Here is a 576,716-nt window from a genome sequence, read left to right on the forward strand (position 1 = left end):
TTATGGCTCTACTAGGGTAGAGCTACTGTGGAACTATAGTATGACTCTCCTTCCATCAAATATAAAATGTCAGAGCTTGGGTACAGTAGAAAAGCTTTGAATGAGACAGTTATCTTTGCCATTTTACCCAAATCTCACTGTAAAAAAGGTTAAAGCATTGTCCCATTATGGTTGTAAAAGACATTCAAGCTATTCTATATAGTTAGGGGGAGAATAAATTAAAGAAAGATAAAGACCATACCAAAGCCACAGTGGCTCATTGGCAAGAGTTTATCCTGGTCTCACAGCATTAAGAAAATTAGAGAGTGCAGGTGTCCCCCATTATTAGTTGTTCAGTATACAGGTACAGCACTTTGTTTCACACTTACAGTACATCTTTGATAAATTGAGGAACTTGATATTGTAACGCCCTCGCCTGGTGGTGAGGAGGAAGCGCCCCTAGGCGCTCGTAGTACCGCTGGGCATGCTGGGAGTGGTAGCCGGGAAGAGTCTGAGGGTCAGCACGATGACCAGCGGCTGACCCTGCCTGTGTAAATAATGTCCTAGTAATTCTAGTGCCCTGTGTAGTCCTGTAAAAGTAGAGTGTGTTGTTAGGTAATTACCACCCTAAATGTGTGTACGTGTTCGTCAGTCTCCTCATGTGTGTGTAGATCCTGTGTTTGGTTTTGGTGTGGTTGTAAAATAAAGCCAGTGCTTGGTTAATCGCGTCTCCACTGTTCTTTAGTTCTGAGAAAGAACCTGCAATACGCTACATTGGTGTCAGAAGCGGGCAGAATGAACAACTCGTGGCAGACACTACCCGATTCCATAAAGCGCCGGCTGACGCTGGAAGACGCAGAACCCATCGGCGGCGCACATAAGGAGCCTGAGCAACTCCTGGGTGCGACAGGTGGCCACAGCCCTTACCAGGGCTACCCAGTAGTGGTCCCGCCAGTGGAATTGGGGCGGCCGCCCCGGAGAGAGGATGCCCTCCCTGCCGGAGCCGATCAGCGATTCCCACACCCATCGGCGCGGGTGCGACCAGGTCGCTACGATGGTGAGGCGCCTTGGGAGACCTATAAGGCGCAGTTCCAGCTCGCGGCCCGGACGAATGGCTGGAGCCGGGCGGAGATGGCCGGCCACCTGGCGGCGGCGCTGGAAGGAGCGGCCTGCCAGGTGCTCCTGGACGTCCCGGAGGAGGACAGAGGCGACTACACGGCGCTGGCAGCAGCCCTCCAGCTGCGCTTCGGTGTAGAGGAGGCGCCGGACTTGATGCGGGAGAGGCTGGCCCTGCGGCGGCGCCGACCAGGAGAGCGACTGGGCCCGGTCGCCGCGGATGTCATGTTCCTCGCCCGCCGAGGATACCCAACTTTCCCCCGGGAGGCGCAGCGGGAGATGGCTCTCCAGGCCTTTCTCAAGGCCCTCTCGCCCGAGGAGCTGCGGCGCCACGTGCAGCTGGCCGCGCCAACATCGCTGGAGCAGGCCTTGGCCCTTGCTACACGGGCTGAGGTAGTGTTCGGGGTGACTGGCAGCGCCAGCAGACGCAGTGCGCCCTGCCGGCTGACCGAGGCGGCGACGGAGGAATCCAGCGAGGGGGAAGAGGAGCCAGCCCGTGCAGCGACCGCCGCGGAACAGCCCCGCACGCTGATTTGCGTCCGCTGCGGGAAAAGAGGACACCGAGCCCGGGTCTGCCGGGCACCCGAACCTCGCTCTCCCCGATCGGCGTCGGGAAACGGGAACGGGGCGGCTCAGCGCGGGGAAGGCCGTCCTTGAACACCTCAACCCCCGCTCCGGAGAGCGCTGTAAAAACCGGCGCCCCTCACGCCACCGTGGGGCGAGTCGGCTGTAGCCGGGGCCTGTACCTCCACTGCCGGATTGAGGACCAACCCTGCCTGGCCCTACTCGACACCGGTTCATCAGTGACCCTACTTCGGCCGGGCGTCCTCCCCGACACCGAGGGCACCAACCCCCCAGGATGGGAGGCCTCCAGCCTGCGGCTGAGGACCGTGACGGGACAGCTCGCTGCAGTCCGGGGGAAACGGGTGCTTGCCTTCCGTCTGGGTGCAGCGACGGTGCGCCACCCCTGCTACCTTGCACCCATCCAGGAGGACTGCATTCTGGGGCTGGACCTACTGCAGCGAGTGGGGGCCAGGTTGGACTTGGACCGGCAGGAGTTGGTGTGGCAGGGGGAGCGACTGCACCTGGTGGAGGGCAGGTCCGGCGAGGGCCGAGGGACGCGGGCTTGCCGGAGCCGGGGGAACAAGAGGCAGCGGCGGCGGCGGCGGCGTCAGTCGCCGGGGCAGACCAGGCCTGCGAGCCGGGGAGCGAGCGTGCCGGATCCTGCCCCTGAGTCGGCCGGGGGGCCAGACAAGGCGGCGGCGGGGGCCGAGCGTTGCGTGGAAGCGAAGCGTGCCGTTGAGGACCTCTTCCAGCGGAGCTGCGAGGGCCTCGATCAGGACCAGCGGCAGCGGCTCCAGCAGCTACTCGCCCAGAACGAAGACCTCTTTGCGGCGAGGGATGAGGACTGCACCCGCACTGCCCTGGTCCAACACGAGATCAACACCGGCGACGCTCGGCCCATCCGCATCCCACCAGGACGCATGGTCCACGCCAAGCGGACCGCCGCCGAGGAAAAGATCCGGGAGATGGCCGCAGCGGGGGTGATTGAGCCCTCCGCGAGCCCGTGGTCGGCGCCAGCCGTACTGGTTAAAAAAAAAAGACGGCTCGTGGAGGTTCTGCGTCAACTACCGCAAGCTGAATGAGGTCACCCGGAAAGATTCCTACCCCCTGCCGAGGATAGATGACGCCCTGGACTACATCACCGGGTCGACCTGGTTCAGCTCCCTGGACCTCCGCTGCGGCTACTGGCAGGTACCGCTTGCTCCCGATGCTCGCCCGAAGACGGCCTTTTCCATCGGCCAGGGCCTCTGGCAGTTTACTGTCATGCCTTTTGGCCTGTGCAATGCCCCGGCGACGTTCGAGAGGCTGATGGAGAGGGTGCTGGCATCGGTCCCGCGGAACCAGTGCGTGTTATATCTGGACGATCTGCTGGTTCATGCACGGAGTTTTGACCAGGCCTTGACGAACCTCCAGGCGGTGCTGGCCTGCATCCGCCGTGCTGGCCTGAGGCTCAACCCCCGCAAGTGCGAGCTCCTGCGGCGGGAGGTGACCTTCCTGGGACATGTTGTTGGACCGCGAGGGGTGGCTACGGACCCAGGTAAGGTCGCCGCAGTGAGGGGCTGGCCGACTCCACGCACCGTCGCGGAGCTCCGCAGCTTTCTGGGGTTGGCCTCGTACTATCGGAGGTTCGTCCGGGACTTTGCCAGCATCGCCGCCCCGCTGCACCGCCTCACCGACAAGGGCCGCCGTTTTGACTGGGACTCGGGCTGTGAGACTGCCTTTGGCCGGTTGCGCGAAGCTCTGGTGGGAGCCCCCGTGCTGGCCTACCCCGACCCGCGGTTGCCGTATATACTCGACACCGACGCGAGTGACTCGGGGGTGGGGGCGGTGTTGGCGCAGGAGGGGCCGGATGGGGAGCGCGTAGTGGCTTACTACAGTCGGGCTCTGACTAGGCCTGAGCGGAACTACTGCGTGACCCGTCGCGAGCTGCTGGCGGTGATGGCGGCGGTCCACCACTTCAGGCCGTACCTGTTCGGGACCCGGTTCCGGCTGAGGACCGACCATGCGTCCCTCACCTGGCTGCTCCACTTTAAGGAGCCAGAGGGACAGATGGCGCGATGGATAGAGATCCTGCAGGAGTACGACTTCACTGTCGTGCACCGTGCGGGGTCTCGCCATCTCAATGCCGACGCTCTCTCGCGGCGCCCCTGCGAGGCCGCGGACTGCCATCACTGCGCCCGGCGGGAGCAGCGTGAGGAGGCTGTCCGCACCGTGGCGGGGGTGAGCGCCGCGGCCACGGCCCGGGAGGGGCCGCTGGGGGTGGGCCTGCCAGACCTGGCGCAGCGTCAGGCAGCTGATCCTGACGTGGGCCCGGTGCTCCGCTGGAGGGCAGCAGGAGTGCGGCCTACACGAGAGGAGCTCGCCCCGCACCCGAAGTCCGTCAAGGCCCTCTGCGCCCTGTGGGAGGCCTTGGAGGTAAAGGACGGGGTGCTGCGCCGGGGGTGGCGGGTACCCTCCAGTGGCGAGGTACGGTGGCAGCTGGTGGTGCCTCGGTCGCTCCGCGGGGCGGTGCTCCGAGCGGTGCACGGCCAACCGGGTGTGGGGCACTTCGGCGGTAAAAAAACCCTGCAGCGTCTCCGAGGCCATTTTTATTGGGGTCTTTGCCACCGGGACGTGGAGCGGTACTGCCGAACGTGTGCGGTGTGCGTGGCGCAGAAGGGTCCCCCCGAGCGCTCTCGGGCCCCCCTCCAACAACACCAGGTGGGGGCTCCTATGGAGCGGGTGGGAGTGGACGTTTTGGGCCCGTTTCCGCGCACCGAGGCCGGGAACCGCTACGTCTTGGTGGCTATGGATTACTTTACGAAGTGGCCGGAGGCCTACGCCCTCCCGGACCAGAGTGCCCCCACGGTGGCCGATGCACTGCTGGAGGGGATGTTTGCCAGGCTGGGGGTGCCGGAGGAGTTACACAGTGACCAGGGGCGTAACTTCGAGTCCCAGGTCTTCGCCAGAGTGTGCCAGCGCCTGGGGATTACTAAGACGCGGACCACCCCGCTGCATCCCCAGAGCGACGGGTTGGTAGAGCGGTTTAATCGGACGCTCGCCACCCAGCTGGCCACCCTGGTGTCCCGGCACCAACGGGACTGGGACCGCCACCTCCCCCTTGCGCTCTGGGCGTATCGGACCGCGGTCCAGGAATCCACCGGGTGCACCCCGGCCTCGCTCATGCTGGGCCGGGAAATGCGAACACCGGTGGACCTGGTCTTCGGCCCGCCGCCCGGAGACGGGTCGGCACCGCCGGCTGGACCGGACTACGAGTGGGACCTGCGGCAGCGGATGCAGCGGGTGCACAGCTTTGCACGGACCCACCTGACACAGGCGGGGGTCCGGCAGAAGCGGTACTACGACCTGCGCTGCAGGGGGCCTGCCTTCCAGCCCGGGGACTCGGTTTGGGTGTACAACCCGCGGCGCCGCAAAGGCCTCAGTCCTAAGCTGGCGCCGTCGTGGGAGGGGCCCGCTGAGGTACTCGGGGTGGTGGGCGAGGTCTGCTACCGTGTCCGGTTGCGAACACGGGGGAGAGTGGTGGTCCTACACCGAGACCGCCTGGCCCCCTACCGGGCCCGGGAGGAGGAGCCGTGTGGGGAGGCTCCAGAGGAGCAGCCGGGGCCGGAGCCGGCCGATAGTGGGGCGTCCGTGGATCGCCAGCCGTCACCGCGGCGCAGCGGCCGCTCACGCAGGGTTCCGCAGCAGTTGGCCGAATACGAGTACAGCCTGAGGGGGGTGTTCGACGTCGGCGAGACGCCAGACGCTTCAGGTGGGGGCAGTGTAACGCCCTCGCCTGGTGGTGAGGAGGAAGCGCCCCTAGGCGCTCGTAGTACCGCTGGGCATGCTGGGAGTGGTAGCCGGGAAGAGTCTGAGGGTCAGCACGATGACCAGCGGCTGACCCTGCCTGTGTAAATAATGTCCTAGTAATTCTAGTGCCCTGTGTAGTCCTGTAAAAGTAGAGTGTGTTGTTAGGTAATTACCACCCTAAATGTGTGTACGTGTTCGTCAGTCTCCTCATGTGTGTGTAGATCCTGTGTTTGGTTTTGGTGTGGTTGTAAAATAAAGCCAGTGCTTGGTTAATCGCGTCTCCACTGTTCTTTAGTTCTGAGAAAGAACCTGCAATACGCTACAATATAAAACATCCCAGCACTTAAGTCATTTATCAAGACAACAAAAGCGAGAAACATACAGCAGGCGATTTGTAGATTGTTTTGTTTTATTTAAACAATTTTAAAAAAATAATTACAAAATATTGTGAAGAGTACTGTACATGCGTCTAAACTGTATCTTATAAATGTATCTGAAGTTAAGTACATTATTCCTTATTTATATTAATTCCCTTAAGTAATTTCACTATAAGTTGCTTTATTTAGGAATGTACTGTAACCTGGACTTATTAATAGACACTTTATTTATAAGGGAAACAAAAAAAACTTTAAATTAAATCACACTAAAATTAATATCTTGTTCTTACACCAGTATGATATGCAAGCAAATTCTAAAAAAATTCAGTTATATACTCCCCATAATTAGGGAATGCCAAGAGTACACATTTTTCTTCGGCGCAGAGTGATAAAAAAGTAATTGCCAGGTGCCAAACTTAAAAAGTATAAACAAATATTTACTTTCCAATAATACATACAATAACACACATTTTAGACTATTACTACAGGTATTTAAAAATATGTGACAAGCAGAGCACGGCCTTCTATAGACAAGGAAACAGAACTCAATGAAGCATTTCAGTCAAATTTTAAAGATGACAAAAAAACTGATGGACATAAAGAAATAGTGTACTTAAAACTTTGGAGCATGAATATTATTGGATTGTTTGGGTATGGAAAATTTTACAGGAACCGTAGCAATGAGTTAATGAGAAGCACTTAGAGTATCATGCAAGAGTCAGCTCTTGGATATGCAGTGTTTTGCAGGAACACTGATGTAGAATTAATTGAATTAGAAACATGTATGGTGCAGGCAATGAAACGCAAGTCAGCTAACAGCCACCAGCTCACTTGAGGCTGGTATTCTGTGGTGGGCAACAAACCTAGAAAGAATAGCTGGACATGAACTGTACTAACACAGGAGTAGGATAAGTATCAGTAGTAAGAGATGTAACAATGAAGATAGGCAGGGGCTACATGTGCAGTGGGCTGGATTCTCCATGAGAAATGGAGAGAAGAGGGAAGAAGAGAGCAGAGTGAGTGGTCCAATGAGTGTAATGGAAAGTTACTGAAGAAAAGTGTTTTATCCTAAAAATGTTGTTTACGGGCTGTGTTGCAAAAGCAGCTGGATTCTGTGAAGAAAGTGTGATTGTACCCAGCGAGTCAAGGGCACAGGATGTTCTAAGTATATGTTTATCTCTGCACTAGCAAAAAGGCGATGCAAAACTGCATGTAGCTGTCTTCTCTGTCCTTGAAGACCTATAAGGACTGGAAAATTACTGCCTTGCCTGTCTTTGTATTACTAACCAAACATAATGAAGTAAACAGGTTGAGGTGTTGCATCAGTTAAGTGTATAAAATAGGGGACCTTTCTCTATTTTACTTTGAAATCAGCTCCCACTTGCTGCACAGACTAGTGGTTTCTGTTTTTCCCTATTGCGCAATATGAATAAATGCCTTACTGAATGAATGAGAACACCTTTCCTGGCTCTTCTTTGATAAAGATTCCTTGACACGAGACCAAACACAGAGTGCAGAGCTGTGAACAGCAAGTAAGTCTGCATACGTAAGAGGCTGCAGATGCGAGATTACAATCTGACTTCTTCCTGAAATACTGTTTAACAGGGCCATAAGAGACACAAATTCTTCATACTGTATAGCTATTCTTGAGAAATGGCAGGGCATATTGTGTTTACCAATATTGTGTTTTTTTCACCATTGACTGCACAGCAAAATAAGCCTTAATATTTAGCAATCATTTCTGCTGTTGTCAGTGTTATAATTGGTATTAACCTGACCTGGATGGGTTTCTCAATTCATAAATGAATTCTAATGTGCTTCAGTTTCTTCATTATATTCATCTTGCTTTGTCAACATCTTATTACAATCTTCACTTCATTCATCTGTACTTTAAACTGTATCACCAGATTAAATATTGGCTACTAATGGCTTTAAAATATTTCAAATGTAAATAACTTTAAATACATCATTTAGCTGGTCCTAGAGGGTCTGTCTGAAGGTTTTCATTATAGCTCAGCTCTTAACTGGTACTTTGAAGATCCTTAAAGTAGAAAACCTGCAGAAAACGCTGGCCCTTCACCACCACTGATTTAAAGCTACTAATACTTGGTAGAGTTCATGACAACCCAGAGCCCATCCTGGAAGTATGGGGCGCAAGGGGTCACTTTAGTCAGGATGGGTCTCAAGGCCAACACAGTCCACACATGTGACATCAATGAACTTGGAGGAAACGAGAGCACCAAAAGAAAACCTTTCTGGTTGTGGGGAAAGAAACCAAACTGCATAGACCAGAACTGAACCTAGCAACCAAAAGCTGTGAGACATTACAGCTAACTACTAAGTCACCATGCTTTTCGGTTTAAATGCGTTAAATAATACCATAATTTTTGCTTAATTTGTTTGGCAGTTTAGTACAGTGGGATTCTTTTACTGTTATTCTTATTATATATTTTTTTTCTGTGTATAGTATAGTACAGTATATTTGAAAATTAGTATAGTATTTCAGTTTTGGGGTGAAATTTTGTAATGAATCATGTACTTGATAGACTGCAATCAAAGCTGAAGGTTTGCCTGTGTGTGGATTCTGGAGATTGGGAATTGTATGTAATGTGCGTCTATAACCCATCTGATAAAGAATTTGTGCTACAAAAACTGCCTTTATTTCTTCCACCCAAGCACCTTTTATATGCAATGGTGAGATGCTATCTATGTTGCTATTAGATCATTATGCCAATTTCAGAAGATTTATTCTAATACATACTCACCTTCCTTTTGGGGTTTTAATACTAAACTATTACAAGACAAGATATTTCATCCATCCATTCATTTTATTACCGCTTGTTCTAATTTAGAGCAAGCAACTGCGGCTGTTCAGGAGTAAAGGGAGAGCATGAGCCTAACTTGGCCAGCAACAGGCGCAATGCCAGTACATCCCAGTACATCACCAGACAGACACAAACACAGACACACACTTCTACCAAGGCAAATTTTCCCAGAAACCAATTAACCTACCAGTATGTTTTTGGACTGTGGTAGGAAACAGAAGTACTGTAACTGGAGAAAACCCAGTGAAGAACATACAAATGCCACGTAGATACAGTAGCATCTTGGGTTGGAAATTGAACCCAGGGCTCCAGTGCCCGTGAGGCAGCAATGCTAACCATTGTGTCTCTGTCCTGATCCTGAGGTATTTCAGTTCAGGCTAATTTAGAGGAGTTTCTCAATTTTAACATCGTCTTATAGCAGATCTTGTCTTATACCAGACTTAATTAAAGATAACTCCACTATTTGCCTCACAACTCTCTAGATAGTAGTTTAGTCTTAGTATACTTATTGAATTGGAAACCAAACTGTCAATTTTAGAACATGATCTACATCCACTTTTTCTGATGCTACTTCATCACTACAACTTTGCAAATGCTTAGACTGTCTTATACATCAATGTACAGTAGGTAATATATTAATCGTATCTGGCCAAACCATTTACTGACTATTAGAGTGATAATAAAGGGAGCCGGTTCAGACTCCCGTGTAGTGCATATTAAGGACCCTATGCAGACGGTAAAATCTGGATGAGACTAGAGAAGGGCAACAGGGAAACACGACAGGATCAGGACGGGGTGACCGACAGGGAGGCGTGAAAGCAGTATTCCGGTACCCCGGGGGCGTGGCGCAGGTGAAAAAGTCCAAAACAATCCGGAAGGGGAAACCAGGAAGCAGTCCAAAGGTCCATAGCCGGGAGATCCATCCAAAGAGACACAGGAACGTGGACGAGGAATCAGGAATTAAGAAGTTAAAATCATAACGGAGCCGGGTGCTCCGAGCCCCTAACCCAGATAGCCAGGATAACACCTGCCCTCGGGCTACCCGCAAGCCCAGGGAATAGGCAAGCCTTGTGGCGTCCATCTTCCAAAGCTGGGTGCAGCGGTTCGGAAGCACGGAGTTTAAATAATACACACAGAACAAGTGGCAAGTGAACATAAAAAAGGGTCAGAGCGCCCTCTAGATGAGGGATGACGATTGTGACACTGTTATGTTAGTTTTATTAACATTGTACCTATTATGATGATGAAATAATAATAACCCCTATTATTTACAAAAAATGATTAATAATTATTAGTAATCCCTATTATTAATGAATGAAACATTTCACAATTTAGGTAAAATATTACCCATATTGTCTTTTTGATTAGTTAAAATGCCAAGCTATATGATAAGCTGCTATCATGCTGTGTGGAGGCTTGTTTGGCCACATTAATACATGATTAGACAGGCTTCATTAGAGGGTTTACATCTGATAATGTTTATGGTTTCCTGCTATATGCCTCCCCCTTTACCATATTTTCATTGGATATCAAGAGGACTTTTCACTAGCCCAGTGGGAATAGCAATTGTCTGTTCTAGATCATACGGATCCCAGATCAGGTTTCATTAATGTTTAAAATTTTCCATGCCTACCACATTGCAATGTCAGGTGTTCATCCCAGTTTGCTATATCTAGAGACCCTCATCAGGAATGCCCACTTTCATCTATGTCGTTAGTCTTGTCTTTGGAACTGTGACAGGCAGTCAGCGTGAGTCACTACCTAAGAGGAGTCAGCTGTCAGATGCTGTACTCCTGATACCTGACAGTTGAGCTCCTCTGTATTTAATTGCTTGCATCTTCACAGCAGGTGTGTGAGGTAGTAAGAGCAATAACACACACCAGGACTAGAGTTATAGCTAGACAGCTAAAGAGAGTCCAACTAACCTTTTGCCCAAGATGAATGAACCACAGAAGGATTTTCAGGTTCTGGTGTGGAAAACAAAAGGTGTGCTGAAGTGCCTGTTTCAATTGAGATCTGAACTGTGCACTGTTAGTCTTCACTGTTCTTGATCTACTCCTGTAGCAGATATTTTTAATCTACTCTGAAAGCATTTGCTCTTTAAAGCATACAGTATACCACAAGTGCAATATTAAAGGGATCCTCAGAACATTAAATAATTAACCCTGCATTCATATTCAGAAATCAGCTCATTGCATACTAATTAAATACTATTACATACAGTATACAGTATGGGCTTGTGCTGCAATGATTACTGTTTTTAATAATCTCAAATGGATTCAAGCTTTTATAAGCAGAATTTTTCATTATTTCTCCCTAGGACACACTTTTTATTTCTGCCATTGAGAATCATCATTCATCTCATGCCTCAAAATAAAACTGCTGTTGGTCCCTTTTTTTAAACTCTTCAGCTCTATTTGTTTCAGGAGTGCTTTTTCCAGTAGTCTGTTGCATAACATCCTGGTATCACTTTTTTATGTGATATTTCAATCTAACAACATACAAAAGACATGTTTGGGAGGGTAAATATGTCAGTTTTCATTAGGATTATCCCCATAATAACACATTGACTTTGAGAATGACATATTTGGATAGATTTGGGTTAATTCCAAGTATGCCAATAACCTGGCTAATTCTACCCATTGTTACATAATCCTTATGCCAAACAAACACAAGTACAGTACAGTAGTGAAACAACAGCTTACATGTTTTACAATAACTTTTTTTCTTTTTAACATTTTAAATAATTTTCTTTTGAGAAAGATCCGCAAGACTGATCACTTTAAAAGTCACTGGCTAGAAGCAATGCAATTTGCACATGTGCAAAGCATGTTTTGCCCCATATTGTATTCTGTTCTGTCCCATTCATCTCATTGAGCCTGCATACACACACGTCTATCTATTGGTCTCTATGCCCTTGCTGCTACTTGAGGGAAGCAACTGAGGTCCAAGTACTTAATCAGAGTATTACTATACAGTCAGGTTACTACAAATACTACAGTTCTATAGTGGGCAGAATTCCCTATCAAAACTATCACTTGAACTATACTTGAATCTCCTAATCAATCTACTTTGATTAAGTGCTGTGACTTGCAGTCTTACAGACCATGGCCCATCGTTAATGAGCTGTAACATCTTGCCAGGTTAAAAAACAATTGTGAAAATCTCAGATAACTGGTGCCTGTGCACAGAGTTTAGCCCCAAACAGCTTACTGATAGTATGAAGTGTAAGAGGACCAGGGGAAGGGTCATTTATAACCGGTATTTTCGGAACGAAACACTGAAAATACTCGATATACACCTGGGCAAGATGGCCACCCAGGATAACCAGCTGACCTGCTATTGGAAAAGCCTATGCAGCGAAACAAGGAGACAGCTGAACTACATCAGGAAACAGGATATAAATGCCCCAGAAGCGATGAGCCGGCACGGAAGCCGATAAGGTGAAAGCATTTTGGAGGAAGGAGAGATTTAGGATTGTGCTGGAAGGAATTTAAGAATAAAGGACTATTGGATACGATTTATGACTAAGATTACGGATTACGGCTTGGATATGGTGCGGAGTAGTGTGGACATACGGACTTGGAAATTTGGATCGTTTAAGGATACTGGCAATGGATTACGGAACGGATTTGGGGAGACGGACGGACGAAGAACAAAGAAGATCAGTGTGGTGTGGGTTACATCTCTTTTACACCTGTGTTGCCCCGGCGACACCACAATTGGTGGAGGATGCGGGCAGCTCCTGCTCAGGATTGAGAATCAAAGAAAGCAAGTTTTTTTTGTGTGTGTGTGGGTTTCACTTTGCGTATGTGGAGAAAAACCATGGAACAATTAATACAGCAATTGTCTCAGGCCACCCTCGCCCAATTTCAGGTTTTAAAAGGACAGCAAGAAGCTATCCAAGTGCAATGGGAGGCGAATCAAATTCAAAGCGAAACTAACGAACGAATTATAGAGGAGCAAAAATTAGTACGGGAAAAATTGCACAGATTAGGGGAAGAAATCCGCGAGGCCCCAGTAGTAGGGAGAGACACCGTTCAGGTTGAACAAATTGCGCTACATGAGATGACAGAGCTTGATGATGTGGAAGCGTATTTAACCACCTTTGAAAGAACTGCATCTCGAAATGCATGGCCCAAAGAGCAATGGGCCGGGAGAGTAGCCCCTTATTTAATTGGAGAAGCCCAAAAAGCCTATTATGATTTAAAAGAGGAAGATGCAGAGAATTATGAGACTCTGAAAAAGGAGATTTTGGCAAGACTAGGGGTAACCATGGCAATACAAGTGGTCCTGTTTCACAATTGGAGATACCAAATGGACAAGCCTACGAGGTCTCAGATGTTTGACCTGGTACATCTGGCAAAGAAATAGCTCCAGCCAGAAGAATTAAACCCAAGACAGGTGGTAGAAAGGGTGGTGTTGGATCACTTTGTGAGGAGTCTGCCTGTTCACCTGAAAAGGAAAGTAAGTGAAGGGGATCCCCACTAGACACTAGATCAGGCAGTGGACTTAGTGGACAGACACCATGCCACAGAGGCCCTGATTAGGGAGGAAAAGGGGGACTTTCGAAAAGAGGAGAGAAGAAGCCCCAAGAGTCTGGAAACCGAAATTAAGTATCGGCCGATAAAGTACAGTGATTATCGTGGACCTATACAGTTTAAGAAACCTTTTGGGACAGGTCAGACTCAAGACCCCGACCATGGAAAGAAACCCGATGATGTTTTAATTGTCAGGAAGAAGGGCATTTAGCCAGCCATTGCCCCTGCCTGTCTGAACCCATGCAGGTAGACCCCAAGGACGAAGCCAAATGTAACTACCTTACAGCACGGGTCCCAACCTGCGAGGATCCCCATCTTACAAAAGTCGAGATAGGGGGAGAACCCGTCGAGGCCTTGTTGGACTCCGGCAGTACTGTGACCCTGGTGACCCCTACAATACTTCCAGGAGAACTGGAGATCCGGAAAACAGGGGGAATACCTATTACTTGCATTCACGGGGACACCAAGGTCTATCCGACGGTAGAAATGAGCATCTCTACGGAACAGGGGACCTACCAGGTTCAACGGTAGGAGTGGTTGAGCAGTTGCCTTACCCTGTCGTACTGGGACGAGACTGTCCCCACTTCCTCCAGATTTGGAACACTGTTCCTAGGCAAAGACCAATCCCCTGCCCTGACGCCCCTAACGACGACCCTGATGAGATGATCCCACAAGAAGGAGGAGCTGAACTTGGAGTTGAGTTTGAAAATATGGATTTACCGGACTGGGAACCCACAGAACGTCGTGGTAAGTTTAAGTCGGCCCAATTAGAAGATGGAAACTTGAGATATGCATGGGGACATGTCAGGAAAATTGATGGGAAGTGGTGTACTGATCCTAGTACAGTGAGTTACCCATACAGTATTTCATGACAAAGAATAATCTCCTCTCTCAGGTGCAGCAGAAAGGACAGGAAGAAGTGGAACAACTCCTTATTCCCCGGGCCTACCAGATGAAGCTCCTCAACTTGGCCCATAGCCACCTCCTGGGAGGACACCTGGGGGTAAAGAAGACATCCGAGAGACACCTCTCTAGGTTCTTTTGGCCAGGGATCTATAAGGCCATCGAGAAGTATTGTCGGGAATGCCCCGAGTGTCAGAAAAGTGCACCACAACCTTACTATAGAAACCCTTTGATTCCCCTCCTAATTATTGAAACCCCCTTTGAACGGATTGGGATGGATTTGGTGGGGCCCCTGATCAGAACCACCAAAGGTCACCAGTATATTTTAGTAATAGTGGACTATGCTACAAGGTACCCCGAATCCATTCCGTTGAGAGCTGCCACCGGCAAAAACATAGCTAGGGAGCTAGTACAGCTGTTTGCTCGAGTCGGAATACCTAAAGAGATCTTAACTGATCAAGGGACTCTTTTCATGTACTGTATAAAGTCATGCGAGACTAATGTAAGCTACTGGGTATACAGCAGATCCGAACCTCGGTCTATCACCCTCAAACCAACGGTCTAGTAGAACGTTTTATTTAGACCCTGAAAAGCATGCTGAGGAAGACTATGCAAAAGGATGGGAAAAATTAGGATCAGCTGTTCCCGTATCTCATGTTCGCGGTTCGAGAAGTACCGCAGGCCTCGACCGGATTTTCCCCATTTGAATTATTATACTCTCGGAAACCACGGGGCCTATTGGATGTGGTCAAAGAATCGTGGGAGCATCAACCTTCCCCTTTACAAACCATCATTGAGCATGTGGAACAGATGAGAGAAAGAATAAATTTTATTGATCCCATAGTGAAAGAAAACATGGAGAAAGCCCAGGCTCAACAACAACAAATTAATAATAGGGGAGTGGTTGCGAGGCAATTTCAGACTGGGGACAAAGTACTGGTCTTAGTTCCAACCCAAGAGTGTAAATTCTTGGCATCCTGGAAGGGGCCTTATGAAGTGGTGGAAAAGATGGGGCTGGTCAATTATAAGGTCAAGCAACATGACAGAAGACGGCAGCATCAAATCTACCACGTCAATTTGCTGAAGAAATGGCATGGTTCTGAAGTTCTGCTCACCCACTTTTCCCTTGACCCTCTGGAAGAAGAAACGGGTGCGGTAGCCATGGGAGACCTGGCTCCAGCTCAGAAACAGGAACTACAAGAATTCCTAACCCAAAACAAAGATGTTTTTTCCCGGACACCTGGTCAAACCCATCTTATACGACATAAGATTATCACGGAACCAGGGAAGAAGGTAAGGCTACCCCCGTATCGAGTGCCAAAAGCCAAAAGGAAATTGATTAAAGAAGAGGTGGGAAAAATGCTGGAGATGGGAATAATCGAGGAATCCCATAGTGAGTGGGCTAGCCTGATAGTTCTGATCCCCAAGCCGGATGGAACTATTCGATTTCATAACAATTTCAAAAGGTTAAATGAGATCTCACTGTTTGATGCATACCCCAAGCCCCATATAGATGAACTAATCAAGCGATTAGGTAACGCCCGATACATCAGCACCCTTAATCTTACGAAGGGATATTGGCAAGTGCCGCTGGCCGAAGAAGATAAAGCCAAAACCGCTTTTGCCACACCTGAGGGACTATATCAGCCTGGCGCTCCCGCAACGTTTCAAAGATTAATGGACCGAATTCCGAGACCATATCGTGATTTTGCAGCCGCCTACTTGGATGACGTCGTGATCCATAGCACGACATGGGAACAACATCTACAACACCTGGAAGCAGTGACTGGAGCGTTGCGAGCAGCAGGATTAACAGCCAACCCAAATAAATGTTGTCTGGGGGCTTGGGAAGCCAATTATCTGGGTTATACGATCGTGAGAGGATTGATCATGCCCCAAGATCAGAAGGTGCAGTTAATTAAGAACTGGCCCAAACCTGCTACTAAGAAGCAAATCCGAACATTTTTGGGACTGGCAAGGTACTATCGATGTTTCCTTCCAGGGTTTGCCTCCATTGCTGCCCCTCTGCACGACTTGAGGAAGACGAGCTGTCCGGAGAAAAAAAAATGGACCGACTTAGAAGAGAGGGCCTTCCGAGACTGAAAAACAACTCTCTCTTCTCAACCCGTCTTACAGGTACCAGACTTCAATAAACCTTTCATGGTACAAACTGATGCTTCTGACACTGGAATTGGAGCCATAGTCTCGCAAGAAATTTAAGGACTGGAGCATCCTATTTTATATATCAGCCATAAGTTGAATCCGGCTGAAAAACACTATTCTATGATACAGAAAGAATGTCTAGCAATCAAATGGCCCTAGACTATTGGAGGTATTATTTATTGGGAAGACGATTTATATTATACACAGATCATGCACCATTAACATGGATGTTACAAAATTTGGATAAAAATGATAGAATTACACGATGGGGTCTTAGTCTGCAAAGGTTTCAATTCCAAATGGTATATAGACCCGGAAGGAAACATGGAAATGTAGATGCTCTCTCCCGAATGCACTGTTTGTTTTTTTCTAGATCGCCCGAGGACATGGCTGATCTCAGGGGGAGGGAAAGTAAGAGGACCAGGGGAAGGGTCATTTATAACCGGTATTTCCGGAACGAAACACTGAAAATACTCGATATAGACCTGGGCAAGATGGCCACCCAGGATAACAAGCTGACCCGCTATTGGAAAAAGCCTATGCAGCGAAACAAGGAGACACAGCTGAACTACATCAGGCAACAGGATATAAATGTCCCAGAAGCGATGAGCCGACGCGGAAGCCGATAAGGTGAAAGTGTTTCAGAGGAAGGAGAGATTTAGGATTGTGCTATTGGATACGTTTTATGACTAAGATTATGGATTACGGCTTGGATACGATGCGGAGTAGTGTAGACATACAGACCTGGAAATCTGGATCGTTTAAGGATACTGGCAACGGATTATGGAACGGATTTAGGGAGATGTACGGACGAAGAACAAAGAAGATCAGTGTGGTGTGAGTTACATCTCTTTTACACCTGTGTTCCCCCATCGACACCACAGAAGGTACTGCTCTCTTGTCAAGTATGATATGCAGTACAGTATTTATACTTTCTGTATGCTTATTTCTTATTTTTGCCACTCTTGAAATTCAGCAGATTAAATCACCTCATTATCTTTGCCTTATCATTTGCCTCACTAATGAGGTGATTTATTCCTCTTGTACCACTCATAGTCATTGTATCACAGTTAGTCATGATCATCTGTTAATCAAAATAATATAGTTCCACAATATTTAATCAATATACAAAATCTGTATACTTTATTTCTCAAAATACACACGTATGTGATAAATTTCTTCTGATATTCAGAAACACCATTTCTGGTATTGAATAAATGTGGGTCTTCTAGGTCACACCAAAAGAAGGCTCCAAGTCTGAAATGCCGTGTTTCTTTTCTTCTTTTCAGCATGGAATAAAATGTTACTTGTTCCTTTGCAGCCTACGCATGCTGATGCTGCTACCTACTTGAACTCATTCAAAAAAAGACCTGATATGGAATTTGTGATGGTTTAAATTTCAGTTATATCTTTGACTAAACTCTATATGCTGTAAGTTACATATAGTAACTAAAAAAATTGCATACACCTGGTCACATCTACAGCTTTAAATATGAACCAAACCTGAATGCACAGAGCATTTTGGTCTGTTTTGAAGTTGGATGGAGTTAACTGCAAGCCAAATGTTGACCTAAACTGAATATGTAACGAAAGAGTTCAGATCTGGTGTTCAGCTGAAAGAAGCAAAACATCTGTTGTAATTGGCTTTTTTTGTATTTTGGAAAGGAGGAAAATAAAAAATGTCAGACCTAAAAAATGTTGACCTAAACTGAATATGTAACAAAAGAATTCAGATCTGGTGTTCAGTTGAAAGAAGCAAAACATCTGTTGTAATTGGCTTTTTTGTATTTTGGAAAGGAGGAAAATCAAAAATGTCAGACCTTAAAAATGTTGACCTAAACTGAATATGTAACAAAAGAATTTAAATCTGGTGTTCAGCTGAAAGAAGCAAAACATCTGTTGTAATTGGCTTTTTTGTATTTTGGAAAGGAGGAAAATCATAAATGTCAGAAGTAAGGTATTTATGACTATATTTGCAAAGCAGCATTTTCAGTTGTGAATCTCTTAAGGACAAAATATGGAAACAGACAGCAGATAGGCAAAGATCTGCGTATACAGTAAGTACAATTAATCTGACATTGCCCTTTATCGTCAAAAAGTTATCAGTGATAAAATAATCTAAATTTTCAAAAAATAACTGATTCTGATTGTTTCAGACTCTAAAAACAGCTTTTTATATGGTTACTAAGGAACTTAATCATTGTATGTCTTTGAATGCAGCAATACTTACATTTAGGATTTTACAAAGGCAGACATTTTTCTCATTGTTTCTGACTCAAGGAACTTCAAAATCCTATGTTATCTAGATTCCTGATAACGGATTCATGTTGAGAGTTACCACTTTTCCAAACAGTACAAAAAGAAAACAATCTACTAACTTCTAATGGGGAGGTCATGCTCAATTCTCAGAGGACCTCAGCGTCTTCAGGCATTAATTCAAACACAAGAATTAATATTAACCTATAATTCATTGAATACATTTGATGCATCTCCACAAGCTGTAAATGTTTTGCTTTCTGTAAATGAAATAAGTATTATCAAGTATTTTGTGATTTAGGGAGTACTAACCTTGGTAGAGAAGAGCTGTAGGTTTTCTAACACAGCTATCAGTTTATTAATGGAACCAAATCTTAAGTTCATTAATCCAGCTCATTGTCATTTTTAGCCATTGATAGATGGCACCTGTACATCTTGAAGGATAAGAGCTGTTTTACTCCAGTATTTTAAATTTTTAACAGTAAAAGACCTTGAAGAAAATATGTCCAAATGAGTAAATCACTAGATTGATTATGTTAATTAAGTGTTTACACTGCATTGAAAGCAAAAGGCCTTGCAACCCCTGTGAATTTGGCACCAGGCTATGGCAAGATCGATTAAAACAAATACCTTTTAATGGAAAACGAAAACATTAAATTTACAATTAAGTCACAAACTTTATGAATTGGAAAGGCTGCCCCTGCTGAATAACAAACTGATTCTGTTCTACATTTCTTCTTTAAGGATAAAATCTTTAAAGAGTCCATATTTAGCTTACATTCATGAATTGTCTTTAATCCCAATATCTAATCAGAACAGCAGCTGATATTATGCATATGCCACATTCACTGTTTTATTTATATCAGCTCACCCTGCTGTACTACTGGACAGCCTCAGCTCGATTGCCAAGGAGAAAGAATGAGCACCTGTCTGTAGTGATTAGTCTCCCTGCAGCAGGTGTTCTGAGGGTATTTTAAACCTGTTCAGTCCCCCTCAGCATTGTTCACCACTTCACTCCTGAGCCACCTTCCAGTGTCCCAGCCTCCCAGTGAAGCCCTTCTTGTTCCTGGTTTCCAGTTCTCTTGTGGTCCGCTGGGGAGTGCTGTCCGTGGTTGTGCTGTCCAGGGCTTCACCAGGCTGCTGGGTGTGAACTGGATGTTGGGACTCTGGAATGAAGTATAGCTCTGAACTTTGGTGGCTCTTGCCCATCCATGCCTGCCTGTCAACCTTCTCCGCACTTCCATCTCCTGCATTTCAGTCCCTCAGTCTTCCTGCCTGCATCCCTGGCTGTCTGCCACCTTGTGTGGCCCTCTGACCAGAGGGGCCCAGACTGATCCTGATATGTCCAACGCCCTGTGCATCCTTTACTTACGGGCCTTGGCCCTGGATTTGTGTGGACAGTATTGCCTCAGGATGTCTTTGTGTCATCTTGCCTTGTGCCTGAGGTGCAGTGAGCCGGCCACTCCTCCTTGATTGTGGCACCTAAGGTCTGTAACATCTTTCCCTGACCTCCCCATTCCCTGGGGGGCAGTGCCTGGTTGTAACAGTCAATAGCAGTGTCCAGAATATGGGGAAGAAGTCAAGTTTTATCCCTTTCATTCAAAAGCCTTCTCTTTTTTCCCATTGAATCACAAAATGAATGTAGATCATCTGTGAAACAAAATACTATCCAAGAGCTACAAAAGCAATTTCAGCTCAACAATATAAATGTTGTAGCATCTTTAAAAATACCAAACTGACAAGTAAGGCACAGTACAGCAAAAGCTAAAATCATGAACATCAAATACATGTACAAATATGTTATTAGAGCTTGGCAGGACCAAAGACTCATATATGATTTCTACATATAGTATAAGGACATTATACTGGTACAATCCAGACACATTCATTGCTTTACAGATTCAAGCCCCTGGAGTGCAAAGAAAAAAAGTTATCTTAATTGTCTCAATAAGGCAATTATGTATTGAATTAGAAAGTTAAAAGCCCAGCTGAAAGGATGAAGATATACAGTACAGTTGATAACAGTTTTATTGGAAATAATACATGAAAAGCCACGTATTTCCAGGTTGTTAATTCAGTCATGTACTGTTGGGTCCCTTGGAATAGTATTCACAAAAACTATTCACACAAAAAAGACTAAAGCCACACTGAAGTGTTCCAACAAGAAGACAGTAAATGTTCTTGAGTGTTCTGGTCAAAAGCCTGACATGAATCCAATATATAAAATTGATGGTGAAGCTTGATAATTGCAGTCATTAAATACCCCCAATGAACTTTTGAAATGTAAAAAAAGCCCTAGAAAGATGGATAAAATTACACCATCCAACATGAAAAGCTGAAACCTATCCAAAATGGAGGAGAGCAGTAATTAATGTCAAAGATCCTACCACCAAGTACTGATTTAGGAGGCTGAAACTTTTTCACTTAGTATATCTACTTTGCAGGTTTTGCTGGTATTCAAATTCCTTTACTATGAATGTATACATTTTCAGTTTGAACATTACATTTTGTAATCAAAAAAGATGCATTTGAAGATAACCATTTACAGTATATTCCTACAATATATTACAAGTGCCTGTACACTGTTTAAGGCCATGGGGAAAGGCTAAACTAATCCAGCTAAATCTTAATTGGATAAATTTAACCCTTCTCCCAAGAGTAGACCTACTGTATGAATCATATTCCATCTACTCTAACTGTACTCTATTTCGGCACATATTTTAACTTTAATCGTGTTGGTGAAATTTAAAGTGGACGTTCTCCTGCTCATTTGTAAGACACTGTTCTAGCTCCCCTGTATAGGATGAAGTGGTTAGAAAATGGATGGATGGTCTAGCTCCATGTTCTCATGAGAACATATTGAATGAGTACAGAAAAGCTCTTAATCACAGAAGGGTTGCTTCAGGCCTTTTACTCATGTTAAATAGTATTTAACAGGATTTTCAGGCTTGGTTAGAAACTATAAAAAACAGTAAATTGGAAGAAGATATCTTGAAAAGTGAGTGAAACACACTTTAACCTTTGTAAAAAAACAAAACTTTAGTCTTCACCAAAAAAATAATGAAGTGCATTTAATAGCATAATTTAATGAGGAAATATTGACTACACTTTTTCAAACTCCAGAAAAACATAATTTTTATTGTTTCTTCAGAAAGAGCGCATAATTTGAGATTTCAACTATGTGGCTGAAAATGACATAAACAATGAGAGAATATGCTAACTTTTGGTACTTTGAAATTTAACCAGATTTTTTTTAAGGCTGCAGGCATAGGACAAGGTGAAATAGATTTCTATATTACGTACATTTTTAACTCCAACACTTTCTTAAAACCTTTGTGGCCTTAAATCCACCAGTTTGTTAGCAAAACCATATGGTGCTGAACACATGAAGTGAAGTTTATCCAAAGATGTTTAGTTGAGAGGAGGGCTGTACAATTACACTAACTGTCATCCAAATTGAATTGTAACTTCCTTTAATATGATGCAGCAAATGGTGTTGTTTCATGATTTTTGCTTCCAACAGAAAACAAAACAACAGGAATTCTGGTCATCAGGATATTAAATGTCATTGTAAGATGTGTTTTTCAAAGTTTGGTACTGTTTGCTTTTGATTTAACAGAAAAATTGCTTGTCTCAGTAGGTGCTGAAGCTGCACAACGGTGATGAAAGGAAATTACAGATGTGTGAGAAAACAGTCAAAGTAATCAAAATAACAATCCTACACAAAAAATAATCTTCATAAGGTGTGATAAAAACACATGATAATGTAAAAAAGAATAAAATAGTCAAAAATAATGAGCAATCCATCTCAAATAACATTAATAATTGAACTGAAATAACTCTTACAGTATATGTCATGTGTCTAATTAGACCACGCCATTTTACATTTTGCAAGTGCTATTCTTATACAGTATTTTAGTTCTGACTCCTTGTTTATTAGATATTTTAGTTTTACTTTTGCATGTGAGACAATTTGAGTTTTTTTGGAAGGAAAGGAATATCGATGGTTAGTTTAAGGAAAACATGCTGCTAAATTATAATAAATTTAGGTATGGTTTTATTACGAAATTCTTGATAGCCTTGGCCTATCCTTAGAAAGGAACTACATTTTAGAGGCATTATAGTTGCAGTAATGTAACTTCCTTTGCTCGAGTGCAGTCAGATATTTCTCCATCACCCATCACAAATGCATTGGTGTTACTATGTTTTCGCACACATTCTATTTGGAAAAACAAATCTAGCAAAAACAAAAATTAAAATGCTTAATCAGTGAACTTTTTGTTGAACTTATCTGCCAGTCACATTGTGATGGGTGGGAGGATATACAGTATGTGTTCACAGGATTGTGGGGTTTTTAAGTGTTACGTTTGGAACACAATGGCTAAAATCAATGCAATGCAACTAATCTCATGAAAGGAATGTTTTAAAATATATTAACAGGTTCTTTTACAAGTTAATGTGTTACTTTACATACTAACTTAACACTAACTATGTACTATAGATCGATGTTAAGAATTTCTTTGTGAAGTTATTTTCTCCTAAACTGTTCTAAACTTTTCTTCTAAACTCCCTTTCTCTTGTAACGGTAATACATTACTTCAGAATTGGTCCCAACTTCCATCCTTAGAACCAACAAAACCATCAGCCCAGCAGGTTGATCATGTTTCTGAAAATAATCAATGCCTATAGACTTGGAAACATAATGAAAATAGTAAATAACTGCAAAAAATATTCAATTAAAGGCTAAAAATAGAGCAGAAAGCCAGGGGCATTGCAAATGCTCATGTAGCATACTGCAACAGCCAAGATGTGTGACTGAATACCACCAGGAATTGGATCAGCAAAGGATTAAAGCATCAGAAGCTGACATTCCCATTGGAGATCCACATTCAATATAATGTTGCCTTTTCTGCTTTATTTCAGTGTTAAAGTGAATATTTATTTCTTCTGTTTCTCTCCTTGATAATGAAATTATGGAATGTACTGTCACAAGTGACAAGGGAAATGTAGCTCCAGCCTTTCATTTTGAAGATTATTTTTTAGTTTTCATTTCCCTCAGATCAGATAAGATCTAAAAATCTAATGTGAAACAGCATAGATTTTCTACTGAAACAAAATACTATAAAAACATAACTAAAAAGCCATCTGTAATGGTAATTTAAAGATTTTAAAGTTTCAGAAATTAAGTTCCACATCGACCACACTTGTTGGGCAATGTCAAATTACTGCTATATTTATTCCTGATCAATCATTTGTATGGGCAAAGGTTGCTTCATTGTGCTCAGTTCAATATTTTCTAAGGGATTTAATTTGGGCAAATAATGGCATTTAAACAATAAGTAAAGGAAACAAAGTGGGCTAGATGGTCCGCCAATGTGTTCCATTGGCTTCAAAAAGGTCAGCCTATATTGACGGTTTAGAACTGCTATTATCCATAAAGATGTTAAGAATTTCTTGGGATATTGATGGTAGTGATTGCCTGAAACATTCATTGCACTGCTTTGCAAACTAGCCATTAAAATCACAAAATTAAGTTTTAAATTATGAAGTAATATAGGGCAGATCTATTTTGCCCAGAAGTGAAATCTATATATTGCTTTCAAAATATGACATTTTATAAACCGCAGCCCTAAAATTAATATAGTGTTTTATTTTTTCCAGCTTTCCTGTTAATGTTACAAGACCTAATACTTTGTACAGCTATAGTACATGTACCATTAAGGACAAATCAGAAGTTTTAAGAGATAAAAATAAATGATAACTCAATAATTAAAATTGTATCAAAAACACTGTGATAGATAATTGACAGACTATTGTATGAAAGTTTTATATAACAAGATTTAGATAAAGTGCCAGCCCAATCTGAGCATTTGCCTCTTTATGCATTGAAACAGTAACTTTAGTCTAAGTAGTAGCTAGTTCAGAAGTGGACTAGACATGTGGAATTGCAAGATATGTCTAACTGGGCCTCTGACTGTGAGGGGGTCTCCAGAACAGGGTAAGAATAGACAATATATCATTACACCTGGCTATCTGCATATGGCCAGTTCATTAATTGTCCCAGAGCTATTATCTCTGCCTGCAACGAAGACATCTCCATGGAAACATACTACTCCCCCTTCCTATACTGAGTCCTGGTTAGAAAAAGGCTTCACAGTGCCAGAGGATTGACACAGCACACACAGAAAGAGGGACAGATGAATGGGACGGAGAATTTGACAAAATGTAGATTGCACCACTAGACACAGAAACAAAAATAGAGAGGGACACCAGAGGGGGACTACAGATAGCAGTATAGGGGAGCATAATGGATCACATTGTTCAGATTGGTTGAGACCGTAGACAATTTCTTAGGCCACCAGAAGACTACACAGAGTTTCTTCACTGTTGTTAAAGGGGGCATGCCAGGTTACTGACTGGAGCTGTGTTTTTGGGGAAAGGTGATGATGGACTGCTCCTTTGCGACTTTGGTGTTTGTGTAACTGGGGTCCGTAGTGTCCATGTGTATTTGTGAATGCATTTGTCCCTTGTGGGAAATGTGTGTTGTGTGTTTTGTGGTTTTGGATAAATAGTGATATATTGTAGGAGTTAGAAGAATAAAAAGGAAAATTATTGGATATTAATGTCTTGTGCTTGACTGTCAATGCACTGGTAGTTCTGGAAGATATAAAATTGCTAGGTGGCATAGTCGGCTACAAAGCTAAACGAATCCTGCATTTTGGGATCGATCCCTGACAGAAAACCTGTTTAGTTGCCTTTTATTATTTTGATCTGCCACATGGTAACCTGTGGTAAATGACTCCTTCATTCAACGAAGATGCCTAATAACGGATTAATCATTGAAATTGGTATTTCGAGCACTGTGGTACGCTACATACTCTACAAGTTTGAGCTCTAGTAAATATAATAGCGGACAAAACCAGTTTTTCCCTGTTTTGCCTGTCTTGCCTGTCTTGCCTGTGATGTGGAGTGCACAAGAGGATATTTCCCTTAGGGTAAAGGGTAGTTGTTGAAACTTTTTATAAAGAGTTCTGCAAATTCACAATGCCTGCATTCTTTTCAGGGTACAGAATGCCACTCTGTTTACTTAAAAGCAGCAATGTCTGGCAGTGGCCTGGAAAGACCCAATGCCTTTCAAATGTGTTTCAGACCTTAAAGATACATTCCATGAGTAGCAAAGTTCTTCAACCTTGTTTTGCATTCTCACTTCAGATTTCAGAGCCTGTCTTGCTTATTTTGTTTTATCCTGTTTGGTAGAAAAAAAACATTTCTGAATTACTTACTGAAAACAGTTCTGTCACCTACAGTACTGTTACTTACAGTCTGCAATCCTAGCAAACTATACAAGTGGTTTTCACCTTAAGGGAGGGCTTTATTAAGCAGAATTACTTGTGTGTACTTCATGCTTGTTTCAGGGTCAGTGTGCTCTTTTTCTGACACTAACATTTTAAAGCTTCTAGTGTTAGGTATCCAAACCTTTAGGTACAAGAGTGGAGTGCAACGTTCTTCTTATATAATATAGAGTTCCCTGCAAAAGCATCCATACACTTCCAATGATATCCTGTTTTGTTGAATTACAAATGTGTATATTTCAAAAATGTGTACTTTAGTGCCCACGTGGGGTGCACACAACGCAGGCTGGGAACGGCAGCTGAGGGGCGGGACTACCCGTCCGTATATAGTGGGATGAGCTGGAGACACCCTCTTCCCTCTTGTGTCTGTGTAGGTGTGGTGTAGTGCTGTATTTCCCCTGTCACTATGTGTGTAGCCCCCATCAGCATCTTTAATACATGTCCTGCCCACCTGTGGCAGAGCCTCTGGCCTTTTTCTTTCCATCAGCGAACCCCGAGAGCGTTACAGTATTTTAATCTAAATCTGAATTCTCAAACTGAACATTTGTGAGTGAATGCATTAAAATGTCACCAATTATAGTAAAGAACATTTTAAATTTAAAACATGTTAATTGCACAAGTATTGAACTCCCCCTCCCCCAAGTTTAGTACTACCTACTACAATGTAGGTTTAGCCTTGTGTCATGTTTTTGGTCATTATCTTGCTGAAGTGAATTTGTGTCCTAGGTTTTCCTCTCAGATTCGTCTTTACTTTGCTTCACTCATTTTCCCTTTAATCTTGGCAAGCTTCCCAGTCTTTGCTGATAAGAAGTAGCCCCCAGAGACTTGATATTTCTGACTCGTGAACATTTTCTCCCCATTAAATATAACTCTTTTAAAGTTGCTATTGACTTTAACGGAAATTTAACCTGAACGGAAATAACATAGACAACAGAAAAGTCGGGCTTAGATTTCAGAAGTAAATAATATGAGTTAAAGTCAGTCCATAGACTGTGAAATGCACATCAAAATACCATTTATCTATGATTAGTAAGTCACATGGATCAAATAGAAAAGTTAAGTGACTATAACATAATGGAAATTGTGAAGTATTGCATTAGCCGTAAGATGGAAATATTAAACATATAATGTAAATAGAAATGTTTATACTGTACATTGTAATTCAGCTAATGGGACATCATTAGAAGCAGGTGAATATGATTGCAAGGCACTGTATGTTGGCTATAAGTTGTGCTTCCACCCAACAGATACAATCATACACAAGAGTATACTATAAATACATGTAGTATATATTGTGATGCCAAGGGGCTGGCCATCACTTTAAAGACATGATACAAGGTGGATCCACAGTGACTGATATGCCCGTCACTGTATGTTAGGAATCTTTCTCACTCATTTTCACTTTTCATGCACTGTCCTCTGAGAGTGGTGCTCAGAAACACCCTATTCAGGGTACATACAGTAGGACACGAGGAATGCTTTACTGTTTTCTCATTCGATTTTTATCATTCATTAAGTTGAGTGCCATCGGCTTGCAGATTATCAAAGTAACAGTAGAATCTCACTCAACTGGGTCATTCACTTTAGCCAGATCCACTCAACCGCCATCTTTTTCTTAAACACTGACAGGCCAACATGGCAATGACATACAGTAGGCTGCTACTTTACGGGATTTTTCCCCACACCTTGATGATATTGTGCCTGTAGTAGCCTCTGTATTCCAAGACACTCACATGGAACCTCCTGTTTCCTCTCTCACTATTAGTCTATAAATGCATCTTTCTGTAACTCACTCACGATGGCTACTGACTCAATCACTCTCTGTGAGTCAGACATTAGTCTTAATGTCTGCCTAGCAGCTGATGTCTCTTACACCAAGAGGCTGACATTCTCACACTTTCAACTTATCTAGAGCCTTCAACACCTCAATCTTGCACACCAGACTCACTTGCAGATGCAGCCATCTAGAATGCGTGAGGTGTCAGTAGGAATGCTGAAATAGGCAATGTGGTGTCATGGACCCTAATGCTGTATTGCTTTTTTGTTTTTCTATATTCATATATTCTGATGCAGAAATTCAGTATTCTGTTAAACTGGTGGTGCAGTGAATCCTTTAAGTACCAAACAAATAAAAGTTGTCAATCAAATCTGTACAGTTATAAATGTTTATTAACCCATTTGTGCTTTCTTGCTCTAATCACACCATGTACATACTAGTAACAACCAATTCATGAAATACAATGTTTACATTGTTGAGCTAAGATGTTGTTACCATGTTGCTACCACAACTCCAAATGAGATATTGTATGTCACAATACTGTATAATAATATTAGTTATATGGAGTATGTACAATTTTTAGTAATTTTTATAAATAGTAATTACTCATAATTTTATGTTAGATCTTAATTAGAAAAAATATAGAATATAGTATTCATAGTGGCTTTAAAAAATATAGCTTATTTAAAAGCATATAAACATGTAAAAAAAAACAGCCCAGATTAAAATAAAAATTCTGAGTATTTTGGAACGACTTTGACTGTAAGGTGCATTGTAGCTTATACAAATTTGCACTATATTTAAATCCATATATTTAAATAGTTAATATTGCAATTTGCCTTTACATTGTTGAGATGTGCACTGCTCAAAACATTTTAATATAATTTTAATGATCATCTGCAAAAAAGTTGTGTAAATAATTAAGTAGGGAACTGGTAACAATAAGACTGCTCACAGTTGTTTCTTGTTAAATCACCAAGCCTCTACAGCTGTTGTCGCTAAGCAATACACATTTCTCTAACAAGAGGCTCTGCCTTTTGGCATTCCATGCCTCATACTTTACAATATACACAATATATACAGACAGTGTATTTAACAATGTATTAAGAAATAATAACACTATGATATAAATACTCTATTCCTATAAAAATATTTTTCGTCTCATGGTTTTGATCTAATGCTTCTATGGAAAACAAAGACTCTTCTTCGTAAAGATCCAATAACCCTAGGTCACAGTGACAAATATAAACCTACTAACAGAATGATATAAGCCATCATCTGAAAACAGGCAGAGTTCCATAACAAGACTGTACTGTATTCATAGAACAAAAGCCATGAGAGAGCTGAGGGCAGCAAAATGTTCTGGGTCCAAGTCGTAACTTCGGCAGAGTTACACATTTTTAGAGTGAAAAGTATGTTTATTTAAAGAAAAAAAGACTGAGCAATAGTTAACTTTAACATGATTTCACTGTGCATAATGTCAAGCACACAATTTGATATAGAATGTGATATATGCCCAGATTTCACTGTTTAATATCTAACTTGTTTTTGATACAATTCCTTTTTCTTTTCTGTTGTGTGTGTGGGTGAGAGAGTATTGCCAGTATTGATTGAGGTATTGTTTTCAGCAAGATCAGTCCCAGAACTGGTATCAAATAATTCTGACCTTGATTGATTGGGTTTGATTTTTTTTTTCTATTACTGTAGGTAGTAGAACATACGTTCTAAAAATATTAAGTCAACCATTTTTATTTTTTCACCTTTTTGTAGTTCTTCTCTTTATTTGTGAACTATTTCTTCTGGAAACCCTAATGAAACTTTAACAACTTGTCCATAGCCCTATCACTATAGTTTTAGTACTATTAGTAAGCTGATGCTAGCAAATGTTCTTGAATTTATTTTGTACAAGAAAATGAATGCACCCTGCTGTAATATTAAGTGATATGTGAGAGGATTGTAGATTCAGACAAAATACCCCATTTTAGTATATTCTCTAGAAACCTGTGGGGAATTACCTACCACCCTCAGTCACTTAAGAAATTGGAGAAAGATAGCTGGTCAGGTAACAATTTAAAACATAGTCTGAAGGATCTATTGGAGTCCATTGCATAAGTAGGAGAAGGAGCAAAGCAAGGGTGGGGGTGAAGAAAAAGCCAAAATCAAGTTCGTAAATGAACAAGTAAGAGAATATCAGCTAAATAAGAAAGTGGGTGAGAAGGATGAGAATCAACTGCATAGAATTTAGCTGATGCCTTACTAATCCTCTTAGGGTGTGTGGGAGGAGCCACAATCCCTGTCTTAAGAAGTGAACACTAACCCTATAATTGACGAGAATCTGGAGGAAAAAGAATACTAGTCATTGTTGCTTTGGAAAGACCCTTGAATCAAGATGACTATAAGAAATGCAGAAAAGGAGTTACCAGAGGTTGAGGTGAAAGAGAGAAAGGGGCATCCTGACCTTCCCCTGACATTGAAAGAAAAGGAGACAGGAGCTGCTTGACTTCTCCCTGATCAGCAAAGAAAAGGGGGGTGATGATAACAAGGGATCTACTCACTTACTACACCAGTTCAGGGTGGGGCCATCATATCAACCCAATAGTCCAGAAGGGAACCAGTAAGAGAGTGGAGATGGCTGGGTGGATTTTGAAAGGAAAGGTGCAGTTTGACTTCCTAGAATTTTTTTAAACAAGCAACAAAGAGCATGTGGCATGATACTGTATGTTCAGACTTTCGGGAGGCTTTTAATGAGGCCACTGATAAAAAAGGTCTTCTCAAAGAAAATGCCATAATGCTAAATTAATGTATTTTCATGGATTAAGAACAGGACAGGAACAGGAAACAGATTAATTAAACTCTAATTAGGCAAATGCACCTGTATGGAGCATTTTAGGTCAGTTAAACTTCCAGATTTATATAAATAAGATTTTGATATAGATAGCAAACTGGTTACATTTGCAAATGATTTAAATTAGGGAGTACAAACATAGTAACAGCAAAGAGCGATTTGCAAAGACACATTTGATTTTAGATATTCAAGATAAAATCAAGAATTGGGCAGAAATTGCCAATAAAAATTAACATTGATACAGTAAGTACAAAGTTATCCAAACAGGTACTATGAATATTACACTATACTGTACATACTATATTAGTGAATGTGAGTTGCAAGAATCTGTGCACTAAAAGGATAAGGGAGTTAATGCAGACTCTTCTATGTCCTCATCAAGGCAATGAGGGGAAGCAATAAAAATTCCAAATAGAATGCTTGGGTTCATCTACATGTATATAGAAAAATGTGGAATTGAAATCAAGATATACAATGCAACAATAAAACCTTTTATAGAATATTTGTAGTATTTTGGTCAGCATACCACAAAAAATATTCTTGTCTTGAAAAAGTTTAAAGAAGAGTATCAGGTGAGCAGGTGAACAGGTAAGAGAATAAAAGTATAAGATTTCAAGAGATGTAAGTAGAGTCAACTGGGCGAAATCAGATTTTATCGCTCATAAGTGAAACAGGAACATGAATCACTCATAAGTTTATCACTTACTAGTGAAACAAGAACCTGCAACAAGAACATGGAACAATTAAAAATAAAAAGGGAATTAATATGAGATAGAGTGTTGGTGCCACTATTTTATGCAAAGAGTTGTGGGTGTCTGCAACAGTGTTCCTAAGCACAAGGTTGAATCCTAAACTCCAGGCTCCGAAAATAATGAATTTTTAGGTTGACTTAATGAGACAATTAAACAAGCAAAATCTGCTGAGTAGGCTCTTTCTTTCAGCCTTATTTTATTACAAACTTTAAGGCACTATTAGAGATGACATCAAGATTTTGTAACAGTCAGAGTATCCAAGATTAACTTAACTGCATGGGAGGAAAAATGATTCATACAATCTTTTTATTGGATTCCATTTGTGGCATTTTCTCTTCATTAACTTTTGGTCCTTCTCCAATATGACAGTTTAAATCATCTGTTCACAATGTTCCTGGAAGAATAATGTTTCTTCATTGAGTGAGTGGGATTTATATAGATTTTTAAAATATATATTTGTGTGATTATGAACTCTACTGCTAGACTGAACTCAGGTTTTTACTTTTACTATCCGTATGAAATCAGTGATATATACTGTATATACTGTGCTATTTCTTTGCTCTTATCATTCTTTTAAGCCTGAAGACAAACCTGAGTTTGTATCGACAGTCTTTGTTTATTATTTATATCCAACTGAAAAACCTAAACTGTTTTGCTTTAACTGTGTTAGTGCCATAAGGTATTTTTTTAGTATTTGCTCTGTGTGGCTTTGGAACATCCGGGTACTAGAAAACTGGCAGATCCTGAGATTGTTTGTGAAAGGGGTCACAGTATAATTCAGTTATCTTAATAGCTTTAGTTAAGCTCTCTCCTGTGCAGGAAGGCACTGTGACCTCCTGTAGTGCTGGAAAGCTAAATTATTGGAGGGGGTGAAGCTTAAGGAGTAAAACATTGATGTGAGAGTGCTAATGACGGTAATAATATGTATACTGCCTTGCATTCATCCTAAAGGACTGTAAATTTCTATGCATATCAGAAAACTCAGATATCATCCACCACTCAAATGCAGCATCCACATGGGCGACAAGCAGCAGTAATTATGTGCCAACAGTTCCATTACACAGCAGCTCGAGCAAAGAATTGAGAAATTGCTTTACGAATTATTTTAACTTTAGGCCACATTGCAGAGTGCAATGTAGCTAACACCAATACATTTTTAAAAAGTGCCGTATTTCATAGATCAGTACTGTCCACATTAGGGTATTGGTTTAGAAATTCTGATTCAAAGGAATGATTGACACTTGCTGGTCCTCATACTGACATTAGAACCAGAGAGAAATACAATGACTTTCTGCTTGAAAAAAAAAAAACAACATGCACTTTCTATACACATATTAGATGGAAGGTTAAAAAGCAGAAAAAAGTTTCCTTTTCATAATAATCATAATGTACTGCTATGACTACATGGTCTTCACACACAGCCTGAAGTTGTCGCTGTAGAACCATGTATTATTTTCTCTGATGACTTTCTCATTTCTAGTAATCTCTCAATAGTGACATCTGCTGAAAACTGCTTTTTTCCTTTTTCAAGAAAGTAAAACTTTAAGATACTTTTAATTAAAAATGGATTAACTTAATGCTATAATTTTGATAAAAGTGTTCTCTTATCATTCTAATTAGATGAAATATCTCTCTTTGCATAGAGATTTTCAGTCTATGGGACATTTCTTGTTGCCATGGAAACCATGTTACTAGTAGTGCAGGGAACAGTATATGTTTTAACTTGTCATTAGACTTTATATATATTCTCATAAATCATTTATGCCTACCGAAATCAGCACTGGGGACACAATTAAGTTGAATCATTTTCCTTGTACAAAATAGCTCTTAAACAGCCCAGCTACATTTTGTCTATAAACAATATGTGTGGGCTTAAATGTATTTCTGAGCACCATAATGTTGCATATTGTCTTTTAGGCAACTCATTACATAATCACTTTCAATGTCCCAAATGAATTAACGTGATTTTTACATTTTTTCCTTACATAATATTTTTAAAACCTGAATTTAAAAATAAATAATATCCATGAAAATATATAAAATTTGTAAAGTGACTCTATCAAATATACATCCTATCATACTACCAATCCATTAATTACATTTTTTTCTGAATATTAGCCCATTAGAGTCTTAGAGTTATTGCTGTTTTTGGAACTGTGTAGTGTGGGTTTTAGTGTACCACTTGGCAACAAAAATTGAATTGAGCTGAATTTGATAGGTGTCATTTAAGCTCAAGTACAAGCAAATGGATTCAATGGATATTCTGTATACACTGCTCTTTAAAGGGAATATATTTGTATTAATTCATGTCTAATAAATGTGAATAGTTCAGGAATCAAAAGATGGTCAACAGTTCTCTGTGAAAGAAATGCTGAATTCATCTTACATAAAATTCATTTTATTCAGAATTCTTTATCCAGTTTAGGTCTACACTATTCAGCTATGGACAGGGTATACTGCCCTAGTATTGTAAACCAATTGATATACACCATAATTTCTACATGGTATTACATCAAAGTAATGCCCACCTTTGATTTAATGTTACCCAGTTGAATAAATGTATCACTTTTCTTACAGATTTGTAGAAGACATTTCCCCTGATAAATGCTGCTTTAAAAAAAACAGGTAAGTAGGAAGGAATTGAAATACACTGCTGAGCTAGCAGGGTCTGGAAATAATACAACATATTTACTGGGGAGGGGGTGGGATGAGCAGCACTGATTCCAAAAGTTTATTGATAAAAAAAAAAGTCGGACTTCAGCAGCAACACATATCTCTGTCTCTCATGGACAGCCTCTTCCATCTTTCAACTGTAATGAATAAAAGAGAAAGCAAGAAAAATAACAGTGCTGATACCAAATGAATCTAACAAGGAATCTGCATTATCCAATTATCATTTACCTGCTTCTTAATCAGTCTCGCGTACCCAATACTCACACCTACACCTTGGACAGAGGGTCCTGCTTTTAGCAGGTGCATGATAATTGATACTGTGCTTAAGGTGCTGTGCATCATCACATTTTTGTTGTTAAAGTACTGTCTGGATTTTATTGGACAAAAGGATTGAAGCTCATTTTATGTCAATAGATGCCAGCACAATTACTACAGCCCTTGATAAAATTTAGATTTATTTGCTTGTCTAGAAAACATATGAATTAATGAATGAATGTTGGATATTGAGTAAATGCTGATGATTTGCTAAGTGTTAGAAATGATTAATTTTGATATACCACAGCACTGTGTCTATAGATGCTTTGTCTTAGCTGAGGTGTGTAAGAGTTTGTTGATTTGACAGATTTGATTTAGCACGAGAGTACCTGAAAATAAAATAGATATCCAGTGGGTAAACACTGCTGGTGGTAATTTATTTTTCATTGATTTCCTCTCAGGTACTCCTATCATGGTCAGTAATCAGCAGGAAAGAGAGCTCTGTTAATGCATCAGAATTGCCATTTATATCATTACAAGGCATATGGGAAGCTTTCCAGTGCACTATGAGCCAAACTGGGTGAAAGACTGTAAAAGCCTTTATTCTTGTTCAGGTGAGGCCAATGTTCCTGTTTGGGTACAATTTAAGCATAAAACATTATTAAAAAGGTTAAAACATTACTGAAAAGTCAAGACACACGTTTTGAAGCTGTTGATTGGCATTCTAGGAAGAAACATTTATGAAGACTGCAAATAGTCTTTCTAGGCGATTCTTTTGAATTTTTTGAACAAGTCATACTTTCTAAAATGAAAGGCCAAAACAAAATATGCTCAAGGGGCTTACAAATATGTTTCTTGAATGATTTTCCCTACATTTGCAATGCTCAGCTTAGATGAATAGTTGTGGCTATGTCTGAAAAATGTCTGCCATTGACAAAGTTAAAATGGTGATTTTATTTTTATGAGATAGCACACCATCCCCATATATTCCTGGTTATAGACCTTCAGGCCTAAAGAATACTGTATATTCACAAAGAAGTGTTCAGATGTCTAGAGTTAATGTAAATACTAAAAGTAATTACAGTTATACCTAAACTGTATGAATAGTAACAAATGTAAAACAACCTTCTGCATAGAATTATTTCAAGTACATTTATTATTTTTAAATTTTGTTTTATACTTTCTTATGTATTTGCACTGGAGACTTCTTATTACTTACTGGAGACAATCATTGGACATATTGTGTGGAAGAATTACAATTCAGACAAGGATTCAAGGATTGGAAATTTGAGATATCAAGCTTGTGAAACTATGCCAACATTATTCACATTTTTCCTCATATACACTATTGCATTCTATTCTCTTCCCCCTAAACAATTTTTTTTTAAATGTACTTTTCAACCTTTCAACAGAGTTGCACGCAGAAATATAGGCCATGACCTTGAAAAAGATGTATAAAGTGTTTGTGGTTAAATGCTATAACATCAGAGAATTACTGAGATATTGTAGCCTTTAGGAATTTAGGACAGAGATTAAAAAATGTCATCCCAGATAATGTACAGTGAAGCCAGGGGCCCTTCATTTTCCTACCAAGTTCCTATCCTTTGTATTAATCGATTCAGCTGTGTGCACTATGGATAATGTCTCCATGCTGAAACAGTTTTACATGCAGCAAGACTCACAGACAATTCACAGTAGGTTAAAATGTTGTCAGCAAACAATAAAATGAAAAGCAAAACATGTATGGAGGATTTATGAAAGTATAGAAAGAGACTTATTTCTATACTTTTTATGAGAGTATAGAAATACACAGGCTGAGCAGTGTTCAGAAAAAGAAATTAAAGACATGATGAGGCCTTTTAAAAAAAAACTTCCAATATCCAAAGAATAAGCAGCAACCATACACTCATAAACTAAAATTTCTAAATCTTCTTCTTCTTCTTTTTCACAGCCTTAGTCCCAGACTGTCCTGGGGTCAGCTGCTTTGGTTGCTCTTCTCCATTTGTCTCTGTCGAGCACATCTTCCTCACTCACTTCACATACCTCCATATCTTTTCTCACACAATCAATCCATCTCTTTCTAGGCCTGCCTCTTCCTCTGTTACCTTCCACCTCAAATTCCATTACCCTCTTTGTTACTTCCTCAACGTCCCTCCTCATGATATGTCCATACCACCGTAACCTCGCCTCTCGCATCTTCTCAACCACATCCACCACCCTACATCGTCTACGGATTTCTTCATTTCTGATCTTATCCTTCATTGAAATCTGCAGAATCCATCTCAACATCCTCATTTCAGTTCTTCTCATCAAGTTCTCTTCCCTCTTTCCAACTGCCAAGCATTCAGCTCCATATAGTAGTACAGGTCTAATCACAGTCTTGTACATTTTGCACTTTAACTTTCTGGGAATTTTCCTGTCACAGATTATTCCAGTTATTTCTCTCCACTTGTTCCATCCAGCTTTCACTCTTTGTTTTACTGCCTCCAGTGTTTCTCCTCCCTTTACCAGTTTTGATCCAAGGTATTTGAAGTCATCAACTTGTTTCAGTTTTCCTCCATTTGTCTCCTCAACATTGGTCATAGTATCTCCTCTTCTCTCCATTACCATTATTTCAGATTTTTCTGCATTCATTTTCAGTCCACCCTTTTCCAGACTCCTCTGCCATTTGAACACTTTCTCCTGTAGTTCTACTTCTGAGTCTGCCATCAGTGCCACATCATCAGCAAAGATGAGTTCCCAAGGCACTTCTGTTCTTACCTCCTCTGTCAGTGTGTCAATAATGTTTATGAAAAGGAAAGGACTTAGTGCTGATCCTTGGTGTACTCCAACTGTGATTTCAAACTCTTTTGTCTCTCCCTGTTGTGTTATCATCTTTGTAGTTGCATCTCTATAGGTTGCTTGAACTAACTTCACCATGCTTTCTGGTACTCCTTTCTTCCTCAAGCACCAATACACCACCTCTCTGGGCACACGGTCATATGCCTTCTCCAAGTCCAGAAAGGCCACATACAGCTTTTTCCCTTTCTCTAGTGTCTTCTCCTGTAACTGTCTCATCACAAAAATGGCATCTGTTGTGCTTTTCCCCGCTGAGAATCCAAATTGTGAGTTGTGGATCCTGATTATCTTCCTGAGTCTCTTGTCCAGAATTTTTTCCAGGATTTTCAATCCATGTTCCAGAAGTTTTATTCCTCTATAGTTTTTACACTCCATTGGGTCTCCTTTCTCCTTGTAGATGGTAACCATACTGCTTTTTGTCCATTCTTCTGGAATTCTCTCTTCCTTTGCAATATTGTTAGCAATCTCGTCAGCCACTGAATCCCCTCTTCATCGAGGTTCTTAAAGTGTTGTGCTGCTATTCCTGATGGTCCAGTTGCTTTGCCCACTTTCATCTCTTTGATAGCTTCTGTCACTTCCTTTACTGAAATTTCTTGGATTGGTCCACACACTACGTCTGCCTCCACTAGGTTCTCCCTCTCATTTTCTACATTTAACAGATTTTTGAAGTACTCCAGCCATCTTTGCTTGATCTGTTCTTCTTTAATCAAGACTCTGCCTTCTCCATCCTTGAGTACCGCCACCCGGATAATATCTTTTTTCTGTCTCGCTCTATGTTTAGCAATCTTGTAGATTTGGTCCTCTCCTTCCTTTGTTTCAAGTTTCTCATACCATTCTTTCCAGGCTCTTTCCTTTGCTCTTGCTACACTTCTTTTTGCTACCTTCTTTAGTCTCTTATATTCTTGTAATTCTCCAGTGCCATCTTTCAGTGCCTTGTATGCTTTTTTCTTTTCCTTCAGTGTTTCCTGAACTTCCATATCCCACCACCACTCTTCATTATCCCTCGGTCTGCCTCCTCTTGTCTTTCCACAAACCCTGGTAGCAGCCTCTTCTAAGATGTGGCTCATCTCAGTCCACTCTTCTTCAACTGAAGGCTCCTCTGTTTCCTCTGTGTTGTTTTTCATTTCTTTCACCAGCCTGTTGAAATCTACGTTGTTTTCTCTCAGTTTCCACACTTTTGTTCGTGCTGGGTGTTTCCTCTGCCTTATTCTTCGCTCCTTCAATATTGTGATGTCCATCACCAGTAGCCTGTGTTGTCTGGTAACAGCCTCATAGGGCAGGACTTTAGCATCTTGGACTTTCGCTCTATCAATTCTTCTCACTAATATGTAATCTATTTGGGTATCATGGCCTCCACTCCTGTATGTCACCTTTTGCTAATAATTCTTCGTGAACCCTGTGTTCACTGCAAACAATTCAAGAGCTTGGAGTGTTTCTAGTAGCCTTCCTCCTTCTTCATTTCTCTCTCCTAGCCCTCTCTGACCATGTTCATCTGGATAATCTGGGCATTTCTCTCCTAAATGTGCATTGAAGTCTCCTCCAATTACCACCATTTCATTTCCTGGGATTCTGCTAACCACTTCTTCGAGATCTTCCAAAAAGCTATCCTTTTCCTCCTGTGGTCTTCCTACCTGTGGTGCATATACAGAGATGATATTCCATAACCCACTCTCAAAAGCCACCTGTACATTGATAATCCTGTCTGAGTGTCTAACCACCCTCAATATCTTGTCTGCTAGGTCTTTGCACACTATCACACCCACTCCATTCATTTTGGTACTCTTTCCAGCATATAGAATCTTGTATCCCTCTCCTAGGTGTCTTGAGCTGTTTCCTTTCCATTTGGTTTCTTGCACACACAAGATCTCCACTTTTCTCCTTGCCATAGTTTCAACCAATTCTCTCCCTCTCCCTGTCATGGTGCCAACATTCCAACTCCCCACTCTCATTGACTTAACATTCCTTCCAGGCCCCTTCACCTTGTTTCTTTTCTGTAGCCCCCACTCTACAGTTTTCCCCACAGTAGCATAATTTCCATTAGTACCCTGTTGGGACACAGCACTAATGGCGGACGTTGTTAACCCGGGCCCCGGCCGATCCGGTATGTGCTTTGTGTTTTTTGCAACCATGGTTTTGGCAAGATGGTTTTACGTCGGATGCCCTTCCTGACACAACCCTTTTAGTCGCCTCTTACGACAGGCAGGGATACCCAGGAGGTATTCTGATCAACCTCCCGAGGGATAAAATTTCTAAATCTAAACAACATAATTAATGCAGTTAATGTTAATTTAATGTTAAAGTGTTGGAAAAGATTTCGCTGTATATAATGAAATTGTAAATTTCAACAACTCAAAATGGAACAGTGGAATTGGAATGTGCATATGAAGACAGATAGAATTACAAGTTACAAGTATACAGACAAAAAATGTTCTCATATGATGTCAATCTTGTGATTTATGGACTCCCATAATATTTAAAATATATTAAATACTGTCTACCTTATTTTTTTTACAAAACGAACAAGTAATAGGTTTATTCCACACTAAAAAGAGAAGAGAGAAAACACAACATTTAGGCAGTGAAGCCTTCTTCAGGTGTGAGAAAGAAAGGGCAAAGATTAAATAGCACAGAAGGACAAAAGCTGGCGGGGTGAGGGGAGAGGCAGAGAGGCAGAGAGGCACCTCAGGAAGTGCAAAGTAAAGAGAGGGGTGAACAAAGGTGTGAAGTCAAACTTGGCACGAGAATAGAGAAGATTACAGGAAAACAAGTCAGTCATTGAGAGAAGGGGGAAGGTGAGAACCTAGTTTCGTTTGTGTAGTCTTTCTGCTATGGGAGTTGAGAAAACCTTCTTTGAGAACAGAGACGGAGATCATGGCCGTCTGAGGTGAAAATGAGAAACTATGGGCTTGGGGAAATCTTTAATCTTCACAGCCCTAACATGTTCTCTGAAGCGGTCTCCTAGTCTCCTTCCAGATCCCCCAACGTAGATAGCTGAGCATTTTGTGCAAGAGATACAGTAAATGAGGTTGCTTGAGGTACAGGATGTCGTCTGGGTGATCCGGAATTGACCTGAGTGAGCGTGTTTGCCAAGAGTGGTCAAGGGAGCTGTGAACAAGAAGTTTACATAGATTGGGTGGTCGGTGGTAAGAGATGATTGGGCAGTCAGAAAAAAGGAAACCAATGGAGGATACGTCCTGTAAAATGGAGTAGTTGTTAATAATGGTCCTGGGGGTAAAAAGTGTGTTAGAGTGGTAGGGAAGCACTAAATGAATGCGGTTGTGAGACCGGGAGTTCCTGATTGAGTTGATGATCCAAGACTATTTTTGGCCTGATTCAGGGCCCTATCGATAACATGGGTGGGGTATCCTCCCGTAGCGGCGAGGCTTATTAATAAGAAAGAATTAAGTGTTCTGAGCTTTCCCAAATGAGGCCCCATCTCCGTTCATCTCTGTGGTGCAGCCACAGAGAAACTATTCATGCAGGCTGATTTAAGGTTTCCTTTGATAAGGGACAGCTCCCAAAGGGGGATGCACTTAGCTAAGCCTGGCTATCATGATCAATGGTCATCCATTGGCGCCTATCTGTCTAGGGAGTGCCAGATGGACATCTGGACTTCATTCCTAAGTGTCAGGAGTAAGTGACTCATATCTCACCTTGATCAACCAATCAGGGACTGGTAGGGCCGAGTAACCCACGTGGGACTCTGATGCCCATGGAACTTTCAGCCAATCAACAAGCTGAAGTTCCTCCAGGTAAAAACAGCCAACACAGAGAGCCTGCAGTAGGATTCAGTGGGGACTTTGTGGAGTATTCTAAAGGGAATTCAAAGGAGAATTCCAGGGCAGGACGGCCCAGGAGCAGAAGGCTCCCAAGGGCAGGACATTCTCGCAGCGTGCCTCCTGACCATCCTGAGACTCAGCCCGGACAACCACGGAACGGCCAGTGTGTCCGAGTGCCAGAACTTTCCTTTGTTCTAAGAGTCTAGAGCGGAGGTTGCCAGAGAGTAACCAGAGGATCAACCCGAGGTTAGCACCAGCAGCAGGCCTCGTGAATAGGTCGGAACTGTGGACAGCTGAATCACTATTCAGAACTAGCGCTTCACCAGGAACGAACCGGTCCTCTTCCTGACTTGCTGGGACTAACAGTCATCTTTTCTCCTGTGCAAACATAGCTAGTTAAAGCCAACACTAACTAGCAGGCCAGTGAGCATCAGCAGCGCACCGTCGCAAGCCGCACAGCACAGCCTGGCACCGAGCCAGAGAGCGCGGATTGGACAGCAACAGCCTGAAACTGTTTCTTTGTGCCCGCGGGAGATCTGAATCCCCAGAGATTGGATGAGTATTCAACTTCACTGCATTACTGCTCGAGAATTCAATTGTTATCCCAACCAGTTGATATCAATTTAATTCTTAAGAGTTATGTACTTGTTTTGAGTATCTAATGTAGAAGTTATAACCAAGTTCATTTACGAAACGGTCTAAATGAATGATATACTGAACGTATGTCCTCTTGATATATGTAACTCTTTGTAACTGACTGAATATATACCTTTTGTATTCTGATAACCCTCTCGATAAGATCTGTTAGGTTTATATGCATATTTTATGTATTAATAAATGTATCCTCGTGTATAAGTACCTGTGTGTGTGCGTTGTTTGAGCTATATCGCATGGTTGGATTCTAAAGCCATCAAAAGAATCAATTTTGTGATTTACTGCTACAATTAATAATTGTCCCAGTAAATGCCCAAACCCTACAGAACTGGTGCCTTCAGAGAGCACACTACACTCCGTCAATGAAAAAATAATGCATTTTGAGTGCTTGGTTCTGGAAATCCATTTAGTCACTGCAGAGTCGACGTAGCCTGAGGAACTGTGAAATAGGGAGAGAGTTTTTGGTGTGAGTGGGTTGAAAAAAGCTGTACAGGAGATAGCTGTGTGAATCTGTGTGTTTGTAATAGACCAAGGTAGAGAGTCGTGGATGGTTAATAAATAAATTTATGTCTAGAAACAGAAGAGTGGTGGAAGATATGTTAACTGTTTATTTGAGGGATGGGTGAGAGTTAGTAAATTGATGCAGGAAATGCTCTAGCTGGTCATTAGAGCATGTAGCAGCACTGATGCAGTCATCGATGTATCGCTTGTAGAGGTCAGGGACAAAGCCAGTGTAGGAAGCAAAGAAGCATTCTTCTACCCAGCCGACAAAAATATTTCCTTCCATGACAGTCTTACAGTGCTCAAGCACATGCTAGACATAATTAATAACCTTTTTTATCAGCAGGTAAGTGGAATCGCCATGGGCACCAGGATGGGACCTAGCTACGCCAATATTATTTTGTTATTCATAATCCTCTTCAGAATAAAAAGTACAAGTTCTAAATGTTTAAAAATGGATACATTAAATCCATACAGAAATGTGACGGTAGTAAAAAAAGCTTAAAATGATTTAACAAAACAAATGACGGTTAAGACTAGGTGACAGATGACAACAGTTAACTTTGACAGTTTACAGTTTTGGTCATACCTTGTTTCTTTCTTTATGCTGTACTTGATCCATGAGCCCCAACAATTATTTTGATCAATAAACCATAAGGAAACATATAAACAAGAGATGGCCATTCAGCCCATCCTGCTGGTTTCGTTGTTTGAAGGTTAATGTTCTAATAATTCTATCTATACCTTTCCCATACAGTAAACTTCAACCACATCCTGGAAGTTGGTTCTAAACTCCTACTATCCTCTTTGTAAAGTGTCTTTTTGTTTGTCATAAATGTCCCTAATTATAATTTCCACTTGCATCCTTAAATCCTTGTGTTGCTGCTGTCTTTCAGGATTCAAAATACTTGAATCAAGTCCTCTATAATCTTCTATGTTCCAGCCTGTAACATTCCCAACAGGCTAGACCCAGGCTTGGTTGTGTACTTCCTCTGGAGAATTAATGTCTTTCTTGTAAAATGATGTACACAACTGAACTTATTCCATGTAAGGTTAAACGAATATGTTGTATAATTTTAACATGAATTGTCTTTATTTAAATTTTACACTCTAACAATATATTCGCATACAGTATGTCATTGCTTTCCTCCACAGTCTAGTAGAAGAAGACAATAATTATACTGTATACCTGTACTGTATAGTACTCTTATCTTTGTCATTTACAGTATTGATTCTTCAGGGAGATTGTGTGGCAAGATTGTATAAATGAAAGCCCAAATCTGGAGCTTGTTGCCATATGCTCCTTTTCCCTTTTAATGTAGTCTATCTGCAGATGTTTCTGAAATATTATTGCCTTTAATTTGAGATAGTAAGGGTTCCCAAAAAGCTACAGTCCTCTTTATGATCCCCAAAAAGAAGCAGAAAGAGTTTGACTCTGATCACTTTGCTACAGGCAGAACATATAGTACCAGGGATTAATTCAATTCAATTAGATTCAATCTATTTTTATATAGTGCCTTTCACAACAAGGTTGCTCAAGGCGCTTAACAATGCAATTGATGATACATTTTGTCAATACAGAACAGAAGACCAGAAGACAACGGAAGAGAGGAACTAAAAAACTCCTTAGTAAGGAGAAAAAAAAACCTCTAGGGGTCCAAGGTCAACTGGTTGCCCAACCCCTTTGGGCATGCTAACATTATATAATTAAAAAAGGAAATAATGAGGGTATTAATCCATCTGTCCATCCATCATATCTTCTGTGTGTTAGTACTCCATGCAGATATCTGTAGACCAGTAAATTCCTTCTAAACAATAGCTATATCCATTATGTTTCTCTTGGATCCACGGCAGTGATGCAGCATCCAACTCAGATGGTGCCCAGCCCGGGCGCCATCTGGAATTGTGGGGAGAAGAATAGGATAGTTTGGCCAGAACAGATGTATCTACCTGATGGGCCAACATAGAGACACACAATGGCATGTACAGCAGCACCAGCAGGCTATAATGTAAGGTATGAGTAGGCTAGGCTGAAGTAATAGGTCTTCAGTCTTGATTTGAATACTGAGATTGACTCGGCATCCCAAATATGGGGTGGGAGCCTGTTCCATAAGCTAGGGGCCCTGTAACTAAAGGGTTTACCACCAACTGTTATTTTATTAATTCATGGAATATCCTTCACAGACAGGCTAAAGGAACTGAACCTTTTTAGATTAAAACAGAGTACAATATGTGGAGACCTGATACAAGTATTCAGAATCCTCAAAGGCACTGACAAAGTCAACCAGAGGATCAGTGGAGACAATGTGGAAGTGCATTTAAAATTGAGAACAAGAGGCACTTGAAGGGTTGTGGTAATAAGGAACAAGCTACAGTACCTGTCATGTTGTTGAAGAGAACGACTTGGATGAGACAATGTCTTTGATGAGAAACAGCCACAAAAAAGGCACTGAAGACACATGTAGTTAAATTGGAGTTTAAAAATTAATTATGTTGAAAGGACATATAAAAGATATTTTTGTTTGGCAGAGGGATCTGTCCTACTTTCTAGACATATTACTCCCAGCAACAGTCCAATGGAAACATGCCTTTGTAGGAGTTGAAGACCACTGAAGGACGGAAGAAGGCCTAATTTACCCAATTCCATCGAGGTTTGCATCTCCTTAGTAAAAAGTAAGACATACATGTTTTTCACTTAATTTTTTCTGCCAATTGTATGTTTAAATTTAATTTAAAAAGTATAAAAACATACTGTTTCAAATGGGGAGTTACAAAAATAGAGAAAATCAGAAATGATGGAGTGGACAAATCATTTCTTGAAATAAATAATCATAATCCCCAACTTGTAAATTATTTTGCCAAAAATATGCCCAAGCAATTGATACAATTAAAGGCACACAAATTCTTTGTTCTCTGGCACAGCTTTGGTGAAAAGAGTAAAAATTCAGACACACTGGATTAAACAAATATTTAACAATCACAATTGTTAATTGGTGTGAGTCTGTGTTGTCTGGATTAATCATGATGGTTTCATGATTAAGGAACTTAATCACGTTTATTAACACTTTATTCTTTTCCTGATCTTGAGAAAAAAGTTTCCTTTAGGTCACTGTGCATGCTGTTGCAATATCTCAGCCTCCCTCCTTGCTTAGTTCTTTTACTTCCTACTTCCTTTTTTCCTTAAGTCAGTCGAAAAAAATAAAATAAGACTAACTGCCTCATATTGAGTGTACACATCACATTCCAATAACTAGTATGGGTGAGAGCTAGCACGTAGCCTATGGAGTGGCATGAGAGACAGTGATACAGTTCACCACGTCTTGCTTAATGCAACTCCTACTTTTTGTGTTAGAGAATGTGTGGTTTAGACTTTATCACGGACCCTAAAGGTTTTAATGAAAATGAAAATTGTGTGTGTGTCTGTAATTACACAAAAAGCAAATTAAGTTAAATAAATTAATTATTGTACAGTACTGTACTTGCAGTAGGTATGTTAAAGAATGTCTAACTTGGTAAGCAGTTTTTTTTAACACTAAAACTACAAAACACAGTATGAATGTTAGATATTATTGTATCTTTTATCATTTTTTATTGAAAAAGGTAAAAGTAGGAGTGACATTTTTGGGATTTGGAATGGACTGTAATTTTCCCCACAAGAAATAATGGAAATAGCTTTTCTTTTTATGAATTTTCTATACACGAAAGGTTTTCTTGGAACAAATGACCTTCATAAAAAGAAGTAGGGGTATATTTCATTTTAAGTGGATTGAAAGAAGTAGAGTAGGGAAACAGATTAAATTAAGCAATTATTTCACTACCATCTAAAGCACTGCTTTGGCCAGTAAATTGCACAACCAAATTACATGCAGTGTACCTCAACACATCTAACACAGCAATGAGTTCTACCACACTTTCTGAGTGGCTCCATTTGTAATTTTGAAAACTAAACTGTCTGAAAAGCAGGGATGGAGTTGAAGGTCAGAAGTTAGTGGCAGAAAATTTATAGAATTAAAGGAATTGAAAGAGAACTAGAAGAAATAACTCTAGTAAATATAGGAAAATATAGGAAATGTAGGAAAGGAGAAATAGTCATTTTGGAGTTGAAAATAGTTAAAAATTTTTATAGTAATCAGCATGCAAAAATAAGAATAAATTGGTGATTCTTCTTTAGCTGCATCCATATTTAATAGTAATATAAGTAATAATAAGAAAGTGAATCAGAGATTTAGAATAAGACTACAGATATATTGTCTGAAGAAATGTGGGTGGACGTTGGCCACAGGATGGATCCCAAATAATAGAAACTAAATAAAAGAGTAGACTTCCTAAAGTGTAACGGGGGAATCCGAAAGTGAAATTTAACAAAGTTTTTTTGGGCCCAGGGGCATTTTCTCAACTAATAAGCAGCAAAGTCTTAAGAGAGTGCAGCATCGGAAAAAGTTGGAGATTACCAGTCACTATAAAAGAAGATGATTCCGTTTCACTGCAGCAGAAAAAGGAGCCGCAACCTAAAGTGGTGATGCAGAGATGCTGTGTAAGAAGTGAGGTTGAAGAGATGGGAAGTAAAAGAGCACACTTAAGTTATGGTATGCATGGTATAGTTTCACAAATAAGAGAAGCTCAGACATAACAAAAATGAGAGCAAAGGAAGATACATGTATGTATAAGTTTGTTATCAGGTTTGGAATCAGTATTTTCCTGTAGTAAAGAAACAGAGAATTAGAATTGAGAATCAGAGATGGAACAGTTTGAAAATACCTTAATTAAGGTAAGAGAACACAGTAGTGGCCATATACAATTTCTTGTATTAGGAACTTGCTCTTCATGAGACACACAGACAGGGAGAGAAGCTTGGGGTCAGAGCACAGGGTCAGCCATTTATACAGCACTCCTGGAGCAATTGGGGTTAAGGGCCTTACTCACAGGCCCAACCCAGTAGGATTCCTCTGCAGGCCGTGGGATACAAACTGGCAACCTTCCAACCACAGGCACAGATCCTTAGCCACAGAGCCACTGCACCACCCCAAATTTTGTGGTTGAATTAGGGCCAAAAGAGTTGGAACAGGAGGTACAGAAGGAAAATTAATGAGAAGAAAATGATCCAAGATATGATTAGCTGAGGGGATTTTACAGTTATTAGAGGGTAACTCTAGGTAGGTAGCAGCTTGAGCTGAGAGCTGTTTTTGATATCCATATAGGATTGAGCCACTGAAACAGAAAGTGAGGTCAAGAGGACATGTTGTTGTCCAATTTGTTCCATTGCTCTCTGAATGGTGAGTACAAGACATTTCTGACCATGGAGAAAGCAAGGTCGAAATCTGATACTGAAAGAGACTGGAAAGAATGGGAATCTGAGAGCATTAGTTTGATGGATATTGAAATGCAAACTACAGTTCTGTAATCAGAAAGGTCACTGGTGTTGTGAAAAAGGACAGCTAAATTAATCTCTTCACTTTGGATGATTTATTGATTAACAGAGAGGAACATAGGGAATGAGGTGCGTGAAGATGAATGCTTTTTGTGGTGTTGAACTGCAGAATAGAGGATAAAAGTCTTACAGGACAGTGGATGAGGAGATGTAATAAATAATGCAGGAATGGAGTTGGGTGGAGGAGACTTCTAAAGGGCAGTAAATCTGGTGAACTGGGCAAAAGTCATGGGTGCAGGAACCACAGGGGCTGCAAGGGTAACAAATTGCAGAAGAAAATCATGGGGCAGTTGGATGCCAATAGACTGCTGGTGCCATAGATACATTGGAGATTCTAGAAAGGAAGACTTCATCAGAAGGAACTAGAATGGAAAGACATATACCATGGCTACTCCATTGAACTGGTTGTTTTCCATGGATTGTGTAGAGCTAAGAACAGCTTTTTCGTTGTAGAACCTGAACTTGTGAGTCCCTGCTCCTTTAAGGTTTTTTGTAGATGAAACACTGTTCTTTGTCAGTGAACATAAACAACACAAATATTTATGGAACAGGTAATATATAAGAAGAATACCGTTAACATTTACATTATGATCATAATCATCAACAGGTGCATGTGACACTAATCTGATGGTGTCAGCTCCAGGGTGCTTAAGATCTGTGCAGACCAACTGGGTTCAGTGCTACAGTACATCGTCAACCTCAGCCTGAGATTAGAAAAGGTTCCTATGCTCTGGAAGACATCTTGCCTGGTGCCAGTACCCAAAAAGGGGCACCCTAAAGTCTTGAATGACTACAGACCAGTGGCACTTACATCACACCTAATGAAAACTCTGGAAAGGTTTGTACTGGACCACCTCAGAACCCTGGTGAGTACAGCACTGGACCCCCTGCAGTTCGCCTACCGGCCACACTTGGAAGTGGAGGATGCAGTCATCTATCTGCTACACAGAGCTAACTCTCACCTGGAGAAGATGGGGAGCATTGTGAGAGTTATATTCTTTGACTTCTCCAGTGCCTTTAACACCATCCATCCACCTTTACTGAGAGATAAGCTAAGGGCGGCGCAGGTGGACACTCCCCTGCTGTCCTGGATTATAGACTATCTGACCTGCAGGCCACAGTATGTACGGCTACAGAGCTGTGTGTCCAAACAGATTGTTAGCAGTACTGGGGCTCCACAGGGGACTGTCCCTGCTCCATTCCTGTTCACCTTTTACACCTCTGACTTCAGGTACAACTCTGAGACATGTCATCTGCAGAAGTTTTCGGGGTGTATTAGAGAGGGGAGGCAGGAGGAATATAGGAGCTTGATTACCAACTTTGTGGAGTGGTGTCATCTTAACCATCTCAAGATCTTAACACCAGCAAGACCAAAGAAATGATCTTGGACTTTCGAAGGAATAAGTCTCCACTGAACCCTGTTTCCATCCAGGGTGAGGACATAGAGGGCGTACATTCCTACAAGTACTTAGTGGTACACCTGGATGATAAGATGGAGTGGTCTGGTAACACTGACGGCCTGTACAAGAAAGGTCAGAGCCAACTCTATTTTCTTAGGAGACTCAGGTCCTTTGGTGTGTGTGGAACACTGCTACACATTTTTTATGAATCAGTTGTGGCGGTGGCCATCTTCTACGCTGTTGTGTGCTGGGGCAGCAGCATCATGACAAAAGATGCAAATAGGCTCAATAAACTTATCAAAAAGGCTGGCACTGTGTTGGGGATGAGCCTTGACCCCCTGGAGGTGATGGCTGAGAGGAGAATGCTGACCAAGCTCACAGCCATCATGAACAACACCTCTCATCCACTTCATGGGACTGTTACTGGGAAGCGGAGCACTTTTAGCAACAGACTGCTCCAGCTACTGTGTTCAAGGGAACGTTTCCGCAGGTCTTTCCTCCCGGCGCCTGTCAGGGTGTATAACACTGCCCTAGGCTAGGACTGTTAGCCCTTCATTTGCTCGTCTATGGACAGCATTTTTGCTCCATTGTACTTTTTGGACAGTCAGTCTGTATAAACCTATGCACATTTTGCACATATTTTACTGATTTTACAGTGACTATGATCATTACATTTTGCACACACCTATGTATTTATTTATTTTATGTTTATTTTTATTGATTTTGTTGTCTTTTGTTTTATAACAATTCTGATGTCTGTTTTTGCTTGTCTTGGGCTGGACTGCTGTAACACATCAATTTACCTACAGGATTAATTAAGTATTATCTATCCATCTAATCTGGAAAATTTGAAATTTTAAAGAAATGGTTTGCTGGCAAAGTTTTCATATCAAATGAGGCTGTTTTACAGAAATTTATAAATAATTCAATTCAAAAGGCTTCTGGGGACTAATGCGGCTTACTTTAATTACATTATATCAAATGATATTTTGTTATTCTGGTGGAACAGCTTTCCACACCCACCTATTCACAAGGGTGTTGACATGCTCAGAACCCCACCTCTTAAGGACGCTCCAGCCCTTTCTAGTTTTGTACTCATCTCCTGCACCTGCCTCCGGTTCCTGCCATCAATCCTATAAAAGCCAGATGTTCCTGCCAATCTGGACTCAGCTTTGGAAGATGGACGCCCAGAAGCCCGTGAGTCCAGGAGGAGCACGACGCCACAGGCTTCACAACAGCATCCTGACCTTCTGGGTCTGGGACTGTAGCGTCAGGTCCTGTTTCCTCCTTTTTATTCCCCCGACCCTTCGCCAGATCCCTCTCCGGCTTTTAACTCTGCTCTGGACATTTGCTTCGTCAAGGATTTTCCTGTGGACACCCATTGGACTTGTTTTCCTCGGACACACCCCCTGAACACCAGCGCACCTTGGACACGCCCCCTATTTTCCTTCCAGCCCCTTTGCATGCTTTTTTCCCTGTGTTTTCCTCACTCCTCCCTGGATTGTGCTGTCTGCATAGGGTCCCGAAAGAACGCTTTGTGACAGGTGTCACTTTAAACATTACTTAGATTCTCTAACAACCCTTCACAAAGAAAACATTACAAAAGGAAAATCACTTGAAATTCACTGCATCTTGTGGACCTTATAAACCTTTGGGCACTAATTCTCCTAGCTCTATTGCTTTGAGTATTTTTGAGTGTATATTTTATCTTCTAATCTATCCACAGAAGAGCTCTAAACGTTTTGGAAACATGTTGTGCAATAAAATGATAAAAATGACAGCACAGCAATGCATTTTCTTTGGTAATTTTAGCAGTTTAGAGGAAATGATATGGTTTTATATTAAATGCTACACTAAGGGGAGTTTCCTTCCATCTAAGCTGAAATCTAAAAACACAGGTCATTAGATAGAGAACTGATGTTAGAGGGATTTAATAATGAAACTGTCAGTTTTTTTAAAGATTGAACATTTTCTTTTGAAATTGTTCTGATATCTAAAGATGAGAACTACAGCTACATGAAATACCTATTGCAAAGTAAACTATACAGTATATAGGCACATTTTCTTACAAGATTTGATAGATTTCAATATAGCATAGTTTTCACACATTATTATAAAACAGAGCCCTGTTTGTATCAAGAACTTTTTTTTCAGTTGATTGGTCTTAATTTGTAAGCATGAAAAAGTAGTGAAACTTATAAAGCTGAGAGAAAGTGTATCACACTCTGGTAGGACTCAGAAATGGTAGAACTGTGGTTTAGCTGTCTATTTTATGTTTCAAAGTATTTGATATTGGACATTGGCATAGGCAATTTGGTACATGGTGCATGGTGCATGGTGCATGGTACAAATTATATTTGGAAACAATCTGAATTAAAATATGTCTTAAACTTCAAGCCACAAATGTGGCTTGTCTTCCCTCCACCAACTTTATAACATTCACTTTCAAGAAACTGAAAGATGTGCTGCAGAAGCTACACATGGAGGAGAGAGAGCAGAGAACTGTATTTTTGGTGCTCCTCAGCACTTTATCTTGTTTTTCTAGTTTTAAATGCCGTACATTTCATTATTGCCCAGATGTGCATTCTAGAGCTCTACTATGAGCAATAGGGAGGTTTTCCCTTTGAGTGCACATGAGGCAAATTGATCAAATTGACAAATTGATCTATTTGCAGACTTGTATTACTACTTGGGAAAGACAAGACCCCTGTGCATATTAAGCCAAGAGTCTAAGCACACAGGGTCAGAAAAGACAACTAATTGTGCTATATTGCATAGAGAAGCAGTGCTAATTACTGTGGCATAAGACATTAAGGCAGGGCAATACTGGAACCACCAGGGATATTCATAATACATTAGGAGAGATGTGCATGATTATTATCATGAGCTTATCACAATCAATAACCACTTTTGGAATTCAGGGTCATGGTAGCCTCAGCGCAAAGGTGGGATACACCCTGGATAGGACAGTAATTCATAACAGGGTACACAGAGACATATATACACTCACACCAGGGCCATTTTGTTGATAGAAAAATTAAAAAATCAGTAAGGCTTTGCACTGTGGGAATAAACCAGAGCTTCCAACGGAAACCTATGCTAGCATGAGGAGAACATGCAACCTCAACACAGATAAAACCATTCCAAGAACTGCACCCACTGCAGGGCAGGCAATGCTAACCACTGTACCACTCTTGTTCTGTAATAGTGTGGGAATAATGTTTTTTATAATCACATTTTATTGTGGGACTCCATTCCTCTTCCAGAACTGACTAGAGTGATCTGAGAATATTTATAAAATACTCTGTGTGTGTTAACTTGACAGTTCTGGAGGCAATGTAGAAATACAGAATTCAAAACTGATTGACTGGATACTGTATAAGGTTCCTAAAGATGCCTAAAGCTACAGTCAAGTAGGTTTTGTAGTCTCCTTAAATCACTAGCATCCTCAGACCTGTAGAAGAGGGATAAATTAGTCCAATTGAGTCTTAACTGAGATAATTTAACCATCTTCTTGAGGTCTTGTGGTATTGATTAAAATTAAGGAGACCTGCTGAACAGTTGAAAACTTCAGACAAAGAATTGGGGAGTCCTTCTGCGAGGTATTCCAGTATGTCATGTATTACGGCTTTGAAGTACTGTATGTTTTTAAGTTTCTGTTAAAATAAAGTGAAACAAGACTAGAAACTAGTCCATTGCAAAACCTTCTTTTGAGCTTGAGGCTCTGTTACTCACAAGCGTAAGCATAGTATTAAATTTTACATCTGCTCTGTAAACATTCACATTTTCAAATTCTTTGCCCAAATGTTACACACATTACCAGTGAATCATATAAAATAATTCCCTCTTTCCCAGTTAGTATGTCTTTGTTATATAAAAGTGGAATTTAACCTTCAATTAACTTATCATTTAGATTCTTGACAAATTTTCTAGTATGCTCAGTCCCTTACATACCTGCACACAAACATACAAAGAAAAATCCCACAAAGATTGTGCAATATAATATTTTAATGAGATCTTTAAAATTGGGGAAAAATACTGTATACTGTTTACCCTCTGTGAAAGGTTCAGGAGACCACTGTTCCACCCCCTCCCGCCACTGCCATTCCCCAGGTTTGGAGATTGGTGGCTATGACTAACAGTCAGAGCTGAACAGCTGGGAAGAAACAGCTGCTCTGTTTCTCATCTCAAGAAAAAGTTGACTTTCCTAAATGTTTTATAGAAAATAATCATCCACCTGAAAAATGGTATTCAGTCCTGGGATTTACAGCTTGTGAAACATGTGGAGCATCCCGGAGGGCTCTCAACAGCCAAATAACATCTGTGAAAACCACAAAACAATTTCCTCCTTGAAAAGTCTAGATCCTTATCAATTACTAAGTGGCCTAGATGGGGTGAAGAATTCCAGAATTTTTATTTACTGTATGATTACTACCAAAACTATACAATATATTTCCAAATATGCACAATGACAATACATAGTTAGTGTTCTTGATAGTATTTGTATTTGTCACAGACAAAATGCTGTGACAAAATGTTTATTATAATATTCTGTTTTTTTTTGTAGGTCAAATAAGATAATCATCCTACCCTGTCACTACCTTGTCTTTAATATTATGTTTATTAAAATGTGATTTCAATAGATGGTACTGAGAAAGAAACAACAAGATATATCAGTCAATGATTTCCCAAATTAATTATTAAAAACAGTTCATAAATAATAACTTACAAAAAAGTATAGATTTATATGACTTATATTGTTACATTTACTCATGTTACTCATGATAGCAAACTTAGGAGCACTGAGAAGCCTCTTGGAGACAAGCAGAGAGTGACAATGTAACCACATACATGAAACAAATGCCTGGAACTGAAAATATGCTTCATCAAAGAAATAGTCTTAAATTTCTTTGAGCCAAAAACTGCTCAAAAACTCACATACAAAAATTGATGTATTGACAGATGGCCTCAGGCTCATATACCTTTACTTTTACATTTTACATTTTAAGTACTGTTGAAACATTGAGGAAACTGTTTCACTCAGATTATGCATGTTAATGACTTTCTGTATAAATATGCGCTCTCCAGGTTGTCAGGGTAAATGTAATTTTGTTCTCTGTTAATTTATCTTGTCAAATAGATGATTAAAAAAGCTTCAAGTAGTATGACACTAGCAGAAAACCACAATGTTCAAATTACAAAAAGTTATCCCTAGAACAGTCTGTGACTCTTAAGAGTTTCGAGAGTACATTTTTGGGCAACCAGTAAGCTGGAAACAGATCACAAACCACTTACAGCCATCTCCAAGAAGAGGCTGCATGTTACTTCTCTGGACAAACAGTGATTTTTGCTCAGAGAGTAAAGGTATGTTCTGACAAATTGTTCTCTCAGTGTGCAAAACAGTATCCCAAGCTCTAGTAAAAATGAAATAGAGATTCCCATTTAATCACATTGTGTCTGACAGCACAACAGCTGAAGAAACTATCACAAATGACACACTGAACAAAATAGGTGAAAAATTGTACAGATAGAGTGCAGCTGAGTATTCAACGGACACAGGGGACATGTTATTTACTGGCCAAACATGTATAGAGGCATTAAACACATAGGACACAGATGCAAGGCCTGTCAAAGACACAGAACGTAGTAGCAGAAAGAGCCACTGCAACCGTACACTATGCCTAAAGTGTGCTGATACAATGTGGGAGCTGAATTGATTCCACCTAAAGGCAAGGACTTCTTGTTACATTCAATTACAAATATAACATCAATTTTTGTAAAGCTTGGAGTTCCAGATGCTCTTGTCACTAAAAACAGCCAGCAGTTAAGAAGCGAAGACTTTCAATCTTTTGCCAGGGAGCATGGTTTCCAATACAATACTTTACAGCTACTGTAACTATACAGCAGACCAACAGAGGCTGGGAAATGCTGCTTGAATGTGCTTAAATTGTTAAGCCTCATAGAAACAACACCAAGATCAAACCAAGACATGACAGAATATGGACAGGTACTGAGTGACCACTAGAAACTCTAAGTGGAGGTACTATGCCTTATCCCAAAGGATCCAAAAGAGCTTAACATACAGAAAGGGACCAACTTAACCAATATAACCCCAGTTCAATAAACTCATTGTGCTTGTTTTTGTCATTTAATTCTCAGTGGTGATATCCTTCTAAACAGATAAAGTTTTTTGTATAAATCATCTTAGAACATACTGTATGATTTAAACACAAATGACGTAAAAAATGAGAACTTAACATTTCTTTTTCAGTCATTTATTTGTATTGCAGCTTAACTTCCTTTAAAACTATTAATGAAATGATTTATACAGCAGAGGAATTAAAATTCTGTTCAGACAGTTCCTGTCCCATTAAAACAGTAATGGCTAATCAATATTCCTTTTCATAGTATTTTACTATAACATTCCTTTTTATAGTGACAGCATACTCTTAAAAGATACCACATCCCTGAGATTTCCTAATCAATGAAATAGTATGCAGTAAATAGTACAGTCCAAACAATTCTCAGATGCCCAATGATTCTTATCCATGGCTTTAAAATTATGAATGATATTAGAACATAAAACAGTGACAAAGAAAAACACAGAGTGCACCATTTAGAAACCTGCAAGAATGAAGTGCATTGTGGGAAGGACCTTCAATGTTTAAAGGGATCAGCTGAAACATATTGCAATTACGCATTACACCACACCATAATTAAACTTCAGATACGCAGATTATTACAGTGCTGTATACAATCTCAAGGTCTGTGTCAATTATTGTGAAAACTGTTGGTATCACAACAGTGATTTTAAATGAGAAAAAGCTTTAAAGGCAAAGTAGCAAATAAAAAATGCCTAACTTTGAGCTATGCTGCACTACAATGTCTGTCTTGTGTTTTCTGTGGAATGTCTTCCAAAATAAATTGCTTTAGTAAGAAAAAATGTGTGGGAAAACAACTCAACTGTCAAATAGAATTTTAAAAAATAATGCTTATGACATTTTTAATGTACAAACGAGATGAATGAATACATTTAAAAACTCGTAAGCTACACTCTGCTACATAATGATATTGACACTTTGATTATTTACAAAAAACTAATGGTCATCATGGTGGCACAGTGATTAGCATTGTATTGCCCTTGAATTGGCTAAATTCCTGGGATGCTATCTGCGTAGAGATTATGTTCTCCCTGTATTTGTGTATTTTTCCTCCAGTTTCACCAGTTTCCTCCAACACTCCAAAGACCTACCTGCAGGTAAATTAGCTTATTTAAAAATTTACCCTGGTGTGATTGTGTGTGAGTGTCTGTGTGTGCCCAGCAATGGACTGTCATCCTGTCCAGGGTGTATCCTGCCTTGTGCCAGTTGCTTGCTGGGAGAGACTCTGGCTTCCCCATGATCCTGTATTGGATATACAGTACTGGTTAGAAAATGTTTGGATTCATAGACAGGAAAGTATTGAAAATTTATTTCAATCCCTACAACATTAATTATAGCTCAGAAAGACTATAGAGTCTAAATCTTTTTTGGATTCTAATATGTGATTCAAAATGGTAATATTTAACATTTTCCATTGCACTTTATGGTACATTGCACATAAAGTGCACAAATTAAAAAAATACATTAATTGATTAGATTTTCTACAAAAAATGCATTTTTTTTGCAGTCACCCAAAAGCAAAAGCCAATTGATAAAACTGTGAACCAGTCTTCCAGTAAGATTCTAAACTTAGCATGCGTCTCATGAAAATTACATTTACATTTTTATACAGAGTTCTATGGAAATCCTCCTTAATTCCCATAAGCGATGTGATTAGGAGTGAGAGGTTCACTGAAGACTAAACTTAATTATAAAGTTTGGGAACAAGAACCAATGAACACCTTCCTTCTAATGTAATTTACTTCTGAATCTGCATGGAGGATTACACTAGGTCATTTCACAGTGTAACTCTGTTGTTTGGACAGTCACATGCTCCCCATGTAGTTTTGTTTCAAACACACTACACTGAAAAGCTGCGAGCTGAGAAGCAGAGGCCGAAGACGGGAGGGCATTAGCTGTGGCTTCAATTAGAATGAGGGTCCCACTGGTGTTCAGTTTCAAATCATCTAGCATTGTCACCCCCTTAAAAAGCTTCACACTGAGGCTGCAGGGATGGGAGATCACCAGCACAGAGAAAGCAGAGCCAGCTGCAACAGAAGCAAAGGCAAGTGAATGTAGGTTTTGTTAGAGAATCCCAGCAGGAAAGAGTGCCTGACTGAAATTGCTGGCAACTAAGGAATAAACAGCCCTCACAGACACTATACTTCCCAGGCCCCCAGTTCCCATCATTAGCTGGCTGACTGACACTCACCGAGAAACGCAGACAGCACACACATACAAATTGTTTCAAAGGAACACATTGCTTCACTGCAGCCCACAGTGTGGTGGGCCAATGGAGCTAACTCTGCCTCACAGCACAAACATATTTTCTAAAAGCCATCTCTCTCTCTTGAATTCTAAATATACTACATGCTCCATTTAAGAGCATTGTCTGTCTCATACTGTATTTCACTATGATTTCATTCTCGATTAAAATAAAATAATATGAACTACATCCTCAAAGTGGATACAAAGATTTTGAACCAATTATTTTGGAAACAGATAGATTTATATTGTTTATGTATATATTTAGTAATAGCAATGGAGTTTTGAAATTCTCTTATTCATTTGTATTACACTTAAAAAAGACTATGTTCATCTCTTGCATTATGCCCTTTTGTATACATTTAATCACAACACATTAGAATAATAAAATAGATTTTTTCACTGCAACATAATGACAACGTGTCCATGACCATGTCCGTAAAGAAAACTTTACAAATGTTCTCTTTCTATTGTACAGTAGTGTGTCGGTATGTTTGTTTTCTTGTTGACTTCACCAGAGTGATGGATTCACAGTTGGTTTCTATAAATACCTATATATTTATAATATATAAATATACATAGTATACATACATATACAGTACACATCATAGAAGAAATGAATAAATGAAGTAAGAAAACCAAATGACAAATGCATCTATCAGACTACTCACAGTTGTCTATTTAAAGTCTTCTTTTTGGACCACAGATTGTGGCAATCTTAACTCTCAGCCAGTGAACACTCCATTGCCATCTCACAAATTGCTTGCGTTGTTTAAATGTGTAGTGCAGAACAGATACTGGACCTGAATTAGAAGGACAGAAAAAAACAGAGAATGAAAGGAAAAAAAGATGGCAACCTATGATGCCCAAAAAAAGTTTTTCCCTTTAGGATTTTCACATTTTTTACATATCTAAAAAGTAAAATTTTTAGATCAGAATATAAGTCCTAATAATATATATGGTTAAGCTAATGAAATGACATGAAACATAATACTCTTTAAACATTTATTTTTCATCAAATTATGCGACATTCATTATCCATGTGTGAAAGAATGTAAACCTTTAAATTCATTAATCAGCACCCCCAGCAGCAATGACTGCAAGTAAATATTTCATGTAACTCTTGTTCACTCACATTGGTTTTGAATAATTTTAGTTCATTCCTCCTTATATGACTCCTCCAACTCTGCAATTTTTGAGGACTTCTTTAAATGGATAGCTTACTTCAGGTCCTGCCAAAATATTATTTTGGGGTTCAAGTCAGGTGTTTGACTAGATCATTGTTAAATATAAAATTTCTGCTTCTTGTAATTCTTTTTAAGCTAGGATCTGGCTCACTACAAGATGCACTTCAGGTGACATTTTGCTCTAGAATCTGCTGATACACTGCTGAATTTAAGGGTGTCTCAATGATGGCTAGCCTTCAAGATTCTGAGGCAGCAAATCCCACTATCATCCTTGACAGTTATAATAATAATAATGATAATAATAATTGCTTACACTTATATAGCGCTTTTCTGGACACTCCTCTCAAAGCGCTTTACAGGTAATGACAGGGACTCCCCTCCATCACCACCAATGTGCAGCATCCACCTGGATGATGCAACAGCAGCCAAAGTGCGCCAGAATGCTCACCACACATCAGCTATCAGTGGGGAGGAGAGCAGAGTAATGAAGCCAATTCATAGATGGGGATTATTACGAGGCCATGATTGATAAGGGCCAATGGGAAATTTGGCCAGGACACCAGGGTTACACCCCTACTCTTTTCGAGAAGTGCCCTGGGATTTTTAATGACCACAGACAGTCAGGACCTCAGTTTTACATCTCATCCAAAAGAGAGCGCCTTTTTACAGTATAGTGTCCCCGTCACTAAACTGGGGCATTAGGACCCACATGGACTGCAGGGTAAGCGCCCCGTGCTGGCCCCATTAACACCTCTTCCAGGAGCAACCTTAGTTTTCCCAGGAGGTCTCCTATCCAGGTACTGACCAGGCTCACACCTGCTTAGCTTCAGTGGGCTGCCAGTTCTGAGTTGCAGGGTGATATGGCTGTTGGCCTTATGGTAAGGTTCTTCTCTTTGATAGAAGTGTTTAATTTTTGCCGCACATAACGTTACTAATTGGGGTCAAAGAGTTCTACCTTCAACTTGTCTGTACAGAGGACATTGTTCCAGAAGCCATGGGGACCATCTATGTGCTCTTTGGTGAACCTCAGATGAGTAGCAATCTTATTTTTGGAGATCAGTTTTTTTCTTCTTGTTTTCCTTCCATGAACACTATTCTCGCTCCGGTGTTCTTTGATAGCTGATATGTTTTAGCAGCAATGCATATTGTAATACTGAGAATTTAGTATAATTAAAGTTTTCTAATAACCTTCCTGTTGCCATAACCAGACAATAACCTTAGCAGCTGGAACTGGACTCAAAGGGGCCTCTGATAAGCAGCATATCCTGAGTCTGTGACTCAAACAAAGAAATAATAAGGGTGGAATTTTGATACTTTTAATGATAAATGTCTAGTGTCTGCATTCTCTTAGTTTATTAAACTAATAGAGACCATGTGAACTGGGACCCTGGGCCAGAAATCATTGTCGATCAGCCAAAAGATAACCAAACAATGAAGAACCTGCAAGGTGGAGAACAAACTTCACCTGATAACAGGTATCTCAAAAGGTACCTTTATATAATTAAAAGCTATTGCAAGGCCATAATCACATAACTGCAACCATCATTGTCTAAGTCAGGAAACTGAACTTCCAAGACACCAGGCCAGATCGAGAGTAAGCCAATAAGTAAACAGACTTCTGCCTAAGATTCTTTCTGCATTAGAGAAATCTTGTGATTGGTTAGTCAATTGTACATTTAATAATAATAATAAACTTTATTTCATATAGCGCCTTTAAAGCTGGCTTCTCAAAGTGCTTTACAGAATAACAACAGCAACAACAACAATTAAAAATAAACAATAAAACATACACAATAAACAATAAAAAATACACAAGGTTAACACGATGAGAATACGCAGAGGAGACAGTAGATGGTTGTACTAAATATAGTAGGAGCAGAGGGGTAAGAAATGGAACCAGATAAGTAAAGGCTCTTCTAAAGAAGAAGGTTATAAGTTATAAGGTTAAGAGTCTGGATATTAAGGAGTTTAGAGAAGGTGAATTAATCTCTGCTATGCTTGAGGAGAGAGTTCCAGAGCTTAGGGGCATAACAGGAGAAGGCCCTGTTACCCATAGAGTGTAGACAGACGTGGGGGACAGTTATGAGACCAGAATTAGAAGAGCGAAGTTTGTTAGGTGGGGAGTAGGGCGATAATAGATCAGACAGGTACTGAGGTGCCAAGCCATGCAGAGCTTTGTAGGTGAGCATGAGGATTTTGAAGTTGGATTGTAAAGTCTTATAAAATATCACCTTATAAATAGAATTAATACAGTTGGACCTTTTTCTCGACAGCATGAAAATCAAAACTATATTCAGTAAAAGTGCTACACCCCAGGACAAACCAAACACTAAGCTTCCATCTTCAGCACCTAGCTAAGCAACACTAGTCAGGAAATTCCCTCTCTTTTCCATCCCTGACTGTACAACTGGCACAGAGCACAGAGAGACTGGACAGCTGTGTCAAACTCAGCCCAGCTCTATCGTTTGTATTTTTTCAAATTGCTCATAGAACTGTTTGACTAGATTGTTTAAATAAAGAAAACTGTAATTATTGCATTATAGATCTCAAGAGTTAACTTGTTATCCCAAACACAATTGATTAATTTTAGTTCATAATAATAATTATATTTACTTATCTTTGTAGAGGTAAGGTATATTCTTTCACTTAGAATTAAGCATTATTATAAAGATGTCTAATAATTTTTCTGTTGCTTTGGCATCTTGTGTCTTGGGCATCTGTGCAAAGAGGCAACTTGGTTTTTCATGGAGATCTCTCAACCCAGTACTGACTAGATATATCCTTGTTTATCTTGAAGCTACAAGATGTCCTTAGTTTAGTCATTCAATATTTTGTGTTTTATAACACTATTTTCTGTTTGGACAATGCAACATGATATCAGTTTAATAATTTAAAAGACACCGTATCCTGATGTTACCCAAGGTATTTGAAGATGTACAATTGTTACCCTTGGTTGTGTGTAATCACTATAAACTACATTTCTGGCTACACATTAGGCAAACTTTTCCTTTGTGCTCTTCCTGGTGGAAGCCATCATCACATTAGCCTTGATTTGCTTGATGATGGTTGCCAGATTTGAAACTGAGATGTCTTATAGACCCTTTAAAAATACACCACAAGAGCTAATGAAGCTAATAATCATTTACCACAGATATTCAAACCCCACGATGACAAGAGGCATTTGTATTTTATTTCTCTATTCACTCTCCTTTAATTCCCAGTGACAAACAAAGCAGCTTTAGTAAGCTTCCGTAAACTTTCTGAGACTTTATGAAACTACCAAATGACTATAAACATTACATGATTAAAATGTACAGCATTCGTTACAGTTTCGGGAAATGCATGAATGTAATTAAAGACAAATTATAATAAATGTATGCTATCATCTTGGGGTATTGTGCATCACCAATCATAGTGGATAATATCATGATCAGCACTTCATTAACCTACCATGACAAGGACATTTATTCCTAGATGTACTTATCCTTCATAGAGACATCCAGCTGTGTTTTTTCAGAGCACACATTTCTGCAACTCCACTTTTCTCACCACACTGAAACATGCAAATGAGGCAATCAAGGGGCTTTCAGAGTTTTGTAATTAGCTCTTGTCCATTGCAAGAATACACACTAAAAATGCCACAAGGGAAAATCATGTTTTTGAACCAGCTAACTGTATATTCCAGAATCTTAACATTTAACATCACTGTCATACCAGCATACCCTAATGAGTTATCTAAAATAAATGATAAATGCTGCAATCAACTAAACATGCAAGTACTCTTCATGTAAGTTTGCTAAAATAAATATGACAGTTATATAATGCAAAATCTGGTTTGTGTCAAGTGTGATCATCTGAAACTGTGTTGTGTTTAAGTCTTTATTTATGATTGTACCATCTGTCCTTGAACCTTTAATTGACATTTTTGAAACATTCATTTCTGAATTAATGTGAATACCATCTTGTGTCAAAACAAATTCAGATTTTGCTCTTTCCATAACTTAAAAATGACAGATACTGTATATTCTGAATTCACAGAAGGGATAGTTGCCACCACTGCGGATTTCAGTTGGAAAACAAAAGTGATAAAAAATACAAAATACAGAACAGGTTAATGAAGAAATATTAATTAATGATGAATTATTACAGTCGGGAATACAGTACAGTGACCTACGTGTAGCCAGTAGATGTGTTTGTGCCTTATTCCAATTGGAATAGAAGTTAGGAGCAGAAACGATTGATCATATTATTTAATGGGCTTTGTATTGAGTACAAATCCAAGATAATCATCAAAAAGAACACTTAAAGGCTTGTATTTCAATATATCACAAAACACCATACCGGCTTATAACAATAATTATTGTGATGCCATGTGGGGCCGAGTCCTTAAGGAGTGGTGCCTTCCCCTGTGGACTTGCATTTTTTTCTGAAGCTTTCCTCTTCCCAAGATGGTGGTGCACAGATCATGGGTAGTTTGACAGGACACTCAGCAATCACTGGAGAAGGATCAGCTGTGCATCCTGCTTCAGACAGAAAGAATGGAGCACTGAGCAGAGAACAAGACAGTGTTCACATGGAGTCAAATCCTAGGAGGAGCCCTGTCAGATCAACCAGCACATATTGAATCCATCTCCAGCTGAAAGGACTGTGCTACTACTACGGTATCTTATTTTTCCTCATCTGTGGCTTAAAGGGCAGAACTACTGACATTATTCTTCCCCAGCTCCGTCTGGAGAGCCATTATGCCGCTATTTATTTCCCTCTCCAGCTCAGGCAACACATTAGAAATATCCTGCTGTGAAGAATATTATGTTATACCTAGTGACCTGAGGGTGCTTTAGCAAGCAGGAATTAAGGGTTGCTGTATACGTATGTTGCCTTTCTGTTGTTGTTTCTCCCTTTTAATTAATATCCCTAAATAGGCTCCTCATCTGGTTGGTTATTGTAACCGTGTTGGCAACCACTCCAGTGGTTTATGGACTGGTTTGGTGTGTAATTGCAACTGTGTAATTGACTGAGGCAGAAGATAAGAGTTCTCCCTGGGGACATTGTTTAGCCAGCTGGAGTCATTGTTGAGCCATCTGTCTTTCAGGTCAAGACTGCAGGGGATCACCAGGGTCTGCCCAAGGGGTCGATCACAACTGATCAAGTGTTTTTGAAACGGGAGATGGTTCTGACTCCTGTGTAGTGCGTATTTAGGACCCTATGCAGACGGTATAATCCAGAAGAGACTGGAGAAGGACAATAGGGAAAACACGGAGAAGAATGGATGGGAGGATAGACAGGGGGCGGTGCCAATGGTGATCCAGGTGCAAGGGGGAGCGCAGGCAAACAAGTCCAGTGGGAGTCCAAAAAGGAAAAACAGGGCGTAGTCCAAAGTCCAGGTAGCCCAGAGATCAATCCAAGACGGACAGTTAAAACGAGAACCGGGTTGGAACTGGAACAGGAACAGGAAGTTAAAAACACGATGATAGGGCCAGGTGCTCCAAGCCCCGGACCCAGATGGTCAGGATGCCGTAATGAAGCCTATGCTGTCGGGTCTCTCCCGGACCTGCTGGTAGGTGGGCATCCGGGTGTCTATCTTCCAATGCTGAGCGCAGAGCTTAGGAGGCACATAACTTATATACAGTATTGATGGGTTAAACAGGAGACAGGTGCACGTAATAATGAAACTAATAGTAAAAGGTTGGAGCGCCCTGTAGAGGAGGGATGACTACCGTGACAGTTTGTGGTATGACTGCAGTATTTTTTTCTGACACCAGATACCAAAACGTTAATTGCTGCTTAAGCCAGCTTGAGCTGCTTGAGAACAGTGTAGGTTTTAACAAATTGCAGATGCTGTTTTTATTACGTAAGTACCTACAATGCATAGGGAACAAACTGATTTGTAAACATTTGATTTCAATAAAAAAGATGTAATTATTCCATCTTGTGGTCATCCTGAGCAGTTTTTTCCCCTTAGGAAAAAAAATAAATTTCTGGTAAACTCACGGCACTTTTAAGTGATACAATATAATAAATTGAGTTGAAATACATAACATTCTTTACAAGGAAGGTCACCAATACCTTTGTTTTGTTGGAATTTAAATTTTACTTCTTCCAGATTGTAATATGCTACAGTACATGTTTGAACATGAAGTGACAACAGCAAAAGAAAGAAGGGTCGAAAAATAAATTAAAGTAAAAAGAAATAACAAGGATGAGAAGTTATATTTCTATTAAACAAGCATTGCAGAATGTGATGTGCTTGCAAATTTTAATTTAGAAATCCCAATTCTTGTGTTGCAGGGTCCTATGGCCTAACAGATTTACTAAAGCAACTTTCTAAGAAAGCAGTGAAGCACTTTTTTTATTTATTGGCACAGCACTTATGGTTCCAGCTACTTAACACTAATTAGCTACAGTGCCCCTTCTGGTATTCTTTTACTGCTTACTTGCTTTCGGACCAAAACTGCAAATCAATCCTGCCAAATAAACAAATGATCTTAGCATTTTTTTATTTAGAATGGGAACTTTAGATAACGTTACATAAGTGTTGGGCTTTAGATAAGGTGCTATATACAGTAATTGATACTCTGCTACTGCAATGATGCGGGACTGATTCAAATAATTATGTGTCTATGGTATTTTGATGGATAAAGTAAAATACATTAACCTTATTCAGAAATGTATTCTAATGAGCAAATTCTTGTCACATTTCCTCGGGCAACAGAGAAGTGTCCTTAACAGAAGAATATTATGAAATTATATTGTAGATTCATGCTAAAAATGTTTTATATACTGTACACTTGAAAAATTGTACATTGACAGCTTCTCACTGAGTGCCTTAAAAACTATCATCAATCAATATTGTCATTTAAAAATATTGGTTATGTATTAACAATTTCATCCTCATCTTTACCTTAGTTGACCCACAGCTGTAAGAAGGTCTCTTCTAGATTCATCTGCATCTGCATCTGCAATACTGACTTCAGCTGTGCTAATCCACATTGCGTCTGCACACTTACTTTTTATGTTATACAGGGAAAATGCTTGGTCAGTTTTGGACTCTTGCAATTCAGTATTTCTTTGGTCCAAATGCTGCCACATACACTTGTATTATTCTATTACTGTATATAATTTGATAGAAATGCACATTATTGCTTCAATTAACACAAAATAAGAGTTCATTACTCTGGAGTGTGGATAAGACCTGCTGGAAATGAGGGACAGATACAAAATAATAGAAAAAAAAACAAAAGAACAGACCCCGGGAATTGCTAATTATTATACAGTAGTAGCCCTAAGATTGTACCAATTAGACTCAGCATAGTTTTTGCCAGACAAAAAATGCTCAAACAGTGACTCTCATGACGACATTCCTTTTCATCTGAGTTTTAGTCACACAGGTGATTTTGTCTCTTCTTAATTTACTCAAACAAAAATGCAAAGCATCTTCATCATCATCATTCGAAATTATTTACAAGAGCTTTTTGTCATTGTTGAGTAAAAGATAAAAGAATTAGCTGATGAAGATTTTGATCAGAAATGTTGTTGACAAAATTAACCATGGACAGTTTACAAAATACACTGTGCAATAGATGGTAACTACTGAGTCTTATCTTTCAACTCAAAGACATCTCATAAATTTGTAAAAAAAAATCTGTGCCATAACTAAGAAAAGTGTTAAGAATTAATCGGTTGTAAGATGCCCTTTTTTTGCAGTCTGCTGTCGTTTCTTAGAATATAAAGGAAATGAAAGTACGGTGACGTGGCTATACTGTATGTAATAGGACTGATAACAATAGGTAAAAATTCCTAAGTGTATCCTCACTGTATTCACTCACTACCATTTTTATGATGATGTGTAGCACTGCATGTGGCAGATTTCAGCATTTTACCTTACTATGTAATTTATGAACAATGTTCTGATGTTATCATCTTTTTTGCACATTAATAATGCATTTTAGTTTTACAATTTTCCACAGAAAAAAAGTTTTATTCAGCATAAAGTATGTGGGTACATTTCACTGTTATTTTAACTAAAATAACTGATAAGATTTTATTGTCTAAACTATTTTTTTCACATATTAACTTCATTGGCATCATCAAAGGAAACTTGGCTTTTTCTTTCAACAATAAATGCTCATTTATGCTAATTGCACTTATTATTAAACTGGCTTCAGATCACTTGTATCCTTCACCTTGCTTCTTTTTTAACTCCCAACTTTTTTCTCAGGCCTTTACCCCTACTTTCCATCTGTCCTAAGCTTTCCTCTGTCCAATTCTTCTGCTGCTTGTGCTGTACTTCTCCATCCATATGCCTCCCTCCTACTCCCTTTAGCTCTCCCCCTGCTGTCAGGCCTGTCCCTGGAGTGACCTTGCCTTAATGAGCTCCTGATCACGAGTCAGGAAAAGAGCTTTCAGTCAGGGTGTCTTCACAACAAAACAGGCATTGCATTGTGAGTCTGGTTAAAGGGAGAAGAAGGAACTGGGGAAGAGAAGGAAAACCACTGCAAGTTCAAAGGCACTTCTACACCTTTCAACTCAAAGTAAGTGCTGAAGGTAGTGTGTTCTGTTCACAAACATGGAATTGCAGAAGCAGTTGGGGAGAGCTAGAAATGTACTTCAGCACTCTGATCAGCTCCTTCTGAGCTGGGAATAGAGTCTGGTGTGTGTTCACTCAGCTGTTGGGCTGTGTGATTGAAGCATACTGTGATGACATATAAAAAACAAGAGGTGAAGAGGTTTTGCAGTGGTGAAATTATCATTTATATGATTATTTTCTTTACTAATATAAAAATGTAAAGATGTATGTATGTATGCAAACTCAGAAACAAAAAACTGACAATAAAGTTAACCACAACTGAGCAAGGGCTAGAGTATTTTAACAGCTGGCATTTTCATAATTTGTGATAATTGCGAGATCTCACTTTAAGGATCTGAATTAGCGGTTGGAGCTCTTTTTTGCCTTGAGTTTATGCAACAGGTGTCTTCACTTTGGCTTGATCATACATAGTACTTTTTTTTAGTGTTCTTTGAATATTTTAGTAAGAAATGTTTGGAAAACTGTTCATTAAAGTAAAAATCCTTATGTATATGACATTTGTTATATCTTAATAGTAAATATATCTTAATACATTTTAAAACTTTACTGTCATTATTGTGTAACCAAATCTAATTAAATACAGTACCTCACATATGATTTTCATTCAGTACACAGTTATAATTTTGTTTCCATCTATAACCCATTTGCAGGTGGATTTGGACAAGCTGGCAATAAACGTTGTACCAAATACAACAACAAAAATGTTATAGGCAACAGTTACATTGTCCAGAATTGGATAATAAAACTGTGCATTTTACCACATGATCCAAATGTTTTCAGATATCTATTAAGAAATATTATTTTCTTTTTTGTGGTAGATGCATCATTTTTTTGTATGAAGTATTTGTGAAATCCTACACAGACAACCTTTCTGAAATACATTGAAATCTGTTGAAAAATGAGTTCAGATAAGCCCAGTTAGAGAGTATTTCTTTTTTTACTTTATTATTGAAGGTTAATAAATACAATTGTTATATTGATATTGAAACAATTCAATTGTTATGCATTTCTAAGTCAATTCCAATACAATGTTCTGTACACTTAATTGTACAGGATCTTTCTGCTCAGGATTGTCATCCCAAGTTAGAAATTGGCATGAATTACAATGCAATTTTCTCATTAAATATTGCAGCTGATGCTGATTAACGAATGAATACAAATGGTATTTCAACGCATGGTATTCTGAGTCTGGCTGTTGCTCCTGAGGAAAGAAGTAATTTACAATTGAGTTACAATTTTCAAAGATTTTCAGAGCTTGTAGGAATTCAAGTCTGAGAACTACTGGTTCTTATAAGAAAAAATGAAATATTGGTTGCTTGTGGATTAACCTTATTCAATTGCCTTGGCATAGCTAGAGCCAGAAAATAGCAGAGCTGTGTATGTGTTTGGCTAGGGAGAGTGGGGGAGTTATCACACAAGAGAAGAAATTGGGTCAAACCTGACAGGAATAGGAAACTAAGAAACCTCCAACAACACTCATATTGATTAGGTTAGATATGACTCATTAAACAAGTAGCCCATGTGGTTAGGTTCCAAAATAAAATAGAAAACATTAAATCTGTTCTTTCTACATTTCTCCATTGGAATCTGTTTATAAAAAGCATTAGAATTGAGAAGCAATTATGTTAATTTGAATGTTATGCCATCATACTGTATATATTGGTATTTGTCACTGACTCTCGCTCTAGCATTTTCTAAGGATATTACTTCTTGCCAGTTTTTGTGATATTCGGCCCTAACTGGCTTTTATGTTTTGGGTTAGCACCCAACATGTCTTATTGCTAGAGGTACACTTAATCTTTAACATGAATTATTCTTCATATGAAGAAGGAACCAGACAATTAGACAAATCCATGTCAACTGCTGATTTTGCCATCTTTTTACTCATTCAGTTCCTTGCAATCAGTGCACAGAGAAATTCCTTTTGACGGACTTCATTTATTTCCCATTTCCCATTCCCTACAAACAGATCACAGATGCCTTTGAACAAATGATCAAAAATATACCAGGCTTCTTCTGCTTAATGTTATTCCAAATGATATCTCTTTTTCTGTTTTCACTTGCCCAGTTGTTGTAGATTTCACCAAGCAATACTTTAAAAAGTATAGGATGTGAACTCATAAACTGGTGAACTGCATCATACTATCTTTCTATCTTGCATCACATGTGCATTAACGATAATATGTTTTTTCTTTGTCATGCAATCTGTTTTAGGGTACATCCAATGAATATGACCTGCATCCTTGATGCATTGTTTGATCATAAGAAACACACCAGCAGTGAGAGGTGATTGGCTGTAACTCTGCTGTGTTTCAGTTATTCTCAATGAATGAGTTCTGAATGGAAAATAAGTGTTAAGCCTCCAGCATTCATCCTGTGAATTATTATTCTTCTGAAAACATTGACCTTTCACTTGAGAACAGAAACAGCAAAAGGCCTCATAAGCTCTCTGCCATCCTCACACTTTGCTTTTCTAGACCAAATCAGGCCCAGTGCCAGGTCATACTGTACCACTGCCAGTGGCTGATAAAATGAAATACACTCTAAAGCAAGTGCTATGGTGAGGCACCAGGGTGACAGTCCCAAGATGAAAGAACGTCAGTTTCAGATTGTCGTGGTTCAGGTGCTGCACACGAATTCAGAGATTACACAGTTCGAACAGGTCAGGGTAAATTAATTGAGGAAGACAATTGACTTGAGATGTACAAAAGGAGTCAAAGCTTTATTTTTTCTGATTTTCCAAATTACTTTTAAAAGAAATGCTACCTATTTATCCAAAAAAGATTAAAACGTTGTTAAAGAGTTTTGACAAATATGAATATTGCTGTAATAAATCTGGAAGTACTGAAACTTGTTTTAAATATTATTATGTGATATTGCTTATGTCTACAACAACTATGGTTTATTTAACAAAAGAAGCAGTATTTGAACTGGGTAGTATTCACATTAGTCTTTTTTCTAACAATCTTTGAGAAATGTCGCAAAATATATATACAGTAACTACTGTATATAGTTATGTCTGGTATTACAGTGGGTAGTAAAGAAAAACAGCAAGTAATCTCAGTGACACAAACCACTAAAATCAGCATCAAGCATTTGCAGTTTCACCAGTTAACAGTCACACCACACACATTTGTTCTCTTTTGTTGGTGAACAAAGGAGATCACACACACTAGCTACTGAACTTCCAGAACATGAGCTGTTGGTGTGAAGTGGTGTGGACAATGTATAGAACAAACCTGTGCACTTGAATGGTGAAGCATTGAAGCCTGGCAGGTTTTTTGGTTTGAATCCTCAAGGAGTCTGTGGCTTGATAGATTCCACAAATTAGCTTTGCTCTAATTCAGAAGACTTTCTTTTCTTGGTTACTGCATTAGCAAAAAAAAAAGCAGGAAGCTGCAATTCCTATGGGGTTGGAAGGGTTTGCATTGCAGGCAGCATTAAAAGTGAGGGGTCTGGAAACTGAGCACTGTCTGTATTGCAATGACAAAATATTCCTTAAACAAGCAAAAGGGATAACAAATTAACTCATTGCTGTGCAAATTCTTTATTTTTCAATGAACACATCCAGCAAGCTGTCTTTTGTGCTTTTGGGAGTAACATCAATCACAGGATATCCCAGTAATCAAGAAAAAAAAAACTGCACTTGGCTTATTTTCCTTATTATGGCTGAGTCTTTGAGAAGTGGAGCTGGTATTGATACAGTACACAAAGCAGTTTTATTGTTTATTGTTAACTTGAGAGTTTCTGGAGCTGTGGTGCACAGAATGGCAGGGGAACATAATGAGGTCTGTGTTTGTCCTTAAGTTATTTTTACATTGGGTTTTCTCAATTGTTGCTTGAATAAAATAACATTATTTATATGAATGCTTATTATTTTCATGAAGGAAACCACCAAACAGTATGCACGTACTGTAGTTCTAATTGTGTATAACATTTAGCAACAAACAGCAAAAAGCTACAAGGTACTCAACACAATTTTCTGTGTCAAAATAATATTGTTTGGCTGACAGCCAATATGTTTGTTCAGTTACAAACTTTTATAAAATTAGGATTGCATTGGATCTGAAAATTAAAGTCACTCTAGAAGAATATTGTTTAAAATTCTGAGACAAAAATAATTATCTGTTTACCTTTACAAATACTTTTTTTACAGTAGTACATCACAGAAAAAGCAGAACAATGCACAAAAGACCAGTGAAATAAAAGTAAATAAAAAATCACAAAAAGAAACTGTCAAGCTCAATGGACACATTAAGTAAAATTAAATATAAGTATAATGAAACAACAATAAAACTGTAAAAAATGAAATTCAAGAGAATAAGCTTATCTTTGAGGAGGCTGTCTTTCTGTGCAAAGGTTATTCAGTTTTTGCATTTAGGTCTTTTTAAATAGTTTGTTCTAAACAAAAACTGACAAAGCTACAGTTATATAACTTTGATGCAATTGCTGCCCTTCCAGAGTGGTAAGCCCCAAAGGCTAATGGGACCTACTTACGTATGTGTACAGAACACAGTCCAGCCTCACTCAGAATATAATGTGACCTAATTTTGTACACAATATTGTATTTGAATTAGTTGTGTGGGCTTACTATAGCCATACTGTAAAGTGATAAAACAAGCATGTTTGATTGGATTTAACTATTAAGAGCTAATACAGGAGAATACGTTTTTTTTTTATTTGCAGAAGAAAAAGTAGTTAAGAATATGAAGATCACAAAAATATAAACAATGCATTTTTAATAAGTATCCCAGTGTTATTGCATGATGAAAATGACATACACTGGTATTTATCTTAAAGGTAAAAAGGCTTTTCTCTAACGAAATTACCATATTTGTATTCATGATAAAAGTTGCATCTCACTAAAGCTGGAAAAAAAATACTACTGGTGTTTACCTTGTTAGGAGTAAGCGTAACTTATTAGTTTTTATAATGAAGGGCTTGTAAAGTAGCAACTTCATATATTAAAACCACAGGTTCCACAAAGCAGAACAGATATGTTTTGTTCAGTTTAAGAGTTAAGTAACCTTCTGATCCCAGGCTTCAGTTAAAAACTGCTGTAGTGTAACAGAGCTGTGACCAAACATGTCAGTTTGGTAGCTTGGGTACTTCTAGACTGTGTACGGTTCCTCAGAAGCTACTGTATGAAGTGTTTACAGGTTAAATTGCTAGATATTCAAGACACTATTGAAACTACCTGGCCTTTAACACTGATCAATTTGTGTACACTAAGGTTCCATTTAATACTAAATTTACCATGCACTTGAGTTTATTTATGAAGCTTGCAATTCAAATCAGTTAGTAACTTTCACAGTAACAAAATTCCTGGCATTAGAAAAATATTAAAGCAATTTATTTGATCTTATTTGTGTGAAATAATCAATGTGAGAATTTGTTATTAAATGGGTGTGCAGCCAAATACTGTACAAACATTGGTAAGCAATAGTATCACTTTTGTCAAGTGTAAGTGAATACTATAAGTATTGTGATTTTCTTGAAAATCAGGTACAATTAAGCAAGAAAGCAAAAATACTTCAGAAACTCATTAAATTCAGACACAGAGACTCAGAAAACCATGTCATTATGCAATAGGAAAGAGCTGGAAAAAAAGAGTGCTACAAAAGTGTGGTAGAACACATTTTAGTTTTCGTAGAACAAATCATTTGAGCATTGCTATTTTTTATGAAAGTACGCACATTGCAAGAATTAAAAAAAACAGTACAAAGGTGCCCTTTGGAATTGCTATCAGAATTGGGTTCTATGAAGTGCACAGTTTAGGTACAGTACTTCACCTATGTCCAGTCAAGATCAAGTTCCCCTCTTGATACTTACAGGTATTTGTATACTCGCTCTCTCTGTTTGTTTGTCCGTTGACATTACTTTCCCCTGGGGACGGAAGTGTTTGTGCTTGTTGTTTGTGTTTCTGTAATTAACACAGTCTCCTGTTTCTCTCAGCACACCGGAGAGAAAAAGAAAGTAAGGGGAGGAGTTTTGAGACAAGAGCACGGGGGAAATGTATGATCTGTAGGTATATTTTAGTTGTCATTGCTTCTGAAGCTTTTGTGTTCACATTGTGCTTTACAGGCATGTTAAGGAAATGTTTACTATAAATTCTGTCAAACATAAAATCATTTCAAATGAACTTTTTTTCAAACTACTTTTAACATGGAATTTATAAAACCTGAGAGAATCAGAGATTATAGACCTTCAAGATGACGATGAAAAGCAACATTAAGTCTTTTAAAAGAGATTGATAAATTTTATTCAGATAAATTCACAAATCCCATATTGTAAAAGGGCAAAAGAAAAAGGACACTGGAAGAAACAAAGACATTTTTGTAGTCATATCTAAAGTCCTCACACCTACAGTGCTACAAACCTTAAACGAATGTCAAATACTTTATGCGATGACATCAACCCCCATACTGTATGTGAGAGATTTTAATGCTATGAAAGTTTCAAATGTTTAACATGAAACTAGGTTCATGTTAAATTTAGGTTCTGTTTATCATGTCACACTTTACACAATTCAAAACTGCTCTATCACCACCTCAAAACTAATGGAACAACAGCGAAGAGCGAAGAGGTTACAGTGCACCATATAATCTAATTCATGTGGTAGTATTTTGTTGATGACTGGAAAACAACATTTGCAGTTTGCAATTTGGATTGCTTATTAACAGATTGGGAGATATGCCAGTGCCGCAGCCTTAAAAGAACTCCAACAAATCCCAGATGAGATAAAGAGTAGAACATGTTCAACACTTTCTCCTTTTTAAAAACCTCATTAAACTGATACCATGCATACACTTCACATCTCAAAGCAACTATGACCCTATCAAGTAAACTGTCACTTTGTATACACATGTGCAATCTGTTATGTTCATTAACTGCTTTTTACCAATTCCCAAGTTGAATGGTTTTTATTATTATTTTTCAAAGAAGAATATCACTAAAAGTTACGAAGAAATTATATCTGCCAAGATGTAGTACTTTATTACTCACAGTTTCTTCCATACAATATTTAGGACTTAGGGGAACAAGAAGCTTGGTAAGCAAATCCCTCTAACTTCATATAAACCAGTTTGAAATAATGAAATCTTGGGTGTTGGGGGTTATTATGTGACTGTCCCGGCTTTATAAAGGGCCAATGTAAGACTCAATTAATGGTGTACTGTTGTACATTGTAGTAGTAGAAAATAATCACAATCTTCAGTGAATCACTGTATTAAAAGCAAGTTTTCTGTAAGAACAAACATGTCTGAGTTATACGGATTGGGTATAAAATGTACTGTGCATTTTCCCATGGTGGCAGAAACTGTTTCTGTCTGTAATTGGGCTTTTTTCCAATTGAAAGAAAGGTTTAAGTCAAAACAGTCCTAACTTTATAAATACAATTACAGTAACTTTACATCAGATTTTACAGTCCATTTCTGGTGCTCAAGTATAAGTAAAACCAGGGCTCCTACAATGGAAATACAGTACTGTATGTACAATAATATGCAATAAACAATAACATGCAGTATGTGCAATAAAATGGTCCAGTGCATGTGGAGAGAATTATAGCACTCAGTAGGTATGCTATAGCAGACTTTATGACATGTACTGTATATACTGAACAGAGCAGAAAATATAGATGCTAGAAAGTGTAGTCTTGGCATTAATGTGTGGTTAATTTTACCATGAGCAGTTTCTGCAGTTTCTGTGAGGAGAATGGAGACATACAGGAGATTGTACAGCCAGGAAAACAGTGTGGTTGTCATAGGTCATTTATCAACAGCCAATATATGTTGTTATCACAATTAAAGGACTATGAAGTCAGCAAAAAAAGCATCTTAAATTGTTCTTCTGGCCTTAGTATCTGGTGTTTGTTTCAGCTGGCTAGTACTTAATTATAGGCAGGAGAATTACTTGTCTTACAGTTTGTGAATATGATGGTGTATCTTTTGTTTTTTATTATTTTGTCCTTTTCTTGTGAATTGTGAGAGTTTTTATGGTAGCTGAAATAAATTTACTGTTTAGTATTAATGTAGTCAATGATATTATTGTTCTCTTTATGTTCTCACATGTTTTAGAGCACATAGACCAGAGCACAGCAGCAGCCAAGGTATGCAGAGCACAGCCACACTTTGTGAGGTGTCAGATGGAAGGATGAAGTCAGAATGAATTAACACTGTTATCCTTTAGTTCGTGTTGACTGGCTTAGCAAGGTTTCTTAGGGACTTCAGTTCGATGAGGTATTCTCAGAGCCTGGCGTGGGAGGACTGATTAGCATTGTCACAGTCTGCCCTCAGAAAATAGCCTTCTAGGCTCAGAACTCCCAACTTGTCTAGAATATTTGCATACATCTTGGTACTTTACTCTCATTTTGATGGAATTACCTCTAATCAAAACTAAATTTGGCAGCATTAGATTTCCCAGTACAGAAACACTGACCTATAAAGAAGTGCTGTTTAGAAGAAGTGCCCAAGATTTCGAAGAATCAGTATGGATTTTCTGATTTAGAAAATAAAATACATTGTAATTCACATTAAGCAGCAGTTTTAGAGTATTCTATGTGTTCTAAACAGCTAAGAGCTGATTTTACCAGAAAGTAAACTAAAAAGGAACCTGACAGCATAGCATTATATTCATCATTGTCTCGGCCTCCACTAAGCAGACACAAGCCCTTGCTTCTTTCCACAGACGCCGACGCACATTCGAATTATCCAACCACATCCCTAGTCCTGCACCACACCATCCAACCACCCACTACTTCAGGGCTCCTCGCCTGCACCTCCTCACTCAGTATTACATCTGTACTTATAGAGCTCCCCTTCATTATAAACTCTTCGTCTGAGAAAACCATCATCTTGAGAAAACCCAGCTTCTCGACCTACACATCCTCCTGACCACGACTTTTGGCAACGCGACTCGGCTAAGTACTCCCTGCTTCCGCTCTCCATACAATTTCCTTGTCTTACATCTTTTGCTCAGCACCACATAGGGTCCAATCCCCTTGCTGTACCCTCCGGTGCGTTACAATCATGTCCTAGGGCCTCAATTCCTGATCTTACTGCAGGGGTATTTTTAAGTGACAATATTCCAGCAGGTCAATATCCTCATGTAATGGTGGCTGTCATGTGAAACAAGAATACGACAGGCAAGCCATCAACACCTTACTTGTAAAAAAAAACCCCGATGATGATTTTGAGAAAGACAAGGATGACATGTGGCATCTAGGGCTCATAGACCAGTGAACAGGCATATGCTTCGCTGAACACTTTTAAGCGGAAAGGCTCTACTAGACAGCGCCTACAACTTGGCAAAAAGCGTGTGTCACAGATATCCAGCTTCTATTGATTACAACACTGGCCATAATTAGCATGTGACTTTAACAGTAGAACTCCTGTTGATCATTCCATTTGATGACAAATCAGCATAAAACATTTACCTCAATCGTGACTTTCAATGAAATGTTAGAACACCTACAGAAAAGATCATCATTTTGCTGATAGATATCTTTTACAGAGCAAACATATTTTATTAAATGTTTACTGTATGTACAATTGCTCTTACTACATAAACAAAGAAAAATGTCAAGGTTTCTTTTTGGTATGAACAGTGCTAGAATTATTTCAGGTGTTGTGAATGTAAACCTAATTCAATAATTCATATATTGAATTATTATAGAATTTAATTTTATTTTGTTGATAAAATTAAGTTTTACAAGGCTTTTATGTCACTTACTTAAGATAAGTAGGTGATTTAAAGCTCTGATTAGGTAATGGACTGACTTTGGCCTCCCACAGTTGTCTCTTTTGTATTTCATTAACAGAATGTAGTCTGTGTTTTGATCTGTGCTTGATCTGTTTTTATAATTAAGGCTCCTAGGTATATTTGCTTGCCACTGTGTCTTGTGAACACTTGTATCTTGCTTTTAAATGTTGCCCTTAGATAATTCGTATTTCCATATATCACGGGAGACATAAAAAAAGTTGTCAGCATGTCAAAGTATGTCAGTAAGCAAAAAAATTAAACAATACAAAAAAATACAAATAAGGAAAATGTGAATCTAGGACTACTGTACAGTATGTCTGTGAAGGATACTATCATAGACTGTTTGGTCGGGTGCTTGTTTGGTTGTACTTTTCTGTAGTGCCATAGCTGGTAGTGGGAACAATTCACCAAAGCATGATATTCCCTTGAAGTTTCCCCTCCCCACCAAGAAAGGCATAATGTAGAATAGCCAATAAAACTTAAATTGCATGTGTTTCACATATGAGAGGAAATCAAAGCATGCTGAGAAAACTTACATCGGGATAATACACAGCCTATACAAATTCACAAAAGGAACACAGAATACACAGAAGAAAAGTAATGATTTGTGAGAAGGACTGGGATTACATGTGGCATATATAGGGCTCATACTGTTTACTATCATGTCCCCAATGCATAATGTATAACTATCCATCTATCATGATCATTTATTTCTGTTAAGGGTTGTGACGACCTGATTCCATAAGTAGTGAGTGCAGGACTGTTACATGGATGGGACACCAGTCATTATCCCCTAACATATACAATATTCTCACATGGAAAAATTAGAGTCACCAATTAACCTAGCCAGCATGTCTTTTGATGGTGGAAGTAATAGAAAGGAATTATGTGAGTAAACTGGAACATACAGAGAAAACCTATGTAATCACTCAGAGAAAAAGTAAGCAGAAGGTGCCCAAAGCTTTAATAGAACCTGCTGTTGTATCAAAAAGCTGTGAGACAGAGGCATTAACAATCCCATTTAAAACTAATAAAGTGATTCTTGTTTATCCATTGTGTGTATGCTCTGCACTTTTATTTTTTATTTAAATATTTTATACAATTATATTACTAAAATTTATTTACATCATATTATATATTACTATTTTAAAATAATTCTCCACTCAGATAATTTGCTGTGATTTTTGTTTTGGGAGTGGGACAGCATGTTATTTCAATACGTACATAATGAAGATGAAATACAGTATATGTTTAGTCAAAAAACTCTGATTCAAAATAAACAATGCCACCTATGATCCTCCAAAATCACATACAACAGCAAATCTGGTGTCTCTTAGAGGTCTCCTATCCTTCTATTGAAAAGGGCCAACCTTTGCTTAGCTTCTGAGAGTAAATTAGTGGTGAACTCTACTGTCATACAGACAAATAGAGACAAGCCCAACATCAATCATTTTCAGTTTAAGTGAGAAAGCTAAATTTCTTTAGCTTAATGGATTGACTGATACATCATAAGCATAAGGAGCTGCAACAATAGATGTGGTTGTTGAAAAATACTGGGAGCTAAAGTCTATTTTCTCATATTTTGTGAGAACACGTTTTGGCTGTAGTTGGGGTTTGTCTTCCAGTTGAACCTTTGTTCTGATCTCTATTCAATCTGAATTCTATTTCTAACAATGAGAAACATGTGTTGTGCTTTAGGAGAAACGCATGTTTTCACAGGCTGTAGTCCAATATCAATATATACTGTACTTACAAGAGAAATGGATTTAGACAAAATATATAGTCACCATCAGATACTAGGTTTGACATTTCCATTTGGGTAAACATTTTGATTTAATATAGATTTTAATGTAACTGGCATAGATATAACTGAAAGCGGTATATACAGTAAATAACCAGAAATTAAAGTATATATGGATATGATATATATATATATTTTATGTTTCGAGATTTTTTTCTCAGTGTAAATTTAATTTTGAGGCAGAATAAAACCCTCACAGGAGTATCCAGTTATTTTACTTTAAAAACAAAACAAAGGGGAAAAGGCATCACTTCTCGGCGGCTCAGTTCTGTGTCATTTGCAGTTCTCATATTGTATCAAGTATTCACCTGGTAGCCATATGCTTATGCTGCAAGAATTGTTCATCACATCCCCATCACAGTTCTTTAAAAAAGGTGCAAAATCATAGACATTTCCACCCATTTGAGAAATAGAACTTCTAGAAATTCTTTCTAGATATAGAAAGATATAATGTAAACTGCACTTTAAGTGCAGAAACGTTCATATAAACATCTTTCATAAAAAAGGGATCATTAATTATATTAATTAAGTATATAATTAAGCTAATTCCACAGGAAAATGGGTTGAAATAACTAAATCAACAAACAAGTGGAAAATGTTGCTATTTACATATCGGGAATGAAATACACAGAGATACAAAAGAATGTTGTTGCAGCATTTGCAGTATACAGTAGCTTCCTCTGCAGACTGGTACATTAAAAACCACCTCATGTTGATAAATCACTAAGGGACTTTAAGAAACTGGTGCCCACACAGAAATTGGTGATCAGTTGGTTGTAATTACATAAGACCTGTGCTATGTGAGGGTCATTCTTAAACAGATTTTCCAGGTTGTCCCATTAATAAAATCTAAACTTATTTTCCCCATGATTCACAAAAGCTGTCATGACTAATAGACTTCTTTGCCTGTGCATTTATGGTGAGTAAAAAATTAATTGCAAATTACAAACATTTCAAAGAAGTTTGCTTCAAACACAATTTTTACCATTCAGAACAGATGTTAAAGGTTACAAAGTAAAAGCTTCATAGATTATAAATGACAACATCTAACAAAAAGTACTATTATGATTTATTTTTAAAAAGCACCATTTTGTAGCAATATTGTACTGGTGCTGATCATTTCGTTGTTTTGTCAGTAGTTGAGGATTGTCATATACATGCTCTTTAACACCTGGAGCACTGGTTTCTTTAATTGTGCCTTTTTGTACCCCAAATTAAGTGTGTTCCAGAGTTACCAGAATTATAGGTAGAAAATTTAAAAAATTATACCATGTAAAAATGTTTTTTTAAGAAGAAAAAGCTAAATTGAATAAAACAATATCAGAATTCATAACTATAGAAGTTATTCATATAAAGTATAGCTATTGTAACCACTTCTTGTATTTTCCAGCTGTTACATTAGTATCCAAGGCAACAATTTTTAGTAAATGCAGTTTATGTAATTCAAGTGAAATTCATCAAAATTCTTTTTAGTCCACCTAAATAGATTGCAGCCTATTTCAAGTTAAAAATTCCAAACACAAGCAGCTTATTTTATTCATCTTGAGTCAATTTTAAATTATTTCAAATTAAAATGTTTGAATCCCCATTTAACTTTATACTCTAATGTATTGGAGCCATTAATTATTTCTTACAGCATATCTGGTGCCTGTTTCATTAGTACAATCATATTCAGCATCAGCTTAGATTTTATATATTTACTGTAATATTTATTTTTGCGAGGTCTTAAATTTAACTTACTATATATCTATACAGCGATGCAGTACTCACTGTAGTTACCATGTCTTAATTAGTACCAATCCAAGATACAGTAACTGTGTAGGTTGCACAGTATATACATATATACATATGTACAATATATAAAGTCGTACCTGTTACGAAGCGTTTTACAGGACCCTATGCAGACAGCAGAATCCGTAAGGGAGTGAAACAGACAACAAGTTCAAAAGTTCAGAGCTGGGTAATCCAAACGAGACAAAGACAAGGTTAGAAACCGGAACGGGATCCGGTGCAGGGACGGGGAATAGAAGCGGGGGTGACGAGGCCAGGTGCTCTGAACCATGGACTCGGCTATGTCAGGACATGAATAGGAGGCCTATGCCCTCAAGCCGCAGGTGCAGGGCGACTTGGTGGTAGGCGCGCCTGCGGGCCTGCGGGCGTCTATCTTCCAATGCAGAACCCGGAATAGAGTGAGCGTCTGGCTTTTAAGGAGGGGCAGGACTGGAGGCAGGTAACTAAATGTGAAAGAGCCGGAGCACCCTTAAGAGGAGGGATTACAATCGTGACAGTACGTCTTTATCTTGTCCTTTTTCTAAAACTAATGCCATTCTTATTACCAGTGCCAATATCCATCCAAGGCCTAGTGGTACAGTACATGAATGAAAGACTGAAAATGATGTACTGTACTACTGTAAATAAGACAGTTTGGATGTAGTAATCATATGAATGAGCCATAATCAGGATGATATTGATTTGTCACCACTAATGTTTTCACTGCAATGTTTTAACTTGTGTAATTCTGTATCTGTAACATACAGTATACAGATTTTGTATTAGTTTATTTACGTTATACTTTTATCCAAACCAACTGATATTCATGAAGTGTATTAAAATAAGTCATTTATTTAGTCTTCACCTAAATCTATACAGTACCTTGCAAATGTATTCAGCCCCTTTCAATTTGTTAAATTTTAAATGATGTACAGTATACACATTTTTAAATTAATATTTCTAATCAGAACTGTAATGCTCAAAACTGATTACGTTATCAAAACTTTCTCTGAGAGAGAGAAGCCAAATGTCAGCACAAAGCTGCAAAGAAAAATCCAACACTAAAATATGTTTGTACTGTATACAGTATATATTCACCCTCTTTTCTATAGCTAACATAGGTATACATCATCAGTAGGTATCAGCAAAATATTGAAAACATGAGATTTATGGTATTGATTCCAATTTAAGACAAAGAATAGATATATTTTCAATTTTGCTGGATCAAAAGTAACGCGTTTTCTAGACTTTATGTCTATTGTCTTATGATTCTGATAATTTTTTCTTGTTGTATTTCGTGAAATAAATTACAGGAAATGCAGTACCTGGCCCATGGTCACTAACCTCCTAGTAACATTATGTACTTGGCTGGCCTTGGCAGGCATACTGTAGTCCAACACTGAGGTGCTCAGCATGATTTTATATTAGATTTTGTGTCTGGGGGAAATTATATTTTCTGTACTTAACAGGATTGAAGGTGTCTAAAAATAACAATTTATTTAACAAGAGAGTGCTGTATCACTGCAAGCATGTTGGCTATTAGATAGACTCCATTTCTTGTTGATCTCTCCTCTCTATGGAAATCAGTGAAAACATACTGTAAATCTAACATTCTGTCGTAAATAATACAGTAACTGCTGAAAACTTTCAATAAGTGCAGGACAGAGGTATACACTGAGCAGCAACTGAGGCATTCAAGCAACTCCACTACAGATGATAATTTCGATTGGATTGAATGTGCAATTGTGAAAGACCAAAGGAAAATAGAGCAAATAAACTCAACATTAACCTGTGCACAACATATTCTATGGGTCATTGAAATACTGCAAATTGTTCACTTACTAGGTTCCGCGGAATCTCAGACTATCCGAAATCTGGATGGGTCTCTGCTATATTAATGCTATATTAATGTACAGGTATTAATGTCAGGCTGCTCACTGTTACCTAAAATATTTTACAAATGGGAAGTGCAGTATTAGACCTCCTTGACTGAATACACATCGATTTCCATATCTTGGTCTCAAAGAAGTATCTGTTATCCAGAGGACTTGCTACCAAAGGTAGGTCTTGATTTTAGGAAGTTGAGAAATTATACTACACTGAATCAAATGTATTGGCATAACAGTGCTTACTAGTTCCAAACAACTTTAGTTTTCACTATATTTAGATATATCATTTTCATCAGCTGCAGCTTACAAAATAATAGAAAGATGTTATGCAAATCTTGAAGAATAAGAAACAGCAAATTCCATCCATCCATCTATTTTCTAAACTGCTTTATCCAGTACAGAATAGTGGGGGAATAATAATAATAATAATAATAATAATAATAATAATAATAATAATAATAATAGTAAATAAACTTTATTTTATAAAGTGTCTTTAAAGGTAGCTTCTCAAAGCACTTTACAGAACAGCAACAACAACAATTAACAATAAACAATAAAAAATACACATACACAGATAAACATGATGAGAATACACAGAGGAGACAGTAGATGCTGGTGCTTAATACAGTAGGAGCAGAGGGGTAAAGAATGGAACCAGTTAAGTAAAGGCTCTTCTAAAGCAAAAGGTTTTGAGTCTGGATTTGAAGGAGTTTAGAGAAGGTGAATCTCTGATATCCTTGGTGAGAGAGTTTGTGAGCTTAGGGGCATAAGATGAGAAGGCCCTGTCACCAATAGAGTGTAGATGGGCTTGTTGGACAGATAGGAGACCAGAATTAGAGGAGCAAAGGTTGCGAGATGGGGAGTGGGGTGATAATAGCTTAAGCAGGTTCTAAGGTGCAAAGCCATGCAGAGTATTATAGGTGAGCATAAGGATTTTGAAGTTGGCACGAAACTTGACAGGAAGCCAGTACAAGGACTCCAGGATAGGAATAATGTGATCACTTGCACTAGACCTGGTCAGGATTCTGGCTGCCGAATTTTGGACATACTGTAGTCTGTTCAATGTGGATTTAGATACCCCAGCAAGTAGAGCACTACAGTAATCAAGACAAATGTGTTAATCATCTTTTCAGCCACTGTTTGTGATAACAAAGGGTGTAGTCTAGCGATATTTCTGAGGTGAAAGAAAGATGTTTAAACAATGTGCTGCACATGGGGGTCGGATGTTAAGCCTGAATCAAATTTTCAATTTAGACTGAAGCTCAAGTACAGACAGGGTTACAGGATTGGGTTCATAAAGTTGATGGGGGGTGCCAATAAGCATGACTTCAGTCTTGTCACAATTAAGATATGATTTATTGTTCCTGAGGAAATTTGTGGACACACAGCTCTTCTGTACATTTAAATATAATGCACACCCCCCCAAAAAAACATTGCACATCTCTCTATTGCACATGTATAACACATAACAAAATATAACATTTATAACATTACAAATGACACAATGACACTTATTGCACACAAGTGGATTGTAAAGGTCACAAATTGTGTTAATCATTGCCATTTGCGTTGACAGCTTTAATATATAGTGGAACAAAGGAATGTTTGCATCTGTTTGACTTACATTTGGGAACTCTAAAATGTTTGCCAGAAGAAAGAAGTTGGTATTCAGAATTGAGGATTTGGGAAGGGTTTTTTCTGCCTGTTTGATTATGGCTTTTTCAAAGATTGTCTGCAGGGAGGGGTGCTGTTTCACTCGCATGACCTTCAAAGCTGTTTGGATGAGATGGGTAATTTGCAAAATTTTGAGTCATTCAAGTTTTTATGTCAGAGATACAATTAGATAGAATAGAGAGAGCCACATCAGTGTCAGGTTTTGTATGGATGTATTATTGAGTATCATCAGGATAGAAATAATAGTTGAGGCCATGTGATCTTTAAAGCTGACCAAGTGGAAACTTGTAAATGCTGAAAAGTAGGGGACTCAGTATTGAGCCCTGAGGAACACCAGACCAATTTCAGACCAAAATCCACCAAGAGAGGCAAAGTAAAGCGATCAGTGAGGTAAGACTTGAACCATTTGAGAGCAGTGTCAGACACAGTCTTAAAACGAGAAACTAAGATGTTATGATTAACAGTGTCTAAAGCAGCACTAAGATCAAGAAGAATGAGCATAGAGAGAGAACCAGAATCAGAAGATATTAAAAGATCATTAGTAACTTTTAATAGGTTTATTCCATGCTGAAAAAAAGAAGAAAGAGAACACAACGTTTCGGCCGTGGAGCCTTCTTCAGGTGTGAGAGAGACAGGGCAGTAGGCAAAGGTAAAGTAGCTGGAGAACAAAGGTTGGGAGGGAGGAGGAGTGAGAGGTGGGAGCAGGGGACTGAAAGAGAGGCCAATCAAAAGGTGTGAAGTCAGAATGGGTGCAGAGAGGTGTGAAATGAAACTTCCAATGAATGGAGAAAATTTAAAAGAACAATAGTCTGTCGTTAAGGGAAGGGAGAATGTGTGATCCTAGCTGCAGAATAATTTTAGTTTCGGTGGTCTTTCTGATGTATGAGTTCGGAAAACCGTCTTTGAGAACACAGACGGAGAGATTAGAGTGGTCGTGGCCGTCAGAGGTGAAATGAGAAACAATGGGCTTGGAGAGATCTTTAATCTTCACAGCCCTGACATGTTCTCTGGAGCGGTCTCCGAGTCTCCTTCCTGTTTCTCCAATGTAGATGGCTGGGCATTTACTGCAAGAGATACGGTAAATAAGGTTGCTTGAGGTACAAGATGCGGTCTGGGTGATCCGGAATTGTCCTGAGGGGCCTTGAATGAGTGTGGTGGTGGCTGTGTACTTGCAGGTGATACAGCGAGCTCTGTTGCAAGGGAAAGTACCTGGTGTGGATGGTTGTTGAGGGCGGTCAAGGGAGCTGTGAACAAGGAGGTTACGCAGATTAGGTGGTCGGCGATATGAGATGATAGGGGGATCAGAAAAGAGGGCCCCAATGGAGGGATCATCCTGTAGGATGGAAAAGTTGTGGTTAATGGTCCTGGGGATAGGAAGTGTGTTAGGGTGGTAAGGAAGCACCAAAGGAATGCGGTTGTTACGGTGGGAGTTCCTGATCGGGTTGATGGTCCGGGGGTTGTTTTTGGCTCGGGCAAGGGCCCTGTCAATCACAATGCTGGGGTATCCTCTGTTGATGAAAAATGAGTACATTTCGAGGGCTTGGTTCTCGAAGTCGATGTTGTCGCTGCATAATCGTCGTAATTTAAGGAACTGTGAAAAAGGAAGAGAGTTTTTAGTGTGGTTGGGATGAAATGAGCTGTACAGGAGGTAGCTGTGTGAATCTGTGGGTTTGTAATAAACTGAAGTGGACAGTCGGGTGTAGTTGATAGAGAAGTTGATGTCTAGAAACGGAAGAGTAGTGGAAGATATGTTAACCGTATATTTGAGGGACGGGTGGAAGTTGGGGAAATGGTGCAGGAAGAACTCAAGCTGATCGTTGGAGCATGTGGTGGCACCGACGCCGGCACCGAGTCATCAATATATCGTTTGTAGAGGTCAGGGACATAGCCAGTGTAGGAAGCGAAGAAGCGTTCTTCTACCCAGTCGACGAAAATATTGGCATAGCTGGGTCCCATTCTGGTGCCCATGGCAACTCTACTGACCTGTTGGTAAAAAAGATTATTGAAAGAGAATGCATTCATTGTGAGGACCAATTCTGCAAGGCGTACCAGGGTGTGGGTGGGTGGATCAAGCACTGTGCGTTTGTCCAGCGTGTGCTTGAGGGCTGTAAGGCCGTCATTATGGGGAATGAAGGTGTACAGAGATGTGATGTCCATGGTAAAAATGTAGCATTCGGTACCCTGAAATTGGAAATCATTAAAAAGTTGGAGCACGTGGTTGGTGTCTTTGATGTATGAGGGAAGATCTTCAACCAGCGGCCTCATGAGGCTGTCGAGAAAGGCTGAGATGTAAGTAGTTGGACAGTTACATGCTGATACGATGGGGCGTCCAGGGGTGTCTGGTTTGTGGATTTTGGGGAGGAGGTAAAATTGAGATACCTGTGGATGTTCCATGATGAGCCGGTTTGCCTCCTGGGAGAGCTCATTACTGCTGATAAGAAGAGAAATGGTGGATACCACTTCTCTTGGGTAGTCAGTGGTAGGGTCCTGTTGGAGAGGGAGGTAGGGAGAAGTGTCAGTTAGTTGTCTAGAGGCTTCAAAGATATATAGATCCTTACGCCACACCACAACAGCACCTCATTTGTCCGCTGGTTTGATGACGATATCATCCCTGTTGCGGAGAGACTGGAGCGCCTGATTTTCTCCTTGGGTGAGGTTAGACCTATGTTTACTGGGTATAGAGAGTGCCTCGGGAGCTTGATTAGTGCATTGGTTGATTAAATAATCAACTGGTGGAAAATGGCCAGAGGGGGGAGTCCAACAGCTCTGTTTGGGATTAATGTTGTTAATGACATCAATAACCGGGTTGTTATCAGCTGCCTGTGAAGAGGAATTGTCGGCAAAATGTGCTCTGAGACGGATCCTGCGGTAAAAGCGGTTAAGGTCGACATTGGTCTGGGGGATGTCCAGCTTCCTGGGTACTGGTACAAAACTGAGCCCTTTGCTGAGGAGGGATCGCTCATCCTGTGAAAGGGAAAGGTCAGAAGGTATGGTGACAACAAGGTTAGGGTTGGTGAGGGTGTTCGGGGTGTTGATGGTTTTCTTCTGTAGAAGATGACTGAGTTTTTTGTCCTTCTCTGTAGTGAGAAACTGGTAGAGTTTAGAGTTGAGAGATCTAATGAGGTTAGTTATGAAGGGAAGATGATGTGGAGCTGTCAGCCGTAGAAATTCCTTAGCCTCTTTGATGTTGTTGTCGGAAAGGATAATCTGTATTTTGGGGGAGAAAATGGTAGAGAGCATTAGTTTCCTAAAAAATTGTTTTAGAAGTCTCTGAGTGTTACTCTGGGTGGTATCAGAGTCAAAAGAAAAGGTATTAAATTTAAGGTGAAATCCTTTAGGGATGATATTATGTCGACGATGTGAAGAGACGGAATGCTGGCTTAGTGAGAGAAGCGGGCAAGTGGCCCAGGGAGGAAGAGAAGGTATGACGAAGAGATCTAGAAAAAGATTTGGAGGAAGGCATAGTGGGTCGCAGCAGCTGTAGGTGGTAGTAGTTCAGGTGGGTAGCTGCGTCAGTATGCGTAGGCTGCAAAGGAACAAGTAATAGGTTTATTCCATGCTGAAAAAAAGAAGAAAGAGAACACAACGTTTTGGCCGTGGAGCCTTCTTCAGGTGTGAGAGAGACAGGGCAGTAGGCAAAGGTAAAGTAGCTGGAGAACAAAGGTTGGGAGGAGGAGTGAGAGGTGGGAGCAGGGGACAGAAAGAGAGGCCAATCAAAAGGTGTGAAGTCAGAATGGGTGCAGAGAGGTGTGAAATGAAACTTCCAATGAATGGAGAAAATTTAAAAGAACAGTAGTCTGTCGTTAAGGGAAGGGAGAATGTGTGATCCTAGCTGCAGAATAATTTTCGTTTCGGTGGTCTTTCTGATGTATGAATTCGAACACGTCAGGGCTGTGAAGATTAAAGATCTCTCCAAGACCCTTGTTTCTCATTTCACCTCTGACGGCCACGACCACTCTAATCTCTCCGTCTGTGTTCTCAAAGACGGTTTTCCGAACAATCATTATTACAATATTACAATATTACAATAATCAAATGTGTCTTCTACCAGGAAATAATTCAGTTTCAGTTGCAGCAGTTGCAGTGAGGTGTACCTTTGAAGCATGTTCGATGAATCTGCGACGATGCAACAAGACAAGAAGGAAATCCTGAATCAATGTGGTAGCACGTGGTTAAAAGGCCTCAGTTGAACAATTTCATCAGGGAGTAGTCGGCAGTAGAAGCAATAGTCACAATGCAAGCGGGTCGCATTTGTAAATTGCAACAAAAAGCTAATAAAAATAAATAACCAGGGCAGCAGAGAAAGAAAAAAGATGAAAAAGTAGATTTTAAAAAGAAGTAATTTGAAAAACTGGTGAGAGGAGCGGCAGACAAGCGCACCAGTGTTCCCTCTCAGCCGGGACTGGAATAAGAACTAATCAAAAGCTGGGGAAGCCAGTCTCACATGGAAAGCAATGGGCGGGATACACCCTGGACATGATGCCAGTCCATCGCAAGACACACACATACTGTACACAAACTCACACAGTCACTCTAGGGCCAATTTTTACAGAAGCCAATTATTATATCAATATGTCTTTTGAAATGTGGAAGGAAAACAGAGCACCTGAAGTAAAGAAATGCAAGCAACAGGAGAATATACAAACTCCATGCAGATACCGTAGTGTAGCACACTAGAAACAAAGACGACAATGCTAAACACTGTGCTGCACTTCTGCCCCCAACAACAAAATAGTGTATTAATAATAATTGAATTATAAGTAAGAGACACCTTTTTCACATTGTGATATTTCACACATAAACATCTTTTTGTAACGGAACAGTTCTTTCCGGACCCTATGCGGACGACACAATCCGAAGTAGTGAGGAAACACTGGGGAAAAAGGTCATGCAGGAATAAGGGGATGAAAACAGGGGGGCATGTCCAAAGTGCCCTGGTGCACGGGGGAGGTGTGGGCGATGCAAACAATCCAAATAATAAATCCATAGGCGAATCCAAAAACGGGCAAAAGTACATGGCCAGGTGATCCATCCATGACGAAGGTTTAAAACCAGGAACTGGGTCGGAACCGGCAGGGGGAACAGGAACAGAGACTTTAAAACATGACAGAGCCATACTCATCGGGACCCGGGCTCGCACGATGTGGAAATCAAATGCGGAGCCTGGATCTGACTGACTGTCTGGCTTTTAAGGGGAACGGGAAGGAGGCTGGAACAAGGGGCAGGTGCACAGAATTAAGTCCTAAGTGAAAAGAGCCGGAGCGCCCTTAAGGAAGAGGGACTACAATCGTGACACTTTTGCTTCCAGAGTTGTTCTTTCTGGTTAGCCCAGTTCTACCTCAGTTCCAGGGGTGTAAGTTTATCTGGTGTCTTTCATAGCAACGAAACAAGAACAATCTCCTAGTTGTTGATACCTGTACGTCAAAGTCAGCTCCTAAGCAGTGTAACATAAAAGTGTTTTTTTTGTCAAGCAATTGGATATTAAAACATGTTTTTGAAATTCTGGTAATATGAATATTACAACCCCAAGCTCTTCCCTAGTGCTTTTCAATTTTGAGCATGGTTTGTGTTTCCGTATATGCAATGTCTTTCTTACACCAGCAGTCCTAATGCTTTGGTCTGTCAAATCGTGTTTTTACTCTTCCAGTATTATAAAATTATAGCTTTCACACCTTGGAGACTTTGGTAGAACAGCACTCTGCAACTGACACAAGGTGTTTCCATGAGTGGAAAATGTTATTGACAGTGCTAGTAATAATCCTACTGCTATGTAATTCACAGAAGCTGGGTTGTCATTAAAATAAAATATTTAGTCTGTTAATGCAGGTACCTAAGTTGATTAATGGGTAGCTTAATTGGTGTACTTTCTAAAATAATGGTAATGATCTTAAATTAAACTTAAACCCAGCAATACTTTAAATTTTAAATTTATAGAATATGAAGAAGTTAAGAAGTTACATGTACACCCAGGGAGTATTTACTGTATTTGGTTTTCAATTTGCATTACTACTTCTTCAACTGTTTCCATAAAATAAAATAATAGTATGTTGAGGATACTGGATTTCTCATTTGTATATCTACTCTGATTCAGAATCTATTTACTCAGTAAAAATAATTCCTGATGTGGTACAGTACGTTCTAACTTATATTGCCCAGTCCTAGTTTCATGTTGTTGTGTGGGCCTATTGAAACGATAAGTCACTGCACTATGATGAAAGATACAAGATACTTGATACAAAACTGAAAAGTACCGTACAGTATGTGCAATTTTCTCATTTGTATTAAAGAGTGTACTTTTGAATTTGGTTTTACTTGATCCTAAAATAAAATGTACTGTAATGCATTCTCACTAGACATTGTTTTACAGTAATTCTGCCTACAAGATTCCACTCTGATGCAACATTCTGGAATTCTGCAAGTCAGAAGTGTGATCTGTTGCTACATTTGTTAGTTAAAGAATTGCTCTTTACAAAGTTTGGTGACAACCAGTCAACCATCATTAGTGACAGGTATTCCAAAAAACACTTGTCAAATTCACAATTTTGTCTTTATTAAGTTCCTCCTGAATTCTTTCACACAATCACTGTTTAGCACGGATTGATAAATATAGGGAGTAATTTGTAACAATTAAAACCTAGAGCAAAATTGTAACACCTGCTTCTAGACCTTCATGTCCAATTATGATGATTAGTCAACTGCTGCATATGACCCACATTAGAAGACAAAATGTTAGAGCTTTTTGTCCTGGGGTCCTTTCAGTTTTCATGCTAAAGTTCTCTAGCATTATTTCTGATCCATGATAAATTTTTCTAAAAAAAAACTGTGCCATTAAAATCTCTGATCAGTTCCACAGTTCCACAACCTGAATAATCTTTCATAGAAACAGTGATAATAGAAACAGTGATAATATAACATTTGTTAAAAACGTATTACATTTAGGACTTGAACATTTTTAGTTGGGACGTCCTACTTTTATATTTCCTTTTAGTGAAAAAAATATTAACAAATAAAACTTGATAAATTAAATATCACACCTTATGGGGGAATGTCAGTCTTTTCCCCAAAATCTGACTTACCCTCTTAAATACAGACAGGCAAGGCTGAAAGACTCAATTGAGAAAGAGCCCCCTTCACTCTCCAATGATCCCCTAACCATCTACCCTTCAACCCTACCACTATGGTTGCCATGGAAATGAAAAGCTTCACCGAAAAAACGGGGGCATCCTACCTCTGGTCTTTTCATTGGCATCTGAAAGCAAAAGAAAGAAGCTCATTCATCAGGGAGAGAAAGGCATGCTGGGAAAAAAGGGCTGACCTGGATTTAAGAGAAGGAGTAAAGAGTGTGGCAAAAGAACATCTTTATCATGAAATAGAGAGCATTCAGCCAGCCAGAAGAGAGCAACAATTTGGGTATGACAGTGAAATATAATTTGTTACCTGGGCCCCCACTTTGTCATATTTAATTCATGAAATATTTCAAGAATGTTATTTTTTTCTTTATCAGTACAGTTTTCAAGGCAGGTATGTAGACTGCTTCATATGGTTCCCTTACGCATTGCATTGAATAATTTTTAAAATACTAGTGTTACAAAATACAAAAATATAGAATTACACAAAACAGGTGGAATGTGATTTAAAAATAAATAATCATAACCCCCTAAATTGTAAAGATTTTGAGAAGAATATATCAGAGCACTTGGTATAATTAGAGGCAAAGGATTCTTTGTGAGAACTTCAGTGAAAAGACAGCTTAAGTGAAAACAGAAATAATTCAGGTACACTGGGTTAAACATTTATTTATGACACAACACAAACTAAAAAACACACAACATAAAAAAATATAAAAGTTACACTATTTACAAATAAGGCATGTCGAAGGCCTACGTCCTGACAACCAGAGATACCCCAGACTGCTTACCAAGCATTCGAATCCTATGTAACACTTAACAGGCTCAAAAACAGATATAGCCAACAGAATGCAGCCTAGAGTTAAATCTCTCTATACAGTATATAAACCCAGATGCAAAATGAATGGGAAAAATATCTCCCTATTCCAAAAACGCGTTAAGTAATCAGGGGAGGCCATATTTAACCTAGGGATTCTCTATACAGGAAATCTGAGCTTCTCAAAAACCAAAGAAGGACAAGTTCTCTTAAACAAGGTTCAAATGCTTAACTGTAATCAGCCAACTGTAATTGGCTCCTCTCCTCTTCCTTTGTGTCTTTCTGTCTTTTCTCCTTCCTCTGTTCCTCAAGTTGAAGCTAAGCAGGTGTGAGACTGGTCAGTACCTGGATGGGAGACCTCCTGGGAAAAACTAAGGTTACTGCTGGAAGTGGGGCCAGTAGGGGGCATTCAATCTGTGGTCTGTGTGGGTCCTATTGCCCCAGTATAGTGACGGGGACACTATCTTGTAAAAAGGTGTTCCATTTAGGATGAGACGTAAAACCTAAGTCCTGACTCTCTGTGATGATTCTCGAAAAGAGTAGGGGTTTTACCCTGGCATCCTGGCCACATTTCCCATTAGCCTTTTTCAGTCACAGCCTCCTAATAATTCCCACCTATGAATTGCCTTCAGGTTGTTCCACTGAAAGCTGATGTGTGGTGAGCATATTAGCGCACTATGGCTGCTGTCAAATCATTCAGGATGGTGCTGAACAATTGTGATGGTGGGGGAGAGTCCCCATTACCTGTAAAGCACTTTGAATGGAGTGTCCAGAAAAGCACTATATAAGTATAAGCAATTATTATTAATTATTAATACCCAAGGTCCTTTCTTGCTTTATAGTCCCTGAGAACTATAAATGTTAACACACGCTAGATGTTTGACTATTGTCCCTAGATTCTTCTCAGTAGTCACTTCCAATAACTGTAACAATAGATAGCTATACTTATTTAATAATAATAATAATTAATAATTGCTTACACTTATATAGCGCTTTTTCTGGACACTCCACTCAAAGCGCTTTACAGGTAATGGGGTCTCCCCTCCACCACCACCAATGTGCAGCATCCACCTGGATGATGCGACGGCAGCCATAGTGCGCCAGAACGCTCACCACACATCAGCTATTAGTGGGGAGGAGAGCAGAGAGTAATGAAGCCAATTCGTAGATGGGGATTATTAGGAGGCCATGATTGGTTAGGGCCAATGGGAAATTTGAGCAGGACGCCGGGGTTACACCCCTACTCTTTTCGAGAAACGCCCTGGGATTTTTAATGACCACGGAGAGTCAGGACCTCGGTTTTACGTCTCATCCGAAGGACGGCACCTGTTTACAGTATAGTGTCCCCATCATTATACTGGGGCATTGCCCCCTGCTGGCCCCACTAACACCTCTTCCAGCAGCAACCTTAATTTTTCCCAGGAGGTCTCCCATCCAGGTACTGACCAGGCTCACACCTACTTAGCTTCAGTGGGTTGCCAGTTGTGAGTTGCAGGGTGATATGGCTGCTAGTTTGTTATGTGTATGTTTGCTATGTGTTGATTTTATCTCCTCACAATTTTTTTTTTGCTGAGTGATAAAGTATTTTCTTTCTTAATATGTTGGTTGTAAAATTCTAAGCTTTTTGCTACATATTATTGCTGTAACATTTGCAATGTTCATTTTTTACAGGTCAGTAAGTGTTTTGAGTACAGGTTGTCTCAGATAAATAATAACTAAATAACAAGTAATGTAGTAACTTCTACATTTCTACACTATTTGTTTTTTTGTATATAGTGTATCCTGTTCTTATCCTTTATAAAGGAATATATTGTCCACATTCCTGAGGACAATGGAAACCACATTTTATTCAAAACATAAAGGCTCAAACTAAAAACTTCTAATGCTAAGATTACAGTAAATGTCAATACAGAGTAAAGAGTAAATAAAATCAAACTCAGACCCTTTAACTCAGTTTTTTGGTAGAAGCACCTTTTAGAGCAATTGCAGACTTAAATTAAATCTCTCTGGGTAAGTCTCCTTTTGTACACTGCCTTGGTGCAATTTTTAACTATTCTTTTGGGCAGATTTGTTCAGGCTCTCTCAAGTCAATAGGAATTATGTCAGGACTGACTTAACAGGATTTAATTAAGCTAAAATGAACCTTTAGTAAATGTAACACTCAGCATTTAGACCAAAAAGATCCAGTTTAGTGTAATCTGCCCAAACGTTTTGTAGAATCACTCAGGTGCTTTGTTGTAGACTCTGTAACAGGGTACTGTGAGGTAATGAACAGACCTGCGGTGATCGTTGACCCCAGTCAATATCTCCGTCAACAAGTAGACTGTCAGCAATGAGCTCTCTGGGGAATACTTGTTTGCTTTGTAACTATCATCTTGAAATAGGAGAAGTGTTTTATTTCTTCTCTCTTTTTATAGGAGAGAACAGGATTGAGAGCTGTGATGAACACTTGATCAGTCACTTGTGCACCCCATATAGGGGTCTCTCTTAAGGAGAGAATCTGTAGCTAATAACAAACTTGTTGTTGTCCTCACAGTGGCATCCTTCATGAGTTTCCTTTCCTGGCTGCTCAGTTTGGAGGGATGACCTAATCTAGGCAGTGTCTGGGTAGTACGATGCACCTTCTACTTCTTGATGATTGAGTAGACTGTGTTCACAGGAATATTCACAAACTTCAGCATTTGTTGTACCCTTCTTCTGATCTGTGATGTTCAATAACTTTATGCAATGTTAATGTTGACTCTTTGCTTGAAATTCACTTCCTGACCATTGAACATCAAATTATTTTGTTCACCTTAATTAACTTAGGTTTTCCCCATCAAAAGGTTTGAATGATCATACAAGCATGAAAGTTCAATTTTGTAATATGAATTATTAATTTACTTCTTTCTTTTTGTTTTCTTGCCTTAAATGTGTGGAGTAGATTGTGTATATAATAAATATTAATTGATAATTCAAATTGCCCCTGACATCAAGCTTTAAAGCTAAAAAATGAGTATGATATATTTGCAAGTCACTATAAATACATATTGTGATGTTCTGGGGTTACAGTAGATTGCTAGCCCAGATACTTTTAGCAGAGTGACAGTCATAGGTTAAGTGTTTACAGTATGTGCTATTGCCATGGTGCTTTTATCTTCATGAAGCACCCCTAGAAATAAGCAAAAATACATTTTCAGTTAATACAGTAGGTCTATTTGAGAGCCTGGGAGCAACACCATTAACTAATCATTAAATAATGGTAACCAAATACCTCACAGATCCTCAAGATTGTAACCAAATACCTCACGATTTAAATCGATCTCTGCATTTTCCCAAAAATCATTCTGAAAGTACTCCTTTCCCAGTTGCTCCATTGGTTATAGAAGTTTGTCTGACAATAAAAGCTCTATCATAATACCAGGTCTCACCCAGAGCCATGCTTGTTCCTTTTTAAAGTCTGAGAAACAACCTAAATTGAAAGAACTGTGATCCACAATCTAGACTTAAAGCTCATTTTGGATGTCTTCTCTCAAAATGCTTTCTTAGATCCTAAGATTGTGTTTTCTACCTCGCATTATATAGGAAGATCCTCAAATGTACAGTACAAATTTTAGCAAGCAAGATTAAAGGGTTTAAAAAACTTACTAGTTCCATTGTCCATAATTCCTTTGTAACTTTCCCCCATAATGTTTAACAGTATATTAAATAATATACTAAATGTTTTCTTAATTTTATTAATTGTTGAAAATATTAGTGAAATATGTAGACTCTCAGTGAGTAGAGTAGGCTTGGGAAGCACAAGATAGACTTCCCTGACCTAACTGTCTACAATCCCTACATCTGAATCTGGTGGAATGTACAATTCAGTCCTACACACCATTATCCTTGACACAAACACAACTGAAGGCTTGGGCTAAAAACACTGAAAAGTTATTTTCAAGCTGTGCTTCAATTGTTTTTCTTTGCAAATACAGTATGTCAGAAACCAAAATGAGTGAATTCTAAATAGTAAATTATACATTTTGGTCAGTGAATTTTTAAGGGTCAGTACATGGTCAAGTACATCAACATAAAGTCTCAAAAATCAGGCGAATACAATTAAAGAATAGCAGCTGATTATTGTGCTTATTTACTGTAGAGCAGGGGTGCCCAACCAGTGCTTGTCGGTTGATCGATCGCAAGAATGTTTGGCAAAAAATAAATGGGCCATTTGACTATTGACTTTTTTGATAGCCTAAAAATTCATTCAGATCTGTGCATGTAATATCATACATTTCATTGCCCTTGTGTGTGTTTAAATCTTGTCGAATGGGTTGTGATCGTCTCTTCCCTGGGTGCTTGCTGACACTGAAAAGGCTACAGGAGCTCCGTAAATAAAGAGTGTTGTTGTGCTCTGGTTATTGCCGCACGAACCCCACATTCTCTACAGTGCAAAGTGGAGCGAAACAGACTGCCCGTGACAAACTCGCTAACAGTTTGGTAAGTTTGATTGCCTGTTTGATAGTTGTAGTGTTTGAGTGAAAATGATGAAGCAAAGAGACCGAAATCTTACCGGTACCACAAGTAATGGGAGCATGATTATTCTTTTGTACTTTCGCATTCAAATCTGCAATGCTGACGTCTACGCGAAAAAGAGAAATATAGAACAACATTTCAAAATTGTACACAAAACATATAACGTGGATTTTCCGGCTAAAAGTGAGTTATGGAAAAGAAAAGTGAAAAAATGTAAATCTCAACTAGCAGCAGTCGGTTTTCACGAGGCCTAATACGAGGGAAAACGGTAGTCATCGTTCCGTGTGAGCCAGGTCCTGGCTAAACACAAGAAATCATTCAGGGATCGAGAAGTAATTAAAAAAACGCGTTTACTGAGGCTGCTGACTTGTTGTTTGGAGATTTCAAAAGCAAACATTTTTGGGAAGGTTCAGACAGCTGTTGCCTGAAATCAAAGAGTTTCTCAAGTTGTCTAAACATGGTGAATATGCCCAATTAGAGGATGACCACTGGCTTCTGGATTTATTATTCCTCACATATTTGACTGAACTGCTGAATGTTGAGCTGTAGGGACAAAATAAAAATGTCATCGACATGATCAGCAGGGTCAACACGTTAAAGGAATTATAAGTGTTCTCAAGTAAGCTTCTCAGTGCCAATGCTCACATTAAGGTAGGCTATTCTTTTTTTTCGAAAAGGGGAAACATTACTTGTTCACTGTAGCATGAGTCACTTGCTTTTATTTGCTGTCATTTTAGTGATGGGTATTGTTACTGTACTGATGTGCCCACAGTCTGTTTTTCTTATATCAGAGCTTCAAATTCACACTAGTAGGTCGCACTGGACTGGCAAATGAAAAAGTAGATCTTACGTTAAATAAGGTTGGGCACCCCTGCTGTAGTATGTATGTACTGTACAGTGTAAATCAAATAATTGAACTGTGCTGGTTTAAAGTTGAACATCAGCTTTCAGTATGGGCATTGAGAATTTAATATGATGTAAACAGTGGCTTTAAAATAACACTTATAATGACTTGTAGTAACATGGAACAACAACTGGCTATCCTCGTAGCATGCTGAGGCAAGGATTTCACAGTGGATTTGACCTCACCTATCCTCCACAATACTGCACACTAGATCCTAGCTGTGGTTTTAATTTGTAGGATTTGTGAGTATTGTGACTATAGTAGGCTATTGGCTCTACTTTCAGGCAATAAGGGACATTTTGGACTGCATTGGAGCTTGATTCAATAAAATGATTCAAAATCAGCATTTGCTTGGTAAGTATCAACAATCAATCATTTGCTGTACATAAATTACAAAACAAATGCTAGTCTTCAGTATGAATTAAATACATCCAGAATATAGACTTGATCCCAAAATGTTCAAGCCTGGGTTTGAGAAAATATTGAATTGTATCCACAACACATGGAGAACCCTTCAGTGTTAAATAGCTTGGCAATGCACAGGTGTGTGAAGCATCATCAATAATATGCTTGGAATGATAAATAGGTTCACTAGATAGGTAATACAGTAACCATTATGATTTAAACTCTAATCGTAAAATTGAATTGTTAAATTCAAAATTTTGTTGAATACTAAAGTTCTGGTAAGTGCCATAGAGTCGGTTTGGACGCAAAGTGATATCAAAAAGTCAAACTTTAAGCTGTGTTTTTATGTCAAACACTGTCTTATTTGGAGCCACCAGAGGGCAGTGTGTAATTAACAAACAAAAGCTTCCACTTCTAAACTATTTGCTAGCATAGATTGTCAATATGGGTCATCTGTGACCCCCTTCTTCTTACCTGGGTTAAATTTATTAATTACAAATTTATTTAAACAGTTGTGTGTTTTTAAATGCTAAGAATAAAAAAAGAACACGTATATAATGTCTGACTACAAAATCTGTTACAGAACTTTATTCACCATTTAAACATTCCATTTTATAGCACAATAAACTATATTTTTCCATACAGTAGGACATTATGCCCTTCCAGTGAGTTTGACTTGTATACTTTTCACTGGATTTGTATTACAAAAATGTCCCAATACGTCCCAATGCATTTCAAAAATCTTCTGGAGGGTGTACAACTTGGTCTGGTGTTTCAAAGATCTCATTCTGTGAAAACCATTAGTTTACCTGCATAATGCCACATATCCAGGTATTTATGATTTATCATGAAAACTAGAAAGAAAGGTATTTCTTATTTCTTTTTGTTTATAAAAGACAAAGTAATTGGCTGGTGAAAATGCCAGTAGTCTGACAGAAAAAGAACAAGATGTCTTGGTTTTAAACATCAAAGATATCATGATGGGGTTCAAGAAGGAACTCTCTGTTAAGTACTGTAATAGGATGTAGTGAGAGAAAGCCTGCTGCCTCAGAGAAACAACAGCAGATAACATGAAAGCATGAAGCCTGAAGTATAATTACAGAACAGCTGGGCTGAATAAAAGCCGGAAGAGTTATGGATCAAAAAGATGCTGGCTGACTTTTTTTCAGATGTGATATATAGAGAAATACAAATAAGCATTCTAGAGAGCACTTGACAAATGCTTACAAAAAAATAATTGACAAGATTTGCGCTGTAGTTTATTAATTGTCAATTTAATTTAAGTATTTTCTGCTTTTAAGGATTTTTAACATATAACTCATAATGTACAAGTTTCCCTTTGTTCCTTGAATTGTGTTGATGAGTGAAGAACAAATCTGTAAGAACACTTGGTTGCAAGTTCATAGGGGATTTTTGCCTTCAGTGTTTGACAGGTGTGTGTTAATTGCTTGGAGAGAGCATAACATTAACTAACACTCCATGGGGTAAAATAAAGCACTGTGAGATTTCTACCTCCCCTCTTTTTATTGGGAATATTACATTGGCTCTCCAGAGGAAGGATGAATCCAGCATTTCTTTCACCTCCTGAGAGCTTCAGTGCCCCTGGTTGAGTTATGGGCCTGGACACTGAGCCCAGAGCACCTATAATGAGGTAGGGCAAGCAACTATTTCATCCCAGGTAGGGTGTTACCACTGGAAGGCTTCTGGAAGCTCTAAGTCTGTCTTCTTACTCTTTTCCAGAGAGGCATAGACTCTGTGTAGTGTAATCTGGCAACTCATGAGAGAGGAGGTCCAGCTCTCCCATCATTACTGTTTATACATTAATGAATAGTGGTCTCTTTGCTCTTGATTCAAGCCTTTGGTGCCTCTTTCCCACAGAGCACAGACCACTGCATCCCTGGTAACCTGGTCCTGGAGCCACACTGCCTCTTAAGGGACATTGGTTGCTGTGAATTGCAGTTAGCTTGCTGACCTTACATGGCCTCTAGTGATCCAGACCAACCCTTGTACTTCCCATCAGAAGAGGAAAGGGATACAGAGTACAGGGATTGGGATTGTACCAACCTGAACAGCTCAGGAGGGACAATCTGGGAGACAGGCGGTACGCAGGCAGAGCACTGAATCTCTCAGGAGGGAGACTGATGACTGTTAAAGATCCAACTAGCTCCATACCTGCCGAAAAAATCCAAGCCATGAATATAGGACTCTTGGCAGATTGGATTTGGATGGCAGCACACCCAAAGAGGTTCTCTGAAGGATTGTTAGCACACCTACATAGCTGCACACATGCACACATGTCTCCCATAACTGTGCTCAACCTCAGGTCAGTTGAACCCAGCTGAGTTTCTTATGGGAGGAGGTCAGGATGGACAATAGTCAATTCACGTTCAATAGCAACTGCCATGACCAGCTGAGCAGAAGGAAAGCTTTGTCTGGTTTGGCACTTGGTCCTTCTTGTCAGACTGTGTTGGAGATGACTAACTTAAGATTCCTTCAGCCTCACGTGCCTACCCAATGAGATAGCCAGGCAGATGTGGTGTCTTAGACTGTTGGTGCTTAAGTAATGATGAAGTAAGGCCAATTAGCTCTTCCTGGGCCTCCCTCGAACACAAGTGGTCTACTCCAAAAGCCCAGAGGAGTTTCTCCCCTGTTTGACAAAAGCTACACTCAAGCTGTTCTTGCCACAACAGTATGGTCTCTTGTCCCTCCTGAATGGCAATCCTACCACATACTTAACAAATTGGGATTCATCGATCTTCCTCCCTTCTTCCATGTTGTACCTTTGTGGGACAAAGTTGATGAGATTTCTATTCGACTGACACTAATTTAGCAGTATACTTTTTACCTTTTGAAGTGTGTCATTGAATAGAGAAGGAAGCGAGCAAAACAACAGATTGCAAGGTCACAGGGTTTTATTGTCTTTAATCTTTAAGCACTGAGAGAGACAGTGAAGCTTTGTTAACACCTCATATGATAAACTCAAGTTATATTCTACCACCTTTTTCATATGGCAAGAAGCAGGAAGAATGAGCATGTGTGGGGAGGGTAAAAGATCAAGGAATAATATGTAAATAGTAGATAAGGCATTACCTAGTTAAGATGAAAAAGGGTTTGTGCGTTTCCTTCAAGTCACAACCTGAATTTCTGATCAGTGACTTGATGATTTAATTATTTTAATTAAATATACAAACATTTCTTTGATACCAAAGTGAATAGACAAATAGAAATAGAACAGAATGCATATTTATATCAAATCCGTAAGCAGAAGTAATGCTTCCAAAGAGTGGTTTGATAATTATTCATCAGTTTTGGCATAATCTTTTGGAAATATATTAATTGGCACTTGAAATATATAGTAAGCACGTTGGCAAGGCTGTCATGACACAGATTCATTGAATGAGGGAGGTAATTTTGCTAAAAGGGAGGCAGACAGGCTCCTAATACCTTTGTAATTTGGTATATGCTGTACCTACTACCATCTGCAATACCATGTGCAATGCAGCACATTTTCTACTACTGCTCCTGTTGCTTCATTTTCCTCACAATAATAAACCTAAACCTTGCAAAGAAGAACAAAATGAAACATGCAAAATTCATTTATAGGCAGAGAATGAAGCATTCAATTAGGTAATTACAGCATTAAAAAAGGTTCTTTCTATTCAACTTGTCCACCTGCTTAATGTGATTATATGAGCAGTCACTGTCCTGGGCCATTGTTCACTCTGTTTCATAAAGATCTGCTCAAGAGGATCACTGATAACTAATTTCAGAAATACTTAATATAAACTCTATTTGGTATGTAAAAAGCTGACACTCACGGGTGGGGGGAGCATCTGTGATTGATGGAATAGAGATAATTTTAGCAGCATCAGAATCACCAGTCCAATTCTGTGGAATTATGACAATTCTACCATATCACCTAATGATGGGATTTGCAGCAGAATGTAGTCTGTGAATCTGGGCACAGGTTAACAAGATATTTCATCTGGAACATCTCTGTGTAGAAGCATAGGATAAGATAGGACAGCAAGTTTGATTTTTTATGAAAGGAATGGTTTAGAAGACTGAAGAGTGAGTTTTAATCTTTATGCTCCTTGGTGTTAATTTCTAATTAAACTACTGTGCTGCATTATCATTATAAGGATTTAAGCTTGAAAATGAATATGTAAAATTAATGAAATTTCAAATAAAATTCAAAGTAAAAAAATTAAGTAAAATGATGAGGCTTTTATCAAGCCTTTCTTTTAAATTTTGACAACTTCTCTGGCAATCTCTACAGCTACTTGGGGAAATCCAAGTGTTCTTTGAACTATTTTTGATTGATGTATTTAGTGTCTCCTGAATCATTCACTGATAAAGTCAAAGTAAAGTAGCCCAAATATTTTAATAATTTTTCATTGAGCAATGCAGACTTCTTCATCATGAACAGGTGCTGTAAGAAAGCCCTAAAATATTTCAAATTGGTCTGAAATTTTCTTCTTACTTACATGTTCTGAAAACATGACTTCCAGCTGTGCCCTGCACAGAAAATAGAAAGCTTAAATTTACACAAAAATGAAACTCATCTATTCACAAAAAGTGAAATCCATTATTTTTCTCTTTGTGCAGTGATACAGCATAGGTCCATTATTAAACAAAACCTAAAAAGATTTGTGAGAAAACATGGTTATTATTTTCATCCCAGAGTGCAAAAATTAAACTTAAAATAATTTAATAAAAATGCCCTCAAACTTCGATAGTTATAAATATATGTGTAGACTTTCTTCACAGATGCAAGTGTGAGTGTAGGAAGATACCTGCTCGGCATGACCTTAGAATTACACTCAAAGACGACCCAAATTCCTTTCTTTGTCTCCATAGCAGCTAGGTGCTAGTAGAACTAGTACAACTAGGAACTCTGCTATACAGTATGCGGTGAGATGGCTCTTCTTCTTCTGGATGTTGTCAGTCGGTAACATCCTTTGACTGAAGTTCAGCAAGAAAAATTGTGGTGTTTGCTGAAATTGTGACATCAGAAAATGCTTATTGTTTATCACTTTGGCTTGAAGGCTAGCCCCAGGTTGCAAGACAAAAACGGAATTTGAATTCTAAGATGTAACTACTGGCTGGCTGACAGTTGAGATAGGAAAATTATTAACCATGGTAGATATGAGACATGCTTTACAAGTGTTCACTCACTTTTTTAACTTTTGATAAAACATAGACACCACAAAGTGAAAGAAATGGTTGAAATGAGTTGTGTCAGACACCGAATTTATGGATGTGGTACAGCAGTTTAAAAGCTATGAAATCATTTGCCCAATGGTCTTCTCTTTAAGAACAACAAGCAACCTCCAGTAGTCAGTGGAGGAGACCAGCAGGTACTTTATGACTGAAGTTCCTCTTCAGAGACACATTCACGAACTGTAGGGTACAGACTGGGGGAGAGAGCTTAGCTGGGTAAAATGACAGACATTTGCACAAACTGCTTTCAGTGCAACAAAGCTTTAAATAATCAAGATATTGTATATATATAGTTTTCATCATTGTTTTTTATCTAAGATGTTAACTTCCATCCTTTAACAGAAATCTGTATGTCCCGGGTAAGGTTTGTGGCAATCAAAAGTTTATCCTGGAAGCATAGAGGGAGGGTTTAATTCCTGGATGAGACACCCGTCACCAGGACACACACATATGGACAATTAAGAGATACTTTTTAACCTATCCAGCATGCATTTAGATGGTGGCAGGATACTGGAGTATCTAGAGATCTAGAGAAGATCCACATCTCAGAGGGTACATGCAAACTCTACAAAGAAATGTCTGAATCCAGTCCAGCACTTGAATACTGGAATCAAACCTAGTTTTGGAAGAGCTGTGAGGCAGCAATGCTTGCCATGATACCACTGTGTTAACTCGATAAAAACATGTTTGTGACAAATAATCTTGTCAATTTCATTACAATTGATAAAATAATCATGAATTAATTAATTTCCTCCTCTTCTTCTTCAAGCAAGATGCACAAGGTATCACAATTTCACAGTCAACTATAACTAGGTTACACAATGCAATAGGTACAATAAAGCTTTTGTTTATAAATCATCTATAACCTATTGCAATACTGTACAATACAAGGAATGAAATGAGTAGAATAGCAGATAAACAGCAAGGTATAATGCAAAAAGAAAAGTAAGTAGGATATCATGTGAAAAGTGAAAAAATCTATAAAAATTGACAGCATAAATATAAAAAATACTGCAGAAAACATAAAGCAGAGCAGTACATCTGTAGGTTTGTAATTCCATTTGAGTAACACTCAGTAACTCTTCAGGGCAGAGCTTATCCTGTTTTTTAGGCATGAAGTGATCAGAGAACACATGACTCCCACCTGTATGAGATACTCGTCCATCACAAATATTACCCCCAGCAATGACCGTGCTTATTTATACAGCTAGATTAACTGAAGCAATTGACAACGACTTGAACTCTAAACCCATGGGTCATGAGTCCAGAGACTTACCTAGGACACTGCACTGCACCCAGTGTAGTACATCTAAAAGAGAGTTCAACACTTTAAAAAAGTACATCTTAAAAAAAAACACATCTCTCAAATATGGCACATTCACAAAATGCCCTTAATGTATTTTTTCATTAATATTCTGAAATAAATATATTCTAATGGTTGAAAGACAGGAAATAAAATTTTCCCTGGTAAAAGTGGCAAACTTGTGAAGTAAATCAAACATTAATTTGGAGATCAAAATAAAGTGGGCATGGTCTAGTACACCCATGCCTATTTTAATTAATTGAAAAAAATATACAGTACATTTACTTCAATGGCAGTCTTTTGTAGTTATGTAGTTGTAGTAATATTCTAGTTTTGTTTTGAGTACTGCTCAAGAAACTCAAAGTGCACGCATGGCACTGTTATGTACATACTGTACATGCTATACATGTATGTATGATGTACATATGTTTGTACATATATATATACGTGTACATGTATGCATTCTGTGCATTATTTACTGTACATAACAAGTAAAAGGAAAAGTACATTGAACTGACCAGGTAAAGCTTAATTAATTGCATTAATTATTTTAGTGGAAAGCTAAGTCTTTAAAGCAAGATTTTAAAAATGTCAACATTCTCTAATGGACTTGGGCAGTAAGTTTGACAGACATAGGGTTGATACAAGTCACTCTTTCCTATTGTGTGGAACTTGATCCTCAGATAAGCAAGAAGGCCTCCCTCGGTTGATCAAAGATTTGAAGTAGGATTTTGCCCGAGCAAGAGCTCCTTAAATTAACTTGGACATTGACTGCTCAGTGCCCTACACGTAAGTAAGAAAAGTTCTACTTAACCTCTTAATTTCACTGGGAACCACTGAGATGGAGCGGTTATGGACTAAAGATAAGATTTTAGATATTAGATATAATTAATATTACAGATTTTGACTAAATACAGATATCCATTTAAACATTAATCAGTGTTTGCACATCGGCGAAAAATACCCTTTCTGTGTTTATAACATGAGTTTCAAATGACCACAGGTATAAAACTGAATAGTAATAATTTCAGCACTATCAATAACTAAACTAAGATTTCATATCCTGTGAATCTGATGTTGGTTTATTAGCATAATCTCAGTTGTGTTACAATTTAGATTAAAACAGTGAACAGTAGGCAAATTAGTCATGTAATTAATTTAATATGAAATGGACAGTCAATATGCAAGTCAATAAGGAGTAGTTTGCATTTTTATTCTTTGAGAAAGAATAATAGAAAAAGAAGAGAATACTTATGAAATGTGAACCTCTAGTTTTAAATAAAATCAGAATAAAAGTCATTCACATATGAATTATTCGTAAAGATTGTTTTCTTATAACACAAAGGTAAGCAGGAAATTAAAGACAAAATAAATTATAAACAACATTTTTCCCTTCACTTCCAAATACTTTGCATAAATTTTCTTTCTGTAATTGACAGCTGCACATTTTAATTTAACATCCAGTAAAATAATACAATGATTTTCTAAGTCATTTTAGTATTATCACAAATAAAATGACAAAACAAAAATAGAAAAAAATGAGAGGGTAAGTACTATTTTAAACAGTGTTTAAATTGTAGCTTCATATCACTTTCAGTCTCCTCACAACAATTTCATTTTTTTAAATTTGACTTGTTAAAACCACAATATGAATTTGCAGATATTTTATGAATCATGACAGGACTATCTATGGCCAAACAGTATGATTATAACATATCTATCAGTTCTTCGTCATATATAATATGCTACATACAGTATTCTGAAACCTGGTAAATATAAGAGATTGTGAGATTGTATTCAGATTTCCAGAAATGTGCTAGACCTACAGTACAATGGGTAATTTCAATTGAACAATAAAAAAAAGTTTTATTTATGATAATTTGTTTTCCAGTTTCTTATTACTCACTATAATTTGTATTGCAGTATGATAGAGATGGGACTATGAAATGATTAGGGATTAAGAAATGATCATGAAATATTAGTCAGGCTCATTGGCAGTAATGGCTCATTGTCTATGTACTGTACGTTAACAATAGCATTGTTTATGTACATTCATATCAGTTCCAAATGAAGTCCACCTTTATGAAAAAAGAACAAATGGATATTGTTCCTCCACCAAATTCAGATATTTTGAAGTTATAAAAGTTAAAAACTACAAGACAATTACTTTTGAATACTTTCCAAATACTATTTGGCATAGCAAATTAACTTAAAGTATACTAAGACATTTACTGTATTTGACAGTTAATAATGTACTATAGTTTCAGTATCTTATGCAATGACTAGAACATGACATTTAGGGTGTAGCACACCAAAGCATAGTGTTGAGGAGTCTTTATTTCAGCAGTCATCTAGGTTTTTATGCTAAAGAAAGGTGTAACAGAAAGAATAAGGTTCTGGATCCCGAGATGAAGTTAAACAGATGAGTTTATTGCATGCAAGGAACAATAAAGCCGAAGTCTTGTTTCCCGTAAGAAACAACAAAATCGAAGTATTGTTCAAAGTGCTGGTACAAACTTTAGGTTTATATATCCTTTCCTTTCCGCTTCTGACGTCACTGTTATGGTAAAGGGGGGAGGTCACGTGTCTGGCCAGTTTACAGCTTTTTGGCCAAATGGTCAGGGATTAAGTCCACAGGGGGTTCCCTAGCTCTCCTAGCTCACATCTGGAATCCTTATCAGTTAACCCCCTTCCTGCCATAAACTCCATCTTAGAAGTCTAATCTTCATGAAGAAAGAACTTTAAATTAACCCCGTCTTCACATCTTACTTCAAAGGTTTCTACTGAGAATTGATCACTTGCATGATACCAGGAAACATGCCTCAATAAAATAGCTGAACAGCTTTTTCCAGACCCCCACTGGCAAAGGGTCTGGATTGCTGCAATAATCACTAGGATTAAATGGCTTTCTGTTAACAGATGGATGGACAAATGATTCCAATGCAATGACCACAGCCTGTGGTTCTGTTGAGAATGTACTCAGAGCTGTAGGTTTCAAAGGTTTGAAATGGGACACATCCAGAAATCTAATCTGGATTGATGCATGATCTGTATAAGATGCATGATCATCTTATATTGAACATACTTATTTTAAAAAGAATTTTGATTTGTGCATGAACAAACTTTAGTCCCACCCACATGCTTTCAATGTTTCAATTTTTTATTGATTTAATACCCCAAATTATATGTCTGTGGAGACTTGTGTTATGCTGTACGTATTTTAACTCCAATTGATCCTTGTAAGATGTGAAGTGGTGAAAAAACATGAGGAAACATTGTGAAAGTGAATTAGATGCAATGCGTAATTTTGAAATCTTGGTTGCTGTGCTTTCCTGTACATCTTATCAGTTTATACACAGATGCACATTCTGAATTTTGAAGTCACTAAATTTGTGTGTTGCAATGGACTGTATCTAAACTGTAAGCATTCTATAACCAGCTTTAAATGGTGTCCTTTGTGACTCAATTGCATTTGCAGCGCTCAGACTATCAGTGTGAAAGAGGTGCTTAAATTAGAGGCTGACAAAGCCCCTATCGATTGGCATACTATATGGGAACATGGCACATTTTAATGAACATGTATCCCAAGGTGCCTTAAACTATGTCTTCTCCAAAACTCATTTATTTAAGTTGCTCATTCATTTAAATCAGAAGCTTTTGAAGACACCTTTTAAAGATTTAAAAAGAAAGTGTGAGAGGAAGACATAGATAGGACAAATGCAGTGTGATAGCGCTGCCTCTTGCAGCTGTCAGCCTCATGAAGAGATCAGAAAGAACGGCAGAATTAGATGATCTATTGTAAATGACTAAGAATAAATATCTCCTATATGCCAAGAAGAAAGAAAAAAAAAACAGAAACCATTTAAAAAAGCCATGGGTAGCCAGCAGGTACGTAATTCAATCCTGACTTCAAACACTTAGTGGTAAATGTATATTATAATAAAAAGTTATTTATAAGCACTTTTCAACAAACTCAAAGCACTGGATAAAAGAATGCAAGAGTGCTGGATCTTACATAATCCTACTTCAGTTGTCTCTTTCTATGGCATTTTATTTGATGATGGTGGCAATTTGACACAATGATCATAAATGTATAGCCTATGTGTGTTAAAGTAAACTGAGTTCAAGACATTAGAAAGTATCATATAAGCGGTCATCACCTTGTCAATATTATTTTTTTTTCAAAGAATTCCAAATGCATTAACATTTAAAGTGAACCAGATTCAGTTAAAAAATCATACTGTGATCCAAATCCTGTGATCCAAGGTGATCTTAAAAAAATGTTGTTTATGTTAATGACATAACATATAATATAACATTAGAAAGTATCATATAAGCGGTCATCACCTTGTCAATATTATTTTTTTTTCAAAGATTTCCAAATGCATTAACATTTAAAGTGAACCAGATTCAGTTAAAAAATCATACATTCCAAAATGTTTCTGGTCATACATTTGTCTAGCATGCATCAAACCAACAACTAAATTTATTTTCTGCCACTTATGAACTTTATATTATATTCTTGCCATTACATTTTCAGATCAGGATACATCATTTGTTTATCTCTGAATTCTGAATAATTATCTCCTTATTCATCAGCTCTTGATGTTGCTGATTACACTGCTGAGTGTTCTTACAAATGGCTGTGGAGTTGCAGGTTTTATGATGTTTGATGAATGATTTGATGACTTGCCACATTTTTATTTTTAGCACGCATTTTTGAATTAATAAAGTACTGCAGTGTATGTTATTTCACCCATTGGTGAAAGCCTTCATTAGAAATACAGGGGATTCAATTTCCAGTTGAGAATGCTGCACATTGTATTCTTTAACAATTTTTACATTTGTTATTTTGTTTTTTCACTTGAAGGTTATGAAAGTTATTTTTAGAATACAAGAGGTGATCATCCTTAAGTGATGCAACAAAGCAAAAATGTAACAGCCTTAGATTAATCAAAACACAGTGTTCCTATCATTTATAAGACTTTCATCGAAGTACTGTAAGTAGACCGAGTTAAGCAGAGTTTTAAGTTGTATCTCTCTAGAGTAATATGAACCCTCTTAACTGTCCCATGACAGATATTCTACCACCCTTAAAAATCTTCTAAGTACTGGCTAATTTCTGACCTTAAGGTCCAGGTCCCAAGGAAAAATCCTGTGATCCAAGGTGATCATAAAAACATGTTGTTTATGTTAATGACATAACATATTATATTACATTAGAATTACTTACTATGGTATATCATATCATATCATATCATATCATATCATAATAAAGCATTGAAGGGATATGATAACATATATGTATTGTAAAGTTATTAATTTTAAATGTTAATTCATAAACCCAGTGTAGCATATTGTAAGTACAGTAAATACTTTGGACAGTCTGTTGAAATTACAGGAAAACCACAAAATTACTCTGCAGATGCCATTATGAATCTTTTGTACAGAAACATAAAACACAGAAGAGAAACTGCTTCCCTTTTTTTGATATATGATAACATTAAATACCAACAAGTTAATTATATATACTCCAATTGGTTCTGTGCCAAATGTGTACAAAATCCAAGCAACAACAGCCTAGCCCATCTAAAGGATTTCTGCAGGAATTACAGACATAGGACAGTCATTTCTCATTGACCTTCCTGTGTTGATGAAAGATCATGTACAAGGTACCTTGAGATGAAGATTATTCAGAGGGGGTGAAAGGCACAGCTGTGCAATTTGTTGGAAGAAATGGAGTCTTTTATGCACAATTTGATGCCTTCAATTCTAACATTTAGGCTCTAATGCACTTTTGGGCTGCTGTTTATCATTTTATTTTATCATTAAACATGCCGTTCTGCTCCTCAGCAGGCACTCCAAATGAATCTAAAATTGTGTATTATTATGCAACATGTTCAATGTTCAACTAACTCTGATTAATGGTGACACCATCCAAGGTGCAACAGTCCACAAATAGGTTTTAATTGCTTGGCCTTTGGTGAGCACACTGGGAATAGCTGATCCTCAAATCAGCTAACTTAAATGATTAGAACATCCCTATGGGAGACTGTGTGTGCAGTATGTACATTATGGAGTGGTCTGTTTCTTAAAAATGCTAAATCAATTGAACAAAGAAAATGGTCTACTTTTTTGTTGTTTAATGAACAACAAAAAATAACTTCATTAATGGCACTTATACTGTGCTCCAAAGATGATTTTCTCCATTGTAAAAGGACACAGAGTATTTTAGTGGTATTATGTGACAGTGCAATGCGAGCCTCCTGAATGTTTGGTTTCTCCCTTGGAATTCAAGTACAGTATCTTTGGGAATACTTTTTTTCTCTGAATGGAGGACAGTTATACCCTTCCCTATTTTCTCCTGTAGTTCTTGATTTACCATTCTTACCATTCAACTACAGTACATTACATTTGTGTACAGGAATAACTACAAATAATCATACACAATAAAGTGTAGTGAATAGTAGTAGTCTTTGAGAGCAGAAGTATCTGCAATTTGTTTTTCTGTATTTTTGTGTCTGTATGTCTATGGTGCACAGTCTAGTGACTTCTAAAGGGATTTTTCATATTACCAACAGCCTGAGAATTCGTGAAAGGATTTAACTTTTTGAATGGCCTCATTTAAAGGTCAAAGAAACAAGAAACTGAAAATAGCAAAGCTTTCAAAGACTAGGGGTTGTGCGCTCACTCCTGAACTGTAAAACATGATTCACAACCAGATTTGTGTTATCACTGAGCAAATTAATGCTGATGTAAAGAGATCAGATTATAGTTCTTTCACACAGGCTATGATGGCTATTAATCTTGGGTCCACAGTACACACTTTTCATAAAGATGGGATGGTTCAACAAATGTACTGCCTATGGCAATTAAAACTAGGGGCTAGAACTGCAATACAGAATCAGAAGCAACATCAAGCAAAATGGGTTGATGCTTAAAATGTTTAAATGTTTTTATACATAATATATTAGGGCAGCTTCAGGATCAATCCAGGAAACTTAACAATTCTTACAACACAGATTTGTAAGCAAATGAATTAAATAAATTTGATACATTTGAAGTACAGTACCTAAGGATGTTAATGTAAGTAAAGGAATTAAATAAAATAGAATCAAATGTTTTATACTATATACAGATACAAGCAACATCACAGAACACGAACACAGATAAAATAAAAACACAAATCAAAGAATCATGATACATTTTCAGTATGAAACATGGGTCCCTGTGAAATAAAAACACTTCAAATATAGTAAACCCTCAGCATTATCACAGCCTTGACTGAGATAACATTTATAATCTTGTTTCTGGACACACTGCTGTGAGATGTTTCACCTCGTGCAGCCAGCTATTGATGGCAGGGCAGTAGTAAGAACATAAGAAACGTTACAAATGATTTGCAACCAACAAGCCTATCCAGCTTGTTTGGTTAATAGAAACTAATTGATCCAAAGATCTCATCCATCCATTTCTTTGAAGAAACCAGGCTATTTGAACTGTGATTGGTAGCTTGTTCCACACTATCACTATCCTTAGAGTTAAGGATTCTGTCCTGTTCTCTGTTTTAAATGTATTTCAACATATGTCCTCTGGTTTGTGTTTCCCTGTTTATTTAGAAGTTCTGTGTTCTCACCTTCTCTGTTCCATTGAGGATTTTTAATAATTTGATCAGGTCCCCCCATAGTCTTGTCTGTTCAAGTTCTTTAGCCTGTCAGTGTAGAACATTCCTTTAAGCCCTGAAACATCCGGTTGCTCTTCTTTGGACTGATCTTAGAACAGCAATATCTTTTTATAACATGGTGAGCAAACTTTTAGACAATATATTAATACATTGGTCAGTTTTACTATTAGTTTGCTCCTTTATGATCCAAAGTTTGTGTGGTATTGCATCATCCTAATGGAACACTCGCTGCTTGCAGGAATGGACAAGATTTGGCTCAAAGACTAAACATTTTCATTGAGCAGTAATGTCGGCCTTAGTCTGCTCCAAAGTTTTTCTTGGGGTAGAAGAGCTCCTCTATGCCATCCCTCTTCCACCTCTTCAGTGACATTTTCCAGGTCTGTGAAGGCCACATCGGGATTTTTAGTGACTTAAACACTTTGTCACTCTGTTGCCACATCATATGTTGTCAGTCCCACGGCGTACAGAATTTTGTCTCTTAACTTTCGACATTACACCACAACAATCTCCAAGCAAGCAAATAATTTCTGTACAGACAGTAAGCCACATTATCATAACATGCTTTATCTGCTTTGGTAATCCTCTGCCATCCCAAGAAGTGGACTGTTCCTCATAGAACCATTTACGTGTTTTTTTCTAGATTAGTCTTCTGACTTTTTAAGCGGATTTAAATTCTCGGCAACTTTTCCCTAAAATATGCTTTCAATCATGGAATAGCAACCAGGGCAGGTTGCGTCTCTCACTGTTTCTGCTTGACTGAAATCTTTCAATTAGTATTTAAAAAATAATAATTAAAACATTTCAGCAATTGTAACTAAACTCAAATACAAAATTGAGCACACTAAGACTTAATGAAATCCTATGATTTGTTATTCCATGACCTATGAGCAAACCATTCTTCTATTTAAAATGTACATACAGTAACATTATGGCTGTGCCCAGTGAGCTACTGGTGCAAAATGTAGATTGTTGTGTTTTTATAGGGCATCTGTAGCCCATTAAGAACTTGAATAAAAGTGTGGAATAGAACTGCCAAGGTGTCTACACCTGGGTCATTCAGTCACCTGGACAACATGCACAAAATAAAATTAGTAAAATTAACAAGGAATATGCCTCACTTAAAGGAAGAGCATTATACACCAAAATACCATAATACAGCTATTACTATCAACAAAATGAAATTGTGAGACACTTTTATAAGGAATCCCAATGAATATTTTTAAATGTCAATCAGAAACCTACTGTAATATGCATTTACAGGATATCTGTAAAATCAGACTTTTTATAGATGTATAGCAGTAAATGTCGGCATCTATTTATCCTGCATTTTTGGGTGCAAAAGTTAAGTTTTTTTTCATAGAGATAATTTGCAAACACTGAGGATCTATCTGTGTTGGACTGCAGGAGCTTCAATGTTGTGTACTTAGATAAATTGCTAAAAGGCTTTATTTTCTCTAAAATGGACTCTGCTATCCACAGACAAGCATCAGATGGATTTTTAAATCAGACAATTGCTTATCCCTTTTTCAGTTTTATCCTAAAGCTCGCCTAAATTCATCTATACACTCCATTTCTTCCTCGCATGTGCCCCCGAGTGTCACTCCACTAGAAAATAACAGCATATTTCAGTCAGCTGTGGACAGGTTCTCCTCTAAAAACTATTTTTGTTCATAACAAAATAAAACACCTGTCCCTGATAAAAAAAAACAAACAAACAAATAGAACAACCTTTCCCTGGCACTATGGGATTGCTAAAGGGAACATCAAAAGACTCCATTCATTATACTACTGAATGCTCTTCTTTGGCCTTATTTCTAAAAACATGGAAAGCGTATATATCCTCTAATCTCTGAGTTACTTTGAACCATAACCGATAACAAGTGGCTTTATCTGTTCGCATCCCAGCATGAGTACATTTGAAGAGAGATGCTTTATATCGCCATTAAAAACATTAAAGGATGGAGTGGATTACCTTTAGAGACGGGGAACAACTGTATGGAAAGCAACAATAATAAATTGAATTAAATTAATTGTTTCACTGAGAATGCAAAGATTTTAAAATGTTTGATTGCAATAGGTGAGTTTGGAATAAATTAACAAAATCAATTGTCACAGCTACGTGTTGTATGGTAAAGTTCAAATACCACAAAGTGAATTTTCCTGCCAGTTGTGTTACAAGTGTACCATGGAGAAGGACCCTGTTCAGGCATATGAAAATATTTTAATTTGTGATGAGTACAAATTGAGCTACTCACCAAATGGCCTTCTCAGATTATTTCCAGTTCCAGTTCTTTGTTACAACCAACATTAACTGTTATAAGAACAGGTATTGTTGTATTACATTATATAACATTATAGTACAATATATACCGGAAGCCGGAGCAAAGTGTTTTAGTTTTTACTACATACCACATACTGTAATTTCAACTTCTGCGCTTTGGTTTGTGTTTCACTGTTCATTCTGAAGATGTTTGCTGGGTTGACTTTATCAATGCCTTTGAGCATTTGATACTTGTATCAGTTCCCCTCTTAGTCCTCTCTGTTCATGAGTAGAAAGGTTCTGTTCCTTCCGCCTGAAAGTGTAGGACATTCCCTTAAGCCCCAGAAAATATTTGGTTGCTCTTCTCTGTACATATTCCAAAGCAGCAATATCTTTTCCTATATTACCAGTTACCAGTATTAGAAACAATATCCCAGATGAGCCCTAAAACTGAGTTTTACAGTTTTAACACAACATCCCTTGATATAAATTTTATGCTTTAACTATTTCAGTTGATTGGACATTTCCAATAATGGTGAAATGAGCTGATGAATAAAAAGTGCTCAATAATTTGGATTTAACTTGTCTTGCTGAGAACATGATGGCACTGAGCAAGGATCAGCACCATCACCCCCCCAAGACACAGATTTCTAACTCTGAGCTAAAAACAAGTTGGTTGGAGTTTGGTTTTGACAGAAGCCAGCAGTATTTGTGTGTAACACATAAAAACATGTATAATATGGGTTAACACTTGTATGAGTTCGTGGCTTTGGATGCAGTGCCTGAGAAGCATGGATGCTGTGGATGACAAGATTCAAATCAGAAAACAAGTGGTACCATTATCAGCAAGCAGCCATAGCAGGACTGGCTTGTTTGGATTGGAGCTCTGTGGAGGGTAGCAGAGGACACTAGGCAACTAGAAGAGTAGTCGGACATGGAATCAGAAGAAGAGCTACCAGTTAGTAGGTAGCATGCTACAGTAGGAACAAGTAAGGGTTTATTCGATGCTGAAAAGGGTAGAAATTAAACACAACATTTCCACTGTGGAGCCTTCTTCAGGTTGTGTTTCTTTTCTTTTACTGCCTACACAGGCCGACGCAGCTACCTACGTGAACTACTTCAGCATGCTACTATAGTTAGTTTGAGACAGGAACTCTGTGGGCAGTGGAAGATGCTGAGTCACCAGAAGAGTAGGCTGGCATGGAATGTGGAAGAGAGGTGCTGTTTGCTGAATTTACTGTAACTAGATGACCAGAACATATTTAAGAGGAGGTATATCAGGCTGGAAGCTTAAGGTGGCAGAAGAGTCAAATGTTGATACCAACCAGTTGGATGCCATACAAAAGTAGGGGTACATGGATATGGAATCCATCGATGTAGCCTTGTCCCGGCTTGGGACTGTGTGGGAGTGAACAATGGATGGACCTGGATTTGGTGCAGACAGGCTCCATGCGCTCGTACCTGTGGAGTGGAGTGGGAGACAAAGAATGGGGTTCCAGCAGTGGACAGTGAAATTAGGATTGGGTAGAGGGGAGAGACAAAACAACATATACCTGTACAAGATGAATGTGAGCTGCATCCAGTGGCAAAGAATCTGTTTCAGATTGTTCGGTAGTTTCTCCTTACTCCCTTCCTTATTAGTTCAAAGGTCTTGTTTCTTCTGTAACCCTCCTGTTTTTGTAAGGGTGCTGTTGAACTCTACATGACAACGGATATAATTTCTTCTTATGTTTGGACTGGAAGGTGTTAGTACTCCTATTAGAATAATATAGAAGAATATTATTCTAATAGAAGAAATACTTTTTTGGACAGCTGATTGAAATAAGCTACCAAATACAGATAAGAACTGTAGTCCTCCTCCTAATGAAATTAAAGCAGTGTGGTGGCACAGCAGTTAGGATTGCTGCTTCATGGCAGTGGTGCCCAGGGTTAAATGTTTGGGGTGCTATGTGCATGGAGTTTAAAATACCCCCCCCCCAATTGTGCGGGTTTCCTCTGGTTGCTCTTTTTTCCTCCCATCTACTGATCAAACATACCAGTAGGTTAATTGGCTTCTGGGAAAATTGGCCCAATTGTTAGCATGTCCATGTTTGTATCTGTGTGAGCCCTACAATGGCCTGGCATCCCATCCAAGGTTTATTCTGCCTTGAGCCTGTTGCTTGCCAGGATAGGCTCCATATACCTGTCACCTGCCACCCTGTATTAGATAAAGTTATAAAATGGATGAATACTGAAATTAGTCACCATTGTCAATTGCATGTATTTGTAGAAAAAATGCACTGATGAATTTACTAACACTACTTATTTGCATTTTGCATTCTTATGTTCTGCATTCATATTCTTCTGTATTTAAAAACATTTTATTATATTTTGTATTATCAGACTGAACAATTCTGAATAGTTTCTTGATTGTGTTGGGGTTTTCTGCTTTGGGTCCAATAAATATTAACCCTCACACTTCAGTCCAGAACTTGAATCTCTCATAGTTTTAGAAATCATTACACTGCTTGATTTTTCTTAACATTTCAGATCAGAAATGTCAACCTTTATATTTGCCTACAGGAAGAATGGGAACGAATCCTGCTCTTCACTGTCTGTTTTTGCTGTGAAGTTACAATTTTATTTGCAGCTTCTAGACCACAAGGGTATGATTCATAAGCTTATTGCTTTCTCATGCGTACAATATGTGCTGTAGCCGTGGAGCTGATTTGCTTTGTGGCTTCCATAGGATAAGATTGTAAATCCACTCATTTCTGATCATTGAATGTTACTCATATCCTTTTGGAATAAAAGCCATTGCAAGTGCATTAATCAGTAGGTTTAGTAGATGCATATCAAATAACTCGAGAACTGACTGACTTGGAAAATTTTTCAAAGGCTGCACAAAGTTTTATCTCAATCATTTTGTGGAGGTGACATCCAGCCTCTCTTTAACAGTAATCACAACCATTTTCTAAAAATATGATCAAGGACCATTAACCCTTCCTGCGAGGTTCTGCTTAAATCATGATTCTAAAAGAAATAGCTTCCATTTTATGGGTAAGACAACATGTAATTTACAGATGAGTTTAATGTGACATGACCACTTTTTGTATTGCACAAGAAATATATTAGAAAATATTTCTGATAAAATCACATAAGAATTAGGGACAATTAGAGTACAGTATATGCAGCGCCATAGTAGTGATACTCATTAGAACGTCCAGTAGCCACCTACACATCTTAGCAATTAAAAGATGCTAAGATGTTTGTCCTTCCACATGCTGTCATATCTCCCAGAACCACCTTTAAAAGGACATCTTCATTTATCCTTTGTCTTTCCTCTTTGCCCGTCTGTTTCAGGTCTGATTCTAGTCTGCTTAGCAACCCCATACACCCAACGTGTCACCACTGACTGGTTGGTAATTGATGGGCAACTACACAAACAGCATCTCATTTAAACTGTGATGATTGTCACCTGCCACATAATATTCATTACAGGGACAAACTGAGAGATGCAGACACAGAAGAGAAAAAATAAACTGACAAAAGTACTGGCCATTATATACACAACATAAGTAAACATAGTCCCAGCCCTACGACCCACTTTTGTCATCCCGTGACTTTACAGTATACTGTAGAGAAAGAAAGCATTCTGTTTAATAAGGGATCATTACTTGTCCAATTATAGTTAAAGTCTCTCCACCTGGATAACAGCATAGAACATAAAACAAATGCAATGGCTTTTAAACTATACAACTTAGGAACTAATTCTTCAGTTTCTGTACTTTCTCCAGTGGTTTCACAGGCCCTGACAGCACCCCACAATTGAACAAATTAATGAAACAAGTCCTTAATCATAATTATACTAATCGTAACATCAATTTTAATAACCACTTACCCAATTTAGGCCCAGAACAAATCCCAGAATGCATTGGGCACAATATTGGATACACCCTGAACAGAACGATAGTCCATTGCTAGGCACACTACAGACACAAACATGCAAGCACTCATGCCTGGACTAATGTTTACAGAAGCCAATTAACTTACCGGCATGTCTTTAGACTGTTGGAGGAAACTGGAGCACCCAGGAGAAACCTATGTGAACAGGAGAAACAGTATGTGAACATGGGGAGCACATAAAAACTCTATGCAGACGTAAAATTGAACCCAGGGCTCCAGCAGAGTAAGACAGCCATCCTAAATATTGTGCCACCATGCTGCCCAGTACTAGTTATGCTCTTTCTGATTTTGTCTTAAGTAAACAAGTATATGCCTATTGTAAATCTTGGTCTGCAACTTCAACAATATAAATTATTGCTCATCTTTTTGTCATGCAAACCACATGCAAACTGTCTATTTTCACCCCTACCATGAAAACTTGTGCCAAAAAAATAAAAATAAATAATTGAGCCGCTAATGTTTTTCAGATCTTGCTGCTTGTGCTCTGAAGATTATTGTTTATGGTTATGTTACATCTATATTGATGGCTTCATTTTTCAGTAGTGGTAGTCAAATACAGGTTCACAACAATTCATTCTCTTGTTTCAGTCAATTACAAATGCTTCTCTCAAAAGAACTAGAAGTCCTACAGGAAATTGAAACATTTAAAATAAACAAATCTTAAGTACCTATTGTACTTAAGGAAACAAAATGAAACAGACCATTAATAAAACTCTCCCATCAGTGTCCTAAGACAAGGGTCATACCCACTGACTGGAAAATTGCTAGTAACCAATCTAAATACATTATACAAATGATGAAAAAACAAACCAAGTAATTATAGACCAACAGGTCTTACGTCTATTAAATGCAAGCTATGAAAAAGATAATTAAAACTAAACTCGTAACAACTACGGCTATGTGCATTTGAAATGGGAACAGGAGGGTTTTTATAAAAAGGGTTATTGGAGTTCAGTATAGAAGAAGCTACACAGTCATGTTATTGAGGTGACACCCAGATTTCTGTAAAACTGCTGGAGAAGATTGACATTTTCAAATAGATACTGAAACCAAAGTGCGCTTCATAGACCAAATGTCCTTGTAAATGTCATGTCATGTCATTCGCCAAACTGCTTTATACCATATAGTGTTGTGGGAAGCCGGAGCCTACTCGGCAAGCAACGAGCGCAAGGCTGGGTACACCCTGGACAGGGCGCCAGTCAATCTCAGGGCAAGTGCAAGCCAATCATACATGGGGACAGTTTGGAGGCCACGGTAAAGGCCGAGGGAGACAATTTAGCCCAGACACTGGGATAACTCCCTACTCTTATCAAGAAATGCCTGGGGCTCTTTAATGACCACAGAAAGTTAGGACCTCATTTCAATGTCTCATCCAAAAGGCGGGATTTGTAAATGCATGACCATATTCATGGTGTTAGTGAGAGCTGAACTGATGCTCTGTATACAAATTAAAAAGTGACGTACTTTAAAAAGTGAGAAGTGTAACAATATGTTTATGATAAATGTCCTGAAATTTTTATGCAGTCATAAAACCTTAATGTCACTGTTGCATAAAAATGTTTAATAGTACTGTATGTCTTACATTATACTCACTAGTAAAAATATTAAGAACCCTTGAGAATACCATGTTTTCCCCTTCAAGAAGCATGAACAACATATGCAGAATTAAATTTCTATCCTTTGTGGACTTATTCTGCTTTTCTTGCACTTCCAAAGGACAAGCTGGTTATGTTAATCGGTGTCTAAAAATATCCCTATATGCATGTGGATGTTTGTTTGTCTTATGATTGGCTGCCTTTTACCTTGTAATTTCTGGATAGACTTGAAGCTACCACGGCCCTTGCCAGGAAAATTTGGTCGATGAATGTACTTTTATTTTTTCCAGTGCAACCTTCACCAGGGTAAGTGGGCTGAATAATGATGGATATATGTCTGCTTTTCTTTGCAGTTACACAAATTGAAGTATTTGCCCTTGATAAGGGTGTGTCCAAAGTAATTAAATAATAATGTCATAGTATTTTGTAGACCTAATTTTCATGCTTTTACAGATTTATCTTCTACCTGTATGTTCAGTACTAAAAAATCATATTTTAACATCAAACTCTATACTTTGAAAACACAAAGCATACTGTATGTGTTTAAGTTTTTTTCCTATGTGTTGTTTGTCCCCATTTAAATGGGTTTATATGAGAATTGGTATCACCAAGAAGCTGTTTAATCTATAATCCTTATATGGTTATAGGTTTATTCAATTCAAGCTTTAAGCTTTATTGTCCCCCAGGGGAAACTTGTTTTATGGCACAGTCAAACACAACGCAATGACGCATCAACGCATCAAAAGGGAAGAGAATACAGAAGTGTTACAGGAGAAAATAAACAAGAGACAAAGTAGTTACTTTGCATTGTTTAAAAGTGTAATTGCAGTGGGAATGAAAGATTTCCTGAGTCTGTTGGTTTTACACCTGGGGGCAGAGAGGCATCTCCCAGATGGATGAAGTGTGAATTCACAATGAAGGGGGTGAGACACACACTATTCACATATATTCACATTTACTGTACATTTCAAGGCTTACTAAGAAATTAGCTTCCACAACATCATTTTCTGAAGACGTTGCTTTTGTTTTCAACCTTCAGTGCACTCAGTTGTACTCTTTGAATATCAAACCTACAGTATAAGGTAGTTTTATACTTTGTGAAAAACCTAACATTATCAGTTCTTGTGGCTCTGACTTAGGCTTTGTGTTTTTCTTTTTCATTTATCACTTTTATCACTCTGTACAACAGGTTATGTACTGTACGGACAAAGATCTTTCTGGAAATCCAAGTATATTGTTAAAGAAATGTATTTTGGATCTTGAATAATCTTTGAAACTCTTGTTTCCCGTCCTGTTTGATAACATTACAGCACATAAAATTAATCTACAGATAGCCTTTGGTTTCTATGAAAGATGCCATTTTTTTACAGATGAAATAATGAAATGTAATGAAATGGATATTTTTGTAATTATCCAATTCAATTTAGCCCTCATTCTTGAGGATGGCTTTTGCATTTGCATTTAATTTGATGTAGAAGGCTTAATATTCTTTTAATTATTTTGTTTTAATTGTGTCTTGAAAAGGAGACCTTGTGCCACAATGTAAACAGCATCTTGAATGATAATAGATTTAAACAAACTGTTTTCATGTTTTGTTTTCTTTGGGTAGTGTGGTTTTATACTCCCTTTGTTTTAAAGACAAGACAGATGTATCACAATCTTATGAGATGTAATTCAATTACTGCCTCTAATTCAACAATTGATCTGCTCTGAATATAAATTGGGATTTCTCATTTTATAGCTGAATGGATACACATCTCAGTGCACTGCTAATCTATTTGACAATTAAGCTGGCTCTATTCCATAACTTCTCAAGAATCAGATTGAAACAAGAGCATGTTTCCTTGCCAACTTTTCATATGAGAGACTCAAAGAAACCCTCACATATTGTAATGCTTTTCTCCAAACTCTCACATACCTGTAGTTATAATGATATTCTAAGCTGTGATAAGAGAAATGAGAAGGTACTAAAATGTTCAGGGTTTAATTTGCTGTATGCTTATATAGCGTACTGTCTCTCAGTCCATCTAAAATCTAACTAATGATTTGTAGTCATTGATAAAGGATAAATATCAGCTATGCTGAGGAAACTGGATTAGGTATAGTAATATGATGTGTTATCAGTACACTATCTTTTTGTAAATAAATTGTAAATATATTTTGTAATGAACAAGAATATATGTTTGTAAATCTAATGAAATTTATTGACTAGAATAAGGAGATTGCATAAGAATGGTTCAGGCGGGCTACAAGAACACCTGAAACCCATTCATATTGCATTAGCATACAGTACATTATCTCATCACCAGTTTGAGCTACTAATAATAATTTAATAGAATAAAGCAGCACTGAATGAATGAAAGAGACCAAAAATTTACCATTTTATAAAATTAACCCATTATGATGTTGGTAGTGGAGACAATATTGTCTCTTCCTCCTTAACATCTTCTTGCTGTTTTACTTAATGTTATTATCATTCCAACTTACTACTGCTGTACTTCACCAATAAGTAAAAGATAGGTTACACAAGAGAGGATGCCATTTAACCCATCTTGTTCTTTCAAATATTACAATCTTATTGATTACTTATTTCTTGAAGGATCCAGGTAATTGTCATTAGCAACATTGCTGACACTCAGTCCTTTGCACAAAGGTGGGTCTCCTGTTCTCCATCTTAAATGCACTGTTAAATATGAAACAAATGTTGAATATGAAGTGGTAGACAAAGTTAATGTTTTTTAGGATGTTAAATACTTTATAATGACCTCAGGGGTATCACTTGCAAAAGGAGATTCAGTTCAGGAAAAAGGTAGACTTTTTTCCTCAACTGAATAGTGAATAAAAAAAATCCATGGAATCAATTTTCTTGTACTGTAACTTCATTTTTTTACTTGACTTCTGTCTCATTGCCAAGAAGCAATGTTAGTGTTAGAGCTGGTACTGTGACTAAGATTAACCTTACATTTTGACATGCAGACATTTTAAAAATGACACATCATAGTCATTAATTATGTATCTATTTCAGTTTAGAGATAAATTAGAAAACTTATTCCATATAAAAAGTAGCTGATTAATCTTAAATCAGATGATTACATACTATATTTTACTTCAGGTCATTTTGTAATATTCAAATTAGCAAAAATCCTTTCAGAAGGATTTATAATGTGCTATATTTTATATATTGTATAAAGGTAACATTTTCAGTTTTCCTTGATTTTTCTTTATGTTCTTTACTATATAATATTTTTAAATTGTTTATGTATTATGTATAGTGCTTAATACAATACAATATTGTATTTTGCAAAGCTCATACTTGAATCGTGATTTCACAGTTTCATCTGACTTTGATGTTTTTACTTGAGTATACTCAACCTGAATATATAACAATAAGCTGTAGAAGTGATTTACATTGCAATAGTTTCATTTCAAACACCAATCTATAAACAAACACTACATTACAGAACAATATTCTGTGATGAAACCCAATAAATAATGAAAAAAACAGTTCAGAGATTATGAGTTTGTTATATTATTATTATTTCTGACTACAATAAAAACAATGCATGTGCTCCTAATGTGAATATTTAAAAATAGGTCAAAACGACTCGTGCCCTGCATTTGCTGGTGGCATTTTAATCCATTTCTGTCTCTCATGCCTCCAACAGTGTAGGTGTACTGTACCTTTCCACCAGACATGACGTCACTGGTTAATGGTCTCTTCTGACAATAAATAACAATTACTACAGCTACAAAATGAAAATGCAATTAAAATAAAACAAACTAGAAAGGGAAAAAGAAAACCATTTTTCACAGACTATAAAGCATGTAATACCAGCACCTTAACTGGAAATCGATATGAATGAGGCAGCATGCTATGGTTGATTACCAATTAGGGGAGGTAAAAACTGATCCTCATCTATACCCAAATGGCAGACTCTTTTGTCCTGGTGTGTTGAAGCACGCAGGCATGCTGAGAATTCATTGATTGGCACCCATCTCCCTCTCCTCCTTCTAGTCTACTGTAATTCTTACCAATCAATAGAGAAATGGACTGTTAGATTGGACTAATTTCTGGTTGCTTTCAGAAAGCAAGCTCCACATTATTCCTAAAAGCATTTGTTTTCTCCATGAGAACCACCTACTGACACCCTCCCTGTGATTTGTTTACTGTCAATCACCACAATAGCCCTAATTTGTGTAAATAGCATATTTACATTCGTTATCAGCACTGTGTAAAATAAAACATCATTAACAAAGAATCTTCACAATCCATGAAAATTGGATAGTTGTTCTTAAAAAAAAATATCTGTGTGGGCAGTAAAAATATTCTCACCCAAAAGTGCACAAACTTCACATCATGTTGATGACATGTCCATTTGTAAGATGCATGCTAAAATGTTTTTCAAACTCATGTTTAAATTAATGTTTAAAACATTAATCATTGAGCAGCTTCATTGTACAGGGGACTTCTTACAAATGTTTTTTGTTTAAATTTGATATCCTATACTGTCTCCCTGATGAGAAGTTACAAATTGAGAATAGACTGGATGGGTGGAATTAATGTGATGTTTCTTCCTTGCATTTCTGAGAGTATTATGAAATAAATATATTTATTTATTTCTCCTGCCATTTTCACAATCCAGGACAGTTTGGTTTTACTTTTCAACCCCAGGTTTCCTTACCAAACTCTCATATTAAATGCCAGGATGTTCTCAACAAGGTTTTTATAGGCCTTCTGTAGGACATTTTGACTAAGACTAAAGTTCTTTAGTCTTTGAATTAAAAGCAACCTCTGATTTGCTTTCTTAAAAATATTGTCTATGTTCTCAGTGTAACTCAGCCTCTGGTCAATATGTGTCTCTTGTAATTTAAATCTCTCCACAACCTCTGCAGACTGATCGTTGAGTACTATTGGCTGCAAAGGCTGCCCACTGTCAGTTTTAATGTCGGTTTTAAACCTTTGCATATGTGCATACATAAGAAATCCTTGGAGTTACTGTGCTGAACAGTGCAGGTTTTTTGGCACAGTGGAGTTAATCTTCTGTCTAGGGAGTGGTGCTCTGTGTACTCTTAGCCCACAAGGTACAGTATTATATTGTGGTGAAGGCAGGAAGAGCTGTGCTTGTTTTGCATGCTACATATCAAATCCTTTGCTGACCGATGTACTGGAAGACTTCATATGTTTACTCTTTTCAGATCCAAATACACTCTGAGATGATGCATAGTGTAAATATGACTTTCTGTGAGATGAAAATCTTTCTGAAGTGTTCTACCATGCTGAAAAACAAACATAATTCACAAAAGTTTGCTGACGTATATTTGTCCTTAACTTTTCTATGGGAGGGAATGTCAAAAAGTAACAATTTTGCAACAACACAGAATGGTTTATATTACCTTCACATTATCGTATTCAACGGCATTCATGCAGTGCCTTGACAATATCTCCATTCCCCTCACTTTTCTGTCATTGGTTTCCAACCTATCTGTGGGAGATTTAGGGGATGGATAATCAGTTCTGACTATAGCGTCTAATGTATTTGCTGAAACAATTTTGTTTTCTTCAATTTTCATCATGTTGATTTTGAACAAAAATGTATTGTTTTGACTTTGCCCCTCTCTGAAGGACAAACACAGAGAAAATGAACCTCTTTTTGATTTGCAATACACTAGAATAATTCCATCTTTTAGTATAGTCACCTACTGTACTTTTATCCTTGTAAAAGGATTGTGTCAAACAAAGTTTTTTAACATTACATAGATCATCACTAAAATGTAAGGAGTTAAACAAAACAATCATGGCTTATTTTACTGATAACTAATTATTTTTGTGGTTGTGGATTTAATACTTTGTAAGCATTCTTCTCTTTAAATACTTCAATTCAATGTTCCTGATGGAGCACAATTCTAAGAAGATGTTAAAACAGGCCTCACCCCACTTGGTGAACAGGCCCATCTGTATGTGATCTTCACACACTTGTAACTCAGTCATGTTACTTTTTTCTCTCACGATACTCACCGGTTCATAATTTCACAGTGTGGTGTTCACTCTTATCTGCCAAAGTCTTTCTCTGACCATGTAGTGTATACACACTAGATGTCACTCATTACCAGAGAGCCAACACCTGGAAAGACCACCTCTTCCTTTGGATAAAATTAACTAGAGTAGTGCATCATCATCATCTTTATGATGATGTCTAAGGAAAGACATCATTAAGTTTGCTGATGACGCCAGGCTCAGTCACCTGCAAGATGTAGATACTGATGATTGGTGTAACGGGAGCCAGTCCAGGCTCCTGTGAAGCACCCTTAAGAGGAGAGATGACGATTGTGGCAGTACCCCCCTCTTTTCCAGGGTGGCTCCGAAGCCCTAAACAAAAAGTCCAAGGGGAAAACATAAATAAGAAAACAAATGGAGTCCCAGACTTCTGGACTACCGTCCGCGGGGTCCATGGTGTGGTTCAGCATAATGTTATGGGAACCTGGACCGGCTCACATTACACCCATCATCAGTGTCTACGTAGCGTAGTTCAGGACCCAATGCAGACGGTATAATCCAGAAGTAAGTGGAGAAGGACAACAGGGAAAACACGATGAGGATCAGGACGGGAGGACAGACAGAGAGGGTGTGACGACGGTGATCTGGTGCTCGGGGGGCTTGGCGCAGGCAAACAAGTCCAAACAGTCCAAGGAGCCAATCCAGGGCGCAGTCCAGGGTCCAGGTGCTGGGAGATCCATACAAGACAGGTTAAAATCTGGAACAGGATCCAGAACAGGAACAGGGAACCAAGAAGATAAAAACAGGATAACGAGGCCAGGCCCTGAGCCCCGGACTCTGATTGTCAGGACACTGTGATGAAGCCTATGCCATCGGGTCTCTCCTGGACCTGCTGGTCCATCTTCCAATGCTGGGCGGGAGCACCAGGCTTAAATAATGACAGACTAAACAGGGGGCAGGTACACGTAATAAACTAAAATACAAAAGGGTTGAAGCTCCCTTAAGAGGGGGGATGACGATCGTGACAATTGGCCTGTGGTGGTTTATTTTGCTGAATGGTGTAACAACTCCTTCTTTTGGTTCCAAGTGTGAAAAACCAGATAGATGATCATTGATTGCAGAAAGCAACCACCAGCTGCTAAACCAACAGTAGCTGAGGAGCAAGAAATTGAAATTGTCAACAGTTACAAACATCTATGCACTATTGTTGATTACAGGTTTACCTTTTAAGAAAACACAGATGCTATATGTAAGATGACCCAGCAGTGATTGATCTTCCTGATAAAACTCTGCTCTTTTAATGTGTACTACAACAATGACTTTATTCTTTAGAAGTTTTATTGAATCTGTCCTAACATTCACTGCAGTAACCTCGTTTGTTTACCTTAATACATGCAATAGATACAGTTTGAGCAAGATAGCAGGTAGCCAGCAAAATTATTGTTGGATGCCGGCTACAGCTGTCAGGCACCTAGGTCAAACAAGTAGTGCGGAAGGCCAATAGAATCATTGACTATTGTGACCACCCCTTGCCCAGTGAATTTGAGTTCCTTTCATCTGGCCATTTAGATTACGCAGAGTCCAATAGAACTCAGTTATCCTTCATTCCCATGGCTATTAACCAGCTTGATCTGGACAACTGATTGTATATTTTATTTAGATATTTTATTTTCTTTCTCATCAGACATATATGTCTGTTATTTCTTAATGGGTTCATGTTTTATGAAATGCATTGTGTTATATCTTTTATCTGCCTGTAAAGCAAATTTACCATCTGGGACAATAAAAGTATCTACTGTATAAATGAAAATGGTGCATGTAAGGTTAAGCCAGATTTGTACTTTGTACTTTATACTGTAGATGAATCAAAACAAATTTGAAAGGGGAATATTTTTCCTTTCACACACAGAATATTAAATTCAAAAATTCATTTAGAAGACAAAATTGCCTAAGATTAAACACTGAGCCGTTCAGAGAGTAAGAGGAAAACTGTGCTTTGCCTTTAGGCTAGTGATGTTCCAGCAATGGAAAGGTCTCTATGCACCTGAAGACTTGTCTGTTTTCTTCTATTTCTTATCTTCTATAACCCATCTTTATCTATAAAATACTTTATTTGTGATTCATTTGTGGTTACAGAGGATTTGGCATGTTTCAATATGACACTTTGTCACATATTGTAGTGGTAATTAAGGCTTTAGTGATCATTTACAGAGTAGTGTTTAACTATAACATGAAAGTTAATCAATAAGAAAAGCAGATTTGAAATTTATTGCACAAATACTCTTCAAACATGACAAACTTTAATTTGTCACTATTGTTGTACATCTACATAATTCTTTCATAAATTTAGAAGGTTATGGATTTCCACATAATAGAATAATGTTGGTTAGAGCATATGAATGCTTATAATAAGAGGAAATTTGACCAGTTTTATTCATTTGGAGTTTAGATATCACGATTTCATTCTTTTCTTTCCGGATCTGTAGGCATAGTAATATGGAAGTGGAATAAGGATGTACCTCCTGTTTTCTGTTTTGAATGCATTTAAATAGTTTATGCTTGTGTCCCCAGGTCTTCATATTGCTGCTGATCTTTCTTTTTCTCTTCTAATTATCTATGAAGATTTTATGATTTCTCTAATATTATGAATCTTTTTTGCTGAATGGCAAATCTAAATTAATTGTGTAACTATGAGGCCAAAACATAATCTATAATGTCTAACAGTATAAATTACCTCTAAGTTATGACACACATTTTTCAAGTGCATACCAAGACATAGGAGTGTCAGGGAAAGTTTAAAATTCTAAAGTGCAATCTATCCCAGTAGCGTTACAGGAATCGATAAAAATACTACAAGGAAGCACATAATCAAAAGTATCTGAGGCCAAATTTAGATATGAGACAAAGGTAAAGGATTGCAGCTTTTGTTTCAGGATATTGTTTTGGATACTTGTTTGCTATGTTAGAACAATTTCATTTGTTTCAATTTCAGCTGAAACACAATACAATACTTACAGTAAGTATAATGTCAAGCAAATAAGTACATAAATGGGGACAAAAAGACAGCTAAAATTTATGAGGGATAAGATAAGATCACTCTATTAGCCATATACAATTTCTTGTATTAGGAATTAGTCTTTTCACATACCCCAGCTTGCTCTCCATGAGACACAGACACAGAGAGAAGCTTGGGGTCAGAGTGCAGGGTCAGCCATTTATATACAGTAGCACCCCTGGAGCAGTTGGGGTTAAGGGCCTTACTCAGGGGCCTAACAGAGTAGGATTCCACTGCAGGCCACAGGATTTGAACCAGCAACCTTCTAGCTACAGGCGCATATCCTTAGCCACAGTGCCACCACTGCGCCCCAAGGAGTGATTATGCCCTAGAAAAGCTAACTCCTTTTCCTAAAATTATATTTATGTAGTTGTCCAGCTATTAGAGTAGAATTATCCTTTATGAAACATTAGGATATATCCTATACAACATTGAGGTTTTGTAGTGGTACAAAATGCAATAAAATGTAAAGATAATAAATACCAGTAGGGGCACACAAGGATATATCAATTAAAACATATCTGAAGAAACTGGCATGGTGATCTGATAAAGACATGGCAGTATCTAGGCTTTGAATGCAACAGAACAAAATCACTTGGAAAACAGATATAAAGTCTGTTCTTCTATACAGTTTACATCTACTGTAGCAGAAAATATTGGGCATTTATCTCTTTCAACTTTAAGGGTCCAGTATGTGATGCATGCCGAGGTTAATGTCTGCATTCAGAATCACATCAAAGGCAGTACAGTATGTTCCAGCAGGGGTTTCGATAGGAAATATGCTTACAAGTCAGTCTAAATTCATAGGGGCAAAAATGGGAAACAAAATCAATTTTTGTCTGATATACTAGTTCTTAAATATATCACCCTTCTTAGTTTGTTATGCCCTGTTCCCAGTGTAGAAATTCCAAAAACTTTGCAATGCAGTTAAGGCCCCCTTTGTTTTTTTCTCTGCATAAGACGAGGCAACCACATGGAAATAATTTAGAATGTATATTTATATTATACTGCAATAACAAATGTACAAACTATATTATAAATTATATATTTTACAATAAATCTTGTTTCAAAGTAGACTTGGTTCATGGTAGTTTATCATTCTTTTGTCATTAATTCCTCATTTATCTTCCTCTTAACAGTTAGCATATTTTAGAGTTTCCCTCTAAAAAGAGAGAATAGACAGTTAAAAGTAGATAGTTAAAACAAACTCACCATGTGGGTAGGGTGTCTAAGGGGGGAATTGAAGAAATCCAGAGTTAAGAATTTTGTGCTCTGAGAAAGGAACAATGGGCTCTGTTCTCATAACTGTCCTTGGTGAGTAGCTGGCTGATCGCTTATGACTCTCTATTATCAGGTAATAGACATCCTGTTTTGAAACCAAATGTTCTCTTGGTATGCAAACAACTGAAACTGCTTAAGAAAATATCTTGTAGATGTTATTCAGCTGGAATATCTGCTGTTGTTTTGGCTTCCACTTCTATAACAGATAAGATCACTTTATTGGCCATATACAATTTCTTGTATTAAGAATTTGTCTTTTCACATACCCCAACTTGCTCTCCATGAGACACACAGACTAGGAGAGAAGCTTAGGGTCAAAGTGTAGGATCTGCCATTTATAGCACCCCTGGAGCAGTTGGGGTTAAGGGTTTTGCTTAGGGGCCCAACAGAGGAGGATTCCTTGACCAGCTGCAGGATACAAACCAGCAACCTTCTAGCCACAGGCGCAAATCCTTAGCCACAGAGCCACCACACCGCCCTAGCGCCAGTCATATACATATGACTGAATTAGTGTGACTCTCACTGTATAAAAAGGGAAACACTGCTGTATTCAGTTTGAACTACACTCAGAACTGTATTCTGTACTGTGCTCCTGTATGTATACATAAAGGTCTGCTTTCCTGCTCACTTCAAGAACCTGATCATTGATTGATTTCTACAGGTGGGAGAATTTAGTGTATTCCAGGGCAAAACAGAAATAATGATCATGTTCATTGTCAATGAGGAATTAATAATTGTCATGGAGTGACAAATAGCGGGGGTAGGGCAGTGGCATGGAGGCTATATTGGTTTTATACAGTAGATGCATACAGTATACTGGCCAGTGTTTTTATCAGATTTGGCATGTTTGTCTCCAAGCCTTCCTGGTGCAAACTGTAGGACAGTTGGAAATAAAACAAAAAGTTAATACGACTGTTTGCTTAGAAGCCCATTAATTATCACAGAGTCAGAGTGACGTAACATTTTGTAACTGGTCTACCCAGACCTGAGACAGAGAGGGAGCAACAGAACAAAGAAGGAAGAGGCCTTAGGCTGTTAACACCTGGTAAACTGCAAACTGCAAACAGTTAATAAATTAGGCCCCTACAAATAGGGTCTATATAATTTTGGACAGAGGATTTGCACCACTTAACACTACAAAGGACTCAGAAATGAGGTAGGGATTCCTCTGCATAGCAGAGGAAGGCTCAGTCATCATATTTTACTCCCTACCTTGTATTTTCTGTACTGGGACAGGATAGGGGGCGTATAATGGGACATATCATTTGAGACTGAGGTACCGAACTGAGTAATGCTGAATTTCTTTTCCTGAAACATTTTTTGGGTGATAATAATCTGATATTAATTTAAGTAGGTAGCTGTGTCAGCATGCATAGGAATGCAAAGGAACAAGTAAAGGTTTATTCCATATGAAAAAGAGAAGAAAAGAAACACAATATTTAATCTGTGGAGCCTTCTTCAGGTCCCTTAGATGATATTCATTTATTTCTGTGTGCATCCCTTAAAGATGCTTTTCTATTCTTGTATTTTTTATGGTTAAATAATGTACAGTAGTAGCTAAAGTAATAAAAAAGTAATTATGTAGTATTACTGTCTTGTACAGTAGGTGCATTGGTGGGTCTGAAGGATACAAAAAATCTCTTGCAGGAAGAAGTGTCTGAGCACCCTTAAATTGCCACAGTAGGTGGCATAGTAGGCTACAAGCTTCTGCACACTGTGCCGGTCACATACTGTATATATCTATCACCTCCCAGATCTTGAACATGATTTCTTAAATTAACAAATAATGCTAATTAGTACACATGCAAATGTTGTTTTGTGTCAAATGAGACTGTATCATGGCAGTATCTATATTTCTTGATCACAGCAAATCTTGGTGTAAGAATTTAGTCTGTGCATGATCCAGGACAAAATAGAAATATTAGGCATGTGTATTAGAAACCAATTGAACGTGAAAGAGGAATAAAAGTATTTAATAAATAACATATGAAGCAGCTACTAACTGAGGTGAAGTCCTTAATCTTAATCTTTAACCGATTAGTTGAATAATTGGCATTTTCAACTCCATAGCAACAAAGTGGGGGGGTTACCATTGTCTGCTGATCTATTAGGTGCTTGGGCAGTGTGGCTATCTTAAACAGTTAAGGGGAATTTATATTTTAGTTTCTTCTTAGTGGAAAGCAGACTAGTCTGGCTTCTGTTGCGTAAAATAGACCAGGAGCTGAAACCCCATGCAAAAAGCAGCAAAGTGAGTTCAAGGAACTGATTTTGTCAATATCTTTCAGGATTTAAAATTCCAAATCAAGGTCTAATGTAATCTTTATCCAAGTTAAAAGGTTTCAGCTCCCTTTGTGTTTGAGTACAATATTCTCTACAGACCAGGAATTAGTCTGGATATGTTACTTTGGATTGTCCTCTAAAACATCAGTAACTATCATGTACTGTAGCTTCTCTGTATTTGATGAAAAGGAGAATCCATACAGTTAAATAATATCAGTCATTTTTATATGAACTGTTAAGCCTTAGCCCACCAATTATTTGGTATTTTCTGTCTCAACTGAACATTTTTATAATTTTTGTAAGAGACTTAAAAAAAGGGCTATTGATTCCATAAATTGCCTCAGTATAATCATCGTCACTGTGCTCATTTATTTGCTTTTATGGATTGGATAATGTCTCTTGCTTAAATTATTTTAAAAAATGTAATTGTAATAGGATTACACATACAACAGCAAAATCACATGTATCATAAAAGCCAGAAAACATGAAAATTACGTTTCTAGTATTTCTAGCTCCTAGTATTTCTGTAAATGACTTCCAACAAAAACTTTTTAGTTTTTATTTGTAGTGCAGATTCCATACTCACTTTTGAAATTCACTCTGTCACTGTAAATCTCTGCAAAGCTTAATAGTTTACTAGTTTACTAGATTGTTAATGCTATAGCTTCTAAATCCAATATGTTATTTTAATGCTCCTAGCATTGAGGTATGTGTTTCTACTACAGGCTTGGTTGTTTAAGGCTTTTTCTTTTACTTTCATTGTGTTTAGCCTGCTTGGTCTTAAAAAAAGCAATTACCCTCATCACCAATGTTTCAGTATGGGCAATGTCTAATACAACTGATTTCCCTTTAATTGAGCACCCTGCCCCGAACTCTGTATATAATTCTCAATTACATTGCCAGTATACCTTTCCATTGCATTTACTCCATATTGATTCAGATGTTGACTGTTATCAATCAATCAATGTCAATTTATATTCTTATATACAGTACTGCGTTGAAATCCAGAGCACTCTCAAGGTGTTTACATAAATTATACATGTGAAAAAAAGTACATTGAGCAGAAAAAATAGTAATAATATTTAAAAACACCAGCAAATAATTTATTAGTAATATTGTTAGGAAGAGTTTTCCAAAGATCCCCTCATGTAATTGGTGGAGTCCTTGGACGGTTGAGGAACCTGGAATCAGCTGAATGAAGTGAGTAAAATGGGGTGTGTGGGTACACAGGAGACAGATCACGCAGTACCTTATAGGCCAACAAGAGAAGTTTGACTCTGGTCAGAGCAGCCATATCACTCTGCAGCTCACAACTGACAACCCAGTGAAGCTAAGCAGATGTGAACCTGGTCAGTACCTGGATAGGAGACCTCCTGGGAAAAACTAAGGTTGTTGCTGGAAGAGGTGTTAGTAGGGCCAGCAGATGGTGCTCACCTTGTGGTCCATGTGGGTCCTAATGCACCAGTATAGTGATGGGGACCCTATACTGTAAACAGGCACTGCACATTGGTGGTGGTGTCGGGGAGTGTCCAGAAAACTGCTATATAATTGTGAGCAATTATTAATTATTATTATAAATGGGGATAGCTAATTAAAAGCATCTTGGTCTTATTCATGTTATTTGGACATAAGGGGTAAGGATCCAATTTAAAATCACCAAGGCTATCAAATTGTTGTCTGTGAGAAAGATAAGACTTTAACCACTGTAGTGCATTGTCACTAAAACCTACATAACACTCTAGTCAGTTAATCAAAATGTCATGGTTTACAGTGTCAAAGGCTGCTGAAAGGTCTAATAGAACAAGAGTGGAGAGCAAAAACAGTATCGATAGAGATCACAACTTTCACCAAAGCAGTTTCAGTGCTACGGCAGCCTGAAGCCTGACTTAAAGGTTCTGCTTGTACAAATCCCATTGATTCAAGAAGAGTGACCAACATCTCATAAACCTAAAATCTCTTGTAATTAATAATAATTATTGCTTACACTTATACAGTATAGCACTTTTCTGGACACTCCACTCAAAGCGTTTTACAGGTAATGGGGACTCCTGTCCACCACCACCAATGTGCAGCATCCACCTAGATGATGCAACGGAAGCCATAGTGAGCCAATTTATAGATGGGGATTATTAGGACAGCCAATGGGGAATATGGCCAGGATGCCAGGGTTACACCCCTACTCTTTTCAAGAAACTCTGTGGGATTTTTAATGAGAGTCAGAACCTTGGTTTTACGCCTCATCTGAAGGATGGCACCTTTTTACAATATAGTCCCCGTCACTACAATGGACCCACTGCATTAGGACCCACATGGACCACAGGGTAAGGGCCCCATCTCTTCCAGCAGCAACCTTTTTTCTAAGGAGTTCTAATGAGTTTTCCAATCCACGTATTAACCAGGCTCACACCTGCTGGGCTTCAGTGGGTTGCCAGTTCTGAGTTGCAGTGTGATATGGCTGATGGCCATCAGGATTTCAAGCATGTGATAAATCTTGTAATTTCTGCCTGACATTCTAGATTATGCATGTGGTACTTCAACTATTTCAGAGAAAACTCGTGGAGAACTAATGGTCTCCTGTAACGTCCTACACAAACACTTGAACCTTGTTGTCATAACTGAGGTTTTCACCTTGAAGAGTTTTCTTCATTGTATCAACGAGATAGAAATCTGTCATCATGAGATCCAGTTTGGTACAGTTTATATTTTTTTTCACCAAATCTTCCCTTTGAGTTTAGGAAATTGTCAAAGCAAGAAGATTTGAGCAAACATGCTTGTCTGATGTTGCATGTCATAGAAAAGACATTTGTTCAGAAATACTGACAAAATGTCAATTAGTTTAAATTTTTAAAAATAACCCCTAATTTCATTTTAGTCTCACAACTCAAAATAAAACTAAAAATTAAATGCAGAAATATTAACCCTGTTATTTTTGATCAAAGGATAGGAGAATACTCTCAAACAGGACTGGAACCTGATTTAGCAAGACCATTACAGAAATGTCTGTCTGAAATAATCTAACAACTGGAGGAGAAAATAGGCCAAATGAATTTATAATCTGCTTTATGCTTTTCATAATCTACTGTACTCTATGTTTGTTGTATTTTCATGGATCTGATGTCCCAACTAATTGAAAAAAACGTAATTACTTCTTTACAGACTTAAAAAATCAAAAGAAACTACAAAGTGATGTGAATACGAGGGAGTCAACTCATAATTAATTGAAATTGAGCAACAGAAATGAATTCCCCAGTGTGCTGTACCTTTACAGTAATTTGAGCACAGCAGAGCATTTAAGTAACAAGATTGCTCGTAATTGCTTCAGTCTCATGCTGATTCTCTTTCACCAAATGCTGTACTCCTTTTGAGACTTGAAAGTAAAGGAAGTCTCTGTCCGTTTCTTACTGAAATTATGTTAATGTCTCATCATCATGTGGGACCTATAGCAATGTGCATGATTAAATCTGTCCATTCTTCCAGGGTTGAGGAAATTCTCAGAGACACCACACAGAGAAAAGTGTTCTTCCAGCCTTGAGTTATTGAACTGCTCTAGAACAGACCTGGAGAATGGCTCTGCATGCCAATCCCTATCAGTAAAAAATTGATGTAATGGTTCTATTACAATCTGTTGAATTGGTCACTTAGTTTAACTGATGTTGGTCTCAGGGAGACTGCATGAATTTTTCACTCATTTCAAATATTTTGCTAACATTTCTTCTCTTAAAACATTTTGTAACATGCTGGAGTATGTATAACAAAAATTTAAACTTTGTAATCCATTTGTCAGTCCTCAGAATGAAAGTAACTGAAATAACTGCTTTATTTCAGCAGCCATATCGCCCTGCAACTCACAACTGGCAGCCCACTGAAGCTAAGCAGGTGTGAGCCTGGTCAGTACCTGGATGGGAGACCTCCTGGGAAAAGGTTGCTGCTGGAAGAGGTGTTAGAGGGGCCAGCAGGGGGCGCTCACCCTGTGGTCCATGTGGGTCCTAATGCCCCAGTATAGTGATGGGGACACTATACTGTAAACAGGCGCTGTCCTTCGGATGAGACGTAAAACCGAGGTCCTGACTCTCTGTGGTCATTACAAATCCCAGGGCGTCTCTTGTAAAGAGTAGGGGTGTAACCCCGGTGTCCTGGCCAAATTTCCCATTGGCCCTTACCAATCATGGCCTCCTAATAATCCCCATCTATGAATTGGTTTCATTACTCTGCTCTCCTCCCCACTGATAGCTGATGTGTGGTGAGCGTTCTGGTGCACTCTGGCTGCCGTCGCATCATCCAGGTGGATGCTGCACATTGGTGGTGGTGCAGGGGAGTCCCCATTACCTGTAAAAGCGCTTTGAGTGGAGTGTCCAGAAAAGCGCTATATAAATGTAAGCAATTATTATTATTATTATATGAGCAATATTGTGACAAGATTTACATTTAAATTCACTTTTTAATTAAATAATCTTAAGCTTTGAGTCAAATAGTTAAATGAATAGCTGTGCCTTTTTTTAAATCCATCCATTTGCAGTCTGTTGGTCCTATAGAGAGTCTTGATGGTTTTTAAAATGTAAATACTATACAAAACACAAAGATGAATAGTGCTCAGTGCAGGAAAGTAGTGAGAGAATGTATAGCTTCATAAATTACAGCGTTTTGTATGATTTCCATTCATGTTTAACTACAAATCTTTGCTACAGGCAATTTTAAACCTCTTCTCTCATTCTCTAAGGCCATCATCCTCTTGCCTATATCAATCCAGTCTTAGCCAAGCCCATAACGAATAACATAAAAGATTTGTACATTGAGCATTCTCAATTGTTCATTTAATGAATTCTGCAAAGAGAAGGGGGAGAGAAAGGAGACAAATTAAAATTTATTAGTAATTAAAGTAAAAATAGAAAAGCAATGGCACTGTTAAAATAAGGGTCTTGTGCTGTTGCAATTTATAAGAACATGAGAAAATTCATCTTCTGGTTGTTGTAATTGCCATTTCAATGAATAGATAGCTTTGCCCCAAAAGGTACAGTTTTAAGTTCACAAAGTAACTTTGATTCATAATAATTCCTAGTAAAATAAAGACTACCAACTGCATGCTCAGTTGCCTTCACATGTTCCTTTCATTGTGTTAGATTTCAACAGTTGAACAGTTAATCCACTAATAAAATGCACTTAATCATTTTTATCACAATGAGCAAGAGATATAAATAGTCTAATGTTTTGACAGAAAAGTGTTTTCACCAGGATAAATGCCATATGAATTCCAGGACTTCTAGTTTTGTATTTCAGATGCCACTGAACAGTGGGTTAGTGGTTGTAAGGCTGACTATTCAAGTATGTTCTTATAATTACATATTCCTGTTGAATTCCACAGTAGTATAATATCTAACTGTGGTCCAGGATATTCATGATTATTATCTTGTGAGTTTCAACTGCTTTAACTGTTTGTAGTATCAGAGCATACTGTATATTGTACAGGGATCTCTGAAATGTCATACTGTATATGCTGTAACTGCCATAGGGAAATGGTATGGTATGCTCTAGATAATGAAAATCGATGTACTGTATATAGAAACATAGGCCTCATAAAATAGTCTGACTCTTTGACATAAGTGTTACTGTATGCTGATGTTAAGTACCAGTGCTTGAATCTCAGTGCTGTTTGACCTTTGTTACCAGAATACCCGCTACAGTGCCTTGCAAAAGTATTCACACCCCTGCCCATTTTGTTGCTTTACAGCTTGCAGTCATTGCAGTCTGAAGTAGCAATTAATATCTGTTATACTGTATAAAAACATAACCTGCTCTGTGCATTCAAATACAAAAATAAAACTTAATATGTACAGTAAACAGATAATTCATTTGAAAGTAGCAAGATTGCAAAAGTACCGAAACACTTGCTATTGCAAAAGTAAATTCATTAGGTGCACAAAATTACCTTAATGTGCCACAAAATTAGAAATAGCCTCTGTCTGTTTGCAGTAATATTGGTTCACATGGCTCCATACAGTACCTTTGTCACTGTTCTTTAATCAGGTAGTGAATTTCAAGCAAAGATTGAACTGTGAAAGCTAAGGAAATTTCAAAACAACTCAGGGAATAGAGCTGTTTTAATTAACTTTTTTTTCAAAGCAATTACTTTGAAAAAGCTACAGATCATGAGTGAAAGAAAGCCTGCATGGTTGAATAGAAAGACAGAAACCATTACTGAAAATATCATCTCAAATCCTGCATGGTGTTTCTAGCAAAGGATTTAAGTGACTATATACACTGTATATACGGTAACTGTATATTGTAAACAATTTGTTTAAGGGTCAGATGACACAAAATGGGAACATTGTAATCTGAATGCAAAACAACAATCTAGTGCAAATAACACAGTTCATCATCCAGTTAATACAATCCCTACTATCCACCATTGAATAAAATATAAAATATATAAAGTATTAAATAATAGTCACCCAACGGTCATTATTATTTTACACTGTAGTTCTGCTTTCTCATCAACAGTGACTGTGAGAGGGATCGGATTATGGTGCAGAAATGAGCAGATGTTAGTCAGAGCCCTGCTATAATATTTTGAATTAATTATTTGAATAAAACCACTTCACGACATTCAAACATATATATCAGTTTATATAACGGACTTAAGACCATATGGCATCGAAAATGATCAAACAAGCTCAAAAACAGCTGAAACTGGACACACAGAGCGAGGCTAAAGGGAATGCAGATGAAGAGGGAGTAAGTCTGAAGTGACAGCAAGAGGACTCTGTGAAAGAGGACTTTCCTGAAAGGTCTGATAGCATCTTAAACGCTATCCAAGGAATTCAAGGGGAGCTGAAAATTCACACTACACAGATAACTGAAGCATAGGAATGAATTAGCACCAACGAGGATGACATCAGTGCTCTGCAAAGTCAGGCAGAATAGCTGGACGAGACTGTTAAGGCACTAACTGTAAAGGTGGATGATTTGGAAAATCTTTGTTGCGGATCAAACCTGCGACTTGTAGGCCTACCAGAAAAGAAAGAGGGTAAAGACGTGTGCTTTTCTACAAAAGTGGCTCCCTGAGGTGCTGGGCTACGGTGTCTTTTCTGTCCCTCTGGTCATTTCTGAGGGCACATAGAATTGGCCGAATCAACGAAGACCTGTCAAGATCCTTCCCAAGGGTTGTTATAATAAAATGTTTTAACTACAGTGACAAGCAAGAGACAAAGGGACAATAATGGTTGGAAATCAACGAATAATGTTCTTCCCGGACATTTCAGCAGAGCTTCATCAAAAATTGATGAGGTTTGATGCGGCAAAGAAGGAACTTTGGGCTCTCGATATCCCTGGTCTCATATAAGGAATCATCTACCCTGCAATATTTTGTGTGACATACAGTACAAAAAAAATGTAGCACCTTTGTTAGCCCGTCAGAGGCACAGAAATTCGTTCAGAAGTTAAAAAATGAAAATCGGGAAGTGACAGATGAGGGATGAGTATGACTTTGCAGTTTCTTTTATAGCCTTAATGCATTTTATTGTATAGTGCTTAGCTACTGAAAGAAAGGTTCTTTGCTGATCTTAGTTCAAGTCAAACTGACTACAGTATTTGCTTTCTTGTTAAATTTATAATGGTGTATACTTTAAAATTCTTTGTGTTCTGTGTAATGTTCAAGAACTGGTGTTGAACTGGTTTTCATTAAGATATTGCACCAAATTATTGATCTGTTTCATGTAGTGATTTTTTAGTAAATCTGATTTATAGGGGCTCAGCCCAGACTTTTAAAACAGTCTAGAGCTGTTCCTTAAGAACAAGGACCAGACAGGCTCCATAGCCAGGTCTTTCTGGAAAGGGAATGGGTAGGGTGGAATCGTCGCAAAGCTTAATTGGGGAAGTATTATTTTTTTTCTATGTTCCAATGTTTTTTTGTTTGGTTGTGTTTTTCTTTCTATGGGTGTTTGCAAGGTTTATTTCTTCGTTCTAAATCTAAATACATCTTAAAATGTAGGATTACTATTATCGGCAGTGAGCGTAGCACAGATGGTACAATTCTTATAATAAATTATTTATGTTGCTGCAATGGCGGTACCTTTTGAAATACAGTTTACATCATGGAATGTTAGAGGCTTAAATAAACTTACTAAGTTAAAGCAAGTTATGAATAGAATAAGACTATTAAAATCTAAAATAGTTTTTCTCCAGGAAAGCCATTTAATGTCTGAGGACATAGAGTACGCAAGAGATGGCCAGGACAGGTGTTTATTGCTTCATGTAACTCTCAGGCAAGAGGAGTCATTACTCTTGTACACAAATCAATTCCTCTACAAGTAAAAGATACAATATGTGACCGCTTAGGGAGGTATGTCATTATCCAGTGTGAGCTGCTTTCTGTTAAACTTAATCTAGTAAACATTTATGGAACAAATGATGATGATCCCAACTTTTACAGAAAATTATTCCTGATACTGGCCTCACTGCCAGGTCATTTTATCATAGATTTTAACTGTACCCTCTGCCCTGAAAAAGAGGTTGACTGGTATCGACACGTCTCATCAGCAAGCAAAGAAAGAGCTACATCACTGTATAGAAGATTTTAACCTATTGGACATTTGGAGATTTAGAAACCCTGAACTCAAGGCTTTCTCTTGTTATTCAGACACTTAAAAAACTTTTTCTCGAATAGACTATTTCTTGATATCTGAAGATTTATTACCTAAAATTTCAAAATGCTGGTATGACAGCATAATTATTTCAGACCATGCATGTGTTTCATTTAACTTTCTATGTCCAAGCTCTCTCAAAGGACCTTCTAGGTGGCGTTTTCAAACAACATGGTTGAAAGATCTGGACTTTTTAAAATTTCTGAAAGCACAAATAGATTTTTTTTCTGAGGTAAATACAACTCAAACTTCAGCTTGTGTGAGATGGGGAGCATTTAAAGCTTTTCTTAGAGGTCAAATGATTGGCTATACGAGTTCTAAATTTAAAGCCTCCCAGCTTGAAATGAAAAGATTAGAGAACAGAGTAAAAGAACTAGAAGGCAAGATATTTTCAAATAGCTCCTTTGAGTTTGTTTCTGAATTGAATAAAGTAAAACCCTCTATAATGAATTATCAATGAATCAGGCAGCAAAAGGTTTACTGCGACTGAAACAAAGTTATTATGAACAGGGAGAAAGAGCTGGCAAATTATTGGCTTGGCACATCAAACAGATACAATCAGATGGAGCAATAAGTGCCATTCATTCTAATGACAGAAATCTTACAGCTGAACCAACAGAGATAAATAATGCATTTAAATGTTATTAAGAGACTATATACTGTAGTTCAGAATATTCAGAGGCCTGCCAGCCCCAGCAGTCAAACGTTTTAGATACTCTGGAGTTTCCTTATCTAGAGGAGGATTTAGTTGCATATTTAGAGGATAACTTAAAGGTTGATGAACTGTCTGAAGCTGTTGTCAATATGAATGGAGGAAAGAAATCAGGGTCCGATGGCATCCCTATAGAAATCTATAAAATATTTAAAAGTTAACTAATTCAGCCGCTTATAGACATATAAGTACCAAGAGTCATATAAAAATGGAACTCAACCTCCTTTATTAAATCGTACATAAATTGCACTGTTAATAAAACCCGGAAAATTACCATTAGAACGGGGTTCATACAGACCCATTTCACTGATCAATAATGACACAAAGATTTTGTGTAAAGTTTTGGCAAAAAGACTAGGGAATCTTTTGCCTCAATTAGTTCATAGTGATCAAAATTGATTTGTTAAGGATAGACAAGCATTCCACAATATTAGAAGGGTACTCAACATTGTATGATAAAAGAAAGGGGTGCCTGACAATGCAATATTATCATTAGACGCAGATAAAGCATTTGATCAGATCGAGCATCAGTACCTGTTTGAGGTTCTATCCAGAATGGGGATAGGAAAAGGGTTTCTCAAATGGATTAAAGTAATTTATGCTAACCAATCCGCTGAAATTCTAACCAATGGTTTGATATCTACAACTTTTAATCTCAGCAGAGGAACATGACAAAGATGTTCCTTGTCGTTGTTGCTGTTTACACTAGCCATTGAACCATTGGCCATGGCATTAATGGTATAAATATAGGTAATGTAGAACATCGGATAGCATTACACGCTTATGACATAATTTTATTTCTTACAAATTTAAATCATTCAATACCCTCTCTTTTAGATCTGATTAAAACATAAAAACACTGTTCCAGTGGTGTTGTACAATGGCTGACCCTGTGCTCGGACCCTAAGCTTCTCTGTCTGTGTGTCTGTGTCTCTTGGAGAGCAAGCTGGGGTATGTGAAAAGACAAATTCCTAATGCAAGAAATTGTATATGGCTAATAAAGTGATCTTATTTTATAAGGTTACCCCAGAAGTCAACATATAATCCCAAAAAATTAAAATCAGGTGGACCAAAATGCCCATATCATTGATTGGGAGAATCAATATAATAAAAATGTCAGTTTTACCTAAAGTTTCTGTATCTTTTCCAGTCAATCCCTCTTCACCCACCTCCTTCCTTTTTTAATTTATTGAAGAAAGCATTAAAAAATTTTATTTGGAATAATAAACATCCTAGACTCAGTTTGTCTTTACTGTATTTACCATATGAGAGTGGAGCGCTACAATTACCGAATCTAAAATGGTACTACTGGGCAGCACAGATCCAGGCTGCTACGTTTTATCTTAACACAGATTCACCACCTGCTTGGATGCTGATTGAATCTCAATCAATAGCTAAGATCCCACTGAATCGATATCTTTTTTTATCTGATAGTAAGAACTTGAAAAACACAAAAAATCCTTTTCTTAAAAATACATTATCTGTTTGGCACGAAACCCTTTCATATCTAGGGGAGGCTTCACAGATATCTCAGTTTACTCCTATTTTTGGTAATGAAGATTTTTGTCCTAGGAAGTCTGATCCAGGATTTAAATTATGGTCAAATCTAGGTATTAGGCAGGTATCAGATATTTATAAAGATGGGTATAACATGAATTTTGAGGATCTTAGAAACACTTACAGTATTCCAAAAACCCAGTTTTTTAAGTATCTACAACTGAGAAGTTATATCCTCTCAAAGCAGAATCACTCATTAGACCAACCTCCGTTGTCCACCTTAGAGAATTATGCCTTAAAATACTCAAAAGGAAGGGGACAGGTTTCATTGGTGTACAGGGTTCTAGTTGAAAAATCGAAAGAGTCGTTTGATTGTAGGCTTCAATCTTGGAAGACAGATATACAAGAAGACATATCTGAAGAAGAGTGGAGGGAAACTTGTTTAAAAGCTCAGACTAAGACTGTTAATACTAGCTTAAAACTCTAACAGTATAAGTGGATAGGAAAATTACATAAACTTCATCAATTCAATCCTAATATTCCTGACTTCTGTATTAAATGGAAAGATAACAAAGGCACATTATTTCACTGCATGTGGGAATGTCTGAAAGTTCAGGGTTTTTGGAAGCAGCCATTGCATGTAGTTTCACAGATTATTGGTATGAAATTGCCTCCTAACCCTTAATTATGCTTTCTTAATATATATCCAGAACAGCTTAGGATAACTAAAAAGGAGTGTTCATTGGTAACCATCTGCCTTTTGGAAGCAAAACGAGTGATAGCCTATTTTTGGAGACAGGAAGAAAGTCCTTGTGTGTCACATTGGTTGAAGGGGATGACTTCATGCCTTGCATTGGAAAAGATTACTTATCTCCTTAAATCAAAAATGAGAGAATTCAGAGAGATATGGGATTCATTTCTAAACTTTCTAGAGAATCATAGGGGTAACATCTAGAGATAAGGTGAGTAAAGGCTTAAATTAGGGGAACTACTTTATGAAAAGTAATACATTTAAGATATATATACAACATGTATCTATGTTAAAAAACGAACACCTATGTAACTTGTGTTTTGAATCACTGCCATTGTATAAGCTATTTGTAAATATGCAAACTGTCTGGATGTTTTATCACATTCTTCCTTTTTATTGTTGTTTTCCTTTTTGTTGTTGTTTGTACATTGTTCATATTTCTCATTTCATATTTAATATGGAAAAACCAATAAAGATATTGTTTAAAAAAAAACAGTGACTGTGAAGCTTGTAAAAACTGATGTGAATAGATGGAGAGAAGTACTAGTTTTTCTTAGAAGTTAGCTTGTTTTAGACCTCAAAATCTTCCAGAAAGACAATAATCCAAAGCACAAAGCCAAACAATATACATACAAACTATACTATAATGGCTTCAGGTATATGTTTTCCTAATGTTTAACAGTCTAGCTTGTAGGTTTTATAGTCTATTATAACAGTCTATTATAACTAAATCACATTTAAATTTTCAGACACAAGTAAATATGCATTTACTATTGGGAACTAAACATCAAACATGCATTTGTAACAATAATTGTTGAGAATTGTGACTAATGAGGTTATACTTAACAATCCATTGCCTAGTCCTTGATGAGTTTAAACTTCATGCTTGTAAAAGCTGGCTGGGTTTCCATAGCAGGTTCTTGGTGCTGGGGGTCCCAATACAGGAGAGAGAGAGTGCTTTTCTGACATTGCCTAGCACTTACATTGGCCTCAGGCAGCTTTGTTAAAGTAGCACTCTACTGGCTTTGGTCTTTAAAACTGGCTGTACACAGTTTGCTTTCTTGAGGTTCTTGTGACAAAAGACAAAAGGGAAACTCAGTTTATTCCTTGCTATAGCTTTATTCAGAAAATTCTGGATGTCAACAAAAAGAAAGAGTAAAACGGTCTAATTTCATTAATCAGGGCAAATAATAGTGGATTTGAATAATAATAAACAAACACAAGATTTCTTCTGTTTCAGAGAGTATATGTTCTGTTCTAAATGACTCACTCTCTTGGCCTGGTGTGTTGGAGAAATGTTCAAATGTTTGTAGTCATCTGGTCATAAAAGTCAGTTGGCCAGTTTAGGGAGAGATCTTCAGATTAATGAGTTAACTGGAGAACATGACTTGTTTATATGGGGCGACATCACCGGTTGGTAATTGGCCAAGATACTATCAAGTTTGGTTCTGGTACCTACCCAACAGATCAATTATTGGTGGATCCTCCCCTGGGTGACTGGAATGTTGGTGGACCCACTTGCACTATACATCCTTACATTGTTCAGCTACTTGGTCAAGGCACAGAAATATTTAATAACACTTAATTCTAAGTGAAATAATAGACCTTGTCCCTACAACATGCAATAAAGCCTATGTAAGTGTTTAGCATACAAAATATATTAAATATTTTTTGCTGTTTTACATTAATGTAAAACATATAATACATATGAAATCCATAGGTCATATCATTCCTTGTTAGCACAAATGCCTAATTTAAGGATTATAAAGTTAAAAGGAGGGTGAAAAAAATCACAATATAACCTAGAACAAAAGTTAATAACATAAAGATTCAAATTAATTATTTATTTGACTTATTTAATTTAAATTTAGTTTTAAATGTATTCTTTTTGTTGTCCACCTTTTAAACATTTGTTTTTATCTGCTCAGTTAACTGATTGTTCTATAATTATACCAAACATTTCCCAATTCTAATGCAGTAGGTTTCCCAAAATAACATACAGTAAGTATGGTTTTGTCCATTGCTTTTACCACCTTATCGTGTAACCATGCAATATTTTCTCTGCTATTTCCCCAGAATGCAGAACCATCAGCAGTGGATGATAGGAGCTCTGGTGGTGGCTCTTTTGGTTCTCACAGCAATGGCAGGAGACATTGGCAAAGCAGAGAAACAAGGTGAAGTTGATTTATTTACCAACACAAGATGCAAAGAGTCTTAACTAGTATGAAGAACTACTAAATATTGAACCTTAAAGTAGAAGCCTCGATGCAAAACAGCACTCACAGTTCCGAAAGAAAATATGTACAGTCCTCACCCCAGTTATGCCCAGTATTATCAGTGTCATAGTACAGAGATGATGTGGTTAGCAAATAGTTAATGAAAAGGCAGAAAAATAATGTTACTAGCAAAACATATACTGTATTAATATCTGGAGACACAGATGAGACTGATACTAAACTAGTAGTTTATAACAAATGGTAAATGTACTGTATGTCTGTAATTCTAAATTAATTCAAGTAGGTGGCTCATCGGCATGCTTCAGGTCACCTGAAGAAGGCTCCACAGCCAAAACGTTGTGTTCCTTTTTTTCTCTTTTCAGCATGGAATAAACCTTTACTTGTTCCTTTGAATTCTACTTCTACTTTGTATATACTGTTTCCCTTTCTATTGTTCTTTAATTTTAACAGAAAACATTTTCTCCTTTTAACTGAATTGTATCTTTACACCTTAAAAATACAGAGTTCAAATATTTTTGGAAGGGAACTTATTTCTATATAAATATTTTGATATATTCTTCTTGAGAATGGAGTTAATGGAGTTAGTTTTTCCAATTAGTCTAATAAGAATATAAGCTAAGACAACCTAACCAGAGAAACTGATTCAACAGTTGATTTAATAGGAGGGAATGAAAGACTATCCAAGAACTCTGTCTTTCTACATACTTTACCTTCTTAAGCTAAAGTATTTTATAAGGTGGACATACTTGAACTGGAATGGAAGAATCGCTGGACACAAGGGCTACTATGTAATCTATACTGTGTTATATACTGTAGGAACTTGTGATACAAAACTAAGTGAAAACTGAGACAGACTCCTGTCTGTCTTTTAAGGGGAAGCAGAAACAACAGATTTACTCCATTTATTATTTGGGATAAATCCCAAACTGATATTCAAATGTTATGCACAGTTCCACGTGCAATATCAGTTAATTTATCATGACCAGAGGAGTACAGCAATAAACTTAATCTTTTTTCTTAACATCTGAGGTTAAGAAAAATAAATGTAATCATTCTAACAATTGGCACTTTACCTGTGAAAAATACTGTATGAAACATGACCTAGAGCTACAGCATAGAAGAGACTCTGAATACTTTTCTTAAACAGAAAAAGATTGATCTCCATATGTACTGTATACACAGGGAAGAAGGAGAGGAAGTCAGACTGTGGAGAGTGGCAGTGGAGTGTCTGTGTGGCCAACGTTGGGGATTGTGGTCTTGGGACAAGAGAGGGAACCAGGACAGGAAATGACTGTAAGCAGACTATCAAAACTCAGAAGTGCAAGATTCCTTGTAACTGGAAAAAACAGTTTGGGGGTAAGTTTTTTTCATTAAGTCTTTATGCTTCTGATCCAATGTCAGTCTTAATGATAGGAACATTGCCTTGCAGAAGTATTCAGAACCCTTGGATGCCATTACCGCTGCAGATAGGTTTGGGTCTCTACAGACTTTGCACTCTTTGGTGCAATGTTTGCCCATTTTCTTGGCAGATTCTCAATAGAATATAAGGCAGGATTTTGACTGAATTACTCAATGACATCCATTGTCTTATTATTAAGCCACTCCAGTGTAGCTTTGGCGTTATGCTATGGATCATTGTTCTTCTGAAAGTTTTATTGAATTTTATTCATATAATATTTATTAGAAGTTTGCTACTTCTGTTCTAATCAGTCTTGAGAAGCAAAATAGGATGGATAATGTTGACTGAGTGATGTACTCTGGGTTGTTTGCACTAGACAGCATATTTTGCATTTAGAACACAATTCCTATTTTACAATTCTGTATTGCTGACCTTAAAAATATAGTCACATGTATGCAACATTATTTAAATGCTATGCTAGAAACTTCATGCAGAATTTGAGATAGGTTTTTTTCAGTAATGGCTTCCTTTTTGCCACTTTGCATACAAGTAAGGTTTGACTCACAAACATTATCTTCCCTCTCAGTCATTCCACTCTGTAGCTTTTATAAAGTAGCTGCTGCCCTCACAGTGTCATCCCTAACTGTTTTCTCCTTGTATGGTTGCTCAGTTGGGAGGGACAACTTGATGTAGGCAGTTTCTGATGTAGTGCAATACACCTTTCAGTTATTACTAATTGACTTCACCATTCTCAAAGGAATATCAGTATTTTTGAAATGTTTATACCCTTATTCTGGTCTATGCTCTTCTGCAGCTGTGTTTTCTGCATGCTGTATTTTTTGCAGCTGAGTTGTTTTGAAAGATTCTTGGTCTTCATGGTTGAATCTACTACCTGACTGAAGAACCACACAGAAGCAGATGTATTTATTCTGAAGTCATGTGAACCCCTTTTATTGCTCACAGAGGCCACTGAACTAATTTTGTGGCTCATTAAATTAATTTTATGCACCTAAATTAATTTAGGTTTGCCACAGTAAATGGTAATTGAATGCTTATGAGATCACAACTTTTCTATTTTTCTTCCATATGAATTATGCATTTACTTCTTACTTTTTGTTTTGAATGTGTGGAGTATGTTTTGCATATGAAAGCAAATACTGTACATACTTAATACAGTATGTCCATATACCCCAATATTCCAATGAATTTTCACAATTGAGTTTAAAAATTTGTAATTTTTTCATTACATTAACACTATAATGCTCAGGTTTTAGAGTAATAAAATATCATCATGCCTCTCCAATGTGTAACACCAGATTTATATCATTTAGACAGGCCAAGAAGGGTATACTAGTCTTACAGTTTGTTAAAACGGCTGGCAGCCACATGGGAAGGCAATCGTGCAACCCTTTCACCTAAAGTATGCTTAGTGCTAACTATAGGGCTAGCTCTGCAGGTTGGAGTGTGCAACACTAAACCCAGGATGCCTTTACTTGTGCCATGGTGGCGGAGCATTCATGCACATTAATTGCCCTTTATGTGGGGTCTCTATAACATTTATATTGCAAAACAGAATACAACTGCTCTGGGAATGTCTGTTCAGAGGCAGAAACTGAACCTACTATGCTGTTACTAATTCACTTTTGCAGTGCTAATCTGGTTCGTAACCCACTTTACCTACCCATTTTTCTCTATTGTCAATAACATAATGGGGTACCTTCCTCCTGAACGGGTGGATCAATTTGCTTTGCCCATCTGAGAGCTAAATAATTTCCCAGGTCATCAAACTACACTTTTCTTGTCACTTGTTTCAGAATAACTTGTTTGCTATATAACCATGCTGGTTGATGAATGAGCATTGTTCTACCTGTATCTACTTTGATGCCAACACTTAGCCTGCTCACTAACTGCAGGGGAATACCATTGCAGGGCAAACTGGCACTTATTTTCTCTCTATTTTTTTTTTACGTTGGGCCCAAGGGTCTTGACAGTTTAAGTACAAGGGCATCTCAAAATGACAGTTTCTCTCTTCCAATAGATTTGATAGGCTAGAGCAGGGTGAGAGCTTGTAAAATTTTCCATGCAGTGCTGATACCTGTCACTGTCAATATTAATAATTTTTAGACAAAGTTGTGATCATTCCTACAGGTGTTCAACAGTTAATGACTTGCACTTCTATTGCCATTGGAGTAATATGTTTATGGTTGTTTAATTCTTAATGAGAAATGTCAGGAGCAAGAAGAAAATATATTAATCAAAATATTAATTTTGATTAATTTTAATACTAATATACTGTACCAAAATTCTATACTAACTTTATATGCTAACTTCTGCATTACATGCCTTCAAAATTAGGCTCTTCTTCAAAATGCCTCTATCTTCTTAAGGTGAATGTAGATTAAAAACCATTTTTGAATGTCAGTTTAACATGTTCCTCTACCAATTTCTCAAAAAGTAGAATATACTGGTACACATGTAGTGCATACAAACTGTGTGGACTGATTGCACAAAGATCCTCTAGAAAACAATGAAGAGTTAATTTCTGGATCTGTACAGTACTTAATTTTACTCCTTAAATAAGTCATACATAGAAGAAGCCAAAACTAGGCTGATAGAACTTAAGAGACAAATAGAAAAAAAAAACTTTCTTGGAGAAGTTACTAAAATTCCAAACAACATACAGTATATTCTTTGTGATGGCATACATGTTTTTTGGTACTTTAAGAAGGAGACCTTTGAGAACTTGTAATGCGTGGGCTATCTCTTCCCTTGGTATTCCAAGATTAAAGGGTTAGCTGGCTCCTTGGCAATTTGAAAATGAAGCAGATGTATTAGCTTGTGGGGACTGGGAAATTGAGATTTCAAATTAGCCCATGGGGCTGTAAGAATCAAGTGAGCGGCAAGGCTGTGTCCGCCGTTCCTGTGGAAACCAAACATCAGGAAGCAAGTAAGCATGACAGCAGCAAGGTGGAAATATGAATTACTAGGCAAATTAGATCAGCTGCAGAGAGGATTCATGTGAACTGGGATACAAGGTCTTTAAGTGTTATGAACTGAACTGTGGGTCACTAGCGCTGTGTAAAAAACAGAGCTATTCGCTCCAGTGAGGCACCGCATGTGCATTTAATAATCATGCTACTTTTCCTTCATTGCAAAATGGTTTATTGTTAAATATTGAAAATATGGAAAATAATAAAAATAAAAATGTATCCTTTGTCATTTTAAAGTATAACAAATGATCTATTCATTTACCAGGCAACATGAGTTTGCTTCAGAATGTCAGAAGACACTTGGAAGGGTATTATCCCAGAAACAAGGATTATGAAAACACTGAGAAAAAAACATTACTTTAAGATGACTATAGGAGTAAAAATCTCTTTCTTTAAACAAACCGAAGCATTTCAATTTGAAATAAAATGACAAACAGGATTCTCAAACTTTGTAGATCATATATTATATTTTAAAATACCAGAAAGCACCTCTTTGAACTTTCGTACTTCTGAAAGGGCCTCATTTTTGCCTACTCTTTTTAAATACTTCACTTGACATGTAAGGTAGTCTGCTGAAGAAAGACAATCTTAGTTAAGCCTTAATTTGATTCAACTACACATTCAGGAGTATCAGTCATTACAGTATCCTAGACTGTATTATATGGTATGTTACAGGATAGATTTGCTTCTCTGGTTAATATTTCTTTCACATCATTGTACAAACTACACTGTAGAAGACATACTTTTGTTATGTTATGCCTTATGGCTACCTCATAGAAAGAAGCTTTATATTCTGTCCTTCAATGAGTCAAAATTGTTTATATCCATGAAGTGATCTCAATACACTTGCCAGCACTTATTTAAAAACACTTAATGGATACTTGAATACTGGGCTGATTTCAAATCAGATAGGTGTAATTTCTGAAAGGTAAACTATAGTACTTTTTGCATCATTCTAACCAAGAAAGTGTTTGTCAATACAAGACCTCAAAATAAACTTTAAACAGGCCTCATTTTGTTTTGCTCATGTAGTGTGCTCTCTGAAGGCACCAGTTCTGTAGGGTTTGGGCATTTACTGGGACAATTATTAATTGTAGCAGTAAATCACAAAATTGATTCTTTTGATGGCTTTAGAATCCAACCATGCGATATAACTCAAACAACGCACACACAGGTACTTATACACGAGGATACATTTATTAATACATAAAATATGCATATAAACCTAACAGATCTTATCGAGAGGGTTATCAGAATACAAAAGGTATATATTCAGTCAGTTACAGAGAGTTACATATATCAAGAGGACATACGTTCAGTATATCATTCATTTAGACCGTTTCGTAAATGAACTTGGTTATAACTTCTACATTAGATACTCAAAACAAGTACATAACTCTTAAGAATTAAATTGATATCAACTGGTGGGGATAACAATTGAATTCTCGAGCAGTAATGCAGTGAAGTTGAATACTCATCCAATCTCTGGGGATTCAGATCTCCTGCGGGCTCTCTGGCTCCGTGCCAGGCTGTGCTGTGCGGCTTGCAACGGTGCGCTGCTGATGCTCACTGACCGGCTAGTTAGTGTTGGCTTTAACTAGCACAGTTTGTGCACAGGAGAAAAGATGACTGTGAATCCCAGAAGGTCAGGAAGAGGACCGGTTCGTTCCTGATGAAGAGCTAGTTCTGAATAGTGATTCAGCTGTCCACAGTTCCAACCTGTTCACGAGGCTTGCTGCTGATGCTAACCTCGGGTGGATCCTCTGGTTACTCTCTGGCAACCTCCGCTCTAGACTCTTAGAACAGAGGAAAGTTCTGGCACTCGGACACACTGGCCGTTCCGTGGTTGTCCGGGCTGAGTCTCAGGATGGTCAGGAGGCGCGCTGCGAGAATGTCCTGCCCTTGGGAGCCTTCTGCTCCTGGGCCGTCCTGCCCTGGAATTCTCCTTTGAATTCCCTTTAGAAAAGTCCACAGAATCCTCCTGGAGCTCTGTGTTGCCTGTTTTTACCTGGAGGAACTTCAGCTCGTTCATTGGCTGAAAGTTCCATGGGCATCAGAGTCCCACGTGGGTTACTCGGCCCTACCAGTCCCTGATTGGTTGATCAAGGTGAGATATGAGTCACTTACTCCTGACACTTAGGAATGCAGTCCAGATGTCCATCTGGCACTCCCTAGACAGATAGGCACCAGTGGACGACCATTGATCATGATAGCCAGGCTTAGCTAAGTGCATCCTCCTTTGGGAGCTGTCCCTTATCAAAAGAAAACATCTTTAAATCAGCCTGCATGAATAGTTTCTCTGTGGCTGCACCACAGAGATGAAGAGAGAGATGAGGCCTCATTTGGGAAAGCACAGCAACACTTAATTCTGTCTTATTAACAAGCATTGCCGCTACACTCATAAAACAAATGAGAACTTACTGTCTGAAAATTCACACTTTTCCTGCTTCTGGAGCAGGGATGATAAGAATCCCAGAGTAGCAGTTAACTGTTGTAGGTTATGTAAATGAAAGAGGAGAAATTGAAATATATTGCATTATTTCTTTTGGTGCTGCTAATAAAGAGAAATTTCCATAGCAGTGGACAATAAAGTATCCATGTAAGGATTCGAATATGAACATTACAAGCCTTACTTAACTCACTAACTAGCCTCAGCAATTCTGCCAAGTCTGACAAAAACAATAGGGAACTACAGTAGAAATTCCTAATACTCACCCACATGGGAATCACCCACCACCCACATACCAAACAAAATCCATGAAAACAACCTATAGACACCCACATCTCAATCACTACCTACTTAACTTGCTATCATTCAGCCCCTTTCTAAACACAGAAATGTACATTGTTGTATATCTGTATATGTATTCTGTACCAATGTCATAGAACTTATTTTTCCTGCCCCTGGCAGGTGAATGCAAGTATGACTTCCAGGCATGGGGGGATTGTGACATGTCCACTGGCAAGAAGAACCGTACGGGAGTCCTGAAAAGAGCCCTTCCAGATGCCACCTGTCCTGACACCGTCAGTGCCACAAAGCCCTGTGGCAAAATTGTCAAGACAAAACTACAAGGTGAGACACTAGGTATGAGGCAACTTAGTTTAGAACCAGGTTTATATTGCAAAAGGAACACTGGAAAGTACATTTTCAAGCAGTTTAGATTGGTTTCCTGCTTAAGCATCATTTAAGATTACAATTATTTTCAAGACTAAAATGAATGGGGACACAGTTACTGCAATTCAGTCCAATACAACAAATTAATTAATTACAACACATAATACAACCTTCTTTCAATTCATTTTTTCTTGGGTCACACATTATGTGATAGTGATATTTAAAACATAGATATTTCTTAAATTAACTTGACTCTTTTTTGCCATAACAGTGTGAAAAGTATTTTAATTACTTTTTTGACACCTGAGAATCATTAACTTTGGTAGACTAGTTTCCGAGGTAGTTGTGTAGATTATGGCAAGTAAATTAAAGTGAAAAGTCATAAATGTGAAATGATTTATAGTATTACAATGCTAGCAGAAAATGTCATAATCTAAATTTAATTTATTGGGTGGATGCAATTGTTTAATTTTCTTAGCTGTTTGAATTAAGAAATCCCTATGTTGATCCTTCAGAACAGTGATCTTTTCAGGCTTATGTAGCAGTTTTAGAGTCATTATTTTCATCTGAGATTCTCCAAGTTAAAACTGGCTTAAAAGCCATTTGAAGTAAATCCATTGTATTGCTAATGTAAGAAATCAAATATTTAAAAGCTGCATGCAGCATAATAAGCAGAGTCAAGTCTTCTCTGTACAAAATCTTTATAAAGGGCTCCTGTCCTCAGCTTGTAGTGTGTACAGTCTTCCTATAGGACATGCCAACTAACTACTCCAATTCTCTTAGATTTATGTTGCTGTTGTAGTCAACCAGACAACAATGCTCACAAATGACATTTTCTTGGATTAGAAGGTCAATCATCATACATCATGCGAAAGTTTGTTTTTGCTAAGTTTTGTTAATGAAACAATGTATCAAAAATATTATACAGCAAATAAATTAATGCTTGGCGAAGAATATGTGACATATTGTATATTAAGGAAACATTTAAACATGGTTGAGAATAAAAGTGTGAATTTGCAAGACCATCTTAAAAACAGTTAAGAGAATTTGGTAATTTACATTAAATCAATTAATAAGCCACATAGTCAGATTTAATACAGTATAACAGCCTAGGCAATTGTGAAGAATATAAAATATTTGCATTTTAAAATGTAACTATGCTAAGATATATGATTTATATTAATAAAAATCAACATAAACACGATGAGAACATACAAACAGCATCCAGATAGCATTCCAGGGCCAGAATTGAACAAAAAGGGCCCCAGCACTGTATGTCAGCAATAATAACCACTATGCCACCATTCTTGCCCATGTTTTGGTAAAATAAACCCATTTAAAAGGTTAAAAATGGCTTAGGTTTAAAGCTATTTAGCAGGTTTCTTTAATACATAGTTAATGAAAACTATTGTGACAGACCCTGCACCTTTCAATAGGAAGTCACAGAGATCAGTGCACTCAATGACCATCAAAGTGAAGTAACAGAATTTTTATAGTAATCTTTTTTCTAGGCTTAGCACAAAGGATTTTGCAGCATGCAAAATCATGCCCTTTGTATACAAAATGCACCACTTATTAAACCCAATGTGAGATCATACACTTTTTAACCTATCACTATTTGCCTAATAATCAAATAGACACCTACTGAGTCTATTTACAGAAATCAGAGGTTCTCCTGGTGGCACAGTAACTGCAATTGCAGTTATTTCTAGGGCTGGCCAGACAAAAACACTATTTTACTTTCTATCAGATAAAAGGATTCAAAAAGAATTCTTCATAACATAAAATACAGAATGCAAAAAAGACTTTCTGTCACCATGCTTGTTTTTAAAGAGAGCAGATTTTATCAAAATAATTTTACAAGTGAAATGGATATTAAACTGACTATACCATGATCCTTTTGCCTTTTACTTAGCAGAATAATTACAAAGAATATCTAAACCATGGCATGCTTCTTTTGCAGAGTAATTGCACTTTGTAGTAAATCAATAATTGCTTATGTTCAAATTAGCCAAAATTATCTTTGACATTTTACATGTGAAACCAAACTGTCAGAGCTACTGGAGCAAAGATAAAAATAAAATATTTGAGATTACGCTATTCACACACACTATATATACAGATGCAGCCATTCAAAACATGTGGGGTATTTCGCGGTATACCGCAGTGGGCGTGTCGCTTCAAAACACAGTATCACGTGGTGTATCGCGTCATTTGACATCATGCTGGAAAGTATCCGGAATCATTTTGTAAAACCGCCAGGACGAGCCAATAAAGCTTAACCTCTCATGTACAGCATTTGAGCTTTTAAATTTAAACTGTGTATTACAGCATGTTAATCATCAGTCATTAAAAAGTTGGTATATTTTATGAAAGCAAGATTGCTCAGTTGGACAAGAGTACACAACCTACCTTTATCATAAATATTTTAATTATGCAGAAATATTTTATGCATCAAAGCCTTTACCGAAGATATTACTAATAGTATTAATAATGAACGACTTTGGACAAGCTGTAAACTCAAAGTATTACGCTGGTCCACATTCTTTCTAACCGTCATTTTAAACGAAAATACTTTTATTTTTTTCTTTGACAAACACCACAACATTTCATTGATCTAACTAACGAGGACAGGACATTAGCTAGCCAATACGATAAAGGAATTACTTTTTTTGCTAATTTCTTTAGCACATTTGTACAAGCACTTTGAATCTGTCCAAGCCCTACTTTGTCAGGCATTTTCTTTTACTGTAACGGACAGAAAAACTCCCTTTGCTTTTAACAGAGCATTTCATAATTTCTAACTATGAAAATTATTTAAACTGCGACACTTATCATTCAACCAGAGCTCAAAATATCACAAGGATCCTCAAGAGCACAGCAAAGACTGTATTAAAAGATACTTGTATCAGATACATGAGAATCTAAGATTTTTTATCTACGCTTTCTTTTCCGTATACCAGATATTATGGTACCACTTCAGAAGGGTGTCGGCCAGTCAGATTCCAGGAATCGGTACTTTAAAGAAAAAATACACACCAGTATTCCATTTCTCAAAATTTAAAAGATCGTTTGCGCGGCCTAAGAGGGGGGGTCTACTCTCAGTGACAGCTGACAATCCTCCATACACCCAAGTGAAAAATTAATAATGCCAATGTAAACGTCGTATTTACAATTTGTTGATAATATAAATGTTAAGTTCTCTAAAGCTTTGTGATAGTTTACCCAGGCAGCAAAAGATCAGCTACACTGGGAAGATGCGACACCGAAGATATGATTAATAACCTTTTAAATCTGAAGGGAGATCTAAAGGGATCCCCCCCCACACACACACACAATAGAAGCAGGAAGCAGAAGCAGGGACAGTTGTCAGAAGGAAAGAAGGTGACTATTCATTGTTATTAAAAATGACTTAAATTCAATCATGTTGTGATATTTAGAAATATAAAAAGTCAATTGTCCATAATATTGCTATTCTATTTTTTCAAAGAAATGTTTGTTAAAAGAAAAGTTGCGGCGCCAGCTGGATTTGAACACACAACCTGTGGGTTATTAGTCTGGCACGTAGACCAGCAGGCTACTGGGGAAGTCACGTGAGGAAAGGTGAAACAGCCCTACACAGCCCTGTCGCAGTACACGAATATAATTATATCATTATTAATTTCTTTAGATATGCGATTCCATATTATATTAGCAGAAAAGCTTAAAACTACCACTTTTTTGCACACTATTTCACGTTAGTTAAAGACTTCGATGCTTAAAATGTTTAGAGAGAAATGGAATACTGTTGTGTATTTTGTCTTTAAAGTACCGAGACCAGCCATATTCTGTATGTTTATGTTCCAAAATTAATATCGTTTATGGCCTTCACACGCATTACAGTATGCTCCTATTCTTTTTATGCTGAGCTACTAAGATTTCCCTTCAGTGGTAAAATTCCATATAAATATTCAATACTAAAACGGGCACAGTAAAGACATTTAAATCTTTCTACGACCGACCAACGCACCACGAGTGCCCCTGTTGGTCAACCAATCACGTACCCCGGTATTTTGCGTCAACGCGTGTCACAATGCGCAAGGACGTAGCCAATTACCCGCGGTACGTGTCTGTACCGTGCATTTTGAATGGCTATATCTGTATACAGTACATACTGTACACAGTATATAAGCTTTCTTAGAAATCATTCAATGGCATATTTACACTGTTTTGTCCCTGTTACTCCATTAATCCACCATTGAATTTCACTGCATCACATTGCTGTGATACTATGTATATAGAGGTATACTGCTGTCACACATTGAATTAGATGCTTTATTTCTTACTTTTAAGTTTCTTTAAAGTTTCCTTAAGTTTTAAGTTTCCTGATGTAATTTCAGTACAATTTCTTTTGTTATATAAGTGAACTGTTTTAAGTGCCAAATATTTATGCTGCTAACCTCTCATGTACAGCATATATTATATATATTTATATTATATATATATTAAAACATAAAATCATGTTTTACCATGAAAACAATGATTGAGAAAATTAATATTCTTCCTTATTCATGTGATAAACCAGGCTAGTAGTTGTTGTTAATTCTGAGTAATCGATGAGGTTGCAGCTTGTGTCTGTTTTGACTACTTGTCTTGAAGATAGGTACAGTATTAGTTTGCATCCTGACTCTGCCTCTGACTCTGCAGTTGTGCTAACAATAAACAATAAACAACCAGGAACAAAAAAAAAACATTTAAATTATAACCTCTCACCACAAAATATATAGTTGTGCAGTACAGAATAAGACAGAGGTCAAGCAGAGATTAATCAGGCCAAGCTCCAGCCTGAAGGTATCAAGAAATTGTTGAATTACCCTGTTTCTAAAAGGGATGAAAACAGGGTGTAAAAGAGTGTTTTCTATGATAGTCTGACAAAGATGAGGAAGTTTAAGTTGAGGTTATGATTATTAACACTCTTCATTTCCTTCTGTGAATCAATATCACAGCAAACTGCATTTATTACTTTAAATGCACAACGCACAGCCTTGTTCCAAAATACAGTGCCATAACGTAGAATTATAAACATACTGAACATACTGTACATGGTCTGATAAGAATCTGACAATTAAATCATAAACCATAATCAGAATTTTGCTTTTTAAAAATGGAAACTTGAAGTCTTTTTAGTGGTGGCAAAAATGAAGATCTAATGCAGAATTTAGCTGCCTTATGTTTACATTTACTGTAAGTATAACCAGAAGCATCGGTACCAGGGGAACTTTTTTTTTTTATGAATGACAGAACTATGTAGTACATGTATGTAAGAAGGCTTGGATGATGGGGGCATGTAGCAATGTGAAGGTTTTTATTTTAATGTACAGTAACAATTAGAAATTACAACAGTACATTGTGAGAATACAATATCACAATGACTCTTAGGAATCAAACGTAATACTTTACAGTCTCATTTACTTTATTATATTTGTGAATAGAATAGAACTGCTGTGATACTAAAGGTTGATCCTTCATTAAGGGATTACAAAGATAGTAGTTGATAGCATCAGGGTTAACATATGTAAACTTTTCTCAGCAATGCTAGGCTAAGCTCTCCCCCCTCTCCTGTCCCACAGTGCAAATCTGACTGCAGACTAACCCAGCACATACAGGGTATGTTGGCTATAACGCGTTACGAAATTATCAAACATGTTTGGAATATTGTAATAGTTCAACTCTTAAGGATTATAATGTGAATAAAGAAATATAATATTTGAAGATCCATTTTCCATATGTTTCTTGATGAGTTTCCCGCAGTCAGATTTGTCAGTTGCTTGCACTGTGGGACCGTCACTGTGCAGACAGGAGAGAGGGGAGAGCTTTGCCTAACATTGCTGAGAAAACCTCTCTAAGGAAGTGCTATAATATGCTTTGCCACTACATTAGACATAATAGACATACATAGAGTTGTGGCAATGTGTATCTTGGAAAAAAGGTCAAATACTTTATGGCAACAATAATATTTCCAGTGTTTCCTGTGTTGTGAAGAAAAGGTCATCTGGCTTCTGGCTAGACCAAGAAGTCTTGTGATGTCATTTGCAGTTCTAAATTGTAACTCGAGGTGACAGAGATACAGTAGGCTTCCCCTCATTTAAAACACCCAAACAAATGTAGTTTTTAATAAGTTGACTTATTAAAGAATCAGAGGTATGAGGCATTCAGGGATATTGTCCTTTAAATTAAAGAATTACAAAAAGGGAAGAACCCTACATTTGAAAAGGAGCTCTATTCCTCCTTCCTGGTGTTAGTAAAATGCATCTATGGGAGCAAAATGCGATATTGTTTCCTTAAAGAGCTCAAAACAGGTAATGTTTTGCAATGTCAAGACATTTCTTCTCAGGCGGCTCTTTGCTCCTATACCAGAACTCCTATATAAACACATGGTAATTGCATAGCAAGCTTTGTCACAATGGGACCACACTGCATAAATATTTGCACATCCAGGACCCCTGCTGATGAACAGCAGTTGTTTGGTAATGAGAATGCATTAAAAAAATGCCTATGCTGCAGAAATATCTTGAGATCCCAGCTGGAAATGATAACAATAGTCCACTCCAATATGAAAATAGCCCGGGACTTGCGGAATATTTAGATATCTGATTCAGTACATATGAATAAATGATTTTGAAAAGTGTGAAGGCTTCTTTTAGATAGATAGATAATACTTTATTAATCCCGTAGGGAAATTGATGAAACACATTTTAACACATTTTAAAACTTATTTATGTTGTGGCTATCTAGTTTTGGACCAGAATTGGCTAAAACCAATGTTTTAGGTAATTACAAAAACAGAAATAATACTGTAAAGGTTCTCGGTGAAAAGAAAACTGTCTACTTTTATAAACATCTTAATTTAAAAGATGCCACAAAAGAAAACTAGCTTAATTCTCTCTTCCCCAATGTGGTTCCCAAATGATGGAAAGGTGTTTGGGTAAAATATATGTTAGGTCACACTACAAGTCACATCCAAATTGTTTTTTGAGTGTTTATATGAGTGGATTCACATTAATGTTAACTGGTATATTACAAAAAAATGACCTTCCTTATATTAATCAAAATTAATTGAATTTTGAATTGAGACACACAAGGGGGTTAAGCTGATGTCTCTCTCTTGGAACTTACATTGAATTTCCTGTAGTGGAAGGCCTCACCTTTTAATCTATCTGAATCCTACTGTATGTCTGGGGAGTGCATGCCTCTGAAGTCAGAGGGGGGAAAGCTGTACTCTTTCCATTTTCAATATTGAGCAGAGAAGTTTATTGGCTATTATCTTCAAATAACAGAATACTAAGCTGCGGCATACAATTGTGTACAAATGTCTGGCACTCATTGTTTGGTGCTTGAGTTGAGTTAAGATTGTTAAAGTGAGTTGATTAAACATCTGTATAAATAAACATTCTGAAGATGACTTTATTCAGTTTCTACTGGTGTCATTGAAGGTATCCTCTGTGAAAAAAAATTCTCAGAGAGAGGAAACCTTCAGCAGGCGAATTCAGAAAAAAAAACTGGAAATATATTCTGTGAGAGGAAAAGTCACATTTTTGGAAGGTTCCTAGTACAGGCCAAGACAATTACATATGTCTGATTTATCAGCAACCAAAGAAGTAAAACCAGAAATAGAAATAGCTTACTTTCTGTATGAAAATGATTTGCATGCTTAGAGGCTATTCAGAGATAACATTGACATCTAAGAGACAAATCCACCTTCAGTGAGTCAGAGTATATCTGACATGGTGACAGGGAGAGTAGTGCAATGCTTTGTTGATGTTATTTTTGTTCAAAGCAACTATTGGGGCAGTGGAAATGTGATGGTGTGGGGAGGAATCAGCTATCTAACACAGCAGTTTCCATCAACTGGAGACTTGTGACTTGCAGACCCTCACCAACTAAAAGGAAGTGGTGAACATTCAACAATAATCAGTTCAGTGGCTGATCATGTTTATGTAATATTGCTATAGTACCAAGACTATTGATAGCCTTCTTAAACAAAAAGTAGTCTGAATGTACATATACAGTGGGATTTATAGTTACCAACTGCATGTCTCTTGAAAGAAACATAATGTATGAATTCAACTTTCATTAGCTCCAATAAGGAAATAATTAAAATCAGATGTTTAAATAATTAAGTAGATCATGGAAAGTGGATTTTGAAGACAAAGATGAAGTGTTGTTGATGCTCACCAGCCTGGAAAGGGTTCCAAAACTATTTCTTAGGGCTCCACCAATTCTATGTCAAACAGATAATCAACTAATGGAGAATGTTACAGACCACTGTTACGCTTACCAGGAGCGGTCATCCTACCATAATCTTTTCAACAACAAACCAGAAAATCGTGAAGTTATATGAACCCCAGAGTAACATTCAAGGAACTGCTGGCTACCTTCACCTTGGTTAATGTGACTGTGTATTACTCTGGTATCAGGAGAGGACAGAACAAAAATGTTATTCATGGAGTGATAAGGAGAAAAACATTTCTAAGCTTTCCTAAAAGAACATTGCTACACATCTGAAGTTTGCCTAAAAACATAGATGGTCCACATGGCTTCTAGAACAATGTTCTCTGGACAGATGATTCAAAGGTAGAAATCTTTGGCCTCAATGAGAATGTTATGTTTGTCGAAAACTAAATACTGCTTTGGACAGAAGATCCTCATCCCAACCATCAAGCATGGTCAGAGTGTGATGGTTTGGGGCTGCTTTACTGCCTCTGGTACTGGATGAGTTGCCATCATTGACACAAACTTGAATTATCCATTCTATCAGAAGATTCTAGAGGAGAATGTCAAGCTATCTGTACATGACCTGAAGCTGAACTGAAAGACATTGATCCTAAACATACTGTACATGCAGCTCTTTTTAAGATGGCTTTCAACCCAACCACCACTATCACTGTGTCCACAAAATAAAAACAAAAGTTAATGCCTTTCTAATGTAAGCACACCACAGGCATGTTTTCTAATTCCTCACAGATCACCTGTTGTTTGTTTTAGAAAAATCAAATTCATGTTGATTTAACTCATGTGCAAACACACAGGACCATGATAGAGACATGTCTGTAGGCTTGCTGGGCAATGCTACAGTCACCTAACACAGCTGGCGCCACAAACAAAGAGTAATTTGTTATTCTGAATCAGCTTTCCCTGAACTGTAACTAAAGAGAGAGAAAGATATGCTGTTTAAAGGAAATGCCCAGCTGGGATGTGACTTTAAGATTTCATCTTACATGGTAGATGGCAATGCATTAAACTGAAGATTTCCCAAACTATCGTGCAATCTTTGAACTTTTAAGAAGGGCATATTTCCTCTCTGTGCTCAAGGTCTAAATACATTCCCAGTGGCTTGATTTTCAGGCAGAATGGAAGAGCTGAAACCCTTTGTTTCATCCAGTTGGTACATTAAGCATGAAAAAAAAAAGAATTTCTTTTGATTTGCATTTTTCTCAGTTTAGCTATGGGGCACTCTCATGCAAATGTGCTCTCAATCATTCTCAAAAGGTCACATCTTCAAGACAGAGGCTTGTGCCAAAGGGAGAATAAACTATTTGGACAGTCACTGTACTATGAAATTATAATGTCTTTTCTGTGTAATGGCCTTGAGCATGTTACGGGTTGTGGCGTTAGCGGGAAAGATTGACATTGCTGGTTTATAGTTCCAAATTAAGTGGGCACTTTATAAAACCAACACAAAAAACAATGTAAGGCAAGCAAGTTAATAAAAAGTCATGTTTTTAATCTCTGCATTACTGCATACAGTCATGTTTTGCTAAACATCTGACAGATGACATTTAAAGAAGAGTAATACATATGTCATGTAGAGTAAAGAGTTACATGCAGGAAGCAAAAAAATAAACTGTGAATAAAAGATGGGAAACATATCCAAAGAAACTATGTAAAATATATAAAAAAGTATGAAAATGAATTAGGTGTCTTTATTGATACATCATTGTTACTTTCGAAACAATGAATAAGTTATAGTGTTCAGATATACTGTATACTGCAGAGCAGTTAAAGTTGTAGAATTTAAATCAAGTGATATTATGTTAGAATTGTTTAATGTATTAATCAGAACTATATTTTCTATGAACCCAGTTTTAGTGAATTTAAACTTGGGTTGCTGTCTTGTTTGTTGTGTTGAGTTTTTATCTCCATGCACATGTGTCTAAAATTATATACTTATTATATACTTACCCCTGTATATTGGAAAAAAAACAAGAGCTCTGTTAGCCTGGTCATTATACAGTGGGTTTCAGGAGTGCAAAACAATTCACAGCCATGTTTGTAAAGCTGATACCTGGACTTCTTTTCAGAAATGTTAAATTTGGAAAACTAAGCTACTAAGCTACTGAAACTAAGCTAATGAAAAGCTGAAATGGCAGCCTTGTTTATGTTACTGTAAAATAAATGTTCTAATTAATTCACAAATTATTTATTCATAAAATTATATATACACTATACTGCATAAAGTAACTTACTGTATATGTATGCAAAGTTTTACATGAACATTAAAACAATGTAAAAAATTATTGTTGTTTTTGTTATTGAGATTGTTGGCTACATTTATCCCTATTTCTTCAGCCTAAATATAAATATATTTGGTTTTGTTAATGGTCAGTCATTTACTGCAGATTTATTGAAAAGGTGCATGATATTCCATGCAACAATAGTGGAATCTTTTCAAACAGGAAACGTTAGATCTTGTAAAACTAATAAAATACACAGCACAGAATCTGAAAACCCACCCTCAGAACAAAGGCAAAAATAAGCTTCTCTTTTGACAATTTATCCTTTTCCTCTTCTGCGCAGATTCTAAGAAGCCGAAACGAGAGGGAAAGAAGAAGGAGAGAACTCCAATGGACTAATGGTGCTGCAGGCTAGTTAGGAAGAGCCTTTCACAATATTGACCATTCTATTTCTTTTCTTTAACTCTTTCCCACCCATAGTAGGTCATGAATGAACCCATTATCATGATTGTAGCACATACAGTATGTGTAAGTAAGACAAAAAATAAAGTATTACTTTTTCCTAAATACAGATAGAAATTTACTTGTATTTCTTTTAGAGACTTTAATTTCCAATTATATTAAAATACAAAGGGACTAATAATAGGCACTACAGTGCCTTGCAAAAAAAAAAACTTTCAAAATGCATGCGTGTAAAATCATAATAATAAAGACTTAACACTGTTGAGTAATATTTTTGTAGGTTTCAGTCTGGGCTGTATATTACATAGAGGGAAAACTGTTAATCCTTTTTTACACAATTATTTTTATTATTATTACAATGTATTTGGGAGTGGTTATTATTTTTTTCTTTCTGAGTACTGTACTGTATACTTTTTAAAACATCTGAGTCCAGATTAAATAAAAAAATTCGACCAAGCTAGATCTCAGACCCAATTCTTGACAGTAGCTACATACAGGGAAAGATGCGCAAAGCTACCATGTCTGGAATTTCCCATTGGCATGTGGGTCAAATACTTTTTTAGGTCTTGTTCAATTTGAAAACTATAAGTCGAACTTTCAGGTGTGAATTGATTTTATTGGTATAACATATCTACATAACAAACTGCAATGGATCATTTCCAGTAGTTCTTACTGTGAGCAAAATTATGTTAAGATTAAATATATGTTACCTCCTCATCCACTGTCTCACTTCAGTGTTGTAATAAACACATGAATCAGCATCTTGGCAAATCATTTGAAACCGTTGTTGGAACTATTTTAATTTTCTGGTGAAGAAAGTTTGGAATAAAGTATTGACCCACCAATGAAGCTTATCATTTTTATAAAATGTTGTATTTATATACAACAACATGAGAAAAGGAAAGACAAATAAGTTTGTAGTAGGTTAAGAGATACTTTATTGAAGGGATATGCCATTATTAAATTCATTAATTTGATGAATGTCATCACCAAGGTTGATCAGAAGAGGTTCTACTGTTAAAGTCAGAGGCTAATAGCAATTCTGGTCACCATTGCAAGTAATACAAGCTGTACATACAGTATGAAATGCATGTTTTCCACCATGATACAAGATATTTTACATCTGTCTGATTTTCTCCTGGAAAATAAAGTGTCTGTTCACTGGCCTCAGCATCCTTAAATTTCACACAATGGGTCTCAAGCATGGTAAGTAGGACATCTATGGCATAACTTTCATTTTGTCAGTGTGCAAGAGAGCCATTTTTATACATTCAGTATGAGGAAATGTGTTGTTACTGTACGTCAGGATTAACGCCCTGGAAAGATCAACAAATGAGGTCTGAGGACTTAAACAAGGTACCTCTGTACCGTCAGGCTGCAACTCACTACACTACAAATGGAGTTCTGTCTACACCACACTTGTTGCTGTGTGGGTGGTCACCTTATGGGTGGTCTTCGTAAAACTTTGATTCATTACTAAAGAGACCACTGGTTTTGCTCCAGTATACTGATATCCTGAAGGTGCTGTTCTCTTGTTAAGAGGGGTCTATCGTTTCATATTTGTGTTTGTCTTACATTTTTATTGAGAATGCCAATCCTTTTACTAATGAGGTGATTTTATGCTTATGCAATTGTTAAAGTCAGTCTGATCAGTCTGTCATGAATGATCAACTAATCTAAATGACATCAAAAAAACATAAATATTGTATAAATATATTTAAATATAAATATCCACATCTGAATATTTTGTCTAAAAAGAAACATAAAGCGTTAGAGTCCATTTATGCCTGCAGACCAAAACAGTCTAAAACACAGATATACTGTAGAAATACTTAACATCTTTGTGTACTCTGTCATTCAAAGTAAATTGAATTCAAATTAAAATGAAATGCAAAACATTTCACTTCTGTGTCTTAACAGAGCCTACTGTGGAATAGCTGATTTTCCACACAGCATCTGGACAATTAGGGATTCAGGCTGTTTGGGATCTAAGGCTTGTTAAGGACTCAGATCACTGAACTTAATTTCAAATTCATGCTAAACGAATGCCCTTAATCCAATCAGTCTCTGGCAAAGCTCTGTTGTTAAAGTTGTGAATTTCTTAATAACACCTATGGACAAACTTTATTAAGCTTGTAAAGTTTCTAATAGCTGAAATAAATGTGTACCCATAAGTAAACAAGCTTTTATATACTTATCTTATTGCACTGTATTATGTATCATAAGCAGGACCCTTTTTTTCTATTGAGGAAAAAATGTAGAATTTAAAACCACTTATTAAGCCACTGGGAAAAAAATAATAGGATTAAATATTTAAATATCAAATGCAAAAAATGGCTTCAGATTTATAGATTGTGTTTCACAGCTCTTATAAATGAATTATGAATATGTTCCAGAATGGTCTAGCATTTATACAGCAGACTAAGTACTATTGCTATCTTTTTTCTCTTTCTTCATTTTAGTCTACATATTGTTACAATTGGGAGGCTATGGAACCGGTGAAAATCAGGAAATGAGTCAATCAGTGAAATAATTATTCATAACCCCCCCGACTTGTAAGTGATTTCTATACCCGAGCAGCTGGTATAACTAGAGGCACGTAAATTCTTTATTCTCTGGCACAGCTTTGTTGAGAGGAGTAATAATCCAGGCACACTTGGCTAAAACAAATATTTATTACAATAAAGTACAATAAAATACACAAAACATACAACACACCAAGTTACATTATATTGTTACAAATGGGGCTGGAGAGATATTTTAAAACAATGACACAACACACAACAAAACACATAAAGTTACATTACATACAGTATTTACAGACAAGGCGTTTCACAGGCCTAGCATTCTGGACACCCAGAAAACCCCAGACTGCTGCTAAGCACTAAACATATGCCTACAGAGGCCACACAAGGGATGAGCTGCCTTCTAACTTAATAAAAAGTAACCTGCAGTTAAATTTCTCTCTCCGCACCCTGGATGCCACAAAATAAATGGGAGCCTATATCTCTATCCATAAAATACACCCTAATCAGGAAAGACATTTCTAACTGAGTTAACAGGAAACCCAAGTTCCCTAAAAAAACAGAATAGCATGCTCTCTCTATCAAGGTTCAAATGCTTAGCTCTTGCCTGGTGCAAGCTTCAAGTCCCAACCCCCCTGGACTCCTCTCTCTTCTCCCTGCTCTCCTTGCTTCTTCCTCCTGCATCTCCTCCTGTTTTTTCTTTCTCCCCATGTGCTCTTAAGGTTACAATTATTATTCAGTTCAATTCAAGATGCTTTATTGACATGTCTGATGAGTACAATCAGTGTTGCCAAAGCAAATGAAAATAAAATTAACATTAAAAAATCTACAGACATTTACAACAAAGACATATCATAACATATTTACATATACTGTTAACATACGAAGCATTATTGGGAGACAGGCTCACTGTTCCTCAGGCTGTGACAGGAGAACACATACTGGGCTGCAAGTTCAACTGAGTTCCCTCCTCCCTTTTCCAGTAGGATTGGGACCTGTTGTGATTATGGCAGGTGTGGGAAGTGCACCTCTTTCTCTATTTCTCCCCGCTGGCAGTGGGAGCACAGCCTGTCCTCTCTGGAGGACACAGAACTTATCCTGTGTCTTTCTGCCCTGCTCCTTTGCAATCATCAATACACAACTTGCCTAGGCACACAGGTACTAAGATAAACTTTACTATTGTTTCTGCTCAAGGGACCTCAGCAAACATCCTCTCTGCTTTGAAATTAGACGTGTTTACTCTTCACAATGTCACAAACGTTATTTAAAATCTGAGAAACACTTCTCAAGTCACCCAAAGCTGTAACAGTATTATACCATAAATGCACTGCTTGTTTATACTTCCACAACTATAGATATATAGTATGAGTCCTGCTATTACAGGCCTTAACTTGAAAGTTGTCAGAATATAAAAATATTATTTAATTATATACTGTATAATGTAAATGAGCACTATAACAGGAAAAAAGGCTTCTCAAAAGTTAAAATAAAATTACAGATATGACATCTGTAGCGGCGAGGCTTATTAATATGACAGAATTAAGTGTTGCGGTGCTTTCCCAAATGAGGCCCCATCTCTCTGTTCATCTCTGTGGTGCAGCCACAGAGAAACTATTCATGCAGGCTGATTTAAAGATGTTTTCTTTTGATAAGGGACAGCTCCCAAAGGGGGATACACTTAGCTAAGCCTGGCTATCATGATCAATGGTCATCCATTGGCGCCTATCTGTCTAGGGAGTGCCAGATGGACATCTGGACTGCATTCCTAAGTGTCAGGAGTAAGTGACTCATATCTCACCTTGATCAACCAATCAGGGACTGGTAGGGCCGAGTAACCCACGTGGGACTCTGATGCCCATGGAACTTTCAGCCAATGAACGAGCTGAAGTTCCTCCAGGTAAAAACAGGCAACACAGAGGGCCTGAGAGAATTCTGTAGACTTTTTGTGGACTTTTCTAAAGGGAATTCAAAACAGAATTCCAGGGCAGGACGGCCCAGGAGCAGAAGGCTCCCAAGGGCAGGACATTCTCGCAGCGTGCCTCCTGACCATCCTGAGACTCAGCCCGGACAACCATGGAACGGCCAGTGTGTCCGAGTGCCAGAACTTTCCTCTGTTCTAAGAGTCTAGAGCGGAGGTTGCCAGAGAGTAACCAGAGGATCCACCCGAGGTTAGCATCAGCAGCAAGCCTCGTGAACAGGTTGGAACTGTGGACAGCTGAATCACTATTCAGAACTAGCGCTTCATCAGGAATGAACTGGTCCTCTTCCTGACCTGCTGGGACCCACAGTCATCTTTTCTCCTGTGCACAAACTCTTGCTAGTTAAAGCCAACACTAACTAGCCGGTCAGTGAGCATCAGCAGCGCACCGTCGCAAGCTGCACAGCACAGCCTGGCACGGAGCCAGAGAGTCCGCAGGAGATCTGAATCCCCAGAGATTGGATGAGTATTCAACTTCAATGCATTACAGCTCGAGAATTCAATTGTTATCCCAACCAGTTGATATCAATTTAATTCCTAAGAGTTATGTACTTGTTTTCAGTATCTAATGTAGAAGTTGTAACCAAGTTCACTGTATGAAACAGTCTAAATGAATGATATACTGAACGTATGTCCTCTTGATATATGTAACTCTTCGTAACTGACTGAATATATACCTTTTGTATTCTGATAACCCTCTCGATAAGATCTGTTAGGTTTACATGCATATTCTATGTATTAATAAATGTATCCTCGTATATTAGTACCTGTTTGTGTGCGTTGTTTGAGTTATATCGCATGGTTGGATTCTAAAGCCATGAAGAGAATCATTTTGTGATTTACTGCTACAATTAATAATTGTCCCAGTAATTGCCCAAACCCTACAGAACTGGTGCCTTCAGAGAGCACACTACACATCAAAATAAGCCATGTTATTTGAATAAAAATAGTATATTTTCCATTTTAAAAATCACTAATTTAAAAGGCAAGTGCAAATGTATGTAGTAAACTTTATCTATTATTAGCCCTTAACTTAAATATATTGTCCCATATCCCATACTCTAAATAAAGAGCAATTATCTAAAAAAAATAATTGACATACTGTATCTGCACACTCCTTCATAGGTGATCACCTGTTTATCAGATTCAAATTCAGTCTGACTGAGAATACACATACTGTATACAGACGAGATACCATGAATATTTTCAGACAAGACATTTCTTGAATTTATGATCTCAAAATAAACTCCCACCTTTACTCAATAAAAGGTCACAGTGCTCATGCTGTGACATCTTGTTTCCTCAATAGGGTTAAGATTTGTATAAAAAACACACCACTTTAAATAAAAGAGACACATCGAATCTAGTTGAAATTCACTTTTCCTTTTTCCACAAGGACTCAGATCCTTGCAAAGGGCAATTAAAATCCATCTCAAAGGGGAAGAAGAGTTATGTGATAAGAAACAGGAAGTTTGCTGTGGGAATTTCACTCTCAAGTACCTAAGCTTAATGGTAGAGCCTAAATTGGGCTGAAAACACTACATTTTATTTTCAATTTATAGAAATTTAAAAGATACTGACAATGACTTATAAAGTAATGCACTTAAAATGCTTGAAAAATGAAGTAGTCAACATCCTCCTGTGAGGCAAACAAATGGGCGGCTATAAGACTGACAACAATGCTGTGTTACAAAAACTAAGATGGAAAGTCTAAAGCCTCAGATTTATACCCAATAAGAACTGGTAGTTTGTTGATTTGTCGAAGGTGTTGATCCATTGGTGCGAAGCTACCATCTGTAGTATTATGACTGAACACCTCTATCTTACAATCCCACCTGAATGGTTGTTTTTTATTCTCTTTCAATTTTTGTTAAAATCTAAATTTGATGCAATAAAGATGCATATGATTTAGTGGCTATAACCCCGCACACATATGTACAGTATATATAGTGCATGTGTTTGTGCCTTCTAATTTGTTTAAAAGTCAGTATTCAACATTGAGAAATGTCTTAATAAACCTCACATGTAACCCATAGTAATAACAACAACAATATTAAGTTTTATGTATGCAAATTCTTACATATACAGTACAGATCAGTTTTCAACTACTGTATATATACCTCCATCTTCACAGAAAATATACATGTTTTTCTCAGACATTATTTTCACTGATCTCGTGAATACTGGCATGATTTAATGGCAGTAGGATGTGAGAACCTTACTGTTACAAATACACCACTTATTCTTTGATCATAATTTTCTGGGCATGGTCTATGTGTCTCTTCTTCCATTTCCATGCTGTGGATTTGCAAAAAACACATTTTCCAACCATGGTTTAAAAAAAATCATGCATGTTTTAATTGATGCCATGATAGTTGAAGAATTTGTGTATCCTTTTGGACCTGGACCTACTGCATACTTGTATAAAAAAACTGCCCATCACAATTGCTCACAAGTAAACTCTCATCTCTCATCTTTATGGGTCACTTGCAACATAGAAAAACATAGAAAAACATTGAAAAAGTCGCATACTAACTGGAGATGATCCCACAGTTAGAATGTAGCTCTGTATGTTAGGTTAATACCAATTGCAATAAACTTCTAAAATTACCAGATCCTGAAATATTGCAAAGAACCCAAAGCTGATCACATGAGGAAGTTATAAATATACTAGAGGCTTAATATTGAAATAAAATAATTAATATGCAACGATTGTAAGCATTCCGCACAGAGAAATTAATTGTAATATTCAACTAAAATTGTATTCCAGCCACAATACACTAAATCCCATGTTTCTTTTACTGATCATAAAGAAAGGTATGTGGTATGTGATACTGAGTTCTGAAATACTGTATATATTGAGAAAAATATGAGGGGGAAAGCAAACTGATATTCAAGATGCAATTCCAGTAATAATGTTCACAAAATCACACATAACTATAATACAGTGGTCAGACAGACCCTTGATGAAATTGCCCCGTTAAAGACTAAGGTAGTCAAAACCACTAGACTCTCTCCATGGTATAATGATCACACACGATCCCTTAAACAGGAGTGCCGCAAACTAGAGCGCAAATGGAGGTTTGCAAGTATTCAAGTCATCATGGACTGATAGCCTGCAACAGGCTCGAGTAGAGCTCGTTCAGCTTACTACTCTACTACTACCTATTTAAAACAATAGGTAATCTAACAAATAAAACCGATTCTATCGGACCATCTAACTTTAGTAGTGACAATTTCATGAACTTCTTTAACGATAAAATTAATCAGACTTCAAACACAATCAAATAAGCCGCAAAGAAGTCTGGTACAGAAACAATATGAGCACCTCTTTAGTGTTTTTCAATTAGTTAATGAACAAGAACTCAAGAAATTAATTATTAAGACAAAGTCAACCACCTGTCCGCTAGATCCCATTCCGACTCAGCTAGTCAAAGATGCCCTCGAAGTACTGGCAGGACCTATAGTTAGTATGATGAACACGACCCTTGCATCAGGCAATGTACCTGATCAATTTAAGGTAGCGGTTGTTAGAAATTTGGATCCACAAGTTCTTAACAACTACAGGCCTGTCTCAAACATCCCATTTCTACCTAAAATTCTTGAGAGAATAGTTGTGCCCCAACTTCAATCGTATCTGGACTCAAATAATATACCTGAGAAATTCTAGTCTGGTGTCTGCCCAGGCCACAGCACTGAAACTGCATTAACAAGAGTCGTAAATGATATTCTGTTAGCTACTGACGCAGGGAATGCAACAGTGCTTGTGCTTCTTAATGCTACCTTTGACACGGTTGACCACTCTGTTTTGTTACACAGGCTTGAGTTTGAGGTTGGCTTATCTGGAACCGTCCTTAAATGGTTTACTTCATATTCAGCTAATCATTTTTATTATCTTCAAATATCTAATAATTGTACTGCTTCATCAATGTCACCAGTTCAGTTTGGGGTACCACAGGGATCAGTGCTGGGACCAATATTGTTCTCTCTCTACATGCTGCCAGTAGGTAGGATAACATGAAAACATAATATTAACATTCATTCATGTGCTGCTGACACACAAATATATATATTTTTTTACACATACAGTAATGAGAACTCTTCTACTATCACTTTAGTAAATTGCATTAATGAAGTAAAGACTTGGATGTGTGAAAACATTTTGTTACTCAACTCTGATAAAACTGACGTTCTGTTGTTTGGAGGCAACAATACTGATAGGACTACTATAACTTTAGCACTTAACTCAGAGGATTTAAAAATTTGCCTCAAAGACTCAGCATGTAACCTAGTCGTCATATTAGACACAAGCCTCTCATTTAACTCTCATGTTAAAACAGTATCTAAAACATGCTTCCTACAGTTATGAAATATTGCAAAACTAAGGCAGTTTCTCTCCACTCAAGACAGAGAAATTAATACATGTTCTTATATACAGCAGGTTAGACTACTGCAATGCCCTACTATCAGGGAGCACCCACCACTCTTTCAACACCTTAGAGCAAATTCAGAATGCATCAGCTAGAATTGTTACTAGGAGCAGAAAGTACAACCATATGACCCCCATACTTACCTCTCTTCATTGACTTCCTGTCAGGTACAGGGCGGACTTCAAAATCTTTCTACTTACAAGGCTCTCAGAGGTCAGGCACCTGTCTATCTAATAGAACTTATTAATGTTTACCATCCAAGTGGCCTGCTTAGATCACAGAATGCAGGTCTTCTTTATATTCCATGTATTAATAAAAAAACAGTTGGCGGTAAAGCCTACAGGGTCCCTAGCTTTATGGAACAGTCTCCCTTTCCATATTCAGGATGCTGAGTCAATCTCAGTATTCAAATCCAGACTGAAGACATATTACTTCAGACTAGCCTACTCACACCTTACATTATAGCCTGCTGCAACCGTGGCTGCTGGTGCTGCTGTACATGTGTGTGTCTCTATGTCGGCCCACCAGGCAGATACATCTGTTCTGACCAAACTATCCTATTCTCCTCCCCACATGTCCAGATGGCGCCCGAGCTGGGCACCATCTGAGTTGGATGCTGCATCTGCATTACTGCCATGGATCCAAGAGGGACATTGTGGATCTGCATGGAGTACTGACATACAGAAGACATGATGGATGGATGGATTAGTACCCTCATTCATTTATTTCCTTTTTTAAAATTATATAATGTTAGCATGCCCAAAGTGGTTGGGCAGCCAGTTGACCTTGGAACCCTAGAGGTTTTTTTCTCCTTACTAAGGAGTTTTTTGTTCCTCTCCTCTGTTGTCTTTTGGTCTTCTGTTCTGTATTCACAAAATGTATGGTTACTTGTATTGTTAATCACCTTGTTGTGAAAGGCGCTATATAAAAATAAATTGAATTGAATTGAAATTGAGGCAGATACATATAACTAAAAGGGAAGTTACTATTAATAAGTATTTTCAGTCATATCTAGACACATATTAGTCACATACTGTACAGTATAGAGGAACATTAGTACAGTGGGTACAATTTGTCATTTTATTTATTTAAATGTAAGGGTGTATAAAGGAATGGATTGCAGTAGAGGCTTCCTTCATCTTCAGAAAATAAGGATCATTATCAAAACCCAGCTACTCTGAAAAGTCAAGATCCACAGAAAAATTACAAAACAGTTCTAAGTGCATCTTAGTGCATCTTAGTACTAATGTAGCACATGAAAGCGTGTGAAGTTTACCTTTATAATATTTTACACACAAAATGTAGACTAAGCCTCTCCTAAAAAACAAATTTCCAACGTGTCTTAGTATGTCTGTCAATGAAAATTTCTTAAATTTCTTAAAAACTAACATTATGAGCATTCGGCTATATACTGTATATGACAAAGCACTAAATACATATTTATATATCAGCCCACATATTATCTTACTGGTACAAATAATTAAAATATTGCAAATCAGGGCCTTCTTCAGTTTCTGCTTAATAGAACAACAGCTTAATCCCTAGTCCCATACTAAGAACAGGATCATCAGGTCTCTGACATTTTTTTTCATTACAATTGAATGTGCAGCTGGAGATGATCCCAAGATAGTACCACACTGGCTAGTACTCAGCTTAGTTGAGTTCTAAATTGGCGCACTGCAATTGACCCCATATGTCTTAATGCAATTATAGTCTCTGCAATGTCTACTGGAGAATTTGCACACTGTCACACCCCACTGGATATGTCTTAACAGGATCTTTCAAAAATAGATGGGTCTAGAAGAACAGATACACTAATATACAGCTGTGTACATATACAAACACCAGTGCAATTTAAACCAACAAAAGCTTAGCTCAACTTGAGCTACTGACTAACTTCTTTAGTCCACACCTATGTATATGGCTGTAAAGCTGCTTACTGGCTTAAAAACAAATGCTAAAAGCATTTCAATCTAACCTTGAGACTCTTCTCAAAAACTTCAGTGTCTTCTTGTTCGAAATTCTCAAAGGTCCTCCCATTCCCCCCATTGTTGCAGTGAAAGGAGGCATGACAAGTTACCGAAGAGAGCTGGTTTTGGAGATCAGCATTGCTGAACTGTTCCTCTTGGACATTTGATTCTGGTAACTGAGGTCCGTGGAGTTCTTGTATTGTTCTATGAGTAAGTTGTATCATGTGTTCTGTGCTTTGAGTGGGCAGTCGTAGGACTTGCTGTGTTACGGGGATACTTTTAATTGATGGTAAAATTGAAATACCATAAATAAATGTGATATTATGTAGGATAATGATCTTGGTCTGTGGGTGCACTGGTGGTTCTGGGACGTAACAAGAACCTGTGGCAAGGGGAAAAGGGACCTAGCACCCTTTAAAATTGTAAGGCGTACAATAGCTGGCTACAAAGCAAAAGTAGTTCCTGTATTTAGGGGTCACCATGTCTGTAACACATCCCATTCCACACTCCTGATGTTCCTTCTCATTCCTGTCTCTTCCTTATTGTTCCATATCAAACACTAGGTCCTTTCAGGTACTTAATTGATAAACTTGGCCTTCCTAAATCCCTTCTTTCTCTACAGTTGTTTATTGCCTCCCACTTCTCAGGGTTCTAAATCTCTCCACATTCCTTATTTGACTCCCCTCAAGATCTTTAATCACTCTTTATCTCTATAACATCTTCCTATTTCATGTTTCATACTGTCATATGCCATAAACCTTGTATGGTTGCCCCCACTACCATCACCTCTGCTGCTCTCTCACATCTTCTCCGCTATGTACAATCTCATTCTACTGTGTCACTTTGCCCCACACTCGTCTTCCCTTTACCTTGATTCAGAGATCCAATCATCTCTGAACTTGCCTCCTTTTTTTGCTAATTGCTGAATTTGCTCATATTCTTACATTTTGATTCTTTCAAGGTTTTGCCTCCTATTTACTTTCCTTCATTGGCATTTTTAATACTTCTCTACTCCCTAGATATTTTGATTGCTTTTAAACAGGCCCATGTCATCTTGCTTCTTTAAACACGAAACCCTTGATTGTAACGGACACGGACTGGAATCCGTGTCAGATCTTGGTAGAAGACCCTATGCGATGCGGTAAGAGCTGGAGAAAACAGGAGGCGTGGTAAAAAGGAACACACAGGGGTTTAATAGTGCACAAAATAATAGTGACAGTCCGTGAGACAGTGTACGGGGAAGACAAAACGGCATCCAAATCCAAACGGGTCCAAGGGCAGGTCAAAGCACGGTCCGAAAGTCCATAAACTGGAAATCCATCCTGGGACGCGACAAAGTTAAAATCCCCGGGAGAGGGGAGCACACAGACGAACGAAACATGGAGGTCCAAGGGTGACGGGGCGAGATCCTCCAGACCCCGGGCTCAGGAAGCGGGAGGTGTCGGGGATGAGGCCTATGCCCTCAGGAGACGGACGTAGGGTTTCCTGGTGCTAGGCGGGCCTCGCGACATCTTACCCTAATGATGAGCCCCGAGGACTGGAGGAGCTGGTCTTTAAATAATAACGCTAAAAGGGTACACCTGGAGAGCTTAAACACACGAACAATAATGAGAGCAGTGGAGCGCCCTCTAGGGAGGGATGTCGGGCGTGACATTGATCCCTTTTTCCTCTAGAACTGCCATATTGTAGCACTTGAGCTGTGCTCAACATATGGACAAGGTCAGAAAGTTGATAAATATATACATTCATTATTATGAGAAGTCAAGTTACACATACTGTACAAAGCACAGAGACAAAACATGAACAAACGCCTTTCAGTAAACAACAAAAATAACAGTAGTTCAGGTGGGTAGCTGCGTCAGCATGCGTAGGCTGCAAAGGAACAAGTAATAGGTTTATTCCATGCTGAAAAAAAGAAGAAAGAGAACACAACGTTTCGGCCGTGGAGCCTTCTTCAGGTGTCTTCTTCACACACCTTAAGAAGGGTCCACGGCCGAAACGTTGTGTTCTCTTTCTTCTTTTTTTCAGCATGGAATAAACCTATTACTTGTTCCTTAACAAAAATAACAGCTTTCTTCAGAAAATGCAAATGTTTGCGAATATTTAGACTGACATCTAATGTATAGTTGGTTAAAGTAAACAAAAGGTTCATCTTTCTTCCATCAATAATACACTTTATCTAAAAAAAAACAAAAATATAAAACACTCCAAGACAAAATTTTAGTGAGTCATTATCACTTTCATTATCATTATCACCTGAAGAAGGCTTTGCAGCCGAAACCTGTTTTTTCTCTTCTCTTTTCAGCATGGAATAAACCTATTACTTGTTCCTTTGCAGACTACACATGCTGACACAGATACCCACCTGAACATTATCACTAGGTACTGTCTACTGTACAGGTATATCTTCCTTTCACTTAGAATCCTAGACCTGACCCTAATAAAGCAGGAGATCGATTACCAAAATCAACTTTATCAAAAGCCTTCTGAAAATCTAAATACACCACATAATGTGACATATGTGTATCCATTACTGTTGTTGCTTGTCAAAGTTGCCTTAACTTGACTAAAAAAGTTAAGCAAGAATCACCTTTTTTATTATTGCTCTTATCTGTTTTTATTTACCAATAAAGTTACACTGGATGTGATCAAATAATAACAATAGCTACCAAATAGAAGAACAGTACAGCCACACCTTCTTCAGAAAAAACATTACAATATCTTATTTAGACTTCATGTAATAATGTTTCTTTATTAGCCCCTATACAATTTCTTGCATTAGGAATTCAGCTTTTCACATACCCCAGCTTTTCTCTTGGGGTCAGAGCACAGGGTCTGCCATTGTACAGCACCCCTGGAGCAGTTGGGGTTAAGGACCTTGCTCAGGGGCCCAATGGAGTAGGATTCCTCTGCCAGCCGTGGAATTTGAACCAGCAACCTTCCAGTCACAAGCACAGATCCTTAGCCACAGAGCCACCTCTCCGCATTCATTGAAAGCTGTAATGCACAGTGCACTAAATCTGTTACTATGTGATCTTTGGAAAGCTTGAAGCTTTAAAAAAAAGCTTCACAGCCACTTCAGCTGTATAACAATTACTGTACTTTTTGCTGAACATCTAAAATTTACCAGAGAACCAGAGAACGTGAGTGAGGAAGAGTAAAGACCATGTGACACAAATATAAGGATGCAGTGAAAGGAAAAAAAATATTTTTTTCACTTCTTTGGGTTTTATTTTAAAAAGTTCTGGTTTAGCTCTTAAGCTACATATGAATATGCTCACTGAAGAGCTCAGAGACCAGGGACAAGAATTCTATTGTGACTTTTTAAAAGCTGTAATTTACATGCTGAAAATTTACCTTGAGAGTTGTTTGATTTTAATATAAAATCACTTTCTTGGCCATATACAATTTCATGTATTAGGAATTTGTCTTTTCATATACTGCAACTTGCTCTCCATTAGACACACACACAGGGAAAGAAGCTTGGGGTCAGCCATTTATATGTCACCCCTGGAGTAGTTGGGGTTAAGAGCCTTGTGCAGGGGCCCAACAGGGTAGATTTCCTCTGGCAGCCACCGGATACAAACCAGCAACCTTCCAGCCACAGGCGCAGATCCTTAGGTACAGAGCCACCACAACGCCCATTTGTTGTGAAGAAGTATAAACAATACAATGTCATAATTATCAAGATTTTGTTGTCTTAATTTAAAAGGTTTGCCTATGAATGAGGAATACAGATGTTCTTTTTATTGAGGTTTGATCTGTTTCAAAATTCAGATAATGTTTTTTAAGAACAATAAAACCCTTTAATCTTTTTGTTTTTATAGTACATCTGCTCAGCTTCTGACAACTGAGCTTATGTTTGACTCATGGACCTCATAAATGATATCTTCTTGTTGATATCTAATTATAGTACCTTTTGCGTAGTATAATATATGACAGTATTACCGGAGGATCATTTGTAATCAGTGAGTAGCTGTTGTGTCATAAACCATCCACCGTTACTAGAGTCTTTCAGTCCCATCCATTCCATTCATTTTATAACTTCTTTATCCAATATAGGTGACGGGCAAGCCAGAGCCTATCCTGGCAAGCAATAGGAAAAAGACTGAAAGCGCCCTGGATGCAATGTCTGTCCATTTGCAGGACACACAGTAACACAAACACACAATTAAACCAGGGCCAAATTTCCAAGAAGCCAATTCTGTACAGTATGTCTTCAGACTGTGGAAGGAAAACAGAAAACCTGGAAGAAACTGACACGAACATAGTGAGAACATAAAAAGTCCATAAAGAGAGCACTACAGGAATAAAACCCATTGGCCCCAATGCTGTGAACCAGCAATGCTTACCAGGGTGCCACAATGCTGTCCTCTTTCAATATCTTCCATTTTTATTTCAGATTTTTTTAAATATGGGTAAGTAAAGACCATGATCACTTTTCCATTTCTTCCATTTTCCCAACACAGAATTCCACAAAATGAACTGTTATCAAAAGGAGTAGCAACACAACTCTCATTAATACCAAATCAAATTTATAATGCACCCAGTAAAGTCTGTTGCACATACAATCTGACATACTGTATCAGTTATTATCCATTATCCAGAAGGTGAATTTGAAGCTAATTGGATATTATCTGTGATAAAACTGCATTCAAAATAATTCAAAATATTCTAAATGTTAGGGGAATATTCAGCTTCTACAAACTTACTACAAAACTAAAAACACAAGAAAGGCAATATGCATCCATCAAAGAAGCATAGAGCAGGGGGAATATCAAAGGTTTATGGAAAGAATGTTTCCACGTTTTCAAAAGTATATGCTCATTTTAACATTTATCATAATGTGTACTAATATTTTATAAAATTGGAATCTCCATCTATTGTGTTTATACAGTACCTATATGATTTGGAATTGATATTTGTTTTAAGACTTTGCTTTCAAGCAGAATGAGACATGCAAGAGGGTTCCTCTGAGCATCTACAGAGTCATTTGTCATTTCACGCAACGCGATCAGTTCAGCACTGCCATCAGGGAATCCCAGTCACAATTGGCTGTAACATAACCTAGGCTTTAACACACAACATCTGAATCATAGACCATTAATACAATTATTGGTTGAGTCACTTGGGGGTCTGTAATTATTGTTAGAATTTGTGTATGCAGTCCAAGGGATAGCACATCTCTGTGATTAATATGCTGTCTTGTGTTTCCCTGTATAATCTGCATTATTGTTAGTTGCTTTTTTATTACTCTTTTCTTTTGCATATAGCTCTCTTAAAACATACATAAAGCCTACTGTCTTTTGCTTCTTGCACCACAGGTTTGTATACAATGTGGTCTGCAGCATGTAAAATGCTGTTAGATTATTGATCCCAATAACTCATTAGTCAAGCTTGTGAGGTTTAACTAGAAGATGAGCACATTGACTATCACTAATTGTCCAGGAAATTAGAGAACGTAATTGACTCTTGTGGCACAAATATCTTTTGTTTACTTGCAAATCTATTATTAAGATTTTTCTTCATGAAAATTAAGCTTCAGAAACTTTTTTCAATAGAATTGTAAAAGACAACTGTGGAAAAATTGCAAAAGGTAACTTTGTTTAATGGCATGTTGAAAAATGTGATGATTCACCATACCTTGTAAGTTTCCTGCTGTGGCTGTTTTTGACAGGTTTGAAGAGATGCAGACATTGGCACAACAGGATTATAATGTTTCCAGGTGTTTTCCTTTTTATTTTTATAGTTCCATGGCTGTAATGAAGTATCATTAAGAAATGTAATGGAGCAAATGTTAGCAGTGTCATGCAGATTTCTCTGCAAAAATGAATATGATCCCGCAGAAGGGCTGCCATTCCTGTCAGAAGATTTAAAATTGTTTTTTTCTTTTTTTATTCATATATAATCAGAGTTAATTTGTGTTGTTAAAAGTGTCTCTATGTGCTAGGTCTTCATATATGTACTATATGTGTGTACGGTATGCATCCTCTGTGATGGAGTAATGTTCCTTCCAGAACCACTCTCTGCAGACTTTGCCTCACCCTTTTGCTGTGTTGCAAAAAAGTAAATAATTTTACTTTACACAATTCTTGTTGATAACAACATTTTGTTGTTATTAGCAAGATGTCAGCCAGCAGCCATATCACCCTGCAACTCACAACTGGCAACCCACTGAAGCTAAGCAGGTGTGAGCCTGGTCAGTAGCTGGATGGGAGACCTCCTGGGAAAAACTAAGGTTGCTGATGGAAGAGGTGTTAGTGGGGCCAGCAGGGGGTGCTCACCCTGTGGTCCGTGTGGGTCCTAATGCCCCAGTATAGTGACGGGGACACTATACTGTAAATAAGCGCTGTCCTTTGGATGAGACGTAAAACCAAGGTCCTGACTCTCTGTGGTCATTAAAAATCCCAGGGCGCCTCTCGAAAACAGTAGGGGTGTAACCTTGGTGTCCTGGCCAAATTTCCCAATGGCCCTTACTGATCATGGCCTCCTAATAATCCCCATCTATGAATTGGCTTCATTACTCTGCTTTCCTCCCCACTGAAAGCTGATGTGTGGTGAGTGTTCTGGCACACCATGGCTGCTGTTGCATCATCCAGGTGGATGCTGCACATTGGTGGTGGTGGAGGGGAGTCCCCATTACCTGTAAAGCACTTTGAGTGGAGTGTCCAGAACAGCACTATATAAGTGTAAGCAATTATTATTATTATTATTATTATTTTGCTCTAAGGAAGTTTACATTACCTTTAGAGTGTTCGGGTTTTCTCTTTAACACTACTTGAGTCAGTGTTACTAGTTTTAGAATCCTCACTCAGAATCAAATACTGCAGTTCAGGTGTGTAGCTGTGTCAGCAGGCGAAGTCTGCAAAGAAACAGGTTTATTACATGCTGAAAGGAGAGGAGAGAAAACACACAGTTTTAGCTGTGAAGCCTTCTTCAGGTGTGAGAAAGACAGGGCAGACAGCAAAGATTAAATAGCACAGAAGAACAAAAGCTGGGCAAAGAGGAGAGGGGTGAAGAATAGTGTGAAGTCAAAACTGGCATGAGAATAGAGAAGATTACATGAAAATGAGTCGGCCATTCAGAGAAGGGGGAAGGTGTGAACCTAGTTTCAGGATGCGTTTCGTTTGTGTAGTCTTTCTGCTATGGGAGTAGAGAAACCCTTCTTTGAGACCAGAGACAGACAGTGTGATCATGGGCGTCTGAAGTGAAATGAGAAACTATGGGCTTGGAGAAATCTTTAATCTTCACAGCCCTAACATGTTCTCTGAAGCGGTCTCCTAGTCTCCTTCCAGTTTCCCCAATGTAGATAGCTGGGCATTTTTTGCAAGAGATAAAGCAAATGAGGTTGCTGGAAGCACACGGTGTTGTCTGGGTGATCCGAAATTGACCTGATTGGCCTTGAATGAGCGTGTTATTAGATATGTATTTTCAGGTGATGCAGCGAGTTCAGTTGCAGAGGAAGGTGTCTGGTGGGGATGATTGCCGAGTGAGGTCAAGGGAGCTGTGAACAAGAAGTTTACGTAGATTGGGTAGTCGATGGGAAGAGATGATTGGGTGGTCAGAAAAAAGGCAACCAATAGAGGGTACAGTAGTTCAGGTGGGTAGTAAAGGAAAAAGTAATAGGTTTATTCCATCCTAAAAAAAAGAAGAAAGAAAACACAATGTTTCGGCCGTGGAGCCTTCTTCAGGTGTGAGAAAGACAAGGCAGTAAGCAAAGGTAATGTTCCTCAGGCTACAGATGCAGCCATTCAAAGTGCGCGGTACAGACACGTACCGCAGGTAATTGGCTGCGGTATCGCGTATCATGAAGCAAGATGACACGGTACGTGATTGGTTGACCGACAGGGGCACTCGTGGTCCGTTGGTCTGTCGTAGAAAGACTTCCTGTAAACGTCTTTACTGTGCCAGTTGTAGATATTGAATTTTACCACTGAAGGGAAATCTTAGTAGCTGAGCATAAAAAGAATAGGAACATACTGTAACACGTGTGAAGGCCATAAACGATATTTATTTTGGAACATAAACATACAGTATATAGCTGGTCTTGGTACTTTAAAGAAAAAATACACACCAGTATTTCATTTCTCCCTAAACATTTTAAGCTTCGAAGTCTTTAACTAACGTGATACCGGAGTCAACAAGCATACTTTTAGAATTTGATTAATAGGGAATATAATATGGAATCGCGTATCTAAAGAATTTAATAAAGGTATGATTATATTCGTGTACTGCGACAGGGCTGTGTAGGGCTGTTTTCGCCTCCCTGTTCATGCGAGTTGTCTTGTAGCCTACTGGTGTAGGTGCGTGACTAACAACGCACAGGTTGTGTGTTCGAATCCAGCTGGTGCTGGACTTTTCTTTTAACAAACATTTCTTTGAAAAAATAGAATAGCGATATTATGGACAATCAATTGACTTTTATATTTCAAAATATCGCAACATGATCGATTCTAAGTCATTTTTGATAACAATGAATAGTCACCTTCTTCCCTTCTGACAGCAGTTCCTGCTTCTATTGTGTGTGTGTGTGCAACAGAGTACATTTTTATAGAGAAATGGAGGCTGGACAGTATGCGTTACAATATAAACATTTATATTGATTTAAATCGTGTTCTGATTTAAATCGCAAACACGTGTTTAATTATGTGTTTTATAATCATAATCAGGCTAATGCATTTCTACATTTTCTGGATGAACCAGCTTAGAGGTTCATACAGAAAGACAGCTTGTGTTTAAATTGAGTGTAAGGTAATTTATGCTTCTAAAGTCATGGTCAGCATTTATTATTGTACTGTGCTGTAAACTTTTTCTGTGCCTAGTCACATTATTTTATAGCGTTTTTATTGCGTTATTAAATCCGGTGGCGCTGTGTGTTAGTTTCCTGACTCCCATGTCACATGGTCTGTGATTGAATCCCATGGAACTATGACTTTATTTTTTAACAAACATTTCTTTGAAAAAATGAAACGTTTCCCTTGGTCAGAGATTAAATAAAACCTCACTCGCACCAAACAAATTTATATTTCTAAATATCACAACATGATCGAATTTAAGTCTTTTTAATAACAATGAATAGTCACCTATGCGTTACAAAATATACATTTATATTGTATATTGTAACGCTTACGGCCGACAGGCACTGTGTACGATTTACGATTTAAATCAAAACGCGATTCAAATCAATATAAATGTATATTTTGTAACGCATAGGTGACTATTCATTGTTATTAAAAAGACTTAAATTCGATCATGTTGTGATATTTAGAAATATAAATTTGTTTGGTGCGAGTGAGGTTTTATTTAATCTCTGACCAAGGGAAACGTTTCATTTTTTCAAAGAAATGTTCGTTAAAAAATAAAGTCATAGTTCCATGGGATTCAATCACAGACCATGTGACATGGGAGTCAGGAAACTAACACACAGCGCCACCGGATTTAATAACGCAATAAAAACGCTATAAAATAATGTGACTAGGCACAGAAAAAGTTTACAGCACAGTACAATAATAAATGCTGACCATGACTTTAGAAGCATAAATTACCTTACACTCAATTTAAACACAAGCTGTCTTTCTGTATGAACCTCTAAGCTGGTTCATCCAGAAAATGTAGAAATGCATTAGCCTGATTATGATTATAAAACACATAATTAAACACGCGTTTGCGATTTAAATCAGAACACGATTTAAATCAATATAAATGTTTATATTGTAACGCATACTGTCCAGCCTCCATTTCTCTATAAAAATGTACTCTGTTGCACACACACACAATAGAAGCAGGAACTGCTGTCAGAAGGGAAGAAGGTGACTATTCATTGTTATCAAAAATGACTTAGAATCGATCATGTTGCGATATTTTGAAATATAAAAGTCAATTAATTGTCCATAATATCGCTATTCTATTTTTTCAAAGAAATGTTTGTTAAAAGAAAAGTCCAGCACCAGCTGGATTTGAACACACAACCTGTGCGTTGTTAGTCACACACCTACACCAGTAGGCTACAAGACAACTCGCATGAACAGGGAGGCGAAAACAGCCCTACACAGCCCTGTCGCAGTACACGAATATAATCATACCTTTATTAAATTCTTTAGATACGCGATTCCATATTATATTCCCTATTAATCAAATTCTAAAAGTATGCTTGTTGACTCCGGTATCACGTTAGTTAAAGACTTCGAAGCTTAAAATGTTTAGGGAGAAATGGAATACTGGTGTGTATTTTTTTCTTTAAAGTACCAAGACCAGCTATATACTGTATGTTTATGTTCCAAAATTAATATCGTTTATGGCCTTCACACGCGTTGCAGTATGCTCCTATTCTTTTTATGCTCAGCTACTAAGATTTCCCTTCAGTGGTAAAATTAGATATGAATATTCAATACTTAAACGGGCACAGTTAAGAAATTAAATATACATATACATACTGTATACAGTACAGTTTGCATACGGTAATATGTTTATGTTCCTAAATCAATCTCTTTTATGAGCATGTGAAAGGCATGGTGAATCATTGTACTTTGCATGATTGGAAACAAATGCGTGATTGCGAAATGCTGTGGTGTTACTTTTACAAAGACGGTCAATGAAAAAAAGAATGTTGACCAGGGCAATACTTTGAGTTTACACTTACAGCTTGTCCAAGGTCATTCATTATTAATACTATTAGTAATATCTTCATAAAAGACTGATGGCCACAGCTCAAACATGAGAGGTTGAGCTTTATTATCTCCACCTTGCGGAAATTCCAGATACTATTATTTTGCTTGTCGTATTATAGGAGAATTTACGGTAACTCGCTGTATTTACCGGTAACTCGCTGTATTTACAGCTTGCGGTAGACTGCGTACAGCGTACCGGAAAATAATGCGGTATCGCCCGCGCATTTTGAATGGCTGCATCTGTACATCAACTCTGCAGTGATGACATGGATTTCCAGAACCAAGCATTCAAAATGCATTATTTTTTCAACAGAGGATACCCCATCTATGTTATTGATAGGGCCCTCACCTGGGCCAAAAACAGCCCTTGGATCATCAACCCAATCAGGAACTCCCGGTCTCACAACTGCATTCATTTAGTGCTTCCCTACCACTATAACACTCTTTCTACCCCCAGGAATTATTAACAACTACTCCATTTTACAGGACGATCCCTCCATCGGTTCCCTTTTTTCTGACCGCCCAATCTACGTAAACTTCTTGTTCACAGCTCCCTTGACTACTCTTGGCAATCATCCCCACCAGGCACCTTCCCCTGCAACAGAACTCGCTGCATCACCTGCAAATACATATCTAACAACACTCATTTAGGGCCCCTCAGGTCAATTCTGGATCACCCAGACGACATCATGTACCTCCAGAAACCTCATCTACTGTTTCTCTCACAAAAAATGCCCAGCTATCTATGTTGGGGAAACCGGAAGGAGACTAGGAGACCGCTTCAATGAACATGTTAGGGCTGTGAAGGTTAAAGATTTCTCCAAGACCATAGTTTCTCATTTCACCTCAGACAGCCATGATCACACTGATCTCTCTGTCTCTGTTTGCAAAGAAGGGTTTCTCAACCCCCATAGGAGAAAGACTACAGAAATGAAACTCATCCTGAAACTAGGTTCACACCTTCCCCCTTCTCTCAATGACCGTCTTATTTTCATGTAATCTCTATTCTCATGACAGTTTTGACTTCACACCTTTCTTCACCCCTCTCCACTTTGCACTTCCTGAGTGGACTCTCTGCCTCTCCCCCACCCCCCCTTCTAGCTTTTGTTCTTCTGTGCTATTTAATCTTTGCTGTCTGCCCTGTATTTCTCACACCTGAAGAAGGCTTCACAGCTTAAATGTTGTGTTTTCTCTTTTCTCCTTACAGCATGGAATAAACCAAATACTGTATACAGCACCTCATGTAAAGTGAAGTTGTGCTCCCACAAAACACCAGCTCTAGACTTCATTAGCTAAAACGTTGATTTTTAATGTTTTTGTCATTTTTATTTTTCCTTTCCAGGAGCCACCTTTTTTCACCACTTACAGTATGTAAAGTTCTACAATGGTATCACTGTTTAGGTTTATGTCGTCCCTTTCAAATTTCTGAGGTGCACATTTTACATTCTATTACATACTTCTGTTATATATGACTATTTTTCTTCACCGTTGAATTGAAAGGAATGCTGTTAAGGGTGTCGAGAGAGTTCTAGGGTGAATGCAACTATGAGCTGTGAATATTGATTTTCTTCTAGCAATCTAGTTAGAAACAGCAAAGTACCTCAGAAATATAATTAAAGGAATAACTATAAGTTAATACAATACCTAGAGGTGTTTTTGCTCATTAAAAAGGAAAGTCCATCAAAGGATAGGGAACAAGTCTAATTGACTTGAAATTTGAAATTTGAAATTATCGGCAACATAACTAATTTTCTTCCCCTGCTCTAAAGCAAAATAGCATTGACACATGAAACAGAGTTCAGCGAAATTTTTTTCAAATCAAAATCCTTGATTTCCTTGTTTCTGTGATCTAAGACGAGAAGAGTATTTGCTAACATCTATCTGTTTACGTCTTCAAATCCATTATGTTCCTTTAAATGGCATTACTCATTGTACTGTAAGTACTTTAATGTAAAGACTGAGCTGAAGCTAAGAGCTATTATGGTGAAGACAAGACTGTACAGCATATTTTTATGGGATTGTTAGGTTTAATTCTTCTTTTTCCATTTAGACTATAATGTAAAAAATAAAACAAATTATAAATGAAATGGGACCATTAGGTCTATCTAACACATTTGGTTGTTTAGCATTTTTAAAAACATGACTTTCACAAACTCAAAACCCATTACAGTATGTAATAGTGACAATAGAAACATGTGGTAAAATGTGTTTGTGATCAGATTTAAACATTTTGGTCTGTATCATTTTCATTGTCTAGTAAAAACAATACGGTGAGTCACTCAGTCAAAACCATTCCTACAGTCAATCATAGAGGCAGTATGTTTATGGGACAGCTTCTCATCATCAAGGACAGAGAACTGTGTAGTCCGAGGTGAAATGGTTGGATCAATGTACAGTTCCCTTGCCTTCTTGGCAAATCAATCAAACTTTGTGATAAAAACATAAGACTTTATGTGAAAAACAAGGTTAGGGGAACCAAAGTCACAAGTGAACCTGTAAAAGCATTTAAACATTATTTTTTGCATCTCCAATAAATTATCCCAAGAACACCAGTCTAAATATCTAAAAAAAGAACATACTACAAAAACCATATCCTAAAATTAATTTGGCATAAACTGTATAATATTTTGAAGATTTAATATTAATATTTAAAAATATTTTTACTTTGATTGGGGTAGTGTTGGGAGGTAGAAAAATCACTTCAAAATTTGGGTGAGCAAAACTTAAGTCTTCAGGACACTCAAGAGCATTATAAATAAATATTATCTTTTTTTAAATAACACTCTAGTTCATGAACAAAACAATAATGAGACCATTCCATTGAAGATAACACCCATACCTTCATACATTTACAGTCATTTTCTATTTACTCTCCTTAAGGGAACATGGATTAAAAACTGTATAAAAGCATAGACTTCACCATGGAGTCACATAAACGTTAGGCATTTTCTCAGGTTTTGCAATGAATGTGCAATCAGGCACACACTTTCAAAATAGCCCACTTTCATCAGCATGAAGACTTGATCAGGCAAATAGACATTTGCATCAATCAACTTCTTCTTTTCAGCAAGAAACTAAGATGATTTCTCCTTATCTGCTGATGCTGCCACCCATGCTACAGTAACTTCACTCTATGTAGACTGTAATGATTTTTAAAGTTATCAAACCACCCTTTGCTAAAAGGAAACTTTTCAAAGTCTCCCTGTCCTAAACTTTCAACAGGATGCTGTTCTCTTAGCTTTATTACATATTACAGTATATGCATACTCAGAGGCATTTTTTCTACGTCTGGTCTTCTATCAAAATATGCAAATCCTGCTCTATTTTATAAGTGTTTGAGTCACGTGGCATTTATGAAACTTGAAACTTTAAGTGAAGACAGGGTACAGTACCACTGGTGACACTCACCCTGATAGGAGACAGGAGGAAAGTACAGTATAACTATATTGTAATCACTTGAACTACAATCACCTATCCATGTAATTCACTATACAACATGAGAGGCACTTAAAACAATGTAAAACAGTAGATGTGATAAGTAATGAGAGAAACTCTAAATATATATTACTGTTGCATAATTATAATGGGTCATGGTACACAAGCAGATATACAGAAATTTGTACACACTTAAACTCGCATTTGGTAAATTCACGGTTGGCAAGGGATTATTCTAGAGGGAAATGGAAAACCCCCTTCAATCTGCTAAAGACCTAAAACTTGGACAAAAAATCACTTTTCAGTAGGAGAATGACCCAAAGTACAAGGCCAAAGATACACTAGAGTGACTTAAGAATAGAAATTGAATGTCCTTGAGAAGCTTAACTAAAATCCTGACTTGAACTTTGCATTGCGAATCTGTGGAAATGCTTGAAAACTGTTGGCCTTATGTAATCCCCAAGCAACTTGAAAAAACTTCAGCAAATCTGTCAAGAGTAATGGATAAAAATTGCACCAAACTACAAATTGCAAACTTAACTTAAACGTTCCGAAAATGCTTGAGATTGTAATTGTTCAAGAAAATGCTTCCACCAAATATCCAGTTCAGGGGCCTGCTGTATACACAAGTACAATAAATATATTCCTTTTTTTCTCTTCAGTTTTTGCTATCATTTACTGTAACACATTTTACCCTCTGAAGTCTTCAGCAAGGCTATTTATATTTTGAATGAAATATCTAGTTACAAATATGTACTGTACAGTACACATTATTTTGTAATTTTATAAAACAGGAAACTATACAATGGGTCTGATCATCTGCAAGGTACTGTATATGCTCCGTAAAGCAAACAAACAACTTTGTCACTTGCTAATTTTGTGTGATGGTGTCAGTGTTTTTTTAAGTTAAAAGGGGCTCATTATGTTTGATGATCTAGGAAATCCCAACTAAATCCATACAGTACTATTCCTCCAACCCCAGCAATTGTTAGTCAGCTGCGCACCACTCTTTGGTAGCCCCCAGTCATAGACTGTTAGCTTACATTTTTCTGTAGTTCAAGTACAGTAGGTAGCTGAGTCGGTATTCGTAACCTGCAAAGAAACAAGAAAAGGTTTATTCAATGCTTAAGAGAAGAAGAAAAGAAACACAATGTTTCAGCTGAGGAGCCTTCTAAAGGTGTGGAAAAAGACACTTGAAAAAGGCTCGTAGCTGAAACATTGTGTTTCTTTTCTTCTCTTCCGCATAGAATAAACCTTTACTTGTACCTTTAATTTTTTTCTGGCCTCCTCCAGGCTAAAAAACTCAGTGTGCACTCTAATCACCTCAAGGCTAACACTAATACATTTAGAAGATATTCACATTTTCACTACAATGTATCATCTTCCCTTTTTAATGTTGTGTTAATGTTATAAGAAATAATTATAAGAAAAAATACCAAGTTAATAGTATGGTATCAGATTAATGAACAGGGTCATTTAAAATTAAATAGAAATTCTGCAACAAGGTAAGTGAATATTAACTCTTGTACAGGTGGGTACAGTAGCTGCGTCAGCATACGTTGGCTTACATCTGAAGAAGGCTCCACAGCAGAAACGTTTCTTTCTTCTCTTTGAAGCATGGAATAAACCTATTACTTGTTCCTTAACTCTTATACACTCATTTTCTGAACCACCTGGCTGGGAAGCCTGTTACAGATATCCATAATTGTATAAACAAGTATTTCCTTTTCTCCATCTTAAATTAATTCTGGTTTACTTTCAGATTGTTAACTTGGGTCCTCTTGGTTCACCTTATTGTAATTTCCTGTCACTCTCCTTTGTTCTAGACTGAATATATATGAGTTCCTTTAACTTGTTCTTGTATGATGAAGAATCATTCTTCACAATATTCTAAATGAGGTATTACTGATGCATTGTAAATCTTGACCATGTCATTTCTTGACTTAAATTCCACACTTTTTTTTCCATAATTTCCCTCCACTGACTATAATTTCTATAATCACTGCTTTCCCTGCATAGCTCCTGTAGTTCAGACTCACTCAAGGGATATGTATAGTTCACCTGTCTCGTCACAGGTTTCTGTTTAGTAGGAGAGAAATGCAAATCATGCAACTGAAAATATTACTGATCTTTGAATCTAACTTTTTAATTTAAGTTTTGAGGCTCCAGATTTGGAGTGGATTAGTTTGATAGTGGGTGGCTATGATTAAATTATTATATGGGATTGATTAAATTAACTCGGTATTGTAAAAGGGCGGTGGGTTCAGACAAGATATTCAATTCAATTTATTTTTATATATTGCCTTTCACAACAAGGTTGCCTCAAGGCACTTAACAAAGCAAGTGTCCATAAATGTTGTGAATACAGAACCAAAAAGACCAGAAGACAATAGAGGAGAGGAACCAAAAACTCCTTAGTAAGGAGAAAAAAAACTCTAGGGGTCCAAGGTCAACTGGCTGCCCAACCCCTTTGGGCATGTATACATTATACAATTAAAAAAAGGAATAAATCAATAAGGGTATTATAGAGACATTTGTCTACTGTATATTCCACAGAAGGCCATGAGTACCTGTTGTCCTCAGTCACCTGTCCATGTGGTGGAAGACAATTGGTTGGGTGACATTTAAAAACCAGGAAGCTGAGGTTTACAAGAACTTGTTAAACTCCGCTGACTTTCAGTTTTGCGATGTCACCAAAGTGAAAAAGCTGCTTCTCGACTTTTTGGATTAGCTCAAGTGTAGTATCAAAAGGAAAAAGGAAACAAAGAAGAAATTGACCAACCAATGAACCCACGAGCATAAAAGTATAAGTTTCTCTTGATCTCAGAGAGTAGCTGGTTTGGAACCAGTAACAAACTGCCAGTTGTGTTTATAGAGACGGACTGAACAAGTATTGCTAGCACATGGATGAAGAGATTGTTCTAAAGGGTGAATAAATGTTCTTTGTTACATCTTTGTTGAAGTGGAATGTTTTCATGTATAAATATCTCTGAGGCATACTGCTAGAAACTGGAATGTTTCGTAGTATGTCACAACAATTTCTAACTTATTCTTTCAGTGTCTTACCTTATGTGATATACTTTTTTAATGTGTGTCAAACTCTTCATCTGCTTCATGCAACACTAAAGACTGTTTATTTTTCTTGCCATATTTCAGTGCTGGTGTTACACTTGTGCACTATACATGATTTCAGCTTTTCAGTCTGCACCCATTGGGACTGACAGATAGCGAAGTCTGTCGTGTGTGAAATTGGTTTCATGAACACACTTCACTGACTTATTCATAACAGACCCAATCAATTTTGCTCATAGTAAATTGCAAAGTTGTAGTTTTTGAAAAGTATTCCTATTATTTATGCACATTACACAGTACTAACTAACATATTACCTTGGTGCACTGCAGGGTTTCCACTTTCATTTTAGATAAATATTTTTGCCAAATACTATTGAAAGTGTAAAATGTACATGTAAGTTTTTTAAAAACCTTCATAAATATTGTTATTTGTTGGGTATCTCAAGACATTTTGGACATGCACGTTTGTTATTTGTATTGTCTCTCATTTTAAAAATGTTGCTGTTGTAGCAGTGGTCTAATTAGAATTGTAGTTCAGGTGGGTAGCATTGGAAGTTTCATTTCACACCTCTCTGCACCCATTCTGACTTCACACCTCTTGATTGGCCTCTCTTTCTGTCCCCTGCTCCCGCCTCTCACTCCTCCTCCCTCTCAACCTTTGTTCTCCCGCTACTTTACCTTTGCCTACTGCCCTGTCTCTCTCACACCTGAAGAAGGCTCCACGGCCGAAACGTTGTGTTCTCTTTCTTCTTTTTTTCAGCATGGAATAAACCTATTACTTGTTCCTAATTAGAATTGTTCTAAACATGTACAGTCAAACTCTTCTGAGCTGCTTTCACAGGTCAAGGATAACAAAGTCAAGCAGCTGCCAATTTATCAGAGACAATCAAAATTGTTTCACAGCTTGGATTATTTGGACCTGGAAACCAGCATATTTTGGTAGAGGCAGTTGGGAGGGAGGGTTTCAGCACTACTAAATTAGATTCATTAACATTCATTAAGCCTAATACTGTATATTGGGCGTTTGGCATTGAAATCAGGTAAAGTTTGCTATTTTTTTTTATTTGGATACATGATAGAGAGACCAATGGATGCTTTCAGTCTTTTGTGAATTTACCTGTGGAGGATTATTTTCTGAAATTAGTTACAAATAAAGATTTGTCTTCTTCTGAGTACTATACATGAGTTTGTCAATTAATTACCAAGTGAAAGTTTAATGTAGTGTATATGTTATGGGACCAACTCCAGTTGTACAGTACATAAGTTTTAATTTTTATTTGTGCATTTTGTGTGCTATGCCATTTTTAGCTGAACTCTGTATTCTCTGAGGGATTGTTACTATTACCTCTATCACATGTAGTATTAAGGAAACAATGTCGAGATTCCTAACATCTTTATATTTTGTGAAATTTTAAACATTTCCAAGAGTTAACAAATAATACGATTTTTCAAATGTAACAAGAAAACAATTTGTAAACAAAATAATTAGTTGGCTTAAGTCATGGTGCCTAGTGCCCTACTTTCACACCAGATGATGGAATAGGCCTTTTGTTTTTCTTTAGACAGTATTTTTAATCTGCATTCTCAGGATCCCACTATTACCACTCTTCTAACAGCTTAAAAGTGACGCAAACAAATGACCTGGCGGAGGGGAATCCAGCCAATTACATTAAAATCAACACTCAGGGGACCATGGCTAAAGAAGCAAGCCTATTCAACCAACTGTGAATAATTTCAACTTCTTTGTCTGTTTGTGCACAGGTGAGCCATGGTTTCATCTACTACTAAACAATAAAGAAAGAATACAAGTTATGCTGAAGTTTCTTATATCTACTTACTTAGCTATGCATGTGTATATATATATAAAAAGATTGTTTTAGAAATGAGAAGAAAGAAGGATACTTCATCATACTGGGAAAAAAATGTTCCAACAATGCTAAGACTAGCCAAGAAATGAACCGACATTTCAAAAAGGAAACATCATTTTAGTTTACTAAATGTTTTAAAGCTGTTTTAGTAAAGTCTAGGTTAAATGTTTTAAACCCCTGTTATTTGCACCATAACAAATCCCTTAATTGTTTTATATGTCGATTTGATTAATTGGATAAATGCAGCACCTTAGGATTGCAAAGATTTAAAGCCTATGTACCCAGAGTGAGTTTGATTCCATGCTGTAAGTGATCATCTCATGGAGAAAATGTACAGAGATACTGAGAATTTAAAGCACAACAGCTATGAACAGAAGGGTGGATGCTGACAAAGCTCTTATTAAAGGTCCATGGTTCTATTCCATGCTGAAGAACCCTTCAGAACCCTGGGGGAATGTCAATGTTCCCCCAGTGTTTCTACAGGTTTTCACAGGGATCTTTGGTATGCTCCTAGAAGCATGCAGGTTTGACATGGATTTTATCCCTTGGCCCCAATAGCCAACTGAATATTCCTCAAAATACTGTCAATTAAAACAATTTAGCAGAGTACATTATTCAGAAGTTTAAAAAAAAACAAGATTAAACAGCATAATTTTTTTCTAAACTTCTGTATTTTGTTAGCATAAAACCTCATTCCACAGACCACTGTTCTATTGTTGTAAGAAAATATAGGAGTTAAAAATTATAATTATTCAGTGCTTTAGAAAGCATTTTTTCACAAAGGTTATGAAATTGCAATTTGTTCATGATTTGTTATATTACATACTCAAAGAGAAATATATGCATGTGGGATTTTTTGTCACTGATCTACACAAATCACCAAAGTGGAATGAAAGTTCTGGAAATTTGTTATACTGTATGTAATTAAAAATTTTAAAAAAATTAACTGTCTTGTTTTTTTTTTGTCTTCACACCCTTTGCTATGCCACTCCACACTGAGTCCAATGGCACCCAATTTCCTTGTGAGATCACTCTAAAACTTAAATAGAGTCCACCTCTGGCCAGTTCAATTTTCTGACATGATTTCAGAAAAATACACCTATACTGTATACAGTATACAGTAGGTTGGCAGTGCATGTCAGAGTGGAAACTCTACTTTGAAGACCAAGGAGCTGTCCATGATATCATTTTGAAGAGGCATAGATCTGGGGAGGGGTATATTAAAGCATGTGTTGAAAGTAACAAAAATATTTTTGTCCATTTTGTCCTTTGTTGCATGTGTGTGCATCAAGGTGAAAAAACATTCAATGCACTAAAAGTTCTGACCATACTCAAACAATATTTGAAAATGTTTTGGAAAGGGGGTGAATAATTTCTGAAGACACTGTTTTCAATTCAGTTCAATTCAATTCAACTTTATTTATCATTATACTTACACGGGTGTATAGTATAGTGAAAAGTGTTTCTCATTAGTCTCTCAGGTGCAGTATATAAATAGAACAGAAGACAAGATAAGAGACAGTAATACAATAAAAATAACAGTGTAAACAACAGTATGGAGCAAATGCAAAATCGTGAAAAGCTATGCAAATATGCAAACAGAGAAAAGTATACAAACAGGACAAAAACAGTACAAGAGGCGAACACTGCAAAAATAATACGATGATTAATAAATAGTACAACTAGTACAGTTTTAAGTACAATTTCAGCTTACATTCAGTTGTTGTGTATGTAGTGGTGTTGGAGTACAGTCATTGTGGGTACAGGAAGAAGTGAGGAGAGATCATAGTATGATGGGAGGGAGTGTGGGCGTCACCAGCTTGACGGCTCTGGGGAAAAAGCTATTTTGGAGTCTAGTTGAGTGCGACTGGAGTGTCCAGAACCTTCTACCAGATGGTAGGGGAAACAACAAGTTATGACTGGGGTGAGTGGGGTCAGACATAATTTTGGTGGCTTTTTTTTTTCAAACTTCTGGTGTTGTAGATTTCCTGGATGGATGGTAAGGCACTGCCAATGATGTGTTGGGCAGTTGTGACCACCCGGTGCAGTGCAGTGTGGTGCAGTTGCCGTACCAGACGGTGATGCAGCTGGTTAGTATGCTCTCCACTGTACATCTGTAGACGTTGGTGAGGTGTGGATGCAGGAATATTTTCTTCAGCCTTCTCAGGAAGTAAAGCCGCTGTTGTGCCTTCTTGATGAGACTGGAGGTGTTGAGTGCCCATGAGAGGTCCTTAGAGATGGGAACACCTAGGAATTTGAAGTTATTCACCATCTCCACCGCAGACCCTTCGATGTAGATGGGGGAGCGGACTTTTCCTTGTCTCCTGAAGTCAACGATCAACTCTTTGGTTTTGCTTATGTTGCGACGTATAGTAGGTTGTTGGTTTGGCACCAGTCTGCAAGTTGTTTTAACTCCTCCCTATAGTCTCATGGTTGTCAGTGATCAGGCCCATGACTGTGGTATCTTCAGCATACTTGATGATGGTGTTTGTGCTGAACTTGGCAGTACAGTCGTGGGTGAACAGGGAGTAAAGCAGTGGGCTGAGCACACAGCCTTGAGGGGCACCAGTCTTAAGGGTGAGCGTGTTGGAGGTGAGGTTGCCAATCTTGACAGTCTGGGGTCTGCTGGTGAGGAAGTCGAGGATCTAGCTACATAGGATGCTATCTAGACCTGAGTTTGGTAGCACATTTTATGGGTATCATGGTGTTAAATGCTAAGCTAAAGTCAATGAACAGCATTCTTGTATAGGTGTTCCTTTTATCCAGGTGGGTTAGTGTGGTGTGTAAAGCTATAGAGATTGCATCCTCCATGGAGTGGTTTGTACGACAGGCAAACTGGAGAGGATCAAGTGTTTTTGGATTGCTGGCTTTAATGTGTGGAATAAGTTTTTCAAAACACTTCATTATGATGGGGGTGAGTGCAATAGGGCAATAGTTGTTCAGGCATGTGGGTGCAGATTTTTTTGGTACTGGCACAATGGTGGTTGTCTTGAAGCAGCTAGGTACAGTAGCCTGGGCCAAGGACAGGTTGAAGATGTCAGTACAGACATCAGCTATGTGCCAGGCACATGTTCTGAGTACCAGGCCAGGGATATCATTAAGTTCCAGCAGCTTTTTGAGTGTTCACTCTACATAGTGATTTCCAGATATCTAGCTTGGATAGTGTGAGGGTGGGGTGGCAGGGGAGTCAGTGGTCCAGGTGGCTGGTTAAAAGTTTTGAGCTTCCAAGCGTGTGTAGAAGGTGTCAAACTTGTTTGGAAGGGAGGGGTTAGTAGCGCTTACAGGGCTTGTTTTGTTCTTGCAGTTTGTGATTGTATTTATGTCTTGCCACATGTGTCGTGGGTTATGGTTGGTGTTGTAGTGGTGTTCTATCTGGGATTTGTAGTGTTTCTTGGCAGATTTTATGCCAGCTCTTAATTTTTTCCTTGCCACTCTCAATTCTTCCACATTACCAGATTTGAAGGCTGCATCATGTGCTTTGAGCAGGGAGCGGATCTCAGTGTTTATCCAAGGTTTTTGATTTGGGAGTTTGCGTATCTTTTTAATGCTCACCACATTATCAGCACATTTGCTGATGTAGCTGGTGACTGATGATACATACATATCAGTATTGGTGTGGGATCTGTGGGAAGCTGCATCTTTGAACACACTCCAGTCTGTGGACTCAGAACAGTCCTGAAGCATTGATGTTTTTTCAGTTATAATTGATGCCCTGATGCGTTTAAGACATCGTCTGTAGGCTGGCAGTTTTGTATTTGATAAGTACATTTCAATTAGTGTTTCGAAATGTATGTCGAAATAACATACAGTATGCACCAGATTTACCATACAAAACAGTTCTTTGCTCTAGTCCAGTCAACCAACAATCATTGACTTGCTGGTAATAGATTTCAGATTGAGTGATAACTCTTTGCAGAAGAATTTATAATTTTCATTTTCATCAATTCACCATCCTCATTTTCATCCTCTTTTAGTGTTGCAAAGTTGGTCTTGTCTCCAAAATATTTCTGTTTTGCAGCTGGTACAATTCTGTGCATAATAAAGTCTCTTTCATATATATGTATATTTCTTTTAGGGAATATTGTGTTGTGTATTATGTCTAAGGGCAGTGAGGTGGCTCTGTGGCTAAGGATCTGTGCCTGTGGCTGGAAGGTTGTTGGTTTGTATCCCGTGGCCGGCAGAGGAATCCTATTCTGTTGGGCCTCTGAGCAAGGCCCTTACCCCCAATTGCTCCAGGGGTGCCATATAAATGGCTGACCCTGCAGTCTGTCGCTATGTCGTTGGACTTTTGGAGGAAACTTGAGCACCCAGAAGAAGCCCATGCAAACACAGGGAGAACATGTGAACTCCACACAGATAGCACCCTAGGTCCAGAACTCAACTGCAAGGCAGAAATGCTAACCACTGTGCCACCCAAACTAGGATCACAGCTCTTCTTAACTTATATCAATGAAATAACTTCTGGAATAGTTAGTAAACTAGTGAAGATGACTGGTCTAGTGAAGATGATACCAAATTAAGAGGGTTATCAAACACAGTAGAAGCAAATTAGTTTTTAAAAGATTTAAATAAAATTCTGGACTGGGCAAAAGACACCTAGCAGATTACATTTAATATAACAGGTGCAGGGTACTACATGTAGGTAATAAAAACATAAACTATAAATACAAAATGGTTGACACTGAGCTCAAAGAGGCTACTTACAAAAAAGACAGGTGTTTATGTTGACATTATCTAGAGATTCTATACAATATGGGGAAACAAAAAGCAAACAAAATGCTAGGATATATAGTTAAAAGTGTAGAATTTCAATCAAGACATGTTATGTTAAAACTGTATAACGCACTAGTGAGCCCTCATTTAGAATATTTTGTACAATATTTATCACCATGTTCTAGAAAAGATATTGCACTCTGGAGTCAGTCCAGTTTAACCAGATACATTCCAGAACCATGATAGGCTGGAGGAACTTAACTTTTTCCATCTTGAACAGACCAGTGTATGAAGGGCCCTGACACAAATATTTAAAATCCTCCAAGGCATTTTCAAAGAACCCAGCAGAGGTTTTCAGAATGAACAGTGAAGCACAAATCAAAGGGCACAAATAGAAACTAAAAGGAAGATGACCAACTACAAGTACTAATCCAGGAGTGACTAGTATTAAGGGTTGCTACAGTTCTATGTATAGTTCAATACATCTGCTTAGAAGACCAGGTGCTGTGAAGAAATGCATTTTAATGTTGTTTCAAAATTGTAAGTTGCAAAACACGAGAGTATGAATGGAGGAAAAAAAACAAAAGAACCTAAAATTTAATTTCAAAAGTAATGCAATACAGTTACAAGCTACTGTACGTACATAAGAGATTTACTTTTTAAATTCACAGTTTAAAAAATGAATACTGCTACTCAGTAGTTGGGGGAAATTGCTTTAAGACAATATATTAATTTAAATAATAACTTTACATACTACATAAATTAAAGCAACTGATTATTAAAAAAAAAGATTTACACCATTCTAGTTGTACCAAAACCATGAATGAGATTGCAAAATAGAAGGGATTGTAAAATTAATGACTGCAGAAGCTTTGTTGTCAAAAGATCTCCATATTGAATGGCAATTTGTGTGTTTATTTCCCCAAAATTAGAAAAGATTCTAATCTTAAAAGTTCATTCCCAACAGAATTAACTGTTTGTTGTTCTTAAATGTTTCTCTCCTCTTTCTGGCATACAACAGCCAACATGCGTTTATGAGATATAGTAAAACCCAGAGTTTTTGAAAACGTGCTTCCTCAAACTGTAAGAGAAACATTTCAACCAGTTTCAGCCAATCTTTCTAAGTACAACATAATTATAGAGGCTGTGCAGTCCAAAAAGTAAAAGGAAGTACTCTGTTGCTCTGCACTGAAAATGAAACTGAAGAGTCACCAAAGAAGGGAAAATCATACACAACATTTTAGAGTATGTGCAAATAAGGTAGAGAATATGAGCCCAAAAAAGCAAAGAACAGAGCATAATGTTTGTTTCAAAATGAATCATTAGGAAATAACTCAGTTACTAAAAAGGGTTTTAACATTGGTACTCATTACTTTTCATGATAATGACAATTCTTCTAGTAGTTGTTCATAGTATCTAATGGTCATGTGATAAAACACTCATATCCTTAAAGATTCTCTGCTAAGAGCTAATTGTCCAAAGAAAATGTTTCTTGAAATGGACCAAGTAATAGGTTTATTCCATGCTGAAAAGAGAAGAAAGAAAACATAACATTTCGGCTGTGGAGAAGGCTCCACGGTCAAAATGTTGTGTTTTCTTTCTTCTCTTTTCAGGATGGAATAAACCTATTACTTGTTCATTTGCAGCCTACGCGTGCTGACGCAGCCACCCACCTGAACTGTTTCTTTAAATTATGCATATTTAAAAAATGTGACGCATTCTTCTTGGTATCTCACTTATTTTGATTTGTCTTTGTCATTTTTTTTACTTTACCTGAGGACTCCTAGTTTTTTTTTTAAGCTTTTCCCCTACTGTACCTAAGATGGCAAAACATATCTGACAGAGACTGGAAGCTGGCAAACACCAGAGCAGGCATAATCTGTGTATCCTGCTTCAAACCCAAAAGAGTGCCAAACCAGTAAAATGCAAAGATGACCATGAAATGTAGTCTAAGCATGCACTTTGCAAGATCATTGCATCAATCTGTTCCCTGGTACAGGCTGAAATACTGCTAATCTAGCCTCTGGGCTGATGATACTTGCCTAACCGCTACAATCCCAGCCTCAAGCACAGGCTGGCTGCATCTTTTTTACTCTTCAGCCCCAGGCTGAAAGCTCAAACCCCCTTAGTGGGTTTAATATAAAACAAACTTGGGGCTGAAGCAAAACTATACTTTTTTGCCTAAGTTGTTTGGTCACCATTCAGGCTGCTAGTACACCAACACAGCCACAAGGGGAAGACTACTGTTCTGTGGCAAATCACAACCTATTCTGCTACACTCTGGACTGCATCGTAAATGATAATGACCACCCCTGTTGCAGGAACAAGCCGTAATCCACACAATTCCAGTCAATAAATCGCAGTTTAACTTGTGTGTGAGGAGTGTCTGTACTCAGCACCCTGCCGCTTAACCTGTGCCCCGATAATGAGCCAACCCAAGCTACATCACCATGTTTTGATCTTGAGTGATTCCTCTAGCATGATGATCTGGTAACTACTTCTCATTCACCTAATATCCTTTATCTACTTGTATACTAACTTTCAAATTTAGAAGCAAAGTAGTCAGATCCTCATCATTCTGTCATTCACAATTTGAGTTTTTTCATCTAGGAGGGATGCAGCTACTCCCACTGTAACAGTTCCCATCTTTTTTTCCCCATTTCCAGCTAAATTTTAACTTTAACATAAAGGTTTATACTGTATGTGTTCCTTCATTTTATTTTATAAATACAGTACATGTTGGTTTTTTGTTGTTTCTTAGTATAGGCAGACAAGCCTTTTATTATACAGTATTTTAAACAAAAAAATTTTGCTCTCCCATAATCTCCCATAATCACTCTCACTTTTTAAAACCAAACAGATAAACAAGTTATGAGTTGTATAATATTTGGTCTCTGTCAGCTTCCATACATGGATTGAAGAACATCTAATGATTTAAAAGCTCACTGTGACCTAAACTCAACTTTCACCGAATTTCAACTGGAAGATCATTTGTTACAAAATAAACCTCCAAAATAAATGTCCTTTATTTTACTTTATTTATATTGGTATTGAGATTAGCAAATGTCCAGTCATGAAAGATCTGATTATAGATCTAAGTTATCCTTACAACTCCGCCTTTCAGAGCATTGTGTAATGTTTCATAGCCGTTCAGGGACGCCAAATATGTAATCATAGCCATAGCAAAATTAAATGTAGTGGCTCTCTGAAGGCACCAGTTCTGTAGGGTTTGGGCATTTACTGGAACAATTATTAATTGTAGCAGTAAATCACAAAGTTGATTCTTTTGATGGCTTTAGAATCCAACCATGCGACATAACTCAAACAACGCGCACACACAGGTACTAATACACGAGGATACATTTATTAATACATAGAATATGCATGTAAACCTAACAGATCTTATCGAGAGGATTATCAGAATACAAAAGGTATATATTCAGTCAGTTACAAAGTGTTACACATATCAAGAGGACATACGTTCAGTATATCATTCATTAAGACCGTTTCATAAATGAACTTGGTTATAACTTCTACATTAGATACTCAAAACAAGTACATAACTCTTAGGAATTAAATTGATATCAACTGGTTGGGATAACAATTGAATTCTCAAGCTGTAATGCAGTGAAGTTGAATACTCATCCAATCTCTGTGGATTCAGATCTCCTGCGGGCACAAAGAAACAGTTGCAGGCTTGTTGCTGTCCAATCTGCGCTCTCTGGCTCGGTGCCAGGCTGTGCTGTGCGGCTTGCGACGGTGCGCTGCTGATGCTCACTGGCCTGCTAGTTAGTGTTGGCTTTAACTAGCAAAGTTTGCACACAGGAGAAAAGATGACTGTGGGTCCCAGCAAGTCAGGAAGAGGACCGGTTCGTTCCTGATGAAGAGCTAGTTCTGAATAGTGATTCAGCTGTCCACAGTTCCGACCTGTTTACGAGGCCTGCTGCTGGTTACTCTCTGGCAACCTCCACTCTAGACTCTTAGAACAAAGGAAAGTTCTGGCACTCAGACACACTGGCCGTTCCGTGGTTGTCCGGGCTGAGTCTCAGGATGGTCAGGAGGCGCGCTGCGAGAATGTCCTGCCTTTGGGAGCCTTCTGCTCCTGGGCCGTCCTGCCCTGGAATTCTCCTTTGAATTCCCTTTAGAAAAGTCCACAGAATTCTCCACAGAATCCCTTCTGAATCTTACTGAATCTCTCAGGCTCTCTGTGTTGCCTGTTTTTACCTGGAGGAACTTCAGCTCGTTGATTGGCTGAAAGTTCCATGGGCATCAGAGTCCCACGTGGGTTACCTGGCCCTACCAGTCCCTGATTGGTTGATCAAGGTGAGATATGAGTCATTTACTCCTGACACCTAGGAATGCAGTCCAGATGTCCATCTGGCACTCCCTAGACAGATAGGCGCCAATGGATGACCATTGATCATGATAGCCAGGCTTAGCTAAGTGCATCCCCCTTTGGGAGCTTGTTTCTTATCAAAAGAAAACATCTTAAATCAGCCTGCATGAATAGTTTCTCTGTGGCTGCACCACAGAGATGAACGGAGAAATGGGGCCTCATTTGGGAAGGCTCAGAACACTTAATTCTTTCTTATTAAGAAATTCTTTCAATTGCTTATCTCATTAGACTAAAGCTTTTATCATATGATTATGCAGTTCAGACATTGCCATTAAAATCTGTACAAATGCTGGCTAAGCAACACATCTTTTGAAAATCGGATATCTTAGAGACCTTCAAATACTTTTCCATCTACTGTTTGTCATTCAAATAATTTGTGATACTGTATACACATTTAAGTAAGTCAAATGTTTTATTATGAAAGAACAAGGTTGCAAGGCTTTGTGCACATTCTTTGTCTATTACTGTATGTCTAATACTGTATGTCTTTTGTTTTTGATATTTTCTGAATTCTATTGCACACCTTATTCTCAGATACAGTATTAGTTCAATTTTCTTGACTTCCAAGAATACTTCTGTAAGTTTTTGTTCAAGTTAGAATAGAAAGGTACTGATTCATCCACTACCCTCAAAAAGGAATACTAAAAGTACCATATACAAAAATAAAATACCATCTTATATTTTGAGAATAGCTTCTATGAAATAAACACAAAGTACACACAGCTCTTGCCCTCACAAAGATTAGAATGAAGAAGTGTAAACAGATTTCTCCAGCATCCCAGCAAATCATTTACCTTTCATCACGCCACAAGCAACACAGCTCTGTACCAGAGATTCAGCTCTGATTGGAGGAAGGATACTACCTTACCTATAGCACTACAACGACAAGGACATAGGATTGCTGTGTTGCTGACAGCCAAGAGAGGTTTGCCAACTATTACCATTGTACTTTTGGCATGCCTACCAATTGGTATTGAAGTAAAATAAAAGAAATAATCATACTGAGAATGAAATGGGAAAGCAAACAATAAGTTAGGTAACCTACACATAAAAGAAAAACCAGGAACACAGAATATTAGTCATCATGATAAACAGTACTGTGCATCAAAAAGAAGGTTATCACTTTATTTAGGTATGTGTGTTTGTTGAAAAATGAAGCATATGGATTAAGAATATTGACTAAATATTTTAAATATTTGTCATCATTTTCATTAATTGATCATTCAAGATTGACCAAGTGACTTTGACTGTCTCTAAATAACCTCAGTAACCTCACCTTAGTAAGAGAGTTGATTGATTAGTCTATTGAATGTCAAGCCTGGTGAAGTATGCCCTGATTCCCATGAGAACACTATTTCTAGATTAACACTGCTCCCTTTTTATTTCTGTACTTGCACCCTGTTACTGCAGCAAAACCACAGTCCAGCTCCTTGAGCCACAGCCAGCAGCCACATCACCCTGCAACTCAACTGGTGACCCACAGAAGCTAAGCAGCTGTGAGCCTGGGCAATACCTGAATGGGAGACCTTCTGAGAAAAACTAAGGTTGCTGCTGAAAGAGGTGTTAGTGGGGCCAGTAGGGGGTGCTCACCCTGTGGTCCAGGTAGGTCTTTATGCCCAAGTATAGTGACTGGGACACAATACTGTAAAAAAAAAGAAGGTGCCCTTTGGATGAAACATAAAACCGAGGTACTGACTCTCTGTGGTCATTAAAAATACAGGGGCATTTCTTGAAAAGAGTAGGGGTGTAACCCTGGTGTCCTAGCCAAGTTTCCCATTGTCCCTTACCAATTATGGACTCCTAATAATCCCCATCTATGAATTGGCTTCATTACTCTGTTCTCCTCCCCACTAATCGCTGATGTGTGATGAGTTTTCTGGCACACTATGGCTGTCGTTGCATCATCCAGTTGGATGCTGCACATTGGTGGTGGTAGAGGGGAGTCCCCATTACCTGTAAAGTACTTTGAAAAGCCAGAAGAGCATTATACAAGTGTAAGCAATTAATATTATAACCAGACACAATCATGTACTTGGGTTTAAGTCTAAATTTACATACCTTGGAGTGATATTTGATTCAGGTTAACATTCGACCCACATGTGCAGCATATTGTTAAAACATCTTTCTTTCACCTCAGAAATATCGCTAGACTATGCCCTATGTTATCACTAACTGTGTCTGAAAAGCTGATCAACACATTTGTCTTCTCCAGAATTGACTTCTGTAATGCTCTACTCGCTGGGGTATCTAAATCTCCATTGAACAAACTCCAGTATGTCCAAAATTTGGCAGCCAGAATCCTGACCAGGTCTAGTGCGAGTGATCACATTACTCCTATCCTGGAGTCCTTGCACTGGCTTCCTGTCAAGTTTTGTGTCAACATCAAAATTCTCATGCTCACCTATAAGGGTCTGCATGGTTTGGCACCTCAGTACTTGTCTGAGCTATTATCGCCTTACTCCCCATCTTGAAACCTTCGCTCCTCTAATTCTGGTCTAACTTTCCCCCAAGTCCGTCTACACTCTGGGTGACAGAGCCTTCTCCTGTTATGCCCCTAAGCTCTTGAACTCTATCGCCAAGGATTTCAGAGACTCACTTTCTCTTAACTCCTTAAAATCCAGTGCTTTCACACAAAATCCAAACCCCACACCCACCATGTTTTATTATTTCTAATTTAATTTAGAGACCATTTAGAAATTATCCTATTGTGATATAAATGTACTGGGAAGGGGCCCACATTTATACAGGGAGGCAGATGGGAAATGAGCTTGAAAAAAGAGGGGGGAGAGGTGGGGGTGCAGTGTCTCTTAGACTTCTTTTGTGGCGGGATGCTACTGTCACGAACCGCATGCAAGCATGTAAGCGCTCCCAGATTCCTTCGAGCTCTATTCACTCTAAACATCCACGCACCAACTAACACCGCACACTATTTAAATCCTCACTCTCCTCTTGTACTGTACCATGCTAACAATCAAGGTCTCCTCCCTGAGCTCCGAAACTGGTTTCTAATCTCACCTTTCAGCGAATATTACTTTTTGGCTACCGACTCAGCGCTTTCCTTTTAACCACGACTTCACCTCTCGTTTTGGTACTTCATCGATTCGGAACCCTACCGGCTTTTGACTCCTCACTTTCATTTAAGACCACGATGTCGCCTCTCGTTTAGTACAATACTGTTTTGGAACTCTATCTACCTCTCTACGGCTGCATCTCTGTGACAGAGAGAATATATTTTGAATATTTAATTAAGAAATAAATGTGAATACATATATTAACTTTTAGATTTGGTAATTGATGGCACCTGCTTGAGCAGCAATGGCTTCAACTAGGTGTTTACTGTCAGCTCAGTAACTGTCAGCTTCTCACATTGGCTTTTAGGACTTTGGGCCCATCATTCCTACTGGCAAAGCTTCAAATTATAAAAGGATGACATTCTCCTCCAGAATTAGATAATATGTGGCAGCATTTGGTTTTTACCAAAATGTTTCACATTGTAGCCAAAAAGCTCAACTTTTAACTTTTCAGTCCAGAGAACATTCTTCCAGGAATCTTGAAAATTGTACAGATGCTCTTTAAGAAACCATTCTCTTTCAGCCTTTTCCTGAGAGCTGAGGCATGTACACTCATATTATCCACAGGAAGAGAGGCCTACAGAGTTTTAGATGTTACTGTAGGGGTCTTTCTGAATTCCTGGATGATTTTATGGGAAGCTCTTTGGGAGATGGCAGGACAACCGGTAATCCATGGTCTTGACTATTTTTCATCTTTATTACCAAGTCCATGATTTTATTATTTTTCTGAGCTCTTCTGAAATCTCCATTGATCAGGGCATGATGTGTTTTCAGTAATCTACAGTATACGGTGACCACCAAACTCAAAGTTTCTGACCACTATATAGGACAGGGTGGCTCAAAGTCAGTCCTACTTCATGTGTTACATGATTACTTAACTGTCCATCAATTTTCTAATTGCTTTATCCAATACAGTGTCGTGGGGAAGACATAGCATGTCCCAACAAGCAATGAGTGCAAAACAAGGCAGGACAACTGTCCATCATAGGATACACACACAGATATGCACACATTCACACCAGGACCATGGGAACATGGGGAGAACATTCAAACTCCACACTGAGGGCCCCAGCACTGCAAAGCATCGTGCCATCCCAATTATTTAAACATCTGATTCTAATTAACCTCTTACAATAATTGTGAAAGACCCAATTACAGTAACTGTTATTGTTTGGGTTACCATGTGTTTGCTGGTAGCAGTACAGAGTGCAGTTATGGTGTAAAGTGAATGATAACATAACAGTAAAACTCATACCCTTCTAATTTTCACACCTGAAGAAGGCTCCACAGTCAAAACATTCTGTCTCTATTTTCCTTTGAGCATGGAATAAACCTTCACTTGTTCCTTTGCAGCATATGCATGCTGAGACAGCTACCTGCTTGAATTCTTCCTAAATTTCCCAAGAAAAACTTGTTGCCTTTGAATATCACATACTGCATTACCAACTGGTCACTTTTGTGCATTCAAAAGTTACAGATCATGATTAAACAAAGGTGTTTCTGCACAGGCCATTCATTTTGAATTACACTTCTTCAATATCTTGTGATTTGTTCAAGCCTCTTAGTTGTTACTGGGAGTGATGCTGCAATTCACCCAAATGTGTAGTTCACTTTCCATTTGGCTTTCACCCCTCACTATTCCTCACTATTTCATCTTCTGGCAATGTCAGTGCTGAAAAAGACATGGATGTTTGTTTTCCCTTCTGTTTTGTCTGACCCACAAGCAGTCAGAATTTTTTTTTTCTTGACTGTTTTCAGCTAGTTACCAGAAATGTTCATTCCAGTCACAGGAGTTCACATTTTTATTTTAGTGTGTTTATTATTGTGTTATTCTTAGTTTGTCTTTGTTTTTTTTATGTTTTTTTTTTCTTTATTGGATGTTTATCAGCTTCCTTGTCTCATGTCCTTATTTTCTAATATCATGTTTTGTTCTTGATTATAATCAAAATAAACACTTTTATTATTAAGTGTGTAGCTTCCTTAAATATTTACTCAATGCACAGCTCTCTAGCACCTCTGCTGGGCCACTGGCTATTTCAGTGTTGAAAAAAATCAACAGATTACCATACTGTTATGTAATATTAGTAATGAATTTGCTATAACTAAACGACACAGAGAAGGGGTGGCGATAAGTGGGGAAATGGGCACAAAGCAGGTGTGAATGAGTGTCCAAACTCCAGGAGAGCAGTAGGAGAGGAGTGGAAAGCTAAAATATGCAGATAAATAGAGAGGACATTGAAAGAGATTAGTCTATCATTGAGAGAAGGGGGAAGATGTGGTCCATGTTTAAGGATAATTTTGGTTTCAGATGTCTTTCTGCAAAAACATATCCAAAACAGAAAAATCAGACTCATTAAATCAAAAATAAGAAAGTTTGGAGAGATTTTGATCCCCACAGCTTTCTGACATGTTCCCTAAAATGGTCTGCCAGTCTTCTACCTGTCTTACCAATGTAAAAGTCCAGGCATTTTCTGCATGAGATGAAATAAATGAGGTTGATGAAAATACGTTGTTATCTAATGTTATCTAATGTCAAATAATGTAATCTGGGTGACACTGAGTTGGCCAGAGGGGCCTTGAATGTGCTTTGCATTAGATATACAGTATATTTGGAGGTGATCTGTGATATGAGATGATGGGGTGGTCAGGAAAGAGGGTTTCAGTGGGAGAGTCATGTTGTATTGACTGGGGAAGTTATCATTGATGGTCCTGGGACTAGAACGGGTATTGGGGTGGTAGGGAAGCACCAATAGAATGTGGTTGTTGTTTAGTCTTGGAATTCCTATTTGAGTTGATGATATGAAGGCTATTTTAGTTAATAAGGTTTCTGTTAACTGTTTCGGGTTGATGGGCTGCTGGGTTTATACAGTAAGCATGACACAACTTTTTTCTTATCTGGTTGTATTTTTTACTAACCTCAAGACAGTATGATGCTTTAATACATCAATTGCATTATTGTTTGGTACATTAGACTTAATGCCATACCTGACTTATTTTTTTCTGTGTAGTGTACTTATATTTTATACGTATCTTAAATTTTGCTAGTTTCTTTATTAATAGGTTCATATTTTCCTTCATCATATTATCAGATTTTAATTTTAATTCTTTAACACCCAGACCTTTAAAGACCAAACTAAATCTGGTAGCATCTCCAGCATTATAATTTACCACAACTTTTACTATAACATATACTGGCAAATAATGAAAGCTAAAGGATTTACAGTATCTCCTTTATGTAGAGTTTAGAATGTAGAATTTATAAATCCAAACAAATGAAAGAAAATTCTCCCTGCTCTGGCACAAATCTATTTTTATATTTCGAGGTCAGCATTAATGAGTGCATTTCAAACCACAATAAAATTACAATGTACACAGTCACTTGTACATTAACTTTAAATCACAAAATTTCCAGGTACAGTATGTGCAGTGCCATGTTCTGAGATTGAGAACGAGACAACAAAACATCCTGGGATGTGATATGGTCTTATTTCATTGTAAAGAAGCAGGCTTTTGAGCACATCTCTTTTAATCTAATAGAAATATTGCTTTCAGTTTCAAGACGGTTTTTCTGACAAATAATACTTGTTAAAGAATGTAACATGAATTTGGGTATAATTAGTATTTATTCCTAATAGTGACCAGGTCACCTTTTTTAATTCTATTTTCCCTATTATTACTTCATGGTCCTCAATTCCTCTCGTCATTGCAGGGTACTTTAATTTGGTTAAAGATGGCATTGATAGATTCAATAATAGTTCAAGGTGTATCACAAGATCTTCTTAAAAATTAAAATATTTTTTTAACTGAATTGGGCAATGCAGATTTATGGAGATTATTAAATCATACTGATTGAGATTATACATGAACTTTCTCTAGAATAGAACTTCAAAATCTGTATTTGAATAAATTATTGAAACTAAAATTGGAAATATAAATATCTCCGATCATGCCCCCATATCTTTAGTTAAATTTAACTATAAATCAAAATATCTGTAAAACACAATCTGGAGGGTGTTTTAACCTTTTTTTTGCCTATGATAAAGACTTTTTTTCCAAGCTGCCTTTGGGGATCTTTTAAAATATACATACGTGAACTGTAATATGATTTATTATTCATACACTTCTTTTAAGAAATAAAGAGAAATGGCAAGACTGAAGTGCTGTTAAACAAGTTAAATTATTACAGACATTATTAAATTCTACAGAATTAATTAAAGTCATTGATTCGAATTGAATTTATTTCAGATACAGAAAATCTTAAAATACACGGACTGAAAAAACAATATCATGAAAAGGGTGACAAAACTGCTCATTTTCTGTCCTATACAATCAGAAAACTTCAACAAAATAAAATATTTCCTGCTATTAATCCAAGATACATAAATCATTATTTTACAAAATTCTGTGCAAATCTGTACTCTGCTCAAAAGTAACCCTTCTCTCCAATAAATTGAAGTTTTCTTGAAGGATTACCCCATCTTTCAGAGCAACAGCAATTGATGATGGCTACCCCAATTTGTGATTAGAAAATCATATCTGCTAACAGAAAAACCCAGGACATGATGGGTTTACAGCTGACTACAACTACTGTATACAACTATACTATACAACTATAATTGCACCTTTACTTTACAAGTTGTTTAAAAATATTGTAAAATTTTGTTTTCAACCTCTGTGAGAGGTTGCTTTAAAACTTGCTTTAATACTGTAACTTAAACACAATAAGGACCTCTTACATACAGTATGTGTACCGTCAAGCCTATTTCAAATTTCAAAAACTATTTCTTTATATTATTAAATAATAAAACGTAGAAATCTGCTAATTATATAAAACAAATTAATTAATATGTTGCTATAGTATACTGATTAGTTGATATTTTGTCTTTTTTTACTTTTTGTATGTAATTTATATAAATTCTGATTTTATTTATTTGTATTACATGTAAATGAAATTTAACACTGTAACTCATGTAATTTTTGTTGTCTCATTAAAAAAGCATTTTAATCAATGAAAAATAAAAAATATTCATAAAGTGGTTTTTCAGCCTGGAACCTTATTTCTAACTTATTTATGTCAGGTCAGTGGTGACATGCCATAATTAGGATTAAGAGGACAGTGGGAAAAGTCTAAGAATATTCAAGTTTGGTTGTTGTGTGCATGTTTGGAAAAATAACAGATAGCTGGTTTAGCATTCACCCCTGTTTAATGTCTAATTAAGGCAGTTAAATAAAGAAGATTTCCCAAAAGAGAACATCAACACTAACCTAGTCATTCATTTCCTGAACTAATTTGAAGGAAAAGGTTCCTTTGACATTTAGCAAACACCTCCAATTAATTATGTGCTATACAAATCTTCCTGGAAAAATAAACAATTAAAAAGAAAAGTGCAGAAAACACATGCATTACAGTTTGCTGAAAACCATTAACGTTTTTCAACTAAAAGATACATACAGTACATAAAACACAGATACACAAGTACCAATTTAAAAAATGTTTGAATTATTAGTTGATTGATACTGTATGTATGTCTGGTCTAAATCAGGGGTTCATTGGTGCTCATGAATTCTGCAGGTTTTCTAGGACTTATTGAAGGGTCTTCCTGGTATGCATTCAAACTTATTAGTCATGTTTCTAAAGACACCTCATCAGCATCTTTAAAACTGTGCTAAAAGTTTAATTAAAACTTTAATAAATTTTACTTAAGAAAACCTAGAAAACATGTTGAATTTTAAATCCTTAATATCTGAGTTTTAAGGATCTGACGTTAGTAAATGGTTAAATATACTGTACGATGTGAAATAAATACATTCTTATATGGAAAAACCATATATTTTAAATAGCTCAGTTTGGGTAGGTGCGTCAGCATGCATAGGCTGCAAAGGAATAAGTGGTTTATTCCATGCTGAAAAGAAAAGAAAGAAAACACGTTTGGCCATGGAGTCTTTTTCAGGTGCTTCACAACCGAAACGTTGTTTTCTTTCTTCCTTTTTCAGCATGGAATAAACCTATTACTTGTTCCTATATTTTAAATATATGTATATATACTGTATATGGGTATACAGTACTGACTGGTTGCCATTTTTGTTACACAGTATGTCCCATACTGTATATTGTACATACACTATATGTATTTTATAAAAATATAAAACATACTTCAAAAGTTTATTTAATACTCAATATATATGAATTGAATTAAATTTATATCAAAATACATTTTAAATTACACTGATCCACCTACTTTTATAGGTGAAGATTATATATTTAATATATTGGTTCATATTAAAAACATATACTGTTCATTTATTTAAAATGTGTTATACAGTATAGTAATGATTTAAATATAAAAGTAAGTCCTGAAATATATTTTTCCAATACAATGTAAAATGCATGTACTGCACCACATATTTTAAATACATCTTTATTTTTTTCTGTCCATGAAATTATTTTTGGTTATTCCATTTAAATATAATAGGGACCCATTTACAAAATAAGTACAGTATGTGTTTAAATAAACTGTTACATACAGTATTTATCTGTTCCTTTAATACATCACTGTATATTTAGTTGTAAAATACACACCTAAGATAAAAAAGGTTTGCATTTAAATTGCATTAATGTCCGAAATAAGACTTAAAACAAACACTTAAAACGAATAATAACAGACCCAAAGAAAAAACAACAAAGACATTGTGGCTACCAGGCCACTTCATACTGTACACCAAAAAAGTTTAAATCAACAGCAAAAAATTGAGAAAACATTTTTTTAAAAACATACTGAAAAAATAAAATTTTACTTTTTGTTTATTGGGCACTCTCTTCTACTCACAGTATACACAATTAATTCTAATTTGTTATATGCTAATTTGTATGAAGGCATATGTAATAATTTATTGTTAATAATAAATCTTTATATTAGTACAGCCCTTTTCTGAACACTCCACTCAAAGCACTTTACAGGTAATGGGGACTCCTCTCTACCGCCACCAATGTACAGCATCCACCTGGATGATGCGACAGCACCTATTAGTGGAGTGGAGAACAGAGTGATAAAGCCAATTTATAGATGAGAATTAGTAGGAGGCCATGACTGGTAAAGGTCAATGGGAAATTTGGCCAGGACACCCAAGTAACTCTCCTACTCTTTTCAAGAAACACTGTGGGATTTTTTAATGACCACAGAGAGTTAGGACGTCGGTTTAACATCTCATCCAAAGGAAGGATATATTTTATAGTATAGTGTTCCTGTCACTATACTGGGCCATTAGGACCCACACAGACCGCAACATGAGTGTCCCCTACTGGCCCCACTAATACTTCTTTCAGCAGCAACCTTAGTTTTTTCCAGGTGGTCTCCCATTCAGGTACTGACCAGGCTCACACCTGCTTAGCTTGAGTGGGTTGCCAGTTGCGAGTTAAGAGTTCCAGGGTGATATGGCTGCTGGTTAGATTTAAGTTTCATACAGGGCTTTTTTATAGCTGTAATGAAGTTCAGCAATCTTCCTACTGATGCCTACTCCAGTAGTAGTTTTGGTCTCAGGATTTTTTTAAGTGTAGCTCCTGGGATGAAAATGACATTGAAAATTAATCCATACTCGGACATTCATATACAATGTATTTGTGGGGAAAAAAAATTGTGTCTTTTTTCTATATTATGGCTGCAGCAAAAAACATTAAATAATGAGGCTACTACCTGATTCACCAGTAATTCTTCAATGATAACCTGGTTGCTGTTTATTCCATTTTATAATGAGGAAAACCGTGTCACGTGTAGGTAACATCATTCAAAATGTTCAGTATAGAATTTATTGTTGCTTACCTACCATGTTTTAACCATTAACAGTTCACAAACAACAAGAACTGCATCTCATCAGCTTCGGCACTTCAGAACTTATACATCACTCACTTTATTATTGGCCATATACAATTTCTTGCATTAGGAATTCATCTTTTTGCTTGCTCTCCATAAGACACACAGACACACAGACAGGGAGAGAAGCCTGGGGTCAGAGCACTGGGTCAGCCATTTATAAGGTGCCCCTGGAGCAGATGGGGTTCAGGAGCCCAACGGAGTAGGATTCCTCTGCTGGCTGTTGGATTTGAAAGTATAAAGTACATGTATAAAGTAAATTTATCAAAAGTAAGAGATAAAAAACCAAATTACTTGTTACCCCCATCTAAAAAACTTGGGAATACTTCAAGTTTAGGGAATTGTTTTAGATTGTGCTTTTTTCCTTCACATTGCTCATACTGTAACTGAAACTGATATATTATCAAAGATGCCACTATGTATGGGATTGTATAAGTGCCATAATGTGATGTACTTGGAAACCTATATACAGTATACAGTACATAGGAATGTAATTACAAAATATAATCTTTAATTTCTCTGGATGAAGTGAATATTTACTTTTTTTCCATCATTTGGCTTACATTTGCTAGCTCCTCAACACAAATGGCAATTATTATAATATTATAATATACTGTACTGTACTTTAGCATAGTGTTTAAAAATCTCTTTCCCCAGTTTAACATCCATTTTGGAGTGTTGTCACTTGTGATATCCGTTTCAAATGTGCACTTTAGAGAAATGCGTAAACTGCAAAGATATTGGTAAATTGTTATACCAGCCATTGTTACTATTGCAATACCATTGAAATTTACCAAATCAACCTTGCTACATCCAATATACTCATACCTTACTTTGTTCAGTGAAGTATAATTTTCAAATCTTATAAGTTTCAAAGGCTAAAGCACTTTAAAGATGACCACTGAAGATGTGGAATTTGGAGACACTTCTTCTGCAGTGCACAGGTCTGGATTTTATTTGCATTAAAAATAGCAGCCAGATATTTGCTCAAACGCAGCATCCGTCTTTTCAAAGAGTTGTGACATATCTGCCAAATAATGTTGATAAACAATCACCATCTGGAAATTAAACTACAGAATCTAAATCATAAAAAGTTTCCCATGGATATTATTTTACACCCTAAAAAGTATTATAATGGCTGCAGACAATTAATATACCCAGGGTATATCGCTATTATGTACTGTGCACATAGTAAGAGCTCTGGTGAAATTTTTAAGCACACATTAGCAGGGGTACAGTACAAAGATAGATCACCAAAACAGGAAAATGTTGAATGAATTGTGTATTACATTCTTGTGAAGCTTAAGAGAGCCACTGCCAGCGCACGGCAGCAGGAATCTCTCCCTCCTTCTACTACACCTACAGCTGCACCAGTACTGCCTGGCACCGGGTCAGAGGACGCCGATTGGACGCAGCAACAGCCTGTCGCTGTTCCCTTGTGTCCATGGGAGATCTGAATCCCTAATCAAACCTTATTAACAAAATGGTATAAATGAAATGGTATACTTAATGTATGTCTCTCTTTGTAACTCTTCGTTATTGAATATATACCTTTTGTATTCTGCTAACCCTCACCATAAGATCTGTTATGTTTATATGCACATTTTATATACTAATAAATGTATTCTCATGTATTAGTATCTGTGTGTGTCCATTGCTGAGTTATTCCACAAGGTCGGTTTTCTAATAGCCATCAAATAATCATTTTGTGACTTACTGCTACAATTAATAATTGTCCAGTAAATGCCCCAGTAAATGCCACAAAACCCCTACAACTATAAGCTTATTTTTTTCTTTCTTGTAACTAAACTTGTGTATACAGTATATGGAGGTGCATTTATTTATGTATTAATTCAGGTTTCAGCAGCATCACAGTGCTCAGTCTCAGCCTTTGATTGGTTACTTAGCACTTGTTTGCTTGACTTCCTCCTTGTCCTTGGACCCACAATTCTTGGATTCTCCTTGTGGTTGAAATCTTTCCATGTCCTACCCAAAATGACTGACTTCGTGAACCCTCTCCAGCAATTGGACCTCGGTGCTTTCGCCTGTTACCACCTACAGTAGGCGGCATGGTTGCAGCTCTGCAACTGCTGCATGGCTGCCTGGCTACACAGTTGTATCACACTGCCTTCATAATCTGCCTATCTCCTTCCTTGCACTCTGCACACCCTACTACAGCCTGGCAGTGTGGTGTCACGAAGCAGTTCTTTCCGTGCCCTATGCAAACGACGCGATCCGGAATGTGAAGATACACTAGGGAGAAAGTCATGCAGGAAAGGGTCTGGATACAGGGGGGCGTGTCCGAGGAGTGCAGGTGTCCTGGGTAAGTGAGTCCGGGTGAACAAACAAGTCCAAACGGGGAATCCAAACGGAAGAGTAGAGTCCAAGGCCCGAAGATCCATCCAAGGGTTAAAAGCATGAGCGGGGTCAGGACCAGCGGGGCAGGGAATCAGGAACAGAAGGTTAAAACCATAATGGAGCCAGACGCAGCAGGACCCTGGGCTCTCACGAAGCAGCGTTCAATGAGGAACGCGAAGTGAAGTCTGCGTCTGGCTTTTAAGGGGGAGCTGGAATAGGGAACAGGTGCAGACAATGGGAGAAAACAAGGAAGGGCTGAAGCGCCCTTAAGAGGAGGGGTTAGCGATCGTGACATGTGGTGTCTTAAGTTTAGCTCCGATTTCATAATGCATAATCCTCTCAACCACAGCCACTGTCCAATTCAGGTCCATTCAGAGTTCCATTACAAAAACATGCTGAAATAAGACAATTCATCCCTCATTCACTCTTTTTTTGTCAACAATATTAATCATTGTAATTAATGTCTACCAATCTATAAACCACAATAGCACTACCATGCTAATAATGTGGAATTTTACAAACATCAAGTTAACCACAGTATACTGTATATACAGTATATATTTAAAACAACTAACCTCCAACCTTCAGCACTTGCCACTCAGTAAGGTAATGCTATTAGTTGTTGTCCCCATCTTCAACCAACTTTCTATAAGGCTCTCAGTTTGAATAACTATTATTTTACCTTTATTTTTACAGCTTACCCACTTTACAAGAGCGAACATGTTTGGGACCTTCAAACAATATTGAAGAAATAGCCAATTAAAACACAGACACATCAATCTTCTGTCCCTGTCAGCTGGAAAACTTTAACTACTATGCCCAGCAAAACAAAATTCTCCTCATTCAATATATACACTTTTTATTTTCACACTTAGTACACAAAAGGGAAATATTATTATTCTTATTGTTTAAAAGAATCTCCCTATACTGCATATGACATCAGATAAGAAGGTGGAACATGCAGACTTGGACAAAATTAGGTAATAAAAAATTGATTTATTTGTTTGCTGCAGTGACGACATTCCAAGCTGTTTAAGTAATATTATGGGTGGTGACTGCACTTCTGTCACGAATCTTGTCCCAAAATAAAATTAAAAAAATGGCAACTGTATTGATGTGAATGTGCTTACTGTAAAGAACCCTTTTTGTACATATTGTGGCCATTGTATTGAAATACAACAGTATACCTTAAAATTGAAAGGATATGATATTAGTGGTAATAGGACAACAGTTTAAACTGATTCTGTTTAAAGGGCAGAAAATGTATCCCAAAAGTGAATAAAATAAAAATTGCACCCCAAATAGTTCAACAAATCTTTTAAGGTAAATACCTTATAAGATAATAGAAAGCTCTGTATAAAGTGATAATTCAATTCAATTCAAGCTTTATTGTCCACTAGGGAAAATTTGTTTTACTGCACAGTCAAACACAACACAATGACAATTACACATCATCAAAAGGGAAGAGAAAACAGAAGTGTTACAGGAGAAAAGAAACAAGAGATAAGGTCTTTGCATTGTTTAAGAGTGTAATTGCAGTGGAAATGAAAGACTTCCTGAGTCTGTTGGTTTTACACCTGGGGGCACAAAGATGTCTCTCAGATGGGAGAAGTGTGAATTCACGATGGAGGGGATGAGAGATACACTCCCTGATGCTTTTGGCTTTCTTAGTCACCCTCTGTTTGTAAATGATGCTTAAATTGATTTGATTATTCCAGATTATTTTGCCACTTATATTCACTAATTTACCCAGCCCATTACAATTACCGGTACTTATTTGCCAAACCAACAAGTGAAGCAGTATGTTAAGACACTTTCAATTAATGATTTGTAGAAGAGTTTAAGGATAGTTTTATCTACCTTAAAGTACCTGAGTTTTCCAAGAAAAAAGAGTCTCTGTTGGTCTTTTTTATAGTACCATAACATTTGTCCCATTTTAGGTTTTTGTCAATGACCAGTCCCAAGTACTTATAGTTATCGATAATTTCAATAGGCTGACCATCAATTGTAGCGGGTTGAGGGTGTGTGGTATTTTTCCTAAAATCAATAACCAGTTCCTTTGTTTTTGAAATGTTTAACTTTAGGGAGAACTCATTGCACCTGTTTGTAAAATCATTTAGAATGGGCCCACGGTGGTATTCTGTGTCCTTTAATAAACTGAGATGTCTATCTGTGTGTTTGCTTATGCAATCATTGGTGTACAAAATGTACAGCAGAGGGGACAAGACACAGCCCGATTGAAACGTAGTGAATGTCAAATAAGCTCTCCCCTAATAAGACCTGTTGAGATCTGTTAGTTAGGAAGTCTAGCACCCACCTTATCAAGTTCTCATTCAGATTGAAGTGCTTTGAGAGTTTTTGCACAAGCAAATGTGGTTGTATTGTGTTGAAAGCAGAGGAGAAGTCAGCAACTAAAATCCTTACAAAGGTCCCTGGTTGGTCCAGATGTTGATAGACCAAATTTAACAATGTATGTATTGCATCGTCTACTGCATCGTTTTCCTGTATGCAATCTGCAGGGGGTCGATAAGGGCTTGTGTGCTTTTTGTGATATGTTGCATTACTATTCTCTCAAGAGTTTTCATTGGGAGAGATGTGAGGGCTATGGACCTACTGTATAGCTGTTAAGGTCACTAGGCTTGGCAGTTTTAGGAATAGGAATATTGATGGATTTCTTCCACAGAGAGGGAATAATCTGTAAGTTTAAGGACATCTTGAAGAGAAAACTAAAAATATTGCAAAGCTGATCTGCACAAGATTGTAGGACCCTACCACACACATTATCTGGACCTGCACTTTTACTAATATTGATTTTCCTAAAAAGTCTACGTACCTCTGTTGTGTCAATTTTAAAGAAAACCTCTCCAGATACAGGGTGAATATTACTATGAGCTGAGGTGGTTGTAGATTTAAACTCAAAGCAGGTATAAAACACATTCAGATCATTGTTGATCATTCATACCATTTAACAGAGGTATATTGAGGGACATTGGCCATGCTTATCATGATGTTCTCTATTTTTATCCTATACTATTCTTTAACTTTCCTGATCTCCCTTTTCACCTCTCTCTGCACTTCCTTCCTGAGCTCGGTGTTCTCTTGAGAAAAAGGTTGTTTATTTTTAGGAGGACATGATTAAGGCTTTTTGTTACACAGGGTTTGTAATTGGGAAAAGCCTTAAAGCTTTTGGTAGGGATGTTAGAGTCAACGCAGAAAGAAATATAGTCTGATACTGTTAAAGAAATGGGGTCAAATGTATTTCCAAAACAGGTTAAAAAGTGTATAAAAATGCAAAGAATCATGAAAAGGAATATTGGGGTATAAAATATTAGAAAGTTATTTGACAACAGCAAAAGAACTGTCAAAAATTACTGTATACTGTAAGATGAGAAATGTCTAGACAATGTAAATTAAATTGCTGATGTCATAAAATAGTATTTTACTCAAGTGTACTAAGACTACTGCTCTTCTTAATTTATATCAATCAAGCAAATGAAAGGTAAAGGAATTTAAATAAAATTCAAGACTCTGCAACCTTACCGTTGATGTTAAATGTAGACAATCACAAGGTTTTGAATTTAGGATGCCAAAAATACATTATAAGTACAGATTGGAAAACACTGAAAAAGAAGAAGCCAGTTATAAAAGAAACTTAGGTGTTTTTTGCTGACACATCATTTTCATCTACTCGACAGTGGGGAAGAAACAATAAAGGTATAAAAAATATATAACTGCTCTGGAATAAGTTCAGAAGTGGAACCTGTGGAAGTGCACTTAAAACCACACACAGGAGGCACTTCTTTACGATGCACTGATGTGGAATAAGATACCAGTTAATAAGATACCAATTTCTTACTCAAAATAGGTTGATATTTTAGCTTATAACAAATGGCAAGATGGATTGAATCACCTTGTTTTAACCTCTCTTATGTTTGGAACAGATTTGTGAAACCTTGGATTAAGTGTATTTATTGACATACTGTCATACTGTAGATGAACATGTTGTAGCGGCAATGCTTGTTAATAAGACTGAATTAAGTGTTGCTGTGCTTTCCCAAATGAGGCCCCATCTCTCTCTTCATTCAGAAGCTATTCATGCAGGCTGATTTAAAGATGTTTTCTTTTGATAAGGGACAGCGCCCAAATGGGGATGCACTTAGCTAAGCCTGGCTATCATGATCAATGGTCATCCATTGGCGCCTATCTGTCTAGGGAGTGCCAGATGGACATCTGGACTGCATTCCTAAGTGTCAGGAGTAAGTGACTCATATCTCACCTTGATATCAGGGACTGGTAGGGCCGAGTAACCCACGTGGGTTTCTGATGCCCATGAAACTTTCAGCCAATGAATGAGCTGAAGTTCCTCCAGGTAAAAACAGGCAACACAGAGCTCCAAGACTATTCTAAATACTTTTCTAAGGAGAATTCTAAAGGACAATTCCAGGGCAGGATGGCCCAGGAGCAGAAAGGCTCCCAAGGGCAGGACATTCTCGCAGCGCGCCTCCTGACCATCCTGAGACTCAGCCCGGACAACCACGGAACGGCCAGTGTGTCCGAGTGCCAGAACTTTCCTCTGTTCTAAGAGTCTAGAGCGGAGGTTGCCAGAGAGTAACCAGAGGATCCACCCGATGTTAGCATCAGCAGCAAGCCTCGTGAACAGGTCGGAACTGTGGACAGCTGAATCATTATTCAGAACTAGCGCTTCATCAGGAACGATCCGGTCTTCTTCCTGACCTGCTGGGACCCACAGTTATCTTTTCTCCTGTGCACAAACTCTTGCTAGTTAAAGCCAACACTAACTAGCCGGTCAGTGAGCATCAGCAGCGCACCGTCGCAAGCCGCACAGCACAGCCTGGCACGGAGCCAGAGACCCCGCAGGAGATCTGAATCCCCAAAGAATGGATGAGTATTCAACTTCAATGCATTACAGCTCGAGAATTCAATTGTAATCCCAACCAGTTGATATCAATTTAATTCCTAAGATTTATGTACTTGTTTTGAGTATCTAATGTAGACGTTATAACCAAGTTCATTTACGAAATGGTCTAAATGAATGGTATACCGAATGTATGTCCTCTTGATATGTGTAACACTTCGTAACTGAATGAATATACACCTTTTGTATTCTGATAACCCTCTCGATAAGATCTGTTAGGTTTACATGCATATTCTATGTATTAATAAATGTATCCTCATGTATTAGTACCTGTATGTGTGCGTTGTTTGAGTTATATCGCATGGTTGGATTCTAAAGCCATTAAAATAATCATTTTGTGATTTACTGCTACAATTAATAATTGTCCCAGTAAATGCCCAAACCCTACAGAACTGGTGCCTCGTGAGAGCACACTACAACGTGTAGTAAAATATAACATACTGTAATAGTAAATCATGCATAATATTTATTATACGTAATAGAAATATTTTATAGTGCATGTCTTCATGTGTTATTTGATCATATATTTGGAGACATATTTTAAAAATATTTACATTCCTTTTTTTCACTAATATTCAATATATGTTTGTGAATTATATGGTTCTTCCATATGGGTTATGGAGATTCACGGTCAGTTGCTGATTTCTGTTATTATTAAACCCACAGATACCTCATTGTTTTACACTTAAAATACACTTTAAATGCAACACTTCCAGTTGTTTTTAATAATGCCCTCATCTGAAAGTATGTGAAGAATATAGATCATCAACTGTCAGTAATATTTTGTCACAAACAGAAGAGTTATTGGTTTCAGTAACCTTAGGTATTCCTCCATCAAATCCATAATTCTTTTCTAAACCCCCACTGAATGATATGCCAAATAACATCGATCCAAAATACTGAAAAACTATGCCCCTCAGCTATGGAAATGAAATTATGCCATCATACTTTGTGAAGTTAAAATGACTTGTTTACCAAAATGGGAAAAAAATAATACATGAAAGAGTTTGAAATGAGATATGAAGTTACAGCACTACATATTATATTATAATGTACTATATAGTACAGTATTATATTTAAGTGGTTAGCTGTGTCAGTATGTTTAGGCTGCAAATGAACAAGTCGGTTTATTTCATGCTGAAAAGAGAAGAAAAGAAACACAACATATCGGCTGTTGAGCCTTCTTCAGGTGTGAAGAAGGCTCACACCCAAAGAAAGCTCCGCTGCCAAAAAGTTACATTTCTTTTCTTTTCTTTTCAGCATGGAATAAACCTTTACATGTTACTATTATATTATATATATTTTAATTTTCAAATTGATTAATAATGAATTGTGGGCCATACAATAAAGTGTTCATGTAGTTGATTTCTGATTCCCTCTCCTTCTTAGATACTGTTACTAATGCTTTGATGAACCCAGTATATACTACAAAGCAATGGAAACATTTAACAAAGCAATAATAATGACCTTTTCCAGTAATCTGTCATATGTCCATGATTGGATTAGTTTCGTTGTTGTTACTAGACTGTTAATTTATCAACATCATTTTCTTAATTTATTATGCTGAACTGTGCTTCTGGGAGACCCTTACTAAAACAACTTAATTTATCAGATGTGAGACCAGGAGTATCCAGCGCAGGACCCCAGTTCACTGTCCTTAAATTTTCACTAAATTAAAGCAGATCAATAAAGAAGAAGGGGAAAAATTAGTCAAAACTGATGCAGGAAATGATAAACATCTCAAGAACAGAGCTGTGCAGAACACTTTTAGGGCTCAGCATTGTTGCTCTAATTAGCAAGGACTGCAGGGCTCTGTGAATCAGCATATTTCAATTAATCTGATCAGTAAGTTAATAAGTAAACCGTACTAATGACCTTTTCTGGCTTGAAAGAGTTTTTTTCTTTAACGTACCCTTTGTAAGAGGACACGGGGAAGGGTCATCTCTAACAGGTATTTCCGAAACGAAACGCTGAAAATGCTAGAGATTGACCTTAGCAAGATGGCGGACAAAAAGAATCAGCTGACCAGTAGATGGAAAGGGTCTACCTTAAGAAACAACGAGACACAGCTGAGACGCATCAGGAACCGGAATATAAGTGGCCCGGAGGCAGTGAACAGGGCAGAAGCCGGTAAGGTGAATGCGTTTTTGGAGGAAAAGAGTGGAAAGAGGTGCTTGTTAAGGATCGGGCTAAGGAACAATGAACGACTGCAAGGAGAAAGGTTTATGATTTTGGATTACGGACACTGGTTCAGGATACATCGTGGATTGTCTTTATTACGAACTTTTGGAACTCGGAACGAATCAGGACTAAGGGAACGGATTACGGACTGTATTAGGAAGACAGTTGTTGGAAGAAACGCCACGGATCTGAGGACAGTAAAGTGTGGTGTAAGTACTACCTTCGTTTACATAAACTATCCCCCGGAGACACCACACCTTCCTTACATTTGCCTACACAACTTGTTCTATGTACCCCCAAATCCCCAATATCCCTGCTTTCCATTGAGAAACAAGCGTAGAGTCCCATCACATTAAACAATAGAATAAATGTATTCAGTTAACACCCAGATGTGACAGAACACATTTAAGACTTACACCTCATTAAAATTTGTATTTCTTTCATTTCAGTTCTCTTCACTACCTAGGTTCTAAGTTAGCACACTAGTTCAGTACGGATCTGCGTGCGAACCACGGGTTGAATTCTAGTTAGTACGCTGCCTTCAGTTCATTGCAATTTATAATAATAATAACAATTGCTTACACTTATATAGCACTTTTCTGGACACTCCACTCAAAGCACTTTGGAGGTAATGGGGATCCCCTCCAAAACCACCAATGTGTAGCCCCACCTGATGATGCAACGGCAGCCATAGTGCACCAGTAGACCCACCACACATCAGCTAGCCAGTTCATAGATACAGATTATTTAGAGGCCATGATTCAGAAAGGCCAATGGGAAATTTGGCCAGGACGCTGAGGTAACACCCCTACTTCTTTTAAAAAACACCCAGGGACTTTTAATGACCACAGAGTCAGGGCCTCAGTTTAACATCGCATCCAAAGGACAGCACCTTTTTACAGTGTCCCCATCACTATACTGAGGCATTAGGACCCACACAGACTGCAGAGTGAGCCCTCCACTAACACCTCTTCCAACAACAACCTTAGCATTCCCAGGTGGTATCCATCCAGGTACTGATCAGGCTCACACCTTCTTAGTTTCAGTTGCAAGTTGCAGGGTGATATAGCTGCTAAACTTACCCTTTGTGTTTATTTTCTGTTTACCTTTAAAAATAGTATGGTTTTAAAGCCATTACAGTATGTGTATAATATAGGAACAAGTAAGTAAACATGGTTTATTCCATGCTAAAAAGAGAAGAAAGAAAACACAATGTTTTGGCTACGGAGCATTCTTTGGGTGTAAGGTGAGAAGTAGTACAATACTACACATTTCGATAGCAATAAATAACAATTACATTGCACTTTAAATGTAATAACAGAACCCCCAAAAAAATGAAGCAAGGGATTAACAACTACATTATAATTGCTGCACATGACATAGAGGTAATAGAGAACTGGACATTTGAAACAGAAGAATATTGGGCAAATTTTCCTAAAGCAGGAATCTACAATCCCTGAATTTATTATCCTTTTGTCTACTGAATTATCTTCCTGCTAACACACTTTTGATTAATTGATTAAAACTTAACTTTGAATAATAATTAGATTTAAATAACTTAGGGTCAGTTAATTAATAAGCTACTGTATATAACAGAATGCCTTTGGTAAAACCTCAAGGAATATAAACAAGAGAACATGGAGCTGCCACTTGAATGGTGACATGACGTTTTTAACATGGTTGGGAGAAGGGAGAAGGGAGAAAATTTTAGTTTCATCCACTTCCGCTCTCCTACACATCCCTAAATATCTCACCTCTTGAAAGTTCCCTTTGTACATCTTTTTCACACCTGATGTTTTGCTGCTGCCAGAGGCAGACTTTAGCTTTCATTCTTGTCCCATCACTAAACTACCTCCCCATTATTTTCTTGTGCTTGCTGGCACAGACTGGAAAATATCAGTTTTCCATTTTGAATATGTTAAGCGCAAGTTATACAGTAACTTTACTTCTTTTGAATCTATTTCTTTTCAGTGTAGCAGGGTTAAGATTTCTCTGGATTTAGAATTATAATACGGACACTTTTATCCTTACATGCCTAGAAACCAAGACAATCTATTGTATGTTCCAATGAGCCATTGTGGGTTAGGGTTGACTGTAATCACTGAGAAAGAAAACAGGTGTTTCTGAAACACTTTTTTAGCAAAACCTAGGTGCACTTCAAGAACTGCCATGGACACTTCATCCGCACATCATAGAATGTTTTTTTTTATTTTACTAATTTAAATGAAAGCAATATATCATTATTTTATCTATATCTATTTTATTGGTTACATAAATGTTATTTTACAAAATTTGGCAACATAACCTGGAGTCTACAAATTTGTAATGGTGTAATGTTATTTCATTTCATTTCACATAAGAGAAGTCAAACCTTGTTGTAGTCATTCTACAGCATTTGCTAGTACTGTGACTACAAGGTTATACAAATGTCATTATACAGAGTTCTGTTACAATGTTTTGACATCATCCCCTGGAGTAAGTACAAATTTGTGCTGCCAAAAATGTCATAGTGCTCTGCAGTCACAAAAGAAATACAACATTGTTGCAATGTTTATTACAAAACGTATTTTCATCTTATGGGGGTTCATATTTGTGTATCACAATCCTCATATTTTGAAAAATTAAAGTAATAAAGGGGAACTTGTTATCATTTTTAATTATCTGCTCTGAAAGCCTTCCTTGAGACACATCATCAATCTTCTTATTAAACATACATGTACATAACAAAACTGTTACAAAGGATCAGATTTTAAACTTTGACAAATCTCACAAGGAATTATTTTAATTACTTGTACTGTTACCATAATACTATTTATCAGTTCATATCAAATGTGGAAATTAGCCTTTTAGAATTAATTTCTGTCCCATTTATCTGTTTTTGAAGCTGTTATTGGACTTGTTATAGTAAACTTATTTTTAATTAAATTATTTATAATTAATGGTGAAGAAACACATACACAACAATATATCCTTTACAGAAGTAAAATATATAATGTTCCTTACATTGGAAATTAAACTGCATGTCATTAGTGATAGGTTTCCTGAAGACACTAGCACCTGACTTTATAAAACTGAAGAAATTTCTAAATGTAATGTGGAGGATTTATTATGTATTTTAGTCACGCCCTCTGCACCCAGAGGGCACTCCTTCTCTGTCCTGTCTCATTTCCGGTTCCGGTGTTTCTCTCTCTCTGGGGCTATATATTTCCGGGTCTTTCATTCTGCCTTCGCTCAGCATTGACGTTCGGATGTCCTGAAACCCTCCTAGCACCAGGTCGCCCCACGTCGGCTACCTGAGGGCATAGGTTTCTATACGGCATTTCCTGAACAGCTGAGCCCGGGCTAACCCCCGTCTCGCTGTTACGTATAGGGTCTTTTCGCTCTCCTGCCATTCTTTGGTTCGTCCCTTCCGACATCCGTGACAATTTTCTATTTAAATTGTAATTAGAATATCTAGAACAAAGCAATACACCTGATTAGTGAAGTAACTGGATAAGATGTTAATGCTTTTTCTGTGCATGCTCATTGCAGTTAATATTGCTGCTATATTAATTTGTTCACAACAGGGAATATCCCCATTAACAATAATGGACAGTTGCAAAGTTCTTTCAAGCCCCATCCTTGTTTGAAACTTTCAAGATGCTGTTAGAAGGTGAATATTTTAAATCAAAACCTTAAATGCTTTAACTAAACACTTTACGGGCAAATGTCAGCATACTGTAAACTTGTAATAAACAGACATGTTGATTGAATTTTCCTTCCTGGGTCAAAATGTACTGTTGAATGTACTGTCAAAATGTACTGGAAGCATGGATTATTACTGACCTTCGCCTGTTTCCTGGTTTCTCACTCTCGTCGGGCATCTTCGGATTTGTTTGCCTCGTTCTACTGCTCTCTACCGGTTTTTGGACTTTTTGCTCGTTTATTGGATTTGGAATTTTTGCCTAGTGCTGCGGACTTTGCTACATCCCTTTTAGCCCTGCACAGGATCTTTTTACTCTACCATTCCTAATAATGCCAGTAAGCAGCTACCTGCTCAGCATATTAGACAGCAACAGGGATGAAGTAATAACCAGGACCCCAAAGAAGAGATGGGTGTTCTTTTAGTTTATTTTTATTGGATGTACAGTAAGTCTTGCACAATTAAACTTACTGTATGTTTGCTGGATAAGGACCTACCCGAATATATTGCATGTGGTGACCTACCCCCGGTAGCATAACTACTGTATATGAGTGGCACAGTGCTCAGCAGTACTGGGGCACTGGGTTCAATTCCTGTGGTACTATCTGCATGGAGATTGTATGTTCTCCTTGTGTTTGCTTACGTTTTCTCCCACACTCCAAAGACATACACAGGTTAATTGGCTTCTGGGAAATCTGGCCCTTGTGTGAGTGTGTGCTTGTTTGTCTTCATGCCCTGTGATGGACTGGTGTCCTGTCCATTGTGTGAACTGCCTTGTGCCTTTTGCTTGCCAGGATAGTCTCCAGCTTCTCTTCAATCCTGTACCGAATAAAGCAATTAGAAAATGGATTGATATATATTTACACATAGTGTAATGCAGTAATAGAAATGGAGAACAAGTTTAATTAAATTGTTCACCTATGAGTGTGTCAGTAGAAGAACAGAGTAATTAAGCCATTTTTTTACTAGATGTTTTAAACTTCTCAATTGTGATATATGTAAGGGAGGGAGAATATATATCTTGAATAGCAAAAGTACTATGATAAATAATACAAATAATGTAATGTACCCCCTTGTTAAAGTTTTAAATATATTCACTGTAATCTGAAGCCCTCAATATAGGTGAGGAACCTTTTCCTTATCCCTGTAATTTTATTCTAAACACTCTTAAAGGGTCTCTTGCCCCCACAAAACAAGACACAAGCATTATTTCCTATTTATTTCATTAATGGAAACAAGAGCAAACTAAAATAGCTCAAGCCACATTAGGTTGATTGTTTCACAGTAGCTTGCCAATACAACTTCTAAATCACATACAGTAATAAAATACAGTAGTACCACTCATAAATCACTTAGAGTGAAGCACAACCACCACACTCCACACTAAAAATTATATAGGTGCGCTTCACTTCAAAGCTAACCACCCAAGATAGAAGGCCCTAGCAATAACCTAGCTCCCTTACATAAACAATAATCCCCACTTAAAACTAGGGGTGATTGTTTTGGAAAGCATAAGTTTCCTTCTGTCTATCCTTCCATTAAAGCTATTCTTATTCAATCTTTTCCTGAAGGTGGACTCATGACATTTACCAAAACAAAATATACCTGCAGATCCCTGGATGTAACACTGGGGTTCTTTGAGACTTCCAGGAAAATCATAGTCAAATTAAGAAGAGAAGGCCACTCCTAGATAAATTTGCAATGCTCTTGAATGTTTTCCATTTTTAGGTTATTTTACCGTGGAATAAAGAACTCCATATTTTTAACCCTTTCTGTACTACAATTCTTTCTCTTATACTGTCACATTTCTTTTTTTTAATTTGATCTAGGCATGATGCAGTATGTTACCATAAGCCTAGTGCCTAGGCCAAACTAACAAAGTTTCTGATTTTAAATACAGGTGGAATCACTTCATGGTGAGCAACCAATCTTTTGAACATGTTGAGATGGTAGAACTACTGTAACTTACTTTTTTTGCACTTACTTTTTCACACAAAAAATATTGAATGCTGGATGATACCTTGGTACCAAGATTCCACTAATCTGTCAAAGTTATTTAATCTTAATTTTACTCCAATTCTTAAAACTATTTTATCTAAACTTCTGGAATTGGTTGGATAGCTTCAGGCAAAATGAACATTCTATCTAAAATGAATTATTTTATTTAACAATTGGTCTTGGTACAATGTTGTCAGTACTACTTTCTGGCTAATGAACTCCTTTACCAACTTAATGAATGGCTGGAAACTGTACAATCAGAATGTAGAGACATTTCTATTAATGTTTTATCACTTCTTAGCCAAACAATTAAAAAAATCAAATTTGTTTCAACAATTTTGACAACCTAGTAGAAAATTAATAATTCAGGTGGGTAGATGCGTCGGCATGCGTAGGCTGCAAAGGAACAAGTAATAGGTTTATTCCATGCTGAAAAAAAAGAAGAAAGAGAACACAACGTTTTGGCCGTGGAGCCTCCACGGCCGAAACGTTGTGTTCTCTTTCTTCTTTTTTTCAGCATGGAATAAACCTATTACTTGTTACTTTGAAAATTAATAATATCACACTATATCAATATCATCATATAACAGTAATGAAAATAATTGACATAACCCAGATTTCAATAAGAAAACTTTGACTAATGGAAATTAAAAGGAATTATTTACTTAGAGCATGTTTTTAAAAACTGTGCATTGATTCCATTTCCTAAACCTATTCAGTAAACCAGAAAGTTCTTTGCAATATCTACAAATTAAAACAATACAAACCAAAGTCATCTCTTGTAAACAACAACTTTCATCCACCTCCATTACTGGAAGAAATAATATCTACTGTTTATTGAAGTAAAAGAAACCTCTTTCAAAACTGTACACAATCTTGTCAGAAAAAGATACTACTTTCCGTCTTCTATTGTTGTTTTAGTTTTAGTAAAAATACCTTCATCAACAATCCTAAAATATAACTTATGCAATACAAGATAATTCACAGAGTATATACAATATGACTGAACACAGAATATATAAAATAAGGTTAACTATGTTATTTACCTGCAACCTAAATCTTGATGATTACCTTCATGCAACTTGGTTCAGCCCACTGTTGTAACAGAAGAAATAAGGTTCTTGATCCCGAGATGAAGTAAAACAGATGAGTTTATTGCATGCAAGGAACAATAAAGCCGAAGTCTTGTTTCCCGCAAGAAACAACAAAACCGAAGTATTGTTCCACGTACTGTTACAAACTTTTGGGTTATATAGTGTTTTCTTCTCAGTTTCTGACGTCACTCGGTCTGATGGTAAAGAGGGGGGTTCATGGTATTTGGCCAGTTTACGATGTTCTGGGCAAATGGTCAGTTTAACATTACACCCAGGGGGGTTCCTAGCTTGCATCTGCAATCCTTATCAGTTAACCCCCTTTCCTGCCATAAACCCCAGCTTGTGACTTAGAAGTCTAAACCCCCTACAGAAAGGATTAAATTCAAACCCCCGGGCAGATCTTTCCTTTCTTGGCGAACAGGTATGTATTGCCATGTCATTGTACGTTCCACGGTTATAGCAAGATGTGATACATGTTTTTGTGAATGTGATGATTACAATTATACATATAAACAATACTACTCCTACAGATAAACACTATAAAAAGGTTCCACCCCAGGCCCCAAACACAGACTTTACCCAAGACCCAATTCCCCAATTTTCAGTATAATAGTCCTGATATTTCTGTCCCTCATTGTAAATGTGTTGGGCCAGATCTGAGATGTGCTCAGAATTATCAGGAATATATGTGCAGCATTCAGTGCCAATTACTGCACAAGTTCCTCCTTGGGCCACCAGTACATAATCTAAAGCTAGTCGGTTCTGCATGGCCACTGTTCTGAGGGCTACCATCTCATCATTAACAGCCTTCAGACTAGATGAGGTAGAATTTGCTAATTCTTCTAAAGTCGAGGCCATTTGAATTAACTCTCGACTCAGAAAGTTCATGCCGGCTTGTGGAAATATTATACCTAAATAATATTCCCAATCAGCCAATTTTCTTTGTGGTCTGTGGTTAGGTCCGAAGGGGGTGTGGGTTTGAACACGGATATGAGGAACCACATATCCTAAATAACATGAGCCAGACCACTGGGCTGGCAACCATGGGTAGCCTCGTTTTCCACAAATGAAATATGTTCCGTTTGGCGCTCCCCATGCCTCTGAAAATAAGAAACTTATACCGAATTGTGGGGTGTGCCGATCCCATCCTGGAATTTGGAAGGTAGAGGTGGATATATTTGCAGCGATGGTAAGGTTGCAACGACTCCATCCAACCAAGTGCAGACCATTCGTGTGCTGAAAACATATGTTTCCCTCACGTTCCTTATTTAGAGTCAGGTATGGTGGTGTATGGCTTCTGTTATATTTAGGAGCGTAAGAGCCTGTGAAACTCGTGGGCTCTAAGCCTCGCTCCTGTAGATATTGTAATGTTGTGCAGGTTAAAGTCGTGTTATGGCAACTCCCTATAGTTTGTTATATTAAAATCTCCTAAATTATCCCTCCAAATGATCATGCCCATGACTTCCTCGTGACGCCAAGGAATGGCTCCCATAGGAAGTCCTCCCTGTACATATTTGGGTAATGCGGCACACACCCAGCAGGCACTTTGGTTGGTTTTCTTAGCTGTCAGATAAGAGAGGCCTAAAAAGGAATTAATTCCATGTTCTCCTTTGTGGGAGAGATGATCATTAATTCCTGCGGAACATAGTCCTACAGCAACAATTATTGTTATAAACAGAAATGATTTCATTCTGAGTCTGTAAATGGGGATGAGGCTCGTTGGCAGTGTGGCGCGTGGATCCAGCGATCTTTTCCTTCCACTCGAACCGCAGACTCGGTTGTCAACAGGATCTGGTAGGGTCCGTCCCACCTGGGCTGGAGAACCTGTGAAGGAAATTTCCTGATCCACCCCCACTCTCCTGGGATGAGGTTGTGCCCTCCTTCAGGTGGTGGTCCCCACGCCTCCAGGACCTGCTCGCGGGCTCCTTGGGTGGCCTCTGTCAGCAACTTGCAATAATACAAAGGAATGGTTGATCCATCTGAGGAAACCCCAGTCTCAGCACCTGTAAGAGAACTTGTTTCAAATTATTAAAGGCGGCTTTTGCTGCGGGAACCAAGGCAATCTTGTCCTTGTACTGCACTCCCCCCTTAAGCAGTTCTGTTAAGAGTTGTGCTCACCCTGTAAAAAACATTGCACCCAGGCCCTGTTAAAATTTCACAATGCTAGACACAAAAAGGCCTTATCATAACTGCTTCTATTAGACACTCTAAAGCTGAAGCAACTCAGACTTGTGGGTTTCCTCGTCAGGGGAAGCACTCAGAATACCATCAACATACTGAGTGATCACAGCCAGTTGAAGCCACGTGATACCCTGTTCTGCATAGTCATTCTTTGTAATGCATAATATTCCAACCCAATAGATCTGGAATAAAACCACCCATTAAAATCTGGTACTCGGCAAGTAAAACTTGCTGTCCCAATACTCCTGTGGCCTCCTGCCATCTTCCCATATACATTGCTCTATAGTACACTGTTGAACAGAGGAGTGAAACAAGCAGGACAGTAGTGCTCCAGTATCCCCTAACAGAGAAACCAACACTCCATTAACAGTACATTTTTATCCACTGGACTGGGACAGACTTAGGGAGGCTACAAGGGATTTACAGGATCTAATCGTTAGGTAAACAGATTTTCTCACAAGACGTTATTCTCCCCAGTCTCGATTCTAAACCTACAGCTTTTCAGCATGTCTGGTTTCGAGACATTCGAATAAAACCAAATTGTTTCCACTATTGCAACTAATTGTATAAATTACAATTTATAATAATTTATAATAATACAAAAACTGTTTAACTACTTTTACGTCCACCTGTACTGTACTTATACGTTTCAGACGCTCTTATATTTTCCAATCTCCTTAAGTTGATTTTCGTCAAGTCTCTGTAGTTACGTCTCTAGCCAGTCCCGCTGGCTAAACACACTCACACCGTCATTTAGTATACCAAAACTCACAGTTACACACATACATGCCGGCACACAAATTCATAAAACACACATACACATCGAGAATATATTTTTCTCTTCGTAATACAATGTGCTGTATTCTTGTTTTACTTCTACATGAATCCTTTTAATTCCTGAAGCGCACTCCAGGTTCGCTGCATTTCTAATTTCGGGTGCGGTACTTTAGCCCACCGGTCAATATCTTACGGTTTTGAATATGATCGTATGGGGGAATCAGGGAAGGTAGGTGCGATTGCAGACCCCCTCGCGGGCGCCCTCCCTCTAACAGGGGAGACCCTGATCCGTCTTTATCACACTCATACCAAGTGTTATCCCAATCAGACCCCCCTTCTCCATATGGCCACTGAGGGAATTGATCCCAATTATTTTCGTTTCCTGCCTGTTTGTTCCCCTGTGGGAGAGCAGGATATAACTTAGTCGCTGGCTGCAGCACATTAACCAGTGCAGCGTGACCAGGAGTTAATTCCTTCTTTAGTCTCTCATTCTCCTGTACTGCCTCTTTTAGCTTTTTTTTCTATACTCTTTCGTAGCGAGTAAAGTATATTTTCTTCCGGGTTTTTATTTTCCCCGTAAACACACTTTTAAGTCACATCCCAATTTCTTTCTTTTTCGTCATGTATCTGCCACTACTGGTGCCGGCCGTGCACCAGGGTGGGAGCTACATGCTTGTGCTTTTGCCAATCAATACTCATATATGCTTTCTTTACAGGCGTCTTCGCCCCAAATTCCCTCTGACAAACTCGGCTTTTTCCATATTTTTCTCCTTCTTTTCCGTCAACTTACACTTTTCCGATATTTAAACGGACCCTTCCACCACTTTCTCAAACCATCAGTTAGCGCACATGTTCGGTCTCTTTAAGATTTACTTTTGTCGTGTGTGAGGTAACAGCTCATTCAGTAGGGGGATGTTTTCACTTGGAAAAACCTGTGCATTCCTGCACTCATTCAGCTAAGGGCGTCTGTTACCTCCAGATCTAAATGCCTCTCCGAGACTTTAGAGAGGACTTACACCGCACTGTTCACAGGTAAGAAACGAGACCTCGAAAACCCCCTTTCTTGATCAGTAATTCACCATCCCCAGAACGCCAGCATCGCTGCTTTTGCCCCGGGGTGGACTTACGCACTGAGCTCAATCAGGGCGATTCTCGGGTCTCAACGTCCCCCAAATCCTGCCACTTAATGCCCCGCTCCCCACTATGAGGTGCGCCCATGCCAGTGTCGCGCGTGTGTATATGTATTTCACAAACAAGGAAAACACCAAAAACATACATACATATATCTCCTCCACTCCTGCTTCCTTTAAAACAAAAAAAAACCACGCCACGCCAGAAACCACGCCACTCCAATCTGTGCACGATCAAGGCGTAGCTAATCTCAGGACCCCGGGCGTAATCAAAGCCCACACCAATCCTGGATTATACGTGCATTTAATGCACCACTCAGCTCCAGAACCCCGGGCGCAATTAAGGCCCACAGCGATCCCGAGCCACAGAACTCCGGGTGCAATTAAGACCCACACCAGTTCTGACCTTCAGAACTCCGGGTGCAATTAAGACCCACACCAGTCCTGAACTACGTGCATTTAATGCACCACTTGCTCTAGAACCCCGGGCGCAATTAAGGCCCACACCGATTCTGAGCCTCAGAACTCCGGGTGCAATTAAGACCCAAACCAGTTCTGACCTTCAGAACTCCGGGTGCAATTAAGACCCACACCAGTCCTGAACTTCACGGTAAGGGTCCAAAACCCGTTCAAAACTCCACGAGCAATTAAGGCATACACCAGCTTCGAACGCCTGTACACAATACCGCGGAACCCCTGCCAGACCAAATTCTGGGCTTACAGCAACCAACCCATTACATACACCGGTGCCTTCCCCGGGCCAGAGGAATTCAGAAACTCACGTTTACTCCGTCATCTCGGGCGATTCTCGCAGGGAGCAGAGATTTCCCAATCGGTCAGAGAGAGTCGGGACTTTTAAATAAAAGAGGAGTCCTTACCTCTTAGTTATGTGCACGCTGACCGTCTCTCCTGCCGATGGGAAGTTCTGCGCCTTCTGGAGCATCCTGCCGACTACGCCAAATTTGTTGTAACAGAAGAAATAAGGTTCTTGATCCCGAGATGAAGTAAAACAGATGAGTTTATTGCATGCAAGGAACAATAAAGCCGAAGTCTTGTTTCCCGCAAGAAACAACAAAACCGAAGTATTGTTCCACGTACTGTTACAAACTTTTGGGTTATATAGTGTTTTCTTCTCCGTTTCTGACGTCACTCGGTCTGATGGTAAAGAGGGGTATTTGGCCAGTTTACGATGTTCTGGGCAAATGGTCAGTTTAACATTACACCCAGGGGGGTTCCTAGCTTGCATCTGCAATCCTTATCAGTTAACCCCCTTTCCTGCCATAAACCCCAGCTTGTGACTTAGAAGTCTAAACCCCCTACAGAAAGGATTAAATTCAAACCCCCGTCTTCACATCTTTCTTCACCACCAATCTAAGCATTTTTGGACAGAAATTACTTTAAAAATTATCTACACTTGTGGAGAGCAACATTCCAATTTCTCATTCCTTATTGTTATTAGGAGAATTATCAGTTAATAACTTACCTTTCAAACACCAACAACCCCTTCTGATAACCTTGACTGTCACCAATAACATACAGTAATACTATAAAACTGGAAATTTCAATGGCAGGCAATTGCCACAGATTCTCTATTGGATTCAAATCAGAACTATAATACAATACTGTCATCATTATGTTTAACAGTAGGGATGGTGTTGATTGGGTGAAAAGTTCCAGTTTTGTCTCATCTGACACAAAACACTGGCTTGTTGCAAATGCTCTGTGGGATATGCAGGCACAGTAAGTGGGTCACAGAACACATTAGAGGGGAACTGCAGTCCAGATTTCTCAGACTGGTTATTAAATCTCAGTAACAAAATAAAATCATTGAAGGTGTAGAAAAAATTGATACATTTTGAATTAAGCACAAAATCGTGAACTTTGTGAAAGTACCCTGAGTTGCCACGTACGGTAGTCACAATGGGCGAGACAGAGTTTCCACAAATTGCATCATGAAGTGTCCCTTCCTGCTCGCTAGTAACTGTAATGAGTAAGCTTACAGAAGTTTTGTTGTCTCGTTCTGAATTGCAGAATATGGAGCTCTGCATACCTGAAAATTTGTTCTATTTTGTAATGTAAATTGGAGGTTTTACAAATTGCTGTGTACATTTTAAATTTATCGTGGTGTGAAATGCACACAACGATGCTGAGTCTTTCTAACCACAAAATATAAAAATAGAGTTGGAGTTCTACTTTAATTATATATAGAGAGAGTGACAAGTCTTTAGTGACAAGATTAGTTCAAGAATCATTTCAGTACAAAAACTGGACACTGAGACATAAAAAGCACACTGCTTCTGACAAGTCTGCATTATGCTTGGATGGAGCTTTTATGTATCTGATAAACTACGCTAATTGTTGGTCAAAGAGCACTTTGGCCTCAGAAATATAAATATACACAAGCTTGATTTCTTTGATCTCTAGATTTTCCAACTTATTGTAGTTGCATGCTTGTTCAGGATCTTTTGTGTGCCTATTGTTTGCTCAAACAATTGGAGATAAGAATTGCCTAACTTAGAAATAAGTGGCTGAATACTAAATTACTATTACTAAGTAATTGTATCGACATTCAAATTTTGCATCATTTTTAAAACATGAGAAGCCACTTCTGCCATTTCCATTCCAACTGATTGCACTTGTTCCAAAAACTGCGGCAGCTTGGCTCTGTTAGTCAATTCTTGAGAGCCAAAATGTGTTAAGTTATTCTTTGCGTGGAGAGGAAGCTTGGGACACCACTTCTACACCAAGTCCACCCCAGATCAGCCAGAGATAAAATAATCCCAAATATATTTTGTGAAGACAATGAAAAAAGGCTCATTCACCTTGTTTTTACATCTCATCTGAAAAACAGCTCCTTTTTTTACAGCATAGTGTCTCCATCACTTTACTGGGGAATTAGGACCCACACAGACAACAGGTGAGTGGTCCCACTAACAACTCTTCCAGCAGCATCCAGGTCTCCCATCTAGGTACTGGCCAGGCTCACACTTGATTAACTTCAGTTAGCTTGTAACTGAAGCTTGTAAACAGGAGAGGCCAGTGTTAAGAACCATTCAACATTGGTCGGATGAATCAGATTCTAAATTAAGTCACTGTTTTGCTACCATTGTCGGGCAGATCTTCCGTGAAGCTGCCAGAAATAATATCAACCTGTATGTTACTGGCTACATCAATAAGTGCATTGAAGACGTGGTTCCCAGGATTACTGGTTGCACATACCCAAATCAAAAACCGTGGGTAAATGGTGAGATAGGTATCAAACATAAAGCGAGGACAGCTGCTTTCAATTCTGGCTATATGGATAGATACAAAAACTCTATTTTTTTCTATTTCCTGACCTTGGGAAAGCCATCAAAATAGTTAAATACAACTATAGAGTTAAATTAGTCATATTATCACAGCTGCAACACACGAAACATATGGAATGGTATACACACCATTACAGACTACAAAGCGCAACCCAGCTATATCAGACAACAGTCTGCCCCTCTTCCTGATGAACTAAATTCATTCTTTGCTCGGTTTAAGGTCAGTAACACAGACCTAGCCAGGAGGATTCCAGAAATCCAGGTCGAACACCCACTGATCATGCCCAGAGTAGATGTGTGTAAATTTTTAAAAAAGACCAATCCACACAAGGCTCCTGGCCCTATCCCTGGCCATGTTCTGAAGGCATTTGCAGACCAGTTGGCAGATGTTTTCTCGGACATATTCAATCTTTCTCTAGCTCAGTCTATAGTTCCATCCTGCTTTAAGAAAACCACCATTGTCCCTGTTCCTAAGGATCCCAGAGTCAGCTGCCTGAATGACTACTGCCACATTGTACTCACTTCAGTTATCATGAAGTGCTTTGAGTGGTTGGTCAAAGCATACATCACCTCGCTGCCTGACATCCTAGGCCAACTGCAATTTGTGTATCGCCAGAACAGGTCAACAGAGGATTCTATTGGCACTGCCATCCATACTCCCCACTCACACCTGGCTAAGAAAGGAACATATGTGAGTATACTGTTTGTTGATTACAGCTCAGCATTCAATACCATAGTGCCCTTAAAGCTTCTCATCAAGTTCCTGGGACTGAACACCTCCCTTTGTAATTGGATCCTGGACTTCTTGACGGAACATCCACAGTGGTGAGGGTGGGCACCAACATATCCTCTACCCTGACTCTAAACACTGGAGCCACCCAAGGTTGTGTGCTTAGCCCTCTCCTCTACTCCTTATTTACCCATGATTGTGTCGCCAAGCATAACTCAAACTCCATCATTAAGTTTGTGGACAATACAACAGTCATAGGCCTGATCACAGATGGTGAAGAGTCTACGAACAGGGGTGAGGTTGAAACACTGGCAACATGGTGCCAGGAGAACAACCTCTCTCTGAATGTTAGTAAGACTAAGATGATTGTGGACTATAGGAAACACCAGGGACCACTATCTATATCAATGGGACTGCAGTTAAGAGGGTCAGCAGTTTTAAGTTCTTGGGAGTTAACATCACAGAGGACTGGACCTGGACCCACCACACCAACACTGTGGTCAAAACAGCATGGCAGCATCTATTCTTTCTCCACAGGCTAAAGAAGTTCGGCATGCTGTCACATATCCAGACCAACTTATACAGGCGCACTACTGAAAGTATTGTGACTGGTTGCATCACTGCCTAGTATGGGAACTGCTCCAACCGGGATCGCAAAGAACTGCAGAGGGTGGTGAAGTCAGCGCAGCTCATTACCATCTGTGAGGTACCAAACATCCTGGATATCCACTCAGCTAGATGTCTTAGGAAGGCCAGGTCCATTCTCAAGGACCCCAGTCATCCCAGTCATAAACTCTTTTCTATCCTACTATCTGGTCAACAGGATCGAAGCATTCTGTCAAAGCCCAACCGTTTACGGAACAGCTTCTACCTCCAGGCAATAAGACTGCTAAATAGCTAAGCTGCAGTTCCTTCAGCAAATCACCGTAATGGCTACATGGACATAAAGTTTTCATTGTATTCAGCATACTGCACTAATTTGACATAATGTATTGCATACACCCTTGACACATTGCAGCTCTATTTATATTGAGTTTTGTCTGAGTTTATCTTACTCAATTTCTATTGCACTATTGTTATGTAACCTTATTTTGTAACTTTAATTTTGTGACTTTTATGCCCCCGGTGAGCTCATAGAAAAGACATTTCATTGCCAGCAATTACTGCTGCGCGCTGTATAGTTGTACATTTGATAAATAAACTTTGATTGATTGTATAGTTCAAAATGGAGTCCAATAAACATTTTCTCAAGAAATTAAAATGGCTAAAAATGCAGTGTGAGTGTGACAGTCTTATAATATAAAGTTTGAAATCAAACTAAGTAATTTCATGACTACCAGCATATCAAGTATCCACAGTGATAGTACTGACATGCTGAATGGTCAAGGTCAATGATTACTCACATGGCTATAACTGGAGAGCTTTATTAATGTTTCTTGTCTGCTAATCTGTTTCTGTTTTATTTTTTTAAAAGGAGGACTCTGAGTTCTGTCTCCAAAGGTCAGTCCCTGGAGTAATAAACTGATTGACAGCTTTGCTGGATTGGCTTATTAGTGAGAACATATTAAAATACAGTATGTATAATTTAAATATACTGTAGTAGTTCAGGTGGGTAGCTGCGTCAGCATGCATAGGCTGCAAAGGAACAAGTAATAGATTTATTCCATTCTAAAAAAAGAAGAAAGAAAACACAACGTTTTCGGCCATGGAGCCTTCTTCAGGTGTGAAAGCCTTCTTGACACCTGAAGAAGGCTCCACGGCCGAAACGTTGTGTTTTCTTTCTTCTTTTTTTCAGCATGGAATAAACCTATTACTTGTTCCTAATTTATATATATATATATGTTCATAAGCTTCTTTTGTATAGTGTATACAAAACAGACACTCCAGGTTAATCTTAACACAAATTTCCGTATTAGAATTGTCTTTACAAGTGATGCTGGAATAGATTTCAATTCTGGACCTGCTGTGCTATCTATGTGGAGTTTGTGTATTATCCCTGGGCTTATGTGGGTTTTCGTCGGGTTGTCCAGTTTCCTCCCACAGTCCAAAGACATTAAAAAAAGGCCTTGTAGTGTTTGTGCTGATGGCAATCTACACAAGTTCCATCTTTAAAATGTTTCCTGTTTCACTGCCTTTTATTCAATAATATGAGCTTCTTAACATCTTCACTTTTTCTTAGTTTGTTGTCAAAACGGCATGGACACAGACAATATAAAAGATATTAAAGTATTTTCCATCTTTCCAGTATTTCCATCTAAAAAATATAAAATATCAAATCGTAAAACAATTCTTAAACTTTTTTTTGAAAGAAACATAAGACGTAGTTAGATATGTCATTTGTTTACTTGGCCTATTTCTTCATAGGGGACATGATATTTATGTTGCTGGCATAGATTGCACAGTACTAATAGTCCTGTTATAGAAAGGACAAATATGAATATGGAAAATGTTTCAAAACAGTCCTAGTCGCAAGGGCTCATTTTCAAAGTCCTTAGATGATGAGACAAAATCTGATCCCATATTCATCACAACATGTACAGTGCCCTGCAAAAGCATTGGAACATCAAAGTCAAAATCTGTTATTTTTGCAGTCAATCAGTTTTTATTTGGAATCATGAATGAGAACAGTATACTATCTGGGGATAATTCTATCCATACATTTGATTGCGTAAGAACCGAAATATACCTTCTGTTCAACCCAGTGAATCCAAGTGTCCACAGTGTTGGGCATATTTACTTTAAACACATTTCAGTGTATAAACTGGTCTTGCATCCCTTTAAGGTAATAAATGCTGCCCACTGAGTTCGCCCAACTCTTTGTGTATGATCAGAGTCTCTTTGTCACGCCTGTGAAAGATTCAGTGAAAAACCAAACAACATTCATTGAATGGTGCAAACCTGTAGTAGCAGGAGCACCAGAAGTTTACAGGAGTAACTGAGCTCATATTAGCTAATAATAACAACAGGATTATGTAATAACATCTATTATAAGCAATCTTATTATTCTGATTTTAGTAATCTGCAAACAGCTGACTTTCAGAGACCCGGTCATTTGGCATAACAGAATTATTTGCTGACAGACTGACTGAGAGCAGCTGTGATCAAATCCTGTCACGCCCGACATCCCTCCCTAGAGGGCGCTCCACTGCTCTCATTATTGTTCGTGTCATTTAGCTCTCCAGGTGTACCCTTTTAGTGTTATTATTTAAAGACCTGCTCCTCCAGTCCTCGGGGCTCATCATTAGGGTAAGATGTTGCGAGGCCCGCCTAGCACCAGGAAACCCTACGTCCGTCTCCTGAGGGCATAGGCCTCATCCCCGACACCTCCCGCTTCCTGAGCCCGGGGTCTGGAGGATCTCGCCCCGTCACCCTTGGACCTCCATGTTTCGTTCGTCTGTGTGCTCCCCTCTCCCGGGGATTTTAACTTTGTCGCGTTCCAGGATGGATTTCCAGTTTATGGACTTTCGGACCGTGCTTTGACCTGCCCTTGGACCCGTTTGGATTTGGATGCCGTTTTGTCTTCCCCGTACACTGTCTCATGGACGGTCACTATTATTTTGTGCACTATTAAACCCCTGTGTGTTCCTTTTTACCACGCCTCCTGTTTTCTCCAGCTCTTACCGCATCGCATAGGGTCTTCTACAAGATCCGACACGGATTCCAGTCCGTGTCCGTTACAAATCCCATCAGTGCATGACACATTTACATAGAATTTCCTAAGGGGTGGCAAAACAGGAAAGGTGGTAAACCTCATGGAGAGCAAAGACACAACAGGCGGAGAGTCCTACATTTCAGCTAGAAGGCTGTAATGGATCTGCAACATCTCCAGTCCATCTGCCAGAGCTGGTGAGTCCTTCGGATGAGATGTAAAACCGAGGTCCTGACTCTCTGTGGTCATTAAAAATCCCAGGGCGCTTCTCAAAAAGAGTAGGGGTGTAACCCCGGTGTCCTGGCCAAATTTCCAATTGGCCCTTACCAATCATGGCCTCCTAATAATCCCCCTCTATGAATTGGCTTCATTACTCTACTCTCCTCCCCACTGATAGCTGATGTGTGGTGAGTGTTCTGGCGCACTATGGTTGCCGTCGCATCATCAAGGTGGGTGCTGCACATTGGTGGTGGTGGAGGGGAGTCCCCATTACCTGTAAAGCGTTTTGAGTGGAGTGTCCAGAAAAGGTCTATATAAGTGTAAGCAATTATTATAAATTATTATTATTAAATGAGGACTGCCCTGCTGAAGGGAAAATTGGCAAGACAGTGGTGAAAGAAGTTGCAGCTGGGCCAACTCTCTGACTCTGGTATTAGGTGATGTGGTCTTTCCATGTTTTTGTATTCAAGCACCAGCAGAGGTGTAGCTGAAGACTAGGGATGGGAGCTGGATTAGTTTGTCATGTCCCTGGTGATAAAAGTAACAGGAACTCATATCTTCAGTAACAGGAACTGAGCTGCTGGGCTGTACCAAAGAATTATATCGAAACAGTGGCTGTAGATATAATTAGCTAGATATGTCCCCGAAGAAGATGATGGCAATTACCACAGATGGCACATCTAGGCAGAAGTCCTGGCCAACTCCTCGACTGTGTAAGGCACATACAATATAATTTCAAAATCTGTGGGGTTTGCTCCATTCCCAGGGTAAAGTGACATTTCTATATAAAAAGTCATTTTTATAAAAGACATTTGTTGTGTCTAATCGGTGTCAGGGAACCCTTCTTCTTTATTACATCCTACTCTTTTTTAGCCCATTAATAGGCTTAAAGGTCAAGCTTTAAAAATAACCCTATAAATTAGAAAATATCTTCTTTAAAACACATCAAAATACTTATTATTTTTATGGGAACAAGAAGACGCAATGTTGTCATTAGTTTGTTTTGAATTTTCAAACTATTTTACCCATCAAGGACATAAGCAAAAGCATAAACATAGGAAAGCTTAAGCTGAATTTCATTTTTTCTTGCACAGGTTTTTATTAAACAAAAAATATAAATCCCATTATAATATCACTCCCATGAATGTGGACACATTGAAAAATATTATTTAGTGCTTAAAATCTATATTGCAGATAGGCCATTCTAAAAGCCAGGACAAATGTACTCATATGTCTGTATATAAATAATCACATAACAAAGAAGTCGTTTTATTTTTATCTGAATAAACAGACAAAATATTTCTATATCTGTTTTATTTTCACTCATTAGTCCAAGATCTGTGTTCAGGTGACATTTTAAAGAAACTATTAAAAAATACATTATTGTTTCATGGATTATGGCACTTATATGGTCTTATATGTTACAGTGGTAATGTGAGTTTACAAACCTGAAAAATAAATGCTGGAGCAGAGAAAGTAAAAAACAAGATGCTTCCCTCTTAAACGCCTTACAATCAACTGGAAGTAAAAATTCACTTCTCAATTTTTAATGACAAATTCACAGACAACTATATTGTTCGTTATTGTTATAATCACTCTCTTTAAATACATTTTTTGAAGGACTATTTTTCTAAAATAATTGTTTTCATTTATATTGATGTTTTCATCTGACACATTAATTGTCTAAGAAAGGTAAATATCAATATGATCTGAAAGAACTGCAGATGATTGTATGCCTGATAAATTCTTCAAAGTGAAACATTCATCAATGCTTTCTGCTTTTGGTAAATTATCTTGATATGTTTAACATGGCACTGATGATTAACACACACTAATTGCTCTATTCCAGCATCCCATCCATCCATTTTCTAATCGTCTCATCCAATTCAAGGTTATGGGGGAGCATGGCACAGAGACAAACCCACACACTCACACCAGGGCCAGCTTTCCCAAAAGTAAATTAACCTACCAGTATATCTTTGGACTGTGGGAGGATGACCCGGCGAAAACTCACATAAACCCAGGGATATCATACAGACTCCACATAGATAGCACTTGAGGTCCAGAATTGAACTCTATTCCTTGTAAGACAGTTCTAATTGTACAATTTATGTTAAGATTAATCTGGAGCGTGTGTTTTGTATACAGTATACAAAGGAAGCTTATGAACAGATACAGTATATCTAAGAAAATAGTTTAGGTGAAGAGCTGCATCTGCATGCGTGGGCTGCAAAGGAACAATAGGTTTATTCCATGCTTAAAAGAGAAGAAAGAAAACATGTTTCAGCTGTGGAGCCTTCCTCTGGAACCTGAATAATTGTGGAAGATGTCATATATCATTATATTTTAATAATAATTCCTTACATTTAAATGTAGTGCGTTTCTGGACACACCACTCAAAGCGCTTTATAGTTAATGGGGACTCCCCTCCACCACCTCCAATGTGCAGCATCCACCTGAACGATGCGATGGCAGCCATAGTGCGCATGGTATGCTCACCCACATCAGCTATCAGTGGGGAGAAGTTCATAGATGGGGATTATTAGGAGGCCATGTTTGGTAATGGCCAATGATAAATATGGCCAGGATGCCAAGGTTTCACCCCTACTAGTATGAGGAATGCTCTGAGATTTGTAATGACCACAGAGAGTCAGGATCTTGGTTTAATGTCTCATCCAAAAGATACCACGTATTTTACAGTATAGTGTCTCCGTCACTATAATGGGGCTTTAGGACCCACATAGACAGCAGGGTGAACACTCCCTGCTGGCCCCACTAACATCTCTGCCAGCAGCAACCTTAGTTTTTACTAGGAGGTCTCCCATCCAGGTACTGGCCAGGCTCATGATTGTGATTGTGAGCTCTGTGATTGTGTAATTTATATTCAAATGTAATAAAGCATATTAGAGATGTGAATTTGTTCCAGTTTGTGAAAATGTGGAGTGCAGTAGTGGCAGGACTGATCATCACAGTTTTTGTTTCAAAAATATAAGTAGAGTGAGCCTAAATATGTATTATATAAGTATAAAATGACAAGTACACACATTTGTGCCTAATTTATATTTTAATTGAATATAACATTTTCCAAAGAATATGACACAACATATACATTGACTGCAGTTTCTAGTACAGGATTTTAGGAGGCCTGCGGTTTCATCGTAAGATTATCTTCAAAAGAGTTAACATCTCATCTGCACCCTTAAAAGAAGTCAAAACAGTTACATCTAGAACAACAGTGGGGGACATTCAGATAGCTATTACTTGTATATACTGTACACTTTAACTATACTTCATAGATATTACATGTATAGTATATTTATAATTCAAACATATTCTGCTGATGGACAGCTATCTACTGTATGAAAGAAATCACAAGCCACAGTCAATGAGAGCACAATGATGTTCTACAAACTTTAAGCAACTAAAAATTATATCCTACAGTATACTGTATGTTGGGGCTAAGGAGGTCTTTCTCTTTCTTTCTTAGTTCTCAAAGTATTCTTTAAGGGTGTAAACCTCCTAAAACAGATGCCATTAAGAAAGTGAACATTCAGATTTCCCTCAGGGAAACTTTGAGTACTTTTTCTTAACTCCTTCAAAATGTCTGTGCTCATTTCCTCTTTCCTCATTTTTATCTCACCTGATGCTTTGAGTGGGAATCCAGTTTTCTCACACATTACAATTGCAGGATCTGCCGAGTTCCAAAAGCAAAGCTTTAAATATAATTGCCAAAAGATAATTCCTGGCTCCTGTTAGTGTTACTGCAATATATAAGGAAACCTTGAAATTAATATTTTATTATATCATTACTCTTAACCCCTATAATAAAAGACCCATATCATGTTGTCAAATGGTCATATTTGGTTATGTACCCCTAAAAATGTGGATACCATATGGATATGTCCAGTCTAATCAACAACAATTTCCAATAGTATTTTCTATCCCATTGTAGATGAGTGACCAAGTCAAGTATCTCTTAGGCCTCTGTTCAGATGAAATAGTATGGTATGCAGGTTTCAGTTTACTTATTGTCCTAACCTCCATTTCCACAGCTACCTGATTTCTTTTGGGTTTTCATATTAGTCTTTTCCACATGACTAGTTTCTTCTGCTTCCTAATAACTCATCCAAACATTCACTATTCCCCATTAAGCTGTTCCTACCTTACTGAGGTTATTATGTGAGGCATCAATATGCAGGTTTTTCTCTATTTGAGATATATTCCATTTGTGATACTCATTCTATTCATTCTGAGTTTCTCTTGGCAAGTGGTGATGGGTACACTTTGACAAAGAGCGCAAGAGTAAATCTCCTTGAATTTAGACTCATAAACCACTTTCACTTCTATCCCATTTCATCAGAAAATATTGAATTTACATCTTTATACATCATGTTACAAGAGACAAACATATTTATAATGTTTATACAAAAACGTTTATTTACACTATGATATTTTCAATGAAAGTTCTGCCGCTTTTATAATTAAAAATTCCCTCATTCCCTTAGAATCATCAGTGACTCGATTACTGACAGCCTTTTTAACTAAAGTTTCTCCTGTGTACTAGATAACTGTCTTTGTCTTTCAAAGATCCCAGCAGGGCATGCTCGAGGCTGCCTGCTATATGATCAAAATGTGAAGAAAACAGATACCACTGGTTAATCACTGAGAACATGATTTGTCTCTGCAGTGAAGTCAAAAATTATCCTTACAAAAACACTAACTTCACCACACAAATACTCACATTTATACAGTAGATGCAAAGTCATACACAGTGTACATAATATAAATGGCCAACAATTATTTTTATCGTTTATAATGCTTTCCCTGTTTTGGCCATTCCATGGTGGGGAACCATTATGTGCTTAGAAACAACAAGTATTTTAGACGAAGGCTTCTAGGAGTGGCCCAGGCAACATCCTCATCATCCTAATCATACATTTTGGTTTCTTTACAATTTCATAAAAACATGTTTTCAGTATATTTCAGTGTGTATATATTTCCACACTATGATTTCTGTTTCTTGCCACAAAATTAAACATATTTATATACAAAGTGCTATTCTTGATTTGAAAATTACTGCAGCTGATATATAAATTTGCTGAAATACAGTGCAGTGCATTTATTCAATTTTTTGGTAGTATTTGATAATAGGATACACGATTAAAATACAGTAGATGTGTGCCTTTGTTTTTTCTCGTGTTTTTGGATACTATGAAACTGTCACGGACGTCCAAAGGGACTAACCGTGAGGAGCAGGAGAGCGGAAAAAGACCCATATGCGTAGCGGCAAGACGGGAAAAAGGCCCGGGCTCATTAGTGCAAAGAGTTCAGGAATGCCGTATAGAAACCTCTGCCCTCAGGGAGCGGACGTGGGCGCCCTGGTGCTAGGCGGGTCTCAGGACATCCGAATGTCAATGCTGAGCGAGGACAGAGTGCAAGACCCGGAAATATATAGCCCAAGGGAAAGAGAGGGACAGGAAGGACAGCAGACCGGAAACTAGGGACAGGACAGAGAAGGAGCGCCCTCTGGCTGCAGAGGGCGTGACAGTTACCCCCCCCTTCATGGGCGGCTCCTGACGCCCATACAAATAAATTAGCTGCCCAGCACTGGGGGGAGGAAAAACCTCATTTAACTGAAAGGAAACCTCCGGGAATCCACGGCTGAGAGCTACCCCTTCCTCCGGGGTATAAACCTTTATTGGGTGGAGGAAGGGGGGGTAGAGAAGAGCTCCAGAGACTAAAAACAAAAAAGTACACAAGCACAAACACAAACAAAAAACCTGGGAAAGACCAGGGAGACAAACCACAAACACAAAATAGGAACCAAAAACAGGTAGGAACCAAGGTTCCAAGACACAGAGAGCAGGGGGGACCAAAAAGGAGGGGAAACCAGGAAGAAAAAAATCAAAACAAAAGGCAAAAAAACAAGAAAAAAAAAACACAAAAACCCCGGGGAAAAATACCGCAGACTGGGCAAATGGCACGTTCACATTCTAACGCTGATATCAGAGTGGACAACCTGAGGAAAGCCAGACCGAAGTCCCCTCACAGACACAGATGCCCGGAGTGATATCCAGCGAAAAGAATGGAGGAACGGCAGAAAGCTTACCATTCTATCACTGATATCAGAGAGAGCAAGACCAGGAAGAGCCAGGCACGAGAACCCGCTCCAGACACAGAAGCTCGGAGTGATATCCAGTAATAAGAATAGGCAAGCTAGCTCAACATTCAATCACTGATATCGGAGTGATCTACCCGAGGAAAGCCAGGTACAGGACCCGCTCACAGGCACGGAAGATCGGAGTGATATCCAGAGATTAGAATAGAGGAACTGAAAAAAAAAACAGCCCAGAGAACAAGAAAAAAAAAACTGCGGCAAGACAAAAAAAAACGCCGCTCGCGGGGTCAGTAGGTGGCTCAGCAGTCTGTCTCGGACGTCCAAAGGGACTAACCGTGGGGAGCAGGAGAGCAGAAAAAGACCCATATGCGTAGCGGCGAGACGGGAAAAGGCCCGGGCTCATTAGTGCAAAGAGTTCAGGAATGGCGTATAGAAACCTATGCCCTCAGGGAGCGGACGTGGGGCGCCCTGGTGCTAGGCGGGTCTCAGGACATCCGAACGTCAATGCTGAGCCAGGACAGAGTGCAAGACCCGGAAATATATAGCCCAAGGGAAAGAGAGGGACAGGAAGGACAGCAGACCGGAAACTAGGGACAGGACAGAGAAGGAGCGCCCTCTGGCTGCAGAGGGCGTGACAGAAACCCTTATGTAATTGCAACATTTGATAAAAGGCCTAGAGATACGGTATGGTTCAAGCTATGGTCAGGACTAGGTTTTTGTTATTAAAATCTAATTCATGTATGGTTGAATTTGATTATCACATTTATGTCACTCTATTAATATTTTTGATCAATAGATAATATGATAATGATAATAAAACAATTCCCCTCCATAAATTATTGTTATTGCAGTAGCTGTCTGCTTCAATGTTATGTAAACTTGTTTTGGAACTTTGCTGAGTTGAGTTTCAACTGCCCCCTGGTACTGCAAGCAAAAAAAATACAACATTCAAACATGGGATGCTAGCCATTTGTATCTTGTAACATTCCAATTTAAATGTTAAATGTCTCCTGGGTAGTAGACAAAGTTCCTCTTGATACTACCTACAGTTCATCTGCATCTGCTGGTAGTAATTGCTGTTGAGACACAACCCCTCTTTTTTGCTTTTACTCATTTAATCCCAGTGGAGGCAAGGAGCTTTAAATAAGTGAGTTACTCAGGAGTCCCCTCACTACGACTTGTTTTTAACTTTCCTTTAAAACAAGAAAACAAGGAAAGCCATATTTTTAGATTTATTGGTTTATTTTTTCCATTCTTGGAATGTCCATTTACTCATTCATTTTTTTATTCCAAGGTCTAACCCATGGAATAGATGCAGTCATCTAGAATGCACATCGAGTAACTTTTCAGATGAAAACGGGAATGTCTTGCACCTTGATGGTTGCATTGTGTCCTTCCAGTCAGGAGAACTGGGACTGAGACTACCCCTTTTTATAATTTCTGCAGCAATGTTGTCTTTATAATGTCACTTTGAAGTGTAATGGAAAATGAAACTGTCACTAAAGCGACCACTAGGCCAGCTGGAGAGAAAGAAGATAAAGCTCTTTTCAAGCACTGGAGTTTTCCCCTAATGACTGCCTGTGTGGAAGTAATAATACTGTATGTTGTGCCTGTTCTCCTTCTACTTCCTGGCTCCTTAGTATGAGTGCATGTGTTTAATCCCCCAGATCTGGACATTCTGTTGGCTTTATAAACTCAGTTCATTCTATGTAATGCATTGTAGATATCTGATGATTTTTAATATACATGTGTTCTTCTCAGTTTAATATCTGATACATCTCCAATACAATGGTGGTGCACAACAGTGTGAAACACTTCTGTAAGCAGGGCAGCTGATAATTGTTTGCAGTGCATCTTATTTGATTTTTGGTTTAAGCACGGAAATATTTTCTCTAATAATAAACCCCCCCAAAGGCTTTATTATGTATTTTGATTACTTGCTCTGACATGAGGAGACAAAAACAAAAGACAAATATTTACAATGCTTTTGGGTTTTGTGAGTTGCATTTATTAATTTTACATTTCTAAAATAATTTTAATTTTATGTTTAAATGGGTCTGTTTAAAACAGAACAAAAACTGTCTCCTTCATAGCACAGTATTTAGTTTTTATTTCAGCACCACACATGTTAGAGAGTTCTGTGAAGTAATATCCACAGATATACAAACTGTACATCAATTACAGTATCGGCACATTCATCTATAGTATGTGCAATTATCTATACAGCTTTGCAAGCAACCACTAAAATGATATTAAAATGTTTCAAAAGGTGCACACTGTATCTCAACAATATACAGTAGCTGCAAATTGCAATGTTAATAATTTAAAAATGTTGAACTAAATGAAGTTCAAACTTGTATCTGCTTTCAATACAACTTACAGTACGTGACATATAAATTGAAATCACTACTGAAAATTTATATTTTTGTTATTTTTTTTAGTTTAAAGCCAATAGATATAATATATTTTTATAATTAAAATTTAAATTAAAAGTATTTGATTTCTTATTACTATTTATAAATAATTACTAGTAATTATGTATACTGTATGTAATTAACATCATGATAATTCTTTTCATGTTATTCAGTATTGTGACATATCTCATTTGGAGTTTTAACAATTCTAACAAATGTGTTAACAATATCCTGTCTCATTAATGTAATCATTGTATTTAATGAAATTGTTTGCCACAAGTATGCACACGGTATGATTTGTACAGGAAAGCACTAATGGTTTAATAAACATGTAATACTGCACCAATTTGTCTGACAATCACAAGCAGCTGTGGTACTTTAAGGATTCACTGAGTCACTTGGCAGTTTAACAGAGTTGTGCAATCCTGCATCAGATTATTAGAAAATATAAAATTCACTGTTGTCCATGGTAAAAGGTGCCTTCCACTGTATACCGGCTGACACATGACTCATTCTAGATGGATGCATGTATACGTCAATGAGAGAAATGTTGTTATATTCAGTGACTTCAAGAAATCTGATTATTTTAGCATGTTCACAGACATGCTCTAGTAAGTGTGGTGCTGGTACCCCCAGAATAGGAAATATAGGTTAGCCAATACACTACAACTTGACAGTTTTCAAGATATCGGGGTATACAAAAGAAAAAAGTAAAACCTTACATGGGATAATCTGCTATTTATTGGTCAGTGCTGCTGGTCTGCATTACAAATTGCTGCACTATATGTCATTTAGGAATTTGATGAAAAAAGTCCCCACACTTTTTCATGAATTTGTTTTGGAACTAAAAAATATTGGGAAAAGCAAAATCTAACACTCAGAATTTTTCTTGTAGACAATGGTGTTAAGTTCCAACACTGAAACTCAGTTCTTATTACCATGTAATGTTTTGCTGATGCAGCCAATGTATCAAAGTGTGATCACTAATTTTAAATACAGTGTGTGGAAAAAATCTTCACTAAAGCAGTGGACATTTTGTTTTGAAAGGAGTGGGTGAGGCTATCCATCCATTTCTATTTATTTTCATGGGTTATAGGTACAGTACTTTAAATATATATACAAGTGTTTAAACTATTTGCTGGGCATGTACTTAATTCCTAGAGGGATATTAATTCCCCTAAACCATTTTGCTTTAAGTTGCATTATTTAGGAACACAACCAAAACTTACGTTGGGACCTTCTGTATTTTAGCTGCAAGTGAAACATACAGTCAATCTAACTTATAGTCCCTAACATGACTCTATTTCATTAATTCCTATGGCAAGAGCCTGCCACTTTAAGTCACAAGGGCAATTTATTAGAGTTTAATTAAACTCTTATGGTCTAGAAACCTCAATATTTATATTGTTACTTTGGTGAAAAATAATTCTATATACTGTATGCCATTTCGTTATGAAGTTCCAACACTTCAGGTCCCTAGCCCCTACAGTACGTATAACATGGTTCAAATGTATTCTCCATAGTGTAATGCCATAGTGTAATAGTGTAATTTTTGGGGGATACCTGAAAGGTTTACAGGTATTACAATGGACAACCAAAAATATGACTATTCAGATATTCACAATTACAGTAGGTGTTACTTGAGAACTCTTGGTTGCAGCATTGCAGAACTTTGAAATAACGCACTTGAAAAGTGAATATTAATAATATTTCACATAACCACCCTGCAAATCTTACAGATTTTAAAGATATGTACCTGTAACAACATGTACAGAAGTGTGAATAAAAGTAAGGTGCACAATAAAATGTTGTCCTTCCTTGAATTCAAAATAGAAAAGCCTTTTAGTCTTTTAGACTTTTACATTTCCTATAACTATTATAGTTTTATATAGTTCATACAAATAATGTGAGTACCAAAATAACTCTGTGTACTGGAGGTTGCCACTTGGGATGGTATTTTTCATAATTAGATTGGTATTAAAAACAGCAAATGAAGAGTTAAACCAAAATCACCTGACATATGGTAAGATAATCTTATTCAGAGAGCCAAATAACACAGACATCACTATATTACTTTTATGGCCATCATTCAATACAATATGAAAATATTGTATTGAACTTAAAATACGTTTTAAGTTAGTGTTCTATGTATTATTATGATCTTAATAAATCGGTCATGCTGTGACTGGGTTATATCAAAACAATAAAAAATGTGTTCACCAAATTTTCCTGACACTTATTTTCATTACTCTTAAACTGTATGGTCTTGCTTTCATTTCAGTTTAAACATTGAAAATATGGTTAAAAATCAATAGAGTTCATGTTTCCAAACATGACTACAAATGCTACTGTTCTGAAAAATAATTGTACTGGTAAAAGCTTATTATTTGTAGGAAAAGAAATACATCGTAGGTTAAAGGCACTTTTTTTCTTCATAATTCAATAAAACGATCTTTAGTGACATTTACCACATTTATGCAAACTGGCACTTCATTTTCTTGGAAATGTTTCCCTTCATGGATAATCTGTCAAGAAGACAATAACAACTAACATGATGGTCAGCAGAGAAAGCAGATGGCTGTGTGGACCTACATTATGCCCTAGTTTAGGATGATTGATTTTGAATACCTTTGTTGTATCACAATACCCTTCACATGGCCATATCAACAGACATACTGTAAATACTGTATAACTTAGAGAGAACTCTAACTTACATTTTTGCAAGATGTACAGTATAATTCTACAGTACTATTATGTAATCACTTAACTGTGATTTAATATAATGTAATTCTTGCCAATTGTGTGTCATTTAGCTTGATATCTGCTTACATTTAAGCTATAAAAACAGTACATGAAAAGTTTAACATACTAATGTTCACCATCAATAGTTCTGTTTGATATCTGCTGCCAAGATTTATGTACTATAGTAGATAGGTTACCACAAAATAGAATAAACAAATTATATAAAAAACAAAGACTGGATTGGGTTAGTCATTCCCTGACCAGGAAATTAACAAATCTACCAAAATAAAACTTTAGTCAACTTCTTTGAAGACACACTGATTCTGAATATGTCAGAGTAATAATTAAAAACAACATTTAAGTGCTCCACAGAAGTGAGTTCCATCAGTTTGTGCAGTATTTGTGAGTCGTATTTTAATTCTTATGTGACAGTAAGCTATATATTGCTTCTAAACATAACTTAGTATTTTTATTATCCCTTGCAGTATTTTCTCTTGCCATTTTGTCTACTTGTCATTTTAAAAGTAGGAGGCTAATCTCATTGCCTTCTGTTTATTAATTATTTGCAAACCTGAAAAATATTCTTCACTTAAATGTTATGTCAAAAAAGATTTAGTACTGTAACTTTAAACATTATCTAAATCGTTTATGGCAGCCAAGTGGAAGGCAGGCTCAACCCTCCCTGGCAGTGCAAGATCCATTTTCATTCTAAGGCTATTGACAAATTCCTGGATAAGTTGCACAAATTAAACTAAACACTTAGCTGTTAAAGTGAATACTTACATACTCTTGCATCACTCAGATGACAGGCTTAGTAATAGATAAATCAAGTATTCTGTGCCCAAGGACTTTCAAGAGAGCTTCATAGTGTGTGTGTTGATGAAACACAGGCACATGTCCACTTATCAGACAAATGGTCCGCTTTGAATTGGGATAACAGCCTCCAAAGAGCTGGATTACTAAATCTACTGCTTACTAAATCATACACAATATATCCTTATCTTCTCATGCCACCATGCCTTGAGCAACCAAGAAAGCATTCAGATTATGTGCATTTGTAAGATGGGACTTATTTAATTTTCAGATCTGATGAATAGTGCAATAATTCTGAATAGCCATTGTTTTCTGCCTAGGGTTAACAGTTAGGTGGAAAACCATATCAACACTTACATGAGAGTGTACATAAGAATGTAAACTGTCCCTTTAAAATAAAAGGACAGCAAACACATCTAGTGCATTTGTTATTTTGAAATAGTCTTTTTTGTATTCCTCAGTTTTGATTGGCAATTGTCAAGCAACTTGACTTATAACTACATTTTACTACTTAAAAAGTGAAAGATAAAGAAAGGAAGTACTGCATATTCTATGAGAAACTCACTGTTGAACTATCTGCCATTTTCACACTCTGATTACAGCTGAGTTTGTACTAAATGGTGGCTCGGTTCAGCTTTCACAGGCAACACAGCAAGTCACAGGGTTTAATGTCACACGGCTGGAGGTAATGACATAAGGCAGGCTTGAACCAGCAAAAACAGTATCTAAATTAAAGGGCTCAACTTGGGCTCTATTTACACTTTTACCGGTGTATTCACTTGAGAGGCCCATAATTCACCTTTCTAGTGATGATGACTATATTATATATACTGTATTAGATATGCAAATTCTAGATTCCAAAAGTTCCTAATATATTTGTCATTTTATCCCTCATTACAATGTCTGAATTTTACATGTTAATTCATACATTTTAAAAAAATGAAATAAGTAATTCTTTATTTTTGTATCTGCCTATTATTTACAGTACATGATTTCATGTTGCTTTGTGATTTTGTGTGTTGCTATTATGTTAAAATTTTGGGACTGAAGTGAAAGATTTCCCCCCCAAAATTCCCAGCTGGAAAATAAAAATTTAAAGATTTGAAGAATTCCCATTTAAATTGCCCTTTCTTTTAGAGAGAGACAAAAATGTAAATATTCATACTCAATTAAACACAGTGATGAAATGCACTCTGAAATGAAATAATAAGATAATAAGTAAGGGGGCAGATAATTCTGGACCATGGGCATACAGTACAATATATTAAGACATTATAATAATAATAATAATAATAATAATAATAATAATAATAATAATAATAATTTTCTAGATTGTAGTTCTAGATCTAATTGTAGGTGTTCTTGGAGAGGTCGTAATCTTACTCATTTAAGTCTCTGTAAATGTAACTGTGTTAGAAGCATGGCATGTACCTAAAAAGAACTATTTCTGTAATTTGATAACATCTCTAGCTCACTTTTTAAAGAAAGCTTACTCCAGAATGCACAATGACAGACTTGTGTTTAAAAAAACTATTATATGGATTTTTATGATTGCTTTCTGGTACAAGCCATGCATTTCTTTGGATTTATTTTGTAGCATGCATGAGAAATATCTAAACACATACTGTAAACATGTTCTCTGATTTTGTTTTAAAATTGAACAGGTAAGGTGGTATACAGCAGTAGGATCAATTCTAAAAAAATAGCAATGCTGAAAATCATTTTATTTCACTATCTTGCTCAACATCACTTTAATTAATGTCATACAGTCTAGCAGGAGATGTTCTATCTCCAAAGAATGGTAACATGTGATTTCATATTTTCTCCTGGCAGACAAAAGAAACACATAGGACTTTTATACTGCATATTTTTTTTCCTCTTTATCTTTTTTTATGTAATACCCATGTTCAGTTATAGTCCCTTGACAGTCAGGAGCTGTAGCTTTCAAAGGTTTCAGATAAGTATTTAAAGCAAAAAATAAGATATCCGATATTTAAAACTATATTTTAATATTGTTTTAAATATTCATATTTTGAAATACTTTTTTTACTTTTATGTGAGTAAAACACTAGTTGCTATAAAAGTAAGAAAGTTTCAAATGAGAGGAGGTTGAGGTCATCTTGCTAATTTGGTATTTACTGTAAGTGACTATACAGTTTAGTATTGAGTGAGTATTAATACTTTAGTATAAAAGGTTTGTCTACTTTTTGAAGGAGGCCATGGTTTACAACTCAACCAGGAGAGTTTTGTTATAATGAATATTAATCTTGGTACTGGAACATTAATGCCAGCCTAGCCACAAACTGGCTGTAGTGTTACTGTGGGCTGGTTAATGATACACCTTTATAGTGGGTGACAAGCAGCCTAAAGGCAATACTATAAAATATGCACTGTACCATGTTGCAGCTATTTTGGAGAACTTTCTTTGCCTTGAGAACAAACCAATTTTTTTCTTTTTTTCAGACAATGTCACAATTAAGCACTTTACATATTTCATAAACAATAAGAGAATCCCTTAATGGAGTTTATAACGAAAGTGCAGGAAGGATGACAACAGCCAAGTTCAAACAGCCTCAGCTGCCCTGAATCATAATCATTCCTTAATGTCATTACCTCACCTTAGAAATGATAAATACCATACATATATGCCTTTTCTTTCCTCACATTTGTCTTTTGCACCCCTCTTCCACTCCATATCCACCTTTGCAGGCCCTTTTGGGTCACATCTCACGCCACATGGGAGTCTTAGTCTCCACTTCCAGCGGCCAGGAGGCTGATCCTCAGTCAAGAGGGTTAAGCCAATATTTACTTTGACTAAAACACTCAATAAACATTTTAATTACATTTAATTCTTGGGTGTTGTGAATCCTAATGAATAATAGCTTGTCACAGTACTAAAATAAAGCTGTGCTTAATATTATAATTATATTTATAATGTATTTGTAGCAAAACCATTCTAAAATGTGGATCAGCCAAGTTAACAGAATGTCATGTGGAAAATGGCTTAGTATTGCACTGCACGTGGCCTTGGTAGTGAGATGCTGGGTATAAATATGCAACAAATAGTCAAGTTATGGTGAATCAAGCCTCACTAGAGATAGTAAAGGAAAGATATTCCATTAATGACAGAGCATAAAACTATGGTAGAGACTCTTTTGTAGAGGACAAACCAGAAGGAACTTGCTTGGGCCACTTGCTGTCAAAAGCATATACTGTACATACACACAGACACATAAGCTACTATGTTCCCCACCACACTGGCTGCAAGTGTGACACAATCACAGGGAATAAAGAAAGAAAATCCCTCCTGTGTGCGTCTCTTCAAAGACTTAATCCCAGTTTCCTCACTTTCTTACTCATCTTCCATTCATAGTTTTATGAATAAAGTCTTTACATTATTTTTGACAAAAACTATATATACAGGTATTTCATGTTTTATACTGAAATACAAACACTGTTTGTCATTTCAGTCAGCCCTATTTTCCCTTAAAATGTGTGTTGTATTTAGTAGTACAGAAGCACTTCCTTTTTCCAAGTTTGAATACTTTTTAGTTAAGAAAGTTGCCAATATGCATGTTTGTGTGTGTGTTTCTCTGTTTGTCTCTGTGTGCCTATGTGAATTTTAATGGCAAATAATATGAATATGAGCAACAGTTCAGTTCTGTACCTAGTTAACTATATATATGCTTTAGTTTGCTTAATTTGTTCACATGTATGTTTTATTTTCTGTGCTTTGTGTTTGTATATGGTCAGGTATGGCATGCAGATAACTTCTCTGAGATAACTTCTCATCTCTCCCTTATTCAGTGCCTTTTCTGTCCATCTGCAAACTTAATATCTAAAAACGCAATTGTTTTTTTCACATGACATATAAAAAATTACCAACTCATGTCTTCTCGCTTGGTTGCAGTTGCATTTGTGTAAAGTGCTACAATAGGATTTGTTAACGTAGAAAAGTAATTGAAAAAAGAAAAAAAAACTTTTTTTTTCATCTGGCTGCTCCAATATTCTTGTACTGACAGAGAAGGAGGTGTTTGAATGTCTTTTTGAAGGTGGCATTACAGAGAGCATAGCAAGCAGGGTTGATGGTGCTATTGATGTAGCAGAGCCAGTAGCCAATAGTCCAGACAGTGTTAGGAACACAGCTGGAGCAGAAAGTGTTGATGAGAACCATGACATTGTAGGGAGTCCAGGTCACAATAAAAGCCAATAGAATGGCAAGGATTGTCCGAGTAACCTTTTTTTCCCGTGATGGGGGCGTTTTCTTCTTCTTTGGGGGTTGCTTAGTCATCTTCACAATTTTACGAGCTACTAGGTTCTGCTTCTCCACACCTGGGATAATTTCAACTGTAGTGTTGGATGTGGCATAGCAGTCTCCCTTTGGGGATTTAGTCACAATTTTGATACAAGTGAGTTTGGATCCTTCAGCCTTGGCACGATGGCGGGCAGGGGCTTGGCTGGGTGTTGTACCCAAATCCTTAGCAGGCAACACTGACTCCTCATCCTTCAGGTTGGAAGCCACAGCACTAACTGAGGTGGAGTCATTGGAGCTCTCCTTCTCTTCCCCTTGGCCACAGGTCTCCATACCTCCATCTTCTCCTGTTGTAGAAGGGGCTTTACCATTTTGAAGCTTTCCGTCATGTTGGTTGGCCAGGTCTTGATTCTGATTCTGATTCAGGACCTGCTCCCTTTCTACTTCCTCTGCATTCACATTATTGTTGTTGGGTTTGACAATTTGTCCCCGCACCAAACTTGGGGAGAAAGCCTCCTGGTTGCCAGAAGGTTTCCTATGATCCTTCTTTATGCGGCTTTTGCTGGCCATGGAGATCTGCCAGTAGAGAACCATCATAATGATGACAGGCAGGTAAAAAGCTGCGATGGCTGTGCCGAAGGTGACTGCAGCATTGGAGAAAAATTGGATGTAACACTCTCTTTCAGGTACAGTTCGCCCCCCAACTATGAATTGCCAGAACAGGATAGCTGGAGCCCAGAGGATAAAAGACAGGACCCAGGCTGCAGCAATCATCATACCAGCCATCTTTGTGGTTCTCTTAACTGGGTAGCTGAGAGGCTTAGTGACACAAAAATAGCGGTCAAAACTGATGATGAGCAGGTTCATTACTGAGGCATTGCTGACCACGTAATCGAGGGCTAACCACAGATCACAGACAACAGGCCCAAGGGGCCAGTAGCCAATGACAGTGTATACTGTGTACAGATTCATGGAACAAACCCCAATGATAAGGTCAGCACAAGCCAGACTGAAGAGGAAGTAGTTGTTGACAGTTTGCAAGTTCCTGTTTACCTTAATGGAAACCATGACCAGGATATTCCCAATAACTGTGACCAGACTAAGTGATCCTGCCACGAGAACAATAAAAACAACCTCCACTGTCTTGTAGGGGCTTTCTGGAAGTATGAAACCTGTGTCATTGCCTTGAGAGGCATTTGTGTATGTATAGTTGGCCATTTGGAATCCCTTCTGCTTTCACTTAGTCTCCTGCTGTCAGCTGGGACAGAGTTTTGGAGCCACCTACACCTAGGTAGAAAAAGAGAAAATGACATATGTTTAGATATTGATCAGAGTACCAGATGTTACGCTTGTCTTCATATTGTCTTCTGACTAATCATGTAAGGGCTAAAATATACACTATGTAAAGATGCTCTCAATCATTGAAAGATATAGTATAATAATGTAAAGTAAGACTAAAGATAATAAAGTACCATAGTACTATGAAGTACTATGATAGACTTATTTTATGTAATATTCTCTATTCTTCTGCAGGTTTTGACTTCACACCTTTCTCCACCCCTCTCCACTTTACTCTTACTGAGTGGCCTCTCAATTCTCCTCCACTTTCCCAGCTTTCATTCTCCTGTGCTATTAAATCTTTGCCGTCTACCCTGTCTTTCTCACACCTGAAAAAGGCTCCACGGCCAAAACGTTGTTTCCTTTCTTTTCTTTTCAGCGTGGAATAAACCCGTTACCTGTTCCTATGCAGCCTATGCATGCCGACGCAGCTACCTACTTGAAGTATAGATAAGGTGTATCTATAGATTAGGTGAAACTACTATGTAGCAAGGTGCTCATTGGTGTCTCTTGCCAGCAGCCATATCACCCTGTAACTCACAACTGGCAACCTACTGAAGCTAAGCAGGTGTGAGCCTGGTGAGTACCTGGATGGGAGACCTCCTGGGGAAAAACTAAGGTTGCTGCTGGAAGAGGTGTTAGTGGGGCCAGCAGGGGGTGCTCACCCTGTTGTCCATGTGGGTCCTAATGCCCCAGTCTAGTGACGGGGACACTATACTTCAAACAGGCGCTGTGCTTTGGATGGGATGGGAGGTCCTGACTCTCTGTGGTCATTAAAAATCCCAGGGCATTTCTTGAAAAGAGTAGGGGTGTAACCCCAGCGTGCTGGCCAAATTTCCCATTGGCCCTTACCAATCATGGCCTTCTAATAATCCCTCTCTATGAATTGGCTTCATTACTCTGCTCTCCTCCCCACTGATAGATGATGTGTGGTGAGCGTTCCTGCGCATTATGGCTGCCGTCGCATCATCCAGGTGGGGCTGCACATTGGTGGTGGTGGGGGGGAGTCCCCATTACCTGTAAAGCGCTTTGAGTGGAGTGTCCAGAAAAGCGCTATATAAGTGTAAGCAATTATTATTATTATTATTATTATTATTATTATCATCATAGAGTATAATGTTCATATAGATTATTGAACAAAAAGTACCACGGAAGGTGAAAATGTAAAATTGATTTCAATTTTACAATAATACATTAAATAAGCAAGCTAGTGCTTTACCCAAATGAAATCCTTCCATTTAGAGAATAAATTACAAAATAACTCATTCCATATTTCAACATATAAGTTTTAAATATAGTGTTTTTATATATTGTAGGTTACATGCAGAAACATTAACGGAAACATTTCCTCCAGGAGAATTAAAAAATAAAGTAAAATGCATAATTCATGTAGTTTATAGGATTCTGTTCAATATTTCCAAACTTTTTGTTAAATTTCTCTGTCATACAATGCATATATAAATTGAAATTACATATAATCAATATAAATTAAGTTGAAATGCACAATATCCACACTGCATAGTGCTGAACTCAAAGAAGAACAAATTGTTTACATTGTATAAATTTTCAGAATTGACATCTAATGTATGACATAAGATAAGAGTATATTCTTTAAAGAAAACACATAAAGATCCTTTTGAAAGAATACAAAATACATATTTTAAAAGCAAATGTTTCCAATAAAATTGTGTCACATGAGTTCCACTCAATTATCTTTAACTCCAGTAAGTGAATTATACAACGTAAATTAGCAGGCTAACATATGTCTAGGAAGCATAGATGTTTGTTAATCAAGAACTACTGCTCTGAATGTAATAACAGAGCACCTTTGCCCATGTATATTGATTAGATAGGAGATGTTTATGCTGAATTATTCTTAAAGCTTACAGTATGTTTCAGGAAGTGAGATTGAGTGAATTCACAAAATGAATTTATAACAAATGTTGGGAGGGATGACAACAATCAGACTCAGCTGTCAGTAATTCGTAATCAATCCTGACATACAGTAATGTACTCAACTAAACATTATAAATACTATCTACAACTTAGCAGCTACTCCTTGGTCACGCCACATTCTGCATGGGGGTCCTAGCCTCCTCATGCTATGGCCAGGTGGTTAGCCATTGGCAAAGCAGGTTAAGAAAAATGTATAATGACAAAAAAAATTAATAAGCCTTTTAATATGCTTGATTCTTGAGTGTTGTTATTCCTAGTGAATTAATACTTATGATTTCATTTCACTTATGTTTACAAAAAGACCAAAGTTTAAATGTGTGGTCTTGTCACTAGTATGTGAAGACAGCTGTGTACTCAATAGTACATAATGTGTATGATCAAAGAATTGTGTAGGATTAATTTATAAACTCCTCGACTAACATATAACTATCCTCATGTTAAAAATATGTTTCGACATAAGGTTAGTTCCTTGTAAGTCACAAAGATGTGTTGGAGTGAATCTGCTGACCTCAGAGATACAAAATATTTTACTTGTAAGAGGCCTGTTTTCAGTTAAATTAATCTGCTGTGTCTATGAAATATATGCAATTTCATCAATTTGCTATGATTCTGTCTTGAATCCAAAACTCATTATATTTTAAAGGAGTCCTGTAGTCCAGTGTTTCTGTTACATTTCTAGTTTTGTATTAACATTAAATACAAAAAGTAACTTTAACTTTTAAATATAATGTAAAAGTGTAACTTTGACTTTGAATTGTATATTCTGCGAGATATAGAAAACCCCCATCAAAAAACTGAAACTTTATTTCAGGACTCCAGAGAAACTGAGCTGAAGCTCTCTCACTGAATCCAGCAAGGCATTCAAGGTATAACTGCAATAGTAAATTTTGTAGTAAAAGGAGTATTAAAGTGTGAGAAGGATGTTTCGTGTGAATTTCTGTTCTAATTACAACTGACATCAGGATTTTTATGATTAATTTGAATTAAACTGGTGATAAGAAACTGTACGGAATACACTAAAACAGAACACTGCATGTCTAGGAGTACCCCTTGGCAACCAAGTGAATAATTTGTAAAACACTGAAAGCCACCTTTGAATCTCATCAGAGAGGATTCACCTGTAGGAGCGAACCTATGACTGATTATCACCTGTGGGAGAGAACCTACAGTATGTTTTTATCAGTGTGGCATAGTCTATCACTCTCCCTGCTTTCTGGGACATCCACCTCATTATTTGAGTGGATAACCACTGAGTCTCTGCCCAAAATGAAATGCCATTCTGTTGCATTGCACATTAATCCTCACCCACAGTATGGTCACTTTTAACTATTGAAATGCCTCCTTACAGAGGTCCCCAAGAAATCCTGTCAGGACCACACATTCCCAATCCTACAGTTTTGTCTCCTGAGAGAATGCTGTATTTACTTTAAATTCTTCCCCACCACTGTGCATGGAGACACAATGAGAATATTTGTATTAAAAAGTCAGTCACAGCAGATTCTCTGCTCGGTGGGATTATTCTTGTTGAGAGTTAATGTGCATCTCTTTCCTTAATGGGTAACACATCCCATTCTTTTATGTGGAAAAAGATTGTTCATTCAGACAAAGAAAGATTGCAAATGAGAGGAGGCCTTTCGGCCCATTAATCCCATTATGTTGCTACCAGCTAATTTACCCGAAAATCTCATCAAGCCGTTTCTTGAAACCCAGGGAATTGGCCTTGAAAGTGTGGCTGGGTAGCATGTCACAGACTCCCACAGTCTTTTGTGTAAAAATCTTCCTCATGTTCTTAGTTTTCAGCAATTCTTTACAGCTTTCTTATGTTCACATTTCATTGTTTTTGAAAAGTTGTAATAATTGAAGAAGACCACATCTAGGTATGTCTGGATATGTTTCTCACAATACATTTCAAGGACAATATGTGGTTCCATATTAAAACAACTTGGTGTTTTGCATATAAGTATTGAATTACCCCCTTCTCTCATCTGCAGCATTCCAAAATAGATGGTAACATTTATACAGTAAATGCCTGATGAGTTGTATACTGTTTAGTTCAATAACAGATCAGCTAAATATTTTCTTATAATTTTTAAATTTTTAAATATCACAGCCTTTCAAAATAAATGTAAAATATTGCGTTTCAAAAGTTTAAGAGATGTGAAAATAATTGTTTCACTGAAAAGTTTCTATTTTTTGTTAACCTACAAGCAAGGTCATAAAAAGGTTTTGAAAAATTCAGTAAATTTGAAAATGCTATGCTCATATCTGAAGGTCTGTTGACCCAGCCCCAGGGTGAATTAGCCAGCTTTTAGCTTGAGGTTTTAGTTAGATTTGCTTTAGGCTGAAGACATTTCAAATGGGATTGCAGCATAATCCTAGGGTTCCACTGTCAACCCAGGAATAACTCCGCTATTATATAATTGCGTTATGGCTTGAGGTTTGTTGGCCTGCAGGCTCTTACAGTAGATTTCGGCTGGGAATTGTAGAGTTAATGCTCAAATTCATTCTGTGCCTGCCCATGTTTCTATGCAGTGGTATCCCTGTACACTTTAGATAGCTCAAGGCAAGAGGAGACTTCTGGGAGCCTGATATGAAGATATGAATCATTCAGATCCTGTGAATATGGACTCTTTGTGCAGAATGCTGCTGTAATACACAGATAATGTTTTCTGTCCATGATAGGAGAGGATAGGAGTGGGATTTGGAGACCTCTGGGTTCTCCACTTAAAATACTGCAATCTTCAGAGAATCTTTGAAACTTTTCATCAAAGCCAAAAATTTGAAAGAAAGTAATATTCATATCCAGTTTTCTGAAAATATACCAATGTTTCTAAAACAAAAAGATATATACAGTAAGATGTATCTATAATACAAACATTGTGAATGCAAAGCAGCAGATAATTTACAAAAGGATTCATTAAATGATTAATTTAATAAAAATTAAGATATCAGAAGTGTTTCAAGAAACAGCTGGAGGTAAGCTTTGCTCTCTGTGCTTTTAAAATTGTGCCATGCATAAGATCCCACTTTCAAATAACTTTTATGTTAGCATGCTTTTCTGATATCTCAGATAAAGTCCCTGGGTGGTCATCACTATCATCCTACTTACAAATAATTTGAACTGGATTTAAAACAAATATTGCTTGTAATTTGTACAACATTTCATCCAGTGGAATCCCAAAGTGCTTGTAAACAAGAAGAAGTGTACTTTGTCTTCCACTGAAGTGTACACCTACTGTACATGTCCACCTACTGTTCATGTTTCCCATCCCAGTATTGACCAAAACCATCCTGCTTAGTTTGGGATACATGGTAATCTCAGGCTACAAAAGTATAGTGCGGCTGGCTGATTAGGAACAATGTCACAATTATTTTAATAAATACACACACAATGAACACTGTTTTCTTACTGTATGTGTTTAAAAACAGGTAGAATCAAAACACCACTAGCTGATGAGGTTTTCAGGTTTACATCTAGACTGTGTTATTTAAATCTTTATTTCAATATTTTTTTATTAGATTACTGTTTTATCATCAATTATCTTTTGTAACACAAGATGATGCTCAGTCATCTATTCAATGGTAATGTATGCTAATGTTCACACCTCTCTACACCTATTCTGACTTCACACCTCTTGATTGGCCTCTCTTTCTGTCCCCTGCTCCCGCCTCTCGCTCCTCCTCTCTCCCAGCTTTCGTTCTCCCGCTACATTACCTTTGCTTACTGCCTTATCTTTCTCACACCTTAAGAAGGCTCTACGGCCGAAACGTTGTGTTTTCTTTCTTATTTTTTTCAGCATGGAATAAACCTATTACTTGTTCCTATTCAATGCTTATATCAACTGAGCCTACTTCCCTTACATTTGTATGTCTCCTACAGCATGATGTCCTTGTGCAGGCTCAAATTTATCTTGCAACCCTTTGGATATAATAATTACAGAAAACTAAAAATGTACTGAGATTTGAGAAGAAAAGGTTGTGATTCCATATTATAAGTGGTTCAAATCTATAATGAATAATTTGAAATAATTGTTTACATCTGTAATACAAATCCAGCAGCTTTTCAAACAGTTTGGTATGTCAACTGGCAAGTCATAAAAGACTTTTTAAAAGTGACAACATTAATGCAAGGTGTGGTTTATGAGAAGGAAAAACTTAAAATGAAGTACAAAATTGTATTTTGACAACTTATTATTACTATATAAGAGTTTCATATTTTACCTGAGAAGTTTTTGAACTGTAGATTTAAGTAGGAAGTGTTTTGAGAGAGATTTAGGTTAGCTGTAACAAAACCCTCAAAAATGAAAAACTGCTTGATAGTGACTGAAGATCCTGTACTTTTATCTAAATTGACATTGGAACGTTTGTCCCATAATGTTCTAGCTTGACATTTGAAAATCTGTAAACTTCCCTCTGTTTGTAATATGAATAAAGGTAACAGCTCACGTGTTACAGATGCAGCCATTCAAACTGCACTGTACAAACCCATACCACATGCAACTACCCACAAGCCACTGCAGCGTACTCCGGTATGTGATTGGCTGGCCAAAATGACCGACAGGGGCACTCATGGTGCATTGGTCATTATTAAAAATATTTCATCATTTAATCTCTTTACTGTGCATGCTTTAATCCACTTAGTATTGAATATTTATATGGAATTTTACAACTAAAGGGACATTTTAGTAGTTGAGCATAAAAAGAAGAGGAGCATAATGCATCTAATGGTCATAAACGATATTAATTTAGGAACATAAACATATCATGTAAACTGTATATGGTTGGTATTGGTATTTTAAAGAAAAAATACACACCAGTATTCCACTTTCTCCCTAAACATTTTAAGCATCAAAGCCTTACATGTCATTATTTTGGAAACGTTTTTACATGCTCCTTCTGACCATACTACGTTTATATACTTTGTGAAAAGTGATAGTCTTTTAATGTTTTTCTGTGAATTCGCATGTTATCAGCATAAATAAAAGCATACTTTTAGAATTTGATTAACAGGGAATATAATATGGAAACACATATCTAAACAAATTAATAATGATATAATTACTGTATATTCATATACTGTAGCACAAACAGTACTATAAGACTTTTTTATTGATATGTGTACTGCTGTTTCACTGCTTTCTATGTGGCTGTGGTGTGATGGCTTAAGTGCCTGCCTCATAAGTCTGAGGTCTGTGGTTCAAGCCCTATAGTTGCCATTAGCTTTCTTTTAACAAATAAACATTTCTTTGAAAAACTAAAATAGCAAATATTATCGACACTATATTGACATTTTTTATATTTCTCAATATCACGTTCGAAGCTAAGTAATTTCAATTAAATTAAATTTATTTTATTCAATTTAATTTGTAATTTCAAACTGCTACTGATATTACTGATAATAAATAATATCGACACTATATTGAATTTGTTGGTATTTCTAAATATCACAAAACGCATTTTAAAGACCTCGACTTGTGAAAAGTTTTACAGCTTCTACATAAAACTATCAGTGAGATCATTCTCTTTTTGTAAACCTCAGGTTTTTCACCAATGCGTAATTACGCACTAACAAGAAACACTGGGGGACCACTGTGTACACACATTCACAACACGAGAAATGCTGTTCAATACGGCTTCGTGCAATAAGAACCTTAGGAAGCAGAACAGCGCAGTCTCCAATTACCCAGACTATAAGCATGGGAATAAAGCTTTGTTTGATTTCTGAAACCCCTTCTTTATTTCCTGTTTTCATTCATCAGGAAAATTCATATTCTTTACTAAACAGCTTTTTAAAAACAGCACCCAATGATGTTCAGATCATGATGTCTATGATTTTTTTACACAGAAGACTGACACAGCTATATTCGGCTAGTGTGTATTGTTGGTTTAGGGTTCTGTAGCATTCCAGTTTATGTTGTGTTTGTACTTGCAAGAATAGCAATTACAAACATTAAAAAACATACCTGCTTTATACTGTACAACTGAGCAGTCTTGTTTTAATAAAATATACTGACTTTTTCATGTTTAATGTGTAAGATGCTGTAATACAGTTTAAAATGATTAAAAGTCTAAACAGTATCAACCTGGATTTTTATCTCTATTAATATAACTATCAAGTGGTATTAAATAAATACAACTTTTTGGTATAGATTACACTTTTTTAAAATTTATTTAAAAAATAAAAGCAATTATAATCTAATCTTTCCATGTTTGAGCCCAAGAGGGAGCACAATACACTCCTGCTTTGTTTAACAATGGTATGAAAAATAAATCTAAATGGTGAGAAAGCTATGCTTAAAGTTAATTAAGATACTTAGAAGACAGAGATAATGATTTACGTTGCATTGTCAGATTGTGAATCAATAAAGGCATTTAATTAAACATGCGTTTGTGATTCAAATCAAAATGGGGGTAATGGGGACTCTCTTATTATTTCTCTATTATTATCAAAACTCGTTCAATCGTGGTTCTTTTGGAAACATTTTGACATGTTCCTTGTAACTACACTGCTGTCGATATTGTAGCAATAGACAAAATGAAACACTTGGAGTTTGTAATGTAGGGATTTTTATACGTCTTTATCTAGTGGTTTCATTAGTGACAAAGGATAAACCGACCTGCCTGCCACACACACACATGCCTCAGGACGGTGACGTCACTGTCTTTCATATGAATCCTTAGGAAGAACACAAAACAAGCCTGTTAGCCTGGTTTTTGCCTAAAAAATTCTTCACACCTGAAACATTTTCTCTGAAAGCGATTTCTTCCCTGTTTAGCTGATCTTTTGCTGCTTACGCATGCTTACACAACTCCCTAGGTAAATTATCATACTTGACTGAGAAAGCTTTAGAGAACTTAACATTTTTATTACCAACAAATTGTAAATACGACATTTACATTGGCGTTATTAATTTTGCACTTATGTGTATGGAGGAGTGTTAGCTGTCAATGAGAGCAGACCCCCTCTCTAAGGCTGGGAAAATGATTTTTTTAATTTTTAAAAAATAAATAAAAAATTAGATATCATGATGTGTTCCTGTTTAACTTAGACATTGCATGACTTTAAAAGCTATAAAAGCAGCTTTCGATAGTTAATAACCACCTTTTATGCACAAAAACAGGTGATGTTTCTTCCTTGTCATCAGATCTTTCTTGGAAAAATGTATTTTATGTATTGCAAAAAACTGACTTGCTTTAACTAAATATATTTACAAATCCTTTCGCCTGGCAATCTACCTGAATGTCCAACTATCTGAGAAGCCCTCCGTGAAACCATGTTCGCTGATATTATTACTGACAATAAATATTATCGACACTATATTGTCATGTACATGTACAAACATGTATGCCATACAGTGTATGCGTTACTGAAGCTAAAAGTTTAGCATTTGTCACTAATTTAACCACTAAATAAAGACATAAATATAGAAATCCCTGCGTTACAACTGTATATGGCTGATATTGGTATTTTAAAGAAAAAACAGACCAATATGTTTCTCCCTAAACATTTTAAGCATCAAAGTCTTACATGTGATTATTTCGGAAACGTTCTTACGTGCTCCTTTCTTCTGACCATATTAAGGTTATAATACTTTTTCTGTCTGTAAGGGGAAGGGGGGCTGTTTTTCATTAGAAGGTTAGCCTATTCTACTCTGAGAATGTAGAGGGGGAGGAAAAGTGCCCACGGTAATTTAATTAGTATTACAATTCGCACTGTTTCCCTTACGAAGATATGGACAGAAGAATATTTGTGTGTGGTAAAAAAAATGGCGTTAAAACAACATAGTGAAGCCTTTGAAAACATTCACAATGTACTTTGTACACATAGCAAGGAAGTTTTGTGAAAACGCTACAGGTGTGCAAAAACTTTTTTGAAATTCAAGCTTACTTTACCCCGTCATGGTCTTTAAAATGCATTTGGTTTGAAAGCTTTCTGTGTTTCCCTTGTGAAGATATGGACGTAAGAATATTTGTGCGTGGTCAAAAAAATGTATTTCCCAGAAGCTATACTGACTCTCTCTGATGCAGCGATCCGCTGGTCAGGTGACTGAGGGCTTGCCAGTGCGATGACGTCACTGCCTTTCAAATGAATAGCAGGGACCTGGTCTGTTGATGTTGAGGACAGATCTTACTATAGCTTGACTGGCTGCTTCCCTGTTGACTGATGCTGGAGGCTTGGGTTCAATTCCCTTGCTAGTGCTGGGGAAAAGCAAAAGTGCTACATTATTAATACCGTGTTGCATTAACTAACTCTTAATAATTCTGTGTCGCATTAACTAACTCTTCAGTTTATTCCGCCAGACAGTACATGAATATAATTATATCATTATTAATTTGTTAATTTGCTGATAACTAGCAAATTTACAGAAAAGGTTAAAAGACTATCACTTTTCACAAAGTATGTAAACTTAATATGGTCAGAAGGAGCACATAAAAATATTAAAAATAATTTCCAAAATAACCACATGTAAGACTTTGATGCTTAAAATGTTAAGGAAAAAGGTGGAATACTGGTGTGTATTTTTTCTTTAAAATACCAACACCAGCCATATATAGTTTACATGATATGTTTATGTTCCTAAATTAATATTATTTATGAGCATTTGAAAGGCATGGTGAATCGGAGATTCTCAAAACTTACTTTGTATGATTGGAACCGAATATGTGATCGGATCAACGAAATGCTGTGGTGTTACTTTTTGTCAATGAAAAAATAGTCTTTTTTAACAAAGACTGTTACAAAGAAAGTGGACCAGGGTAATACTTTGAGCTTACTGCTTGTCCAAGGTCATTATTCATTATTAATACTATTAGTATTATCTTCGGTAAAGACTTTGATGCATAAAATATTTATGATAAAGGTGGTAGGTTGTGTACCTTTGTCTGAGCAATCTTGCTTTTATAAAATATACCAACTTTTTAATGTATAATAATTAACATGTTGTAATACACAGTTTAAACGTCTAAAGAGTGCACAACTTAAATTCTTAATTGGATAAAGATTGTCCCTCAGCAGTGATCAGGATTTGAAACCAGGTGTTTTTCTGGTGAAAGCTCAAATGCTGTATATGAGAGGTTAAGCTTTATTAGATCCACCTGGGAGTTTTCCGGATGGTGATTCCGGATACTATTAACATAATCTAATTTGTATGCGGTATAATGCGGTATGAGGTGATATGACGTGTTATGATGTGACACGCCCACCGCGTTGTACCGCAGCAACCTTGCTCGTTTTGAATGGCTGCATCTGTACTTCTGGAGTACTGGAGCCTGGAGATGTTTGCATACAAGAAAGGTACTTCTCATTAGTGATATGAAGATATTAAAATTATCTTCTCTGTGTCATCAAAGCCAAAGGTTATCAGGGGAAAACACCCTTTTCTTGGTGTGAACAATGTTGAATGTCATCTAACTAAAATATGCAACTATTTGGTCAATTTTTTTACAATATCTAAAAGTGATGTAATTTCACAATTTCTTTCATATATATATCCAACAAATACTGAATTACTAAAATAAATAACCTTTTATGTTAGGGGGGAGTAAAGAACTTTTTAACACCCATGTTAACCTGGAATGGTATTACTTTATCGATTCCTAATAATGGCCAAGCACCTTTCTGTGGCTGCTACCTTTGAGCTCATACATACTGTAAAAGATGGTGGAAAGAGAAGTCTTAAGTTCAGTCAAAACACTGTATATACTCTTTATTTTCTTAAACAAACTTTCAGTAACATTGTAATGGGTATGAATAATTGCATTAAATGTAGTGTGTAAATAGCAAACATTAATGGCAATCTGTTAAGGAGCAACCTTTCAATTACATACGGAAATTAAGTTTAAAACGTCATGTATATATTATATATCATTCTCAAGTAACTGTATGAGTATGAGAAAGTTCAAGCAGGTACTGTAGCTGCTCCAGCACGTGTAGGCTTCCAAGGAACACGTAAAGGTTTATAATATGCCAGCAGCCATATCACCCTGCAACTCACAACTTGCAACCCACTGTTGTAAGCAGGTGTGAGCCTGGTCAGTACCTGGATGGGAGACCTCCTGGGAAAACTAAGGTTGCTGCTGGAAGAGGTGCTAGTGGGGCCAGCAGGGGGTGCTCACCCTGCGGTCCGTGTGGGTCCTAATGCCCCAGTATAGTGACGGGGACACTATACTGTAAACAGGCGCCGTCCTTCGGATGAGATGTAAAACCGAGGTCCTGACTCTCTGTGGTCATTAAAAATCCCAGGGTGTTTCTCGAAAAGAGTAGGGGTGTAACCCCGGCGTCCTGGCCAAATTTCCCATTGGTCCTTACCAATCATGGCCTCCTTATAATCCCCATCTATGAACTGGAAATCTCCTCCCCATGGATAGTTTATGTGTGGTGAGTTCTGGCACTATGGCTGCCGTCGCATCATCCAGGTGGGTGCTGCACATTGGTGGTAAAGCGCTTTGAGTGGAGTGTCCAGAAAAGCGCTATATAAGTGTAAGCAATTATTATTATTATTAAAAGGGAAGAAAAGAAACACGTTTCGGCTGTGGAGCCTTCAGGTGTCACCTGAAATAGGCTCTACAGCCAAAATGTTGTGTTTCTTTTCTTCTTTTTTCAGTATGGAATAAACCTTTACTTGTTACTATATGAGTATACTAACCAACACAATAATCTAACAAGACTGACATCTTAAAAACACACGTAAATAGCACAACATTTTGCCCACTGGGCTGTTTCAGCCTAGAGGTGTTGCGCTATAGCTTCAGGCTGAGCTATGTTAATATTTGTTTTCTCTTTGCAATGCTCGTCTCTACATATGAATTTACTGTGCCAGTGGCATCCTGCTGGGAAAGAATTGGAATAGCCTCCATCTGCTCATCTAAATCAGGTACTTTTGTGTGAATGTTTTTTTTTACTTGTGCCAAAATATGTTAAATAAGAAAAATAATTAAAATTGCCCCAAACCCAGCTGTTCTACTGATTCAGCCATATTGAAAAGGACTGAAACATCCAGGGCACCTCTTCTGATGACCTCTAGTAGACGGGGTTTAGTTTTACATAGCACTGCAGAGAGATTTATTACTTTTAGAACAGGTAAATCAAACAACACATCCTCTTTATTCGGAGATGTGGAGAAGAGTAGAATACCATTGCACATACTACTAATATGCCACCAGATCTGAACATCAAATTGAATCTAGATCAGTAGTCCAGTTTAAAACTAAAAGGTTAAAGGCAGGCTTTGACACCTAAGAATGATAGAGGATAGAAACATTTTATGACACATCTACTCTAAAACTTTGTGTTTCCTTTCATTATGGTGTTTTCTCTGTCTGCAAGGAATACTTCCTTATTGAAATCAAACACTTTGAATGGCAGCTTTGCATCAGAGCGTGCTCATCTCATAATACAGTACCTCCTTTCTACATTCATACAGTACATCTTATGGTTAAGAACCTTGTGTACATACCATGCACAGAGCTTTCACCTCATCTGTGAACTCTTTCCATATCATCACATATTCAATTCATTCTAAATAATTCATCCGCTTAGCTTTAAGAAGTAGGTGCTGTACTGCATAGCCTAGTGTTAGAACAATGTCTGATAATGTGAATATGACATCATGTGACATGCCTAAACACTCAGTACTTATTGTTGCATAAGAACCATTTGTGAATGAGGCCCTAAATATCTCAGAGTTTTACAGCTTTCATCTTCGTCAAATTTGTTTTCAGAAATTATTTATGGTGTTGTTCAGCTGTGCTTTCTCTATAAAATATGTTATACTGTGATGACTTTTGTGAATGTCAGATTGGAGAACAGATACACTATGCAAAACTGAATGACTATGGGAGTAGACTGTGTTCAAAATATCAATATAACTTATTCACATTCAAACAGCTGTTGTTTTTGAAACCTTGGTACTCATCAGTTCATTGGGACTTTTTTTCTATCCTATCAGTGTTTTATCAAAATAGTGCTCAGCTGTGAATGAAGTGCAATGAAGTGCTGCCTTCTGCTATGCCTATAAAACAAAAATCCCGAACACCTAAATTTGTTGCCTGTAAGTGAGCTGTATAGAACTTCCATGACAATAGCTTAAACAGCATCTTTGATTAATTTGCCCTCTATAAAGACAGACCAGATTCAAAATCTATTGGATTCTAATTAAAGCACTAATTGCTTTTCAATGAGAAAGCTTCAATTAATAATTATATTACGATATAATTACATTGAATTGACAATTCTTTGTCATGAATAGGCATTTTAAAATCATAAGGATATATTTTATTATAACCATATATCTCCTTTTATAGTGTTAAATGAGTAGGGTGTTAGATGGAGTTTAAAGACGCATAGCCATATGTATTTGTTCCTGTTTTTAATCCTGTAAATATAGCACTGGTCTGACAACCTGTAGGGAAAATGTACTTAAGTCATAAACTAAGAATAGATTAATGGAATTGGGATTGGCTTAAGAACACAAGCTCAGGGAAAAGTAGAGAACAGAGTAAGTAGAAAATGTCCAGAAACTCTGTAAACACCTACATTACTCATGGTAAAATCATTACATATAGCCCATGAAGAAGCAAGTGAACAGAACTTGCCTCTAGCAGACTTCCAGAAAGAAGGGTAAGATGATGAGAGACTGTATTTGAATGTACTGAAGAGCTGTTTTTTAGCATAGATTGCATACTGCCTGTATCACTTCTGATATCGCATCGCAATCAATTTGACAGATTCCCATCCATTTGTGTCATTTTCCCTGCAGAGCTGTGTGACACTAACCTGACCAGATTCAACACTTGCTAATGCGTAGAATTTTTGCTCCATGATGGCGATCCCACATCTTGAGGGAATTGTTTTATTAAAAAGCGTCCTTCTAAATAGGGTCATTCTAAATGGTTTAGCTATTAATCTAGAAAGTAATAGGCTGGCAAACCTAAATATAAAAGACAGAGCATCAATGAAATATTTTTTGAGCCCTGAGTTATTTCATTATTGAGTTATCTGACCTCTTGTATCCTTCATGGTGTCAGCACTTGCACTTGTATGTGTCTTGCAGCTAAGAAAAAAAGTTCAATAAATTCTTTGTCCAGTCCCCCCTTATCTGGAGTATGGGGGTAATATATTTGTTGTGTGTCTGTTTGTGTTTGTGTCTGCCTTGTGATGGGCTGACATCCCATCCAGGGTGTATCCTGCCTTGTGCCCATTGCTTGCTGACATAGGCTCCGGTTCCCCCATGACCCTGAATTCGATGAAGCAGCTAGAAAATGGATGGAAGGGTGGATGTGCAATAAAATGCAACCTATTTAATTAAGCCATGATTCCTTCTCCTTCGTTCCTTCTTTCTGAAAACTACATGTAGCTGAGCATTCAGCAAACTGCAAAAAGTAAAAAATTTAATAGTGGGTACTTAAATTGTTAGTAACTGCCCTGGGTACTTAAATTGCTAGTATTAACAGAGCACTATGACTAACCCGTTCTTTGCATTTATTGCAGTCATTTTCTGTTGCTTGTTTTAATAATTGAATACATATTAAGTATTAATTTCAAAGTATATAAGGCCAAGGTGACAAACTAAGTGCCGTATCCAATGAAAGGAACACTGCTTTTGGGTTTCAATGAAAAGATACTGTTAAGAAATAATACTGTGTCATTTTGTCTTGAAACATATTTAGGATATTTGTTGGTAATAATATCCTGAATATTCAACAACGACCTATCTCAATGGTAAAATAATACGTTTTTGCATTTGTTGAATGTTAGCATTTGGTATTTATTTACAGAAATGAATTTGGGATGATATTCTACCCTGAAAATTAATTGTGCTCTTTTTATATTTCAGATTACTTCATATTTTGTATTGCTTAAATATGACCTCTGAAAAAACCCTACTTAGAATGGTATTTTAAATTGGCAGGAAGTTCATGCCACAAAAAAGTAAAAAAATATTTGTGAAGAGCCAGATTAACCATATTTCCTTGTCTTTTTTCACTTCTTTGCTTAGTTGAATGGCAACATCAGAATGTGTTTTATTTTATTTATTTTTTTCTTCTGTAATAGCCACTTTTTTCTCACCTATAAGACATTGTAGAATTGAATAGCCAATTGTTATTCCACACAATTTACCATTACATCCTCTGTACCATCTGGGAAAGATTAAAACTGCGCATATGTGTCATGTTTTTTCACATTATGTTCTTGAAACAAAAATAACATAACAGCTCTCATAATGTCCAATCCTATTCTTAAGAGGGTGTGGGGGAGGCATTTGAGCTTACTGCACTCAGGCAGCAAGAGGGGTTTGTGGTACGTACTTAGCTGACCATCTCCCAGGACTTCCACACAGTGCCCATGCCTTACAGCTCTCAGCTGTTTACTAGCAGTGGTTCACCTCTAACAACAGGTGAGTGGTTTAGCCTCAGTCCAAACCCCATCAACCTCCAGGCTATTTGGAAGGATACTCTAACTAATTGAGACATTCAATTGAACAGCAGCTTCACCAGAACACAGTTTTATTGGAAATGTTAAATAGCAAATAATCTAAGAAGGGACAATGGCAGAGGTAGACAGATGTCAATACACAGTATGAGACAACACAATAAAGCATTTAAGGTCCAGTTCATGAAGAAAAAAAAAATTGGACATGCCTAATGGCAACACTAAAGTCCTACTCTTACTGTTAAAAAGAAAAACAAAATTGCCTTTAGTAGTGTAGTTCTAAGTTACACAATTTAAGTCATATGTAATGCTTGTTATATACAGTAAGTACCTATTGTACTCTTAATAAGAAACAACTTAGTTGGGATAAATATTTTATAAATATAACCTTTAGTGTAGAATTGGACTACACTAATTCTACATTGTCATTCATAGGTTTCAATCTGCATTATATTAAAATGGTGATGGCTACTGCAGGTGACAGAAACAGCAATCCGAACATTTTACAGTAGAGGTGAACTGGTCTAAGTATGGCTGTAATGTTTGAATAATAACAGCTTTAGTTTTCCATAAACTCCCCAGACACAAATCATGTCATCTTTGAAATGAAAGACAAAACTATCAAAAAAGTCAGATAACAAAGGACCTTGAAGGTTAAAAACTGAAAAAAAAATCAATGCTTTAAATGTGAATTATTTTACAATGTTCAATTTTTATTCAATGGGGTCAAATTTTTAGTTTCAATAAAGTTACAGTATGATTAATTGATGTTTTTATATAAAAAGATGTTATGTCTGAGAGTGTTTTTTGTTCTGTTTAAAAGAACAATATACGCTATAATTAGTAAACAAGGTTATCTACACTCTGGAGAGAAGCCAGTAAACCTCTTGTACAATGCACTCCTCCAGAAGTCTAAGCTATTAATGATTTAAATAGACATGCTGATTGCAAGCATCAGGGGTCAGACTTGGGGAGCCTTTGTTTCTAAGTCATACATTTTTTGGATGTTTTTAGTAGATATACAAAGCATTGAGTATTTTCTTGTAGCTAATACAAATACAAATACATTTCAATTGTAAGCAAATTACAATGAAGAGAAGACAAATTCGCATGACACAATGTTTTTTAACAGGATACTCAGTTTCAGGAATGTTATTTTATTAGTGCATATACTGTAGGGACAAGCCACAAAAGGTACAGTAGGTGTCAGTTTTTTGTCTGGTTGTTTCAGCAAACTGGAATAGGGTAGATGCTGCTTATATTTATTTGAATAAAATTATTATTACTATTATTATTATTATCATCATCATGATCATCATTATCATAATCTTACTAGCTGTACCGGTAGTTACTGGCTGACAGTTAAACCAGATGGAAAATATACGTCTGCTAAGATATACAGTAAATGTTGGCTACTGCTGTGGAAAATATAAAAACTGAAAGTCAAGGGTGCACAGACAACAGGTTCAGTTTTTAATATCAGATAAATGTTCTGATCTTGAGAGTGAATTTCATGCTATCTGTCCAAATGATCCAGATTCTTTTTTTTATAGAACACTATCAGGTTCTATACAGTACATAATTTCTCAGTAACAAAGTTTTGAAGTGTCAAAGACAGTACACTCTTGATCTTGAACAATTCAGCTTCCATCTGTTAGTCTAAGAAATAATTTGCCAAAATCATTTTTTTAGCAAATGAACTGAGTTTTATAAACAGATATAACATAAGTACATTTATTATGTTGATCAACTGTGTTCTAGACTGTATATAAAAGACTAGAAGTTGTTTTTTTTGTCCATTAAAAAATTATCCTGCAAACATTCAATATTGACATTGAGTCTCATTGCTTTCACTGCATTATATCACTGAATGATCAGATCTACTGTATGTAGTAGATCCCATCTGATAAACTACACAATACAATTTGCATGTATGTACAGTACTTCATCCATTCAGATGCAGACAGTTTTCACACCATGAAATAAATGTGACAAGAAATAGATTTCCAAGCCTTTCTTGTTATGGGATGTGGAGAAGAGAGCCTAAGCAACAGGTGCAGAAAAAGGTAAATAAATTGTATTAAGTTTATATAATTTTACTGGACAAGTTAAATTTACCTTCACCAGAACTCAGCTTCCACTTCATCTCAATTCCTTATGATGCCTCACCTTCTCAAGTGAAAAAAAAAAAGATTTTGTGGTCCTGATATGATGGAGAGCTGAGTTAAAATTAAACTAAACTAAAGCTATTAAAATACCTAGAAGATTGTTTAAAAAGCAGTGTATAAAAATTAGTGTTTAAATCTTTCAGCTCCAAGAATAAGAAGTATTTGGGGAAAAAAAGCAGTAAAATAGCCGGGGCATGGTTCATGGATCAATATACAGTAATGTGAGTAATGTGCAATACACTCAGGAATGTCACACTTGTTACACATAACATTAAAATAAAGCTACATCACTTAAACAAAAACAAAAACTAGTGTAAAGGTTAATGAAAGTATTTTAAACTCACTAATTATAAAGAAAGAAAATATTTTACAGGCTTATCATAATGTTGAATGGCCTTGAATGGTTACTGTAAGGATAGGATCAAGCTTTAATATATACATATATATGTTGTTAATATCATCATAATTCAAAAGAACAGAATTGTAATACAGAATAGCAAAAAGTCAGAAAGATGTATAATGCCACCTAAACTCTAACTAAAGTGGCCTAAATGATTTTAGTAAAAAGGTGAACAGGATTACTTTAATCATAAGACTACAGTGTAGATCATTTTTGAATGATTTGTTTTGTCACTTAGGTGTCACAATGGGACAAGGACTAGAGACCCCTGTAGCAGAATAAGCATAATGAAATGCAGTAGTCCAGATGACAAATCGACAATATCAGCAGGTGCATTTTTCATAAACACTGTTCATGTTGCTTTTTTATTAAAGGAACATCTGGAAATATTTTCCTGTAAACACATTTAAAAATAATTGCAGGATTAAAGGATAATTAGAAAAATGTAAGCGTTATGAAACTCTTATGTTATAAGGGGTTGGGAAAATGGTGAATATCAGAAACGACTGAGCAAATTAATCAATAATAAATAATCATAACCACCTAATTGTAAACAAGCAGGTGGTACTGTATAATAAGAGGCACCAAAGTTTTCTGTTCTCTGGCTCACCTTTGATGAAATGATCGATAAGTCAACACTGGGTAAAACAAATACTTATTACCAATACACCCACTAAACAACATGCAACATAAACATACAAGTTACACTATTTACAAATTTATGAACAAGGCAAGAGGCAAGCCCAGAAGCCTATGCTCTTACCAACCAGGAAAAAAAAAACACAGACTGCTACCAAGTATTTAACTCTTATGTAACACAACACAGGGATACAGAGATACATTTGCTTTCTAAACTAAACATAATTTGACTCTGTGTACCTAGATGCTACAAAATGAATTTTCCTCTCTCTTTTGTCTCTTCCCTCTTCTTCTCTCCATGTACCTGCATATTTATATGCTGTGTTCCTGGACTGTTGATACCAATCTTATTCTGATTTACTCAGAACTTACAGTAATTAACTAAGGTAAACTAAAGTTAACTCTCTCTGAAAAGTGAATCAGAGACCCCTACATCTTGCATCTACTGTACATCTGCAAACAACCCTTTGCTTTGAAGCTCCCAAGAACACTAGCCAGGTGCTGACCCTTAGATTATGACACCTCAATAACCATTTCTCAATCAATAATGCCATTAATAAGCCACCAATAATGTTTCTTTGCAGTTTAATGGAAAATTAAAAGTTCCAATCAAATAAAACCAACCACTAAACAATGCTTGTAGCTTTTAATTTAGCTAAATGCATTGCCTGCCACATGGGAAGTCCAGATTAGATTCCTAGCCTATGCACAAGTGTACTTTAACAAATTGCCCCTTGGGTATAAAAAGACTCTTTCTCTAGTAATTAAATATAATAAATAATATGTATACTATATTGACATTTTTATCAATGTTATGTATCACAGTAGGTTAAATATTAAATTAATATTATTAAAAATAGCAATAACTTAAAAGATCCTGTAAAGTGTGGAGCTACTGTAGCAAACGTGACACCCTGGGGCTGTTTTACAAAGTGAGATTACTCAATTAGCCGGATTTATTAAAAAATAGTTGAGGTTGCTTGGTCTTTTGTGAATGTGATGTGTTTTTTAGGTTTATATACACATTAAAATTATTTATTTATTGTCTTAATGCTAATTATACAATCTAAAGTATAGACTGAAACAAAAATAAACATGAAAAGTCAGTTTGTTTTGTTATTGTGAAATAATTTATTCATAACTGGAAAATCAGGTATGGGGAAAGTTGTGCTTCAGGAAGCATGAAGACTTCTAAGTCAGTGTGTTGTCTCAATGAGCTATCTTGAAACCCATGGATTCAAAAACAAAATGCCTCTTACAATGTATATTATATAAAATGTAAACATTCTCTTACTCGCTTGCCCACTCTGTCTCAAGAACTTTCAAATAAGCATACTGGTATATAAACCTGAGCTCCTGGAAGCATGAAGACATTTAAGTTAGTGTTCACTGAGTGATTTTGGCTTCATCAGGTTGAAATGCAAAAGTCCTTTTATGCTGTTAAAGTTCTCTCTCACTCACTTTACTTAAATTAAGCATAGATTAAGTACTGAAAATGTTAAATTCTCTGATTTTTGAAAGCTGGAGATGGGATAGAAATTCTGCTCCTGGAAGTATGTGGACATCTAAGTCACTGTTTTAGCTCATTGAACTATCTTGGCTACTTAGAACACTTACCACAACTCCTTTTATACTGTAAAGGTTCTCTCTATCACTCACCTGCTGTCTCTTGCCTGCCTGAAGTCCCCTAGGTATTACTGTATTTAGCAGTATAAACCCGAGCTGAGATGTGAGAAAAGGCAGGTTTTTCATAAACAGACATATTTCATGGTCACTGATTTAAGATGCATATTCTTTCGCAGTGGTTTTGCTGGCATGAATGAAAGATTCAATTCTCAATCCTTCTTGTGTGGCATGAACACACACTCCTGAAATAGTTAAACCTGCTACGTGAAACAGTCCCCCCAGGTGACTGTCTGTTTATACAGTATGTTTCCTCTGTTCTCCCTCCCATCTACTTGATCCTCGGTATGAGCGCATGTGTGCTGTCCCCCAGATCAGGACATTCATCTGGCTTTTTAAACCCAGTTCATTCCATGCAATGCATTGTAGATATCTGATTAATTTGAACAAAAACTGTTTTTCTCAGTATAATATATGATACAATGTCCGCAATACAAATTATGATGTACAATAGTTTCACACAACAGTGTGAAATGCTTCTGTGGGCTGGGCAGCATCTAATCAATTGTGATACATCTCATTTGTTTTGTCATTGCAGCTAGAGACAAATAATTTTTTTAAATTAATTTAAGCAATTATTAGGTAGGTCACACAGAGGTGCTAATTTGCCTTTTAATCATGCTGTCTTAATTTTGACTCCTAGTTATGGCATGAGGGGATGAAAACAAAACACAAATATTTATACTATTTTTGGATTTTGTGTGGCATTTATTTGTTTTCATTTTACATATCTAAAATTTTATTTTTTTTAATGCAGCAGGAATTGTATGCCTCATAATGCACAGAAAGAAGTTATTTATTTGGCACGTGAGCCATGTATGTACAGTATATGCGATATGTATATACAGTATATAAGGAACAAGTGAAGATTCATCTTCAAAGTCATCTTTGCTGACTGCCCTATCTTTCTTACACCCGGAGAAGGCTCCACAGCCAAAACGTTATGTTTTCTTTCTTCTCTTTTCAGCATGGAATAAACCTATTACTTCCTTTCCAGTTTGCAGTTTGCAGTTTGAGTTCCTTTGCAGCCTATGCATGTTGACGCAGCTACCCACCTGAAGACACTGAAGTTTTTTTTGTTTTACTTTTTATTTTAAGTATGAAAGCAAGGCATACAGATGCAGCAATTCAAAGTGTGCGGTACAAACCCGTACTGCACGCAACTACCTATGTCATATCGCGGTATGTGATTGGCTGGCCAAAATGACCAACAGGGGCACTCGTGTTGCATTGGTTGGTAGTGAAAAGATCTAATCATTTAATCTCTTTACTGTGCACATTTTAATCTGCTTAGTATTGGATATTTATATGGAATCTTACAACTAAAGGGAAATTTTAGTAGCTGAGCATATTATTATTTTTATTTGCTTTGGCAACACTGATTGTACCCATCGGTCACGCTAATAGAGCACCTTGAATTGAATTGAGAGAGAGAGAGAGTGTGCGCACGCTCCTCTGCCGCAGTGCCAGGCACTTGTGCAACATCGGGTTTGCGCCTTACAGCCTGCGGTACTGCTGTGTACATACAGTACGAACTTGTTGTGATATTTAGAAATATAAAAATGTCAATATAATGCCCATAATATTTGCTATTTTAGTTTTTTTTAATGTATTTGTTAAAAGGAAGCTTATAGTAATTGCTGGATTTGAACACCCAACCTTACACTTATAAGTCAGTTACTTAAGCGATCACACCATAGATACAGTGATGTAGTATGGGGGTGAAACAGCCATACACATATCAATAGGAAGTCTTATACTACTGTTTGTGCTACAGTACCTGAATATAATTATATCGTCATTAATTTCTTTAGATACACGATTCCATATTATATTCCCTATTAATCAAATTCTAAAAGTATGCTTTTGTGTACTCCGATAATGAGCGTATTTGCAGAAAAGCTTAAAACTATCACTTTTCTCACAAAGTATATAAACGTACAGTAATATGGTCAGAAGAAGCAAGTAAAAATGTTTCCGAAATAACCACTATAAGACTTTGATGCTTAAAATGTTTAGGGAGAAAAGGAATACTGGTGTGCATATTTACTATACAGTAATATGTTTATGTTCCTAAATTAATATATTTTATGAGCATGTGAAAGGCATGTTGAATCGGAGATTCTCAAGACTTACTTTGTATGATTGGAAACAAATGCCTGATCAGATCAACGAAATGCTGTGGTGTTACTTTTTGTCAATGAAAAAATAAAGTATTTTCGTTTACAAATATGGTTACAAAGAATGTGGACCAGGGTAATACTTTGAGCTTACAGCTTGTCCAGGGTCATTCATTGTTAATACTATTAGTAATATCTTCAGTAAAGACTTGGATGCATACAATATTTCTGCATAATTAAAATATTTATGATAAAGATGGTAGGTTGTGTACTTTTGTCCAACTGAGCAATCTTGCTTTCATAAAATATACCAACTTGAATGTATAATAATTAACATGCTGTAATATACAGTTTAAATTTAAAAGTCTAAAGAGTATAAAACTTAAATTCTTAATTGAATAAAGATTGTCCCCCAGTGGTGATCAGGATTTGAAACCAGGTGTTTTCTGGTGACAGCTCAAATGCTGTATATGAGAGGTTAAGATTTATTAGTTCTACCTGGCAGTTTGACAAGGTGATTCTGGATACTATTAACATAATCTAATTTGCATACGGCAAATTGACGTATGACATGGTATGACATTGTATGCCACGTTTAGATGCGACAAGCCTAACGTGTTGTACCGCAGCATACCCCGCTCATTTTGAATGGCTGCATCTGTATATACTGTACACATAAACTACATTTTTGGTTAGACGTAGTGCAGTCAAAATGAGTTACCGAGTTAAAGAATTCCTTGAGGTTATATCCACAGACACCTATACAGCCATTCAAATCATCACTGAAAACTTTTTTTATTTTAATTTTAATCTGGCCTATTTTTTAAAGTAAAGTACATGTTAATTTGTTTTTAAATATGATGTATTTTTAAAGCCAGGGTGATTCTATCATTTTATGTCCCAGAGTATTAATTGTGTAAAATTGGAACATAATTGTGGAAAACCAGAATGCCACTGCAAAATTTATGGTGAAATTACATTTACTATGAATTCAGGTAATATAAATTATCAATATAGTAATAATGCATGCCATACATCTCAGATGTGTTTTTGGGATGTCCTTATTGTATTAATAATAATATTAGATCTTGTTAAATAAATATCATATAATGAAATATCATATAATTACATTGAAAAGCTAAATAAAATAATTATGGACAGCTGAACACATATTTTCAACATTTAATTCAGATTTTTAAAACTGTCCCTAAAATCTTTGTCAATCCTCTTACTGAAGAAGAAATAAAGCAGGGCTCTAGTTGTTTCTGAAGTTCTTTTGCTGTAATGTTTACGTAAAAAATGTTTGGTTGGATAGTACAGTATATAGTCTAACAATGTTACTTAAAAATATGACAAATTATGCCGTGAATATATATATATACAAATGTGTATAAGATTTATTATAAAATATTGGACATTAATGAATCTTAGCATTTCCTTGCCTCCTGCTCAAAATGTTGCCTGTGGTGTCTTTTTCACGTAAATTGACCCTGAAACCAACAGGCTAATGGCTCACTGGCTGACACTGAAGCAGCTGTCAGGAAAGCTTTGTGGAGAGAAAGTTTAGAGATTGTCAAAACCCTTGACAGTTCACTGATATTTTTTATTTGAAAAATACCATTTCAGCAGACAGCGTATACTTAACATTCACTTTATATTCATGATCTCTTAAACCCGTTGCAGTCACAAGTTGCTACCAAAAAACAAACAAGTTGCACCACAATTGATTAGTAGCTGCCCAGCACAAAGAAGCATTTCAAACTATTGCATCACCATTTGTACTGGGGATGTATCAGATATTAAACTACAATACAGTGATTCCTCCTAGTTTTCCATTGCAGAGTAAGCGATGTATGAAGAGGGGCAGGAGACTGCAGCTCACTGCAGAAGACAGATTGGAATAGCAAACTGCAGGTGTAGTTATGAGCTACCCAGAGTGTGTTACTAATGGTAAAGAACAAAGGGCAGCTACAGCAAATATATATATATATGTGTAAAGAAAGTACAGCCCCTTGTGATTCTATGGTTTTACATATTAAGACATATCTAACCTTCATCTACTCCTCACCTCATCTAACAGTAGCTAAATCTAACCTCATGTGACACACACAAATTTAACTTTGTCTTTATTTGTTAAACAGAAAAATCAGCCAACATTTAGTAACCTTGTGTGATAAAGTACAGATGCAGCCATTCAAAATGTGTGGTAAAACCCTGTACTGTGCAAAATTATCTGCAGATTAGCGTGGAATACTGCAGTATGTGATTGGCTGGCTAAAATGACTGACAGGCGGTACTCCATGTGCGTTGGTCGTTAGTGAAACGATTGCTTCATTTAATGTCTTAAATGTCTAACTGTGTATGTTTAAATCCGCTAATTATTGAAAATTGATATGGAATTTTACAACTAAAGGGAAATTTTGGTAGCCGAGCATAAAATAAGAGGAGCATAATGTCTCTGAACGTCATAAATGATGTTAATTATTCATACAGATGCAGCCATTCAAAGTGCGCCATACAAACCCGTACTGCACGCAACTACCTACGTCATACCACAGTACGTGATTGGCTGGCCAAAATGATCGACAGGGGCACTCGTGGTGCATTGGTCGGTAGTGGAAAGATTTAATCTCTTTACTGTGCACATTTTAATCTGCTTAGTATTGAATATTTATATGGAATTTTACCACTTAACGGAAATTTTAGTAGCTGAGCATAAAAAGAACAGGAGCATAACGCATCTGAAGGTCATAAACGATATTAATTTAGGAACATAAAGATATTATGTCAACTATATGTTGCTGGTATTGGTAGTTTAAAGAAAAAATACAAAGCAGTATTCCATTTCTCCCTAAACATTTTAAGCATCAAAGTCTTACATGTAGTTATTTTGGAAATGTTTTTACGTGCTCCTTCTGACCATATTACTGTATGTTTATATACTTTGTGAGAAAAGTGATAGTTTTAAGCTTTTCTGCAAATATGCTTGTTATTGGAGTAAACAAAAGCATACTTTTAGAATTTGATTAATAGGGAATATAATATGGAATCGTGTATCTGAAGAAATTAATTACGATATAATTATATTCAGGTACTATACCACAAACAGTAGTATAAGACTTCCTATTGATGTGTGTATGGCTGTTTCACCACCATACTACAGATGCAGCCATTCAAAATGGGTGAGGTATTTCGCGGCATACCGCGACACGCCCACCGGGGTATCACGCGGTTCACGTGTGTCACGTGACTAACTATCCGGCGTCGCCTTGTAAAACCGCCAGGGGGAGCTTAACCTCTCATGTACAGCATTTGAGCCTTTAATTTTGAACTGTGTATTACAGCATGTTAATCATCAGTCATTAAAATGTTGGTATATTTTATGAAAGCAAGATTGCTCAGTTGGACAAAAGTCCACAACCTACCTTTATCAGAAATATTTATGCATCAAAGCCTTTACTGAAGATATTACTTATAGTATTAATAATGGATGACTTTGGACAAGCTGTATACTCAAAGTATAATTTCTTTAGCATATTTGTACAAGCACTTGGAATCTGTCCAAGCCATACTTTGTCAGGCATTTTGTTTCACTTCAACGGGCATAAAAACTTCCTTGCTTTTAACAGGGCGTTTCATAATTTCTAACTACGAAAATGATTTAAAATGCGACACCTATCATGAAAAGAAAAAAATACACACCAGTATTCCATTTCTCCCTAAACATTGTAAGCTTCGAAGTCTTTAACTAATGTGATACCGGAGTCAACAAGCATACTTTTAGAATTTGATTAAAAGGGAATATAATATGGAATCGCGTATCTCAAGAATTTAATAACGGTATGATTATATCCGTGTACTGCGGCAGGGCTGTGTAGGGCTGTTTCGCCTGCATGTTTATGCGAGCTGTCTTTAGCCTACTGGTCTAGGTGTGTGACTACCAACTGGCAGGTTGTGTGTTCAAATCCAGCTGGTGCTGGACCTTCCAGTTTTATTTATTTATTTTTTAATCGCGTAACATAAACATATTACCGTATGCAAACTGTACTGTATACAATATGTATATGTATATTTAATGTCTTAACTGTGCCCGTTTAAGTATTGAATATTCATATCTAATTTTACCACTGAAGGGAAATCTTAACATAAACATACAGTATATGGCTGGTCTCGGTACTTTAAAGAAAAAAATACACACCAGTATTCCATTTCTCCCTAAACATTGTAAGCTTCGAATGAAACCACTAAATAAAGACATAAATATAGAAATCTTAAGATTTGTTTTAATTAATGTTGGTAGCAGGATGAACTGTCAGAGTGTATATTTTGTCGCAAAGTTGCTACAAGATGTTAACAGTGAAAAAGGTATTTAGAAATGAGTTATTTCAAGATGAAAAAGAAAACATACACAAAACATGGTTTCATTACGACCAGAATCGGTCTTGAGATATTTTTAACTTGATTTACAGTATTTGAGAGGTATGTCTTAACACCGATACTACAGTGCTTAAGTACTGCTCACGTATATGTTTCTAGGTTTATATTATGCATTTCATACGGTCAAATTACTTTTGAGCAACTAATAAGAAGCGCGAAACGGTATGCGTTTTAGTTTCGTTTTGTGCTGGAACCCGTGGATTGATTAGAGATATCAAGTACATACAAGTCATTTTTTAAATGTTGTAGTTCGTCTTGAAAAAATGTTACGAGTACATCATCTATCAACAATAACACAGGTTCTGTTTCCATATTGCGGATTTTGGTTAGGTATTATCAAATCCAGTGGCGCTGTGTGTTACTTTACTGAGTCCCATGTCACATGGTCTGTGATTGAAACCTGTAAAACCGGTTTAATTCGTCACAGCCAGCACTCTTCAGGTGTGAGGGTCTTCTGCTCAGAATGAAACGCTAAAATGTTTGTGTATATTCTAATGGTAGTGGGGGCAGGGTGTGTGGGAACAGGTTTGGTTGAAATTGCATTGGAGATCTATGTTCTTCACACCTGAAACATTTTCTCTGAAAGGATTTTCTTCGCAGTTTAACCGATCTTGTTACAGCATGTTACAGTTTACTATTATTAACCATATTAATTTTAAGTGCTTAATGTAAAATCTTGTAAAAATATATTTTCATTGTTCAAATATACATTAATATACATTAAGTCTGACTATCATATAATAAGTTAAATACAAAACTAAAGAAAAAATAGGGTTAAATATAATTCAAAATATTTTGCTAACAATGTTAACTGTTTATGAATAATAAAATGTATTAACTAAGGAGTAGGATGGCACAGTTGTTAGTATGTTTTTTGTTTTGTTTCTTTTTCATAAATACAACAGTAGTACCTGATGTCTCAGTGGCTTTCAAAATTAAATTATGCATGCAAACCTGTGAACTAGAAAGATAACTAAGATTTTAATACTAATTAAATGACCGCGGGCACTTTCCACCCCCTCTACATTCTCAGAGTAGAACAGACTAACCTTCTAATGAAAGACGGTCCACCCCCCATGGACAGGAAAAGTGCCCACAGGCACTTAAACTTAATATGGTCAGTAACAGTAAACAGTAACATGGTCAGAAGGAGCACGTACAAACGTTTTCGAAATAACCACATGTAAGACTCTGATGCTTAAAATGTTTAGGGAGAAAGTGGAATACTGGTGTGTATTTTTTCTTTAAACTACCAATACCAGCCATATACAGTCTGTAACGTAGGGATTTCTATATGTCTTTATTTAGTGGTTACATTAGTGACATAGGCTAAACTTTTAGCTTCAGTAACGTGTACATATCTCCCCTTTTTATAAAACGACTTGGTTGAAAACTGTTCCAGAGCCACTGTTGTTTCATCAGTGAAAAGTACATCATGAAATGCCTCTCCCTGTTCAATCCACTGGAAAAAAGAAAAGGAGCATAAAGCTTCTGATGGTCATAAACGATATTCATTTAGGAGCAGCATCAGAGGTATGGTTTTGCATAAGGGGTGGGGCTATGGAAATTAGGTCTGTTTGGGAATGTGTAGTTACATGTTCTGGCTGTTTGTGAATTATCGTTGTTGAGTATGGAGTGTTGAGGTATTGATGTGTAATGCTTTATGTTGAAAATTGAGGTGGATTTTGTTTATGATAAACAGGATAAACTGGGATGGGAGGAAGGTTTGGTTTTGCATAAGGGGCGGGATTATGATAATTGGAGGACTTTGCGAGAGTAAAATGGTTTGATTATTTGATTTTGTATTGTGGTTGTTATCTATGTTTTTGGTTGGTATTATGTTTATATGGTTGTTTTTGTTGGTTGGTTGTTATTATGGTTATTAATAATACGATCTATAGTTGAAATCTGAGCCTAAATAAAAAGAAAAAGCAAGTGATTAGGTTTATGAGCAATCTAATTACTTATTCGTTTAAAAAGCTATATAAAATAAAGTTTATTATTAATTTGCTGGACAGAGCGGTGAACATTATTATGCATAAGACAAAGATAACGATCCTGATCAGTTTAGAAATCTGTGTACGCTGTAAGGTTTTTACTTCTTAAACTTTTAAAATATACGTTTTGAATAGAAAGAAATCCTCTTCCTGGTACAGTATGTAATGCAAACCAGCACGTCTTTTTTCTCCAATCAGAGGGGTGTCAGATGGTGTCAGCCAATCACCATTCTGCGTTGGGTAGCAACGGGTGACTGTTCTCAGGCGGAAGATGTACACAGCTTAATGTTCGTGTTAAATAATTTTTTAAAATTAAAATTCATTCTATACAGCAATCGCATATTTGGGTACCGTTTCATAAAACTTTCATGCTTAAAATGTTTAGGGAGAAATGGAAGACTGGTGTGTATTTTTTCTTTAAACTACCAAGACCAGCCATACACAGTACAGTTTACATACATACAGTAATGTTTATGTTCCTAAATTAATATCGTTTATGACCTTCAGATGCGTTATGCTCCTCTTCTTTTTATGCTCAGCTACTAAAATTTCCCTTTAGTGGTAAAATTCCATGTAAATATTCAAAACTAAGCAGATTAAAATGTGCACAGTAAAGAGATTAAATGATTAAATCTTTTCACTACCAACCAATGCACCACGAGTGCCCCTGTCGGTCATTTTGGCCAGCCAATCACTTGCCCTGCGGTACCCTCCGGTGCCCCGCGGTGGCTTGTGGGTAGGTTACTGTACCGCATCTGTACGTCATTGTGTCTATGGGATGATTGCTTAATTAACTGACTTATAAGTGTGAAGTTTGGTGTTCAAATCCAGCAATTACTATGAGCTTTCTTTTAACAAATAAACATTTCTTTGAAAAACTATAATAGCAAATATTATGGGCATTATATTGACATTTTATATTTCTAAATATCACAACATGTTCGTACTGTATGTACACAGTGGTACCGCAGGGTGTAGGGCGCAATTCTACGTGTGCCCGAAATCCCTACATTAATATTGTATATTCGCCTGGCGCTGCGCGGTTTTCACATCTCTCTCTCCCTCCCCCCTGGTATGCTGGCTGTGCCGAATTTCACTCCACTGTCTGAGTCTGTGTCTACATTGTTTGTAAACACAATTCACACTCAACCACATCATAGATCAGTCCCAGTATATGAGATATTGCTGTTTGATCTTTGATCTGAACTTTAATAGAGAGCTTATCTCTATTGATATAACTATCGAGTGGTATTAAATGCAACTTTTTTGTATAAATGACACTTTTCTAAAATGTATTTAAAAAATAAAAAGGATTACTCCAATCTTTCCATGTTTGATCCCATGAGGAAGTAGTATACGCTCCTGCTTTGTTTCACAATGGTATGAAAAATAAATCTAAATAGTGAGAAAGCTATGCTTGAAGTGAATTAAGGGACCTAGAATGCAAAGATAATGATTTATATTGCGTTGTCAGATTGTGGATTAATAAAGGCATTTAATAAAACACGCGTTTGCGATTTTATTCAAAATGGGGAAAATGGGGTTAGACCATTAGACGTTCAATACACTTCCTCGTGATCATCTTAGAATCGTTGAGTAAGCTGCAAGTTTTTTTTTATACATAGCATTCAGAAATACAATCGAAAATAATATTGTGGTGTATGGATAGATGAAACTTTTCTAAAATGTATAACAAAATGAATGACTATTAAAATCTGTAATCTTTCCACGTGTAATGTCATTAGAACGTAGAATAAGTTCCTGCTTTGTCTAACGATGGTATCAAAAAACAAACCTGTGCTTAATGATAATTAAGGGACTTAGAAGTCAAAGAAAATTATTTACATTGTTTAATTTTAAACACTAAGTTATGAACGCAATTGGTGCTTTACGCCATTGTGAATTACTGAGCTCCACGCTTCCTCCTTCCCAGTGCTACCTCCCCCTCTGACACAGCGCAGTGGGTGGCACGCTGTTTTCAGAGCCTCTGATTGGGGAAAAATACCTGGTGATCTGTTCTACATACCAGGAAGACAACAGACTATGATTTTTTATATTCAAAACGTGTGTTGTTTTTATGAAATTCATGTATTTTAAATGTTTAATTAAGAAGTTTTATAAATACCAATACCACCCATATACAGTTTACATTATATGTTTATGTTCCTAAATTAATATCATTTATGAGCATGTGAAAGGCATGGTGAATCGGAGATTCTCAAAACTTACTTTGTATGATTGGAAATGAATACGTGATCGGAATCAAGGGAATCAGTGTGAATTTTAATACTAATTAAATGATGGTGGGCACTTTCCACCCCCTCTACTTTTCTCAGAGTAGAATAGGCTAACCTTCGGTGGATCTTTTGGGTTTTGTTCACATATCTCCCCTTTTCATGAAACGACATGGTTGAAAACTGTTCCAGAGCCACCGTCATTTCATCAATGAAAAGTACATCATGAAATGCCTCTCCCTGTTTAATCCATTAGAAAAAAGAAAAGGAGTATAAAGTGTCTGATGGTCATAAACTATATTAATTTAGGAACAGCATCAGAGATATTTTTTTAACTGCACTACATTGGAAAGAATAGCATAGCGCATTTTTTTTTTTTACTCCCTGGCAGACACGGGCTTCCATAAGAATCAGTATAGCTTCTGGGAAATACATTTTTCCTGCATTAAAGTTTAACTCATTCAGAACGAATTTTTTATTTCTTTTTTAAGCCATTTTTTTTTTACCACGCTCGAATATTCTTTTGCTCATATCTTCAGAAGGGAAACATAGAAAGCTTTCAAACCAAATGTATTTCAAAGACCACGACTTGTGAAAATGTTCACAGCTTGCACAGAAAACTATCAGTGAGCTAATTCTCTTTTTTTTCATCGATGCGTAATTACGCATGAGCTGGAATCCGAGGGGATCGCTTTGTACACATGTTCACATCGCGAGAAATACTGCTCAATATGGCTTCGTGCAAAAAACCTGTATATCGGCATAGGAAGCAGAACAGCATAGCCTCCAATTACCCAGACTAGCACAGGAATAAAGCTTTGTTTGATTTCTGAAACTCTTTCTTTATGTCCTGTTTTCATTCAGGTAAGGGTCAACTATAAACACGATACTGCTGACAGCAGGAAAATACCTATACTTTACTCAGCAGCCTCTTAAAAACAGCACCCATGGTGTTCAATATGATTTTTTTTACACCGAAGACTGACACAGCTTCGCGTTGTGAATCTGTTTTTCTAAGAAAACATGTCCGTGTCCATGGGGGAAGGTGGAGTGTGTGTCTTTCATTGGAAGACTTGCCCTGTTCTAGTTTGAAAATACCTGTTAAACCAGTTTGTTTACAAACAACATAGTCACAGACTCCGACAGTGGAGTGAATTTGATACAGCCAGCACACCAGGGAGGGGGGGAGGGAGAGAGAGATGTGAAAACCGTGCAGCGCCAGGTGAATACACAATATTAATGCAGGGCTTTACACCCTGCGGTACCGCTGTGTACATACAGTATGAACATGTTGTGATATTTAGAAATATAAAAAATGTAAATATACTGTAGTGTCCATAATATTTGCTATGTTAGTTTTTAAAAGAAATTTTTATTTGTTAAAAGAAAGCTCATCATATTTGCTGGATTTGAACACCCAACCTCAGGCTTATAAATCAGTCACTTAAGCTGTCACACCACCAAGGAAACTCATGTGACACCCACTGAAACAGCAACACACATATCAATATAGAATATAGAATATAGTCAGAAAAAGCACATAAAAACTTCCGAAATAACCACGTGCAAGACTTTGATACTTAAAATGTTTAGGGAGAAATGGAATACTGGTGTGTATTTTTTCTTTAAAATGCCAATACCAGCAATATACAGTTTACATAATATGTTTATGTTCCTAAATTAATATCGTTTATGATATTCAGATGCGTTATGCTCCTATTCTTTCTATGCTCAGCTACTAAAATTTCCTTTTAGCATAAAATTCCATATAAATATTCAATAATAAGCAGATTAAAATGTGCACAGTAAAGAGATTAAATGATTAAATCTTTTCACTACCAACCAATGCACCACAAGTGCCCCTGTTGGTCATTTTGGCCAGCCAATCACGTACCGCGGTATGGCGCGGTGGCGCACATTTAGATGCCCGCAGTATGGGTTTGTACCATGCATTTTGAATGGCTGCATCTGTACATTGACCTTTTTATTAAGTGACAGACAAAAAGCAGGGCAATGATTTTCACTATACGCTGGTCGAAGAGGAGATACAAACCTCGAAGCCCAGCAGCAACAAAAAAAAAAAAATCTAGTGTATTCTCCTGTAACGGTACAAAATAGAACAATGTAGAGTACATAACGTGGTTATGTATCGGGAATATTTTCAAATGTTGCAATAATTGTACAGTATATGCTTTTGGGAACACATTCGTTTTCGAGCAGGTAATTGCTCACTTCTGCTGCTGTAGTGTGTTTTGGATTCTAAAGGCTCTCCCCGCATAGTTATTGACGATGAAAATGTCCCCGACAGACAAAAGGGTGTGAACTGTGCTTAACACAAACTCTGCTTTAACAGAGTAAGCAAGGTGTAAAGTGGCTTTCTGTTCAATTAAATAAAGCTACAGTACAGATTTTAAATTCTTCTAGCAATAATTTGCTGTTTGTCAAAATCAGCTACTTTGCAAGCAGTATACGACCTCTCAAAAGGTACCTTTTGTCTCATGTAAACTCAACAAAGGTTTATTTTTTATAATTCATGAAACCTGAACAATATGCCTCATTCATATTATCCTCCCCCCACCCCCCTGCCGAGTCTCGCCTCCTGCTGTTCCACACGCGCAAATCAGATCTACATATATAGACTGCCTTGCAAAAGTATTCTTCCTTTGTGCTCGGTTTTGCCGTTTTCCAAATAGTCTTTCAGTGAAAGGAACAATATTTCCATTGGATGATTCAGCTGGAGTTTTCACCCAGTTTATTCTCTCTGCTTAAAGCCTCGCCATTGCTGATGTGTTTTTCTTCATGGACTTCCTTCTTTGATTTAAACAGCCATTTTCACCCAAAAGGAACAAGAAAAGGAGCATTTTCAGAGAGCATTTAGTTTTTGTTTACATATAATAAGTGATTAGATTCATGAACAATCTAATTTCTTCTTCTTTTAAACAGTGAAATTCCAGCTGCAAAAAGATCGCACCAGAGACTAGAGCACTAGTTCTCCTTGTCATAGACTTTCAGCAAAGGGGGTGAATTAAGCAATGTCAAGTGCAATAATTCAGTGATCAGTAATAACATCTTAGAAATTTTAAGCTGAAAAAAATTAAGGCAAATGAAACCAAACAGAAAAAAACATGACCAGACAGTACAGAAGAGGGATGCAGAACACTTGCAAAAGCTTAGATATACAACAAATCACAGAAAGGTGTGTTACAAAAAAACATGTGAACCTGAAGCAGATTTGGCAGGGAATTAGGGGCTTGAATAATCAGGTGCATTTCTGGTAGGGAGACTATGAAGGATAGGATAGGATAGTCATAAAATTAGCACACATGAAAAACAGAGAAATTAGGAAAGAGAGCCCTTATATGAATAAATAGCAAACACGGTTTCATGGAAGGCTTCTCAAACAGTTGGACATTCAGGTAGATTGCTAGGGGAAAGCATTTGTAAATATATTTTGTTAAAGCAAGTCATTTTTTTGCAACACATCAAAGGCATTTTTCCAAGAAAATCATTTAGCCTTTGTCACTAATAAAACTACTAAATAAATATATAAATATAGAAATCTAAAGATTTTTTATTCAATGTTTGTATCAGGATGAACTAAGGACTTCATCCTTAACACACAGTAGTTACACAGTGCCTTTAGTTCCATCTATTTTCTAAACTCTTTATCCTTTACAGAGTAGCTGGAGTCTATCCCAGCAAGAAGTGGATGCAAGGCAAAATACACTCTGGACATAGTGTCAGTCCATCACAGGGCAGACAAACAGACACAATACACACTTAAACCAGGGTGAGTATTCCCATAAGCCAATTAACCTACCAGTATGTTTTGGACTACAGGAGGAAATTAGATTACCTGGAGAAAACCCACATGAACCCAGAGATAACATGCAAACTCCACACATACAATACCTCAGGAATTGAAGCTAGGGCCTCAGCACGGCAAGATAACAAAGCTAATCACTGCACCACCATTAAAAATGGATGGATATGTTAGTCATCTTTCTAGTTCAAAGAGGTTCATGCATAATTTAATTTTGAAAGCCTCAGAGACATCTGGTGCTACATTGAAAAAAACACTGTGCCATCCGATTCCTTAGCTAATATATTTAAGTTTTATAAACAGTTAAGATTGTTATTAACTGTTGATTGTTAGCAAAATATTTTAAATTATATTTTACCCCATTTTTTCTTTATTAATTTTGTATTTTACTTATTATCTGATTATTAGCAGATTTAACATACATTTAAACAATGATTTGTAAATTAATTTTTTTACAAGATGCAGAAAAAGTGCAACAATTTCTTAGTGCTCATTTTAATATTATTGAATACTAATAATTTATGTTCACACCTGACTTTCTCATTTAGATGTACTTAAAACGTTGAAGTAAGTGTGCTATAACATTTAGAAATATAATTGAGAATAGTTCAATAAAAACGATCACAATCAAATCTTTCCATGTGTGATGCCATTAGGAAGTACAATAAGCTCCTGCTTTGTTTAAAGATAGTATGATCTAAATGGTGAGAAAGGTATGCTTTCAGTTAATTAAGGGACTTGGAAGACAAAGATAACGATTTACGATTTGTTTTATTTTTAAAAACTAAGTGATTAATGCAGCCGTGATTGGTGCCATTCGCACTCCGTGCTTTAGAAAGCTCACTCATGTTGTGCTCCTCCTCTCTCTCTCCCTGATTGGGAAAAAAGACCTGCTGATCTGTCCTACACAACAGGAAGAGAAGAGAATGTGATTTTTCCTGTATGGCGTTTATGAAATTAAAGTATTTTAAACATTTAATTCAAAAGTAAAAATCTTACACCCTACACAAAGATTCTAAGCTGATCAAGAGGAAGAAAAATCACCCATTTTTCCAGCATAAAAGTTTTTTTAACTATATAAACTAGTTTTTTTACAGCATGTTAAAACCAGAGCCCACTGTAAGCTACCAAGTTAAAGACTTTGATGCACAAAATATTTATGCATAATTAAATTATTTATTAAGAAGGTGGAAGGATGTGTACTTTTGTCCAACTGAGCAATCTTGCTTTTATAAAATATACATGTTTAATGTTTAACATGCTGTAATACACCGTTTAAAAAAGCCTAAACAGTATGCAACTTAAATTCTTAATTGGAAAAAGATTGTCCCTCAGCAGTGATTCGAAACCAGGCTTTTTCTGGCGACAGCTCAAATGCTGTAGATAAGACGTTAATCTTTATTAGCTCCACCTGGCGGTTTTACAAGGTACTTCTGGGTACTATTATCCAATTTAAAAAAACATGTGGTGTGTTGCGCTACGTCCGCCACAGTTTTAACGCAGCGTACCTCGCTCATTTTAAATGGCTGGATCTGTAAGTGCACCATCTATGCTTCCATTTCAGCTAAGAAGGTAACTAGAATTAGGTGCTACTAAATAAGCGCACATGATTAGTGATCATCAGGAAGAGCTTTCACCTGTATATAAAATCAAGAGGCTTTGTCTGTTTCTGATAGAAGTGCTAATCTGCCTTTCAATCATGCTGCCCTGGGAATGTGCCAAGGAAACTATCCGAGGGTTTACAGAGGAGAAAGACATTGCCCTGCTTTTTTATCTATTACAGATAACTATATATATGATATTTTTTGTGTTAAATTAAATTAGATTCTGGTAAATTGTACTCAATTATTCAAACCAATTACAGTTTTTATTCAAATAGTGAATCAATTTATTTATAATTCAGTTACAATTTAGCTAGAACTACATTTATTATTAAGATGAATATTTAACATACTGTGATATTTAAAATTAATAAGAAAGTCAATGTAGTATATGTATTATTTATTATTTTTTATTATAAGAGAGTCTTTATTATCTCCAGGAGGCAATTTGTAAAAAAGAAAGTATAATTTGTGCACTGGCCAGGAATTGAACCGAGGCCTACAATGTGGCACACTAGAATTCTAGCGCTGAACCATCAATGCTTCATTCTGATTGGATAACTGAATTTGTGGGACAGTATGGGGCCTTTGGGAATGTACTGTAAATCCATGAATGTGTAAGGTGACAAGACGTTGGTGTTTTAAATGTTCAATTTATATAATGTTTGACTGAAACCTCTGAAAGTTTGTAAGCAACTGTGAGTTAGTTCCCCGCAACTGGCTGTATCACCTGTATTTGTGTCCTGTGTCACTAAATTACAACATCAGGAAAACAGAATATCACTGTTTTCTTATATTTCATGTTTTTTCACTCTTGTAAAATAAACCATTTAAAATTAGAGGTTACTGTATGTGTGTGTGAACTGGACTTCTCAGTATCAATGCACCACCAGATTTGTTTTCTTTCAAAGCTCCAATGTTTAAAAGACAGCTCCTTGTGAATTTTAACAAATTTTATTTAAATCATATTTAGACATTTTTAGACTGCTTAGCTTTTTGCATATGCACAATCATCAATTCAAATTGGAAAATTACTGTTCAACGGGTATTTATGCGAAATACCTGCGTAAGACCATGTGAAGCAGAATATCACAAACTCAAAATAGGTTACAGTCACAGTATGCATCTTGTGTGAGAATTGGATTCAACCTCTTTAATTAATCTGTGTACAATAAAAAATGATTCTGTTAATGTTGTCTTTTAACGGCTAAAACAGAAAATCTTACCTAAAGATATAGGAGACATATTTAATTTTCCTATTCACGCAAATGTGTGTATTCCAAAACAAAATATCCACCCTCATTACATACAGAAATTAGGTACACTAACTAACCAGAGTGTGTTACAAAGAGCAACGTTTTTGATCCTTCGGATGAGACGTAAAAACAGAAAATCTTACCTAAAGATATAGGAGACATATTTAATTTTCCTATTCACGCAAATGTGTGTATTCCAAAACAAAATATCCACCCTCATTACATACAGAAATTAGGTACACTAACTAACCAGAGTGTGTTACAAAGAGCAACGTTTTTGCTCCTTCGGATGAGACGTAAAACCGAGGTCCTGACTCTCTGTGGTCATTAAAAATCCCAGGGCGTTTCTCGAAAAGAGTAGGGGTGTAACGGTGTCCTGGCCAAATTTCCCATTGGCCCTTATCAATCATGGCCTCCTAACAATCCCCCTCTATGAATTGGCAAGTGGAGAGATCTGTCTTTAGCTCACCAGGCTGGGTCCATGTTGAGTGATGTGGGAGTCCCAGGTTTGAGCCCCCAACGGTGCAGGGCTGACCTAATGCGGCAAGGGCGCCCACCTGAACCCCCGTTGCGTTACAATACTCTATGTAATTAACAACAGATAATTCTATTAAACAGGGGAGTGTGACCATATTAGTCTATACAATATTGTGATATAATGTAGTTTGTCATTTTGAGTTGTGGTGGCAACATGGCAACAACATCCTGTCTCAACAGCATAATCACTCACTGAGTCCCATAGATCTGTAAGCCTAACTCATAGCAAATGACAACTGCCTCCAGAGCTCTCATTCTCCTTCCCTCTTATACAGGAGCCTAGACAAAGTCTGAAAAACCTTTTTCCTTCTGGTTGCTCTTAACCTTCTCAATTCCAAGGGAGTGGCCGATTCCACACAGAGCCTACCGAATCTGTTCCTTTCCTCATACAGTATATATATTCCTCATATACTGTATCTAATGTCCAAATTAAGCACAGTTATGATTCATTTTAAACTACCTTTTCTTATTAAACAAGTGTCTTCCCAGAACAAACTGTGTTGAAATGTTAATACATCTATAAGACAGTTATATTCCTTTTATCACTTTATAACTGATTAAAACAATAATCAAAGTAATCAAAGTGAGAATGTTCTGTTTTGAGACACATGTACTATGATACAGTAAGTCTAACAAGAAGAACTGTTTGGTAGTGAGAGCTGGCTTTGGAAGGGGCATCCTTAAATAAAGTATAAATAAATATGAATTATATTTGTATAATATAAAACATAGACATTTGTCAGTCCAAGGGCTGAATGTTTTAAAAGGAATACTAACTACTCAAAGGTACATAAAGATGAGCATGGATGGGAATCCTGAATGTGAAAAACTTACTACATAGTCCAAACAGCATTAACCTGCAGTCACATTGTTTGCTTATTCCTTTCTGGATAATTATTTTAACCTTGAGTTGTATTGTTTAACCACATTAGCAGTGTCAGTATGGAGCACTCTAGGATACATAGATATCCAACAAACCTCCCCAATGTCTGGATACTGGATACAACACTATTACTGTAACTGTCAAGTGCCTTTTTTAACCAATGACAATATACTAAGTTTATTAGTGCTTATCCCCAAAGGGGTGGTTGCATTTGAATCCAACCTCTGAAGGATCAACTTTACATTGAAATATTTTTTATTACAGTATATGCCATTTGCAAGGAGGACAGTCTTCACATTACTAAAACTGCATATGTGTTCTAGCAGCTGTCTTTTTGTTCCCATTAGTTTCTTAGCCTAGGAACAGATTGTGTATCAAAGACTGAATGTCTCCTGAAGAAATAACAGAACCTCAGAGGTGTTAGCTTGACTCTACAAAAAAAAAAAACAACCAATTCTACAGGTGAAATTAGATTCCTTTCAAACCTCCATCTTAGTTAGCTTTGTTTGCTTTAAAGCCTTAAACGCCTCCAATCTGTTTTGATTTCTACTATTACTACAGAAGCAGGCACCTAGAATGCCATCAAAATTCACATTAGCAGAAAGAGCACTGTGGTATGCTATCATTCTGTTTAACATGCTGAATTCAGCCCTCAAGAGAAGATCCATAAGTGGCACTTGAATTATGTTAGATGTTACTGAAACCATAGTTTCATTCAATGTTTTTGTTAGTCTCATAATCATAGTTCTTGAAAACATAACATATTGTATATAAACATATAAAATACATAGCCTAACTACCATTTTACATGGCTGTACATTTTCTAAAAGGGGATTACATGCTCTGAATCGAGCTTACTGTAGATCTATTAGATTGAAAACTCTTGCATTAGACTGCTATGTATTGTATTTCTAGGTCTACTTGTTAAAATCAGTTTAATATGAAATAATGTAACTACTGTAAATGAACATTTTGGTATCTAGAAACAAAAATAACCAAAATATAATCATGTTTTCGAAATTTATTAACAATAAAAAATAAAGTACAAAATAGTATTCTTCATAATTCTTCAACTTCTTTAACTCTTATATAATCACACTTGTTGTGATTATATAGGGAAAGTTTTGTCATGCTCATGGAACCCAGAGTGACAAGTGCTAAGTTGCAAAATTCTTGCCTTTCATGCAGGAGGTCTGGGTTTGATCCCACCCAATATGCAAGCTGTATTTCTAATAAATTGTCTCTTGGGAATAATAATGACTCCATAATAATAAAATATTATACTGTGAATAATATGTAGCCATATATTTTTTTTTATTAATTTTAATTAGCATAAATGAGCATATGTCATTTTATATAGAATACTATGTACTGTATATGGGATAAGTGATTTGAGCAAAAGACAAGCCTTCAGGTTTTACTATTCCCAATCCAGACTGTGCCCATTGATACATAAATTGTTATAACAAAGCTGACTCTCTTCTGCTGTGTCTTGACACTGGGTGACAGTTTTGATCCATTTTATTTTTAATTTTGAAACAGCAAATGGTGAGACCACCATTGTGGAACACACCTAAAGTCCAAAATCCAGCACTGAATCCACCTGTTCCTTATTAATTACTCCACTTAGTCTGTGGTGTCTGCACTGGTCCTATCCGCACATGACCACTGTAACTAACTTTTAACTGCTTTGCTCTTGTTTTTTTATTTCAGTTTTATTTCTGTAGTGTATTTCAATTGCAGTTTTATTGTATTTCTCTTTAGTGCATTTTTAGTACACGTGGGACCAATGTGTATTCAGTTTTTCTCTTTAAAAGAGACCACCACAAATAAGTTCAATATAGACAGTAATAAACTGCTTTAGGTGATTAAGAGACTAGTTGGAATGAAAAACTTCAAACACACCAGCTCACCAGGAGAAGACATGGAAAACCATGCCTTAGAGGTTGCCAGCCACTATCTAACTGGGTGAACACAAAGTGTAATGTGGAGCTACACCATGAATGTGGTGGCGTTACATTACAGGGCACTCACCTACATAAATTCACACACCATGCCCACAGAGGATAATTTAGAGATGGCATTTACCTGGGCAGCAGGTTTTGGGACAATGGAAGGAAACTGGCACTGGAAGGAAACCCAAACAGAAATAGGAAGTAAACATAAAATCTATACAAAAGACACCCCAGTCAGGAACCCAGGACCGAAAAACTGTAAGGGAGCAGCACTACACCATACTGCAGCTCTAAAAAGATGGATAATGTACTGAAAATCTGTTCAGTATTTCAACTTAAAATGCTAAAATGTATTTCATTTCTTATTGTCTGTTTTATGTCTAGTATGTATATATCTTCCTAAAAGTTATTTCTTAAATTTCTAACCTCATTTAACAGGCAAGGGACCTTTTCCTGTGTGTGTTGTAAAAATTGTATTTATACAATGAGATGTATATTCATATCATTGCAGAAGAAATTTTGATGGTCTACATAAACACTTAACAATATGAACTGTGCCATTTACATCTTATATTTGGAGATACAGAAATGTCTTAATATGAATATTTCTCTTGCAGTTCATGAATTACACACACAGTTACTTGCGAGGTTATTTAGACTTAAATGTGATTTAGACTTATTGAATATATGTGAAACTGAAGCCTTCACAATTATGGAGAGGCTCTTTTCTAAAGCTCTTTACAAGAAACAATGCTCAATCTTAATTCTGAAGATCTGTGTACCATCACTGTCACTGACATCAGACTGTTACCCACTCCACACAATTCTCTTTGTGGAGTGGATAATGCTGATGTGCTCTTTCTGTGTAAGGAATGCTGTAGCACTCATTATGATACAGAGAGATACTGTAGCTAAAATGGAAAAAAGATAAAGCCTTTTTCTCAACTTAATTTTTTAATCCACTGAATTTTTCTTCAGCTTAATGCAGCCTTTCTTGACTTCAATTTAAAATGCTCTTGACTGATTATTGAAGCAGGGAGAGCAGCTGAGTCTGTTCTTGTTAGATATATGTTATTTTCAACCTGCAATACAGAATGTAGAATACAGAATGTAGGCTTGCATTACAGTAACAGTCTAAATTATCACCCTTTGTTGTTCCTTGCCTGAGTCTTTTCAGAAAAAAAGGATTCAATTTTATAACATTTTCATAATTTACATATTTATAATAATTGCATTCTGGACACTCCACTCAAAGCGCAGATAATGGGGACTCCCCTCCACCACCACCAATGTGCAGCATCCACGTGGATGATGCGACGGCAGCCATAGTGCATCAGAACACTCACCACACATCAGCTATCAGTGGGGAAGAGGACAGAGTAATGAAGCCAGTTCATGGATGGGGATTATTAGGAGGCAATGATTAGATAGGGCCAATGGGAAATTTGGCCAGGACGCCGGGGTTGCACCCCTACTCTTATAGAGAAACGTCCTGGGATTTTTAAGGACCACAGAAAGTCAGGACCTCGGTTTTCATCTCATCCGAAGGACGGTGCCTTTTTACAGTATAGTGTCCCCTTCACTATAGTGGGCCATTAGGACCCATACAGACTGCAGGGTGAGCACCCCCTGCTGCCCCCACTAACACCTCTTCCAGCAGTACCTTTAGTTTTTCCCTGGTACTGACCAGGCTCACACCTGCTTAGCTTCAGTGGGTTGCCAGTTATGATTTGCAGGATGATATGGCTGCTGGCTTATTAATAAACAACATTTATGCCAAGCTCTAAATGAATAGTGACCTACTGGATTTGTTTCTTTAAAAAAAATATCAGAATCACTTTTTTTCGATTAATCCACCTTATTCTCTTTTCGGCTCATGGTGGGAGGGGAAATGGTGAATGAGGAAGTTTAGGCAAAAAAATTTTAGCAGCCAGCTTTTGAGCCATACTTTTAACACATCATAGACTATGCAGTACAGTACAAGAGGTTCAGTGCTGATTGGAGGATTGGTGTTTCTCACACTGACAGTACCACATGCCTGCATAAAATGGGAAGTCATAGATGTCACAGTGTTATCAGGGGCTGAGAGAGCCCTGTCTAACTCATCGCAACACACTGCTTGTTGAGAAGACAGACAGCTAAAGCCACTGCCAGTTTCAACACTGGTCCTCATAATAGTATCCATTAACATGATAGGAAAGCAAATTGAAAAATGAATTGATCCTGAGGACTAAAAAGTGATCTAAGCATATTGTGCAGGCTAAAGTCATAATGATCAAACATGAAATCAGCATATACTTGTGTTGGTGCTCCTGTCTCTCTAAATACCTTAATCTAAATATAAACTACAGTACTTATTGAACCCAGTCCTACAAATTAATGAAAATTACATTCAATGACTATTACTAAATAGGTCAAATCATATCCCAACCAAAAATGAGTTTTTTATAAAAAAATCCATAGAAGCTGTACAGTACTGGCACTTAGTATCTGAAACACAAGACGTCTGAGAGTCAATACAGTAGAGCCCCGAAGAGTGTGTGGGACTTATCATAATTTGTGCACATATGGAACATTTTGTTTCTGCTGCGAGTGGGAGAGAAATTTGATCTACTGATCTAAGCACCTGGGACCAGGTAATTAGATATTAGATATAGTACTCATAACCTTTTAATTTGCAAAGGATGTACTGATAGCCCAGATTTAGGAATCGACTTTCTCAATTTATCAGTAACAATCAAACAACTTAAACTCCTGTAAATTAACACATGTGCTGCATTTCAGTAAAGCCTGTAAAAGCACTAATGTAGCATTGTAGAATGCAGAGCAGAAGGAACAGTTATCAACATTCTTTTTAGATATAGTAACTTGAACTAAAGTAATTGAAAGTTTTTTTTTTGTTTTTGATAGGCTTTTTACATTTCTCTTTTTTTTTAAATTGTAATGGATGTTTAAAACCGAGTTGGGTTTTGTGAGTGGTATTGTGTACAAAGTAGAAATTAATTTAATCAAATATTGAGTATGTGGTCCTCAATTGCATTAATTGGTAGACATGGTTGACAATCTTGTAGATATTGGTGGGATTAAGACAGAGAAAACAGTCCTGGTCCAAGTCAAGGTATCTGTTGATACCAAGTAGCTGTTGAAATATTTGTCAGAGTCATTTATAGCATCTTTCCAAATGTGTTCTCCTGACACAAACTGTCTGTCTTATGTAAGAAACCCCTTCAACAGCAAGGCAAGATTATACTTGAAAAGGACTGAAAAAACAGAAGAACTGCATGTGAACTGAACTAAAGATTAATTCACTGACAAAATAAAAAATATGCATGTATTTGTGATGTTTGCTAAATAAATCGGAGCTCAAAATCCACCATTCTAAAAATTATTATTTAATTATAACATTTGTTATTAAATTATAACATTTACATGTAAATGTAATTATGGGCAAAATATAATATCAGTCTTATATAACATTTTTGTTTGTTTTGACCTATTATTATAACGTGGGCAGCATCTGTTCCATTTTTCATCCCCTGACAGTGCCCTATAATTCAGTTCTACTGTAGGTTGTCAAAACGTTTACCAAGACTGAGTGGCTTTGTGATAATTGATTTGTATACTTGTTTTACATTATTGGATTAAAAAACATAAAAAATAATGAAAACAAAACTGTGCATTTCTATTAAGAATGTAGTGTGAAAATGACACTTATTTTACTTATATCTGGTCCTATATTGTTGTTGTGTTTGGGTATCCAAGCATCCATTAATTTCACCACTAGGTGGAATTCTTTAATTCCAAAAATTATGTGATCATTTTTAGTGTCTAATTGCCCAGTACTTACAATTTGTTATTTTTACACTATATGTGGATGGAAAGGTGAGCCAATAAGCAAGGGTGTCATTAATCTAATTTCTGACACTGCGCGCTTATTTCTTTCAGTTGTAGCTCCTCATATTGATCACTAACCGACCTTTGTGCTCCTGTGAGACACATACTGCAAACGAAAAATGGGTCTGTTTTTATCTTGCTGTGTCACATTATCACTACATGATTCACACGCAACTCACTCTGCTGGAAATCCCACTTAATATCCTCTTAACTACCTCTTCACCTTGATAAAAGCCAACACATGCAACGGGCACAAAATCCAAATAAATAACTTTTGTACCATTGAAAAGACCTGAAAGACCTTATCTCCAGACACAGATAATTAATATTTCAAGAGGAACACTTTAAAAATTATATTTATTATTCTGTATTTAATAAAGATCTCCTGCAGTTGCAGATCCAAATTTAATCAAAAGTATACAGAGCATCAAAATAAACTTATTATTAGTTGTTTTTGGCATAATTTTTTAATTTGATTATTACTGTGGTACACTTGAGTGACCTGCATTATCACCTCTTAAGTTAAAGAGACCAAATAATGCAAAGCCTGGTAAAAAATGAAGAATGAAAAGCAATGGAAGAAATAATTATATCCTGCTTATAAAGAGAACAACACTTTGTGCCATTGGTTGATGGTACCACAGCAGGACTTACTGTACCACTTACTGTACCACTGCCTCTTTAGCAAGATTTTGTGTAGACCACCCTGATAGACATCACAGTGTGGAAAAAACATGCATAACAATAAAATAATTGTTCTGAACAATAAACCAAATGATGGTGAGATCCATGTCTGATAGTTTGAGCTGAAGTGTCTGTTACAGAACTCCACTTGTAGAGATATTTTCAACCTAACTATACTGTACCTCACTACATTAACGAATTCCTATAACTTAATTTGGTTTTGGTTCACTCTGATGTGACAACATTCCAGCTGCTCATTAAAATTACTTTCTTGCGACATAACATAACAGTTGCCATGCCATGGACACTTGCCAAACTTGAGCAACATTGAACGTTTTTGGGATCAGTTCAGACATGCGACACATGTCTGCCCAAGCTCTATGAGAGGGATGCTCTGTTGATGAAAAATCGTTATCATTGTAACGACTTTACCTAGAGTATGTCATGTCTCTTCATAATGTTAGTGTGTCATGTGACTTCATAAGTCAGTGTTCCTGCTTCAAAAATATTTTATCATTTTCCTAGTAACAAGATGTATGGATTTGCAGCAGTTTTAAATTTCTTTTTATGTGGAATATGTAAGGTATCTTCCAGCAGCACCTTTGTTTTTCCCCAGGAGGTCTCCCATCCAGGTACAGACCAGGCTCACACCTGCTTCGGTTCAGTGGGTCGCTAGCTATGAGTTGCAGGGTGATATGGCTGCTATATGCCAGCTTGGATATCACTCTGCAACTCACAACTGGCAACCCACTGAGCCTGGTCAGTACCTGGATGGGAAACCTCCTGGGAAAAACTAAGGTTGCTGCTGGAAGAGGTGTTAGTGGGGCCAGCAGGGGACGCTCACCCTGTGGTCTATGTGGGTCCTAATGCCCCACTATAGTGACAGGGACACTATACTGTAAACAGGCGCCGTCCTTCGGATGAGAAGTAAAACCGAGGTCCTGACTCTCTGTGGTCATTAAAAATCCCAGGGCGTTTCTCGAAAAGAGTAGGGGTGTAACCCCGGCGTGCTGGCCAAATTTCCCATTGGCCCTTACCATTCATGGCCTCCTAAAAATCCCCATCTATGAATTGGCTTCATTACTCTACTCTCCTCCCCACTAATAGCTGATGTGTGGTGAGCGTTCTGGCGCACTATGGCTGCCGTCGCATCATCCAGGTGGATGCTGCACATTGGTGGTGGTGAAGGGGAGTCCCCATTACCTGTAAAGCGCTTTGAGTGGAGTGTCCAGAAAAGTGCTATTTAAGTGTAAGCAATTACTAATTATTATTATTATTATTATTATATGCATATAAGCCTTCTACTGTAAGGAATAATTAATGTTGTCACATAATGAAATATTGCACTCATATAATGAAATATGGCAATTTGGGCTCATTGGATCCCATATTGTCAAGGTTGGCATCCCTCCCCCAGGGGGCACTCTTATCATTAGTGATGATCTTCCCATGACACATACAGTGTTAATAGTAAAATATATATTGTAGGTAGAAACAGGTACCATGTAATTTTCCATGTGCAACACAAGTCACTAGAAATCTTTTAAAAAAATATAAACATAGATAGCAAACAGAAAGAAGCTCAAACTAGGTCAAAAATGGAAATATTGAGTCTGAAGTCAGGGCAGTCTTCAATTACCTTTCATTTCTAGGCAGAACACTACTGTATGCTATGAGCACATGCTACTGACATAAATTATGTATGCTGTATATTAAACACTGCAGCTTTGCTTTATAAAATTTACATAAATCTCAGAGTATGTCCCAATAGATTTAGGATCCTAAACTGGGGATATTTAGTCAATGATAGAAATTGCTATGTTTATTTCTAAAACAGATTAGCCACATGAGAAATGTTGTTTTAACCAACTTCATAAATTACAGACTCAGCACTAGCATTTTGTTAAATGAAACATAATCCTTTGATGGATGTGTTAGTTTTTAAAGCATATTGAAGAGATGCAATGAAACATTGAAATTAGTCACTACACTTCTTGCACTAATAAAGTTTGCTTCTATTGTTGTACCATTTGGGTTCTGGGTAGGTTTTGTAATGTTAAAGTCACATTGCAGATTGCACTACAGGCTAAAGTCTTCTGCATCATTGTAATATAAATCTAGTAGAAATATGGGACTGAATATGGGACTATATAATTATGTACTGTATACAGTACATATACACAAGACAAATTAATAATTACTGTATATATCCACATTTATAAAGAAATGTTCTATTCCTACAATCCCTGTAACTGTTAATGGAACTAATATTAATATGGCACTATTATCAATTATAAATTAACTTACAATCTTGACTTACAAATTGGAATGCCAACATGGAGACACGTTATTTAAAGGCACAACAAAGGTTGTATTTTTCAAAGAAGTGAAGGAGTTTTAATATACAGTGGAAAGCACAATGTTGATACTTTTATATATTCATTTTTTAGATATACAGTATTCAGTTTAATTCATGGCATCCTAAACATTTGTATTCAGAGTAGGGGACATGTCTTGTCCTTACAGAACAAAAATAAGATGAACAAATAGGACAGGTGGTAAGAATACCAGTTTATCATTAGAATATACGCTATCACTGGAATTGTCTCATGGAGTGACATATTATTAATCTTGCACATAATCATGATCTTATCCATTCTTTTTAGAATATACTCTTGTAATCTCTAGAACAAATACCAGATCCCCTGTATAAAGACTAAGACAGCCAGCAGCTGTAGATTTCTAGTGACTTGTATTGCACATGGAAAATTACATGGCACCTGTTTCTACTTATATATTTTACAATAATAAGGGATCTGAGCCTAAATTCCCATATTTCATTATATGACTGCAATATTTAATTATGTGACAAAATTACTTTTGAAAAACATTAATTATGTTGGCATGCATACAGCACCCATATCACCCTGCAACTCACAACTAGCTAAGCAGGTGTGAGCCTGGTCAATATCTGGATGGGAGACCTCCTTGGAAAAACTAAGGTTGCTGCTGGAAGAGGTGCTAGGGGGTCCAGCAGGGAGCACTCACCCTGCAGTTTGTGTGGGTCCTAATAACCCAGTACAGTGTTGGGGACGCTATACTTTATAAAGGCACTATCCTTCAGATGAGATATAAAACCAACATCCTGACTCTCTGTGGTAATAAAAAAAATGGGCATTTCTTAAAAAGAGTAGGGGTGTAACCCTGGCATCTTGACCAAATTTCCTATTGGCCTTTACCAATCGTGGCATCATAATAATCCCAATCTCTGAACTGGCTTCATCATTCTGTTCTGGCACACTGTGGCTGTACAGCAAACAGCACTTGTAATTCAACAAAATTATATATCATTGGAAGGGGATAATATCTGTGTAAAGCACAATATATGAAGCATTACAGCACTAGACTTTTTAATAGTACTATTTCAACAACTATTTTAAGATTTCCCTGCATGTCCAATGCTATTTTATTTAAAACATCAATGTTTATAAATCATTCACAGAATCTATCATCTAAGAGTGTTGTTTCCCATTATACAGTACATCTTAACATTATACAGTTCATCTCAAAGAAAATGGCATTTTTGTTACTATAACCTACTTCTGGTTATTTAACTGTTAACCTACTATTTGGTGATGATTGTAAATGGATTGAAGAATAGGCAGAGGAGACCCAGCACATAAATAAATCTGACAGGACAACAGCTAACTTTAAGAATTAAATCTAAAGCACAGCAAAGCACCACTACTATATTTCTGTCTATCTAGATTTAATCATTTTTCAGATTTTATTTCTTCCATTTACACCAACAATCTGATAAGGAAATCACATTTTAAGATGGCTTAATCTAAACAATATGAGACTTTGAACCTTAAGAAGCATGATAAGCTTTAAATCTAACATGAGTCTAATACTGGCTGGGCAATTATTTGTTTAGAGAAGTATGATCAACTGTTACGTTTTAGCTTAATAAAACTGAATTGGTAGTATGTTTAGATCCAAGTGCTTTGATTATATCTCACGTAGTGTAGTGACTATAATCCCCATAATTCTCTGCAACTGCTTTCTCTTAAACACCATAATCATAAACATTAAATGTATTCCTTATAACATGTATGGTTTATTAATATCATTCTAAATGCAGTCCCAAGAAATTTCATGTATCATTTTTGAATGTATATATATTCAATCCTGCAAACTTCACTTTAAAATGTAAAGTTTATAAACACCTTAACTAGGTGCTGTATTGTGACACTAGCCTTTTACATTCTATGAAACCAATTACTTTATTGACTCACTAGTGGGATCACTGATGGTTTCCTTCAATACAGGAAAAAAGGTGGGACTTAAAGAGAACAGGATGATGTCGAATTCTAATTTTTTTAAACGAAATGCAAAATAAATAGTTAAAAAGTATGTAACAGCTGGCTGGTTTAAATATGTCTGCTGTATATTTTTATGAGAATAATGCTAAAAGAAACAATATTCCAATAGCTACAGCAATTCACGTTCAAGGTAACTTAGGAGAATGAAATGCACTGATCCAAAAAAAACTGATGAGAATTTTTCAGAATATAAGGCAGCAAAAATGTGAATGTGAAGTATTAATGGAAAAAAACAACAATATTGTAACTTCAAGTGTTTTATGACAGAGAAACACAAGCCCTGAACAGGTTTTGTATTCATCCTGCCTCTGAGTGTGAGTCAGTTTAATCTACAGATTTCACGCCATGGCAATTTTGATAAACTGTGCTAAACAGTCTGTGTGAGAGGCCTTGGCTGCCAGCCAGCTGAGTGCCCTCTTCGCCCTATTCTTCATACAGATGATACTGCTGCTAGGGGACATTCTGGGTAAAAGATGGACATGGGGCTGTCAGTTTAGTCTGTATCCCAATTGTCAATAATTTTGACAAAGGTTGTGTGTAACAAATTAACAGCTATGCCTACGAGGTGACTTTGTGCAGAAAAAGACCTATGTATATTTAGGCTTTTCTTCCTTTAATATTTCTTCAATGCTACTAAGTTGTCTATACAGTATGTTGCAGTTTTGCTAAACTCTGCTATTTTATGAGTCAAATTTTACTTTGAATCACAGATTTTCATTGCAATTTAAGGCTCAGTCTATGTAAACAAAACATATTTTCTTTTGTTTAAAAAATACAATATTCACAAGTTCCAGTTCATAAGGTGTTTATATGCTTCAGTGCACTTGAAACTGAGAACAAGAGGCACATTTCCTCAGTCTTTATACAAGGGTTTAAGGAAATATGAAACAAGGTCTCCAGTCATGTTTTTGAAGCTGATACCCTGGCGTCTTTTAAGAGAAGGCTTGGCTCAATTAGCGAATAGCAACACAAACAAGCTTGTTGGACGGGATGACCTTCTTTCACCAGCTAACTTTCTTATGTTCTTAAGAGCGTTTGGCACAAGACCAAAGCTCAAACAGAGTGATTTAACTGGAAGAAAATTAATGTCCCTGAGTGACTCAGTCAAAATCCTGACTTTTATCCATTACAAAATTGGATTCAAACTTCAGATTTCAAAATTGCTGTCCATCAACAATCCCCAAGCAAAAATGGCAAATAGCAAGGGCAAAGAATGGATGGTTATTGCATCAACCTGGTGTGCAAAGCAGGTAGAGATTTATCAAAAAGACTCACAGCTGTAATTGTTGCCATAGGTTTCAAGATTTGGCTCAGGGGGTGAATACTTATACAATTAACATATTTTATTTATTTTTCTATGCAGTTTTTAGTGACAATTAACTTTTTTCTCTTAGCAAAATGGTTTAGTCCGAGAATCCATGTAGTGATTAAAAATTACAGCAAGTGCCATGTTTAGGTTGAGCCCTTTCAACTTGTTTTACCACATCAGATCTTTAGCTTATTTTATGTAAAACAGGATTTAAGCTAAATTGTCAACTATACAGTGTGTCTTAAAATGAAATATAAAAACAGGACAAGTAAGATTTTTTTTCTGGGAAATGATTAAGTGAACTGATGTACAGTAACAGTTTTCACAAGATCTAAGCTGTTGATGGTTTCAAAAGTAACTAGAAAGCTTCTGTAGCCCTTGAGAACCAATATTATGGATAGCAGTCTACACAAACACTAAGTTGAAGGTACAGTTATATTCTGTTATGAAAGAAATTGCTGAGCCTATTGTTATCCATGTACAAAAATGTGATGTCATTTGTCAGTTTTACCATGTTTTATATGGTTTGACTAAGTTGGTCTAACCTACATAATAAATGGTAGGAATGTCACTTCTTTATAAAGAACCTCAAAGGCGGAAAGATCTGAAATGTTAGCTTTCCAGTTGTTTGGAAACATTCTAATGATGATTAAATAAGCTGACGAATAAAGAGATAGCATTTTTACTTTGGTTTTAACTTGCCTGACTGAGGAAATCATAGAGCTGGGCAAGGATAAACATTGCATCCTCTGATCTTACTTAGAACATATGAACTATGGAGAATTGCTGCAACACTGATGTTGGGATGGAGGGAGGGGTGCTCGAGAGAATGCATGGCGGTGTGGTGTTCAGCCTGAAAGATATGTTTAGCCATTGAGTGTTCATGCACAGGGAAACAGGAGTGTGATATTAGCATTTGACCTCCACCTGAACTTCTGTTCAGTGAAACCATGCAATGTTATCCTAAATAGGCAACAGGGTTTTGCAAAATTTAGGATTAGGAGAAGATTTAGGATTTCTTAATCATTTGTTTTTGTTTTAAAATATGAATAACACCTTGTTAATCCACTCTCTTAAAATGGTTTACAATATGTGACAGAGTAAGCAATTTTTTTATTCTAATGTTTTAGATCTTTGCATTACTGTAATATGTAGATTGTACATCCTCAAAGAAGCAAATCTGCTACTACAAGCAGAAACGGAATTTGAGAGATACAGTCTGTTAATAGTTCCAGAAGTCTTCTTGCAGATACACTTCAACAATCTGCCTTCCTATCTTCAAATATCTTCTTCAGCGATATTTTATTAGATAGTGGATACGTTGAAAAGTATAATTCAAAACAACTCTTTGACTCCAAGCAACACTTAACGTTCCATTTGTAAGATGAGTTGTCAACCTAGCATGCATTTAAACTGTTTGTAAAAAGGAACAAGTCAATAGTAAAACAAAAAAAGAAACAGGTCATGGGACAGCAGACATAAGAACTGTGTTTGTGTCTTCACCTTTTGTTTCTCATTTCTGGATAGAGAATAATGTCTTGAATTTTCTAGGAGTACTGCATTCCAGGATAGCCTGCCTCAAACATGGGCAGCAGGTATTAGACAACATCGGCTTGGCTTGTGGACACCTGTTCTTCACTCACATGTTTTGTTTGACATCTGTTTGTACTTGTAATTTAAAGTGAAAGGGGGATTTCAAATCTTGAGTCTACAGACAAAAGTCCATAACATTTACATTTGAAACCCCTAACACATATTTAATGAAGACTATGAATTTCTGTCTAGATGTCTTGTTTGTAACCATTCTTATGTAATAATATTTGAAGTGTCATGGTTAGTAATCACGATATAGTTTTTTTTAAATTCACGCTCATTAAGTCACCTGTGCCGGGAAATATAGTCTCAGATATACCACAACTTAACTAAAGAAAAATGTGTATTTTTTACTTTTAACTTTACTTTGTGTAATTTTAGGTGTTGGTATAATTCATTCTTAAGTATTACTAACTAAACCCCATGGGTTATTCCTTACAAAAACACCTAACCTAGGTTTTAAACACCCAATCCTTGCATATGATGAAACCCTGCTGTATACAGTAGGTTTAGACAATATGGAAACATAATTTTAATTATTTAGTAATCAGCCATTTTATTTTAAACCTCGCTGCAATTTCTGTTATTTGGAGGAGGATAGACTGTGCAAATGAATTTTATTAGTCAACTGATAAAGGTCTTTCACCTCCCATTATTAGTGTTCTAGAAGCAAAGGACAAGAGTGTGTTACCAGGGGGTTCCTGATAACTTTACCCAGAGAAAGTTACTGCCCCTTTCCATGCTGTAACAGTCTGGGACATCACATTGGCACCCTGTTTTCAGTGACTCTTCAGCAGTTGCATAATGTCATATGTCAACAATGTCATAGTAACAGGTTACAATGTTTGCAAGAAACGTCCATCTTGCCGTGCAAATCTCGTTAGTATTTTATACTTTTGTTCCATGTATTACTTAATATATCCAGTCTGCACTAACTTTTTGCTTGTCATAAATATGACCTTCTATGCAGTTCTCTTCTATAACATGATGTCCCAACCAATAGGCTTTTTTCATGAATGTTATCTACAGGAAAACGACAGGTATCTGTTTTGCATTTGTTGTGCATTGCACTTGACTGGGTTACCAGACAGGCAGACACCAGCTTCTGATGCAATAGTCAATTTTCCAATCCTTTTGGCTGTCTCAGCATTTAGATGTACAGTACACTGGTAGCTGGCACTCAAATGTCAACACTAATGCTTTTTATACTTTTCTTTTCATCATTTGCAAACAGGCAAAATTAAGAGGGAGGTTGCAGTGTAGTTCCAAAAATATGATGGTTTTTTTTCAGGTTCAGAATATGCGACTATCAACACTTTGAGTTACAAAAATGTGCTACATTATGCAATAAATAGAATAGACATCTAATAAATTATTGGGTTAAAAGTTATTTAAACATAAAAGTTAAAAACATATTTAAAAACATACTAAGATACATAAATGGTAAATAAATCCATCTTTAAAAACTTTCATAACTTTTCAGCAGCAGGGACTGAGGCGCAAGTCAAATACAGTCAAATACTGAATGGAGCCAAATACAGGCAGATCCTTGAAGATAAACTGTTTCAGTCAGTAAAAATATCTTAGACTCGTGTGAGGATTCATGTTTCAACAGGATAATGATTTGAAGCACACTGCCAAAGCTACACTAGAGTGACTTCAAAACAAGAAGGTGAATGTCTTTCAGTGACCCAGCAAAAGCCCAGACATGAATCTAATTGAAAATATGGAATGGAATCTGTGGAAGAACTTGAAAATTGAAGCTCAACAGTACTTGATTGATTGCAAGGCAGAATTGTCCCAAAACCCAAATCCTGATGTACAAATCTGATAAAGACATACCCAAGAAGACTCAAAGCCATAATTGCTGCAAGATATTTCAGTTTTTCATTTTTCATAAATTTTGAATTCACAATAAAAAAACCTATAAATTGAAAAAAAAATCTGTGCATGAAAAAGTGTGGTACTCAGGGTACCTTTAACATATACCTGTACCATATCGTGTTTTCCACTTCCTTTTCCCTAGCTTTTTCTTATACTATCCCTGCAGGAACTGCTCAGTCACTGTTGCCCATTCCTCCCCATGGGTGTAAGTGCATGGTGTCTACCTGCACTGGATCCAGGCATCCTCATTTACCAGATCTCACTTGGGAGTTGCTTGCAACTCTTCCCACTCATAAAGTTTCCATACATGAACATTTTTGGGGGTTCTGTTGGGAATAAGCCTTCATCTATTCTACCTACTAAAATATAGGAAGGGGTAGTTCTGTTTCTACATCTGCATCCAGGTTATCACAGCTGCTTCTGCTGCCCACCTCAGAGATCCAAGCACAAGCTAGCAGCTCCTGTTAGGGATGCTAACTGCTAGTGCTGCCACCTTTTTGCAGACTTACATTCTATTACCCACATTGTACACTACCGTATATGCGTCTCTCTGACTTCATTCTTTATCAGTGTTCCCCAGAAACACAGCAGAACCGAATCTGCCCAATCAAACAAGCTCAGCCCTGCATTATATGCAAATCCATGCAATTTGCATGTTTTGCTCAGTTCCTGCAAAACTGCAGCAAAACTGCAGCCAAAGTCTTTTTTTAGATCAGTGTTTAAAATCTGCAATTGTGTTTTGGTTTTCCTTCTGGGAGGGTGTGACAGTGCTAATCTTCAACCATAGTTATCATTTCCTCAAACTGGCAGGTTTATGCCAAATTATTTAATATGCCATCCCTTTATATTCATTGGCTCATCTTGTCATTTTGACAAAACTACTGAAAAGGTGCACTTCCGCACCCTTATGAATAAATGCTCATACCTTGGCACTTGTTTCAAACATCCACTTTTATTGGCTGTGGTATGTGCCATTAGTTTTTTTCACTATCATAAATTTTATTTTTTACACTAGTCATACATACTGTGCTGTATGCAAAGACCTATAAAATGAATCTCATACTATTTAAGAATAAGGATATAGCACCAATTCATTCCTTATTCTCCAATGTATTTAATGCCACATGAATATTCAAGATGTCAATAAATGTTACATTTTCATTAGGACAAAGTGAGCAGATAACAACCTGCTTAAATGTGGGGTTTCAGCATACTTGCTTTACTTTTGATGACTATGAGCACTTGATTGAATGGAATCTTGATATGTGTGCAGTGAAAGAAAACAGGGACTTAACAACAGCTCAGAGGTGTCCTTAAGCACAGTCATACTGTGTTTATGGTTGCATCAGGTGAGGAAAATCATTGACTCAAATTACTAAGAGTAGCTAATGTCACAACCTCAAGGTTTATGATGGTAAAGTAAGCTATTTCTACCCTTTTAATTTTAGTCCATGATTGATTCCATTCATTTTTTCTTCCTCATTTTATTTTGGCATTAATATACTGATGAGAATTGATTTATTTAAATTTCAACTGATTTAGCATTTATATAACTTAGGCTGAGAAAACTTCTCAATAAATGGTAACAAATGTGTATACAGTACATTGCAGTAATGGGAAACAGAGACCTTTCAGCATAAATGATCATGTATTTAAAACATTTCTGATTGTATTCAAAATAATTGTGTTTATGCAGTACCTTTCTAATGAATACATACAATATGTTACAAAATAATTATGCTTTTTTTACAATTAATATTTTTGAACAATTTCAGCCATACAGAAATTACTGTATTTTGCTGGGTGACAGACACATACTATTCACAGTGTTGACATAATATGGTGGAGTGAGACACTCATATTTTCCTTTAAAAACCCTTGGTAAAAAATAGCACTATATGTAATTCATTACTAGGAGTTTTTCTGTCCTTACATTGTCCTCATAGAACAAGTTTAATAAAATAGCGGAAAATGCCAAATTATACTAATTTTTAAAAATGTTTTATTTCTCCTTTTCAGTTGTGCACTACAAAGAAGAGTCTATAAATCTATTGCTTTGCAGGATGTGAGTTATTGTGTAGCACATTATATTGCATCAGCGATTTAGCTCTCTACAACCACAGTCTAATTAACACATTTTATCTAATACAATCTGGTATGTTAATTGTGAAAATGTATAATGTAGCAACTTGCCTGAGTCAATATAATAGGAAATTGCATTAGATCAGTAACAGTCACCAGTCTTACTGCAAATCACAATGCATCAGAGTTTACACAAATTAGTAAACACTCAAAGTGTAAAAACCTGCAATTATTTTTGAGTGAAACAACTGTTTCACTTAAAAAGTATTGCCACAGTCCCAATAAAAGGTTAATATCTTTTTAAGTAGTTCATGTAGGTAGTTGCATCAGCATGAGTAGGCTTCAAAGGAACAAGTAAAGGTTTATTCCATGCTGAAAAGAGAAGAGAGAAAACACAATGTTTTGGCTGTGGAGCCTTCTTGGGGTGTGAGCCTTCTATGGAAATTGAGCCTTTTTCTTCGGGAAGAAAGCCTTCTTTGGGAATTTCACACCAAAAAAAATGCTCCACAGCCGAAACGTTGTGTTTCTTTTCTTCTCTTTTCAGCATGGAATAAACATTTACATGTTCCTAATATCTTTATATATGTTTTCTCATTAGTTCACTTTTCCTTCTCTTTTTATTCTTCTGCCAGTCTTTTTGAATAGATATCTTTTAAAATAGTGCTCTGGAAGCAACATAGCCAATCACAAGCCAGCCTTCACAGGAAAAGGTAGAGTGACACTTCATGGCTAATTCAGATTAACCTTACTGAGATTAAGTTGCAAATATTCCTCTCAAAGTAGATACAGTTGCATATTAATAGATTATTGACACAGTGTGAAAAAAATGAAATACAAAATATCAAAGGGGTATTGTAGAAAATAAAAAAAGAAGAAAAGAACATGTGAGGGAATGATGGATGCGATATTATCATTTCTATGCTTTTAAGAGCTACAGTATAAAGATCCAAGTTTTCTAAGACATGGCATTCTCTCATTTGTGTCTGATCTTATGTTATTACAATGGTAAATCATGAGTATGGAGTGTCTGTTGCATCAATTGTTTTTGTCTTACTGCAAAGTTCCTTTGACTTTTTGGGTTTTGTGAAATGTGGTACAGAATTCACAATAAATAGACTAGTGGAAGACGCACAGTGTCTCATACACAAGGTTCCAGATAATATCTTTCCAATTACAGTGTATATCCTCAGTATCAACAAGAAAAATGATGCTTATCCTTGAAGAGGATTTCAAATGTAACTGCTGTAAAATACATACCTTTTAAAATTTAAAAAACTGACACAAAATTCAAAGAAATACTCAGAGAAAAAAAGAGTTCTGTATGTGAGTTATGCAGTTAAAGTTTGAGGTTAAGTTAAAACCCAACAAGACACGACCTTGGAGCAGTTCTACAGATGGTTATTGTTTTATCATCTTTTAGATTCTGTATAATATAAAGACATTTTTAATCTAAAGTATTAATAAGATTGCTCACTTTGTAATGCAATTTTAATGTTAAGCATCATTGGATGCTTATGATGATATGATGATATCAGGAGAGAGCTACAGTTCAGTTCACACTTTGAATCTATTTGTGCCAATGACATGATAAATATATATAGATTCTTTGCTACAGTGGGTTTGAACAATCTCAATAGTTCTGGGAAGTGTCAATACGGTAACAGTTTCATCTTACACTGTGAGACCTGTCACATTCTGAGAAGGCACTTGAGGGCATAAATGTGACACTGGTTTGAAGCCAAGGTCCAAACGTACACACTACATACTGTACATACACACTGTGTTACAACAAAAAGAAATAAGAAATAAATAAGAAATAAAGAAATAAAGATAAAGAAATAAACTTAAATATACCAAAAAACTACATAACTATTCTCAATGAAATGTGGTAACATTAACAATAACTAACATACAGTAACAGATTCAAACACTTCAAACATAACACTTTAAAATATCCTAAGAGGTATGTGAAATCGAATGCGCAAAATACAGGATATTTTATCTCTTGGTCTTTTTCTTTTTTGAAGTTTTTTGTATTTTAAACTTTTAAATTTCTTTTCTACAAAGTGCTTTCTTACCTTGTATTTTTCTTATTTAAATTCTGAAAGTTGGTACTTACTCTACCTTGACTTTTTAGATCTATACAGGCATTTTGTTTAGCCGAGCAACTAGTCATGACAAACTGAGTAAGAAAGGAGCCACGATATTTTAATCTCAATTTCATTTTCTGAGTTTCAATTTCATCTTCTGAACTCCCTGAAGATTTATAATTCTGGCTTTTGTAAAGTGTTTAGAAAACAAATATGTGGACATGACAAAAATCAAGATAAGGTGGATCACTGAAGTATTTTGGTGGAAGCTGGTGGGGACTGAACTGATCAATCATTCTATTTATTATTTATTTTTATCATTTGTATTTTTGCTTTTTTAAAGTCAAATGCAGGAAGAACCAGAACCTACAGTACAACTGACACTCTACATGGATTCTGTGTGCATTACCTCAAGGGTAACACTCTGCCAAGTGCTTACTGTCTATTTGTTAAATGGAAAGAAAAAAAAACCTTTTCATGCTTGTACCTTTGGCTCATGGAAAACTCAGTAATTTTCACATTTCAATTCAATTCAATTGGATATGACCTAAATAAAATATCTTCTCTTCAGAATATTAATCAGCAGAAGGGCCAGGCATGACTTGGCACACTGATGAGTGCAACTAGGAAACACTTCCAGCTGTGTTTTGGGAAATGCCTCTGAATGTGTTCAATGGAGCTGTGTTGAAAGCCAGCAATGGCATACATTGCATTGTATTCTCCCATTACAATTTATGAGAATGTTCTCCATATCACCAGGGTAATTCTCTTTCCATTATCCTCATCCTTCTATGCTGTATTCTATGTACGTATTATTTTAATCATCTCAGAATTAAAAAAGAAAGGGCTTCCTTATCATCTTACACATTTGCAAATATTTTATGGAGTTTATGACAGACATTAGGAAGGAAGGTAGGAAGATTAGATTCTCACACACTTCTGCTCATCTACATATTTAAGTCCTGTACTCAGGTCTTCCCTTTGCCAAATCTGCTATTACCTGTACATGTTCAACTACTCTTTTTGACTTCTTTAAAGTGATGTAATCACCCATTATCCATGTTTACTGACAAGCATAATTCTGAAATGAAAAAAATCCCATGTTTCAAGGTGCACAGATTTGGCTCATGTTAAGATGGTTGATCTACAGTAGCACTGAACCGGAAATACTCCTAGGAGCTTCTGACAAGAAAAAAAATCCACATCTCATTACATGTTATTCAAACAATGTGGGAAGATTTAACCACAAATGCATTCAAATCTTATTTCTTTTGTGTTATCTTGCAAAAGAGGTCACCTTGCAAGTTAGTAAGTGGCTCAACTGGCAGATGCACCTAATCAGAAAATTGGATGCAAAGTCCAGATATCAGTGGATTGAATCTCTGAGATATATTGTTAGCAGACTGAGACTCTGTAAATGGCAGAACAACAGGGGTAAAACATTGCCAGGGCTGCAGGGGCTTGGTTCACAGCACAGCAGTTACCCCTGTGGCTTGTCAAGTCACCGTGAGCTTGCAATATTGTCACAGATTGTCAGAGATGCATCTCTTCTCCAGTCTAAGCCAACTTATAGAATGTATAAATGTAAAATCATGAGTCTTACAGTATATCTGTCACACATGACATAATGTCTTAAAAATATAAAACCCGACACTGCTAAACATACTGTACAGTGGGTATAGAAAGTCACCACCCTCTTTTAAAATGTATACCTTTTGTTGTTGAAAATGCACAGACCATCATTAAGAAGTGGAAGGCACCACCAGACCTTGCCTTTGTCCCTACAAACTTGATGACCGAACAAGAATGAGACTGATCAGAGAGGCTACTAAGAGGCCGATGGCAACTTTTGGTCATTGTGTGCATGTGACAACAATATCACAAGCTCTCCACAAATCTGGCCTGTATGGGAGGGTGGCAAGAAAAAAGCCACTCCTTAAAAAAGGTCACATCAAGTCTGTTTATATTTGGCTAAAAAGCACATTAAAGATGCTGTGGTCAGATGAGACCAAAATCTAACTTTTTGGCTGGAATGCATAACGGTACTGTACATCTAGTGAAAACCCAGTACATCTTAATATCCAAAGAACACCATTCCTACAGAAAAGCACGGTGGTGGCAGCATCCTGTTGTTGGGGTGTTTCTCTTCAGCTGGGAATGGGGCACTTGTCAAGATAGAAAGGAAGATGGATGGTGCAAAATACAGGCAAATTCTTGAAGCAAACCTGAAGCCCTCTGCCAGGAAGTTGAAAATGGGAAGATGGTTCACCTTTAAAAACATCACAATGACCCAAAGCACACCGCCAAGGCAACCGTACAGTGGCTGAAGGACAGGAAGGTGAAAGTCCTCGAGTGGTCTAGTCAGAGCCCCAACCTAAATTCTATCGACAATCTTTGGAATGACTTCAGTTTATCAATGGTCAGCTAGGGTAGATTGTCCTCCAAGAGTAGCAGGACATCGCAACATTGTACAATTAAACAAGTTATTTGTGATCATGAGGTAAATGTGAATGATGAGTACAAAATATGTTTTATGTTTTGGTAATTTCATGCGTTCATTTGATCACATTAGTACTAATAATTCATATGCAGTCTAGTTTCAAACAAGTAATGGGGACATTTACAGTCTAGGTTTAGAGTTTAAAAGTCAGTGCTACGTTACAAATCCCTGTGAGGCTTCTTGCATGATGTCTGTGACCCAGAGAGTTAATCAAACTTTTGGTAATCATTTGAGATAATTTGTTCCAGCCATTTTGAATTTCTGCCTACTCTATAAAACATAAAATGCAGGATCAATTGAATTTAAATCTGGAGAATGACTTGGCTACTATAAGATTTTTTTTTCCTGAAGAAATTCTTGGTTGCATTGGCTGTATGTTTTAGCCCATTGTCTAGGTCCATGGAAAAGCAACATCATATACTGTAGAAATGGAATAATTTTCTTGTACATAAGCTGACAAAATGTTTTTGGGAAATAGTGAATTCATTTAGCTACTGCCATCATTACTTATTTTACATGTATCAATAAAGATAAGTTCTGAAACTCTGTTTCAGAATTGGCTATATTAACTACACCATACTTCTGTCACGCTGGGGCTGACTGCGGAGGATTGGGATCCAATGCGGTGCTCTAGGAAAACTAGGCGCAAGACATAGGCGTAGTAAGAGTAAACAGGCAGGGGTCCAAGTCCGGGAAGGCGTTAAAGAGGTGTCGGTGTGGAATCAGAAGGCGAAGGCGTAATCGAGGAAACAGGCTGGGGTCAGAGTCGGGGAAGGCGTTAAAGAGGCGTCGGTGTGGATTCAGAAGGCGGAGGCGTAATCGAGGAGACTGGCAGGGGTCAGGGTCCAGAAAAGCAGTGAAGAGGCGTCGGCGTGGAATCAGAAGGCGAAGGCGGAATCGAGGAAACAGGCTGGGGTCAGGATCCAAGAGAGCGTTGTAGAGGCGTAGGTACGAAATCGAGTGGCTAAGGCATAGTAAAAAAAAGCAGGGTCAAGGTCCAGGAGAGAAACAGTTGTATCGCGAAGGAGTTGGTCGAAAGTAAGCTCAGGGAGAGAATCTCAATCGTGAGCACTGACAGGGGGACTAATGAGGGTTTAAATAGAGGACTGATTGACGCGTGCACGTTTGGTATGGGGAGAACTCGTGGGAATGCGGGAGCGTTGCCTGCGTGAGGGAGATTCGTGACAGTACCTCCACCTTCAGGGACGGCTCCTGACGCCATAGATAGAGGAGAAGCACGGGAGTGAAGAAAGTCCGAGATAAGGGTCTTGTCCAGGATGTCCCAGAGACCCAGGTTCTCTCCTCAGGAACATAGCCGAGACAGTCGTCCAAAAATTGTCTCGGACCCCTATACCAACGACATTTGAGGATCTTACTGACTGTATAGGTGGTGGATCCGGCGATGGAATGAGGTGGAGGCGGACGAGGTTGTGGCCTGGAGAGGGGTGACCTCTGGTAAGGCGTGAGAAGGGAGACATGAAAGGTGGGGTGAATGGGAAGAGTGGGGGGGAGAGCCAAACGGTAAGTGACAGGAGTGATCTGGGAAATTACCCGGAAGGGACCAGTAAATCGAGGGCCCAACTTGTGAGAGGGTTGATGGAGAGAGATGTTGCATGTGGAGAGCCAGACAAATTGCCTTCTACGAAGTCTAGGAAAAGGGCATCTGTGCCGATCCATGAAAGACTTCTAACTGTGTGAGGCCTTTAGGAGGGCGCGCCGGGCCGTCTTCCAGAGTTTCCTTAAGGCAGAGATATATATTTGAATAGAAGGGAGGTCCGAGTCAGAAGGCGATTTCCGGAGGAGCGAAGGTTGATAACCCAGGGAGCACAGAAAGGGAGACATGCCAGTAGCCGAAGAGTATAGGGCGTTGTGAGCGTACTCAGCCCACGGGAGTAAGGAGGTCTAGTCGTCCTGAGTGGCTGAGACGTAAGCCCGCAGGTAAGTAAGGAGGTCCTGGTTAAGCCTTTCGGTCTGGCCGTGAGACCAGGTGAGAGAAATGTTGGAGCCCAAAGCACAACAGAAGGCCTTCCAGAAGCGCAAGATAAACTGTGGACCACGATCAGACATGATGTCCTCCGGGATCCCGTGGAGCCGAAAAACGTGCTGTACAAACAGACTGGCCATTTGTTGAATGGAGGGCAGGGAGGAGCAGGGAACGAAATGAGCTGCCTTGGAGAACCTGTCAGCGATGACCATAATCACCGTGTTGCCTTGAGTCCTGGGAAGGTCCGTGAGGAAGTCCACAGCAATATTGGACCAAGGCCGTGCAGGTACTGGGAGAGGTTGAAGTAAGCCAGCTTTCCAGTGACGGGGCGTCTTAATCCGAGCGCAGGTGGGACAGGCTCTCACGCAATCTGAAACATCAGCCCGTAAGAAGAGCCACCAGAAGTCCTCAGAGACAAGTTCCAAAGTCCGGCGGGTGCCAGGATGACCCGCAAAACGAGAGTCATAAGCCCACTGGAGAACCTCGGAGTGGAACGGATCAGTCACAAACAGCTTATCCAAAGGGCATGAGGGAGGTACGGGCTGGTCCTTGAGGGCGTTTCGGACGCTCGATGTTGAGACAGATCGTCGCAATGATCTGATGAGGGGGTAAGATGGGTTCGGAGGGAGTTCGAGCTCGGGTGGATCAAACAGACAGGAGAGGGCATCTGCCTTGATATTCTTAGAGCCGGGGGTGTATGTGATGAAAAAGGCAAAACGGGCAAAAAATAGGGACCATCTGGCCTGGCGAGAATTGAGGCGCCGAGCAGACTGGAGACAGGAGAGGTTCTTATGGTCTGTGAGAATGGTGAACGGATGTTGAGCTCCCTCCAGCCAGTGCCTCCATTCTTCCAGGGCAAGCTGGATGGCCAAGAGCTCTCTGTCTCCCACAGAGTAGTTAACCTCGGCTGGGGAGAGACGCCTGGAGAAGAAGGCACAGGGATGGAGAGATGAGTTGTCCCCAGATTGCTGCGACAGGACTGCTGCAACACCATAGGCAGATGCGTCGACCTCCAGAATGAAGGGCAGCGAGGGATCTGGGTGACGAAGGAGGGGAGCTGATGTAAAGAGGTGTTTCAGGCGTAGAAAGATCAGCCTCATTGGTCCATTTGCCCAGAGTCTGACCCTTACGAGTGAGGGCAGAGATGGGAGTGGCAACGGAGCTGAAATCACGAACAAAACGACGATAGAAGTTAGAGAATCCAAGAAAGCGTTGAACCTGCTTCAAGTTCCTGGGGGTTGGCCAGTCCCTAATGGCCGCCGTCTTGGAAGGGTCCATCTTGATGCCCAGAGGAGAGATGACATAACCTAGAAATTGGACAGTGGAAACATGAAAAGGACATTTTTCCAGTTTGGCATAGAGGCTGTTCTTAATAAGGCGGGTGAGGACCTCCCTGATGTGAATAACATGCTCCTGAAGGCTACTGGAATTAATAAATAAAAAAATTAATATATCATCCAGATAGACGAGCGCGTACTGGTGAATGATCTCGTTCATAAAATTCTGAAAGACAGCCGGAGCGTTGGCAAGACCAAAAGGCATGACTCGATATTCATAATGGCCGTGAGTGGAGATAAAAGCTGTCTTCCATTCATCCCATTCTCGAATACGGATAAGGTTGTAAGCACCCCGCAGGTCGAGTCCAGGTCGACTCCAAAGCAGCAGGAATGAGAGGCAGAGGATAGCGGTTCTTAACAATAATGTCGTTCAGACCGCGGTAATCAACACACGGCTGCAAAGAACCATCCTTCTTAGTAATAAAAAAGACACTAGCGCAAGCAGGAGATGAAGACGGACAGATAAACCCAGGGTGTCCTGAATGTAGGTATCCAGTTTCCTGCACGGAGAGAGGGTAAACGCCCTCTAGGTGGTAGGGCTCCGGGGACCAGATCGATAGCGCAATCGTAAGGGCGATGAGGAGGAAGAGAAAGAGCTCTTCATTTGCTAAAAGCAACATGATGGTCGGCATAATCGGGGGGGAATAAGAGGGGAGGTGACGTGAGAGATCTGAAGAACATGAGGTTTCGTGGGGAGCTGACAGCAGTGAGTTAGGCAGTAATCAGTCCAGGCAGTGAGTTCCTTGTCGGACCAGGAAATGCGGGGATTGTGTAACTGTAGCCAAGGGAAACCGAGAATAAGTGGAAGAGAAGGAGAACGGAGGAGGAGAAGCTGAGTATGTTCCAGGTGGGTGGCACCAATACGCAGGGAGAGGGGAATGGTCTGCCACTCCACCAATCCTGGAGAGAGGGAGGGGCCATCGATGGACTGGATGCAGATGGGAGGGGAGACGTGCAGTAAGGGAATCTTCAATGAGCCATCTCGAAGTCTAAGAAGTTTCCCACTGCACCTGAGTCAATAAAAGCAAAGAGGGATTCGTGAGAGTCACCCCAGGAGAGCGCGGCAGTGAGGGAGAGTCCAGAGGCAGAAGGGTTGAGGGAAACGATACTGACCTTTGGAGGCGGACGGATGGAATGGAGGGGTCGCATTGGACAGGAGGCTCAAGGTGGTCGGAAGCACCACAATAGAGGCAGTGCCCCTCTGACAGTCGGCGGTTACGTTCCTCCGGAGTAAGAGTAGACGAGTAGGGCGAGGGAGGTGCGGCAAGAGTGCAACCGGGAGCGTTGAAGCTGGCTGCAGAACGGAGCATGAGACGTTAAGTCCTTCATTGCTGTAGGCGGGCATCGATCTCGGTGGCCAAGGAAACAAAACTCTCCAGGGTTGGTGTATGGTAAGGGAATTGGGCCAGACGAACCTTAAGTTCCTCGGAAAGGCCAGCACGGAACTGATGGATGAGGGCTTCTTGATTCCAAGCGAGCTGAGAGGCCAGGACCCGAAAGTCCGTCACATATTCCTGGAGAGGGCAGGTACCCTGCGACAATGCCGACAGACGCGAGGCGGCGAAGTAGGAAGATTGCACCTGTCCGAAGGTGGCTGTCAGTGCTGCCTGGAACTGTGCTACATCCGAGGTCTTGGGGGCATTTCTGGCGAGAAGACCTGCAGCCCGCTGCATCGCCCAGCCAGAGAGGAAAGCGACCATAAATGCAAAACGTTCGCAGTCGGTTGGAAAACAATCAGGACAAAGACTGAAAGCCACACAGCATTGAGACAGATAAGCCTGACACATATTCGGGGAGCCATCAAATCGGTCTGGTGTGGGAGGAGGCAGGGGAGAAGAGGAGGCAAGAGAAACTGGAGGCAGAGTGGGATTAAAGGGAGGGTGGGAAACGAGAGGCTGAGGAGGAGAGCTGGAGACCAGGTTAGCGAGGTGTTGAACGCTAGCATTGAGCTGGTCAAGAGCCTGAGAGTGCTGGGACAGCAGCGCCATGGGATTAAAAGAGCTAGCGGGATCCATATTTTGGCTCACGATTCTGTCACGCTGGGGCTGACTGTTGAGGATTGGGATCCAATGCGGTGCAAGACGTAGGCGTAGTCAGAGTAAACAGGCAGGGGTCTGAGTCCAGGAAGGCGTAGAAGAGGCGTAGGCGTAGAATCGAAAGGCGTAGGCGTAATCGAGGAAACAGGCTGGAGTCGGAGTCCGGGAAGGCGTTGAAGACGCGTCAGAGTGGATTCAGAAGGCGGAGGCATAATCGAGGAGACTGGCAGGGGTACCCAGTCTTTGATACTGGTTTCCTTTTTTTCCAGTATTTTTCAAATTTGTTGATTTTGTTATATGCCAGTTTTTTTATAGGTACATTAAAGCCACACAGCTTTAATTTTAAGCTTCAAAATTTCCTCCTTTCTTTAAAACAAAGATCTTTAGTCTACGCAATAAAAATACCTGTCAGCTGATCATTCAAAAGCATTTACTGCTTTAAAATAAAATAATTGCTTTTCTAACCACTTCATCCAATACAGGGCCATGGTGGAGCCAAAGCCTATCCCAGGAGGCAACGGAAGCAAGGCAGGATATACGTTGGACAGGATGCCAGTCCATCACAGTAGGAGTATTTATGCTAACCTAAACTTTTGCTTTTAAACAAACCTCAGTGCCAGTAATGAAGTAACAAATTCCTGATCGTGTTTAAAAACATTTTGGTACTATCTGAATTAATATTCTAATTAGAAAGAGCTAAAGCAAATCTGTTAATAGTTCAGGTGGATAGCTGCGTCAGCATGTGTAGTCTGAAAAGGAACAAGTAATAGGTTTAGTCCATGCTGGAATCACTCCAGCATGGAAGTCACTCACACCTTATGAAGGCTTCACAGCCAAAATGTTGCGTTTTCTCTCTTCTCTTTCAGCATGGAATCAACCTATGTCTTGATCCTCTGTAATGAAATATTCTCTTAATACATTCCCCTCCTTATACCCAACCTATTGTACCAATGTTATGATTTTTCATAGAGAACACTCCATATGCAATATATTCAATCATTGCAAAAATACCCTAAGCAAAAATGCACTACATTAGGGAATCATTATCGTATATATAGAAAAGAAAACAGGTCAATGAAGTTCATATTTCGACATACCTCTTCATAACTGTAAGGTAAGTTATCCAGAGGAAGATCTGGAACCTCTCATTAAAACCAGGTGTTTATATAAAACTGCTAAGCTCTGCAGTGTCCATGATTGCAAAGTTATCTTTCAGAAACACACACATGCCATTTGTTTCTGTCGGAAACAAATGGACTTTGTCGGTCAACACTGACTACTAAGTGAGCTTGTCTCAGACAGATTCTTTTGTCCAAAAGGGTGAGACTCTTGAGAAATGACTCATTTTTTAATTTGATCTGAGAAACAAAACCAAGCCAAATTGCACATAAGAAAATGTTTGGGATCCACATAGAGTTATTTTTAACATGAATGATGACACGTTGAAGTAGCTGTTTTGAAGTGTCAGATTCCTTAAATCATATCATGGTGTTCTCATGCTCTCATGCTTGATAAACAGGAGCCTTCAGTGGGATTATGTGATTTGTCATCAAGGGCAGCTACTTATGCTTTAGGATAATGTTGCTTGGTATTGTTAAAAACTGAGGGGTGCACTCAACTTGTTCAATGCAGTTGTTTAGTATGTGTGTACATTCCAGTGTATGGAAAAAAGAAATTTTAGTCCAATATCTTTGTTCAAGTTAGGATAGAACCTTCCATGTTTGCTCTCTTTACACCAGCAAATGCAAAAAAAACTTAGACATTTTACACTTATAGCAAACTTGAAACAGTTGCACGTATTGACAGAATATATAATCATGTCTCACAGAACAAGTTACACTGGGTTAAGGTCAATTAAGCATAAATCTAAATTAATGCATATTCACTGATAAAGTACAAACCATCTTTGGAATGCAACTAGAATACCAGCCAACTACAAAGCTAAAGAGGCAGGAAGAGGGTTAATACTTCCCAAGAAGTTCAGTGACTATGTATTTTCTGATTTTATGTTTAAAAAAAACATACAACTATATTTTCTTATTAAATCACATGTCTGAATAATTTTGTTTGTGTTTCTGTGGACAGAGAGCAGCTAGTACATCATTAGTACATGTTTCGCTTAGCCTATACATATCCTCATAAATCAATTGGTATTGCAGCCATGACTTTAAAAATATTACAATTTTAGCATTGCTCCAAACACCATGCACATCTCATGGTAGTCAAAGAGTTGGGAACTAACAAGTTTTGTAGATAAATATTTGTGTAGATTTTCCTTCAGAACCTTAATGTACAGTAACATTTGAAAAGAGACAACGTTTTGCACATTTATATTCAACAAAGAGACTGTAAACCCATTGGATTTATTCTTTAAAATGTATTATGTAAAGGGTGAAGTAAATTGTATCAGAAATATTAATGGTAAACTGAGGAAAATAGGTAATACATCAAATTATATTTAATTCAGCTAATTTCCAAGGAAAGAACTGACACCAGGTAAGAGACAGAGTTCTATATTAAATAATATTTGCATAGAAAAGACTGAAATCTCTCAAGTATTAGAAACAACTATTTTTACTTTTAATCTACCAATACCATGTACTAAAATCAAATAAGATATTTTACATGTAACAACTCACTAATTTATCCTCATCATTGTAATCTGTATATGATTCTATATAATTCTGTATTTATATATATTATGTTCATATATTTATAGCAAATTATGAATTCCTAAATTGCACCATTGCTCTTCCTAATGTATAACCATTTCATTTCTAATATCCTTAGTAAACAGGTCATTTTTACAAATGCTACTGAAGTATTAGGGGATTAACGGATATCCTACTCTGATTAAAATAACTAAATCTTTTTAGTCTTGAAAAGCAAATAATATAAGGTGTCTTCATTAGACTAGGAGACACTTATTTACACAAAAGATTTTTGGAAAATGTCACCAAGCCATGTCTTCATACAGTAGCTGACACCCTGGTTCCATTTGACATCACTGGATATGGCTAAAATGTCAAATGGAAGTAGGGCAATTCTGAATTATAGTGTTCAGATAAAACTCTCCAAGAAACCAATTTCAATTATTTACAATGGAATCATAGGTATTCAACACCAATACATATTCACTTTATGAATAAGGGTCTCCTTCATATTATCATGAGACAGGCAGCTCCAGGCTCTTTGTGTATGACTGAATTTTAAACACCAATAACATCAGCACATACTGAGGCACATCCAAAATCCAGAAAACCATATTTGCTAAACCAAATACCTGTTTTGTTCTTTATTGTTTTTTAAATAAGGCACTACTGAAAAGAATCAATTTGTACGCAGCACATTTCCTTTATAAGATACAGTATATAGTATTTGCTGTCCACCTACTTGCTTCTATGATGAAAGTTGAATAAACAATACATAATAAATACTGCTATCTTAGTGTCTTTTTATTTGGAGATCGAGCAAACAGTGCTTTCCCATACAGTGTAAATAGTACACATGAGAGAACATTATATTGACTATTTATTAATAAAAACAAACTTTTTTCTCTATTCAAATTAATTAAACCCAAAAATATACAGTACATACTGTACTATTTTAGAAAATACTCCTTCAACATATTGAATCTTCAAACATGGTGTCTGTTAGCATAATGAAATATTAAAATAACTATAAATATTTTCCTGTTTAAGGCAGCAATTAGGACATAATTCAATTTCATGACAAAAGTCTATTGAATAATTTGATTGTACACATTTCTATATGGAACAAGTAATAGGTTTATTCCATGCTGAAAAAAAGAAGAGAGAAAACACAACGTTTCGGCCGTGGAGCCTTCTTCAGGTGTGAGGAAGGCTCCACGGCCGAAATGTTGTGTTTTCTCTCTTCTTTTTTTCAGCATGGAATAAACCTATTATTTGTTCCTTTGCAGCCTACGCATGCTGACGCAGCTACCCACCTGAACTACCACATTTCTATATACTGCATTTTATGTATAGTCATATTTTTATGAATATGAAGTAGAATGTTTAGAAACAGGATGTGAATTTCAAATGTTTAATTATAGTTGACTGCAATAGTATTATAGAGGGATGGGGAAAATGTGTATCAGTAGCTTACATGTACACTTTTTCACTGTGCACCAAGCAATGCAATTATAGCTGCAGGCAGAATATTACAGTGATATACAGTATGTGAAACGGTAATCAAGAGACAAGACTACTAGAGAGGAAGAAAATGTGTTAACTGAAAGCACACATTTTTCTTATGGGTGCCTATCAATACAATTGCATGTCAAGACAGCGCAGCATACAGATAAGCTGTCACTTATAACTAATCACAACTACACCGAAGGAAGGAGAGGTTCAGATCTGAGGGATAAAGATTCAAAAGATCACAGAATCTGAGGGAGAAAGAAGACCCTGATGATAACATCAGTAAGAACTGGCCATGAGCCTTCAGTCTTGCGAGTCAATAGGAACTAATCATGTCTTAAGTGTAAGAATAGAAAGTATTAAATGTAGGCTCTTAATGAAGGAAGTCAGGTGAGGGAAGAGCAAGGGTTAACTCTTCCCATCTGGAACACCTCAGATAATACAAAGATTGAGACATCAGAAATGTAAAGTAGTACCAGGCTTGGCTGTTGCCATGTTAGGTCTGCCATTGTAAGGTAACAATTACAAGTAGAATGTACCTGGCCAAAGGCAATCAACTGAGAGTGAGCTTACAACTGCTAATACCAGGTCTAAAAAAGTCTGAATAGGGTTCTCTCTTGTATCTGCCAGAAGGGGGATGGTTATAACATCAGCCGGTTATGAATCCAGAAGGGGATTTAAAGGTTCCCAGTAGGTGAACTGAAATAACAAGGTTCTTCGGTAGGAGAGTAGTCACCCAGATAGAGGAATAAAAAAAACAAGGTTCTCCAGTAGAGTACCAAGGACAACAAAGGTTACAAAGTCCGGAAGTAGTTTAAGTAAGAGAGAAATTATGTAGGTAATACTGCAAAGATCAATGGCTAAGTGATTGGCTGGCCAAAATGACCGACAGGGGCACTCGTGGTGCATTGGTTGGTAGTGAAAAGATTTAATCATTTAATCTCTTTACTGTGCACATTTTAATCTGCTTAGTTTTGAATATTTACATGGAATTTTGCCACTAAAGGAAAATTTTAGTAGCTGAGCATAAAAAGAAGAGGAGTATAACGCATCTGAAGGTCGTAAACAATATTAATTTAGGAACATAAACATTACTGTATGTACGTAAACTGTACTGTGTATGGCTGGTCTTGGTAGTTTAAAGAAAAAATACACACCAGTCTTCCATTTCTCCCTAAACATTTTAAGCATGAAAGTTTTATGAAACGGTACCCAAATATGCGATTACTGTATAGAATGAATTTTAAGTTAAAAAAATTATTTAACACGAAAATTAAGCTGTTTACATCTTCCGCCTTAGAACAGTCACCCGTTGCTACCCAACGCAGAAACACAGCCACTACAGTAACTAGCAAAGAGAGGACATTAGCTAGCCAATATGATAAAGAAATAAATGATTATTTTGTATTTTTCTTTTTCACATTTATTTGAACATTTCCATCGATTGTACAAGCACTTGGAAACTGTCCAATCCCTAGTTCATCAGGCATTTTCTTTTACGCTGCGGGCATTCTCCCGGTCTGGCGCCGGTCTGTGTCTTCTAGGATATAATGCCAGCGAACTCTTGTTTTTATGTCCACTATAACAGACAATCTCCTTTGCTTTTAACCGAGCGTTTAATAATTTCCTAAAATGAAAATGATTTACTTTATTTCCCTCACGGGATCAATAAAAGTATCTATCATCTATCTACATAAACTATTGGACAGAATTCTGGGGTCTCCCCATACCAGAGATTATGGTAGGGCTTCAGAGTGGTGATTGGCTGACACCATCTGACACCCCTCTGATTGGAGAAAAAAGACGTGCTGGTTTGCTATACATACTGTACCAGGAAGAGGATTTCTTTCTATTCGAAACGTGTATTTTAAAAGTTTAATTAAGAAGTAAAAACCTTACAGCGTACACAGATTTCTTAACTGATCAGGATCGTTATCTTTGTATTATGCATAATAATGTTCACCACTCTGTCCAGCAAATTAATAATAAACTTTATTTTATATAGCGTTTTAAACGAATAAGTAATTAGATTGCTCATAAACCTAATCACTTATTCTACATAAACACAGCGTAATTGCTCTCTGAAAATGCTTTTTCTTTTTATTTAGGCTCAGATTTCAACTATAGATCGTATTATTAATAACCATAATAACGACCAACCAACTGTTTGCACTTTGTTTTGTTTTTTACACTTGTTTTACAATCGAGAGACTTTCTGTAAGTAAGAATTCCATTGTACCAGTACCGGTTACATATGGCAATAAAGTTCAAGTTCAAGTTCAAAAACAACCATATAAACATAATACCAACCAAAAACATAGATAACAACCACAATACAAAATCAAATATATCAAACCATTAAACTCTCTCAAATTCCTCCAATTATCATAATCCCACCCCTTATGCAAAACCAAATCCTCCTCCTATCCCAGTTTATCCTCTTTATTATAAACAAAATGCACCTCAATTTTCAACATAAAGCATTACACAAAATCAATACCTCAACACTCCATACTCAACAACGATAATTCACAAACAGCCAGAACATGTAACTCCACATTTCCAAATGACCTAATTTCCATAGCCCTTATGCAAAACCTTATGTAAAACCGCCCCTTATGCAAAACCAACATCCCTCCCCTGTTCTCTCTCTCCGCTGGCGTTTGTAATCGTTTTTATTTTTAAATAAATTTTAGCAAAGTATTTTAAAAATCTTAAGATTTCTATATGTATGTCTTTATTTAGTGGTTTCATTAGTGACAAAGGCTAAACTTTTGTGGAAAACCATGTTTGCTATTAATTCATTTAGGGCTAGAATATGTTCATTGTCTTCCAATGAAAGAAGGGTTCCTTTCGCCGTAGTCGAGTTGACATTAGAAGCTTGCCATGCCCGGACTGTTACACCAACGCATTTGCATGTTAAAGCGATTTCATTGAGGAGTTCATTATAGTCATTAAAAGTTCATTATAATTACTATTATTAATTTGCTGGACAGAGAGGTGATTATTATTACACAGAAGACAAAGATCGGGTGACTCTGAGATTCTCAAGAATTACTTTGTATGATTGGAAACGAATGTGTTATCGGATCAACTAAATGCTGTGGTGTTACTTTTTGTCCATGAAAAAATAAACTCTTTTTGTTTACAAAGATGGTTACAGAGAATGTGGACCAGGGTAATACTTTGAGCTTACAGCTTGTCCAAGGTCATTAATTATTAATACTATTAGTAATATCTTCGGTAAAGACTTTGATGCATAAAATATTCCTGCATAATTAAAATATTTATGATAAAGGTGGTAGGTTGTGTACTTTTGTCCAACAGAACAATCTTGCTTTTATAAAATATACCGGCTTTTTAATGTTTAATGATTAACATGCTGTAATACACTGTTTAAATTCAAAAGTCTAAAGAGTATACAACTTAAATTCTTAATTGAATAAAGATTGTCCCTCAGCAGTGATCGGGATTCAAAACTGGTGACAGCTCAAATGCTGTACAGGAGAGGTTAACCTTTATTAGCTCCACCTGGCGGTTTTACAAGGTGATTCCGGATACTATTAACATAATCTAATTTGCATACGGTATGATGCGGTATACTGCGACATGCCCACCGTGTTATACTGCAGCATACCCCGCTCTGTATAGATGCAGCCACTAAGATTGTACGTTAAAAGTCAATAAAGCCTCACTCCCTCCAAGCCTTTCAGAAGACTCCCGAGACTCTTCTGTGAACCTGCACATGGAGCTTGGCTTGCCCTTAGCCACGGTGCTTTTAGCACTGCTCAGGGACCACAGTAGAAGTTCTATCTAAATAACGAAAACAGCACAAGCTCTACTTTATACAGCTTATTGTTTGTGCGATTAAAGGTGGTCCAACTCCTTTTCTATTCTGAGATGGTACAAACTATTTCAAATGTAACACAAGGTATTTCCTTCATGGCATGTGAAGGTTTTAAAATATCAGCCACGTGAATTAAATACGCAAACAAAGACTACAATTCCTGACATGCCTCACATATGAATAACATGAAGTCTTATGCACAGTAGCATACAAGCAAATCAACTGCATTATGATATAAATTATATAAATATACTGTATATATAGTAAAGACAATATGATATGGTATGGTTTTAAAACCACCACAGTACAGTGTGTGTAAAATATAATTTTAATATTCAAAATCTAAAACAAAATGATCTGTTTTCTAATTACTTGTTAGCCTTAAGATAAAGTATAGATACTGTATGTATGTAATCCTAAAAAGAAACATCACATTCACCACAAGCTATAAAAAAATATTTTTATATAACCAGCTGAGTAATTTAATATTTAATATACTGTGATATACAGTATAAAACTAATAAAAATCAAAACAGGATACAAATTACATTCTATAATGGGAGGAAAATTATCCCAGTACAGGGCCAAGCATTGGCCGGGATTGGAAAGCAGGCTTTTTGCCAGCAGTCATATCAGCCTGCAACCTACAACTCCCAACTGATAACCCACTGAAACTAAGCAAGTGTGAGCCTGGTCAGTACCTGGATGAGAGACCTCATGGGAAAAACTAAGGTTGCTGCTGAAAGAGGTGTTAGTGGGGCCAGTAGAGGGCACTTATGCCGTGGTCTGTTTGGGTCCTAATGCCCCATAGCGATGGGGACACCGTACTTTAAAAAGGTGTCCTTTGGATGAGGAGTTACAGTGTAGTCATTAAAAATCCCAGGGCGTTTCTCGAAAAGAGCAGGAGTATAACCCTGGTGTCCTGGCCAAATTTCCCATTGGCCCTTACCAATCATGGCCTCCTAATAATCCCCATCTATGAACAGGCTTCATTACTCAATAGCAGTCCCCTAAGTAAGAATTTCATATTATTTTCATATGGCAGGCACTCATGAGTTTACAATAGAAGATGATAATTTATCAAATAAAATATGGTTTTAAAGCCACTGTGTATAATATATTTTACCATCAAAACCTAAAATCAAATTATGTTTTCTTATTCCGATTTATACACAAATTTTACTAAAAATTATATATAGTGTATTTAATGAAAAAAAAATATGTTTGTGTTACAATGGGTTAATACATGGAAAGGTAATTTCTTCATTGACCCAGTGTTGCAGGTCCTCCTTAATTGATATTTGGTGTATCAGAAGACCTAATGTACACGGATTAACACGCATTAAAGAGGGAAATCTCCATATTTACTACCAGCAGATTATAAACTGCAGGGAATTTGCACAGGGGACTAAGGCTGGACAGGCTCTGATGTTATTTAATCTCTGTACCACACTAATTTAGTCTGTAAACTGATTTCTCTTTCTCAAATTATCTTATCCATATAGGAGAGCAAACTGTTTCTCCCTCCTAACCTCTGGGAAATGCCTTCATACTACAGTATAACTGTAATGTGAAAAGCAAGCATGCATCTTTGTAATGACTTCTATTGCTCTGACCAATAATACCGATGACTTATTACACAATGACTGACTGACCCAACAATTACACGTTTTCTCCCGTGTTCTTTACATATTTATAAAGAGGTCTAGTTGACCACATCTGTAGAAGATCACGCTATTGAACTCGCATGAAAATGGAAGAAAGTGTTAGATTCTCTGAACTGCTTACCAACAGCTCAAACCAATTTGGACAAATTGGGGAGCCACCTGCTCCCCTACAGTATACTCATTCAAAGTTATGATTTGAATCCAATACTAAATCTATGGCAAGTCCTGAAAATCGCTGTTCATCAACAATGTTCAACTACAGTAACTTGACAAAACTTGAGCAAGTGTACAAAGAAGAATAGGCAAAAAACATTCAACAGCTGACTAGAAATATTTACCTTAAAAATGTGTATAAAAAATTTCTAAATGAACAAAATAGTACACTAGAAGGAAGTAGATAGTTCTGAAAGCCTCTATCTGTATATACATATTGTAGCATTTCCAAGTTCCCGCAGGACAAAGTAGAGCCGAGATAGCAGAACAAGTGACTGTTTTTGTTTTCCTATCCAAACCACAACCAACACAGGCGTTACACACACATAAGGTGACCGACAGAACACGTACACAGGTTTAGGGTGGTAACTCGTTAACAGAAGACTACACACTTGTAAAGCTACACAGAACACTTAAACTAATATAACACTATTTACATAAGCAGGGTCAGCTACTGGTCATCGTGCTGACCCTCAGACTCCCCTCGGCTAAAACTCCCAGCCTGCTTCATGGTATCCTGAAGGTGCGCTTTCGCCTCACCACCGGGCAAGAGCGCTACACTGCCCCCACCTGAAGCTTCTGGCATCAAATACCCCCCTCAGGCTGTACTCATAATCAGCTAAAGGCTGCGGAACCCTGCGTGAGTGGCCGCTGCGCCGCGGTGGTGGCTGGTGGCCTGCAGATGCCCCATTGTTGGCCGGCTCCGGCCCCGGCTGCTCCTCCTCCCGGACCTGGTAGGGTGCCAGGCGGTCTTGGTACAGGACCACCCCTGTGTTTGCAACCGGAACCAGTAGCAGACCTCGCCCACCACCCCGAAGACCTCAGCGGGCCCCTCCCATGACGGCACCAGCTTAGGGTTGAGGCCTTTGCGGTGGTGCGGGCTGTATGCCCAAACCAAGTTCCCGGGCTGTAAGGCAGACCCCCTGCAGCGCAGGTCGTAGTGCCGCTCCTGCCGGACTCCCACTTGAGTCAGGTAGGTCCGGACAAAGCTATGCACCTGCTGCCGCAGGTCCCACTTGTAGTCTGGTCCAGCCGGCGGTGCCGACTCGTCTCCGGGCGGCGGACCGAAGACCAAGTCCACCGGGGTTCACGCTTCCCGGCCCAGCATGAGCAAGGCTGGGGTGAACCGGGTAGATTCCTGGACGGTGGTCCGATACGCCCAGATAGCAAGGGGGAGGTTGCGGTCCCAGTTCCGCTGCTGCCGGGACACCAGGGTGGCGAGCATCCACCTAAACCACTCCACCAACCCGTCCCTCTGGGGATGCAGTGGGGAGGTCCATGTTTTAAGATATCCCCAGGCATTGTCACACTCTGGCTAAGACTTGGGACTCGAAGTTACGCCTGGTCACTGTGTAACTCCTCTGGCACCCCTAGCCTGGCAAACATTCCCTCCAGTAGTGCATCTGCCACCGTGGGGGCACTCTGGTCCGGAGTGGTCTGGGCCACTCTATTCTACTTCGTGAAATAGTCCATTGCCACCAGGACATAGCGGTTCACAGCCTAAGTACACAGAAGTGGGCCCAAAACATCCACCCCAACCCACTCAATGGGAGCCCACACCTCGTGTTGTTGGAGAGGGGCCTGAGAGCTCTCGGGGGGACCCTTCTGGGCCACACACCACACACGTGGGGCCATACCACTCCACATCCCAATGGCAGAGACCCCACTGAAAGTGGCCTCAGAGACGTTACAGGCTTTTTTTACAGCCGAAATGCCCCACACCCGGCTGACCGTGCACTGCTCGGTGCACAGCCCTGCCAAGCGACTGTGGTACCATTAACTGCCACTGGATCTCACCACTGGAGAGTACCTGCCACACTAGTGCAACACCTTGTCCCTTTCCTCCAAGGCCTCCCACAGGGACCAGAGGGCCTTTACAGGCTTTGGAGACAGGGTGAGCTCCTCACACAGGCTATGCTCTTGCTTCTTTCCAGCAGAGCACCAGCCCCAAGTCAGGATCAACTGCTTGTTGCTGCACCAGGTCTGCCAGGCCCAGCCCCAGCAGCTCCTCCAGGACTGTGGCTGGTCCTGCCAGGAACAGTACAAGCAGGCAACAACCTCACAAAGCACCACAAGAGAGCATCGGCATCAAGAGAGTGAGATCCTTCATGATACATGACAGTGAAGACACACATAAGGGGACCGACGGAACACGTACACAGGTTTAGGGTGGTAACTCGTTAACAGAAGACTACACACTTACAAAACTACACAGGACACTTAAACTAATATAACACTGTTTACATAAGCAGGGTCAGCTGCTGGTCATCGTGCAGACCCTCAGACTCCCCCCCCCCTACAACTCCCAGCCTGCTTCGCGGTACCCTGAGTGCCTAGGTGCGCTTCCTCCTCACCACTGGGCGAGGGCACTACAGTATACACAGAAATACTGTATATACTGTACAAATGTACTGTATGTGTATGACCCGCTCTCACAAAACCAGTCTCTTTGACTTTGTCAGTATTCAAATCTACTAGGAAATCTGCTGTTTCCATGACTTTATAAATAATAGAGATAATGTGAGGTATGGGTCTTAAATGACTAGTCAGTAATATAAAGATCTCAATATTGATTACTTGAACTAAAAAGAGGTTTTTAAAGAGATGGTTGTACAGTATATAGAATATTCAATGCAAAGTTCTATAAGATTGCAAATGCATTCAACAAATTGGGGTGAAACAGTGTCAGTGTTACTGTAGTTCAGGGGTGCTGAATGTTAGGTTAAAATGAAACAAATACTGCACCTGTATGTTCATCAATAACTGTTTTAATATTTGAATCAGCATAATATTGGCAGGTAAGTTACTATAACATATACTGTATAAGGTCCACCAACTATGCACATTTATAGTTATTTTTTGAAGAATGCATCAAAAACAGGAAAAAATATGTCAATTTGTTTTATGTGTTCAAAAATCTCCTTAAAAATGTGTATAAAAAATTTCTAAATGAACAAAATAGAACACTAGAAGGAAGTAGATAGTTCTGAAAGCCTCTATATGTATATACATATTGTAGCATTTTCAAGTTCCCGCAGGACAAAGTAGAGCCGAGATAGCAGAACAAGTGACTGTTTTTGTTTTCCTATCCAAACCAAAACCAACACAGGGGTTTCACACACATAAGGTGACCGACAGAACACGTACACAGGTTTAGGGTGGTAACTCGTTAACAGAAGACTACACACTTACAAAACTACACAGGACACTTAAACTAATATAACACTGTTTACATAAGCAGGGTCAGCTGCTGGTCATCGTGCAGACCCTCAGACTCCCAGCCTGCTTCGCGGTACCCTGAGTGCCTAGGTGCGCTTCCTTCTCACCACTGGGCGAGGGCACTACAGTATACACAGAAATACTGTATATACTGTACAAATGTACTGTATGTGTATGACCCGCTCTCACAAAACCAGTCTCTTTGACTTTGTCAGTATTCAAATCTACTAGGAAATCTGCTGTTTCTGTGACTTTATAAATAATAAAGATAATGTGAAGTATGGGTCTTAAATGACTAGTCAGTAATATAAAGATCTCAATATTGATTACTTGAACTAAAAAGAGGTTTTTAAAGAAATGGTTGTACAGTATATAGAATATTCAATGCAAAGTTCTATAAGGTTGCAAATGCATTCAACAAATTGGGGTGAAACAGTGTCAGTGTTAGTTCAGGGGTGCTGAATGTTAGGTTAAAATGAAACAAATACTGCACCTGTATGTTCATCAATAACTGTTTTAATATTTGAATCAGCATAATATTGGCAGGTAAGTTACTATAACATATACTGTATAAGGCCCACCAACTATGCACATTTATAGTTATTTTTTGAAGAATGCATCAAAAACAGGAACAAATATGTCAATCTGTTTTATGTGTTCAAAAATCTCCTTCTGGCACAATTTTTTATTTCAGTGTCAAGCAGTGGTGAGACACTGTTTATCATTTCAACTTCCAGGAGGATTACAACTTGCTTTATTTTCTTCCTTTCAGCTGGTAATATAAAATTCTGCACACGTTTTAAATAAGCTAAAAACCTGAGGGCACCACAAAATTGTTAAATGCAAAGCTAAAGGAAGCGAAAATCATTCAAGCACATCCCTGCAGCTGCTGAAGCCTGAACTCTTTATTTAAAAAGCTTTCTCACTCACTCTCTATCCCTTTCACTATTTCTTAGTCCCTACTCTATCTCTATCACTTGAAGACAACTAACCATGTTACAAGTGACGTATTAATACATTTCAATCAGAAATATGATTGAGGACTCATATGGGGACTCTTGCATCATTTGGAGGTTCTGATCATTTTGTCCTCACAGTTAGGCTGTTGTTCTCTTCAGCCAGGTGATATACATCAATACAACATACTAAATCAAATCATCCTTCCACTCTGCCTTACATTAGAGTTTGGCTAAAATACTGCAATGAATTATTTAAAAGGTAAAACCCAAGAGAGGTCAAACTAATTAATATTGCCCATTTCCACATACCAAAGTAAAAATAATACGTTACTAGCTTACTAAGTGGTGTGTTCTGTTTTCCTATCTCTCCCAGTACTCCATATTTACCCTGGCAACATCCCCAGGCTCATTTCTCATAAAGTGTGTGGGATTGAGAAAATCCAGATTTTAATTCAAACTTGAATTCAAGTTCCAGTAATCACTCTTGTGTAACATTAGTCTTAGGCCAAAGTACTTAATGTGAAATTTTATTTGCCAAGTCTTCTTTAAAATCTCCTAATGTGTTTTCTTGACTCCTTATTTTAGCATGTTCTGCAAATTTAAATACTGCAGTTAACTACCTATACCAATATCTAAATCATTGATATAGAACAGAAGACTAGTGTGCCTAAAACAAATGCCTGTGGTACAATATACCGTTACTTATATCTGACCAATAACTAGAAAAGTATCTGAAATTTGACTTTATCAAATGCTTTCTGGAAATCAAAATATCTTGTGTTCTACTGGTACCTATTTTTTGTCTTTGTTGTTTGCTACAATTCTCAAAAAACAATGTACATGAAAATTTTAAAATGTATACTTTTCTGGTGACTCATTAGCCGACGCACTGTACATGAGGACGTTTGGTGTTCTTATAATGTATGTACAATGGCATACAAAGCAGCTACTGTATGTGTGCTATAAAAGTGTGAAAGATAAAAAGAACCTGTGCTACACGATTCAGCTTTTACAAGCAAAACAAAAGATAAAAACATTAGTTTACATAACACCCTGCAAAATGTGTTTATTTTTGACTATCTGCTTTGCATGAAAATTTCTTCTGAGGAGGCAAAAAAAAAAAAAACTGGGTAAAAAATGTCTATAGGTGAGAAGAAACAAGTATGAGGATTATTTTTTACCTATACAGATGAAAATAATTATCTATAGCCATTTTATGCAGGCTGTTATTTCCTGTGTATGTTACAACAATGTATAACCCTCTAGAGAGATCTCTTGAAGGATTTGAATGCTCTTACAGTGTTAAATATCAAACATTTTCCTATTCTGATAGGTAAATTCAAGTCACGCACATTCCAGTATGTGACATTAAAAGTCATAATTTAAAGAGATTTGAAAACACAGCAGTAAGCAACAGCTCTCTCCCTTGGAGCTGAATATATGCAACACAAAACGCATCAAGTAACAAGCAGGAAACAAAGAAGCAAGCTTTGCTGTGACTGACGTTAAGCATATAACATTTGATCGGACAGGAAAAGACAGGAAAAAAATCTCCAACAACAATATTACAGCAAGCTAACAAATGCTTCAACTTTAATTAAATTTTACTCTAAGTAACATTTAGAAAACTATACTATCTAAGAGAAGGAGCTCTTTCATGCCAAAACATCAGCTAACATAATTTTGAACCAAATACACAGACCAAAACACACTTCAGTTGGTCAATCAGTTCAGCAGCAACTGTATCATAGAGTGTAATATACTGAGCATCAAAATAAACCTATCACTATGCAATCTTGTATTTATAAAAATAAAGTATATTCATTACATAATTTTAATTTCCAAAATAAATGAATTGATTGCATTAAAGCAGTGTGTGGTTTTCATAACATATAACTTTCTTATTGTTGCCAGAAAGTTCACATTTTGACTCATCTGTTCAAAGAACATTCTTCCAGTAGTCTTGGATCATTCAAATACTCTTTGGTGAACTTGTGTCTTTTTCCTGGTACTGTATACTGTAATAACTACACATTTGGCAAATTAAACATTGCTACAGAAGAACCTCATCCTAACCACTTGCAGTGGTGGGAGTATCATGGTTTGGGGCTGCTTTGCTGCATCTGAACCTATAGGTGAAAATGGATCAGCAAGACAATGATCCTAAACATACATGCAGATCTACAGCAGAATGTCTGAAGAAGACATTTTAATTTTGAACTGGCCAAGTCAAAATCCTAAAGTACACTGAAATGTTAATGACAGGACCAGAAATAAGGTCTTCATGTAAGGAAACTCTCAGTTGTCACTGACATGAAGCAAGTGTGTTATGAATTTGTCAAAAGTCTTTAAAAGCTGATGCAAGAAACTGAAAAATAAAGGTAATGTCCAGTTGAAGTTGACGTAGGTTCCTCCAGTTACAGAATCTAAGGGTTTACATACTTCACATAGGAATATTTACTGTTGTATCATTTTGTTAATTAAATACTCCAAATATATAGGCTATTCTGTATTTTTTAGGGAACTCTGATTTCCTGAGTGAAGAATCCCTCAGTTAAAAGCAGCTTCTCGTGGTTAGTGAGTACATTTTTACAATAGGGAGATAGGTTCCCATTTATTTTGTGGCATCCAGGTTTACAGAGAGAGAGATTTAACCACAGGTTGTAAAAAATCCTGATTGGGAGAAACGTATGATTTTTTTCCTTGTCATAGTATACAATGTGACTTAACATTATGTAAGACAAATTATGCCATGAATAAAAATGTGTATTCAACTTATTCTAAACCATTAACTACAATACAGCTCATGCATATTTTTTCAATGTGAAAATGCCAAGACTGAACATATGAGTGTACATTTCCAACAACAACTATATCACACTATATCACACGTGTATGACAATTACAATATTAGGTAATTTGTAACAGTAGAATCACAATTATATTTATCATTGTATTAATTAACAGTTACAAAAGATACTGTACATATTTTCAAACAATTCTGAAATCTTTCAAAACAGCAGTTATTAACCCTACAGTATTTCACACCTGAGATCACAATGTTCCCAGCAGGTGTTGTGTTTTGATTACTGAGGGTGTAAAGATTCAATGAACACCAAGACACTATTTAACAAAGTGAAATTACTCAGTCAGATAACTTTATTAAATATGTTGACAAAAGTCTGCATTTTTGGTTTCATGAGGAAAGATCAAATTGTATCCAGTTGGGAACAGTGCAAAAACATTTCAATACCATTTTTTTCTGTGTGTTTGTGTTGTACAGTACTGTTCAAGAGACAGTACTGTTGTTGTGTGAACAGTAAAATAAATCTCCAAAACTATAAGAGTTGCTATTGTCATTCAGTATCCCGTTTCAAAGTTTGCATGTAGGGTTGAAATCTGAAGCATGGTTTACTTGCTCACGCACAAGCTTCATATTGTCTGTAGTAAACGTGCAAACACTTTTTTTAGGTATTACAATATGTAATATTGTATTACCTATTACAACAGGTAGATACTGTAGCTGCATCCACATGCATAGGCTGCAAAGAAATGGGTAAAGGTGACTTTACCTGTTATTTTATGTATTACAATGATTTGCACGGCCTCAACAAGAAAAACAATCTTACTACTGTAGCGGCGAGCTGATCAGCTGATCAGCTGAAGTTCCTCCAGGTAAAAACAGGCAACACAGAGAGCCTAAAAGATTCAGTAAGATTCAGAAAGGATTCAGTAGAATTCTGTGGACTTTTCTAAAGGGAATTCAAAGGAGAATTCCAGGGCAGGACGGCCCAGGAGCAGAAGGCTCCCAAGGGCAGGACATTCTCGCAGCGCGCCTCCTGACCATCCTGAGACTCAGCCCGGACAACCACGGAACGGCCAGTGTGTCCGAGTGCCAGAACTTTCCTTTGTTCTAAGAGTCTAGAGCGGAGGTTGCCAGAGAGTAACCAGAGGATCCACCCGAAGTTAGCACCAGCAGCAGGCCTCGTGAACAGGTCAGAACTGTGGACAGCTGAATCACTATTCAGAACTAGCTCTTCATCAGGAACGAACCGGTCCTCTTCCTGACTTGCTGGGACCCACAGTCATCTTTTCTCCTGTGCACAAACTTTGCTAGTTAAAGCCAACACTAACTAGCCGGCCAGTGAGCATCAGCAGCGCACCGTCGCAAACCGCACAGCACAGCCTGGCACCGAGCCAGAGAGCGCGGATTGGACAGCAAAAGCCTGCAACTGTTTCTTTGTGCCCGCAGGAGATCTGAATCCCCAGAGATTGGATGAGTATTCAACTTCAATGCATTACAGCTCAAGAATTCAATTGTTATCCCAACCAGTTGATATCAATTTAATTCCTAAGAGTTATGTACTTGTTTCGAGTATCTAATGTAGAAGTTATAACTAAGTTCATTTACCATTTACCTGTGTGCGTTGTTTGAGTTATGTCGCATGGTTGGATTCTAAAGCCATCAAAAGAATAAACTTTGTGATTTACTGCTACAATTAATAATTGTCTCAGTAAATGCCCAAACCCTACAGAACTGGTGCCTTTAGAGAGCCACTACATTACATTTTGGCTATGATTACATATTTGGCGTCCCTGGGTGGGCGTGGCAAGACTGAAATGAGTCAACCAAGCGGAATAATTCAATATAAAACGCCGCGGGTTTAATACACGACAATACAGTGTGCTGAAAGCCGAAAGGAAAAAAGTTCCCCTTGCTCTTTAAGCAGTGCTTGATTGTTTTGTGATCTTTTGCAATTGTAGCGGCGAGGCTTATTAATAAGGCAGAATTAAGTGTTTCTGAGCTTTCCCAAATTAGGCCTCATTTCTCTGTTCATCTCTGTGGTGCAGCCACAGAGAAAGAATTCATGCAAGCTGATTTAAGATGTTTTCTTGTGATAAGAAACCAGCTCCCAAAGGGGGATGCACTTAGCTAAGCCTGGCTATCATGATCAATGGTCACCCATTGGCGCCTATCTGTCTAGGGAGTGCCAGTTGGACATCTGGACTGCATTACTAAGTGTCAGGAGTAAGTGACTCATATCTCACCTTGATCAACCAATCAGGGACCGGTAGGGCCGAGTAACCCACGTGGGACTCTGATGCCCATGGAACTTTCAGCCAATCAATGAGCTGAAGTTCCTCCAGGTAAAAACAGGCAACACAGAGAGCCTGAAAGGGAGATTCAACAAGATTCAGAAGGGATTCTGGAGAGGATTCTGTGGACTGTTCTAAAGGGAATTCAAAGGAGAATTCCAGGGCAGGACGGCCCAGGAGCAGAAGGCTCCCAAGGGCAGGACATCCTCGCAGCGCGCCTCCTGACCATCCTGAGACTCAGCCCGGACAACCACGGAACGGCCAGTGTGTCCGAGTGCCAGAACTTTCCTTTGTTCTAAGAGTCTAGAGTGGAGGTTGCCAGAGAGTAACCAGCAGCAGGCCTCGTGAACAGGTCGGAACTGTGGACAGCTGAATCACTATTCAGAACTAGCTCTTCATTAGGAACGAACCGGTCCTCTTCCTGACTTGCTGGGACCCACAGTCATCTTTTCTCCTGTGCACAAACTTTGCTAGTTAAAGCCAACACTAACTAGCCGGTCAGTGAGCATCAGCAGCGCACCGTCGCAAGCCGCACAGCACAGCCTGGCACCGAGCCAGAGAGCGCGGATTGGACAGCAACAGCCTGTAACTGTTTCTTTGTGCCCGCAGGAGATCTGAATCCCCAAAGATTGGATGAGTATTCAACTTCAATGCATTACAGCTCAAGAATTCAATTGTTATCCCAACCAGTTGATATCAATTTAATTCCTAAGAGTTATGTACTTGTTTCGAGTATCTAATGTAGAAGTTATAACTAAGTTCATTTACCAAACGGTCTTAATGAATGATATACTGAACGTATGTCCTCTTGATATGTGTAACACTTCGTAACTGATTGAATATATATCTTTTGTATTCTGATAACCCTCTCGATAAGATCTGTTAGTTTAAGGCATATTCTATGTATTAATAAATGTATCCTCGTGTATTAGTACCTGTGTGTGTGCGTTGTTTGAGTTATGTCGCATGGTTGGACTCTAAAGCCATCAAAAGAATCAACTTTGTGATTTACTGCTACAATTAATAATTGTCTCAGTAAATGCCCAAACCCTACAGAACTGGTGCCTTCAGAGAGCCACTAACATTACATATTTGGCGTCCCTGAAATGGCTATGAATCACTACACAATCTACCGGGTTGATTGCATACTTGATCTTGTGGTTTTCTGTGGTAAAACTGTGATTTCGTACTTAAAAGTAATACTCTTTAAGTTTAACGATGGTTGCTAAAAGGTCTGAATTTGAGTCGCTACTAAGCACTCTCTCTAGCAGCAACAGATCTGACCGCGATCTCTGCCATATCTCCGTCAGCGGAGAAGCTAGAATAAATCTCCATTCTCTGAGAGAGCTAGCGAAGGACATAGAAAGATTTGACCCCGCAGTGTCAGAGAATAATATCGAGAGTTATATTCAAGACCTCAGGTATACCCTGCAGTACCTGCCAAACGCCACAGAACAGGAGAAAGTGTTTCTGGTCAGGAAAACTACCAGCAGAGCTGTACATGAGTGGATGGCTAGGCAGATGAAAGAAGTCTGTAATGATTTTGAGGAGCTGTGTCAAGCACTTATCGAAGAATACAGTGCGTTTATTGACCCGTCTGCCGCGACAGCCGCCGCCCTTAACATTAAGCACGAGAGAGCAGAGTCCCCTCGCGAATATTACGAGAGACTTAGACGAACTTATTTTGCAGGGCGAAATGATGAGGGTTCCGAAGAGAACACACATTTCAAGGGTTTATTCATTGCGAATCTCCACCCGTCAGTCAGAAAGATGATCTTAATGCATACAGATGCACAGACCATGAAAATGACTGATATTAAGAGATTCGTGCAGAAAGCCTGGGAGTATGATGTCCAAAGTCGCTCTGAGCAAAAAGCTGTTAAAGTGACTGTGTTCGCCGTCAGAGCCAGCAGGGTTAACTCCCTCCTGCTCGAAGGAGCACAGGCTCCTGACATGGCTAAGCCCCGTTCCAAAGCAGGCACACAGGACCGCACCCAGCGTCCTAAGTGCCATGAGAACACCGGGGGAGGGAAAGGGCTAGATAAAGCTGAACAAAAGGATTCAGTAGCCGCCTGCCTGGCCAGGCTTGAACAAGCTTTATTAGGACAGGTACAACCGCTCCCCAAGGCTGCCGGAAGCGTGAATGAGCTGATACTCTCCACTGGAGGAGGCGGAGACCCGCCCCCTCTCCCTCCCTCAGTCTATCTGATTGAGCGGAAGGGTTCCTGCCTGGATGAGGTCAGCCACTCCCAAGTCAGTGCTGACTCCACCCCTGAAGTCACAGAGCAGGCAGTAAAACAGAGAGGAAAAGCAGGAAGCTTTTACCTCAAGGCTGCCATGGGAGATGTCTTACACAGTGAGACACTGATTGACACTGAGGTTGAAAGGTGTTTGATGTCACATGGCAAGCTCAAACGGGTAGAAAAAGAAAAGGGCATGCGACTCAGAGAGGAACCTTTGGTGGATCAGCAGAAAGGCAAGGTGTGGAAACAGGTCAAGGCTCTTAAGCCTTCTGTACAGAAGGAAAGGGGGGCCAAGAGGCAGACTGTGCTTACACAGTGCCCACCGAACAGAAGCCTATGTGAAGATTCCTTCTGTTCCCTCTGGACAAGAAATAAAAATATTTTCTTGTTCCCCGAATATACAGGGAAGTCGTGTCCCGGCTGAGGTCACAACAGCCTCCATGCCACAGGAGCGGTGCTCCAAGCAGCCGCCTGATCCACCAGGTAAAGCACACACCTTTTACATCCCTAAAGAGGAGCAGATCTCCCCACCTGGCGATGAAAAGGAGCTTTCCCTGTGCACCCTGGCACCCAAGAGGGGTCAGGACCACCACCCCGCAGTGGTAAAAGGGATCCAGATGGCAGGAGAGCAGGTTGGCGATGTAGCCCTCACCCTTAGCCCTGAGGGGTCCTCTATTAGTGAGGATCTGCTTGAGCAGCTGTCACAGGGCCACCACCAGGTGCCCCTGGTGCAACATTCACAGGTTAGACAGGAGGTCCAGCTGGACGCTGAGACTACTGCGCTGTGGACACACCTGATCCCAGATGCCGATTCCCTCTGCTGTGACCCAGGGAACCTGCAGTCAGGTAACTATTTCTCACAACTACCAGGTAGTGAGTGAGACTGACCTGATTGTTCCTGCCTCAACGGCAGGGTTGCCTACACACCCAGTCCCCCAGAAGGGACAGGGAATGAAAGCCGAGCCGGTTTTCTTACAGCCACCAGCTCAGTCTGTCAGTCTGAGTCTGACCAACAGTGGTTCAGCCAGACTGGAGCTGGATGGTCAAGTCACCCGCCTGCCAGTGCAGGACATCGCAAAGAGGGGTGTCAGAATCCCCGCCCGCACTGACATGGGCCCGGTGGGTGATAGTAAGTTCAAAGACAGTGAACTAGCTATCCCACTGCTGGGGCAGCTCCCTTAACCTCTAGGGAGGGAAGGGGGGGAGCGAGCAGGTGTCCTACACCTACCCCCAGCGAACGATTGTAAACATGCCGATAGAGGGATTCCTCAATCAGGAAGTGTGCACGGTGGACCGGAACAGTGAGAATGGGGTAACAATCCCAGATCACTCAGGTGCTCCAGATGACCACTCACCGAGGGTCAGGCATGCTCCACCGCTGCACCGCCCCCTGCAGGGTTCCTAGAGCACAGGCATGAACAAATTGAAAAAGCAGATGCCCTGGAAAAGGAGGAGCAGCATCAGCAGCTGCGTCAGATCTCCCCAGATTTCCAGGATGTTGGTGCCCAAGATGCCACATGGCATACTGAGAAAGACACCATGTACACGCTGCGCCAGCTTAGAAAGGCAACAGTCACTCAGAAGGAGATGACTGGGATCAGCCACCCGAAAAGACTTTTGGGAGGACTGATTGCTGCCGCCACTGTTGCACGTTTGCTTTTTCTGGTAGGTTTGTGTGCTACTGGCACTCTCACCCTGACTGCCCAAAGAAGGCAGGTGTCAGAGATGCCAGAGGATAGTGACAGACTGTATCAACAGGAGCAAAAGTTGGAAAGCTTAGGGAAAACCCTACAGGCAACTTCCTATGCAACAGGGTTAAACCTTATTCCCCAAACAGTGGACATGATTGTTGGTGTTATACAGTGGGTTTATGCTTGTGTGCAACAGGCCAGAATGTTGACACAAGACCTGTTAAGGGAGTTTAGTGCCACTGTAGCCAGTCTAGCCATGGCACAATTCCCAACCCACTTGATTCCACTCTTCTCAGTAGAGGAGTATGTGACATTAACCCCATCGCTCATAGCTCACCCAGAAGGCAATCCAAGATTGAATTCGGTTCCAAATCTTGAGATGGGTATGGCTACCAAAGCTATCCATTGGCTGTGTCTAAACGATTCACCAATGAAGGGTGTAAAGCTACTAACGAGCAGAGGGAGGTTAATGAACCCCATGAAGAGCAGGTGGGAAGTAAATGGCTGGTCAGCACACCACATTTAACTGTCACTATGACTTGTGACAGGCATGATACAGCTACCGCAATGCAGCTACCTAATCAAACAGTTTACCTGCAAGTACCCGAGGAGGCCACAGTGCTCTTGAACTTAACACTGTACTGTCTAGAACCAGACAACATAGGACCATACTTGATCTCATGGATGCCTTCAGGTGCCACACTATTGAATTGGATAGAAATCCAAGAAACAGTAAGCCCTGAAGAGGTACAGGTAGTTAGTTTGCTTTAATGGAACAAACCTCCAAATCAACCTAGCAGTTGCCCAACACAGGTGTTGTGGTTTATCGGGGGGCTGGGAACAGGAACTGTTGTTATTGTAACACTGCTGCTGGGAAGCTGGATCATGACTGACAGTGTACTCTGAATGCTGTAGTCTTACATCAAGATGTACTCCGGGTAGCATGAATGAGTCAAAGGTAGCATGTCAAAAGAAAGGAAGTGATTTCTCCCCAAATATCTACTACAAAGGTATCAGATATTGACAGTGAACTTCCTGATGTGTAATGCCTAGACTGAGACGATGTCTCCTACCGTGTTTATACATACTCCAGATGTTATTCCTCCTGTTTGTATCCAACGCTGGTTCCGGTATGAATTCTCGAGGAGTAATGTGGACATTTAAGATTAATGTTCTAATGGCAAGGGACATCACTTAACTCTGTTTTGTTTTGAAGGCAACAATGCCTCAGGACCTCGTGACCTTCAAAAAGGAGGGATATGTAGCGGCGAGGCTTATTAATAAGAAAGAATTAAGTGTTCTGAGCCTTCCTAAATGAGGCCCCATTTCTCTGTTCATCTCTGTGGTGCAGCCACAGAGAAATTATTCATGCAGGCTGATTTAAGGTTCCTTTGATAAGGAAAGCTCCCAAAGGGGGATGCACTTAGCTAAGCCTGGCTATCATGATCAATGGTCATCCATTGGCGCCTATCTGTCTAGGGAGTGCCAGATGGACATCTGGACTGCATTCCTAAGTGTCAGGAGTAAGTGACTCATATCTCACCTTGATCAACCAATCAGGGACTGGTAGGGCCGAGTAACCCACGTGGGACTCTGATGCCCATGGAACTTTCAGCCAATCAACGAGCTGAAGTTCCTCCAGGTAAAAACAGGCAACACAGAGAGCCTAAAAGATTCAGTAAGATTCAGAAGGGATTCAGTAGAATTCTGTGGACTTTTCTAAAGGGAATTCAAAGGAGAATTCCAGGGCAGGACGGCCCAGGAGCAGAAGGCTCCCAAGGGCAGGACATTCTCGCAGCGCGCCTCCTGACCATCCTGAGACTCAGCCCGGACAACCACGGAACGGCCAGTGTGTCCGAGTGCCAGAACTTTCCTTTGTTCTAAGAGTCTAGAGCGGAGGTTGCTAGAGAGTAACCAGAGGATCCACCCGAGGTTAGCACCAGCAGCAGGCCTCGTGAACAGGTCGGAACTGTGGACAGCTGGATCACTATTCAGAACTAGCTCTTCATCAGGAATGAACCGGACTTCTTCCTGACTTGCTGGGACCCACAGTCATCTTTTCTCCTGTGCACAAACTTTGCTAGTTAAAGCCAACACTAACTAGCCGGCCAGTGAGCATCAGCAGCGCACCGTCGCAAACCGCACAGCACAGCCTGGCACCGAGCCAGAGAGCGCGGATTGGACAGCAAAAGCCTGCAACTGTTTCTTTGTGCCCGCAGGAGATCTGAATCCCCAGAGATTGGATGAGTATTCAACTTCAATGCATTACAGCTCGAGAATTCAATTGTTATCCCAACCAGTTGATATCAATTTAATTCCTAAGAGTTATGTACTTGTTTTGAGTATCTAATGTAGAAGTTATAACCAAGTTCATTTACGAAACGATCTTAATGAATGATATACTGAACGTATGTCCTCTTGATATATGTAACTCTTTGTAACTGACTGAATATATACCTTTTGTATTCTGATAACCCTCTCGATAAGATCTGTTAGGTTTATATGCATATTCTATGTATTAATAAATGTATCTTCGTGTATTAGTACCTGTGTGTGTGCGTTGTTTGAGTTATGTCGCATGGTTGGATTCTAAAGCCATCAAAAGAATAAACTTTGTGATTTACTGCTACAATTAATAATTGTCTCAGTAAATGCCCAAACCCTACAGAACTGGTGCCTTCAGAGAGCCACTACATTACATTTTGGCTATGATTACACTAGTATTGTCTGTGCTTTTTTCAGGTTCCCTTTTCCCCTGTTGTTACAGGAAATGTAAGGTTGTTTGTGTCTGTTAAAAGCTGTCTCTCAATGTCTTCCAAATCAATTAAGGCTCAATTAAGTATAGCACCCCAGGAACTGAACTTAAGGGCAGCTCCATTAAGTTGACCCCCTGCACATAAAGGTTTCCCCCAGCTACAAACAGCACAAAAACAATAACACCCACCGCATTTCATTCCTGAAATATAGTATCTTATTTCTTGGGGTACATCAATGTGTACTGTAAATAGGAGTTTTGTTTGTTAGTTTATGAGTGCATACTTAATTTGCATATGGGGTTTATAGTAATATGGCCTTTTGTTTGGAATATGTGTTTCTATTGTTTTTTTGTCTCAAATGTATATTGTTTCTTGATAATAAAATTTTTTAAAAAAATCTTATTTCTTGGGGTGTGGCATCACTCTGTGACATTTCTATATAATAACATTATGAATGCTATATTAAAATGATGATGCCTTAATTTGATCTTTTAATTGAATATATACTGTAAATGGCCCCACAATCTTACTTTAAATCTAAAGTAATTTAAAAATAATTACTTTAAAAAAAGTCATTTTAAAGTAGCCTACTGTATGTCACGAGACTATGTTGCGTCGCTGTGTAACGTCCTGCTGGTCCCACCCAACCTTTTGTGGTCAGTTGTTACCGGCACGTGCACAGAAGAAACTCACATGGGACCCTTTTTTAAAAGTTTATTTTCTAAAACATTTGAATTTTTTTAAAGGATTTCCAAAAAGTTATCATAGGTCAGGAGTATGCTGGTAGTGAGGATTGAACTACAGTACCAGGCTGCATCCCAGTGTGTTTGTGGCACATTGAGGGCACATTTAATTGTCTGACTACAATTTAGAGTGTTATATCACATGAATTGGCTTCATTACTCTCTGCTCTCCTCCCCACTAATAGCTGATATGTGGTGAGCGTTCTGGTGCACTATGGCTGCCGTCGCATCATCCAGGTGGATGCTGCACATTGGTGGTGGTGGAGGAGAGACCCCATTACCTGTAAAGCGCTTTGAGTGGAGTGTCCAGAAAAGTGCTATATAAGTGTAAGCAATTATTATTAATATTATTATTATTATTATTATTATATCTCCTTCGAGAGGAGACCACGTTAACTCATGCCCTCGTTGCTCTACTCTGCTGATTCATCCCGCAACACTTGGGGCACGAACCTAGGTCTCCTGTGTAACGCAACAGGGAACCAGCTGCATGAGCTAAAGGAGACATCCCTCACCCAAGGCGGCTGAGGTCCCTGCTACGTGCCAGGAGGGAGATGACATCACCGTGTCCGAACTAGCTCAGCTACACACACAGGCAAGTGAAACCAGTGGTCAGAACAGTGAAAGTGTGGCCAGAAGGAGCTGAATCTGAATGCACTGACTGGGATGTGTTTTAAGAGGCAGCCAACACAGGGATCACACACTGACATACAGGAATATGCATCATCAGTCACTAGCTACATCAGGAAATGTGCTGATGATGTTTCACTCACAAAAGAAATAAGAACTTTTCCTAACCAGAAACCATGGATGAACAGTGAGGTTTGCATCCTAATAAAAGCAAAGGATGCAGCATTCAAATCCGGCAATAAATCAGAACTAAAGTCAGTCAGGATCAATCTAAAGAATGGTATTAAACATGCAAAAAACACACTCAAATAGGATTTAGAGGAACACTTCACCACAGCGCATGTGGCAAGGTATACAGGCCCTCATAGGCTACAGAAGGAAGAACATCGGTGTATCTGCCCATGATGCCTCCTTGCCTAATGAGCTCAACACCTTTTATGCTCGATTTGAAGCCAGCAACACAGAACCAGTCAACAGAGCTGCACCCACCACAGTTGACCAGGTGTTCTCACTGTGCAAATGAGGTGAGGAGATCTCTGCTAAAAGTGAACACATGCAAGACTGCAGGACCTGACAGCATACAAAGCCACATCCTTAGAGCCTGCGCCAATCATGGTCAAAAGGGAGAAGAAAAGATTTAGTACCAGGAGATCAGCCAAAAGGCTTAGAAACACACACAAGAGAATTCTACACAAAGCTTCTCAATAGTGAGCATGGGCTGTTGTGAGGGAACTTTAAATACTGAAGGGAAAGAGATGTGGTTGGATAATTGGTCTGGGAGTGAGAATTTGTGGAATCTGGTGCATGTGGGAATGTGATGGGTTCAATTAGGAATGAGATTGTGAAACAGTGGGTTTGGGAATGTATTGGTGTTTGCGAGGGAGAGTGTGGGGCGAGACATAGAGGAGACAGTGGGAAGAGGTGGCCACTATGGGGCAATGTTCCAGGAAGAAAATTAATCACACAGTCAATATGATATGCCAAGTTCTTGGCACGTGTTTGTGAAGTTCTGTACTGAAGTTGCTTTGTCAAATAGCCACACTTCCAGATTTAATTTTTTTTTTTTTGGGCCTGCAACAACATTAGGATCATTGTTTTATGCTATCGTTTCCTTTATATAGCACAGACTCTTATTAGCTTCAATGCAACTTCAAGTTACAGCTAGCCTATTTTTATTTTCCATGTGTTTTTAAATACAATGTGTTTTTAATATTGTATTATAATATGTTCCAATATGATTAAAATATTTTAACAGTAACAATCTAAAATCAAATTATAATTGTTCCACTTACTATTTATACACAATTACTAATAATTCTGTATGCTGTATGTAATAAAAAAAAATCTCCATGCAGTACATTAAGGATTTACTGCACTACTGGGCAGTTTTACCGAGTAGTGCAGTCCTGCATCAGATTATCTGAAAAAATAAAAATGTTCTGTTCAACATACCATGGCAATTATTTACTTTTTTGTTTACCATAGCTTACTTAATGTCAGGAACCCTGCCCACACATCAATCATGACACTATTTCTATGTACTAAAATTGAAGTACATCATTTAAAAAATGAGACTATATTTTCTTCAGCTTTAGGTGAGTGATGTACAGTACCACACTATATAAATAGTACAAAGATAAAAACAGCACAACAGTTCCATTAAGAATTCTTACAACTTAAATATAAAATGCAGAGGAAGATATTTATCACTCTTTTTCAAGTTCCCCATTACTTTGTACTTCCTCGTGCCTTGAGTATCTGATATCTGAGATCTGAGTATCTGAGTGAGGTGATACCAAGAGAATATCTGGGAAATGGACTTTGTTAAGTGTTTAGGTCAGAGGTTTTTCAACCTAAATAGAGGTCTTCTTCACTGCTTTTTGAGCAATCTGGCAATTCTTTTAAACCACCACATTTTGGGGTAAAATGTATAAAAATGCATGTACAAAAAACATATCATACTGATATTGTTCACACCATTACATTATGTGGAACATTTTAGTATAGCTGAATTATTATCCTTATTCTCTGTGCCAGAAAAATTACATCTTAGTAATATTACCTTCAGTGCCTTGCAAAAAGTATTCAGACCCTTGTACAGTTTTCAAAATTTGTTGCTTTAAACCTTTAGTGTTTACATTTTAGCACCCAAAAACTGCCTAAATCAGGCTCTCCCACTGAAATAACCTGCTAAAGAAGGACAAAACTGTTTAGGGATGCCACTGTGAGCGACTCGCAAATTTGAGAGTATTACTGTCTTCAGTGACTGAGATGGGAGAGCATGTACAGTCAAAAAGTATCCTAGCCTGCATGGAAGAGCAAAAACATCTCAACTCCTGCATGCAACAAAGCACCTAAGTAATAATAAGGTAAATGTGTCAAAATGTTTTATGGTCAAAACAAGATAAAATTATAACTTTTTTGCCTGAATGCAGAACATTACATCTGAACTCAAACACATTCATCAGTAACTCATCACTCAGTCATCCACATTCCCTAATGCCAAGCATGGTGGTGAAGCATTATGTTATACTGTAGTTCTTCTTATTAGCAAGGACTGGCAATAAAGACACACGGGAGCACAGGTGGATTAAAAAACACAGAACAAAAACCTGCTTCAACCCTGAAACTGGGACACAAATGCACCTTTCAGCAGGGTAATGACCCAAAGCAAAAGACCAAAGCTACCAAAGCTTAGTGCCTTAAGAATAAGAAAGTGAATGCCCTTGAGTGGCCCAGTCTAAGACCTTTTTCTATTCAGAACCTGTGAAAAGACTTGAACACTACTGTCCATTAGTGTTCCACAAGAAAGCTTGAGCTTGAGCAAATCTGCCAAGATGAATGGGCAAAAACTGCACCAAGCCAGTGTGCAAAGTGCAATGTTAGTAGATTTATCCAAACAGACTTCGTTTATTTGGGCTGTAATAGCTGTTAAAGTTTCTTTTATACACAATTCAATTCACAGGACTGAATACTTAAGCAATCAACATATTTCATTTTTTCTCTTTAGTTTTTGCTGACATTTACTATAACTTATGTTACACTTTCTTCAATTGAGCGTTCAGGTTTTGAATAAACAATTACAGTAAGTTAGGAAAATATGTACAAGAGTTTTGTAATATGAAGGGTCAAAACACTCAGGCAGACAGTTTTTCAAAAGCAAATAATTTTCTGTCTGGTTTCAAAGACACTTTCATGTCTTGTACACGTTTTCCTATATTCTCCAGTACCTGTAGTCTTTCAGTCTTGCTAATTAAATGCCAATTAAAAATGAGACTGTGTTACTGTGTGTTAATAAATAATCAAGGGCACTGCAACATTAATGAAAAAGATTGAGAGCCACTTCTGCCTCAACTGGGAGAACTGCTTACAATATGACACAAAAGGTAGGTAATACAGGGATTTTATATGACATTCTACACTGACATTGACATTGTTTATTGAAATTTGAATTTCACCTATGATAGTTCAGTTTTCAGAAACACAGTTGCTATTCTATTTTTAATGACCTTGACAAAAATTGTGTGATACAATGCCTGAAATAAGTGTTATCTTCTGATGAGTAATGTTTTGCTGGTATTATACTATGAACCTACCTACTATCGTACTTCAGAAATTGCTAACAATTTTTATATATTGACGATTCATTTAGTCCATATACAGAATATTATCATTAATGTTTATTACATAATAATAATGTTTCTTTATTAGCTCTCAACAATTTCTTGTATTAGGAATTCATCTTTTCACATACCGCAGCTTTTCTCCATGAGACACAGACACAGGGGGAGAAGCTTGGGGTCAGCCATTGTACAGCACCGCTGGAGCAGTTAGGGTTAAGGGCCTTGCTCAGGGGCCCAAGGAAGTAGGATTTCTCTGCCAGCTGCAAGATTTGAACCAGTAACCTTCCAGTCACAGGCGCAGAGCCTTAGCCACAAGGCCACTCCTTCACCCATATGCACAGCTATGCAATTCATCTAGGTTAAAAACATCCTGTCAACATTATTAAGAAACAATCATACTGTATGTAGTCTAAAAACTTAGTTTTTATTGAAAAGTCAGTTTACCTGGAAAAACCTTCCTAGCAGACCAATTGTAATAAGAACATAGAAAGTTGTCCTTAATCCCTAGATTTTCAGAAGGCTTTGATAAAGTGCCACATTAAAGATTCATTCTGAAATCACAGGTAGTAGACATTCAGTGAAATGCAAGTGTTTGGATTGAGAACTTGCTAATAAATGAAAAAAGAGAGTACAAATAAGGGGTGATTACTCAAATTGTGGTGATTTAATTAGAAGAGTACCAAAGGGATCTGTGGAGGATTTTTGCTTTTCTTAATCTACTGTATATCAATGATCTAGATTTTGGTGTACTTAATAAACAAGTTTGCAGAAGAGACCAAATAAAGAGGATTAGCAAACACTGTTTAAAAAGCATGGGAAATTCAAAAAGATTTGAAATTGATGATTGGCTGGGTGGTACAATGGCACAGTGGTTAGCATTGCAGCCTCCCAGTGCTAGGACTCTGGGCTCAACTCCTCGCCTTTGGTACTACCTGCATGGGGTTTGATTGTTTGTGTGGGTTTTTTGCCAGATGCTTCAGTTTCCTAACACAGTCCAAAAGCATACTGGTAAGTTAATTGGCTTCTCGTAAAGTGTGTGAGAGTCTATGCCCTGTGATGGACTGATGTCCCATCCTGGATGTGCTTGTTGCTTCTGGGATTGGCTTTGGCTCCCCTGATCCTGTATTCGATGAAGCAGTTGGAAAATGGATGGATGAGGACTGGGTTTTTACTCCTGAGGTGTCACATACAGTGGGTGTGTGTTTAATAACCCCAGGCCAGAGTCAGCTTTCTAGACTACTGTATGTACTAGAGCAGTGGTTCTCAAAATTTTTGGACCAAGTACCACCCCTGATCAAACCAAAGCATCCAAGTACCAACTACAAGTCATCTTCTCATAGGAACTCCAGAAAATCTTAATGACCAACATTCAATATTGAATATTTATTTGAAATTTTACCACTAATGGGAAATTTTAGTAGCTGAGCACAAAAAGAAGAGGAGCATATCGCATCTGAAGGTCATAAACGATATTAATTTAGGAACATAAACATTACTGTATGTAAACTGTACTGTGTATGGCTGGTCTTGGTAGTTTAAAGAAAAAATACACACCAGTCTTCCATTTCTCCCTAAACATTTTAAGCATGAAAGTTTTATGAAACGGTACCCAAATATGCGATTGCTGTATAGAATGAATTTTAATTAAAAAAAATATTTAACACGAAAATTAAGCTGTTTACATCTTCCGCCTGAGAACATAGTCACCCGTTGCTACCCAACGCAGAAACACAGCCACTAACTAGCAAAGAGAGGACATTAGCTAGCCAATTTGATAAAGAAATAAATGATTATTTTGTTTATTTCTTTTGCACATTTATTTGAACATTTCCATCGATTGTACAAGCACTTGGAAACGCCCGTTTTCCATGTAAATAGTTCTCTGGTTCCGCACCCCCCACCAAACAAATTTATATTTCTAAATATCAAAACATGATCGAATTTAAGTAATTTTAATAACAATGAATAGTCACCTACAGTATGCGTTACAATATAAACATTTCTATTGATTTAAATCATGTTTAAATCGCCTTTATTTAAAACCCATAAATAAAGCTGATGCTGTTTAGACTTTTAATTTTAAACATTACTGTATTACAGCAGCACAATGCACAATGCAACGTAAATCGCTATCTTTGTCTTATATAATGTTCACCTCTCTGTCCAGCAAATTAACAATAATAATAATAATGAACTTTATTGTATATGGCACCTGTAAAGGTGGCTCCTCAAAGCGCTTTACAGGATAAAAACAATAACAATAATAGTGTTAGACTGGGCAAACGATTTTTTTTTTACAGAAATACAAAATGAGATATAATGATGTGTTCCGGCTTAGACATTAATGAAGAGCATAACACGTGGGCAGCGTAGCGGTTGGCTCTGGCTTTCCTATCTATACCGATGCACTGCAAGTACAACCCCCCTCTCTGCGGGAGTGCTGGCTGTGACGAACTAAACTGGTTTCACAGGTATTTTCAAAATTGAAGGGGGCGAGATTTCCAGCGAAAGACACCTCTCCCCCTCCAAAACCACCCAGTAAGTACAGTACTTACTAGTTAAAAAAGCTAGGCTCCTCAATGAAATCGCTTTAACATGCAAATGCGTTGGTGTAACAGTCCAGGCGTGGCAAGCTTCTAATGTCAACCCGACTACGGCAAAAGGAACCCTTCTTTTATTGGAAGACAATGAACATATTCTAGCCCTAAATGAATTAATAGCAAACATGGTTTACATAAAAGACATTTTTCCAAGAAAGTTTAGCCTTTGTCACTAATGAAACCACTAAATAAAGACATAAATAAAGAAATCTTAAGATTTTTAAAATACATGACTTTGCTAAAATTTATTTAAAAATAAAAACGATTACAAATGCCAGCGGAGAGAGAGAACAGGGGAGGGGTGTGGGTTTTGCATAAGGGGCGGGGCTATGGAAACGAGGTCTGTTTGGGAATGTGGAGTTACATGTTCTGGCTGTTTGTGAATTATCGTTGTTGAGTATGGAGTGTTGAGGTATTGATTTTGTGTAATGTTTTATGTTGAAAATTGAGGTGGATTTTGTTTATGATAAAGAGGATAAACTGGGATGGGAGGAGGGTTTGGTTTTGCATAAGGGGTGGGATTATGATAATTGGAGGAATTTGCGAGAGTATAATGGTTTGATATATTTGATTTTGTATTGTGGTCGTTATCTATGTTTTTGGTTGGTATTATGTTTATATGGTTGTTTTTGTTGGTTGGTTGTTATTATGGTTATTAATAATACGATCTATAGTTGAAATCTGAGCCTAAATAAAAAGAAAAAGCAAGTGATTAGGTTTATGAGCAATCTAATTACTTATTAGTTTAAAATGCTATATAAAATAAAGTTTATTATTAATTTGCTGGACAGAGCGGTGAACATTATTATGCATAAGACAAAGATAACGATCCTGATCAGTTTAGAAATCTGTGTACGCTGTAAGGTTTTTACTTACTTTTAAAATACACGTTTCGAATAGAAAGAAATCCTCTTCCTGGTACAGTCGCATGAAGAGAGAGGCGAAACAGCCCTACACAGCCCTGTCGCAGTACACGAATATAATCATATCGTTATTAAATTCTTTAGATACCCGATTCCATATTATATTAGCAGAAAAGCTTAAAACTACCATTTTTTCACACGCTATTTCACATGTTAGTTAAATTTAATGTATTTATATATTATATATTTATATCTCTGACCAAGGGAAATGTCTCATTTTTTCAAAGAAATGTTTGTTTGTTGATTGTTATCAAAAATGACTTAGAATCGATCATGTTGTGATATTTTGAAATATAAAACTCAATTGATTGTCCATAATATCGCTATTCTATTTTTTCGAAGAAATGTTTGTTAAAAGAAAAGTCCAGCACCAGCTGGATTTGAACACACAACCCGTGAGTTGGTAGTCAGGCACATAGACCAGTAGGCTACAAGGGAAGTCGCATGAAGAGTGAGGCGAAACAGCCCTACACAGCCCTGTCGCAGTACACGAATATAATCATATCGTTATTAAATTCTTTAGATACGTGATTCCATATTATATTCCCTATTAATCAAATTCTAAAAATATGCTTGTTGACTCTGGTATCTCTTTAGTTAAAGACTTCGATGCTTAAAATTTTTAGGGAGAAATGGAATACTGGTGTGTATTTTTTACTTTAAAGTACCAAGACCAGCCATATACTGTATGTTTAAGTTCCAAAATTAATATCGTTTATGGCCTTCACACGCGTTGCAGTATGCTCCTATTCTTTTTATGCTCAGGCACTAAGATTTCCCTTCAGTGGTAAAATTCCATATAAATATTAAATACTACAACGGGCACAGTAAAGACGTTTACTGTAAATCTTTCTACGACAGACCAACGGACCACGAGTGCCCCTGTCGGTCAACCAATCACGTACCGCGGTACCCCGCGTCATCTTGCGTCACGATGCGCGACGCCATAGCCAATTACCTCCGGTACGTGTCTGTACCGCGCACTTTGAATGGCTGCATCTGTATATATATACAGTTATACATTGGGTCTAAAATTTGATACATGCACAAGTTTTCAATTTTTTATATGCCATTAGCTATTAGTGCCCATTTATCAGAAAAGTCAAAACAGCCAATTGTGCAATGATAGTACATAAAGTTCTGTTCTGAAGAATGGCTCACAAGGGACTTGGTACTCAGTAACAATTTATTTGTATGTACTAACAGCTGGTAACAAAATAGAAAACACATGTTGTATGTAAGAAAATTGATAAAGTACACCCTGCTTCCAGTAGTTAAAGTGAAATTACAGCCCACAGATATTAAATTGAAATGGGCATGATAGCTCAGATGTTTAGACACATCAACGACAATAATAAACTTTATTTTATATAGTGCCTCTCAAAGCAACTTCTCAAAGTGCTTTACAGAAAAAAATACAATGAGAGCAGACAGCAGAATTATACAATTTCAGCTGGAATAAAGTAGAAAAACAATGGGGTAAACACAGAACCAGTTAAATAAAAGCCCTTTTAAAGAAGAAGGTTTTGAGTCTTGATTTAGAAGAGCTTGGGAAAGGTAACTCTCTGATATTTTTAGGGATAGAATTCCAGAACTTTGGGGTGTAACCGGAAGGCCCTATCACCCACAGAGTGTAGATGGGAGTGTGGAACAGACAAGAGACCAGAATTAGATGAACAAAGGTCGCAAAGTAATTTTTTCAGTGTGGATTCACACCAGGGGGTAGGTCATTATAGTAATAAATTTGTGGGTAGAAAAAAGTCTAGCTTTTCAGCAACAGTTAGTAACAAGGGTGAAAGAATGATGCTTTTACAGTATGTTGCATGTGTGGGTCAAGTCTTGATAAAATATGACACCTAAGTTCTTTAAATTAATTAAATAAAATCATCCAGTTACCATCCAGTTACTGCATTGGCTTTAAATAGTTGGTGGGGAGTGCTGAGAAGCATGACTGCAGTCTTGTTGTAGTTTAAATTAAGGAACTTTTGAGTTATTCTTGTGTTTATGCCCGAGATGCAATGAGACAGAACGAGAGAGTCACGTCAGTGTCAAATTTAGTATGGACGTAGATATGAGCATCATCAGCATGGAAATGATCTTTTAAACCATGTGCTTTTATTAGCTTATTAAGTGGGAGCATGCTAATGCTGAACAGTAGAGGGCCCAGTATTGCATCCTAAGATGCTCTGAATCAGAACATTTTAATTAATCTGATAAGTAAATTAATACATAGGTCATGTTATATAATTTTTACTATAATTATATAATAATATAATGTGTTGTGTTTATATATCATTGAATGTCCCTGACATTTTAATGTTATTTTTACATTTAAGAATGGAATTTATGGTAAAATATACCAGATATGAGTACATAACTATGAATACAATACTCAGTCACAATTAGTCATAAACCAGACAAGTGCAGTAGCTGTGGGTTTGAGTTTCCATTGATAAATGAAATAGAGTCAAAAGTAGATCCGTCAGACGAATAAGCGAACACTTCGCTATTCCTACATTGTGTAGGCTACATTTGTGCCTGCAATACTATAAATGTCAGTCTTTTCCATTTGAGGTAGTGAGTTAGATATGTACAGTAAGTTACAGGTATGTTGAAAAATGACTGACAAAGGCATATACTGCATATTCCTTACACCTGAGTTAGCAAATTATTACAAAAAGCTCCAGCTAATGTCCAATTGTATTTTTTAAACAGAATTTGCATTAATACAAGGTGCTAGTCATTGGGAGTGGATTTCATCTACAAGTAAAAATCCAATTATATTGGCAACTTAGATCAACTTAGGTGACTTCTGTAGCACATATTTTCATGTCATTGCTGTTTATTGTTGTTCTTCTGACCTTGCGAGCTTTTGTAATTTTGAAACAGTATTTTGCATGCCACAAAAGGGACAGTGAGAGAGAGAGAAGGGACAGTGTTCCAAAGAACCATAGAACAAATAATAACTTTTAAAACTATAACAATATGATTTTTTTAACATATCCTTACATTTGCCTACACAGTTTATTCTCTGTATCCCCAGTTCCTGAATATCTCTGCTTTCCCACTTTTGTAGAGTCTTATCACAATAAAATACTACAAATCTACTTAATTGACACCGAGATGTGACAAAACACATTTAAAACTGATACCTTTTTTAAATATGTATTTCCTTAATTTCAGTTCTCTCCACACCCTAGGAAATCTGAAAATACACTATTGCACACCTAAGGCTCTACATAAAGCTACTAATACATACATTGAAGTTCATAATTAATAAATAAAACTTTTTTATTAATAAACACATACTGTATAATGATTAATTTAATTATTAATAAATATGGTGTGACTGGAAAGCAATTTTAGTTAAATAATACAATACGTTTCCAAGAGCTGGGTGCATATATTCATGACATAGTGATGCTATTACAGTATTTCCACTAAATTTGGAGACATTCGAATGTGACACAGTGTTCTGCTTAATATGCTACTAAGTTGCTTATGTCATTTGAAGAGGTGTTAGTCCCCTACTTCAGCAACTTATAGAGAGCAGCAGCTGTTACTTTGGAATCACTGGTTTAGAACGGAGCTGGGAACTAATTTTAAGTTATACTGTAGCACTACTTTAGCACAGAGCTGTGTGCAAACCATGGATTGAACTCCAGTTAGTATGCTGCTTTCAGTTCCCTGCAATTGACCTAGTAAGTCCAACTTCAGAACTGAAGCTTCCAAGAGAGACAACCTGATGAAAAACAAAAAGGAATAGTAATCCTACCCCTATTTAAGCAGCAAGGTGAATTAGTGGTTATGGCTCTTGACTTGCACCTGGAAGGCTGTATGTCCAAATATTTTGTTTGGAACTGCTGTTGTACCCTTAAAAGGCACTGCACACAAATTGCTTCAGCAAAATTCACTGTATAAATGGACACTCAAGATAGTATCCTCAGATGAATGTGGAATTATAAATTAATTAATTTAATGTGGAATTTATCCTAACCCTAGCCCTAACATGCAATGGTAAAAGGTAACCCCGACAAGATTCCTACTCCAGTAAATACTCTTCCATGGGCAAAAGATAGCATGAAGGGTGTTTTCCAGCAGCAGATGGACATCTGGATTTACATGACCTGAGACAGCATGTTTAACTTACACACTAACCCCTCATACCATCACATACACTATAAATCGACAGTATTTCCCTACAGCCAAAGTCTCAGTTTCCCACAGATCCTTGCTCAACACTGCAATACATTTTATGGTACAGGTGGCTCGCAGAGAGCATTGATTTCTATCATTAGAAGATTACCATATTGGAGATGTGTTTGAGCATAAACATATCATACACTGATATAACTATATATTGTACTTCACTTTCAAAATTGCAGTTTGGTATAGATAATGCTTGATTTTATAGATAATGGATAATGCTTGATTTTACTTTCACACTGATTTTTTAGGGAATCTGCTATATTTGCAAATTTAGAAAACAATGTAATATGTTAAATAGCTTAAAGGAAAGCAATACTAACAGCGCCAAGCTGCAGTATATGATATTATGATTCTCTCAGTAGAGTTTTAATTTGAATTTTGAAGGTGTGAATAAGATCATGATAAGATTTTAAGTGAATTAAAATCTGCCTAGAGCAAGTAAAAAAAATTGTTTTGCTTAAGTTAAAAACTTAAAAACACTGCAATGTACTTTTCTCTGCTAAGGAATTAATTGATATCAATATGACATCACAATTTGCAAACAGTGACCTCATTTCATGCAAACAGCTTGGTGTTTTCCAATGGAAAACATTGGATTTCAGCCACAATCTACAGACTGTGCACAGAAAACGGCATCAAATATTCAATAGGCCTCAAACTGCAGGGAGAATGATGAGTGTGGGAAGTGTCCTGCAGGAATTGGTTCTGGTGATTGATAGGTTTCAGTGGTAAAGATCCCTGTGCAGAGTGAAATGCATCAGTAAAACCCTGCTGAATTCCTAGCAAGAAAATTTCAGCTGTCTGTGTACTTGTCTGAGTTTTTATGCAACTGTAATTTCATGTTTTACACATTTTTTCTCTATGTAAACTAACACATACATAGGGAGTACTGAATATGAACCAAATAACTCAATACATCTCACAATCCAAATAAATTAACAATAAATTAGAAATACATATTCCTGATTATATAAATATTCCATCCACCTATTTTCTAATCGCTTTATGCATTACAGGGTGGGGATGGGGGTGAACCAGAGCACACAGAGGAAACCCCCACAAACAAATGGAGAAACATACTAACTCCACATACAGTAGATAGCACCCAAGGTCTGAAATTAAATGCCAACCACTTTGTCACTGAGCTGCCCCTTATGTAAATAATGTGGAAATCAAGTAGTGTACACCAGTATTTACTAAATAGATCTTAAATAAAATAAGATAAATCTTTCAGTTGGTATCTATAAATTACATATAGTATATGTATATTTCCATTGGAATTTTGTTACTGTACACAAAGGGATGCTAACGAATATCACACTAGTGTTATATAATGTTAACGCTAGTCTGTGAAAAAAAGAAAGAAACATAATTAGAATGTGAAAATCTCTCTCAAACAATATGTTTGCCTAAATCTGATCTGGCATTGCATCAACTATTCTATGTTTTTCTTTTTAAATAATTGCCTGCCCTGGATGCTGTCAGGGTAAGGAACACATGACACATTCTATTTTGCAGCATTCAAACTTGCCATTTATCAAACAACACTTGAATTTGTGGGGGTATATGCATGGACATTTTGCCCATAAACTCACATCAGATTGTTTAATTTATTTTTTACAAATCTGTTGTGGCAAATGTGACTGAATACAAAACAAAATATTTTAATTTATACATAAGAAATGAAATTCACCAAAAAATATTATTTTTACCAAACATTTGTGGCCACATTTTTTTAAATATGCTGTATGCAAATACCATTATGACATTTTTAAATTGAAATATGTGTAGTAGTTGTGGTGCTTTTTAGTTTAACTTAATAGAATAACTCATTTTGAAACCTAAATGGTAATTATGTCTGAACCTATAGGATTTCATTATTGTAATGAGTTTTTTTTTTTAATAAATGCTACTTATTTAATTAGAAGAATAAATTTGCTAAATTAAGAAAATAGGATTAATGTTGATGCTATGGTTGGAATGCTTGTAGCAATGGAGAAGCTTCATCTGTCAAAATAAATACAGATTGAAAACAAGATAATGGCAAAACAAACAGAAATACTCACAATTTATTTTTTTTCTACCCCTGGAGACTTAATCTCTTGAAAGGTATGACAAGCAAAAGCACATACAGTACTACTCAATATAGGGCAATGCTGATGGCTCTGCCACCAAAATATGCCTGCCTTTGCTTTATGAAGCCACAATTAAGCACAATAGTGGTGATCAATTCTGCTCATTAGAGGATAGGCTGCTTAGTCATCAATGTCATCAATTTTACCCTTATTTTTTAAATGCTGTGTTACTCATAATTTGGTGACATTAAACTCCAGAAATAATATTGATATTAACATTTGATCTTTATTGAAAGCTCAATGACATATACTGTATGAAACATTTTATCCATAATACTATTTAAGTAATAGTACTTGTTGATTGGTGAATCTCCCAAAATTCTCAGGAATATTATGTTTTTTTCACTCTAAAAATGCTGTTTATATAATGTTATAATAAAAATTCCTTACACTTATGCTTTTCTGGACACTCCACTCGAAGCGCTTTACAGGTAATGGGGACTCCCCTTCACCACCACAATGTGCAGCAACCACCTGGATGATGCGTTGGCAGCCATAGTGCGCCAGAACGCTCACCTAACATCAGTTATCAGTGGGGAGGAGAATAGAGTAATGAAGCCAATTCATAGATGGGGATTATTAGGAGGTCACAATAAGTAAAGGCCAATGGGAAATTTAACCAGGACACCACCCTACTCTTTTCAAGAAACACCCTGGGATTGTTTAATCTCTGCAGGGAGAGTCATGACATCCGAAGGACGGTGCCTTAATACAGTATAGTGTCCACCTAACTATATTGGGGCGTTAGGACCCACACATACCATAAGGTGAGGGCTCCCTGTTGGCCCCTCTAACACCTCTTCCAGCAGCAACCTTAGTTTTTCCCAGGAGGTCTCTCACCCAGGAACAGACCAAGCTCACAGTTGCTTAGCTTCAGTGGGTTGCAGAGTGATATTGCCGTTGGCTGTTATGGTAAGATACTTAAATCTCTAATGATGTCTGTCAGTATCCTGAAAAGATTTACAGCATGATTTTACAGCACAGATAACATATAAATTAAGCACCTACTGTAGAAGCCAAGTAATCAAGCCATTCCAGCAGCAATTCTTTCATCCCTACCCTTGTACATAAAAAAAGACACTGATCTTTTTCAGTTTGGAAAATAGCATGTTTTTTTTTACTTCTCAATAATGACTTCCAGGATGAATGTCTTGAATCAATCACTATAACACACAAGGAAAGCAATTCAAATTTAATCAGCCCAAAATAGAAATTTTAGATTCTATTCTATATTTTATTCATTTTACACACCAAATACTGTCAACTACTGCAACATATTGAAGCAACTTACAATATTGTAATATTTAATCAAGAATAATCCTTTATTTAATTTGAAACATAGCCTCAGTCCTAGAGTTTTCTCTTATGTTGATTTAATCCATGCTTTTTACTAAATACTTACCTGGTTGAACCACTGTAACAATCTTTTCATTTGTAACTGTTTTATTAAACATAATTATAATTTTACAGGGTAACTTACTTCAAAGATATGAGTTGTAGATCACTGCTTTAAACTCAATAGCTCAATACTGCATTCCACATACTAATCCTCAAATACTGTACTTCAAATTGAGCTATACATACATTTTTCATACACTGCACGTCAGCCTCCGAAAAGGATTTTTTTTTAAATTAGGTAATTACATTTTAATATTTGATTGAGTTTATATTATAAAATTGGGTTTGGATCGTTAAGGGAGTATGTTCAAGATACTCTCACATGAAGGCCCATAAATTAAATTAAGATGTCAACCTGACTGCCCATCAATTTACAAATAAGTATATGATGGCACATTCCCAAGAGAAATCTGCCATCAAGTGCCAGTTTTCTTTTTTTATTTGGCAATAGTAAAGGGTTGATTTGATTCAGAGCCACAGTTTATGATGTATCTAAAATCACAATTGCCAAATGGATAGTTTGCCTGTTAAGACAATCATGGTTAGCAACACTGTAGACTAATCAATATCTAATAATACCTGTGCTCACAATCACTGCAATGGACTTCTTTCTCCTTACATCCATCTGTTCAAGTTCTATTACCTGCATTCTGCACAATCTGTCTGACTACCCCTGGAGGGCTACACAATTCATTTGTGACACCTTCTTTTTTTAACTGGTTATGCTCAAATCTTTCTTGTTTCTTGGCACTACAATTACAATCACTCACAAACATTCTGCATACCCTTAGCAAAAAAAACTGCTGGACAGTTTTTTTATGTGGAAACAAAACATCATATACCCAAGCAGGTCAAAGCCAGAGGCATTCTAAATTAAATTGTATATACAGACAGTCTAAACGTTCTGAAATAAGGTTCAAAATGCAGGTTCTGGATGAAGACAAGTCCCAGTTTCAACCAATGGTGCATTACTACGTCCAGGAGAGACCCGATGGCATAGGCTTCAGAACGGCATCCTGACCATCTAAGTCCAGAGCTTAGAGCACCTGGCTCCATTATGGTTTTATCTTCTGTGTTCCTGGTTTCCTGTTTCCTTTTTCGTCTTTGGCTTTGGATCTCCCGGTATAGGATTTTGGACTGCACCCTGTTTTCTCTCATTTGGACTCCCCTTGGACTCGTTCGCCTTCGCCACGCCCCCAGAGCAGCAGATCACTGCTGTCACTGCCCCCTGTCTTGTTCCAGCAGTATTTTCTCTGTTGTCCTTCTCCAGTCACTTCCGGATTATTCCGCATAGGACCCTAAGCAACGCATTTTACGGGAGTCAGGACTAGCTCCCGTGACACCACCAGCCTTATTCCCTTTACATTATTCCCCCTTCCAGTGACATTGCAGTAGCTTCTTGGTTCCATGTTTACTACACCTTACTTATATAGCCAAGTTACACCCCTTTTGGCAAGCAGTTTAAAACCAAAAGCATTACCAAAATATTATTTGTTATAGTCAAATGTTATTTAAGAACAACTTAAGAAATAGTCATATATGGAAATGGGAGAGAGTGATCTAATCTTATTTATTTGGTAAATGTTTCAGTGGCTAAAAAATACTAGGCCAACTAATAATTACAGAAATTAAACAAAACATAATCCAAAATTGACTATTATCTTTGTGGTTTCTTAGAAACACAGATAAAAATCTAGAAGAATTAAAAAATAGTTTAAAAAATAGTTCCAAATTCAGGGAAGAACAAAGGAAACGAGCAGATGCACCCTGCAATACATGATACAAAATTCATGGGGCAAGTAATTTTCCACATGCACACATGTGCTTTGGGAATAATATGTATTTTACCAATAGTTTTCCTTTCCATGATCACTAAAATATATACAGTACATACAATTGTGGGCAAGAAATATTCTACTACTACTTTTCTTTTTCACTGTCTAAATGCTGATGTCAGCCTTACACAGTGTTTGTGTTTATACGTACAGCCTTATGTTGAACTTATGTCGTTCACAAAAAATAATTAGAATTAGATGTGTTTCAGGGTGTTTATTGTTTAACCAGTGGAAACAGGCAAAGGAGTAGATGAGTAGATGAATTATGTTTGGTACAGTATATTTATGATTTAGATCTGTTGGGCAAACAGTCAAGTGGATATTTTATAATTGTTGCTTTTCTACACTGCTTGAAGCTGCAGTAATAATACTAAATAAAAGAGAGTTCAATATTGTCATAGATATAGGTGACTAGGAAGTATCTCTGACAGTTTAGATAAAGTATGTGGCACCTGGCAGTGTAACCATTACCAGTTTCAAAGCAGAGGGGATGTTTGCTGAGGTGTAGGGTGTCACAGGACGAGGATGCTAGAGGAGTTAACCAAAGGGAAGCTGCAAAAGTGGAATTGATGTAGAGGAGGGATGCATGAAACAAAAATATAAAAAAGAGGTGTGTACATGAGATATGCATTATATTTGCAAATATTGGTAATAATGAATGATTAGAACAGCTGGTTGAAATTGGCTTGTTAGCTGTTATCACTCCTGAACTTCAAATAAAAAAGGTTCCATTTCACAAGGAATGACATCGAAGAACCAGATGCTTTGTGAATGCTTACTGAGTATTTTAATTACAATAAGCTTTGACTTAACCACATGTCCACTTGTGCTTTTGTCTACTTGGTTAAGAGGCAGCCTCCAGTCTATAAAGTGAAGAGGCTCAGACCCTAAAAAGCAACAAGCAGACTCCAAAACTATCAATGCATAAACAGTGAGATAGAAAGAACATGCAGGCCCTAGGAAAATGCAGCAGTTTAGACAATTGTACAGAAATCTCTAGGAATGTTTGCTACAGAACATTTGAATTGGTTCACATGTATGAATTGTATGCTTCTGAAACCCAGTATTTAATTAAGTAAATAATGAGTTTCTTAGTTATGTGGCTGGTAATGTTTACACAGCCAGGTATCGTACACTTTATCTTAACTCTTTGATGAGTTGCTGAGAAGGCTGTGCCAATTCAGAACGAGTAACAAGAAAATTTCTCTGCAGAGAATTCAGATTTTTGTCACGTTTTTGAAGGTGAAAGAGGAACCAGCTATGGGACAAGATGAAGCCTTTCTCATTAATTAAGTTAGGAAGTGGAAACTAGAGAGAGCATCACCTATATTATTTACTGTAAATTGCCAGGGGTGTAGAGTTGTGAAGATTAAGTATTGATTAGTAATAGAAAGGTATTTGTGAATGGGCTCTTGTTTCCAATTACTGCCCCAAAGAAAGACAACAAAAATCGTTTATGAATCAAAGGGTGAAAAAAATTTCACAAGGCAATATGGAAGAAAATTCAGAAGGCCCATGCGCTGCAAACCACTGACCTTGATAACAGCCTTTAAAGCAAGCAAAATGTTAACTGGAATTGATCAGTGGTTTATGTTAGATTTTGATGGCCAGGGAAACGTCTATGCTAGGGCACCTAAAGAATGAGGTAGCATCTGAAGCTGCAAGGACTAAGAGCGAGAAACCCAGGACCGAATGCATCAAAGGTACAGTATTAGGCTGTTTTAGATATTGGGGATACCCGCAGTAGGAAACGTGGAGATTAAATTAAAAAAAGGTTGAACCAGAGGTAGGACACTGGACAGACCCAGGACCCATGCATACATGTATATATTTGAAAAGTGATGTCTCAAGAGTGAAGAAAATCAAATTGTGTATATGTTAAAGAAAAGAACAAGTGATGTTCAGTATGTGAGGCCTATTACTGACTTAAAAAAAACCCAAACTATCTGCTTTTATGACTGTAGAAATAAAAATTACATGCTTCTTTGTACATTCTCCACTAATCAATCATCACCCCCTCAAAGTTATTCACTTAGGTCCATTTCATTAATCTTGGTCATAAATTACAATGGCCCTGGGAGAGTTCTATTTAATAAGTCCACCCATCGCTCCAACAGACATTCATCATTTATTTACTACACATATTTCCTCAAGATTAAGCATTATGTTGAGGAGGCTGACCAGACTCCTTGGTGAACTGGAAAAATGAGCTTTAGGTGCCAGCAGCCATATCACCCTGCAACTCACAACTGGCAACCCACTGAAGCTAAGCAGGTGTGAGCCTGGTCAGTACCTGGATGGGAGACCTCCTGGGAAAAACTAAGGTTGCTGCTGGAAGAGGTGTTAGTGGGGCCAGCGGGGGGCGCTCACCCTGCAGTCCATGTGGGTCCTAATGCCCCAGTATAGGGATGGGGACACTATACTGTAAACAGGCGCCGTCCTTCGGATGAGACGTAAAACCGAGGTCCTGACTCTCTGTGGTCATTAAAAATCCCAGGGCGCTTCTCGAAAAGAGTAGGGGTGTAACCCTGGTGTCCTGGCCAAATTTCCAATTGGCCCTTACTAATCATGGCCTACTAATAATCCCCCTCTATGAATTGGCTACATTACTCTGCTCTCCTCCCCACTGATAGCTGATGTGTGGTGAGTGTTCTGGTGCACTATGGCTGCCCTCGCATCATCCAGGTGGATGCTGCACATTGGTGGTGGTGGTGGAGGGGAGTCCCCATTACCTGTAAAGCGCTTTGAGTGGAGTGTCCAGAAAAGTGCTATATAAGTGTAAGCAATTATTATTATTATTGAAATTTGCCTAGCTTACTTGCAAATTTCAACATTTTTGTTAGTTAGTGAGTGATAAGTGATATTTGATTTTATGAATAGTGCAGTCAGATGTGCTTCTCAAAGCTTTCAGAACCCATCAGGAATTTTCTATTGCTGGTTCTAATGAAGAGAAACACTAAGCGTATTAAAATAAAAGCTTAGGAAAACACTTTTAAATAAAGAAAACAATTATAAATATATAGTTGCACACTAAAGGAAAATGCTTGCTCAAACCATTGAACATCTTCTTTTTTTTTTCATAGGATAAATCAAAACCAAAATGCTGAAAATATAAAAAATTCCAGGCCATAAATGGACTTTATTAATTGTAAAAATATTTATTAGTTGTAACTGTATCTTCTATTTGCAAGGCTATGGAAGGGCAAGCTGGCAGTAAAATGCTATTGTCTTTAAACTATTGTGTTATTATGGGTACTTGCATACAGATGTGTCTTAACCTCTTGATTGAAGTATTATTAGGGATTCCGCATAGCAGAATTTTTCCATTATGTGAGACCTCTTGAATTAAATATCTACTCTTTCTAGGTTTTGAACGAGTTTCTCACTTTCACCAGCCTGTGGGCTGATGAAACAGAACCTGCAACCTATTCCAGCAATTAATGAACAATGAAGCCTTTGACAAGCAGATTGTGTCTGTCATGCTTTCCCTGAAGAACAGCCTCTGACATAGCATAAAATGACATCTGGTTGAACAAATATGAAAGAACAATACGATGTTGGTGGAGATGATATTATATGAGAGTAGTGCCATGTAGTCCAGTCAGGCACGTTCTGAACAAATTTGTTTGCTGGGAAAAACTTAAATAGGAAAATGTATTTCATAAGGAAAATATCATGGGAGGCCAGCAGGGAGGGGGCAATAAATAAACCTAAACCACTATAGGATTTTCATTCTCAGAAAGAGCCAATTGGGAGATACTACTCCTGCCTGTTGAACAAGATCTGTGTAGAGCAAAATAAAAAAATAACTGATGTATTTGATGTGTATACAAGTTGTACTTTTTTTCTTTCATAACAAAAAAATCATCGGGTAAGTTTGTCTTTTGCTATGGAGCTTAGAAAACTTAACTAAGAAAGCTATTCTGCACACCCATAGACAAATGCAGGCAAGTGAGAAGAAATCATATTGTCATTGAAAATCAAGCTACATTTCACAAAATATACAGTAATTATAATTTTCCCAGTTAATTCACTTTAAAACTACTCTATATTGCTGCTAATTCACTAGGCAGGATTTCATTTTGCACATACTGTATCTGTAGCAGAGCACTCACAACACAACCTGACCATAAACTGCATAATTACAGTAGCAATTATTTATTGTTAGAGACAAAAGCATTAGCTTTCAAAGATTACAACTGCTTGAACTTAAATTAACAAATCATATCTGAAAAAAAGATTGAAAGCACTATTGTGCCATAACAAAACATTTTTCTCCCTTATCTTGTTTCTAGCCACCAAAGCTAACTTCTATCCAATCTCACCTTTCTTTTTACACTTTAACAAACCCTAACCCACAAAGAAACAAAAATAAATGTAAATGATAAGGCCATTATGAAGATAAATTTGCACAAGTTACACACATATTATTCTGTGGAACTAAATATTAATGACTTATGCAAATAGTTTGCAAAGCTCTTATCAACAAAATGTTATCCTGAATACATAGAAAATATTTCCACATGAAGATAATGATTAAGGGTGAAGCATTTTCATTTCTATTTTAAAATACCTAAGAGTATACCTGCCTAACAGATGAGTTCATATTACTGCCAATAGAAAATCACTACAAAATTCCCCGTAGGTTGTTGCTATTTTGTAGTACAGTTTTATGACAAAAACAAGTAGTGTTTATAACAAAAACAAGTAGTTCAGACTGAGCGTCACAAAGTTATTTTTGTTCTAGCCACAGACTACAAGTAATATTATTTTCAAAAGTTCATGAGTCCATTATTTGTTTATTTTGTAAAAGGTTTTTCATACTATCCATTTCCAAGATATCTGATGCAACTATAGTAAATTACAGCACATCAGACTGTGAAATAATACACCAAGTGATTTCACTGTGAGGTTTAAAACCAAAAAATATAGTTCTAGTTAGCACTGCTAGACAATTAACATTAGCTTTAGGGGATTAAAAAAGGGAATAGGGAACACAAGGATACAGAATTATTTTTGAAGAACTTTATTTGTTTGCAACCAAGGAGTTAGACAACAATTTCACTTTCAAAGTAAGGCTGATCAAACGTTTGCACCTCCTGTGTGGTCACTGCTTTATAAATCAGGTTTTTTTCAATATTTTCCAGGTAAACAACAGGTCTGTTGTTTATGCTTCTCAGAAAGCTGTTGTTAATAGTTTGAGTGATATAAACTTGAGGTATTTGCATATAGTGATTTGACTATAAGGGGAAAAACCTTTGTGATCTCATTGTTTGCCCTTAAAACTGATAAGAATGCTGTCAATGTAGGATAAAAGTCAAGAAAATGTGACTTTGCAAGGAGGAGAAATATATTTACTGTAACTTTTATTTAATATGACTTTAAATATGATTATTATTTAAACACATCTATTAACTGACCATTTTCTAGCTACAGAGATAGATACCTGAATTACCAACTTAGTCCGGATCGCGGTCACCGAGGACCACTCCTGTCTCCCCAGATGACACTTTTTATTTTTAAGATAAACGCGAGATAAACAACGTTTGTTTGAAACCGCTCCACAAATTTTCTCACATGCACGTATTCTCAAATATCACCACAACAAAACCATAAAGTTTGTTTCGACAGACATGACACTATTATGCAATAAACCAATAAATTAATGAACTAGCAGAATCCCAATAAAAACAAACGGCAACCCGGCAAGCACAGCATGTCAATATCTTACATTTTTACCAACAAAACCAGCAAATATATATATATATCCCATGTTTTTACCTTATTCTGGAGCATGATATATATCCAAAATAACCCAGACTAGTTTATCTCAAGAGCTAGAGACTAGTAAACGTTATTGATTACGTAGTAAATGTTTGAAGAACGAGTGCCAGAAATAAGGCGATTTGATTGGTAAAAACCGCTGTCATTCATTGTATTTTCAGCCATTCAGAGCCCTTAGGGGGTGAGACTTCCTCTAGAATATACAGGCTGCATTTTTAGCTGTCAATCATTGACTCAGAAGGGGTAATCAATCAGTTTTTTATCAGTTTCTTATCAGTGCTCCTTTTTTTCACACCAGAAGGCAACTCTGAGGTTTTTTTTTTTCATTGCATAACGGCAGATAAAGGCTCTCTAGCAGTGTCTTAAGGTTTTTATAGCAATTGCAATGGTTTTTCTTCGTATTTTCAATATTTTTATGATTTTTTATTATAGGCATGAAATTTCATTCCAGGTCCAGTCTTCACAAAACATGATGTAGAATTGTTTCTAATTGATCAATTTGTCCCAAATTTTTATCCAAGCTAGTAGCCACCTAGAACAAATAATTCCCAGGCCCTTGACATGCATATAGTTGAAAAATCTGACCTCTGAAGACCAAAAAAAAATGTTCACCAGCTGTTTTTTGGGTTTTTTTTTCATATGTTTGTCTGCTGAGTGGACACATTAAGGAATATAAGAAATATAAGAAATATGACTATTCACACTCAAAGCCAAGGGGGTTAGCTTCAATTTAAGACCTGAACCAGGCTCCTGCTGTTCTGCTGCAGAGATATAACAAATGTTTAAGGGGGGGAAATTCCAGACGGACATTGGCTAAATATGTCACTGGTGGTAAAAGGTTACTGCGCTCCCCATTGAAAAAATGACAGCGGCCTATAAACATGTTCCAACTGCATTTGCACAGGTTCAGATCTTAATCGAAACCCTGTGCAAATGTGGTGGTTGTCAATGGCAACAGCAAGACACAAGACACTCCCAGGTTTAATGTAGTTTGTTAGTTTAAAGTAAATTGTCCATTGTCAGTTTCTAAAGTAATAAATTACATTTTTATAGGTGAGCACTGTTAACAAAGTACATCGAAGCAATTTCCAAAAAAAGATGGAGAATCCCAATTTGGTGCATACACGTATAGTTCCTCTGTAGTAAAAAGCATTAAATAAATACACATCTATTTACTAATTTTATCTTCTCAGATGATACATGGCTCAGAATCAGTTTATTGTCCTCAGTACATCCCAAACCAGAAATGTTTCGATTATTGCAGTGTGTGGCACTTAAGAGTGTGTGCTGAGAAAGATGAACAGCTGTGTGCATTTGTCTCTATGTGTCACACATTGAAGCAGAAGCTGAGTCTATGGAGATTGCATGTCATTTTAGCTACAGCAGCCTGAGGGCAACTGGTGGACAATAAATATCAAAATTAGAAACACTTGAGCCTATCACTTGAGTTTACTTATCTTTTGGTTTTTTTTTGTAATTATGTTATTTAATTTCACATACAGTACACTGTACTTACTTGTATGAATATGCTGGACTTCCAAGTAAAAGTGACGTGATCAATCAAGCTCATTCCACACTTACAAAAGGATAGACACAGGAAAAACAAAGGCAAACAGCACTAACTGACTTGCATGAAAAATGTTCCATATTTGTTAAGTGCTAGCAAAGGTGAGAGTTGGAAGATTTTTTTCAAATATCTCTTTTCATGATAGGAAGAGGAAGGATTTCTAATACAATTCTAAAACGTGAGTAAAGTAAACCATAATGAAATATGAATTCATGCACCTGAGTTAATGCTCATTCACAAAAATTATAAACAAAATAATCATTATTTCCTCATGACTTCTTGATTGAACTAAAGTGACTGTTTCATGTTGTTTGGTTTCCTTAGTTTTTAGGTTACTTGTGTACTTACAAGTTATTAGTTACTCATTGGTAAAAATCAATTAAGTAGAAGGCAGCATTCCAACCAAAAAAACAAAACTAAAAGAAAACCAATGTGTGAAGACAAATATATAGCTTTATTTAGAAATATATTATGGCTGTGCAAACCAAAGATCATGCTGATTCCTGATTATTTTGCAATTCTGCAGCTTCACAGAAGTGAAATGTTGAGAGAATATTTATATCTAAAGAATATGAGAAAGAGGGTGTGCACTAAGATGGAAGCTACACCAGGAACCTATGAATACTAATTTACTCATTGAGAGCTAATCTGATGCCACTTTTGCTAATACCAACATCTGGTCAGTGTCATTGTCAACAACTACTACAATTTGAAATTGCACATAACCCGGCTAACTCACTTAAGATGTGTGAGGAAGAGAAAAATGCCCAGAAGCACCAAAGACAGCATAGATGCCACCACAGTGTTGAGAGGGTCTCTGTGAATTTTGTACACACTTTTTCTGCAATATATTGTAAGGTGGACATTAAGAACTAGTTTAAACTGGATTGGAAGAATGCTGGACACAAGGGCTACTATGTACAGTAATTCTATACTGTGTTATATAGGAATGTGTTCTACAAACCTAAGTAACCAATTGTCACTCTGGACGTTTAAGAATACCTGGTCGGACCCTATGTGGTGTTGAAACAGTAGGCAAAATATGTTTGGCGTCCAAATCCAAAGGGCGAAAGGCAGAAGTTAAGGTCAAGGTTGGAAGGCTAGGTCGGGTATCCGAGTAGTCAGGTCGAGAGTATCCAAATCCAAAACGCTAGGCAAAGACGGAGTCAAGGCCGGAGAAAGAGCAGGATCGGGTTTCCGGAAGTCAGGTCGAAAGAGAAAAGAACGTGTACAAGAGAAAACCAATAGTCGATCTCAATAGTGAGCAGGGACCGAGAGGAATGAGAGGGTATAAATAGGGAAGAGTATATAAGTATATAGTATATAAGTAGGGATGTGGTTCGTGACAGTATCCCCCCCCCATGGGTGGCTCCTCACGCCATAGACTGACGGAAGTCCCCGATGAGAGATTTATCCAAGATGTCTCCCTGTCCCAAGGACCATATCCTTCCTAGTCTACCAGATAGTGGTGCTGCCCCCTGTGCCAGCGAGTATCCAGAATTCTGTTCACGGTAAAGGTGGGCGAGCCATCGATGAGTCAGGGTGGTGGTGGCTGAGGTTGTGGTTTAGAGAGGGGGGGGTGGTGGTATGGTTTGGAGAGAAACATGGAAGTTTGGGTGTATCCGGAGGGTAGGGGGAAGAGCAAGAGGATAAGTAACTGGAGTGATCCTGGAAACAACCCGGAAAGGGCCAATAAAATGAGGCCCCATTTTGACAGAGGGTTGGCGTAAAGGAATGTTCCTGGTTGACAGCCAGACAAACTGTCTCCTTCGGAGCCTGGGTTCCTGTCAGGCACCATCTTATAGTGTTGACAGGTCTTCAAAAGTGAGTCCTGGACCGTTTTCCAGAGTTTCCAGAGAGAAGAAACATACTGTCAGACAGAGGAAATATCAGAGTCAGGGCTGGTATTTGGGAAGAGCGAGGTTTGGTATCCCAGGGAGCAGAGAAAGGGTAACAAGCCGATGGAGGAGGAGTAGAGGGAGTTATGGGCGTATTCGGCCCAAGGTAGAAGCGATGTCCAGTCGTCCTGGGATGCAGAAACGTAGGCTCGCAGATAGGTTAAAAGGTCTTGAATCAGACGCTCATCCGTTGGCTTCAGGATGATAGCCGGTAGTGAGAGAGACAGAGGTCAATAGAGCCCTGCAGAAAGCTTTCCAAAAGCTGGATGTAAACTGGGGGCCTCTGTCAGAGTATCTGTATCTGTTGGTATGCTGTGGAGTCTGAAGACCTGATGAACAGAGACATCAGACAATTCCTGAGTGGTGGGTAACGAGGTAAGGGGAACAAAATGGGCGGCGATGTGAGACCAGGGACACTCAGGTATATGGAGAGGTTGAAGGAGACCAGGTTTCTTGAGACGAGGTGTCTTGATCCTGGCACAAGTGGGACAAGCCCTAACATATTCAGCAACGTCAGTCTTGAGGGAGGGCATCCAGAAGTGTGAGGAGATTAATTCAACAGTGTGTCTAACCCAGGAATCTCCGGTGAAACGGGAGTCATGGCCCCACTGAAGGACGTCGCAACGGAATTGGTCAGCAACAAAGAGCTTGTCCGGATTAAAGGGGTTTCTCAGAGTTGGGAGGATCACGCAGGTGGGAAAGGGCATCATTCTTTGAGCCAGGGGTGTAAGTGATGAAAAAATAGAATTGGGCGAAGAATAGGGACCACCGGACTTGTCGGGAATTAAGTCGCCGTGCCGACTGAAGGTAGGCCAGATTCTTGTGATCGTTGAGGATGGTGAATGGATGCAAGGCCCCCTCCAGCCAGTGTCTCCATTCTTCGAGAGCGAGTTTGATGGAAAGAAGCTCTCTGTCACCAACAACATAATTCATCTCGGCGGGGGACAATCTTTGGGAGAAAAGGGCACAGGGATGAAGGGTGCCCCTGTCCCCATGATGTTGGGATAGGATAGCTCTGACTCCATGGGTGGAAGCAGGACAAAAGGCAGTGAGGGATCAGAGTGATGGAGGAGTAAAGCAGAGGTGAAAAGGTGCTTAAGGTGTCGAAAGGCACGGTCTGCTTCAGGAGTCCACTTGCCATGACTGAGGTCCTTGCGTGTTAAGGAGGCAATGGGAGCCGTGACAGAACTGAAGTCTCTAATAAAGTGGCGATAAAAATGGGCAAATCCCAGGAAACGCTGAATCTGTTTTAAATCTTGGGGGTGGGCCAGTACCTTATGGCTTCCGTATTGGCAGGGTCCATCTCAACACCAAGCGGGGAAATGATGTAACCTAGAAATTGTACCTTAGACACATGAAAAAGGCAATTCTCCAACTTGGCATATAACTAGTCAATAAGGCGATGAAGGACCTCCCGGACATGGGCTGTGTGCTCCTGAGGGGTGCTGGAGAAGACCAGGATATCGTCCAGGTAATCGTCCACCGATTAATAATATCCTGAAAAACGTAATTCATGAGATTCTGAAATACGGCATTAGTGAGACCAAAGGGCATGACATCTTCCATCCGTCACACTCGTGGATGCGGATGAGATTGTAGGCGCTACACAGGTCAAATTTCGAGAAGATTGTGGTGCCCCAGACAGATTTTATGGCTGCGGGAATAAGGGGCAGAGGGTAGCGGATCTTAAATGTTATAGCATTAAGACCACGAATAATCCACACACGATCTTAAGGAGCCATCCTGCTTTCCAACGAAAAAAAAACTCACACAGGAGGGGGAGGAAGAGGGGCAGATGAATCCGGATTTCAGAGAGTCCTGGATGTAGGTTTCTAAGGCTTTGGTTTCCTGTATAGAGAAAGGATAGGTAAAGTACCTGGAATTAGATCAATTGGGCAATCGTAAGGGCGATGAGGGGGAAGAGACAGTGCTTTCTGTTTACAAAATGCCAGATGAAGATCAGCGCAAGCAGGGGGTATAGTGGGGGAGATATCTTGAATGTTGAGGGCAATTGAAAGTTTCTGGGGGAGCTGGCAACAATGAGTAGTGCAGAGATGACTCCAGGCTGTGATATCACGGCAAGTCCAGGAGATACGGGGATTGTGTACTTGTAAGCAGGGGAAACCAAGGATAAGCAGAAGTGACGGGGACTGAATGAGAAGAAACTGGATCCGTTTTTGGTGAGTAACTCCAATACGTCTGGGGGATCGTCTGCCATTCTACCAATCCTGGAGAGAGGGAGGAGCCTTCGATTGACTGGATCCGGATGGAAGGGGAGACTGGCAGCAGGGGAATCTTCAAAGAGGCGGCGAGTCCGGAGTCTAGAAAGTTGCCTGTGGCATCTGAGTCAATGAAAGCCAGAAGAGATTCCTGAGACTCCCCAGGAAAGAGTAGCAGGGAGGGAAAGCCCGGACGCGGAAGGGTTGAGTGAAAAGATACTGACCTTAGCAGGGGGGTTGGGTGGTGCTGGGGGGTCATACCGGACAGGAGGCTCTGAGATGATCGGCAGACCCACAGTGGAGACAGCACCCCTCAGGGAGTCGGCGGCTCCGTTTTTCAGGAGTAACACCAGAGGGGGAGGGAGTAGCCGGAGAGGGAACGGGAGAGGCTTGGCCGGAGGCAAGGTGGAGTGGGAGGCATTCAGTCCTACGTTGCTGCAGGCGGACGTCAATCTCCGTGACCAAGGAAGCAAAGCTTTCCAGCATAGACGTGTGGAAGGGGAGGAGAGCCAGGTGATATTTCAGCTCCACGGACAGGCCCCTGCGGAATTGGTGAATGAGGGCTTCCTGGTTCCATGCAATCTGAGAGGCCAGAACCCAAAAGTCTGTGACATATTCCTGGAGCGGCCATGCACCTTGCTATAAGGCTGAAAGGCAAGAGGCAGCAAAGTAGGGGGACTGGACCTGTCTGAAGGTGGCAGTCAGCAGTGCCTGGAACTGAGTAAGGTCCGAGGCTTCCGGAGCATTCCAGGTGAGAAGGCCTGCAGCCCATTCCATAGGGAAGAGCGTGAGGAGTGTTAATTGATTAATTAGTACGCAGGTGTTGACGGTGAGAGGTGCATGTAGAAATGCGGTTCGTGACACCAATTGTATTAAAAGAAGTTATCTTTGGCAAATCTGATATTAGAAGATGTGCATGATTTTGGAACACTGCCAATCTGATAAGTACAGGTAAGTGTGATAGATAACAGAACAATATTTAAGGACTGTTCTAGTTTAATTGTTTCAAGAAAAATAAAGAGCATCACTGTGTGTTTCGCTCCCATGCACATGAAATAAAAACTTCTTTTAACTTCTGAACAGACACCAGACAATGCAATCAGGCAATAAAACATTTTAATCTGAGACTACTTTCACAGTTGCAATTAATATTAGCCATGTGCTATTTCTGGGTTAGTAATTTCAGGACCAGGACTAGCCTAAAATACATGTGAATGCACAGCTGGCCCTGAGCCTCTTTTTCACAATGCATTACTATTAACATCTTATAGACAATAAGCCACTCTCGGACAAGTCAGTAACCAAAACATGGACCTAAAAGCACTATTGCTCTAGCATTAACATAATAAACAATGTTGGAACAGTAAAACAGCTATTTGAAAATTACGTAATTCTAGTGCATCAGATTCTATCAAACAGAACTAAATATTAAACCAACCTCACTTATCATTGGTGATGGACAGAAACTGTTCATATTATGTATAAATAAATAGATTTAATGTTGAAAAAGACTGCGTGGAAGTTTTCATGTAAAGTTACAAGCCTGTGTATTCTACTGACTATACTGATATAGCCACTGAGACCACTGCCTGTAGCGCAGCTCGGTACAATGTGTGATTCACTAGTTTCCCTACAGGTTATCATCTCTAAATCCACTTAATATGGGATATCAATCTGGAAATTTGTAACTAATGTTTTTGTAACTAAAGGGAAATTTTGGTAGCTGACAATAAAAAAGGCATAACTTCGCTGAACATCATAAATAATATTAATTGATTAATATAAAATATTATACATACTGTATATAGCAGGTAGTGGTAACTAAAATAAATTACACAACAGTATTCCATCTTCTTCATAAACTTTTAATGCATCAAATCTTTAACTCAGTCACTTACTGTGGTTATTTTGGACAAGTTTTGATGTGCTCACACTAAATATATAAAGTTTATAGAATTTATAAAGAACTAAAATGCTTTAACCTTCTCTTCTCTCTCTTCTCATTTTTCAGAACAATATTAAATGAAGAAACAGCAACACTCAGAAGCCAAGATACTTAGAATTGTTGTTGAGATAATACATAAATCCTTAAACTATGTATATTTTAATTCTAATTCTTTACATTACAATTGTCACATAGGGAAAGCACAGATTGTAATTGGCTTTCAAAATTTTACTAGTTGAAGTCTATTTATTAGAATGAGCACTTCTCAAGGTTAAGGTGGGAATAAAGAATACAATTTGTAAAGGAGTGATGATAATAATGCTAAAGGAGACAGAGTGGTCTTACTCATGGTCTCATACTGCCTTTTTAAGTATACAAAGTTAAAATTACAGTAGCTGCTACTAACACTCCTTATTAAGTATAATCAGGATGACCAGTTGTCATGCTTGGGCTGGGATGACCCATGTCCTGTGGTTGGTAGGGGCAACCTCAGCATTTGCACAGAGGCTCAGTCATTCACTGATGCAGTGCAAACTAGATCAGGACGGTTGTCAGGCTGTCATTTTACCAATCAGGTAGCCAATCTCATTCTAACTAGCTGCTTATATTTGGCAGTTCATTTTGCCGAGTCTGGGGTCTGTTGCCGAGTTCTGTAGCGTTTGAATATTTTTGAATATTTGTTTGAAGGCTTTTCTTGTTTTCTTTTATTTTACTATTTCCAATGTCTCTCAGAGTACTGTCACAGCTCCTACATTTTTTGTCAGACCTCTCGTTATCTTCTCCGGCAGTTTTTTTCTTTTTTGTCCAGTGACATTTTATCGGCTTTTACCAGGCTATCATTTCCCGGCTGGGAGCCTTCCTATTTTTTCTTCCATAGACTTTTTTAGAGAACCCTTTTTTTTCTCTACAGTCTCAGTTTTCTTATTCTGCATCCTACAGTACTCCATTTTCCTTTACCAGTTAGTTCTCAGTCTGGGCTTGGACTTCCACCTAACATCCCGATGTAGCTTCCTTTTTATAAGACAGCTGCCACATAACAGAATGACAGAGCCAGCAGAACGAGCTCCAGAAAACCTCAGAAAAGAAGCATGAGTAATAAATCACCATAGAAAATGCAATAATTCAGCAGGAAGAAAAAACTGCTGAAATGATTAATGCATTACTAGAAATGAGACTTCAGATGAGAGGAATGATATACAGTAGGTCATCACAGCCTTAACTTCCTCTCCCTCTCTCCAGCCCACTCTGATCCCACAGGTGGTGCTCCAGGCACCTTCTATTTTGTCTTCTGTAAGGGCTCCTCCTTGAGCTGAACCCCAAGAATGCCCCCTACCACCCTTTTTGGGTGATTTAGAAACCTGTGACAGATTCCTCACAAAGTATGAAATAGCATTTTCTATGTAGCCGTCCTCATTTCCACAAAAAGACTCAAAGGTTGCTTACATTATCTTCCTCTTGACCAATGAAGCTGTAGCATGGGCATCAGCACTCTGGAGACAGACTAATCCACTCTACATTAATAGTGGTCCATTTATGGAGGCCATGAGACAGACTTTTGACACTCAAAGCAGGGAAGAAGAGTCCATTCACCAATTACTGTTACTGGAACAGGGGTCCAGGTCCAGGCACTCATACGTTATTCATTTCAAAACTTTAGCTATAGAGCGTGGATGGGGGAATTTCTGCACAGTTTTTAGAGCAGGGCTGTCCAAGGGAATCAAGGACTTAATGGCAGGCTTAGAAGTTCCTAATACGCTAGAAGAATTGACCTTACTTGCCGTCTGTTTGGACACACACCAGAGTCTCTCCAGAGGAGCATTCACTTACATGAAAACCCCAGCAACTCCTATGCTGGCACCGTCTGACACCCCAAACTTAAAAAAAACCTAGAAGAACCAAGAACATAGCCAAAGAACCCATGCAGCTTAGAAGGGCACTGTTACCTGAAGCATAGCAGAGAAGGCGAAGACAGGAGGGTCTATGTGCTTACTGTGGCCATTAGGACCATTAACTGAGGAATTGTCCTAAATGACCTGGAAATGCCTCCACTCAGCAAATGAAAAAGAGTGTCAACTAAGTGGGGCAATTTAACCTCCTCATTACCCCCAGATGACGCTTCCGGCACTCCTTGAGTAGGGATCAGGGCTCCGGCATGGCGGGCAATTTTATTTACCCGGAGACTGCTCAAAGACTAGAGATTCCTCTTGTACCCTCCTCACCTCCCCTATAATTCCAGTCCACTGATGGTTCCTCACTAGGATGGGAGATGGAGAAGGCTCAAGACAAACCCCTTGACTCTGACTATAGGGATGTTGCACCAAGAGACGGTCAAGTTGTGCATTCAAACCCCTTGTTGTCAGTTAGTTTTGACTTCCTGTGGATAGAGAATCACAACCCCAGTCTGGATCAGACAGGCAGTTAACGGCTTGGGGACTCAACTGTCAGAAATTTTGCCTCCCATTTCCTTCTTCCACTGGAATATCAGGACGATGTTGACGTCTTCTCTAAACAGATGGCACTAACATTTCTGCTGCATTGACAATATGACTGTCCTATAGATCTCCTCCCAGGAATGTCTCACCTAAGAGGCCAATTCAACCTGCCTCCAAACAAGTTCAAAGCCATGAAAGAATACACTGAGGAAAACCCGTCAGACTGGCTTCAATAGCCCATATACATATCCAGTCAAGGTGGGATTTTCCTTTGATTTGAAAAGAAGGAACATTGCGCCCATGCTTTGATTACACTAGGCTGAATAAAATACCCACTTTCTCTCATACTGTACCTACCCTGTTAGAAAGAGCCAGTCAAGCAAAAGGTCTTTATTAAACTTAATTTAAGGGGCGCATATAATCTCACAAGAATATGGGAAGGAGACGAATAGAAGACAACATTCAACACTCATTTCGAGCATTATAAATATTTGGTGATGCCCTTTGGACTGTGTAAAGCTCCCAGTGTCTTCCAGAGGTTTATCAACAATGTTTTCTGGGATTACCTGGAGGTCTTCATGGTGGCCTATATAGATGATATACTAATTTACTCCCACTATCTGCATTTTTAGTAGCCTTCCATGAGGGCAGGTGTCTTTATGACATCTTGCTCAAACTGCAACCGATCCAAAGATTCCACAGGCAGGCCACCACTACCACTACCGTACCTGAAGTTGGCTACATACCTAATTAGTCCCTATAAAATCCTGGAACGAATTAACACATATCGTCACATATCGCTTAGATCTCCCACAACTGTTGGGGAAGAGGATGCCTTCTGCGTTCCATGTTTCTTCATCAAAACCTGCAGTGAGGATTCTAATATCCCAATAACCAATTTCTTAGTGGAAGACAGTTCCAAAACTGGTCCTGGACTCTTGTCGAATCCAGTCTAGCCCTTCAGTATTTGGTGCATTGGAAGGGGAAATGTCTAGAAGAACAAACTTCGGTCCTGGCCAACCGCTTAATAGCTTGATCCAGTCTTTCCACTCCCGCTACCCTACCACAGGAGTGGTCCAGAAACCACCCATTGAAGAGGGAGTCCTGTTGCGCTTGGGCTGGGACGACCCGCACACGTCTAGGGCTAAGACTTACTCCAGCATTCGCACAGGGACTCAATCATCCACTGATTCAGTGCAAACTAGGTCAGGACACTGGTCAATCAGGCCGTCATTTTACCAGTCAATCAGCCAAACATGTTCTCATTCTGTCTAAACAGCTGCCTATAATAGACAGTTCGTTTTTCTGTTTTAGTGCTCCATCATTGACCTCCACAGTGATTGAATATTCATATGCTTCCTTTGAATTCATACAGCTTCCTCTCCTCATTTTTTGTCAGACCTCTCACCATTTTCTTTTTTACTCAGTGACATTTTTTCAGCTTTCCACTCAGCTATCATTTTCCAGCTGGGAGCCTTCCTATTTTTTCTCCCACAGAATTTTTTTAGAGAACCCTACTTTAAAGTCTCAGTTTTCTCATTTTGCTGCCTGCAACAATTTTCTCTTCCAGTTAGTCTGAGTCTCCACTTGGATTTTCACTTAACATCACGCTGTAGCTTCCTTTTTATAAGACAGCTACAGCATAACACCAGTTACATGGACTTATTTCAGCATTAGAATTAACACTCTCCCTGGTTATGGTGGAAGTTAGAAGTGGCTGGCAATTATAGGTATTAATACTAATGCGCTAGCCATCTATCTATCATCCTTTAATTCAATTTTTATGAACACCATAAAACATTCAATAGACCTCAAGGTTAAGAAATATTGAAAATTAATTGCTGAAAAACTTCTTCTAATTTCATACCTGATTAGCTGTACAAACCTCACTGGATTAGAAGTATATAATACCACTAAAGAATTTATTACTTAAGTTTTGAAATTATTGACAAAAGTAGAGTTCTGATCTGCTTTACAGTAAGCTGAAACCCTACTAAATTCTGAAATGGGCCAGACTTTGCACAGAGAAAACACATTTTTGCTTAATGCTCACATCTATTATCGATAAGACCCTGTTGTCCTGTGAACATATCTCAACAATCTTTGAGGCAGAAGGGAGAACAAGCAAGCAAAGATAAGAAATAACTTATTTGTATATAGACAGCTGATATTACAGTAGTTCAAAGAGCATACTTAAATATTTAGAGTATGAGAAAAACAAGTGAGAAGTACAATCAGTAAATTGGAAGCCAAGTAAGATGCAAGGGTAAATCTACATTAGTTGTCCCTGCAGAGAAGGTTAAGAATTGTAATTAAACCTGCAATGAATCATTTATTAGCATAGTCCTTTTAAAAATTAATTTCACTGCACAAGATTCAACACAGCAGGAGAATTCCTAGGAAAACTATCCAGAAAGCACTCTTTAAAACCACTCTGACAAACTATGAATTTGCCTTTGCTCTTTCACACACAGTAAAATAATTCCCCCCCATTAATTGGGGACAGAGATTGAATAATGCAAATAATATTAATTAGAAGCTTCCTGTAATATCTATTTTTTGTTTTTCAGTACCTGTTCCAAATTGTTCCGGATACATTTTTAATAATACAACGCAGACAAGACCACAAAACGGATCTGCTTATTCTTTTTTTAAATCTCTATGATAGACAGCAAATAACTACAAAAGTACTGAGAAAAAGTTAGCAAAGTAGAAAAATACACTCAGTAGAGGCGCAAAACTGTTTTTTGAAGTTGTTTTTTAAAGCTAAACGCTTTACTCTGAGTCGGAATTATATAAATTAATCTTACTCGGAAACTAAATGATTTATCCACCTATCAAGTTGTAATTTAACATTGTTTCCAAACTTATCATATCATCATATACATTATATTTAGGAAATGAATCTTGTAAAAAATAATCAAACAATTCACATCTTTGGTAATTTTTTTATAGAAATCCCTTTTTCAAATGCACATTCTTAAACCATCAAAAGTATACTAATATTTCCTTTCAGCAGTTATGCAAGGTACTTATGCTGTCAGTGGACTTAGCTGTCAAGATGATGTTTCTTCCTTTAGAAATCCATAGTTTACCAGCTACAATCATTATACACCCACTGTATACCATTCCTCCCTCACCACAAGATGGTTGTTTAAAAAAAGGAAACAGCTTTCTTACTGCCAAAGGCTATTGCTAATCCTATTGTTATTCCTGTTACGTTTGTATTTTTTTTCTAGGCATGAACAATCCCAAGTGGTATACAGCACCTACAATTTCCATTAGGACAAAGCCATTTAATCTAAGTGTTACTTGACTGCAACCAGGTGCTGTTAAAATATAGCTAATCCTAACACGGAACAACAAAAACCCCTATGTCACCTTTACAGTCATAAAACTAATGTCCTTTATGTCTGAAAAACCTATTAAACCATTTTTTGGGTGCTTTAATCAGTATCTACTATCATTTGGGTACAAAAGTAATACAGCAGAATTTCTCAGGTGCTACATTAAATTACCCATGACTAGGGTGATGTTTTTGAATGTGTAATGTTTTTGAATGCTGATTTAGAATACAGATTCTTTAGCAGATTAATATGGAAACTTTTTCACTCTTGAAAGGTAAACTAGAGAAAGTTTCTAACTATGTAACTTTAATTATTTAATTTCAAGCTTGCATACAATTTTATAAACACATGGAATTCATTCCACTGACCCAAAACAGTATACTGTATTTAGAATACACAGCATCGGTATATTCCTTTTGTTTGCATTTATGGTTCACACATATATTCAACAGAACATCTTTGAGAGTATGGAGATTTACATCAAATCATGCCCTAGCATTGCTGAATATACAAATCCTCAATTTTAAAGCAGGGAAAAGCAGCAGTTAAAAGACAACTCTCAAGATTCAGTACTTTTAATGTGATGGTTCATAACTCCTGCTAATACATGAAAACATTACTTTCCCTTGTCTATTAATAAAACTCTTTACTTCAGGGTGAGGAACATGTGTCATCTTTTATAATTGATTTACTAATATTTAAATTATAATATTTATCTTCTCGTAACAGAAGGACTTTCCTCTGAGAAACAGGCAGTGGAGGTGATTTGAATTCTTTTTGTTATGCCTCCATAGAGGTAAGATGGAAAGCATCAGCAAGACCCATGCACTTCTGTTGAAAGCAGATAAAATTTTATATTTGACCACTTATTGTATAAGGTGAAGTTCCACAGGAAGGAGTCAGCAATCTAGTTACACAAGGAGACCTACTGTAAGGGTTTTGCGTTAAAGTTTTATTTGAAAGGATATTATGATCACCTGTAAAGAGGTAGATAACCAAATTTTATACACTTTAATTCAACAGTAAATGATCAACATATAGCATACTGTAATTTAAGTTCAAAATTTCAGCATTTTCTTATTTGTGTTTCATGGAATAAATGTTACAATTATTTGTGATTAATCAACCAACCACAAAAAAACACCTCATAAGCAGTTACTTGTTACTCTCACACCCAAAATATCACCAATATGTTAATTATACTTTGTTTCCCTCAATAATGTTGGGGTCAACCTTTGTAAAGTGTTTTTTGGTGACAAATAAGAAATAGTGTAATAGGAGATTAAAATTTGTGAAGTGATAGTCAAAATAAATCACAGACATATACTTTATATACAGAATGTACTATGTGATACTTAGGTACAGTGCTATCCATTATTTTAAATACACCACAAAATTTTTACATTTTAAAATACAACTTAATTTTGTGGTGTATTAAAAAATATTTAAAATACACCACAACAATAAATTTAACATATTTTAAATTTCATGACATACTTAAAGAAAGTTAGATGTACCATTCCTCCCTCACCACAAGATGGTTGTTTAAAAAAAGGAAACAGCTTTCTTACTGCCAAAGGCTATTGCTAATCCTATTGTTATTCCTGTTACGTTTGTATTTTTTTTCTAGGCATGAATAATCCCAAGTGGTATACAGCACCTACAATTTCCATTAGGACAAAGCCATTTAATCTAAGTGTTACTTGACTGCAACCAGGTGCTGTTAAAATATAGCTAATCCTAACACGGAACAACAAAAACCCCTATGTCACCTTTACAGTCATAAAACTAATGTCCTTTATGTCTGAAAAACCTATTAAACCATTTTTTGGGTGCTTTAATCAGTATCTAGTATCATTTGGGTTGATATCATTTGGGTATCTACTATCATCAACAGTTACACTGTTGACAGGATGGTAGCGGGGTGAATGGTGCTGCTGCTCATAGACTATGGGTCCAGCATTCAATTCCAGACTCAGGGACCTTCTGTGTGGTGTTTGCATGTTCTCCCTATTGATTTTCTCCAGGTGCTCTGGTTCCTCTTTCACTGCATCGACATATTGGGTGAGTTTTTTTTTGGTATTTCCTACAGGTCCCTTGTTATGTATAGTACTGTCTTACACCCTGTGTCTGCCAGGTTAGTATCCAAGTCACTGTGGCCCTGTAGGTGAAATGGCTACTAATAATGGATGGGTGGGTGGTTTGACTTTTTCATGAATACACCCGTAATTAATCTATCCATTATCAGAAAATCACTTATGTCTCGTATAGGCCACAGTGATCCAATGTTTATCCTTGAAGTATAGTGTGCAAGGTGGGAATTCACCCTGGATGTAATACCAATTAATTGCAGGGTTCACATCCAGTACACAGGGACTCAACAACAATTCACTGCAGGGCACATATACAGTACACAAGGACTCACGGACAATGTCAAATCATTGCAGAGCACACGTGCAGTACATAAGGACTGAAGGACCATTTACAGACCCGAATTAACCTACACGGCATGTCTTTGGGAAGTGGAAGAAAACTGAAGAACCCAAAGTAAACCCATAAGAAGGAACAAAGAAAATTCATACAGAAGGTATCCTGACCCAGACCTGTACTGAGGACCCATGAAATATGAGGGAGGAGAGCTAAGCACAATGCTACCATATCAGAACTATGTCTGTAACTCAATATAGATTCTGCTCACATTGGGTCTAGCATAATTCACAAAGAAAGCATAAATTTCAAAGTAATTAATTCCTTAGATGAAGTTGCGTGAATTTAAGGGGTTTCTTTCCTTCTCTAAAAAGAGTAGCTGGAATAATAAAATAAATGCCTTTCTATCTTGTCTGGTGCTTGCCTTTACAGAAGCATTCAGTGTCTGCACAAACTTCATAATTTCTTTAGAGAAAGAAGAGCTGTAACTCTCTACGAAAACCATTGGCTTTTCTACCTCAATGCCTAGATTTGCCAGACCTTGGAAATTAAGCAGTGCTGGACAATGTCAGTTACAGATGCAGCAATTCAGAATGCCCAGGATGCTTTGCAACATGCCACATTACACTGTAAGGTATGGTTCAACAGCTTTTTATTGCACTACTCTTTAGAACTGCCAGGCGGTGCAAGTTAACCCATCACTGTGGGGTGTTAGGACCCCCACAAACTGCATGGTTACTCCCTGCTGGTCCCACTAATGCCTCTTACAGCAACAATCTTAGTTTTCCCTGGAGGTCTCACAACCAGATACTGGCCAGGCTCACACCACCTTAGCTTCAGTTATGAGGTGCAGGGTGATCTACAGTAGCTGCTGGCTGGTTGTTGAACCCTGGCCTCTACAAGAAATGACTGGATGATCCTTGGATCAATTAGATCAATTGGAAATACTAACCGAATACCAAACCAAATGACAAACTTATTTTAGATGGGTCGAATTGCCTCCTCTCATCTGTCACCTTTCTTATGATGTTTTCTATACTGATCTTCAATTCTTTTCATCATGATAGAAGGATTCAGATTCTATCATCCTACATTTTCTGATCTCTACTACTTTGATCTGGATTAGAAAACATAATTGTATTTTTACATTTTGATAATATAATTATATTATAATAATAATTTTAAAATATAATTGATTAAAACATCATATTTAAAAGCAAAAACAGAGACAGTAGTGACTTAAATGATTTATGGTCACATACTATACAGTAAATTACACAATATAGTCTACACTGTATAAAGGGTTTTCTTTGAGGAAATCACACTTTCACCACAACAAAGCCTAAACAATTGGGAAAGTTTGTAATTTATAATATTCTGTTTTAACATGTTTTTTAGTAATTTATTGCAAGTCCTCATTCAACATTTCCTTTTCATATATTTTACATTGATTTAGAAATAAAACGTACATGGGGTATGGGGCTTGGTTTCACTTTCTTTGCAAGCAATTTAATATCATTAAGTTTCATTATGTACGGTTTATGTGGTACAGTATATATTTATATATTATATTTTTTGCAGTGCAGGGGAAAATGAAATGCTTGTAAAGTTAGGTTGCCCAAGTAGGGTGACCATTTAGTTCACTGTTAGAGTTCGTACTTGCTCTGGAATGACCTGGTTTCAATTCCAGCCAACACATTGTTCTCCCTGCAATGCTCCGGTAAGCAGTTCCACACCATTTTTAATATGTTTTGTTTAAACAAAACGTGTCTTTACTTTTCTCTAAGAGTTGATATCCAGAAATTCTATATATTGTTTAGAGAAATTGATGCATTAATAGAAAAAGAAATAGGTGCATATGAATTAGTGTATGCACAAAAGTAATTGAACCACAAGGCTCATTGGCTCAGTCAATGAGGTAAGTATTATCAGGTGTTAAAATAATTTGGCCCCAGGATAACCAACCAAAATGGTTACCAGAACAAGTCTGGGAGTCCCTCTGCTATATAAAAGTAAGAAAAACTAAGCAATTGTGTCTTAACCATACATGCCATGATCTAAAAAGACCTCATATGACCTCAGGAATAGTGTTGTAAGTGATCAGCTTTCTGGAGAGGGCTATAAAACCATAGCAAAATGTTTTTGAGTTCATCAATCTACTGTAAGACAAATGTTCTCCAAATGAAGACTATAGTGACTGTACATAGATGTGGATGTCCTCCAAAATTACCCCACAGAACAACAAGAAAACTGATACATGATGTCCAAAAGAACCCCAGGACCAAATATAGTAAGAACGGAACAAGTTAAAACGTTTTTTTCCAAAATAACCACAGTAAGTGACTGAGCAAAGAATCTAATGCTGAAAATGTTTATGAAGTTGGAATACTGTTGTGTAAATTATTTGTTTTTATTTTAAGCTAGTACTCCAAGCTTTACTATGTATAATATATGTATAATATATTTATATTAATAAAATTAATATTATTAATGATGTACAGAGACGTTATTGTACTTCCATTATATTTATTTTCAGCTACCAAAATTAACCATTACATTATTCCCGTTACATCATTTAATTTCATTATTCCATAAAAATGGATTTACATCCATACCGTACCGTAGGAAAACGGATTAAATGAAGCAACTGTTTCAAGCAAAAGTCTTCCAGAACAATCTTTCTACATCTAGCTTCCATAGCCATTCATTGGTTTCAGACTTCTTTAATTCTTCACAGCTCCTGTGCAATAAACTGATTGGGGAACTACTGGTCAATAACTAGCCCAGTACTAGTCTGGTGCCAGGATCCAAATAAGTATTATTATTTAAAGTATGGCTTACTCTTAGGAAATGTATCTTTGGTGATAACTGAGTATGAAATGTTTATTATTATATTTCCCCACCTTGTGACCATTGCTTGCTGAAAGACTTCAACTCCCTGAGACCCTCAAATGGATGAAGCTAGGATGAAGTTAAAAATGGATGAATAAACTGATACTAAATACCAGTTAAATGCCAGCTGTTGAAAATGAAAGTAATACATGTAAGTGTTCTTACTTAAGCAGCAATGAGTATCTTCGTTCATTAAAATATGCTGTACTACTGGATTTCTGTGGTGGCTGAATTAGGTTCCCTCCTATACTTTATGTGTACTGTTTTACAGTATATCTTTTGGGATGGTTTTGGGATATATCAGTACAGATGCAGCCATTCAAAATGGGTGAGGTATTTCGCGGCATACCCCGGTGGGCGTGTCACAGTATCACGCGGTATCACGCATTTCACGTGTGTCACGTGACTAACTATCCGGCGTCGCCTTGTAAAACCGCCAGGGGGAGCTTAACCTCTCATGTACAGCATTTGAGCCTTTAATTTTGAACTGTGTATTACAGCATGTTAATCATCAGTCATTAAAATGTTGGTATATATTATGAAAGCAAGATTGCTCAGTTGGACAGAAGTACACAACCTACCTTTATCAGAAATATTTATGCATCAAAGCCTTTACTGAAGATATTACTAATAGTATTAATAATGGATGACTTTGGACAAGCTGTATACTCAAAGTATAATTTCTTTAGCACATTTGTACAAGCACTTGGAATCTGTCCAAGCCATACTTTGTCAGGCATTTTGTTTTACTTCAACGGGGCATAAAAACTTCCTTGCTTTTAACAGGGCGTTTCATAATTTCTAGCTACGAAAATGATTTAAAATGCGACACCTATCATTCAACTAGAGCTTAAAATATCACAAGGAAAAATACACACCGGTATTCCATTTCTCCCTAAACATTGTAAGCTTCGAAGTCTTTAACTAACGTGATACCGGAGTCAACAAGCATACTTTTAGAATTTGATTAAAAGGGAATATAATATGGAATCGCGTATCTCAAGAAATTAATAACGATATAATTATATTAAATAATTATATATTAAATCCGGTGGCGCTGTGTTAGTTTCCTGACTCACATTATTTAAACTGCGACACTGATCATTCATCTCTAAATAAACTTTATTTTATATAGCATTTTAAGCGAATAGGTAATTAGATTGCTCATAAACCTAATCACTTTTTCTTCATAAACACAGCGTGATTGCTCTTTGAAAATGCTTTTCCTTTATTTTTAAAGTAGGCTCAGATTTCAACTATAGATCGTATTATTATAAACTTTCTTGGAAAAATGTATTTTATGTAAACCATGTTTGCTATTAATTCATTTAGGGCTAAAATACGTTCATTGTCTTCTAATCGAGTCGAGTTGACATTGGAAGCCTGCCACACCCGGACCGTTAACGCATTAGCACGTCAAAGCCCATTGAGCCAGTATTGGCTTTAGTATCCCCCCCTTCTCCCCTCAATTCAATTCAATTCAAGGTGTTTTATTTACATGACAGATGGGTACAAGCAGTGTTGGGTACTGTATGTATATTGTAACGCTTACGGCAGACAGGCACTGTGTAGGAGCCGACGCACCAGAGCAGCGCCTGCAATTTTTATATTTATAACTTAGTTTTTAAAATTAGTCAAGCAATACGAAGCATCTCCTTTTACTTAGTGCCTGAGCATACTGCAACGCGTGTGAAGCCCATAAACGATATTAATTTTGGAACTTAAACATACAGTATATGGCTGGTCTCGGTACTTTAAAGAAAACATACACACCAGTATTCCATTTCTCCCTAAACATTTTAAGCATCGAAGTCTTTAACTAACGCGATACCGGAGTCAACAAGCATACTTTTAGAATTTGATTAAAAGGGAATATAATATGGAATCGCGTATCTACAGAATTTAAAGACCAGACAATCGCAAACTCGTTTTCAATAAAATTATTTTATTCATTCAGCAGTTTGTGAGAGGGACATCCAGCAGGGAGAGACACACACACCGGTTTTCATTGACAACATTGTTTTTTTTTCAATTCCTCTTGTCTAACAGGAATGTTTTGTTTGTGGACAGACTGTTAGACAAGAGGAAAAGACTGCCTCCTCCTACGAAGCATTTCGTTGATCCGATCACGAATTCTTTTCCAGTCGTACGCAGCAAGGGTTGAGAATCTCCGATTCACCATCGTACTAATGGTTTCCCGGAGATTGGGTTAAAAAAAACAAAAAACATACTAACAACTGTGCCATCCTACTCCTTAGTTAATACATTTTATTATTCATAAACAGTTAACATTGTTAGCAAAATATTTTGAATTATATTTAACCCTATTTTTTCTTTAGTTTTGTATTTAACTTATTATATGATAGTCAGACTTAATGTATATTTGAACAATGAAAATATATTTTTACAAGATTTTACATTAAGCACTTAAAATTAATATGGTTAATAATAGTAAACTGTAACATGCTGTAACAAGATCGGTTACAAGAAGAAAATGCTTTCAGAGAAAATGTTTCAACCAAACTTATTCCCACACACCCCGCCCCCACTACCATTAGAATATACACAAACATTTTAGCGTTTCATTCTGAGCAGAAGACTCTCACACCTGAAGAGTGCTGGCTGTGACGAATTAAACCGGTTTTACAGGTTTCAATCACAGACCATGTGACATGGGACTCAGTAAACTACAGTAACACCGTATTTGATAACGCTTTAAAAACGCTATAAAATAATGTGACTTGGCACAGAACAAGTTTACAACACAGTACAAAGATAAATGCTGACCATGACTTTAGAAGCATAAATTGCCTTACACTCAATTTAAACACAAGCTGTCTTTAGCCCTCTAAGCTGGTTCATACAGAAATGTAGAGATCTAGGCTCAGAACACACAGCTTCATTAGCGAATACATATGCAGGACAACTGGAGAAGACGTTTTACAGAGGATGGATTTTTAGAAACATCCCATCAGACATCCCATCATATTCACAACGTGAAATCTAGAAAATAATATTACGTAACCAAAATCCGCAATATGGAAACAGAACCTGTGTAATTGTTGATAGATGATGTACTCGTAACATTTTTTCAAGACGAACTACAACATTTAAAAAATGACTTGTATGTACTTGATATCTCTAATCAATCCACGGGTCCCAGCACAAAACGAAAGTAAAACGCATACCGTTTCTCGCTTCTTATTGCTCAAAAGTAATTTGACCGTATGAAATGCATAATATAAACCTAGAAACATATACGTGAGCAGTACTTAAGCACTGTAGTATCGGTGTTAAGACATACCTCTCAAATACTGTAAATCAAGTTAAAAATATCTCAAGACCGATTCTGGTCGTAATGAAACCATGCAAGGGAGTTTTTATGTCCGTTGCAGTTCTTTTGCAACATGAATATAATTATATCGTTATTAATTTCTTGAGATACGCGATTCCATATTATATTCCCTTTTAATCAAATTCTAAAAGTATGCTTGTTGACTCCGGTATCACGTTAGTTAAAGACTTCGAAGCTTACAATGTTTAGGGAGAAATGGAATACCGGTGTGTATTTTTTTCTTTAAAGTACCGAGACCAGCCATATACTGTATGTTTATGTTAAGATTTCCCTTCAGTGGTAAAATTAGATATGAATATTCAATACTTAAACGGGCACAGTTAAGACATTAAATATACATGTACATATTGTATACAGTACAGTTTGCATACGGTAATATGTTTATGTTACGCGATTAAAAAATAAATAAATAAAACTGGAAGGTCCAGCACCACCATTATGTTTATATGGTTGTTTTTGTTGGTTGGTTGTTATTATGGTTATTAATAATTCGATCTATAGTTGTAATCTGAGCCTAAATAAAAAGAAAAAGCAAGTGATTAGGTTTATGAGCAATCTAATTACTTATTCGTTTAAAACGCTATATAAAATAAAGTTTATTATTAATTTGCTGGACAGAGCGGTGAACATTATTATGCATAAGACAAAGATAACGATCCTGATCAGTTTAGAAATCTGTGTACGCTGTAAGGTTTTTACTTCTTAAACTTTTAAAATACACGTTTTGAATGGAAAGAATCCTCTTCCTGGTATAGCACGCCAGCACGTCTTTTTTCTCCAATCAGAGGGGTGTCAGATGGTGTCAGCCAATCACCATTCTGCGTTGGGTAGCAACGGGTGACTGTTCTCAGGCGGAAGATGTAAACAGCTTAATGTTCGTGTTAAATATTTTTTTTTAATTAAAATTCATTCTATACAGCAATCGCATATTTGGGTACCGTTTCATAAAACTTTCATGCTTAAAATGTTTAGGGAGAAATGGAAGACTGGTGTGTATTTTTTCTTTAAACTACCAAGACCAGCCATACACAGTACAGTTTACATACATACAGTAATGTTTTAAATTAATATCGTTTATGACCTTCAGATGCGTTATGCTCCTCTTCTTTTTATGCTCAGCTACTAAAATTTCCCTTTAGTGGTAAAATCCATATAAATATTCAAAACTAAGCGGATTAAAATGTGCACAGTAAAGACATTAAATGATTCAATCTTTGCACTACCAACCAATGCACCACGAGTGCCCCTGTCGGTCATTTTGGCCAGCCAATCACTTGCCCTGCGGTATGCTCCGGTGCCCCGCGGTGGCTTGTGGGTAGGTTACCGTACCGCGGGTTTTTACCGCGCATTTTGAATGGCTGCATCTGTATGTGTTGAATTTATCTTCTGCAGTTTATCATGTCTTCCTTTACCTAACTGATTTTACCCTTGCTCAAGTCAGTAAAAGGAGCTGAATGCTACTGAAATATTGCTCAAATTCAGATACAGATGAGCTTTTCTTTTTCTGCAATATGCCTGGATGGAGGCAAAGTGTATTGGAAGTAAACAGGACAACAGATGTATACTGCCAATTTCAACAGATTAAATATTGTGTGTGCAACATTAGAATGTACTAATTAAGTTTGTGTGAAGTCTCTCCTGATTTTATGGTAAAATAATGTAATTGTCTGTCAATGTTACACACATTCTAAAAGCTGTAATAAACACCTAATTATGTCTTATTAAGAAACAGCTGCAAATATCTATTGGATATATCCACGGTTCTCAAATGTGAAAGACAAGCCGGACATCTTATTTTTTTTTGTGTGTGGTTTGAAGTAGACTGGAAAGTGTCAAGGAGAAAGAACCTGCTCTAAAGGATTTTCAAAAACCTGAGTTAGTCTCTAGCCTCAACCCCTCTTTATTTGACAGCACTTCACTGTGATACAAAGGAAACAGCATTCACAAATCATTCCTCAGTTGATGGAACTTGAAAAATTGATGCCCCCTTATTTCAAAACAATGGAGTTGCCTTATGAGAGATCATAATGTCATAAGTTGACAGGTTCAATATAAAGCAATGTTTTAAATTGTCTGGTAGCCCCAAGAACCTTGGCCATAAGTAGCTCCATCAATTTTGAGGCAGAGGGAGTGAAGTTGGTAAACCAGACAGTAGCTCTCAATCAGGCACATCAGGCAGAACAAATTGGCAGCTTTTACTGTGATACCAGGCTCTAATCTTTTGCATCTTTAGATAGAAACATAAGAGAGCAGCACAGAGAAGAGCCAAAGGGAACTTACTTAATGATAATAGAAACCTAACAAGAAAGACAGAAAGACACATTTATTTCATTTGTTTTACAGTACTTGTGCTGTGATTTTCAATTTAATGTGTGAGGCAGGTGGTCTTTTTAATGTGCTCTTCCAAGCATTTGACGACTTCATTAATGAAATAAGGAAAGAAAGAAAGTTGTCTTTAAAATTTAATTATAACTCATCAATAAAGTTTTATGCTCCCAATTTTGAATCACCAAAACTTTATTAACTGGACTTTTCAGTGACCTTAGTATCTGAATATGACTGCCCATGCACATTTACGTACTGTAGCACAATACTAACATCTGAGTTAAGCTTTGAACGATGGACTTATTCAGCTCTCACCAATATCACCATAGGTCCATTGTCTACTGGATACCTCTGACATTCTATTGTCATGCTTTTGAATCCACCTGCTTTTTTTCATGCTTTTTTAATCCGCAGACCTTAAGTTATCTGTGTACTAGTTTGGGGTTACCCTAAACTTTAACATCCATTATTGTTTATCACTTAGAATCCACAAATTAGGTTCCTTTTTAAAGTTAAAAAATAGCAATGGCTTATAAGAATAAGTCATGGTAATGGTGAAATAAAATAGTACAATAAACCTACCATATCACATTTTAGCAAGTCATTCATATACTGTAGTATTACAAACAGTACTAGGGAACATGCTATGAGGAACTGTTCATGATTGATTGACAACTCCTTTGAATAAGTCTGCAGAGGGATTAATGGCATACAATATAAGCCATACTGTATCTCAGTCATACATAGTCACATAGTACAAACAGCCTCAAAGGAAACTGCAATTCATTATAATAGGTGTATCATAATAAATGAAAAGAAATGGGGAGATATTGAGTGGTTCTACTGTTCATTGCAAACATTGTCAGAAACCTAGAGACTGGCTGCATAGTTTAAGTAATTGACAGGGACTGTAGTGAAAGATGCATGAACGAGCAAAGAAACCTCTTCTTACAGCTTGGAAGCATTGGCATAAAAGGTCATTGCCACAATCCTGCTGATGTTAGTTTAACCCTCTCTCCAAACCCTACACATATACACATGCCTTCCCTGGGGAATAGACTCTCTTTGTGAGGCAGCTGAAATCATGAGTGCAGGACGTCAGTTGTCACCAAGTCTGACAACAAGATGAATGAACCAATTCTTGGGGGGATGCTCTAGACCCACTTTTCTTGGCTATTAAAAGGCTGACCTGTCTGCCTTACTGGCTTACAATGTCCCTTGGAGCTTCTGATTTACATGAGAAATTTCCATTGCTCTCTCACAGTCAGAACCCAACCTAAAACAGATACAAAAATACATAGACAAACACAAATCCTCCTGTTTCTACTTTTCAAACACCTTTTTAAACCACCACACACCCTTTCACTATAGTTCAACCCCCTAAACACCCTCAGAAAACACTCCTATTTAGGAATACAATCTATATCAAGAGTTATTGTACCATGCCAACTTCAGCCAGCAGACTCATTTGTTTTACCGGATAGTGCCTGAGGAAAATCTGATCCAAGACTGAAATTTACATCAGCTTGCCATGATCGGATGATTAACAACTAGGATGGGAAAACCGTATTACTGATTTTCAGGGAGGGCATAGAGGAAGAAAGAGAAAGAAAGTGAGAAACACAGCAACAAATGATTCAAGAGAAAACAGATAATTGCATTTCTTTATCTCTCAAATTCTTTCATCTGAGAAAAACAAGCAATTTGGTCATTTGCAGCAATTATCTGTTGAATATGAATCTCACTTCTTTGAATTACCCCTGGAGATATGACACTTCCCATTATGAGAGGGAATATAATGGTCAAAATGGCTCACGGGAGACTGGAAAAAAAAACACTTTATCAAATGACAAATACACTATGAAGTAGCTGCTGTTTTTACTTTGAACACCTAAGTAAAATGGTAGTTTTTTTTTACTGTGAAAGGTATTCTTATGTAAATAAAAAATATATCACCACAACTATATTCTTAAGGGTACTTGTGTGTAGTATAACTGTGAATTACTCATAACATTTATGCACCACTCTCACTGCGTTAGGAATATTTTGAAAGAATGTTCCTAAATTCCCAAGTCATTCTTTGCAAGATGGAAAGCTCCATGGAGATACACGGGGATGGTTAAAAAGCTGTCCTTGTTTGCCTAAGGACAGTTTTGACTTTTTCACAAATCACAGTTTTCAAAACCTACTGTAATTCAAGAACGTAATTTTTGAGAGCTTCTTTGAATATTTAAAACTACCTTATAGTTCAGGATTAATAGATTTTAACAATAACCACAGTACAAGAAAAAAGTATTAATTTCATCTGAAGAAATAAATTCAATTTGGAACACCCAGCTGCAGTAAGTTTCTGATTGGCTACAGATTAATTGGGGATGACCACCCTACATGAGATGTGTTAGAATAAATACAGAGTATTTTCTGAAATCTGAGGAAACTACTTTATCTGCTAAGCACAAGACAAGAGGAAGATGTTTTGTTTTAATTTCATATCTTATTTATTATACCTTCTTGAGTTGATTCTCTAATAGGGAAGGCTTTAAGATACTAAAGATTTTAGGTTCAGAAGAAGGTCAACAAGTGAATGCTGAATTTTAGAATTTTTACATTGAAATACTTCTGCTTTTTCTGATAACAAACTGCTCCATCTTACTTTTATTTGTGCTGTGCAATAAAACTAAGTATGGTCTAAAATACTTTAATTCATATCTAAAGCCATTTCAGGCAGACAGAATGGATTTTTCCCTATAAATTGGAAAAATGGAGAAGATTAAAAGAAATACGTTGATAATTACAATATACAGACATTATTACTCTAGCTGAAAATAAATGGAATTGTCATATTGATATATTTGTGAGGTGAAAAAGGAACCAAATTGGTCAGTTGAAAAACAGTTGACAAATAATTTTTCAGCCTAATATAAAGCAAATAATATCTCATAGTATGGACAGTGTAGTTCAGGACATTGACATGTATGACTTTAGGTTCTGATGAAAAAAAACATTTTAAAGATTCTCACCATCTGCAATCGGTCATGTCTGCAAGGGAATCTTGAGTGCTATCAGATCTTGCTTAATTCCCCGCATTTATTAAACCTTTTAATGTCACTAAATGGGCATATGAACGAAACATTATGTATCCACCAGTTGAAACAAGTGGCCTGAATATTCAGTTAAGCTTTTTCAGATAATTTTGCAAGCTTAATCTCACTTAAAAAATATATTTTTTAGAAATTCTCAGTAAACAATATTTCTTAAAAAAAAATTATTTATAACATAATGCAACCTGATAAAAGTATACATTTTTAATCTCATAGTGCATTTTGCCTACACTTTATAATGCATGTTAAAAATGTAACATGAAACAGAACTTTGTAGATTTTAGTTAACCAACACATACACACAGAAGGCAACCTCTTGATAAGGAAAACAAAGGAAATTAAAAATGTTTTATTAGATGTTTGGAATAAAATGTTTTGCCTTTATGAGTTAAAGAATTAAATTATTTTGATGTTTTGGTTTGTACTGTATATCCTGCCCATGGCTCTAAGTACAGTTGCAAGAAACAGTTTGTGAACCCTATGGAATTACCAGGATTTCTTCTTTAATTACTCATAAAATTATGTGGTCTGATCTTCAACTAAGTCACAATAATAGACCAACACAAACTGCTTAAACTAGTAACACACAAACAATTGTACTTTTATTGTCAATATTGAACACATCATTTAAACATTCACAGTCCAGGTTGGAAAAAGTATGTGAACCCTTGTATTTAGTACCTGGTAGAACCTCCTTCAGCATCAATAGCCTCTACCAAACATTTCCTGTAGCTGCTGATGAGACTTGCACAAGAGTTAGGAGGAATTTTAGACCATTGCTCCTTACAAAACTGTTTCAGTTCATTGATATGTCTGGGATTGCTTGCGTGAACAGCTCTCTTCAGGTCATGCCAAATTTTCTTCTGTTTAAGCCATTCTGTTGTTGATTTACTCCTGTGTTTTGGGTCATTGTCTTGTTGCATCACCAAACTTCTATTGAGCATCAGGTGACAGACCGCTACCCTGACATTCTCCTGTAAAATGTATTGGTACAATTTTGAATTTATTGCTCCCTCTATGACAGCAAGCTGTCCAGGCCCTGAGGCAGCAACGCAGCCCCAAACCGTGATGCTCCCTCCACCATGCTTCACGGTTGGGATGAAGTTTTGGTGTTGGTGTGCAGTGCTTTTTTTCTTCCAAACATAGCATTGCATGTTTCTGCCAAAGAGTTCAACTTTTGTCTCATCCGTCCACAGAACATTGTCCCAGAAGCATTGTGGAACATCCAGGTGGTCTTTTGCAAACTTGAGACGTACAGCAATATTTTTTTTGGAGAGCAGTGGTTTCCTCCGTGGTGTCCTTCCATTATCACCATTCTTGTTCGTGTTTTTCTTATAGTGGACACATGAACAGAGACTTTGACAAGTTCAAGAGATTTCTGCAAGTCCTTTGCTTTTACCCTAGGATTCTTTCCCACCTCCTTCAGCATTGCACGCTGCACTCTTACCATGATCTTTGCAGGACACCCACTCGTAGCGAGAGTAGCAACAGTACTGAATTTCCTCCATTTGTAGAATTTTGTCTTACTGTGGATTGATGAACACCCAGGCCTTTAGAAATGCTTTTGTAGCCTTTTCCAGCTTTATGCATCTCTACAATTCTTCTTCTAAGGTCCCCTGATATATCTTTTGATCGGGGCATGATTCACATGAGCAGCTCTTTCTTGAGAAGAGCAGACTCTGTCTGTAACCACCCTTTGTGTGCCTTTTTTATAGGGCAGGGCACTTCCAACCCACACCTCCAATCTCATCTCATTGACCCGACTCCAATTAGCTTTTGGAGAAGTGATTAGCCTAGAGGTTCACATACTTTTTCCAACCTAGACTGTGAATGTTCAAACGATCTGTTCAGTAATGACAAGAAGAAATACAATTGTTTGTGTGTTATTAGTTTAAGCAAATTGTGTTTGTCTTTTATTGTGACTTAGTTGAAGATCAGACCATATTTTTATGAGGAATTAATGCAGAAATACAGGTAATTCTAAAGAGTTCACAAACTTTTTCTTGCAACTGTATGGTCATTCAATTACACATTTTACAGGTGTAATATTCACAAAAGAGTGTTGTTCTCCAAGGTAATGGTTGTTTATGGCAATGCAAGCTAACTGTCTCACTTACACTTTAATAGACAATCTAATCCATATGGACATAAAATGACCATGGTTAACATTACAAGTTTTTGAAGGGGAAAAGTGTATAATTTGGGTTAAATTCTTCAATTGTCTTGGGCACGGTCAATTTTGAGGCAAAAAAAGGACTCAAGATAATAATTGGAATTGTGACAAAATAAGCTCACAAAAGAAGCTGTTTGCAAAGCTATGAAACATATTTGGTTCAGTTTGTCAGCCTGTCTTCTCATAACACAACATCATTTTCACTGATATGTTTTGAGATGTTTAGTCCATTTGTTTCTATTCATTTTCTGTACCATATCTTCCAAGCAAATGGATGAAGATGAAAATAAAGTGATGAAAACAGCTTCAAAAAGGTGAAAGCTGTGTGTGGCAAGTATCATGCTGAAAGTGAATCACATTTACAAACTGCAAACCCAGCTTTCATAAGCTTTTTCAAAAACACGTCATGGGACAGAACTGAACGAGCACTCAGTCAGGCTTGCAGTGGAAACTGTATTTTGTAATTCCATCTGCATCAATCCTGTTTGCAAATGTATAAGAAAAAACAATTATGATATCAGTAGTTTATCTGAAATTTAAAATCAATCTGTTTCTTACAATTATGTCCATTTAGCATTAAATTCAATATTTTGTAAGAAATGCAGCAAATACTGTATGATGTTTCATCATACGAGGAAGACACAAACAAGGTATGTAATAATAACAGTTATCATCAATAGTGCTATTGGAAAAGACAGATTTGTTTTCAAATACACTACTGTGTTGAGGGATAAAAAATGTTAGAAGTTCTGTGATTGTGGACAGCACATCTCTTTGAATTTTGTCAAAAACGTTATTTAAACAATATCTGTTACTTTACTGCATTTTTAGAAACCTTAGCTTTTTGCTTACGGACAATTATCCATTGGATAGAATACAGCATAACTGAGGTGTACAGTACATCAGTCTATACTGCAAGAATTATTGTTCTACAAGTATTTATGTGAAATAGTTCAGGTACAGTAGCGTCAGCATGTCTAGGCTGCAAAGGAACAAGTGGAGATTTATTCCATGCTGAAAAGAGAAGAAAAGAAACACAAAATTTCGGCCTTCTTCAGGACACTGGAAGAAGGCTCCACAGCCGAAATGCTGTGTTTCTTTTCTTCTCTTTTCAGCATGGATTAAAACTTTACTTATTCCTTTATGTGAAATACCTGCATATGAATATAAAGCAGATTACCACAAACTCAAAATAGGTTACAGTTACACATCCTCTGTGAGTATTGTATTCAACCTTCCTTTGATTAAAGAAAAACACTTTATATGGTGCAAACTTGTATCAGCTACATTGCAACTTGTACAGTACATGACCATCATGAGTTGTGGTAGCAACATGGTAACATCATGCCTCAACAATCATCATTGTAATCATTTTATTTAAATTATCACTAACATTGTATGCATAAACTATAATTAGGGTAGGAAAATCACTAATGGGTAAATAAACATTTTATACTGTAATGATTTGTCTCACAAGCACACACAAGTGTGGTACTTTAAGTATTCACTACACCACCTGGAAGTGTTACTGCATCAGTCCTGCTTCAGATTATTCCAAAAAATAAAAACGCCATGAAGTGGTGCTGTGATCCTGCAACAACTTCAGCCATATACCAATTGACACCTCGCTCATTCTAAATGGCTGCTGCATTTGTACAGTCAATAGAACAATGGTTATATTCAAAACCACAAATGTTCAAAACACATTCATCTCTAAAACAATGAAGCCCCAGTTGATGAAACTAAGACATAAACAGTTTAACGAAAATATTAAAAAATGAAATAAGGAATATTCCAATAGGAATCAAGTGCTCTACAGACTGCTTAAAATGGCCCAAAATTCAAAGGTAGAAAAAGTATATAAAGCTTAAGGTGTAGATGAAGAAACAATTAACTAGGAATTACCAAGAGGGAGAATGATAAAAGTGTTGCATTAAATGTAAAAAAATGCAGTATTTTTACCCATACTAAACAGTATACTGTAACTGTAAAAGTGGGGGTGAGTAGGTAACTGAGGATTAATAATGAATGATACTGTATAGTAAACATGCCAAATAAATATTTCACAAAAGTTCTAAAGCAAAATGTACCATCTTATAGAACAAGTCTCATTAGTATTGGGTAATTTTAACATAATGGACTTCTGTTAGTTATACAGGGTTATACAGGGGCCAGGGCAGCTAAAAAAAAAGTAAATAAATCACTAGGACCTGGTTGGTTTTCCCCAGCATACTTAAGGAAACGAGGGATGTTATTTACAAACCAGTAGGGATATTTCAACTCAATTAGAATGGGAACAGCAGCTGCAGACTGGAGAAATGCAGATGTAATGCTAATTTCAATAAAATGAACTGAAACAGGAAACTATAGACTTACCAAGTAGACTTACTTCAGTTACCGGAAAATATGTAGGTAAAGGATAGTTAGTTATCAAAAAGTTGTCTGACTCTAACTTGACTATACAGGCTACACCTCTTCTCCAGTGATCACAAGCACAGCACACACATTTTCATTACCCAAAAGCTTCTGCAGCCTACAGTGAGACTACAGTGAGTACTCCGTCCTCCCCTACCATCCTGACAGCCACTGCACCCGTCAGCCTCTGCTGCATCCATAGGGTGCCTTAAATTCAAGTGTATTTGTCTCTCAGAGCCCCAGTGGATGGTATGGGCTCAACTCCATCTGCATTCCTACTCCTACATGGGTCTTTCAGATGACAGCTTCCTCTGCTGCTCAGGGTGCCTTCTCTATCTACACAGCACATGCATCCAACAGCCTTTGCTGCCCGACCATGCCATTTTTCTGGCAAATACAAACATATTCAACAACCAAAATAACCTGCAGGTTTAGGAGAGTTTTACACAGACAAGTGTTTATGCTTTTAGAGAGGGCTTTTGCTTCTAAAGAGAGTTTAAACAGGCTGTGTAAATAGGATAGTTCAGCTGCAGCTCATCAAAGCACCAACTCCCTGCAGCTGTGACCAAGGCTAGTTGATAAACACTAAAGAAAATGACATGATATATTTAGACTTCCAGAAGGCTTTTGATAAGGTCCCACTGATTAAGAAAGAAAGGAATGCAAGATAATGTAGGCACATGGATCAAGGTTAACTGGTTCACAAACAGGCAACAGTGCATCATCTTAAGACGCACTACTGCTAATTGCACATACTGTACATCATGTATTGCACATACAGGGGTGTCCTGCCAGGATCCATTTAGGACTGTTGCTCTTCCTGATCTAAATCAATTATTTACATTCTGATAAAAAAAAAATCTTAGCAATCTAGTTAAATGTGTAGATTAAGGAATTGGTGAATAGAAAGGGAGGCAAGGGGATTTAAAAAAATATACTGTATATTACACACATATTTCAAATGTGATTTGGAACTGAAGACAACTATAAATGAATGGGAGCTGGGCATTTATGCACAGTAGATTCTTCTAAATCATCAAGACAATATGGGAAAGCAATAAAAAACAAAATGTATGTAGTAAAAACTATAGAATTAGAAATCCAATAAAGCTACGTTTTGTAATGCAGTTGTAAGGCCTCACTTGGAATATTGTATTCAGTTGTGGTCACCGTACTACAAAAATTCTACTATAGTCTCAGAGGATTGCCAATACAGTATGTAGACCCCTGGTAAATGCAAAAGGTAACAGGTAAAAACTATCTAAATGTTTTCAGTGTAGAACAAAGAAGATTAAGAAGAACTTTATTTAAGTATATAAGGGGAACAGACTTTTTTCAAATTCAGTAATGAAATAAGAACATGGGGTCACAATAGAAAACTAAATGAGACTTAATTTTAGGATGGAGAATAGAAAATGCTTCTGTATGCAAAGAGTTGTGTGTATTAGGAACAGTTTTTCCACTCAGATAATACAAGTCCAAACTCTTTGAATTAGTTACAAATGAGGAAGATGGGGGTGAATGGACTCTCATTTTGCATTTCTCATTTTATTTTGTTCTAGTGTTATAACTGAATTTTGAAGCATTTGAAGATGTAAAAATTATATTAGAGAAAAATATATTTTAAAATTCCATTCAAAAAATGATTTTTTTTTTTAGATTTACGTGACAAAAAACATTTGATGTATTTTTAGCATACTATACCATTTTACTTCTCAAGTCAAATAATGCAGACTCTCAAGAAAATAATTCAATTCTTAATGATCAATACTTTCCTGTATTTTGTGTTTAAATACAATTGAAACTTAATAAGTGTATAGAAAGCTAGTCTGATCATATACGTTTTGAGCCCAAACTCACAATATATCAGTGGACCTTTAGGCCTGCTGTGGTTTGTTTGCAAGATTCTCATAACAGATGCCTACTATGTACTGTAGGTGATTTCACACCTTAGTTTGGTCCAGCTTTATAAAATTTATAAATTGTATCTATCCCACAGTGCACAGCCATCTTTATTTCAAAATACACACAACTGATTCCAAACAATCCAGTGTTTAATCTTTCTTCTCATGCTATGTGTTAAATAAATATAAAAGTAAATATAACATCTCTATACTATACAATATATTATATTAAATATTAAATTATTGTTTTTTCCCCAAATGTAATATATTTGGAGTTAAACTTTAATTACTTGATTCCAACAAGCAATCAATTATTCATTTTTTTTCGTTTCTTACTCTGAGTAAAGGTCAAATGAAATATTTTACATGTATACTGTGAAACTATATACTTGTGTGTTTACAACAACTTCCCAAAGACTTTAAGCAACATAAATCTTTATGCAAAATTGTGAAGATCACAGCATTTATTACTTGTGACAAATATAGAGAATATTCCAAGAGTTTGCATGAAAAATATTACCATTTTTATTTGCTTCATTAAATAAAATAAGTATTTATTAAGTATTTTCAGACATTGACACACTGTTCACCTGTGGATATAAATATCACAGAATTCCAATCTTAAACTATGTAGTATGGCTAATAAGTAGCTCTCCTCCTACTTCCTGTCAAGGTACTCTCCCAGTCACCCAGTGCCTTCCGCTGCTCACCACTTCCACGTCAGCTACTTCTCCACAGGTAACACCAAGTCACCACAGCAACTGGTACAATCACAATGACAACATTGTTGTTACTTGCTCATACGACATAGCTGGAAACCGAAAAACCAAGAAAATAACATTGTGCTCACATGCACACGTTAGCAAGGGGTTCCTAATCCTACTGTTTGCCAACCAACATTCTGGCACCCCCAGCATACTCAAGCACCTCATGTGAACTTGATTATTCATACAAGAGCAAATGTTTGTCTTATTAATTTTCCTTTTTTTTATACACACTTATTTGGCTAAAACATCTGCTCTGTTCCAGTGAAACCTGAGCATCACTGATTTGCTCTTAGCTCAGTGGTTTGAAATCTGCATCAGTGTTTTGGGGGATTCTTTAAGGGGCCTTGCGTAACTTAATCCTTATGGTGAGGCTGCCAAATTCTCTCAGCCAGACAAGCTATGCCAAATCTGTATACTTCATCTCTCTTGGGTTTTAGGCCTTAACTGAACTATCGAACTCTAGTTATCTAACTGAATAATAACAGACCTTAGAAAACTAAGACAGAAAGAAAGTAGGTAGTTTTGTATAAATCAATAAAATTGTTTATGCAAGAACCAATGAGGTTGTCAACAAACATCAATTATGTTAATTATGCTATCCTTTTTTATTCTCATCATAAAGGTCCCATCAGAAAAGGTCTGTATTCAGTGACATTTCAAATTCACTTAATTTCCCTCTCAAAAAATTAATCAAGTAACTATCTGTTTTTTTTTGCAATGGACTATCACCAGAAGGAACGTACAGGAATGATTTGGCATTAAGTATTGTTCTTCGCCCACATCAAGAAAAGGTAAAAAAGCCAAAACTTATTGGTTAACAGAAGCATGAAAAGGCAGGCTGAACTGACAAGTTTACTTGGAATGTGATCAAGACTGAGGCCAATAACCTTTACAGTATTGTGCAGTGTTCAAAAGCTACCTCTTAGCCGTTTGACTTTTAATTGGGTTGCGTGAATGAATTGTGGGATCCTCCGTGTATCCTTGTGTACTAACACAATACAGACTAGGAGAGCTGTGTGAAACATTAATCTTTTAAAAAATAGCACCCTTGTCAATCATCTCAAATGTAATTCGTCTCAAACCTAACATCTGAGGTCAAAAGCGAATCTTTCTCAGTAGGTAAGCTTGACAGCATCAACCATCCCTACTTTTTGCTGGAGTCATAAAGAAGCCTAATGATGTGCTTAGTTTGCCAGCCAGGAACATGAACAGCATTGCTCCTAATGCAGTGCAGGGGGGAAGACCAGAAAAGAGAGTGTCTCCTTTGGGATAAGCTGTCTATTTGAGTTCACACCAACATACTTATGTAGTCCCTCAGGTAAAGTTAATGCTTTTGAAAGATTTAAGCTTTGTCCTGGCAGCTCAGGCTTTTGTTGGACTGAATGAGCAAAACCTTATTCCCATTACAAGAGTAATTTCCAGAAATGTATGAATGTGTTACATTTCTAGTAGTTTATTTTACTAATTTTCCAAGACAATTAATGTGACCATTTGACAGAAAGCTTTGAACACAAAAAGAAAATAGGGTTTGCTACCAAATTAGCCACATCTGACAGCAAATTTGATCTATTGTAAGCGATAGTTATTTTCAATCCGATACCTTGGATTATACCTTAACACAGGTTCTGTTGTCATTATCTTTATCAGACCTAAGTATATCATATAAAGTGATTTTGTATACATTAGAATTCTAGTAATAAAAATGTCCTAAGAAACATAACTTACACCAGTATAAAAAACCTGATTTACTGGAGGATGTGGATTATACTAAATAATACACAGTTGTATGCAAAAGTTTGGGCACCCCTGGCCAAATTACATGTTTTTTTGATTTTCTAAGTGAAAAGTAGTTAACTCAACCTCTGCAGCAAACAAACTTAAACTTGACATATTTCTGCAAATTTTAATGCACAGTTACTATTTATTTTTTGAATTTAACACATGGAAAAACATAAAACAGTAAATGTGGCATGTGCAAACGTTTGTGCACCCCATCAGTCAGTACTTAGTAACACCACCTTTGGCAGAAATCACAGCCTCCAAATGTTTCTTGTAGCCAGCTAATAGTCTTTCTATTCTTGCTTTAGGAATTGTTTCCCACTGTTCCTTGCAGAATGCTTCTAGTTCAGAAATGTTCTTAGGCTTTCTTGCGTGCACTTGTAGTGGTTTAATGGTTTTACTTAGACAATTATCAATTGTAGCAATAATCACGAGGTGGTTCGTTGTGGCTTTTAGAAAATCAATCGTCAGAACAACTAACAACGCACACACACGGGTTCAATACACGAGATACATTTATTAACATAAATTGTGCACCAAACATATACTAGTCTGCCTGGATACAAGCGGCAGACCTTACTGTGAGGGTTATCAATATACAAGGTATATAATCTCGAAGAGATACAAACACAAAGAGATACACAACAGAGAATATATGTCAATATATATCGTTCGGTTAGACCAAATCGCTAATCAGTGTTATTACCCACTGTTACTCTAAACTCGGAAGTAAATACATTACTCATGAATTAAATTGATAAGTTGTGTTGAGGTACAATTGAATTCTCGAGACGCAATGTAGAACATGGGGTTTACTTATCCACTGTGTATGGATTTGGAATTTCCCGGCATAGGCATAGGCTACAAGAAAAATAAAAAATTGCAATCAATAAAAAAATGTGAGTTACAATGGCTGAAACATCATCTTCAGATTCACTCTCTGAATACATTACTTTCGCTGCTAGAGCCAGAAGGTACTGTACCTCAAAGGTGTCGGATGAAATTCCCTCTTCCATCTGCACTTCTTCTATCTTGTTTGGAGATCAAAATGTTTGCCATTTCGCCTTCCTGTAAATCTCAAAAACTCTTGCAATCAGAGATAAGTGTGTTACTAGGTAGAAAGATCGCTTAGAAATTAATACAAACACGAGAGAAAAAAAAAGAAAATTTGAAAAACAATAAAAAAACTTAGATACTCTACATATCAAGAATATGAGAAGTTAATTGACATGAGTTCAGACTCCTTACAAACAGATTTTAATGAAGTGCAGTTGGCAGAGTTTTGGTGCAGCACTGAAAACGAATATCCAGTATTATCAGAGAAAGCTCTTTCTGTTCTTCTCCCGTTTGTGACCACCTATCTGTGTGAAACTGGATTGTCATTGTACAGTACGTGTCCACAAACACAAAGTATCGCAACTGATTGGATGCAGAGTCGAAAATGAGACTGCAACTTACATCCATAACTCCAACTATAAAACAAATTGTAGAAGTAAGAGGCAAACTCACTCATCACACTGAGATTGTTCTGTTTCTGCTGGTTTGAAGTAAATGTTGATTAAACATTATCAGTACTCCTTTTAAAAAACTATGTATTGTTGTCTCACTGTGTTTTACTTAGTCATTTTCCTTCCAACATTTCTTATTTGCACCCAGTTAGACCACAGAAAGCATCATCTGGTTCTCTAAATCTATTTTCTTTCCTTTGTTAACAATGTAAAAAAATGAAAAGCTTTCAAACCAGAAGGTAACCATACATGGGGACAATTTGGAGGCCACAGGAAGGGCTGAGGGGGTAAATTTGGCCCAAACACTGCGATAACTCCCTACTCTTCTTGAGAAATACCTGGGGATCTTTAATGACCACTGAGAGTCAGGACCTTGGTTTAACATCTCATCCGAAAGACAGTACCTACTATCATATAGTGTCCCCACCACCATACTGAGGCATTATGACCCACACAGACAACAGGGTGGGCACCCCCCAATGGTCTCACTAACTCCACTTCCAGCAGGAACCACAGCTTTTCCTAGGAGGTCTCTCAACCAGGTACTGACCAGGTTTAACAATGCTTAGCTTCAGTGGGTTGCCAGTTGCAAGTTGCAGGGTGATATGGCTGCTAGCCTCATGTGATTAATAAATGACTCAATGGGCTCATAGAATGCTTACAAATTAAAACAAGTAAGCAAAAGTAATGTAGTGGGAGAACAAAAGCTGGGAGAGAGGAGGAGCGAGAGGTGGGAGCAGGGGACAGAAAGAGAGGCCAGTCAGGAGGTGTGAAGTCAGAATAGGTGTAGAGAGGTATGGAATGAAACCTCCAATGAATAGAGTAGAAGTCTTTCGTTAAGAGAAGAGGGAAGGTGTGATCCTAGCTGCAGGATAATTTTGGTTTCTGTAGTCTTTCTGATGTATGAGTTCAGAAAACCGTCTTTGAGAACACAGACGGAGAGATTAGTGTGATCATGGCCATAAGAGGTGAAATGAGAAATGAGAAACAATGGGCTTGGAGAGATCTTTTACCTTCACAGCCCTAACATGTTCTCTGAAGCGGGCGTAAGTAGCCTTCCCCTACTTTTTAAGAGTCAATTATCCTCCGTGCCAAACTTAAAGCTGGGACGGCTGCTTTCAATTCTATAGCACATTATATCACACAACAGTCTGCCTCTCTTCCTGATGAGCTAAATTCATTCTATGCTCGGTTTGAGGTCAGTAACGCAGATCCAGTTAGGAAGATTCCAGAAATCCAAGACGGAAACCCACTGATAATACCCAGAGGAGATGTGTGTAAAGTATTTAAAAAGACCAATCCACGCAAGGCTCCTGGCCCTAATGCTATCCCTGGTGTTCTGAAGGTATGTGCAGACCAGCTGGCAGATGTCTTCTCGGACATATTCAACCTCTCTCTAGCTCAGTCTATAGTTCCTTCCTGCTTTAAGAATTCCACCATTGTCCCTGTTCCTAAGAAACCCAGAGTCAGCTGCCTGAATGACTACCGCTCTGTTGCACTCACATCAGTTATCATGAAGTGCTTTGAGGGGTTGGTCAAAGCATACATCACCTCCTCACTGCCTGACACCCTAGACCCACTGCAATTTGCGAATCATCAGAACAGGTCAACAGAAGATGCTATTGCCACTGCCCTCCATACTGCCCTTTCACACCTGGATAAGAAAGGAACATATCAGAGATGCTGTTTGTTGATTACAGCTCAGCATTCAATACCATAGTGCCCTTAAAGCTTGTCATCAAGCTCCAGGACCTGGGACTGAACACCTCCCTCTGTAATTGGATCCTGGACTTCTTGATAGAATGTCCACAGGTGGTGAGGGTGGGAACCAACATATCCTCTACCCTGACTCTAAACACTGGAGACCCCCAAGAGTGTGTGCTTACCCCTGTCCTCTACTCATTTACCCATGATTGTGTTGCCAGGTATAACTCAAACTCCATCATCAAGTTTGCGGACGATACAACAGTCATCAGCCTGATCACAGATGGTGAAGTCTACGTACAGGGAGAAGGTTGAAACCCTGGCAGCATGGTGCCAGGAGAACAACCTCTCTCTGAACATCAGTAAGACTAAGGAGATGATTGTGGACTATAGGAAGCACCAGGGGGAAGATCACACACCTATCTACATCAATGGGACTGCAGTGGAGAGGGTCAGCAGTTTTATGTTCCTGGGAGTAAACACCTCAGAGGACTTAACCTGGACCCACCACACCAACACCGTGGTCAAAACAGCACGGCAGCGCCTCTTCTTTCTCCACAGGCTAAAGACGTTTGGCATGCCGTCACATATCCAGGCCAACTTCTACAGGTGCACTATTGAGAGCATCCTGACTGGTTGCATCACTGCCTGGTATTGGAACTGCTCTGCCCGGGATCGCAAAGTACTACAGAGGGTGGTGAAGTCAGCACAGCGCTGCGAACTATCAAACATCCAGGATATCTACTCAGCTAGATATCTTAAGAAGGCCAGGTCCATTCTCAAGGACCCCAGTTATCCCAGTCATAAACTGTTATCCCTTCTTCCGTCTGGTTAACAGTACATAAGCATTCGGTCCAAGTCCAACAGATTACGGAACAGCTTTTACCTCAAGGCAGTAAGACTGCTAAACAGCCAACCTGCAGCTCCTATAACAAATCACCCATAATGGCTACATGGACATTCTGTTTTCATTGTATTCAGCATACTGCACTACTTGTATATATTGCATACACCATGAACACATAGCAGCTCTATTCATATTGACTTTTATTCAATTTCTATTACATTATTATCCGTTATTATGTAACCTTATTTTCCTTAATCTTGTGATTTTTGTGACTCTTGTTTTTTGTGAGCTCGCAGAAAAGATAATCCATTGCCACCAACTACCAGTGAACACTGTATTGTTGTGCACTTGATAAATAAACTATGATTTGATTTGACTAATGGTAATGAGAGCTTTTTATTAGTGAGAATTATTTGTTTTTGAAAAAACAGATTTTAGAAGAGACACACATTTCCTATTTTTTACATAATAGTGATTGTCAGTTGAAAGGTTTATACTACCATCTGCTACACAGTGTCAGTTAAACCAAGAACCTACTTTAAATTAAGATTCGAAGGTATGATTTAGGAATGTTAATTTCAGTAAAAGTCCCCAAGGGGAGGTCACAATTAAAATAACATCATTCTGAATTACTTGGCAAAATCAACAAAAAAATTCAGAAGAGAAAAAGGAGTGCTAGATTACTGTATACATCATGATCTGCTGCCTAAACCAAAACTAAAATGTATTTTTGAATAATTGACTTTATGATATTACTGCCTTTTTATTTTAGTAAAATTAAATATCAGTCTGTTGTGGTTTAACATAGATTGACTGGTAAGATAGGGATCCTCTGACTGCTCCTTTTAGTTCCAACAGATACATTTACTGAAGCTATGAAGTATTTAACCATTCAATTTTAATCATTTTATGGGGAACTATTTTGTTGAGGAGATGATGGTGTCAGTTAAATAAACTAAACTAGACTCAAAATCAGATATAAGGTGGTCCCCAAGATTTAGTTTAAAAAAGGTTTATTATAGAATTGTCATAACTGTTTTTCATTTATGACATTTTAAATTGGATGATGAGTGATGAGCTGATCAAATAATTATTCTTTTGATCAATTTAAGTAGCATGACTTGATTGACATCTTGAGGCTGCAGACTGAAAACCAGATCTGTCAGTTCTAATTTGCCTATGAATTTGCCTATTTGGACCTTCCTAGTATCTGATTTCTCCATTGTTTCAGAGATAAATACTCTGTAATCCCTGCTGATTAAACCACAGTAACTGAAAATAATTCTCATTCTTTAGTGCTATTAGAAACTGTGATCTTAGTCACTGCTGTAATAACATTGTGCCTTTTAGAGTGTATTGCCTGCTCTAGTACAGTTTTAAGTTAATGAGTCTAGAGTAGTGGAATTGTCTCACTACCATGACCCACTCAGTGTACTGCCCCAAAAACTTTAAGACATTTTTCAGTAAAACTGATTGCCTTGTTTCATGCAGGTAACACAAAATAGTGTGAGACAGACTATTATCATGTTCCCTGGTCACAACAATCCCCAGATCATGGTTTTCAAATGATTTTTTTTCTCTGTTTCTGTTACCTTTGTTCATCACCTTCAAATCCATCTTCCTAACCTTTATTGCAGGAATGGGTTAACACAACCTATAGGGAGACTGTACACTATGATAAGGGACAAGAGGCTTCAGACCAGAGAGATAACTAGGTAATCAGCAAGGAATGGTCTGCACACTGAACAGGGACAGCAGCACCAGAGCATGCTGCTTCCTAACACTTCCATGCCTTACTACAGATAGATTTGGGCACTACAGCCTACAGAAAAATGGAAGTCCCTAGAAACGAGGACCCAAGTAACACAAGGCTAAAAGTCTGGTGCAGAGAAGAGGGGTTTGGGGTATTGAGAATCCTTCTAGAACAAATAAGATGTAAAAGATATAAGAGAGTTAAAGGGCAATTATGCTCAAACCAGAAAAGCACAGATGTACAGATGCAGCCATTCAAAGTGCGTCGTGCAGACACGTACCGGAGGTAAATGGCTAGGGCGTCGCGCACTGTGACGCACGATGATGCGTGGTACCGCGGTACGTGATTGGTTGACCAACAGGGGCACTCGTGGTCCGTTGGTCTGTCGTAGAAAGATTTACAGTAAGTGTCTTTACTCTGCCCGTTTTAGTATTGAATATTTATATGGAATTTTACCACTGAAGGGAAATCTTAGTAGCTGAGCATAAAAGAATAGGAGCATACTGTAACGCATGTGAAGGCCATAAACGATATTAATTTTGGAACATAAACATACAGTATATGGCTGGTCTTGGTACTTTAAAGAAAAAATACACACCAGTTTTCCATTTCTCCCTAAACATTTTAAGCATCGAAGACTTTAACTAACGTGATACCGGAGTCAACAAGCATACTTTTAGAATTTGATTAAAAGGGAATATAATATGGAATCGCGTATCTAAAGAAATTAATAACGATATAATTATATTCATGTACCGCAACACAAGAATAGTACACGCTGTACATTGTCTGTTGATAATGTTTCTGTAGTGCTTTTTCAGCACTCTGCATGTGACCTTGCCGGTGGTGCTGTGGGTTAGGTTCCTGACTCCCATGTCACATGGTCTGTGATTGAATCCCACTAGAGCCATGACTTTTTTTAACAAACATTTCTTTGAAAAAATGAAACGTTTCCCTTGGTCAGAGATTAAACAAAACCTCACTCGCACCAAACAAATTTATATTTCTAAATATCACAACCTGATCGAATTTAAGTCATTTTAATAACAATGAATAGTCACCTATTCGTTACAATATAAACATTTATATTGATTTAAATCGCGTTTTGATTTAAATCGTAAATGAGTGTTTAAATATATGTGTTTTTTGATTCACAATCAGACAAATGCGACATAAATTGATATCTTTGTCTTCTAAGTATCTTAATAAACTTTCAGCATAACTTTCTCCCCGTTGAGATTTATTTTCCTTGGGATCTTGGGATCAAACATGGAAAGATTAGATTGTAATCGTTTTTATTTTTTTAAAATACATTTTATAAAAGTGTAATCTATGCTAAAAAGTTGTACACCACCTGCTATAAAGATACATATTGTAATACTTTCGGGCTCGGATAGGACAGACACTAGAACTCAGACTTGCGGAGTTAAAGCAAGTTAAAGCCTTGATTTTATATATCACCTTTAAAAGTGGAATCTCAAAGCAAAGTAAATACCCAACACTGATTGTACCCATCTGTCATGCTAATGAAGCACCTTGAATTGAATTGAATTGAGGGAAAGAGGGGGGGAGGGCGAGCGAGAGAGCCAGAACAGACAGGCAAATAAGATACACTCCACAGACATTCACAACAGCGACATATCATAAAACGTTTGCACATATAGTTAAGTTTTCAAACTGCAATGAAATACAATATTGTTGTTTTTGTCCTGTAAAGCGTTTTTTGAGAAGCCACCTTTAAAGGAGATATATAAAAGCGCTGATTCTTATGGAATGTGTTCCGCCGGGGATTCAAATTTTTTTTAATCGCGTATCTAAGGAAATAGCAGTATAACTTTGTTCATGCACAAACAGTGGCATGTTACATTATTAATTTGGGTGTCTCCTCTTGCCAGAAAGCTCTAAATTGCATTTTGAGTGCGGTTTTTGGCTTTTTTTTAATTGCAACCCATAAATAAAGCTGATACTGTTTAGACTTTGAATTAGTTTAAACTGTATTACAGCAGCACAATGGACAATGCAAGTAAATTGCAAAAATGCACTTGGAATCTGTCCAAGCCTTACTTTGTCAGGCATTTTCTTTTACTCCAACGGACATAAAAACTCCCTTGCTTTTAACAGAGCATTTCATAATTTCTAACTACGAAAATTATTTAAACTGCGACACTTATCATTCAACCAGAGCTCGAAATATCACAAGGATCCTCAAGAGCACAGCAAAGACTGTATTAAAAGAATCACGTATCTAAAGAAATTAATAAGATATAATTATATTTGTGTACTGCGACAGGGCTGTGTAGGGCTGTTTCACCTCCCTCTTCATGTGACTCTATTCAAAAGCCATTTAGCAGAGAGGGGATGAGAAGAGTGACAAACTAGTATACTTTAGATCTTTTTTTCTGAACCGGGGAAAATCTGATCATGTTTCTCTATAACAATAATAAAAAACATTTATTTTACATATCACCTTTAAAAGTGGCATCTCAAAGCAATACAGTAGATGGAAAAACAGTTAAAAGGACCAAAGTAAATACCAGACAAACGCAAATGCCTTTTTAATAAAATGCTTTTATTCATTCAGCAGGGAGTGAGAGGGACATCCAGCAGAGAGAGACACACACACCGGTTTTCATTGACAAAAAGTAATTGTTTTTTTACATTCCTCTTGTCTAACAGGAATGTTTTGTTTGTGGACAGACTGTTAGACTAGAGGAAAAGAGCACCTCCTTCTACGAAGCATTCCGTTGATCCGATCACGAATTATTTTCCAGTCGCACGAAGTAAGGGTTGAGAATCTCCGATTCACCATGCTACTAATGGTTTCCCGGAGATTGCAAGGCAAGGCACTTTTGCCTCTGGACCCATCGGAATTTACAGACGTGGTCCACCCCCAGTAAATTTCAAAAGTCACAAGATTTCGAAACACGAGGGCGGCGTAGCGGTCGGCTCTTGCTTTCCCGTCCAATGAAAGGCAGGTTCCTTTTGCCGAAGTCGGGAGACATTAGAGGCTTGCCACACCCGGACTGTTAAACCAACGCATTAGCACGTCAAAGCCCACTGAGGAGCCGGGCGCAACAATTGTTTTGTCCCTTGATTTACTGATCTGCAGTAATTATAGAAATCAAGTTCCTGCTCCTTGCAGACGACCTGGTCCTACTGTCGCCCACAGAACAGAGGCTGCGGCAGAACCTGTCACTGCTGGAGCAGCACTGTCAGACCTGGGCGCTGATAGTCAATCTGGACAAGACCAGAGTTATGGTTTTCCAGAAAAAAAGCCAGACCTCAGGGAAACAGGTACAAATTCACACTTAACAACAACACATTAACACCTAACAACGGGAGCAGGGCCGAATTAGGCCAGTACCCACTATTGTTAAACATACAGAAAAGAATATTAAAGTATTGGCTTTAGTATTAGCCATACAAAACATTAAAGTGCCCCTTTCCATTCAGTGGGTGTCTGAGCCGCTATGTGTCTGAGTGTCCTATCTTCTGACAGTCGCTGTTGTGAATGTCTGTAGAGTGTATCTTATTTTTAGTACTACATTTTTATATTATATTCCCTATTAATCAAAATCTAAGAGTATGTATCGGCTTGTCCCCCCCTCCCGCCCCTCTCTGTGTACAGTAGAGCCTCCTGTCCAGCCAGCACATGTCCACAGACATTCACAACAGCGTATCATATCACAACATATCATAAAACATTTGCACATATAGTTAAATTATTAGTTGTTTTTCAGGAAATAAAAAAAACACTTGAATTACTTATCCAGTCTCTCGAAATAAATTTATTTTTCAAGCAATGCAACAAACGTCGGGCAATGTGTTTTTTTTTAATCCAACATTGACAGACACATCTCAAATCTTGTCAGTCAACTCTTTATTCTCTATTTGAATTGTGGTGATTCAAACAACTTGGGATAACAAGTGGTCTCAAAGTCACCGAGCTCACAGAGCTTCAACAACAGATGACAATTCCCTTAGTCCTTCCTTAGTCTTCCTGAAATTGACGGATTATGAGTGAATAAAAGCATCTTATTAAAAACACGTTTGCGTTTGTTTGGGAGTTATATTAGGTATTTTTCATATATAAGATATAATGATGTGTTCCCGCTTACACATCGCATGACTTTAAAAGCTAGAAAAACAGGTTTCGATTCACATTATCTGGCGAGCCTTGTTTTGTCAAAGTACAGCACAAAAAAAACAGACAATACACAGGGGGGGGAGGGCAAGCGAGAGAGAGAGTTTTTTACCCTCTGTCAAAAAAAAACAAATCACCCGGGGCAGAGACTCTGGGTGGTACAGAGCGGAGCTCAGTCAATCCAAACAAGTACAGTAGTAAAGAGAGAAAAGTCAACAATTGATTTAAGGACGATCTATCAAAGTGCAATGAAATACAATATTGTTGTTGTTGCTGTTATTGTTGTTTTTATCCTATAAAGCGTTTTGAGAAGCCACCTTTAAAGGCGATATATAAAAGCGCTGATTCTTATGGAATGTGTTCCGCCGGGGATCCAAATTTTTTTTTATTTTTTTTTAATCGCGTATCTAATGAAATAGCAGTATAACCTTTATGTGATATCACCTTAAGGACAGCACATACAAGGGTTAATTGCACAATGAACCGCGCCAAAAAATTTAAAATAGTCTTCTTTAGGTGTGAGGGTAGGAGTGGATCACAGCAAAATCAGCAAATTAGGAAAACAAAGAACAGGACAGGTGAGACGTGTATCCAGAGAGCGAGTGATCAGAAAAAGGGACAGCTGTTACGCCCAGGTTTTCGACGCAATTGTTTTAACTTGCTAATGCATCAGACACATTTCCTGGTGTCCTGGTATTAGCTCATCGGTATGGTGTAAGTTTTATCTGTACCATACTATACAGTATATAGGTACAGAATTCAAGCTACACCACTGTATCGCTTTGATAACAAAGAGGAAAGACTCAAACAAGCACTCCAATGGATTGAACAGGGGGAGGCATTTCAGGATGTACTTTTCACAGACGAAACAACAGTGGCTCTGGAACAGTTTTCAACAATGTCATTTTGCAAAAAGGGGAGATATGTGGACAAGCCAAAGCCCAAACATCCACTGAAGGTTCACGTCTGGGGGGGTATATCTAGAAGAGGCTGGGGACCACTTCTTATTTTCGAAGGAATTATGGACCGTGAATTCTTCGTGGAAGTCGTGGTCACACAGCATGCCGCCCCATATATCAGGGAGCACTTTGGATCAAGGCACCGTCTCTTTCAAGACAACGATCCGAAACACACAGCAGCAAGGGCGAGGCTTGTAGCAGAAGGAGTGAACTGGGTGAAAACTCCAGTCGAATCCCCAGATCTAAATCCGATAGAGATGGTTTGGCATTCGCTGAAAGACTATGTTCGGAAAACTGCTAAGCCCGTCACAAAGCAGGAACTGATCGATGTGATCTATAAATTCTGGGAGGAAGCACTGACCGAACAGAATTGTAACAATTTTAAACTTCCTAGGATTTTTGACCGGGGCGGGGGACATTCGGGAATGTGAGTCTGAGAAAGACAGTCTCACGTTTGTGGACAGTCTGTCCACAAACAAAACATTCCTGTTAGACAAGAGGAATGTAAAAAAAACAATTACTTTTTGTCAATGAAAACCTGTGTGTGTGTCTCTCTCTGCTGGATGTCTCTCTCTCTCTCTGCTGAATGAATAAAAGCATTTTATTAAAAACACGTTTGTGTTTGTCTGGGTATTTACTTTGTAATCTGTGGTTTACATCTACTGTATTGCTTTGAGATACCACTTTTAAAGGTGATATGTAAAATAAAGTTTTTTATTATTGTTATAGAGAAACATGATCAGATTTTCCCTGGTTCAGAAAAAAAGACCTAAAGTGCTACACCTAACTTTCTTAATTCGATGTATTTAAAGCAGTGAACTACTGTAGGTGTAACAGAAATGCAATCGAGAATAGTTTTGTGGTGTTCGTATAGATGAAACGTTCCTAAAACGTATAACGTAACAAAATTAAAGACGATTAAAATCTGTAATCTTTCCACTTGTACTGTATGTCATCGGAAAATACAAGAAGCTTCTGCTTTGTGGAAGGATGGTATCAAAAAGTAATCTAAGTGGTGAGAAAGCTGTGCTCAATGTATTTAAGGGACTTAAAAGTAAAAGGAGATGCTTCATGTTGCTTGACAAATTTTAAAAACTAAGTTATAAATGCAGACGCTCCCACGGTGCCGCGCCGGGTGTAAATATCTAAATATACATTCCCCCCGGGCAGAGGCCGAAGAGCGCCCGGCTGGGGTGCGCGGGGAAGAGCAGGACAGGAGTGAAAGTGGTCAGGGCAGGGTTAAGGAAGGCCGCCGACCAGTGCGGCTGTCCCACAGTGAAGCGGGCGTACAGTCTGGGCAGGTATAGATTACACTTTTCTAAAACGTATTTGAAAAATAAAAAACGATTACAATCTAATTCTTCCACGTTTGATCCCAAAATCCCAAGAAAAATAAATCTAAACGGGGAGAAAGCTATGCTGAAAGTTTATTAAGATACTTAGAAGACAAAGATACTGTATCAATTTATGTTGCATTGGTCTGATTATGATAAAAAAACACATATAATTAAACACGCTTTTGTGATTTAAATCAAAACGCGATTTAAATCAATATAAATGTTTATATTGTAACGCATACTGTCCAGCCTCCATTTCTCTATAAAAATGTACTCTATTACAAATTTACAGTTTGTTGATAATAGAAATGTTAGGTTCTCTAAAGCTTTGTGATAGTTGACCCGCCCAGGCAGCAAAAGAGCAGCTGCACTGGTAAGATGCAACACCGAAGATATGATTAATAACCTTTTAAATGTGAAGGGAGATCTGAAGGGATCCCCCCCCCACACACAATAGAAGCAGGAAGCAGAAGCAGGGACCGTTGTCAGAAGGGAAGAAGGTGACTATTTATTGTTATCAAAAATGACTTAGATTCGATCATGTTGTGATATTTTGAAATATAAAAGTCAATTGATTGTCCATAATATTGCTATTCTATTTTTTCGAAGAAATGTTTGTTAAAAGAAAAGTCACAGCGGCAGCTGGATTTGAACACACAACCCATGAGTTGGTAATCAGGCACATAGACCAGTGGGCTACTAGGGAAGTCACACAAAGAGAGAGGTGAAACAGCCCTACACAGCCCTGTCGCAGTACACAAATATAATCATATCGTTATTAATTTCTTTAGATACGTGATTCCATATTATATTAGCAGAAAAGCTTAAAACTACCACTTTTTTACACGCTATTTCACATGTTAGTTAAATACTTTGATGCTTAAAATGTTAAGGGAGAAATGGAATACCGGTGTGTATTTTTTCTTTAAAGTACCGATTCCTGGAATCTGACTGGCTGACACCCTTCTGAAGTGGTTCCATAATATCTGGTATACGGAAAAGAAAGCGTTGATAAAAAAGCCTGGATTCTCTTGTATCTGATACAAGTATCTTTTGATACAGTCTTTGCTGTGCTCTTGAGGATCCTTGTGATATTTTGAGCTCTAGTTGAATGATAAGTGTCGCAGTTTAAATAATTTTCGTAGTTAGAAATTATGAAACGCCCTGTTAAAAGCAAGGGAGATTTTATGTCCGTTGAAGTAAAAGAAAATGCCTGACAAAGTAGGGCTTGGACAGATTCCAAGTGCTTGTACAAATGTGCTAAAGAAATTATACTTTGAGTATACAGCTTGTCCAAAGTCATTCACTATTAATACTATTAGTAATATCTTCGGTTAAGGCTTTGATGCATAAATATTTATTTGGTTGTAGGTTGTGTACTTTTGTCCAACTGAGCAATCTGAGCAATATACCAACATTTTAATGACTGATGATTAACATGCTGTAATACACAGTTTAAATTTAAAAGCTCAAATGCTGTACATGAGAAGTTAAGCTTTATTGGCTCCTCCTGGCGGCTTTACAAGGTGATGCCGGATACTTTCCGGCATGGTGTCAAATGACGCGATTAACCCCGTGATACTGCGTGATATCGCGACACGCCCACCGGGGTATACCGCGAAATACCCCACCCATTTTGAATGGCTGCATCTCTATGGATGGTATATAGGTTAATTCCACAGTGAAGTTTAAAAAAGAAAGAAAACATTTTAAAGAAATGTTTATTTTTTAGAAACAAAATTGACATTTAGCATTATAACATTATAGGAAATAAAGGAACAAGTAAAGTCTTATTCCATACAGAAAAGAGAAGAAAAGAAACACAATATTTCAGCTGTGGAGCCTTCTTCTTCAAAGCGTTGTGTTTCTTTTCTTCTCTTTTCAGCATGAAATAAACCTTCACTTGTTCCTTTGCAGCCTACGCATGCTGACACATCTACCTACTTGAACTACATTATAGAAATATCTGAAACATGGGTAGGAAAAGAATAATAAATATAATATTAATGGTTACACATTTTTAGAAAGACAGATATAGGACAGAAAGGTGTTAGGATGAGATTACACAGAAAAAATAACTTGCAAACCAGAGAATTGAGGCAAGAAGGTACAGGTAGTTCAGACCAAATGTAATGCAGATAAGAGAAGAAGCAGTTTATTATAGATCAGGACTGTATTACCAAAGGTGATGTTATTTTATTGGAAGATATAAATATTCCAGACAAAATTTATGATATTATGATGGGGGTGTAGTGCCAAGACATGTTATTAAACTAATAATTATTCGTATATTTCTAATTACCCTAGCGGCTTAGGCCTCAGTGTGAACCACTAGTAATGTAGCTGATTGGAGCCTTTCTGCAAAGCAGAATATCCTGAGTTTGTAACACAGGACGTCTGAAACTGGGTTCATTCTCAACCTTCCTAAAGATGAATGGCACAAAATGGCTCCTCTCTATTATTCTGGTACACACCAAGGGAGACCATTTTGTCTAAGACCTTGGGTCAGATGTCAATTACCCAAAGGCCTTCAACCAAGGAGTGACCTGTAATGTGGACAGAAAGATTACAACTGATTATGTAAACCATGATTTAGTTTAAAAGGTACAATATTTCACAGCTCACTTTATTGGATCCAATCTCTCAATCAAGTCTTGATAACAGACAATATCACCAACAGGGCTGCCACGATTAATCAATGTAATCGATGTAATCGACTAATCGACGAATAAAACAATAATCTAGTCGTATTTTCTTAATCGATTAACTTGTGGCAACTTGTGGCTCTTTAACTGTCACCTTGTGGGTCCAAAAGAAAAATACAAATTAGCGTTCTGTCAAAATTGATCAGCAATAAAATCCTATATAAACATATGAGAGTTTTATTAAGTTATTTTTAAGTATTTTCTCCGGTGATAAAATTGTAAATAAATCACATTAAATAAACAATCAGGCTGACTCAGGAAGATGTATTTTAGCAAATATTTGTCAGTTTAAGAATGCGCATGTTACGCTTATGTTGTAACCTACTGTTTAAGATGGTTGGCTTTTCAAAAGGAGAAAAATTGGCGACAAACGCCAAGAATGTAAAGATGATTTATGTAGCCCAGCCAACTCCCTTGGATTCAGAAGAATAATCTAGCAGCTGTATCCTTGACGTCTATGAATAAGAATGGATGTAAATCACAATTTAAGATGGAAAACATTCATATCCCTTCTTGAAATGAAATTAGTGGCTAGATTAATCAATTAATTGATAGAATTGTTGATAGATTAATCGTTTACAAAATAATTGTTAGTGGAAGCCCTAATCACCAACCATGTGACTGCACTCATTGTTGTCTGAGTCTACTAGCCCTTATGTAAACAGACTATTGCTCAAGATTCTCTCTGCAATAAAAGAAACCTTGTTAGTAATCTCATGTCAACTGCAATTTTGTTTACAGCTGAACTTTTTGGTTGACTACCTGAATATCACAGCATAACTCCCTAGCTGGAACAAGCCGAGTGCTCCTCACCTGTCTCACTTGTGGCCAGACCCGAGTTAAACATTGTGCCCAGACTATTTCATGCTATGTTAACTGCCCTGAGGAGCCTACTTGAGCACCAAGCTAAGCAATACTCTCTCTGTGCCCTGTGAAACTGCTGACACAGAGCTAGCCAGCTAAAGGGCATTGGAAAGGTGCAATATACTCAGCTCACTATTGTCTTCAGCAGGAAGTTTAAACTCTACAAGGAATGCCTGGCTAAAAATTCTTTGAGTATAAACTGTGATATTCACATTATAATCTCTAGAGTTAAACTATTATTCCAAAAGTGTTTATTAAAGTTTAGTTCATGCCAGTAAATTAAAATGTACTTGTCTTCGCAATATAAATGTAATTAATTATATGAATATGATTTTACTTAAAAGGTATAACAAATATTATAGTCAATATATTGAACCCTGATGATAACCAACGTATCTATTCACATATATATTATTATTGTTGTAGGTTTTCTATGCGTGCATGTTTTGGTGTTCCATTAATTATATATTTAGTATCTTTGAATATTTATATACTTTGTTGTAGTATGATTGCTTATAGTTCTGTTTGACTCCTAATAGCCCCAAAAGCACTTTTGCACTACTGTTCACTCTACTGTTCTAATTTCTAATTTTTTCAGGAAATTAAAATCCTTCTCAAAATTTACAGGGGAATACAGAAGCTTAACGTATCATTAGGATGGTAAATGATAGTTTTTCAAACTCAATTTGATAAGACATTGTATGTTTAGGACAAAAGAAGTGATAAAATTACTAAGGAATTAGTAATATCATAATATATCATATCATAATATGGTAACTTTGGAAATATACTTTAAACTTCTAAAGCCTGAGTCTAAAATTATGGTATCAAAGACCATTAAGGATTAAGGCACAGCTTCATGCAGTGAACTCAAAACATATTGATTCAGAGTCAATAAAAGAAAGATGGTTATACTTCAGAAACTTTCCTTTTCTGGAAACACAGATAAAAATTGCAGCTAATTGAGTGAACACTAACCAGTTCTCTTGCGTCGATCATGCTCCTTCTTCCAGTGTAGCAGAGTGTTTAGCTCTCTCTGACATAGAGTCAAGTGGTAGAAATGTATTACTTGAGAAGAGCAAGTTACAGAATGTTTGCCTTGTCAAATAAAAAGCCATTTTTGTTTTCTGTAAACATCCCAGTTGGGAGTTATTCTTTTGAAGCAAAGACCTGTTAAAAGCTTGGGGACACTGTGGTCTCTCCAAAGATAGTCAGCAGAAAAAAGTCACTAGGATTGCCATGTGAGGGAAAAGAATATAATAATGGAGGCAAAAAATAATTAAAAAAATTAAGAACATATGAAAGCAAATTAAAAGATGGCATTGGACCCCATTTTGGTTTAGTTTAGCGAGTAGCAAGCCTGTTCTAAATGCCCACACTACTTAGACTAAAGACCTGTCTCCTATTCTCTGTTTTAAATTAATTCCTCTTAGGTTTCCAGCTGTGACTCTGTATCCTTGCTTCACTACTGAGTCCCCTGGTTGAACCTTATTTATTAGCATGATAGCTATAAAATGACTTATGACCTTGTTTATTACATAATAGGGGACTAATAAATTGGTTTTCTAATACAGAAGATCTGTCCAATTTTACTTTATCCTTACATTGTAGAAGTGAGCTGGAATCGAATCCAGAAGACAAAGGGTGCTAAACCCTGGAAGTTCTGGCAGTCCACTACAAGGCAGTGTGTATTCACTCACACAATTATGAGATGCCTACTAGCCTGTGCAGCATATATTTCTCATGTGGGCGTAAACGGAGGAAAACGGAGATATCCCATGTAAACATAAAAGCATAAGAATAAGTTACAAATTGGTCTGACTCATCCTGTTTAGTTGCTAGTAATTAATCCAAGCATCTCATTCTATTATTTTGTGTAAGAAGCCATGGTATCAACTTAAAAAACATGCCTAGATACTGTACTTTGTTCCATGCACCCACAACCTTTTGTAAAATAAACTGACTTCTGTTCTTAGTTTTATATGCACTTCTCCATTTGTTCCACTGTGATCTGTTATCCTTTTGTAACTAGATTCTGTTGGATTAACTTGCTTTTAGGATTCTGAAATCTTGAATTGGTTTCCCTTGAAATCTGCTCTGTTTAAATTGTTTCTGCTAATCCTGTAAGTGTATGACATTTCTTGGAGCCCAGGAATATAACTTGTTGCTCTTCCCTGAACTTATTCCAGAGCAGCTGCAAATACTGTATTACAATTGTGGTGATTAAAACGGTACAGTTTTTTAAACAAGGTCTTACCAGTGCATTGTACAATTAAAAAACATCCCCGGATTTAGTTCTAGACCACACTTATAATAACATTTCTTAACATTCTGTTTGCCTTTTTATAGTTTCCGCACAGTCCTTCTCATACTGTTAGTAGAATCATGAAGGTCAGTTTTCTAATTTTATATTTGTAGCTTACTATATGTTTTTGTTACCTGAATGCTGCTGCATTCTTGTCTACATTAAGTATAAATTGTTTTTTTCACAACCCAGAATTTTGTCTAAATCTGTTTGTATTTGTTCTGTGGCTTCTAAAATGTTTTCTAATTATTCGAGTTTTGTATTATTTGCAAACTTTACAGGCTTACTAACTATACCTGATTTCCTGATTACCTAAAAAAAGGAACAGCAATGGTCCTAACACACATCCCTGAAGTCCTCCATTCATTACATCCCCCAAATATGTTCCTAAATTTATCCCCAATCTATCTTCTCTGTTTCTGTCCACTGACACATTATTAAGCCAAGTGCACCTTGAGTGTATTATGAGTACCTTTATCAAAATCATTCTGAAAATCATATTATATCTATGAACCACCATAGGCTGGGTCTCTTGAGGGCAGTGCCTTTTCCCTGATGTACTGCACCTTTAACTCACTTGCGACCTTATTTGGGAAGCTGACAGGAGGGAGATGCAGGCCACAGACTAGTTACAGAGAGTGTGAAATGAGGAGTGTGTTCCTACCTCTCTCTAACAGATATAAGCACGAGAAAAGAGCGAGAGAGGGAAACCATGTGAACGAGAGTAAAACAAGTACATTAGCAAAAATGCCAGAGAGTGAAACAGACAGCATGAGGGAAAGCATAAGAGAAAGTGAAACAGAGAGCACTAAAGAAAGTGCCAGAGAAAGAAACCAACAGCATTAGAAAAAAGCTACAGAGAGAGAAACAGACAACGACAGAAGGTGCTAGAGAATGCTTAGGTAGAAACTCAGAACAGATTGGAGAAGACAGAGAGAATTGTGTATGTTATGCGGCAGGCAGGCTGCGAGGTACAGCATATACAGGAAAAGAAAAAGCTGCGAGTCAGACCCATTGGTTGGAAGAAAAGGGAAATACAGACTGCTACAGGTTATAGAGGAGCCCATGAAGAGCTAGGTGTTCTTTTAGATTATTATTTGATGGCAGTTTTAGACTCACATTATTATAAATCAATAGCACAAGTTATCCATACAGTTTGTGTCTGGGGTGTGTTTGATGGACAAGGCCCCGCCTATAAAAACCGTCATGTGGTTATCTGCTCCTAGTGGCATCACTTATCATATGTGCTATTTGTAAACATTACTGAATTTTCTTCTTCACAGAATTCTAACATGTGAAGTTAGAACATTCTAGAACCTATGTTAACTATTGTTTTCAATCAAATTGTCATATAAATGATTCCCTAGTTTAGTTCTAACTATTATTTAAGTAATGCAACAGAAGTAATATAAGACGTATTAGACTATACAGTAATTATCTATTTCGGTTTTGTCATCCTTTTAATTATTAGGCACTACCTTAGCAATTTTCCAGTCAGTGGATATTATCCTTTCTTGAAAGATTGCTGGACGAGTTTTCTTAATGGCCTATGAACAACATCTCATGTTTTCTTAGTTACAATAAAGAGAATAGCTTCTGACCCCGAAGTAATTTTTGTGCACATTATTTAATGTAAATCTGTCTTTATTCAGCTTGAGGCATGTTATCTGTTCCTGAGCTATTTATTTAACAGTCATCATCTTATATACAGTAGGGCTGTAATGGAGCAGCTCTTAGCTCTGAGCACTCTTTGTTGGTTAGAATTTTGGAGAGTGGCTTTAACAATTATTTAAGAAAAATAAGTGCAGGCATTTGCATGAGGGTTAGATGCAGAAATTCTCAAGAAGATGCACCTGAGTGTTCTGCTGCTACTGCTACTGCCATTGAGGTTTCTCTTAAAATGAGGAAATGACAGTCTCACTTGTCCAGATTTGTTTATTAATTGTGATCAGAGATGGCAACAAATGAAGCCCTGAATGTTAAGAGCTTGTCTGCTGTTTTACCTGATTAAAATCAGTCTGTGGTGTAGCTAGTTAAAATCAGTCTCGCAATTGCGGTTATTGTATATGGGAAAACCAGTTGGGAAGAAGCTCTTAGCTCTTCGCTCTCACTGCAAATCTCTAGTTAAGGAGTACAGTATGTTCTCAGAGATTAAACAGGATAGATATTATTGGTAGATGTGAGCAGAGCCATTTCGCTCCATTTTAACAAATAAAACGGATGGAGAGGAGTGAGTTAGTTCTCCTCAATCTATCTTTCACCGGGGAGTTAAAGTTCTTCTGCAGGTTAGAAAAGGGGTGGGAAATTTTGCGTGTGTGAGTATCTACTGTACAGCTGCTGGGTTTAAGAAAACCCATTTCCTTTAGACAAAAGGAAAAACTAAGTAGGCAGGGTTTACAGATTAGAAGAAGGTAATAGCAAACATGTCTGCATCTGTGTCAGGGTTGCTTGTGTTGGATAATGAGAGACATCCGAAGCTTCAGTAAGTAAGATTGGTTATAGAGATATATAGGTTATTACCAGGTTAAAGAAAACAAAGGAGAAAGGAGACCAGAGCAGAGTATCACTCTATGAGGAAATAAAGTTGATCATAATCCAAGAGTTACTATTATATAAAGAGTAAATGAAAGGTTATAGTTTTAAAGAGAGAATTGAAACTTTTCCTTAGGTTCTACGAACCACGGGGTGTCACCAAAGTCTAGGTGTCCTCTCCTGGAAGTAGAGCTAGTAGACTTTGGTACAAGAGAGTTTAGGAAGGAGTCTTCCAAAACAATGAAGCTCCAGAACCATGAAAAAGATTCTGCCCACAGCCAAACTAAAATACAACATATAATTTGCTTAGTCAGAAATCTGTGAGTTGCAGGCAATGAGTGACAATGAATGACACCTTATTATTCTGTAAATTCTTGTAAAGATGAAAACAGAACAGAGAATAACATGCTAATGAGCCTATTAAAAGAAGTATAAAAAATAAATTGTCTTTTTCATGCAGATGCGGCCATTCAGAACACATGAGGTGTCATGGGACATACCCCAACAATTGCCCTAAACATTTTTTTTTTCAAATAATCTGCCCCCACACAAAATGTTGCTAAGGTGACATCATATAAATCCAGACAGAAACCAACTATTCTAATGGTCAGGATTTTATATTTGGGGTGCGGAGACACCACCATAAAAGAATGATCCCAAGGTTGTTGCAGGCAAAAAAGGGATTTCATGAAAGCCAGGAGTGTCGCTATTTCACAAAGCAACTTGAGCGCAGAACTTTGCAGCCACTTGTCAAGAACTTTGCATATTGTATTCTGACGCATGCTCTCCCTTATCCATGTATTTCTCATGCAACTTCAGCAGTCACAAAATGCATCGCAGCTGAAAAAACCCAGTGCAACCAACAACAAACACATTCTTCTCAAAGAGATACACCACCTGTTATCATTTGGAGATAACTAATGTGATAAAATGCACATGGATTACATAATAATAAGATAAGTGCATGACAGATTTTATTGAAAATGTCAATAGTTAGGAGCAGTAGCAACTGCATTTGTACTTGTATTTGTAATTGTTTCTGAAGTACTAATTAATAGATAAAAAATCCTGATTAGGAGTCCTATGTATGTTTTTTTTTCTTGTGGCAACAGGATTTTGCAGTAGATAGTACATAGTCTAACAATGTGATGAATGAATAAAAATGTGTATTGGATTTATTATAGAATCATGTACATCATCAGCTGCATATTATTTTCATTATGAAAACATTAGCATTGAATCAGTGTTCTCATCACTGTTAAAACACACTTGTATGACTCGCAATATTACGAGATAAACAGTAAATTCGCAATTAAATTTGCTATCATATTAAAGGTTACAGCAGATACCAATTTTAAGACATATCTGAAATTATTTAAAATAATAATGATCTTAAATTTATTAAAAATAAAAATTATAAACTCTACTGGTTTGCTCAGTGGGTCATGGAATTCATACGTTTATTTAATTGACACTAAGTAGATTTACACTACAAATATTGCAGGGTGAGCTGCAAGAAGCTACACATGAAAAGGATCTCAGTGTCTGTGTTTATAGAGATTCTTCCATATTATTCACATTCACATCTTATTGCACCACTCAAGGCCTTATACAAAAGGTGTGGTACTGTATAACGGGTATAGTTAAAGGTTTTTGCCTACCTGCAGGCTAAGTGGCAGGTAAATACAGATGATGAAAGATAGTTTTCTAGTGAATTACTCTAGTTGTTAATTTCATGGTAAATCATTAAAGTTATCAACAATCACAAAACATAGCATAAAAAGAAAGACAAACAAAGAGTGAGAAAGAGGAAAGAGAAACGGAAGACACAGAACACCATCATCCTTGTCTTCCTCTAAGCTTGTGCCATGCCAGGAGAACCATGTTCTGATTTGGTCTTGGACACCAGATCCTGGCTAAGTAATCAGAACCTTATTTTACACAGGTAGCAGTCCTATTTACTTAAGGAAATTCTGATTTTCTGTATTACAGATTCCTTGGACTAAAAATGTTTTTTTCCTAGCTGCTACAACATGAAGATTGATTCTCATTGACTTTTGGGCATCCATGTCGTAGGAAGAGAGATTAAGTCTAACAGTGTACCTACAGATGCAGCCATTCAAAATGGGTGGGGTATTTCGCGGTATACCACAGTGCGCGTGTCGCATCAAAACGCAGTATCACGCGGTATATCGCGTCATTTGACGTCATGCCGGAAAGTATCATTTCGTAGCTCTAACTAACGAGGACAGGACATTAGCTAGCCAATACGATAAAGGAATGACTTTTTTTGCTAATTTCTTTAGCACATTTGTACAAGCACTTGGAATCTGTCCAAGCCCTACTTTGTCAGGCATTTTCTTATACTGCAACGGACATAAAAACTCCCTTGCTTTTAACAGAGCGTTTCATAATTTCTACTACGAAAATTATTTAAACTGCGACACTTATCATTCAACCAGAGCTCAAAATATCACAAGGATCCTCAAGAGCACATCAAAGACTGTATTAAAAGATACTTGTATCAGATACATGAGAATCCAGGCTTTTTTATCAACGTTTTCTTTTCCATATACCAGATATTATGGAACCACTTCAGAAGGGTGTCAGCCATTCAGATTCCAGGAATCGGTACTTTAAAGAAAAAATACACCCGTTTTCCATTTCTCCCTAAACATTTTATGCACCGAATTCTTTAACTAAGATGTGAAATAGCGTATAAAAAAGTGGTAGTTTTAAGCTTTTCTGCTAATATAATATGGAATCGTGTATCTAAAGAAATTAATAACGATATAATTATATTCATGTACCGCAACACAAGCCCGAATCCAGCCGGAGCCAGGACTTTTTTTTTTAACAAACATTTCTTTGAAAAAATAAAACGTTTCCCTGCGTCACAGATTAAATAAAATGTCACTCGCACCAAACAAATTTATATTTCTAAATATCACAACATGATCGAATTTAAGCCATTTTAATAACAATGAATAGTCACCTATGCGTTACAATATAAACATTTATATTGATTTAAATCGCATTTTGATTTAAATCGCAAACGCGTGTTTAAATATATGTGTTTTTTGATTCACAATCAGACAAATGCAACATAAATTGATATCTTTGTCTTCTAAGTATCTTAATAAACTTTCAGCATAGCTTTCTACCTGTTTAGATTTATTTTTCTTGGGATCTTGGGATCAAACGTGGAAAGATTAGATTGTAATAGTTTTTATTTTTTAAATACATTTCAGAAAAGTGTAATCTATGCTAAAAAGCTATACACCACTTGCTATAAAGATACATATTGTAATACTTTTGGGCTCGGATAGGACGAACACAAGAACTCAGACTTGCAGAGTTAAAGCAAGATAAAGCCTTGATTTTAAATATCACCTTTTAAAGTGGCATCTCAAAGCAATACAGATTACAAAGTAAACCCCAACACTGATTGTACACATCTGTCATGCTAATAAAGCACCTTGAATTTAATTGAATTGAGAGAGAGCGGGGTGGGGGGGGAGGGAGAGCGAGAGAACACAGCCAGGACAGACAGGCAAATAAGATACACTCCACAGACATTCACAACAGCGACATATCATAATTATTGATTATATTGTTAAATTATTACTTGTTTTTCAGGAAGTTAAAAAAACACTTGAATTACTTATCCAGTCTCTCGAAAATTATTTTTCAAGCAATGCAGCTAACTTCGGGCAACGTGTTTTTTTTAATAATATTGACAGCCACATCTTAAATCTTGTCAGTCAGCTCTTTTTTCTCTATTTGAATTGTGGCGATTCAAACAACTTGGGATAACAAGTGGTCTCAAAGTCACCGAGCTCACAGAGCTTCAACAACAGATGACAATTTTCTTAGTCCTTCCTTAGTCTTCCTGAAATTGTCAGATTACGAGTGAATAAAAGCATTTTATTAAAAACACTTTTGCGTTTGTTTGGGAGCTATATTATGTATTTTTCATATGTAAGATATAATTATGTGTTCCTGCTTACATATCGCACGACTTTAAAAGCTAGAAAAACAGGTTTCGATTCACATTATCTGGCGAGCCTTGTTTTGTCAAAGGACAGCACACTGTCTCTCGCTTGCCCTAAATGGACAATACACAGGGGGGAGTTCAAGGTAGAAGGGGGCGAGATTTCCAGCGTAAGTACAGTACTTACTAGTTAAGAAAGCTAGGTGTTAGCATAAATTATTAGTAATCAATAATATTAAATTTAGCACTGTAATAAATTGTGCTAATAATAAATTCTATTCTACTCTGAGAATGTAGGGGGAGGAAGAATGCCCGTGGTCTTTTCACTTACTGCAATATTATGGACACTCAATTGACTTAAAAAAAACAACAACTTTTTTTTTGATAGCTGGTACAGCACCCCACCGCGCCCACGCGCCAGCATTATCTTCTCATGTACAGGTAGAATATGTTCATTGTCTTACAATGAAAGAAGGGTTCCTTTCGCCGTAGTCGGGAGACATTAGAAGCTTGCCACGCCTGGACTGTTACACCAATGCATTAGCATGTTAAAGTGATTTCATTGAGGAGCCTAGCTTTCTTGACTAGTAAGTACTGTACTTACTGGGTTTTGGAGGGGGGGAGGTGTCTTTCGCTGGAAATCTCACCCCCTTCTACTTTGAAAATACCTGTGAAACCGGTTTAATCCGTCACAGCCAGCACTCCCGCAGAGAGGGGGGTTGTACTTGCAGTGCATCGGTATAGATGGATAAGCCAGAGCCGAGTCAAGTCTAGCCATGTGTGAGTCTAGTCTCACAGAGCTTCAACAGCAGATGACAACTTGTGAGATCGATTAAGAATGAATAAAAGCATTTAATTAATATCATGTTTGCGTTTGTCTGGGTGCTGACAAAGTAAAAAACAATTACTTTTTGACAACGAAGAACTGTGTGTGTGTCTCTCTCTCTGCTGGTGTTTGTAATCATTTTTATTTTTAAATACATTTTAGCAAAGTAATGTACCATAAAAGTATTGTGAGACATATTTGGGTTAACATGTTCAGTGTTCAGTGTGTGGTAATTTGTTTGGTGCGAGTGAAGTTTTATTTAATCTCTGACCCAGGGAAACGTTTTATTTTTTCAAAGAAATGTTTGTTAAAAAGAAAGTCATGGCTTTGGCTGGATTCGAACACACAACATGTGATGGGGGAGTCAGGAACCTAACCCACAGCACCACCAGCAAGGTCACATGAGGAATGTTGAAAAAGCCCTACAAACATTCTCAACAGACATCGTACAGCGTGTACTATTCTTGTGTTGCGGTACATGAATATAATTATATCGTTATTAATTTCTTTAGATACGCGCTTCCATATTATATTCCCTTTTAATCAAGTTCTAAAAGTATGCTTGTTGACTCCGGTATCACGTTAGTTAAAGACTTCGATGCTTAAAATATTTAGGGAGAAATGGAATACTGGTGTGTATTTTTTCTTTTTACCGAGACCAGCCATATACTGTATGTTTATGTTCCAAAATTAATATCGTTTATGGCCTTCACACGCGTTACGGTATGCTCCTACTCTTTTTATGCTCAGCTACTAAGATTTCCCTTCAGTGGTTAAAATTCCATATAAATATTCAATACTAAAACGGGCACAGTAAAGACAATCTTTCTACGACTGACCAACGGACCACGTCACGATACGTGAGGCCGTAGCCAATTACCTCCGGTACGTGTCTGTACCGCGCACTTTGAATGGCTGCATCTGTATTTATTAGGTTTCTCTTTTTTGCCTTAAGGAGATGTAAAGTGCCTTTGGGTTACAGGGCTAGAGAAATGGGTGTCTGAATTTGTAAAATATAGGCCTTTGAAACATACAGACTTGTATAGCATGTGTTGAAGAGTAACTGTCTTGTTATGTGTTTCTTGTTTATTGTTAATACATTTGTCTGTCCAAGTTTGACTTTGATTTATTAAACTTTCACCAGAACTATGTCAGAGAATACAGTATAAAAAACCTATGTGCCATTTCTCAGGTGCCTGAGGCACATTTTAATTTAACCCCCCCCACCACCTTTTCTAACAATATCCTCATCAAGACACCATCATGTGAGCAATAAAAAGCAGACAAAATGCTGTGTTAAATCACAAAAAAGTGGAATTTAAATAAAGGAATTCTTTTCAAGTTGTTCAATGCACTTGTAAGACATTGTTTAGTACATCATGCCCAGTTTTGGTCAGCATATGACAAAAATATATTATACCGCTAGGAATAGTTCAAAAAAGAGCAACAAGAAGCATTACTGGTCAAACAGGATTGTCATTAATGGTCAGGTTAAATGTTTGTAAAAATCCCAAGGGGTTATTTTTACCAGCTGTAAAACAAGAGATTGGAATCAAAACTGGAATCTGAAAAGGGATGTGTTTAGGAAAGAGAACAGGAATGCTTTTTTACATAAAAAGTTTCTGGTTTCTGAAACAGGTTTCTGAGCCAAGTAGCTGAGACCCAACCTACTGTATAGGTTCCATCATGAAATCGCTAAAGGAAATTTTACATTTACTTAGATAGTAAAGTTCCAAATGAGCAATATGGGTAAACTGGTCTCCTCTCATTTGTTATTGTAATGTTGTTGTAATTCTATACCAACCATTACTCATCTGAAAACAAATACACCTGAAGAATGTGACAGGAGTGTGTCACAGATACTTCAGAAGCTTGCCTAATACATTCCACGTCTTACTGAAGCAACTCTTGCTGCTCACAGAGGCCCAGCAAGTTATTTCATTCAGTTCCCAATATTTAGAACTCAGTACAAAACTGTGCTTTTGAAAAAATCCGTCAAAGCTATTATAACACAGGAGTAAAGAACAAGATAAGGTTTTGCATTACAGAACAAGTACAATTTTTGTAAACAGCTATAATATTCATAATTAATAGCTAATCATGACCACTTGAGGCATTAACTATCAGGACCAAGGAGTCTAAATTAAAATATTTCAGATTAATTTCTAAAGCCATGTCATTTTTTCTTGAAATTTCACAGATATGTTTATCATAATTTTTTTTGATAAAAATCACTTTGATCTTCACAGGTTGCAGTTCTAAAATCTGAGTTACAGAAATCCTATTTGGTGATCATGTCAGCTTGAAATGAAATATCATTATTTAAGCTTTTGAAAGTTGTGTACATGAGCTTTCACTCTCCAGAGAAAGAGAGGAGATTATCTAAATTAATTTCAGAAACTTAATTGGTAGGCTCATACAGATGCAGCCATTCAAACCTGTACCGCATGCATCTACCCACAAATCATGGTACATGATTGACTGGCCAAAATGACTGACAAGAGCACTTGTGGTGCATTGGTCGGTAGTGAAAAGATTTAATCATTTAATCTCTTCAATGTGCACATTTTAATCTGCTTAGTATTGAATATTTATATGGAATTTTACCACTAAAGGGAAATTTTAGTAGCTGAGCATAAAAAGAATAGGAGCATAACGCATCTGAAGGTCATAAACGATATTAATTTAGGAACATAAACATATTATGTAAACTGTATATTGCTGGTATTGGTATTTTAAAGAAAAAATACACACCAGTATTCCATTTGTCCCTAAACATTTTAAGCATCAAAGTCTTACATGTGGTTACTTCTAAACATTTTTATGTGCTCCTTCTGACCATACTGCTGTACGTTTCTATACTTTGTGAAAATTGATCGTTTTAACCTTTTCTGCAAATACGCTCCTTATCGGATTATACAAAAGCATACTTTTAGAATTGAATTAATAGGTAATATAATATGGATTCGCGTATCTAAATAAATTAATAACGGTATAACTATATTCATGAACTGTTGCACAAACAGTAGTATAAGACTTTCCATTGATATGTGTATTGCTGTTTCAATACATGTTACACGACTTCCTTGGTGGCATGATAGTTTAAGTGACTAACTTATAACCATCAGGTTGAGTGTTCAAACCCAGCTGTCACCTGGAGTTTTTTTTTTACAAACATTTCTTTGAAAAACTAAAATAGCAAATATAGGCATTTTTTATTTTTCTAAATATCACAACATGTTCCGACTGTATGTACACAGCAGTACCGTTTTCGCATCTCTCTCTCTGCAGGAGTACTGACTGTGCCGAATTTCACTCCACAAAGTCTGAATCTCTGTATCTACATTGTATGTAAACAAATCAGTTTCACAGGTATTTTCAAAGTAGAACAGGGCAAGTCTTCCAATGAAAGACAGTCCACCTTCCCCCCACTGACAAATGTTTTCTTAGAAAAACACATTCACAACGCAAAGCTGTGTCAGTCTTTTGTATAAAAATAAATTGGTTTGAACACCATAGGTGCTGGTTTTAAGACGCTGCTAAGTAAAGTATAGGAATTTTCCTGCTGTCAGCAGTATTGTGTATATAGTTGACCCTTACCTGAATGAAAACATGACATAAAGAAAGATTCAGAAATCAAACAAAGCTTTATTCCTGTGCTTACAGTCTGGGTAATTGGAGGCTGCGCTGTTATACTTCCTTTGGTGATATATGGGTTTTTTGCACTAAGCCTTATTGAGCAGTATTTCTCACATTGTGAACATGTGTACACAGCAGTCCCCCCCGGGTTCCAGTTAGTGCGTAATAACACATTGATGAAAAACTGGAGGTTTAAAAAAAGAGAATTAGCTCACTGATAGTGATTTATGTGGAGGCTGTGAATATTTTCACAAGTCTTTAAAAGTGTTTTCGTAACTCTAGGTTTCGTGAAAAAGCTACAGGCGTACCATAATCATTTTCGAACTTCAAGCTAGCTTTACCCCAGTGTGCGCACCGCATTGTTATCTCAATCACCTGCTAATTCATTTAACACAACGGGAAGACAGGAGAATGTGATTCTGAACGGAATGTGTGTTGCGTTTTCAAAATTAAAGTGTTTAAAATGTATAATTCAAAATTAAACAAAACTTGCAGCTTACTCAAAGATTCTAAGATGATCACGAGGAAGTGTATTGCATGGCTAATGGTCTACCAAAAACTACAGTATGCTTAAGAGTTGTTAAACCGGTTTTTATTTTTTGGCGCAGCCAGCCGGCCCGAACCACACAGACACAAGCTAGCCTGCTAGAGCGCCACAATTCACACTCAACCACATCACAGATCACAGATCAGTCCATGTGTATGAGATATTGCTGTTTTATCTTTGATCTGAGCTTTAATAGAGAGTGGTATTAAATGCAACTTTTTTTTATAAATAACACTTTTCTCAAATTTATTTTAAAAAAAAACTTTATTTCAAGATTACACTCTAATCTTTCCACGTTTGATCCCATGAGGAAGTAGTATACGCTCCTGCTTTGTTTAACGATGGTACGAAAACTAAATCTAAATATTGAGAAAGCTATGCTTAAAGTGAATTAAGGGACTTAGAATGCAAAGATAATGATTTACATTGCATTGTCAGATTGTGAATCAATAAAGGCATTTAATTAAACATGAGTTTGCGATTTTAATCAAAATGGGGAAAATGGGGTTAGACCATTAGACATGCAATACACTTCCTCATGATCACCTTAGAATCGTTACGTAAGCTGCAAGTTTTTTTTATACATACTGTAGCATTCAGAAATACAATCGAGAATAGTTTTGTGGTGTATGCATAGATGAAACTTTTCTAAAATGTATAACAAAATTAAAGACAATTAAAATCTGTAATCTTTCCATGTATAAAGTCATTAAAAAGTACAATAAGTTCCTGCTTTGTCTAACGATGGTGTCAAAAATGAAACCTGTGCTTAATGATAATTAAGGGACTTAGAAGTCAAAGAAAATGATTTACGTTGTTTAATTTTAAACACTAAGTTATGAATGCAAACGCAATTGGTGCTTTACAGCAATTGTGAATTACTGAGCTCCGCGTTTCCTCCCTCTCGGTGCCACCTCCCCCTCTGACACTGCGGAGTGGGCGGCATGCTGTTTTCAGAGCCTCTGATTGGGGAAACAAGACCTGCTGATCTGTTCTACATCCCAGGAAGACAACAGAATATGATTTTTTCTATTCGAAACGTGTTATTTTTATGAAAATTGTGTATTTTAAACATTTAATTAAGAAGAAAAAACCTTACAGCGTACACAGAGATTCTAAGCTGATCACGAGGAAGAAAAATCACCCGTTTTTCGCGCATAAAAATTGGTTATTAACTATCAAAACCTGGTTTTATAGCTTTTAAAGTCGTGCAATGTCTAAGCAGGACCACATCATTATATCTCGTTTTTTATTTATTTTTTAAGTATTAAAAAATTCGTTTGCCCAGCCTACTTTTAAAGACCTCTACTTCTGAAACTTTTCACAGCCTGTACATAAAACTATATACACTTAAAAAATACCTGTGAAACCAGTTTGTTTACAATGTAGACACAGAGACTCAGACTTTGTGAAGTGAAATTTGGCACAGCTAGCAGAGAGAGAGAGAGAGAGAGAGAGAGAGAGAGAGAGAGAGAGAGAGAGAGAGAGAGAGAGAGAGAGAGAGAGAGAGAGAGAGAGATGCAAAAACTGTGCAGCACTACGTGAATGGACAACATTAATGTAGGGCTTTCAGGCTCATGTGGATTTGCACCCTGTGGTACAACTCTGTACATACAGAACATGTTGTGATATTTAGAAATAGAAAAAAATAATATTTGCTATTTTAGTTTTTCAAATAAATGTTTATTTCTTAAAAGAAAACTCATGGTAATAACTGGGTTTGAACATCTGGCCTCAAGGCTATAAGTCAGTTGTTTAAGCTATCCCACCACCAAGGCAAGTTAGATAAGCTGTACTGAAACAGCAACACACATATCAATGGAAAGTCTTATACTACTGTTTGTGAAACAGTACATGAATATAGTTATACCGTTATTAATTTATTTAGATATGTGAATCCATATTATATTCCCTAAATAAGTATGCTTTTGTTTAATCCAATAACGAGCGTATTCGTAGAAAAGGTTTAAAACGATCAATTTTCACAAAGTATATAAACGTACAGCAATATGGTCAGAAGGAGCACGTAAAAACGTTTTGAAATAACCACTTTGATGCTTAAAATGTTTAGGGAGAAATGGAATACTGATGTGTATTTTTTCTTTAAAATACCAAGACCAGCCATATACAGTACAGTTTACATACAGTAATATGTTTATGTTCCTAAATTAATATATTTTATGAGCATGTGAAAGGCATGGTGAATCGGAGATTCTCAAGACTTACTTTGTATGATCGGAAACGAATTCGTGATCAGATCAATGAAATGCTGTGGTGTTACTTTTATTCAATGAAAAAATTAAGTATTTTTGTTTACAAAGAAGGCTACAAAGAATGTGGACCAGGGTAATACTTTGAGTTTACAGCTTGTCCAAGGTCATTCATTATTAATACTATTAGTAATATCTTTGGTAAAGACTTTGATGCATAAAATATTTCTGCATAATTAAAATATTTATGATAAAGGTGGTAGGCTGTGTAGTTTTGTCCAACTGAGCAATCTTGCTTTCATACAATATACCAACTTTTTAATGTATAATGATTAAAATGCTGTAATACACAGTTTAAATTTAAAAGTCTAAAGAGTATACAACTTAAATTCTTAATTGAATAAAGATTGTCCCTCAGCAGTGATCAGGATTCAAAACTGACTGTTTTCTGGTGACAGCTCAAATGCTGTACATGAGAGGTTAAACTTTATTAGCTCCACCTGGTGGTTTTACAAAGTGACTCCAGATACTATTAACATAATCTAATTTGCATGCTGTACAGCGCAGTATGATGCAAATTGACCCGTTTCATTGCGACGTACCCACCACGTTGTACCGCAGCATACCTGGCTCGTTTTGAATGGCTGCATCTGTATGTTCCAAGTTCTGCTGTTAATATTCCTACTGTATAATCAAAACTGATTTGGCAAGTGTCAATATTTTTTCTTTGGTATTAAATTGATAAAATCGCATTATATTATATATAACATATATTTTGATTATATTATCAAATTATGTTTTAAAAGTGCAGTGTTCATTTTTGATAACATTTGCTTCACACTTCCTGAACCAGATATGGCAACATATTGTTTTCATAGCTTTTTATGATTACAGTGCTGATATGGTTATGTGTGATAAGCAAGTCAGGGATAAAATCATTGAAAAGCACAAGAGAATATTCCTGTGAGCATAGTCAAGTCAATCATACAGAAATGGAAGGAGCATCATACCACACAGACAGTGCCTGGATCAGGCTGTCCCTACAAACTGAGCAACAAGACAAGGAGGAGGCCAAAGACAACTTTAAAAGAGATAAAGAGTTCAATGTATGAGATGAGAAAAAAATGTGCATTAGTTAATGACATGCAGAACACTTCACAAAACTAGCCTATATGGCAAAGGGGGAAGCCATAACTTATGGTGGCAGCATCATGCTGTGCAGATGATTCTGGAAAGCTAGTTAGGATAAACTAACTTAATACTACAGCAAAATGTGCTACAGTCTGCTTAACACTTAAAACTGGGGTTAAAAGTCTCCTTTCAGCAGGACAATGATCCAAAGCAGAAGGCAAAAGCTACACTGAAGTGGATAGAGAATAAGAAAGAGAATGTCCATAAGTGGCCCAGTCAAAGTCCTGACTTAAATTCTATTGAGAATCTGTGGAAAGATTTGAAAGCTGCTAACTATAGGCATTTCCCAAGCACCTTGAGTGAGCTTGAGGACAACTGCAAAGAAGAATGGGCAAACTTGTACCATGCCAGTGTGTTAAGTTGGCAGAGACTTAACGAAAAAGACTTGTAACTGTTATCGCTCCCAAAACAGCTTCTACCAAATATAGTTTACTTTCCTGAATACTGCATTCATTCAACATTTTTATTTTTTTTTTCTCTCATAGATTTTGCTGATATGTACTGTAACCTATCTTACACTTAGAGGTCTTCCGATTGAGCATGCAGGTTTTGAAGTTAAAAAATGTGTATACATTACTTTGTAAATTCATAAATTGGAACATCATAGGAAGGGGCTGAATACATTTGCAAGGCAGTGTGTTTCTGAATAAAAAAGCAAGACACAAACAAAAAACATCATATAAACAAGACAAAAGTGAGATTTGATGCCAATAAATATAGGGACAGTATCTTATCTTGTAAAGCAGCTTATAGCCATTCTGTTAATGGACTTGTTGATTTATTCAGCTTAGCTTTTGTTGACTACAAGATTACAAAAACTGACATTTAACTTGTTTATTTAATGGAGTTATCAAGGTTGTATATTGGCTTTAACTTTATATATTATATATAGAGTTAAGAAACATCCTGTAGGATATCAGAATGAATGATGGGGTGTGACTAAACCATCTGGCAGTCAGTCCAGGGGTGGTCACAGAAGTCATAAAAATAGACCATGCACAAAAATAAAGAACAAAAAGGTGTCTGTTTACTGAAGTGTAAAAAGAAAAGTGTGACAAGGCAAAGCATTCAACAAAAACAACAAATTGCACTTTCTCCAGGGAATTCCCTACAGACAGTTTTAAGAATATCAAGCTTATAATAAACCAAGCTGTGTTACAGCACCCAGAAAAGGTTATATTGCAAATTCAAGACAAACTGCTACTCCATAAGTATCAGGTTATGACACTAAACAAAGCTCCACCCCGGCTCCTCTTGAAAGTCCATTTAAAGGTCCATCCGGGGCAGAGCGGTGGCTCTGTGGCTAAGGATCTACACCTATGGCTGGAAGGTTGTTGGTTCAAATCCCACAGCTGGCAGAGGAATCCTACTCTATTAGGCTCCTGAGCAAGGCCCTTAACCCTAACTGCTCCAGGACTACCATCCAATGGCAGACCCTGTGCTCTGACTCCAGGCTCTCTCCCTGTCTGTGTCTCATGGAGAGCAAGATGGGGTATGCAAAACCATAATCCTTAATGCAAGAAATTGTGAAGGGTTAAAGTGATGTTGAACTGAACTGAGCACCTTTGATATACAGTAAAGGAAAATTGTATTCCTAAGGCGCACCATGTTCTACGCAAAATAGAGGCCACTGTTATCCCACTTACTCCTGACAGAAATGATTACAGCATGAATAAGCACCATGTTTTTTAAAATGAATTAATGAAAGGATTAAAGAAGTGGCTCATATTGAATTGAATTCCAGCTTTGTCTGAAGACTGACAATGCTCTGCTAAATTAGCCCTCTATATATTCCTTTTATCTTTTGCCAAAAGAGAGGTTCACAGATGTACACATCCATGCACTACAAAAGTTGCTTGGTTTATGACTGCTAAATGAATAATTTTATTTGGCAAACAAATATAACAATTTCAATACAGTACTGCAGTTCATACAGTAGATGTAATTGTGTTCCTTGCATAGTGATATTGCATTATACAGTATATATATATCATAGGAGTGTGTGAGCTGGGTTTCCTTTGTCACCAAGTCTTTTTAGCAGAAGATCTAAAAATGGATTGTTTACAGACTGATGTACTTGTCTGGAATCTGCCTTTTCCCATGAATAACTAGGCCATGATCCAGTTTAACAAGTACCTTAACAGGCTGCAGAAAAGAAACTGAGCTCTCAAGAATTTTAAAACTCTTGGCTATTTGTAGTAGACACTGGAGCTATGGGATTCAGGACTTTTACTTATTAGCATCACGGCAAAAGGTCCAGGAACTTCACAACAAATATTATTTGCATGCACTGTATGCTACTTTTCAGAAAATGATTGTATATGTGTTATAAATATGTCCACTTTGGAAAAAATATAGATGGGTCCATAGTAAATGTAAATAAAACCGGACTAATTTTGAAATACTGACAAAATAAGAAACATTTTGTAATTATTTGTGATGTAATTAATTTGCAGTTCCCATAGCATGTGCAATAAATTGACAAATTTAATTAAATGCACATTAATCACAATTTATAAAAGGTTTAGTTGGGCAGCAAGGACTTCCGAGCTAATCAGTGACTTCTTTTAAGTACCTTTCGGTCATTATTGGATTACTTTCGCAATTCTTAAAATACTGTGTCCGATACAACTTAGTGAACCCCTAGCTTGACCACCTTCTTATCCAATAGGTAAGGCTTAAAGCTTGTTAGCTTTTAAACGGTTAAATTAAAACAGCTATATACATTAAAACAGCTATATCCACTGTTTTAATTCCAGTTTGAAAAATCGAACTCGGTTCAGGTCACGGGGCTCTGTAAATTTATACTGAAGATTGAAGTTGTGAAACAGCACCACGTGGCAACAGCGTGGTATAGAATTTTTCGACTTGCATGCGTGACGTATATGCTTAAACAGAATAAAACTATCCGGAGACTGAAACATGTTGCTTGAAAGGTCTGGGAGTTTCACTCGGGAACGTATATCATATCATCTACCTTCTGCTTTCTCAAGCTCAATGCTCGCATGGATCACTAGAAAACCTAACTACTAATTGCACTTCAGTTTTCCCTGTACAATAGATTTAAGCAGCTGCTTCTATGGATATTTTTGTTTTCCTTAACTAAACCTCTAAATTTGCAACTTCTGCTGAGAGCTTCCTAGTAGCCAGACTAAAAAATAAACCACATACTGTACATCATGTCTCTTTATATTTTCTTCCTTTTGTGCACATTTTCTTCGACCACTTGTGAAAGTACAGACCAGAAGCGTCACCAAACGGCACCAAATTCTTTTTTAGACATTGCTTTTCTCTTCTACTTTTCCCGAGGCATAAAAGCTTTATGTAGCCCTCGTGGAGGTTAACGTAAAGGGCAAATGCGGTATGAAACTGCATTGAATGCATCAATAAATATACGCGTAAATAAGTAATTTAATCTCTTGGCGTGTCTTGCAGAAATCGATGTCTGTGACCAAGTTAATATATGCAAGTGCCATGGTCAACGATTTAATGATTCCTGTTAGAGTGCGTTTAGTACTTTAATGTAACATCGATATTCTATGAATAAAGCATTTCAATAGCCCTCCCCCGCAATTCCAAGATCTCCCAAAACGTCGAAAAGGTAAAGCATTAAACAAACAGAATCTGAGGCATTCGCTGACACTACCAACACAGTTCCGCTACATTGGGAACGTTTTACGTAACAAGAAGTACTGTTTTTTATTTTCCCGCGTAAAGCTGAAATGGCATAAAATAACAGGCAGGTATCAACTCGTATCAAAGCCTGTAATACACAAGTGTTAGGTTACTAAAAAAGTATAAACCCTGAAAAATGCAAACGTGAACTCTAGTTACTAGCTAGAATTAATTTTCAATATCTGGAGGCACAATTATTATTATTATTATTATTATTATTATTATTATTATTATTATTATTATTATTAGTCATTCAGGAGCACTTTAACCTAAGGTAAGGTATTCTTCCATACACAGAATTCCGTTAACAACCGAAAACAGCTACCACATACATGAAAAAGTCCGTCATTCCCCGAAACCCACACTCACTCAACACGAAGGCATAAACCGATTTTAAAACCATGATTCCAATACCTGTGTCTTATACAGTATTGAGAAATAAAAGCAAACGAAATGGAAGCACAATTTACCTGAAGAAGTAGCAGAAATATGGGCATCCTAGCAGCGGACACTGGCAATAAATGCCGGACTTGGGAAGGCGTACAGTACTTCAGGTGCTCGTGATCCTTTTCCGCGGAGCTGTAACCTGGCACAGTTCAGCCTTGTCAATGGAGAGGTTGAGCCTCACGACTTTCAAAATCATCAGGCACCTGGTTTTAATGCGAAGTTGTGGTTGTCTGGCTGTCACATCGACGCCGGCGTTCAACATTAATGACTTGCCCGCTTACCCCCACCTTCCTTAAAAAAACTCTAAGAAATGTAATACCTAGGTGCTACAAAAATCAAGCAGAAGCTTAAGACGACGTTTGAGAATGCGAGTGCTTGAAAGCCGTCTCCGCCGTATCTTTCAAGAAATTTTGAATAACCTACAGTACATGTGTTACGTTTGCAATACACGGTGTAAACGCATAGCAGCCTTATGTACTTTCCCTGCCTCTTTTGTTAACGAAAAATGATAAAAGCTATCAACCTACTTATTGCGCTTGAGCACAGTACTGAAACATACAGGAGGACATTCTGAAAAGAAAAGGCACAATTTCCCTCCCTTCAGTGTGACAGCTTTCGCCTGCCCAAGACAGTCGGCCAATAACATTCACACTGCTTTCCGATTTGGTGGCTTTAGGAAAAAATATCGCGTTCCTTTCTGGATTTGTTTTCTTTTAATCTTCATTAACACAAAAAAAAAACTCCTTTTCTGAATTCGAACGATTTTTTTTCCAGTACCGAGTAACTTGTTCTACGTATATCTCTAAAGACCTGCTGCAAGACAATTACGACATCTTACATACATCTGTTGTACTTAAGACTGCTTTATAGATTATAGCAGCCCAGACATTTGGTCTCATTTGGAATGTGTAAATAAAGGTCACACGACTATCGTGAGCTGCCTGAAAATACATGAATGGAGAAGATGTCTGATTTATCGTAATCGACACGATCCCCATCATGGAGGTTCCTCACAAGATGGTATAGTACGTAATGTTAAATACAGTACATAACAATGCATATATCATTAGACCGATGTCTCTAAAGATAGTTAATTCAGGGCTCGAGATTTTGTAATAGCCCAATGCCCATAACTTCAGTCTTTATATTTTATTAAAAGAACTGACTAGACCGTGGCTAAACAAAATACTGTAAGTTGCCATAGAAATGACACAAAACTGAATTCAGAATTTCAGATTTCTGATATTTCTCCAAGTTAATTTCGAACCGACATAAAGCAGACTAGTGTGCATGTATACTTATTTATCAAAAGCTAGCGACATCAAACACTATAGCATATACCAGTCTGCACGTCTTACCTGAATACCATATCATTATACACAGCGAAGCTTTACAATCTAACAAATGTTATTGGTGCCAACACTTTACGTTTACGTTAAAAAAACGTTTAATTTCACTAAAACTCCATCTAAAAACACAACTGTAAAACACAACTATTACAACGATGTTCCATTTAAGGTCTGTGAATAAAGAATAAGTATTCTTTAAAGAGAAACAAATATTTCAAAGTTTCCTCCGTCTGCAGTGAAAAGCAACGCGTGGTGGAGCCGGTCTATACCGACAAGCAACTGGCGCAAGGCGGGGTACACACTGGAGGGGACGCCAGTCCATCGCAGGGCACAGACAGACACAAACACTGGCATGCACATACTCGTAACCGGGCCAATTTCCTAGAAGCCAAATAACCTAATTGTCTCTGGACAAGTGGGAGAAAACCGGAGCACCCAATGAAAAGCCAAGAGAACACGGAGACCAGACAAACTCCACGCAGATAGCAAAGCTAACCACAGCGCCACCTGTGAACAGAAATTATTTCTATAAATTGCTGTTTTGATTTTGTGGTGAAATAGTTATGTTTGAGATAAAATATCAGCTACAATTTCTGCCAATGTATTCTACATTTTGTAGTGGTAACCTAGATCATTTGAATAGTACAAGAAAAAAAGTGATTTATATAAACATATTTTGCATATTTATTTCTTCAGGCAGTCTTGATAAAATAATTATTTTCTTCAAAATTAAAGCTTCAAAACTTAATCTTTATGGCGAGGACTTTATGTGTTTGCTGTGTATGGCAGAAATCTGCATCTGTGACAGAAGCTTGGTGGCATTTTATTGTATTTGTATTTTATGTTGCTTTCTCCAACACTTTGGCTTCTGTATACCCATGAACTTTCATGCAGAGTAATTAATTTATCGAGGTGAACTGCAGATGTCCCTATTTACTGTAAATTCTTCATATGATTGTCTCCAAATCAGCATAATTCCATTTCAGCCAACCACACACTATTTTTTTTTTCAAAAGAACAGTGAGAGTTTGGGGAGGTTTTTTATACCATAGCTAATCATTTTGTCTTGACAGCTTCTTTCTAGCGATCCAATAACTGAATCCCTTCATGTCATAAGATTTTCTAAATAAGATAGTATGAACATAAGAAAGACTGCATAAGACAGGAGGCCATTTAGCTCCTTTTGTTAGTATCTGAATGATTTCAAGAACTTATCCAGGAGTTTTTTGAAGAATCATAAGAAATCGTCTTCAAAATGTGGTTGAACATCTTTTTTCAGGCCCTTCAATCAATATTTTTCATTGAGCATTTCTCTATTACTGCTTGAATATTATTTTGAATGTCTGTCATGAAATCTGTTTTTCATAATCTTTATAAGTTGTCTGAATGTGTATTGGATAGAAATAAGCCATTCTTATTGACACTGAGAAAATGTACATAAGTACATAAGTGTACATAAGTACATTTGCAAAGAACAATTCTTATAGGGATTTATAAATAAAATCTTTCCTTCTATTTAACATATATAAAGCTGTTAAAACCTAAATTAAAAAAAATATTGGAATATATTTAGTTTACTGTAAGTGCAGTTATCATTGTATTAGTTAATGCAGTAACAATACCAGTTAAGGTAGTAGTAGTAGTGCTTGGCATATATACCATAATCCAAAACAACTAAAGTTATTGCTGTCAAAATACAATACTATTGACATACTAACAATATGACTCTCACAGTAGTGTGGTACCTTACATGGTGAAAAAGAGCAGTTTACATTGAACTCTATAGCATTTAAAAGTAAACTCCACCCTACTTCCCACTTTCTGATAAATATTTAAAGGTTGCTATTTATGAAATAGTTAATCCAGAAAACACATCGTCTAGGTTGCATTATTTCAGATTGAAAATTAAGTATGCCAGCATAAGGAAGGCCTCTTGATACATTTTACAAATGGCAGATTTACCTACTAAATTAACATCTCACTAAAATGGAAAATCAGTTCAATCAGTTATAGTCATAATTTCAATCGCTTATAATATGGGTACTACCTTTCTATCGATAGATATTCGCAGTATCACTTAATTCTAGCCACATATGATTTGATTTGTAATGAAAGGTTCAAAACACATTACAATAAAGAGATTTTTTCTAGCAATCCAACTATTGAATCTCTTATTTTTCTTCTGTATTCTGAAAGAAGCAACTAGATTTTAATCCATTCACAACTGCATTTTTATTGAGAACCTTTTTAAGACATCAGTTGAGGATAATCCCACAACGTACAACTGAGTTCATGTCCAGTGATGGAAAAACAAAGAACAGTTGTGTGACTTTTCTCCAAATACTTCAGTTGCACTGGTATCATCATAAACTATGAAATGCTGTCACATTGAAGAGCTGTCTTTACAAACTGGACATTAGTTAGATGTAGTTCATGTAGGTATCTGCATCAGCATGCATGGGCTACGAAGAAACAAGTAAAAGGTTTATTAAATGTTGAAAAGAGAAGAAAGGAAACACACCCAAAGAAGTGTGTGACACCCGAAGAAGGCTCCACAGGCAAAACGTTGTGTTTCCTTTCTTGTCTTTTCAGCATTAGTTAGAAGTGTTTAATTAAAAATGAAGATACATTTTATCCTGCCTGCAAGGGACATATTTTCATATATTTATTAGCCCATTCATTATTGTTCTGTAATTATAATTAATAATGTGTGATAAAATGCTGACATTTAGTCTTTATCTTGATATCGTTTTAAATACGATACATTATATTTATTGTATTTAAGGTTAATATGTATATTTAAGGTTAATTTAAAACATATCAGGACACAAATAAATAAAAACATTAGGAAAAAGCATCAACCACAGTATTTTTAGTCAGTGCAATAAAAAAACATACAATATGTTCAGCAAAACCACAAGTTTCATTGCAATATCTGAAAACTAGTCCAAGAGATTGGTTTCTCCATGCATGATATATTTTTTCAAAAATTCATTTTTTCCATTTAGGTTTTGTTTAATTAACAATATTTAATGGTGTTGTTTTTTAATAATTGGGAATACTTTGTATCTCTGATGTGAAAATGACCAGCTAAGAAAGCTACCAAACCTGCTCCATTATCTGCTTGCTGTTCAATACTTTGTTAATACCTTTTGAAATTGTTTCAGCGGTTATGTTTTATTCCCCATCGTTGCCCTAACATGGTGGCATCCTAAGGGAGTGGATGGAATTTAGTTTATTTTCTGCTTCCTGTGAATTTCATGGGAACCAAGTATTTTGTTATTTTTAAGTGCTATACAGTAAATTGGAAGCAAAATGTCCCACAATGGTCTTGCTATTGTTCCCAATTTCATTGAATAATAAAACACCTGCATCTGCTCAAAATGGGATATCACAGGAAAGATCAAACTCTTTAAGTTAATTTGACAATAACAGCAAATGGACGTCAAAGGGTGTTTTTTCCCCACACAAACCCTTATATCAAAACAACCACAGCAGCAGAAACTCATTGGTGTCTGTAGGTAACCGCAAAACAATTCGTTCCTGTGGCCACCTTCATTTCCTTTGCAGGTCAAGCAAGCAATATTAATTCAGACTATCTATTTGATTTATTATTATTTTCACTTTCCACCTACAGCGTCGAAAGGAAGCTACAGCATCACCCACAGTGGTGACTAATATTCTCCACAGAAAGAAAATATACAATAGGTCTGAAACTCTTCAGGTTTCCTCTACGATTCGACATGTTTGAACAGTTAATCGGTAAGTATACGTGTTTATCATGTAAAAAGCAGAGCTTACGGTTATACAAGATCAGATGGTGACTTCTGTTTACTTATTTAGTAGCAAAAGTTAGTTAAAATATTGAAAAAAAACAAACCAAATAAACATTTGAATCTATATGCCTTTAGAAGACATAATTGAAATCCTTCAAGATACAGCACTCCTGTGCTTTTTATATCTTAAAATATAGAAATATAAAGTTAGCTTACTTTTAATTAATAAAATTGTTATGTCATACGTGACAATGATGCACCTTCATTCTGTTCATGATAAAGTAATTTTATTTGCCAATAAATAACTTTGCATACAAAAGAAGAATGCAGGTAAATTTGAGTACTTAGCAAGAGACCAACACGGTAAACATGTAAATACGTACTATTGTGTCTCTTGCTCCCAGCTGAATTTTAATTCATATTGATTTTCTTGGCATTACAATCTCCTCTATGCCCGAATGTTTTTGTCGTTATAGAGAGCTCAAACCACCCACGATATCTAGAGATGTGTACTGTACCTGTTACATGCACGAAATTGTAATTTTTGTTCAATTAAATATCAAACAGATATCAGCTTTTTTACGGGTCATTTGTATTTAGATTCGAAAAGTATAGTCAACAATTATGCATTGTAGAATATTAAAAACATTAAATGAAAACGGTAAAAAAAAAACCACGCATAGTTTGCAAATATGTTACCTGCTTAGAGTTTATATGGTCCAGCTTCCTTCACTTTTTTGTCCTTTGCATACATGCAATCACTTCGGTTCATTAAATTGATACCCATCTACGGTCATGTTTGTTGTGTGAAGCCTTGGGGAGGTAGATAACTGCTGCTGTATTTTCCCACACAGCCAAGAATAAAGATTGAACGGTTTTCAAATGGTGTGATTTCTGGAATAAGCAGGGAATGCAGTGTGGCGTTCCTCTGAAAGGAAGGTAGTACTTGCGGGATTGGTGACTCCAAGTACTGTATTGCACTTCAATCGCACAAATGAAGGTTTGCTTTCAGCCTCACTTAGATCGCAATGATTTATTCGGAGCCTGATGGGGAAATCGAAACGCATACTCTAGCACAACGTTTTCCCATTCTTCCACCTCCCTCACTAGGTTATTCAGTGTGGATTCTAAGCATAGTAATAATTTGAATCGGGTTTTGAAACCTGGAGGCGAGGAATTCGACACATCAAGTATCTGCGTTCAATACTAATATGTGAAAATGCATTTTAAAGTTTTATAAAATTGTTGAATGTCATATTTCGGTATTGTCTTAGAGAGGGAGAAAAATACTTCATCAGTGCTCACCACGAAAACGATCTGTATAAACAACTGTTGGAAATGCGATGGTATATTCTGTGAGTAGGACTGTTTCAGCTAATATTAATGAACGACCAACTAACCGGATATATCATATTCAAGCGTTAGAAACATATCAAACCATTATATGATTGATATTATATCCAAAACAAGGCCCGACATCAGTTTTTTATATGAGCATCAGTCTGCTTTAGTTTTTTTCCTATCACGGTATTTCAGGACCACGAACAGCTGCCATCAGCTCAATTGTGGGGAGTTTGAGGGGCCGAGTTGCGGACCCACATACAGTATGTCTGTTAGTACAGTGGTTAGGAGGCGAGTGGATATGAATACAATAAACAGAAATGAGAAGAGAGAGGGAGAAAACGCTGAGTAAATAAAAGGACGACCGACAGTTGATCATTTTTAAATATCAACAGAGAAGTGATGATTAAAGGATTTTAATCTTTCGCCAGATATTCAACGACTGCACAGTTCCTTTTACAACATTATTTTTGGTTTCTGGTTACTGCAGTACTATATAAATATCATTCACTTCTACCCTACCCTATCATTTCGTTCTAGCAGGCAAGTCCGTAGTCCGTAGGGTGTCTAGTTTAATAATTACACAAGCATACGTTTTTATCTGACTTAATGTTTTAGATTATAGCTGACGAGACGTTATCTTGGCACCGAGGAATCCTTAAAAACATATCAACAATATCTGAACAGATCTGAACATCACGGATTGCTCTCTGCAGGTTGTGAATTGAACAATGCGATACAATTCGAAGCAGCCTCAAAAGTAAAAGACGTTATTTTTTCTCTGCATCTAGCCTAATCATTGATACACAAATACCAGAGCGTTCTGAGGATAAAACACGCAACAGGACAAAGACTTGAATAAAATAAAGCGACACGTGCACCACTTCATTAACACAAAAGACAACGTAAAAATGTGAATATTACAAATCAGAACTAGCGAACGCTCCATTTTCTGAACCTTCTGCAACCGGGTTGTATCTGTTACACTATACTGCCTTCTAGTCTAGACGCCTAGAAGTCTTCATTGCCTTTTTTTTCTCCAGTCCTCTATCAAGCCTGCAGGATGAAGCCCCCACACCACCATGGAGAGCCCATAGTGTTAATTTCAGAGTCTGCAAAAAAAAGTCCAGTTTAGGTCTACAGGTAAATGTTTAGGGTGAACCTAAAGGTCTAGTTGCATTTTGAGTTCTGTTGCTTCAGGACTTTCTTCATCACAAATCTCCCTAGTGGTCACTAGATTTGAGGACCTATACTCCAGCAGCCTAGAACTTGGGTGCTGTCACCTACATCTGCTAAAGTGTACCCAGGCTCAGGTTCTAGAGCACATTGGGACACCAGGCATTCTTCTTGTTGTTCCACAATTCCAAGCTTGCACTTTTCTTCAGGACATGAGACTAGGCACCATAACTGTTTGTCTGGACTTGGTGCACACCACCAGTCTGCCACTGCTATATCCACTTTTTCAGGAAAAGATTCTGGAACACATTTCTGGCCATCACACATGGACCCATTAAATTACCTCCCCCTCCCCCTTTTTGTTATTGTGGGACCAAGCGATACCCTCTAGTGTTTACACTTTTAGTTTACAGTTTGCAACAGGCCCTGTTCACATTGGTGGGCCTCTATCCCATCATTGGCTTCCAACAGCCAGACAGCAAGTCTGACGTAAACTACTCTATCTGAGCAATAATATGTGTCATCAAAAGATACATCTGTAAATCTGTAAATTCCTTCTGCTCTCTGGTGAAGGGGTCAGGGCTGGGAAGGAACTGCAGGATGTTACCACAGCCAGACAACATAGGGACTTGTGACCAAGATGTTGCCAGAAAGTCACTCTGTAGATTTTATGTGAATTGAGGTTCCTAAGCTAATGCAGCATCTGTGGGAATATTAAAGAATGTGTTTTGGGATTGTGTCAGAACTTAAACTGAAAAGAACATTTTTTGTTAAAATTTGTCTCTCTAGCTGACCTAGTGGCAATTTTCTAAACAATCAGTTTCATTTTTCATTACAGTTCAAAGTGACATGAAGAAAACAAATATGGTTGCAAAGTACTCTAAAGCCATGTATCTTGCTTTACAGCATAAATAGCTTTTGGTTTGTGTTTCTTCAAGAATCAACACACCCAGCTCCCCCCTATTGCAGGATCCAGTGTTACATCAGAAAAGTTAAGCTGTGTACATTTCTTTTGCATATGCAATGGTGACAACAGACAACTAGCGAAGCACTAGCCCTGGTTGGGATCTGTTAGATGTCAACACAGTCAGACAGCACAGAGATTCCATAACGTAGATGCCATGAAGTTACCCAGTGAATTTTATGGGAATGGGAGTTCCTAAGCTAATACAGCATCTGTGAGTGATTAGTCTGTTGCAAAACCCACTCCCCTCTGATTGATATTAACTTATATGACCTAATGGGCACAGTGAACTAGTTGCTACTGCCTGTTACTGTATGATGAAATATTGATATTAAGTGTAAATAATAAGCTACTCAGAATGTGTATCAATACTGTTTAATCAAACAGTACATTGTATGATTCACTAGCCAAAGACTACTGGCACGGACAAAAACTTCAGCACCGTGCCTTGCTGTTTGGACATTTCATTTGGATGATTCGCTGTTCGCAAAGGGAAATGAGCATCATTATCTGACTGATTATTTTTATACCTTTAGGATACTGCAATTCGTTTACAAAATGACCACTCATAGAAACATGAAACACCGAAGCCGCGGTCAACTGTGTCATGTGACACAATCTAGTACCTTCAAATCTGCTAGATAGCGCACAGCACGTACATTCTGTGTGCAGGAGCAACAAAACGGGTTTTGCTCGTAATAAAATTTTTGACTGGCAGACAAATGCCCTTCCCTAGGTGGCGCAAATGCATAGTTTACAATCACTGTGGTAAAACGTCCGTGCGCCATCTAACAGCACGAATTGTGAAATTTAAGAAAAAACGGCACCAAATAAAGTGGAATATGGGGTAGTTTGTCCACAGGTGATCTAGATGGAAGAATTTTTGCTATTTGTGTTTTATCCATCTCTGAAGTCTCACAGCACACTTGAAAACGTCTAGCCCACTATGAAAAACTTTCGGTAGCTTTCACAGCGCCGTGAAGTTGGCCCCCTACAGACAGAACAAACGATGAAACCCACCCCATTCGTTAGTGCAACATTTGTACCAGTATGTGCCATTGAAAGTAGAGTTCATGCTGCTTTCATTTCCGAGATATAGCACCTTGTTTTTTGGGGGTTGTCATGTCACTCAGCGCCCCTACAACGTTGTAGGGGAACTGGGCAGTTCTCATTCATTAGTGCTGCGTTTGTGCCGGTTTGTGCCATTGAAAGTATTGTTTGTGCTGCTGTCGTGCCCGAGATATAGCACCTTGTTTTTCCGTTGATCACGTGACCATGCACGGTAACTTTGACTTCCAGTAACCCCGTCTGCCAAGTTCAAGCACTCTATTACCAGCGTGAGAGTTACAATTCTGCAACTTTGTTCCCGTTTGCCCGGGTGGGGGGTGGCGGTGGATTTTGCATTTAATATCATTATCTTCCATGCGCTTGTGTTAACAGGAAAATTAAAATTGTCTTCAGTATCATACCCGAATCAGAAGAGTTGTGGGTGTGGCCTTAAAAAGCAAACATTAGCAAACAATTGTATGTTCTTACAAAGAGGCTTTAATGAACAGGTCTTAATACTTTGTAGCAGTGTTCTTTTTTGAAAATCTGAAGAAGTAATCAGTTTCGCATTGTCTCCTTCTTAAATAAACATAGGCATCAAGGGACATGTGAAGATTCGACCTGTCTGTCGAGCCAAGTATTTAAAAAGACTTGAATTTGCAACTTTCTGAACCACTGTTGCTCTTTTTTATCCTAAGCACATTCACCAACGTGAAAAGGAACCAGGACTTCAGGACTTTTTTTTTAAAGGAGCAATATGTACAACGTTTACACAGTTTATAACACATCAGAGAAACAAGAGTCTACCATCTCACACATGCACACCGTGGAAATATTGGAAAATATTTGTATTTTCACAGAACAGAAGTGACCATATATCTAGGTTCTTTGAAAAACTGGCATTATCCACGTGTTTGTATTTACAGGGGTCTTCCGTGCAAACATGAAACGATTAGCTCGCAGTCCTTTTATCTTTGTGTTTCTCGTCAGTCCTTGGTGTAGAATACAGCATGAGGGCACACCTTGACCTCTGAAGACACAAATATGACTGCTTTTGTTAGATCGGCAAATGTCTCCCAGGTGAAGTTGTGTCTTTTGCAGTATGCAATGTAATGGACCCAGGACATGTTTGCTTGACCTACTGCATGCAATAGCTTATTAAGGAGCTGTTGCCTTTCTATTGTTCCATTACCTATTTAGGGGGAGAGGGGTTTATATAATGTACATTGAAGTACCTGCCTCTTTGAAGTTCTGAACATCTTTGGGAATGTTTGCATGGTTCAAATTGTTTGTATCATGTCCCAGAAGCAGCAGGCACGAAACTGGTGATTCCACTATTGTAGTAAATAGTAAATCATATTGTAGACAATAGATTAAGGTCTGCCTTCACAGAGGATAGAACAGGATAAAATGAGTTTTGTGAGCTTTATTAAGTTGTACCCACACAAAACAGAGTATATTAAGGAAGTACAGAGTTGGTATAAAATTGCATCATCTGGTGTTACAGTGTTACCACACTTGAGAGATCAGGGAAATGTACTGGATTAAAGCTCTGTATTGTTCATTGTTATTCTGACATTGTTAAGCATTTTACACATTGTTTGGTTACGAATATTGCCATGGTCTGCATGTGTGAGATGGTAGACTCTTGTTTCTCGGATTTCTTCAGATTTTTAAAAAAGGACACCGCTACGAGGTATTATGACGTGTGCGTCAAAGCCTCTTTGTAAGGACATACAAGTGTTTGCTAATGTTCGCTTTTTAAGGTCACACCCGCAACTCTTCTGATTCGCGTATGATATTGGAGACTAATTTAATTTTCCTGTTCACACAAACACATAGAAGAAAATTACCACCGCCGCCCCCCACCGGGGCAAACAGAGGAACAAAGTTGCAAAATTGTTACTTTCGTGCCGGTAACAGAGCGCTTGAAGTCGGCAGACGGTGTTACTGTAGTTCAGTCACAGTGCATGGTCATGTGATCACCGGAAAAACAAGGCGCTATATCTCGGGAACGAAAGCAGCACAAATGCTACTTTCATCGGCACAAACCGGCACAAATGCAGCACTAATGATTGAGACCCGTTCGGTTTCCCTACGACATTGTAGGGGGACTGAGTGATGTTACGACCCCGACAAAACAAGGCGTTGTATCTCAGAAACGAAAGCAGCACACATGCTGGTTTGTGCCGTTGAAAACCACAATGATTGTAAACTATGCATTTGCGCCACCTAGAGAGGGGCATTTGTCTGCCAGTCAAAAATTGTATTACGAGCAAAACCCATTTTGTTGCTCCTGCACACAAAATGTACGTGCTGCGCGCTATCTAGCAGTTTTTGAAGGTACTAGATTGTGTCACATGACACAGTTGACCGCGGCTTCGGTGTTTCATGTTTTTATGAGTGGTCATTTTGTGAGCTTTTTGTTACACGATCGCAATTGAGAGGTTTTTGAATATGAGTAAAAAACGTGAAGGACATGGAGCCTAGTTTTAAAGAGAAACGGAAACGGAAATACAGAAAGTATGACGACAGTTTCTTGAATTTCGGTTTCACATGCACAATTGTGGACACTGAAGAATGTCCTCAGTGTGTTGTCCACCTTAAAGTGATGGCTGCTGAGAGCATGCTCCCCAAAAAATTGAAACGTCATTTGGAAACTGTTCACAGTAGTTTGATAAGTAAACCTCGTGAGTATTTTTCGCGCAAGTTGAATGAATGAACAGAAAGCTGCTTTTTCTAACCAAACTACAATCCCCAGTAAAGTTTTTTTTTCATCATACAGAGTAGCATACTGAGTAGCACAATGCAAACAACCTCATACTATTGGAGTACCAAGGAATAAGCAATAGAGCTCTGTGAATTCTGCTTCTCTTTGCAATATCCTTCCTTTGTGAATCTGGGTTTTCAGCACTTACGGTTGTCAAATCCAAGTTCAGATCAAGAGTCAATGTTGAGAAGGAGATGCATGTTGCCATTTAAAAAATACTACCCAGTATTTTTGGTGAATTATGTTAACATAATTTATTAAACATGCCCACCTACCCATTAAGAGGCACAAACAAAAAGACATGTATCTCCCTCTTTTTTTAAAAACATGGGTGTTTTTCAAATTGTTTGCACATTCAAATAATTTCAATAAAATTTGTTGTCAAGTATTTTTACTATTTTGATCAAGCCTATTGGTTTAGAAAATGTTTAAAAATAATACAAATTGGATCAATATTTGTTTTTATTTTGACCCATCATTTTCTTTTCAAATTTATAATCTTTTGTAAAATATCACACTGCCATAGAACTTATTTTTGACACAGGGGAGGCATGTGGAAAATTTGACAGGTCAAGTGAGGCATAGACCCAAATAGTTCTGGAACCCCTGCTTTACCAATCTGATTCACCAGTCAGAGTGGGTCCATCGTACTGTGAGGGAACCTGCGCCAAAATGAGTGGATTGAAGAAGCAGAAAGTTGACAGTGAATGCAGAGTGTGCATATAAAATTGCTAAACAAAGCAAACTGCTCTCTGAGGGGGAGCTTTTGAAGGAGAGTATGATAGAAACCGTAGATATTCTTTGTCCAGAGAGCAAGCACAGTTACCAGTCGGGTCGAGGTAATCGGTGAAGATGTAACAGAACAGTTCTTTCCAGACCCTATGCGGACGACACAATCCGGGGTAGTGAGGAAACATTGGGGAGAAAAGCCATGCAGAAATCGGGAATGAATACGGGGGGGTATGTCCAAAGTGCACAGGTGTCCAGGGGGGTGAGTCTGGGGCAAACAATCCAAAGAAGAAGTCCAAAGGAGAATCCAAAAAAGCGCAAAAGTCCATGGCCAGGTGATCCACCCAAAACAAAGGTTTAAAAACTGGAACCGGGTCAGAACCGGCGGGAGGGGAAGGGGAACAGAGAATAAAACCTTAATGGGACCAGGCGCTTCCAGGTCCCGGACTCGCACAATACGGAGATTAGATGCAGAGCCCGGATTAATGTCAGCGCCTGGCTTTTAAGGTGGACTGGGAACAGGCTGAAACGGAAGACTGGTGCACAAAATCAAGTCTGAAGTGAAAGGGGCCCTTAATGGGGAGGGACTACAGTCAAGACAGAAGACTTGGTTTGTGAGTTGAATATCAAGTTTTATTCAATTTTTATTGTTTTATATTTAGTACTGAAAGCTTTCCCAGATTATGGGAAAACTGCCATTATAGGAGAAATCTTGAGGTGTTTCATTGCTGGACCTCACCCTGAGTTACAGCAAAATTGTATGAGTTTGGAGTCTTGACAAAGCTCTTAAGGTAGCTGACTGGTGTGAGAGAGCGAGTTCCACATTCCATGGCATCTTCCCAGCTACAATGACTACTCCACCGCCTGCTCTCTCCACCCCAGTCCATAGCTTGTCTAACACCAGTGATGACAAGCTAGAGGCCCAGCTAGATAAACTTACACTTCAAGTAGACAAATTGCAGTCAGCTGTAACATCACTGACTTGCACCCAGGCTGTAACGAACAGTTCTTTCCGGACCCTATGCGGACGACACAGTCCGACGGAGTGGGGAAACACTAGGGAAACGTCATGCAGGAAAACAGGGCTGAAGACAAGGGGGCGTGTCCAAGGTGCGCTGGTGCACGGGGGAGGTGTGGCCAAGGCGAACAATCCAAGAGTAATCCTTAGGGAAAATCCAAAACACACGAGTAAGTCCAAAACCAGAAGATCCATCAGAACAAGAATTAAAAACCACGAAGGCCGGGTCGGAACCGGCGGACGGGGAACAGGAACGGGAACCGAGGTTAAAACCTTAACGGGACCAGGCGCTTCCTGGTCCCGGACTCGCACGATATGGAAATCAGATGCAGAGCCCGGAAGAGCGTCAGCGCCTGGCTTTTAAGGTGGGCAGGGAATGGGAAACAGGTGCAGAGAATGAAGTCTTTAGTGAAAGGGCTGGAGCACCCTTAAGGAGGGGGGACTATAGTCGTGACACAGGCATGTACCCATTCTCATTCCCCAGAGGTCCAGTCTTCATCTGCTGCATGTAGGAGACCACGGTCCTCAGAGGACTACAGTAGCCCTGCAGTCCTTGCTGTGACTGTCAACATCAATCAGATTCTACTGCTTGTCAGTTTTACAGCAGAGGCAGATCTCCTTCATGCAGCTGCATTAGTCAAATCCGACCTTTTCACAGCCCCAGTCCTGGTGCCAGGTCAAACCAAGAACACCATGGCTATGACGAGCTTGTACGTTGGGACCAGCCGGTGTCAGGCCATGGTCAGCATTGGAGGTCTGATAGGTATGAAAAACAGTCTGCATTCTTTCAGCAGAGGTACAGGATTGTTCAGATGACCCAACCAGCTCAAGTTCTAGATATGAGAGAGACAGCCACCAAGGTAATGTCACGCCATCTGGAGCCAGAGGGCGCTCCTTCTCTGTCCTGTCTATCATTTCCGGTTCTTTGCTGTTCTTCCGGTGTTTCTATCTCTCTTTCCCTGGGCTATATATTTCTGGGTCTTTCATTCACCCTCACTCAGCATTGACGTTCAGATGTCCTGAAACCCACCTAGCACCAGGTTGCCCCACATCCGCTACCTGAGGGCATAGGTTTCTATACGGCATTTCCTGAACAGCTGAGCCCGGGCTAACCCCCATCTCGCCGCTATGCATAGGGTCTTTTTGCTCTCCATCCATTCTACGGTTCGTCCTGAAGTAGGAAAACACTTATATATATATAATTGATGGAAAAAATAGATATAATTTATCCGTATTCAACACTACAGTGTTGGTTCAGGCGCATTGTGTAATATGTCAGCTGTTTTAACATATCTTAAGCAGCTTCAACAATTACAGCTACACATCAAAGGACAGGACTTGAGACAGGACCAACCGGTCAACTCATGCTACATATCAAAGGGCAAGACGAATACACATGAAGCAGTGAAACAAAACATCTTCCTGGGATCATACGTATATAAGAGCTGGGAAACCCTTGCAGTTTGTCTGTCCTGCGGGGCAGACCCAACGCGCGTTGATGTAATTATTGTGCTCAATGAAACAACTGAATCCACAAAGACTGTGTCCTGCTCCTTGGATGAAGGATTTCCCACAACAGTCCTTTCCGACATACGTGACAGGTAAAGAGCACACCATCACGTGTGCATCATGTACATTTCACAGAGGCCCAATGGCAGGGAAACAAATATTAGCTGGAGGTGGGGGCCAGTCTTCAGCTTCATTGTCTGTGGCCCACAAGTCAATGTCATCTGTCACTGGGGTACGCAGCATGGACACCTTATTTAAGGGGATTCATTGAGGATTAGGAAGTAAGTGTTTTCATGGACACAGGCTCTGGTTTGTGTAATGGAAAGTTACTGAAGAAAAGTGTTTTATCCTAAAAATGTAATTTACGTGCAGAGTTGTGTTGTAAAAGCAGCTGGATTCTATGAATGAAGTGTGATTGTACCCAGCGAGTCAAGGGCACGGGATGTTTTAATAATGTTTATCTCTGCCCCAACAAAAAAGGCAGATACAAAACTGCACTGCACCTAGCTGTTTTCTCTGTCCTTCAAGGCTAAGAATATAAGGACTGGAAAATTACTGTCTTGCCTGTGTTTGTATTACTAACCAACCATAATGAAGTAAACAAGTTGAGGTGTTGCGTCAGCTAAGTGTATAAAATAAGGGAGCTTTCCCTATTTTACTCTGGAAATCAGCTCGCACTTGCTGCACAGACTAGTGGTTGCTGTCTTTCCCTATTGCACATTATGAATAAATGCCTTACTGAGTGAATGAGGACACCTTTCCTGGCTCTTCTTTGATAAAGATTCCATGACATTTGTCACTAATTAGTGAAAACTTACGACAGCACATTCTAGCACTAAAACATCGCCCTTTGATGAAGCCTTTTCAAATGGCACATAAACTTACAAGTGAGCAATTTAATATTTTAGGGTCATTAACTATTTCATTGCGCCTTGGCTCACAAACTCTAGGCATAAATGTGTATGTTGTTCGGGACTCTAGTCAAGACGCTTTACTTGGATGGGACTTTTTAAAGAGACATGGTGCTTCTATTGATATTATCACAGCTGCCTTTGTGTTCAGAAATGAACCAATTCCACTACTTACTTCTTCACAGGCACTGCCCTTCTGCTGCAATGTGTCACTTTTGCCACCTGTATCAGTGCCCCCACTAACTGAGATTATTATTCCAGTCTCATGCCCCACTTAAATTGGAGCAAAACTACATAGGTTCCAGGGAATTCTGGAGCCAGATATGCAGTCTGATAGAAAGTTGCATGCAGTTTCTCCATGGTTGATAATGGATTTACACTCATTCACAGGCTTAACCCCACTCACCAGGATATTGTGCTACCCCAGAAGACACACATAGGTCAGTTCTATTCTGTGTGAAACATGCCCTCTGACTTTTACATCCCCATTGAGTGTGTAGCAACAGTTAGTCAATTTCATGCTCCTCATAATTTACCTGACGTTTACATTGACAAAGATACTCTGACCCCAGAAGAACTGTCAAAAGTAAATGCTCTCTTATGTGACAATTACAATGTTTTCAGTACAAGCCCAACTGATCTTGGCAAAACAGACTTGATCAAACACAAAATTCTGACATCATCTGCATCCGCAATACTGTACGTCAATGGGCGTATCGCACCTCTCCTCTAGTAAGGAATGAAATACTACTGGATGCTAACCTGATTGAACCTAGCCCTAGCCCATGGGCCTCTCCTGTACTGTTAGTTTGCAAAAAGGATGGCTCATATAGATTTTGAATCAACTATAGACGTTTAAATTCTGTCATAATCAAAGATGCACACTCCTTGCCACGTGTGGATGATAGTTTGGATGCATTATCTGGAGCCACATTGTTTAGTACACTGGATATGTCAAGTGGCTACTGGCAGATTCAAATGGAGGACAGTGACAAAGACAAAACAACCTTCACTATGGGTGATTGTTTATATCATTTCAATGTAATGCTGATGGGCCTGACAAATGCACCTCCAACATTCCAACGGTTAATGGAGTTGGTGTAATGTGGTCTCCATTGGTCCAAAACATTAGTTTATTTAGATTACATCATTGTTTTCAGTAAGACATTCCAGGAACAACCTCACTAAGGTTTTCAGCAGACTGTATCGGGCAAACCTCAAACTTCATCCTCAAAAATGCCAACTTTTCAAACAGTCTGTACCATTTTTAGGACACATTGTATCAAAAGATGGCATTCAACCTGACACAGTACTGACAGATAAAGTCCTGAATACAAGCTTTTATAGGTCTCTGTTCGTATTATCTGCGTTTTATTAAGGGATTCACAGACAAAGCAGCCCCTTTACACCAACTGACACAGGAACAACAGGGCACTGAAAAAGTCATAGCCTGTGCCAGTCATGTCCTCACTGCCACAGAACACAACTGGTCCACCTTTGAGAGTGGTGGGCAATAGTATGGTCAGTCAGACATTTCTTCCATTTTTTAACAGGTTTTATTATTATCAGTGACCACCATCCCTTAGTGGGCTTGAAGAAAAAGCGGAGAACACACTGGGCTTTAAAGCTTGATGTGTATGATTGGGTCATCAAACATCAAGATGGTAAGAGGCATGGAAATGCTGATGCTCTGTCAAAACGTCCACCTGACATCATCACTAGTAGGGCCTGCAGTGAACAAGCTGTAACAAACTGTAATGAATCCTCCAAAGCAAAGTGCACAAAACCAGCTATACATCCTGCTGTAAATGTCAACTCGGTTCTTGACCTGTCACAGGCTCTGTCATTTGATTTGCTCCAATATCAAAAGGATGATGTTACACTTCACACAGTGCGAGCGTGGTTAGCTCAAGGAAAGAGAATTCCAGTTTGGGCAATGAAAAAATGTTCACATGCACTTAAAGTGTTCTGGCAACAGTTCTATAAATTGTATTTAGTGAATGACCTGATTTATCGCTATTCACGTAACCAACCAGGGGATGAGCCTACTCTTCACATTGTAATTCCAGATAAGATTGTTTTGGAAGTGCTACTGCTCCTACATGGAAACCAAACAGTTGGCCACCTTGGTCACAGAAAGACAATTCTTCAAGCTCGAGAACAGTTCTACTGGCTTTTTATGGCTTGGGACATTGAGAGCTATTGTCACCATTGTGGAACAATGCTAGTACCCCATAATCTTCAGGACTATTTTACTAAGTTTGTGAACTTATATCCCATGAAAGCCCAGCATGCAGTCACAGTCGCTCACTTTATTTTTGAACAATACATAAGTGAGCATGGAGTTCCAGAATATTTCCACACAGATCAAGGATGACAGTTTGAGTCAGATTTAGTAGAAGAACTGCGCTCTAAGTCAGAAGTGAAAAGGACCAGAGCTTTCTCCTACCATCCAGGAGGTAATGGGTTAATCGAAAGATTTAACAGGGTCCTAATGGACCAACTGGCCAAATGTTTATATCAAACACATGAAGACACATTGCTGAGATCCATTCAGCTTGCCCACAATACAAGTGTACAGTACAAGCTAGCACCTGGTATACACCATTCTATCTGGTACATGGTCGTGAGGCTCAGCTGCCAGTTCATCTATTATTTTCTCCTAAGGCTGAACTATGATCTGCATCTCCAGAAACACCAGCCGAATATACTGCATCTGTTTGTCGTAAACTCCAGCACACTTATCAGTCAAGCCAGGAGCATTATGAAGCTGCACATCTACAACAAAAGGCCCAGTATGACAAAAAATAAAGTACTCACCTTACCACACGGGAGACTTAGTTTGGTTGAACGATGCAGCTCATTCTCGGTGTAAATTGGCCAAACGTTGGAAAGGGCCATACTGTATCATACAGTTAATATGTCTTGCTGATGGAGATGGGGTTCTGTATGTCATTAGACAGAAAGACTCCCTTGATGGACCTACCCAAATTGTTCATCACAACCGTCTTAAAGCTTATTTGACACCTGCTTATCCACAGACAGGATGTTTCCTTCCAACTGCACCTGCCGAGATTCAGCAGACTCAAAGGGTGCCACCCCAGGACATCCCAGATGTGCAGGTACCTACAGTAGTGCTACCCCTGAGTTGCCTTCCATCATTTTCTCTGGTGTGAAGCAGTGCCACCTTCCTGCCAGACATACAATTAATAAACAGTCCACTGCACAACGTGTCCAACAGCCTGACCTTCCAGGGGAATCAGATCACAGTGCAGCTCAGGTAGCATCTCAAATGGACAGTACCTCCTGCTCCCCTGGTAACCCTGAGCAGTCATTACGACAGCCAGGTCGCAGGCCTGTTGAGTTGCCTGCCCGTTTCAGGGAAAACAAAGTTGAACAAATATGTATACAAAGTGTTTCAGTGGTTTAATGTTGTTTAATGTTCTTACATCTAATATTTATTTGTTACTTGTTATAAAGTTTCACTATGTTTTTATTTACAAATAGGAATGTAACTTAGAAATGTGGTTGTTTCTTTTTCCACGGTGGGAAATATGTGAGACATATTTGGGTTTGTATGTAGTAACTTGTTTGGTGTGAGTGAAGTGTTATTTAATCGCTGACCCAGGGAAAAGTGTGGTGTGGATGGTTGAGGAGAGAATGCAGGCTCACGCTGTGTCCGTTATTCTTTTTCTTCTTCTTGCTTGGTCTGCTAGTTTTGTTTTGTTTTTATCATTGGCCAGTGAAAGCTCTGTTTTCCCTCACATGAATGCCTAAAACCTTATAACGAACACAGGATGTTACACTATTCTTATGTATTAAATGTAGTCATCCATATAAATTATTAAATTATTCTATTTGTACAAATATGTGAAATTTCTGAAAGGTGGGAATAATGTTATCGGAAATAGCCACTGTACCATGTGTGAAAGTATCATATATAGTTCTAATGCATATGCAGTTGGTCACTTCTAAACACCCAATAACCATAACCAATAACCATTATTTTATATAACACCTTTAAAAGTAGCTTCTCAAAGCACTTTTCAGTTTATTAAAATGTGGAAAGAGATGCAGCAGAAGATACATGGTTATTAGAAACTGGAGCAGATACAGAAACTAATTAAATAAAAGACTTTGAGACGAGATTTAAATGCCCTAAGGGAAGATTTAAATGCTTCCAAACACATGAGAGAGTCACCTCTCTCCATTGGGAATAGAATTCCAGAGCTTTTGGGGCATAGTAAGACCCTGTCACCCATGTTATGGAAACAAGCCAAGATCTGATGAACAAAGGTTGTGAGTTGGGAAATACACATATAAATAGTCAGATAGGTACTGAGGTGCCAAACCATGTAGATTCTTATAGGTGAAACTGAGGATTTTGAAGCAAACCCGAAACTTGATAGTGATCACTTGCATATGACTTGGTCAGGATTCTAGCTGCCAAATTCGGAACATACTTAAGTTTGCTCAGTGTGGATTTAGATACCCAAGCCTGTAGGCGTTGTAGTAACCAATTCTAGAAAAGACTATTTTTTTTGCTGCAGTCAAAACTAACCTAGAACACAGTCAGGCAATATTTCTGAGATGGAAGAATAATGTTTTTATTCTGCACATGTATGGCTTTACATAGGTGATATGAGATGCCTAGTAGTGTTAACTCAGTCTTGTCACAATGTGAAGAAAACTTTGGGTCATCCAGGTTTTAAATCCAATTAGAGAGTACAAAAATAGTTACTTCAGTGTCAGGTTTAGTATGGACACAGATTTGAATATCATTAGCATAGAAATGATAATTCAGACAGTATGATTTTAGTACCTGACCAAGAAACACGTAAATACTGAATTGCAGGGGTTGCAGTTCGAGCCTTGGGAAACACTAGACTTAATATCCCCAACATCAGAATTAAAACCCCCAAGACAAATAAAGTATCAATGATCAGTAAGAAAAGAGTTGAACCATTGAAAATCAATATCAGAAACTACTAACACAGTCTCAAGACAGTAAAGTATCAGAGTAAAATATCATGATTAACAGTGGCAAAAGCAGAACCAGTGGCAGCTGCCATAAGAAGATCATTAGTAATTTTAATAATGTCATTTTGTGCCATGTAATTATAACTGTTTGAAACCAGATTGGAAGGGTTCAAAGAAGTTATTTGCACTGCAGTGTTGTTAAATTGTATTGTAATAGCATATTCAAAAAATATATTTTTGCAAAAAAACAAGTTAGATATAGGATGAGCCATGTTTGTTTTTTTAGGCATAGGCATAACTGAACCCGGAGGTATCAATCCACTGCTTAAAGACTCATTTATGAGGTCAAGGATGATAGGACAAAGGGCTGAAAAACAGGACTGCAATAAAATAGAAGGAATCAGACCTAGTAGACAGGTGGTGGGATTCATATGCAATACCAATTTACAATGGCATTCAGTGTCAAGTTGAGAGAAACCAGAAAGATAAGGACCAATATAAAAAGGAATGCAGGGAGGAGATGTTGTAGGGGCAAGCATGGTGGAGAGAATTTGATGCTGGATATTGGCAAACCTGGTTGTCAAAAACTAAGAAAAGTTTTGCAAGATTGGGTGGAGGCAGGTAATGTGGAGGGGCATTTAAGCTTTACCAATTGAAGGCATTTAGAATTGTGTTGGTTATTCTCAATAATATGGGAGAAGAGGATGGATCTAGTTGACTCCATTGCAATTTTGCTTCAATCTTTACAAGGAGTAAATATTTACTCCTTTCAAGACTGTAAATATATATTCATGGACACTGCCCACTTTCCAATTTGTGTGATACAGCCTTCACTGATTGCAAAGGGTCAGTATATATGGGGCACAACAAGTATAGGAGATAGATTGAGTTTTAAGAGGAGCTAAGGTGTCAAGAGAAGCTAAAAGAGAGATATTAAACATTTGCATCTTGTAATCTAGTGTATCCAAGATAAAACAGCAACTATAGACAATAAAGAGAGAGCAGAATTAGCCAACCTATTCTGATCAACTAATCATCCATTGTGAAAGCTTATAGAACATAACGTTGAAGAGTGTAAGACTGGTGATTCTAGATCAGAGAGAACAGCTAAGTGACTTGATATAAGTATGAAACAAAAGACATCTACAATGACTAAGTCCTAGATGTGATCTTTTTTGGGAGATGGATTGGGGCTGAGTGGTGGCTCTGTGGCTAAGGATCTGTTCCTGTAGCTGGAAGGTTACTGGCTCAAATCCCACAGCTTGCAGAGAAATCATACTCCGTTGGGCTCCTAAACAAGGTCCCTTAACCCCAGCTGCTCCAGGGGCTGCCCCTATGCTCTGAACCTGAGCTTCTCTCCCTGTCTGTTTGTCTCATGGAGAGCAAGCTGGGGTATGTGAAAAGATTAATTCCTAATGCAAGAAATTGTATATGGCTAATTAAGTGATCTTATCTTATTTTAACAAGCTGTGTGAGACAAAAGCAGTCCAACAAAACTAGAAAATCCTTAGCTAAATTGGAATGCTGTGAATCAATGTAGATATGAAAATCACCCAGAATAAGGATCTTATTATATCTGAAACAAAGCACCAGAGTGGGATGATATAGGGGCCTGACATTGAAAAATAGGTATCATAATATCTCTAGAAGAGGTCAGCACAGCAGAAAAGAGTCCAGTCTTGCAGGTTTTTAAGGCAGTTATTAATGCTTAAGTGAAATGTATGATTTTTTACATATTAATTGGCTTTTGAATTTAGGTATCATCCATTGATTAAACCATTATATCTTCTTTCATGGATCACATTTTCATTATTAAAGTTTGTCCATATGTAGAAACCAGGAGTGTGAAGTAACTAAGCAGAAATACTTTACTACGCTATCTATAAATCCAGCCATTCAGAATGCCTGCCAGATTATGCAGCAGATTGCGCCATGCACACCCCAACGCACCACACCACACCACACTGTTCTGTTTTAAAAAAATTGTGTTATGAGACTGCACTCTTTGTAAAACAGGTGGTGCAGTGGATGCTTAATGTGGCATGTAAGATATTTATTAGCCATATACAATTTCTTGCATTAGGAATTTGTTTTTTCACATACTCCAGCTTGCTCTCCATGAGACACACAGAATGGGAGTGTTGCGATTGTAATCCCTCCCCCTTAAGGGCACTCCGGCTTGTTCAGATTTTAGTTGATTTTGTGCACCTGCTCCCTGTTCCAGTCTCCCTACAAAAGTCAGACACTCACTCTGTTCGGGGCTCAGCTTTGCAACACAGACACCCCTAGGCCCACCTCGCACCAAGTCACCCTACCTCCCCAGCTCAAGGGCATTGGTCTCCTATCAGCCTCCTAAACCAGCCCCATCCAGGACTAGAGCACCTGGTCCTGTCCCCCCTTTTTCTCACCCACTCCTGCTTTTAACTTTGTCTTGTCTGTTTCAGATTGGATCATCCAGCTCTGGACATTTGCCTGTACCGGATTTTTCTTCGGACTCTCTTTGGACTGTTTGCTCAGACCGTGCCCCCCAGAGCTCCTTCATCACAGCCCCCTGTTTGTCTACCAGCCCACTTCCTCATCATGTCTGTTCACTCCCAGATGGTGCTGCCTGCATAAGGTCCTGAAAGACACATCATAACAGGGAAAGAGAAGCTTTATACAGCACCCCTGGAGCAGTTGGGATTAAGGGCCTTGCTCAGGGGCCCAACAGTATAGGATTCCTGTGCCAGCTGTGGGATTTGAACTGGTAACCGTCCAGCCATAGGCACAGAGCCTTAGCCACAGTGCCACCGCTCCTCCCTGAAAGTATGTGGTCTGTCGCTAGTTAATGCTTAGCCCTTTAGGACAATCCTTCCAATTATACAATTTAAGATGTATAATGTTTATGTTTTTATTAATTTTATAGCATATATATATATAAATAGTTTGTTATTCTAGCTTGATGTGAACACAATGTGGTTCTTTCAGGCTTACATCCACTTTAAAATAATCTATATTTTGTCTTTATGTAAATTTCAGCAAAATCAAACCCTCAGGAAACAATTCTACTTGAAATGTTGATCATAAAAATATATTTCACACATATTGTACTATAGTTGCTTTAAAACTGTACAGTACCATACTGTATTTACTGCCTTTACTGTATATTTATATACCAATTATATCATACTGCAGTTGATTATTGCACAGTACAATATAATGCACAGTACTCTACTACACAGTCCAAAGACAGAATGGAAGGTTAAATGTTTCTGTCGTGAGTATGTGTATCTGGATAAATTTATATACATGATGGTTTCATGATTAAGAGGGAATTAAGAGGGATGAAAAGTTATAGAGGAGTTTATCTTGTGACCTGCATACTTTGTTTTGATGAACAGATGAAGGTTAATTCCTGAAATGCTGAAAAGAAATACAACATTGTTTATCTTTTCTTTTCCTTTCAGAATGGAATTAATCTTCACATGTTTCTTTGCAGCCTGTGCATGAACACAGCTCCCTACTCCAAATCCTTTAACAAACATTTTGTTAGTTACAAAAGGTGAGGGTATTATATCCCGCTGTGTTTGTTATTTGGAATAGACAGTTTTGCTTGGGGCCTGAGGCTGAATTTATAGACTCCTGCCATGTTTTTCATTGTCTGTTGCACTTTAAGGGAATGAGCAATCAGTTACCCTATTTTATAACAACACTCGTTTTTTTTGGTTGGTGTACTGTAGTGAAATCTCAGATCAGGAATTTAAATTAAATTATAGTCCCAATCTTTATCCATATAAAAATTCTTAAATAGTTTTAGGATCAAATGCTGCTGATTTGAAATCTTGTTTTGATACTACTCATAGATTCACATTACTTCTTAATGCTTAAAATATCTACAGCTAAAACCTCAATAAACACTGTAAAATAAAGTGATTTGTGACCACTTTAGCAGAGCTAGTTTGGATACGGTGACGTCATCGCCCTCCCTGCGCATAGCAGGGACCTCAGGCGCTTTGGCTGGGGGAGGTCTCCTTTAGCTCATGCGGCTGGTTTCCTGTTCATCCCCCGGTGGGGGATGGTTGGTGGGGTGGACAGCATGAGCCCCCGTGGAACCCTGATGGTACACAACCTTCCACCTTCATTATAAATATTTTAATTATGCAGAAATATTTTATGCATCAAAATCTTAACAGAAGATATTACTAATAGTATTAATAATGAATGACCTTAGAAAGGCTGTAAGCTCAAAGTATTACTGTGGTCAATTTTCTATGTAACCGTCTGCATCAGATTAACTGTTGCAAAATGAAAAGACTTTATTTTTCCATTGACTAAAAGTAAAAACACAGCATTTTGTTGATCTGATCACGTATTCATTTTCAATCATACAAGGTAAGTTTTGAGAATCTCCGATACACCATGCCCTTCAGATGCTCATAAACTATATAAATTTAGGAACATAAACATATTATGTAAACTGTTGAAGAGATAAGAGACACATGGGAAGTGAGATAATAATATTATTTCCTGTTTTTCCTGGCTTTGCGCCCAAATATATAAAGATGCTGCCTGTCTTTGGTCAGTAAGATAAAGGGCATGTATGTGGTAAGCTGGCTGTACGCCCAGAACGTGAAAAGAACTAACTGTTGTCTAGTCTGCAACTTAGATATAATTAATTGGCATGTGTTGCTATCTTATCATTTGTTTAGAATGTGTCATAGTAACGTGTTTGTTTTAAGGTATAAAGGACCATCTTCAGCTGCTAATTTGTAAGTCTGGTGGTTGCAAGCCAGACTTCCATATGCATATGAAATAAAGAGACTTCTGCTCCACAGACACCTGAACTTTGTCATTTGTATGACACAACACTTCATATGGCTGGTATTGGTAGTTTAAAGAAAAGATACACACCAGTATTCCACTTTCTTCCTAAAAATTTTCAGCATCAAAGTCTTTCATTCGGTTACATACTGTGATTATTTTGGAAAAGTTTTTACATGCTCCTTCTGACTATATTAAGTTTATATACTTTGTAAAAAGTTATACTGTAACTGCAAATACGCATGTTATCGCAGTAAACAAAACATACATTTTAGAATTTGATTAATACGGAATATAATATGGAATCACGTATCTAAAGAAATTAATAACAATATACTTATATTCATATACTGTTGCTCAAATTATCATAGTAGTACTCTTTCTCTAGAAATGTCTGCATCAGTTTCACTTTTTGCTATTTGTTAATGTTTGTGGTGTAATGGGTTAAGAGTGTGCTTTCCTTGCTGGAAGGCAGGGGTTCAAACTCAGCTGCTGCTATGAGTTTTCTTTTAACAATCAAACATTTCTTTGAAAAGCTAAAATAGCAAATATTATGGACACTAAATTGATATTGTTAGGATTTGATTAATACGGAATATAATATGGAATCGTGTATCAAAGGAAGTTAGGAAGTACAATACGCTCCTTCTTTGTTTAACGATGGTATGAAAAATAAATCTAAATGGTGAGAAAGCTTTGCTTAAAGTTAATTAAGGGACTTAGAAGACAAATATAATGATTTACATTGCATTGTCAGATTGTGAATCAATAAAGGCATTTAATCAAAATGGGGGTAATGGGCACTCTCTATTATTTCTCTATTATTATCAAAACCCTCAACTCATTCAACTGTGGTTATTTTGGAAACATTTTGACATGTTCCTTGTAACCACACTGATGTCAATTTGTAGCAATATACAAAATGAAACGCTTGGAGTTTGTAATGTATGGATTTCTATATTTATGTCTTTATTTAGTGGTTTCATTAGTGACAAAGGCTAAACTTTCAACTTCAGTAATGCGTACACAGTATGGCAGACATTACACTGCCTTTCTTGTGAATAGCAGGGACTTGATCTGCCTGGGAGAGGGAAGATCTCACTATATAACAACTTGTTGGTTCCTTGTTGAATCATGCCAGAGGCCTGAGTTTGATCTCCCAGGGGTGTAGGGCGCATACCCACGTGAGCCTGAAAGCTCTGCATTATTAATAATATCTTCTGTGATGCATTAACATTGGAATATTATTTTTTACAAGTGTTTCACAACGTGTCTGTGTAACTCTTCAGGTTACAGAGAAATTCCGCCAAAGCCTCACAGCATTGTCCAATAATACTCTTCTTGTGTCTAATTTTTAGATTAGCAGGATTTGAGCTACAGTATATGAATATAATTATATTGTTATTAATTTCTTTAGATAAGCGATTCCATATTAAATTCCTTATTAATCAAATTCTAAAAAGTATGCTTTTATTTCCTGCGATAACATGCATATTCGCAGAAAATGTTAAAACATTTATAATAAAACAATAATAAAACAATAACTTTTTAAACAGTATATAAGCTTAATATAGGTCATAAAAACTTTTCCAAAATAACCACAGTATGTAACCAAATGAAAGAATTTGATGCTTGAAATGTTTAGGAAGAAAGTGCAGTTACCCACCTGGATTTGTTACAGTTACCATCAGGAGAAAGAAAGTTTATTTTTCAATTTATTTGTGACTGGATAGTTTCTCAATTGCTTTGTCAGTCTGTCCGTGGGGAGAAGGGGGACTTGTATGCTGGGCAAACATTCAAGGTCAAATGCTTCCCCGAGGGGGGTACCTTTAAAGCGGAGATGATGACACCAAAAATTTTTATTTGCAACACATAAAATACATTTTTCCAAGAAAGTTTCGATTTGTCACTGACGGAACCACTAAATAAAGTCATAAATATAGAAATCCCTACATAACAAACTCCAAGTGTTTCATTTTGTTTATTGCTACAATATCGACAGCAATGTAGTTAAAAGGAACTTGTCAAAATGTTTACAAAATAACCACAAGCGAACGAGTTGAGAGATTTGATAATAATAGACAAATCATAACAATGACCCTGTGTTGCTAATCATGCATACCCATCTAAAAGATGGGCATACATTTTACACATGGAGTTTGTAATGTAGGGGGCTCTAAACAGGTTAAACTTTGATGCAGGATAAATAAATGTATTTCCCACAAGCTATACTGTAGTGGCAGTACAGTAGCAGTTTGAAATTATTTGTTGTTATTAATAAATCACTTAGCTTTGAACATCTTGTGATATTTAGAAATATATAAAAAAAATGTCAATATAGTGTCTATAATATTTGCTATTTTCATTTTTCAAAGACATTTTTGTTAAAGGAAAACTCATGGCAACAGCTGGGTGTGAAGCCCTGACCTTTCTCATGTCAGATACACACCTAACCCATTACACCACAGACATAATCGCATGGCAAGGAGTGAAACTGATGCAGAAAGTGTACTACTTTGATAATTTGAGCTAAAGTATAGAATATAATTATATAATTTAGATATTCAACTCCATATTATATTCCCTATTAAGCAAATTCTAAAAAGTATGCTTTTTTTACTGCAATAACGAACGTATTCGCGGAAAAGGTTAAAACATTATAACTTTTTACAAAATCTAAACACTTAATATAGTCAGAAGGAGCACGTAAAAGCTTTTCCAAAATAACCACAGTATGTAGCCGAATGAAAGACTTTGATGCTTAAAATGTTTAGGAAAAAAGTGGAATACTGATGTGTATTCTTTTTTAAACTACCAATACCAGCCATATACAGTTTACATATACAGTTTATCCCTCTACAACTCACAACTGGCTACCCATTGGCTACCTGGATGGGAGACATCCTGGGAAAAACTAAGGTTGCTGCTGGAAGAGGTGTTAGTTGCCAGCAGGGGGCGCTCACCCTGCGGTTCATGTGGGCCCTAATGCCCTACTATAGAGATGGGGACACTATACTTTAAACAGGCTCTGTCCTTCGGATGAGATGTAAAACGGAGGCCCTGACTCTCTGTGGTCATTAAAAATCCCAGGGTGTTTCTCGAAAAGAGTAGGGGTGTAACCCCAACATCCTGGCCAAATATCCCATTGGCCCTTACCAACCATGGCCTACTAATAATCCCCATCTATGAATTGGCTTCGTTACTCTGCTCTCCTCCCCACTGGTAGCTGATGTGTGGTGAGCGTTCTGGCGCACTATGGCTGCCGTCGCATCATCCAGGTGGATGCTGCACATTGGTGGTGTTGGAGGGGAGTCCCATTACTTGTAAAGCACTTTGAGTGGATTGTCCAGAAAAGTGCTATATAAGTGTAAGCTATTATTATTATTACATAATATGTTTATGTTCCTAAATTAATATAGTTTATGAGCATGTGAAAGGCATGGTGAATCTGAGATTCTCAAAACTTACTTTGTATGAGTGGAATCGAATACGTGATCGGATCAACATAATCTTGTGGTGTTACTTTTGTCAATGAAAAAATAAAGTATTTTCATGTCGCAACAGTTAACTGATGCAGACGTTACAAAGAAAGTGGACCATGGTAGTACTTTGAGTTTACAACCTGTCCAAGGTCATTCCTTATTAATACTATTAGTAATATCTTCTGTAAAGACTTCGATGCATAAAATATTTCTGCATAGTTAGAATATTTATGATGAAGGTGGAAGGTTGTGTATTTTTGTCCAACTGAGCAATATTATAAAATATATCAACTTTTTAATGTTTAATGAATTAAAATGCTGTAATACATAGTTTAAAATTATATAGAGTAAACAACATAAATTCTTAATTGGAACAAGATTGTCCTTCAGCAGACCTGGATTTGAAATTGGGTGTTTTCTGGCGACAGCTAAAATGCTGTAGATGAGGTTAGGCTTTATTAGCTCCACCTGGCAGTTTTACAAGGTGAGTCCGGATACTTTGATCATAACTGCAGTATGATGCAGTATGACGTGTTATGACGCACCACACCTACCGCATTTTACCACAGTGTACTCTGTATATTTTGAATGGCTGCATCTGTATGTTGTGATGTATAAAAAACAATAAATAATTGTTAATATAAGGTACATAATAGTGACTTTTGTAAATACTATTTTATTTTTTAATAAGGAGTCTTTGTTAGGAGAAAAACTTGTGCCCTAAGCGGGTATTGAACTCACATCTCCTAGACAGGACCCTATGGGCAAACCCACTGCACCAACAGGACACTCAAAAACACAACTAAACAAACAGCTTAAAATGAGTCAAAGAAAATATAAAACATTTACAAAGAAAGTGAACTACGGTTATATAACCAGATATAAAAATATATTATATCTAGATCCTTAGATTAATATTGTTATTAATTTCTTTAGTTACGTTATTTCATATTATATTCCCTATTAAGCAAATTCAAAAAAGCATGTTTGTATTACTGATATAACGACAGCATAGAAAAGGCTAAAACATTATAGTTTTTTTCAAAGTTTATAAACTTAATATAGTCAGAACGAGCATGTCAACTTTTCCAAAATAACCACAGTAAGTGACTGAGTTAAAGATTTGTAAAGAAAATGTTTATGAAGAAAGTGCAATACTGTTGTGTACTTTTTATTTTAGCTACCACTACCAGCCATATAAAGTTTGTATAATATATTTATATTCCTAAAATAATATAGTTTATGATGACATGAAGTTCAGAGATGTTATGCTCATGTTATTTCAATGTTCAGCTACCAGAATTTCCCTTTAGTTGTAAAATTCCATACTAAGCAGATTTAAACATGCACAGTAAAGAGATTAAATGAAGCAATTGTATCAAAAACAACTAATGCACCACAAGTGCCACCTGTCGATCATCTTTGGCCAGTGTACTTTGGCCTTTGTACTAAGTTGGCCATAGTAGTTAATAATCTGCAAAAAAAAATTGGAATCACTACTGTATCACAGATACAGACTTCAGTAATATTTGGGACAGGAGAGGGACAGGTACTGACCCAGCCAGTTCAGGACCTGGTCTGTACTCACACAGGACAGAAGACACAGACAGGTACTGACCCAGCCACAGAAGGGCCTCGTCTGTACTCACACAGGACAGGAGACACAGACAGGAACTTACCCAGCCACAACAGGGCCTGGTCTGTACACACACAGGACAGCAGAGACACACAGGTACTGACCCAGCCAGAGCAGGGCCTGGTCTGTACACATACAGGACAGCAAACACAGACAGGTACTGACCCAACACCAGAAGGGCCTGGTTTATACTCGCATAGGACAGGAGAGAAAGACAGGTACAGACCCCAAAACAACAGCCTAGTCTGAACACACACAGGACAGCCACACAGCCACAACAGGACCTGGTCTGTACACACAGGACAGGAGAAAGAGAAGGGTACTGACCCAACCACAACAGGGCCTGGTCTGTACTCACACAGAACAGGAGAGTGAGATAGGTACTGAACCAACCACAGAAGGGCGTGGTCTGTACTCACACATGACAGCAGACACAGACAGGTACAGAACCAGCCACAACACGACCTGGTCTGTACACACACAGGATAGGAGACACAGGTACTGACACAGCCATAGCATGGCCTGGTCTGCACACACACAGGACAGGAGAGAGAGATAGGTAGTGATCCATCCAGAGCAGGGTGTGTTCTGTACACACACAGGACAGGAGACACATACAGTTACTGACCCAACCACAACAGGGCCTGGTCTGTACACACACAGGATAGGAGACACAGACAGGTACTGACACATCAAAATCAGGGCCTGGTTTGTACAAACACAGGACAGGAGAGAGAGATAGGTACAGACCCAGCCAGAGCAGGGCCTGTTCTGTTCACAATCAGGACAGGAGAGACACACAGGAACTGACCCAGCCAGAGTAGGGTCTGGTCTGTACACACACAGGATAGGAGAGACACACAGGTACTGACCCATCTAGATGAGGGCCTGGTCTTTACTAACACAGGACAGGAGACACAGACAGGAACTGACCTTACCACAGACAACTGTGTGTCTCTCCTGTCCTGTGTGTGTACAGACCCGGCCCTGTTGTGGTTTGGTCAGTACCTGTCTCTCTCTCTGATCCAGCCAGTTCTGTGTGTGTACAGACCAGGCCCTATTCTGGCTTGGTCAGTACCTGTCTCTCTCTTGTGCTGTGTGTGTACAGACCAGCCCTGCTCTGGCTGGGTCAGTGCCTGTGTGTCTCTCCTGTCCTTTGTGGGTTCAGACACGGCCTTTCTCTTGCTGGTTGTGTACCTGTCTGTTTCTCCTGTCCTGTGTGTGAACAGACAAGGCTCTTCTGTGGTTAGGTCAGTTCCTGTCTATGTCTCCTGTCCTGTGTGTGTACAGTCCAGGCCCTACAGTGGGTGAAACAATGTTGTGACAAAATTGTGACTGAGTCAGATATTAGTAACGATGTTCAGAATACGACAAAAAAATCATTTTCAGCTCAAACCAATGCATTTGTGCAAGCCTTTACATCCCACTGTAAATATTGGGGCCAGAACTGCATTCAAAGTCAAATATTAGCAACAATGTTCAGAATGTGAAAAACTTCATTTTCGGCTCAAATAAATGCATCTGTACAACTTTTTATATTCCACTAGAACTGCTGTGGCCAGAACTTCATACCAAGTCAGATATTATCAACAATGTTCTAAATCACACAAAACATCATTTTCAGCTCAAATAAATGCGTTTGTGCAACCTTTTACATCTTACTGTAACTGCTGGTGCCAGAACTGCATACTGAGTCAGATAATCACAACAATGTTCAGAATGTGCTAAAACGAAATTTTCAGCTCAAATAAACATGTTAGTGCAAACTCTTACATCCCAATGTAACTGTTGGGGCCAGAACTGCATACTGAATTAGATATTAGCAACAATGTTCAGAATCACACAAAATATCATTCTCAGCTCAAATAAACGCATTTGTGCAATACACCACAGTACTGTGGCCAATACTGCGTACTGAGTCAGATATTATCAACAATGTTCAGAATCGCACAAATCATAATTTACAGCTCAAATAAATGCTTTTGGACAACCTTGTACATCCCAGTGTGACTATTGTGGCCAGAACTGCATATTGAGCCAGATATTATCAAGTATGTTCAGAATCTCACAAAACGTCATTTTCAGCTCAAATAAACATGATTTTTAATCCTCTTACATCCCAGTGTAACTACTGTTGCCAGTACTGTGTACTGAGTCAGATATTATCAACAATGTGCAGAATCTCACATAATATCATTTTCAGCTCAATTAAATGCGTTTGTGCAACCTCTTACATCCCAAAGTAACTACTGTGGACAGTAGTGCGTACTGAGTCAGATAATATCAACAATGTTCAGAATCACACAAAACGTAATTTTCAGCTCAAATAAACACATTTTTTCAACCTCTTACATCCCAGTGTGACTACATGGCCAGAACTGCATACTGAGTCAGATATTATCAACAATGTTCAGAATCGCAAAAAACGTCATTTCCAGCTCAAATAAACGTGTTTTTTCAACCTCCTACATCCCAGTGTAACATCTATGGCCAGAACTGCATATTGAGTCAGATATTATCAACAATGTTCAGAATCGCAAAAAACGTCATTTTCAGCTCAAATAAACGCGTTTTTAAACCTCTTACATCCCAGTGTGACTACTATGGTCAGAACTGCATACTGAGTCGGATATTATCAAATATGTTCAGAATATCACAAAACGTAATTTTCAGCTCAAATAAACGTGTTTGGACAATGTTGTACATCCCAGTGTGACTGTTGTGGCCAGAACTGCATTCTGAGTCCGATGTCATCAAATATTTTCAGAATCGCACAAAATGTAATTTTCAGCTCAAATAATCTCGTTTTTTAAACCTCTTACATCCCAATGTAACTACTGTGGCCAGAACTGCATACTGAGTCAGATATTATCAAATATGTTCAGAATCTCAAAAAAATTCATTTTCAGCTCAAATAAACGTATTTTTTAAGCCTCTTACATCCCAGTGTAACAACAGTGGCCAAAACTGCATACTGAGTCAAATATTCTCAAGTATGTTCAGAATCGAACAAAACATTTTCAGCTCAAATAAATGTGTTTTTTCAACCTCTTACATTCCAGTGTGACTGCTTTGGAAAGAAATGCGTACTGAGTCAGACATTCGCAAGTATGTTCAGAATAGCACAAAACTTCATTTTCAGCTCAAATGAACATGTTTCTACAAACTCTTACATCCCAGTGTGACCGCTATGGCCAGAACTGCATACTGAGTCAGATATTATCAAGTATGTTCTTAATAGCACAAAATGTCATTTACAGCTCAAATAAACATATTTTTAAAAACTTTTACATGCCAGTGTAACAACTGTGGCCAAAACTGCATACTGAGTCAGATATTCTCAAGTATGTTTAGAATCGAACAAGATGTGATTTTCAGCTAAAACAAGCATGTTTGTGTAACCACTTACATCCCAGTGTGACAGCTGACTCAGTCTGCCCTTCATACCTTAGCAGTTACACTGGGATAACCAACTTTGCAAAAACGTGTTGATCTCTGCTGAAAAACACGTTTTGACAAATTCTGCACAATGGAGCTAAGAGCTGACTCAGTCTGCTCCTCTGGCCCAAGCAGTTACATTGAGATCCCGAGATTTGCAAAAATGCATTTATCTCGACACGTTTTGACACTTTCTGCACTCTGGGGATAAGAGCTGAGGCAGTGAGCTCTTCTGAGCCTAGCAGGTACACTGGGATTCAAAAGTCTGAAAAAACGCGTTTATTTCGGGCTGAAAAACATGTTTTGAAAAGTCTGCTGTTCCGGCCCCATAAGTTACAGGGGGGTGACCAAAGTTGCAAAAACAAGTTTATTTCTGCTGAAAAACACGTTTTGACACTTTCTGCACTCTGGGGTTAAGAGCTGAGGCAGTGAACTCTTCTGAGCCTAGCAGTTACATTGGGATTCAACTGTCTGAAAAAACACGTTTATTTCGGGCAGAAAAACATGTTTTGAAAAGTCTGCTGTTCCTGCCCCAGAAGTTACAGGGGGGTGACCAAAGTTGCAAAAACAAGTTTATTTCTCCTGAAAAACACGTTTTGACACTTTCTGCACTCTGGGGTTAAGAGCTGAGGTAGTGACCTCTTCTGAGCCTAGCAGTTACATTGGGATTCAACAGTCTGAAAAAACGCGTTTATTTCGGGCTGAAAAACACGTTTTGAAAAGTCTGCTGTTCCTGCCCCATAAGTTACAGGGGGGTGACCAAAGTTGCAGAAACATGTTTATTTCTGCTGAAAAACACGTTTTGACACTTTCTGCACTCTGGGGTTAAGAGCTGAGGAAGTGAGCTCTTCTGAGCCTAGCAGTTACATTGGGATTCAACGGTCTGAAAAAAGGCGTTTATTTCGGGCTGAAAAACACGTTTTGAAATGCCGTCTGTTCCTGCCCCATAAGTTACAGGGGGGTGACAAAGTTGCAGAAACATGTTTATTTCTGCTGAAAAACACGTTTTGACACTTTCTGCACACTGGGGATAAGAGCTGAGGCAGTGAGCTCTTCTGAGCCTAGCAGTTACATTGGGATTCAACAGTGTGAAAAAACGTGTTTATTTCGGGCTGAAAAAAAAATTTTGAAAAGTCTGCTGTTCCTGCCCCATAAGTTACAGGGGGGTGACCAAAGTTGCAGAAACATGTTTATTTCTGCTTAAAAACACGTTTTGACACTTTCTGCACACTGGGGTTTAGAGCTGAGGCAGTGAGCTCTTCAGAGCCTAGCAGTTACATTGGGATTCAACGGACTGAAAAAATGTGTTTATTTCGGGCTGAAAAACTCGATTTGAAAAGTCTGCTGTTCCTGCCCCATAAGTTACAGGGGGGTGACTAAAGTTGCAGAAACATGTTTATTTCTGCTGAAAAACACGTTTTGACACTTTCTGCACACTGGGGTTAAGAGCTGAGGTAGTGAGCTCTTCTGAGCCTAGCAGTTACATAGGGATTCAACAGTCTGAAAAAACGCGTTTCTTTCGGGCTGAAAAACATGTTTTGAAAAGTCTGCTTTTCCTGCCCCATAAGTTACAGGGGGGTGACCAAAGTTGCAGAAACATGTTTATTTCTGCTGAAAAACACGTTTTGACACTTTCTGCACACTGGGGTTTAGAGCTGAGGCAGTGAGCTCTTCTGCGCCTAGCAGTTACATTGGGATTCAACCGTCTGAAAAAACTCGTTCATTTCGGGCTGAAAAACACGTTTTGAAAAGTCTGCTGTTCCTTCCCCATAAGTTACAGGGGGGTGACCAAAGTTGCAAAAACATGTTTATTTCTGCTGAAAAACACGTTTTGACACTTTCTGCACTCTGGGGTTAAGAGCTGAGGCAGTGAGCTCTTCTGAGAGTAGCAGTTACACTGGGATTCAACAGTCTGAAAAAACGCGTTTATTTCGGGCTGAAAAACACGTTTTGAAAAGTCTGCTGTTCCTGCCCCATAAGTTACAGGGGGGTGACCTAAGTTGCAGAAACATGTTTATTTCTGCTGAAAAACACGTTTTGACACTTTCTGCACACTGGGGTTTAGAGCTGAGGCAGTGAGCTCTTCTGAGCCTAGCAGTTACATTGGGATTCAACAGTCTGAAAAAACACGTTTATTTTGGGCTGAAAAACACGTTTTGAAAAGTCTGCTGTTCCTGCCCCATAAGTTACAGGGGGGTGACTAAAGTTGCAGAAACATGTTTATTTCTGCTGAAAAACACGTTTTGACACTTTCTGCACACTGGGGTTAAGAGCTGAGGCAGTGAGCTCTTCTGAGCCTAGCAGTTACATTGGGATTCAACAGTATGAAAAAACACGTTTATTTCGGGCTGAAAAACACGTTTTGAAAAGTCTGCTGTTCCTGCCCCATAAGTTTCAGGGGGGTGACCAAAGTTGCAGAAACATGTTTATTTCTGCTGAAAAACACGTCTTGACACTTTCTGCACACTGGGGTTTAGAGCTGAGGCAGTGAGCTCTTCAGAGCCTAGCAGTTACATTGGGATTCAACGGTCTGAAAAAACGTGTTTATTTCGGGCTGAAAAACACGATTTGAAAAGTCTGCTGTTCCTGCCCCATAAGTTACTGGGGGGTGACTAAAGTTGCAGAAACATGTTTATTTCTGCTGAAAAACACGTTTTGACACTTTCTGCACACTGGGGTTAAGAGCTGAGTGTGTGGGCTCTTCTGAGCCTTGCAGGTACACTGGGATTCTGCAGTCTGAAAAAACGCGTTTATTTCGGGCTGAAAAACACGTTTTGAAAAGTGTGCTGTTACTGCCCCATAAGTTACATGGGGGTGACCAAACTTGCAGAAACATGTTTATTTCTGCTGAAAAACACGTTTTGACACTTTCTGCATACTGGGGTTAAGAGCTGAGTGTGTGGGCTCTTCTGAGCCTTGCAGGTACACTGGGATTCTGCAGTCTGAAAAAACGCGTTTATTTCGGGCTGAAAAACACGTTTTGAAAAGTGTGCTGTTACTGCCCCATAAGTTACATGGGGGTGACCAAACTTGCAGAAACATGTTTATTTCTGCTGAAAAACACGTTTTGACACTTTCTGCACACTGGGGTTAAGAGCTGAGTGTGTGGGCTCTTCTGAGCCTTGCAGGTACACTGGGATTCTGCAGTCTGAAAAAACGCGTTTATTTCGGGCTGAAAAACACGTTTTGAAAAGTCTGCTGTTCCTGCCCCATAAGTTACAGGGGGGTGACCAAAGTTGCAGAAACATGTTTATTTCTGCTGAAAAACACGTTTTGACACTTTCTGCACTCTGGGGTTAAGAGCTGAGGAAGTGAGCTCTTCTGAGCCTAGCAGTTACATTGGGATTCAACGGTCTGAAAAAAGGCGTTTATTTCGGGCTGAAAAACACGTTTTGAAATGCCGTCTGTTCCTGCCCCATAAGTTACAGGGGGGTGACAAAGTTGCAGAAACATGTTTATTTCTGCTGAAAAACACGTTTTGACACTTTCTGCACACTGGGGATAAGAGCTGAGGCAGTGAGCTCTTCTGAGCCTAGCAGTTACATTGGGATTCAACAGTGTGAAAAAACGTGTTTATTTCGGGCTGAAAAAAAAATTTTGAAAAGTCTGCTGTTCCTGCCCCATAAGTTACAGGGGGGTGACCAAAGTTGCAGAAACATGTTTATTTCTGCTTAAAAACACGTTTTGACACTTTCTGCACACTGGGGTTTAGAGCTGAGGCAGTGAGCTCTTCAGAGCCTAGCAGTTACATTGGGATTCAACGGACTGAAAAAATGTGTTTATTTCGGGCTGAAAAACTCGATTTGAAAAGTCTGCTGTTCCTGCCCCATAAGTTACAGGGGGGTGACTAAAGTTGCAGAAACATGTTTATTTCTGCTGAAAAACACGTTTTGACACTTTCTGCACACTGGGGTTAAGAGCTGAGGTAGTGAGCTCTTCTGAGCCTAGCAGTTACATAGGGATTCAACAGTCTGAAAAAACGCGTTTCTTTCGGGCTGAAAAACATGTTTTGAAAAGTCTGCTTTTCCTGCCCCATAAGTTACAGGGGGGTGACCAAAGTTGCAGAAACATGTTTATTTCTGCTGAAAAACACGTTTTGACACTTTCTGCACACTGGGGTTTAGAGCTGAGGCAGTGAGCTCTTCTGCGCCTAGCAGTTACATTGGGATTCAACCGTCTGAAAAAACTCGTTCATTTCGGGCTGAAAAACACGTTTTGAAAAGTCTGCTGTTCCTTCCCCATAAGTTACAGGGGGGTGACCAAAGTTGCAAAAACATGTTTATTTCTGCTGAAAAACACGTTTTGACACTTTCTGCACTCTGGGGTTAAGAGCTGAGGCAGTGAGCTCTTCTGAGAGTAGCAGTTACACTGGGATTCAACAGTCTGAAAAAACGCGTTTATTTCGGGCTGAAAAACACGTTTTGAAAAGTCTGCTGTTCCTGCCCCATAAGTTACAGGGGGGTGACCTAAGTTGCAGAAACATGTTTATTTCTGCTGAAAAACACGTTTTGACACTTTCTGCACACTGGGGTTTAGAGCTGAGGCAGTGAGCTCTTCTGAGCCTAGCAGTTACATTGGGATTCAACAGTCTGAAAAAACACGTTTATTTTGGGCTGAAAAACACGTTTTGAAAAGTCTGCTGTTCCTGCCCCATAAGTTACAGGGGGGTGACTAAAGTTGCAGAAACATGTTTATTTCTGCTGAAAAACACGTTTTGACACTTTCTGCACACTGGGGTTAAGAGCTGAGGCAGTGAGCTCTTCTGAGCCTAGCAGTTACATTGGGATTCAACAGTATGAAAAAACACGTTTATTTCGGGCTGAAAAACACGTTTTGAAAAGTCTGCTGTTCCTGCCCCATAAGTTTCAGGGGGGTGACCAAAGTTGCAGAAACATGTTTATTTCTGCTGAAAAACACGTCTTGACACTTTCTGCACACTGGGGTTTAGAGCTGAGGCAGTGAGCTCTTCAGAGCCTAGCAGTTACATTGGGATTCAACGGTCTGAAAAAACGTGTTTATTTCGGGCTGAAAAACACGATTTGAAAAGTCTGCTGTTCCTGCCCCATAAGTTACTGGGGGGTGACTAAAGTTGCAGAAACATGTTTATTTCTGCTGAAAAACACGTTTTGACACTTTCTGCACACTGGGGTTAAGAGCTGAGTGTGTGGGCTCTTCTGAGCCTTGCAGGTACACTGGGATTCTGCAGTCTGAAAAAACGCGTTTATTTCGGGCTGAAAAACACGTTTTGAAAAGTGTGCTGTTACTGCCCCATAAGTTACATGGGGGTGACCAAACTTGCAGAAACATGTTTATTTCTGCTGAAAAACACGTTTTGACACTTTCTGCATACTGGGGTTAAGAGCTGAGTGTGTGGGCTCTTCTGAGCCTTGCAGGTACACTGGGATTCTGCAGTCTGAAAAAACGCGTTTATTTCGGGCTGAAAAACACGTTTTGAAAAGTGTGCTGTTACTGCCCCATAAGTTACATGGGGGTGACCAAACTTGCAGAAACATGTTTATTTCTGCTGAAAAACACGTTTTGACACTTTCTGCACACTGGGGTTAAGAGCTGAGTGTGTGGGCTCTTCTGAGCCTTGCAGGTACACTGGGATTCTGCAGTCTGAAAAAACGCGTTTATTTCGGGCTGAAAAACACGTTTTGAAATGTGTGCTGTTACTGCCCCATAAGTTACATGGGGGTGACCAAACTTGCAGAAACATGTTTATTTCTGCCGAAAAACACGTTTTGACACTTTCTGCACACTGGGGTTAAGAGCTGAGTGTGTGGGCTCTTCTGAGCCTTGCAGGTACACTGGGATTCTGCAGTCTGAATAAACGCGTTTATTTCGGGCTGAAAAACACGTTTTGAAAAGTGTGCTGTTACTGCCCCATAAGTTACATGGGGGTGACCAAACTTGCAGAAACATGTTTATTTCTGCTGAAAAAGACGTTTTGACACTTTCTGCAAACTGGGGTTAAGAGCTGAGTGTGTGGGCTCTTCTGAGCCTTGCAGGTACACTGGGATTCTGCAGTCTGAAAAAACGCGTTTATTTCGGGCTGAAAAACACGTTTTGAAAAGTGTGCTGTTACTGCCCCATAAGTTACATGGGGGTGACCAAACTTGCAGAAACATGTTTATTTCTGCTGAAAAACACGTTTTGACACTTTCTGCTCACTGGGGTTAAGAGCTGAGTGTGTGGGCTCTTCTGAGCCTTGCAGGTACACTGGGATTCTGCAGTCTGAAAAAACGTGTTTATTTCGGGCTGAAAAACACGTTTTGAAATGTGTGCTGTTACTGCCCCATAAGTTTCATTGGGGTGACCAAACTTGCAGAAACATGTTTATTTCTGCCGAAAAACACGTTTTGACACTTTCTGCACACTGGGGTTAAGAGCTGAGTGTGTGGGCTCTTCTGAGCCTTGCAGGTACACTGGGATTCTGCAGTCTGAATAAACGCGTTTATTTCGGGCTGAAAAACACGTTTTGAAAAGTGTGCTGTTACTGCCCCATAAGTTACATGGGGGTGACCAAACTTGCAGAATCATGTTTATTTCTGCTGAAAAACACGTTTTGACACTTTCTGCACACTGGGGTTAAGAGCTGAGTGTGTGGGCTCTTCTGAGCCTTGCAGGTACACTGGGATTCTGCAGGCTGAAAAAACACGTTTATTTTGGGCTGAAAAACACGTTTTGAAAAGTGTGCTGTTACTGCCCCATAAGTTACATGGGGGTGACCAAACTTGCAGAAACATTTTTATTTCTGCTGAAAAACACGTTTTGACACTTTCTGCACACTGGGGTTAAGAGCTGAGTGTGTGGGCTCTTCTGAGCCTTGCAGGTACACTGGGATTCTGCAGTCTGAATAAACGCGTTTATTTCGGGCTGTAAAACACGTTTTGAAAAGTGTGCTGTTACTGCCCCATAAGTTACATGGGGGTGACCAAACTTGCAGAAACATGTTTATTTCTGCTGAAAAACACGTTTTGACACTTTCTGCACACTGGGGTTAAGAGCTGAGTGTGTGGGCTCTTCTGAGCCTTGCAGGTACACTGGGATTCTGCAGGCTGAAAAAACACGTTTATTTTGGGCTGAAAAACACGTTTTGAAAAGTGTGCTGTTACTGCCCCATAAGTTACATGGGGGTGACCAAACTTGCAGAAACATTTTTATTTCTGCTGAAAAACACGTTTTGACACTTTCTGCACACTGGGGTTAAGAGCTGAGTGTGTGGGCTCTTCTGAGCCTTGCAGGTACACTGGGATTCTGCAGTCTGAAAAAACGCGTTTATTTCGGGCTGAAAAACACGTTTTGAAAAGTGTGCTGTTACTGCCCCATAAGTTACATGGGGGTGACCAAACTTGCAGAAACATGTTTATTTCTGCTGAAAAACACGTTTTGACACTTTTTGCAAACTGGGGTTAAGAGCTGAGTGTGTGGGCTCTTCTGAGCCTTGCAGGTACACTGGGATTCTGCAGTCTGAAAAAACGCGTTTATTTCGGGCTGAAAAACACGTTTTGAAAAGTGTGCAATTACTTCCCCATAAGTTACATGGGGGTGACCAAACTTGCAGAAACATGTTTATTTCTGCTGAAAAACACGTTTTGACACTTTCTGCACACTGGGGTTAAGAGCTGAGTGTGTGGGCTCTTCTGAGCCTTGCAGGTACACTGGGATTCTGCAGTCTGAAAAAACGCGTTTATTTCGGGCTGAAAAACACGTTTTGAAATGTGTGCTGTTACTGCCCCATAAGTTACATGGGGGTGACCAAACTTGCAGAACGAGTTTATTTCTGCTGAAAAACACGTTTTGACACTTTCTGCACACTGGGGTTAAGAGCTGAGTGTGTGGGCTCTTCTGAGCCTTGCAGGTACACTGGGATTCTGCAGTCTGAAAAAACGCGTTTATTTCGGGCTGAAAAACACGTTTTGAAAAGTGTGCAATTACTTCCCCATAAGTTACATGGGGGTGACCAAACTTGCAGAAACATGTTTATTTCTGCTGAAAAACACGTTTTGACACTTTCTGCACACTGGGGTTAAGAGCTGAGTGTGTGGGCTCTTCTGAGCCTTGCAGGTACACTGGGATTCTGCAGTCTGAAAAAACGCGTTTATTTCGGGCTGAAAAACACGTTTTGAAATGTGTGCTGTTACTGCCCCATAAGTTACATGGGGGTGACCAAACTTGCAGAACGAGTTTATTTCTGCTGAAAAACACGTTTTGACACTTTCTGCACACTGGGGTTAAGAGCTGAGTGTGTGGGCTCTTCTGAGCCTTGCAGGTACACTGGGATTCTGCAGTCTGAAAAAACGCGTTTATTTCGGGCTGAAAAACACGTTTTGAAAAGTGTGCTGTTACTGCCCCATAAGTTACATGGGGGTGACCAAACTTGCAGAAACATGTTTATTTCTGCTGAAAAACACGTTTTGACACTTTCTGCACACCGGGGTTAAGAGCTGAGTGTGTGGGCTCTTCTGAGCCTTGCAGGTACGCTGGGATTCTGCAGTTTGAAAAAACGCGTTTATTTCGGGCTGAAAAACACGTTTTGAAAAGTGTGCTGTTACTGCCCCATAAGTTACATGGGGGTGACCAAACTTGCAGAAACATTTTTATTTCTGCTGAAAAACACGTTTTGACACTTTCTGCACACTGGGGTTAAGAGCTGAGTGTGTGGGCTCTTCTGAGCCTTGCAGGTACACTGGGATTCTGCAGGCTGAAAAAACGCGTTTATTTCGGGTTGAAAAACACGTTTCCAAAAGTGTGTTGTTACTGCCAAGTAAGTTACATGGGGGTGACCAAACTTGCAGAAACATGTTTATTTCTGCTTAAAAACACGTTTTGACACTTTCTGCACACTGGGGTTAAGAGCTGAGTGTGTGGGCTCTTCTGAGCCTTGCAGGTACACTGGGATTCTGCAGTCTGAAAAAACGCGTTTATTTCGGGCTGAAAAACATGTTTTGAAAAGTGTGCTGTTACTGCCCCATAAGTTACATGGGGGTGACCAAACTTGCAGAAACATGTTTATTTCTGCCGAAAAACACGTTTTGACACTTTCTGCACACTGGGGTTAAGAGCTGAGTGTGTGGGCTCTTCTGAGCCTTGCAGGTACACTGGGATTCTGCAGTCTGAAAAAACGCGTTTATTTCGGGCTGAAAAACACTTTTTGAAAAGTGTGCTGTTACTGCCCCATAAGTTACATGGGGGTGACCAAACTTGCAGAAACATGTTTATTTCTGCTGAAAAACACGTTTTGACACTTTCTGCACATTGGGGTTAAGAGCTGAGTGTGTGGGCTCTTCTGAGCCTTGCAGGTACACTGGGATTCTGCAGTCTGAAAAAACGTGTTTATTTCGGGCTGAAAAACACGTTTTGAAAAGTGTGTTGTTACTGCCAAGTAAGTTAAATGGGGGTGACCAAACTTGCAGAAACATGTTTATTTCTGCTGAAAAACACGTTTTGACACTTTCTGCACACTGGGGTTAAGAGCTGAGTGTGTGGGCTCTTCTGAGCCTTGCAGGTACACTGGGATTCTGCAGTCTGAAAAAACGCGTTTATTTCGGGCTGAAAAACACGTTTTGAAAAGTGTGCTCTTACTGCCCCATAAGTTACATGGGGGTGACCAAACTTGCAGAAACATGTTTATTTCTGCTGAAAAACACGTTTTGACACTTTCTGCACACTGGGGTTAAGAGCTGAGTGTGTGGGCTCTTCTGAGCCTTGCAGGTACACTGGGATTCTGCAGGCTGAAAAAACGCGTTTATTTCGGGTTGAAAAACACGTTTCCAAAAGTGTGTTGTTACTGCCAAGTAAGTTACATGGGGGTGACCAAACTTGCAGAAACATGTTTATTTCTGCTTAAAAACACGTTTTGACACTTTCTGCACACTGGGGTTAAGAGCTGAGTGTGTGGGCTCTTCTGAGCCTTGCAGGTACACTGGGATTCTGCAGTCTGAAAAAACGCGTTTATTTCGGGCTGAAAAACATGTTTTGAAAAGTGTGCTGTTACTGCCCCATAAGTTACATGGGGGTGACCAAACTTGCAGAAACATGTTTATTTCTGCCGAAAAACACGTTTTGACACTTTCTGCACACTGGGGTTAAGAGCTGAGTGTGTGGGCTCTTCTGAGCCTTGCAGGTACACTGGGATTCTGCAGTCTGAAAAAACGCGTTTATTTCGGGCTGAAAAACACTTTTTGAAAAGTGTGCTGTTACTGCCCCATAAGTTACATGGGGGTGACCAAACTTGCAGAAACATGTTTATTTCTGCTGAAAAACACGTTTTGACACTTTCTGCACATTGGGGTTAAGAGCTGAGTGTGTGGGCTCTTCTGAGCCTTGCAGGTACACTGGGATTCTGCAGTCTGAAAAAACGTGTTTATTTCGGGCTGAAAAACACGTTTTGAAAAGTGTGTTGTTACTGCCAAGTAAGTTAAATGGGGGTGACCAAACTTGCAGAAACATGTTTATTTCTGCTGAAAAACACGTTTTGACACTTTCTGCACACTGGGGTTAAGAGCTGAGTGTGTGGGCTCTTCTGAGCCTTGCAGGTACACTGGGATTCTGCAGTCTGAAAAAACGCGTTTATTTCGGGCTGAAAAACACGTTTTGAAAAGTGTGCTCTTACTGCCCCATAAGTTACATGGGGGTGACCAAACTTGCAGAAACATGTTTATTTCTGCTGAAAAACACGTTTTGACACTTTCTGCACACTGGGGTTAAGAGCTGAGTGTGTGGGCTCTTCTGAGCCTTGCAGGTACACTGGGATTCTGCAGTCTGAAAAAACGTGTTTATATCGGGCTGAAAAACACGTTTTGAAAAGTGTGCTGTTACTGCCAAGTAAGTTACATGGGGGTGCCCAAACTTGCAGAAACATGTTTATTTCTGCCGAAAAACACGTTTTGACACTTTCTGCACACTGGGGTTAAGAGCTGAGTGTGTGGGCTCTTCTGAGCCTTGCAGGTACACTGGGATTCTGCAGTCTGAAAAAACGCGTTTATTTCGGGCTGAAAAACACTTTTTGAAAAGTGTGCTGTTACTGCCCCATAAGTTACATGGGGGTGACCAAACTTGCAGAAACATGTTTATTTCTGCTGAAAAACACGTTTTGACACTTTCTGCACATTGGGGTTAAGAGCTGAGTGTGTGGGCTCTTCTGAGCCTTGCAGGTACACTGGGATTCTGCAGTCTGAAAAAACGTGTTTATTTCGGGCTGAAAAACACGTTTTGAAAAGTGTGTTGTTACTGCCAAGTAAGTTAAATGGGGGTGACCAAACTTGCAGAAACATGTTTATTTCTGCTGAAAAACACGTTTTGACACTTTCTGCACACTGGGGTTAAGAGCTGAGTGTGTGGGCTCTTCTGAGCCTTGCAGGTACACTGGGATTCTGCAGTCTGAAAAAACGCGTTTATTTCGGGCTGAAAAACACGTTTTGAAAAGTGTGCTCTTACTGCCCCATAAGTTACATGGGGGTGACCAAACTTGCAGAAACATGTTTATTTCTGCTGAAAAACACGTTTTGACACTTTCTGCACACTGGGGTTAAGAGCTGAGTGTGTGGGCTCTTCTGAGCCTTGCAGGTACACTGGGATTCTGCAGTCTGAAAAAACGTGTTTATATCGGGCTGAAAAACACGTTTTGAAAAGTGTGCTGTTACTGCCAAGTAAGTTACATGGGGGTGCCCAAACTTGCAGAAACATGTTTATTTCTGCTGAAAAACACGTTTTGACACTTTCTGCACACTGGGGTTAAGAGCTGAGTGTGTGGGCTCTTCTGAGCCTTGCAGGTACACTGGGATTCTGCAGGCTGAAAAAACACGTTTATTTTGGGCTGAAAAACACGTTTTGAAAAGTGTGCTGTTACTGCCCCATAAGTTACATGGGGGTGACCAAACTTGCAGAAACATGTTTATTTCTGCTGAAAAACACGTTTTGACACTTTCTGCAAACTGGGGTTAAGAGCTGAGTGTGTGGGCTCTTCTGAGCCTTGCAGGTACACTGGGATTCTGCAGTCTGAATAAACGCGTTTATTTCGGGCTGAAAAACACGTTTTGAAAAGTGTGCTGTTACTGCCCCATAAGTTACATGGGGGTGACCAAACTTGCAGAAACATGTTTATTTCTGCTGAAAAACACGTTTTGACACTTTCTGCACACTGGGGTTAAGAGCTGAGTGTGTGGGCTCTTCTGAGCCTTGCAGGTACACTGGGATTCTGCAGGCTGAAAAAACACGTTTATTTTGGGCTGAAAAACACGTTTTGAAAAGTGTGCTGTTACTGCCCCATAAGTTACATGGGGGTGACCAAACTTGCAGAAACATTTTTATTTCTGCTGAAAAACACGTTTTGACACTTTCTGCACACTGGGGTTAAGAGCTGAGTGTGTGGGCTCTTCTGAGCCTTGCAGGTACAATGGGATTCTGCAGTCTGAAAAAACGCGTTTATTTCGGGCTGAAAAACACGTTTTGAAAAGTGTGCTGTTACTGCCCCATAAGTTACATGGGGGTGACCAAACTTGCAGAAACATGTTTATTTCTGCCGAAAAACACGTTTTGACACTTTCTGCACACTGGGGTTAAGAGCTGAGTGTGTGGGCTCTTCTGAGCCTTGCAGGTACACTGGGATTCTGCAGTCTGAAAAAACGCGTTTATTTCGGGCTGAAAAACACGTTTTGAAAAGTGTGCTGTTACTGCCCCATAAGTTACATGGGGGTGACCAAACTTGCAGAAACATGTTTATTTCTGCTGAAAAACACGTTTTGACACTTTTTGCAAACTGGGGTTAAGAGCTGAGTGTGTGGGCTCTTCTGAGCCTTGCAGGTACACTGGGATTCTGCAGTCTGAAAAAACGCGTTTATTTCGGGCTGAAAAACACGTTTTGAAAAGTGTGCAATTACTTCCCCATAAGTTACATGGGGGTGACCAAACTTGCAGAAACATGTTTATTTCTGCTGAAAAACACGTTTTGACACTTTCTGCACACTGGGGTTAAGAGCTGAGTGTGTGGGCTCTTCTGAGCCTTGCAGGTACACTGGGATTCTGCAGTCTGAAAAAACGCGTTTATTTCGGGCTGAAAAACACGTTTTGAAATGTGTGCTGTTACTGCCCCATAAGTTACATGGGGGTGACCAAACTTGCAAAACGAGTTTATTTCTGCTGAAAAACACGTTTTGACACTTTCTGCACACTGGGGTTAAGAGCTGAGTGTGTGGGCTCTTCTGAGCCTTGCAGGTACACTGGGATTCTGCAGTCTGAAAAAACGCGTTTATTTCGGGCTGAAAAACACGTTTTGAAAAGTGTGCTGTTACTGCCCCATAAGTTACATGGGGGTGACCAAACTTGCAGAAACATGTTTATTTCTGCTGAAAAACACGTTTTGACACTTTCTGCACACCGGGGTTAAGAGCTGAGTGTGTGGGCTCTTCTGAGCCTTGCAGGTACGCTGGGATTCTGCAGTTTGAAAAAACGCGTTTATTTCGGGCTGAAAAACACGTTTTGAAAAGTGTGCTGTTACTGCCCCATAAGTTACATGGGGGTGACCAAACTTGCAGAAACATGTTTATTTCTGCTGAAAAACACGTTTTGACACTTTCTGCACACTGGGGTTAAGAGCTGAGTGTGTGGGCTCTTCTGAGCCTTGCAGGTACACTGGGATTCTGCAGGCTGAAAAAACGCGTTTATTTCGGGCTGAAAAACACGTTTCCAAAAGTGTGTTGTTACTGCCAAGTAAGTTACATGGGGGTGACCAAACTTGCAGAAACATGTTTATTTCTGCTTAAAAACACGTTTTGACACTTTCTGCACACTGGGGTTAAGAGCTGAGTGTGTGGGCTCTTCTGAGCCTTGCAGGTACACTGGGATTCTGCAGTCTGAAAAAACGCGTTTATTTCGGGCTGAAAAACATGTTTTGAAAAGTGTGCTGTTACTGCCCCATAAGTTACATGGGGGTGACCAAACTTGCAGAAACATGTTTATTTCTGCCGAAAAACACGTTTTGACACTTTCTGCACACTGGGGTTAAGAGCTGAGTGTGTGGGCTCTTCTGAGCCTTGCAGGTACACTGGGATTCTGCAGTCTGAAAAAACGCGTTTATTTCGGGCTGAAAAACACTTTTTGAAAAGTGTGCTGTTACTGCCCCATAAGTTACATGGGGGTGACCAAACTTGCAGAAACATGTTTATTTCTGCTGAAAAACACGTTTTGACACTTTCTGCACATTGGGGTTAAGAGCTGAGTGTGTGGGCTCTTCTGAGCCTTGCAGGTACACTGGGATTCTGCAGTCTGAAAAAACGTGTTTATTTCGGGCTGAAAAACACGTTTTGAAAAGTGTGTTGTTACTGCCAAGTAAGTTAAATGGGGGTGACCAAACTTGCAGAAACATGTTTATTTCTGCTGAAAAACACGTTTTGACACTTTCTGCACACTGGGGTTAAGAGCTGAGTGTGTGGGCTCTTCTGAGCCTTGCAGGTACACTGGGATTCTGCAGTCTGAAAAAACGCGTTTATTTCGGGCTGAAAAACACGTTTTGAAAAGTGTGCTCTTACTGCCCCATAAGTTACATGGGGGTGACCAAACTTGCAGAAACATGTTTATTTCTGCTGAAAAACACGTTTTGACACTTTCTGCACACTGGGGTTAAGAGCTGAGTGTGTGGGCTCTTCTGAGCCTTGCAGGTACACTGGGATTCTGCAGTCTGAAAAAACGCGTTTATTTCGGGCTGAAAAACACATTTTGAAAAGTGTGCAATTACTTCCCCATAAGTTACATGGGGGTGACCAAACTTGCAGAAACATGTTTATTTCTGCTGAAAAACACGTTTTGACACTTTCTGCACACTGGGGTTAAGAGCTGAGTGTGTGGGCTCTTCTGAGCCTTGCAGGTACACTGGGATTCTGCAGTCTGAAAAAACGCGTTTATTTCGGGCTGAAAAACACGTTTTGAAATGTGTGCTGTTACTGCCCCATAAGTTACATGGGGGTGACCAAACTTGCAGAACGAGTTTATTTCTGCTGAAAAACACATTTTGACACTTTCTGCACACTGGGGTTAAGAGCTGAGTGTGTGGGCTCTTCTGAGCCTTGCAGGTACACTGGGATTCTGCAGTCTGAAAAAACGCGTTTATTTCGGGCTGAAAAACACGTTTTGAAAAGTGTGCTGTTACTGCCCCATAAGTTACATGGGGGTGACCAAACTTGCAGAAACATGTTTATTTCTGCTGAAAAACACGTTTTGACACTTTCTGCACACCGGGGTTAAGAGCTGAGTGTGTGGGCTCTTCTGAGCCTTGCAGGTACGCTGGGATTCTGCAGTTAGAAAAAACGCGTTTATTTCGGGCTGAAAAACACGTTTTGAAAAGTGTGCTGTTACTGCCCCATAAGTTACATGGGGGTGACCAAACTTGCAGAAACATGTTTATTTCTGCTGAAAAACACGTTTTGACACTTTCTGCACACTGGGGTTAAGAGCTGAGTGTGTGGGCTCTTCTGAGCCTTGCAGGTACACTGGGATTCTGCAGGCTGAAAAAACGCGTTTATTTCGGGCTGAAAAACACGTTTCCAAAAGTGTGTTGTTACTGCCAAGTAAGTTACATGGGGGTGACCAAACTTGCAGAAACATGTTTATTTCTGCTTAAAAACACGTTTTGACACTTTCTGCACACTGGGGTTAAGAGCTGAGTGTGTGGGCTCTTCTGAGCCTTGCAGGTACACTGGGATTCTGCAGTCTGAAAAAACGCGTTTATTTCGGGCTGAAAAACATGTTTTGAAAAGTGTGCTGTTACTGCCCCATAAGTTACATGGGGGTGACCAAACTTGCAGAAACATGTTTATTTCTGCCGAAAAACACGTTTTGACACTTTCTGCACACTGGGGTTAAGAGCTGAGTGTGTGGGCTCTTCTGAGCCTTGCAGGTACACTGGGATTCTGCAGTCTGAAAAAACGCGTTTATTTCGGGCTGAAAAACACTTTTTGAAAAGTGTGCTGTTACTGCCCCATAAGTTACATGGGGGTGACCAAACTTGCAGAAACATGTTTATTTCTACTGAAAAACACGTTTTGACACTTTCTGCACATTGGGGATAAGAGCTGAGTGTGTGGGCTCTTCTGAGCCTTGCAGGTACACTGGGATTCTGCAGTCTGAAAAAACGTGTTTATTTCGGGCTGAAAAACACGTTTTGAAAAGTGTGTTGTTACTGCCAAGTAAGTTAAATGGGGGTGACCAAACTTGCAGAAACATGTTTATTTCTGCTGAAAAACACGTTTTGACACTTTCTGCACACTGGGGTTAAGAGCTGAGTGTGTGGGCTCTTCTGAGCCTTGCAGGTACACTGGGATTCTGCAGTCTGAAAAAACGCGTTTATTTCGGGCTGAAAAACACGTTTTGAAAAGTGTGCTCTTACTGCCCCATAAGTTACATGGGGGTGACCAAACTTGCAGAAACATGTTTATTTCTGCTGAAAAACACGTTTTGACACTTTCTGCACACTGGGGTTAAGAGCTGAGTGTGTGGGCTCTTCTGAGCCTTGCAGGTACACTGGGATTCTGCAGTCTGAAAAAACGTGTTTATATCGGGCTGAAAAACACGTTTTGAAAAGTGTGCTGTTACTGCCAAGTAAGTTACATGGGGGTGCCCAAACTTGCAGAAACATGTTTATTTCTGCTGAAAAACACGTTTTGACACTTTCTGCACACTGGGGTTAAGAGCTGAGTGTGTGGGCTCTTCTGAGCCTTGCAGGTACACTGGGATTCTGCAGGCTGAAAAAACACGTTTATTTTGGGCTGAAAAACACGTTTTGAAAAGTGTGCTGTTACTGCCCCATAAGTTACATGGGGGTGACCAAACTTGCAGAAACATGTTTATTTCTGCTGAAAAACACGTTTTGACACTTTCTGCAAACTGGGGTTAAGAGCTGAGTGTGTGGGCTCTTCTGAGCCTTGCAGGTACACTGGGATTCTGCAGTCTGAATAAACGCGTTTATTTCGGGCTGAAAAACACGTTTTGAAAAGTGTGCTGTTACTGCCCCATAAGTTACATGGGGGTGACCAAACTTGCAGAAACATGTTTATTTCTGCTGAAAAACACGTTTTGACACTTTCTGCACACTGGGGTTAAGAGCTGAGTGTGTGGGCTCTTCTGAGCCTTGCAGGTACACTGGGATTCTGCAGGCTGAAAAAACACGTTTATTTTGGGCTGAAAAACACGTTTTGAAAAGTGTGCTGTTACTGCCCCATAAGTTACATGGGGGTGACCAAACTTGCAGAAACATTTTTATTTCTGCTGAAAAACACGTTTTGACACTTTCTGCACACTGGGGTTAAGAGCTGAGTGTGTGGGCTCTTCTGAGCCTTGCAGGTACAATGGGATTCTGCAGTCTGAAAAAACGTGTTTATTTCGGGCTGAAAAACACGTTTTGAAAAGTGTGCTGTTACTGCCAAGTAAGTTACATGGGGGTGACCAAACTTGCAGAAACATGTTTATTTCTGCCGAAAAACACGTTTTGACACTTTCTGCATACTGGGGTTAAGAGCTGAGTGTGTGGGCTCTTCTGAGCCTTGCAGGTACACTGGGATTCTGCAGTCTGAAAAAACGCGTTTATTTCGGGCTGAAAAACACGTTTTGAAAAGTGTGCTTTTACTGCCCCATAAGTTACATGGGGGTGACCAAACTTGCAGAAACATGTTTATTTCTGCCGAAAAACACGTTTTGACACTTTCTGCACACTGGGGTTAAGAGCTGAGTGTGTGGGCTCTTCTGAGCCTTGCAGGTACACTGGGATTCTGCAGTCTGAAAAAACGCGTTTATTTCGGGCTGAAAAACACGTTTTGAAAAGTGTGCTGTTACTGCCCCATAAGTTACATGGGGGTGACCAAACTTGCAGAAACATGTTTATTTCTGCTGAAAAACACGTTTTGACACTTTTTGCAAACTGGGGTTAAGAGCTGAGTGTGTGGGCTCTTCTGAGCCTTGCAGGTACACTGGGATTCTGCAGTCTGAAAAAACGCGTTTATTTCGGGCTGAAAAACACGTTTTGAAAAGTGTGCAATTACTTCCCCATAAGTTACATGGGGGTGACCAAACTTGCAGAAACATGTTTATTTCTGCTGAAAAACACGTTTTGACACTTTCTGCACACTGGGGTTAAGAGCTGAGTGTGTGGGCTCTTCTGAGCCTTGCAGGTACACTGGGATTCTGCAGTCTGAAAAAACGCGTTTATTTCGGGCTGAAAAACACGTTTTGAAATGTGTGCTGTTACTGCCCCATAAGTTACATGGGGGTGACCAAACTTGCAAAACGAGTTTATTTCTGCTGAAAAACACGTTTTGACACTTTCTGCACACTGGGGTTAAGAGCTGAGTGTGTGGGCTCTTCTGAGCCTTGCAGGTACACTGGGATTCTGCAGTCTGAAAAAACGCGTTTATTTCGGGCTGAAAAACACGTTTTGAAAAGTGTGCTGTTACTGCCCCATAAGTTACATGGGGGTGACCAAACTTGCAGAAACATGTTTATTTCTGCTGAAAAACACGTTTTGACACTTTCTGCACACCGGGGTTAAGAGCTGAGTGTGTGGGCTCTTCTGAGCCTTGCAGGTACGCTGGGATTCTGCAGTTTGAAAAAACGCGTTTATTTCGGGCTGAAAAACACGTTTTGAAAAGTGTGCTGTTACTGCCCCATAAGTTACATGGGGGTGACCAAACTTGCAGAAACATGTTTATTTCTGCTGAAAAACACGTTTTGACACTTTCTGCACACTGGGGTTAAGAGCTGAGTGTGTGGGCTCTTCTGAGCCTTGCAGGTACACTGGGATTCTGCAGGCTGAAAAAACGCGTTTATTTCGGGCTGAAAAACACGTTTCCAAAAGTGTGTTGTTACTGCCAAGTAAGTTACATGGGGGTGACCAAACTTGCAGAAACATGTTTATTTCTGCTTAAAAACACGTTTTGACACTTTCTGCACACTGGGGTTAAGAGCTGAGTGTGTGGGCTCTTCTGAGCCTTGCAGGTACACTGGGATTCTGCAGTCTGAAAAAACGCGTTTATTTCGGGCTGAAAAACATGTTTTGAAAAGTGTGCTGTTACTGCCCCATAAGTTACATGGGGGTGACCAAACTTGCAGAAACATGTTTATTTCTGCCGAAAAACACGTTTTGACACTTTCTGCACACTGGGGTTAAGAGCTGAGTGTGTGGGCTCTTCTGAGCCTTGCAGGTACACTGGGATTCTGCAGTCTGAAAAAACGCGTTTATTTCGGGCTGAAAAACACTTTTTGAAAAGTGTGCTGTTACTGCCCCATAAGTTACATGGGGGTGACCAAACTTGCAGAAACATGTTTATTTCTGCTGAAAAACACGTTTTGACACTTTCTGCACATTGGGGTTAAGAGCTGAGTGTGTGGGCTCTTCTGAGCCTTGCAGGTACACTGGGATTCTGCAGTCTGAAAAAACGTGTTTATTTCGGGCTGAAAAACACGTTTTGAAAAGTGTGTTGTTACTGCCAAGTAAGTTAAATGGGGGTGACCAAACTTGCAGAAACATGTTTATTTCTGCTGAAAAACACGTTTTGACACTTTCTGCACACTGGGGTTAAGAGCTGAGTGTGTGGGCTCTTCTGAGCCTTGCAGGTACACTGGGATTCTGCAGTCTGAAAAAACGCGTTTATTTCGGGCTGAAAAACACGTTTTGAAAAGTGTGCTCTTACTGCCCCATAAGTTACATGGGGGTGACCAAACTTGCAGAAACATGTTTATTTCTGCTGAAAAACACGTTTTGACACTTTCTGCACACTGGGGTTAAGAGCTGAGTGTGTGGGCTCTTCTGAGCCTTGCAGGTACACTGGGATTCTGCAGTCTGAAAAAACGCGTTTATTTCGGGCTGAAAAACACATTTTGAAAAGTGTGCAATTACTTCCCCATAAGTTACATGGGGGTGACCAAACTTGCAGAAACATGTTTATTTCTGCTGAAAAACACGTTTTGACACTTTCTGCACACTGGGGTTAAGAGCTGAGTGTGTGGGCTCTTCTGAGCCTTGCAGGTACACTGGGATTCTGCAGTCTGAAAAAACGCGTTTATTTCGGGCTGCAAAACACGTTTTGAAATGTGTGCTGTTACTGCCCCATAAGTTACATGGGGGTGACCAAACTTGCAGAACGAGTTTATTTCTGCTGAAAAACACATTTTGACACTTTCTGCACACTGGGGTTAAGAGCTGAGTGTGTGGGCTCTTCTGAGCCTTGCAGGTACACTGGGATTCTGCAGTCTGAAAAAACGCGTTTATTTCGGGCTGAAAAACACGTTTTGAAAAGTGTGCTGTTACTGCCCCATAAGTTACATGGGGGTGACCAAACTTGCAGAAACATGTTTATTTCTGCTGAAAAACACGTTTTGACACTTTCTGCACACCGGGGTTAAGAGCTGAGTGTGTGGGCTCTTCTGAGCCTTGCAGGTACGCTGGGATTCTGCAGTTAGAAAAAACGCGTTTATTTCGGGCTGAAAAACACGTTTTGAAAAGTGTGCTGTTACTGCCCCATAAGTTACATGGGGGTGACCAAACTTGCAGAAACATGTTTATTTCTGCTGAAAAACACGTTTTGACACTTTCTGCACACTGGGGTTAAGAGCTGAGTGTGTGGGCTCTTCTGAGCCTTGCAGGTACACTGGGATTCTGCAGGCTGAAAAAACGCGTTTATTTCGGGCTGAAAAACACGTTTCCAAAAGTGTGTTGTTACTGCCAAGTAAGTTACATGGGGGTGACCAAACTTGCAGAAACATGTTTATTTCTGCTTAAAAACACGTTTTGACACTTTCTGCACACTGGGGTTAAGAGCTGAGTGTGTGGGCTCTTCTGAGCCTTGCAGGTACACTGGGATTCTGCAGTCTGAAAAAACGCGTTTATTTCGGGCTGAAAAACATGTTTTGAAAAGTGTGCTGTTACTGCCCCATAAGTTACATGGGGGTGACCAAACTTGCAGAAACATGTTTATTTCTGCCGAAAAACACGTTTTGACACTTTCTGCACACTGGGGTTAAGAGCTGAGTGTGTGGGCTCTTCTGAGCCTTGCAGGTACACTGGGATTCTGCAGTCTGAAAAAACGCGTTTATTTCGGGCTGAAAAACACTTTTTGAAAAGTGTGCTGTTACTGCCCCATAAGTTACATGGGGGTGACCAAACTTGCAGAAACATGTTTATTTCTACTGAAAAACACGTTTTGACACTTTCTGCACATTGGGGATAAGAGCTGAGTGTGTGGGCTCTTCTGAGCCTTGCAGGTACACTGGGATTCTGCAGTCTGAAAAAACGTGTTTATTTCGGGCTGAAAAACACGTTTTGAAAAGTGTGTTGTTACTGCCAAGTAAGTTAAATGGGGGTGACCAAACTTGCAGAAACATGTTTATTTCTGCTGAAAAACACGTTTTGACACTTTCTGCACACTGGGGTTAAGAGCTGAGTGTGTGGGCTCTTCTGAGCCTTGCAGGTACACTGGGATTCTGCAGTCTGAAAAAACGCGTTTATTTCGGGCTGAAAAACACGTTTTGAAAAGTGTGCTCTTACTGCCCCATAAGTTACATGGGGGTGACCAAACTTGCAGAAACATGTTTATTTCTGCTGAAAAACACGTTTTGACACTTTCTGCACACTGGGGTTAAGAGCTGAGTGTGTGGGCTCTTCTGAGCCTTGCAGGTACACTGGGATTCTGCAGTCTGAAAAAACGTGTTTATATCGGGCTGAAAAACACGTTTTGAAAAGTGTGCTGTTACTGCCAAGTAAGTTACATGGGGGTGCCCAAACTTGCAGAAACATGTTTATTTCTGCTGAAAAACACGTTTTGACACTTTCTGCACACTGGGGTTAAGAGCTGAGTGTGTGGGCTCTTCTGAGCCTTGCAGGTACACTGGGATTCTGCAGGCTGAAAAAACGTGTTTATTTCGGGCTGAAAAACACGTGTTGAAAAGTGTGCTGTTACTGCCAAGTAAGTTACATGGGGGTGACCAAACTTGCAGAAACATGTTTATTTCTGCCGAAAAACACGTTTTGACACTTTCTGCATACTGGGGTTAAGAGCTGAGTGTGTGGGCTCTTCTGAGCCTTGCAGGTACACTGGGATTCTGCAGTCTGAAAAAACGCGTTTATTTCGGGCTGAAAAACACGTTTTGAAAAGTGTGCTGTTACTGCCCCATAAGTTACATGGGGGTGACCAAACTTGCAGAAACATGTTTATTTCTGCCGAAAAACACGTTTTGACACTTTCTGCACACTGGGGTTAAGAGCTGAGTGTGTGGGCTCTTCTGAGCCTTGCAGGTACACTGGGATTCTGCAGTCTGAAAAAACGCGTTTATTTCGGGCTAAAAAACACGTTTTGAAAAGTGTGCTGTTACTGCCCCATAAGTTACATGGGGGTGACCAAACTTGCAGAAACATGTTTATTTCTGCTGAAAAACACGTTTTGACACTTTCTGCAAACTGGGGTTAAGAGCTGAGTGTGTGGGCTCTTCTGAGCCTTGCAGGTACACTGGGATTCTGCAGTCTGAATAAACGCGTTTATTTCGGGCTGAAAAACACGTTTTGAAAAGTGTGCTGTTACTGCCCCATAAGTTACATGGGGGTGACCAAACTTGCAGAAACATGTTTATTTCTGCTTAAAAACACGTTTTGACACTTTCTGCACACTGGGGTTAAGAGCTGAGTGTGTGGTCTCTTCTGAGCCTTGCAGGTACACTGGGATTCTGCAGGCTGAAAAAACACGTTTATTTTGGGCTGAAAAACACGTTTTGAAAAGTGTGCTGTTACTGCCCCATAAGTTACATGGGGGTGACCAAACTTGCAAAACGAGTTTATTTCTGCTGAAAAACACGTTTTGACACTTTCTGCACACTGGGGTTAAGAGCTGAGTGTGTGGGCTCTTCTGAGCCTTGCAGGTACACTGGGATTCTGCAGTCTGAAAAAACGCGTTTATTTCGGGCTGAAAAACACGTTTTGAAAAGTGTGCTGTTACTGCCCCATAAGTTACATGGGGGTGACCAAACTTGCAGAAACATGTTTATTTCTGCTGAAAAACACGTTTTGACACTTTCTGCACACTGGGGTTAAGAGCTGAGTGTGTGGGCTCTTCTGAGCCTTGCAGGTACACTGGGATTCTGCAGTCTGAAAAAACGCGTTTATTTCGGGCTGAAAAACACGTTTTGAAAAGTGTGCTGTTACTGCCCCATAAGTTACATGGGGGTGACCAAACTTGCAGAAACATGTTTATTTCTGCTGAAAAACACGTTTTGACACTTTCTGCACACCGGGGTTAAGAGCTGAGTGTGTGGGCTCTTCTGAGCCTTGCAGGTACGCTGGGATTCTGCAGTTTGAAAAAACGCGTTTATTTCGGGCTGAAAAACACGTTTTGAAAAGTGTGCTGTTACTGCCCCATAAGTTACATGGGGGTGACCAAACTTGCAGAAACATGTTTATTTCTGCTGAAAAACACGTTTTGACACTTTCTGCACACTGGGGTTAAGAGCTGAGTGTGTGGGCTCTTCTGAGCCTTGCAGGTACACTGGGATTCTGCAGGCTGAAAAAACGCGTTTATTTCGGGCTGAAAAACACGTTTCCAAAAGTGTGTTGTTACTGCCAAATAAGTTACATGGGGGTGACCAAACTTGCAGAAACATGTTTATTTCTGCTTAAAAACACGTTTTGACACTTTCTGCACACTGGGGTTAAGAGCTGAGTGTGTGGGCTCTTCTGAGCCTTGCAGGTACACTGGGATTCTGCAGTCTGAAAAAACGCGTTTATTTCGGGCTGAAAAACATGTTTTGAAAAGTGTGCTGTTACTGCCCCATAAGTTACATGGGGGTGACCAAACTTGCAGAAACATGTTTATTTCTGCCGAAAAACACGTTTTGACACTTTCTGCACACTGGGGTTAAGAGCTGAGTGTGTGGGCTCTTCTGAGCCTTGCAGGTACACTGGGATTCTGCAGTCTGAAAAAACGCGTTTATTTCGGGCTGAAAAACACTTTTTGAAAAGTGTGCTGTTACTGCCCCATAAGTTACATGGGGGTGACCAAACTTGCAGAAACATGTTTATTTCTGCTGAAAAACACGTTTTGACACTTTCTGCACATTGGGGTTAAGAGCTGAGTGTGTGGGCTCTTCTGAGCCTTGCAGGTACACTGGGATTCTGCAGTCTGAAAAAACGTGTTTATTTCGGGCTGAAAAACACGTTTTGAAAAGTGTGTTGTTACTGCCAAGTAAGTTAAATGGGGGTGACCAAACTTGCAGAAACATGTTTATTTCTGCTGAAAAACACGTTTTGACACTTTCTGCACACTGGGGTTAAGAGCTGAGTGTGTGGGCTCTTCTGAGCCTTGCAGGTACACTGGGATTCTGCAGTCTGAAAAAACGCGTTTATTTCGGGCTGAAAAACACGTTTTGAAAAGTGTGCTCTTACTGCCCCATAAGTTACATGGGGGTGACCAAACTTGCAGAAACATGTTTATTTCTGCTGAAAAACACGTTTTGACACTTTCTGCACACTGGGGTTAAGAGCTGAGTGTGTGGGCTCTTCTGAGCCTTGCAGGTACACTGGGATTCTGCAGTCTGAAAAAACGCGTTTATTTCGGGCTGAAAAACACGTTTTGAAAAGTGTGCAATTACTTCCCCATAAGTTACATGGGGGTGACCAAACTTGCAGAAACATGTTTATTTCTGCTGAAAAACACGTTTTGACACTTTCTGCACACTGGGGTTAAGAGCTGAGTGTGTGGGCTCTTCTGAGCCTTGCAGGTACACTGGGATTCTGCAGTCTGAAAAAACGCGTTTATTTCGGGCTGCAAAACACGTTTTGAAATGTGTGCTGTTACTGCCCCATAAGTTACATGGGGGTGACCAAACTTGCAGAACGAGTTTATTTCTGCTGAAAAACACATTTTGACACTTTCTGCACACTGGGGTTAAGAGCTGAGTGTGTGGGCTCTTCTGAGCCTTGCAGGTACACTGGGATTCTGCAGTCTGAAAAAACGCGTTTATTTCGGGCTGAAAAACACGTTTTGAAAAGTGTGCTGTTACTGCCCCATAAGTTACATGGGGGTGACCAAACTTGCAGAAACATGTTTATTTCTGCTGAAAAACACGTTTTGACACTTTCTGCACACCGGGGTTAAGAGCTGAGTGTGTGGGCTCTTCTGAGCCTTGCAGGTACGCTGGGATTCTGCAGTTAGAAAAAACGCGTTTATTTCGGGCTGAAAAACACGTTTTGAAAAGTGTGCTGTTACTGCCCCATAAGTTACATGGGGGTGACCAAACTTGCAGAAACATGTTTATTTCTGCTGAAAAACACGTTTTGACACTTTCTGCACACTGGGGTTAAGAGCTGAGTGTGTGGGCTCTTCTGAGCCTTGCAGGTACACTGGGATTCTGCAGGCTGAAAAAACGCGTTTATTTCGGGCTGAAAAACACGTTTCCAAAAGTGTGTTGTTACTGCCAAGTAAGTTACATGGGGGTGACCAAACTTGCAGAAACATGTTTATTTCTGCTTAAAAACACGTTTTGACACTTTCTGCACACTGGGGTTAAGAGCTGAGTGTGTGGGCTCTTCTGAGCCTTGCAGGTACACTGGGATTCTGCAGTCTGAAAAAACGCGTTTATTTCGGGCTGAAAAACATGTTTTGAAAAGTGTGCTGTTACTGCCCCATAAGTTACATGGGGGTGACCAAACTTGCAGAAACATGTTTATTTCTGCCGAAAAACACGTTTTGACACTTTCTGCACACTGGGGTTAAGAGCTGAGTGTGTGGGCTCTTCTGAGCCTTGCAGGTACACTGGGATTCTGCAGTCTGAAAAAACGCGTTTATTTCGGGCTGAAAAACACTTTTTGAAAAGTGTGCTGTTACTGCCCCATAAGTTACATGGGGGTGACCAAACTTGCAGAAACATGTTTATTTCTGCTGAAAAACACGTTTTGACACTTTCTGCACATTGGGGATAAGAGCTGAGTGTGTGGGCTCTTCTGAGCCTTGCAGGTACACTGGGATTCTGCAGTCTGAAAAAACGTGTTTATTTCGGGCTGAAAAACACGTTTTGAAAAGTGTGTTGTTACTGCCAAGTAAGTTAAATGGGGGTGACCAAACTTGCAGAAACATGTTTATTTCTGCTGAAAAACACGTTTTGACACTTTCTGCACACTGGGGTTAAGAGCTGAGTGTGTGGGCTCTTCTGAGCCTTGCAGGTACACTGGGATTCTGCAGTCTGAAAAAACGCGTTTATTTCGGGCTGAAAAACACGTTTTGAAAAGTGTGCTCTTACTGCCCCATAAGTTACATGGGGGTGACCAAACTTGCAGAAACATGTTTATTTCTGCTGAAAAACACGTTTTGACACTTTCTGCACACTGGGGTTAAGAGCTGAGTGTGTGGGCTCTTCTGAGCCTTGCAGGTACACTGGGATTCTGCAGTCTGAAAAAACGTGTTTATATCGGGCTGAAAAACACGTTTTGAAAAGTGTGCTGTTACTGCCAAGTAAGTTACATGGGGGTGCCCAAACTTGCAGAAACATGTTTATTTCTGCTGAAAAACATGTTTTGACACTTTCTGCACACTGGGGTTAAGAGCTGAGTGTGTGGGCTCTTCTGAGCCTTGCAGGTACACTGGGATTCTGCAGGCTGAAAAAACGTGTTTATTTCGGGCTGAAAAACACGTGTTGAAAAGTGTGCTGTTACTGCCAAGTAAGTTACATGGGGGTGACCAAACTTGCAGAAACATGTTTATTTCTGCCGAAAAACACGTTTTGACACTTTCTGCATACTGGGGTTAAGAGCTGAGTGTGTGGGCTCTTCTGAGCCTTGCAGGTACACTGGGATTCTGCAGTCTGAAAAAACGCGTTTATTTCGGGCTGAAAAACACGTTTTGAAAAGTGTGCTGTTACTGCCCCATAAGTTACATGGGGGTGACCAAACTTGCAGAAACATGTTTATTTCTGCCGAAAAACACGTTTTGACACTTTCTGCACACTGGGGTTAAGAGCTGAGTGTGTGGGCTCTTCTGAGCCTTGCAGGTACACTGGGATTCTGCAGTCTGAAAAAACGCGTTTATTTCGGGCTGAAAAACACGTTTTGAAATGTGTGCTGTTACTGCCCCATAAGTTACATGGGGGTGACCAAACTTGCAGAAACATGTTTATTTCTGCCGAAAAACACGTTTTGACACTTTCTGCACACTGGGGTTAAGAGCTGAGTGTGTGGGCTCTTCTGAGCCTTGCAGGTACACTGGGATTCTGCAGTCTGAAAAAACGCGTTTATTTCGGGCTGAAAAACACGTTTTGAAAAGTGTGCTGTTACTGCCCCATAAGTTACATGGGGGTGACCAAACTTGCAGAAACATGTTTATTTCTGCTGAAAAACACGTTTTGACACTTTCTGCAAACTGGGGTTAAGAGCTGAGTGTGTGGGCTCTTCTGAGCCTTGCAGGTACACTGGGATTCTGCAGTCTGAAAAAACGCATTTATTTCGGGCTGAAAAACACGTTTTGAAAAGTGTGCTGTTACTGCCCCATAAGTTACATGGGGGTGACCAAACTTGCAGAAACATGTTTATTTCTGCTGAAAAACACGTTTTGACACTTTCTGCACACTGGGGTTAAGAGCTGAGTTTGTGGGCTCTTCTGAGCCTTGCAGGTACAATGGGATTCTGCAGTCTGAAAAAACGTGTTTATTTCGGGCTGAAAAACACGTTTTGAAAAGTGTGCTGTTACTGCCAAGTAAGTTACATGGGGGTGACCAAACTTGCAGAAACATGTTTATTTCTGCTGAAAAACGCGTTTTGACACTTTCTGCACACTGGGGTTAAGAGCTGAGTGTGTGGGCTCTTCTGAGCCTTGCAGGTACACTGGGATTCTGCAGTCTGAAAAAACGTGTTTATTTCGGGCTGAAAAACACGTTTTGAAAAGTGTGCAATTACTGCCCCATAAGTTACATGGGGATGACCAAACTTGCAGAAACATGTTTAGTTCTGCTGAAAAACACGTTTTGACACTTTCTGCACACTGGGGTTAAGAGCTGAGTGTGTGGGCTCTTCTGAGCCTTGCAGGTACACTGGGATTCTGCAGTCTGAAAAAACGTGTTTATTTCGGGCTGAAAAACACGTTTTGAAAAGTGTGCTGTTACTGCCCCATAAGTTACATGGGGGTGACCAAACTTGCAGAAACATGTTTATTTCTGCTGAAAAACACGTTTTGACACTTTCTGCACACTGGGGTTAAGAGCTGAGTGTGTGGGCTCTTCTGAGCCTTGCAGGTACACTGGGATTCTGCAGTCTGAAAAAACGTGTTTATTTCGGGCTGAAAAACACGTTTTGAAAAGTGTGCAATTACTGCCCCATAAGTTACATGGGGATGACCAAACTTGCAGAAACATGTTTAGTTCTGCTGAAAAACACGTTTTGACACTTTCTGCACACTGGGGTTAAGAGCTGAGTGTGTGGGCTCTTCTGAGCCTTGCAGGTACACTGGGATTCTGCAGTCTGAAAAAACGTGTTTATTTCGGGCTGAAAAACACGTTTTGAAAAGTGTGCTGTTACTGCCCCATAAGTTACATGGGGGTGACCAAACTTGCAGAAACATGTTTATTTCTGCTGAAAAACACGTTTTGACACTTTCTGCACACTGGGGTTAAGAGCTGAGTGTGTGGGCTCTTCTGAGCCTTGCAGGTACAATGGGATTCTGCAGTCTGAAAAAACGTGTTTATTTCGGGCTGAAAAACACGTTTTGAAAAGTGTGCAATTACTGCCCCATAAGTTACATGGGGGTGACCAAACTTGCAGAAACATGTTTATTTCTGCTGAAAAACACGTTTTGACACTTTCTGCACACTGGGGTTAAGAGCTGAGTGTGTGGGCTCTTCTGAGCCTTGCAGGTACACTGGGATTCTGCAGGCTGAAAAAACGCGTTTATTTCGGGCTGAAAAACACGTTTCCAAAAGTGTGTTGTTACTGCCAAGTAAGTTACATGGGGGTGACCAAACTTGCAGAAACATGTTTATTTCTGCTTAAAAACACGTTTTGACACTTTCTGCACACTGGGGTTAAGAGCTGAGTGTGTGGGCTCTTCTGAGCCTTGCAGGTACACTGGGATTCTGCAGTCTGAAAAAACGCGTTTATTTCGGGCTAAAAAACACGTTTTGAAAAGTGTGCTGTTACTGCCCCATAAGTTACATGGGGGTGACCAAACTTGCAGAAACATGTTTATTTCTGCTGAAAAACACGTTTTGACACTTTCTGCAAACTGGGGTTAAGAGCTGAGTGTGTGGGCTCTTCTGAGCCTTGCAGGTACACTGGGATTCTGCAGTCTGAATAAACGCGTTTATTTCGGGCTGAAAAACACGTTTTGAAAAGTGTGCTGTTACTGCCCCATAAGTTACATGGGGGTGACCAAACTTGCAGAAACATGTTTATTTCTGCTGAAAAACACGTTTTGACACTTTCTGCACACTGGGGTTAAGAGCTGAGTGTGTGGTCTCTTCTGAGCCTTGCAGGTACACTGGGATTCTGCAGGCTGAAAAAACACGTTTATTTTGGGCTGAAAAACACGTTTTGAAAAGTGTGCTGTTACTGCCCCATAAGTTACATGGGGGTGACCAAACTTGCAAAACGAGTTTATTTCTGCTGAAAAACACGTTTTGACACTTTCTGCACACTGGGGTTAAGAGCTGAGTGTGTGGGCTCTTCTGAGCCTTGCAGGTACACTGGGATTCTGCAGTCTGAAAAAACGCGTTTATTTCGGGCTGAAAAACACGTTTTGAAAAGTGTGCTGTTACTGCCCCATAAGTTACATGGGGGTGACCAAACTTGCAGAAACATGTTTATTTCTGCTGAAAAACACGTTTTGACACTTTCTGCACACTGGGGTTAAGAGCTGAGTGTGTGGGCTCTTCTGAGCCTTGCAGGTACACTGGGATTCTGCAGTCTGAAAAAACGCGTTTATTTCGGGCTGAAAAACACGTTTTGAAAAGTGTGCTGTTACTGCCCCATAAGTTACATGGGGGTGACCAAACTTGCAGAAACATGTTTATTTCTGCTGAAAAACACGTTTTGACACTTTCTGCACACCGGGGTTAAGAGCTGAGTGTGTGGGCTCTTCTGAGCCTTGCAGGTACGCTGGGATTCTGCAGTTTGAAAAAACGCGTTTATTTCGGGCTGAAAAACACGTTTTGAAAAGTGTGCTGTTACTGCCCCATAAGTTACATGGGGGTGACCAAACTTGCAGAAACATGTTTATTTCTGCTGAAAAACACGTTTTGACACTTTCTGCACACTGGGGTTAAGAGCTGAGTGTGTGGGCTCTTCTGAGCCTTGCAGGTACACTGGGATTCTGCAGGCTGAAAAAACGCGTTTATTTCGGGCTGAAAAACACGTTTCCAAAAGTGTGTTGTTACTGCCAAGTAAGTTACATGGGGGTGACCAAACTTGCAGAAACATGTTTATTTCTGCTTAAAAACACGTTTTGACACTTTCTGCACACTGGGGTTAAGAGCTGAGTGTGTGGGCTCTTCTGAGCCTTGCAGGTACACTGGGATTCTGCAGTCTGAAAAAACGCGTTTATTTCGGGCTGAAAAACATGTTTTGAAAAGTGTGCTGTTACTGCCCCATAAGTTACATGGGGGTGACCAAACTTGCAGAAACATGTTTATTTCTGCCGAAAAACACGTTTTGACACTTTCTGCACACTGGGGTTAAGAGCTGAGTGTGTGGGCTCTTCTGAGCCTTGCAGGTACACTGGGATTCTGCAGTCTGAAAAAACGCGTTTATTTCGGGCTGAAAAACACTTTTTGAAAAGTGTGCTGTTACTGCCCCATAAGTTACATGGGGGTGACCAAACTTGCAGAAACATGTTTATTTCTGCTGAAAAACACGTTTTGACACTTTCTGCACATTGGGGTTAAGAGCTGAGTGTGTGGGCTCTTCTGAGCCTTGCAGGTACACTGGGATTCTGCAGTCTGAAAAAACGTGTTTATTTCGGGCTGAAAAACACGTTTTGAAAAGTGTGTTGTTACTGCCAAGTAAGTTAAATGGGGGTGACCAAACTTGCAGAAACATGTTTATTTCTGCTGAAAAACACGTTTTGACACTTTCTGCACACTGGGGTTAAGAGCTGAGTGTGTGGGCTCTTCTGAGCCTTGCAGGTACACTGGGATTCTGCAGTCTGAAAAAACGCGTTTATTTCGGGCTGAAAAACACGTTTTGAAAAGTGTGCTCTTACTGCCCCATAAGTTACATGGGGGTGACCAAACTTGCAGAAACATGTTTATTTCTGCTGAAAAACACGTTTTGACACTTTCTGCACACTGGGGTTAAGAGCTGAGTGTGTGGGCTCTTCTGAGCCTTGCAGGTACACTGGGATTCTGCAGTCTGAAAAAACGCGTTTATTTCGGGCTGAAAAACACGTTTTGAAAAGTGTGCAATTACTTCCCCATAAGTTACATGGGGGTGACCAAACTTGCAGAACGAGTTTATTTCTGCTGAAAAACACATTTTGACACTTTCTGCACACTGGGGTTAAGAGCTGAGTGTGTGGGCTCTTCTGAGCCTTGCAGGTACACTGGGATTCTGCAGTCTGAAAAAACGCGTTTATTTCGGGCTGAAAAACACGTTTTGAAAAGTGTGCTGTTACTGCCCCATAAGTTACATGGGGGTGACCAAACTTGCAGAAACATGTTTATTTCTGCTGAAAAACACGTTTTGACACTTTCTGCACACCGGGGTTAAGAGCTGAGTGTGTGGGCTCTTCTGAGCCTTGCAGGTACGCTGGGATTCTGCAGTTAGAAAAAACGCGTTTATTTCGGGCTGAAAAACACGTTTTGAAAAGTGTGCTGTTACTGCCCCATAAGTTACATGGGGGTGACCAAACTTGCAGAAACATGTTTATTTCTGCTGAAAAACACGTTTTGACACTTTCTGCACACTGGGGTTAAGAGCTGAGTGTGTGGGCTCTTCTGAGCCTTGCAGGTACACTGGGATTCTGCAGGCTGAAAAAACGCGTTTATTTCGGGCTGAAAAACACGTTTCCAAAAGTGTGTTGTTACTGCCAAGTAAGTTACATGGGGGTGACCAAACTTGCAGAAACATGTTTATTTCTGCTTAAAAACACGTTTTGACACTTTCTGCACACTGGGGTTAAGAGCTGAGTGTGTGGGCTCTTCTGAGCCTTGCAGGTACACTGGGATTCTGCAGTCTGAAAAAACGCGTTTATTTCGGGCTGAAAAACATGTTTTGAAAAGTGTGCTGTTACTGCCCCATAAGTTACATGGGGGTGACCAAACTTGCAGAAACATGTTTATTTCTGCCGAAAAACACGTTTTGACACTTTCTGCACACTGGGGTTAAGAGCTGAGTGTGTGGGCTCTTCTGAGCCTTGCAGGTACACTGGGATTCTGCAGTCTGAAAAAACGCGTTTATTTCGGGCTGAAAAACACTTTTTGAAAAGTGTGCTGTTACTGCCCCATAAGTTACATGGGGGTGACCAAACTTGCAGAAACATGTTTATTTCTGCTGAAAAACACGTTTTGACACTTTCTGCACATTGGGGATAAGAGCTGAGTGTGTGGGCTCTTCTGAGCCTTGCAGGTACACTGGGATTCTGCAGTCTGAAAAAACGTGTTTATTTCGGGCTGAAAAACACGTTTTGAAAAGTGTGTTGTTACTGCCAAGTAAGTTAAATGGGGGTGACCAAACTTGCAGAAACATGTTTATTTCTGCTGAAAAACACGTTTTGACACTTTCTGCACACTGGGGTTAAGAGCTGAGTGTGTGGGCTCTTCTGAGCCTTGCAGGTACACTGGGATTCTGCAGTCTGAAAAAACGCGTTTATTTCGGGCTGAAAAACACGTTTTGAAAAGTGTGCTCTTACTGCCCCATAAGTTACATGGGGGTGACCAAACTTGCAGAAACATGTTTATTTCTGCTGAAAAACACGTTTTGACACTTTCTGCACACTGGGGTTAAGAGCTGAGTGTGTGGGCTCTTCTGAGCCTTGCAGGTACACTGGGATTCTGCAGTCTGAAAAAACGTGTTTATATCGGGCTGAAAAACACGTTTTGAAAAGTGTGCTGTTACTGCCAAGTAAGTTACATGGGGGTGCCCAAACTTGCAGAAACATGTTTATTTCTGCTGAAAAACATGTTTTGACACTTTCTGCACACTGGGGTTAAGAGCTGAGTGTGTGGGCTCTTCTGAGCCTTGCAGGTACACTGGGATTCTGCAGGCTGAAAAAACGTGTTTATTTCGGGCTGAAAAACACGTGTTGAAAAGTGTGCTGTTACTGCCAAGTAAGTTACATGGGGGTGACCAAACTTGCAGAAACATGTTTATTTCTGCCGAAAAACACGTTTTGACACTTTCTGCATACTGGGGTTAAGAGCTGAGTGTGTGGGCTCTTCTGAGCCTTGCAGGTACACTGGGATTCTGCAGTCTGAAAAAACGCGTTTATTTCGGGCTGAAAAACACGTTTTGAAAAGTGTGCTGTTACTGCCCCATAAGTTACATGGGGGTGACCAAACTTGCAGAAACATGTTTATTTCTGCCGAAAAACACGTTTTGACACTTTCTGCACACTGGGGTTAAGAGCTGAGTGTGTGGGCTCTTCTGAGCCTTGCAGGTACACTGGGATTCTGCAGTCTGAAAAAACGCGTTTATTTCGGGCTAAAAAACACGTTTTGAAAAGTGTGCTGTTACTGCCCCATAAGTTACATGGGGGTGACCAAACTTGCAGAAACATGTTTATTTCTGCTGAAAAACACGTTTTGACACTTTCTGCAAACTGGGGTTAAGAGCTGAGTGTGTGGGCTCTTCTGAGCCTTGCAGGTACACTGGGATTCTGCAGTCCGAAAAAACGCGTTTATTTCGGGCTGAAAAACACGTTTTGAAAAGTGTGCAATTACTGCCCCATAAGTTACATGGGGGTGACCAAACTTGCAGAAACATGTTTATTTCTGCTGAAAAACACGTTTTGACACTTTCTGCACACTGGGGTTAAGAGCTGAGTGTGTGGGCTCTTCTGAGCCTTGCAGGTACACTGGGATTCTGCAGGCTGAAAAAACGCGTTTATTTCGGGCTGAAAAACACGTTTTGAAAAGTGTGCTGTTACTTCCCCATAAGTTACATGGGGGTGACCAAACTTGCAGAAACATGTTTATTTCTGCTGAAAAACACGTTTTGCCACTTTCTGCACACTGGGGTTAAGAGCTGAGTGTGTGGGCTCTTCTGAGCCTTGCAGGTACAATGGGATTCTGCAGTCTGAAAAAACGTGTTTATTTCGGGCTGAAAAACACGTTTTGAAAAGTGTGCTGTTACTGCCAAGTAAGTTACATGGGGGTGACCAAACTTGCAGAAACATGTTTATTTCTGCCGAAAAACACGTTTTGACACTTTCTGCACACTGGGGTTAAGAGCTGAGTGTGTGGGCTCTTCTGAGCCTTGCAGGTACACTGGGATTCTGCAGTCTGAAAAAACGCGTTTATTTCGGGCTGAAAAACACGTTTTGAAAAGTGTGCTGTTACTGCACCATAAGTTACATGGGGGTGACCAAACTTGCAGAAACATGTTTATTTCTGCTGAAAAACACGTTTTGACACTTTCTGCAAACTGGGGTTAAGAGCTGAGTGTGTGGGCTCTTCTGAGCCTTGCAGGTACACTGGGATTCTGCAGTCTGAAAAAACGTGTTTATTTCGGGCTGAAAAACACGTTTTGAAAAGTGTGCAATTACTGCCCCATAAGTTACATGGGGGTGACCAAACTTGCAGAAACATGTTTATTTCTGCTGAAAAACACGTTTTGACACTTTTTGCACACTGGGGTTAAGAGCTGAGTGTGTGGGCTCTTCTGAGCCTTGCAGGTACACTGGGATTCTGCAGTCTGAAAAAACGCGTTTATTTCGGGCTGAAAAACACGTTTTGAAATATGTGCTGTTACTGCCCCATAAGTTACATGGGGGTGACCAAACTTGCAGAAACATGTTTATTTCTGCTGAAAAACACGATTTGACACTTTCGGCACACTGGGGTTAAGAGCTGAGTGTGTGGGCTCTTCTGAGCCTTGCAGGTACACTGGGATTCTGCAGTCTGAAAAAACGCGTTTATTTCGGGCTGAAAAACACGTTTTGAAAAGTGTGCAATTACTGCCCCATAAGTTACATGGGGGTGACCAAACTTGCAGAAACGTTTATTTCTGCTGAAAAACACGTTTTGACACTTTCTGCACACTGGGGTTAAGAGCTGAGTGTGTGGGCTCTTCTGAGCCTTGCAGGTACACTGGGATTCTGCAGTCTGAAAAAACGCGTTTATTTCGGGCTGAAAAACACGTTTTGAAATGTGTGCTGTTACTGCCCCATAAGTTACATGGGGGTGACCAAACTTGCAGAAACATGTTTATTTCTGCCGAAAAACACGTTTTGACACTTTCTGCACACTGGGGTTAAGAGCTGAGTGTGTGGGCTCTTCTGAGCCTTGCAGGTACACTGGGATTCTGCAGTCTGAAAAAACGCGTTTATTTCGGGCTGAAAAACACGTTTTGAAAAGTGTGCTGTTACTGCCCCATAAGTTACATGGGGGTGACCAAACTTGCAGAAACATGTTTATTTCTGCTGAAAAACACGTTTTGACACTTTCTGCAAACTGGGGTTAAGAGCTGAGTGTGTGGGCTCTTCTGAGCCTTGCAGGTACACTGGGATTCTGCAGTCTGAAAAAACGCATTTATTTCGGGCTGAAAAACACGTTTTGAAAAGTGTGCTGTTACTGCCCCATAAGTTACATGGGGGTGACCAAACTTGCAGAAACATGTTTATTTCTGCTGAAAAACACGTTTTGACACTTTCTGCACACTGGGGTTAAGAGCTGAGTTTGTGGGCTCTTCTGAGCCTTGCAGGTACAATGGGATTCTGCAGTCTGAAAAAACGTGTTTATTTCGGGCTGAAAAACACGTTTTGAAAAGTGTGCTGTTACTGCCAAGTAAGTTACATGGGGGTGACCAAACTTGCAGAAACATGTTTATTTCTGCTGAAAAACGCGTTTTGACACTTTCTGCACACTGGGGTTAAGAGCTGAGTGTGTGGGCTCTTCTGAGCCTTGCAGGTACACTGGGATTCTGCAGTCTGAAAAAACGTGTTTATTTCGGGCTGAAAAACACGTTTTGAAAAGTGTGCAATTACTGCCCCATAAGTTACATGGGGATGACCAAACTTGCAGAAACATGTTTAGTTCTGCTGAAAAACACGTTTTGACACTTTCTGCACACTGGGGTTAAGAGCTGAGTGTGTGGGCTCTTCTGAGCCTTGCAGGTACACTGGGATTCTGCAGTCTGAAAAAACGTGTTTATTTCGGGCTGAAAAACACGTTTTGAAAAGTGTGCTGTTACTGCCCCATAAGTTACATGGGGGTGACCAAACTTGCAGAAACATGTTTATTTCTGCTGAAAAACACGTTTTGACACTTTCTGCACACTGGGGTTAAGAGCTGAGTGTGTGGGCTCTTCTGAGCCTTGCAGGTACACTGGGATTCTGCAGTCTGAAAAAACGTGTTTATTTCGGGCTGAAAAACACGTTTTGAAAAGTGTGCAATTACTGCCCCATAAGTTACATGGGGATGACCAAACTTGCAGAAACATGTTTAGTTCTGCTGAAAAACACGTTTTGACACTTTCTGCACACTGGGGTTAAGAGCTGAGTGTGTGGGCTCTTCTGAGCCTTGCAGGTACACTGGGATTCTGCAGTCTGAAAAAACGTGTTTATTTCGGGCTGAAAAACACGTTTTGAAAAGTGTGCTGTTACTGCCCCATAAGTTACATGGGGGTGACCAAACTTGCAGAAACATGTTTATTTCTGCTGAAAAACACGTTTTGACACTTTCTGCACACTGGGGTTAAGAGCTGAGTGTGTGGGCTCTTCTGAGCCTTGCAGGTACAATGGGATTCTGCAGTCTGAAAAAACGTGTTTATTTCGGGCTGAAAAACACGTTTTGAAAAGTGTGCTGTTACTGCCAAGTAAGTTACATGGGGGTGACCAAACTTGCAGAAACATGTTTATTTCTGCTGAAAAACACGTTTTGACACTTTCTGCACACTGGGGTTAAGAGCTGAGTGTGTGGGCTCTTCTGAGCCTTGCAGGTACACTGGGATTCTGCAGTCTGAAAAAACGCGTTTATTTCGGGCTGAAAAACACGTTTTGAAATATGTGCTGTTACTGCCCCATAAGTTACATGGGGGTGACCAAACTTGCAGAAACATGTTTATTTCTGCTGAAAAACACGATTTGACACTTTCGGCACACTGGGGTTAAGAGCTGAGTGTGTGGGCTCTTCTGAGCCTTGCAGGTACACTGGGATTCTGCAGTCTGAAAAAACGCGTTTATTTCGGGCTGAAAAACACGTTTTGAAAAGTGTGCAATTACTGCCCCATAAGTTACATGGGGGTGACCAAACTTGCAGAAACATTTATTTCTGCTGAAAAACACGTTTTGACACTTTCTGCACACTGGGGTTAAGAGCTGAGTGTGTGGGCTCTTCTGAGCCTTGCAGGTACACTGGGATTCTGCAGTCTGAAAAAACGCGTTTATTTCGGGCTGAAAAACACGTTTTGAAATGTGTGCTGTTACTGCCCCATAAGTTACATGGGGGTGACCAAACTTGCAGAAACATGTTTATTTCTGCCGAAAAACACGTTTTGACACTTTCTGCACACTGGGGTTAAGAGCTGAGTGTGTGGGCTCTTCTGAGCCTTGCAGTTACATTGGGATTCAACGGACTGAAAAAACGTGTTTATTTCGGGCAGAAAAACACGATTTTAAAAGTCTGCTGTTCCTGCCCCATAAGTTACTGGGGGGTGACTGAAGTTGCAGAAACATGTTTATTTCTGCTGAAAAACACGTTTTGACACTTTCTGCACTCTGGGGTTAAGAGCTGAGGAAGTGAGCTCTTCTGAGCCTAGCAGTTACATTGGGATTCAACGGTCTGAAAAAACGCGTGTATTTCGGGCTGAAAAACACGATTTGAAAAGTCTGCTGTTCCTGCCCCATAAGTTACTGGGGGGTGACTAAAGTTGCAGAAACATGTTTATTTCTGCTGAAAAACACGTTTTGACACTTTCTGCACACTGGGGTTAAGAGCTGAGTGTGTGGGCTCTTCTGAGCCTTGCAGGTACACTGGGATTCTGCAGTCTGAAAAAACGCGTTTATTTCGGGCTGAAAAACACGTTTTGAAAAGTGTGCTGTTACTGCCCCATAAGTTACATGGGGGTGACCAAACTTGCAGAAACATGTTTATTTCTGCCGAAAAACACGTTTTGACACTTTCTGCATACTGGGGTTAAGAGCTGAGTGTGTGGGCTCTTCTGAGCCTTGCAGGTACACTGGGATTCTGCAGTCTGAAAAAACGCGTTTATTTCGGGCTGAAAAACACGTTTTGAAAAGTGTGCTGTTACTGCCCCATAAGTTACATGGGGGTGACCAAACTTGCAGAAACATGTTTATTTCTGCCGAAAAACACGTTTTGACACTTTCTGCACACAGGGGTTAAGAGCTGAGTGTGTGGGCTCTTCTGAGCCTTGCAGGTACACTGGGATTCTGCAGTCTGAAAAAACGCGTTTATTTCGGGCTGAAAAACACGTTTTGAAAAGTGTGCTGTTTCTGCCCCATAAGTTACATGAGGGTGACCAAACTTGCAGAAACATGTTTATTTCTGCCGAAAAACACGTTTTGACACTTTCTGCACACTGGGGTTAAGAGCTGAGTGTGTGGGCTCTTCTGAGCCTTGCAGGTACACTGGGATTCTGCAGTCTGAATAAACGCGTTTATTTCGGGCTGAAAAACACGTTTTGAAAAGTGTGCTGTTACTGCCCCATAAGTTACATGGGGGTGACCAAACTTGCAGAAACATGTTTATTTCTGCTGAAAAAGACGTTTTGACACTTTCTGCAAACTGGGGTTAAGAGCTGAGTGTGTGGGCTCTTCTGAGCCTTGCAGGTACACTGGGATTCTGCAGTCTGAAAAAAACGCGTTTATTTCGGGCTGAAAAACACGTTTTGAAAAGTGTGCTGTTACTGCCCCATAAGTTACATGGGGGTGACCAAACTTGCAGAAACATGTTTATTTCTGCTGAAAAACACGTTTTGACACTTTCTGCACACTGGGGTTAAGAGCTGAGTGTGTGGGCTCTTCAGAGCCTTGCAGGTACACTGGGATTCTGCAGGCTGAAAAAACGCGTTTATTTCGGGCTGAAAAACACGTTTTGAAAAGTGTGCTGTTACTGCCCCATAAGTTACATGGGGGTGACCAAACTTGCAGAAACATGTTTATTTCTGCTGAAAAACACGTTTTGACACTTTCTGCACACTGGGGTTAAGAGCTGAGTGTGTGGGCTCTTCTGAGCCTTGCAGGTACAATGGGATTCTGCAGTCTGAAAAAACGTGTTTATTTCGGGCTGAAAAACACGTTTTGAAAAGTGTGCTGTTACTGCCAAGTAAGTTACATGGGAGTGACCAAACTTGCAGAAACATGTTTATTTCTGCCGAAAAACACGTTTTGACACTTTCTGCACACTGGGGTTAAGAGCTGAGTGTGTGGGCTCTTCTGAGCCTTGCAGGTACACTGGGATTCTGCAGTCTGAAAAAACGCGTTTATTTCGGGCTGAAAAACACGTTTTGAAAAGTGTGCTGTTACTGCCAAGTAAGTTACATGGGGGTGACCAAACTTGCAGAAACATGTTTATTTCTGCTGAAAAACACATTTTGACACTTTCTGCACACTGGGGTTAAGAGCTGAGTGTGTGGGCTCTTCTGAGCCTTGCAGGTACAATGGGATTCTGCAGTCTGAAAAAACGTGTTTATTTCGGGCTGAAAAACACGTTTTGAAAAGTGTGCTGTTACTGCCAAGTAAGTTACATGGGGGTGACCAAACTTGCAGAAACATGTTTATTTCTGCTGAAAAACACGTTTTGACACTTTCTGCACACTGGGGTTAAGAGCTGAGTGTGTGGGCTCTTCTGAGCCTTGCAGGTACACTGGGATTCTGCAGTCTGAAAAAACGCTTTTATTTCGGGCTGAAAAACACGTTTTGAAATATGTGCTGTTACTGCCCCATAAGTTACATGGGGGTGACCAAACTTGCAGAAACATGTTTATTTCTGCTGAAAAACACGATTTGACACTTTCGGCACACTGGGGTTAAGAGCTGAGTGTGTGGGCTCTTCTGAGCCTTGCAGGTACACTGGGATTCTGCAGTCTGAAAAAACGCGTTTATTTCGGGCTGAAAAACACGTTTTGAAAAGTGTGCAATTACTGCCCCATAAGTTACATGGGGGTGACCAAACTTGCAGAAACGTTTATTTCTGCTGAAAAACACGTTTTGACACTTTCTGCACACTGGGGTTAAGAGCTGAGTGTGTGGGCTCTTCTGAGCCTTGCAGGTACACTGGGATTCTGCAGTCTGAAAAAACGCGTTTATTTCGGGCTGAAAAACACGTTTTGAAATGTGTGCTGTTACTGCCCCATAAGTTACATGGGGGTGACCAAACTTGCAGAAACATGTTTATTTCTGCCGAAAAACACGTTTTGACACTTTCTGCACACTGGGGTTAAGAGCTGAGTGTGTGGGCTCTTCTGAGCCTTGCAGTTACATTGGGATTCAACGGTCTGAAAAAACGTGTTTATTTCGGGCTGAAAAACACGATTTGAAAAGTCTGCTGTTCCTGCCCCATAAGTTACTGGGGGGTGACTAAAGTTGCAGAAACATGTTTATTTCTGCTGAAAAACACGTTTTGACACTTTCTGCACTCTGGGGTTAAGAGCTGAGGAAGTGAGCTCTTCTGAGCCTAGCAGTTACATTGGGATTCTGCAGTCTGAAAAAACGCGTTTATTTCGGGCTGAAAAACACGTTTTGAAATATGTGCTGTTACTGCCCCATAAGTTACATGGGGGTGACCAAACTTGCAGAAACATGTTTATTTCTGCTGAAAAACACGATTTGACACTTTCGGCACACTGGGGTTAAGAGCTGAGTGTGTGGGCTCTTCTGAGCCTTGCAGGTACACTGGGATTCTGCAGTCTGAAAAAACGCGTTTATTTCGGGCTGAAAAACACGTTTTGAAAAGTGTGCAATTACTGCCCCATAAGTTACATGGGGGTGACCAAACTTGCAGAAACGTTTATTTCTGCTGAAAAACACGTTTTGACACTTTCTGCACACTGGGGTTAAGAGCTGAGTGTGTGGGCTCTTCTGAGCCTTGCAGGTACACTGGGATTCTGCAGTCTGAAAAAACGCGTTTATTTCGGGCTGAAAAACACGTTTTGAAATGTGTGCTGTTACTGCCCCATAAGTTACATGGGGGTGACCAAACTTGCAGAAACATGTTTATTTCTGCCGAAAAACACGTTTTGACACTTTCTGCACACTGGGGTTAAGAGCTGAGTGTGTGGGCTCTTCTGAGCCTTGCAGGTACACTGGGATTCTGCAGTCTGAAAAAACGCGTTTATTTCGGGCTGAAAAACACGTTTTGAAAAGTGTGCTGTTACTGCCAAGTAAGTTACATGGGGGTGACCAAACTTGCAGAAACATGTTTATTTCTGCCGAAAAACACGTTTTGACCCTTTCTGCACACTGGGGTTAAGAGCTGAGTGTGTGGGCTCTTCTGAGCCTTGCAGTTACATTGGGATTCAACGGTCTGAAAAAACGCGTGTATTTCGGGCTGAAAAACACGTTTTGAAAAGTCTGCTGTTCCTGCCCCATAAGTTACTGGGGGGTGACTAAAGTTGCAGAAACATGTTTATTTCTGCTGAAAAACACGTTTTGACACTTTCTGCACACTGGGGTTAAGAGCTGAGTGTGTGGGCTCTTCTGAGCCTTGCAGGTACACTGGGATTCTGCAGTCTGAAAAAACGCATTTATTTCGGGCTGAAAAACACGTTTTGAAAAGTGTGCTGTTACTGCCCCATAAGTTACATGGGGGTGACCAAACTTGCAGAAACATGTTTATTTCTGCTGAAAAACACGTTTTGACACTTTCTGCATACTGGGGTTAAGAGCTGAGTGTGTGGGCTCTTCTGAGCCTTGCAGGTACACTGGGATTCTGCAGTCTGAAAAAACGCGTTTATTTCGGGCTGAAAAACACGTTTTGAAAAGTGTGCTGTTACTGCCCCATAAGTTACATGGGGGTGACCAAACTTGCAGAAACATGTTTATTTCTGCCGAAAAACACGTTTTGACACTTTCTGCACACTGGGGTTAAGAGCTGAGTGTGTGGGCTCTTCTGAGCCTTGCAGGTACACTGGGATTCTGCAGTCTGAAAAAACGCGTTTATTTCGGGCTGAAAAACACGTTTTGAAAAGTGTGCTGTTACTGCCCCATAAGTTACATGGGGGTGACCAAACTTGCAGAAACATGTTTATTTCTGCCGAAAAACACGTTTTGACACTTTCTGCACACTGGGGTTAAGAGCTGAGTGTGTGGGCTCTTCTGAGCCTTGCAGGTACACTGGGATTCTGCAGTCTGAATAAACGCGTTTATTTCGGGCTGAAAAACACGTTTTGAAAAGTGTGCTGTTACTGCCCCATAAGTTACATGGGGGTGACCAAACTTGCAGAAACATGTTTATTTCTGCTGAAAAAGACGTTTTGACACTTTCTGCAAACTGGGGTTAAGAGCTGAGTGTGTGGGCTCTTCTGAGCCTTGCAGGTACACTGGGATTCTGCAGTCTGAAAAAAACGCGTTTATTTCGGGCTGAAAAACACGTTTTGAAAAGTGTGCTGTTACTGCCCCATAAGTTACATGGGGGTGACCAAACTTGCAGAAACATGTTTATTTCTGCTGAAAAACACGTTTTGACACTTTCTGCACACTGGGGTTAAGAGCTGAGTGTGTGGGCTCTTCTGAGCCTTGCAGGTACACTGGGATTCTGCAGGCTGAAAAAACGCGTTTATTTCGGGCTGAAAAACACGTTTTGAAAAGTGTGCTGTTACTGCCCCATAAGTTACATGGGGGTGACCAAACTTGCAGAAACATGTTTATTTCTGCTGAAAAACACGTTTTGACACTTTCTGCACACTGGGGTTAAGAGCTGAGTGTGTGGGCTCTTCTGAGCCTTGCAGGTACAATGGGATTCTGCAGTCTGAAAAAACGTGTTTATTTCGGGCTGAAAAACACGTTTTGAAAAGTGTGCTGTTACTGCCCCATAAGTTACATGGGGGTGACCAAACTTGCAGAAACATGTTTATTTCTGCTGAAAAACACGTTTTGACACTTTCTGCACACTGGGATTAAGAGCTGAGTGTGTGGGCTCTTCTGAGCCTTGCAGGTACACTGGGATTCTGCAGTCTGAAAAAACGTGTTTATTTCGGGCTGAAAAACACGTTTTCAAAAGTGTGTTGTTACTGCCAAGTAAGTTACATGGGGGTGACCAACTTGCAGAAACATGTTTATTTCTGCTGAAAAACACGTTTTGACACTTTCTGCAGAATGCGGTTAAGAGCTGAGTGTGTGGGCTCTTCTGAGCCTTGCAGGTACACTGGGATTCTGCAGTCTGAAAAAACGAGTTTATTTCGGGCTGAAAAACACGTTTTGAAAAGTGTGCTGTTACTGCCCCATAAGTTACATGGGGGTGACCAAACTTGCAGAAACATGTTTATTTCTGCTGAAAAACACGTGTTGACACTTTCTGCACACTGGGGTTAAGAGCTGAGTGTGTGGGCTCTTCTGAGCCTTGCAGGTACACTGGGATTCTGCAGTCTGAAAAAACGCGTTTATTTCGGGCTGAAAAACACGTTTTGAAAAGTGTGCTGTTACTGCCCCATAAGTTACATGGGGGTGACCAAACTTGCAGAACGAGTTTATTTCTGCTGAAAAACACGTTTTGACACTTTCTGCACACTGGGGTTAAGAGCTGAGTGTGTGGGCTCTTCTGAGCCTTGCAGGTACACTGGGATTCTGCAGTCTGAAAAAACGCGTTTATTTCGGGCTGAAAAACACGTTTTGAAAAGTGTGCTGTTACTGCCCCATAAGTTACATGGGGGTGACCAAACTTGCAGAAACATGTTTATTTCTGCTGAAAAACACGTTTTGACACTTTCTGCACACCGGGGTTAAGAGCTGAGTGTGTGGGCTCTTCTGAGCCTTGCAGGTACGCTGGGATTCTGCAGTTTGAAAAAACGCGTTTATTTCGGGCTGAAAAACACGTTTTGAAAAGTGTGCTGTTACTGCCCCATAAGTTACATGGGGGTGACCAAACTTGCAGAAACATGTTTATTTCTGCTGAAAAACACGTTTTGACACTTTCTGCACACTGGGGTTAAGAGCTGAGTGTGTGGGCTCTTCTGAGCCTTGCAGGTACACTGGGATTCTGCAGGCTGAAAAAACGCGTTTATTTCGGGCTGAAAAACACGTTTCCAAAAGTGTGTTGTTACTGCCAAGTAAGTTACATGGGGGTGACCAAACTTGCAGAAACATGTTTATTTCTGCTTAAAAACACGTTTTGACACTTTCTGCACACTGGGGTTAAGAGCTGAGTGTGTGGGCTCTTCTGAGCCTTGCAGGTACACTGGGATTCTGCAGTCTGAAAAAACGCGTTTATTTCGGGCTGAAAAACATGTTTTGAAAAGTGTGCTGTTACTGCCCCATAAGTTACATGGGGGTGACCAAACTTGCAGAAACATGTTTATTTCTGCTGAAAAACACGTTTTGACACTTTCTGCACACTGGGGTTAAGAGCTGAGTGTGTGGGCTCTTCTGAGCCTTGCAGGTACACTGGGATTCTGCAGTCTGAAAAAACGCGTTTATTTCGGGCTGAAAAACACTTTTTGAAAAGTGTGCTGTTACTGCCCCATAAGTTACATGGGGGTGACCAAACTTGCAGAAACATGTTTATTTCTGCTGAAAAACACGTTTTGACACTTTCTGCACACTGGGGTTAAGAGCTGAGTGTGTGGGCTCTTCTGAGCCTTGCAGGTACACTGGGATTCTGCAGTCTGAAAAAACGTGTTTATATCGGGCTGAAAAACACGTTTTGAAAAGTGTGCTGTTACTGCCAAGTAAGTTACATGGGGGTGCCCAAACTTGCAGAAACATGTTTATTTCTGCTGAAAAACACGTTTTGACACTTTCTGCACACTGGGGTTAAGAGCTGAGTGTGTGGGCTCTTCTGAGCCTTGCAGGTACACTGGGATTCTGCAGGCTGAAAAAACACGTTTATTTTGGGCTGAAAAACACGTTTTGAAAAGTGTGCTGTTACTGCCCCATAAGTTACATGGGGGTGACCAAACTAGCAGAAACATGTTTATTTCTGCTGAAAAACACGTTTTGACACTTTCTGCACACTGGGGTTAAGAGCTGAGTGTATGGGCTCTTCTGAGCCTTGCAGGTACAATGGGATTCTGCAGTCTGAAAAAACGTGTTTATTTCGGGCTGAAAAACACGTTTTGAAAAGTGTGCTGTTACTGCCAAGTAAGTTACATGGGGGTGACCAAACTTGCAGAAACATGTTTATTTCTGCCGAAAAACACGTTTTGACACTTTCTGCATACTGGGGTTAAGAGCTGAGTGTGTGGGCTCTTCTGAGCCTTGCAGGTACACTGGGATTCTGCAGTCTGAAAAAACGCGTTTATTTCGGGCTGAAAAACACGTTTTGAAAAGTGTGCTGTTACTGCCCCATAAGTTACATGGGGGTGACCAAACTTGCAGAAACATGTTTATTTCTGCCGAAAAACACGTTTTGACACTTTCTGCACACTGGGGTTAAGAGCTGAGTGTGTGGGCTCTTCTGAGCCTTGCAGGTACACTGGGATTCTGCAGTCTGAAAAAACGCGTTTATTTCGGGCTGAAAAACACGTTTTGAAAAGTGTGCTGTTACTGCCCCATAAGTTACATGGGGGTGACCAAACTTGCAGAAACATGTTTATTTCTGCTGAAAAACACGTTTTGACACTTTCTGCAAACTGGGGTTAAGAGCTGAGTGTGTGGGCTCTTCTGAGCCTTGCAGGTACACTGGGATTCTGCAGTCCGAAAAAACGCGTTTATTTGGGCTGAAAAACACGTTTTGAAAAGTGTGCAATTACTGCCCCATAAGTTACATGGGGGTGACCAAACTTGCAGAAACATGTTTATTTCTGCTGAAAAACACGTTTTGACACTTTCTGCACACTGGGGTTAAGAGCTGAGTGTGTGGGCTCTTCTGAGCCTTGCAGGTACACTGGGATTCTGCAGTCTGAAAAAACGCGTTTATTTCGGGCTGAAAAACACGTTTTGAAAAGTGTGCTGTTACTGCCCCATAAGTTACATGGGGGTGACCAAACTTGCAGAAACATGTTTATTTCTGCTGAAAAACATGTTTTGACACTTTCTGCACACTGGGGTTAAGAGCTGAGTGTGTGGGCTCTTCTGAGCCTTGCAGTTACACTGGGATTCTGCAGTCTGAAAAAACGCGTTTATTTCGGGCTGAAAAACACGTTTTGAAAAGTGTGCTGTTACTGCCCGATAAGTTACATGGGGGTGACCAAACTTGCAGAAACGTTTATTTCTGCTGAAAAACACGTTTTGACACTTTCTGCACACTGGGGTTAAGAGCTGAGTGTGTGGGCTCTTCTGAGCCTTGCAGGTACACTGGGATTCTGCAGGCTGAAAAAACGCGTTTATTTCGGGCTGAAAAACACGTTTTAAAAAGTGTGCTGTTACTGCCCCATAAGTTACATGGGGGTGACCAAACTTGCAGAAACATGTTTATTTCTGCTGAAAAACACGTTTTGCCACTTTCTGCACACTGGGGTTAAGAGCTGAGTGTGTGGGCTCTTCTGAGCCTTGCAGGTACAATGGGATTCTGCAGTCTGAAAAAACGTGTTTATTTCGGGCTGAAAAACACGTTTTGAAAAGTGTGCTGTTACTGCCAAGTAAGTTACATGGGGGTGACCAAACTTGCAGAAACATGTTTATTTCTGCCGAAAAACACGTTTTGACACTTTCTGCACACTGGGGTTAAGAGCTGAGTGTGTGGGCTCTTCTGAGCCTTGTAGGTACACTGGGATTCTGCAGTCTGAAAAAACGTGTTTATTTCGGGCTGAAAAACACGTTTTGAAAAGTGTGCAATTACTGCCCCATAAGTTACATGGGGGTGACCAAACTTGCAGAAACATGTTTATTTCTGCTGAAAAACACGTTTTGACACTTTCTGCACACTGGGGTTAAGAGCTGAGTGTGTGGGCTCTTCTGAGCCTTGCAGGTACACTGGGATTCTGCAGTCTGAAAAAACGCGTTTATTTCGGGCTGAAAAACACGTTTTGAAATATGTGCTGTTACTGCCCCATAAGTTACATGGGGGTGACCAAACTTGCAGAAACATGTTTATTTCTGCTGAAAAACACGATTTGAGACTTTCGGCACACTGGGGTTAAGAGCTGAGTGTGTGGGCTCTTCTGAGCCTTGCAGGTACACTGGGATTCTGCAGTCTGAAAAAACGCGTCTATTTCGGGCTGAAAAACACGTTTTGAAAAGTGTGCAATTACTGCCCCATAAGTTACATGGGGGTGAACAAACTTGCAGAAACGTTTATTTCTGCTGAAAAACACGTTTTGACACTTTCTGCACACTGGGGTTAAGAGCTGAGTGTGTGGGCTCTTCTGAGCCTTGCAGGTACACTGGGATTCTGCAGTCTGAAAAAACGCGTTTATTTCGGGCTGAAAAACACGTTTTGAAAAGTGTGCTGTTACTGCCCCATAAGTTACATGGGGGTGACCAAACTTGCAGAAACATGTTTATTTCTGCTGAAAAACACGTTTTGACACTTTCTGCACACTGGGGTTAAGAGCTGAGTGTGTGGGCTCTTCTGAGCCTTGCAGGTACAATGGGATTCTGCAGTCTGAAAAAACGTGTTTATTTCGGGCTGAAAAACACGTTTTGAAAAGTGTGCTGTTACTGCCAAGTAAGTTACATGGGGGTGACCAAACTTGCAGAAACATGTTTATTTCTGCTGAAAAACACGTTTTGACACTTTCTGCAAACTGGGGTTAAGAGCTGAGTGTGTGGGCTCTTCTGAGCCTTGCAGGTACACTGGGATTCTGCAGTCTGAAAAAACGCGTTTATTTCGGGCTGAAAAACACGTTTTGAAAAGTGTGCTGTTACTGCCCCATAAGTTACATGGGGGTGACCAAACTTGCAGAAACATGTTTATTTCTGCTGAAAAACACGTTTTGACACTTTCTGCACACTGGGGTTAAGAGCTGAGTGTGTGGGCTCTTCTGAGCCTTGCAGGTACAATGGGATTCTGCAGTCTGAAAAAACGTGTTTATTTCGGGCTGAAAAACACGTTTTGAAAAGTGTGCTGTTACTGCCAAGTAAGTTACATGGGGGTGACCAAACTTGCAGAAACATGTTTATTTCTGCTGAAAAACACGTTTTGACACTTTCTGCACACTGGGGTTAAGAGCTGAGTGTGTGGGCTCTTCTGAGCCTTGCAGGTACACTGGGATTCTGCAGTCTGAAAAAACGCGTTTATTTCGGGCTGAAAAACACGTTTTGAAAAGTGTGCTGTTCCTGCCCCATAAGTTACATGGGGGTGACCAAACTTGCAGAAACATGTTTATTTCTGCTGAAAAACACGTTTTGACACTTTCTGCAAACTGGGGTTAAGAGCTGAGTGTTTGGGCTCTTCTGAGCCTTGCAGGTACACTGGGATTCTGCAGTCTGAAAAAACGCGTTTATTTCGGGCTGAAAAACACGTTTTGAAAAGTGTGCTGTTACTGCCCCATAAGTTACATGGGGGTGACCAAACTTGCAGAAACATGTTTATTTCTGCTGAAAAACACATTTTGACACTTTCTGCACACTGGGGTTAAGAGCTGAGTGTGTGGGCTCTTCTGAGCCTTGCAGGTACAATGGGATTCTGCAGTCTGAAAAAACGTGTTTATTTCGGGCTGAAAAACACGTTTTGAAAAGTGTGCTGTTACTGCCAAGTAAGTTACATGGGGGTGACCAAACTTGCAGAAACATGTTTATTTCTGCTGAAAAACACGATTTGACACTTTCTGCACACTGGGGTTAAGAGCTGAGTGTGTGGGCTCTTCTGAGCCTTGCAGGTACACTGGGATTCTGCAGTCTGAAAAAACGCGTTTATTTCGGGCTGAAAAACACGTTTTGAAAAGTGTGCTGTTACTGCCCCATAAGTTACATGGGGGTGACCAAACTTGCAGAAACATGTTTATTTCTGCTGAAAAACACGTTTTGACACTTTCTGCAAACTGGGGTTAAGAGCTGAGTGTTTGGGCTCTTCTGAGCCTTGCAGGTACACTGGGATTCTGCAGTCTGAAAAAACGCGTTTATTTCGGGCTGAAAAACACGTTTTGAAAAGTGTGCTGTTACTGCCCCATAAGTTACATGGGGGTGACCAAACTTGCAGAAACATGTTTATTTCTGCTGAAAAACACATTTTGACACTTTCTGCACACTGGGGTTAAGAGCTGAGTGTGTGGGCTCTTCTGAGCCTTGCAGGTACAATGGGATTCTGCAGTCTGAAAAAACGTGTTTATTTCGGGCTGAAAAACACGTTTTGAAAAGTGTGCTGTTACTGCCAAGTAAGTTACATGGGGGTGACCAAACTTGCAGAAACATGTTTATTTCTGCTGAAAAACACGATTTGACACTTTCTGCACACTGGGGTTAAGAGCTGAGTGTGTGGGCTCTTCTGAGCCTTGCAGGTACACTGGGATTCTGCAGTCTGAAAAAACGCGTTTATTTCGGGCTGAAAAACACGTTTTGAAAAGTGTGCTGTTACTGCCCCATAAGTTACATGGGGGTGACCAAACTTGCAGAAACATGTTTATTTCTGCTGAAAAACACGTTTTGACACTTTCTGCAAACTGGGGTTAAGAGCTGAGTGTGTGGGCTCTTCTGAGCCTTGCAGGTACACTGGGATTCTGCAGTCTGAAAAAACGCGTTTATTTCGGGCTGAAAAACACGTTTTGAAAAGTGTGCAATTACTGCCCCATAAGTTACATGGGGGTGACCAAACTTGCAGAAACATGTTTATTTCTGCTGAAAAACACGTTTTGACACTTTCTGCACACTGGGGTTAAGATCTGAGTGTGTGGGCTCTTCTGAGCCTTGCAGGTACACTGGGATTCTGCAGTCTGAAAAAACGCGTTTATTTCGGGCTGAAAAACACGTTTTGAAAAGTGTGCTGTTACTGCCCCATAAGTTACATGGGGGTGACCAAACTTGCAGAAACATGTTTATTTCTGCTGAAAAACACGTTTTGACACTTTCTGCACACTGGGGTTAAGAGCTGAGTGTGTGGGCTCTTCTGAGCCTTGCAGGTACACTGGGATTCTGCAGTCTGAAAAAACGCGTTTATTTCGGGCTGAAAAACACGTTTTGAAAAGTGTGCTGTTACTGCCCCATAAGTTACATGGGGGTGACCAAACTTGCAGAAACATGTTTATTTCTGCTGAAAAACACGTTTTGACACTTTCTGCAAACTGGGGTTAAGAGCTGAGTGTTTGGGCTCTTCTGAGCCTTGCAGGTACACTGGGATTCTGCAGTCTGAAAAAACGCGTTTATTTCGGGCTGAAAAACACGTTTTGAAAAGTGTGCTGTTACTGCCCCATAAGTTACATGGGGGTGACCAAACTTGCAGAAACATGTTTATTTCTGCTGAAAAACACATTTTGACACTTTCTGCACACTGGGGTTAAGAGCTGAGTGTGTGGGCTCTTCTGAGCCTTGCAGGTACAATGGGATTCTGCAGTCTGAAAAAACGTGTTTATTTCGGGCTGAAAAACACGTTTTGAAAAGTGTGCTGTTACTGCCAAGTAAGTTACATGGGGGTGACCAAACTTGCAGAAACATGTTTATTTCTGCTGAAAAACACGATTTGACACTTTCTGCACACTGGGGTTAAGAGCTGAGTGTGTGGGCTCTTCTGAGCCTTGCAGGTACACTGGGATTCTGCAGTCTGAAAAAACGCGTTTATTTCGGGCTGAAAAACACGTTTTGAAAAGTGTGCTGTTACTGCCCCATAAGTTACATGGGGGTGACCAAACTTGCAGAAACATGTTTATTTCTGCTGAAAAACACGTTTTGACACTTTCTGCAAACTGGGGTTAAGAGCTGAGTGTGTGGGCTCTTCTGAGCCTTGCAGGTACACTGGGATTCTGCAGTCTGAAAAAACGCGTTTATTTCGGGCTGAAAAACACGTTTTGAAAAGTGTGCAATTACTGCCCCATAAGTTACATGGGGGTGACCAAACTTGCAGAAACATGTTTATTTCTGCTGAAAAACACGTTTTGACACTTTCTGCACACTGGGGTTAAGATCTGAGTGTGTGGGCTCTTCTGAGCCTTGCAGGTACACTGGGATTCTGCAGTCTGAAAAAACGCGTTTATTTCGGGCTGAAAAACACGTTTTGAAAAGTGTGCTGTTACTGCCCCATAAGTTACATGGGGGTGACCAAACTTGCAGAAACATGTTTATTTCTGCTGAAAAACACGTTTTGACACTTTCTGCACACTGGGGTTAAGAGCTGAGTGTGTGGGCTCTTCTGAGCCTTGCAGGTACACTGGGATTCTGCAGTCTGAAAAAACGTGTTTATTTCGGGCTGAAAAACACGTTTTGAAAAGTGTGCTGTTACTGCCAAGTAAGTTACATGGGGGTGACCAAACTTGCAGAAACATGTTTATTTCTGCTGAAAAACAAGTTTTGACACTTTCTGCACACTGGGGTTAAGAGCTGAGTGTGTGGGCTCTTCTGAGCCTTGCAGGTACACTGGGATTCTGCAGTCTGAAAAAACGCGTTTATTTCGGGCTGAAAAACACGTTTTGAAAAGTGTGCAATTACTGCCCCATAAGTTACATGGGGATGACCAAACTTGCAGAAACATGTTTATTTCTGCTGAAAAACACGTTTTGACACTTTCTGCACACTGGGGTTAAGAGCTGAGTGTGTGGGCTCTTCTGAGCCTTGCAGGTACACTGGGATTCTGCAGTCTGAAAAAACGTGTTTATTTCGGGCTGAAAAACACGTTTTGAAAAGTGTGCTGTTACTGCCCCATAAGTTACATGGGGGTGACCAAACTTGCAGAAACATGTTTATTTCTGCTGAAAAACACGTTTTGACACTTTCTGCAAACTGGGGTTAAGAGCTGAGTGTGTGGGCTCTTCTGAGCCTTGCAGGTACACTGGGATTCTGCAGTCTGAAAAAACGCGTTTATTTCGGGCTGAAAAACACGTTTTGAAAAGTGTGCTGTTACTGCCCCATAAGTTACATGGGGGTGACCAAACTTGCAGAAACATGTTTATTTCTGCTGAAAAACACGTTTTGACACTTTCTGCACACTGGGGTTAAGAGCTGAGTGTGTGGGCTCTTCTGAGCCTTGCAGGTACACTGGGATTCTGCAGACTGAAAAAACGTGTTTATTTCGGGCTGAAAAACACGTTTTCAAAAGTGTGTTGTTACTGCCAAGTAAGTTACATGGGGGTTACCAAACTTGCAGAAACATGTTTATTTCTGCTGAAAAACACGTCTTGACACTTTCTGCAAACTGGGGTTAAGAGCTGAGTGTTTGGGCTCTTCTGAGCCTTGCAGGTACACTGGGATTCTGCAGTCTGAAAAAACGCGTTTATTTCGGGCTGAAAAACACGTTTTGAAAAGTGTGCTGTTACTGCCCCATAAGTTACATGGGGGTGACCAAACTTGCAGAAACATGTTTATTTCTGCTGAAAAACACATTTTGACACTTTCTGCACACTGGGGTTAAGAGCTGAGTGTGTGGGCTCTTCTGAGCCTTGCAGGTACAATGGGATTCTGCAGTCTGAAAAAACGTGTTTATTTCGGGCTGAAAAACACGTTTTGAAAAGTGTGCTGTTACTGCCAAGTAAGTTACATGGGGGTGACCAAACTTGCAGAAACATGTTTATTTCTGCTGAAAAACACGATTTGACACTTTCTGCACACTGGGGTTAAGAGCTGAGTGTGTGGGCTCTTCTGAGCCTTGCAGGTACACTGGGATTCTGCAGTCTGAAAAAACGCGTTTATTTCGGGCTGAAAAACACGTTTTGAAAAGTGTGCTGTTACTGCCCCATAAGTTACATGGGGGTGACCAAACTTGCAGAAACATGTTTATTTCTGCTGAAAAACACGTTTTGACACTTTCTGCAAACTGGGGTTAAGAGCTGAGTGTGTGGGCTCTTCTGAGCCTTGCAGGTACACTGGGATTCTGCAGTCTGAAAAAACGCGTTTATTTCGGGCTGAAAAACACGTTTTGAAAAGTGTGCAATTACTGCCCCATAAGTTACATGGGGGTGACCAAACTTGCAGAAACATGTTTATTTCTGCTGAAAAACACGTTTTGACACTTTCTGCACACTGGGGTTAAGATCTGAGTGTGTGGGCTCTTCTGAGCCTTGCAGGTACACTGGGATTCTGCAGTCTGAAAAAACGCGTTTATTTCGGGCTGAAAAACACGTTTTGAAAAGTGTGCTGTTACTGCCCCATAAGTTACATGGGGGTGACCAAACTTGCAGAAACATGTTTATTTCTGCTGAAAAACACGTTTTGACACTTTCTGCACACTGGGGTTAAGAGCTGAGTGTGTGGGCTCTTCTGAGCCTTGCAGGTACACTGGGATTCTGCAGTCTGAAAAAACGTGTTTATTTCGGGCTGAAAAACACGTTTTGAAAAGTGTGCTGTTACTGCCAAGTAAGTTACATGGGGGTGACCAAACTTGCAGAAACATGTTTATTTCTGCTGAAAAACAAGTTTTGACACTTTCTGCACACTGGGGTTAAGAGCTGAGTGTGTGGGCTCTTCTGAGCCTTGCAGGTACACTGGGATTCTGCAGTCTGAAAAAACGCGTTTATTTCGGGCTGAAAAACACGTTTTGAAAAGTGTGCAATTACTGCCCCATAAGTTACATGGGGATGACCAAACTTGCAGAAACATGTTTATTTCTGCTGAAAAACACGTTTTGACACTTTCTGCACACTGGGGTTAAGAGCTGAGTGTGTGGGCTCTTCTGAGCCTTGCAGGTACACTGGGATTCTGCAGTCTGAAAAAACGTGTTTATTTCGGGCTGAAAAACACGTTTTGAAAAGTGTGCTGTTACTGCCCCATAAGTTACATGGGGGTGACCAAACTTGCAGAAACATGTTTATTTCTGCTGAAAAACACGTTTTGACACTTTCTGCAAACTGGGGTTAAGAGCTGAGTGTGTGGGCTCTTCTGAGCCTTGCAGGTACACTGGGATTCTGCAGTCTGAAAAAACGCGTTTATTTCGGGCTGAAAAACACGTTTTGAAAAGTGTGCTGTTACTGCCCCATAAGTTACATGGGGGTGACCAAACTTGCAGAAACATGTTTATTTCTGCTGAAAAACACGTTTTGACACTTTCTGCACACTGGGGTTAAGAGCTGAGTGTGTGGGCTCTTCTGAGCCTTGCAGGTACACTGGGATTCTGCAGACTGAAAAAACGTGTTTATTTCGGGCTGAAAAACACGTTTTCAAAAGTGTGTTGTTACTGCCAAGTAAGTTACATGGGGGTTACCAAACTTGCAGAAACATGTTTATTTCTGCTGAAAAACACGTCTTGACACTTTCTGCACACTGGGGTTAAGAGCTGACTGTGTGGGCTCTTCTGAGCCTTGCAGGTACACTGGGATTCTGCAGTCTGAAAAAACGCGTTTATTTCGGGCTGAAAAACACGTTTTGAAAAGTGTGCTGTTACTGCCCCATAAGTTACATGGGGGTGACCAAACTTGCAGAAACATGTTTATTTCTGCTGAAAAACACGTGTTGACACTTTCTGCACACTGGGGTTAAGAGCTGAGTGTGTGGGCTCTTCTGAGCCTTGCAGGTACACTGGGATTCTGCAGGCTGAAAAAACGCGTTTATTTCGGGCTGAAAAACACGTTTCCAAAAGTGTGTTGTTACTGCCAAGTAAGTTACATGGGGGTGACCAAACTTGCAGAAACATGTTTATTTCTGCTTAAAAACACGTTTTGACACTTTCTGCACACTGGGGTTAAGAGCTGAGTGTGTGGGCTCTTCTGAGCCTTGCAGGTACACTGGGATTCAGCAGTCTGAAAAAACGCGTTTATTTCGGGCTGAAAAACATGTTTTGAAAAGTGTGCTGTTACTGCCCCATAAGTTACATGGGGGTGACCAAACTTGCAGAAACATGTTTATTTCTGCCGAAAAACACGTTTTGACACTTTCTGCACACTGGGGTTAAGAGCTGAGTGTGTGGGCTCTTCTGAGCCTTGCAGGTACACTGGGATTCTGCAGTCTGAAAAAACGTGTTTATATCGGGCTGAAAAACACGTTTTGAAAAGTGTGCTGTTACTGCCAAGTAAGTTACATGGGGGTGCCCAAACTTGCAGAAACATGTTTATTTCTGCTGAAAAACACGTTTTGACACTTTCTGCACACTGGGGTTAAGAGCTGAGTGTGTGGGCTCTTCTGAGCCTTGCAGGTACACTGGGATTCTGCAGGCTGAAAAAACACGTTTATTTTGGGCTGAAAAACACGTTTTGAAAAGTGTGCTGTTACTGCCCCATAAGTTACATGGGGGTGACCAAACTAGCAGAAACATGTTTATTTCTGCTGAAAAACACGTTTTGACACTTTCTGCACACTGGGGTTAAGAGCTGAGTGTATGGGCTCTTCTGAGCCTTGCAGGTACAATGGGATTCTGCAGTCTGAAAAAACGTGTTTATTTCGGGCTGAAAAACACGTTTTGAAAAGTGTGCTGTTACTGCCAAGTAAGTTACATGGGGGTGACCAAACTTGCAGAAACATGTTTATTTCTGCCGAAAAACACGTTTTGACACTTTCTGCATACTGGGGTTAAGAGCTGAGTGTGTGGGCTCTTCTGAGCCTTGCAGGTACACTGGGATTCTGCAGTCTGAAAAAACGCGTTTATTTCGGGCTGAAAAACACGTTTTGAAAAGTGTGCTGTTACTGCCCCATAAGTTACATGGGGGTGACCAAACTTGCAGAAACATGTTTATTTCTGCCGAAAAACACGTTTTGACACTTTCTGCACACTGGGGTTAAGAGCTGAGTGTGTGGGCTCTTCTGAGCCTTGCAGGTACACTGGGATTCTGCAGTCTGAAAAAACGAGTTCATTTCGGGCTGAAAAACACGTTTTGAAAAGTGTGCTGTTACTGCCCCATAAGTTACATGGGGGTGACCAAACTTGCAGAAACATGTTTATTTCTGCTGAAAAACACGTTTTGACACTTTCTGCAAACTGGGGTTAAGAGCTGAGTGTGTGGGCTCTTCTGAGCCTTGCAGGTACACTGGGATTCTGCAGTCCGAAAAAACGCGTTTATTTCGGGCTGAAAAACACGTTTTGAAAAGTGTGCAATTACTGCCCCATAAGTTACATGGGGGTGACCAAACTTGCAGAAACATGTTTATTTCTGCTGAAAAACACGTTTTGACACTTTCTGCACACTGGGGATAAGAGCTGAGTGTGTGGGCTCTTCTGAGCCTTGCAGGTACACTGGGATTCTGCAGTCTGAAAAAACGCGTTTATTTCGGGCTGAAAAACACGTTTTGAAAAGTGTGCTGTTACTGCCCCATAAGTTACATGGGGGTGACCAAACTTGCAGAAACATGTTTATTTCTGCTGAAAAACACGTTTTGACACTTTCTGCACACTGGGGTTAAGAGCTGAGTGTGTGGGCTCTTCTGAGCCTTGCAGTTACACTGGGATTCTGCAGTCTGAAAAAACGCGTTTATTTCGGGCTGAAAAACACGTTTTGAAAAGTGTGCTGTTACTGCCCCATAAGTTACATGGGGGTGACCAAACTTGCAGAAACATGTTTATTTCTGCTGAAAAACACGTTTTGACACTTTCTGCACACTGGGGTTAAGAGCTGAGTGTGTGGGCTCTTCTGAGCCTTGCAGGTACACTGGGATTCTGCAGGCTGAAAAAACGCGTTTATTTCGGGCTGAAAAACACGTTTTGAAAAGTGTGCTGTTACTGCCCCATAAGTTACATGGGGGTGACCAAACTTGCAGAAACATGTTTATTTCTGCTGAAAAACACGTTTTGCCACTTTCTGCACACTGGGGTTAAGAGCTGAGTGTGTGGGCTCTTCTGAGCCTTGCAGGTACAATGGGATTCTGCAGTCTGAAAAAACGTGTTTATTTCGGGCTGAAAAACACGTTTTGAAAAGTGTGCTGTTACTGCCAAGTAAGTTACATGGGGGTGACCAAACTTGCAGAAACATGTTTATTTCTGCCGAAAAACACGTTTTGACACTTTCTGCACACTGGGGTTAAGAGCTGAGTGTGTGGGCTCTTCTGAGCCTTGTAGGTACACTGGGATTCTGCAGTCTGAAAAAACGTGTTTATTTCGGGCTGAAAAACACGTTTTGAAAAGTGTGCAATTACTGCCCCATAAGTTACATGGGGGTGACCAAACTTGCAGAAACATGTTTATTTCTGCTGAAAAACACGTTTTGACACTTTCTGCACACTGGGGTTAAGAGCTGAGTGTGTGGGCTCTTCTGAGCCTTGCAGGTACACTGGGATTCTGCAGTCTGAAAAAACGCGTTTATTTCGGGCTGAAAAACACGTTTTGAAATATGTGCTGTTACTGCCCCATAAGTTACATGGGGGTGACCAAACTTGCAGAAACATGTTTATTTCTGCTGAAAAACACGATTTGAGACTTTCGGCACACTGGGGTTAAGAGCTGAGTGTGTGGGCTCTTCTGAGCCTTGCAGGTACACTGGGATTCTGCAGTCTGAAAAAACGCGTTTATTTCGGGCTGAAAAACACGTTTTGAAAAGTGTGCAATTACTGCCCCATAAGTTACATGGGGGTGACCAAACTTGCAGAAACGTTTATTTCTGCTGAAAAACACGTTTTGACACTTTCTGCACACTGGGGTTAAGAGCTGAGTGTGTGGGCTCTTCTGAGCCTTGCAGGTACACTGGGATTCTGCAGTCTGAAAAAACGCGTTTATTTCGGGCTGAAAAACACGTTTTGAAAAGTGTGCTGTTACTGCCCCATAAGTTACATGGGGGTGACCAAACTTGCAGAAACATGTTTATTTCTGCTGAAAAACACGTTTTGACACTTTCTGCACACTGGGGTTAAGAGCTGAGTGTGTGGGCTCTTCTGAGCCTTGCAGGTACAATGGGATTCTGCAGTCTGAAAAAACGTGTTTATTTCGGGCTGAAAAACACGTTTTGAAAAGTGTGCTGTTACTGCCAAGTAAGTTACATGGGGGTGACCAAACTTGCAGAAACATGTTTATTTCTGCTGAAAAACACGTTTTGACACTTTCTGCACACTGGGGTTAAGAGCTGAGTGTGTGGGCTCTTCTGAGCCTTGCAGGTACACTGGGATTCTGCAGTCTGAAAAAACGCGTTTATTTCGGGCTGAAAAACACGTTTTGAAAAGTGTGCTGTTACTGCCCCATAAGTTACATGGGGGTGACCAAACTTGCAGAAACATGTTTATTTCTGCTGAAAAACACGTTTTGACACTTTCTGCAAACTGGGGTTAAGAGCTGAGTGTGTGGGCTCTTCTGAGCCTTGCAGGTACACTGGGATTCTGCAGTCTGAAAAAACGCGTTTATTTCGGGCTGAAAAACACGTTTTGAAAAGTGTGCTGTTACTGCCCCATAAGTTACATGGGGGTGACCAAACTTGCAGAAACATGTTTATTTCTGCTGAAAAACACATTTTGACACTTTCTGCACACTGGGGTTAAGAGCTGAGTGTGTGGGCTCTTCTGAGCCTTGCAGGTACAATGGGATTCTGCAGTCTGAAAAAACGTGTTTATTTCGGGCTGAAAAACACGTTTTGAAAAGTGTGCTGTTACTGCCAAGTAAGTTACATGGGGGTGACCAAACTTGCAGAAACATGTTTATTTCTGCTGAAAAACACGATTTGACACTTTCTGCACACTGGGGTTAAGAGCTGAGTGTGTGGGCTCTTCTGAGCCTTGCAGGTACACTGGGATTCTGCAGTCTGAAAAAACGCGTTTATTTCGGGCTGAAAAACACGTTTTGAAATATGTGCTGTTACTGCCCCATAAGTTACATGGGGGTGACCAAACTTGCAGAAACATGTTTATTTCTGCTGAAAAACACGATTTGAGACTTTCGGCACACTGGGGTTAAGAGCTGAGTGTGTGGGCTCTTCTGAGCCTTGCAGGTACACTGGGATTCTGCAGTCTGAAAAAACGCGTTTATTTCGGGCTGAAAAACACGTTTTGAAAAGTGTGCAATTACTGCCCCATAAGTTACATGGGGGTGACCAAACTTGCAGAAACGTTTATTTCTGCTGAAAAACACGTTTTGACACTTTCTGCACACTGGGGTTAAGAGCTGAGTGTGTGGGCTCTTCTGAGCCTTGCAGGTACACTGGGATTCTGCAGTCTGAAAAAACGCGTTTATTTCGGGCTGAAAAACACGTTTTGAAAAGTGTGCTGTTACTGCCCCATAAGTTACATGGGGGTGACCAAACTTGCAGAAACATGTTTATTTCTGCTGAAAAACACGTTTTGACACTTTCTGCACACTGGGGTTAAGAGCTGAGTGTGTGGGCTCTTCTGAGCCTTGCAGGTACAATGGGATTCTGCAGTCTGAAAAAACGTGTTTATTTCGGGCTGAAAAACACGTTTTGAAAAGTGTGCTGTTACTGCCAAGTAAGTTACATGGGGGTGACCAAACTTGCAGAAACATGTTTATTTCTGCTGAAAAACACGTTTTGACACTTTCTGCACACTGGGGTTAAGAGCTGAGTGTGTGGGCTCTTCTGAGCCTTGCAGGTACACTGGGATTCTGCAGTCTGAAAAAACGCGTTTATTTCGGGCTGAAAAACACGTTTTGAAAAGTGTGCTGTTACTGCCCCATAAGTTACATGGGGGTGACCAAACTTGCAGAAACATGTTTATTTCTGCTGAAAAACACGTTTTGACACTTTCTGCAAACTGGGGTTAAGAGCTGAGTGTGTGGGCTCTTCTGAGCCTTGCAGGTACACTGGGATTCTGCAGTCTGAAAAAACGCGTTTATTTCGGGCTGAAAAACACGTTTTGAAAAGTGTGCTGTTACTGCCCCATAAGTTACATGGGGGTGACCAAACTTGCAGAAACATGTTTATTTCTGCTGAAAAACACATTTTGACACTTTCTGCACACTGGGGTTAAGAGCTGAGTGTGTGGGCTCTTCTGAGCCTTGCAGGTACAATGGGATTCTGCAGTCTGAAAAAACGTGTTTATTTCGGGCTGAAAAACACGTTTTGAAAAGTGTGCTGTTACTGCCAAGTAAGTTACATGGGGGTGACCAAACTTGCAGAAACATGTTTATTTCTGCTGAAAAACACGATTTGACACTTTCTGCACACTGGGGTTAAGAGCTGAGTGTGTGGGCTCTTCTGAGCCTTGCAGGTACACTGGGATTCTGCAGTCTGAAAAAACGCGTTTATTTCGGGCTGAAAAACACGTTTTGAAAAGTGTGCTGTTACTGCCCCATAAGTTACATGGGGGTGACCAAACTTGCAGAAACATGTTTATTTCTGCTGAAAAACACGTTTTGACACTTTCTGCAAACTGGGGTTAAGAGCTGAGTGTGTGGGCTCTTCTGAGCCTTGCAGGTACACTGGGATTCTGCAGTCTGAAAAAACGCGTTTATTTCGGGCTGAAAAACACGTTTTGAAAAGTGTGCACTTACTGCCCCATAAGTTACATGGGGGTGACCAAACTTGCAGAAACATGTTTATTTCTGCTGAAAAACACGTTTTGACACTTTCTGCACACTGGGGTTAAGAGCTGAGTGTGTGGGCTCTTCTGAGCCTTGCAGGTACACTGGGATTCTGCAGTCTGAAAAAACGCGTTTATTTGGGGCTGAAAAACACGTTTTGAAAAGTGTGCTGTTACTGCCCCATAAGTTACATGGGGGTGACCAAACTTGCAGAAACATGTTTATTTCGGCTGAAAAACACGTTTTGACACTTTCTGCACACTGGGGTTAAGAGGTGAGTGTGTGGGCTCTTCTGAGCCTTGCAGGTACAATGGGATTCTGCAGTCTGAAAAAACGTGTTTATTTCGGGCTGAAAAACACGTTTTGAAAAGTGTGCTGTTACTGCCAAGTAAGTTACATGGGGGTGACCAAACTTGCAGAAACATGTTTATTTCTGCTGAAAAACACGTTTTGACACTTTCTGCACACTGGGGTTAAGAGCTGAGTGTGTGGGCTCTTCTGAGCCTTGCAGGTACACTGGGATTCTGCAGTCTGAAAAAACGCGTTTATTTCGGGCTGAAAAACACGTTTTGAAAAGTGTGCAATTACTGCCCCATAAGTTACATGGGGATGACCAAACTTGCAGAAACATGTTTATTTCTGCTGAAAAACACGTTTTGACACTTTCTGCACACTGGGGTTAAGAACTGAGTGTGTGGGCTCTTCTGAGCCTTGCAGGTACACTGGGATTCTGCAGTCTTAAAAAACGTGTTTATTTCGGGCTGAAAAACACGTTTTGAAAAGTGTGCTGTTACTGCCCCATAAGTTACATGGGGGTGACCAAACTTGCAGAAACATGTTTATTTCTGCTGAAAAACACGTTTTGACACTTTCTGCAAACTGGGGTTAAGAGCTGAGTGTGTGGGCTCTTCTGAGCCTTGCAGGTACACTGGGATTCTGCAGTCTGAAAAAACGCGTTTATTTCGGGCTGAAAAACACGTTTTGAAAAGTGTGCTGTTACTGCCCCATAAGTTACATGGGGGTGACCAAACTTGCAGAAACATGTTTATTTCTGCTGAAAAACACGTTTTGACACTTTCTGCACACTGGGGTTAAGAGCTGAGTGTGTGGGCTCTTCTGAGCCTTGCAGGTACACTGGGATTCTGCAGACTGAAAAAACGTGTTTATTTCGGGCTGAAAAACACGTTTTCAAAAGTGTGTTGTTACTGCCAAGTAAGTTACATGGGGGTTACCAAACTTGCAGAAACATGTTTATTTCTGCTGAAAAACACGTCTTGACACTTTCTGCACACTGGGGTTAAGAGCTGAGTGTGTGGGCTCTTCTGAGCCTTGCAGGTACACTGGGATTCTGCAGTCTGAAAAAACGCGTTTATTTCGGGCTGAAAAACACGTTTTGAAAAGTGTGCTGTTACTGCCCCATAAGTTACATGGGGGTGACCAAACTTGCAGAAACATGTTTATTTCTGCTGAAAAACACGTTTTGACACTTTCTGCACACTGGGGTTAAGAGCTGAGTGTGTGGGCTCTTCTGAGCCTTGCAGGTACACTGGGATTCTGCAGTCTGAAAAAACGCGTTTATTTCGGGTTGAAAAACACGTTTTGAAAAGTGTGCTGTTACTGCCCCATAAGTTACATGGGGGTGACCAAACTTGCAGAAACATGTTTATTTCTGCTGAAAAACACGTTTTGACACTTTCTGCACACTGGGGTTATGAGCTGAGTGTGTGGGCTCTTCTGAGCCTTGCAGGTACACTGGGATTCTGCAGTCTGAAAAAACGTGTTTATTTCGGGCTGAAAAAAACGTTTTGAAAAGTGTGCTGTTACTGCCAAGTAAGTTACATGGGGGTGACCAAACTTGCAGAAACATGTTTATTTCTGCTGAAAAACACGTTTTGACACTTTCTGCACACTGGGGTTAAGAGCTGAGTGTGTGGGCTCTTCTGAGCCTTGCAGGTACACTGGGATTCTGCAGTCTGAAAAAACGCGTTTATTTCGGGCTGAAAAACACTTTTTGAAAAGTGTGCTGTTACTGCCCCATAAGTTACATGGGGGTGACCAAACTTGCAGAAACATGTTTATTTCTGCTGAAAAACACGTTTTGACACTTTCTGCACACTGGGGTTAAGAGCTGAGTGTGTGGGCTCTTCTGAGCCTTGCAGGTACACTGGGATTCTGCAGTCTGAAAAAACGTGTTTATTGCGGGCTGAAAAACACGTTTTGAAAAGTGTGCTGTTACTGCCAAGTAAGTTACATGGGGGTGACCAAACTTGCAGAAACATGTTTATTTCTGCTGAAAAACACGTCTTGACACTTTCTGCACACTGGGGTTAAGAGCTGAGTGTGTGGGCTCTTCTGAGCCTTGCAGGTACACTGGGATTCTGCAGTCTGAAAAAACGCGTTTATTTCGGGCTGAAAAACACGTTTTGAAAAGTGTGCTGTTACTGCCCCATAAGTTACATGGGGGTGACCAAACTTGCAGAAACATGTTTATTTCTGCTGAAAAACACGTCTTGACAGTTTCTGCACACTGGGGTTAAGAGCTGAGTGTGTGGGCTCTTCTGAACCTTGCAGGTACACTGGGATTCTGCAGTCTGAAAAAACGCGTTTATTTAGGGCTGAAAAACACGTTTTGAAAAGTGTGCTGTTACTGCCCCATAAGTTACTTGGGGGTGACCAAACTTGCAGAAACATATTTATTTCTACTGAAAAACACGTTTTGACACTTTCTGTACACTGGGGTTAAGAGCTGAGTGTGTGGGCTCTTCTGAGCCTTGCAGGTACACTGGGATTCTGCAGTCTGAAAAAACGTGTTTATTTCGGGCTGAAAAACACGTTTTGAAAAGTGTGCTGTTACTGCCCCATAAGTTACATGGGGGTGACCAAACTTGCAGAAACATGTTTATTTCTGCTGAAAAACACGTTTTGACACTTTCTGCACACTGGGGTTAAGAGCTGAGTGTGTGGGCTCTTCTGAGCCTTGCAGGTACACTGAGATTCTGCAGTCTGAAAAAACGTGTTTATTTCGGGCTGAAAAACACGTTTTGAAAAGTGTGCAATTACTGCCCCATAAGTTACATGGGGATGACCAAACTTGCAGAAACATGTTTAGTTCTGCTGAAAAACACGTTTTGACACTTTCTGCACACTGGGGTTAAGAGCTGAGTGTGTGGGCTCTTCTGAGCCTTGCAGGTACACTGGGATTCTGCAGTCTGAAAAAACGTGTTTATTTCGGGCTGAAAAATACGTTTTCAAAAGTGTGTTGTTACTGCCAAGTAAGTTACATGGGGGTGACCAAACTTGCAGAAACATGTTTATTTCTGCTTAAAAACACGTTTTGACACTTTCTGCACACTGGGGTTAAGAGCTGAGTGTGTGGGCTCTTCTGAGCCTTGCAGGTACACTGGGATTCTGCAGTCTGAAAAAACGCGTTTATTTCGGGCTGAAAAACACGTTTTGAAAAGTGTGCTGTTACTGCCCCATAAGTTACATGGGGCTGACCAAACTTGCAGAAACATGTTTATTTCTGCTGAAAAACACGTTTTGACACTTTCTGCACACTGGGGTTAAGAGCTGAGTGTGTGGGCTCTTCTGAGCCTTGCAGGTACACTGGGATTCTGCAGTCTGAAAAAACGCGTTTATTTCGGGCTGAAAAACACGTTTTGAAATATGTGCTGTTACTGCCCCATAAGTTACATGGGGGTGACCAAACTTGCAGAAACATGTTTATTTCTGCTGAAAAACACGATTTGACACTTTCGGCACACTGGGGTTAAGAGCTGAGTGTGTGGGCTCTTCTGAGCCTTGCAGGTACACTGGGATTCTGCAGTCTGAAAAAACGCGTTTATTTCGGGCTGAAAAACACGTTTTGAAAAGTGTGCAATTACTGCCCCATAAGTTACATGGGGGTGACCAAACTTGCAGAAACGTTTATTTCTGCTGAAAAACACGTTTTGACACTTTCTGCACACTGGGGTTAAGAGCTGAGTGTGTGGGCTCTTCTGAGCCTTGCAGGTACACTGGGATTCTGCAGTCTGAAAAAACGCGTTTATTTCGGGCTGAAAAACACGTTTTGAAAAGTGTGCTGTTACTGCCCCATAAGTTACATGGGGGTGACCAAACTTGCAGAAACATGTTTATTTCTGCTGAAAAACACGTTTTGACACTTTCTGCACACTGGGGTTAAGAGCTGAGTTTGTGGGCTCTTCTGAGCCTTGCAGGTACAATGGGATTCTGCAGTCTGAAAAAACGTGTTTATTTCGGGCTGAAAAACACGTTTTGAAAAGTGTGCTGTTACTGCCAAGTAAGTTACATGGGGGTGACCAAACTTGCAGAAACATGTTTATTTCTGCTGAAAAACACGTTTTGACACTTTCTGCACACTGGGGTTAAGAGCTGAGTGTGTGGGCTCTTCTGAGCCTTGCAGGTACACTGAGATTCTGCAGTCTGAAAAAACGTGTTTATTTCGGGCTGAAAAACACGTTTTGAAAAGTGTGCAATTACTGCCCCACAAGTTACATGGGGATGACCAAACTTGCAGAAACATGTTTAGTTCTGCTGAAAAACACGTTTTGACACTTTCTGCACACTGGAGTTAAGAGCTGAGTGTGTGGGCTCTTCTGAGCCTTGCAGGTACACTGGGATTCTGCAGTCTGAAAAAACGTGTTTATTTCGGGCTGAAAAACACGTTTTGAAAAGTGTGCTGTTACTGCCCCATAAGTTACATGGGGGTGACCAAACTTGCAGAAACATGTTTATTTCTGCTGAAAAACACGTTTTGACACTTTCTGCAAACTGGGGTTAAGAGCTGAGTGTGTGGGCTCTTCTGAGCCTTGCAGGTACACTGGGATTCTGCAGACTGAAAAAACGCGTTTATTTCGGGCTGAAAAACACGTTTTGAAAAGTGTGCTGTTACTGCCCCATAAGTTACATGGGGGTGACCAAACTTGCAGAAACATGTTTATTTCTGCTGAAAAACACGTTTTGACACTTTCTGCACACTGGGGTTAAGAGCTGAGTGTGTGGGCTCTTCTGAGCCTTGCAGGTACAATGGGATTCTGCAGTCTGAAAAAACGTGTTTATTTCGGGCTGAAAAACACGTTTTGAAAAGTGTGCTGTTACTGCCAAGTAAGTTACATGGGTGTGACCAAACTTGCAGAAACATGTTTATTTCTGCTGAAAAACACGTTTTGACACTTTCTGCAAACTGGGGTTAAGAGCTGAGTGTGTGGGCTCTTCTGAGCCTTGCAGGTACACTGGGATTCTGCAGTCTGAAAAAACGCGTTTATTTCGGGCTGAAAAACACGTTTTGAAAAGTGTGCTGTTACTGCCCCATAAGTTACATGGGGGTGACCAAACTTGCAGAAACATGTTTATTTCTGCTGAAAAACACGTTTTGACACTTTCTGCACACTGGGGTTAAGAGCTGAGTGTGTGGGCTCTTCTGAGCCTTGCAGGTACAATGGGATTCTGCAGTCTGAAAAAACGTGTTTATTTCGGGCTGAAAAACACGTTTTGAAAAGTGTGCTGTTACTGCCAAGTAAGTTACATGGGGGTGACCAAACTTGCAGAAACATGTTTATTTCTGCTGAAAAACACGTTTTGACACTTTCTGCACACTGGGGTTAAGAGCTGAGTGTGTGGGCTCTTCTGAGCCTTGCAGGTACACTGGGATTCTGCAGTCTGAAAAAACGCGTTTATTTCGGGCTGAAAAACACGTTTTGAAAAGTGTGCTGTTACTGCCCCATAAGTTACATGGGGGTGACCAAACTTGCAGAAACATGTTTATTTCTGCTGAAAAACACGTTTTGACACTTTCTGCAAACTGGGGTTAAGAGCTGAGTGTGTGGGCTCTTCTGAGCCTTGCAGGTACACTGGGATTCTGCAGTCTGAAAAAACGCGTTTATTTCGGGCTGAAAAACACGTTTTGAAAAGTGTGCTGTTACTGCCCCATAAGTTACATGGGGGTGACCAAACTTGCAGAAACATGTTTATTTCTGCTGAAAAACACATTTTGACACTTTCTGCACACTGGGGTTAAGAGCTGAGTGTGTGGGCTCTTCTGAGCCTTGCAGGTACAATGGGATTCTGCAGTCTGAAAAAACGTGTTTATTTCGGGCTGAAAAACACGTTTTGAAAAGTGTGCTGTTACTGCCAAGTAAGTTACATGGGGGTGACCAAACTTGCAGAAACATGTTTATTTCTGCTGAAAAACACGTTTTGACACTTTCTGCACACTGGGGTTAAGAGCTGAGTGTGTGGGCTCTTCTGAGCCTTGCAGGTACACTGGGATTCTGCAGTCTGAAAAAACGCGTTTATTTCGGGCTGAAAAACACGTTTTGAAAAGTGTGCTGTTACTGCCCCATAAGTTACATGGGGGTGACCAAACTTGCAGAAACATGTTTATTTCTGCTGAAAAACACGTTTTGACACTTTCTGCACACTGGGGTTAAGAGCTGAGTGTGTGGGCTCTTCTGAGCCTTGCAGGTACACTGGGATTCTGCAGTCTGAAAAAACGCGTTTATTTTGGGCTGAAAAACACGTTTTGAAAAGTGTGCTGTTACTGCCCCATAAGTTACATGGGGCTGACCAAACTTGCAGAAACATGTTTATTTCTGCTGAAAAACACGTTTTGACACTTTCTGCACACTGGGGTTAAGAGCTGAGTGTGTGGGCTCTTCTGAGCCTTGCAGGTACACTGGGATTCTGCAGTCTGAAAAAACGCGTTTATTTCGGGCTGAAAAACACGTTTTGAAATATGTGCTGTTACTGCCCCATAAGTTACATGGGGGTGACCAAACTTGCAGAAACATGTTTATTTCTGCTGAAAAACACGTTTTGACACTTTCTGCACACTGGGGTTAAGAGCTGAGTTTGTGGGCTCTTCTGAGCCTTGCAGGTACAATGGGATTCTGCAGTCTGAAAAAACGTGTTTATTTCGGGCTGAAAAACACGTTTTGAAAAGTGTGCTGTTACTGCCAAGTAAGTTACATGGGGGTGACCAAACTTGCAGAAACATGTTTATTTCTGCTGAAAAACACATTTTGACACTTTCTGCACACTGGGGTTAAGAGCTGAGTGTGTGGGCTCTTCTGAGCCTTGCAGGTACACTGGGATTCTGCAGTCTGAAAAAACGTGTTTATTGCGGGCTGAAAAACACGTTTTGAAAAGTGTGCTGTTACTGCCAAGTAAGTTACATGGGGGTGACCAAACTTGCAGAAACATGTTTATTTCTGCTGAAAAACACGTCTTGACACTTTCTGCACACTGGGGTTAAGAGCTGAGTGTGTGGGCTCTTCTGAGCCTTGCAGGTACACTGGGATTCTGCAGTCTGAAAAAACGCGTTTATTTCGGGCTGAAAAACACGTTTTGAAAAGTGTGCTGTTACTGCCCCATAAGTTACATGGGGGTGACCAAACTTGCAGAAACATGTTTATTTCTGCTGAAAAACACGTCTTGACAGTTTCTGCACACTGGGGTTAAGAGCTGAGTGTGTGGGCTCTTCTGAACCTTGCAGGTACACTGGGATTCTGCAGTCTGAAAAAACGCGTTTATTTAGGGCTGAAAAACACGTTTTGAAAAGTGTGCTGTTACTGCCCCATAAGTTACTTGGGGGTGACCAAACTTGCAGAAACATATTTATTTCTACTGAAAAACACGTTTTGACACTTTCTGTACACTGGGGTTAAGAGCTGAGTGTGTGGGCTCTTCTGAGCCTTGCAGGTACACTGGGATTCTGCAGTCTGAAAAAACGTGTTTATTTCGGGCTGAAAAACACGTTTTGAAAAGTGTGCTGTTACTGCCCCATAAGTTACATGGGGGTGACCAAACTTGCAGAAACATGTTTATTTCTGCTGAAAAACACGTTTTGACACTTTCTGCACACTGGGGTTAAGAGCTGAGTGTGTGGGCTCTTCTGAGCCTTGCAGGTACACTGAGATTCTGCAGTCTGAAAAAACGTGTTTATTTCGGGCTGAAAAACACGTTTTGAAAAGTGTGCAATTACTGCCCCATAAGTTACATGGGGATGACCAAACTTGCAGAAACATGTTTAGTTCTGCTGAAAAACACGTTTTGACACTTTCTGCACACTGGGGTTAAGAGCTGAGTGTGTGGGCTCTTCTGAGCCTTGCAGGTACACTGGGATTCTGCAGTCTGAAAAAACGTGTTTATTTCGGGCTGAAAAATACGTTTTCAAAAGTGTGTTGTTACTGCCAAGTAAGTTACATGGGGGTGACCAAACTTGCAGAAACATGTTTATTTCTGCTTAAAAACACGTTTTGACACTTTCTGCACACTGGGGTTAAGAGCTGAGTGTGTGGGCTCTTCTGAGCCTTGCAGGTACACTGGGATTCTGCAGTCTGAAAAAACGCGTTTATTTCGGGCTGAAAAACACGTTTTGAAAAGTGTGCTGTTACTGCCCCATAAGTTACATGGGGCTGACCAAACTTGCAGAAACATGTTTATTTCTGCTGAAAAACACGTTTTGACACTTTCTGCACACTGGGGTTAAGAGCTGAGTGTGTGGGCTCTTCTGAGCCTTGCAGGTACACTGGGATTCTGCAGTCTGAAAAAACGCGTTTATTTCGGGCTGAAAAACACGTTTTGAAATATGTGCTGTTACTGCCCCATAAGTTACATGGGGGTGACCAAACTTGCAGAAACATGTTTATTTCTGCTGAAAAACACGATTTGACACTTTCGGCACACTGGGGTTAAGAGCTGAGTGTGTGGGCTCTTCTGAGCCTTGCAGGTACACTGGGATTCTGCAGTCTGAAAAAACGCGTTTATTTCGGGCTGAAAAACACGTTTTGAAAAGTGTGCAATTACTGCCCCATAAGTTACATGGGGGTGACCAAACTTGCAGAAACGTTTATTTCTGCTGAAAAACACGTTTTGACACTTTCTGCACACTGGGGTTAAGAGCTGAGTGTGTGGGCTCTTCTGAGCCTTGCAGGTACACTGGGATTCTGCAGTCTGAAAAAACGCGTTTATTTCGGGCTGAAAAACACGTTTTGAAAAGTGTGCTGTTACTGCCCCATAAGTTACATGGGGGTGACCAAACTTGCAGAAACATGTTTATTTCTGCTGAAAAACACGTTTTGACACTTTCTGCACACTGGGGTTAAGAGCTGAGTTTGTGGGCTCTTCTGAGCCTTGCAGGTACAATGGGATTCTGCAGTCTGAAAAAACGTGTTTATTTCGGGCTGAAAAACACGTTTTGAAAAGTGTGCTGTTACTGCCAAGTAAGTTACATGGGGGTGACCAAACTTGCAGAAACATGTTTATTTCTGCTGAAAAACACGTTTTGACACTTTCTGCACACTGGGGTTAAGAGCTGAGTGTGTGGGCTCTTCTGAGCCTTGCAGGTACACTGAGATTCTGCAGTCTGAAAAAACGTGTTTATTTCGGGCTGAAAAACACGTTTTGAAAAGTGTGCAATTACTGCCCCACAAGTTACATGGGGATGACCAAACTTGCAGAAACATGTTTAGTTCTGCTGAAAAACACGTTTTGACACTTTCTGCACACTGGAGTTAAGAGCTGAGTGTGTGGGCTCTTCTGAGCCTTGCAGGTACACTGGGATTCTGCAGTCTGAAAAAACGTGTTTATTTCGGGCTGAAAAACACGTTTTGAAAAGTGTGCTGTTACTGCCCCATAAGTTACATGGGGGTGACCAAACTTGCAGAAACATGTTTATTTCTGCTGAAAAACACGTTTTGACACTTTCTGCAAACTGGGGTTAAGAGCTGAGTGTGTGGGCTCTTCTGAGCCTTGCAGGTACACTGGGATTCTGCAGACTGAAAAAACGCGTTTATTTCGGGCTGAAAAACACGTTTTGAAAAGTGTGCTGTTACTGCCCCATAAGTTACATGGGGGTGACCAAACTTGCAGAAACATGTTTATTTCTGCTGAAAAACACGTTTTGACACTTTCTGCACACTGGGGTTAAGAGCTGAGTGTGTGGGCTCTTCTGAGCCTTGCAGGTACAATGGGATTCTGCAGTCTGAAAAAACGTGTTTATTTCGGGCTGAAAAACACGTTTTGAAAAGTGTGCTGTTACTGCCAAGTAAGTTACATGGGTGTGACCAAACTTGCAGAAACATGTTTATTTCTGCTGAAAAACACGTTTTGACACTTTCTGCAAACTGGGGTTAAGAGCTGAGTGTGTGGGCTCTTCTGAGCCTTGCAGGTACACTGGGATTCTGCAGTCTGAAAAAACGCGTTTATTTCGGGCTGAAAAACACGTTTTGAAAAGTGTGCTGTTACTGCCCCATAAGTTACATGGGGGTGACCAAACTTGCAGAAACATGTTTATTTCTGCTGAAAAACACGTTTTGACACTTTCTGCACACTGGGGTTAAGAGCTGAGTGTGTGGGCTCTTCTGAGCCTTGCAGGTACAATGGGATTCTGCAGTCTGAAAAAACGTGTTTATTTCGGGCTGAAAAACACGTTTTGAAAAGTGTGCTGTTACTGCCAAGTAAGTTACATGGGGGTGACCAAACTTGCAGAAACATGTTTATTTCTGCTGAAAAACACGTTTTGACACTTTCTGCACACTGGGGTTAAGAGCTGAGTGTGTGGGCTCTTCTGAGCCTTGCAGGTACACTGGGATTCTGCAGTCTGAAAAAACGCGTTTATTTCGGGCTGAAAAACACGTTTTGAAAAGTGTGCTGTTACTGCCCCATAAGTTACATGGGGGTGACCAAACTTGCAGAAACATGTTTATTTCTGCTGAAAAACACGTTTTGACACTTTCTGCAAACTGGGGTTAAGAGCTGAGTGTGTGGGCTCTTCTGAGCCTTGCAGGTACACTGGGATTCTGCAGTCTGAAAAAACGCGTTTATTTCGGGCTGAAAAACACGTTTTGAAAAGTGTGCTGTTACTGCCCCATAAGTTACATGGGGGTGACCAAACTTGCAGAAACATGTTTATTTCTGCTGAAAAACACATTTTGACACTTTCTGCACACTGGGGTTAAGAGCTGAGTGTGTGGGCTCTTCTGAGCCTTGCAGGTACAATGGGATTCTGCAGTCTGAAAAAACGTGTTTATTTCGGGCTGAAAAACACGTTTTGAAAAGTGTGCTGTTACTGCCAAGTAAGTTACATGGGGGTGACCAAACTTGCAGAAACATGTTTATTTCTGCTGAAAAACACGTTTTGACACTTTCTGCACACTGGGGTTAAGAGCTGAGTGTGTGGGCTCTTCTGAGCCTTGCAGGTACACTGGGATTCTGCAGTCTGAAAAAACGCGTTTATTTCGGGCTGAAAAACACGTTTTGAAAAGTGTGCTGTTACTGCCCCATAAGTTACATGGGGGTGACCAAACTTGCAGAAACATGTTTATTTCTGCTGAAAAACACGTTTTGACACTTTCTGCACACTGGGGTTAAGAGCTGAGTGTGTGGGCTCTTCTGAGCCTTGCAGGTACACTGGGATTCTGCAGTCTGAAAAAACGCGTTTATTTTGGGCTGAAAAACACGTTTTGAAAAGTGTGCTGTTACTGCCCCATAAGTTACATGGGGCTGACCAAACTTGCAGAAACATGTTTATTTCTGCTGAAAAACACGTTTTGACACTTTCTGCACACTGGGGTTAAGAGCTGAGTGTGTGGGCTCTTCTGAGCCTTGCAGGTACACTGGGATTCTGCAGTCTGAAAAAACGCGTTTATTTCGGGCTGAAAAACACGTTTTGAAATATGTGCTGTTACTGCCCCATAAGTTACATGGGGGTGACCAAACTTGCAGAAACATGTTTATTTCTGCTGAAAAACACGTTTTGACACTTTCTGCACACTGGGGTTAAGAGCTGAGTTTGTGGGCTCTTCTGAGCCTTGCAGGTACAATGGGATTCTGCAGTCTGAAAAAACGTGTTTATTTCGGGCTGAAAAACACGTTTTGAAAAGTGTGCTGTTACTGCCCCATAAGTTACATGGGGGTGACCAAACTTGCAGAAACATGTTTATTTCTGCTGAAAAACACGTTTTGACACTTTCTGCAAACTGGGGTTAAGAGCTGAGTGTGTGGGCTCTTCTGAGCCTTGCAGGTACACTGGGATTCTGCAGTCTGAAAAAACGCGTTTATTTCGGGCTGAAAAACACGTTTTGAAAAGTGTGCTGTTACTGCCCCATAAGTTACATGGGGGTGACCAAACTTGCAGAAACATGTTTATTTCTGCTGAAAAACACGTTTTGACACTTTCTGCACACTGGGGTTAAGAGCTGAGTGTGTGGGCTCTTCTGAGCCTTGCAGGTACACTGGGATTCTGCAGACTGAAAAAACGTGTTTATTTCGGGCTGAAAAACACGTTTTCAAAAGTGTGTTGTTACTGCCAAGTAAGTTACATGGGGGTTACCAAACTTGCAGAAACATGTTTATTTCTGCTGAAAAACACGTCTTGACACTTTCTGCACACTGGGGTTAAGAGCTGAGTGTGTGGGCTCTTCTGAGCCTTGCAGGTACACTGGGATTCTGCAGTCTGAAAAAACGCGTTTATTTCGGGCTGAAAAACACGTTTTGAAAAGTGTGCTGTTACTGCCCCATAAGTTACATGGGGGTGACCAAACTTGCAGAAACATGTTTATTTCTGCTGAAAAACACGTTTTGACACTTTCTGCACACTGGGGTTAAGAGCTGAGTGTGTGGGCTCTTCTGAGCCTTGCAGGTACACTGGGATTCTGCAGTCTGAAAAAACGCGTTTATTTCGGGTTGAAAAACACGTTTTGAAAAGTGTGCTGTTACTGCCCCATAAGTTACATGGGGGTGACCAAACTTGCAGAAACATGTTTATTTCTGCTGAAAAACACGTTTTGACACTTTCTGCACACTGGGGTTATGAGCTGAGTGTGTGGGCTCTTCTGAGCCTTGCAGGTACACTGGGATTCTGCAGTCTGAAAAAACGTGTTTATTTCGGGCTGAAAAAAACGTTTTGAAAAGTGTGCTGTTACTGCCAAGTAAGTTACATGGGGGTGACCAAACTTGCAGAAACATGTTTATTTCTGCTGAAAAACACGTTTTGACACTTTCTGCACACTGGGGTTAAGAGCTGAGTGTGTGGGCTCTTCTGAGCCTTGCAGGTACACTGGGATTCTGCAGTCTGAAAAAACGCGTTTATTTCGGGCTGAAAAACACTTTTTGAAAAGTGTGCTGTTACTGCCCCATAAGTTACATGGGGGTGACCAAACTTGCAGAAACATGTTTATTTCTGCTGAAAAACACGTTTTGACACTTTCTGCACACTGGGGTTAAGAGCTGAGTGTGTGGGCTCTTCTGAGCCTTGCAGGTACACTGGGATTCTGCAGTCTGAAAAAACGTGTTTATTGCGGGCTGAAAAACACGTTTTGAAAAGTGTGCTGTTACTGCCAAGTAAGTTACATGGGGGTGACCAAACTTGCAGAAACATGTTTATTTCTGCTGAAAAACACGTCTTGACACTTTCTGCACACTGGGGTTAAGAGCTGAGTGTGTGGGCTCTTCTGAGCCTTGCAGGTACACTGGGATTCTGCAGTCTGAAAAAACGCGTTTATTTCGGGCTGAAAAACACGTTTTGAAAAGTGTGCTGTTACTGCCCCATAAGTTACATGGGGGTGACCAAACTTGCAGAAACATGTTTATTTCTGCTGAAAAACACGTCTTGACAGTTTCTGCACACTGGGGTTAAGAGCTGAGTGTGTGGGCTCTTCTGAACCTTGCAGGTACACTGGGATTCTGCAGTCTGAAAAAACGCGTTTATTTAGGGCTGAAAAACACGTTTTGAAAAGTGTGCTGTTACTGCCCCATAAGTTACTTGGGGGTGACCAAACTTGCAGAAACATATTTATTTCTACTGAAAAACACGTTTTGACACTTTCTGTACACTGGGGTTAAGAGCTGAGTGTGTGGGCTCTTCTGAGCCTTGCAGGTACACTGGGATTCTGCAGTCTGAAAAAACGTGTTTATTTCGGGCTGAAAAACACGTTTTGAAAAGTGTGCTGTTACTGCCCCATAAGTTACATGGGGGTGACCAAACTTGCAGAAACATGTTTATTTCTGCTGAAAAACACGTTTTGACACTTTCTGCACACTGGGGTTAAGAGCTGAGTGTGTGGGCTCTTCTGAGCCTTGCAGGTACACTGAGATTCTGCAGTCTGAAAAAACGTGTTTATTTCGGGCTGAAAAACACGTTTTGAAAAGTGTGCAATTACTGCCCCATAAGTTACATGGGGATGACCAAACTTGCAGAAACATGTTTAGTTCTGCTGAAAAACACGTTTTGACACTTTCTGCACACTGGGGTTAAGAGCTGAGTGTGTGGGCTCTTCTGAGCCTTGCAGGTACACTGGGATTCTGCAGTCTGAAAAAACGTGTTTATTTCGGGCTGAAAAATACGTTTTCAAAAGTGTGTTGTTACTGCCAAGTAAGTTACATGGGGGTGACCAAACTTGCAGAAACATGTTTATTTCTGCTTAAAAACACGTTTTGACACTTTCTGCACACTGGGGTTAAGAGCTGAGTGTGTGGGCTCTTCTGAGCCTTGCAGGTACACTGGGATTCTGCAGTCTGAAAAAACGCGTTTATTTCGGGCTGAAAAACACGTTTTGAAAAGTGTGCTGTTACTGCCCCATAAGTTACATGGGGCTGACCAAACTTGCAGAAACATGTTTATTTCTGCTGAAAAACACGTTTTGACACTTTCTGCACACTGGGGTTAAGAGCTGAGTGTGTGGGCTCTTCTGAGCCTTGCAGGTACACTGGGATTCTGCAGTCTGAAAAAACGCGTTTATTTCGGGCTGAAAAACACGTTTTGAAATATGTGCTGTTACTGCCCCATAAGTTACATGGGGGTGACCAAACTTGCAGAAACATGTTTATTTCTGCTGAAAAACACGATTTGACACTTTCGGCACACTGGGGTTAAGAGCTGAGTGTGTGGGCTCTTCTGAGCCTTGCAGGTACACTGGGATTCTGCAGTCTGAAAAAACGCGTTTATTTCGGGCTGAAAAACACGTTTTGAAAAGTGTGCAATTACTGCCCCATAAGTTACATGGGGGTGACCAAACTTGCAGAAACGTTTATTTCTGCTGAAAAACACGTTTTGACACTTTCTGCACACTGGGGTTAAGAGCTGAGTGTGTGGGCTCTTCTGAGCCTTGCAGGTACACTGGGATTCTGCAGTCTGAAAAAACGCGTTTATTTCGGGCTGAAAAACACGTTTTGAAAAGTGTGCTGTTACTGCCCCATAAGTTACATGGGGGTGACCAAACTTGCAGAAACATGTTTATTTCTGCTGAAAAACACGTTTTGACACTTTCTGCACACTGGGGTTAAGAGCTGAGTTTGTGGGCTCTTCTGAGCCTTGCAGGTACAATGGGATTCTGCAGTCTGAAAAAACGTGTTTATTTCGGGCTGAAAAACACGTTTTGAAAAGTGTGCTGTTACTGCCAAGTAAGTTACATGGGGGTGACCAAACTTGCAGAAACATGTTTATTTCTGCTGAAAAACACGTTTTGACACTTTCTGCACACTGGGGTTAAGAGCTGAGTGTGTGGGCTCTTCTGAGCCTTGCAGGTACACTGAGATTCTGCAGTCTGAAAAAACGTGTTTATTTCGGGCTGAAAAACACGTTTTGAAAAGTGTGCAATTACTGCCCCACAAGTTACATGGGGATGACCAAACTTGCAGAAACATGTTTAGTTCTGCTGAAAAACACGTTTTGACACTTTCTGCACACTGGAGTTAAGAGCTGAGTGTGTGGGCTCTTCTGAGCCTTGCAGGTACACTGGGATTCTGCAGTCTGAAAAAACGTGTTTATTTCGGGCTGAAAAACACGTTTTGAAAAGTGTGCTGTTACTGCCCCATAAGTTACATGGGGGTGACCAAACTTGCAGAAACATGTTTATTTCTGCTGAAAAACACGTTTTGACACTTTCTGCAAACTGGGGTTAAGAGCTGAGTGTGTGGGCTCTTCTGAGCCTTGCAGGTACACTGGGATTCTGCAGACTGAAAAAACGCGTTTATTTCGGGCTGAAAAACACGTTTTGAAAAGTGTGCTGTTACTGCCCCATAAGTTACATGGGGGTGACCAAACTTGCAGAAACATGTTTATTTCTGCTGAAAAACACGTTTTGACACTTTCTGCACACTGGGGTTAAGAGCTGAGTGTGTGGGCTCTTCTGAGCCTTGCAGGTACAATGGGATTCTGCAGTCTGAAAAAACGTGTTTATTTCGGGCTGAAAAACACGTTTTGAAAAGTGTGCTGTTACTGCCAAGTAAGTTACATGGGTGTGACCAAACTTGCAGAAACATGTTTATTTCTGCTGAAAAACACGTTTTGACACTTTCTGCAAACTGGGGTTAAGAGCTGAGTGTGTGGGCTCTTCTGAGCCTTGCAGGTACACTGGGATTCTGCAGTCTGAAAAAACGCGTTTATTTCGGGCTGAAAAACACGTTTTGAAAAGTGTGCTGTTACTGCCCCATAAGTTACATGGGGGTGACCAAACTTGCAGAAACATGTTTATTTCTGCTGAAAAACACGTTTTGACACTTTCTGCACACTGGGGTTAAGAGCTGAGTGTGTGGGCTCTTCTGAGCCTTGCAGGTACAATGGGATTCTGCAGTCTGAAAAAACGTGTTTATTTCGGGCTGAAAAACACGTTTTGAAAAGTGTGCTGTTACTGCCAAGTAAGTTACATGGGGGTGACCAAACTTGCAGAAACATGTTTATTTCTGCTGAAAAACACGTTTTGACACTTTCTGCACACTGGGGTTAAGAGCTGAGTGTGTGGGCTCTTCTGAGCCTTGCAGGTACACTGGGATTCTGCAGTCTGAAAAAACGCGTTTATTTCGGGCTGAAAAACACGTTTTGAAAAGTGTGCTGTTACTGCCCCATAAGTTACATGGGGGTGACCAAACTTGCAGAAACATGTTTATTTCTGCTGAAAAACACGTTTTGACACTTTCTGCAAACTGGGGTTAAGAGCTGAGTGTGTGGGCTCTTCTGAGCCTTGCAGGTACACTGGGATTCTGCAGTCTGAAAAAACGCGTTTATTTCGGGCTGAAAAACACGTTTTGAAAAGTGTGCTGTTACTGCCCCATAAGTTACATGGGGGTGACCAAACTTGCAGAAACATGTTTATTTCTGCTGAAAAACACATTTTGACACTTTCTGCACACTGGGGTTAAGAGCTGAGTGTGTGGGCTCTTCTGAGCCTTGCAGGTACAATGGGATTCTGCAGTCTGAAAAAACGTGTTTATTTCGGGCTGAAAAACACGTTTTGAAAAGTGTGCTGTTACTGCCAAGTAAGTTACATGGGGGTGACCAAACTTGCAGAAACATGTTTATTTCTGCTGAAAAACACGTTTTGACACTTTCTGCACACTGGGGTTAAGAGCTGAGTGTGTGGGCTCTTCTGAGCCTTGCAGGTACACTGGGATTCTGCAGTCTGAAAAAACGCGTTTATTTCGGGCTGAAAAACACGTTTTGAAAAGTGTGCTGTTACTGCCCCATAAGTTACATGGGGGTGACCAAACTTGCAGAAACATGTTTATTTCTGCTGAAAAACACGTTTTGACACTTTCTGCACACTGGGGTTAAGAGCTGAGTGTGTGGGCTCTTCTGAGCCTTGCAGGTACACTGGGATTCTGCAGTCTGAAAAAACGCGTTTATTTTGGGCTGAAAAACACGTTTTGAAAAGTGTGCTGTTACTGCCCCATAAGTTACATGGGGCTGACCAAACTTGCAGAAACATGTTTATTTCTGCTGAAAAACACGTTTTGACACTTTCTGCACACTGGGGTTAAGAGCTGAGTGTGTGGGCTCTTCTGAGCCTTGCAGGTACACTGGGATTCTGCAGTCTGAAAAAACGCGTTTATTTCGGGCTGAAAAACACGTTTTGAAATATGTGCTGTTACTGCCCCATAAGTTACATGGGGGTGACCAAACTTGCAGAAACATGTTTATTTCTGCTGAAAAACACGTTTTGACACTTTCTGCACACTGGGGTTAAGAGCTGAGTTTGTGGGCTCTTCTGAGCCTTGCAGGTACAATGGGATTCTGCAGTCTGAAAAAACGTGTTTATTTCGGGCTGAAAAACACGTTTTGAAAAGTGTGCTGTTACTGCCAAGTAAGTTACATGGGGGTGACCAAACTTGCAGAAACATGTTTATTTCTGCTGAAAAACACATTTTGACACTTTCTGCACACTGGGGTTAAGAGCTGAGTGTGTGGGCTCTTCTGAGCCTTGCAGGTACACTGGGATTCTGCAGTCTGAAAAAACGTGTTTATTGCGGGCTGAAAAACACGTTTTGAAAAGTGTGCTGTTACTGCCAAGTAAGTTACATGGGGGTGACCAAACTTGCAGAAACATGTTTATTTCTGCTGAAAAACACGTCTTGACACTTTCTGCACACTGGGGTTAAGAGCTGAGTGTGTGGGCTCTTCTGAGCCTTGCAGGTACACTGGGATTCTGCAGTCTGAAAAAACGCGTTTATTTCGGGCTGAAAAACACGTTTTGAAAAGTGTGCTGTTACTGCCCCATAAGTTACATGGGGGTGACCAAACTTGCAGAAACATGTTTATTTCTGCTGAAAAACACGTCTTGACAGTTTCTGCACACTGGGGTTAAGAGCTGAGTGTGTGGGCTCTTCTGAACCTTGCAGGTACACTGGGATTCTGCAGTCTGAAAAAACGCGTTTATTTAGGGCTGAAAAACACGTTTTGAAAAGTGTGCTGTTACTGCCCCATAAGTTACTTGGGGGTGACCAAACTTGCAGAAACATATTTATTTCTACTGAAAAACACGTTTTGACACTTTCTGTACACTGGGGTTAAGAGCTGAGTGTGTGGGCTCTTCTGAGCCTTGCAGGTACACTGGGATTCTGCAGTCTGAAAAAACGTGTTTATTTCGGGCTGAAAAACACGTTTTGAAAAGTGTGCTGTTACTGCCCCATAAGTTACATGGGGGTGACCAAACTTGCAGAAACATGTTTATTTCTGCTGAAAAACACGTTTTGACACTTTCTGCACACTGGGGTTAAGAGCTGAGTGTGTGGGCTCTTCTGAGCCTTGCAGGTACACTGAGATTCTGCAGTCTGAAAAAACGTGTTTATTTCGGGCTGAAAAACACGTTTTGAAAAGTGTGCAATTACTGCCCCATAAGTTACATGGGGATGAACAAACTTGCAGAAACATGTTTAGTTCTGCTGAAAAACACGTTTTGACACTTTCTGCACACTGGGGTTAAGAGCTGAGTGTGTGGGCTCTTCTGAGCCTTGCAGGTACACTGGGATTCTGCAGTCTGAAAAAACGTGTTTATTTCGGGCTGAAAAATACGTTTTCAAAAGTGTGTTGTTACTGCCAAGTAAGTTACATGGGGGTGACCAAACTTGCAGAAACATGTTTATTTCTGCTTAAAAACACGTTTTGACACTTTCTGCACACTGGGGTTAAGAGCTGAGTGTGTGGGCTCTTCTGAGCCTTGCAGGTACACTGGGATTCTGCAGTCTGAAAAAACGCGTTTATTTCGGGCTGAAAAACACGTTTTGAAAAGTGTGCTGTTACTGCCCCATAAGTTACATGGGGCTGACCAAACTTGCAGAAACATGTTTATTTCTGCTGAAAAACACGTTTTGACACTTTCTGCACACTGGGGTTAAGAGCTGAGTGTGTGGGCTCTTCTGAGCCTTGCAGGTACACTGGGATTCTGCAGTCTGAAAAAACGCGTTTATTTCGGGCTGAAAAACACGTTTTGAAATATGTGCTGTTACTGCCCCATAAGTTACATGGGGGTGACCAAACTTGCAGAAACATGTTTATTTCTGCTGAAAAACACGATTTGACACTTTCGGCACACTGGGGTTAAGAGCTGAGTGTGTGGGCTCTTCTGAGCCTTGCAGGTACACTGGGATTCTGCAGTCTGAAAAAACGCGTTTATTTCGGGCTGAAAAACACGTTTTGAAAAGTGTGCAATTACTGCCCCATAAGTTACATGGGGGTGACCAAACTTGCAGAAACGTTTATTTCTGCTGAAAAACACGTTTTGACACTTTCTGCACACTGGGGTTAAGAGCTGAGTGTGTGGGCTCTTCTGAGCCTTGCAGGTACACTGGGATTCTGCAGTCTGAAAAAACGCGTTTATTTCGGGCTGAAAAACACGTTTTGAAAAGTGTGCTGTTACTGCCCCATAAGTTACATGGGGGTGACCAAACTTGCAGAAACATGTTTATTTCTGCTGAAAAACACGTTTTGACACTTTCTGCACACTGGGGTTAAGAGCTGAGTTTGTGGGCTCTTCTGAGCCTTGCAGGTACAATGGGATTCTGCAGTCTGAAAAAACGTGTTTATTTCGGGCTGAAAAACACGTTTTGAAAAGTGTGCTGTTACTGCCAAGTAAGTTACATGGGGGTGACCAAACTTGCAGAAACATGTTTATTTCTGCTGAAAAACACGTTTTGACACTTTCTGCACACTGGGGTTAAGAGCTGAGTGTGTGGGCTCTTCTGAGCCTTGCAGGTACAATGGGATTCTGCAGTCTGAAAAAACGTGTTTATTTCGGGCTGAAAAACACGTTTTGAAAAGTGTGCTGTTACTGCCAAGTAAGTTACATGGGGGTGACCAAACTTGCAGAAACATGTTTATTTCTGCTGAAAAACACGTTTTGACACTTTCTGCACACTGGGGTTAAGAGCTGAGTGTGTGGGCTCTTCTGAGCCTTGCAGGTACACTGGGATTCTGCAGTCTGAAAAAACGCGTTTATTTCGGGCTGAAAAACACGTTTTGAAAAGTGTGCTGTTACTGCCCCATAAGTTACATGGGGGTGACCAAACTTGCAGAAACATGTTTATTTCTGCTGAAAAACACGTTTTGACACTTTCTGCAAACTGGGGTTAAGAGCTGAGTGTGTGGGCTCTTCTGAGCCTTGCAGGTACACTGGGATTCTGCAGTCTGAAAAAACGCGTTTATTTCGGGCTGAAAAACACGTTTTGAAAAGTGTGCTGTTACTGCCCCATAAGTTACATGGGGGTGACCAAACTTGCAGAAACATGTTTATTTCTGCTGAAAAACACATTTTGACACTTTCTGCACACTGGGGTTAAGAGCTGAGTGTGTGGGCTCTTCTGAGCCTTGCAGGTACAATGGGATTCTGCAGTCTGAAAAAACGTGTTTATTTCGGGCTGAAAAACACGTTTTGAAAAGTGTGCTGTTACTGCCAAGTAAGTTACATGGGGGTGACCAAACTTGCAGAAACATGTTTATTTCTGCTGAAAAACACGTTTTGACACTTTCTGCACACTGGGGTTAAGAGCTGAGTGTGTGGGCTCTTCTGAGCCTTGCAGGTACACTGGGATTCTGCAGTCTGAAAAAACGCGTTTATTTCGGGCTGAAAAACACGTTTTGAAAAGTGTGCTGTTACTGCCCCATAAGTTACATGGGGGTGACCAAACTTGCAGAAACATGTTTATTTCTGCTGAAAAACACGTTTTGACACTTTCTGCACACTGGGGTTAAGAGCTGAGTGTGTGGGCTCTTCTGAGCCTTGCAGGTACACTGGGATTCTGCAGTCTGAAAAAACGCGTTTATTTCGGGCTGAAAAACACGTTTTGAAATATGTGCTGTTACTGCCCCATAAGTTACATGGGGGTGACCAAACTTGCAGAAACATGTTTATTTCTGCTGAAAAACACGATTTGACACTTTCGGCACACTGGGGTTAAGAGCTGAGTGTGTGGGCTCTTCTGAGCCTTGCAGGTACACTGGGATTCTGCAGTCTGAAAAAACGCGTTTATTTCGGGCTGAAAAACACGTTTTGAAAAGTGTGCAATTACTGCCCCATAAGTTACATGGGGGTGACCAAACTTGCAGAAACATGTTTATTTCTGCTGAAAAACACGTTTTGACACTTTCTGCACACTGGGGTTAAGAGCTGAGTTTGTGGGCTCTTCTGAGCCTTGCAGGTACAATGGGATTCTGCAGTCTGAAAAAACGTGTTTATTTCGGGCTGAAAAACACGTTTTGAAAAGTGTGCTGTTACTGCCAAGTAAGTTACATGGGGGTGACCAAACTTGCAGAAACATGTTTATTTCTGCTGAAAAACACGTTTTGACACTTTCTGCACACTGGGGTTAAGAGCTGAGTGTGTGGGCTCTTCTGAGCCTTGCAGGTACACTGGGATTCTGCAGTCTGAAAAAACGCGTTTATTTCGGGCTGAAAAACACGTTTTGAAAAGTGTGCTGTTACTGCCCCATAAGTTACATGGGGGTGACCAAACTTGCAGAAACATGTTTATTTCTGCTGAAAAACACGTTTTGACACTTTCTGCACACTGGGGTTAAGAGCTGAGTGTGTGGGCTCTTCTGAGCCTTGCAGGTACACTGGGATTCTGCAGTCTGAAAAAACGCGTTTATTTTGGGCTGAAAAACACGTTTTGAAAAGTGTGCTGTTACTGCCCCATAAGTTACATGGGGCTGACCAAACTTGCAGAAACATGTTTATTTCTGCTGAAAAACACGTTTTGACACTTTCTGCACACTGGGGTTAAGAGCTGAGTGTGTGGGCTCTTCTGAGCCTTGCAGGTACACTGGGATTCTGCAGTCTGAAAAAACGCGTTTATTTCGGGCTGAAAAACACGTTTTGAAATATGTGCTGTTACTGCCCCATAAGTTACATGGGGGTGACCAAACTTGCAGAAACATGTTTATTTCTGCTGAAAAACACGATTTGACACTTTCGGCACACTGGGGTTAAGAGCTGAGTGTGTGGGCTCTTCTGAGCCTTGCAGGTACACTGGGATTCTGCAGTCTGAAAAAACGCGTTTATTTCGGGCTGAAAAACACGTTTTGAAAAGTGTGCAATTACTGCCCCATAAGTTACATGGGGGTGACCAAACTTGCAGAAACATGTTTATTTCTGCTGAAAAACACGTTTTGACACTTTCTGCACACTGGGGTTAACAGCTGAGTTTGTGGGCTCTTCTGAGCCTTGCAGGTACAATGGGATTCTGCAGTCTGAAAAAACGTGTTTATTTCGGGCTGAAAAACACGTTTTGAAAAGTGTGCTGTTACTGCCAAGTAAGTTACATGGGGGTGACCAAACTTGCAGAAACATGTTTATTTCTGCTGAAAAACACGTTTTGACACTTTCTGCACACTGGGGTTAAGAGCTGAGTGTGTGGGCTCTTCTGAGCCTTGCAGGTACACTGGGATTCTGCAGTCTGAAAAAACGTGTTTATTTCGGGCTGAAAAACACGTTTTGAAAAGTGTGCAATTACTGCCCCATAAGTTACATGGGGATGACCAAACTTGCAGAAACATGTTTAGTTCTGCTGAAAAACACGTTTTGACACTTTCTGCACACTGGGGTTAAGAGCTGAGTGTGTGGGCTCTTCTGAGCCTTGCAGGTACACTGGGATTCTGCAGTCTGAAAAAACGTGTTTATTTCGGGCTGAAAAACACGTTTTGAAAAGTGTGCTGTTACTGCCCCATAAGTTACATGGGGGTGACCAAACTTGCAGAAACATGTTTATTTCTGCTGAAAAACACGTTTTGACACTTTCTGCAAACTGGGGTTAAGAGCTGAGTGTGTGGGCTCTTCTGAGCCTTGCAGGTACACTGGGATTCTGCAGTCTGAAAAAACGCGTTTATTTCGGGCTGAAAAACACGTTTTGAAAAGTGTGCTGTTACTGCCCCATAAGTTACATGGGGGTGACCAAACTTGCAGAAACATGTTTATTTCTGCTGAAAAACACGTTTTGACACTTTCTGCACACTGGGGTTAAGAGCTGAGTGTGTGGGCTCTTCTGAGCCTTGCAGGTACAATGGGATTCTGCAGTCTGAAAAAACGTGTTTATTTCGGGCTGAAAAACACGTTTTGAAAAGTGTGCTGTTACTGCCAAGTAAGTTACATGGGGGTGACCAAACTTGCAGAAACATGTTTATTTCTGCTGAAAAACACGTTTTGACACTTTCTGCAAACTGGGGTTAAGAGCTGAGTGTGTGGGCTCTTCTGAGCCTTGCAGGTACACTGGGATTCTGCAGTCTGAAAAAACGCGTTTATGTCGGGCTGAAAAACACGTTTTGAAAAGTGTGCTGTTACTGCCCCATAAGTTACATGGGGGTGACCAAACTTGCAGAAACATGTTTATTTCTGCTGAAAAACACGTTTTGACACTTTCTGCACACTGGGGTTAAGAGCTGAGTGTGTGGGCTCTTCTGAGCCTTGCAGGTACAATGGGATTCTGCAGTCTGAAAAAACGTGTTTATTTCGGGCTGAAAAACACGTTTTGAAAAGTGTGCTGTTACTGCCAAGTAAGTTACATGGGGGTGACCAAACTTGCAGAAACATGTTTATTTCTGCTGAAAAACACGTTTTGACACTTTCTGCACACTGGGGTTAAGAGCTGAGTGTGTGGGCTCTTCTGAGCCTTGCAGGTACACTGGGATTCTGCAGTCTGAAAAAACGCGTTTATTTCGGGCTGAAAAACACGTTTTGAAAAGTGTGCTGTTACTGCCCCATAAGTTACATGGGGGTGACCAAACTTGCAGAAACATGTTTATTTCTGCTGAAAAACACGTTTTGACACTTTCTGCAAACTGGGGTTAAGAGCTGAGTGTGTGGGCTCTTCTGAGCCTTGCAGGTACACTGGGATTCTGCAGTCTGAAAAAACGCGTTTATTTCGGGCTGAAAAACACGTTTTGAAAAGTGTGCTGTTACTGCCCCATAAGTTACATGGGGGTGACCAAACTTGCAGAAACATGTTTATTTCGGCTGAAAAACACGTTTTGACACTTTCTGCAAACTGGGGTTAAGAGCTGAGTGTGTGGGCTCTTCTGAGCCTTGCAGGTACACTGGGATTCTGCAGTCTGAAAAAACGCGTTTATTTCGGGCTGAAAAACACGTTTTGAAAAGTGTGCTGTTACTGCCCCATAAGTTACATGGGGGTGACCAAACTTGCAGAAACATGTTTATTTCTGCTGAAAAACACGTTTTGACACTTTCTGCACACTGGGGTTAAGAGCTGAGTGTGTGGGCTCTTCTGAGCCTTGCAGGTACACTGGGATTCTGCAGTCTGAAAAAACGCGTTTATTTCGGGCTGAAAAACACGTTTTGAAAAGTGTGCTGTTACTGCCCCATAAGTTACATGGGGGTGACCAAACTTGCAGAAACATGTTTATTTCTGCTGAAAAACACATTTTGACACTTTCTGCACACTGGGGTTAAGAGCTGAGTGTGTGGGCTCTTCTGAGCCTTGCAGGTACACTGGGATTCTGCAGTCTGAAAAAACGCGTTTATTTCGGGCTGAAAAACACGTTTTGAAAAGTGTGCTGTTACTGCCCCATAAGTTACATGGGGGTGACCAAACTTGCAGAAACATGTTTATTTCTGCTGAAAAACACGTTTTGACACTTTCTGCACACTGGGGTTAAGAGCTGAGTGTGTGGGCTCTTCTGAGCCTTGCAGGTACACTGGGATTCTGCAGTCTGAAAAAACGTGTTTATTTCGGGCTGAAAAACACGTTTTGAAAAGTGTGCTGTTACTGCCAAGTAAGTTACATGGGGGTGACCAAACTTGCAGAAACATGTTTATTTCTGCTGAAAAACACGTTTTGACACTTTCTGCAAACTGGGGTTAAGAGCTGAGTGTGTGGGCTCTTCTGAGCCTTGCAGGTACACTGGGATTCTGCAGTCTGAAAAAACGCGTTTATTTCGGGCTGAAAAACACGTTTTGAAAAGTGTGCTGTTACTGCCCCTAAGTTACATGGGGGTGACCAAACTTGCAGAAACATGTTTATTTCTGCTGAAAAACACATTTTGACACTTTCTGCACACTGGGGTTAAGAGCTGAGTGTGTGGGCTCTTCTGAGCCTTGCAGGTACAATGGGATTCTGCAGTCTGAAAAAACGTGTTTATTTCGGGCTGAAAAACACGTTTTGAAAAGTGTGCTGTTACTGCCAAGTAAGTTACATGGGGGTGACCAAACTTGCAGAAACATGTTTATTTCTGCTGAAAAACACGTTTTGACACTTTCTGCAAACTGGGGTTAAGAGCTGAGTGTGTGGGCTCTTCTGAGCCTTGCAGGTACACTGGGATTCTGCAGTCTGAAAAAACGCGTTTATTTCGGGCTGAAAAACACGTTTTGAAAAGTGTGCAATTACTGCCCCATAAGTTACATGGGGGTGACCAAACTTGCAGAAACATGTTTATTTCTGCTGAAAAACACGTTTTGACACTTTCTGCACACTGGGGTTAAGAGCTGAGTGTGTGGGCTCTTCTGAGCCTTGCAGGTACACTGGGATTCTGCAGTCTGAAAAAACGCGTTTATTTCGGGCTGAAAAACACGTTTTGAAAAGTGTGCTGTTACTGCCCCATAAGTTACATGGGGGTGACCAAACTTGCAGAAACATGTTTATTTCTGCTGAAAAACACGTTTTGACACTTTCTGCACACTGGGGTTAAGAGCTGAGTGTGTGGGCTCTTCTGAGCCTTGCAGGTACAATGGGATTCTGCAGTCTGAAAAAACGTTATTATTTCGGGCTGAAAAACACGTTTTGAAAAGTGTGCTGTTACTGCCAAGTAAGTTACATGGGGGTGACCAAACTTGCAGAAACATGTTTATTTCTGCTGAAAAACACGTTTTGACACTTTCTGCACACTGGGGTTAAGAGCTGAGTGTGTGGGCTCTTCTGAGCCTTGCAGGTACACTGGGATTCTGCAGTCTGAAAAAACGCGTTTATTTCGGGCTGAAAAACACGTTTTGAAAAGTGTGCAATTACTGCCCCATAAGTTACATGGGGATGACCAAACTTGCAGAAACATGTTTATTTCTGCTGAAAAACACGTTTTGACACTTTCTGCACACTGGGGTTAAGAGCTGAGTGTGTGGGCTCTTCTGAGCCTTGCAGGTACACTGGGATTCTGCAGTCTGAAAAAACGTGTTTATTTCGGGCTGAAAAACACGTTTTGAAAAGTGTGCTGTTACTGCCCCATAAGTTACATGGGGGTGACCAAACTTGCAGAAACATGTTTATTTCTGCTGAAAAACACGTTTTGACACTTTCTGCAAACTGGGGTTAAGAGCTGAGTGTGTGGGCTCTTCTGAGCCTTGCAGGTACACTGGGATTCTGCAGTCTGAAAAAACGCGTTTATTTCGGGCTGAAAAACACGTTTTGAAAAGTGTGCTGTTACTGCCCCATAAGTTACATGGGGGTGACCAAACTTGCAGAAACATGTTTATTTCTGCTGAAAAACACGTTTTGACACTTTCTGCACACTGGGGTTAAGAGCTGAGTGTGTGGGCTCTTCTGAGCCTTGCAGGTACACTGGGATTCTGCAGACTGAAAAAACGTGTTTATTTCGGGCTGAAAAACACGTTTTCAAAAGTGTGTTATTACTGCCAAGTAAGTTACATGGGGGTTACCAAACTTGCAGAAACATGTTTATTTCTGCTGAAAAGCACGTCTTGACACTTTCTGCACACTGGGGTTAAGAGCTGAGTGTGTGGGCTCTTCTGAGCCTTGCAGGTACACTGGGATTCTGCAGTCTGAAAAAACGCGTTTATTTCGGGCTGAAAAACACGTTTTGAAAAGTGTGCTGTTACTGCCCCATAAGTTACATGGGGGTGACCAAACTTGCAGAAACATGTTTATTTCTGCTGAAAAACACGTTTTGACACTTTCTGCACACTGGGGTTAAGAGCTGAGTGTGTGGGCTCTTCTGAGCCTTGCAGGTACACTGGGATTCTGCAGTCTGAAAAAACGTGTTTATTTCGGGTTGAAAAACACGTTTTGAAAAGTGTGCTGTTACTGCCCCATAAGTTACATGGGGGTGACCAAACTTGCAGAAACATGTTTATTTCTGCTGAAAAACACGTTTTGACACTTTCTGCACACTGGGGTTAAGAGCTGAGTGTGTGGGCTCTTCTGAGCCTTGCAGGTACAATGGGATTCTGCAGTCTGAAAAAACGTGTTTATATCGGGCTGAAAAACACGTTTTGAAAAGTGTGCTGTTACTGCCAAGTAAGTTACATGGGGGTGACCAAACTTGCAGAAACATGTTTATTTCTGCTGAAAAACACGTTTTGACACTTTCTGCACACTGGGGTTATGAGCTGAGTGTGTGGGCTCTTCTGAGCCTTGCAGGTACACTGGGATTCTGCAGTCTGAAAAAACGTGTTTATTTCGGGCTGAAAAACACGTTTTGAAAAGTGTGCTGTTACTGCCAAGTAAGTTACATGGGGGTGACCAAACTTGCAGAAACATGTTTATTTCTGCTGAAAAACACGTTTTGACACTTTCTGCACACTGGGGTTAAGAGCTGAGTGTGTGGGCTCTTCTGAGCCTTGCAGGTACACTGGGATTCTGCAGTCTGAAAAAACGCGTTTATTTCGGGCTGAAAAACACTTTTTGAAAAGTGTGCTGTTACTGCCCCATAAGTTACATGGGGGTGACCAAACTTGCAGAAACATGTTTATTTCTGCTGAAAAACACGTTTTGACACTTTCTGCACACTGGGGTTAAGAGCTGAGTGTGTGGGCTCTTCTGAGCCTTGCAGGTACACTGGGATTCTGCAGTCTGAAAAAACGTGTTTATTGCGGGCTGAAAAACACGTTTTGAAAAGTGTGCTGTTACTGCCAAGTAAGTTACATGGGGGTGACCAAACTTGCAGAAACATGTTTATTTCTGCTGAAAAACACGTCTTGACACTTTCTGCACACTGGGGTTAAGAGCTGAGTGTGTGGGCTCTTCTGAGCCTTGCAGGTACACTGGGATTCTGCAGTCTGAAAAAACGCGTTTATTTCGGGCTGAAAAACACGTTTTGAAAAGTGTGCTGTTACTGCCCCATAAGTTACATGGCGGTGACCAAACTTGCAGAAACATGTTTATTTCTGCTGAAAAACACGTCTTGACACTTTCTGCACACTGGGGTTAAGAGCTGAGTGTGTGGGCTCTTCTGAACCTTGCAGGTACACTGGGATTCTGCAGTCTGAAAAAACGCGTTTATTTCGGGCTGAAAAACACGTTTTGAAAAGTGTGCTGTTACTGCCCCATAAGTTACTTGGGGGTGACCAAACTTGCAGAAACATATTTATTTCTACTGAAAAACACGTTTTGACACTTTCTGTACACTGGGGTTAAGAGCTGAGTGTGTGGGCTCTTCTGAGCCTTGCAGGTACACTGGGATTCTGCAGTCTGAAAAAACGTGTTTCTTTCGGGCTGAAAAACACGTTTTGAAAAGTGTGCTGTTACTGCCCCATAAGTTACATGGGGGTGACCAAACTTGCAGAAACATGTTTATTTCTGTTGAAAAACACGTTTTGACACTTTCTGCACACTGGGGTTAAGAGCTGAGTGTGTGGGCTCT

At 38.8% G+C, this 576,716-nt stretch overlaps 2 protein-coding genes and 1 long non-coding RNA gene across 7 annotated transcripts; 1 reads left to right on the plus strand and 2 right to left on the minus strand.

Annotated features, from left to right (window-relative positions):
- Positions 1–33,621: 33,621 nt before the first annotated feature.
- Positions 33,622–248,279, minus strand: LOC148654540 (uncharacterized). Its single transcript, XR_015941486.1, has 2 exons — positions 247,957–248,279; positions 33,622–34,243 (listed from the first exon to the last, which is right to left on the minus strand). It is a non-coding gene; the product is annotated as an uncharacterized LOC148654540 (long non-coding RNA).
- ptn (pleiotrophin) lies at positions 66,732–164,773 on the plus strand. Of its 4 annotated transcripts, none has more exons than XM_088646911.1 (6): positions 66,758–66,890; positions 92,087–92,120; positions 145,883–145,980; positions 147,226–147,399; positions 153,344–153,505; positions 164,384–164,773. In XM_088646911.1, exons 3-6 carry the CDS (start codon positions 145,884–145,886, stop codon positions 164,437–164,439), a joined length of 489 nt encoding a protein of 162 aa, XP_088503037.1. In that variant the 5' UTR covers positions 66,758–66,890; positions 92,087–92,120; position 145,883; the 3' UTR covers positions 164,440–164,773. The 4 variants fall into 4 exon arrangements, with proteins under 4 accessions (XP_088503036.1, XP_088503037.1, XP_088503038.1 ...); XM_088646912.1 differs by lacking the exon at positions 92,087–92,120 and adding an exon at positions 104,799–104,904; XM_088646910.1 differs by lacking the exon at positions 92,087–92,120 and having other exon boundaries at positions 66,732–66,890.
- Positions 248,280–250,947: 2,668 nt separating the features above from the next.
- chrm2a (cholinergic receptor, muscarinic 2a) lies at positions 250,948–453,381 on the minus strand. 2 transcript variants are annotated; one of them, XM_088646915.1, is made up of 3 exons: positions 453,140–453,381; positions 451,805–452,072; positions 250,948–260,364 (listed from the first exon to the last, which is right to left on the minus strand). In XM_088646915.1, exon 3 carries the CDS (start codon positions 260,293–260,295, stop codon positions 258,814–258,816), a length of 1,482 nt encoding a protein of 493 aa, XP_088503041.1. In that variant the 5' UTR covers positions 260,296–260,364; positions 451,805–452,072; positions 453,140–453,381; the 3' UTR covers positions 250,948–258,813. The 2 variants fall into 2 exon arrangements, with proteins under 2 accessions (XP_088503041.1, XP_088503042.1); XM_088646916.1 differs by lacking the exon at positions 453,140–453,381 and adding an exon at positions 302,669–302,707 and having other exon boundaries at positions 451,805–452,604.
- Between the last annotated feature and the right edge of the window lie 123,335 nt (positions 453,382–576,716).

Source organism: Lepisosteus platostomus, chromosome 9 (genome assembly GCF_059453375.1).
Source record: "Lepisosteus platostomus isolate fLepPlt1 chromosome 9, fLepPlt1.hap1, whole genome shotgun sequence".
Taxonomy (NCBI): Eukaryota; Metazoa; Chordata; class Actinopteri; order Semionotiformes; family Lepisosteidae; genus Lepisosteus; species Lepisosteus platostomus.

What these genes read in the sequence shown, in the direction of transcription:
- ptn (XM_088646910.1), top strand. Translation starts at nt 145,884, where the DNA reads ATGCAGAACCATCAGCAGTGGATGATAGGAGCTCTGGTGGTGGCTCTT. An exon ending in TGGCAAAGCAGAGAAACAAG is followed by an intron (nt 145,981 to 147,225) that starts GTGAAGTTGATT and finishes CTGTATACACAG; the next exon opens with GGAAGAAGGAGAGGAAGTCA. An exon ending in CTGGAAAAAACAGTTTGGGG is followed by an intron (nt 147,400 to 153,343) that starts GTAAGTTTTTTT and finishes TGCCCCTGGCAG; the next exon opens with GTGAATGCAAGTATGACTTC.
- chrm2a (XM_088646915.1), bottom strand. Translation starts at nt 260,295, where the DNA reads ATGGCCAACTATACATACACAAATGCCTCTCAAGGCAATGACACAGGT.